General features: G+C 40.0%; 6 protein-coding genes, 1 long non-coding RNA gene and 1 other non-coding gene across 18 annotated transcripts; 4 read left to right on the forward strand and 4 right to left on the reverse strand.

Annotated features, from left to right (window-relative positions):
- Positions 1 to 34,145: 34,145 nt before the first annotated feature.
- On the reverse strand, positions 34,146 to 296,852 carry RCAN2 (regulator of calcineurin 2). Of its 2 annotated transcripts, XM_045543674.1 has the most exons (5): positions 296,796 to 296,852; positions 264,596 to 264,822; positions 59,163 to 59,336; positions 56,936 to 57,107; positions 34,146 to 36,691 (listed from the first exon to the last, which is right to left on the reverse strand). In XM_045543674.1, the coding sequence occupies exons 2-5, from the start codon at positions 264,818 to 264,820 to the stop codon at positions 36,531 to 36,533; spliced, it is 732 nt and encodes a 243-aa protein (XP_045399630.1). In that variant the 5' UTR covers positions 264,821 to 264,822; positions 296,796 to 296,852; the 3' UTR covers positions 34,146 to 36,530. The 2 variants fall into 2 exon arrangements, with proteins under 2 accessions (XP_045399630.1, XP_045399629.1); XM_045543673.1 differs by lacking the exons at positions 264,596 to 264,822; positions 296,796 to 296,852 and adding an exon at positions 134,662 to 134,986.
- On the reverse strand, positions 167,305 to 167,407 carry LOC123633792. The gene has a single exon (XR_006733793.1). It is a non-coding gene; the product is annotated as a small nucleolar RNA U13 (small nucleolar RNA).
- A 62,360-nt stretch (positions 296,853 to 359,212) lies between the features above and the next one.
- LOC123632914 (24-hydroxycholesterol 7-alpha-hydroxylase) lies at positions 359,213 to 447,975 on the reverse strand. Its single transcript, XM_045543676.1, has 12 exons — positions 447,539 to 447,975; positions 444,130 to 444,265; positions 442,086 to 442,260; positions 440,486 to 440,635; positions 439,120 to 439,213; positions 435,627 to 435,734; positions 430,926 to 431,016; positions 396,569 to 396,702; positions 387,336 to 387,431; positions 386,398 to 386,486; positions 363,021 to 363,108; positions 359,213 to 360,104 (listed from the first exon to the last, which is right to left on the reverse strand). The coding sequence occupies exons 1-12, from the start codon at positions 447,713 to 447,715 to the stop codon at positions 360,033 to 360,035; spliced, it is 1,410 nt and encodes a 469-aa protein (XP_045399632.1). The 5' UTR covers positions 447,716 to 447,975; the 3' UTR covers positions 359,213 to 360,032.
- Positions 447,976 to 448,046: 71 nt separating this feature from the next.
- SLC25A27 (solute carrier family 25 member 27) lies at positions 448,047 to 478,104 on the forward strand. Of its 6 annotated transcripts, none has more exons than XR_006733504.1 (10): positions 448,097 to 448,432; positions 451,341 to 451,532; positions 453,254 to 453,338; positions 456,081 to 456,203; positions 458,829 to 458,941; positions 462,699 to 462,783; positions 464,073 to 464,165; positions 464,756 to 464,858; positions 474,378 to 474,490; positions 477,773 to 478,104. XR_006733504.1 is itself a non-coding variant. In XM_045543677.1 (9 exons), exons 1-9 carry the CDS (start codon positions 448,327 to 448,329, stop codon positions 469,885 to 469,887), a joined length of 972 nt encoding a protein of 323 aa, XP_045399633.1. In that variant the 5' UTR covers positions 448,047 to 448,326; the 3' UTR covers positions 469,888 to 471,568. The 6 variants fall into 6 exon arrangements, 4 of the variants coding, with proteins under 4 accessions (XP_045399633.1, XP_045399636.1, XP_045399634.1 ...); XR_006733505.1 differs by having other exon boundaries at positions 477,794 to 477,814; XM_045543677.1 differs by lacking the exons at positions 474,378 to 474,490; positions 477,773 to 478,104 and adding an exon at positions 469,816 to 471,568 and having other exon boundaries at positions 448,047 to 448,432.
- A 1,764-nt stretch (positions 478,105 to 479,868) lies between these two features.
- Positions 479,869 to 493,586, forward strand: TDRD6 (tudor domain containing 6). Its single transcript, XM_045543681.1, has 5 exons — positions 479,869 to 486,075; positions 487,505 to 487,629; positions 488,947 to 489,036; positions 492,194 to 492,257; positions 493,061 to 493,586. Exons 1-5 carry the CDS (start codon positions 480,003 to 480,005, stop codon positions 493,102 to 493,104), a joined length of 6,396 nt encoding a protein of 2,131 aa, XP_045399637.1. The 5' UTR covers positions 479,869 to 480,002; the 3' UTR covers positions 493,105 to 493,586.
- Positions 493,587 to 495,442: 1,856 nt separating this feature from the next.
- On the reverse strand, positions 495,443 to 529,576 carry PLA2G7 (phospholipase A2 group VII). 3 transcript variants are annotated; one of them, XM_045543683.1, is made up of 13 exons: positions 529,454 to 529,576; positions 527,612 to 527,755; positions 512,770 to 512,912; positions 509,411 to 509,532; positions 508,832 to 508,976; positions 507,184 to 507,277; positions 505,000 to 505,068; positions 504,224 to 504,350; positions 503,228 to 503,341; positions 502,055 to 502,146; positions 500,701 to 500,871; positions 496,851 to 496,999; positions 495,443 to 496,090 (listed from the first exon to the last, which is right to left on the reverse strand). In XM_045543683.1, the coding sequence occupies exons 3-13, from the start codon at positions 512,876 to 512,878 to the stop codon at positions 495,954 to 495,956; spliced, it is 1,329 nt and encodes a 442-aa protein (XP_045399639.1). In that variant the 5' UTR covers positions 512,879 to 512,912; positions 527,612 to 527,755; positions 529,454 to 529,576; the 3' UTR covers positions 495,443 to 495,953. The 3 variants fall into 3 exon arrangements, with proteins under 3 accessions (XP_045399639.1, XP_045399640.1, XP_045399641.1); XM_045543684.1 differs by having other exon boundaries at positions 529,437 to 529,576; XM_045543685.1 differs by lacking the exon at positions 527,612 to 527,755.
- On the forward strand, positions 528,708 to 535,135 carry LOC123632919. The gene is made up of 2 exons (XR_006733506.1): positions 528,708 to 528,886; positions 533,363 to 535,135. It is a non-coding gene; the product is annotated as an uncharacterized LOC123632919 (long non-coding RNA).
- Positions 535,136 to 537,867: 2,732 nt separating this feature from the next.
- On the forward strand, positions 537,868 to 550,242 carry ANKRD66 (ankyrin repeat domain 66). Of its 3 annotated transcripts, XM_045543688.1 has the most exons (4): positions 537,868 to 538,403; positions 542,391 to 542,565; positions 543,820 to 544,048; positions 548,505 to 549,453. In XM_045543688.1, exons 2-4 carry the CDS (start codon positions 542,403 to 542,405, stop codon positions 548,701 to 548,703), a joined length of 591 nt encoding a protein of 196 aa, XP_045399644.1. In that variant the 5' UTR covers positions 537,868 to 538,403; positions 542,391 to 542,402; the 3' UTR covers positions 548,704 to 549,453. The 3 variants fall into 3 exon arrangements, with proteins under 3 accessions (XP_045399644.1, XP_045399645.1, XP_045399643.1); XM_045543689.1 differs by lacking the exons at positions 537,868 to 538,403; positions 548,505 to 549,453 and adding an exon at positions 549,918 to 550,242 and having other exon boundaries at positions 541,568 to 542,565; XM_045543687.1 differs by lacking the exon at positions 537,868 to 538,403 and having other exon boundaries at positions 541,568 to 542,565.
- Positions 550,243 to 556,275: the final 6,033 nt, after the last annotated feature.

Here is a 556,275-nt window from a genome sequence, read left to right on the forward strand (position 1 = left end):
CCAGGGACCAGTTTCATGGAAAGCAATTTGTCCATGGTTGTGGGGAGGGGCTCAGGCAGTGATGCGAGCGATGGGGAGCGGCTGGAAATACAGATGAAGCTTCGCTCACTCAGCCCCCCCGCCGCCCCTGCTCACCTCCTGCTGTGCAGCCTGGTTTCTAACAGGCCACGGACTAGTACTGGTCCACAGCCCAGGGGTTGGGGACCACAGGTCTACAGTATACACTTTTAACTATAGCCTATCTGCAGCATATCATACGATGCTAATAGCACAAAGAAAAATTTTAAAGTGATTCATTAGACTGCATTTTCAAGCCATCTGCTTCGGCATTTCTGTTAAGCCTATTTATAAGAATTTTTTTCTTCTTTCTTGAAATGATTAGTTCTCACTTTAGCAGTACCCCGAAGATGAATTTAGAAATCTCATAGTCCCGTTGCTACATATTTTACTTGGACTTATCACTTGCGGCAAAAGACTAAAAAATCCAAAAGAGCAAGATATATCATTCTCTGCTGTTAAGCCATGCGGTTTAGTGAAAAGAAAATCAGGAAATACAACCTTAACTCCTTCCGTAACATCTCCCTCATTTTGGGGCTGACTCGGTGCTTCCAGAAAGCAATAATATTCACAACCATAGATGAAATAACATAGGTGAGAAATCTAATCTGGGCACACTCTTATCAACTCCTTGCCTGGCTACCAGCTTCAAATTTATAAAGACCAAACTCAGATATATGTCCTCCAGGAAGCCCCCTCCTTTCTTAGCTCTGCCTGATTACCTGCCATTTGTCCATGCTCCCAGAATATGCTGCATGCTTCAATCATTGCACTTATACTATAATTGTTGGTTAATATGCCAGGTAGCTGGGACTGGGCCTGATGAGTCACTCATGCCCAACCGCTGCTCAAGGAGTGAACGAGTGAATGAATGAATGTGGAGGACAGGGATGTAAAACCATCCAGAGTTATCTTGTTTGCTTCTAAACTTTGCTGTCTTTTTAGGACAAGGACTATGCTTCATTCATGTGTCAAGGGCTTGACACATTAGTCTTGTTAAGTGATCTCAATTCATTGTTCTTTAATATTTGAGGATGAAGCTGTCACCAAATTCAATAAGGCTTATGTAGGAAAGGCCTGCTTTGTCTGGCAGCCATGTATTCACAACGGGTTTTCTACCAACTCATTTTATTTTTAGTGGAAATATCTGGAGTATTCCCAGGATGAGAGACTGACATGTTTAACAGAATGAATTTAGGAAATAACTTATCCGTAGATAGTAACGGGTAGCCCAGTTGACCCTGTATCCAGTCCACGTGGAGAAGTAGCAGAAGAGGAGATTAAAAAGAGAATTGTGGAAAACTCCAATATCCAGCCGGGCTAACTAATTTGTACTTTGTCCTGGAGGCAAAAAGGAACCGTAGAAAGCTTTTGAGTTATAAAATAACGAGAACACATTTACTGTAAGAGAGACTTTGAAAAGGAGGCTTAAATGAGTCTATTATCTATCTGAACTGTATTTAAGCCATTGAATTGGGGGTCCATTGGCAACCACAGTTTAGTTTACCCTAAGTAACATCTCAGTGCTTGGCATGTTGTAGGAACTCAGTAGATGGAAATGCAGGAATGACATCAGAAAATTAGTTACTGTACAAAAATAAAATAAATCCAAGGAATAATGTTAAAATGCTTTTAGGCCAAAAAGATAGGGTAAACAGAAAATGTAACCACAATTTAACAATGTGAAGATGCATAGGTTAGTGATATATCCGACCAGGAAGGAAAAGACACTATAGAGCAGTGATCGGAAACGTTTTCTATACAGACCCAAATAGTAAATAATGTAACCTTTGCAGACCACATACAGTCTCTGTTGCATATTCTTCTTCTTCTTTTTTTTTTTCTTCACAGCCCTTTAAAAATGTACAAACATTCTTTGCCGAATGGCTGTATACCTGCCAGATTTCACCCACAGCCCCTGCTCTAGGGCTTAAGGCCACTAACAATTTTTTTCCTGATACCTCCCCTTTTTTATATAATTATCAATCTTCTTTTTTTTATGGGTCATAGTAGATTTCAAATTTGGGTAGTAAAGTAAACCTTTAATTTCACTAAAACTCAACATTAGTGACCTTATGAAAATCTAATAAATAAATTAGTTAACCTCAGAGACAGAATTGTTCCCAAATAGGAAACATGGAAGCAAGAGAAATGTGGGTTTTTAAAGGTCTTTGTAAATAAGGAGGACAGGGAGGCAGAGAAGGGAAGGAAAAAGAAAAAACAGCAACACAAACAAAAACCAAGTTAACCCAAGACTATTTACTAAGCACTCCTAGGTAAAAAAAGGAAAACGGGGAATTTTTGTCTCAGGTTGAATTTTGACTTGGGAATAAATATTCTTGTTCTTCTGATACCACCAAAGCAGTCAGTCCTATTTCATAGAATCATGGAATACATTTGCACAGGAAGCCATTTCATAATGAGATATCTTTATTTCATAAAATCAGCTCAGAATAAAGATGAACCACAAAAGTATATAAATCTGCTCCAATAATCAATTCCAATTCCACAACTTATTTCACAAGAATAGTAGATAGAGAAAAGCAATCTATCCCTTGTCATTGCATTTTAACAAAGAGTGGGTTCACTGACCCGAACTTTTTGGAAGATGCTGTGGGCAAGAGACATGGTATTTTTGTTGGTGACTTTGATGCTGCTTCTTGGATTGGCTGTTCAAAAAAAATAAAGAACTCAATGCGCTGTGACTCAAATGTATCGTGGACCAGACCCTTCCCTTCATCACATTTCGAATATTCTGAATATATTTTCTGAATGTGGTTGGCCCTTCAGGATGGAGTCGGTGCTTTGGAGTTTCTCTGGGCCAAGGACTGAAAGAAATGGGGGCCAGTGTGGTGGGATGATCTAGAAACAGCCCCCAAACTGTGAGTCTCTTGGAGGACAGAGGTGACAGTGCCCCTGAGTGAATTCAAGTTTGAAGGCCCTCGCTGGGTTCTTGGCTAAGTTCAAAAGTTTGAGTGCAAATGAAAATTTTGAAAGCAAACAGTCTGAAAAATAGACTTTGATTGTCACAAGGAATGTGGAAAAAGAGAGTGAAGAGAAATTTTCAGAGAAAAAAAATCACTCTGGTTAGAACATTCTCCGTTCTAGACTGATTTGTCATAGAAGTTGGTGATTTTAGTTTTTCCTTTCAGTAAATGGCTCTTGTGCAAGTGTTTGTGTGGACATACAGATGATCCCAGTAGGCTCAGTTGAGAGAGAAACCATAAAGAAACCCCAGAACTACATTGGAAATTTTGAAGAAGCAATAGTAAGATTTAGGAATTTTGAATTCCCTTTCTGTTAGAGAAGAGGTGTAGATTCCTGGGAAATATCTGACTTCTCCTCTTTCAACTAGTCAAACACAGGATATTACCCTAAAATGCCCCTAAGCAGTAAGAAGCAATAAAGCTTTATAACAGCTCTTGAGAAACTAGCAAGGGATTGTTCTGGGGGTGTAGGAGATATAAGTCTTCAATTGAAAGAATAACGGAGAGAAAACACAAAACAGTAGAAGCAGAAGTTGCAGAAGAGAATGCAGGTACAGGGTCCTTCTAGTGCTGCCCCTTCCCTGCCCCGTCTTGCTCCGACTCCAGCAGCCCCTCAGAGTGGCCACGAGTCCCTGTTGCACGTCCTCTGTGGAAGTCGTGAGTCACACTGGTCTCACTGAGCCAAAGTAAACCAGGCTGAGATTTGGCTGAAGTTGTACAGTCCAAGGGGAACAACTACTGGAACTCTGTGAAACCAAGAATGACCTTCCTAGAAGCTATCTAGGGCATGAAATGAGTAGGTTTTAGTAGGTCATTTACTCCTGATTGCGGGTGGGGGAATATACTTTAGGACTTACTTAGACATTGGAATTTGTTTAAGTGTAACCTAACCCTGTGTTCTACATATTCATCAACACTAACTCATTTACCTTTAATAAGTTTTCTTAATTTCTTCATTTATGAATGAGCTAAGTGAGGCACGGAGAAGTTCAGCGACTAAGTCACACAGTAGGTAAGTATCAGAGCCAGGATTAAAACAGAATTCACGCTCTGAAGCAGGGGTTTGCAACCTAGGCGCTATTGACATTTTGGGCTGGACAATCTTTGTCGTGGGAGGCTGTCCTGTGCATTCTGGGATGTCGGCAGCCTTCCTGGCCTCTACCCACTGCATGCCAGTAGCACCCACCCCCCTACCCTGGTCGTGACAGTCAAAATGTCTGCAGACATTCCTCAGTGTCCCCTGAGGGGCAAAAAGTCACCCCCTGGTTGGGCACCACTGTGCACCATGCTGCCTCTCCTCGCTGTGGCGCCCGATTTTCCGGGGAACCCGAGTCACCCTTCACTGTTGAGGGTGAGTCCAATGCCTCCCTTGGTGTTGCCACAGCACTCAATACTCTACTGGCATTTATTATTACTGTATTCTAGGAGATGCCTGGCTTTTTATATGTACTTGCTTGTTTAATCCTCATGAGAAACCTGCATGGTGGGTCCTAGTATTACCTGCTTCTCCAAAGGAGAAAATAGACTTAGCAAGGTCAAGCTCTTGCCCAGACTCCAGGAGCCCTGGAGCTGGGATCCACACACAAGTCTCTTGCTTCCAACGTGTGTGCTCTGAACCGTTTGCTGTCTCCTGACGTCTGTCCCTGGTCATATCTCGGCCTTCTCCACGGGTCTGTGAGTTCTTTGAGAGCAGAGACCAGTGTGTCCCTAACACCCACCACGCAGCTCGGTGCATGGCAGACACTCAGTTCAATGTTTCTTGAATGAGCAAATGAATTAAAACCTGGTAGGCCTGAAGGGGAAGGTTGTGTAAACCACAGACAATTTACCGACGTGAGAGAGGGCCGCCGCTCCATCAGCACGACAGAGTCCAGGACCTCACTGGTTTCTGATGTCAGCATAATCTGTAGGGGGGAAATTTTGAGACTCCCGTGGAATGTGTGTGTCTGAATGTTTCTCTGTTTTAAAGTTTCTCCTTAAAATTAATGTAAATGGCCCAAGAGAGAGGACACAATTAAAGAGACAGCACATTCTTTCTCAGAATGAAACACACAGAGGCCTTTAGGTAGAATCTCTTCAGCTCAAAACCATTTAATAAATTACATAATCCCAAATAAAGTTTTACATTGTTTAATGAAATGCAACATGGACGTAATAATTTCCTATTGCCCAGAAAGGAAATGTTACCTAGAACATCAGAGTCGAAGCACTGGGAAGGATGCTGAGATGACTTCTAGGCCTTTAGGGCAGGCCTGAGGCCAAATGCTTTGTCACACACCCCCTCATCACTCCTCCCCAAGATCCCACCTACCTTTTCTTAGCCTGACAAGTCCAAAGAAGGGACACCAACCTTGGAGCTGTCACCTGCCTGAGTCTTGGCTCTGCTGCTTACTAGAGGAATAATATTAGGAAAATCCCCAACTCCGTGGATTGGTTTTTTTAAATCTGTAAAATGGGCAAGTTTGCATTACCTTTTTCTTGCTTTTCTCCCAGTGTTGTCATAAGGTTAAATAATAAAGGAATATATTAGTTATGTTTTAAAAAAGTATTTCCCCCTATTTTAGCAGAGTTTACTCCGCTGGCATGGTTGGAAGTGGCTACTGGATAAAGTGTTTTCCAGGCAGCCGTGTTGAGGGCCATCGTGGATCTCCGTGTTCCTTTTGGGCAGTTCTATCTTTGTGCCTGCCAGTCCCCTCCCAGACTCTATCAGCCAGAAAGAGGCATTGCTGGGGAAGGCACAGAACCCATTAACCCAAGGAGAGCTACACTGTGTTCTCTGTCCTGTCCCCAGCACCCACTGGTCAGTCCCAAGACTAAAAGAAATGTAGTTGGTGGCCTTGAGAGAGTGTGGGAACTGGGCAGCGTGGGTGGGAGCAGAGGGTGTGCGGGGAGGCCGGGGGAGGTAGTCCAGGCTGGCTTGCTGTGATAGCTGGGACCATGTGGGGGCTTCTGAGCCAATTGTGTGCACACGTGCCTTCAGTTTTGTTTTGTTTTTTTCTTTTTAACCCATGATCTCTGGGTAACTTTTTTTTAGCACCATTAACTTGGTTCCTGAGCCATCATTCTTGCTTGGGCAAGGTCAGTTTTGCCGTGCTTAGGAACTGTTACACATTCCGCTTCTCTTCCCCTGTCCCTGCTTTCTGGTTTAAATCATGCAGCATAAACGAGGGATCCATCTGATTTTTTAAAAAGGAAGTTTACAACTTCTGTTAATGTCTGACTGTAAGTATGGCATTCTGTTTTAGAGAAAGGAGCTAGAGCGGGCTAGAGTGGCTAGAGTCTTTGTTTCTCAAGATGGAAAATAAGCTGTGTAATACTGCTGGGATTATGAAAATCATTCTTCTCATTTCACATATACTGTTATTTTTCTCAACAGAAGTTAAAGGATGTGCTTACGATATTGTTCAGCTCTCATTATTAGGATTTTAGAATCCTAACAAAAATCCTCTACGTGGTGGTTTTACAGGAGATGTGGAGAAAGGTCTTTCTTCTCTGGAAGATGACCATGAAAGGCGTTTGCATTCTCACACATGCACACTCTCAGGCAAAGTCTGACACACAATGTGTAGCCAGGTCTTGGAATGCAGTCACTTCTCCCCAAGTAAAAAATCTTTCTTCCCAGGAGAACTTTCATCATTATTGTCCTCAACTGGGAGTTCAGAGGGCCATTTCTTCTCCAGTTACCGGGAGACTTGAACAAATTTCATTTTTATTTGGATATCCTGGATTTTAGAATCACCATTCATAGGAGAAAGGAAAAAAGAAGAGAACATTGTGAAAAATAACTGGCTTTGCCAGAAGGAGGTTTACTGGCTCTATTTGGGAATTAGCAATCCAAACAAAGTCTAGGAATGAACCTGAGTTTTGTTAGTATTTTTCATTCTATGGGGTGTGACCCATTAGCAAATCCTGAAAATAAATTTAGCCTGACTCACTTTGGTCCTGTGACTTCTCCCGACTGAGATTCTAAATACCCAGTCTGGACTAAAAAGCTGCCTGCCATTTTTTTAGATGTTCCAATTTCTGTAGGCCTATCTCTGAGAGTGTTTTTCAACTTGGGGGTTGTGTTTCATTTGTTGCTAAATTCATTTAATGGTTTGCAACTATGTTTTAAAAATAAAGAGATAGAATACAGTGAATCAGAATAGAAAATATCAGAGTGCATCCCATGTAGTAAGAATAAGTATTATTTTATGAAACCTTTGTTTCTGTTTATATACACACACATGCCCCCAAACACACATATAGGTATTTGTGCACTGAGTCTCAATGCAAAATGTATTTCTAACTTTGGGTCCCAATGTAAACAAATTATAAAAAGTGGGACAGGGAAGAAAATGCAAAAGGTGTCCTTACTAGGCTAGCAACCCTCTACCAGGTGGTGTTCCCAAGCTCACCTTTGAATATATATTAAATAGTATTCCCTTTATAGGCTGGCGGTGGGTGATGGGGTAGAGATTATAGGCCAGTTTTGCTATTTTGTAGCTATGTCCCATAAGGAATGTGCCTAAATACCTTGCTTTAGAATGTAAGGGTACTTCTCGCCTGTTATTTTCAGAATTGGGGCCTTCAATGTGTTTTTCAGACAACAGAAAAACAGGCAGTATAACAAGGCACCAGGAGTGCAAAATAAACAAAACTCTTGGAATAGCTCCTTGTTGGGGCAATTCTCTAACTTCCCAGTAACTTCCTTCTCCCCAGTTAGAAAGAGCCTCTTCTTGCAATCAAAGTACAAGTGGCAACTCCTGGAATGGCCTCCAGGAAGCAGAAAAAGAACAAGTCAGGTGAGAGCAAGCAACCATTTGCAAACCCTCACCTGCAATTGCCTTCTTCATGGTCAAGACCAGAATTTGAAGCTTAATTAATCTTATTTAAGGAAACAAATTTAACTCACAGAGTGGTACAGGTGCTAGCTGTCAAATCCCCCAAAGACCACCAGAAAACCTATTAGTCAAGCAAAGCTAAGTTTATTAGATCCATTGCAGTAAAGCAAGACACCAGTTTGACAGTCTCAGCAGTGTCCCTGGGGGGGAGGTTGGAGGATGGGGAGGGATATTGGTAGGGTTTTGTTGTTTGGGGTCAAGTGGTTTAAGGTGAGTCTTGCAAGACAGAGAACTGATTGAGAATTGGACAAAGTTTATGGTATCATACATTTTGGACTGGGAGATGCAACAAAGTATGAGTTTTGAAGTGAATCTTGAAAGTAAATTTTTGGTTGGTTAATGAGCTGTTCCAGAGTGGGCAATCTGTTGTCTCAGAGGGAGAACAGCTTCTCCATTTAAGCAGCCTCTTTGTCCAGACAAATGTGTTTGCAGCAATTGACACAAACAATCGAGCAGTTATTGACTGCAGTCTTATTTTGCTGGGCAATACTTTCCTAGAACAAATAATTAAGCATGTTGACTCATGAATAAAAAAGTTTACTTTGGTCTTTGAGAAGTTGCTGACACAGTATCTCTAGACATAAATTCTTCAGATTCATTTTATAGTTAATTTCCATCCTGGCTAGTATTTTTGGAAAGTTAGAGTCATTAATAATGTACTATCAGATACTACTAGAGTATCTTAAAAATTGAGTGGAAGAAAAATGTGAAAGAAAAAGAATACTTGCAATTGGGATTAGGTTGTTTAATTAAAATTAGTAAATTAGACATTCGTAAAGAAAGTCAAGATAAAAATATTCTAGAGTTTTCTTTTAACATAGTGATATTTACATTGTACATATTATTCTGCAGATTGCTTTTTATCAGTTAATGTCTTGGGAGATATATAAACATATAAACCATATACAATTATATAAAATTACATATAAAATATAATATGTAAATATATAGCTACATATGAAATATATAAAAATATATAATTATACATATTCATATAAGCAGTCAGTATTTTGAAAGGGCAGAACTTATGATGAAATCAGTAAAAAACTTTATCCTTCTCTCCTGCCACGCTTTTCATCTTCATCACTGGGGATTATCCTCCTGTGCACGGGATGAAGGTTTGGCAGAACCTATGACTGTTCTGCTTTTGTTAGGCAGTTGACATTTCTATGGTGACTTTCAGTGGCCAATTCAGCCATAGTTCTGAAATGTTGGGTGTTGAGGGGTGTTCAGTTACAAATAAACTTTGTAGATGGAAACTGGTAATTCCCACTAAAGTGGGTACTCATAGATCCCATGGCTCTTCTTTTAAAGGATCAGGTCTCCAAGGGTTGGAGACCTCCTCCCTGTTTATTTTCTTTTTCTCTGACTTCCTCTGTTCTTCCCACACTGTCTTCCCCACCTTTCCTTTTAATCTAAACTTAGTGAGGGGTCAGGTGATCAATCCAACTGGTATTTTATTTATTTATATTTGTTTTCCTTTTGCTAAATCCATTTTTCCCAAATCTTCTTGGGATAAATCTTGGATCACGTATGAGAATTAGCTCATGGAATTTGGAATCTGATCGGTATAGTTATGAATTTAGGCTCTGGTTTTTATCAGTTTTGTGATCCTGAGTGTGTTATCTAGCCAATATGTGCTCAGGTTCCTAATTTGTAAGCTGGAGATAATATTTTAGAAGAAAGATGTAAGAATTAAATGAGAATTATGTATGTGTGGGCATGTATACAATAGAGAGAGAGAGAGAAGAATGAGAAATGTTATTAATATGTGCCTGGCATAGTACTTGGAGCACTATACATACTCAAGAAAACAATGATAACTATATTCTGAATATAATGCAAACACAGTGTAGTTATTATTAACAATTCTTATAGGAATCTACATTATTATGTGCATTTGAAATACACAGATAATGTAACTTAATGAGAGTTTCCTTTGTCCCAGCAGAGTGTGATAGGTAAAAGTCAAGTGGTTCAACATTCCTATTCTCATCAAGCTCCCTATTTTGTTAGAGTAATTAGACATATGCAGAAAAATAATTAGATTATAGAACATTATTAAAGGGAATATAATTGAAAGGCAAATTTTGTGAATCAGTAAATCTTTTATAGGAACAGTGGCAAGAGTGACTCATTTGCCTTTAGCTGTATGTCACTTTCATAACCATCTTCTCAGGGTTTTCCTTGTTTTGTTTTATTTTGTTTTAAATCAGTAGTTGTGTCCCATTAGGAAATATTAGGCTACAAGTAACACTGTACTCAACTCAAGGTAGCTTAGACAATGGGATTTGTTATCTCACTCAAAACTAAGCCCAGGAGGCTGGGCACGGTGGCTCAGGCCTGTAATCCTAGCACTCTGGGAGGCTGAGGCAGGAGGATTGCTTGAGGCCAGGAGTTCAAGACCAACCTGAGCAAGAGCAAGACCCGTCTCTACTAAAAATAAGAAAATTAGCTGGGCAAGGTAGCGCTGGCCTGTAGTCCCAGCTACTTGGGAGGCTGAGGCAGGAGGATCACTTAAACCCAGGAGTTGGAGTTTGCAATGAGCTATGATGATACCACCACACTCTAGCCAGGGCGACAGAGTGAGACTCTGTCTCAAAAAAAAGAAGAAAAAAAAAAAAAAAAAAAGAAGCCCAGGGTAGAGGATTCCAGATTTGGTTATGTCAGGAGTACACTATGTCATCAAGAAGCCAGCTGTGCTCCTTCTTTCTGTTCTGGCATCCTCAGGCTTGTAGCCCTGTGATTGTTGGCTGCCGCTGCTCCAGCCTCCCATCCTTCCTCCACTTCCACAGAGAGTGTGGTAGGCTGAATAATGTCCCCGCACCCCCCGTTTGGCCCCCTAAAAAAAAGATATCCATATTCTAATCCCTGGAACCTGTGATGTTATTTTATGTGGCAAAAAAAGGACTTTGCAAGTATGAATAAGTTAAGGCTCTTGAGATGGGGAAATTACCCTGGATTATCTGGGGGGATTGTAAATGCTATCACAGGTGTCCTTAGGAGATTTGACATACACAAAAGAGGAGAAGGCGATACGACCACAGAGGCAGAAACTGGAGTGACGTGGACATGCACTAAGGAACGCCAGCAGCCACCAGAAGCTGGAAAGGGCAAGAAATGGATTCTCCCCCAGAAGCCCCAGAGGGGGTGTGTCCCTGCCAGCACCTTTCTTCGGACCCAGTGATACTGACTTTGGACTTCTGTCCTCCAGAACTATAAAGCATAAATTTCTGTTGGTTGAAGCCACCAAGTTTGTGTAATTTGCCATCAGAAACTAACACACGAAATAAAAGGGGCATTTCTTCTCGTATTCTCCTTTTACAGAGAGAAAACATTTCCCGGAAACACACTGTAGACTTCCCCTCAGGTCCTATTAACTAAGTTCCAGTTGCAAGGATGCTTAGAGAATAAGTATCTGGCAATTTTAGCCTCTGTAATGTGCTGCTAGCGAGGAATAAGTATGGTGTAATAGTTTTGGGAAAAGCAGCCAATTGGGTCTGCCACGTTGGTAGAGTGACCGATTCACAGAGAGTAGAAGGGACATGGAACTGGAGCACACTGTCCCAGCCAAATCCCAAAATCAGGCATTGGTATCTGAAGCATCCAAGAGTTGACTGCACTCTTCAAATGAACAGCCTCACCAGCATCAGAGTATCATGCTGTCCTTCTTGCCAGATAAGTCAGTGTTCTATGAGAAAATAGCCAGAGACACTGCCAAAGAAACAGGCCACTTTCCCCAGGGGTAAGTTCTTACCGAGGCATGGCGTGGCTGACCTCCCCACGACAGCACACAGGCAAGGAAAAGCTTTCTTCTTGAGGTAGGTAAGTTTCCTTAGCAACGGGTAGCCATGACATTCTGTCATCTAACTCTTGGTTCTGTCTTCTGTGATGCTGTCCACATGCAATGGAGGTGTATTCCTGGCTTTATATTCCTCTCTGGCCGGCTTTCCAAATATCCAACTCATGCACAGGTAGAGTCATCTAGGTGGCTTTCCTGGTGGCTATGCACCAACTAATTTGGGGGGGGGCAGAGAATCTTTCTTCTTGCATTCAGATGTTGGTGCTTGTGTGGTGATTGTCTCTCTTTCCTACTGACTGAGCTGGTCGAAGGCCCTGGAATAGCTCAGCTTCTGCTGCAGGGATAGGGAGAAGCCCTTGCTAGGAGACCCCTATACTTAGGGCATTTATTGGAGTTCAACATCCTTCACATCTGACTAGCAGCTCTACCCTCAAGTAAATGTATTTTTTGTTTTCTGCTTCATTAATTTTAAAAATGTGGAAGGTTTTGGGTTTGGCTCACAGAGCATTATAAAACACAGTTTTGTCATCTGGAAAATGCCCTTTTTCTGCTACTCTCAAACAGGACTAAATTTAAAGGGAACCCACACAGAGACCACCAGGTAATGTAATGGCTCTTTGCCCAAAAAACATTCACAGGCAAATGCTTCTGGTGACCCACAACTTGGGACCAGTGGGGTTTTAAATCTATTACTTATGGGATTGTAACTCTCCTACTGGGTTGTTAATCTGATTGTTTATTGAAGCTCTGCTGACTTGTTCATTTCACGGGCTTGTCCAGCACGGCCAATGCCTTCCAGAGAGAAAGTGCTGTGGGATGCCAGGCTCTTAATGGAAACTGACGATATGTCATAGGGGACGGAGGCCTTGAAGGCTTTAAGCAGAAGATGGAAAAGATTCTCTGCCGCCACAGAGCTCATTTCAAGAATGTAGTTGGGTGGGTCTGTGTCTGAGTTAACTGCAGACACCAGATCTCTGCAACTAGAATGCCATTAACAGTGGCCACCAGGGCATTAAAGCCCTTTATCACACTAGGAGGCATGGAAGGGGCTGGAAGGAGCAGCCAAGTAAAATAACTCATGGAGACCAAATGTCCCTGAGAAAGTGACTGAAGTGTGGACAAATGGCACAAGAAGCACGAGAGAATAGCCGGACAAGGCAGATGGAATGGGCTCCAGGTGGATTGTACCACAGCCTAAACATGGTTTTGGAGCCAACTGTCTTCTTTGAAGACTTCCTCTTTTCTTCCACTTCCCCCAGCCTCTCAGAAACCCCGTTACGCCTGCTCTTCACTTGTCAGACTCATGCCCACTTCTGCTCAGATTCGTCCTTTTCAACCTTTCTATCCTCCACATGGAAATGTCCACATCCTGTGGTTAGTGTTTAGAGGTCAATTCTTTCATTCTGGGACAAGCGGTCGGGCTGCTGTGCTAACGGAAGCTGTCATGTTCTAGAGAGCAGTGCTGTCTAATAAAAAATACAGTGAGAACCACATGTATAATTTAAAGAGTCCTAGTAGCCGTATTTAAATGAAAAGAAACAAGTGAAATTAATTTTAAAAATATATTTTATTTAACTCAGTATATGTAACATATTATAATTTCAACATATGGCACTGGCTACATTTCAAGGGCTCAGTGACTGCAGGTGGCCAGTGGCCGTGGCTGTTCTAGAGCCAGTCTCTTTGCTACATCATCTGCACTTTAGCAAGTCTCAAGACAGCATTCCCAGCCGGGTATTGGCACTTCTAGGCAGGAGTGAAGACTAGATTTTTGTAGCAGTTAAGTCCTTACTGGGCCTTGAACTCACACTGAATAAGCATGTGTCTACTTTGCAAATTGCCTCTCTGATGTCTATATATATGTGTGTGTGTCTCTTATGATCCTGAAATATGATCTGAGGAACTCTCAGGAAGAGACAGATGTGGGAAAATGTCACATGATAAATTTACACTTGAGGGTGACTGAAAATTTTGGAAACCAACGGCTGATGCTGTATGTGGTTATGTCATTATATTTATTTCTCTCCTTTTGCTTTTGTTTGTTGTCTCTTTCTGACATTCTGCCTCTTTTTAGTTTCCTGTTCTCCTTACTGCTTCTTTAACATAATATTGGAGCCTTGAATATGTGGCGCTCTTTTCATTGTCAGGGATATCATTTTTAGGTAAATGTGATAAATTAATAAGAAGCACAAATAGAGCATATTATAAAAGTCACATGATTTTCCTGCATTTACACTATAAGAAGTTATGGAAAAAAAGACAAGATTTCAAACCTTGGTTTGATAGAGGTTGTAACCTTGGCCAAGATTTCTGGCCTAAAATTTCAGATATTTGACTTCCACATTATTGAAACACATATCTGTTAGGAGTCCTTTCAGCAGCAGGTAACAGAATTACCTGATAAACAGTAGCTTAAACATGTAGAGGTTTCGTTTTCTGAGGTGACAAGAAGCCTGAAGGTAGCTGGATGTTGGTATTGGTTCTGCTGTTCAACACTGTCATCAGAAACACAAACATTTTCCACTCCACCACCCTTAGTGCGTTGGTGTTTAACTGAATGCTTGTTGCCTCCTGGGCACAAATGGCTGCTGATATTGCAGACACTGAATCCTTGTTCAAGGAAGAAGTTCTTGTCAGCAAAACAAAAAGCCTTAGCTATAAAGGAGGATGGGGAAATGTAAAGTTAGCTTTTTGGCCTGTGAAGTGGAGACTGTAAGAGAGAAGAGGCTGTCTGCTGAGTTAGTGAGCAAACCCTGACAGCCACAATGTGTGTCTCTAGACGCTAGCACATAGTGGGCATAGACGGAGGGCTTGTAGGATGTATGCTATACTCAGCATTTTATAGGTATTATCTCATTTGATCCTCACGCCAACCTTTAATGTGTCTCCTGTTATTATCCCCTGTTTTTTAGTTGAGAAAACTAGATCTTCCAGAGGTCAATTAATTTACCCAAATCACATGGGATTCCCTTGCTTTTCTACCCCACCTTCATCCTTATCAAATAGCCACCCCATTGCCATGTAGATCCCCTTCCACATGCCTTATTATAATTTTTAGAAATACTTGTTTAATATTGTACTCCATAAAGGCAGAGTGAGGGAGAGGAAGGAGTCAGGGGTAACTTCTTAGTTTCTGGCTTGAGAAATTGGAATCTCATGATCCATTTTCTGAGACAGGAAGAGCAGTTGTTGGCAGACATTCTATAAGTCATACCTTGAATGGGTTTAGTAGTTGGTACCGATCCGGCATCCAGGTGGCTGATGGTAACAGGTGTTTGGAGTGCAGGAGGAGAAAGTTTGCAGATTTGACCTGACTTCTAAGAGACTGATGATCACAGCCAAACCAGCATCACCTTCCTATGCTTCCTTTTTTCAAGAAACAAGAAGGTATCCCTGTGCACCCTCCAGGGATGCAGAAGAGATGTAGAGATGACTGATGGATTTGAGTGGCTTCTTTTCTGCTCACCTACACTGTGGAAGGTGGTTTCTAAGGCTGCCTGCCCATGATATCATATCCTTGTATAATCAACCCACACCCCCTCAAGTGGTCTGGACCTAGTGACTTCCTTCTAACTAATAGGATAACAGCAAAGGTGGTGGGATTTTTGCTTTTTGGGTTACATGCTTTGTCAGTCAAGGAAATAGTCATGTTGGAGAGGCCCATGTAGCAAGGAACTTAGGGTGGCTGCTGGCCAACAGCCAGCGAGGAACTGAGGGCTCCAGTCCAACATCCCTGAAGGGGCAGAATTCTGCCAAAAATCTGGGCAAGCTTGGAAGTGGCTCCTTTCCCAGCCAGGCTTTCAGATGAGACCCAGCCCCAGGCAGCAACTTGACTGTAGCCTTGTGAGAGACCCTGAAGTTGAGAACTCAGCTCTGCTGGATTCCTGACCCAAAAATACAGAGATCAGGAACATGTGCTGTTTAAACCATTAACTTTGTGGTAATTATTAAATAGCAATAGCTAACAAATACAAGCACCCAGAGTTTAGCTGCGGGAGCAGTGGTCCCATGCGTGTGGCAGTTAGCTGGGATGTGTGCACACCTAGTTGTAAGAGTCAAGGGAGGGCAGACTGTCTTTGTTGATTCAGAGATATGAAGAGAGATTGCTTATGTATGGAAATAAATTACTCCCTTGACCAGTTAAAACCAGAACTGAGAATCAGAGCATTTGGGTCACTGGAGAAATGGGAAAACCCTGAGAAGGCTGCAGCTATATTTAGCCTGGCCCCTGAGCCACGGCAGCTGGCGTGTGAACAGGCCGGGACTTCTTGTGGGAGCAGTAGATGAGCCCCGGCAGGTAGATGCACGTTAGACCCAGCCATGCAGCAAAAGGCTCTGGACAGTGTTGACAAAGCCTCGTAATCATTAAGGGGCACATCAAGGGAAATTATGGATTTTCCTCTGCTGGATTCTATAAAAAAAAAAAGAAATGATCTTGTTAAATTAATGAAAATGTTCTAATTGATGATTAAATTCACTCAGTATTCTTATTCTGTGAGTAATTTTCTTTCTTTCCTTCCTCCTCTCTTGTCTTCATACAGTAACCATTGATGCTTTCTGCATTAGTCTACTCGGGCTTGCGTGACAAAATACCACAAGCTGGGTGACTGAAACAACAGAATTTATTTTCCCACAGTTCTAGAGGTTAGAAGTCCAAGACCAAGGTGCCATCAGGGTTGGACTGTGGTGAGACCTTTCTTCCTGGCTTGCACAAGTTGCCTCCTCACTGTTTCTGCGAGAGAGGGATCAGGTGTCTCTTCCTCTTCTTATAATGATACCAGTTCTAGCAGGTTAGGGCCCCACCCTTATGACCTCATTTAACATTAATTACCTCCCTAAAGGCCCTATCTCCAAATACAGTTACATTGGGGTTAGGGCTTCAACGTACACATTTTTTTTTTTTTTTATATATATATTTTTTTTATTTCAGCTCATCATGGGGGTACATAAGTTTAGGTTATATACATTTTCCATGTCCCACCCATCCCCCCGAGTCAGAGTCCCAAGCGCGTCCGTTCTCATTCTCCCGACAGTGCACCTGGCACTCATCATGTAGTCATACCTCCATCCCCTCCCCCCCCCACCTCCCCGGGTCTGCACCTTCAAGCATGACCATTCCCCAGAGGGTGTGCAACGCACTCATCATGTAGGCATACACCCATCCCCTCCCCCCACCCCCCATCCCAGTCTGATACCCAATTGGTATCCTTCCCTGATGTACATTTAGGTGATGATCAGGGAAACCAGTTTTCTGGTGAGTACATGTGATGCTTGTTTTTCCATTCTTTGGATACTTCACTTAGTATAATGGGTTCCAGCTCTCTCCAGGAGAACCAAAGAGATGTCGTATCATTGTTATTTCTTATAGCTGAGTAGTACTCCATGGTATACATATACCACAGTTTACTAATCCATTCGTGGATTGATGGGCACTTGGGTTGTTTCCACATCCTTGCGATTGTAAATTGTGCTGCTATAAACATTCGGGTACAGGTGTTTTTGTTAAAGAATGACTTTTGTTCTTCTGGGTATATGCCCAATAATGGGATTGCTGGATCAAATGGTAGGTCTACTTGAATCTGTTTAAGGTATCTCCATATTGCTTTCCATAGGGGTTGCACTAGTTTGCATTCCCACCAGCAGTGTATGAGTGTTCCTGTCTCTCCGCATCCACGCCAACATGTGTTGTTTTGGGATTTTTTGATAAAGGCCATTCTCACCGGAGTTAAGTGGTATCTCATTGTGGTTTTGATTTGCATTTCCCTGATGATTAGGGATGTTGAGCATTTTTTGATATGTTTTTTGGCCATTCTTATGTCTTCTTTTGAAAAATTTCTATTCATGTCCTTTGCCCATTTTTTGATAGGATTGTTTGATTTTTTCCTGCTGATTTTCCTGAGTTCTAAATAGATTCTTGTTATCAGTCTTTTATCTGATGTGTAGTATGCGAAAATTTTTTCCCATTCTGTAGGCTGTCTGTTTATTTTCATGACTATTTCTTTGGCTGTGCAGAAGCTTTTTAATTTAATCAGGTCCCAGTCGTTTATTTTTGTTGTTGCTGCGATTGCCTTAGGGGTTTTCTTCATAAATTCTTTGCCTAGACCAATGTCTGTAAGAGTCTTTCCTACATTTTCTTCTAGAATTCTAATTGTTTCCCATTTAAGGTTTAAATCTGTTATCCACCGTGATTTAATTTTTGTGAGAGGTGAAATCTGTGGGTCCTGTTTCAGTCTTCTACATGTGGCTATCCAGTTTTCCCAGCACCATTTATTGAATAGGGACTCTTGTCCCCAGAGTATGTTTTTGTCTATTTTGTCAAAGATTAGATAGTTATATGAGGATGATTTTATATTTGGGTTTTCTGTTCTGTTCCACTGGTCTGTGTCCCTGCCCTTGTGCCAATACCAAGCAGTTTTAAGAACCACAGCTTTGTAGCATAGTTTGAAGTCTGGCAAATCAATACCTCCCATTTTGTTTTTATTGCTTAAGATTGCTTTTGCTATACGGGGTCTTCTCTGATTCCATACAAAGTGTATAATTATTTTTTCTAAATCTGTGAAAAATGATGTTGGTATTTTAATAGGAATTGCATTGAATCTATAGATTACTTTGGGTAGTATAGACATTTTAACGATGTTAATTCTTCCAATCCATGAGCATGGTATGGATTTCCACTTATTTACGTGTTCTGCAATTTCCTTCCTTAGCGTTTCATAGTTCTCTTTATAGAGGTCCTTTACCTCTTTAGTTAAATATATTCCTAGATATTTTATTTTCTTTGTTGCTATTTTGAAAGGTATTGAGTCCTTAATTTGGTTCTCCGATTGAATGGTATTGGCATATATGAATGCCTCTGATTTGTGTGTATTGACTTTGTAACCTGAGACATTACTGAATTCGTTAATTAATTCCAGGAGTCTCTTGGTTGAGTCCTTGGGGTTTTCCAGATACAACATCATGTCATCAGCGAAGAGTGAGAGTTTGATCTCTTCTGTCCCTATTTGGACACCTTTGATTCTGCTCTCTTGTCTGATAGCTCTCGCAAGGACTTCCAATACTATGTTGAAAAGTAATGGGGACAGTGGGCAGCCTTGTCTGGTTCCAGTTCTGAGTGGGAATGCTTTCAGTTTTTCCCCATTCAGTATGATGTTGGCTGTGGGTTTGTCATATATGGCTTGTATTATTTTTAGGTAGGTCCCATTTATGCCTATGTTGTTAAGTGTTTTTATCATAAAAGGGTGTTGAATTTGTCAAATGCTTTTTCTGCATCTATTGAGAGGATCATATGGTCTTTATTTTTGCTTCTATTTACGTGGTTAATTACATTTATAGATTTTCGTATGTTAAACCACCCCTGCATCTCTGGGATGAAGCCTACTTGGTCATGATGAATTATTTTTTTAATCAGCACTTGGATACGATTTGCTAGGATTTTATTGAGGATTTTTGCGTCTACGTTCATGAGAGAAATTGGTCTGTAGTTTTCTTTTTTTGTTGCATCCTTTCCTGGTTTTGGTATTAATGTTATATTGGCGTGGTAGAATGTGTTGGGGAGAATTCCATCCTTCTCAATATTGAAGAATAGTTTATGTAGGATGGGCACCAGTTCATCTTTGTATGTATGGTAAAATTCAGGTGTGAACCCATCTGGACCAGGGCTTTTCTTTTTGGGAAGGTTTTTTATTGCTGTTTCAATTTCAGTTGTTGATATTGGTCTATTCAGGAATTCTATTTCTTCCTGATTGAGCTTGGGAAGGCTGTGTGATTCTAAAAATTTGTCCATTTCCTCCTCATTCTCCAATTTGTGTGCATAAAGATTTTTGTAATATTCATAGATAATGTCACGTATCTCTGTGGCTTCGGTTGTGATTTCTCCTTTCATGTTCCTGATGGAAGTTATTAAAGATTTTTCTTTTCTGCTCTTGGTTAGTCTAGCCAGTGGTGTGTCTATTTTATTTATCTTTTCAAAGAACCAACTTTTTGTTTTATTAATTTCCCTTATAGTATTTTTGTTGTCTTTTTCATTTAATTCTGATTTGATCTTAATAATTTCTCGCCTTCTGCTGGGTTTGGGGTCAGTCTGTTCTTCTTTCTCCAGCTCTTTGAGTCTATTCATTAAGTTGTCTAGTTGTAAATTGTCTGTCTTTTTGAAATAGGCATTTATGGAAATGAATTTTCCTCTCAGGACTGCTTTAGCTGCATCCCATAGATTTTGATAAGTTGTGTCACCTTTGTCATTTAATTCAAAGAATGTTTTGATTTCTGACTTAATTTCTTCCTTTACAAAATTGTTATTCAGGAGAAGGTTGTTTAGCTTCCATGACTTTGCGTAGGAATGAGAGTTCCTGTTAAGGTTCATTATTATTTTTATTCCATTGTGATCTGAGAAGATGCAGGGTATGATTTCTATTTTTTTAATTTTTTTAAGACTTGCTTTATGACCTAGGATATGGTCAATCTTAGAGAATGTCCCGTGAGCTGATGAGAAGAATGTATATTCAGTGGTTTTCGGGTAGAATGTCCTGTAGATGTCAGTCAGGCCCATTTGTTCTAGCATTCTGTTTAAGTCTACTATGTCTTTACTTATTTTCTGCTTGGAGGATCTGTCCTGTGCTGTCAGTGGGGTATTAAAATCTCCAACTATTAAAGTGTTGTTGCCTATGATTTGGTTTAGATCGAGTAGGATTTGCTTTATGAATCTGGGTGCACCTAGATTGGGTGCATATATATTAAGTATGGTTATGTCTTCTTGTTGAATTGTGCCTTTCACCAGTATGTAGTAACCGTCTTTGTCTTTTATTACTTTTGTTGGTTTGAAGACTAAGTTATTGGAAATTAAAACTGCCACACCAGCTTTCTTTTGGCTACCATTTGCTTGAAATATCAGGTTCCATCCTTTTATTTTCAGTCTAAATGCATCTTTGCCGGTTAAGTGAGTTTCCTGAAGGCAGCAGACACTTGGTTTGTGTTTTTTTATCCATTGGCCCAGTCTATGTCTCTTGAGTGGGGAATTCAGGCCATTGACATTTAGTGAGAGAACTGATAATTGGGATAGATTTCTGTTTATCTTATTGGGTAGAACTTCATTGCTATGTTTTCTCTCTTGAGCCATTGTGGTGGCTAGAATTTGATCTTTAGCTCTTGGGTGGTTTTACATTCGTGGGTCTTTGTTGTGATGATCCATGTGTAACTCTCTTTTGAGTACTTCTTGGAGGGGTGGCCTTGTCTTGGTGAATTCCCTCAGTCCTTGTTTATCCGAGAATGTCTTAATTTCTCCTTCATATAGAAAGCTTAGCTTAGCTGGGTACAAGATTCTAGGCTGGGCATTATTCTGTTTCAGAAGAGTGAGAATGGGGCCCCAACTTCTTCTTGCTTGTAAAGTTTCAGTTGAGAAATCTGGCGTAATTCTAATGGGCCTCCCTTTGTATGTTACTTGTTTCTTTCTCCTTACAGCTCGAAGAAGGGTCTCTTTAGTGGATATTTTGGTCAGTCTGACGACTACGTGGCGTGGTGTTTTCCTATTTGCTATGAATCTACCAGGGGTTCTTTGAGCTTCTTGAACCTGTATATCTAAAGTTTTAGCAAGGCCTGGGAAATTTTCTTCTATTATGTCTTCAAATAGTTTATCCAGCCCTTGCTTATTATCTTCTTCACCTTCAGGGATGCCTATAACTCTCACGTTAGGTTTCTTCACATAATCCCACATTTCTTGAAGACTCTGGTCTTTTTTCTTATTTCTTTGCTCTATCTCTGTGACTGTCTTATTTAATTGGAAAGAGTTATCTTCGATTTCTGAGATTCTGTCTTCTATTTGATCTACCCTGTTCTTGAGACTTTCCACTGTGTTTTGTAGCTCCCTGAATAAATCCCTCATTTCTAGGAGTTCAGTTTGGTTTTTTTTCAATACGTCTATTTCTTTAGTGAATTTTTCTTCCAAATCCTGGAATTTTTTTGCGGTTTCTTTGCGGTGGATATCAATTTTTTCTTGTATATCATTCAGCTTATTTATAACCCAAGACTGAAATTCTTCTGGTAACATATTGGTATTCTGAAACTGGCTTGTGCCAATTGGAGGAGAGTTGGTATTTCTCTTTGGGGGCGAGGTTTCCGTTTGGTTTTTTGTGCTCCCCATATTTTTCCGCTGAGCCCTTCCCATCTGGCTCTATCGTTAGATCTTTTCTCACAGCTTTAGTCTAGTTAACAGCACGTCTTGTACTCTGTTCTTAGGCTATGGAACAGTCTAGGAATGTTGCTTCCTTTATCTATAGGGGGAGACTGTTGTGTGCTGTTTAGAGTTTCTTTTTTCTATCTCAGTTGGGGGACTGCTTCTGATGGGTCCACCCCCAGAGGGTTGGCTTGACCTAAGACCAGTTTGGCAAGTTAAATCATTGTGTTGCGGACTTTCAGTTAGTAGGCAGGATTCACACGATTTGCAAGCAGAAAGCCTCTTCTCCCTCTCTTTTTTTTTTTTTTTCCCTCCCCCTGGCTTTTTGGTTCTTCCTCTGGATGTGTGGTTTCTGTCTCCTTCAGCAGGAGAGACACTGGCTAGGCAGAGGAGGCAGTGCCCTCACTCCCTCAGTGCCCCAGCTGCTGCAGCTCCCACGGGCAAAGGTCTACACTGTCCCAGTGTTCCCAAGGTCCGGGCTCCACACTCTTGCGTTTAGGGAAGCACTCAGTGTTCACACCTGGGAAGGGGACCTGGAGAGGGTCTATGGATCAGGGGATGGAGCCTCCTGGGGAGTCGCCTGGCACCCTATGGCTCTGCAGCAATTAGACCTTGGCCCGCACAATTGTTCCTGCCCACCCGCAGATCACTGGCACTGGGGGGTAATTTTCAGGGTCCGATAGGAATCACAGCTGGGGGTCTGGAGCACTCAGGAGTTTACAGTAGCTCCTGGGCTGGAGGGACACCGGAAAGGAGAAAAGAAAAAGAAAGGAAAAAAGAAAAGGAAAAAAAAAAAAAAAAAAAGGAGAGAAACAATATGAATAACAAGAAGAAGAAAGAGAAAACAAGAAAGAAAAGAGAAAGAAAGAAAGAAAGAGAGAGATAAAAAGAAAAAAAGAAAAAAAAAATCCCACTTTAATATTTCAGGCTCGGGGCCCCTCGCCTCGGTGCAGGTCCGCGTCTGTCCCTTTAAGAGATAGGGCTCCGGCACCGCGGAGGCCTGCCAGAGTTCAAGGTCCTTTCCGCTTAGCTGTGGGAACCGAGATGGCCACCGCGCGTCCGTCGGTCGCAGGCGCCAGGGGAAAGCGTTCAGAGCTCGGCAGGCGCCAGGGCCCACAGCGGCTCCCCAGCCAGAGAGCTGCCGTACGGGAAGAGAAAAGCAAAAAAGTCCCGCTTTAATATTTCACGCTCGCGGCCCCTCGCCTCGGTGCAGGTCCGCGTCTGTCCCTTTAAGAGATAGGGCACTGGCACCGCAGAGGCCTGCCAGAGTCCAAGGTCCTTTCCGCTTAGCTGTGGGAACCGAGATGGCGACCACGCGAGAGCGTTCAGAGCTCGGCAGGCGCCAGGGCCCGCAGCGGCTCCCCAGCCGGAGAGCTGCCGTACGGGGGAAAAAAAAAAAAAAGCAAAAAAGTCCCGCTTTAATATTTCACGCTCGCGGCCCCTCGCCTCGGTGCAGGTCCGCGTCTGTCCCTTTAAGAGATAGGGCGCCACGGAGACCCGCCCGAGTCCAAGCTCTCGCCCGCCTATGTCACCTGTCCTCGGAGCTCCACGTCTCCCGCGGTGATTCTGCACCAATTTCAGCCAGATCCCTGACCGAGTGGATGTGGGGGTCAGTGGGGAGATCAAGCCGCTCTGCTGTGGGGCTGCACCCGCCCCACTCGCCGGTGAGGCAGGCACGGCCGTCCCGCACTCCGCTGTCTGTTTTCCGTCCCGCACTCTCCAAATTATCTCGGTCTGATTTCCCACTCGCCTCTGTTTTTTCCTGTTCCCCGTGTCCCACGGTGATTCTCCGTGGGTTCACACCGCCGTTCCTGTGGAGAAGCAATCCTCTAGCGTTGTGGCAGGTGGAGATCCACGCCTTCCTCTCTGGGAGCACAAATCCAGGAGGTCACCTCCACTCCGCCATCTTCTGATCCCCCCAACGTACACATTTTTTAGCAGGGGGACACAATTCAGTCCATAATAATTTCCAACCACTGAATGCCCATAAAAAGCAAGCTCGATTAGGGTGGGGACTTGAGCTGTGTCTTTCACCAAGAAATCTTGTCTTTCCAAGTCCTATTATAGTGTCGGGCACATAGTAGGTCCTCAATAAACGTTTGTTGAATGAATGAACGATGTCCTCCTCTTCTCCCAGATACTCTGAGATTGAGAAGTCTGTAAGAATAGGTCAAGTAACCAGGTATTTTTTTTTTAATAAAACGTGGACAGTTTTTATGTAGTCTTGTAGAAAATCCTGTTCAGTTTTATTATAAAGCTTATAAATATCACTGGGATTTCAAATCATCTCATTTATTCACCCATTTCTTCCATCAAAGATTTACTGGACACCTGATAGGCACTCAGCACAGGGTCAGGTGCTGTGGGTCAAACCAGGAAGGGCGAGCCATCATCCTTCTTCTCAAAGCATCTGTCACTGCTTGCCGAGGGATGTGGTCAACGCAGGAAGCTGTTATGTAACCACACGATTATAATATCTATAAAAGAATCATTAAAAAGATCATACTTCCCTTCCCTGAGGACTAATAAGAGAATGCAGTCCTATATAAATCGGTGTGGATACCTGCTGGGTAAAAGGTGAAGATTCCTTTATGCAGAGTTGTTTAAGAATTGATAGAAGTAGCTCGGGTAAGCTTAAGAAGCGCTTTAAAGCTGGTGACAGTGAAACTCCACTGTGAGATAATGTGAAGTGAGCATTTGGTGACTGGCTCCCATCTTCTGCCAAGGGAGAAGTACACAAACAGGAGCAGGTGCAAACTCTATCTTCAAGAGTGCAGGAAGAGAGACAGGGGGGCAGGGCAGGGCAGGGGGAGAGGGCCTGTGGGGAAGGGCAGGCACCCTGTCCCCAGGAGCAGGGGAGAGGAAGGTGGGTCTCCATGTTCTTAGAATTCTCTCTGCCTCATCTTCCCAGATTGGACCAACAACTACAAGGAGATTCCTTGAATCTTTGCTGCTGTCCTGGGAATCCCGGACAGCCCCAGAATTGTCCCTACTGATATTTAAGCTGAAGAAGACACCCAACGCCACCAGGTGGCATCAGCTCACAACCAGACTTGCAGAACAGGGCTGGCTCACTGCTTGCCCTTCCCAGTCACTCCTTAATCTTAAAATAATGGGACCCACTTTTTGCACATTTGCAGTTTTTGGATCCCACTTACTTTGTTAAGATTCCTTCCCAGTATTTATGACTTGGTTAGCTACCCATGAGCCCTAAATAGATCGGAGATGGTCCTGTCTGAGCCTAGGAGACAACCCCAGTCTTTCTCACATTTCTCTTTGCCCATGGATCTATGCATCAGGGGTCCCATCGCCAACTTCCACTGTCCGATTCCAGGAACGGAGCATGGTAAGAAGTAACAAGGATCCGAGCTCGCCTTACCTGAGCATGTCACTCCTGGAAAGGTCTGCCTCCCCTTCCAGGAACAGAAACAATGTTACACACAAACCAAGACTGTGTGCTATGCTGGAAGTCACTGTGCTGGCAACAGACACTGCGCCTCTAGGGTTTATACTAGGACACGAGTGAATGGCAATGCCTAAACATTCCTGTCACTCTTCTGGAGCCTTCGTACTTTTTCTATGCCAAGCCATTTGGGGTAGCATATTCCATTCTTGGCATGAGCTACTTTGCTGTGATATTAAAGGAGTTCGAATACTACAACCTGTGTGATAGCACTTTTTCAACCCTGAGGCGCAGTGGCAATGCATGGGCTGGCTGTGGCTGCTGCCACTGTCCCCTCACACTAGTGTGGGGTGCAGTGTAGTATTTAAAACTGCAGGCTCTGAACTCAGACTGCCTGAGCCTGAAGCCCAGAACTCTGGGATATTTATTTAATGTTTGTGCATCTAGGCTTCCTCATCTGCAAAATGGCGGAATAATAATGAGAATCCACTCTACGAGATGGTCAAGAGGTTTAATTGGGAAAAATTCATGTAAAGGACAGCACTGGGAACAGAGCATCCAATGAAAATGTTAGAAATGTTATTATTCCTCACATGAATGGAGGTGGGTGCTAACTTTTCTTTGGTTTCTTTTATGTGCTGTTTTTCTAACATGTTGTTTTAGCTCCATGGGTAGACTGCAATGGTCTAGCCAAAGTCCCAAACGAGAGCTATCTAGTGATGAGGAAGTGTAACAAAACAACAAAATAGACAATGTACTTCTGTAGGCTGGGGGAGATCATTGCCCTAAGGGTATCATGTGTAAGACCTTGAGAAAAGTACAAACTATTAGAAAACTTTCTTCCAGCACTGTTACCATATGTGGGAAATTGTTAAGAGAATTAAAATCTACATTGGATTGTCTCATCTCTGACACGTTTCTTATTGTGACATGCCCAATTGAGAGAAGAACCTCAAGTCTCATTTTGAAGAATTTTGCAATTCTGCAGAAAAGAGAAGGTATGAATGACTATGAATTAGAATGTTCCTCTGGAGAGGATTCTGAGCCCTCAGGCAGTCTAAGAGATCTCAACGACATCTTTTGGTGAAGAAAATGGCTGTAAGAGAAAGTCACTCATTTCTAGCTGCATATGGTCAGTTACACTCATAAGTTTATTTTTATTCTTTTCAAAATGTCATTAGAAAAAGAAAGTACGTTATAAGCCCACAAGGACAAACAGAATGGGAAAAGAGAATAGCAACAAAATTTCGGAAGCTAGAAAGCTGAAGAAAGCTTGGTTATTTATGTCACAGGTTAGGGAGCTGAAGTCTAAGCAGGTGGTGGAGGCAATACAGAAGGCTGATGCACAGGCAAGAACTCCAGTAATTTCAGGCACCAGGTACCTCTGAAAGCAGGGGTGCAAATGGGGCTAAAAATAGGAAGATTATATGAGACATGTAATAAGAGGCGATTAGAATCCTAGATCACCCTCCGTGCCCCTTTTCCACCGGGGAAGATAAGGAGAGGCCAGACTCCCCGGCAAGGCCAGGCATTCCTGAACTGGAAAGAACTGGGTACCAGGGATACCCGGTACAATGGGTGTGGGTGTGGGTATGAGACTGTCCTGAAGACCCTCTGCACATTGAATGGCTGCCTTCTCTGTGAGCTCCTAGAATACTGGATGCTGACTTAAACCCTCCAGGCAGGAGATTGGACAACTCTTCTCCGAATAAACTGATTAGCCAAAGAGTAAGATGATAAACACACACAGAGTTAGAAGTCCCACCATGAAAGTTCACATTCAGATCAACCTCCAGTGCAGTTCACAGTCAATGAGCTCCACTCATAACCACACAATCAACCCAATCACATTTTTCAGTGTTTCCCCAAAATATAAGCAAAGAACCAAAGATCACAAGATATTTGAGAAAAGCCTCTAAACTGGGGTTTTCCAGCCTCAGTGCTATTAATATTGGGGGCTGGGTACTCTCTGCTGTGGGGTTGTGCTCTGCAGTGTGAGGTGTTCACCAGCAGCCCTGGCCTCACCCTGTCAGGAGTCAGTAAGCACAAACCCCTAGCTGTGACAACTAAAAATGTCTCCAGACATTGCCCTCTGGGAGCAAAATCTCTCCCTATTGAGGGGAGAGAGAGACAGAGAGAGAGAAAGAGAGAGAGAGAGAGAGAGAGAATACGAAAAAAGGAAATAGGAAAAAAGGATGTGCAGGAAATATGGGAAAATGACCCCCCTAAAACTCCAGATTGATAAGAGAAGATATTGTATTCCTAAAACAAGAGCAGGAAGCAATAGAAAAAAAAATTCCAGGAATGAAAAATCCTTTCAGAAATTAAATATGTGTCAACAGAAAGAAAAAAAATAAAAGCATTGAAAGATAAAGTTGAAGAGATTTCTCAGAAAAATAAAGTAAAAAGTCAAAGAGATAGAAAATTGTAGAGGAAGGAAAAAATAATTTGAGCATAACTTTGGAAGATCTAAGGAGAGAACAGAGGAGATATTGGGGAGGAAAATTTCAAATCATCAAAAAAATGTCCATAATGGAAGGATATGAGTTTCTAGCTGGGAAGGACTCGTAGGAACCCATTACATGAAATTCAGGACAGTTGGGACAAGACAGTCAGTCCTAAAAGTTTCCAGGGAGGAATTGGAGGTTGTCTGAAAGAGTCAGGATTCAGAATGACCTGGGGCTTCTGGAAGCTGGAAAGCGATGGAGCGATGTCATCAAAATCCTGAAGGAATTCCAATAAGCCAAACTATCATTCAAGTGTGAAGGTGCAATAAAGATATTTTCAGACATGAAAAGTCTTGTAAAATTGACCTTCCATGCTCTGCTCATCAGTGAAGATGCTGGAAAATATGCTATGTCAAACCTAGGGAGTACACTCTTTTTCTCATTCATATGTTCAGTGCAGGTCAGGGATGATTAAGGCAGCTCTGATGGGCCCCCAAACCCCATTACGAGTCCGTGCCAGCTAAGGCAAGCCTTGAGAATTTGGCCTTGGGGCACTTCTGCAAATGTGGCCGGTGACAATGATGGAGGGGCTCGACTGGCCCAGTTCTTCCAAATGCACCTCTTTAATTTCCTGCCCACTTCGTTTTATATTCGTTGACTCTGACCTTGAATTGTCTCTTAGAGTCAACTGGAAAGAATGGCTCCCACATCTGCTGTAGCCCTCACTTGTGTGTTTTCTGTTGTGCCTGTTTCAGGTCTGCTTTCCCTGTGAGACTGCCTTCTGCACTTTGCAGTCCAGAAGTGACTCAGATTTTCTGGACAACTATTGATACGCTTTATTGGGTTCCAGAGCTATTCTGTATATTTCCTTTGATGATTCTGCTGTAATTTCCAAAAAATTTTTGATGGGCAATAAACATCTGGCATCACCTGCCATTTGAAACACAAAGATTCATTAAGTAGCAGGTTTTTGCCTCCCCTACATTGACACGTATTGAGTTGTTGATCAACTAAGGTTTATTGTTAATGTTTATTATATTATCTCTTTGCCAAGTTGACCTCTTCCTCCCTTTACATGTGCATTTTTTAAGCAGTTAAATATAGGACTTTACATTTAAGCCTATCACACTTTCTTTAGTTTTCAACTGGTCACTTAAGTGAACAAACCCCACTTAAACTGGTTCAAGGACAAGGGAAATCTGTTAGTGCACACATCTGAAGAGTCCAGAGGATTTTCGCTGCAGTCATAGTTTGGTCCAGGTGCTCAAAAAACATTAAATTCTCCTCCCATCCCTCTCCTTTTCTTTCAACCTTTCAGCTCTTCATGTCTCTTGGTTGCCTTCATTCTCGGGGCAAGACAACCCACATGGTAGCTTCTGGACTCACGCTTACCTGCAACCATCCCCTATTCCCAGTAGTACTGCGAGTGGCTGGTTTTCAGAAAACTGGTGTGCTCCTGGGGTCATTGCCCTCTTGGAAATCACATTGCGGTGCATTCAGAAGCTCTGTTACTGGAGATCATTGGAATGGTCAAAGCCAGAGCTTTATCTGAGTCTGGAGTGTGGTAGCAATGCCTAGGGGTTCTAGTCAAAGCAGCAAGGCCAGCACAGTGGGTTGGGAGGGACTCTGGGCAGGAACAGAGACGGCAGCTCGGTCGCAGTAATAATTACCACGGGAAGAGAAATTACAGACTTTGAGCACTTTTTTGGATGGGTGCTATATACATAGAAGCAGTTAAAGTGTGTGCTCTGCAATCATAGCTATGCTGGGGGGGTATTAGGCCCTTGATCGTAAGTGCTTCCTAAACTTTAAAGTGCTAGGAATTATGCGGTGAGGGTCTTGTTAGAAGGCAGGTTCTGTTTCAGTGGCAGGGGTAGGACTAGAGACTCCGCCTCTCCGACCCGCTCCCTGGGGTTGCCATCACTGCTGCTGGCAGCGCTCAGAACGTGCCTGGAGTGTCAAGGACTGAACTTTCCTGGGCTTTCGTTGCCTCACTTGTAAAACGGGGACATCAGTAGCTTCTTCATGACATCACTGAGAGTCAAATTAAATAAGAATGTAAAGAACTTAGCAGAGCCCCTGCCACAGAGTAAGCACTCAGTATGTGACGACTATTATTTAGGAGGGATGGGAACAACGCCATCGCCATGGAGAGTGAGAGGACCAAAGCGAAGTCCTTCCTGTGGGGCCTGGTACACACAGAGCATTGGCAGAGGACGTCCTCTGTACCCAGCGCTTGACGTGCTTTCTCATCTAATCTTCCTAACTCGGTAAGATCCATACCATCATTCTTCCTGTTTAGAAGATGCGCAAACCAAGACTTAGATTAAGAAACTTGCCCAAGACCACCCGTTTGCAGAGCCAGGGTTTAAATCCAGGTCATGTGGCAGCAAAACTTGTGAATTTAGCTGTCGTTAAAGTGCCCTCCAATAATAATTGCTACTCTTATTATCTTATTAAGTCCTCATAACCAAAGGCAATTTTTACACCTATTTTACAGGAGAGGAAACTGAGTTGCAAGGACTTCAGCAATTTGACTAGGGTCACATACACAATCCCTATCTCTTTCTCATATATAAGGTTGACAGGGAGGTGAGGACACGTTTTGAGGTGGGCTGAGGGTGGCACACAGGCCAGAATTTGGGTCCCACCCTCCCTGCTACAGACCCCTCTGTGTTTTTCATGAAGGCTCCTGACAACAGCTACACAGGCATCCTTTGTTCACCTCGTGCCACGGGGACGATTAGGAGAAGTCGTCACTGTGGAATTTTGTCCCAGGTTACCTGCACTTCCACCCCACCTGCCCCTACCTGAATGCAGCAAGACAACACAAAGAAAGCAGGAAGAACTTTGCTGTATTACTTTTAGAAAAGCTACTAACCCCTAGTATAACTGATCCGTGTTAGGAATGCAAAGGCGATGATCGATGGAAAAGAGTTGTACAATTCCAGAGAGCACAGAGTGAGGAGGGAAAGCTACTGAGGATGTAAGTGTTAGGTTAGTTTCTCCAGGACGCAGGCTCTGAGACTAGGTGTACACGCAGGAAGTTTGCTGGGGAGGCTTTAGGTCCACACCTGTGGGGGATAAAGGAATTGGGTTTAAGGAAGGAAGAGTTAAACAGAGATGCAGAGGCCTCAGCCTATATCCTAGAGGGACAGCTCTGGAGCTGGAGTGGTCCAAAGAAGGGCCTTCCTACTGTCACGTTGACTAGTCCCTGGACACAGGTCCCCAGGGAGGGGTAAGACCTTGGGTGGGAGTATCTTTCCAGCTGAGTGCAATGCCTGCTCACTCAGCAGCAGGTCGTGACCCACCAGCACCCCCAGTACCGGGGGGCCTGCATCCACTATAGCACACCATGTGGATTACCAGTGTGTTGAACTTGGCAATACAGTAGGGAAAACTATAAATCTTGCTTTAAGAATAAAATACCCCATGGGCAAATCCAAAGACTGTTTGGGGAACAATAATGATTTTACTAATGATTGCAACTAGTTGAGGAGGCCCCATAGTCTTACCCAACTGTAAAGGCTTCTGAACTCTATTATTGAGAATGGAAAATAATGCAAAAGAGCCGAGGAGGTATTGTGTATGAAATTTTCTAGCACACAGTGTTTCATCCATTTCGGCCTATTTTGGGTTTCCTATTTCCAGCCTATACTAAATGCACTTGCGTACACACACACACACACACACACACACACACACACACACACTAACCTTGGATTTGGCTTCCTTTTAGAGATATATAAAGCTCCTGAGTCAACTCCGATAACATTTCCCCAGACTATCTTTGAAAGGTGCAGATGAATGAGTTTGACAGAAAACTTTTTGCTTGAAATTTTCCCTTTCTCGGATTGCATAAATTTAAGGGGAGAGCCTGCCAAGTGTTCAATGACGCTCTGCACGGCAGCTTCTGGCAGGGACACTCTGTACCAGCAGCTCAATGAATGTTTGCCCGAATCACTGACTTATCATTCTTTATCACCTGCTCTGTCCCTCCTTTCCTGCACCAAGGACTTCTAAATGACTTGGGGACGGGAAGGAAGGAAAAAAAGAAAAAAAACAACTTTCCAGAACCATGATAAGACGCTGCGTACTGACGTTGGGTACCGAGAATTCGTGTGCTGCATCACGCTGCAGCGAGGAACGCCGGGCTATCCAAAGCTATCTTCAGGCCTAAAGTCCAGAGTGTCTGGACATTTTTGGGATGTGGGTTTGTGTTAGGAAATTTCTTCTATTTGTGTTGGAATTCACGAGATGAATCTGGTCATATAATTCCCTCGCTGAAAATTCTTCTTGTCGTACTTAACAGGAACTCCAAGTCCCCTGGCCTGGCCTGCCAGGCTCTCCAGAGCCCGGGACCTGCCTGCCTTCCTGATGTCACCTAGGGCTGTGCTCGCCCTCCTTCGCCTGGCTCCACACACTAACGACAGCCTCGAGGTTCCCCAGCATGGCAAGGGCTTTCTGAATCCACGCCCTTCACCCCTGCTGCTTGGAACCCCTTCCCTCAGCATTTCTCCGGCCAGTTCCTTCTCCAGTTCAGCTTAAATGTCATCTCTTCAGAGACGCCTTCCCTGCCTATGACCCTCATTCACTTTTATTCTCTATTCTCCTAGTGTGCTCTTGCTTTTCTTCACTGTACTCACTATCGGAATTTGTGATTATTACTGGCTTGTTTATTTGTTTCTTGTCTCTTTCCCACATGGAAGGTGGCAGGGACGACAGCTACTTTGTTCGCCGCTGAAAACCCAGTGTCAGGCAGACAGTTGATTTGTACTGGAACGAACAGTGCCTTACTCAGTGCTTAAGTCTTGTGCTATTTATTTAAAAAAAAAGTAAAGATTTTAAAGGCATCGCGTATACGGAAATATCTCACGGACGTAAGATAGAAGATGTATGTCTTTAGGATGAGAACATTTCAAACCCTCGTCACAATTAATAATAGCTCCTTCCTCCCTGTTCTCATAGTGGTTTCGTTTTGGTTGAGATATAACTTACTATAGTGTATTGCGGAGATTTTAACTGAATTTTATATATGTATGTATCCATGGAGCTCCAGATCCAGACGTAGAATGTTTGTAGCACCCCAAAAGCTCCCACGTGTCCCCTCATTCAATACCCGCCCAAAGGTAGCTGCTAGTATAATTTCTATCAATATAGGCCAGTTTCGACTGTTTCTTAGCTTCGTAAATGAAGTCATACTTTATGTACTATGTATTCTTTCATGTCTAGGTTTTTTTTCTCAAAAGCATGGTTTTGAGATCCTTTTATGTTTCTATATACAACAGTAATTTTTTATTGCTTTGTGATATTCCTTTGTGTGAGGATACCAGTTATTTATCCAGCCTACAGTTGAAGGACACTTGGATTGTATCCCGTTAATAGCTATTATGAGCAACTCTGCTGGGGACATTATTGTACAGGTATTTTGATAGACGTGAGCACTCACATCTGCTGGGTGAATGCACTGGAGTGAGTCTCTCCCAGATAGGCCTATGTGTAGCGTTAGCAGACCCCATCAGTGTTCCCAAGTCGCAGTAAAATTTACTCTCCCATCTGCAGGATAGGAGAGTCTCCCCCTTCCTTCATAGCCTTACCAGAACCTAATGTTTCCCCATACTTAATATTAGCCATTCTGATAGAAAATCTCTTTGAGATTTTAATTTGCCTTTGTTTGACAAGAAATAAAGTTGAGCTTTTTTTTAACGTTTGTGGGTTATTAGGGCATTTTGCATGTGTCTGTGTATGTGCGAATTGCCTGTATATATGAAGTGCCTGTTAAAAGTAATTTGACTATTTAATGATCAAATGGATTGTCTGTCTTTTTCTTACTGATTTATTGTTCTTTCTACATTTTGGATATGAGTCCTTTAAGAACTACATGTATCTCAAATATCTTCTCCCAGTCTGAAGCTTTCATTCTCATTCTCGTTATGGTGTCATTTGATGAACAAAATCTCTTAATTTAAATAAAATCGAATAGATTAATCTTTTAGATTATGACAGTGCTTTTTGTGTTCTGAATACTAGATTTTTGGCAACTCAGGTCTCTTACAGTGTTTTAAACTAAAGCATAGAGTGGGGAGATGTTAAAGGAGGTTCTTACACTTGACATGGCTTTTAGGACCAAAATGGTCCAGATGCTGCCATAAAACAGGAAGTTCTCCCACTGCCCCGGGTCAGAGGCCAGCCCATCCCCCCAGGCCGTGCCCAGATTCCTCTTCCTTTGAGAAATGGCTGCCAGCCAGCTTCCCCCACTGCGGCAGGAAGCACCTAGATGGGTGGCCTAATCCCATACCTTCTTAGACAGACTCTAGGATGCATTGCACTGCTCCGCAGTTGCCCCTCAAGAATAGTCAATTCAGGTAGACAACAGAGAAATCACACCACATGCACAAAGAGTCATTCACCAGATATATTTGAAGTCTAAGCTCTTTGAGCTATACACGTGCACAAATGATTCAGTTGGTGGAAATCTTCCCCTTCCCCTTCATTTTTAAACTTTTCAAACTTAAAATAGTGCTCAAGAAGTTTGCATAATGTGCGTCACGGACATGCTGAGGCGGTTCTGACTTTCACAGTGCTAGGAGGTTCCGGCAAAACACTTCCAGGAGTCTTTCCGTTGCCCACCGCTGTCCTGGGAACAGCCCCTGTCCCTCCCTCCCCACATCAAACCTGGTGAAAGAATTACTTGATCTGAGACAGGTGACCATTGATACGTGGCAATAAATTACTAAGACTAACCGCGTAGGTTGTACACTTCACTGTTTTTCTTTTATGACTACACAGAATGGTCTTTTCAACTTTGACCAATAGTCTGATGCGTTTGAGACATTTACAGATCATTTCCAAACATTTTCTCTTATCTAGATCTCCTCAGAGCCTGCATTCTGAAAATTCAGGGTAGCTTAAAAAGTCAAATGACCCGCAGATGGCCGAGAGGAGACTCAGCCCCAAGTGCTGACCGCGGCAGGCTCTGTGCATCTGAACAGCGAGTGTGACATTTCTTCCACTAGAGGGGAGCATTTTTCAACCGCTAGGTCTGTAGTCTCACTTGGCAAGAAAAAAATCAAAAACCTCCACGGCAAAGGAAAGTCAAAGCATTTGCTTATTATACACTCCTCAGATTTTATTTTTGAAAGGAGTCTTCATTTTTTCTTACGGAAACTCAGGATTTGACAAGCAATGCTCTCCTCAGTTTCACCTGTACTGTGTCCAGTACTATATTGCTATATTCACAGTAGAACGGACTTTAATTTCTGAGTGATCAGTCTATGTTTGAAGTTTCTGATGAAACTAACATACACCTTAGTCAAAAACCACAACGGTCCTTCCGTCGGTTGGCTGTGTTATTGTTCTCGTGTGTTTTTCTGAGGCTTGGGTAAAGAAAGTACTTCCCCACTCCTTCGTAATGTGTATTTGCAGCTAAAGTAATTCATTAATGTACAGGAGTAGATGAGACCTGGCACATACAGCAGAAGGTAATGGTTCTATAGGTGTATCTTCTGTAATGCACTTTGGGCTAGAGAAATAGAAAAATCACATGTAATGAAAACAACGCCTTTGAGCATATGGGCACGGCATGAGTAGGACTGTCATACGTGTGTCTACTATCCTTCCCCATCTTTATATGCTCAGCTGCTGCTACGTTCTGCAGATTTCGCTTCATCCCAATTGTCTACAACTGACACTTGCATCTTTATTTAAAAACAAGTGGTCTGGGTAGCAAAGATGTCCGCTAGTCATTGATGTATTGGCATGAGATGTTTCGTGCCCTTTCAAAATTCAGCATTATCCATAATACAGTGTAATATTATCAGATTATCTGCATTAGTATATGAATGCATTCATAAGCAATGCACATAGTATGTTTTTAAGCAGCTAATGGTTGAACAATCACTAAATAAAAAACATCCAGATTTTAAAAGCACAGCTGAAACATTTGTACAAATATACAAAGAGAGAAAAACAATCATTCAGACACCATGAAACTTTTGTAATAAATAGGTTTGTCTGAAATCGGTCTCTATCACTCTGGACAAGCCTCCCCAGTGAGGCTGGGAAAGTTCTACATGGATGTGGTGTTCAAAATCTATTGAGGAATACCTTTGGGGCCAGTCTCAGTTTTGCCTCCAGAAATTTTAACAGAGCTATGAAGTTATTGACTCAAAATAGTGAATATACCCAGATTTGTTGAGCTGGATGATGCTGACAATTTTCCTAATCTAGAGAGGACATGGCTGGATGCTGACAATCTGTGAGTTACAGGATATCCTCAAATCATGAAAATAAATGCTGGTGATCATGCATGTCCTGGGAATGTCGGGATGCAAGGACTGAGTGAGACCAGACGGGGATATCTCATGCAGTCAAAGTCAAGTTTACATATGGTCCTATTTAAGTGGCCAGGAAAAAACAGCGCACACACATCAGGACTGGGATTGAAACAGCTCACAAACAACACAGGTGCTATTTGTTACTGATGTCTCTGGCTTGGATCAACATGAGAGAACAAAGATACAGGCTGTAGTGTTGTTTAATAAGAAAAGACTACTTTTTCCTAGAACCTTCTAAATTATGGATTATACTTAATGGGTATGATATGATCAGGAGACATATCACCTTTTCCTAGCCCTTTTGTCCGAGAGGCTTGATTACAAGGAAGGAATCTCAAACAACCAAACACCCAGGGATTTAAAGGCAATTTTTTTTTTCGACAAACAACGGGAAAAAAAAAAGCATGATAAAGAGGAGATGGCTATTATTGTCGAGGCAGAGCAGGAAGCTCAGTTGGACACGGAGGGTGGCAGGCCGGGACGCCGGGTTTGGATGATTTTTGGCTTTGGGGAAGTCTTTGGGTCTTCTTCTTCCTCTATGTCACTGTCACACACGTGCACGACGACACTTGGGGTGGACTCTGTCCCTGCATGGAGCTCATACTTCTCTCCTGAAAAGCAAGCAAAATGGAGGTGAGAAAGTGAAACCACCCTTTATACAAATCAACAAAGGGATACAAGGTGAGAACTGGGGGAAGGGCTCCAAAACTCTGCGAAGGAACAGACCTAGCTAAAAATAATGATCATAATTAGTCACTGTCCATATTACTCCGAAATTCCATAGCTGGTAATCATAAAGATTCTTAACCCTCTCCATAGATAACATCACCCTTTGGAAACCTAGGGGTAGTTTCTGACATGTCTTCCAGGTCCGTGTTCCAGTGGATTGGTTGACCCACTGGACTAGCAACCCATACCAAGAAACTGACTCAACTGGAATTGTGACCCGAGGAACTGAAGCAACACAAGATTACTACACCCCTATAATTTTGCCCTGAACCTAGCCAATTAGCAAACCTAATTGCCTAATCCTTGGACTGCCAAACTATCCTTAAAAACCTTGTCTCCCCAATTCTCAGAGAGGCAGATTTGAGAAATTCCTCCAGTCTCCCTGCTTAGTGCTACGTGGAATTAAACCCTTTCTCTGCTGTAACCCCTGCTGTCTCAGTGTATTGGCTTCCTCTTGAGCAGTGGGCAAGGAACCCGGTTGGACGATAAAAGGGGGGAGGATTTCAAAACAGATCCTGTGGCAAGGTCTGCTTAGGAAGTGAGAAGAGCGTTTTATGGTGTCTTGGGAAGCCTGAGATCTTCTCCAGGGATGGCATGAGGTGTTATAAAATGGAATGAGATCAATCTATCATTGTATCTGGCTCTATTACCTATCAACTGTACAATCCTGAACAAGCCACTTGCCCTCTCTCAGCCTCAGCATCCTTGACTATAAATTTCAAAATGGCAAGACCTCCATTCCATAGGATTGTAGTGAGGACTGAATGGGCCTGGTAGTTAGTCACATTAGTTTCTCTTCTATTTCCCAACCTTGCTGCTAACTGCTGAGTAACCTTGAGCCAATCACTTCACTTCTTCATCTTTTGAATAAGGTAGTCTCTAAGTTTTCCTGCAGCTGAACACTTTGTACAGCCAGAGCTGCCCCAGGATGGCATCAGGCGAGATCATTCCTTGTCCAGGATTTGCGGCGTTTACTCAGTAACGGGGTTAGATGACCATTAAGACCTTTTCCAGTCCCAAGAGTTTATAACTCTTGACTGACTCATTTTAGAGTGAAATTGCTGTTTTCCAGCTGGCTTTCTGTCTATGTCTGTTTCATTTCAGCAGGTGTTTATTGAGTAGCTCCTCTGGCCGTGCCCATTGCTAGTCATAAAGGCTGCAAAGCACAATAACAAATATTTGTGCCTTTCATGAGAACACAGTCCAGGGGAGGCATGTGGAAACAGAAAGTATCACAGTATAGCATGATGAGTCTCAGGGTGGCAATATATGTTAAGAGCAATATGGTACCAAACAGTAAGGAGCAAGTAACTCAAAAGGCTCCCAGTGGAGGTGGCAGTTGACCTGGGTCTAGAATACAAGTAGAAGACCTTCAGGTCGTGGGGCAAGAAGAGGGGGCATTCTCAATCTGCAGGCTTGTAGTTTCTCAGCTTCACCGTCAACATTCTCATCTTAATCTTCTCCTGACATCTTAGCCTACACAAATCAACAGAAACATATTCTAAAAACAGTATCTCCTAGACTTCCTCCCAGTAAGTGGCCCCAGGTCTCACAAGATCGAGCACAAATTTCTCAGACCAGTACAGAAGATCTGCATAATCTCTCACTAATCTTTTCCAACATTACCTTCATTGATTCCCTCTTTGTGCTTTGGTCAAACTGGCAACCTGTTGGCCTTTAATCATGATAGCTGTGTTCTTATACACATCAAACTAGCTACTTTTACTTGGCATAGTCCACCTCTCCCTGAGAGTTCCCTAAGTCCTTGCTCGTCTTCTAGGATCAAGGACAGACACCACCCAGTCCAGGAATCTCGCCTGCTAAACTCAGTCTTTAGTGGAAAGTGCCTCTCCTGGATGGCTAGAGCAAGTATTATCAGCTCCAGTGACAGGGCTGTCATTACTACCACTGTGCAATGTCAGTGCAAATAGCAAACTCTTGCAAGGTACAGTTTTAAATTCTAGGTGCTGACATTAGGAAATGAGGAACATTGATAATGCAATGAATATCAAAGCTTTTCTAAGCAATGCTGGGAAGGATGAAAATGTTCAGTGTTGGCCTCTGCTACTGGATAAATTGTGTCCCCTCAAAAGACACTGAGGCCCTAACCTCCAGTACCTGTGAATGTGACCTTATTTGGAAACAGGGTCTTTGCGGATAATCAAGTTAAGATGAGGTCATTAGGGTGGGCCCTACGTCAGTATGACTGGTGGCCTTAGTAAAAGGGGAATTTTGGACACAGACACACACAGGGAGGGAAGGACACGTGAAAGACAGGAGTTATGCTGCCATGAGCCAAGGAGCCACCAGAACAGACCCTTCCCCAGGGTCTTCCGAGGGAGCATGACCCTGTGTAAACCTTGATCTTGGACTTCTAACCTCCAGAACTGTGAGTCAATAACTTTTTGTTGTAAAAGCCACTAAGTTTGTGATATTTTGTTATGGCAGCCCTAGCAATCAAATATAGCCATTCCCTGCTAAAAATGTTTTCTTTTGGTTAAGAGTCAGAGAAGTCTTCATTAGACACCTCCGCCCTGACATCTTGCTGTATTTCACCTGGAAATATTTCTGGGTGAAATATTTCACAAACATGGAGTGTTACAACCGCAGAATTTCCCTGGATATTGGTAGTAGCAGAGAGGGACACAACCAGCCAGAGCCGCCAAAACATGGGTGATGAAGACTCTGTAATTTAAAGTCTAGATGTGGTGAAATCGTAGGTAGAGAGGATTGCACCAACAAGCATTAAATTTCCAATGCAGCAGCATCCTGATGTGGCCCGGTTTGATGCAGGCGAGCCCAGTGGCTGAGCAGGGACGCGGGGCAGAGCCGGGAAGGACATGCCTGCTGACCACTCATGCCACGGTTTGTCTCCGCCGTGGGGAGCAGGAATCGATAGCTGGCACTGACCTGACCACGTTGTAATCTGCTTGGAAGTTATTACACTACGTATACATGGTGTTGTGGTGTATACATTGACGCTATGTAAAGTCGGTTCTGTTCTCCCTACAGTATTTTGTCGTCTTTATCAAAGTCCCAAGGTAAAAAGATAATCTGCAGATATTGCTAAGGAATGGAACCTATGTGAAACCGGCTTTATCTGAGAGTTGCATACAGGCCGTGGGCCGGGGTGGGCAGCCCTGGCCGGTGGCATCTCTGTGAGCAGGGGTTCTCAAATATCTGACGGTTTACTGAGGTGCTTGTAAGACCAGGGCTCCCGTGGGGGGATGCAACCCTGCGATTCTGATTCAGTGCAATCTACATTCGTACCCAGCACCTAGGCGCTTCTCAGTGTTTCTGTGTCCAGGTGGCCTCAGTTACACAGCTTTGTGTGACAGCAGTGCCCCGTGAGGGCACTGGCACACACATAACGTGCCCCCTTCCTTCCTCCACCCTGCATGAAACGTTGTCACTGGAAAATGGCAATAATGCAGGTAGGGGGCAGTGGGGGAGGGAAGCTGAGGATGCGGGAAGGGAGGGAGGGGAGGAATCCCGCAGCCCTAGGGCGCCCAGCCACAGCGGTCATTCACCTGTGGCGTTCTCCTCCTCGCTCGAGGGACAACTGCGGGCCACTCACAGTTCCACAGTGAACAACCACCGAGTTCACTACACCCAGGGTTTCTAAAATGTTGTCTTTCCTTCAGAAACTCTTTATAATTCTAAATAAAAAGATACCCTCCTGTGAGAGACACAGAGAAGTGACCGCAGAGTAATCAAATGAAGTGTTGATATTTTGCATATAAAATTTCTTTCAAATTCTCCTATTTGGAGCGGACGCCCCCTTTTGAAGAAACGCCAGTAGCCGCTGTCATCCCGCTCGTTGCTCTGCTGACTGTGATTGCAGGGATGAAGGCAGGACGGCATCCATCATCCTCAGATGAGGAGACAGAAAGGAATCTGCCACAGCAGAGTGGGTGGGACCTGGGGCTGAGGTGCAGGCAGGGACAAAGGCCAGGGGACTGACCGGACACCTGCCCCTTTCCTCATCTGTTAGCAAGAAGCTAGCCTTTAAAAAAAATGTAGTAAAATACACACCACAAAGCTAGCCTTTTGACTAAACCGTGTGTCTGGCTGGCTTGGATAAAGAACATTCCCTTAAGACACCTCTTGTTGCAATGTGTTTGTCACTTCGAAAGTGGTTGCTTTCCTCTCGGAACAGGTGCGCGGGGAGACACGCTCAGGTTGGGGGGCAAGCGCAGGGGGCCTTCTGTGTGTAGGGGGCAAAGCAGCTCCCACGTCAAGTTAATAAAGTCAGATTCCTGCTAGTAGAGATATCTTATTGCTGTGATCCCATTAACTCTGACATTTCACTGTTCTATTTTTGGAAACTTTCTTACTATCAAAATCCAGCAAAGCTTAACAGCTGCTGAGAGCCTACAAAATAAAAAGAAATGGCTTTGGTCTCTCTGGATTGAATTTTTCTTTTTTTGGCCTCTTTTTCCCTTTGGGCTTCAGCTAATTCTTCCACCACAAGGGCTGACGTCAATACTGTCACCATGCACAGGGACCGGCTAGGCTTGGTTGGGGACAAGGAGCCTATTGGGCCTTACCCACACTGGGTGGGGGCAGGTCCTGCATGGTGTGGTCACAACAGACCAATTGAAGCATTTCTTCTAAAGGACAAGCAGAGGGTTCATCTGTCATATGCTCACGCCTCTACTGGTATTCAAACTGTCCTTCCCCCGTGCGCAGAAGGAGGCCAGTACCGAAAGCCATCAAAAAATGCACTGAACAGAGTTTTCCACTTACCCCCATGAAAGAAATCCCCAGCCAAGCAAAAGCAAAATCCTCTAGCCCATGATTAAAAGTTAAATTTTCATTCAGGCCTTTGGAACTGACTGAGGCTTGGCCACGGTTCAAAATAGATGCCGAAGTGCTGTCTCCTTTTTTCCCAAGCCAGTGGAGACAGGTTGGTGACAATGTCCCAATTCCTGTAAGTCTGGATGGGGCAGTGAAGGTGTCTAAGAGCTGCTTCTCATTCTCCAGAGAGGGGTGGTCGAGTCCCTGTGCTGACCAGGTGCTGGGGGACGTGGGGACGTGGGGACGTGGTTCTGGCACAACGGCAGAGAATTGTACCAGTGGCTGCTCATCCAAGTGCCATGGAAACTCTCCATCACGCCCCCTTGGCTTATGGGCTGTGAGTTGGCCTCTTCTTAAATTCTATTAATAGAATAATCTGTGTGACTATTCACAGTGTGTAAAAATCAGCATAATTCCCACGTGTTAAGGGTGGGGAGACGACACAGAGCTGTACATACGTGTATTAAGGCAGTGTTTGAGACTGATTGTTCAGATTCCTAACAAGAAAAACTTTGTGATAGAGGGAAGGGGAAATCTACCTAAAACTTTAGTGGGTCCTGGGACAAGCCCCTATATGTGTTCCGCCAAGGAACAGACAGAATCCCTGCACTAGAGGCTTTCAAAGTACAGCAAAGTCTAAGAGGCACAAGGCCGAGCTTTGCTGTGTTCCTCAGCATCTACTGCTGTTCTCAGAACATTCTTTCTCTAGATCAACACGAGCTACCGATTCCTGCCTGTGTGAGGAGCTACGTGCCCAGGCCTGACCTCACACCTGCATCCCGATATACTGACATCTCTATGTAAGTCTCCTACTCTTTTCCAAACTCACGTATCTAAAGTAGAATTATTTATGTCTCCTGTCAATCTACGCTCCCTTCCCAGCTATCACACTTCTTAGAGGTGCCGTCATTCTCCCAGCCTTCTAGATGCAAATCCTTCGAGTCAGTCATCCTTGCATTTCCTGTCTCTGTCATCATTTGTAGCTACTCAGTCACCAAGCGCTACTGAACGCTGCTTTGACACCTTTCCCTGTGCGCTCCCTCCCCACACCCTTATAATAACCCTGCCCACGACTCGCCTCCTCCCACCCAGAACACTCTCAGCTGGTTTCTCCACCACAGGAACCAATCTTCCCTGCCAGAATAAGCTTCCTAAAACAACATTTGGAGACTTCATCTCGTCACATACTGGCAATGTGACTCTAAGAAAGTTACCTAACATTTCTGAGCCTCAGTTTTCCTCATCAGTAAAACGGAAATAACACCCACATCACCGGGATACTAAAGAAATATGTGTCAAATATTTTATAAAGCTTCCCGACATGCATGATATGATTATTTAGGGTGACAGTATTTTGCCCACTCTTGTCCCCAAATAATTTTTGGTTTCCGGCGTGATGAACCGATCTGGTCATATCCCATAATAAAGAAGTAAGAGCTGAAGAGTTGCAAAGAGCTTTTAACTCAGTGCAGTCACTGCAGCAAAGAGCAGTAAGAGGTGAATGAAACCTGCCGGTCTCACATGTCTCACGTCCCAAATGAACAGCCATGGATCACATCATCTGATTCTCAAAACGGACCTATCCTGTCTCTCTCAACCACCGCTTCGCCTTCTCTGTCTCCTCATTGGCAATTTTCTCTCTTTCCCCCACTCTCTTCCTGCCCATTTGTATACCTCTGTTCCCGTGAGATGGAAAATCTTAAGTTGCTGTTTTTATGAGCTCTCTGATTTTCTTTTTCTGAAATAGTCTGAACCACTTATTTATAATGCTTAATTATATCACCTTTTGTATTATTCACTAGTTATTTCATCTAGCGATGCTAGTGATGTTTTATATTCCCAACCACTGAAGTCAGGGTTTAAGCTGCTTTTGTGACTGCTGCAGCTCACAGCCCACGTAAGCGCTCAATGAATCCATGATTGATTTATGAGGGTATCAAGCACGCATTAATCACATACTTGTGATAGCAGGTATGTATTGGAATACATGGGCATTTTCTTCTTGTAGTTCAGCTTGTGTAGGTTTTAGCTTTTCCTTTTCTTTTTTTTTTTTCTTTGAGACAGAGTCTTGCTCTGTTGCCCAGGCTAGAGTGCTGTGGCATCAGCCTAGCTCACAGCAACCTCAAACTCCTGGGCTCAAGTGACCCTCCTGCCTCAGCCTCCTGAGCAGTTGGGACTACAGGTGCATGCCACCATGCCTGGCTAATTTTTTCTATTTTTAGTAGAGATGGGGTCTCACTCTTGCTCAGGCTGGTCTCGAACTCCTGATCTCAAGCGATCCTCCTGCCTTGGCCTCCCAAAATGCTAGGATTACAGGTGTGAGTCACTGCACCCAGCCCAGTTTTAGCTTTTCAACTAAGCTGAAAACTACTTACAGGCAGGTATCTATCCTATTATCAATGCTAGCACATGGTAGGTGTTGTAGAAATTTGCCACGTTCCTTAAACAAAATAACAGCTGTTTATTGAGCACTTACTAAATGCTCACCACAGCTCTAACTCTTTAAATACTTCACATGAAATAGGTAGTTATTATAACAACCGCTCTGTAGTGTGGGTTTCATCATGTCAAGTTATACGGGAGGAAACTGAGATCACACAGGTAGTGAATGGCAGAGCCAGGATTCAAACTCAGGCTTGCTTGGCTTCAAAGAACATGCTCATGATCATTCCCCAGCCCTGACTCTCATTCTTCTCCCTGTTTTCATTGTCTGTAAGAGACATGGCTAGAAGGAAGCCTTGTTTTATATTTTAATACATTCTCCTGGCAAATCATATTTTTAGTATTTGTCCTCTAGCTAAAGATAGATTATTTATTCCTTCTGAAACTTGTCTTATTTTATTTTGGCCAGTTGCTAGTTATTGTAGACATAGTCTCTTTGACAATGAATCTTCTCAAAGGGCAACATTCAATAAAGTGTGAGAAGAAAAGGACTATAAATCATAGACTGAGTTCATTTGCATCTCTGTGGAAGATTCAGACTCCAGAAGAAAATCCCCCGTATTTCTCTTGCTCTTTAACTTTATTATGTCTCATATTAAAGGGGAAAGCAGATTGTGTTTTCCAGAGATGGTGATGCTACCTCCCACCGCCTGTGAGAACTCTGACATTCCTCCGTCGAGGAGTGTTCTCTCCCCTCAAACCCGGCCAGGTCTTGATGGCTGCCTTGACAAATACAGTACAGGCTGAGTATCCCTAATCTGAGAACATCCCAAATCCAAAAGTACTTCCGGTCCCAAGCACTTTGGATAAGGGATACTCAACCTTCATGGCACAAGTAGTCAGGGTGACTTCTGAGTTAGGTCACAAAAATGCCACACACTTCTGGCAGAATGTGCACTCTTGGATCCCCACCTCCGAGTTGTAAGGAAGCCCAAGCGGTCTACAAAGAGGCCCACATAGCGAGGGACTGGGGCCTTGACCCAGAGTCCATCTGAGCACTCAGGCAACAGCCGGCACCACCTTGCTCGCCACACGAGTGAACCATCTTCAAGGTGGATTTGCTGGTCCTCAGTTCAACATTGCATGGAGCAGAGAAGAGCCTTGCCCAAATAGCAGATTTATGAGCAAAATAAACAATTGTTGTTTTAAGCCCTACATTTTAGGGGTTATTATGTAGCAATGGATAAGTAGACCATGGGTCCTACAAATTCTCTTTTTGTCCACAAGCAAGCTAAGCCACTTCAATGGAATTGACGTTAAGTGCCATTTGGTGTTTGTTCCTCTTTTCCCCCCGCTCCAGGGCTGCGTTAGAGTGGATGCATCAGCAGTCCCAGTGGTTCTTTCGTGTGGAGGGAGCTCCATTAGCCTGTCACCAGGACCTCCCACTCTGGCCCCTCTCCTTCTCTGCTCCGCTTGATGGGTACCTTTGGGAAACAGAACTGGGAATGCTTGGCTCACCCTCTCCCAGCTTTCTCTCTGGGCCTTCCCTGCCCGCAGAGAGCCTGTGCTCCGCTCTGCCCCGTGCTGGGGGCAGCTGACGCTCTCCAGCTCTGCGACAGGGTGAGCGTGTACGTGGGGCTTTCAGCACTAGGAAGCCCTGGTCGTGGCTCTGCTAAAAGCTGCATTCCCAACTTTAGCTTTTAATCAAAAACAAAGCTGGCATTTAAAAATTTCCATCTGTCTTCTTATCTAAACAGAATGGTCCCAAACCAAATAGGGCAAAAGCTGGTGTCAGTTTTTAATCTATACTGAATTTTAAAAATGGATGATGGCTTATTAAAGTGCTAAGAACACTGCCAACAGGACTCGAATACAGAACCAGGCTGGGTTATGTGCCAGGTGCTAAACTTTAATTTGGATTAAAAGCTCATTACATGTGAGAAGAAGAATAAAGATTCCAATATTAAAATCATTTCAGGAAAATATAGAGACTCAGTCGTGTTTAAAAGGCATTACATTTCTCTACCCCAATGTTTTTATTGTAAATGTAATTATTCTCGAAGGGGAAGTAGGGAGCATCGGTCTTGATCTGTGGAATAATTCAGATGGCATCTTTACACGTGCTAGTTTCACTGAATACACCTGCCTCTTGGGGTGACTGAAAACGGAGACCGAGGGCAGAGTTCAAAATAATCTGAAATGTGCTTGGAGGGTGTTCACATTTAGATTTCCTTTCAAGTGTTAGGTTTAGGACCTGATTCAGTTCAGCAAAGAGGAGAGGAAGGCCCACCAGGCCGCCAAGCCCCAGTTTACCCCTCCCTTGCCAACTGCAGAGACAGAGGTGTCAGCCACCGACCCAGCCCAGCTGCCGTGCCAGAGCAGGAGAAGGGGTGAAGGGTGACTCGCACGGCCTTCCCTCCACCCCAGGCATTGTTCAGTATTTAAGTGTTTAACTCTCTCTCAATCCTAGTGGGGCTAAATAGAAGGACTGAATTGTAGGGGAAAACATCAGGAAGTTTTCCAAGGCTGCACCACTCATGCTCCTCACCCAGATGTGCTATTGAACAGTATTGTAAAGGTATCTGCTGGCAATCTTGTCTTCCCCTAATTTTCCAATGGGAAGGAAAAAAGGTGTGTGTGTGTGTGTGTGTGTGTGTGTGTGTGTCTGGGCAGGGGGAAGAGAGTGAGCAAAGCTGCGAGGCAGGTGCCATCTCTCTGTCCCTCTGTGTCTTCCCCTCTCTTCTGCTCTTTTCTTGGCCTCCACACTGGCACCTCAGACACCTTGCTAAGGCACTCCCTGCCTCTATGTCTCTTTCAAGAAAGTGTACTTACTGTGGAACTCACTGAGAATGCTATACCCAGTGATGTCCGAAAATAAATTTTTTTTTTATCATACAAGATACGGGTAGCGGTGGATACTGTCCTAGGTGAGGCCCAAGGATGCTAAGTATACTGAAATGTGTAGGACAGTCAGCTCCAAAATACCACAGCTTTCACATTGAGAAACTGAAATCACCCTTTAGAAATCAACAAAAGGGTGCAAGGTGAGAACCGGGGTAAGGGCCTAAAACTCTGGGAAGGCACAGGCCTAGCTAAAAATAAAGATAATAATCAGTCACTGTCCTTTTGTTTGCTTCTCTATAATTGCTACTCTGAAGTCACATAGCTGGTGGTCATGAAGATTCTTAACCCTCTCTGCAGATAACATCACCTTTTTGAAACCTAAACGTAGTTTCTTTTTTTCTTTTTTTTTTGAGACAGAGTCTCACTCTGTTGCCCGGGCTGAGTGCCATGGCATCAGCCTAGCTCACAGCAACCTCAAACTCCTGGGCTCAAGCGATCCTCCTGCCTCAGCCTCCCGAGTAGCTGGGACTACAGGCATGTGCCACCATGCCTGGCTAATTTTTTCTGTATATTTTTGGTTGTCCAGCTAATTTCTTTCTATTTTTAGTAGAGACAGGGTTTTGCTCTTGCTCAGGCTGGTCTCGAACTCCTGAGCTCAAACAATCTGCCTGCCTCGGCCTCCCAGAGTGCTAGGATTACAGGCGTGAGCCACCGCGCCTGGCCTGAAGGTAGTTTCTGAGGTTCCCCCAGGGCCCACATTCCAGTGGCCTGACCCACCCAACCGTGGCCCAGACCAAGAAATTGACTCAGCTGGAATTGTGACCCCAACCCAGGAACTGACTCAACACAAGAAGATGATTTCTATACCCCTATAATTTTTCCCTGAACCTAAACAATTAGCAAACCCAATTGCCTAATCCTTTGCAATCTATCCTTAAACTATCCTTAAAAACCCCATCTCCCAAATTCTCAGGGAGGCAGATTTGAGAAATTCCTCTTGTCCGCCTGCTTAGTGCTCTGGGGAATTAAACTACTTTTCTGTTGCAACCCTGACTGCCTCAGTGTACTGGCTCTTCTCTGGGCAGCAGGCAATACAACCCAGCTGGCTGGCAGCTAAACACTGAGCTAGGAGCTTAACATAGGCACTTACATTTTCATAGGAGACTAAGAAACGGTCTAAAAATCAAGTGACAATAAATAGGTAACATACACTGAGCCTTTACTGTGTTCAATGCTGGACACATAGATTTATATGGATTATCTCATTTGACGCTTGCCACAGCCTGACTTTACTGTTGAGGGAGAGGGATGAGTCACAGAGAAGTAAGAAACTTGCTCAAGGTAGCTAATAAAAGGTAGAGCCCAGATTCACACTCACGTCCTAAGTTTTAATCATCATCCTGAAGCAATGGAAAAGCCTCTCTTTGTGTTGGATCTTCATTTAAAGCTAAAAAATAAATGATATTCTGGGGCAGAGGGACTTATGGAAACTTTAAAAACCATAGCTACTTCGTAGCTGCCTATTCATGAGATCAATCCAGAATTGGAGAAAGAACTTGTTTTCTAAGTAGAAGTGGAAAGAAGGATCTAGAATTAAAAGAAATATTCCAGGGAATTCAGTCCTTTGCAGATGTTTTCTCTCAGATTCCTTTGTGTTTCCATGAGGTCATATTTCGTTTTGGTGGACCCCAGAGAGGAGCAGTGGGCTCCAGCCCAGGTCTGCTGGGTGCCCAAGCGTAACCACCGTGTTGTCGCCTGGATTCTAGGGAAAGGTTGGCAGGGTGTGGGAACGACACCAGCGCTGTAAGCCGACTTCCCTGCCTCAGTAGGACTGGTCTGGGCTCACTGCAAGGAAATATTATCAACAGAACAACTGGGGTTCTCCTTCCCTGCCTCCCCTCCTCAGTTCTGACCCATGTCAAAGTCAGAGAGAAGAGGGCGTCCTTGGTAAGATGGGGGAGAGAGGAGGGTGGAGGAGAGATAAAGACAGAGGAGGGAGAGGGAAAGAGAGAATGAGAATACTCTGTAGTTTTGTTATAAGGGAGCTATATTTCAGCATAAGAAAATGTGCTTATTCTGGAGGTTTCTAATGCTGGATTAGGTGGCCATTTATCTTCATTCCCTCCTTAGACATTCAGGAGCTAAATACTTCATGGGGTCAGCTGACTGACTCAGGCCTGAATTAATGGTTCAGACAAAGAAGTAGAAGCCTTGAGGGAAAGTACAGGCAAGAGAGACTAAGATAACCACAGAGGGAGAAGGGTGGGAAGATAGGGAGGGAAGAAGACCAGAGAAAAGGGGTGGGGGGGGGGTTGGGAGAGGAAAGTGGCAGAGATGGAAAAAGGAGGGGCTTGTGGGAGAGCCCCGTGTGCGCCTGGCAGAGTCCTGCCGTTTTCCTCTCTGGGAATAGACCAGTGCTCTACCTTCCCCAATATTACGGCCCGGCCCCCATAGTTGCTATAGAGACAGACACACAGGCACACACCTGCACACACACACACACACACACACACCTGCACACACACACACACACCTGCACATACACACACACACCTGCGCACACACACACACACACACACACACCTGCACACACACATACACACACACACCTGCACATACACACACACACCTGCACACACACACATTCATAAGAAAAAACTGAAGGACAAACACCACAATGATTCTTTTTTAAAGTAATTATTTTAGGGTGGTAGGACTTGTTCATCTCTTCCCATTTTCTGGTCATGTATCTTTTTTTGTTTTTCTATAATGTGCACATTTTACCTATGAAATTAGAAAAGGAAGTATTTTATATTGCTACTCAATAGTGGTTAAACTGTGAAGTAGACGCTGAGAAGAAAAACCTCTTAAAACTTTTTTTTCCAGGGAAAATTCTTCAAAGAGAAATGGAAAATTATGAACATGTGTTCTCAGATCACAAAGCTGGGTCCCTTGTGTGGAGAATGACACGTAGAGACTGCGCTCGCGGGAACACCGGGTCCTGCCTATCTTATCAGCCTTCCATATCTGTGACCACAATATAGCAACTGTGGAGCAAGAACTGCGGCTTTATATAGCATTCATACCACATGCACCAAAAATATAGGTGCTCATTTATATTTTAAAAACTGCATTTTCTCTAACTTTGAATCAGAGCCTGGAATAGAAAATGTTTCTTCCTTATAGGTTATGTTAATTAGTAAAATATATTTTCCATGTAAAGGAAAAATAAAATCTCAGGACCCCCAAATTCATGACGCTAAAAGGAGAGTTAGACCTGGGACCTGAGCCGTGCAGCCCTGCCACCTTTCCCCAAAGGACTAGTTGTGATTTCACAACCCTGTGTCAAATCCTTATGCACTAACCAGGTTCCCACTATGACAAAGGCCTTTTGCCTCTCAGATAGCCTTGTCCTCACAGATCATTTACAAGGAAATTCCTCATTAGCCCCTAAACCTTTTACAGATATACAGCCCACCATAAAACGAGTGCATGCCAATTATAACCTCAGGACTGCAACCTAAGTAAATTCTTAAACCTGGGTTCTGTTGAGTCTCACACTGGCAATGTGGACTGCAAGTTTATCTCCACCGATGGAGAGCAACGACAAGATCAGATCAATCACTCCTCTGCCTACCCCTGAGACAGCTATGTAATTGACTTTTTCCTCCATGCCTTTTTTTATTTTTTTCAAATGTTCACCTTCTCTTATGTAAAATGTAGATTTACTGAGCACTAATCAGAGTCTCACCAGAATGTAACTACTGCCCATCCCTCCTCCCTTTTCCTTCTGCCAGCGCTCTCCCCTTAAATACTGAGTCCCCCAAACCCCTCTTTGGAGAGCACAGGTCAGGGGTGCTTCTGTAGTTTGTGCTTTTCCGGGACACATTCTCAACCTTTGGCTTAATAAACTTCTCAACTGATTGTGACTCTTGTCTCAGTCATTTATTATGTGGGTTATCAGGGGAAATGCTGTACACTAAGCAGCAATACCAGCAAAACTGCTTTACTATGGCATGTTTTGATAGAGAAGAATTTGAAAAAATATCTAAATATAGCAGCGACACGCAACTTAAAACTCAAGCACCGTTTTAAACCCTCTTCTGCAGTGAACTCAAATTGATCTCCCTAACAAGAGCTAAAAATAGCAGGAGGAAAAAAAAGAATAGACAATGACTTTTCATATCCCCCCCTGCAGACATTTTCAGTGACAATGAACATGACCTTCCAGAGCCATCCTAGAGAGCAGAATAAAGGCTGGCATTTCACTTCCCACCTCTGATTTACTGCCCATTTAGTATGATGTGCTCTCTCTCGGGCCATTTTTGCTGATTGCTATGGATAAGCTGTTTTGCAGGGCTGGGTTTTTATTTGTCCTATTTTGTTTTACATCCAAAAAAGGACATAGCACTGTACTGCTTCTAAAGTCAGGAACAATAGGTATTATAAAATAAATAAAAATAAGTATTCAATTCATTATCCACATCAAGGTCAGAGCCCATCTTATTTTGTCCAGGTCACTGTTAACTGATGGGCTACTACAAATTCACCAGGGAGACAAAGAGAAACACAGAAGTCCTCTGCTTTATAGAGACGATAACGGCCCCTTAAAGAGAGCAGAGGGAGGCAGATTTTGAGCTGCACATCCCAGTGCACATTAGAGGAAAGCATGGAATGTGCCGGAAAGAATTGATGCAGGGGGTGTGGTTTAGGGAGTGCCAATAATCAGAGTAATGAAATGTGAGTGAAGAAAATGTATCAGTTATTTTGTAATTTTTAAAAATTTCCTTTACAACAATCTTGAATTTCTTCTAGAGAAAAACTTTTCCTTGCCCAGGATAAGGGTGCTGGCTCAATCTATCCTTTCTTCTTTCCAGTGGCAGAGGGACATATCTTAACTTACTAGCTGTGCAGCCTTGTGCAAGCGACTTGACCACTCGGTGCCTCACCTTCCCCGGCTGTATAAACAAGGACAATTACAATATCTGATGTTGCCTGTGAGCATTAAATGAGGTAATATAGTGAGGCATTTAGAATAGTCCCTGACATATGGTAAGCCCTATATATAATTTTTAAGCCATTGTTTTAATTATTTAATGTTTTAAAAATTTAACTATTTTACTTTCTGGATCAAAGATAGATTATATAGTCATGGAGACAATGATTATGAATGTTTAAAACTGTGCCTCTCATAATTTCCAGGACATACACTTGCTCTCACTATAATAAACAGAACTGAGAGATGCTTCTGGAATATTATATGGCCCCCGTCTCCTGTTGTAACATCTTGTGGAGTATTTCAAATGATTTCAGTGGAAAGCCACAGGGTTTGGGTTTGATCGTGGTTCCTTTCTTACTACGCTGTTCTTTTCTTGCTCGTTTCTAGGACCTCTCTGGAATTTTCCAGGGGTCACCAGGACCCCTTAAGGAATGGGACTCTGTTTTGCCCCTAGCTTGTCTGAGCTGAGGCCTGTGTCCTCACCCTCCCACCTGTGCTCTGTGAAAGGGTCCTAGCGAGGTGTGTCATTGCCTCTGGGGGCAGCCAGTCAGCTGACTGCAGAGGGTCTTAGCCTGAGTCCCGCCCCACTCTGCATCCCGGCTCCATGATGCTCTTTCTTGAGACTGACTTCTCCCCAACAGCTTCAGATTTCTAGTGTCTTCTCAGTCACTCTGCTCTACTGATTTAGCATTGTTAATCATTCTCTGAAGCAAAACTCCGTTTCTTTGATCATTTGAGTTGCTTTTCTCTGTTCTCATCCTAATTTGTTTCTCTACTTCTAGATCTGAGATAGATAGACATCCCTTAACATGGAATCAGTCATAATTTGGTAGTGAAATTTTTCTGCCAATGGCTTAAAAATGAATTTTACTAAATCACTTTTTTTTCCCAAATAGAAATGCTAGAAGTCTCCTCATTATAGAAAACATTAATTTAATGCTGCCTGGCTCAGTCTGGCTAAAGCCATAAGAAAGCAACAATTTTTGCCAGTGAAGAAACTATCTCTAGGCGGGCTAATAGCTCTGATCTATTCACTCATTCATGCATTCATTCAGCCAGCCAATATTTATTGAGCATCTGCTATGTGCCAGGTGCTGTCAGGTGCTGGGAATACCAAAATAAACATGCATTCTCCACTCAAAAAGTAGGGAAGACAGTAAGTTGAACAATAGAAATTTGCCATAAGGAGAAGTGAGCATTTGTGCAAAGTGCCATGTGGAGACTGAAGGAATGACTTCTCGCCTTGGCACCTTGTTGGTGAGGAGGCAGAGATGTGGGTGGGACAGATGCAAGGGGTGGCCCGCCCTGTTCCTTCACTGTTGCAGCTGCAACAGCCTCTAATATAACCTCTGTGATGTTCTCAACTCAATTGTTGGATACAAATCACTCATCTGTGTGGGTGAGGAAGGTTTAAGGACACAGGAAAGGGACAAATGGATAATCAAATAAAGATAAACAGCTTCAAATTGCTGGCAAGGGCCTGAGAGAAAGATACCCCAGAAAATACATCCACATTGCAGCTGTTCTGCGGACACAGTATCAGTCATCCTTAAAAAGCAGGAAACCTTCAATATTTGCTCTTGCACACAACAATGCACAAGTCTTCATCTGCACACTCACCAGACACTAGGTCAGGCTTTCTGGAAGTTTAGAGTGGTGTTAGAAATAATTATTGATTCAGAGTTGGGCCAGTGTCAGAGGAGGTCTAACGTCAGCCAAGGCAGCTAGTGTCCCTAACAGAAAGCCATCTGGCCTAGTGATGAAGCTCACTCCCTGTAGTCAGAGGAGCCAGGTCTGAAATTTGCCTTTGTCACCATCCCTTGGGAAAGTTCATACATCTTTCTACAGCTCAGTTTCCTGATCTGTAAAATGGGGATAATAATTTCCTATCTCTTTAAAAATGGTAGACAGTATATTTATTGTGATAAGGGCAGGTGAATGTTATAGGTCAGCAACTAAGGTAAAAAGCATGCATTTTTTAACACTGTTGATAAGTTATTTACAATTCTAAAAAGAACTTTCTTTTTTTTCCTCTGTCGCTTTAAGACAATTTCTTTCCTGCCTCTTCTCTGGCTCTTGCAAGGCTCTGTGAGCGTCCCTTCCAGGGTCTAATTCCCTCCAATCTGTCCCTTCTGCCCCTGCCCAGCCCAGGTCACACTTGCCCTGGCAGCGCCTTCCAGAGCTGGGACTCAGCTCTGTGAGCTAGTGAGGGTGTCTGAGACTCGCCCTTCCCTTCTCTCTGCGTTACACTTGGTGAACACAGACTGCAAGTGAATGTTCTTGCACATTCTCAATAAAAAACGATTTGAATTTTACTGGATTATCAGGTCTGAGTGAACCCGAGGCTAGCTGGTTCTACTTTCTGGTGGTCAGAAAGTCTGACATAGCCTGAGCCTCCTTTGTACACAGTGACACAGGAAACGCACAGCACTGGAAGCCCAGTCCTCTCACTGGCAGGTCACCTCCCTTCCCCCCCAGCCCTGGCTCTGGGCCTCAGCTTCCTGTTCTGGAAAATGCAGGCCAGCCAGTGACTCCTAGGGCCTCCAGCCAAGACCTTAGTGAGTCTAGGAGAGCTCTGTCTGCTGATATTCACAACAATGCTACAAAGCGTGCAAGTGTGTTCTTGTTAATTAATATCCATGCATAGGAGTCAAACTGGCAGCTCCAAGGACCTTGGCTCTAATTGGTCCTGGGGGAGGGGTGTGCTTGCCTGCTTCCAAAATGTCCTGAATTACTGTGGGGAATGGCTTCACAGGGCTTGACTTGAGCAGACTAGGTTTATTTTATATGCTATACAACAGTGGTCTCCAACCTTTTGGGACCAGGACAGGTTTCATGGAAGAAAATTTTTCCATGGACTGGGGTGTGGGGGATGGTTTCAGGATGATTCAAGTACATTACATTTATTGTGCACTTTATTTCTATTATTATCACATTGTCACTTGCCACTCACTGATATGTTTGTTTTTTTTTTTTGAGACAGAGTCTCACTCTGTTGCCCGGGCTAGAGTGAGTGCCGTGGCGTCAGCCTAGCTCACAGCAACCTCAAACTCCTGGGCTTAAGCGATCCTACTGCCTCAGCCTCCCGAGTTGCTGGGACTACAGGCATGTGCCATCATGCCCGGCTAATTTTTTTTCTATGTATATATTTTTAGCTGTCCATATAGTTTTTTTCTATTTTTTTAGTAGAGACGGGGTCTCGCTCTTGCTCAGGCTGGTCTCGAACTCCTGAGCTCACACAATCCGCCCGCCTCAGCCTCCCAAGTGCTAGGATTACAGGCTTGAGCCACCGCGCCTGGCCGACTGATATGGTTTTGATATGAGTCTGCAAGCAATTGATTTATTATGGCCTCTGTGCAGTCAAACCTCCCTGCTAATGATAGTCTGTATTTGCAGCCACTCCCCAGCTAACAGGCCGCAGACTGGTACCGGTGCACAGTCCAGGGATTGGGACTGCAGCTATAAAATGTTTAAGCCTATCACATACAGCTTTCTTTGAAGGGGGAGTGCGTACGCTCAGGATTCCTGGATGTGAACTAGACCTTCAAGGAAATCGTGTTTCATCAACATCTCCCATATTATTATATTGCTTCTTTCGTCAGCCCATCTTAGTTAGACACCTACTGCTTCTCACAATGGCTCTGTGAGGGTGAAACCAATGGCCATTTCAAAGGGCAGAAAAGCTGAGTGATTTGATGGTGATTACAAAGAAACCCCTAGGGACTTGCTCTTGAGGATGCGGCAATTTAACTTTCCCGCCACACATGTGGCAGCCAGCAATTCTCTTGCAGGGAGTGCTTATTAATCAAATCAGCCTCATCTTAATCTGAGTACCCAGTAAGGTGACCAGCTCTCTTGGTTTGGCTGGGAAATTTTCTGGTATTAGCACCAAAAGTCCTGTGGCCAAGGAACTCCTCGGTCCTGGGCAAACCAGAACGGTGAGTCACCATAATTCCAGGTTCCCACATTTCACTTAAGAACACAGATAGAAGAATCAACATGTGTAATTATTAAAACTGCAGATTTCCAGGGGGTAAGTAATTCTGGGACAAATGTTTTCCTGACCACACTGAGAAATACTGGTAAGGACTTTGGACTCTACCGCTGAGCAATTAAATTAGAATCTCTTGGGGTGGGGTCAGGGCATTCAGATCCTACTTTTAAAGTTCCCTCCCACTCCAAGAGAACCCCCCGTAGATAGAGCAGACACAACGACGCAATCAGTTACCACTGGATCCACAGTGCTGAATATCTCAGGTGCCACCTGGGTTCAGCCCCTCCAATTTGCATCATTTCCTGTCCTAATACAATAGAAAAATAGTTTGGAGGGCAAGGTAGCATCATCTGCCGGACTCAAGGACACTATCACTTCTAGATATAAAACTAGAGGAACTTTTGGACAAGTGCATAAAGAGATATGTACGAGAAGGCTAACTGTAGCTTTGATTGTGATAGCAAATACCTGCCGCCGATATAAACGTCCGTCAACAGGAGGGTGGATAAAGTGTGGCGGTACATGCACACACTGGAATACTATACGGCAGTGAGAATGAGTGCATCAGAGCTACATAGGCCAGCATCAGAACAAAATGACCGTAAGATCTTTCTAAAGTCAGAGGCTCCTGGGACTGACTTCTTGGGGACTTGGAGGCTTTGCTTTGGCAGGCAGGTTATCTTGTAGCGGAAGGTTCCTAGGTGTGGGCTAACACCCGTGGCAGCGTTAAAACTGAGTTGCACAGCACAGACACCTCCTGCCAGCTGCTAGAACTCATTTTACCTGTTCTTAGGCAACAACTTCCTCGAGGTACAGAAAGAAATCTCCTAAGAATTACGTAGCACTATTGGATATTAAAATCACTGCACTGCACTCCAGAAGTCACATGGAACAACATTATTTCAGCCAGGTTCCTGAATTGCATCGCTTTTAAACAGGTGCAAAGTCTGAGGCTGCATTCTCGCTCATCATTCCCTCTCACCGTCCACAGAGAGCAATGACTCCATTAGAAATGCAGATGTTAGTGTGAGCCCAGGATGTCAAGCCTGTTAATCTTGTTTGGCTTGCTGCCAAATGTTTATTTTAAAAATGGGCCACAGAGCTTACCTGGTCCTAGTTTGGCCACGGCATAGAGGAGGTCATAGTTGAGGACTGGCGTGGCATCGCTGATGGGCTGCCAGCCCACAGGCGGAGAGGACGGGGGTGAGATGAGAAACTGCTTGGCAGGCTGTGGCGGAGCCAGATGCAGTTTGTCTCCATCAGTCTCTGGAGTCTGCACCTTTCAGACAGAGCAGAAATGAAGACGCGTTATTCATTATGGCTTCAGAGGTGCCATGTTGGGACACTAAGATGCGCAGTTTATTATCAGCCTGTGACAAATTTACCAATGAACCCGACTGTAATAATAATTGCTACTTACCACACGCCACGTGTTCAGTTTTCTTATTTCGTCCTTAAAACAGCGGATCTCAACCTTTAACATGCATTAGAATCACCCGGAGGCCTTACTAAAACCCAGATCTCTGCGCCCCACCCCTAGCCTTTCGGATTCAGGGGGTCTGGGATGGAGCCCGAAGGGCTGCACGTCTAACAAGTGCCCAGGGCAGGCTGGTGCACAGACCTGCCAGACATTTCTTTGTGTCTTCTCTTTCCCTCCCATCCTCCCTCCCTCCCTCTTTTCCTTCTTCTTTCTCTCATTCTTTTTCTTTCTCTTTTTCCTTCCCTCCCCTCCCCTCCTCTTCTCTACCCTCCCCTTCTCTCCCCTCCCCTCTTCTTCCCTTTTCTTTTTCCTTTCCTTCCCCTTCCTTTCCTTTTTCCTCCCTCTCTTCCTCCCTCCCTTCTTTCCTTCCTCCCTCTCCCCTCTCTCTTTCTCTCTCTTTTCCCTCTCTCCCTTCCTCCCTCCCTTCCCTCCTTTCCTTCCTTCTCATTGAGGTAAAATTCACATAAGATAAAATTAACTACTTTAAAGTGAGCAATCCAGTGGCAGGTAGTACATTCCCAGTGTTGCACAACTACCATCTCTATCCAGATCCAAGCCATTTTCATCACGTTAAAGGAAATCCCACACCCATTAAACAGTTACTATGATCGCTGTTTCCCACTAGCCCCTGGCAACCACCATGCTGCTTTCTGTCTCTATGGATTTATCTGTGCTGGATGTTTCATATACGTGGAAATATAGAATATGTGATCTTTTGTGTCTGGCTTCTTTCACTAAGTAAAATATTTTCAAGGTTCATCCACATTGTAGCATGTATCTGTATTTTATTCTTCTTTATGGCTGAATATTACTCCACTGTATGCACATACTGCAATTTGTTTATCCATTCATCCACGGATGGACATGTGAGTTTTTTCCACCTTTTGTCTATTGTGAATAGTGCTGCTATGAACATGGTGTACATGCATTTGTTTGAGTATCTGTTTTTAATACCTAGGAGTGGAATTGCTGGGTCAGATGGTAATTCAATGTCTAACTTTTTAAGGAGCCAAGTGAGGTTTTAAAAGATGAGAAAACTGGGATTTGTCCAAGTCACACAAATTAGTAGCAGTGGTGGGATTTGAACATGGATGTGAGGCCAAAATGTGTGTTCTTTTCACTGTGCCATCTCTGTAGAGGCCAAAGTGGAAATGATACTTACAGATCACTTAGAAGATGGGTCAAGGTATCTAGTGATGGGGTAGGGAGCTAATGGAGCATTATGGATATTGATTTTCTATTGCTGTGGACTCTATGAGCATTGCCAAGAATTACCCATGTCCTTCTGGAATAGCTAGAATTTATTTCTGGATGAAACAAAACACCAAATTAATTTTCATATATTTGTAACCTTTTCTCATGAATATGAATCATTGGAAAGGTTATACAGTCCACTAAAACTGTCACACAATTTATGCTTTTAATTATAACCTTGACAGGAAGGTTAGGAGTAGTTGTAATTAGATCTTTCTTATTACGCCTACTAGCTGGCATTTATTGTGCATTTACCAAATGCCAGACAATTTAACATGCAATAATTCATTTAATCCTCATAACAACACTAGGGGGTGTCTCTCATCATCATCCCTACTTTGCTGATGGGAAACTGAGCCCCAGTGAGGTTATGTAACTTGCCCAGGTTAGAGCCCAGGCTACCAGCTCTCGAAGCCGAAGCCTGCTTTCTAAACCATTAAGCAGTCCCTGTCTGGAGATCATGATATGGGGCTATTTTGCAGTGAACTAATTTATAAACTACAAACCCATCTGGAAGCTGAAGGGCTCCATTTACCTCTTAGAAAGGTTAAAAAAATAATGCAGGGCAAAAGGAGTAACTTTGGTAAAGAATTACCTTACCTGTGCAAAGTAGAGTTTTAATTTTTTCCCTCTGAACTGAGTCTCATGAAGCTCTATCCGGGCTCGGGCTGCAGATTTAGGATTGCTGAAGTTTATTCGGACACGTCTGAAACTCTTAAATAGCTGGAACGTCACACAGTCATCATATGTCCGGAATAGTCCCTCGAATTTTTCCTGATAAAATAAATACAGAGGAGAATCATTAGTCATGTGTCTTGTATGATGCCAGATCTGATAACAAGTAACTAAATAAATAGGCTGTTTATAACGTATCGTTAAAATAGAACAACAGTAATGTATTTTTTCATCTGTTGGTCTGTTGCCCAGTGCTAAAAATGCCTACAGATTCAGCTGCAGGATTGATAACCTGGGTCTGGGGATCTGTAAAGGACCAGAGAAGAGAGTCCAAAGTACATGAAACCCATGGAAAATTATGCAAAATGTTGAGTGTTTCTGTTGGGGACAGGGATCATAATTGTCATCGGGTTCTCGAAGGAGATCATCATCTCCAAAATAGTAAAGCTACTGAGTAAAGCACGTGGTAAACATTAGTGATTATCAACCTTAAGGGTGCTTTTCTTGCCTAAAAATAGGGGATCCCACACCACCCAAAATCCTAGTCAGGCAGCACTGTGTGATGAGTCCTGGTCAATGAAATGTGTATAGAAGGCAGAAAAAAGCCCTTGAATCATTTCTCAGTCTCTTCCTCTGAGGAGGCTACGTGTTCCAAATGGTGCAGGTGTCAGAAACAGGGTCCCCTCACCCTGGGTCCCCGAGTGACTGTGTGGAATAGAAACAGCTCTCCCCCTATGCCCACCCCATCCTACAGCCAACTTTGCTTTAGCAAGGAAAAAATAAGCCTCTATTGCACTAAACCACTGAGATCTGGGGATTATCTTATTCCTGCAGCATAGCCAAGCCTATCACAATACAAAGCAATAATTTAAATTCAATACACAATTTCAATTCAACTGAAGAAATATCTATTAAGTGCTCACTTTGTACAATGTGTGGTATCTTTCTAGGCTTTGGAGGATACAAAGATGAATATCATATTGTTCTGACCCTCGATGATCTAACAATCTAACATGAGAGGCCCACACAGCCACAAATAAGAGAACACCCAGAAAGCTGGGGAAAGGCATAAAAGGAAAATTAGAGAATTTAAAAACATACATATAAAAATTAATACCATCTGTCTGGTTCCTCTTAGCTTTAAAAAAAAATCCTTATTCTAAGAAAACTAGTGCATGTTAAGCAACTGTGTGTTCTTAATGGAGAAATTGCCACTAAGGAAATAACTTCTCTCTATATATTTTTTTAAAAAACCAACCTGATTCTTTTAACTGTAAAATATGTTTTGTCATAAGAATGAGTACGAGTGGGAATGGAGATGCTGCATGAAAGATTCATACTGCAAGATTCATGGAATTTTAACTAGGCATGGACTAAGAGAAGATGAATTCAACCTTTCCCTCCTCCCGGCCACCGTTTCACAAGTCAGGACCCTGAGGTCTGCGGAGAGAAGGAGCCAGCCATGGGCACACGGACAGTCAGGGCAGAGCCACGGCCAGGCCAAAGTCCTGCTGACCCTGACTGCAGAGATACTGTCACCTATATAAAGAATCACACTGCTAGATTGACAGGAAAAGCAAGAGATGGAGAGAAGTAAGCTGACCCCGAGCAAAGCGTGATGACATCTAAGAGAATCAGCGCGGCTGTGGGGGCCTGTAAAACCACTGACTTCTGAGGCTGCTGGACACCCAGATGCACTTGTCTCAGACCTCAAGTCCGTGTGTGGTCCTCCCAAACCCTGTGGCCTGTTTCTGAGGACTCCAAGGCTGTGGCTCTCTGTGGCTCCTCTCATTTCTGAGTCCTGTGTCTGCCACACCCTTTCTCTTTCATACCAGTATATCAGTCCAGTCCAAGAACCCCAATGAATATAGGCAAAACTTCTGTTTTGTTTTGTTTCATGACACTTATGGAGATTTCAGGGGTTCTTTTCCGCCTTTTCAGGCTCTTTTCTTATTCTCCTTTCCCTATCAAGAGCAAAACAAGAATCATTCCTTGTCTTAAGCAGGGCAGTTTTTGTCCTCACCTCTCAAGCTTGGAATCAGCCATTTCCCAGGCCGAGGGCTTCTGCTATGACTCCAAGTGGGTTCGTTATGAAATTCTTTCCCGACAATACTGTGTTTTCCTGAACAGGAATCTGGATGAATAAAATGCTTTCTGTTTCCTCACAATGAGAGTACTCAGAGCTGGTCAAATCGCAGCTGGTGGTTTGATTAGTTTGGGGAGTTTTCAAGAAACTGGAGGAATTAAGAGATTAAAAACTCTTGTTCTATGTAGAGTATAATATTTTTTAGGATGGAATCCTTGGGTCTTCTTTTGGCTGGTATGCTTTTCCAATTCTAGTTTGGGGGTTCTACCTTCCCATCACCTCTCCAGAGCCCAAGCATGGACAGTTAAGGCTAGCCTTTGGGTGGGAGGGGGGTGCCGTTTTCCTTTGAGTCTAATTCCTGGCTCCTCAATTTATATTTCTTCTTTATGCCTCAGTTCATCAGAACTGTTTGGCCGCAAGAGCCTGCATTATGAGCAAGGAACCAAGGAGTCCCGGTTTTAGGGTTAGGAAGGGCCGACAGCAAACGGCCTATGTGCTGCCTCTGTCATGAGGCCTTGGCAGACGTCAAGAGCTGATCCCAGTCTGGTCGCCACTGACCCTCAACAGAGGTCTCCAGGCAATTACTACTATCATGTTGGGCCACTGACATAAGCCTCTCTGATATCCCTTATTTTAGGCTTAGGCCAACAAGCAAAAAAAGAGCTCTTGCTCCAAACCTGGGGTGTAGCACAGAGCTCAGGGGCCAGGGTTTTTACTGGACCCTATGGGGCCTAAAGTCTGTAATGATAATAATAATAATAAACAGCATGTCTTCTCTGTACAGGTCTTTTGGGAACTTGTAGTTGTAGTGGGTGACAGCTGGCCAAGAACTGGGGAGTTGCTGGCCATCTCTATTTTTGTTTCTATTAGTGACATTACGAACGCTTCATTTGCTGAGGCAATGGGACACCAGACCAAATTGGTGAGAGGCAGATCCAGCTCAGTGAACCCACCAGATAAACCCTGAGGCAAAACTGTGCTGTGCAAAGAGCTGGCTGCAGGAGTTCTCACCTGCCGTTATAGCAGACCTTCTACGCTTTGGATGCCCGGGTCCCCACCAGGTAGACAGTAATATTTTGTTGTGTTTTGGCTGCCAGTTCTCTCCAGTCTGGTATCCCACAAACCCAATAAACTCATTTCCTCGATCGTCAGTTCTCTTTGTAGCCTCTGGTTTCAATGAAGTTCTATAGACGCGACCTCAAGCTCTTTGGTTTCAGGACTTATTTACACTCTTAAAAATTATTGAGGATCTTTAAGAATTTTTGTTACTGTGGGTTTTATTTATCAATGTTTACTGTACTAGAAGTTAAACCTGAGAAATATAAAAATATTTAGTTGTAAATCCATTTAAAAGGAATAAGAGTAAACCCATTATATGTTAACATAATCTTTTTATGAAAAATAACTGTGTTCCAAGACAAAAAGATATGTAGTGAGAGGATTGATATTGTTTTATGTTTTTGAAAAGTCTCTTTAATTTCTGACTTAGAAGACACCTGGCATCTCATATCTGCTTCTGTATTCCATCTGTCGCACTGTGCTGTTTTGACTGAAGGGTATGAAGAAAAGCTGGCCTCATCCGAATATGTGTTCAGAAAAGGGAAGAGAACGTTAATAGCCTATTAGATAATTGTGAATATTCTTCCTTAATACTTCATCAAAACTCAGGAAGTGGTAGCTTCTTAAAGTGTGTGTATTGCAATGTTGAATCTAAAGCCATAGTAACATTTTTTATTTGATCATATTAAAATCCATTTATTTATTTTGCACTTTGAACGGATTTTGTACCCAAACATGATTTTGCAATAGTGTACATTAGTTATTTGGAAAATATTGGTTCCTTGAGTTATGCAGCTTTTTCAAATTGACCAATTTTATTACGCAATATTAAAAATCACATTCATTAATGTTGCCACTTATCAAAAAGTCTTCAGATCTTGGGAAGCTGTCAAATTCATATTGGTAGGTACAAGTTTTTTAAAATTCTAATTTTTGCTTAAAAGCTCATTCTTTATCATTGGTGACAAACACTGTCAGTTATTTCCCTTAAAGTAACAGATTTTACTTTATTCATTGTTGAGAAAATGTCTGCCAAATACTTAAGTTTGCATAACTATAGTTTGTCTGTCAGTTGTTTCTCAAGTAAAAATAGTGTTCCCTGAGAAAAGTAAGTACCTAGGGCAGCTTGGAACAGCTTAGAACATTTCCTCCAGTCCAACAGAGTATTTTGGGATGTCACAGAAGTGCTTCCCATCAGTATTCCTATTGGGCTATTGAGATTTTTAAAAAGGCATATGCTCAAGGATAAGAGATAATAAAATGAGTAACTTTTAGTGCTTCATCAAGGACATTTTTAAGTAAAATTGCCATTTTCTTTCTTTTTCCTTTTCTATTTAAACTGTATGTGGCTGTGAAGAATACAAATATAGTTGTGCAATGCAGAACAACATTTTGGTCAATGATGGACTGCATAATGACCGTGGTTCCATAAGATTATAATACCACATTTTTACTGTACCTTTTCTATGTTTGGATATGTTTATATACACAAATATTTACCACTGAGCTGCAATTGCCTACAGTATTCAGTGCAGTGACATCCTGTAAGGTTTGTAGCTCAGGAGCAATCGGCTGTACCGGATAGCTTGGGTGTGTAGTAGGTTATACCATCTAAATTTGACGGCATTTATTCCTGAGAGATAGGAGGGGGTGAGTTAAGGAGGGTTGAGTGTGGAAGTGGAACAAGCAAAACTGAAAATAGCTCTTGTCAAAGGGAAGTAGGAGGCGAAGTCCTCTTTTCAGAGCAGGGAAGGTGAAGGGGGCCCGGGGGCTTGTGGAGCACGAGGAAGATTTAGAACAGCTGCTGTGGTCAGGGGCAGAGAGAGTCAACACAGGTGGGTCAAAGGACAGTGAGGTGGTTTGAAATGTGTCCCCCCAAAAGGATATGCTGACATCCTAACCCCCAGTCCCTCAGAATATGACCTTATTTGGAAATAGGGTTATTGGAAATATAATTAGTTAAGATGAGGTCATATGGGAGTGGGGTGGGACCCTAATCCAAGATGCCTGGTATCTTTATAAGAATACAGCCCCATGAAGACCCAAACACAGGGATAGCACCACATGACAACAGGAGGGGAGTGAGGCATCTGCAAGCCAAGGAATGCTAGATATTGCCAGCAACCCACCAGAGGCCAGCAAGAGGCAAGAAGGGATTATTCCACAGGATTCAGAGGCATCACGGTGCTGCTGATACCTTGATCTTGGGCTTCTAGCCTCCAGAATTATGAGATGATACACTTCTGTTGTTTTAAGCCACTTAGTTTGTGGTACTTTGTTACAATAGCCCTAAGACAAAAATACAGGCAGCTATCCAGCACCAAGGAACTCACTCAACCTGGAAAAGATACAGTTTTAATAGAGCCAGCTAACACAATTATGCCATTTTCCCCCAGGGAGAGCAGGAAGTGGATATTTAGGTCGTTCCAGGGTGACGTGAGCAAGACGGGTGGGTGTACGTGTGTTAGCGTGTGTGTAGGAGGAGAGAGTAGAACAAGGAAGGAGTAACTTGCAAGGATGAAAGGGCTGGCAAGTAGGAAACTGGGATGACTGGCCCCGGGAGGATGTGAGGGAAGGAAGGGAGGCGGGAGAGTCATGTCATGCTGACAGAATGGGGAGATAGTGAGCGTTTGAGGTTCCCGATGAGTCTGAAGAGTACGCTTAGTAGGTGTGACACCGTGGGAGAAGTAGAAGGAGAAAAATTGTGGACCCAGAAGAGAATTTTCTAAATTTAAGGTTTCAGAAGTTTTTCAGTATTAGATACCCTAAGGTCCAACATAAGGCACATGAAGGGGGTTCATGTATGTATGCCAAGGTGAAGGTGGGAGTGAAGGCCAAAGAACAGTGAGGCTAGAGCATCGGACAGTCACTGCCAACTCAGGGCAAGGGCAGGAAACAGAGTTCAGGGGACCACCATGAGGCGGGTGACAAGCAGCAGGAGAAACAGGAAGAGACCTGGAACGCCAGTGGGTATGGGGAACAGAGACGGGGAGAACAGAGTTCAGTTGGAGGGCAGGGCTTGGCAGAGGAGGTCAACTATGAAAAGTGATGGAACAATAGTCTGGAAGCACCAGGGGAGGTCAGGGGGTGCCAAGCCTCAAAGTGGGGACTTGAGCGGGGACTGGAGAGAGGTCCCAGCCCCGAGATTGCTAGGGAGTGAGCAATGCCAGGGAGCAATGCAGGGCTCCTACGGACAGGGTGTGGAATGATTATTCTACAACACAATTGTGCTCTGAGAAAAGTCAACACGGGGCTCTAGAAAGGAAAGTGGGAGAGGTTGGAGGAGGGGTTGGCAGGAGAGGATGGGGCAGGGATGGAGAGTGGGGCTGGAGGAGGACGCGAACACAGGGGAGGATCTGTGTAAATGGAGGACATCGGAGCAGCCCCCACCCTCAGCAGGGCAGAGAAGATGGATGTGACAAAGGGACCAGAAAGGTTGGGTGGAGTCAGCCAAGGTCCACCTTGTGGGATGGGGCTGAGGCCACACAGATCTGTGGCACTTGGGGTCCAAAAGGTAATTTGATATTTTTTACTCTCTTCAATTTTTATGAGCTGCGTCTTTCACAGAGCAAGAATGACAAGGTATAGGTAAAGACACTCCGGGGAGTGTGGCTGACAGGGTGCACGGGGCTGCTCACCAAGTAACCGACCCAGGCCTGGCCCAGGCCGTGTTGGAAATAAAGTCATTCTATGGTGTCAAATATGAACACTTTGGGATTTTAAAGTTTCTACCTTTAGAGGTATTTGATTTTTCCTGAGTGGTCTGAAAAGTGTGGAGACAAGTGTTTATTGACGTCTTGGAGAGAGGCTCACTGAGGTTTTCCTTAAATCTTATTTCACCTCTGCTATAATTATTTATTTATTATTTGTGCCCCGCATTTAACAGAACGACTCCACCATGGCTTATAAAGGTATGTTAAAACAAAATGAAATAAAGGAAGAAGAAACTGAGTAGAGAAAAAGGGGGAAGCAAGAATAGAAACATAAATTAGAGCCAACCAAGGAGGAGGTCTGTTCAGAAAGGCTGAGAAGCTTCTCATGGAGCCTTGAGCGTTTGCCATGGGTGGGCCAACATCTCACCTCTCATCTTTCTCAAAACTAACAGTTACACAATTCCCGTGGGCCTTAGCTAAAAACCGGGCAGAAGACCCTGTCCAGAGATACTGTGACAGGAAGAGCACTGTCTCCAGTAGCTACAGAACATGAACCAAGCAACAGGTGACCCAGTATCCTTCCCATTCAACACATAAGCAAGTGTTATTTTTACAATCAACAGCCTTAGCAGTGTTCTGAGTACTCAGGAAGAGCTCAATATATTCTAATTGATGGGCTGATACAAAACCCTTAAGTATCTTTTAGAAATTACCATCTTTAAACCAAACAGGCGGCAGATGAAAAATAACTTCTGATGTATTATCTCATTGAATCCCCAGTAAACCCTTTGTAGGGGAGTTGAAATTACCATCCTTAAGTAACACAGGAAGCAACTGAAAGCCAGAGAAGTGAATCACCTATGTACAAAGTCACACAATCAGCCAGCTAGCGAAACCAAAACTAGTAAGCTCAAGTTATTTATATGACATAAACGTCATTGATATGTGCAGAGGAGTGAGAAGTCCCCCAAACAGAAACAAGACAACCAGCTTTCCTTGCCAGTCTAAAAGAGCAGTGCTATCCTTGAAGAAAGAGCGGCTGGAGAAGTTCAAGGGCGCCTTTGTCTGCATTGCAAATGATGCCCTGTGCCTGTATGTGTTTTTCAATTTTTACACTTAAGAGTCCTTTGGGTATAAATTATCTTAATAAGACATTCAGCTTCTCTCACAATCACAAGGCTCTCATCTGTCAGATAATACCTCCTAGAAACTGCCAGAGAATGAAACAATTCATTTTAGTTTATCACCTCGCAATGGATACCATCGACAAGTCATGTGCAAATCCCATGTTGAAGTATCGTACCGGATGTGATGGGCCTCCCGTCAAAGGACTGGTATTGTAAACCTTCAGGATGCGGACTCCTGATGCTAAGGGAATGACCGGCCTGCATGTGGGCGTTCTCACATCTGCATTTTAACCTACCAGAGTTTCTCAGGCCAGCCAGGCTGGTATTAAATCATGCTTTGTTCCATTTGTGGTCCTGATGCTACCTAAACAGAAAAATCATATGAAAAGGAAGATTGCAACCCTTCACTAGTCAGAGAAGAGGACAGACCTTGTGTCACTTTGAGAAAAGACACTGGTAAAGGTACAAAGGCCTTTATTCTTCCTCTCTGAAGTCCTCATGAGACAGAGATCTAAAATTCAACCCCAAGCTCTAAAAGGGGCCGCTGTGTCCTAAAACCTCATGGATTCATCACACACTTGTCTCAGAGGAGCACTTTCCATGGTCTACTCTCCATTCTCTTCTCTCATTCCCAGTTGAGTCTCTCAAGTTCACTGTGGCTGGAGAACGTTGCTATGCAAGAGTACACTTCTAGTTCTCTTTAGTTAAGGAGGTGTCCATTTCCCTGATTCTGCTGAGCCATCACCTATACATTTAGAACTGGATAAAAGACTCAAGCAAACAAATAAACAACAACAAAACCCCAAATGCCTCCAAAACCAAAAAAAAAAAAAAAATGCAGGGGTTATAAATCAGAATGACCCTTAATTGGGGATGGGGGAGTGGTGAAGCCAAATATCGTGGAGCTTGAAGTTTTCACAATTTGGGGAGCCCTTTTTAAGCAAAATAATACAAAACTAGGCACAAAAGTTTTGTTTTTAAAAGAATGAGAATAAAAAATCCTAAGAAATAAACGTTGCAAATTTTACAAAAATGTGACCCTGTGAACATGGCCATGTGAACGCACTGCTGGGGCTCTACTGAGGTCTTGGAGCCCCACAGCTGAAACTTCATTTGCCTCCCAGGATACATGTCTAAGAGAGCGAGAAGTAGACTGCACCATCGCGAAGTGGTCTGGAGTCCAGGTTTTCAGAACAGCTAAAACAAGTACAGTGTTTGTATCACCCTAATGTATTCTATACTCTTACCCTGCCTCATTTCTGCTCATCCAAATGTGGGGTTTTTCCCACACCAAGCAATTCCCCAGTTCTCTGCAGACACCAGCTGGGCATTCTATGATTTAACTCGATTCTGATTCTATTTACCTGGAGGTAGCGTCAGATCCCAAAAGACTGCCCCACTTCAGACCCCAACTGCAAGTTCAGTTGTGCTTCTAACACGCTGGGGATAACTGGAAGTTCCCATAATCTCCTCCTCAGGTTTGATCATTTGCTAGAATGGCTCACAGAATTCAGGGAAGCACTTACATTTCTCCGTTTATTATAAAGGATCCAACTCAGTAATGGCCATATGGAAGAGGTGCATGGGGCAAGGTGCGTGAGAAGGGGCACCGGGCCTCCACGTCCCCTCTGGGCTCACCACCTGCAGCACATGCATGTGTTCAGCAACCTGGAAGCTCCCCAAACTCTGTCCTTCTGGGTTTTTATGGATGAACCTGCCCTGGCAGCTGTCCAATGGGGATATTAAGCATCAGCTGAGTGGACCAAGAAAGGAGCCAACAGGTGGCACGGTTTCCATGCCAAGCACCTTGCTGGTTCTGACTCCCAGAGATACTGGGGGGCTGAAAGGTCCAAAGTTCTAACCCTTTAATCACATCATTGGTTCCCTTGGTAACAAGCTCCCATTCTGAGGCTACCCAGGGGCCCTGGCTATCTCATTAGCATATAAAAAGATACTTATCCCTTCTGAGATTCCAAGGGTTCTAGGAGTTGTGTGCTAGGAAACAGAGAGGAAAACAAAACTAGATATTTGTTATTATATTCATAATGTTATGCTCTTGGCTGAGGAGGGTCATTTCCCTAAGAGGTTTAATCACCAGAATGAGAGCCAAGAAACTTGAATCCTCAAAGTTTTGGTCAACGCATTATATTATAGATGGCTGAGTCTGTCCTTTCCTTCCTGGAACCCACTTGTAAGTACCCAGGGGGGAGGACTGAGCGAGTAAGGGCACCGATTGGAACCTGCCCTGGCAGCTGTCCAATAGGGATTGCAAGCATCAGCTGAGTGGACCAGCAGAGGCGCCAAGAGATGGCACAGTTTGCATGCCTAGCACCTTGCTGGTCCTGACTCCATGCAGTGACTGCCCAGCCTTTGGGTGAGTGAGACCCTCCCATCACCCCAACCCAGGGCTTGTTCTGGTGGGTCAGCCTGCCCCCACCCAGACTGTGCAAGGAGTATGGCGCCTGGCTGTGCCAAGCAGGACACCATTCCTGGATGCCTGCAGGCTTCCTGCCTGCCCCAGGCATCCATGTGAGCCCCCCAGGGAGTCTCTGAAGACATAGGGAGTAGTAGGAAGGGGCTCTGCCACATGTACCCAGGGTGGGCAGGAAGATGGACCAGGCAAATTTAAGACATCTGAGGAAGTATGAATAGTTATGAACCCAGATCTCTGTTATGTGCCACAAAATTGGACTTCTCTGCAGGATAATAAATACTTTTTATGCAAAGGAGGGACCTGACAGTCTTTTTATAGCTGCCACATTTCAGTTTGTAACATCAATGGCTGCCTTGGCTCAGGGCATTTCCTAAGGGCTAATGACAGCTTCATCCTTCTCCGGCCCATCAACTCCTCTTCTCTGATCATTAATCTGCAAGAACGTCTGTGGCTGTCATCAGCCCTGATTAGATACAGGCTCTAATTGTGCATGTGTAATTGATGAAACGCACAACCTCCTTTACAGTGCTTATCCAATCTCATAAGAGGACAGGAACTGCATTTTAAATTCACTTAAATATTGATTTATCTACTAGATATAAGTGAGAAGAGGCAGTAGAAAGTCATGTTAGTAGCAGACTCTAGAGCTACACTACCTAGTTCAAATCCTGGCCACAGCTGTGCAACCTTGAGCAATGTACTTACCCACTGAAGCCTCAGCTTCCTTATCTATACAATGGGGATAATAACAGTATCTACCTCCTAGGGGTGTCCTGAGCATTAAGGAAATTAGTATATTTAAGTCACTTAAAAAGATGCTGAGCACAGTTAAGTATCTATAAACTGTTATTACTAATCCCAGATTGGAGGATAAATAACACTTTGGTTTACATGTTTTATTTGGCTATATTTAAGCTAATTTGGCATATTAGCTCTAACTGTACAAATCTCCCTATCTCCAGATACAAGAATACTATACCTATGTATACATCTATCTGTATTTATATCTACACTTGTACCTGTATATAATCCTTAAAGATTATAAAGAGCAATTATAGGAATGCCAGCATAATATCTCACATAAAATTAACTCTAATTATACTAATTTGATTTTATTGATGTTATTATCTACTTAAAATGTAGAGTCCAAATAACCACAAGATTTCTTTCTTGTCTGCAAAGGTTTAAACGTATCCTTTACAAAACAACATGGTGAATTAAATAATTCTAAGGAGGAAATCGACTGGGTAATTACCTTCAATCTTTCCCTTTGGAGATCTTGCACCATTAGCAGGGGCTGTGGCTCAGAGAGGCTGCGAGCAAAGGAGAAAGATGCCAACCACCATGGAAAATATCTGACGCTCACATACAGATTGGTTAAGCCCCTCCTACCAGAGTCTGTAACCTGCACAAGCCCTTTGGCTCTCTCTGCAATAGGAATTAGCCAGCAGGGAACCAGAGTCACAGGGGAGGCTTTACTGGGGCTATGTTCTAACACAACAGAGACAGCACAAGGGAAAACCACTCAGGCCGGCTCTCTGAGGGGAGTCTGGGGAGAATTTTAATGCATTGACTGCCACGCTAGAAAAAACATTTTTCTCCTTGGGGCCATGGTGTTTTATTCAAAAACAAAATGATCCTTTCTAACTTAATGAAAAAGTTGTTATTTTTTATTCTTTTCTGTGCATGAGTTATATGCAACTTGAGCTATATGCAAAAATATAGTTCTCACGGCTCCCAAGGTGAAGAGCCATGAGTTACATATGCCTCATGAGGCCCCAGGCTCAAAACTAGTGTGAGTTAAATACAACTCACATGGCAGTTAATGTGCTAAAGAGGTTTAGGGGGGAAAAGGGTGGTGTGTAAGCATGTAGAGGTGGAGATTTTTTGCACCTGTGTGGTTTTATTAATATTTCATGCTTCTTCATGTGGATATCTTGTTAGCATGTTAAATCTCTACCCCTCGGCATGACTTTTAGCATTAAAATGAGATTGTAATCAGGGGAAAGTCAGGGTAAGGTCAGTGTGGGGTCCTCTTTGGCTTGAAGTGGTTAGATATGGATAGGTCTGGTTTCTCTGTAGCCAGGTTTCTCATGGGCTAGTGTCAGCATCTTGCTTTAGTGGTCTCAGAAAACATTACTCAAGAGACAGATGGTTTGGCCCCCTCTTCATATGGGTATGGGCAGAATTCCAGTGGCTGGGTGGTCATTTGGCTTATGTTCTTCTACAATTAATTAGGCTGGGTCATGCTGGCCCATGTCTTCTCCCTTGGTCAGAAGTGAGGCCCAAGTCCTTTCCTTACACTGTCTCAAGTCCCTTCCTCTCCCCTCAACACACTGCAACTATCTTTTAGACAAACTCATCTCCAGGACTCCGTGCCCCATATTCAATTGTTTTGCTGTGAGATATCCAATAGGTGCCTTAAAACTTAATGGCCCTAAAGCCAATTTTTTTTTGCTAGGGCATCTAAATCTTGCACTCATTAACTGACTACAAGAATTTTGAGGGCAGGAATGGTGTCATTTTTGTCTTTTTGTTCTTTGATCATGTATTGATTGTTGAGTGCCAACTGTATACACCATGCAGGAAGCCTGCACTATGGAAAGGGCTCCCTTGGTAATGAAATGAACAAGGCAATGTGGAAAGAACAGTCTACCCTCCCCCACACACACTTCCTTTTGGTGAATCTGTTCTTCTCTTCAAAGCTATCCTTCAATCAAATCAACAAATACATACTGAACAAATGGATTACGATTCTCCATACTATAATGTGATAGGGAAGCCAAAATCAAATTTTACATATTTCTTCCCTGAAATCTTTCTTGACCCCTCCCCTACCACATACCCTTCCTCCATCCAGGTTCAATTTCCACTTCCTTGGAGTACTTAAAATATTCTGAATCTCTTTTCATAATAATGTGCCATCACAGAGGATTGTGTGTGTGTGTGTGTGTGTGTGTATTGGGGGGAGGTGTCAAAAAGACTTCAGGGAAGAAACGGTCTGTAAGAGACAGACAGAATTTGGATGCGTGGAAATGTGAGGGAGTGGGAGACTGCAGAGGAAGCTTTTGCCCCCAGCAGGAGAGCAGCACTATCAAAGGGTTTATATGTTCACATTAATCTGATATCATCTCTAACAAAGCTATTTTGGGGAGTTGAGGAAGAAGAGGATAAAAATAGTAGTTGGTCCTAAGCCATATTTCCATCGGAATGGCCTTGTTGCACAATAACATCTGTTATTAAATATGTACAGAATTGTAAGAAATGCAAAATAAATGAGATTGGAGATTTTGTTATTCTAACCATCAGCACTTACATGTTTCTTACAACATTGATTTTCATAGCAAGATGCTTCACTGAATACATTTCCTTTGAATTCTCAAGCATGGGTCATAAGCCAGCAGACACAGACAGGGAAAACTGCTCACCAGCTTGGAGACTAATTTAGGAAATTACTCCTTTCCAGAATGCTACACAGTGTTGTCATGGAAAGAGGCAGAAAATGTACTCCTAAAAACAAGTAGTTCCAGCTTCTCAAGATTGAGGGGAAGCCTATGTTTTAATATCGGGCTATTAATAATGGATGAGGATGTTTTTAGTAAGTTTAATGTTAAATTAAAAGACTAAATCCTAAACATGTTCCATATCACGTCCTTCTGAAGATAGGCAGTTTAAAATTTAATCTATTCATTTTGCCATTTGGCGTATGATCAAAGTAAGCTTTTCAAAGGCAGCATGGTAGCCTTTAACTTATTTTCCTCATGAAATTGAAATTGCATTTGCATTCTTTTAAGATGCAGATATGAGCAACTTCTTATGACTCAATCATTAAATCCAGAAAGAAAGTGCACAGTGTCATGCTCCTCATAGTCTCCTATTGTCCTTTTTCCTTCTTCCATTTCAACTTTTCTCTGTGATTTAGGGTCTGTTTTCTCTGTTCTTTCTATAATGGCACAAAGAAAGAATTCTTATTGATGATAAAACCTTACATAAAATTAAATCTCTCATGTTCAAATCCTTTGAGCTTTGAAATGAAAACAATCGTTTCAACCCATGACAAATTCAGGACACAAGAGACCTAAAAGAAGGTCTTTCCAAATTGAAACATGGCAGTTAACACCTATCATGGGTGAAGTGGATTTACCAAAAACAAAGCTGACTCTACAGCCGTTGCTAACCCTGAGCAGAATTTTAGATTGCAATTTTGCGCAGTCGCTAAATTTTGACTTGGGCATTTATGAGATAGCAAATAAGTGCTGCAGGTAGGACTAATGACGGCTAAGGTGCAATGCTTTCTATGTGCCAAGCCCTCCCCAGGCCCTTACATATGCTAACTGATTTCATTCTCACAATAGGAGGCAGAGGAAGAACCAGGTTGGAAGAGATTAAACAATTTGCCTAAACTGGTCAGCTAATCGGTGACACAGTGCAGATTCCCAATTCCCCCACCCCCACCCCCAGAGTCATCTATGGTAGAGGAAAGCTGGGTAAGTATGGCTTCATCCCTTTTGGTACTTCTCACCCAATGGGATGGACACATTGTTTGTCTTCAGTTTTGCTCATGCATATCTCATAGACCAGCAGCAGTGTGAAGAACTCTTGTACAATCCTAGGAGAAATGGTCGAAAACCAAAAAGGCGCTGCTTCTGTCAAAAGGATGAGAGATTCACATAGGCAGCTCAGACTGGAAGCACCTGCAAATTATGCCATACTGATGAAACTGCACGTGTGTGTGTGTGTGTGTGTGTGTGTGTGTGTGTTGCACACAGAAGTTCAGGATTGTTGAACGTTTAAGTGCCATTTAGGGCCAAGACCATTGCCAGCCAAGCAAGATGATTTAACTGAGAATTTCCTTTTCTACATGTGGTAGAAATAAAAGTTTGGGAGAGGCAGGGAAGGTGGGTGAAGCCAGTAACTTACAGTCCGTGTCAACTATCATTAGGGACTATAATGCATTGTCTGAGCTATGACACTTAGAAGAGGAGAATGTTATTAACTATGCTGTGACCTCAGGAAACACTCGATATGTGGTCACCACTTGGATGGTCCCCAGAACCAGTGATGCCAAAACCATGTTCCTCAGCCCACTGGAGAGACAGGAAGGACCTCTTGGTGGTTAGAATCTGTTCAAACATGCAGGCCTTCTCTGCAGTTCTCAGCAGCAAATCCTATACATTCCACAGATGTGCTTTCTACTAAGAACTACTTATTTGTAATCTAATTGTTAGGCTGGCTTAGGGTGGAAACCCAGAAAGTATGTATAGGACATAATGCGGTTAATGGAAAACTTAGACAGTGATCATAAAGCCTGTGAAACAAAAGCTGCAGAAGTATGGAGAGTCCAGAGGTTGTAAATCTAACTCCGACCACAGACAGCTGCAGCGATGCTGGCATTCCTATCCCCCCTGATAAGGATGAAGATACCCCTCTCCCATATCTCTGCGGGTGTTGCTCACTCTCCTCTGGAAAAACCCTCTATAAAACCCAAGGTTTTCCCCTTCCTCTTGGTGGATGCTTTTCTTGGCCTCCACCCGTCTGCACCCAGATGCTCAAATACACGGCATTTTCTTATGCCTGAGGCTTCACGTGTCTCCCTCTCAGCTCTGGACGTAACACTAATAAGAGTTATAAAATCAATTTTTAGGGGTGACTAAAATTCATAAATGAGTTTATAAAAAGATTCAAGTTACACATTAAACTATCTAGCTGTTGCTGTGCAACTCTGGGTACCACTATACACGAGCACATGGAGAGCTGGAATTCCCGCACCTCTTAGAAATAATAATAATCACTGACATTTACTGAGACCTCCCTACATGTAGACACTGTTCCAAGGGCTTCACATCCTTGCCGTCCAGCCTACGGACCGCAGACACAGATACAGACACAGCAGCCACATCCTCTGGAAGCTTATCAAATAAGCACTATCTCAGGTCCCCAGCCCCTAGAGTTGCTGATTCAGAATGTGCATTTCAACAAGATCCCCAGAAAATCAGCATTCCATGTAAGTTTGAAAAGTATCACGTTAGAAGACATGGTTGGATCATTTGAGATTTAAGCTCTTCCTGACTGAGTGAATAAACTGATTTATACAATTGTGCTGTTGAGAATTACTAGTCCTGTCCTTGGGTGACAGTTGTTTTCGGTTCTTTACATTAATTAATAATTTGTAGAATTATGGTGAGTAATTGCTGCTGTTGATTGCTTTGTTCTTACAATCACTACATTGTTTTTACTTTGATCATCATATTGCTTTGCAAGTTCTTTGTTTTCGCTGGATTCGTTTCCCACTACAAAGAGGGAACCCTTTGGGAGGTGGGGCACTGTGATGGAAGCTCCCATGAACAAATGAAGAAGACATGAAGAGGTATTGAAATGGTCCAAGTTTTGGCCTGAGCTGCTCAGTAATGTTAACCGCAATCTGCCTATGAGTATCCCCAGGACAATTTATTTCTTCTTAGTGTTGTACAGTCATAGTACATTGGAGACCAAGCAGTACATACATCAGAACGATACCATCCTCAGGCTTGCAACATGAATAGAAGCATCAGACTTCCTTATCTTCCTCTGTGTTAACTACATTTTCCCAAAGGTTCCCAGCAATCAAGCTTTCTTTTCTACCATGGCTTTAACTTCTGTTCTTAGAAGGGAGGTGACTGATTTCAACCCCTTCGCTTGAAAGTTGAAAGATGAAAAGCACAGAGCAGGTGGTGACGAGCCCAAGTCCTCAGCATTAGTCGGAGAAAGAACTGCACTAGAACTTGGGCCTTGAATGTACAGGCGCACAAAACCCAAAGACATTACAGCAACTTTTAAAATCAAGAATCTTTCCTGATACATTTTGACCTAGTGAATGATGCAAGGCTTTGAATAATCTAAAGCAAACAAACAAAAACCAGGTCTGAGATGATATTTTTTTAGAAAGCTTCAAATATAAAATTTCACCTTAATTTTTCATTTCATAAAATCAAGGCCAAAAGAGGTAAAGCGATTCAGTAAAAGTTAAGGGCAAGTGATGGTGACACCAGGCCTCTAATTCATGTTTGCCGAGTTCTAGCTATGAACTATGCTATAACTTGAAAGGATTAATGTTCTCTTTAGAAAATAACACGGTCATGGTAGACCACTTGGAAAAGTAATCACAAATATGAGGACAAAATGATCCCATCATTAAAGACAATCACTGTTAATATTTTTTATTAAATAAAAAGCATTACATTGAACTTTAAGTTTATTAAAAAAATTAAAGAAATGTGAGAATTTACTGACTTTCAGGAAAAGGTTTCTTCAAAACAAGAAATATTAGTCTCCTAAAGGAATCTTCGAAAAGTTTTAAATAAAAAATCTTAAGAAAAACAGGTTTATGTTTCTAAGTATAAAATCTGCCACCTAAGTTTCATAAACATCAGAAGATAATACTGCTATGTAAATAAAATTTTAAGCCCTCATTTTATAATTTAAAAAAGAACCTGAGCCTACTTAACAATAAAATCATAGAAAAAGGCAAATTTATTAAATATCATGTAAAAGTAACAAAAGCAAGGGTAGGGGAAAAAAAAAAGCCACATAGGGAAGTAACTGCAACCATTACATACAATCAACAAAAAAATAAATTTACCAGAACTGTTCATGACACTTTTAATTTTCCTTATGTTTAAATTTCTTGACCTGTTTCAGAAAACACTGTTTCATTCACTTCATCAATTGCACACATTTTCATTTGTTTCATTGAAGAATCATGTCTGCCTCTCTTTTTCTTCCTAGAATTTCTAAATGTGTTTCTATTTTTGTTGAAGAGAAGAGACATAAGCCTTTGTCTCATTGGTAACACAACAAAATTGTACATCCAGGTTCTTAATTATGTAATTTTTGTTATTGTACTGTTAACAGGAAAAAAAAAAAAAAAAAACCTTTGTAAAATAACTTAAAGAGGTTTCTTCTGAGCTGAATGTGTGTGACTGTTGGCCTGGAGAGCCACACACAAGCAGCCTTGAGTAAGTGCCTCCGAGGTGGGTGAGTTACAGTTTGGTTTCCTACATTCTAGGGAGACAGGAATTGCAGGTAACATCATATATCAAAACATGGAAGGTACACATTGGTTTCACCCAACAAGGTGGGACATCTCGAAGCAGCATCTTAGAGGTTATAGTTGAGTTCACAGATTCTTTGATTTATAATTGGATAAAGAAATAAAGGTCTATCTAAAGGCTTGGAGTCAGTAGAAAGGAATGCTTGAGTTAAGGTAAGGGGGTCAGTTAATCAGAGAGCAGGCCACAGTGTATTCAAAGGGATCTGTGAAGAAAATTCATGGCTGGCAGGTAAGGTTTAAACTTTGCCTTGCATGGCCTTAGGTCTCACTGGTAATTGGGTATCTTATTGTCACAAAAGGTATGTTTTGTCAGTCTTATAATGTCTGTTTTAACATTAATATTGGTCAATTTTGGTACCTAAACTCCAAAAGGAAGGGGATATAATGAAGTGTGTCTGACCTCCCTTCCCTTCATGGCCAGGAACTCAGTTTTAAGGTTTTTCTGGGGTCCCCTTGGCCAAGAGAGGATCCGTTCACTTGGCAGGGGGAGCTTAGGATTTTATTTTTAGTTTACAATGCCAATTGTGTTCTTTAAGTCACTCGTCACAGAAGCCCCTCTGACCCTCTGAATTGTGTCCCATTGAAAAGTGTCCCACTTTTAATTAATTAAGTTTTAGGCCTATTGTACAATGGTCATAAGAGGATTTCTTTCCATCTCTATCTTAGTTTATTTCTACTGTTTCAGGTACTTGATATATTCCCCTTTCTTGGGGTAATATTAATATTTTCTGGGGTGTGGGAAAACATCTTGGAGTACTCCCTCTCCTCCCCACAAAGGTGACAGGTGGTACATTCTGAGTTGTTGAATTGGTAAATATGCACGCATTGTGCCATCACACCAGACTGAAAGTTTGACTCAGAACATAACTCAGCTTAAGAATCACTTTAGTTTATGACTCCATGGACTATGACTCCACAGTTTTTAGCCAACTGTGTCATAGACAAGAAGTAGGATACTGGCCTAATTTTGCCTTTGGAAACTTTACAGATTTTCCCAAATCTTTGGAGTTCAGAAATTTTAGCAAAATATGTCTGGGTGTGTGTTTTTTTCCATTATTCCTGGAAGGCCGGGGTCAGCAAACTACAGCCATCTGGCCTGCTGCCTGTCCACGTTAAATAAAGTTTTGCTGGAACACAGTCACTTTCATTTGTTACGTATTGGAGATTTTGTGCTAGAATATAGAGTCTACAAGTGTGTCCCCCAAAACCTAAAATATTTACTATCTAGTTCTTTACAGAAAAATTTTGCTCACTCCTTCTTTAGAACATTCTGTGGGCCCTTATTGTGTCTTTCTTCACAGTTTCTCCACAGTTATTCACATTAATATTTTGAGAATTTCTTCCTCTCCATTGTTTCTGCCACCTTCTTTCAGAATTCCTAGTTGGGTATGAGATTTCCTGCATCTGTTAATCTGTTTATGTCTTCTTTCATGTTTTCCATCTATTTGTCTTTTGACTCTATATCCTCAGAGTTCTTTTCAAGTTATTTTTCAGATTCTCCACCTATTCCTCAGTTATGTCCATTCAACTCTTGTAGTGAATTTTCAGAAAAATTTCTGCAAACACAAGAATTCTTACTTTGTTCTAAGAGATCTCCTTTTTCGTAGCAGCTGTTCTTGTCTTACAGCTGTCATCCTCTTAAATCTTTCTGAGAATATTAAATGAAATTTTAAAAAAAAGATCTTATCTATTTTCTGCATCATCTCTGAATTCTCTGGGGTCACCTGTCCTCTTGGTTTATATTAGTAGCTTTGTATCTTGCTGCTGTTTTTTTCCCGAGTGCACAGTGATCCTTGGTTGTGCATTCATAAAATCGGAATGAAGCTGATCAGTAAAAATGGCTGGCCGAGTGTCATCTGTAGCTGTGCAGATACAGGCCTTTCTTCAATAGTAGGCTGAATCCTCCGAGTGGAGGTCTTGCGTGCAGGAACTTCATTGGTGAGTGTTCTCAGGAGCAACACCTGTGAAGGTGTGACGGGCCCTGGATTAGGCAGAGGGAGGAGTTGAACTTGATGCAGTCCCAACAAAGGCCTCATTAGATTCAAGGCAGCAATGAGGGGAGAGGTGAACCTTTAGAGGTGTCCCCAATTTAGGACCTTACATCCCCCTCCCCTCTCATGGAGCAGTCACTGGGTGAGAGCTCTCCCGCTGAGAGCTGTCAGCTGCCCACACTTCAGAGGTGGGGGGATATGAGCTGTAGGCAGACTGGGAGGATCCGGGCAGCTCGGAACAGCTTCCACTGCACCCTGTGTGGGAAGACTCCGAGGGCTGCTGGGTGGGCAGGGCTGACAGGCTCAGGACACAGGATCTGGGACAGCCAGGAGTGCAGGACACCAGGTCTGGCCCACTAGGGTGGCTTTACTCCAGGGCAGGTGTAGGGGTGGAGTTTAGCACCAGCTGTTGTTTGGCCACAAGTTCCCTCAGGCTCAGCTCTGCTTTCCTCTGCAGCCCCAAAGACATGCTAGGAGCCCCGTAAAGCTGACTTCACTTTATTAGAGAATTGCTGATCCACAGACTCAGCCTGGGGGCAAATGCCAACGCCAAGAGTCTGGAAGTAGAGAGGGTCGCCCTACCTACCTGCCCTGTGGCTGCCTTATAGCACTTGCGCTGCTTTAAGTGAGCCAGAACGACCCTCCCAGAGCTGTGTGCTCCAAATGCACGTGTGGGTCAGGGAGTCCTGGGATAATAGCAGCCGTCCTGGTGGCCTGTGCCTGCCCACAGGATCTGCCAGTTGTTTTCTGGATTTTTGATCTGCTCATGGCACTTTCAGCTATTTCCAACGCCATGGGATTGCTTCTTCTAATTATATTTTGTTCCTGCCATTTCAGAGAGATTTGGGTAGAAAGACGAGTTAAACACTTTTTAAGTCTACTACTTTGAGCCAGAAGTACACCAGAGACTTCTTGTCTAGATTATATTAGGTTGAACTGCATGAAATTGCATTTTATGAGGGTCAAAAACCATCCAATACTGGTCATTTCATATGGTTCAACCTAACAGTAAGTGCACAGAATAAATCAGATAAACTAAGATGTGCTGTTATAATGCCCTTGAAAGAAATGCCAGTAATCATCAAATTTTTTTTTTAAAAAAAGGTATTGTTTTTAAATGCAGTCATTCTTCAATTCCAAGAAAGGGAACTCATAATTTACTTCCAGTTCAATGTCCAACACCGTGTTGAGCATTTTCTCCTATTGTTTCATTGAGTTCTCACAACACTGCAGTCATGTGGGTATTCTAGCTGGCTGTGGTGGCCATGGTGGCATCCATGGAGGACATCTTTTTTTTTTTTTTTTATTTCAGCTTATCATCATGGGGGTACAAAAGTTCAGGCCACATACACTGCCCATGTCCCGCCCATCCCCCCGAGTCAGAACTTCAAGCATGTCCATTCCCCAGACAGTGCGCATTGCACTCATCATGTAGTTATACACCCATCCCCTCTCCCCACCCCCCACCTCAGTCCGATACCCAATTGGTGTTATTCTCAAATATGCACTTAGGTGATGATCAGGGAAACCAATTTGCTGGTGAGTACGTGTGGTGCTTGTTTTTCCATTCTTGGGATACTTCACTTAATAGAATGGGTTCCAACTCTATCCAGGAGAACAAAAGGGACTCCATATCACCGTTATTTCTTATAGCTGAGTAATACTCCATGGTATACGTATACCACATTTTGCTAATCCATTCATGAATTGATGACCATTTGGGTTGTTTCCACATCTTTGCAATTGTGAATTGTGCTGCTATAAACATTCGGGTACAGGTGTCTTTTTTTATACAATGACTTTTGTTCCTCTGGGTAGATGCCCAATAATGGGATTGCTGGATCGAATGGTAGGTCTACTTGAATCTGTTTAAGGTATCTCCATAATGCTTTCCACAGAGGTTGCACTAGTTTGCAGTCCCACCAGCAGTGTATGAGTATTCGTGTCTCTCTGCATCCACGCCAACATGTGTTGTTTTGGGACTTTTTGATAAAGGCCATTCTCACTGGAGATAAGTGATATCTCATTGTGGTTTTGATTTGCATTTCCCTGATGATTAGAGATGTTGAGCATTTTTTCATATGTTTGTTGGCCATTCTTATATCTTCTTTAAACAGCACAGAGAACGTGTGGACCCAGACACACAGGTGCTACGAGACACCCTGGGGGAAAGGGCCTCGCATGAGTGTGGGGTCTGAGAGAGCTGTGAAAAGGCTGCCTCCCTGGGCACCCAGGCCCAGAGTGGAAAATGATTACAGTGAGCAAAGCTGCCTCATTCCCTCCTACCCCCGAGAAGCTACTGCCCACCAGCGAGGGCGGTGTGTGTCCTGTCCAGGGAAGAACACCCTCTTACCTCCAACAATGTCGCTGCTGAGAACAGACTTCCTCAGCAGCCTGGCGGGCTTTTCCATCTGTTACCTGAACTGAGAACAACTAGAACAGATCCCGTGGACAGTTGAGTTTTAGATGCATCGGAGAAGGAGGACTCCAGGAAAAAGATATTCTCCCAAGAGGCAGCAGAAAGACTCAGTGTCTTTAATTTGAAGGAAATATGGACACATTTTGTGCCAACCTGATGAATCTGAATACATTAGCTATATCACCCTGCATCAGGAAGGAATGTGTTCCCGGAAAATACAAAATGGAGCCAAAGTTGACAGGGCAGATGTCACTAGCATTTATCAGGACGTCCTGCGGAGGGAGGCCCTGAGTCTGAGGGCGGTGAGAACAATGGGACTGCGCTAAGGAGCAATGTGCCTCACCAATTCTGGATGATTCTTTCAGGCCATTTGATTCTCTGGTTTGTACTATGCCCACAAACAACTCTCTGACTGACAGTTCCTGCTGAGGACCCCCCAGGCTCTCTGAGGTTGCCGATGGCATCACGGAGAGGCAGGCTCTGGAATCCTCCGGTCATGGTATGTAGCTGCCTGTGGTTGGCTGTCTTCTCACGAGGCTCCCAGTGATCCCCAAATCCCGATATTCCTGCCCTTATGCAATCTCCCCTTGAATATCGGCTAGATGTAGGCATTTGCTTTAGGGAACAAAATATGGCAGAAGTGATGGGGTTGTCACTTCTGAGATGAATTTACAAAAAACTCTGACTCCCTGTTGAATTCTCTCCCCTGGTTCTTCTCGCTGCCTTCCTCTAATCAAGCAAGCTGCCACGTGGTGAGCTGGCCTCACGGCAAGGAACAGAGACAAGTCCAGGTTGTGGACTTCCAGCCAACAACCGGAGAGGTACTGAAGCCCCCAGTCCAAAAGCCTAGGAGGAACTGAATCCTTCCAACAGCCACCAGTGAGCTTAGCAGTGCTTCCTTCCCCAGTCAAACCCTGAGATGAGACTGCAGCCCCAGCCAATGTTGCAACTGCAGCCTGTGGGAGTCCCTGCACCGGAGGACCCAGCTAAGCCACGCCTGGATTCCCAACTCATACACATTGTGACATAATCCATGTGTGTTGTCTTAAGCCACTGAGTTGTGGGATAATTTGCTACTGTATTTGTCAGAGTGCTCCAGAGAAACAGAATCAACGGGATGTGTGTGTGTGTGTGTGCATGTGTGTGTGTGTGTGTGTGTGTGTTCCCCATTTCTCTATCTACCTAATGAGAGAAAGATATAAGGAATTGAGTTTTTGAAGGCTTGGCAAATCCAAAATCTTAAAGGTAGGCCAAATGGCTGGAAACTCAGCGAAGAGTTGCAGCTCTCGTCCAAAGGCAGTCAGTCGGCAGAATTTCTTCCTAGTCAAGGAGGTCAGTGTCTGTTCTCTTAAGGCCTTCAACTGATTGGATGAAGTCTACACACATTAGGAAGGGCAATCCCCTTTACTCAAAGTCCACCAATTTAAATGTTAATCTTATCTAAAAAAACACCTTCACAGAAACTTCCAGAATAATGTTTGAGCAAATATCTGGACACCATGGCCCAGACAAGTTGACCCACAAAATTAACCATCACAGTTACCCACCCATAGAAAACAAATACACTGGTGCACTAGGGCCAGTACTTAATCCCACCAACCTTCCATTCCTGCATCTAAATAACAAAAATAATAAAGATTATTATAAAAATTGGATGACAGGATACTTGCAAAGCATTTGGGACGTGGGGCTCAGTAAATGCTGTTTTTTTCCTCTTTTTCCTGCTCCCTTTGCCTTACTTACAGTAGTGGTGGTAGGAATAACGTGGATAATGTTCATGCTTATTATCAAAAGTAGAAACAAATGCACCTCATGGTGAATGAGCACATTGGTACTCCATCTTGTACACCAGCTTCTTTTAGGTTTGACTACTGTTTCCTCATCCTTGAAAAACTGGCCAGTGTCATGTGTTCTACCCTGATGGACAGCTGAGTAGGACTCTAGGCTCTGTGCTGTAGTGATTGGACCAAGGTATGGCCAGGCTTTAACTCTTTTTTGGTATAAGCTTTATATCATGACACTATAACAGATCTCACTTTTTTTACAGGTGAAACTAATTGTGGAGCAGTTAAGGACCTTGCCAAAAATCCACTCAGCTGGTGACAGGCAGCTGAGATTTTAATACCAATGTTTGTCTCCAAGACTTGGGCCCTTTCCAACATATCATGATGTTTTGTTCAAGTGCTTACAAAGTGCTGTCCATTGTTATACAAAACAGATAATACTGCTAAAAAGTGAACACAGTGAAATATTAACATCCTAACAATGATCTAAAGCTTCAAAATGAAGTTAAATGCAGGTTAAACTATCGATGGGGTCTTTTTACTTCTACCAGGCCCTCACCTCCCACCTGGAGAAACTGATCACACCCTCCTCTGCCTCTTTGCTGAAGTTTGTACATTCTGTTATCACAGCACCTGTACCAAGTTATTGCACTTATTTAAAAGACCACCTGTCTTATGAAAGGATAGTATTAGCCCCTTGAAATAAGGGACGATGACTTATTCCTAAGTCAGGTGGTAGGTTTATTTCATTATGCTTCACAACTTACATATATATGTAAACATAAATACTTTTATGTATATTAGATGTCACACAGTAAAATACATAAAAAACAAAACAATTGGAAGAAGATGCATCAAAATATTAAAATGTTTTCCTGTTATACAACTGTGTTAACATTCCTCTTTGTTGGTATATTTTTAATTTTGATAAATATTTAGTATCCCTATAATTAGCAAAAACAAATGTTATTAAGGGTAAAAATAAGACTTGACTTTTTGAGTTATGAAAATAATTTTCTGTTTGTAGTACTCCTAGAAGGAATTGGTTCCATAAGTTTATTCCAGATTCAGTAGTTACTTCTGTTGTAAATGTACAAGGCCTTTCCTTTTTTGGTGGAGGGGGGTGGTTTCTGAGTCAGTCTGGCTTTTGCAAGTTTTAAGTGGAGGTTTCAAGATGTTATGAATAAGTCCCATGTTCACTCTATCTAGGTCCCCCTAGGTAAGCATCTTTCATTGCAGCATTTTTTGTTTGCGTTTAAAGATGCCTAATCCTTAAAAATATGCTTGAATATTTACCTGTCTGGCTTTATGCCTTTATAGACCTTTGCTATGTTTTTCTCAAGGAATGGCAACCAGAGCTGTGTTATTATTTATTTCGGGAGCTGGTATTCTACAGTGTCGGACAGGACTAGCTCATGCTCACACTATTTTTCCCAGAGCTCTTCCTGCTGGTACCAACATTAAGCTGCCTTTTCTGCCACCAGAGCCATTGGGCCAATAGACTTTCAAACATTTGTTTTTCCTTACATGAAGGATGAGGGCATAGAAATCACAATTTCTCTGCTCTCTCTGTCTCATCCATGAAAACATATTTTGTGTACTATTACTACTAACAATGATGACAACATTGACATCAGGGTGTTGTGTAGCACTTCAGGGTTTCCACATTGCTTTCACATATGTTATCTACATTCTATGCTGATTATATCATAGAAGTTCACAACCCTCTGAGGTACATAGGGGTAGCATTACTATTACCACTTTTAAAGAAAATAAGACTTAAGGAGCCTAAATGATTTTCTTTCACTGAAGTTAATCTCTTCATTCTAGTTGGAATAACTAAAAGTTACTACCATTGGTCTTTGATCACATGAGAAAAATATCTTGTGCAACATTTAAAAAATGCATGAATCATATACCTGAACATATGTCAATGGGATCATACATATCTCAGGACTATTGAGGTATCTTTTCCCGTATATAATGCAGAAGAGATTAATCCAACATTGACTTTGCTGAATGGCTGTGTCCATCTATGTTGTGGGTATGTTCTCTAAAAGGAAATGTAGCTGTTGTACTAATCATGATCATCTCCTCTTTAGAGAGCTGTAAGAATGTGGCAAAAGAAAAGAAAAAGAAAATCATAACTAGTGTTCTTCTTTCGTGAACAAGCCTGCACCCTGCATTTGGTTCTTAGGGCAAAGCTGGCCTGTAGTTGGCTCTGTGAGAGGCTGGATGCATGAGATGCATGAAAGAGATGAGGAGAGTTTCAGCCAAATGGGATGCAGCACGGGGGTTTACTGTGGATCAGGCAGCATGCAAAAAACTAGACTGTGCCTATTTTACCATGTACTTTCCAAAAGCATTTTAGCTGCTTTCGTGCTTGTGACTCAAAGATTAACGCAGAGCTTAGTTCAAACAAGAAGGTATTCAACCTGCAAACCTTTGATAAAGGCACAGTGTTTTAGAGAACTTCTGCTTTTGGAATGCTGTTTCCAGTTGCAGAGGGATGTATTAACGGATGGTTTCTTTCATTGAACCCCATTCTTCTGTTCAAATAGCTAAGTGCAGGTCATCTCCTGCCTCAGCTGTGCTCTCAGAAAACAAAAGGGTCAGATTCTTGGTTTTTGAGTTCAAAAGCTGAGGTCGAGCTGCTAGTATATATATAAAAAAATGTTTGGAGGTCTATTTCCAGAGCCAGTTGTTCTCATCGGAGAGAAGATGAAAGTTCTCCAGGCTAGGGAAAAGAGAGAGGAGCAATAAACTTACATGCTGATCTGGGTCTCTGAGTGTGGGTGGCTCTGCATCCCACCCCAATCTTGGTCAAACCTCCAAAGGTCAGGTAGAATTCTAGAATCCACGGGAGTTGAGAACTCTGAGACAGACGGCCCCCAGGCCTCATTTCCTGGAGGGGGAGGAGTGGCCAGGAGGACAGCAAGTCCCCAGAGCCACTCCCATGCCCTATTTTGCACAGGAACAGTTGAGTGCATATGGTTGTGTCGCAGCCCAGGGAGAGAGGCCCCAAGACAGCCTCAGTGGATTTCCCAGATCTCTAGAGTGCAATAAAAGAGCCACCAAACTCTTTTTGAGTTCTTCCAAGAGGATCAAAGATACAAAGAGAGGAGACCCAAGGAAGCCTGTGGCCAGAACAAGAAAGATAAAGACCTCATGGCCTCTCAATAGCAGATCAGATGGACACATGGGCTCTTCCTGCCAGGAGGCACAGACGCAGATGACTGGGGACCAGCAGCCTGAGGACACAGCAGTGGATGTTTGATTGGCTAAATTTAAACAAGGCTGCCCTTACTGGGAGCAACAACCATGTCTCAATGCTTTGACAATATACAAGGCTTTTAAATTCAACATCTGCTTGGGAGTCGTCTGAGTTGACTGAGAAAACCCTGTACTGACTAAGAGAAAAACCAGAAGTGGCTAAGATTATATTTTTACAATCAGCTGTCTAGGGTTTTACAGCAGATATTATTTTTTTGCTACAAACAATAAACGACATTATTGCTTTTCTATGCCTGAGTCTACGGCCCATGAAGTCTGTAGTCTACGTGCCCCGCTAAAGCTCCTGATGAGAACGCAATCACAATGCACAACCGTGGGTCAGTTTGCCAAGACTGAACTTGGCTCCACCACCTTTCCCCACACAGAGACCTCTAAGCCACTGAAATGGCACACAAAATCACTGTTGTTCGTTTAATGGCGTGTCACTAAAAATCATAAAGTCTTTTTTGTTAGCTTGGCATAAGCATCACCTACTTTGTTATGCCTGAGGAAGAAAAAGCTATTCTATTGTCAGAGGCTGGTGATGACAAAGTACTCGTGGAATGACCACAGAGCTAGGACATAGGCTCTTCTCTACCATTCTTAGAGCCTGGTCAATTTCTGATGCTCCATCCATGCAAATGACACATATGGAATAGTCAGATGGGAATAGAAATATTCCCTAAAATATGGAAGATGTTCCCCAATTGGAACAACAGTGGAGGAACATCCGCTATGAGGTCGTTACCATTTCAGTGAGCTGATTTCTTCTCCCAAATGAAGAATGTTTGAGAGAAAGAAAATGTAGGGTCAAGGTTTGGTGTATAGAATTCCAGTGGATATCTCAATATATGATACCACAAGAGTTTCCTTGTAGCACCTGCCTTCAGTTATGGACAGCAGTACCCATCGCAGAGCAGATTTTGCCAGAGCACAACCTCTGGGGAGAGAAACCAGCCCGTACCACGAGAAGTGGCGACTGTGTCCAGGAGCATATAAGGTGTGGCCAATAGGTAGGGGCTCTGTGGCCCCGGGATTCGAATGTCCCTCCATCAAAAGAGGCATCCATGAGACCTGTCCATCTAGGTCAGCTGAAGCAAGAAGTATGAGTTTAAACTTTAAGTGAGTCACGATCAAACTGTCCCTCTCTCAGATCTTAGGAGTTAAACACAATCTTTCGCACGAAATGCTACTTTGGGGAACACTTTAAACACAACAGCCTGTCTGTGTTTGAAAGAAGCCATCCCATGCTCTCATAAATAAGGAATTTAAACTGCAGTCACACTTTTTCAACGCTCAAGCCTGGGAGCTGAAATTGCACTGACAACTCTCTGGACTGTGTTAAATCATCCTTCTGGCCGTGCATCAGCTACACTTTATTTCATCCTGATGGAGGCTCTGCTTCCCAGATGAGGGGAACAGAGCAGCGAGTGTGTGTGTCACTTTGTGAGCTAGACAGGGACAGAGGTGAGCGGCAGCCTCCAACAGACACCTGAGTTGGCGTCCCCTGAGACTAGACGTGAGCTTCAGTAAGTCCCTAAGCAGATACCGTCAGTACCATCGGGGCCCTTCTGTGGAAATGGCTCACAAATGTGCGCTGAGGATGCAAGGCTCTGCCTGCGAGGGCAAGGAAGAAACACAGCTTTGTTCCATCAGAAGAGCAGTTTAGAATGGTGGTTAAGGAATAAAGAAAAGACCAGCAAAGCTGTCCTGTTCACCTGACTTTCTGTTCTCAAGCCTTTCACTCTTTCATTTGTAGACCACGTTTGCTTTCCATTCGTACAGCCAGCTCTGCCTGTCCCAAATGGGCTCAGATTTCCACATGGTTCTCTACCCAGATCTGGTTAATTTTCCTATTGTGAAGCCCAGTGACCTGGGTACAATACTACTCTTCATATAAATTGTTCTCTCATAGAAGAGGAAATAGCTTTTCCTATAGGTAGATGACTACAGATTTTGCATCCAAACTCAGACATTTTTGAGTCTAAAAGGAAGTGTGGATAATTATGCTAGGAGCACTGGTACCCGCTGGGACTGCCCTGGGCAAATTGGGAGGTGTGGTTGCCGTATCAATGAATCATAAAGCACAGTGTAAAAATAAGTCACTTTCTCCAAAATAGACAATGGACTTCTGCGCCCATAAACACTCATTTACACTTTACTTTTGAAAACTTTCTAGAGAGTAGTTTTTTAATTTTCTTCATTTTTTGTCTATAAAAGAAGAACAGTCCCTACACCCTCTTTATCCACTTAAATATTTTTTATTTATGCCAAAGGGAGGCACAGATGGGGCGGGTGTGGGGAAGGGAAGTGTTCCGGAGGGTTACATTCAATTGACAATTTAATCTATTTCTCTCTTCCTGAGTAGCCACTCCTGCCATCCTCCCACCCTACCTTATGATGGAAGGATTTAGAAAGACGAGGACGGTAGAGACAAAGGTAACTAAAAGTAGCTACAGCACTTCTGGTGACTAGTCTGACTTAGATGAACTTGATTTGACATTTGATGGTCAAAGAGGGAGGCTATCTGAAGAGACAACTTAGCTCTATCAGAAGTCCAATTTAGGGGGATCTCCTAGCTTAGCAGTCACAATGGATTTTCCCTGGTTATAATATAGTAATGATGATGATAAAAAAAAATGCCTGGTAACTTTCAGGGCACTTCCTGCCCATTCTCTCCATTCCCTCTTCTTTGCACAAAAGATGTCACCTAAGTCATCCTTGAAAGGTGGATGAGTATCTTTGCCCCAAAGGGCTCCAGAGACAGGATCCTTCTATTAGCCTCTGAAGTATTTTGCTTCAACTTTGTGTTTTGGCATAATTTCAAGATTTACAGAGAAGTTGCAAGAATAGAGTCATACAAAGAATTCCTATGTACCCTCCACGCAGATTCCTCAAATGCTGACATCTTACGATCATGCATTTGCTCTATCCTTTCATACCTCCTAGCCTTACACACATGCAACTTTATTTCTCAGTCATCTGGAAAAAGTTGCAGATAGAATGCCCTTTTAGCTCAAAAAGTTTTAAAGTATATTTTATTAAAACTAAGGACATTCCCTTATGTAACCACTGTACAGTTACCAAAATCAGAAAATGGACATTGGTACAATATTATAATCTAAAAAGAACTTTCAGTTTTTGCCAGTGGTCCCATTAATGTCCTTTATAGTAAAAGAAATTCCCACATGAGGTGTGGAGCAGTTATCATCTCTCTAGTCTCCTTTAGTTTGGACTATTCCTCAGTCTTTGACATGGATATTTTTGAAGTATACAGGCCAGGTATTTTATAGAAGGTCCCTCAGTTTAAATTTGCTTGCTGTTTCCTCATGATTAGATTCAGATAATACATCTCTGGAAAGCTATTGCAGGTATTTGAAAGTTCCCTGTGCTGGTTGCTTATTTTTTAATCAACTCATCCCTAAAGCTGCTGTTTCATCCCAATTCTACTCATTCCACTCATTAATTACCGACCAAACACAGTCAGTGACTCTCAACTTTGGCTGTGCGTGGAAACTATTAATACCGAGGCCACACCAAGTTAACCAGAATCTCTTGGGTTGAGGCCTGAGCAGTGGTATTTTAAAAATCTTTCCAGGTAATTTTAACATAAAGCCAGGGATTTTGTTTATTTGTTTTTCCCTTTGAATTAGGTACTAAGTGTTCTCAGTGGAATGTGAGAATTCACACAATTGGAAGACCATTCCATTCTACCCATCTTGATTAATAAAAGCCAAAGTCTTGTTAGCTGGCAAGGAGAGCTGTTGGTCTTCAGTCTACCCCACACCTGATAGTTTTAATGCTTTGTAACCTAATGGACATATGTGGGTATATTAGCAACCAAGCAATACCAAAAGAATGCCCAGTTGTCTCAGACTTTGGAGATACACAGCAGAGTAGCCTTGTTGTAGAGAGGTTCATTTCAATCTCAGTAAGGTTGACATCTGGGGTCAGATAATTCTTTGCTGTGTGCACTGTAGGATGTTTAGTGCCAGCCCTGGCCTCTATCCACTAAATGGAAGTAGTGCTCTCTAATCACGTCAATAAAAAATGTTCTCAAACACTGTCACTTTACGGTTAGTGAAGAAATTGTGGCATAGAGTGATTCAGTTTTGGTCCAGATTACAGAGCAGGTTAATGGTAGAACTGGGAATGGAACCCATGCCTTAGTACCTCCAATGATGTGCCCTTTACCCCACAAGAAGCTTTGAAATATCAAGGACAATTCCAGGGAAGATGAAACTCGTGGCTAGGCTAGCTCTGGACAATGCTGTAATAGTCAGGACTTGGCAGTGTAGGTGAGGTGATTAATCATTTTAAATTGGAGAAGTCAGAACTAATGCTGTTCAAGGGAGTATTTAAAGGCACAGAATCCCTTATGTACTATCCCTGAAAATAATTTTTTAAAAAGGGAACAGAAAAGTATTATGAACTTTAATCTCTCCAAGCCAAGAACTGGCACACCAGAACATGGCACTTTAACAAGATGTTAACTCTTAACAGTTGAAAGGACTTTGCTGAGGACATAGACAGACGAACATAGTAAAAACGAACACTGCAAGTTAGAAGAACACCAAAAAAAAAAAAAAAAGGGCAAAAGCGCACATCAAGGTAAATTAAATTCCTAAGAGCAAATAGCAGGCATCCCCAGGCACCCAATAACCATGCTATAAAGTAAAGAACTAAGAGGATTTGCTGTCCCTACAGAGCTGTATTTTAAAGGGGATTCTGTTGGCTCCAATGGAGGCTTGGAGAATGCTTCTACTGCCAAGTGGCTGTAGCTTCTTATGAAATAATAGGCAAGAGAAGTTCATTCATCATAACCAGTGGGTTGGCTGCCCCTGCCATCCATTCCTTTTCCTCTTCAGTAAGAAGCTGGGTGTTAATTACACTGAAGAACTCTTAGTAAAGTGGTTAGCAAGCTGCAGATGCCTCAGGGAGGTGTGTGAGCTCACACGCATGTGCATACATGTGGGGCATGTGCATACATGTGGGGCATGTGCATAGGGGTGTGTGTGGCCTTTTTATCCAGGAACAGAGCTGTCATCTTTTCCCTAAAATCAGTCATTTCCAAAGGCAGCATTAAAAGTGTTTACCAATCCATACAGTTCTAGAGCAGACATTGGCCATATCCCTACAGCAGAGGCCCGTGCAGTGCTAGGTGTTACCTCTTTAGTTGCTGGTTGGTTGGGAGGGTCAGGGAGCTGAGGTTTGGGGTAGAGGGAGGGAGGGAGAGGAGGAGCAGAGGAATATTCAGGGATTCCAGGCCACAGCTGTGTAGGAACCTTAGGAGGGAATTAGATTGGCATTTCAACAGGTATGTGCTGGCCACTAACAGCCCTGGATGTATGTCCATTTTATGGCATCTGCCTTTATTTTATAGGTTTGCAAGGCCAGCTCTCAAGAGCAGAGTTTCTCAAACTGTGACCACAGTTGGTCTGTGCATGAAAATCCCTTGATCTGCATATCAGAAACACAGATTCCTGGAGTTGCCATCTGGGAATGTGTGTTTTAAACAAACTTCCCAAGTGATGCTTAAGCAGCTATAGGTTTTGAGTTACTCTTGCAAAAGTGAACTCAAAGGCTAAGAAGCTGCTAGTGGTTCAGAAAGAAGGCATGGCTTTAAAGCAAGTGAAAAGAGAGATCTAAATTATTTAATCAGAGAGAGGGAAAGGCCGGGCAGTAATGGAACAGCTTTCAGTTTCAATTAGCATGTAAAAAATGGTTTCCTCTGTGCTCTGCAAGGATCTTGAGGGAGAGAACTGAGCTAAATATTTTTCTCTTATTTTATTATTTTTCTGTTCATTCTTATTAGTTATTCTAATTTATTTATAAGTGGAGATATCTCATGTTGAATGGTCACTCCAAAGGCATTATTCCAAAGATGTTACAAGGCATCATCTTTCTGATTTTATTAATAGACTTGTAAATATTGTCCCCATTTTACAGACAAGGAGACTAAGGCTCAGAGAGGTTAAGTAATTTCTTTGCCCAAGGTCACATAGTTAAAAAGTAGCAGTTTTTCTCCAGCACCTGCACCATTAACCACTGTGCTGATCTGCTTCCCACTGTTATCATTAATGACAACTTCCTTTCACCGAGGACCAAATATACTGGAAGTACCACGAGGTGAGGGGTCCTTTTTGTCTTGTTCATATCTATTTTCCCAGGGCCTAGCAAAGTCCTCAAGTGCCCAAATAAAATTTTCTAATTGCATAAAAGGGAAAATGTAATGATATATATTTTAGAATAGTTCACATTTCTCCTAATGATTTAAATATACTTACTTATCAAAAAGAAACCACTCAAATACCCAACACACAACTTGGGTTCCTGGTCTATTACTGTGGTTACTGATAGCTCAAAAATAGGTCGCACAGATTTATGAAGAGCCAATGATACTGTCTTAATCTTTAATTTCTCTGAAAAGAAGACCCTCTATCTTCATCTACTGAAAATGTTTGTGTTCGCTTTCTAAATCATACTGTGAAACCAAAGCCTTCTTACGGACTGCTGAGCTAGAGTGCAGGAACGGCAATCAGTCTTTATGATTCAACGATGGCGCCATAAGTAATCTTACACTTGCAGTTATTGATGGCCAAATGTGCAGATCAATTTGGCAGAGAACTGCTTTGAGGTCCTTCCTGGCCTTCAATGCAAATAGAGTTTCACACTCTTTCCCAAAAGCCAATTCCAGAGGCAAAGACAGAGTTCTGGCTCCAAGTCAAGTCTTTCTTTTCCTCTAAATATTAAACGTACAAAATGAAACCTCAGGATTTCAGAGTTAGGGCTGTCTAATCTAAGCCTTCATTTCAGAGGTAAGATATCCTTATTCCAGAGCTAGGGTGATGCTCAAAGTATTCAGAAATCTTTCTGCAGGTCACATTGGAGGTGCCAGGTGATGATTTAGAAAAATGGGGAAATGTGACTTATATATGTTTTTAAAATTATGTTCTGGTAAACTTGGTTATAACATGAGAATATGTCATTGTTTTCCTATATAATTGAGGAATAGCTTGAACTGTCTCCATTAGGAGGTCCGCACAGGCATGGTGCTGCTGATGGCGGTGGGAGGGTGGTTTAGCTGTAGTCTGTGCAGGAAAGATCTTGAATCTGAAGTAACTAGAGCTGCATTGGGAAGGAGTTGATCATCAGTCTTCTGATCATCAGTGAACTTCGACCAAAGTTACCTCCACACTCCTGAGCATGTTGGACTCAACCCTAGAATTCTCTAAGGAGAGTTAAAAGAAGTTCTTGACTAAAGTTTGGGGGTAGGAAGGAGGGTTGCATTAACCATAGTTGCTACTTTATAAACTGTCAAGTGTGAAAGAAATGTGCATTTGTTTATAATAAATGTTGAATATTTAGTTGACAGGCTTAGGAGTCCAAAGGTGGCCATTAGGACACTGAGTCCTGGCAGAGTGTGTGTCACTGTCACACTCTGGGACTTGGGGCTGTGGGGGCACGAGAGCAATGGTGGTAAATGACCCAGCCAGAGAGGATACTCCAGTGTTCCTCCGGGGCTGGAAGAAAGAGTATCATGATGGCTAGAAGGGAGTGACTCGCAAACATAAAATCTAAAATTGGTAAAGGGAAGAAAAACCACTAATTTTAACAAAGCTCAAGAGACAAGAATGTTAGGTTGCAGGAGCTCCCCAGGTGACTCGCTCATTAGTCAGATTTGGTACCGCTGCAGCAGACATTTGGTAAAGGAGGAACTGACATTTGGGTCTTGACTATTCCTAAGCAGCCCTGCAGCTTTTTTGCTGAGGGAGGAGGCTGAGTCAGGAGTGACGAAAGGCCGGTGCCTGGGTGAGTCACCCAGGTAGAGAGCCAGCCACGTGGCACCCTCAGCCTGCGTCACTTCAGTGCCAGCGCCTCCTGGTTACCGCATTCCCGCAACTTGGACTCTGAGGAGCTGACACAGTTCTTTCCTGCAGTTTATTTGGGAAAAACTGTATGTCATTGCAGTCTTCATGAATTATTGGATTCGAGAAAGTATTAAATACCCAGCCAGTAAGATATGTCCTGAGACACCTGTCCTCTGTAAAAAGAGCCCTGATTCTTGTAGCCCTCATTAATTTTTCTCTTATCTGCTCCTACTGGAGTCAGATTCTATACCACACAGTTAGCATTTGCTTATATGCTCTCTTATAGTGTCTAGTTGTTGATCAATATGTGTTTGCCTTGCTTTCTCAAATACTTATTAGTTCGCTATTGGAGACCGGGTCTTAATTTCTTTAACTATACCTAGACACGTGCACATATGGGGCCTGGGACCCTGCATTTTACACAACTACTCTAAATGATCTTATGCAAGTGGTCCAATATCACACTTTGAGAAACACTGCTCTAGGCTTTGGGCCTAGTACAGTCTCTGGGAATGTAAGGATTACCTGGAGAGCTGTTAACAATGTCAATTCCAAAGCTGTAAACACAGAGGTTCTAATGTTGTATTTCTGGGATGAGGCCCAGATCCCGGTGATCTAGGGGTCAAATTTGAGGAAGACCACCCTCATAGGCGCCCACAAGCATGTATTGGTAAGTTGTTCCACTTGAAGATAACCACAACCTGAATTTGACTACAGAAAATATCTTCCTTACCTACTTTTCCTAGAGGCAGCTGGGGCGTTAGATGGACTTGAATTCTAGCTGTGCCATTTTCACAGATGTTAGGTAAGGAGCCCATTCTTTGGGTAAAATGGTATAATAATGATTACCTTGCATGGTTGTTGTGAGAATTAAAGATGAGCTGTGTGAAGCTCCTGGCATATAGAACATTATTAACAAGCAGCAGTTATTGTAAATATTAATAGCTATAATACAGTACGCATTGCTTCTTGTTGCTGGAAAATACAGATATAAAATTCCCCACAAATGTAGTATCTTTACACAACAACACAATTTCCCAAGGGCAGCTAGCAGAAATATACGATAGAAAGGAAAAATGAAAGGCATCACATTCCGTTTTGGCCAGAACAAAGATGGATCCTCCAGGCTGGTATGGTGGGATTGGCATGATCCTTAAGAAACTAAAGACAAGTACAGGACTTATGGGAGCCATAGAATATTCCAACAATTTCTCTCTGGGGGCTGACGAAGAATAGACATGCCTAGGCAGTTACGTAACCAGGCAGAGAACCCTTACCATGTGTGGTTATCTAGGAAGGAAATGGCTGCAGAATCTTCTATCATGGCATGATGGTGGCTGGGAGGAGGCCCTTTGTGTGGACACAAGTTTCTCTGAGAGGGAGGTTAACAGATGAGAGCACACCTAGCATCACGGGCTTTGACTTACACACAGAGTGACTCCACAGGAAGCAGCGCTCCGTGACCACACTCTGCTGGTATCGTGGCAGAGGTGGGTTTTTGTTTAGCTTGTTAAAGGCAGACTCAGCCTCCATTTTCTGTTCAGTTACACAAGCATTTATGGGGCTCAGTTCTGGACTGCGCTGGGCTCTCTGTGGAGGAGGATGGATCAGACAGGCCCCTACCCTGGGAGGGTTCAATGCTTACACATGACTTTTCCTTTCCTGCTATGCCACCCCCAGGCCCCATAATATGCACACATCCTCCACTCTTAGATTACAGTGAACCTTTCACTAAATGAATCCCTCTGTCCTGTGATGTCATTAGCAGAGGCATGACTTTCATCATGGGTCCCTGTTCATCTAACATCGTCTGATTGAACTTCACACTCGAAACCTTTCACAGAAGTAAAATACTCATGATGCTTAAGTACAAACACATTGAATAGCTTTCATTGTCATAAATTTAGCCTCTTTAGAGAAGACTCAAAGCCAAATTGTGAGGCCAAAGCGTGAAATTTTCCCCAGGTCCTGGTTTAGAGCCTCTTTTTATAAGTGTTCTGGAAGGAGTATGGGACTCTTGGAAGAGGTGGTGGATTCTGTAAGCAAATAGCTGTTCTTAAATACCACTTTCCCTGTCTATGAGCTGGAGATGATATTGGCCTTCCTACATCGCTGAGTTAGTGTGCTGGTCAGAAAGGGCATCCTGTATGAAAGTGCCCTGTGAATGGCAGAGCACAATGCAAATTAGGGACATGAATGTTTATCCCCCCTCACCCTGAATCCCACTCTCTCTTTTCTTCTTGCAGGGAGGGAGGGTCTTAAGCGTATTCATCACATGAAGATATGAACATATTCCTGAGAGTTCCTTCTCATTGAGAATTGGCAAAGGGTGCAGTCCAGCCCTCTGCCCAGGGCTCCCTCTCTCTGCCCTCCATTCTCAAGTTGCAGCAACAGGGAGCTGGGCCAGAGAGGAACTGCACATGCCACAAAAAGCAGTTATGATGAAAAAATAATAAGAACCAGTCAACTAAAATTAAACAGTTAAAAGAAATAAGTAAACATGGCGGTGGCTTTTGGAGAGTCAATGAGCTTTCTCCACACTGAAGCTTTCTCTCTCCTGAGGAATCCTTCCCATTAAGAAATCCCAGGCACCACCGAGCAAGGAGTGGGGTTAACGTGGAAAGAGGGGAGCTCACTAGATGCCTGGTTATGACCCCCAGGTGGCTGCCTCTGTAACCGGCTCTGTGGACAAATTTCAATGAGCCCTGTATGTATTTTATAATCATTTCCCTCTCATGATTTAGACTGTTAGGCCAGTAGGGCATGATGACCAGAACCCTGCAACGTTTAACTAACTACTTGGCCTTTCTGAGTTGTTTCTCAGAAATGGCAGAATTTCTGCAAGACAAGGAGCCAGATTCTGAAGGCCCCTGGGCAGACTTCCTGACACCAAAGATTCACCATCCCCAAAACCTGCCCCAACGCACAGGGCCACCTGTTAATTACACCACGACCTGCCCAGTGCACGTGGCCCCTCCTCAAAAAGCCCATGGTCTCCTTCAGTGGGAGATGGATTTGAGGCAGCTTCTCCCATTCTCCTGAAAAGACATCATTCACGGTCAGCGGCAGATTGAACTCCTTGTTCTGCTACTTTTCCCCCTTCTCACTATTGCACTTGACTAATCTTAAAACGAAAAAGAAGGAAAAGAAAAAAGAAAAAAAATTCCTTTCTTCTTTGGCAGTCCTGTTGTCTCAATAATTGGATCTTTGTGTGGCAAACAGCCCCCTTGTGGTTTCCATAACACTTTTATACCTGTAAAGCAGGTCTATACCACCTTCTGTACCCCCTTTGTGGACACTTTTGAGAATTCTAATACAAGTCAGCATCCTCAACCTGTGGATGGTTAGAGGTTGAACAGACTGGTGTTATTTTCCCCTCGTATCTAAACATGCTGGAGAAGTTATCTGCATTTCTGAGGAAATAGGAAAAGCAGAAATAAGGAGTGAAGGAAAGTTTCTCAAAATCCGGATCTAGTTATTTATTCCTTTTTCATCCCAAAAGTATATCTTTTGGCCCACAAAGGTGACCTTGGGCAGGATGCCCTTTGCTTAGTCTCCTTCCTTATCTCAGTTCTAATGCCATATCCCTGTGGTCCTCTGATCAGTGCCTGCCAGCTCGCTAGACAGCAAGCTCTGCGAGGTCAGAGGCCAACGTAGATGTCACTGTATTCTCAGTGCCTGACACAATGCCCAACAGGGAGTAAACTCTCAAAAAATATGTGTGAAGAAAGTGTAACATCAAGCTTGGGCTAGTTAATATCCTTTCTTCTACTTTTGCAATTGTACAGAAAACACATATGTGAGACTTGCCTATTTAAAAGCAGAACTGTCATATTTCTGTCACTGGGCTACATACGTGGGAAGCTCGCAGTTCCATAAGCTTCCCAGGGAACCCGGCTGCTCGTCTAGAGACTACATTTCCCAACCTCCTCTGCAGCTAAACGTGGGCAAATGACCAAGTTTGAACTACTGGGATGGAAGTGGATGTGAAGCATGAAACTTCTCAATCTCATTCTTAAAGAAAACTGGTTGTCCTCTACTTCCTGTCTTTCCTTTCCTAAGACTGGGAAACAGAGGTAACTGAAGCGGCTATCTGAGACCCACAGGCAGAATCATGGACAGAGCGTGTCAGGGCTTGCTGCCAGGATCCCTGGATGACACTGTGGAGCAAAGCTACTGACCCACCATGAACTGCCAGCTGCCTCCAAACTGTGATGCAAAAAAATGTGCTTCCTTCTTAGGTAAGCCCCTGCATCTTCAGGTCTCCTTCTGAAGTGGCTTAGCCTGTACTCTAAGTACAGAATTTTATCCATTCAGTACTCTTGGAGTATGCAGGAAAAACATAGAAAATCATGTACTATTGCAAATTAGGAAAGAAATTCTGATTGTATAGATGGAATCAACAACTATGGTATCTTGTGCAGTAAACGCAATGAACAACATTACAAGTCAGTGCTGAGATATTAAATGATGTGAAGGAGAAAAATACAGAAAGACTAATTGGGATGAAGTTCACAGGAAGCCACTCTGTCTATTCTTAGTTTATTGTTCTGTTCAATGATAAATGGAACCCTGTAGCATCTGAACTTTATTTGAACTCTTTCTTCTTCTCTCATAACGGTCACCCTTATATTTTCTATGAATTATTGTTCCCAGAAGAATTTTACATATCAGTACATCATTGTGCCTAAAATAATAAAGAAAAAAACAAAATAGAAAAATATCTATCTTGAAAATTCAGGAAGAGCATAAATGAATCACCAGCGCCGTATTAATATTATGCTGTCAAGTTAATAGGTACCAAAGATATGTGACTAAAACCGTGAAGACGGAAGCCTGAAAGAAACATCATATCTCATCCAGTCAACATAAGTATTTGGAAATACAGTAGCAACATCAGGACCATAGGGTTGCAGTAAAATTACTTCGGAGAAATTATGAAATTTCTATGTGGAATTTCGGAGCCTGATTAAAGCTCATGGGAAAGAGGAAAATTGGCATTATACTGTCTCCTCACAATCCCTGGCATAAAAGCCTAAGAGTGGCACAACCAGGACCGGCCCACAGAGCACTGTGCAGTAACTGCGGCCCATTACAACCGGTACCTAACAGCAAGCTGGGGTTCCACAAGTAAGAGGAGCTAAAAGTTCAGGGGACGTGAAGGCACTTTGCTGAGGTCTAGAAAAGGGTGGAAGAGGAGAAGAGGGGCTTTAGGAACGAATAAGGAGAGATTTGATCACTGTGTTTCTAAGGGGCCTTTCGTTTATATCTTAAAAACTCAACTTCAGAGTTTAAAACAAAAGCTGAACCCAGCTGAACCAAAAGATTTTAAATGTAAATATAATATACCAGTTTTGTCACTGCTGTTATTTTTGCTTTTTAAAGGAAAGCAAGAAGGGTGGGAAGAAGAAAAAGTGGGGTAGGGCACGCAGGGGAAAGAATGCTGCTGCGTGACAGGAGTGTGACATGAGGCTGGGAGTGACACCAGGGCCCAGTGGCAGGAGCAAAGGTTGCCTTGGGTGCCTTTAGCTTCAGGGAGCTCCCCCTCCGGGCGCTGCAGTGTTTGATGCAAAGCTCAGAGTGGGGAGTGCTTTAGGAAACCAGATGATAGTTGCAGTGTCTTTTTCTTTCTTTCCTTTTTTTAGCATCTTTTTCTTGATAACTAAAAAAAAAAAAAAATTCACCCAAATATACCCCTTAAATTCTATTTTTCCCCTCATAGACAAGGTCATCTTTACTTAGGAGAAAACATTTTCTAAGCACAATGCTCTGTGATTCTGCAGCCCGTCCCTGCATCAACGTCTTCTGAGGACACACCTGCCCCTGAAGTGCAGTTTGCTGGTGCACCAGGCACGCCTAGGAAGGAACCCCCATTACAAAGTGGCCCACGGACTTCCTGTATCTGCTGATGGGGTGGGAATCTGAAGGGGTGAATGATGTTTTAGGCACCATTAGTGCCAGCCCAGCACTGGCAAAAAAAGCACAGAAGCATGAAGGAGCAGACAGCATTCAGCCACCAGCACTAATAGTTCCATCTTTCCAGTTGCTTATGGATGCCTAAAATTTCTTACACTCTGCAACTGGAATTAATAGGCTTCAAATGCAGATACCCCTTGAAACTGCCTGGTCAGCTAACTTCTTACACTAACTTGTAATTACTCAGTGGGGCAACTAGGACAACACCAACATCAATTCTCTCCTGTTCTACAGGGAGGAAAAGATACCCCAGCAGCGCTGGGAAAGCTACCAAGAGGGGAGGGGACGGACACTGACAGCCTTGGCTCATGGTACATGACAGGATTGGTTGGTCCTCAAATTAAGCAAATTGACCAAGTAAATTACAGGCATGCAGTTATTATTTCAAGTTTCTTCAAGACAAATGTGTTTAAAAATTTAATCTTGGATTCCTAATATAATGAACAGATTTGGGTATATTCTTACTATGCTATCTTACTTGCCAGATTCTTGGGAATTGATTTTTTTTTTATTTTGTCCTAAAATTTTGCATAGTAAAATTTTGCCAGTTTCCCTTTCAGAGCTTCACATTTTTTAAATTTTTAGTATGTAATTTAATTGAAACTCATATGGTCCGCGGGAATGATACCAAAGCATTCTTAGATGTAAAATTACACAGAAGCATTCTTAGATAACAGACAAATTTATCTATTCCAAATTAATCTGTTTTCTACTTGACAAGGGAATTTTTAGGTTTACTTACCATCCACCCATCCACCCTGCTGTTCTCTATGTTCTTAGCACCTCACTGTGTTGTCCTTAGAATTAAGCTGAGAAATAAAATGCTGTGATAGCTGACCTCATAAACTTATAATTTCTTTTTTGTGCATAATAATAAATGAATTTTGGAGAAATCTAATTCATGCCAAAGAATTCTTTTTTGTACAACTTGAAGGGTGAGTATAGATGCTAGCTGTATGGCAACCATACATTCTATAGGGACTTGAATAGATTAGCAAAATACTACAGCTCTACCTACTTCGGCCAGAACATATTATTATAATATCCAAATAAGAAATGCAAATTGGGATAAACTTCCAAGGGCAAGTACAGCTATTTTTAGATGAAGAATGACAGCTTCATTCATTCTTCGCCCTCTTTTTTCAACCTTTATTGAATATCCACCATCTGTTGGCTATTGTGAGTCCCTGAGGAAGCAGAAACAAAACACTTGCCTCCTTCACGAGCAAAGACAATATAGTGTGGTGAGGGGTGTGAGAGAGGCTTGCCCAGATGCTCTGAAAGCACAGATGGGGGACACATCCTTCAGACTAACAGGTCCAGAGCAGTTCCCACCCAAGGGGGGTAACTCTTGAGCAAGTGGGAGGTGAGTGGGAGTCAGCTAGGCAAAGCCGGGGGCAGGTGGACAGCAGTGATTTGGGCAGAAAAAAGAGCATGTTGCAAAGGCATGAGGCATGAAGAACAAATACATTATTTTGAGAGCTGGAAATAGTTCAGAATAGCCTGCAGTGTATTTGCGCATCTTGACGCAGCAAGGGCAGACAGACAGTCAAGGGCACGGTAATAGGGGGCACCGTGTGCCCAGCGAACGGGGTTCAGCCTTACCCTGAGAGTTAGAGGGAACGGTAAAGGATTTTTTAGCAAGGCTTGAATTTCAGCATGACTGCTCACTTATGTCAGCTACTACTATTACTACTGGAATAACTAGAACCTTACCATAAAGACAAATTGAAAACAAGAACAGGCAATTTGCAGAATAATAAATAGCTAACAAATGTGAAAACATGCCTAACTTCATTTAGAAAATATCAAGTTTTAGTCTCCAATTATTGAATCAGAAAATATATTATTTAAATGTGAACATTCAATTATAAATGTGAGTGAGACATCAAGTCTCATGCATTACAAAGGCAATGATTTGTTATCTCTTTTCTGGAAAGCAATTGGGCAAAAAATGTATCAAAACCCTCAAATATGCTCATATTCTTTAACCCAGTAGTTCCACTGCTAGCAATTGATCCCGAGGAAATAATGGGAAGGAGGAGTTAAAGATTTAAGCACAAAGTTGTTCACTTACTGTTAATTAAAATGATTTAAACAAAAATGGACACAACTCAAGTGCTCAACGATAGGGGAGTGGTTAAATTATGGTTCATTCATTTCATTTTCTAAACTATGAGATAGTCCTTAAAATCATATTTTAAAATAAATTCTAGTGATATGGAATAATGCCCTATGTGTCGTGTGAGGAAATCAAGCCACAGAGCGATATATGGCGCATAATTTCAATGGTGATTAGAAAAAATATACGTGTATTTCTTTTAAAACTGGAAGGACATGCATCACTAGGTTTACCATAATTATATCTGAATTTTAATGTAATGGAAACTTTTATTTTCTTTGGCATTTTCCAAGGCTTAAGAAAATAGCAGAGGCATGTATCACTTTCATATTTTAAAGCTGTTTTTTAAAAGGGCAATCGTAATTTATCTGTGATGTGCAGGCTGAACCGGAGGGGAGAGAATGAAGACAGAAAGGCTGCATTTAGGGACTGCTGCAGTGATCGAAAGAGAAAACCTGTGGACCTGGGCCAAGTTAGTAGCAGAAGGATGGAAAAGAAAAGACTTCAAAGCAGGGAAAATCCATGGAAAAGGGGCAGAAGAGGAAGGAGGAGCCGGGTGACCTGCAGACTCTCGGTGAATCTGGGGGGAGCAGCTGATGTGCGGCAATGAACACAAGAGATATTCTACCCCAGACATGTGTTTGCTGTGCCTTTGGAGCGTCCAAGTGGAGATGTCCAGCCAACAGTTCCCGTACAGATAGGGGCTTTAGGAGACAGAGCTTGGCCTCAGGCAGACAGGAAAGCCATCGGCTTCCTGGAATATGTGGAACCTGAAGTCAGAATTGGGTGGGAGAGACTGAGAGACGAGCTGATGGCTAAGGACAGAACTGGGAAGGCTGGCGTTGGAAGGAAGGATGAAGGAAGGGAAGATTAGGGTGGAGATGAGGAGTAGCTGGAGAAGAGAAGAACACCAGAAAAGGAGAGCCCCACAGAAGCCCAGGGAGAAATTCATTTCATGGAGAGGAGAGAGCTCACCTGTGTCAAAGGCCGAGGAAGGGGGGCAGATTGAGACTGAGAAGCGGAGTGTCCGTCAGAGTTGGCAGGAAGCTAAGGCAGTTTTGTAGGCCGGGGGTGAAGGAAGGACTGCAGCTGATAGAGGAGAGACAAGCACGCAGAGGAAACACAGTCTACTATTTAGAGACCCTTAATAGTTAAGAGAAGGAAAAAAGATGGAAAGTTGCTGGAGGGACCACAGCATCAAAAGAGCATCGGTTGCTAGGATGAGAGAAACCTGAGCAAGTTTGCTAATTGAGAGGAAGGAGCCAGGGGAGGGGAGGTTTGAAGATTCAAGGGTAAGAGGGAGAGCTGATACCTGGGAAGGCAGCAGGAGGGAGGATCCAGACACAAGTGTTCTCTTAGGCCAAAGAATAAAAACTTTTTTCAACGAAATAGGAGGGAAGGAAGTAGGATAAGGAAAAGAAATGGGACAAACTTTTTAAAACAGCAATACTCATTGACTATCAGGGCACCTTTTGTGCAATGGTAAAGAGTGTTGGAGAGCCAGACTGCGTGGGTTTGCAGTCCAGTATCTCTGCTTGCATACGTGTGTGTGTGTGTGTGTGTGTGTTTGCAGTCCAGTATCTCTGCTTGCGTACGTGTGTGTGTGTGTGTGTGTGTGTGTGTGTGAGAGAGAGAGAGAGAGAGAGAGAGAGATCTTTGGTCTGCCATGTTGATTTCCCTACAGGGAAAGCTGGTCAGATCATGTGAATTATCTAGTTGTTTTGGTGGTTAGATTTCTCACTGCATGTTAGTAAAATGGCCTTCTGGTTTCCACATCAGTCTCTTCTGCATGTGTTTAGCATGCATGTGGTCAGTAGAGATTGAGCCACTTTTGGAATATGGACAATACCAGGTTTCTAAGTCAAAAAAGTGGAGGGTCATGACTGGACTGTAAAGACTCCACCGATGCAATGTCCCCTAGGACACATCTTGTCGCTTACCCTGGTGACATATTTTGGCATCACACATTCCCTTCTGACTTAAAAATAATTATATTAGGCAGAGGGTTTAATTAATCCTTGGTAGGTCCCATCTGACTTTGAAGATACCTAATAAACAAATAAACACTTAATGTTTCTCTTTATTTCCTTAAGGTTGCATTTACTTAGCCCGTAATTCTTTGTATGTCATTTAATTTCATTTTTATTACGCATTTTTAAAATTTAAAATAATTTATCTTCCCTGTAAATAATTGAAAATTACATCATAATGAAGGGAGGAATAGCAGCATGGGATAAAGTTATAGAATACCCAGAGGCCATCTGACCCATCATTTAGCTTCTTATTTGGATATAAATATTTCCTAAACAAGTGTCTATGATGTTCCAGAAATCTCCCGGAAAGATAAATGGCATAAAAGAGTTATCAATCACCTATGACAAGATTCATTCCCACACTGAGCCGCCTTCTTATGCAATAAGTTAAAAAAAAAAAGGCTCCCTTGTAAATTTCTCCCTCTGTCAGTCTCTGCTTTGGATGGAGTAGCCACACAGGCAGGAAGTCACACAGTGGTTTAGAGCCAGGCCTTGAAAAGGTCAGACTCTGTCTCTTTCCATTATACCCACGTGCGTCCACAAAAAACACTCTAAAATTCCTTCTTCACTTTCTTTCCTTACAGTGCAAATGAAATCCCTTCAGGAGAACTTTCTGATCAAGGCTCCATACTACTTGTAGGGTCTCTTTATTATATTTCAAGGGTCTGATCTTGAACTTGCACGGCTCTGCAGAACTGGCAGCCCTTCACTGCAGCAGGCACCCCAGTGGGGCATCCAATTTTTGCAAGAAAGGATTTTAGTGCAAAAGGTTCTGCAGACACTGATTAGCTCAGCATGGGCTCTGCCAGGCCAGTGAGATGAGAAGATGCAGGCTCTTGTCACTTCAGAGGGAGTGAGGAAGAGAGGCTACTCTCAGAAAGGGAGCAATCGGAATACAGCTTCCCTGGTATGGTGAGAGGGTCCTATGTCACCAATGCCTCTCCTGTACCTCCCAGAGGGTGCCGAAGTGCTGACCAACCTGAAGTCTGAGATCTTACTGAAATGACAACCACTGCACAGTCCGGACAGGTAGAATCAACCTCTGTCTCCCCAAAAAACAAATGTTAAGAAGTCCTAGGATTTCCCATAGGCAGAGGGACAGAACATAGGCTACATGTGGCCTTCTAAGTCCATAAGTGCAACCTTTTGACTGAATCCAACTTCTACAGAACAAATCCTTTTATTAAAAGCAGTGAAGCAGAGAAAGGTGAAGCTTTTTTTTTTTTTTCTAACCTCCTTTGGTGCTTAAAAAGAACAATCTTGAAATCAGAAGGCCACAGGTTCCTCACCCCTGGATGGCTCTAATCATTCTGATGGAAATAAGGAATAACAGTCTCTAATTCTTTGAGTTACTAAGGAAACTCCATTCTTTTCATTTATTCTATTTACTAAGACAGAGAAATATGTAACACATTTTCAGAATGCTTCCAGCTAAAAGTAGTTAACACAAAAGAATAAATTCTAGTTTGCTGTGAATATCACTGGGATGTAATTGTTTAATTAAGCCCCCCAACATTTTATAGAGAGAATGGGAAGAAAAAGAACAAACAGTCTGAGGTGAGAACTTCCCCCCAAATGAGGAACGAAGTGAATGAAAATGGACATCAAACTGGCTTGAAAGCTTTAGTTAAGTCCTGAAGATCCAACATACACCAGAGGGGAGTCATTAATTTATGTAAATTGCATTACAAAGTCTATTGTATTGCTCAGTGACAGAGTGCCTAATATTAATGTCGTGGTTTCTAAAATGCAATTATCTTCTCAGCAGCTTAGAAGGAAATAAAAATACCAAAAATAATTAAATAATTTATAAAAAATACATGTCCTTCAATACTGTGGGATATTTTACATGCCTTCCCAACACAGCCAATATTTGCTCCCAGTTGTAAATACGATTAATTTGATATGAGGTCATAGATGTTACACAGTATAGCATCATGTCTATGTTCAAATTAAAAATAATGCTGTAGGGCTGGGTGTATTGGTGATGGCAACATCGAGCAAACCAGGTGCTGCACTCTCAGAGGTCTGGCTTAGGCTTGTCAAATTTAAACTGTATTCTCTGCTAATGGCCTAATTTTTACAATGCAGTATTACCAGCACTTATGCTAACTAAACCAGTAATTTTTCTGATTTTGGTAAACTTTAATATCATCATGGGCCAAAAGATTCTCCCTCACTTTGGTAAATGCCATAAAACTAATTACAGTTAGAGATTCTTGGTTTAAAAAAATTACTCAACTTAAAAGAGTAGAAGCTAAAATATTATCTGACCATGAAGTTCTGAAGGGTAGATTCTCAGGGTCATATTATCAATGCATATGGCTCTAGAGAGCACCATTACTAGTGGTCCCTCCAATACAAACATTTTTAGAACTTGCAGTTTTTTTGTTTTGTTTTGTTTTGTTTTTGAGATGAGGTCTTGCTATGTTGCCCAGACTAGACTTGAACTCCTGGGCTAAAGCAATTCTACTGCCTCAGCCTCCCAAGTAGCTGGGACTACAGGTGCATGCCACCACACCCAGTTTGGGACTTGTAGTTTATGACACAGAAGTTGGTATGAGGTTGCTCTCAGCAGAGATGACTGATTCATGGCAGTGGCAGCAGTAGCAACAATAATAACAATATTAATGTTACTGTTTGGTTATCTCCTTTGTATCAAATACGTAATTTGCATTATCTCACTCAAAATCATAATAACCCTGCAGGGTAGGACCCAGCTCAATTTAATAGATGAGAAAAGTGAGTCTCAGAGAGATGGTAGGGGACTTGCTATACATTCAGGACTGGAACCAGAGTCCTCCTTGCCGGACTCTACAGAATGTCTCAAAACACTACAACAAAGTTACCTGAACAAAATAGAGACAGATATCATCAATTCATCAGTCTTCTCAAGGATCTCTGCATTAAGCTTACAATTTAAAGTTGAGAAGCATTTGAACCACTCTTCTACATGGGAGCAACATCAAGGTACCTGTGACAATCTTACTACATTCAGGAAGCTAGTGTGCCTTTGAACTGAAGAGTCCCCTAGATCACATACAAAGATCCCTGGTGTTGACTTAAATTATTTTTATTTTAATGTTATATAAATATGCATGAATGTAGAACTAGGTATAACCACCTTATTCTTAAAGCTCTTATAAAATTATAAAACAATGTTCAACTTAGACACAAACTACAAAACCAGTGCAGTTCAAATCAGTAGCAGCCCACAATGCTAATTGGGTACTGGCCTCTCTACATAGGATTGTTTGAGTGTGGCTCCCTACTACCATACTGTCTTGAGAATATAGCTTTTCCTCTTTTTCTTGCATGAAAACTTGAGTTACTAAGAATCCTGCATTCCTGTACCCTACCCCCTATTTATGGATTAAATCCTATCCTGTTCTTTTCTCCTAAAATAACAGTAATATTGCCACTTATTGCCTTGAAACCTGGGTCAAGTTATTTGACTTCTCTCTGTCTTGTTTTTCTTATCTGTAAAATGGCAATAAATGAATAGGATCTGCCTTAATTAGGTTGTTGTGAGGATTACGTGAATCAATAAATGTAAAAGTTTTTACAATAATGATAAATGCTCAGTAACTGTTATTTATTACTATAATTATAAATATAATTATTAAGAAAAATATAAACATAGGAACTGAAAGACAGCTTCAATACTCAGTTGGTTATAAGGTGATTATACCAATGATTTATAATCTAATTATATTAAATTTTTATCATGTACATGAAAATAAACTAATTAAAGGTATATATGGCATGTATATTGTAAACTCTAGGGCAACTGATAAAAAATTTTAAAAGCGATATTAGAAGAAACCAATAGTTAAGGTAAAATGACATAAACAAAATGCACAATTAATACAAATGTGGGCAAAAAAAAGAAGAAAAATGGAATAAAAATAAATGAAACAAAAAATAATGAAAAATGTAGTAGACTTTAATCCAACCACACCAGTAATTACATTAAATATAAGTGATATAAACAATTGAATTACAAGACAAAGATTGACAAATTGGTTAAAAAAGCAACACTCAACTATATTCCCTTTATGAGAAATTCATCTTAAATGTAAAGCCATTATAGGTGTAAAGTCAAAGAATGGGAAAAGATATAACATGCAAACACTAATCAAAACAAGCTGAAATGACTATATTAAAGTTTTATCATATAATACATAAAATTTAAAATATACATTAACCATAATTATCTCTAAATTTCTTTATCATCTCCCTATTAAATAACTCACAGATTCCTGAGACTTAAGACTAGGAAATAAAACTGAATTTGTCTTTTTTTTAATTTTGCCTCATATGTTATATAGCTACTTAACCAAATTTATTAACACCTTTTAATTTTATTCTTTGAAAGCATATGTTATGGCAGTTATTTCCTTAGATGGAGTTCAGAAAAAATAGAATAATAAGTGAGCAAGAATATTCAACTGAAAGCTGTATATGAATCCTAACTAGCTAAAAATAGATTTGAATTCTTGCCACTGATTAGGTACATATTTCATTATTAAATAACCACATTCGAAAGATTTCATTTAGCTAGAAGAAGAAACTAAAATGGGAACCTATTTTCAGAATTCACCAGCAAGGGCTAGGCCTTAATTAAAAAAAACAAAACAAAAAATAAAACAAAACATAGATAGGCTATCTAAACTAAGATTTTAACAACTCAAGGATAGCAAGACCTTATTGTTATTCAAAAAAATCATACGTGCCCCCAGAAAACCCCAAAACCAACAACAAAAAAATTGGCGTGGGAAAGCTGAAACATCTTGTCCCACAATAAAAATCTGGGCCATATTTCTTTCTTGTAGGAGGAAATGAGAATTCCAGCACTAGTGTTAACACAGAGTAGGTGTAGATGAAGGAAAATATTTATCAACATGCAGTTAACACCATTGGGTTTTAAAGACAGAGATGCGGAAGATGTTTCAACAAGAACAGATGAAACATGCTCCACTAACATAAAAAATGACAAACTCAATAATTGAGCACGGCTCTTATTCAATCTGGGCCTCAGTGTCTGCATCTGTAGAATGGAAACTAAGCTATCTCAGGATGGCTGTTAGGACTGCAAAGGTACACCGGGATGGCCTTCCAGATAGCCGTGCCTGGGCTCAGGGACCCTGAGACTTTGGCCAGAGGTGAATGATCCAGGAGTAAACATCCTCCAAGCTAGGACAACCAGATCCTCCCTGGTATTTAACATTTCATAACCAACTTAACACATTCATCCATTTAACAGACAACTATTGAGTGCCTACCCAAGGCACTGTTCTAGCCTCTGTTGAACAAGACTGATAAAGCTGGTATCCTCCTGGAGCTCATATTCTGTTGGTGGATACAGACAATAGGCAAACAAATAAGAATATATTAGATCCCATGCAACGGTGAAAATGTAAGGATGGCGAAGTGATGAGGAGTGGCTGAGTGAGGAGCAGCTACTTCAGTTGGGTGGTGAGAACGGACTCTCTGGAGGGGTGGTAAGAAGGAGCCAGCCACATAGCACACCTAGGGAAGATCGTGACGGGCAGGAACAGAAAAGAGACCAATGTGCCCTGAAGCACAGACCAATAAGAGGGTGAACTTGTGGAGATTTTGGATAAATAGATCAAATCACAGAGGGCCTTGTAGGCCATGGTCAGTGTTTGGAATTTATCGTAAGTGCAAGAGGGAGGCAGTGGAGGATTTGTGTATAGAGTAACACGACCCACTTTGTGTTTCCGAAAGATCACTTTGGCTGCTGGGACTGGATTATAGGAGGACAAGTGTGGAAGTGAGGGGAGCTTTTAGGAAACCCCTGCAGCGTCTAGAAGGGTGGTGAGGGGACCAAGTCGGAGGGGGGCTGGCGAGAAGAGGAGTTTGGATGTGAAACCAATAGGCCTTGCTGATGTGGACGGTGTGGGAAAGAGGGTAGCCGAGGACGACTGCTGTGTTCGTGGCCTCAGAGCCTGGGTGGCCGACAGTACAATTTCCTAAACTGGAGAGGATGGTGGGAAGAGCAGATTTATTGGGGGAAAACACCGAAGTTCTGTTTTGAACAGGTTAAGTATGAACGCTGTATTAGACTTCAAGTGATGTGTTGGGTCCCAGTACCGGGAGACAGTAGAGCCAAGTCACACTAACAGTGATGCCCAGGTCACCAGGGTGGCCCCGATTTCCGCCATTCTGCAGTTTTGTTGTTTGGATTTTGCTGTGATTGCATTAGCTACTCCCGCATCCTTCCAGAAAATTACCCTTTTTGCATAAGCTAGCTTTTTGGTCTCTATTTTTTTTGCCACTCAGAAGGACCTAAACAAATTCTTGCTGTTTAATGATATCATTTTTAAAATTATTTCCTGCTTTACTACTTTGGGAAACTAAGAAGTGATTTTGTCACTAAACATGGTATCACCTGAAATAGGGCATTGACGGTGGGCACAGGCGAACCTGGCCACACTAAGGATAATGCTATACTAACTGAGTATGGGCTATGAGGGAGGCATGGTGCTAAGGGCTGTTACACATTTTATGTCATTTGGTCCTAACAACAACCTCTGAAGTGGTGGTGACTATTCCATTTTACAGATGAGAAAACTGAGGCTCAAGGGGCTTCCATGAGCTGTCTAAGGTCACAGGGACAGCAGGTGTTAGAGCTGGGTTTCAAACCCACGTCAGGCTGACCCCTAAGTGTGTCAGCTAACACTGCTCCTCAATGTCGGGAGCAGTGTTTCCTCGCCACGACGGGAGATGATTCAGTGAAGGCCTGAAAGAAATTCATGATTCACATGGCGGTGATGGTACAGAGACTACAGCAACCTCCTTTCTGGGTTCACTGCACTGCTGGCCATCACACAATCTGCCATCGCAGGGCTCTAAATAGAATGTATAGGCTAAATAGAATGTTCTAGGCTCTATCCCCTCTTTAGCCCAAGGTCTTGTGTTCTTCAGTGTCATGCAGCAGGGCAGAACCAACACAAGGCATGCATCTCCACATGGGCCCTGAGTAGGGAGGCAGTGGCTGGGATTTTGTGATTTGGGAGGACAGCAGACATCCTTAGCAGTTAGCCATTTTACAGATCGGGAAACTGAGGTCTAAAAAAAGTTGCTTTTCAGGATTACAGGACTAATTAGTAAAGAGTTAACATTTTAAGGCCAGGTTTCTTAAGTCTATGTCTAAATTCAATAATTTCCAATCTCATTATGGTGCTACCTCCCCTTGGCAATGAGGTCTTGGAGACTTTCCTAGTGAGATGTGTCATCAACTTTACGTTTTTAACCTTGCCCCTTCTAAATTTATTTTTATTAAGGTATAATATATGGTACATACATAAAATGCACAAGCTTAAGTGTACAGATTGATGAATTTTTATAGTATTATATAACCACCATTAGTGTAATCACCACCCAGCTCCCAATACAAAATATTTCCAGCAACTTAGAAGGCTCCCTTTTGCCCTTTCCAGTCAATAGCCACCTCCCCCAACCCCCAGGGTAGCCACTATCCTGACTTCTGTTGCCACAGATTAGTTTTGCCCTTTCCTAAACTTTGTATAAATGAAATAATAATTATGTATTTTGAAATGTCTTCTTTTACTCTACATTATATTTGTGAGTCATCTATGTTGCATATAGTAGCTTGCTCTTTTATATTGCTGTGTAGCATTCCATTGTGTGAATATACCTAAACTTATTCAGCCATTCTCCTGGTATGGACATTTGGGTATTTTCCACTTTGGGGCTATTATGAATAAGTTTGCTATAAACATTTTTGTGTGTATCTTCTGGTGGACATATGTACCCATTTATCTTGAGAATTAGAATTACTGGATCATAGAGCAGACATATATTTAGTTCTAGAAGACACTACAAACAGTTTTCCAAAGTCTTTGTAATAATTTGCCCTCCCACTGGCAATATATGAGAGTTCTGGTTACTACCCATTCTTGCCAACCCTTGGCATTGACTGTCTTTTGCTTTTAGCCACTCTGTTGGCTGTATAAGGGTGTCTCGTTATGGTTTTAATTTGCATTTCCATGATGACTAATGGTTCTTACCATTTGAATATCTTTTTTTTTGAAATGTCTGTTCAAGCATTTTGCTCATTTTTAATTAGATTGTTTGTCTTTCTCTTACTGATTTTTATGATTTCTTTATACATTCTGGAAACAATTCCTTTGTCAGATAAATGTATTGTGAATATCTTCTCCCAGTCTGTGGCTTTCCTTTTTATTCTCTGAGTGGTGCCTTTTGATAATTAGGAGTTCTTAATTTTTAATAAAGTCCAGTGTATACATCTTTCTATTATAGTTAGTGTTTTGTATCTTGTGTAGGAAATCTTTGCCTGCTTCAAATATTATCTCTTTAAATTCAGAGAGCTCATAAGTCATTTAGAAGTTGTGTGTTTATTTGAAAGGTTTGGAAAATGCTGACAATTAAGAACAAGAGTACTTTTTTCAAGTATAGGAGAGTAAAGATGTTGAGAGGTCAGAAGGAAAGCAGCACAGTGGTGCTGAGACAGGTGAAAACTTATAGGTTGCCCTGGTGGTTTTAGGGGGTATGGCAGGGGGGAGAGGAGGCACTAATCAACGATCTATTATTGGGGTTTGGTAGGGGGAATTTCTTGAGAGAAAATAACAGTAGCAACCATAAAACAAGTCTGACCTATATCAATCCCATGCTTTGGATAAAGATAGCATTCAATACCTCACTGAGCAATTGCTACAATTTATGGACCAAGTTTAGAATGGGGGCCCCAGCAGGGCACTGCACAAATGATAGGTGTGCAAACTCCCTTATGCCTTTCTTGGAATATGGTGGACTACACATAAGTAGTTAAATGGTCAGAAGTATCCGGCAATTACTGGATAATTCTAGTGTGTCACTTCATAGTCTCTTGGCCCTGTCTGTCTTGTAGTCCAGCCACTGCTGCAGTAACCAATTCTGTGCAGGTCTTGATGCTGCATGCAGTTTGCAACCTGAGGACCTCACTTCACCTCAGTGCCTGCCTTTTTCCACCCCAGGCTTCTCTGCTGACACAGAGGCAGTCACCCCAAGAACCTGTTTGGTAGTCATACCTGCACAGCCCATGGAGTTCACAGTCTGTGTGGAGAAACTTTGACTCATGGTGGTTGGGAGCCAATGCATTTCTTTGCCTGGACAGAAGGTTCTACACTACACTTCAGGCAGCTCCTCAGCCTTTCCATGGAATCCAGCAACCGTCGCCCTCCCAGGGGTCTGCTCCATCATCCGTCTTTGACTGGGTCCTCTCCGCCCCTGCTTCACTCTGCTTGGCCCCCACTCTAGCTTCTTGGCTCCCCATCACTATTAAAGAACTTGCACTTGAGCTTTCATCTCAGACTCTGCTTTCTGGGGAACCCAGGCTAAGGTGGCACTGAATAAGACTTCTGTTTGATTGATTTTTGTTTCATCAGGTTTCAAATGTGGGTCAATTTGACACTTCTACAACTTCAAAGGAAGACTCATACCTGGTCTACGGAAAGTATCATTGTGAATTAAATTCAGCCAATCAGCTACACAAGTTAGCTATATGGGGAATTTATTCAAGCATTACTGTGATTTTCTGTTAGCTGCAGAACTGAAAACACTTCTCCTTAGACAGCTCTTGGAGGGGAACCAAGATCAGGATCAAAATTTATATTGGTTCATGAGCTCATCAAGCCATTGAACTTAGTTAGACAAATTCAATACGTGAGAAATATACTAAGAAGCTGCCTGTCCTGGAAATGTGGACATGTCACTGGCTTGCATAATCAGGGCATAGTCCTCTTCTCAACTGGAGGCCTTTTTGGTCTTGATCACCACTTTGTGCACCTGGCCCCACTCCTGGTAAGCCGAGGTGCTTAGTACGTGTTGCCAAGGTGGCCCAGAGGGAGCCTTTATAGGCACCACCAGAGGCAGTAATGAAAGGTACTGTGCACCCAGCCAGTGTGCTGCAGAGCAGAGCTGTTGTGTGCAAAATGCCACTGATGACAGGGAACACAGTGAGAAGCATGCTGCATGTCAACAACAGCGTGGCATCGGAGGGGCTGTGTGGCCCCAAGATTGGTTTGTGTCTGTGCCAAAGAGCCAAACGATGAGAGTTGTCAACAGAGGGCTGCACTGAAACCACTCTCTTGCTGGCCTGCTGGGTGCATTTCTCCTCCAGGAACTCCAGCTCCACCATGCCAGGATGCATTCCTGAGTGGACGAGGCCCACCGACACTTCTAGACCAATGCTGTCATGCCACAGTGCCAAGTTTCTCCAACCCCAGAGAATTATACCTTATAACTCCTCTGAACACTGCACATGCTCCAGAGTCATCGCCCCCTAGCACTCCAGGCATTTTAAAGGCTATGAGGCAGTGTGGAAAAGGGCATGGGGAGGGCTGCAGAGAAACGAGGAGGAGGATGGCGACAGCGACATTTACATAGCATTTTGAAAGTCAGCTCTCTCTAGCACATGGCTTACTGGTATCCCGTTTTATTTCGGCTGCTCTCACATTTATCACACTCTGGTTGACATGACAATCTTCTCGCCAGAGTGTGAGCTCTATTTTGGAATTCTCAGGCCTCAGCACAGTGCCTCACTCACTAAAGGAACTCAGTCAACACTTCTGGAAGGCTTCTTAAATCTTTGCTAAAATGCTGCCTTCTCAGTGGACCTACTACGCTGGCCACCCTATTGAAAATGACAACTTCTGCCCCAATTTATAAACCCCCTCATCCTGCTTCTGCTTTTTCTAGCACATACACTCCAAGCCTACTATATATTTATTTGTTATTTTGCTTATCATCTCTCTCCTCCCACTAGAATGTTCTGTGGCAAGTATTTTTGACTGTTTTGTTTGCTGATGTCTCTCTTTATCTAGAGCAGCACCTGGCCTATAATGGGCACTCAGTCAATAGTTACTGAATAAAGAACTTCCATCCCCAAATGGCAATTTCTATTTCTAAAACCCACTCAGAACTAGCTTGTGTCTACCCTTATGTTTCCAAATCCCCTTTCATAGAAACGGTATTGTTCATTCATTGATGAACTATTTATTGAGCACTATACCATGAACTGTGCTGGGTACTAGGGAAACAAGCACAAAGAAGGCAGGGTCCCTGCCTGCAAAGAGCTTGGGGTTAGTGGAGGAGACATTTATAATCATGAGTTACTGGTTAGGTTTTTAAGTATGAAATGTCCGATTCCCTTAAGTACTAAGTTTGACAAGTGATATCTCTGATACTTCCTGTTTTATTTTTATTGTGAAGGTACATCCTCAGTCTTTCAAATGCATGGTTTGGCTTGTGATTATCTTTCAAAAATTTTTTAGAGAAATTTTTTTAAAACCATGGATAAGTCAAAAATTCGTGTTATTTTTGAATAGGAGTTCCATCGTGGAATCAATGCAGCACAGACAGCTCGATATATCAACGAAGTATTTGGGAAGGATGTGGCTAATGAACACACTATACCTTGATGGTTTGAGAAGTTCTGTTCTGGTGATTTTAACCTTGAACATGAGCCACGTGGGCGACCTAAGACCAAGGTAGATAATGATGAATTGAAAGCTACAGTGGAAGTGAATCCATCTCAACCTACACATGAATTAGCAGCAAGGTTTGACATTACTATTCCAACAATATTGGACCATTTGAAATAAATGGGCAAGGTAAAGAAGTTGGATAGATGGGTTTTTCATGAATTAAACAAATGTCAGAAGAGAAACTGTCTTGAAGCTTGCCTTTCTTTGCTGTAACGACATAAAGATGAACCATTTCTACACCATATTGTTATGTGTGATGAAAAATAGATTCTATCTGACAATTGCAAACATTCAGCACAATGGTTGGGTAAAGAAGAAGTGCCAAAACATAGTTCAAAACTGAATATTCATCAAAAAAAGCTAATTGTGTCTCTTTGGTGGTCCAGCACTGGTATTATCTACTACAGCTTCATAAAACCTGGTCAACCAATTACAGTAGATGTCTACTGCAACCAGTTGGACAAAATGATGCAGATGCTTATAATTAAGCAGCTGAGATTGGTCAACAGAGACCCTCTGGCAAGACAACACTCCACCACATGTCACACAAACAATGCTGGTCAAACTACAGAGGCTGGACTCGGAAACTCTCTGTCATCCATCGTATTCACCATACCTTGCACCAACTGACTACCCCTTCTTCCAGACTTTGGACCACTTGTCACAAGGAAAAATATTCATTTCTCCACAAGCTGTGGAAAATGCCTTGTGTGATTTCATTGCCACCTGTTCTCCAGGCTTCTTCACTGCTGGCATAAACAAGCTACCATTAAGATGGCAAAACTGTGTCAATAGTTTGGGTGCATACTTTGATTAACTGTACTGCTTCTTGTTTGAGATATAGTAAACTACACTTTTGATTTGAAGTCAGACATTGCATATGTAATGACCTAATATAATATAATACAATGTTGTCAGTACAATGTTAGAGACCAACACAAGGTATTAAGGAAACACAGAGGAGGAACATATGTACCTCAAGGAACAACAAAGCTCTTGCAGGAATCAAAGCCCTGGGGAGCTGAGGCTTCCAGGCTGAGTGGACGTTAGCCGGAGAGTGTGTGAGAGGGGAAGGTGAAGGAGGCGGGGGGTCATGGTGTTGGGCAAGGAAAATGAACCTCAAAGCTTGAATGCCTATGTCCAAAAGGTGATGACATTACTTTACTGTTATCATTCATACATTCATTCATTCATTCTGCACATATTTGTTGTGTTCCTATTCTGTGACTTGGGGATTCAGCATAAACAAAACAGACACAATTTTGTGCCTTCATGGAGATTGCATTCTAGTGAGAGGAGACAGGTAAACAAAATAGATAAATGAATTATATATTAGGCAATAAGTGCTATGGACAAAAAGAGAGCAAGGAAGGAGAATGAGGATTGCTGAGAGAATGAACGCGCTGCGATGCTTAGGGTTCGAGTAGTCACCTCTCTGTCAGAAATCTTCCTGAAGATGGTAGTGGCCCACCTACGGTTTTAGAGGCTTTGTGAAAACAAGCCGGAGGAAGGACGGGAGCCTTCATGTATGACAGTAATTATAACAGTAATTACACTTTCTACTGAATCCTGTGAAAGCCCTAGAGTAAATTATCCAACAAATAAACAAACGCAGGGACCCTCAGGAACAGGCATCAGATGCTATAGGAAGGCCGGGTGCTGTGATTAGGAGTGTGGGCTCTGAGCCTGTCTACCTGGCCTGGGATCCCGGCTCTGCCACCTGCTGGCTGTCCGATGAGGGCAGTTCCTTCATGTCACAAAGCCTCATCTTTCCCAGCTGTGAAACAGGGACAATGATAACAGCCGTTACTGTATATGGGAGTGTGAAGATTCAGTGGGATGGTATAGAAAGAACACTGTGCAGGGGCTGGCAAGGAGTAAATGCTCAATGTGTGCTAAACACTGTTAGGACAGCCGAATATGGACTTTCGGCATGTGAGTTATTAAGATCTTTCACCAGTAGCCCTAGAATGCATGAACTCTTATCCTAGGCAAATTGGCCTATTCTGTAATATAAAATGTGAGACGTTTGAGTTAAGGGAGGGGAGAGGTGAATATGGCTGGGCAGGGCCAAGGATGCTGTTTGAGCATAGTCTGGGGTGGAGAAAGACTGCGCAGGATGGCTGGGTGAGGTGAGAGAGGGAAGAATGGCTGGATGATCACTCGAAATACAGTGTAACTTGGGCAGATGTACCGGATAGGAGGCAGGAACTTGCAACCACGTTATAGAAAGAATAAGCTGGAGAAACCTCTTATGTAGTCTGGAGAAGAAGACCTGCGAATAGGGTGAGGATTAAATAGCTATCTGCCAAGATGAAATGTATTTTTCTGGCAAAGAAGAGCAGACTTGCTCTGTTTGTGTAAGCACAGTGCTACTAGGACAGGTGGGTTGAAGTGATAAGGTTTCAGGAAGAAAATTGAATAATTATGGAAATGGTCTCAGTAAGAAGGGAGGACTCCATTGCTGAGGGGGTTCAGTGATGGAGTCCTCGAGGCTGGAATACTGGAGAGGAGATTGTACATCAAGTAGGAGGCCCCTAGCTATCTCTAAAGTCCTTTCCAACTCTGAAATCCTGACTTGAAACCTCAACTAAGGAGGCCAAATAAAACAGGAAGACCTGGGGAACCCTAAGCTTGGAAATAACTTGAGTCAATCACCTAAGCGCACATTTGGGAATAACACCAATTGGGTGTCGGACAGATGTGGGGGATGGGGGGAGGGGATGGGTGTATACCTACATGATGAGTGCAATGCACACTGTCTGGGGAATGGACACACTTGAAGCTCTGACTCGAGGGGATGGGGGAGACATGGGCAATATACATAACCTGAACTTTTGTACTCCCATAATAAGCTCAAATAAAAAAAAAAGAAAAGAGGTGGGGGTGAGCCTACTGTTTGGGAGGAGTTTGTAGAGATGAAGCGAGGAGGTAATGATAATACAGTCCACAAATACTGTCCAATTAACTCACCTAATTCTCACCATAATCCTGGGAGTTCAATGTTACCCTCACTGCTATTTCATAGTTGAGCAAAGAAAGGCCTAGAAAGCTTGGAGTCCTGCCTGTGCATTTTGCTAACAAGGGAAGATCTCAAAACAGCAGCTCAAAGTAGGAACAAAAAAAGGCAGACCTGTGACTTGGGCCTAGTTTTCTGACTTTTAGTCAAGCATTCTTTTCAGGTCACCCTACAGAATTTTCATGTACTTTTAAGAAAGAGAGATAAAAATGGAGGCATGGTTGTTTAATAAATTATAACAGCCTCCTTCACTGATCCACCCACCTTCATTTTCTCCTTTCATCTATCTAGGCTAGACTCCTGGGGTACCACGATCTTCCTAAATTATGGCTCTTAACACTCTGATGATTCCCCCATGGTCACTGAATTAACTGCAAATGCTTTGGTTGGTGCTCAAGGTCATCCACAGCACGACCTATCCTCACTCTACAGGATTTTCTCCCACTACTCCCTGCACATACCTGGGGTAGCTACAGTGGGTCCAGTGTAAGACAATAGGGAGTGGTGGGGACTGGAGGGTCTTTGCTCTACTGAAAAAGGCAGACCTAGCTCATGTGGAGCCAATTTTAGCTGTGGGACAGGAGACCCAGTGATGCCAGTTCTACCATACTATTAGGCCCTGCTGGACTATAAGATTTTGAGGTAAGGAGTTTCTATCCTTTGGGGGTTACATAGTGCTCCACTCATATGAGGTTCTTAGAAACAGTTTTTGAATTTGGACTTAGTAGGAAAAGACCTGAAGAGATTTAGTGCTGCTTAAATATGAAGTAAGTAAAAGGGGTTGATAGGTAAAGATGGCTTCAGATTCCAAGCCTGGGTAATGGCAATAATTGCCGGAATAACTGTGTAGGTGGATCAAGCAGAAGTTTCAAGGGAAAGCTGAAGTACTCAGGGTGTATTATATTGTGCTCATTCGGAATTGAAGAGCTTACAGCACTCTTGAGTGTATCTCACTTCCACGCACAAGAAAGACTCTAGAGCCAGAACACCATCAAGAAGTCATTATAAAACTTTTGTGCTCAGATCTTCTGTTCTATAGCATGAATTAGAAGGAGAAATGAATGAGAAGCATGTACTATCCTGGTTCAATGTACTCAGCAGAGAAACTTTGCCTTCTGATATTTGTAAAAAAGAATCAAGAATAATTCATATTTCTTCCACAGAAACCCCTTAGTTGACCTAACACAGGATTGCTGCTGGCTTATTTCTCCTTAGTATTGGCAAATAAATAGCTGCTCTTAACCATTTTTGATTTTTCCCACAGTGTTGACCCAAAAGAAGCAACTGCCATCATCAATATTAGTGACCTCATGTGAAGATTTGTCTAAGAGTTATTATTTTTTTCAGTCTGGAAAGACTTGATGGATTTTTATTTTATTTATTCACAAAATGGATAATTCCCTATGCAGGAAGGTTATTCAAAAATTGTGTGGATTTCATAAAAATAACATACAATTTTGTGAATGGAGCTAGTAAGTAATCCTCAGTATAGCAGAACTGCTATGTCTTTAACAAAGCTAAATCTCATTAATTGACTCAGTGGAATTTAAGGTATTTTCATTATCAAAGTTTAGAGGGAAAGAGGCAAGAAAAATAACAGCCATTTATTGAGTGCCTACATGCTTTCAGTACATTCTTATTCCAGTTACAACATCCTGCAGAGTAGCATTATCATACCCACTTTACAGAGGAGAAAACTGTGAATCAGAGATAAAGAAAATGTCCCAAGACTGCAAAACTTTGTAAACATTAGGGCCAGGGTTCCAGCCCTGGCTGGTCTGGCTCCAAATCCCATTCCCTCTCCATGCTGCCCACTGCTCTTCTAGAGACGTTTCATCCTCATGGACTGCCAGAGACTAAACTATTTACCCAAAGTGAGAAGTCTGAAGACTACATCTAGTGTTTCGCCTCTTGGTTCAGCCCTCCTTCTGGCTCCCACAATCCCTGGCCATGTCCTGGGCTCTGTTGCATCTCCAAAGGACAGAGGAAGGTGAAAGATGTCTTAGCTTTCACATGGGCAGAAACTGGCTGGCTTATTCTACATAATTCAAGCCCTATCCAATGGCTGCAAAGGATCTGAATGATACCCTGGATCTGATCAGAAGTGGTCTTGTTATCTGTTAATAAAGATCTTTCTGCAAACAAACACAACTACCCAAGTGGATGGTAGCAGTACATAAAGCAGGGTAAGCATGTGGGATGCCCGGTCAGCACGGAAGAACGGCAAGTGCCAAGGCATGGGAGTGGGACTGGAGAGGCAGCCTACTGGGCTGTCCTCCCCCCAGCTGACCTAGAAAGAAGTGGTCAGATTGGAGAGTGCCTTGAACCTGCCACGTGTTTTAAACCTGGATCAAAGCTTACCCATTTCATGAAATTTTAACAAACTTCTCCTGAGATTGTGTGTTTTGAGGACTCATTAACTCTCTTTAGATTGCTCTTTAGCATATGGGAATCCTAAGACTTGAGTTCAAGTCATTTATTTAAAAGGTGCATTTGTCACCTATGCTAGAGATTGCTACTTGTCTCTCAATATCCAACTTCCTCTTCTAGTTATAATAGAATCCTGACTTGTAGCTGGGCATAGGGCCACCCAGGAAAAAGGTGATACCCTCAGCCCCTCTTGCATCCAGATGGATCCATAGGCCAATGTTCTGTCCAGTTGAATCTAAGGGGAAGTGATACGTGCAACTTTGGAGCCTGCCCTTACAGACAAAGGGGCTCATCTATTCCCCACCCTCTTTCTCCATCCTGCTGCCCTCATCCAACCTTTATTTAGCACCTACTACATGTAGACCACTGTGGCATGATGGCAACAGTGAAGGACATGGCATCAAACTTTTCTTTCTCTTTGCTTGGTATATGGTCAATTCTGGGAATTTTAGCCCCTATGAAAACATTTTATTAATAGCAATAATATTGAGATTTTTTCCTGTGGTGGGCATATGTATTTGCTCTTGGGAGGTGCCCAGAATATTCTAGGTCTGACATTTGACATCATTGTATTTCTACTTCCAAGTTGTTAAAAATCTGAGGAAGCATGAGGGCAGAATAGTTAATGGATGTCTGTCTGTGATTATGTCTCCCTTTCCCATAGATTAAGTGATTTCCCAGGGAAGGGACAGGGTTTAGATGACTGATTTCACACTCTGGCCCTAGAAGACAATCAATTAAATATGCTTGCTGAACCGAATGTGCTTCATGAATATTTTAGGTGTTGTGCTAAAAAACATGTCCCTCCCCCCAAAACCTTGACCTTGTTGAATGACAACCTAATCAACATCCTCAAGATGATTTCTTTTCTATTTTGACTTCTTTCCTCTTTAAAAAGAAAAGAAAGAGGAATAACTAGAAGGCAATCAACATAATTCAAGGACACTGGGACTCTGTGGCCGAGTCTGGCAGACTCTCATCCTGTCTGGCTGGGATGCTGCGGCCGCCCCCTCTCTGCTGCCCTCTTGGCATGTTGGCCTTTGTGCAGCCACAGTTCATGACACAACCAGAGAGGACGTGAAGCCAGACTAGATGGATGGGCCACTCCTCTGCTGAAGATGCTGCCCATGCCCAATCCCGCTGGACTTGAGCATAAAGTCCAAACCCCCTAATGTGACCCTGGCTTCTATATAATCCCACATCTACAAGGGTGCTCCCTCCTAGAATTCACCACTCTCCCTGGCATTTCTGCTTTGGTGCAGGCTCCTCCTTTTCCCATCTTTCCTTTACCTGGTGAACACCTACTTAACCTACAAAGCAGGAACTCAAGAATTACCTCCTTGGGGAAGCCTTCCCTCATCCTTCCAAACCACCCTCTTCAGGCTTCCATAGTGCACTGCGCTTACTCAGAACATGGCATTTTCTAATCTCTAAGTATTTAGTTACTTTCATTCCTCCACCAGCCTCTGAACACCTTGAGGGCAGGAGGCATTCCTCTCATTCCTGAATTCCTGTGCTGTCTCATGTCTCTTAAACGTGGATGCCTCAGGAATGCTATACAAAGGCATCAGTAATAATGGCTCCTATTCACTGATCGCCTACATCCTAACAGCCTTTAACCTAAATTGTTATCTTCTTTTTATATATGAGGAAAGTCATAAATAAAAGGTATCATGAACTCAGGTTTTTCTGTCTCTGAAGACCAAGTTGCTTTCCATCATACCATTACAACAATTGTTTCTTGGATCCACCTTCAAGAACTCTGCAATAAGAATGAGAAATAAAAACGAGCAAACTTGAATCTTTTATTGATTTGTTACATAATTTGGGGAATGCTTCTAACCTAAATTTCTCATTGACAGGATGATACTACCTGACTATGTCAAAGCAGTGTCATGAAGAAGTATTTGCTCAAAGAGTTCAAGTCTTCTGAGGCAACATAAATGTTCATTGTTAATAAGATGCTAAGAGTTGTTTAAATATAGAATATTATTTGCTGAGCACTGCAAATGGACCACTTCCTTATAAAGTGAGAATATAAAACATATCATCTGACATCCCTTTCATTAATAATTCAGATCTACTGCTTATTTATTCAGGCAATGAATAGTAGGGCTTTTTGTTTAATTTTTAAATATCAGAATTGTTTGCCAGTTGTATGGTACATACTAATAAGCAGTTAGAGGTAGGTGTACATGGCAGAATATAGAGGGATTTTTTTTAGGGCAAGATGCCTATTAAGCAAAAAAGCAATTGAACTCAGCTTGAGTAATTAATCTAATTTCTACCTATCTCCACAGTTTTAAACCAGAAATGGGGACTGAAGGTCAATATTGTAAGCATTACAACTATAGTTTAGCATTACTGTGGTGAAAACAGTCTGTAACTCCATTTAAAATTCCTGCTCAGAGAGAGGTGTTTAAATATATTTCGAAGAAATGGGTTCTGAGCTCAATCTCTCTTTTCCTTAACGGGCATTTTGCCTTAAAACCTTTGTATCCTGCCATGTGCACCTCTCCCTGTGAATGCTTATTCAAACTGGCTTTGGATCTGAAAACCTAGCCCATCCTTTTTGAAGAAGGCAGCCTAACAGCACATTCTAGGGTGCTGAGAATTGGACTGTATCATTCATTTGTCAACACACATTTTTCTCCATGTCACCATATGCCAGTCTCTAGGGGCACAGAAGTGGACTCAGCAGCGGATGCAGAGAAAAGCCCCGGCCCTCATGAAGCTTGGATTCTGGCGGAGGGAGACAGATAATGAGCAGATACATGAATGCACAATAGGTCACCTTGTGATTATGCTGAATGACATGGCAAGGGGAGGGGTGGAGAGTGGCCAGCAGGCTGTGCTATTTTAGATTTGGTGGTCAAGGAACAGCTCTATGATACGTGAGGAGGGAGGCCAGGTGGCCGCCGCCAGGAGGAAGAGCATTCCTGGTGGAAGGCACAGCAAAGGCAAGTTCAGAGGGATGCTTGGCACAGGCAGGGCGAGGGGGGTCAGAGCCGAGTGAAAGGTAGAAAGACGTGGAGGAGATGAGGTCAGCAAGGTAGCTGGAGCAAAGTCTGATGGGCCTTGGAGACAATAGCAAGGACTGGGCTTTACTGAATGCAGTGGGAGACCCTGAGTCTCTGAATTCTGGCAGGGTGGGTAGGGGGTCTACACCTGCTTTTCCATGCAGGCTGCTTCCCTTTCCATTAACTCAGTCAACACCAGCAACTTCCTTGAGGCTTCATTTCATGACACCTCCTTGTGGCTGCAGAGTAGGGACATTTCCTACATACCCAGACCCCTCAATTCCTGCTGCCTCCTGCTCTAAAGGGGACCCTTATTCAGGGAGGTTTGGAAGAGACAACAAAATCACAAGCAAGGGAAGAGACACGTCCTGAGAAAAACTGCATCCTCCCTGCCCCCTCTCTGGGGCTGTAGTTCCTCACTCCCATGCTGAGCCAATTGCTTCCCACTCCATGGTTCTGTAGCCTCAGGTGTCCCTGAGGTGAGGGCACTGTTGCCCTTGTGCAAAGACGAGTTGGAAACTGCAGGGGAAGAGTCTGATATAATGAGAGGCAAAAAAGGTAGAGTGCTCTGGCGAGAAAACTCAAAACTCCACGTAAGAAGTCTGCTAATAATAACCATGATTGTAATGATGAGTATAACATAGCTTGTGCGTGTTCTGTCTGCCAGTCACTATGTTAAGTTTTTTGCATACTCAAACGCACTTAGCCTCACCAACAACCTGTGAGGTAGGCACCATTATTTTTGTCATTTTGTTGTTGAGGAAACTGAGGCACAGAGTGGAAAGGTTCCTTGGTCAAGGTCACACCATTAGTAAGTGGCCAAGTGGCCTCATAGAGAATTCTAACCAGGATGTCTGACTCTGGAAGCTGGGCTTGCTTCCTTCTCACATACCCTATGTCAGCAAAGGAGGCCTCTTTAGGGGTCAAAACAGCATCGTCCAGCATCGTCCTTTTTGGGGCAAATGTAACTGAGTGGAATACAGGCCAGGCCTGCGGAGGCTTTCGTATCCAACAGGACTGTTCATCTCTGTGTCTGCACAGCCTAGTCTGAGGCTTTGCCTATGGAAGGCACTCAATACATATTTGATGAATGAATGAATGAATGAAAGTGCTTGTTCAGTGCTTGACAAATAGTAAATGATCATTACATTGTTGCTATTTTTAAGTTTGCTCAGTGCTTATGTATCCTGTTCTAGGAAAGGTAGTCTGAGATGCTTTTCTTAGTCAATACCTAAAGAGACAGTGAAGTCAAAGAAGATGAAATCGATTCTATTAGATGCTCTATTGATGCACGCTATAATCATATACCAAGAGAACTTGTGTTCTGCCATGAACAAAATTCCAGTCCGAGTTTCTACTGCATGAGTTGTGTGGTTTTGTTTATCTTGGAGGATTCTTGTGAAAAAGCTGAGTGTTGTGTAATTTGGAATGCACTGTTCAAAAGTAAAGTGTCATTATTATTGCTTCTACCATCTCTGCTCCACAATTCTTCACAGATCACCCATCACCAAGTCGATGGCAAATGCTCAGTGCCATAAGCAAAGAAGTAGAGAGGAGCTGTCAAAGCAGGTGTATCAAGTTCTTGGTGAGCCCCTGCGTTTTCTAGCAATTTTTTCCCCAACTAGATGGCATAATTAGATTTTGAAATAGATTCTAAAGGAATACCCAGAACAGATGCTATGCCTACAATTGCCACAACGTTAGATTTATTGAGAAAAACTAAAAGGATCTCAACTACTGATTTATGTAAAAGTAGTATACTACAGCCTCGTATAAGAGGCGCTTCGTATAAGACAAAAACAGTGTTTTGAAGACCAGAGGAAATAGTACATGTGAGAGGCGCTTCGTATAAGACAAAAACAGTGTTTTGAAGACCAGAGGAAACAGTACATGTGAGTTCAATGTTTTATCCCCCACGATTTACAGCCCAATTGATTAATGGCTTATTAATTAATCCTCAGGGATATTTCAGTAGTGGCATGAACATTTTGAGTTCCACTTCTGTCAATTAATAGCTGTGTGATCTTGCATAAAACTTTAATGTCTCTGAACATCAGGAAACTTTTTATAATGGGGCAGAAAAACCGATGCTTTGAGCTATTATGGGGATTATAGGGAGTACCTGTTGTGTGCCGTGTGCCTGGTACTTAGAAGTATTTAGTGAATGGGAAGAATAGTTAGAATTTTTTAATTGTCCATCTTGATAACATATAATATTGATCTGTGAAGACGAATATCTCTGGGGTTTACATTTGTCATCACGTAGGATGTTTAATGCTCAATGTAGCACATGGTCACCTGAGGTTAAATGTTTGGGGGACAACATGAACACTGCTCACACATTCCTGTAGAACCACCAGAGATGGGGGAAAAAATCTTACAACTAAGCATCAGACTACCCTATTGTCGGGAGAAATAGAATACTAAGGAAGATGCTGTTTTGGGGGATGAAAGTTGGTCCATAGTCCAATCTAACAGAAGGGTAGAGATTTGTTAAGGTCATCTTTCTGGAAGCTAAACGGTTGAGACCTTTTTGTAAACCTTTTCTAAAAATGTTCACAGTTCATAGTTGTATATTAGATTCCGGTGAGAGTAATTGTTGTACTACTAGACTGTAAGGATGTAAACATCCCTTTGGTATATAACAATAAAAACAAAAGACAATAAGTTTCTTAGTTTTTTTCCCCCAGAGAAATTTTTTAACAAATGTTTAGGCTTCTGTTCAACTTTTTGGCCAGGAACCTTCTTTGGGGCTCTTATCCCTTGACATGGTTAGGAGCATGCAGTTTCTAATAACTAGTTTGATATACCATTGCAGAACAGGTAGAGCATCGAGAAAAACCTTCCAGGGGTCGTGGAGGGTAAAAAATAAGAGAAATATACAGTGTATATGTATACATTTGTGTATGTGTGCAAAACACACACACACACACACACACACACACACACACACACACACATGTGCTTTCCTCAGATACACTTATCCAAAAAGAGAATATGAAAGCACATATATTGAATATTTTCTAGGGAAGCTTTAACTTGGTAGATATTTTATTTTCAAATATTTTAAAGATAAATTCTCCACTCTAGATAGAATGGAGAAAATGTAACTTTGTATCTGCTTGAAATCCCCATTTGAAATTCTCTTTCCAAGTGCTTTTAAAATTGTATTTTGGAATAAGCTTAGATTTAGAGCTGGGAAGGGATACAGTCCCTTTCCATAAGGAAATTCCAGGTCACGTGTGGCCAGAAAGTTTATGACTTCCTTGGAAAGCTGGGCTATTCACCACAAAATTGCAATGTCTGTGAAGCCTATTAAACTTACAATCTAAACACGTAAAGTGATTATGAATGTTTCAAGTATAATTTTCTTTCTTATGTGTCAAATTCTAAGCTTCATCAGAAAATACTTAAACGGGTCATTATAAATTACTTATAGTTGTACTCAAACAGAATCATTGAGGATGCAAATGGTACTCAGAGTTTTGCACAAAATGTTTCTTTAGGAGAACAATTTTCATGAAGATACTGTGTTTTGCTTTATTTCTTAATAAATCTGACACTCCGGTTAGAGGTAGCAACTGTCAGTGTGTCAGTTACTCCCCAACAGCTAAACGACTTTTTAAACAGATAAACAAGTTTTTAATTGACTTTCTTGCTCAACAATGTCATTAGTTGAATATGATCTACGTCTTTCCCTAACATGAAAGGGGGCTCAGAAATCTTCCTCTTAACGTTGTCAGGAAGCATCCATCACTTGCATAAGTCATTTCTCCCCACTCTCTGAAAGATGTTTGCTACTTTCTTCAGAGGCAAGAAAATGTTCAGTATTGCATATTTAAGAATGTTAAGTTTCCTAAAGTGTTTTTTTTTTTAGGGATAATTAATTTTAACTTTCAGTTTTGCATTAATTCATTTATTTTCAAAATGGCCTCAATTCTAGTCCATGATTTTATCAGAGAAATAGCAAGCTTTTGTTTGGCTAGAGCATTAGACCCTGTTATACCCATGCCATCCCTCCCCCAACTCTCTTTTAGTTTTCATAAACTAAAGGTGGTCGGGAGATGTGTAACAAAATACTAGTTACTATTATAGTCATTGAATAGAGAATGAACATTTCAGTTAACTTAACATTTTGGTCACTGAAAGTTGGTTATTTTAAATATCTCTAGAGGGTTTTCAATTCCTGAAAATTAAATCATATACAACTCAAACTCTTCTTCGTGACTGAGTGGACACAATAGTTTTTGAAGGTTCTGAAAGAGCCTTAGTGTTCTACAGAGCCATAGGGTCATGGTTGCACCCAAATCCTTAGCCCAGCACCTGTAAAAACCTTAGGAAATGACATGAAACTCAACCAGTCTTCCTGACAAACACCCAGAAGTTTCTCTTCCAAAACAATTCCTGACACCCAATACCCACGTATTCATTTATGTCACTTGTCTCTCTCCAAAGCAGAGTATAAAGTGTATCCTAACAACTCTGCCCCATCCTTCCCTCCTACCATTCTCACCAAACAAAAGTGATTTGCAATTTCCAGTGGTTCCAATGACAGAGATTTCATTGTACTCAGTGGCCGCGATGCGCTGGTCTTTTATAACTCACACAACAATAGGACACAAACAGACTGTGAGTCAGTTCCAGATACTAATGTATAAAAACGAAAATAAAATGCACAAAGCAGCAGAGGATTCTTCTCAGCATGATTTTCACATGTCCAGAAAGGTTAAGAAACTTTTCCAAGGTCACATGGATTGGGAGGATAGTGGGAAATTCTGAAAAGCAGAGGAGAAAAAATAGGACTTAAGAGTGACCTTAAAAAGGCCCTTGCCTTTCAGGAGAGAAAAGATCAGGCCATAGCAACCCTTAGATTCCAGGAACAGGAAGAAACACCATGCAGAAAACTTCTACTTGTTAATATATTTCTCCCTTTCCCCAAGAGAGCCATTGGGCTTATAATGTAGCATGAAGGAATTAGGTTAAATATAATTTTCTGAAAAGGCACATCCTTAAAAAAATGAATTATAGCACAAGACAGTGACAGTCTCAGTAGGTACCTAAATGAATGAATGATTAAAACAGGTTAAATGAAGGGGGAGGTGGGTAAGAATAGATACGATGGCGTCTCTTTCCACCTACTATTCCCTCTATGTGGAATGACTTTCCCTCAGATTTATACATGGCTCCCTCACTTCATTTAGATCTCTGAATGACATTGGAACAATGACATTTAACAAACTGTCACCTCCTCAGAGATGCTTCTACTAACAGTCTGTTCAAAAGTGACCATTCTTCCCCAACAACCCTTCATCCCTCCCTCTGCTGTGTTCTTCCTCACAGCTCCCGTCACTACCTGAAATCACAGAGTACGTTTCTGTGTCTACTAGTTCATCATCTGCCTCCCACGTTAGAGTGTATGCTTCATGCGGGCAGGGATCTCTGTCTTGTCCAACTCCTGGGGAACAGAGCATTGCCTGGTAGGTAGTAAGTGTTCCACACAAATTTTGAATGGAAGAATGAACAAATCTCTTAAGCTCTAAGGGTCTTTGAAACTTCTACACTTCTTATAAGACTTGTCACGTTTCCTGCCTGTTCTAAAGTGCATAGGGGAGCTTTGTGAGTCTTCTGTCCCCTATACGGATGCCCACAGAGACAAGGCTGGACACCTGGTACATGAATCAGGTACCTACTCCTTCTTCTGTGCAGGAAGCCACTACTGAAGAGAAGAAGGAGCCCCAGGTTTGGATGTCCCCTGCAGGAGTAGGGGCGCTCTGCTTCAGGCAGGCTCTGCAGCTCTGAGAAGGCTACCCACCACTGCTAGCAGAAGAGAAGAGCATTTACTGTTGGCTCAAAATCAGGTGGAGGAACTGCAGGTGTTGTGAACTGGTCAAGAAGTGTCGGGTGAGTCTCAACATTTCTGACAGCTCTGAGATATTGCTTCTAAGACTGCATGCATCAAGTCTTCATTTGGGAGATTAGGATCAAAGTGTTTAAGCAGAGGTTACTCTACACAATTCTTGGCTGACCTCACCTATACCTGCCTGTGGCTAGAAGAGACAAGACGCTGGCTCTCTTCAATGCCTGGGTTCCATTCAGACCAAGTTATGGGTGTGGGGCCTGGGCAGCACCAATATTTTTAAAAGCTCTCCAGGGTATACCAATGTGCAATCAGGTTTAAGAACCACTGGACTAAAGTGAAATGTAAATTTCACTACCCATCTTTGGATCTCTTTCATCTTCCCAAAGGTTTGGCTCCTTGTGGAATGGGAAGACTATTTTGAGAAATAGAAGAACATTGGAGAAAATCAACCTTGCACAATTACACGTGCACAAACTCTGCAGTTTGTCCTATGATTTTCCTCCTCTTGAGTGTTTCAAATTTCTAGATCTTCCTGACTACTCTCATGATACAAAACAGACAGCTAGGTTCCCAACACCACCAACGAAATTTCTGGAGAAAGACAAATATGGCAGAACTCCATCTGTCTGGTTTCCTCCTCTTTTTATTACAGTACTATGGCTCTAGAAGCTTTGAAAAAATTTAGGAAATTGGCATCTGAAGGGCCCTCGTGCAACCATCTGAGACCCACCCTGGAGGATGAGGCTTTCTACCTCATTATGAGAGACTGGATTTGCATATGTCCCCACCCCTTTCAAATAAACCACAGTGCTTGTGAAGCAGTGGCTGGTTGCTTTTCCCTGAGGTGGCTGCTTTCCCATGGGGGCTACCTGTAGAAAGGGCAGGTCTGTTAAAAAAAAAAAAAATGAACAAGCCTGAGATCAAGCAAGCTGGATGCAGGCAGGTACGATGCTCACTACATGCCTCCCTTTTCTCTGACAGCAAATAAAGACTTTGAAGAAAGAAACTCCTGGCTGCACAGTTTATCTGTTATTAGCAATTAATGAGGAAGAAGACTACCCTTGGGGAAACTCTGTTTGGTTCCCAGAATTTTACATTTGAATCTCACTTCATGACAATAAATAATGGTCAGTTTTGAACAAGGAGCATGTACGTTTTCGTAACACACCTCTTTGGCCCACCTTCATTCATTCATTTTTCCCTCATTTTAATAAGCACAAAGTAGATTTCTGCTTAATAATAATGTCACTGCTTTACATTAAATGATTTAAGTATGAAATGGAAGGCCATGGTTTCTAGGTGGCTAGGGGCTGTGTGTGTGTGTGTGTGTTTATGTGTTTTAGGGGTGGGGTGGGAGGAAAAACACTTTCTGGGGCCTGGATTGCTGTTGTAAACTCAGCTGGAGTTAGGACATTCCAATAAACTGGCAAAAGTAACCTATCACCTTCAGAGAATGTCTAAAAAGATGACAGTGATGATGATGGTGACAACTAACATTTACTGAGCACTAAATATGAGTCAGGTACTGTGTTAATTACTTCACATGTATAATTTTCTTTAATCCTTCTACTAAACCAATAAAATAGGAATTACTCCTATCCCCACATTATAGATAAGAAAAGTAAGGCACAGACGGACCATGGTTACCCATCCAAAAGAAACAAATCCATCAGGATTCAGAGCTATGAGCAGTAAGGACACATAATGCACCTTTCTGGTGGGAGTCTTCCCCGAAAATCCCAGAAATTGATGAGGAACAGCATCAGCTGCTCATAATCTGGCCCTGACTCACCTCCTTTCCCTGCTTCCTCTAATCTCTCCCAGAGAACCTACTGCAGTGAAAAGGGTTGACTCACTAGACTGCAAAATGGTAAGCCTTCCCTCTTGCTGTATAAAATCTACCCATCTTTAAGTTCAAGTACCATTTTTTTCATGAAGCCATCCCAACCACTCAAATATAACCAGCCATAAGAATTCTGCATCCCCTTAATTCTCCGTCTTTAAGAAATCTTGGGCAAGTGGTTATTTTTATGCCTATGCCACTGATAAATAGTCATATAAGCACATTTTAAACTCTTTCCTATATAAGCACAATGCCTAGCACATTGCAGATCTCTAATACATATTTTCTCACTATTGTTTCTGAAACCACAGAAGTTTAGAGTACCTTATGACATTCTCAAGGTAAGTATGTAAACAACAGAGAACTGTGGAGGACAGTAGGGAACTGGGAAGTTTTACTTTCCATGTAAGAAATCCTGTTCCAATGGTTGCTGGAAGATGCCTGTTTACCCAGTTACCCACACTGGACTCTAAGTTGGCTTTAAACTGGAGGGGCTTTGAGGACTGCTCTCTCTTCTGGGGGTGCTTTTGGGAGGTACGACTGGCAGGATTGTGGGTCTCTGCGTGCATGTTTCCATTCTAGATGCAACCACCGGCAGTGCCAAACCTTTCTATGCTTATTTTCTGAACCTTCATGTGACAGGTGGTAGACACTTCCCCAGCACAGGCACAAGAATTAGTAAATACAGGGCCACATACTTAAAATATGCAAGAACAAGAAGCTAGATTATTGAATCCATTTCAAAAGATTGTTAAAAGCTGCAATCATGAATGACATAGCCATGTGTTATGCTAGCGACACATAAATCCCCACCTGCGAGGCACCAGGGTGTCACCTGCTCACCCAACAATAAAGAATTCAGGGACTTCCTTTAAGGAAAGGCGAAGGCACAGACAGTAAATGATTATGCAACATAATTTCCCTTTTATTCCTCCTGCCACACAACAAACAACTGTCCTTTCGTGTACGTGTGTGAACTGTTTAAATAAGAAGCTTCTTTTGTTAAATTGAGGGAAGAAATAAACATTCCCATTTTATAAGTATGAAATATTTTTCATCATATGAAACCAAATGGAAAAAAAAAAGAGAATGAATATCATCAGAGGACAATTACCTATGACAATTCAACAACTGCTGCAGGCAATCAGCGAGGACCAGTGTGTGTAATGCTGTCTTAAGATGCAAAATTTATTTATGCTTGAACTTTCTTTATGGACAACTATTCAAGGAAAATGACTTGCTTCCTTTGGCTGACAAAGAAAATTTAGGCAGCTGCTCACCAACTTCAATTTCCAGAGAGCTGGAGATTTAAACTGCCATCTGTACGGCAGCTTTTGTTCAATTTGAAGACCACATCACAGGCTATTTAAGTGACACGCCAGGAAGAGGTTATTGTCCCACTGTCTGGGTGTCCTGGATGCGCCGTTTATTATGTGTGCTTTCTTCATTTCATCATTGATTCAAAACCCCACTCAACATTAAGGACTGGAAAATTCTTCTTATGAGCAAACATAAGAGAATATGAAAACAATGTCTACTGGGAAAGAACTGACCGGGGATTACCTAATAGAAAAGACAAGAAAAAACAGACAATGGCAAACCTTATCACATTCAAAAATAATATGCAGTTCCCTCTTCTAACTTATTCTATGCAACATAGCCATGCACTCACCGCACGCATTTCTAGCACAGACTTTGAGCTGAAAACTATTAACCAAAGTCTGATTTCCTTACGCTAAAAAGGCTCTGCCAAGCAGCTTCAGTAACAGCAACAACGAGAAATAGGATTGCAGGTGCATACCTTAACCTCCTGATTGGTAAAGACCTCGACATCCACCACACAGGCAACCAGAGTGGAAACATCACAGTCCATGCTAGGGGCTGGCATTCCCCCTTCTGAATTTTTAATAGAGAGTTAGGCAACCTCAGAGTTGTGAGTGAAGGGAAGAGCCTCCAGAAGGATATTGCCGTGGCCAGGCCCGGGGGCTGCCTTGCTCTGGGGACGGCTGGAGGCTGGGGCTCCCGGAGCCCGCACGCAGCCCTGGCGTCTGAGGCAGCACAGCAGAGTAACGAACGGCCCGGCTCGCTCATGGCAATGACATCACCACAAAGACTGACACAAGCTGAAGCTATTTTTTTTTTTTTTTCTCCAAGCCTTTTATCTCTAGGCAGTGCAGTGGAGCAAATTGAACATGATTATGTGCTAAATCTGAACTCAGACTAAATCAATTCAGGCAGCGTTAGCTAGGAACTGAGTCATCCCTGTTGTTGCAGCCGAGTGCTTATGTTTGCAAAAAGGGGGGGGGGGGGTGGCAGGGAATCTGACACCAGAGGAGGTTTTGCTTTGATGGAGGGAGGGGGGAGGTGTAATTCTGCAGATGAGCCTCCTGAGGTTAAGGTTTGACAATTTTCTGCCTCAGAGATGAGCAGGAAGTTGAGGCATTTTGCAAATTGCTTGGCTCCTGTTAATTGCTCTGTGCCACTCGGAGCAGCCGCACATGTTCTGGGCATCCTAATGCATCCCGGGCATGGGCTGAATAGAAATCCGTTCTTGAAGTGACTAAAGAGCTGGTCGTCAGTCATTTAGGCAGCACGGTAAGAGGAGATAATTAGAGGTTTGTGGAAATTCTATTTGAAGCGCATAAGTGCAGACCAGTAAGTCTAAAAGCACCCTTCCAAGCTCGGGGATTTCAGGCCGTCTCCAAGGTCATTCAAACCAAAAGCAGTCTGTGGAAAGGAGTTACAGCAAATGTCTCGCGAGGGGACAGATGGCTGGGTCTAATGGACAAACTCACTGATGTGGGTCATTGTCAGATCCTCAGGGCTCTCCATCGCCTGAGACTCTGAACATGTCCCTTTTCCTGATTGTGAATCCCTGAAGTGCAGGGCCAGGGACAATTCACCTTTATATCTTGAACCTTTAGCAGAGTGCCTGACACAAGAAGATGATATTTGTTTAATGAATAAATCAACCAAACAGGAATAGCCTTTCACAGTACCAGTGGAGCAAAGGAAAAATTCCAGATTGGTTTTTGTTTTATCATTAGTTATACAAGTCCCAGTAAAACTCACCAACATTGTACCAGGATCTATTCTGAGTAGGAGTTCTGTTGCATCTTCAGTGGTGAGTGAAACATCATAATTTATAATGGATTGCTACTTTTCTAACACATGCTTGGACAAAGCCTTCCAATTTTACATGCAGAAGAGAAAGGTGACATTTCAGACCAAGGGTAGAAGTTTTGCGGTTGGTCCTCATTGGACCACATTTGAGCCCAGCGTTTACCTTCAAGAAGGTATTTTCCATGCAAAAGGTAATCAGTCCACAAATACAGGTATTTAGACTGATGAAATTGTGTGTGTGCATGTGCACGCACGTGTATGTGTGCTTACGTGGCACTTACTATGTTGTCCAGGGCACTGTGGGGAACATGAAGTCATGTATGGATACAATTCAATTAACACTTGCTGAGTGAAGACTATGTGCAAAGTTCTGCACCAAATGCTCTTAAGGATAAAATGATGAAGGAATAAGCTGCACTATCTTCAAGGGGCTTAAAAATCCAGGGGAGGAGATGAGACATGGAGACAAACACTGATCACAGGCAGTGATGATGGTGGCTGGAGAGGTATTGACTGTGCTCGGTGGGAGCACTGGAGAAAGAGCAATGAATGCTGAATGTTAGATATCACGTTAGAGTGTAGATGAACATCGAGGAGGAGGACAAGACTTCTGCTCTGAGCTTGAAACATGGGCATGACTCTGGTGGGCAGGGAAGTGAGAGGAGCTGTCCAACTAGGGAAGAGCAGACTAGAAATGCCCAGAGGAATGAAAGAATAAGGTATGTGGGAGCAAGACACAATGAGGGTTAGATTTGACTGGGGTCTCAAATAGACAAGGCAGCAAGAGCCAGATGATGCAAAACCTGAGGGCCCTTAGCGTCTATCTTGCCAACCATGGAGTGCCAGGCAAAGCTTTTGAAAAGGTAAATGGGGTCTTTACATGCACAAATGTAGCTAAAATGTAAAGTGCATATGAAGATGAATAAGACTTTGAATACCATTGGCATCTGCTCAAGAGGCAAAACAAGGAAATGAATATTCTTTTCGCATGCCATGGCGTATCCTAAAATTTGCTTTTTAAGTTTCACAGCAGAGGCATGCTGGTAAATATCTAACAATCAGCTCCCTGAAAAGAAAAATTCCAATCTGTAGCATTCGTTGATTTCTGTGGCATAAATATTCTCATCACGGCTGATTTCAGGCAATCAATGTGAAGTCACTGGATGCAAAGATGGGAAGAGGTGCGTGTAATCTGTTCACCGCGGCTGTTCCAGCTCATCGCTGTTTCACGCTCATATCAACGCTACGCCTTAGCGGTGGTGGCTCGTCCATCCAGGTAAAGTCCACCGTGGCCGTCCAGAGCCAATCAAGGAAACGGCAACAGTAGGCGCAACACGTTCTGATCATCCTCTGTTTATTTAAGGGCTCTATGAATTATTTCACACTTTATGTTTAGCAAAAAGCTGTTAAGGATACACATGTGCTATTGCAAGAAAAAAAGCCTTGTTGTGACAAGTCTTGGCCAGATGACATTAGTTTATCCAAGAAGAAAAATCCCTACTCCAAATTGTAAACTAGGCAGTTTTTTCTGACACATCCTCAGCCTTCCCTTTCTGATTTGAGTCTGCCCTAGAGATTCCTTCCTGCTACTCAGACACCCACGAACTAGATGCTTTTCTCCCTTAAAATATCTTTTCAAGGACACAGCTCTCAGCTCATGTGTATTAGCAATGAATGACTATTAACTCATAGTATTATCCATTCCAGAGGAATCTGTATTTTAATAGGGGAAAGAATCTTAAGTTGAGTAAATAGTGTTTCTAGGGTGCATTGACAGGCATCGAGAGCAGACGGTTTGTGGGGCAAAGGAACTTGCCAGTGACTCTGAAATAAAATTACGAGGTTTTTAATAGGTTGGTTCAACAAATTGCTTAGATAATACAATCAACTGTCTGTAGAATATGGTAATTTTCCTATAGACCAGAGACCCTAGGGGGCTTCCCTGTTAAAATAGTGCCCTGTTTCTCTAGAGAGAATGTGCTCTTCATAGCTGGGGGATGACTGGCCGCCTTGGAGATGTCTGGAGTATGGACACACCCCTGCTAATGGTCATGAGACCCTATAGACACTGGCCTCTGACTAATCTCCCACTCCATCTCACATCATTCTCACCTTTACTCTTCATGTCTCAGCCCCAGTGGCAAAAAATAAAAAATAAATAAAATAAATAAAATAAAATAAAATAAAAAAGCCAAGCTATTTCTCATTTTGGGCTCTTTGCACTTTCTATTCCTGCTGTATGAAATTATCCAGCTCTCTCATGGCTTGCTCCTTCTTCCTATCTAGATCTCATTTCAGACAACATCTCCTTGGAGAAGTCTTCCCCAATCAGCTAAAATAAAATATTTGTGCATGTGCATAAACACACACACACACAGATACAGAGTCAATCACTATCCTGGAATCTTCATTTTAACTTTAGTCATAGCACTTTATACTACCTGAAATTATCCTGTTCGTTTATTTCTTTATTTGTCTGTTGCTTGGCTACTCAACTAGAACTTAATCTCCATAAAAGCAGAGGTGTTGGCCTGTTCTGTTCCCTGCTGTGTGCCCAGGGGCCAGAAGCACGCCTGACACTTAGGAGGTACTCTGAGAAATATCTGAAGGATGAATGCATACATCCATGAATGGCTCCTAAAAGGCAAGCAGAGGGACTCACACCAACAGAGGTGCCTCCTCCTCCTGACCTAGGAGTTGCTAGGAGGTCCTTGCAGGGGGATGCAAGGCCACGTGAGCTCTGCAATACCCTCGGATCCCTGACTGCTGAATCCTGGCACAGATCTGCTCAGGAGTGTCCTTTCTGGCTGAAGTATCCAGAAACTCTTGGGATTCATCCAAACCACTGCTCTTCCAATGAATGACCACATTGAGGAAAAGGATGCAGCATGTACAGACCCCCTTGGACAGAGACCATCTCCCCTACTCTCGGGCCAGGCAAGTCTCTGAAAGGATTGACAGCTGAGATGATGCACTCACCTCCACCTGGGCGGGAGGACATGTGCACCCTCCAATCCCAGAGGTGGCTGTGGCAGCAGCCGCCAAATCTGTTTTGCTAATGAGCAAAGAAGTTCCTATTTCAGCTATGGGCTGTCAAAGGCTTTGCTCCTTCTGTCTGTCCTTCTGGATCATTAAGTTTGTTTTTAATGTTTATTATAGAGAATTTTAGACATACTTAGAAATAGAGAGAATACAAAAATGAGCCTTCATGTACCCACTACCCAGGTGCAAGAATAATTAACATGGGGCCGATCTTGCTTCCTCTCTGCCAGTGGTGCTCAGAGTGTGGTCCCCAGGCCAATAGCATCAGCATCACTTGGAACTTGTTAGAAAGTCAGATTCCTGGGCCCCACCTAAGACTGAATCTGACACTGAAGGTGGGGCCAGTATCTGTATTTTAACAAACCCTCCAGGTGATTCTGATGCAAACTCAAGTCTGAGAACCACTGCTTCCTGTCCCCACCCGCTTCCATCCTCCCTCCAGATTATTTTCAAGCAGATGCCTGACACGTCATTTCATCTATAAATATTTCATGGTATATCTCCAAAAGACAAAGGATTCCTCTTTTAAAATCACAACATCTATCATCACACACCTCAGAAAGCAAGAATAATTCCAGTATCACCAAGTGTCCTGCCAGTGCTCACATTTCTCCAACTGTGCTACGATGTCCTCTCATCTCCCATCCTTCATCCCACCTCCTGGGTCCCATCCTGGTGTCCTGTCTCTTTCTTCTTTCCTCTTTAACAACTTCCTTTTTTAAATTGGGATCCAAACTATTGTCTCTCTCATGTCTCTTTTGATCTGCGGAGTTCTCCTCCATCTCTTCTTTGTTCCTTCCCTGCAGTTTGTTGGTGGTGATGAAACCATGTTACTTGTCCTCTGGAACGTCCCCCAGTCTGGATGTTCTTGATGTACTCCCTATCGTGTAATTTAACTGATTTCTCTGTTGTCTGTAGGTCATTTTTTATGTCCAGAGGCTTAAGAGATTCAGGGTTGGCCAGCCTTCTTCCTACATGGTGCCGTGTACTGCTACCAGTGAGTACACAGTGTCTGGCTGTCTCTCTGTTGTGACATTAGTGCCTTTTATGCTCATTGTCTATGTGCATTCATTCATTAGGAGTAGCAAAATGATGATATTCCTTCTTCATTTTTTCATGGAATAGTTCATTAAGAGGTAGTTCTCATTCACTATTGAGTTACCCTATGCCACAATTTTGTAAGACAGGCAAAATAAACCCTTGATTCTTTTCCCTTATTAATTAATTTTTTTAATGACTTGCTTCTCTATTATCCTCCAAAGAAGATCATTGAGATTTTTTTCTTTTTAAAACAACATTATGAACCCATGGAGTAAACATATCTGATGGGTTTCCATCCATTGTAGTTTTACCTTAGTGATGCCCAAATTGCCCATCTTTGGCTAGTGGGAGTCTAATCAGGTTGGCCCCCGAGTCCTTTGACAATCCCCAGTCTTTGAGAGCTGCCTCAATTTCTGGTATGACAAGATGTTCCAGGCTTGTCTTGTTCATTTCCTGCCTTAGATAAGGAGTCAGGCATTTCTCCAAGGAACCCCAGTTCCATTTAGTATCTTAACATATTTTAAGATCACAATCTCTATACTTAGAGGTGCTCTCTGCAATGAGTTGGGTTGACTTATTCTATACTACATGCGCAACAGCCTCAGGATCACAATATTAATGCTACCAGAAAGAGTTTCAGATTTTTTTCTAGTTCTTTCTGTCTTTAGGGTATATCTCATAAACGGTGCACAAATTATTATGTTTTATAGTCATTTAGAGTAGTTTCTCCAGTCCGCCAACTAAACACCAAGTTAGCTTCATTTGTTTTGTTTTACTTTTGATTCTCAAGGATTGCATTTCCTTTATAGTTAATTTTGTTTTATAATTATATAAAATATTTACATGGTTCAAAAGTCAAAACTACAAATACACAAAGACGTCTACCTCCTATTCCTGGGTCCTCACCCACATTCCCTCTCTCCCTTCCACACATCCTTACTGTTTATCCTTTCTCTCACTTAAAAACATTCTACCATATATATATGTATATTATTTTCCTTTCCTTTTTTAGATAAATGATAGCATACTTTGCACACTTTTCTGTGTCTTGCTTTTATCACTAAAAAACATGACCCTGGAGATGTCTCCATTAGCAATACGTAGACATTGTCCTTTTCCTTTTTACAGCTATTTTGTATTCCACTATGTGAATTTACCAAATTTGGGGTGACTAGTTCCCTACTGGTGGGCATTTGGGTTGTTTCCAGTTGTTTGCTATATTAAATCATGCAGCAAAGGATAGATTGTGCTCATGCCTTTCTCAAATTTTGCCATTATATCTTCAGAGCAGATTTTAAAAGTGGATATGCTGGGTTAAAAGGCAAATGCATATGTAATTTTGCTAGCTCCAGCCAAATTCTCCTTCGTAGGAATTGCACCAATTTGCTTTCCCACCAGCAATTTATGAGAAAGTTTGTTTCCCCACAGCATGTGTCGCAGAATGTATTGGACATTTGCCCATCTGGTGGGTAAGATGTGGTTATCTTAGTGAAGCTCTGATTTGCATTTCTCTTCCTATAGGCACACATAAGGATATTTCCACATGTGAAGCCATCCAGCATTTTCCCAATCAATGCCTCCCTATCTTTTCTCCAGCTAATTTAGATTTTGTTTCTGACGCTAACAAGCAAGAACTCCTAAACACACACTACAGTTCTCAATGAGTTTTTTAGTTTGCAATACTCTTACTAAGAGCAAACTGGAGTGTTTGTTCATATGGCTACAAGCCGTTTGTATTTCTTCTTCTATGATAACTCACTTTGGTCTATTCATCACACGCCAAACACCTTCTAACTGTAGGGCTTTTGTGCTTGGTGTTCCCTCTGCCTAGAACACTATTTCCCCCATCTTAGCAGGGCCCACCCTTCCACGGCATTCAGCTCAAATGCCCCTCCTCGAGAGGCCTGCCCTGCTCTGCCTAGCTGAGTAGCATCCCTCTCACCGTCTCCTTGGCCTGCTTTATTTTTCTTCCAAGCACTTACCACTAAGGGATGCCATATATTTATTTGCATAGTTGCTATCTATCTCTCCCATGGGAATGCCAGCTGCAGGAGGACAGGGATCCTTTGTTCCGTCCGCTGCTGTATCCCCAAGTACCCACAACAGGGCCTGCTGTGCAGTCAGAGCTCAGTGCATGTGCTGGATGAAGGAACAAATGAATGAGTGGAATTCCTGTGCTCTGAAAGCCAGCTGAGAACAGGTACTACTGAGAACTAAGTCTATAAAGTAAGTGCCTATAAAAGAGAGTGGACCTGAGAAGGGAAGTCGAGGCAAAGGAAGGTGACTCAGGTCATGGGGCCATGGGGATGGTGAGGTGGGGGCAGGGGAAGCCCACAAGAAATAAGGGCAATGCTGAGAAAGGAGAAGGAAGGACACAAAACGCAACCCCCCTTCCCCCAGTCTGCAGAAGGTCCATGCTGAACGGCAGCTGCAATGCCCTTGGGCAGACTCAGGGACTGTCTTCATTCTGCCACTGCCCAGTTAGCACCTACTTCTGCAGAGACCTCAGATATCTCACTCACAGCTAATCCCTGAGTGGCACTCCTAAGAAGTCACTGTCATTTCTTGTCTGCCTTACCTTCCTCCCCTGGTCGAAGGGTCTTCTCTCTGCCTTGATTCATTCTTTAGGAAGACATAGTTCCCCCTTTTCATCCTCAATATCAGAATCAGATGGTACAGTCACCCTGGGCAGCACCATGCTAAGAAGCTCACACACTTGAAAAATTACGGGGATGAAAATAAATGGGGTGTTTGCTCAGCACCCTGTCTCTGGGCATCATGTTCTGGGGGAACTTCTCCTGCTCCCCTTCCCACCCTGGACTGGTTGAAGGAGGCCCTGACCAGGCCAGGCCAGGCAGACCTCGCATGAGGATTTTCCAAACCCAAACTGGGTCAAGAGCACCCGTGCCCTGCGGTGCTGGAAGGTTGGGACTGTTGCTGGTGTGTTTTTCACCCTTACCTTTGCACGAAGCTAAATTCAGTCAGAAGCAGAAGGAAATGTGGAAAAAGGAAATTCTAGACACATCAGAATCTTCATTTTCAGTTGCTCTGGAGGCCAGTGGCGCCCTGCCCTTCCATGGGTCTCGTTATTCGATTCTTTCCTTGGTTATTTTAATATTCTAATATTAGCCCAACCAAGGCCTACCTTTTTTCTCAACCTAATTCAGACGTTGTTTCTGTCACTAACAAAAAACAGTCTTGGCCAAAACACATTCACAGACAGCCCTAGATTAAATAACAAAGGACAATAAAGTAGGACTCAGTCATCAGGAACTAGATATTAAGGTCACCAAATGGCTCATGGAATGGAAGGTCCCTCCTCTTCCCAATCAGTCCTGAGGGGAGGGAACTGGCACCAGCCCAAACCTCCCTCTGGAGGGAACAGCAGGAGTCCCAGCACGATTTCTGCAAAGAAAACTTGGGCACAGAATCCTCTTTCCGTCTCTATCCCTTTCATCTTGCTAATCTCCCTTTCAGGGTTTAGAGCTTTCAAAATAGTTTTTGGGCCACCTGCTTTGAACATTTGCATTTTGGTGTTATATCTACCTCTTTCATGTTTATTATTTTATGGTGCCTCTGTTGAAACTTGGAATTTATCATCCTATCACACTATCATTTCCTTAGGGCTAACTCTGTGAAGGCATTCTAGAAACATTCATAGGCACTAAGGTATTGAAACTTCACAGTAGTCCCCATTTAGAGATGAAATAATTTGTCCAAAGTCAGATAGCTAGACAGTGGTTGAACTAGATTAAATCCAAATGGCTTGTCTCCAGAGCATGAACTCTTAACTTCTCTGCTATACAAACGTTAACATTCTGGAAGAGAGAATATGAACGCATCTGCACTTTGGAAAGAATTTCCGTGATGATGTGAAGGTTGGATTGGAAAGCAGCAAAGGTAGGAGGGAAGGAAATTGGCATCTCCAAGTAACTTCAGCAAGACAGAAATAAACTTGGCTGAATTTTTTTGCTGAATTCTTTAAGTAGCAATGAGCAATGCTAGAGACACTGTAGAAATATAAAAGAGAACTCAGTGACTAGACTGGAGGAGGTGGTTGTCACAGACAGAAAGGAAGGTACTATATAGTTTAGGTTTCAAAGTCTAATCTCCAAGGGGAAGACGGTACCAGGGATAGGGCAAGTTCCTTAAAGAGATTGTCAACATTACACCGCCAGCTGACAGGTGAGATGGACTCTGTGACTAAGATGAGACCCTTGAGAGAAAATTAAGCAGCCACAGCAGGGAAAAGGATTGGTCACATACTCCTGCATTGCTAACTACTATGAATATAAGGTTTGTTAACTGCCATAAAGTTTCCCTCCTGCAGCTAGATAGAAATCTGTTCTAGAGAAACATTGCCCAACTGACCCCAGTGAACTGGGAACACCCCAGCCTTGAGGGTCCTGCCATAAGCACTGACTAGTTAGGAGACCAGCCTTACAAACACTCCTGATAAAAAGCTACAGACCCTAAGCCAGTTCCAGCCAACTTACAGAGACTGCATACAAAATGTCTGGGTGCCTTATAGTTCACCTTTTGACATAAAGAGCTGAATTCTACCTCATTTTAATGTTAAAAACTTGCCCCAAAGTGAACATGGGATGTATGTCACATATACGTCAACTCGCTGTGCATGCCCTACACTTTCTTCATAAATAGTCATAGGCATTCCCCCAACCTGATGAATATACATGTAAAACAAACCGGGGAAGGCTTAAATGCCACTGTTTCCTTCTCTTGGGCGGAACACATGTTTATGGTTTCCCCGGAGGTTACGTTCCCCATTCCCTGATCTGAAAATAAAGTTTTCTCCTTTTTCCTTCTTCCGCAGGTCTCTTGATCATTTTGTTAACAAGATGAAAGGTCTCATCTACTGACAAAGTCAAGAAAGGCTTCAGTGAAAGAGAAGGGAATTTGATATGGATGCTGGACAGAACTAAGATGGATCAAGGTCTTAGCAGAGTTAGGGATTGTTTAAAGCCCAGCGGACAGCTCATTTAGCTGGAATGGAAAGTCTGAGCACGGCAATGGCAGGTTATAATAAGATCGGAAGGGAGGGTCGTGGCCACATAGATGAGGATTTTGAATGTCAGGGGGAAAAGTGAGTATATTTCACTTAGTAAGGTACAATGTATAAAGGCTCATGAAAAGATCTGTATAGTAGGCCGAACTGGAGTGGAGAAGGATTATACATGTCGGTGATTCCAAAACTCTCGCCAGAGGCAATAAAAGGCTAGATTATGGAGATGCAATCATAATATAAGAAGAGGAATGGGTGTGAGAAACACCATGCAGATAGAATGTGAAACTTTAGGATTAAACAGTTTTGGCTCTCAAGATAATGGCCTAGGGATGGGGAATGAAGTGATGAGGGAAGCAGGTCTGAGGTAGCAAAACAAGTCAGGGAGAAATGTGGGAAGGAGATTCTAAAGTTCTAAGCCTGGGTAGATTGTGGTAACTTTATCTGAAATAATTTAGTTATATAAGTAACAAAAGTAAATTGTGACCAGTTTTATACAGCCATGATGATAAGATATGCATCCACATTTGTTCATTTCAATCTTTAGCTAATATCATCAATCTTTACATTAACAAAAAAACAAAGCAAAAAAGGAGAAGGATAAAGACTGAGATTGCTGCTTATAGTGATAATAGATAATTGTCTTTACTGGTACCAAGTAGGGAAGGACATGATTGCAATACTGTTATTATAATTCTGACTAGTCAAACTTTAGAAACATCCCTCTTCACCCTACCACTGCTCTCCTTCTCATGCTAAAATCTACAGTGTGAGAAAAACAACGCACAAGCCTAAGAACAGTATTCCTTCTTTACAGCTATTTTTACTCTTTTTTAAATGCCCACATTTTAGCTTGAGGTGTAAACATGTGGAATTATTTGGTGAGTCTTACTCTTTATTTGAATTTAAAGAATTTGAAAGTACAAAAATACTTTTGGAAAAGCAACTGTACCATTTTTGGACCTGAACATCTAATCTTCCCACCAAGCCTACTCTCTTCCTTGTTTTGATTGTAACAACACCTCCCACCCCAGGCACCCTGCATCGTAGCTTCAGTCATCTTTGATTTCTTACTTAGGCCATCCATTGCTTGACTGGGGTCCAGGGCTGGTTAGTCCAGAGGCTCAATGAAGTTATCACAGGGCTTGAGTTCTCTGGCTCTGTCTCCTGAAGGTCAGTGTCATTCTAAAGCTGAGTCCCAAGATGGCTGCCAGTAGCAATCTCTGCTTTTATTTATTCCAAAATTGAAACATTTAGGTCACCTGTTCACCTCTGAACATGACAGTGGCTGAGGTAGGGAATGTGCTGGTTGGTTTTTGCCAACTTGGACACACCCCTAGACTAAAGAGTGGTATCAGTTTTCCTTGAAGTCCATGAGTTGCATAGGAACAGAAGGAAATGCAAGTCAAAATCTGGGTTAGGAGGGGAATGGATGCTGGGCAGGACCAATGTCCACCACTGTTTCAATTCCTATACCTGTCAGAGCTCGTGGATACAAATGACAGAACTGTCTTTGGCTAACTAGCAGAAAAATAATATATTGGGGATTATCAATCAGATAGCTCTTACAGAATGTACAAGAATCTTGAGAAACAGCTTCAGAAACTAGGTAGGAACCAAGAAGGTCTAAGATGCTGCATACAACAGCCCAGGGGATGCTATAAACAGTGCAGCTAGGGCACCACAACTGGAAGCCCCCAACTGCTGGACTCATCACTCTTCCGTTGCAGCTATAATGATCTCTAATTGCCCCTGTGATTGTGTGTCATACTCCCTGGAGTGAAAGTTCTGGGTGTGGTGTCCAGTTGGTCAAGCCCGAGTCATGTGCCCCAACCTCAACTGCCAGAAAACCTGGTTAGGGAGATTTTAGTCTTCACGGCCTCTTTGTGGCAGGTGATAACCCCACTGTAGAGATTTCCCCAATATAGAAAGTGTGTCAGGATGTGGGGAAGCTCAGAAATAACAAAGGTCCACTCTCAGCCTCCTAGTCACTCTGCTTCCCTGCCCATCCTATCTCTGACTCAGTACCTCCAGATTTGTCTTCGTGTGAACTAGTTCTGATCAAATCACTCCCCTGGCTCAAATACCTGCATTGCTTTTTCATTGTGGGTAGAATGAAAAGTTATTTAAAGGGTTTCTTCATACCGTGCTATCAACCTACCTCTCCAACTATTTCTTTCCAACTGCTCCTCTGCACACATCCTATTCTCCAAACAAACTGAGCTTCTCTATACATGCCATATTATTAACAGCCCTCTACTTTGCTTGGGTTGTTTCCTACAACTGGACTCCATCCATCCATTCATCCATCCATGCATTCATCCATACATCCACACAATGACTATTTATTAAATATACTATGTGCTTAGTATAAAACTAGGCACTGGTTATAGAAAGATGACAAGTCACTATTCCTTTCTTCAAGGAGGTCTTGGTAAAAGGGAATGAAAAATTACAATTTAATATGATGTGATGTGATATAATGTAATATAATATGCTATATTTGCCATAAATTATGTGAATACAAAGTGTAATATGAGCATAGGAGAAGGAGTTTAGTGTGGGGAAGGGAATTAAGGTTTTGCTAAAGAAGCTGCATTTTGCTGGACCTTGAAAAGTAATTGGTATTTTATTAATAGTTTTCTATTAATAAGTGGGAAGACAAGTGGAGAGATGACATTGTATGTGTGTGCAGGGGCATGGGATGAAGTACTGCAGTATGAAAAGCTATGAATAGCCCAATACTGTAGAACTGCCTGGGTGGAGTTGGTTAGGAGTAGGAAGCCATGGACTAGACTGTTAGACAGTGGCCTATGAGAGCTTTGTGAGTTATGGGTAGGAATTTAAATTTTGCTCCTTTGGAAATTGACTCTCCCTGCCTCCAATTTCACTGCATTTTAATCCATTCTGCAAGCAATTGTGGCCAGAGGGATCTTTGTACTAAGTAAATATGCTCATATTATTGTCCATGAGAATAGAACACAAAGTTGGAAACAGGGGCTTCATATATGAAAAGGATGGTAGGAAAAAAATGTTAGAAATCCAGCAAGAAAATAGGCCCCTGAGACTGTGCTGGGAATTTCCCAGGCTACCTTAACAGATGGCCATCCTCCTCCACTAAAATAATGTGCATTACTTCCACATATATAATGCACATAAATCCATTGTAGCTCTTCTCCCAGTGGGTGGTTTAAATGCTATATTTGTCTGTATATCCTCAGCACTTGCTGGCATAAAGTAAATAATAAAGATGATGTCTGATAAATGAATGAAAGAATGCATGAGTGAATGACAAGACCAGCTCATACCATCCTCACCTCCTTTCATGGACAGATTATTTCTGAGCTGTGTCTACCCTAGTAGCAGTTCCATATGCTTTAGTCTTTGGTGCTTAGCATGAAGTTTCCTTCTCCACTACCCTACTTCTTAATTCCTCAGGCATTGAGAGTCCAGGAGATTTATACTGGAAGAATTAAGAAGCATAACCATGAAGCCTTAGATATATTCTGTGTATAAAGAGAGATGACTGAGTGTCCACCTCCCTCTGCAGCATAGAGTTGTTTCTGTAAAGTGCTTTCCCAATCAGTGTGACCAGGCTCAAGTGACTGAGTTCTGTGACTGAGTTCTGGCCAAGGGAGTGGGAACCAAAAAAATGTATGCTACTTTCAGCCATCAGAACCCCCTTTAGGGTCCTCATTTCTATTCTTCAAACTGACCTTGGGAGTGAAGTGTTCAAGCTGGCAGAGCCTCTGTCAGCCAAAATCTCTGAATGACTGAGTGGAGGACACACCTATTTCCCTCAACCTCCTCTTTCATCATGTTATCAATGGGGTATTATATGAGTGGGAAATAAGCCTCTTCTCTGGTAAGCCCTTGAGATTTTAGGGTATATCTGGTACAGCAGACAGCATGATCTTAATCAATACAGCTCGTGTGTGTACGTGTGCGTGTGTTGAAGTATGTTGCTGTGAATGCAAAATCCAATCTCATATAGAACCAAAAGCCAAATGGGGACAGAACCAGAAGCAAGAGGATTTAATCCTTGAATGAATCCTCGAGGGAAAACTTTTTATTTAAAATGTAATAGCCATATCATTGTTTGATATGTAGCGTGTGTCAAGACAGAAACCAAGGGAGAAAACGGAGCTTGAGAAAAGAATAGGAAAGCCAAAAAGGTAAAATGAATGAGGTCAGAAAACATTTTATTGTAAAGTTAATAATTCTTTAAAAAGCTGAATTAGTAATAGACATTGATTATGACTGGCAAGAATTCAAATAAATAAATAAATAAATCAGCAGCATTTGTTATCAGCAGCATTATGTTAAAAAACATAAATCAGAAATAATTAGAAATATATTCTATCTCTGGGTGTTGTCAAGCTGCCAACTGCTAATGCCCTGCACTTTAAGAAAATCCACCTGTCTAAAAATGACAGGTAGGGACATCAATTGACTTGCTCTATATTTCTAACCACTTGAGGGCCATCCTTAAAAGGCATGTATCAACGTAAATGTCAATCTTGTATCTTCTTTTATTTACTCTTTTTTTTTCCAGGGAGGAGTTGTGGTAAATCACAAAGCTAGAACAGAGGAAAGTGAAGAAGGAAAGGTAAGAAGACACATGGAAATGCACAAAAAGGCAGTTTCTGGTATAAGATGGCAGGCTGATTCACACCACTTAGATTGGGGTTTGGGTTGGGGCTGTCTTGTTGGGTGTAGGGGGCACATTCGGAAATTCTGGAGCTTTGAGGAATCATACTTTTTCTTTGAGATATTCCTATGTCTTTGGAGTGGTTCCATATCAAGTGTCAAAAAATCTGGTTATGGAAGACTGGCTCTGGGCTCAAGAGAATAAAGAGACTTTCAGGTTACTTTCCAGGTGAGCCAGCCTTGGTACAGGAATAGGTAAAAAGAAAGAGTCTCGAGGCAAATGCTCTATAAAAATATTAATATTGTACCTTTGGCTGCAGATTTCTTTGTGCGGTGTCACTGGGACACCTGATATGGAAGGCAAGGTGGAAAAAGATGTAGAATCCCAGCAGTGGAATCATAAATCAACTTATCAAGGAGGAATTTTTTAATAAGCATGGCTCTGAGATATGCATTTAAATCATTTTTGTTGTTACTTTTGGTGGAACATAAATGCACCTTTCAATATCCTGTTGGGGAAAATGTAACTTGGAACAGCCTTTCTAGAACACAAGAGCCTTAAAACAGAGAGACAGAGACAGAGAGAGAGAGACAGAGAGAGAGAGAGACTTCCACTTTCATTTAAATGTAGAAAGTTACAGAAACCATTGTACAACTCTCTCAACAAGAATAAGCTATTCAAACTACACAAATGTAGATTTTTTTTAACACCCTCCTCCCCCAGAAAGCTGATGAAAGAGAAACCTAAAGGAACTAAATTCCATAAAGCAATGAGCCCTTCCCATGAGGGAAGAAGTACATGTTTACTTTCATCCTTGGTGTAGTTAGGAGAGAAAGAAGAACCACCATAGACAGGTAGGGTAAGGAGAAACCAGACGAACACACAGGAAACTTTCATGGTTTCATGTGGGCTAGAATAATGGATTAAAATCCCAAGAGTCACAGCCAAAGAGCAAGTCTGTAGAACCAATACTTTATCTAGACCAAACTTAAAATAGAGAAAAAGGGATCTGTGGGGCAACATGACATATTCTAAATATGTATAATTATAGTTCTAAAAGTAGAAGGGAGAGAGCATTATGCAGAAGAAATATTAATATACGAAGAAATAATAGCCAAGACTTTACTCAAATTAATTAAAGATATCAATGTATAAATCCAAGAAGCTCATCAAACCCCAAGATAACCACACCTAGATGTGTCATAAACTCCTAAAATTCAAAATTAAAGAGAAAATATTAAAAACCAGGAAAAGAAAAAAGCATTACATACAGAAAGAAGAACAACAATTAGAATTATGACTGACTTCTTATGAGAAACAACAGTGGGCAGGATACAATAAAACATCACATTTGAAGTCAAGAAAGAAAAAAGATAAACTGTCAACCTAGATTTCTATATCCAGTAAAAGTTGACCTTTGAATATGAAGCCAAACTCTCCTATATTTCTGGTGAGAATGTAAAATGGTGCAGATGCTTTGGAAAACAGTTTAATAGTATCTTAAAAAATTAAAGATAATTTTAACATATGACCCAGGAATTCCACTATTAGGTATCTACTCAAGAAAAATGAAGACATATTTTGGTTGATACAAAGACTTGTAAATGTTCACAGCAGCACTGTTATAACAGCCAAAATGTAGAAACAAATACAAATGCCCATCAACTGGTGAATAGATAATCAAAATGTAGTTTATTCATACAATGAGATACTTATTATATTCACCAATAAAAAGGAATAAAACTACAGACATGCTAGAATATGGATGAACCTCAAGAACATTATGGTAAAAGAAGCCAAGGACCACACATTGCATGATTCCATTTACATGAAATGTCTGTTAAAGTAGCATAACGGTTGCCTGAAACTGGGAGTGAAAAAGAGAATTGCCTGCAAAAGGGCATGAGGGACCTTTCTGGAGATGAAATTATTCTAAAATTGGATTGTGATGATGGTTGTACAATTCTTTAAACTTACTAATAATCATTGAATTGTACACTTACAATGGATAGATTTTATGATATTTAGTTTGTGCCTCAATAATGTTATGAAACAATGTAAAGACAAAATAAAAAATATTTTCAACAGAAAAAAGCAAGCTGAGAGAAATCACCTACTGCACATCTGAACTACTAGAAATAATTTTTTTAAAAAGTATTATTTAGACTGAAGGGAATAATACCCAACAGAAACCAAGACTGGTAGAAGAGATGAAGAGTATCAGAAGGGTAATTTCATGGGCAAATAGACAAGACCTTCTTATTACGTTTACTTTAAAATTCTTTAAAAGACCATCAATCAGTCAAAGCAAAAATAATGAATTGTGAGCCTTATAGCATATGTACAAATAAAATATATGACACCAAGAGCACAAATATGGGGGGTTGGATGAAATTATACTGTTGTGACATTCTCACTTTGTGAAGTAATATAATATTAGTTAAAGGTAAACTATGGCATGTTAAAGATGTCTATTATAGTCTCTAGACTAGAGCAACCATTAAAAAATAACAAAGGACTAGCTAAAAAGTCCAAAGAAGGGATCAAATGGAATACCAAAAAAAAAATTTACCCAGAAGAAGGAAGAAAAGGAGGAATAAAGGAATACAGACCAGATGGAACAAACAGCAAACAAATACCAAATGATAGACTTAAACTCAACCACGTTGATAAGTACTTTAAATGTAAATGGATTGCAAACATTTTAATTAAAAGGCAGAAATTATCAGACTGGATAAAAAACAAGAATCTTTCTCATTCTCTCTTTCTCTCTAATATATATATTAATAGAGATACATAAATGATAAAATATTTTATAAATACGTATAATATCTATATAAATATTAATATATATAAACATATTTTTGAATCTAAAGACATGGACTGATTGAAAGTAAAAATTAGTAAAATATAAACCATGCAAATAGTAAACATAAGAAAAAATTTAGTGTGTCTATATTATCAAACAAAGTAGACTTTAAGATAAAGAGAATTACCAGAGATAAAGATATAAATATTTTAAAATTTTTAAATCAAGAAAATATTAATAATCCTGCATGTGAATGCACCTAATAACAAAAATGCAAAATACATGAAGGAGAATTTGACAGAACTAAAGAGAGAAGTACAGATCTACAATCAGTTGGATATTTTAACACCTGTCTCTCAGAAATTGATAAAAAAATAAAAGATCAGTAAAGATAAAGAAGATTTGAACAACTCTACAAACCAACTTGATGCAATTGATATTTGTAAAACACTGTATCCAACAACTGCAGGATGTATATTCTTTTCAGATGTACATAGAACATTTGCCACGATAGACTATATGTTGGACTATATAACAAGTCTCAATAGATTGAAAAAGATTGAAAAAGCATGCAAATCAACATTTCCAAAAACATGATCCAGGGAACATATGGGGGTCCCCAAAGCCCTTTCAGGAGGTCTACAAGGTCAAAACCATTTTCAAGACAGTGAGACATTATTTGCCTTTTTCATGCTCATTGTTTCATGAGTGCACAGTGGAATTTTCCAGAGGCTGAGTGACATGTGATAGCACAACAGATTGAGTGAAGAAGCAAATGTGAAAATCCAGTTGTTTTTGAATCAAGTCAGACATTAAAGAGGTTTGTCATTCTTTTTACTATTTTTTGTTTGTTTTAGAAAATATGTTTCCAGAATAATGTTATTTGTATTAATATGCTATTTTAATATAAGTTGACTTTTTCAAACCTCTCAGCTTTAATTTCTAATATGGTAAATATAAATGATGTAATCCACATAAACAAAGGCTCTTGAGGTTTTCAATAATTTTTAATGGTGCAAAGCTGGTAGGACCAAAAATGTTGATAATTGCTGACAAAGAATATGTTCTCTGGCCACAAGGGAATTAAGTTAGAAATCAATAAAAATAAGAAATCTAGAAACCACAGGCATTTGGAAATAAAACTTTACTCTTCAAATAAAAAATCTAAAAGGAAATTTAAAAAAATATTTTAAATCATATGATAATGAAACAATATATCAAAATCTATGGGATCCAGCTAAAACAGTGCTCAGAGGGAAACTTATAGCTTTAAATGTCTCTATTGAAAAGTAGGAGAATGTAATATCAACGAATTATGCACCAATTTTGCAAACTCTTTCAGGAAACAAAGAAAGAAGAAACACTTCCCAACTCATTTTATGAGGGTAGCATAATCCTGATGTCAAAATTTGATAAAGACATTAAAATAAATGCATACTCTTTCACTGGTAATAAATGTAGAAATATCTTCAAACAAATCAATAGCAATGTAGATAAATATTCACGTGCAAGAATTATAATAGTAAAAAATGCTAATAAAATATTTATCCAGCCATTAGGGACTAATAAATTATGATAAATCTATGGGATGAGATATTATGCATCTATTAAAAGTATATTCTCAAAGGAATTAATGTCATGGGAAAAGACATGTTTAGTAAATTATGAATATAGTCAGATCCCATTATTATATGTAATATACATACATATAAAAAGCCTGAAAAGAAAATCACCAAAATATTAGTAGTTCTTCTGCATTGGAGTGATACCAGTAATTTTGGTTTTCTTTTTTTCTTTTGTATTTTCCAAATCATTTGCAATATAATTGTGTCACTTTAATAACGGGGAAAAAAATCCCAATCAGTTGTTTAAAGAAAAATTCAGATAATATGATACCATAGTTAACACAATATTTCTCTGGAGAATATTTGAAATTAATCAATCCTATACCTGCATTTTGCAGATGGGAAAATTGAGTTTCCTCTCCTCCTGGGTGGACATGTATCAGGTTAGTGATAGAATCATGCCCAGATCTGGATCACCCTCCTCCCAATACCACGCCCTTCACATTAGATCACAACATGAGGAAAATGGCATTGGTGTCAGGTATATGGTAATTCTTCAGCCTGAGTCATTGCTTTTAGGCCTGAGAGCCCAGATTTATTCTGGGTTAAGCCATAAATTCAAATGTAATGTATTCAAAATTATGCTTAAAAATATATGATTAACAATCTCAACAAAAACATAAGGGATAAGTATCTTCCATGTATTTTATAAGGAGATGAATTTTTCTTATCTTAATTTTAATAATATTTTCCTTGTTATCTAAAATATTCCAATTCACTAAAATCTCTAAGTAAGACAACCTGCTAAAATTATAATTATTAACTTCATAGAAATGCTTAATGGTCTATCAAAGAATTCTGGCAAAAAAGAAAAGAAAATGAGTCATTGTTCAAAATGTCCAGGTTTCAACCAGGGGAAAGTTCAGCTTAAAGATCATTCTCACATCCAACATTTGGGTTGACTCACTAAGAGATTATCTGTTTACCAGAAACTTGTTCAGAGAACAAAAGCCATATTTCTTTCTTGGCATATTAATGAGTAAATCAAGCCTCTGGGAGAATAAATAAGCAAGACCTTTTATTGTTCAAAGTCTGGAGAGGATAGCTTGGCCATGTGTAGGACCTGAGCAGAATACTATATTGTGATTTAAATTGAAGCAGCCATCATTTTTAATAATAAAGACTAGATTTCCAGTGATGGCGCATCTAGTGAAACAACTGAAATAAAGGTAGTGTCACTTTCTGTGTTGAGGAAGTTAAACAGCCATTCTGCGGCGTGTCTAAGATTCAGCAGGCAATGAGAGAGCGCTTTTGAATTCTTCAAGCATTTAATAAATGGGGAAAAATCCACAATCAAGAGCAGGATTAGTGTATCAGATCACAGCTTCCATGATTTAATTGCATATGACCTTCATCCTTAAATTGTCATAAGAACCAAGAATCCTAGATGATAGCCAGCCTTCCCTCTGTGGTACAGGACACATCCACTGAGGCAGTGGGCTTCGGGCCCCCTCTCTCTTCCAAGCTGGTTCTGAGGAGCTTCCCTGCCTCCCTGCTGACCCTAGAGCCCCACTCCTGTCCACCCTTTTCCTGTCCCTACAGCCTCCTCCCCTCGCATTGTCACACTGTCACAACGGCAGAACCTGCTGCTGGAGCCCTGATCATTCCGTCACTGGGAATCAGGGTTCCCGTTCAGGCTCCAGTTTTGTCCCCACTGCTCGCTGAACTTGGTCATTTATTATCGCTGGGCTCTAATTTCCTCCACTGTCAGAGGAGGGGATTGGGTCAGGCAGGAGCAGCACCTTGGCATGCTATGTTAAGAAAGGCTCTGAGACCATTTCCAGACCTCCCAGGGGAGAACAGTCCGCAGTGTCTGCCGGTGGCATGAGCGGGTGGGGACAACACGCCTTCCAAGTCTGAAATGCATGATATTAAATGACACCTCAGGAAGACATTTTCCCCAAATTATTCCCATTCTGCTTTTTCCGTGACTGCATATAACTGAGGACTGTCCATCTCACATCCCCAAGTTGTTTGCCACCCACCATTAAGTATATAGATACTGCATTTCCATTCTGAAGGCATGATGAATCCTATTTCACAATAGAACAACTGAGTCAGTAAGTGAGCCATTTTCCCTAAGCCAGACAGCAAATCCAGAACAAATGTTAAAGTTTAGGGACATTTATTCACTAATAAACATCTTATACATTATACATTATACTTACTTGTTTCACAGCCTTTTTTGTGCACTTACTACATGCAAATAGCATGAGAGTCACTAGTAAGAGAAGAAAAAGAGGAGAGGACAACAGAATAGCTAAGAATTCCTGATCTCAAAGGAATTTTAAATCCAGTAGGGAAGAAAGATATCCACAGATAGCACAAGTGAGCAAATATCTGTCTCACGGAGGGGCACCCTGGAGTCTTCCTTGGCTCTTCTCTTTTCTCCCACTCACATCCAACCCATCTGCAAGTCCTGCTCTCTTAACTGTCCAAGTCTGTCTCAGATCTGACCATTCTGGCCTCTTCCCCTATATCACCCTGGTTCAGACTGTCATCTTCTCTCGCCCGACTACTTTCCCAGCTTCCCCTCTGGTTCCCATACAGTCTATTCCCATACAGAAGCCAGGATAATACGCCTTTTAAAAAGCCAATCGGTTCACATCATTCCCTGCCCTCAGTCTCCCAGTGGCTTGCTATTACACTGAGAACAAGATCCAAAATTTTCATCGTGGCCTATAACAACCTTCTTCATTTGGCCCTGGCCCCCCATGTGACGCCATCAGCCCACTCTCTGACACCTCACCCTGACTTATTTCTCCCAATGGCACTTATAACCACCTATCACATCATATATTTATTTACTATTTCATTGGTTTTATCTATTAGAATGTAAGATCCATGAGGGCAGGAGCATCAGTGGTTGCTTCCAGGCTGCATCTGCAGCATCTATAAAAGTGTATGGCACATAGTAGCTCCTCAATAAATATCTGATGAATAATGAAGTCGAGGAGAGCTAGAAATTGGAGCAAAAACCTGATATTGAACAAGACCAAGGGACAGTGTATTGTAGTGTATATCTCATTTCTAGATTCTCTTCCAGGGCAATGGTTGATGTAAGAGATTTTGCTTGGTTTCTGAGTAGGCTGGAGAGATATGTCTAGAGAGTGGACGGCCGAGGGGCTTCGTCATGATGAAGACAGCTCCTTCCGGGTCTGGGGCAGGCAAATCTACGAGCTGCACAGTGGGAGAGGAGTGAGTGATCCTGGAGACACAGCAATTGAGGAGAACCATCTGATGTAAATCACATTATTTCTGGGCATTCGACTCTCTATTCCAAGAATAGAAATGGTAAAACTGATCTAATTCTTTACATGCTGAGGCAAGCTAGGGGCTGAATAAAGCCACTGAAAAGGATATATAGGAGTCACTGCTGCTGAAGGAATTGAGTAGAAACAGCTCTTGTTTCTGCAATTAGAAATTACTTGGAAATCAGCAGACGCTGCCTGCACCAATAACATGAGGAACAATCCTATTTCCCGCAGAGTAAAATACGACCTAGGAATTTTTATGTATCAGACACTATTCTAAGCCCTTTACACAGCTAGTTAACAGTAGAGCTGGGAGTCAAACCCAAAAAGTTTGACTAGAGTTCATCCACTTAACCATGTATGTACTACACTGCCTCTTACGGGAATACTGACCTGACCTTGGGCAAGTCATCCTCTGTGTGCCTCAGTTTCCTGTGAGTAGTAATAGTATTGCCTTCTAGGATTCTTGGGAGGCCTAAAGGAGTTAACACAGGTAAAGTGACCCAAAAAGGGCCTGGCATACATCATAGTTATTATCATTATATCTGTAGGATCAATACTTGGCAGTGGAGTTATTGAATGCTAAATACAATGCAGAGGTTAAATCACTCTCCAAGTGTCACCTAAATGAAGTAAATGAGGCCAGGATATTAACCCGGCTAGGTTTGGCCCCAAAGCTCATTTCTTACACCCTGGCTAGCTACTGTCAGCTGTTTCCAGTGTACAGAATCCTTCCAGCACTTGACAATTCACAGCTGAAGCTTTCTGTTCCCTTTCAGGCATTTCTTTGTGATATCTGAGTTTTAATTCGGCACATAGAACCTGTTAATGATCTAGCATCCTAGTCAAAATGTTTCAAGCCTGGAATTTGTCTTGTGGTGGACTGCTGAAACCTACAAGGGCAGCTAGAGTGGAGGTTTCATTCTGATTCTAATCTAGACTCTGTGGCAGGAGTTTGAAGGAAGCCACGTCCTTGAAATTCTCTCGCATACAGATGCTCCACACTCCAAGGAGCTTTATCTTCTAGCTGCAGCTCTCACAAGATACACAGGTGAGAAACTTAATAGCTCCTCTAGTCAACAGCACACATCGCCAAGCTGGCAAGATAGGCCAGCTCACGGACAGGAAAATAAGTGATTCAGTGGAACCCAGATAATAAATAGCACTGGCAATGATTGATGAACAAAACAAAGTACACCTGCATGCAATCCTAGATGGTCCAGGGAGCTGATGGGTTAGATCAGCGGTTCCCAACCTTTGTGGCACCAGAGATGGATTTCATGGAAGACAATTTTTCCACGGATGTGGTGGAGGGTTGAGGGGAACGTAGAGCTCAGGCACTGATGAGTGGCCCAGTTCCTAACAGGCCATGGACCCATACCAGGCCTCAGCCTGGGGCTTGGGGACCACAAGTTTAAGTGGTTTATTTTTATAATTAGGGTGGGGTAGTTGGAAATCCAGGACATTGACAGGAGGGTGATATTTTCCTGTAGCTCCAGCCTCCAGAGTTCCCTATGTACTTAGGAACTCAGTGCATTTAGAGTGATCTTTGCCCTTTACCTCTCCCCCTGTTCAATGCTTGCTTCTAGAAAGGTCAGATACCTCCCATTAAGGTGTACATGTAGGAATCTTACCTTTAAAATAATGTTACCCATCTCAGAATATAGATGGATTCCAACAGCTCGCCCCAGTGTAAGCCATGAGCACAAAGGTGTACATTAAGATGTTCCATTAAGGCACTCCCCAGTGGGCTAAGGAAATTCTCAGGGAAGCCTCTCCTGGGATCTCTGAAATTGTGCTAATTAGTCTATCATCTTCTCTATGCACAGAAAGGCTTGATGTGGTGAACGCCCAAAATATTGTTGTTTTAACCTGGTTAATCTATGATAGTCAACATGTCCAAATTACTTTACTCAGGGTTCTATGAGTTCACAGCTAATTAAGTTTTAAAAAAAGGATCAGTACTCAAAAGAGAGTTACATATGGATCAGCACAAGAAAGACCCACGAATGTAAAACTATTCAAGAGCCAAAGGTCAAATTCCAGCCACCACAATGGCTCAAGAGAGAAAACAGCAATGAAGTTCTACCCAACGAGATGAACAGAAATCTGTCCCACTTATCAGTTCTCTCAATAAATGTAAATGGCTTGAATTCCCCACTTAAGAGACATAGACAGGCCCAATGGATAAAAAAACACAAACCAAGTATCTGCTGTCTTCAGGAAACTCACCTAACCTGCAAAGATGCATTTAGACTGAAAATAAAAGGATGGAAATCGATATTTCAAGCAAATGGTAGCCAAAAGAAAGCTGGTGTGGCAGTTTTAATCTCTAATAACTTAGTTTTTAAACCAACAAAAGTAATAAAAGACAAAGATGGTTACTATATACTGGTGAAAGGCACAATTCAACAAGAAGACATAACTATACTTAATATATATGCACCCAACTTAGGCGCACCCAGATTCATAAAGCAAACCCTACTTGATCTGAACCAAATGATAGATAACAATACTGTAATAGCTGGAGACTTTAACACCCCACTGACAGTACAGGACAGATCCTCCAAACAGAAAATAAACAAAGAAATAGTGGACTTAAATAGAATGCTAGAACAAATGGGCCTCACTGACATCTACAGGACGTTCTACCCAAAGTCCACTGAATGTACATTCTTCTCATCAGCTCATGGGACATTCTCTAGGATTGACCATATCCTAGGACATAAAGCATGTCTTAAAAAATTAAAAAAAATAGAAATTATACCATGCATCTTCTCAGATCACAGTGGAATAAAAGTAACAATGAACCCTAACAGAAACTCTCATTCCTACTCAAAGTCATGGAAGCTAAACAACCTTCTCCTGAACGATTATTTTATAAAGGAAGAAATCAAGTCAGAAATCAAAAGATTCTTTGAATTAAACCACAAAGGAGACACAACTTATCAAAATCTATGGGACACAGCTAAAGCAGTCCTGAGAGGAAAATTAATTTCCATAAATGCCTATTTCAAAAAGACAGAAAACTTACAAATAGAAAAACCTAATGAATAGACTCAAAGAGCTGGAGAAAGAAGAACAGACCGACCCCAAACCCAGCAGAAGGCGAGAAATTATTAAGATCAAATCAGAATTAAATGAAAACGACAACAAAAATACCATAAGGGAAATTAATAAAACAAAAAGTTGGTTCTTGGAAAAGATAAACAAAATAGACACACCTCTGGCTAGAGTAACCAAGAGCAGAAAAGAAAAATCTCTAATAACCTCCATCAGGAACATGAAAGGAGAAATCACAACCGATGCCACAGAGATACACGATATCATCTATGAATTCTACAAGAATCTTTATGCACACAAACTGGAAAATGTGGAGGAAATGGACAATTTTTTAGAAACACATAGCCTTCCCAAGCTCAATCAGGAAGAAATAGAACTCCTGAATAGACCAATATCAAGAACTGAAATCGAAACAGCAATAAAAAACCTTCCCAAAAAGAAAAGCCCTGGTCCAGATGGGTTCACATCCGAATTTTACCACACATACAAAGAAGAACTGGTGCCCATCCTACATAAACTATTCTCCAATATCGAGAAGGATGGAATTCTCCCCAACACGTTTTACCAAGCCAATATAACATTGATACCAAAACCAGGAAAGGATGCAACAAAAAAAAGAAAACTGCAGACTAATTTCTCTTATGAATATAGATGCAAAAATTCTCAATAAATTTCTAGCAAATCGTATCCAAGTGCTTATCAAAAAAATAATTCATCACAACCAAGTGGGCTTCATCCCAGAGATGCAGGGGTGGTTCAACATATGTACATCTATAAATGTACTTCACCACATAAATAGAAGCAAAAATAAAGACCATATGATCCTCTCAATAGATGCAGAAAAAGCATTTGACAAAATTCAACACCCTTTTATGATAAGAACACTTAACAAAATAGGCATAGATGGGACCTACCTAAAAATGATACAAGCCATATATGACAAACCCACAGCCAACATCATACTAAATAGGGAAAAATTGAAAGCATTCCCACTCAGAACCAGAACCAGACAAGGCTGCCCACTGTCCCCATTACTTTTCAACATAGTATTGGAAGTCCTTGCGAGAGCTATCAGGCAAGAGAGCAGAATCAACGGAGTCCAAATAGGGAAAGAAGAGATCAAACTCTCACTCTTCGTTGATAATATGATGTTATATCTGGAAAACCCCAAGGATTCAACCAAGAGACTCCTGGAATTATTAATGAATTCCGTAAAGTCTCAGGTTACAAAATCAATATACACAAATCAGAGGCATTCATATATGCCAATAACAGTCAATCGGAGAACCAAATTAAAGACTCAATACCCTTCAAAATAGCAACAAAGAAAATAAAATATCTAGGAATATATTTAACTAAAGAGGTAAAGGACCTCTATAGGGAGAACTATGAAACACTGAGGAAGGAAATTACAGAACATATAAATAGGTGGAAAACCATACCATGCTTGTGGATAGTAAGAATCAACATTGTTAAAATGTCTATACTACCCAAAGTGATCCACAGATTCAATGCAATCCCTATTAAATTACCAACATCATTTTTCACAGATTTAGAAAAAATAATTATACACTTTGTATGGAATCAGAGAAGACCCCGTATAGCAAAAGCAATTTTAAGCAATAAAAACAAAATGAGAGGTATTAATTTCCTAGACTTAAAACTATACTACAAGGCTGTGGTTCTTAAAACTGCCTGGTATTGGCACAAGTGCAGGGACATAGACCAGTGGAACAGAACAGAAAATCCAGATATTAAACCATCCTCATATAGCCATCTAATCTTTGACAAAGCAGACAAAAACATACTCTGGGGAAAAGAATCCTTATCCAATAAATGGTGCTGGGAAAACTGGATAGCCACATGTAGAAGACTGAAACAGGACCCACACTTTTCACCTCTCACAAAAATCAAATCACGGTGGATAACAGATTTAAACCTTAAATGGGAAACGATCAGAATTCTAGAAGAAAATGTAGGAAAGACTCTTACAGACATTGGTCTAGGCAAAGAATTTATGAAGAAGACCCCTAAGGCAGTCACAGCAACAACAAAAATAAATGAATTGGACCTGATCAAATTAAAAAGCTTCTGCACAGCCAAAGAAACAGTCACGAGAATAAACAGATAACCTACAGAATGGAAAAAAATTTTCGCATACTACACATCAGATAAAGGACTGATAAGAATCTATTTAGAACTCAGGAAAATCAGCAAGAAAAAAATCAAACAACCCTATCAAAAAGTGGGCAAAAGACATGAATAGAAATTTTCCAAAAGAAGATATAACATCCTTAATCATCAGGGAAATGCAAATCAAAACCACAATGAGATATCACTTAACTCCAGTGAGAATGGCCTTTATCAAAATGTCCCAAAACAACACATGTTGGCGTGGATATAGAGAGACAGGAACACTCATACACTGCTGGTGGGACTGCAAACTAGTGCAACCCCTGTGGAAAGCATTATGGAGATACCTTAAACAGATTCAAGTAGACCTAACATTCGATCCAGCAATCCCATTATTGGGCATCTATCCAAAGGAACAAAAGTCATTCTATGACAAAGACACCTGTACCCGAATGTTTATAGCAGCACAATTCACAATTGCAAAGATGTGGAAACAACCCAAATGCCCATCAATACACGAATGGATTAGTAAATTGTGGTATATGTATACCATGGAGTACTACTCAGCTGTAAGAAATAACGGTGATACAACATCTCTTTGGTTCTCCTGGATAGAGTTGGAACCCATTATATTAAGTGAAGTATCCCAAGAATGGAAAAACAAGCATCACATGTACTCACCAGAAAACTGGTTTCCCTGATCATCACCTAAATGCACATTGGGGAATGATACCAATTGGATATCAGACTGAGGTGGGGGGTGGGGGGAGGGGATGGGTGTATGCCTACATGATGAGTGCGTTGCGCACCGTCTGGGGAATGGTCATGCTTGAAGGTGCTGACTCGGGGAGGTGGGGGGTGGGGGGAGGGGATGGAGGTATAACAACATGGTGAGTGCCAGGTGCACTGTCTGGGGAATGGACATGCTTGAAGCTCTGAGTCGGGGGGATGGGCAGGACATGGGCAATATATATAACCTGAGCTTTTGTACCCCCATAATAAGCTGAAATAAAAATAAGTAAATAAATAGAAAAAAAATTCTCTTCAAGGAAAAAAAAAGGATCAATAGATGGAATAAAGAGAAGAGAATGATTATTTGTACCAAAATCTCTGGGAATGGCCTCTTTCCCTCCACCCCATCTTGTCCTCCTTTCCTTCCCACGACTGACTGCAGGAGTCGGCTACCAGAGCAGGGAAGTTACCTAACCAGGAGCAGGAGGCTGCAGTAGCCCCTCCCCAGGGACACCAGCAGCCTTGCTGGGCTCCTGTAAATGCCATTCCAAACCCGAACCTCTGCCCAGAATGGTAAGTGGAAAGAATATTCTCAAAACTCTGACTCAGACATTCGCAGTGCTCTATAACTTTATGGAACTCATCCAAGTAAAATTCCCCTGGGAGATCCAGCCTCCCGGCCAGGAACAGGAAGTTGTCAGGGTAACATGGGGACACTGAGTACCCTGGAGAGATCAGGGACAAACAGGCTCTGTCACTGAAAAGGAAGAAGACATGGAGAAAGGGAGTCCGGGGAGGTCTCTGAACACAAGAGTCACCCATTCAACACCTGAAACCTCCGGGCATGTTCTGCTTTCTGAATATCTCAAAGATCTTACGATATCGGTGCATAGATACAGTGCAGGTGGGAACAGATGGACTCTGATGGATCATGAATGGACAACCCTTAGTAAATAAATCCCAGAAGACTATAGACAAGTTTGCTCCATTATCTTGATGAAAGTTTCATCCCAAATATGGAGAAATGTCCCTTCTGTATAAGGTGAGGGCAAGTTTTTGTACCCTGACTCAAGTTCGGCGTGGAGATTGTTATGGTTACAAATGTCCCTATTTAACCTCACCATTAATATCGGAGAGGAGACGCTAGGATAAGATGTAAGGGTTATTCATTACTCCCACTGCTTCCCTGATTAATACCTACTTCAACTCCTTTTAAAGAGAAAAAGTATGGAAATTTGCCCAGGACAGTGTTTAATTTCCCAGGTGGCAGAGAAGGAAACACTGATTTATTTACAGAGAATAGCAGCTGTTTACATGCATTTGGAGCATGATAAATGGGAGTTTTATATACATAATTATTCATGCAAGAAGTATCTTACCATGTTATCAGACTTTAAAACCTAAATTGTGTCTATAAATGACATTTTAAAAACCCACGGAATTTTCTTCTCACTAATGATAAGGACTTTAATTCTGGGAGTCATAAACCCCAGTTTACTTTCTCGGGTATGGCAGACATCTTTTGTTTGACATAGGATCTAAACCAGGATATATTTTGTTCTATCGTGAAGTGTAGTTTTCCGGCAGTTAAGTTTGCTTTTAAATGTCAGTCACTTTAATCTTGTAATCTGTTATTGAAAGTCTCAAGTTTTTACGATGTGTATGTATGATATAGTCTACACTTGTACACATGTGTATATGTGTACTATGTGTTGTTGTTTTACTAGGTGTATGTATGTGTGTACAGAATCCCTGAATCATGGTTAGAAGGAACTGTAAACAGCACTTTGGGCAGAGGTTTCCAGCACTGACTATTTAGTACAATCACCGAGGGAGCTTTAAAAAGTCCTGAAGCTCAGACTGGTAAAATCTAAATAAGTTCTGTGGTCTTCTAGTTAACATGATTATTCCCGTATCAATTTCTTGGCTGTGATGTTGGGCTTTAGTTATGTGAGATGTTACCACTGGGGAAAGTTGGGGAGAGGGTACAAGGGACCTCTCTGTATTATCTCTGCAACTGCCTGTGAAGTCTGTAATTATTTTAAAATAAAAAGTTTTAAGAAATGCTGGCGCACAGACCGTACTCTGGACCAATTAAGTCAGAATCTCTAGGGGTAGAACTCTAGAATCAGTGTTTTTTAAAGCTTCCAGATGATAGCAGAGTGAGGCCAAGGTAGATCGTCCCTGATCTTTGTCCACCTAGCCACCCAATGTTTAAATGTGTCACAATCTCCTCATGTGTAGCTTACTATATTAATAGTAATAAAGCACATTTCACTTACTGACCAAACTATTGATTATGAATTTTCTAATGTTCTAGGAAACATGTAGAGACTACTCAGGGGAAAGATTATATACGTGTCTGGTAGAACGTTATGTTAACTTTGTAAATAACTACTAGATTGTATTGGAATGGACATTAGCTAGCTTTGAGAATTTCCCAGCAATTGTTCATCGTGGCAGAAATATAACACATTATGGCATAAAGACTTTAATAATTAATCAACATGTCATACTTTTGACTCATAGAATTGGCACAGTAGTGTAATAATTATCCTTTAATGCCCCACAAACATGTCTACTAATTATTATGAATGGAATCTTAAAGTAAACTTCTTATATTGCAAAGGGCTTGAAAACTGCTTATTTATCTATTTTGGATCAAAGACCCCATTGAGAATATGATGAAGCTACAGAGTCTCTTCTCCCATAGGAAGACACAGAAACAAGTGGCTTGTGGATCCCCAGTAAGTTCTAGAAGCCCTTTAATAGAGGCTGCGATGTTTAGCAGAAGCCACTCTGGACCCTGAACAGGAGGCTGGGAATGAGGCTCTGGCTCCACCAGTCAATCAAGTCAGCCACTCAGGCTAGCAGCTTCCCCATGCCAGCCCTTGACATCCTCTTTTATAAGTTGTTTGTAATGATGTCTAAGGCCTTTTTCCCTTTAAGACAGGGGTCCCCAGCCTATGGTGAGTTGTATAATTATTTCATTATATATTACAATGTAATAATAATATAAATAAAGTGCACAATAAATGTAATGTGCTTGAATCATCCCAGAACCACCCTCCCCACCCCATGCCCTCAGTCCATGGAAAAATCATCTTCCATGAAAACGATCCCTGGTTGGGGACCACTGTGTGGGGTCATGATTAAACCCAGGCCCACTCCACCTTACAGCCTAAAATGCTTTGAAAATCACTGATTCTCCAAATAGTCAACATGTCACCCAAAGCCCAGTATCACAAAGTGGCCAGCCTTTGAGAAAGCTCTGGAAAATCTTCAGTTTTACCATTTCCATTGTTCACTGGGTTACCTAAGAAGCTAGTCACTTTCATGAGTGCCAAAGAAGGCAGAGGATGAAAAGGTGTTGAGCAACAACTTGTGGCTCCCATGAAGCCTGGACCAATCAAGGTGGATCCATCCTAGAAAGTCCTCTGGTTAAATTGCTTGAAAATCAAAGTGAGGAAACAATGTGAATATTTCCAGGCCTGGCCTGAGCAGCCGAGAGGTCAGAGTGCTGTTCCGTGTCTGGGCTGGCTGAGCCCTTCCTACGGACCCAGATGGTGCCTCCAAAGGGCATCCTTAGGAAGGGGGAGGTTACAGGGTAATTTCAGAACATCTGTTCATAAAGACGCAGGTATGAGCCATCCTGGGGTGAAGAAAAGGCCTTCTTCCTTCACAAGGCACTTTTGGAAATTGAGTCAATGAGTTGGCGTCTAACTGAAGAAGTGGAATGCATGGAGAAGAAGGAACAGCCTAAGCTCCTCTTCACACATCAGTGGGCTGAACTGGCAGATATAAAAGGCTAGGGTGTGACTAGGGTTCCTCCTCTGATCTTCACATACGGGACTGGAACCAATGCAGTCGCTGCCTCTCTTGATGCCTGTTCTTTGGGGCAGCCGTGCGCCCTCCCTCCAGCCCATGAAAGCTTTTTCTTCCCTCTCATGTCAGACAGTCATATGCCGATATCTTAACAAGGTTTGAGGGAGGCACGTCTCACACGTGAGTGTGAAAACCCAATCATCACACTTATGAACTACAAAAGGATCCAGTGAAAACTTAAAAAAGTGATACCAGAGCTACCCCTTGAGATTTGGATTTCCTTGTTCTGGAATGAAGCCCGTCCTATGCTGTGGTATTTTTTCCTAAGTTTCCTCAAATGATTCTAATGTGCATCCAAGGTTGAGAACTTCTTTCCCAGCCCACTAGAAATCTCCTGGGGGAAATACCTCCTCTCAAACATAGATGCAATCTGTGTGGCCAGGGCTGAGGCATGGCAAACACGACGTCCCGGCCTCAGGTGGGCTGGAGCAGCTCTGGCAGGGAGATGCTGTGATTCCCATTTTCAATCATAAGAAAAGGGAGATTCCGAGAGGGAAGGAGATTTGCCAAAGGCCAAAGAATGAGGAAATGGGAGAAATGGGATTCTAACTCGGGGCCTGTCTGCAATGAACACTCACAGAAGAACACATGTTGCTTCCTTATATGTTGTCCAGATCAGTCCTCTCACCTGCCCCGTGACATGAACGTTATCTCATACCCATTTTACCAAATAAGAAAATTGAAACTCAGAGGGGTTAAGGGATCTAAGTTCAATAGCTAGATAATTAGAGAGAACACTCCAGTTTTCCCCATATTTTCTTCCTGAGGCCAGTCTTTGCCCATGCAGTTCTTGTCATTCTGTTGTAGCAAATTTGACCCTCTCCTGCTATGTGGGCTGGTCATTGCCAGGTATTGGGGCATCTCGGTATTAAGGACCTTTAGTAGAGCAGGCTGCCACGCTAAGCTGCCTCTGCCAAGAAATGAGGGCCCAGCTAGCCACAGGCTGGAGGCAGGCGAAAAACTGTTAGCCCTCAGTTCCAGGCAAACCAGGATGGTTGGCCACTCTGGCAGAAGACAAACCTCAGGCAACTAAATTTGGAGTTCAGAGGGCTAGATCTGGAGTTTCCCACTAGCACAGACATTAATCAGACCCCCAAAAAGTGTTTACTTCTGATTATGCCATTAAAATTCATATGGAAATTTAGAGATGATTCAAAGAATCACTAAGATAATTAATGAAATGGAAACTAGGTCTCTAGTTGTGGGGTTAGTTACTAACCAGTAACATTTAGTTAATGATTTTAATATAGACTAGGTTTCCTGTTTTATTTTTTAGTGAAGGGGCTACTACTGGTCAGCTGTTTTCCATATGTTTGGAGAAGACGGCAATAGGAAATGTGTTTGATGGCAATAAAACATCACACATTTATATATTGCTCACTGCGGGCCAGGCCCTGAGTGCTTTAAAACCCATGACCACTCATGCAGTCTGCTCAAGAACTCTATAATGGAAATGCTAGTGTTCTCCCTGTTTTAGAGATTCGGAAGCAGAAGCCCAGAGAGGTTGATACGTTCAATGTCACACAGCTAGTAAGTGTTGAATGGGGATGGTTTTAAACATTCATAAGAACTTTTTAACTCGGGTACCAAAACCCTGGCAGGAGTTAGCAATGGGAATTGCAAATTGCTTGGGATCCGAAGACAACATAAAGAGGCAGCGAGGACAAGGAAACATTTATTCAGTGCAGTTCTGCTTTCACCTTGTCCAGGGCAGGGAGAGATTCAGGTGATGTCTCTTCCAGCTTCCAGGCAAGATATTATCTTTCCTTTCCCTCAGCAGAGGACACACTGGCCTAATGTGAACTGGAAAAATCTATCCGGTCACCTCAGAACTAATTTTTGTATAAAATCTTTAGTTTATTTTTACAACATGCAAATTAGAGGTACAGATGGAAAATTCAATAACGTTATAATCCCGGTGATGCCCTAGGTCTAGGATGACATTTATCTAGGCAAAAGCACTTTTGTGGTCCTAGGAACGATGGTTGTGGCATTTTAAAGCCGCATTAGACCCTGTTGCAGAAATCCTTTCTCCTACTTGTGTAAATCCTGTGGGGTAAAACAAAATTTATCAAATCAATGGAAAATATCATCCAGAAAGGATCATATTGTGTATTTGGGGGCTCCTTCCCGCTAACTATCATGAGCACAATTTACAAGGGCTTCCCTGTGGCAGCTTGCTCAGGGCAGGATGGAGGCAGAAGAAGGGAAGACACTTCGCTTAGTGGGGGAAGGTGCCAAGCCCTCATGTATCTCCGAAGGCTGTGAAGAACCTGGGATTCTCCCCCCTCTCCAGCTTCTCTAGCCTTGTTTGACATGTCCCCAGTTAAAATGTGAATGCCCAGGAGGAGTAGGAACATCAGCAGGCACTGACCCCTGAGAATGGACTTTTGCGGAGGAGTTTTTGATGTTTCCTTATCTATAAAGTGAGGGCATTAAATTTGACAAATGATTCTCTACTTCCTCGTGTATCAGGGAAGATGACTTTTTACAACCTACAGATGATCAGGCCCCATGAGATTTGGTTTCAATTGGTCTGGGATAGGGTCCAGGTGTAGGTACTGTGGTATCAATAGAGCTTCCAGTGATTTGAATATGCTGCCAGGGGTGGTCTTGATCAGCGGTTCTCAGCTCCGACTGTGCTTTAGAATCACCTGGGGGATGAGAGAAATCCTAATGCCCAGGCTACACCCCAGGCCACACCCCAGGCCCATGAAATCCTTATCTCCAGGGGTGAAACCTACACATCAGTAGCTTTTAAAACTGTCAGGTGATTCCAATGCGCAGCCAGGGTGGAGAAGCACTAAACCAGGTGATGTCTAGGGGATTATTACAGCTAGAAAGTCTTGCTGTGTTTACAGTCCCACAGTCTCTTCCAGTTAGTTCTAATGCAGTGGGTACCCACGCTTGAGGACACCAGAATCATTTGGAGGGCTTATTAAAACACAAGCTTCTGGGCACTCTCCCTGGAGGTTCTGATTCTTCAGGTCTAGCATGGAGAATGGGAATTTATACATCTAACAAGTTCCAGCGGATGCTTCTGGAAACCACTGCCCTAAGGCATAATGGGCACCTGACTTTGACATTGGCCAGTACAGAATTAAGAAAAGTAATTTTTGTTGGCAAGGATTAATCAGGTGGAGAAAAATAATAGCCCAGGGCTGTCAGAATCAGCCCCCCAGGCAGCTTCCGAACAGCTGAAGTGTTATATAGAGGCAGTGCTGGGCTCTGAAATGCAAAGATGATGACGGCCTAAGAAGTGAGAAGACAAAAAAGATACACTTCATCTCTCTCAACATCTGGCCTAGAGCCTAGAGCTATTTGTCAGTTAAGTCACAGGAAGGCAGAAATATTGGAGCATGTGCTGATTTCATCAATAATTTCTTTCCAATTCTATCAGAACTCTCCAGTGTATTTCATCAACATCTTTAAACTATTTATATTTTTATGAACTGGGTTATTTATATTATTTTTTCTGGACATATATATTTAGAAACGTTGAAACCGCGTCTGAATATGTAAAAAGTACATAATCATGCTCTGAATGACTTGAGATGCTCAAAAGACAAAACCACCAAGAATGAGGAAGACGCACATGGTAGATGATGGATGAGGAGATTAACATGTATGAAGCATTAGCCCTGGGTGAGTATATCCTATTTATTAATAATTCTCACTAAATAAAAAGAGTTTGATAACATAAGTTACCATACACAGATGCTACAGTGAAATCTTAAATCATTTATCTAAATTCCCAGAGCTAGAGAAACATGACCCAAGATCTGAATCTGGGTATGTCTGACTCCAAAGCCTAGGCACTTTCAACTCTCTTTCTTGCCCTTCATGCCACACACAAGTCCTAACCCTTTGTTTTACCTCCCAACAGACTCTGGAAAATCGCTAGCCTTCCTACATCTAGTGTTTCTCCAACTTTAATGTGATAAGATTCCCCCAGGGGATCTTGCTAAAATGCAAATGCTGGGATAGGGCTGATGAGTCTGCACTTCAGATCAGCTCCCAGGTAATGCAGGTGCTGTGGGTCCTTGAACCACACTTTTTATACCAAGGTCTTAGGAGACCTGGGTTTAAAGAGAGTTTGATGTATTTTTTAAAATTTTTTTAATTTGTTCTAAGAGTCTTCAGGCTGATTGATGTAAATAAGAGAGGGAGACAAAAAACTTGCCAAGGAACTACTTTGAAAAAGACTTCCTTGTTCTAAGAACTTCAGGATAAAAGGGAACAGAGGTTGGGCTTATAAGATACAAAAATAACTGGAACATTTTGTTTTTAACTGGTCAATCAACCATTCGTTTGGTCCCCCATAGCCCAATGAACCAAAATCTGTATTGGTTTGATCTGATGAAGTTTCACCTTGCTGCAGTAGGGAAGAATCCAGAAAGGTGGCTTACCTGTTGATAATGGAGGGAGAACCAGACTCTTAAATATGGTTCTAATGTATGTTTTAAAATGCTCATGAATTTTGTACGGTGGTGTTTGAAGAATGATGGTATAACCAGCAGACCTCCCCCTTACCCACATGGGTGTGTAAAACTTGACTTGGATTTTCAGAAAAACAATCCAACCATACACAGCAAGAGGGTTTTATGTTAAAACATCTGGATGCTCCTTAAATCACAAAGTGGCTTTAGGCTAGATCTTGTTCCAAACCAATGCCAGTGTTTCCCAGACACCTCTGTGCTTCTAGAGGCTCCATATGGATTGCAGCCCTGACATGGTAAAGTGAAAATCAATTTGGCTGCACAATAGGCCCAGAACATAAGAAGTGAAATGGAGAACTCTAGCCTGCGGGGAGGACGAGAGAAAGGAGAGGTACCTGTAATGAGACTGGAAATCAAAGTGGAATAAGCTGAAATCTCTGTGGACAAGGAGCCAAAGGGAGTAGCTGGAGATGGACAGTTTGTAGGAATATAAAGGAACAGGGAGAGATTTGATAGGAGCTTGACTTTTAATTGATAGAGATCTCTACAGGTTTCAGCCTGCTCCCTGACTTACAGCTCACATTGGGTTTCCACAATGCTACAATTCCAGATAAAACATAAAAAATTCAATCCTGTGGGTTTTGTTTGTTTGTTTTCTGTTGTCTTTAGGAAAAAAACTAATTTTTCTATTGCTATTATCTGAAATAACAGATTGGACAAGTGATTTAAAAGTTATGTTGATGCTGCCTTGGGCTCTTGACTTAACCAAAATATATCCTGAAAATATATCCAGATTGTAGTTAAACAAAATGACATGTTTGCTTAATGAAAGGGCATGATCTTTTTTTAATTTTGGAAAATAAACACTTTTTATAGCATGATTTATTTAAGAACTGGTGGCCCATTTTTCATGGGGTGATGTGACACTTAGATTTATTGATATTTGGATAAGTTTGAATTTTCTTGGCAGAAGTGATGCCAGGAGGTTGTTTGCTATTATAGAGTTCCTGCTGCTAAAGGTTTTATTTCAGAGATTAGAAGGATTTGGGATACTGTTGGTGCCTAAAGAGGGGTTTATGGTTAATCCCATGGTCATTTTTCTTTAGCTGGATTAGATATTTTCAAACACCTATCATCACGGTTTGGAGGATTTCAGCAGAGATAAAGTTTTAAGAGATAGAGAAAAACATCAATAGGCAAGGGATTTGAAACTTAAATCTTCATTCAAGCCTTGGAATTGGAAACAAGTTTCATCTCACAAACCAACTCTGATAAATTCATACAGACTAACGTGTTCAGAAGGATTCTACAGTCTAGCATCAAACAGCACCATGATTGAAAAGTGACATTTGCCATTAGCCCAACTTAGGATAGTGACAATACGCATGCCATGGATGTTCACCCATTTCTGGAACCTAAGAGACTAACAGATTTATGCTTAAATAGGGAAAAAAAATTATCATCATTTTTTTTCCTGCTCTAGAGGACTGAATCCAAGTAACACAGATTTATTTTAGAGAAAATAAATGGACCAACCAGAATTTTCTGCAAATTGTAAATGCCACAGGATTTCCCCTTCATTATAAGGCAAGTCATGTGTTCGCTTTAAGAAAATGCTAATCAATGGGATGAGAAACCAAATAAATCTTCAAAGATGTGGCAACCTTACATTATCACAAATGCTTCATGCAGGAGGTTGAGCATTTCCTTTGTTAGAGCCTATATTTACACGAGCAATTTGATTATATCATTGTTCTGCATTTCCTTCTCTAACTGTAACTTGGCTTTCAGAGGGCAAGTCCAAATAATCTTAGGAAAGACAGAATGATCATGCATGGACTCAGCTGATAATTTCTTAATTATCACAGAGAGAAGACAAGTTGCTTTGCAGTAATTTCCTCCTTTAAAAGAAGAAATACATTTCTTTATGCCAAAATGTATTCGTGGCATCCTACTGTCATGTATACCCATGGAAAACCCAATGAAGCCTGCTTTAACCTACTCTTCCTTTCAGGGTATAAGGCACTGATGATATGCAGATTTTGACCAATCATTTACTTATTATACCTGGTACGCCTATTGTGTGATGCAGCAATTAAGACTTTTAAAATGGACACTTTTTGAGGAATTGGCCTCCTATTCAATGGCATGTGATTAGAAGTATGCCTTTTTGAAATAAGAGACTAATTAATTCTCGAAGAAAAAGAAATCCAGTAGCATAAAGTGGGAATGAGTAGGAAATTCAAATTGCTATGAGAAGCAAACTGCAGAAGTGAAGAATTCATCATTTTTTAGAGTGTGAAGAATACTACCAGTGTCTGTGCTGTTCATTTGACTTTCCCTTCATCCATGTATTATAGATCATATATCTAGGTTTATCATATGTGGTAGTGTGAGTTGGCTGAGCAGAAGACTGTAGTATAATGTATGATACTTGAGCAATCTAGTATCTTTAGGGACTTTGGAGAGAAACACATCATTTCTACCTTCAAATTTTCAATTAAATGAATTTCAGTTTAACAACACATTGTTCTTACAAGAAAAAAGCTAAACCATGCTCACATCAAGAAACTAAGTTAAATTCTGTGTGACTAGTACACGCACACACACACACACACACACACACACACACACAGAAAAAAAGCTAAGATAATCAATTAAAAATACTGAAATGCAGAAGGAAAATTCTAAAGACACCTGAATAGAAATTTAGCTGAAAGGATGGGTATGACATATAATTTATTATTTATATCCTCTTAGTTATGAAAACATCTGAGAGCTTACCCCTGAAACCACAGAAATGAGTGACTTAGTGCAGCAGGAAAATGGCTAGATTTAATTTTGTGATTTGCTTATTATCTTTGGGGATTTTCTCTATCATTTAGGTTATAGAGGTATAACTATGAAGTATGGTTAAAAGATAATTATTTTTAAAATGTAAAATCATGATTCTCATGAAATATAAAATGAAAGGTTTTATTTACCTCATTAATTAATAAGGGAATGAGTAAGTTATTAAAACCAAGTTAAAGGAGAATCCAAAAAGCAGACATGAATATAGGCCATTAGGAATGTTGAAATGAATTTGGTTAATACATGAAAAACTGGCTTCTTCCATAGTAGAGTAGGAAGAAAAATGGAATCTGCACCAGAAAAAAATTCACTGAATCTTAAAATAACTCAGAAAGACCTAGAGACTCCTCGGAATCAGATAACCTGGAAGAGTATGTTAGACAACTGCTAGTGTTCATTGAAGACACCCGATCATCTTTTTGGCTCGTTTCAAAGTGGTTCATAATTTTTTCCTACAGTATATAGGCTTATTTCATAAATCTCTTCCCTTTATGTTGGTTAACCTTCATGAAATAAAAGGGTGGTGGACCGAGGTGTGACATGCCAAAGCAGATCACACTTGCACAATGTAAATTTCCTTCTTGATTTTATTGTGATATTACAACCACAATTGGCCTGGCCTTTTCAACGTCACTTCCAAAAATACACAGATAAGTAAAGAAGAAAGGCTTGGAAAGGCAAACTGATCTTTGAAATTAATAGACAGGGTTAGCAGTCAATTGCATAATCTGATATATTTCCAGGTTGTCCAGCACACACAAGCCTGTGGGTAACTGAGTGGCCCAAACTCCAGAGTCTCATTTCCAGGTGCTTAGGGGAACTTGAACTTGAACTGCCTGCTCAGCCTTACCCAGTTTGGCCGGAGATTCTAGACGTTGTCTCATAAACCTACCCATCAGTCTCTCTGGAGGGTACCTGCCAGTGGCACCCACCCAGGGATTTCTGATGCCCCTGCCAAGGGTGCTATCACCACGTGCTTCCAAACTGCTGACCCTCAGGGGCAGGGAAGCCCCATGTTTCCTGAAGTCCTTGGCATGTCAAGGTTTTGGGAAGAAATGACCTCATCTCGTACCATTCTCCCTCAGGCTGCACAAGCCACACTGACTTTCTTACTGTTCTTTGAACCTGCCAGCTACTCTCCAGCCTGTTCCCTCTGCCTGGAACACTCAGTCTGCAAGCACCCACATGAACTGCTCCCTCATTTCCTACAGGTCTTTACTCAAATGTCCCCTTCTCTGTGAAGCCTTCCCTGGTCATGGTTCCTACAATGGCAATCCTTATTCCACCACGACACTTCCTATCCCTTGCCTGGCTTATTTTTCTCCTTGGCATTTATCACAGTCTTACATAGTACACATTTATCTTATTTCTGGTCTGACATCCTTGATTCCTATGTAATCTACATGAAGGCAATAGTTTTTGTTCACTGTTGCACAATGCTATGTGAGTGTGTGTGTGAGTGTGTGCGTGTGTGTATGTGTGAAGGAACATTCTCCCATAAAATCAGCTTCTTCAATGTCTACAGCTTTTCCTTCCCCAAAGAGTTGTGAGCTAAGCTGTGGGCGCTGGGCTGGTGGGCACAGAAGGCAGGCCACCCCCACAACTCCTCCCAGGAGGCACCTTCTGTCAACCCACCAGCCCAGCGCCCACAGCACTGGTTTGTCTAAATACAGATAAGAATCTTAAGCATTTTTTCAATTTTTGCTACAAGGCACATGACAAAATCCTGGTGAACCTCAACAGGAAACTGTCAACTTCTCCTAATGATCTTTCTACTTCCTTATCTAAGAATTTAAGATCTCACTTTATAGGCTAAAATTCTCTGCCTTAAGCTCCCCATATTTGATTGTTCTTCACTTCCCTTCCTTAATTGGAAGTCATCAGATATATTGCACATAGCTAGTTGTTTGATGGGTGAATAACTAGTTGACTACAGTTTAAGGAAGCCCACAGTACAGGCTATACATAAGCACATTTTAGATGATGCTAACAGTATTGGTGACTTTCTCTGTGTTGGGCATTATGCTAGCTAGGTGCTCTGCTTGCATTATTTGACTTAACTTTAAGAACAACCATCCCAGGTCGGTACTATTACTGTCTCCAGTTTATGCATGAAGAAATTAGGTTTGGGAGGCTTAAGTAAATTTCTCAAGATTATACAGCTAGAATGGATCAGGCCAGGATTTGAACTTGGGTCATTTGATTCAAGAGTCTGCGATTGTAACTATCTCCTAGGGCCAAAGCAATCACCCAGAATCAATACAGTGTGTTTCCTTCTCAATTTGCACCTTTGGCTACTGCCCCAGGAAGCCCACTTTCCTTTCTTTCCTATCTTCTGAACTTTGAGAAATGTAAATTTTTTTCAAGCAAAAATTCCTAAACTCAAGCTGCTTGAAGTATCCAAACATCCTTCTTCCACCATCCTCCTCAGGCGTGTCTGATCATCCTGGCTTGCCTTTAGCAACAATCCTGTTAGGTCAGGTTAGCCAGAATTCTTCCCTCTCTCTGATGTTCCATCCTTGGATCCCTACCCTTCTCCTTAGCCATGAATTCCCACTGAATATCCCCATGGTGTATTCGGAGTTGAGCCCAGTTGCTCTCCCCAACTGCAAGACCCCACTGCAGTGGTTCCTGTACCTATCACAGTAGTCACCCATTGAGTGAAGTCTTTCTTACTGTCTTTGACAAGTGTCATGAATGATTGTTTTCCATAACATCAGTCCACCTCCCCACCCACTAGAAGGGTTTCTCTTTTTTCTTTTCTTTTTAGTTATCTTGGATATATGTCTCCTGGCTGATGGTCCAGTCATTATAGAAGTACATACACATTTAAGTACAACATGCAAGGGGACTTCTGTTTATATCACAAGGTGGTGTCATAGTTGGAGAAAAGCCACCATCTCAACATGTAAATTATTATTGTTATGGTTTAAAGATGGTGTAAGAAATGAAAAAGTCCAGACTGAATGGAATGAAAGGTCCTATCAAGAGTGCATTCCATTTGGTTATTTTTCTTCACAAGCCATTGATAATTCTAGGCTTGTCATATTACACCATCAGGTGGAATTACTGTTTGTTTTTTTGTTTTTGTTTTTCAAAGGAGAAGGTTCAAAAGAACACCTGCTCTTCCCAACAAATATCCTAAATATCCAGTGACAGCCTAAAGATTATAAGAGATGTTGGCCTATTTAGAAAGCTCTTGAAAGCCCCAGTATTAAAATTATGCCACAGTGGAACTTCAAAGGCTTGGCTGGGTAAGATGAATTTGAAATGTCAGTTCAAGATCAAGTTAGATCATTTAATTATGCTGACCTATTATTTTCAGTCAAGATGGAGAGTCATTGTTTTCTTTTCTTTTTCATACTGCTGGATCTCTTATCAATGGTAACAGATAATCTACTCCACATACCATCTTTTAAACTAAGTAGGAGGATTTTTATTATTGACTTAATTTTTCTTATTCTTGAAATACATATCATCTCAGATTTTAAGATTATAAAAATAAATTACATGCATGCTGATGTTTTTCTCCCCTACTTTTCTTTGAATGCTATGTTTAATTTTTCATTTTTGTTTGCATGGATAGCAATTATGTCTAGTATTTTGAAATATGTGTATGTGAGGAAAATTGTAATTTAAAAAAGTATTTCTTGGTTTGCATTCTCCTAAATTCCTCTTCAAATTCAACTGGCTCCAACAAACTTTTCTCGATTCTTTGCTCTAAATTGCATATAATAGCCAGATGTATCATTTAGGATCTGTTTATCTTTTAGTCTAGAGCCAGGGTTGGCAAACTTTTTCTGTAAAAAGCCAGACAGTAATTATTTTAGGTGTTGTGGAGCATATTGTCTCTGTGGCAACTACTCAACTTCGCCACTATACGGCAAAGGCAGCCATAGATAATATATAAATGAATGGGTGAGTCTCTGTTCCAGTGAACCTTGATGTACAAAAACAGACAGTGACTGAGAGTTTACTTCTTATACATACTTTTCTGCAAAGTCGTGTTTCAATTTTAAAATTTTAGGTACTAATAACTCCACGTGCTTTACTGTTGCACTATGCTATTAATACCTTTGTGGTAGCATATGCCCAAGCAACTGACTCTGCATGCTGAACTTTCGAGCCCCCATACTATAGCTTTGCTTAGACAAGTCACAAAAATACACATTGCTCTCCCCCACCAGCATTAAGCATACAGTTCTACACCGCTTAATAATGGGGTACATTCTGAGAAGTGTCTCATTAGGCACTTTGTCCTTGTGCAAACATCATAGAGCATACTTCCACAAATCTCAATGGTACAGACCTTACATGTCTAGGCTATATGGCATAGCCCAGTATGTTACTGTCCTGAATACAGCAGGCAATTATAACACTATGGTATCTATATCTAAATGATGGTAATTATTTCTTTATCTAAACATAGCTTAGTATAGTAAAAGTACAGTATAAAAGATAAAGAAAGGTACACCTGTATGGAGCACCTACCATGAACGGAGCTTGCAGGCCTGGAAGTTGCTCTGGGTGGGTCAGTGAGTGAGTGGTGAGTGAAGGTGAAAGCCTAGGACGTTACTGTACACTGTTGTAAACTTTATAAACACTTCTGGCTACGTATTATACATGTAGGCTACACTAAATTTATTAAAAAATATTTTTCCTTCTTCCATAATAAATTAGCTTACTATAACTTTTTAATGTTATAAACTTTTTAACTTTGTGAAACTTTTTTAACTCTTTTGTTGTAACACAGCTTAAACACATCGCATTGCTGTACAAAAATGTTTTCTTTATATTCTTATTCTATAAGCTTATTTCTATTTTTAAGTTTTTCTAAATTTTAGTTTTTAAACCTGTTTTGTTAAAAACTAAGACCCAAGCACACACATTAGCCTAGGCCTACACAGGGTCAGGATCATCAATATCACTGTCTTCCACTCCACCTCTTGCCCCACTAGAAGGTCTTGAGGGGCAAGAACACACATGGAACTGTCATCTCCTATGATAACGATGCCTTCTTCTGGAATATCTCTTGAAGGACATGCCTGAGATTGTTTTACAGATAATCTTTTTTTTCTTATAAGTAGAAGGAGTATACTTTAAAATTATGATTAGAAGTATAATATAATAAATACATAAACCAGTAACCTAGTCATTTATTACCAAGTATTATGTACTGTACATACTTTATGTGCTATACTTTTATACAGCTGGCAAAGCAGTAGGTTTGTTTATACCAGCATCACAAACACATGAGTAGTGCCTCGTGCTACAACACTAGGATGACTATGCCATCACCAGGCAATAGGAATTTTTCAGTTCTGTTATAATATTATGGGGCCACCATTGTACATGCTGTCTACTGTTGACAGAAACATCGTTATGCAGCACATGATTGTACTAGTTTGCCACATTTGCAATTGCAGGACATCTACTGCAATTTCATATATTTATTTAAGGTTTAGAGAAGAAATGCTTCTAAAGGTAGCAATGCATCAAATAAGTGATAAAAATAAGTCACTGACATGAAACTCACTTCTTAGATAGAAATGGTTTTAAGTCATTCATGTTGTCCAGATTAAAATTGGAAAACAAACGATGAATCTTTTGTTTTCTAAAGGCAAGAGCAGCTAGTCACTTTTCCACTGGATTTTCCTTTCACCTCCTCCGGGCTGCCATCTGTCCAAACCAAAAGAAACGATCAACACTTGGAATCTTAAAGGATTGGGTGTCCCACAGCCTGACAGCAAGCAGTCCAGAGGGCTTGGCGCACACTGCTTTGGCTCTGCTTGGCCGCCCGTGGAAGCCCACTGTAACCGCACAGGGGTGGGTGATCTTGGGCCTGCTGTTAACAGCCATTAACTGACCACAGTGGGCCTCGGTTTCTACCTGGCTGCCCAGGAGGTTAGAGCACTCTTCCCTGGTGAGTTCTACTGCCCTCTTAGGACTTTGTTCTTCCACATTCAATGACTTTCCTCTGTACTTTCCTTCTCAGAATCTAATCTGTACATACACCTTGGCTGAGCATCCACCAGGCCTCCTCTGCACCCAGGTGTATCATTCAGACCCCTAACCTTGCTGTTTCTTCAGTTTTTCCTGATCCCCTGTGTGTGTGGTGGGAATTCTCCGTGTGCCTTTTATATTCATTCTCTACCCTTCTCTGTCCTGCTCTGGGTCCCAGAAATTTGCACTATGGAATGTACCTCTCCCCCACCCCAGTGCCCTGTCTTCTGGCTTCCAGCTAAATTCAGCTAATGGGAGGCACCATCAGGAGACCAGTGGACAGGGAGAGAGTCAGGGGTCTTTTTGCATTCCTGTGTGACTTCAGCTTCCTCCTGGCAGATCATCCCAGCTCTCACTAGGCCCGATGACACTATATTCCCTCCCCTCCTGCAGCCCATGGGCTGCAAAGCCTTTCCAGCTGTTGCCAATCTCTGGATGCCTAACCCCCTGGTTTGTTGTCTTCACTCTGCCTGCACTTCAGCGGGTGGTCCCTTCATTAAAGGCTCTTTGTTTAGATCTTCTGAGTGATTTTGTTCCCTGCTGGAATTTTAACTGATGGATGCCCTGACCTTTCACCTTTGCAGCACTCCCAAATCCAGTGCATACTGTAGGCTCCTCATTGGATGTACTTGCCCAGGGCACCACGAGAAGTCACCTTCAGCATCACACTCCTGTCCTTTGCAGGCTTCTTTCTTCAATCTATACTCAGTGTTCAGTGAGCTATCTTCCTTGGATTTAACTCAGAGGTCGTAACCTGAGATACAAGGATCCATAAGTTATGTGGGTAGATTTTAGGGGGCAGGGAGGGACTGTGTATACCCTGATACTGTATAGTGTGTATGTGCATTTTTCTGGGGAGGGGGCCCATAGTGTTCCTCACCTTCTCAAAGGACCTATGACCTAAATGGCTAAGAATTAATTTAGACTAAAGATGGAAAGGAACAGATGCAAGTTGAGACTGACTGTAACATTCTGGTTAGTGATGCATGACTCTTACAGTGTTTTCACCCTAGGCAGTGATTTCTGACAATTCCCTATTTACAATGAGAATCAACTCTGTTGAGGGTCCAAAAAATAGCCTTAGTTTTCAACAATTTTGGGAACAAAACAAGTAAAGATAGCAGCCAAAATGTTACCTTTATTAATCATACAGCTAGCTTAGTGTGAGGGCCAAATTGCAGGTAGGGGATGGCTAGCCAGACTTACTCATCCGATTACAGGCAAAGCTGGGCCAGGGTAGACTTTTCCACAACAGGTGTGTCCAGGTGAGACGCACAGTGGGTGGGGGAGTAGGGGGAGGCTCAGATATAGGAGAGAATTTCTGCTTCCTGTAGGCAGGTTCAATCCCAAGAGGAAGAAGAAAATGACGCGCTAAGCTATGTGTGTCCACTTTTTCTTCCCAAATTTACCACTCAGCTATGTCACTCCACCTCCTCAGGGGTAAGTAGAGGGGTGGAGAGAGGCAGGAGAATTCTACACTAACAAATGATACCGTTTTTTCCTACTCCTTGTCCTAAGCTATATAAGATTTTAAGTTACATCACTTAGTACCTGTCAGATGCCACCTGGGACGTAGGAGCACAGGTCTTCCGGCCGCACCTGTGCCTCCGTGTCAGGCTCCTGCCATCCTATCTCACGGCACCTCTAGGCTCGTTCTACTCAACAGCCATTCACCACCCAATATTGAGAGCAACTTGTGAGAAGAATGAAAATGCTAAGTGAAAAACTCCTTTACATTTATAAACAGGATTGATTCATGCTAAGCAGGGGTATCAGGATACTTCTGGCTTCAAATAACAGAAAACTCAAGCTAGTATGAACCACATGTAGATTGCTTTGTTTATATAACTTGAAGCCCAGTTGCCTGTAGTCAGCCAGTCACTGACAAGAGGGTCAGGATTATTCTTAGACTAATCAGGTGTCAAGATGCAGTCAGCTTTCCAGAGGCACATGGACTAAACCTGGGAACAGTGGACATACCTGGAAAAAATAGGGTTCTCTTAGAAAGAGAAGGAGAGTGAGTGGTGGAAAACCAACAATGTCCAATACAGTTGCAACATTCAAAGTTGTTCCTCTTTTTTTGGCCACAGTTCCTATACAAATAGCATTTGAGTCTATCCTGAAGATCTCACTTGAATCTCATCAACAGGGAACAGAGTACAGATGTTCAACAAACATGTTTTTAAACGTGTTACATAGAAACCAAATGGATTGAACTGTCATCTACATGGCTCAGAACTGGGGTTGGACAGAGACCCCTTTCCATTCTAATGGAAAATTAACTTGCAGGAACTACGTGGAATACAACCAAAGGGAGAATGATCTTCCGGGCAGTATGCCCAAGGTTGTTTCTTAGTACCCAGGGAAAATATAATGCTGAGGACTAGTCCATGGTTGCAGTAATCATGTTTCCTAGCAGTCAGCTGGGCCTAGAGATGCAGAACAGATGGGATGGAACAAGCTGGTCATCGTGACAACAGCAGAAGCAACTGTCTTTTATCGAGCACTTCATTTGTGCCAGGCTCTGTGCTAGACATTGAAATTTAAACATTGCAACAATTCTATGAGCTAGGTATTATTTTCCCACATTATAGACAAGGAAATTGAAGCTTAGAGATGAATTATGTTGCCCAAGCAGCCTGTGCTCCTAACCACAGGTTGTCACAGCTCCCCAACTAAGAGTTGTGTACATAAACCAAGATCAACTAAGGGACTCTTATCCTCTCCAATCATCCCTCTATCGCAAAGTCAGAAATTCTAAAGGATTCCTTTTCCTAGACAAGATCTCTAGGCCTCATGTGTTACATAAATCACTATATGCTCAGAATTATTTGAAATGTGCTAGTCCAGAAAGTGCCCTTGTCAATTGTTTTTGGGTATTGGCATCTGCAAAATGAGGCCAAGGATTTGGTCTGGTTACACCTACAGGTCGAGCCCTTCCAGTTGGGAGCAAAACCTGCCCCGGACTTCCCTGGTCATTTGCCAGCCAGGAAAACAACTCCCCAAAAGACATGCCAACTACCAGCTGTCAAAAGAAATGCTAAGTTGTTATAAGTCTCTGCCAACATCCTACTGGATCCTTTATCAGAAATCTCATTGGTTCCATTTGTAAAATAAGGAAAATAACATTTGTCCCAAGGATATGGTACAGGAAAATAAAAGCGAAATGGTATTTTAGATCTGGAAGGGGCATTAGAGATCATGAAGTCGAAGGAAAATGAGTCTCAGACAAAAGAAGTCTCTTTCTCGAATCACATTCCAAGTGAATAGAGGGGTGGTGTCGGCATCCTATTGTTAGGGCAGGATTTGCTCTGTACATCAGAGCCACGGACACAACCCAGCAGGAAGCCACAGTGAGGTCAATGGAAAATTCAGTGTTTTGTCATGAAGATTGTTTTCTCTGGGTTTCTAAAGAATTACTGCTAATTATTTTTGTTGTTTGATAGGAAGTATGGTTGCTGGCAGATAAACTAAAGTTAAGCTACAGGGCTAAGAAACACAAAACCCGAGAATCTCCTGCTTTTATTGGGTTGGTATTTTATTTTTCACAAAGTAAGAATTAACTAGTCCTTAATCAGGGGAAAAGGTATCACTACTTTGCCCCCACATTTTTATTTTTAAGTAATTAATCAATGAACATTACTTATTTGTAAGATATAAACAAGGGAGACAGGCACCTAGGAATAGTAGCAAATATAACAGAATCTTCAGTTAGAACTTTTTGACTGAGCCTCTTGATATATGAGAAGATGAATGAGTCTCTGTCTCTGTCCTCCAGCCCTACACCTGTCTCCCTCTTCGTTCCCCGACAACCACCGCCAGACCTGTCCTGGATGCTTCAGGGGAAGCCTTGAAGGGGATAATCGATCCCCTGATGTTGCAGCCAACAGATGTCATCAAAAACATTCTTAAAACTACTCCCACCATGTCAACCCAGCACTTTGACACTGCCTGATTTATAGACCTCAGTGTATATTGCACTTATGAGGGCTATCTGGAAAATATCCAGCCATTGTTAATATAACGAGAACAGTTTACATGGCTGGATACTTTCCAGACAGCCCTCGTATTTAACTGGAGACTTTATAGCCCTGTTCCTTTAGGGCAGGGGCCATGTCTTATCCATGTTGATTTCCCCATAGTATAGCACAGCACTTAGTCCACAGAACACACTTATTAAATTGTTGGTTACATGCACTGTCCAAAACCTCCTACAGCTCACCCAGCACCTATTACATCAAAAGCCCTTTTATCTTTCACATGCAATGCCTCCTACCAGAATACTTCCACCTGGATTTTCATGCTAAACAAATCTTTCCATCTTCCTAGACTCCATTTTAGACCTCTCTGCTTCCTCCCTCTGAATTTCTGTGCAACACAATCAACTTGTATTTTACACTATTTATTTTAACATTTTGCTCTTGCCCTTGAACAGAAAATCATTTTTTTATATATTTCTTTAGTACCCTATTCTACAGTGTCTAATATAATTGTATTAATATTGTGATGTTTGATATTTGTTATACAAATGAATGGTTAAAATATGAGGCTGACAGATGCAACACCCACAACTATTTGCAGCCGTATGAATCTAGGATCTGATAAAAAGTGATTTCTAGATTCCATATGTCTAACACTGTAAAGAAGCCTACATTTTGACAAATGAAAATAAATAAACCAATGTGAAAATTTCAGCCTTCCTATTTTAAACATAAACTCATCAAGCCTGCTTCTGTGGGCTCTACACAGCCCAGCATTTTCCTTATCAAGTCATATTTGTTAAGCATACGATTTTGAAGACATAGTAATGCAGTGCATATTTTTGAAATAGCTCAGTTGCAGAAAGATGGAAGAAAACACCTTTGCTGGCAAAGGAGGAAAAAATATCCCACTTCTGTTGCTCACACTTTAAAGTTCAATTCATGAGATTCCATGAACATCCCCACAGGGTTACTTGGAAAATAAAGATGGTGGAGAAATATTCTTCCTACACCTACCACTTATCCTTGGCCTCCTCTTACAGTCCTGCCCTCTCTTAGCTCTAGTGTTTTCTCCCCAGATATGATCACTTTATTCCCTAGGATCACATCTTTCCCCTGCTCAGAATCCTCCAGTGGTAACCCTCATTTTAAACCAAAGTCCAACAAGCCTCTTGAAACCCTCTTGAATGCTGCCTTGGTTTACCTTTCCAGCATTTTCTCTGCCCCGTGCACCAATTTTGTCAGCTCATTTGCCATTCCAGGAAAATGACCGTCCCTATTTGTGCTTTTGTGTCAGGGGTCAGCAAACTTTTTCTATAAGAGGAAAGGCAGTCAATATTGCAGGCTTTGCAGGCCATGCGGTCTCTGCCATGACTATACAACTCTATTGTAGCACAGAAGCACCCGTAGACGGCACATAAAAGAATGGCTGTGGCTCTGTTCTGATACAACTTTGTTTATGAAAACAGGAATTTGAATTTCATATAATTTTCAAAAGTCATGAAATATACTTCTGATTTTTTCCCCCAATCATTAAAAAATGTACTAACCATTCTTAGCTCCTAGACCATGCACAATGAGGCTATGGGACAGATTCAGCCCTCAAGCTGCAGTTTGCCAATCTCTGTTCATGATATTGCGCATGTTCCCTCTGCTGTATCTTCCTTTGCATCTCATCTCTGAATTCCTTTTCATTGTCCAATGTCAACTCAAATGCCACGTGCTGCCTGGAATATGTACCAGTTACTTTCAGAGGTGATTCCACGCCTCTTCCTTTCTGCCATCCAGAACTTTTTGGTTAGGTCCCCAACAAGGTACCAGACACAGTCTGCTTTGGCTGTCATGATTTATGAGTGCACTATTTCATGATTCACTGTGATCCCACATCGAACTCAACTCTGCATGAACATTGTTGCCCCTCCCCACACCCCACTTTAAAATACCTAGCACAGAGTCAACACCCAATAAATGTTTATCTAATAATAAAAATCTATTCCTTGCCTCTTCCCAAAACCTCTCTAGAGTATTGATAATGAAATGGAACTAGAGAACTAAAAGGTGGGGTGACCAGACCATAAGGACTGATGCCATCATTAAGACTGGGCTAGGAGCCTCCTTTCAGCCAGAGTGAAAAGGGAAAATGGAGGGTCCAAAACACACCTTCCCCCCACTGGACGCTCAGGGAAACCCGCTCCTAAAGTCGCTGGTGTGCCCAAGGGAAGCCTGCATGCCTCTCAAGCACTGCTTCAAGAATTTGATCAAGACCCCAGAGACTGCCTCCAAAGAGCCTACTGGAAGCGACTTTAACTTAGAAGATGTTCAGAGTGGGTGTGGGCAGTACCCCATCCTAGCAGTCAAGAAATTTCCATAATTCTTTCTTAGGTGACCAAATAAAGGGAGCATAATTCCCAGTGGAAATACCAGGGTGAGTCAGCTGTGAAGTGCGGCCCTAAGTAAAAGAACAGGAGACTTGGTGTATGGAGTTATTTATCATTAACCAACTGAAAAAGACCATCACAGCCAAGGATGCAGATGCTATTTTCTGGCAGATGTTAGCTAACGGAGCAGACTGCTTCTTTCTTTTTTTTTTTTTTTTCCTCAAATGATCCTCCTGCCTCAGTCTCCCGAATAGTTGGGACTACATGCGTGTGCTACTATTCCTGGCTAATTTTTTTTTTTATTTCAGCATATTATGGGGGTATAAAAGTTTAGGTTACGCATATTGCCCTTGCCCCACCCCCAAGTCAGAGCTTCAAGCGTGTGCATCCTCTAGATGGTGCACATCGCACTCATTATGTATGTATACACCCATTCCCTCCCCCCAACATCTGCCTGACACCCAATTAATGTTATTCCTAGATGTGCTCTTAGGTGATGATCAGTGACACCAATCTGACGGTGAGTACATGTGGTGCTTATTTTTCCATTCTTGGGATACTTCACTTAGTAGAATGGGTTCCAGCTCTATCCAGGGAAATACAAGAGGTGCTAGATCACCATTGTTTTTTATAGCTGAGTAGTACTCCATGGTATACATATACCACATTTTATTAATCCACTCATGTATTGATGGGCGCTTGGGTTGTTTCCACATCTTTGCAATTGTGAATTGTGCTGCTATAAACATTAAAAGTGAAGATGTCTTTGTTATAGAATATCTTTTGTTCTTTGGGGTAGATGCCCAATAAGGGGATTGCTGGATCAAATGGTAGGTCTACTTGTATCTGTTTAAGGTATCTCCATATTGCTTTCCACAGAGATTACACTAGTTTGCAGTCCCACCAGCAGTGTATGAGTGTTCCTATCTCTCTGCATCCATGCCAACATTTATTGTTTTGGGACTTTTTGATAAATGCCATTCTCACTGGAGATAAGTGATATCTCATCGTGGTTTTGATTTGCATTTCCCTGATGATTAGAGATGTTGAGCATTTTTTCATATGTTTGTTGGCCATACTTCTGTCTTCTTTTGAAAAATTTCTATTCACGTCCTTTGTCCACTTTTTGATAGGGTTGTTTGATTTTTTTCTTGCTGATTTTCCTGAGTTCTAAATAGATTGCTTCTTGAAGTCCCTCCCAATTTGTGCTACTGATACTATTTGGCTGGCTTAAATAAGCTTCTTACTTCCTGCTTTCAAAGTAGAAAGCATTTGCATCTACTTCATTTAAAATAGTATCAGTCCTTTATGGTACAAGTTATAAAGATGGAGGCTAAATCTTGACCAGCTTGGGAGGTCAGGGAGGAAAGAAATATAGGGGTTAGAGTGCAAAATGTGGAGTCAGAAAGACCTGAGTTCAAACCCACATGAAAACACTTATTAATTACATCACCTTGGGTGATGCTATCCACTGTATACCTGTTTCCTCATCTACAAATTACAGACAATGACAGTGACCTCAAAAACTTGTTGCAGGATTAAAAGATCACCACATGTGTAATACATAAGCACCAGACAATGTCAGCTGCTCCCATAATTATTTGTATCCCACAGTATCTGTCATAGCAGCTGCATACAGTAGGCACTAACTAAATATTTTCTGATTGATTAGCTAATTTCTTGCAATTAAGATGATGGCCGTTCATTTGTTAATCATGGTGCCAGTTCAGAGAGGCTGAGATTTGCCACACAGATGTCCTGGGTTTCATGATTTGTTGATAAATAGTCAAGGCTTGTCATTTACAAACAGCTTCTTATGAGTCAGTAAACAGGAGAAAGGGAACAGAATGTGATGAAAGACAGCTTAAAAAGCATTACTCAGCTTGAGTAATTTGAGTAAACCATTACTCAACTTGAGCTAGAGGCTGCTCAGCAAAGCTATTGAATACCTGGCCCAATACCTAGCCCACTCAAAAGATGGTAGGTGTTATTATCATTATTCTACTGCTTGAGCTTGAGATCTGGTCTTCTGGCATAGTGATCCTGTCCAGATAGAAATGCAGGGTTCATCGCCGTATTAGTAGCTTGGGATTTACGTAAATCCCATACATCTTGACATGCATGGACCTGATGATGGTTCAACAAGCCCTGTATTCTTTTATAACGTGAGACATTAAAAAGAGCTGCCACATTCAGTTGTGCATGTTGTACACTGCAGAAGCCTCAAGGGAACTAGTCCCATGGACCAGGATGCTCCTATGGTTATGGAGTATACAAATTGATGCTACAGCAGCCCTGCTAAACAGTGTTTTAACTCTAGAGTGTCTACTGTAACCTTCTTGTTCCTCACTGAAGACACTAAATCCAGAACAGAAATTTCTTAAGAACGAAGTTGGCATAAATCTTGGAGATATTTGGCAAACTAATTGGCTTGAGGTACTGATGGATTTAGAGAGTTATTCTTTTTGGAAATTTGGATAGATTATACTTTTGGTCAATCTAGAGGGTTTTGAACCTCACATGCACATTGAATCAAATTATTTGAATACAATAGTAGCCTATTATGCAAAATAGGCCTCCCAGAGTACTGTAGCCAAATGGGGACACAAGAAGCTGTATACATTTGATATGATTAGTCAATCAAATTAGTTCTGGCCCTAGTTGAGGAGTATCTATGGATCTAGAAAATAGAAGGCAGATGAGTGAGAATTATAAAGCTGGGAGAATTAGGTCTCCTGGGGTGGGGATGGAGGGAGTTTGCTGATTATGTGGGTACCTAAAACCTGCTGGGCCTCTAACATGAGAAACAAAGAGCCTCTTTGCTGTTGGGAAGGAAGGTCTGACCCTTTCTAGGCAAGTCACTCTCTCCATATGACACACCAATTTCTGAAAGTGATGAAGTGCTCTGGGTCTCTGAAGCACCATCCAGGAGAGAGGGTTTTGAAAGCATGGTTAGGGAACAGGGCTACACCGGTTTGAAGGCAGTGAACCTCAACAATTCTAGGAATTGAACACAAAATGGTATGCTCCATCCAGTTAAATGAATTGGGAAGGTTTTTAAAATATTTTTTCTGTGTAACTCATTTTAGCCCAGGCAATTTCATGTAATCCAGTTATAATATGTGTTAGTGTTCCTGATGAATATGCTTTTGATGGTTTTGTAATAGCTCTAAGAAGCATTCTCATTTAAATGAAACGATGTTGGGGGAGATGAACAATAGTCTCATGATTTAAGCCTGACTCATTATTAAATAAAAATACTAAGCTTTCTTCTCCTTCCCACAATCTCTCCATCCGCAGTCTTCATGGTATCTCACCCCCAGGTGCAGAATCAAAGCTTTGCATGGAGCATGGTCAAGAGTGTGAATGTTATTTATTGACCACATCCCTCGTAAATGTGACTAAGCTTCAGGAAATATTCATTTCAGATCACTGTGTCCTTGGGATTTGCCCAGGTAACCTGGGAAGGACCACTCAACACTTTTTCTTGCAGTTCAGCATTTCTGCAGCTGAAGGACAGAGCTTTTGAAAAATCATCCAAAAAGATGTCTCAAAAGGCATAGATTGAGTTCAAATGTGTATACTTTTGTGGCTATCTAAAAATGTTTTTTTTTTTTTTTTGCAGCATCAAAAGCAAAGAACACAATTCCTTTTGTCAGGTTAGTACAAATTTACAGTCGCTTATCTGAAATCTTTGGCATTAGATATGTTTTAGATATCAGAGATTTTCAGATTCCAAAAGGAATTACAGTGTATCTGTTATAAAACAACCCCCCACCAGAAAGGTCTGAGGAACCCCCTGTAATCCAGCACATTAACACTTCTGCAGCAAACTGTCTGAACAGTCACACCGAGGGACCAAGAAAGACTATAAATAGTCTCACCTCAGTTCAGGTCAGGCTCTGCTGCCAAATGAGCTTGTACCAATCTTTAGGAAAAAATGGTTCAGTTTTCAGAGCTTTTGGGATTTCAGTATTGCAGACGAGGGATTGATTACCTGCCAAATGTTCAAAGATGTTTTGGCAAAGCTGTAGATTAGTGGTTCTCAAAGCGGGTCCCCAGACCAGCAGCATCAGAATCACCTGGAACATGTTAGAAATGCAAATTCTCAGACCCCACTCCAGGAGCATTGATTCAGAGGCTCTGGAGCTGGGGGCCCAGCAATCTGTGCTTAGCAAGTCTTCCAGAGGATTCCAAAACCTACTGCAAGCTGAGAACCACTACTAGAGAGGTTCAAGCATAAACACTGGGCTAAGAGTAAAGAGACCTGAGTCCTTGTTAACTAGCTGTGATGCATACTCTCTTATTAATTTGACTTCCAGTCCTCAAAATGGGGATTGATTCTACCTTCCCTTTTCATTTGGTAGGATAATTATGCAGATTTTTAATAAGATTTTTATATGAGAATAAAATAACATCATTATTAAATGGAACAAAAGTTAATTAGCATATCAATGCTCTATAATAAGATAAAGTAAATAAATTGAAAATGTAAAATGGTACCTCTGTGCCTAGAAAAGCTCTATGGGAAGAATAAACTCACAATGTTATCTACCTCAGGTTTCCTGTCTCTGGAAGACCCGGAGTCACGTTCTCAATCAGACAATAAGCAAACAGACTGACATATTCAGGGAAGTACATATATGAATGCATTTTTATATTCCCTATCCCATCTCATTCCAGCAAAGATGTAAATAATGTTGACAGATAGATGACATGTTCTGCCATTTGGATTTCTGTTCTATGAACAACAAAAAGAACAATCTGAAGAGGCAGATGATACAATGGAAAGATCCTTGAATGAAGAATCAGGAAACCTGAATTCTAATCCTGGCTCCACCACTAATTAACTGTGTGACCTTGGGCAAGTCACATTAGCTTCTCTGGGCATCAGCTTTCAGCTCTGAGCACTGTTCTTCTAGCTCAGTTCTCTTATGTACCGTTTGTTTTCCCAGTTCCTGAAATCAGATTCTATAAGCTGAGGGCACACATGACAATACACGGATTCACTGAGAATGAACATGAGATGAGCTGTCTTCCCTTTTACAAACTCAGGCAGAGAACAGAAGTACAAGCCGAGTTGTGTTTTAGGGTATGGAGCCTTCAAACAGTAATCCTACTAGACATTCTGGCTCCCCTAGGCAAAGATTTTTATTCACAATTAGTTTACTACAAAGGCTCTTATTACTATTAAAAAGTCTCCCCAGAGAAGGCTTAGTCCATACAGAAATTCTCCTCTCTAGTTTGGCCATAGCCCAATGCTTAAATTTCAGCTGTGGTCACTGCATCCTGTCCTACCTGCTCACTTTGGATCGGAGGTGACAGCGTAGGCCTGTTCTACCCAAACCCATTCTGGCACTTTTTACCTTCTCTGGCAAAGCCATGTCTTCAAGGACTTCCTGGCTGGAGCAATTGGCCACAGGGTAAACAGCCCCCCAGAGGCATTGGCTTACATTCACCGGGGCCTGTGGTTTCCATTATGTCCATGGATCAAAAGCTCTTAGAAGCACCCTCACATTCAGAACACAAGGGGTTATCTGGCAATTGAAAAACGGGTCCCTAAGTAATATAACACGCCCTTCCCTTTCATGATTTCCAATTTGTATGTGCTACTGTGGGAGGCATCAGATTGCCTGGGGGCTAGAATCCCATCTTGTCTTCTCGCAGTTATTTACCTCTTGAATAATTCCTTTAAGTTCTGTATGCTATGATTTGCACATCTGTAGAATGGGAATGCTAATAGGTGTTTTATCATAGGGTTATTGAAAGTACTGAACAATTGTTCTTTGTTCAGTACCGGGAACACTGCCTAGGTCAGTACCTTGCACAGGGTAAGAGCTCTCAATCGAAGTGTGATGCTCGACTTCCCGCTACTCTCTCTGTTTAGTAATAATGGAAACCACATTCAATCAAGTCCTGGGACTCTCAAGAAGCCATGTTGGGACAGAAATATTCCTCCTTGAATAACAGAAAAATCACAATTCCCAGGAATATAGAAATAATTCGATTTGTACTTCACTGAACTCAAGCACATGTGCAAACTGTGCAAACCCAGCAAAACAAACTCCAGGTGAGTTTAGAAAAACCACACTGCATATCTTGGGTGGTTCTATTAATAAAAGTGCTCCAGTGCATGATTTGGTTTAAATCCTGCTATAGTTATCTTGTGTTTTTATAAGATTTCTGTGTTTTTTAAGTAAAATGAGATCACATAGAAATTAGTCTAGATCTAGAATTTTAGGTCAAGATAAAATTTAAATGTAGATGGCTAGAATACTCTGTGTTTAGAATGGGAATGGAAATTTTTGGAATCATAATTGCTTCCTGGAAACATGTAGTCTGAGAAAAATAAACCTTTGTCCTTGACGGGTCCAGCATGAAGTTACTCCCTATGGCCACTAGATGGCAACCTTCGGCTTGTAGGGTAATTTGCTCATCCATGGATGGTAGCCCTTGGTTTGTGGGGTAGTTTGCACACCCATAGATAGCTACACGTGCAGACATTGAAGACTCATTCCACAGCATGGCTTTCAAACAGTACAAAGAACCTATTATATGCAGTACTTGGTGCTAAATATTGTGTGGGACAAAGCACAGAACCAACCTAAATCCTTCCCTCAGGTAGCAGTCTACAGTCTAGTAAGAGAGAGAAATAAATTTAGACGGAGAACGTCAACATAAAGGAGAAAGTAACAAAAGGGATGAGGGTGGAGATTAAACACCAAGGGATTCAAGGGAGGGGAGAGATTCGTGCAGCCTGGGCAGCGGGTGTGGTGAGTGTGTGTGTGCTGGGAAGGCTTAGTGGAAGAGTGCAGGAGGAGGCGTTGGAAGTGTGCCTTGAAGGACAAGGAGAATCTGGATGAGTGGAATGACAGAAGTGGAGAAGGAAGGGTATCCAGGAGTCAGGAACAGTATAGGTAAAGGCAGAGAGGTAGGTAATTTTCTGTTCCCTATTCCCCCAGCCTTTATTCCTCCTAAAAGAGATAGCTCTTGTGATACCACTTCTCTAATCTTTTTTTGCTGGACAAGAAAGATATGAAGATTAGAAGCATAATTCTAGTCATCAGGACGTTCTGAGCTTCTCATATGGTATCTGTGTCGTGCTAAGTGCTCACAGAATGTTTACCGAATCTACATATGAATTATTGATGAATTGGTGATGTTCTACAGGCTGCAATATGGCACAGGCCATTTATTTAAATTCAAATTGTTTAAAATGAAACATTTAAAAATTCAGTTTCTCAGCTGCACCAGCCACATTTCAAGTACTCAACTGTCACTGGTGGCTAGTAGCTACCATACTGGAAGTAAGGTTTGCGAAAGGGGGGTGGTGTAGCCAAGGCCCTAGAGTGGGCCGGCACAGCCAAATGCCCCTCCTGGGTTTTGGTACCAAATGTAAGGTTTTTTGGATTGGCCAGCGCCAGAGAAAGAAAGACGACCAGAGTTGAAAGGGATAAGTAAAGAGGCTTTATTGGGGCACTCCTGGGTGAGAGTAATGGGTCCCAAGAGAGGGGCCCTGGTGAGATTCTTGGGTCCCAGAAGAGAAAGACCCAAGAAGTCACCCCGCCCAGAAGTCTGAGTGGGTTTATATATGTTTCTAGGGCTGGGGGATGGGAGTTTCTCCGGCAGGAAGGTTTCAGTGTGAAGAGTGAGGAATTTCTTTGTTTCAGCCTTAGGGCGGGTATTGAGGAACAGGAGGGGCTTCTTCTTTTTTATTAGGGAAGGGAGGGGTGCCTGCCACCAGCCTTACACTGGACAGCACAGATAGAGAGCAGTTCCATCATCACATAGAGTTCTGTCGGTCAGCACCATTCAAGAAAGTCAGAATTATCTCACACGCTAATTATTATTGAGTTCAATTTTCTTGACTATTTCTGTGTATGTATCTTTTTTTAATAATCATTTGCTCATTGATCTTTGCCTTCCCCCACTCTGCCCTGTGGACCACTGACTCCTGCTGCTGTTTCCCAGGCTCTTTGAACACTGGATGTGTTAGCAGGAGACTGGGTGCAGGAGGAAGGACAGGGTCTAACTCCACACACTCCTCCCCCAGCCAGGAGTTATCCCTGGCAGTGGCTGCGTCTCCTCCATGTTTCCAGCAGCCTCTTTGAGGTTCTAGGACCTACCAGTGGCCCTCACTGCTGCTGGGCTCTGGGAACATTCTCTCCTCCCCACAGCCCTCCAGCCCTAGGGGCATGGGTGGCTTCCTGCTGTTGTTAATCTCTCATTTGCTTCCCCATTTCCTGTTGGGCTTCTCAGCTCTTCCAGGAACTTTTAATTTGTTTGTAGTATTAAATTCCTTCTATTGCACTGCCTGATATAAGATCTCTTCTTCTGACTGGATCCTAACCAATATACTGTACGCATCCAGTTATCACACTTGAAGACTAGCCATTATCAGTAGAACATTAACAAATATGGAATATTCTTTCAGATGAGAAGTAAATCTTGATGGTGTTCATATTCCCACATCTCAGGTGAAACAGAATTTGTTTGGGTTAGAGAAGACATTTCCATTATCCTAAGGCCCATTTAATTTTTGTTAACTTTTATTTCCATTATTCTTCCAGTTTCTAGAGAAGGGAACTGGGTCTCAAAGAGGCTAAGTAACTCATCCAATGGCCGAGTTGGAATAGAAAGAATAGAAAGTCAAAGCCAAAACGCCGAACAAAAATGGAGCCTTGCACAAAAATAGGACGTACTGTGTGATTCCATTTATATGAAATTCTAGAACAGTTAAAACTCATCAAAGGTGAAATAAGTCAAAAGTATGCTTGTGTCTGGGGGAGGAGCAGATTGCTTGGAAGTGATATAAGGGACCTTTCTGGAGAAATGGAAATGTTTCCTGTAGTGAAAGGGGTATGGGATGCACAGCTGTATATATTTGTCAGAATTACACAGTTAAGATTATACATTGCAATGTATGTAAATTTTACCTTGCAGTGTAAAAGAAAAACAAAGAACAAAAACCTAGCGGAACATGGAAAGAGAGTGGAGTTATGAGTGACACAAGAATGGCAGAACTCAGATCATCGTAGAAGCCTGGCGATGGCTATTAGAGGCTCATTATCCTTATTCTGTTAACTTTGTTCATGTTTGAAATTTTCCACAATAAAAAGTTTTTAAAAATCATAAAAAGAACCTCTAGGTCTACCTGATTTCAAGGCTTATGCTCTTTTCGCCAACCACTGTTCTTCAAACAATTTTAAAGTCTATGCAATCACAGGAGGACGACTCTAACCCGAGGAAAATGCAGGAGAGGCAGAGATGTGCAACAGGGAACTGGGTAGCCCAGCAGAGAACAAGCAGCATCCTACAGCGTGCCAAGGAACTGCACAAGAGAGATGACGCGCCATCACCCTGCTCCAAATCCGCATCTTTCTATCACTATACACAATATTCGGGTTGAAAAGGGCAGAGTCCAATTAGGTTAGAAGTTGAAATGCAAAACCTATGAAGACATGTAGATGAATCAAAAGTCTAGAGGCAGAAAATTACATAGTAATCCTGGGGCAACTTTGAGGGACAAAGAGCCAGAACACTGAGGTCAGGCAAATAACTATCCTAATTATTTAAAAGAAAAAAAAGGTTCAAAGGCTCCTTGTGACCAGAGGATAAAGTCTAGAGTCCATCAGAGGTTTGCTGTGAGCTGCAGCTTGATCTCCCATCACTCCTGGCTCCTTTGCACTCTTATGATGGCAAATTGTTTGCAGCCACCTGTGTACAACCTGCTGTTTTAGTCCTCCTTGTTTTCTTCATGTTGTTCCCTCTCACTAGAACGTCCTTCTCCTCCTTCCTGTTTATTCTTCCAGACTCAGCTCAGGAATTACCTCCTTCAGGAAGGGCCCCCAGAACTTCAGGCCATGGTTGATGCTTCCACAATACTGATGATAGTGACATCACCTGCTTGGGTACCAGCGTCCCCATTTGGCCATCAGCTCCTCCAGGGCCAGGTCATGTGCTGGTCCTCTCTGCACTCCCAGTACTATCAGTGCTTAGTACCCTGCAGACACACAGTAAGTGTTTGCTGGACTGTTAGAGACGTGTTCTGGAGCTGGTTATTCTGTGTGGCTTGTGAATACAAAGAAAATACAGTGTTAGTGGCCTCATAGTCTTCCTTGGGCTGCTCAGGATTCATCCATGTCCCCTACCTCCTGTCTCCACTGCGGCCAAGGGTCAGGCCTTCAAGCAAGTTGCTGAGTTCTGATGGAGTGATGTTTCAAGTCGATAGAGAGATTTCCTAAGAGCCTCCAATTGCCATGTTAGACCACTTTGGAATGGAGGCTAAGGGGATGCTGGCAAAATTCCTCTCTCGCATAATAAAAAGTAATTTTTCCAAACACTCACCTCAGTGATGATCCTTTACCTAATGAAATAACAAGAACAAAGAGAAATGGGGAAGAAATAACATCACTATTTGAGACCAAAAAAAAAAAAAAAAAAAACCTTGAAAATTGACCAGGTTATTTTCTTTGAAAAAAATCCTGGTTAAAATATTTAAATATTAAATGTTTGCATGATGTCACAAGCAAAATGGTGGAAAATATGATCACAGGAAAAAAAAAACAAGAGATTTTCAAGGCGTTTACTATCAGAGAGTTATTTTTCTTGAAGCAGAAGAATCTTGAAGAGAATCCAGGCTGGGGAGAGATGGTGAAGTTTGTGCCACTGATTCTGAAATTGTTCCAAGTCCCATCTGACAACTTTGTTCAAGTTATTAACGGTCTATATCCCATAGATGAATGGAGCACAAAATGTCCTATCTGAGCGGGATATTGTTCCCATCGTACTTGTGGTCTTTTTACTACAGATTCAAAATCCAAGGCTGAGCCTTTCCAAATAGAAAATCAAAAGTCTTTTTACTTTGCTTTGCATGAAACATAAGTGTAAGTCAGTTCTCTATGGAATGTAACATTTGGAAATTTCCTATCTTCTTTTACTTTTTACATAATGTATTTCTGTTCCACTAATTACCTGTTATTATTAAAAATCAATCAATCAAACAACTGTAACTACTACAAACGGTGATTACTACAAATTTTCACTGCTTTACAAAACTCCAGTTGAGTCACATTAGCCTCATTTCTGTAGGATTACTTGGACTATAAAAGAACACTATAAGCAGAATATTGGGAATAACTTCCCATTGGGAATCAAGAAGTAGGAAGATTAGAGTAAAATTGGGACCTGGAGCAGTGAGAGTCATTTTTGAAAGTATATTCATCTCGGGAGAGTTGCTTTCTCTCTCAGTTTCCTGACACATAAAATGGAGATAACAACTCCTTTGTACAAGGCTGAGTGAGAGAATGCATAGTGCCCAGCAGACTATTTGGAGGTCACAGCAGCCCAATGAGTGGCAGTGGGGACCAGGGTATTTCAGGGCATGCCTGGGCAAACAAAGGAAGGTGAGGTAAAGCAAAGTCAGGTCTGGAAAACGCAGTTCCTGTGTCACAAGGGAGAGGTGTGTTCTGTGGGTCAAGCATCCTGGTTCATATCCCAGCTCCACTTTCCCTAACTCTGGGACTTGGGCAAGTTATACAACTGCCCCGTGCCTCAGTTTCCCCATTAGTGAAATTCAGATTGTAACAGTAGCTACATGTCATGGAGCTGTTATGAGGACTGACTGAGATCATGAAAGGAAAATGTCTGGCACATAATGAGATCTCAAAAAATGTGGCTGCTTCAACGCAGCTGTTAGGCAGATGGGCAGGGCCAGGATGGGGAGCCAGGAGTGATGTGCTCAGCCCAGTGTCTGGGAAGAGTTAGGGTGCCTGACTTGGTTTATTGGAAGCTACACACATATAGGGCAGGAATCTTTGCTTAGGGGCTGACATGAGTAGCAGAGGACACTGCCACTTGTTTTCTCCTTTAGTGGACAATCTACGCTGTGCTCCCCAGAGCTATACTTCAAATCTTGAGAGCAAGAGCTAGCAAAATCATGAACCATGACTCTATTCTACCCTAGGGTCCGCTGTAGGCTGGATGACAGTGGAAGTTAGAGGATTCATAGCTGATTAAACTACCAATCACACATTACTGATTAGTATAAATGTCAACTTGGAGGATTGTAGCAGGTCAGTGGGATGGTGACACAGAGTGTGTTTATCGTGTTCACCAGCGACACAAAGGTGGTGGGAGGGAAGGCTGGAAGCTGGGGCCTGGCACACAGTAGATGCCCAGCAATTATAGGTTGAATGAAAGAATGAAAGAAAAATCAAGATTTAAAAAGCTTTCTATAAGCTAAACGATAGGTCAAAATCAAGATGTGCTGTAAAGAGGATAAATGTCAAGTTTTGCCAAATGGTGGAGATTTTTGCCTGACAGAAATGGCACAAAGATTTATAAAATGCCATCAATTATAAATTTAATGGGCAACCAGGTGATGTGACCTAAAAACTTGTAGCCTTAAGCCATGTTATTAAATTCAGGGAGGAAATAGCTCCTCTGGGGTTGACCAGTTTCAGGGAGCAGATGCAGAGGAGGAACACCCCCACGAGCGTGAAAGCTCCATCACAGGGGAAGCAAGTCAAGGGACTGATCAGTCCTCATCTGGAACAAGAAAGAAGACTTACTGAGGACATGAGAGCTGACTTCAAATATTTAAATACCTGAAGCACCGTCATGTAGAAAATGAATTAGCCTTATTAAACTTATTAAATATTTATTGAATAATGTATGCTGTTTACAAAGTGCTCATTTACTCATTTCACAAATATCGATTGTCTGCCTATTCCATGCCAAGCACTGTCCTGGATACTGGGATAAGGTCACTGCCCTCATGAAGCTGACACTTCACAGACAAGGCAGAGTAAGCAAAGAAAACAGTTTCTGACGGTGGAAGGATGGAACTCACACATTTTGTCCTACTGGAACATAAGTTCTTTGTTGTTGTATTAATTAGATAAAGACAGATTAGAATTCAATAAAAGAAAGAATTTTCTCCCAACACAGCCTGGGCTCAGTCAAAAAGTAGTGAACTCTGTCACTGGAAATGCTAAAAACAAAACCTGCTTGGCCACTTTTTGGGACAATTGTGGAGAATTGCTAACTTGGAGATAGAACTGAATCAGTGGTTCCAAGAGCTTTGGATTTTATGGACAATTATAAATTAAAAATAGTAGGTGCCAACATAGGGTTGCCAAATTTTTATATTCCTAAATACACTAACAGAAAACCTACTAACTACATTAACATCATTTCACTAAATAAAGGGCATTTCTTAGGGACCTACAAAGAAAGAATAACATAATGTCAGAACAAAAAGTCCTTTGGGTTCAGTAAATTTGGTTATATGAAAACTTCCTAACATTGGCCTTACTTTTTAAATTTTGCAACAGACCATCAAATATTTCATTACGGGCCTGAAGTAGTCCAGAGACTGGAATTTTAAAACAAAACCAGACGACCTTGAAGTTCTTCCCCATATTTTTTAAGTGTTTGTGTATGATTAGCGTTTAGTACACTGTTTAAGTGTGTGGTTTTGGAGTTGGTGTCCGTGAATTTAAAGCCAAGGCTCAAAGTAGCTATGGGCAAGTTATTTAACTTCTCTGAACCTCAGGTTTTATTCCTGTGATATGGGGATAATATTACTGACTCATGGTGCCGTAAGAATTCACTGAGATAATGCAAATGAAGCACTCAGCATGGGGAGCAGGATGTAGTAAGTGTTCAATAAAAATGATAGCCACTCCCACTCTGTCAGATCTTCTGCCCCAAAGGAAATTCCTTATGGAAAATGGTGTGGTTTTTCTTAATGCTCTCATTTCCCACAGAGGAATACATTACTTTTTTTTAGCATGCAATACTCGTACCCTATATTATTCATTTTCCTAGGCTCCCACTTCTGACTTGTGTTATTTTCCTTCTCTGGTACCCACTTCTCTGTAGAATGACCACCCACCTACAGCTTTTTCTCTTACTTCCTGGAACCTCCTCCATTTTCTCTTCCACCAGCCTGCTTGCTTGTCATTCTACCAAGGGTGCTGCTTCCCCCTACCCTCTCCGACCCTGCCTGCCACTACCAACCCCACTAACACTGCAGCAAATGTTTAGAGTGTAAACAAGAACCTTTGACATTAATAGCAACAAACCCTGCTCCAATTCTCTACCAGGTAATAGAAGGTGTCCAAGTGCTGTGCACACTTATGCCCTTGGGCCTGTGATTTCCAGTCTCAAGGCCGAAGCAATGATGAAGCTGAAAAATGACTGATGTTTGAAAGCTGAGCAGCAGTCAGCCCTCCAGGCTCATCCTTTGTGACAATGCCCAGCCGTGTCTATTCAAAAGAATGCATTGTTCTAACTACAGCTAATGCCTCTCTCCTGTGGTCAGGAAGTGATACTGTGATGCCATTAGCTGTGATCAGATTTAAGCCCTGGACAGGTGCTAAGCACCCTAGAATTCAAGAACTCTATTCTTCAGCAGCAGTAAATCTGGACAAAAAGGTGCTGAAATAAGGTCTTTGTACGAAGGTCTTAACTGAGAGACGTCAGAGGAGCTCCTGTGATTTGGCATTTGCGTAAACTAAGATGTGCTGAATAAGTCCTGAATTACCTTTCATTACTGCCTGTGCCAGTTCCGCATTTGTGACTTACAAGTTTAAAATGTGGCTGGGCATGCTAGAGGAATAGAAGTGGAGAGTCCTGTCATTATTGAACACGGTAGAATGGTAAAGAACTGGTCCAAAAGGCAGGGCATTCAGAAGTCTCCTGTTGGGGACTTCTCATGGGTGATGTCTTAGCAACTTCTCAGGATCTTAATATATAAATAGAAGTTCTTCCCTGACAGAGATATTGCCATAACTTTTCTTCATGCCCTCTATTTTTCTTTACCTTTTAAATTTTATATATAAAAAGTGTATCACATGGGCCTTGTGGTAATTGTAAGACCGTCTGCTTTTGCCCTTAATGAGATGGGAGTGATTAGAGGGTTTTGAGCAAAGGGGAAACAAAAGCTGCCTTACCTTTTAACAATCCCTCTCGGGCAGGACAAGGACAATGTATATGACCTGAACTTATGTACCCCCATGATGAGCTGAAATAAAAAAAATAAAAAAACAAAAACAAAAACAAAAAAACAATCCCTCTCACTGCTGTGTGCAGATCAGGGCAAAGAAGGAAGACCAATTAATAGTCTGTTGCAATAACCCAGGTGAGAGATGATAGTGGCTCAGCCCCACCAGGGTGGAAGCAGTAGAGAAAGGGAAAAACAGAAGGAATTGTATATTTTGAAGGAAGCACTAAATGAATTCATTGGACACTGTAATAAAAGACATGAGTACTTGTGGAGGTTAAAGCAACTCCATCATGGATGCTAATCAGCCTTATTGACTTCTGATTAACCCCTGCTCTGGGAATGCCTCTAAGATTTCTATTTTATCTACTGCTCCCATAAATCCTGTCCCTTAGGTCAAAACAACCTTGACCATAAATCCTGTCCTTACACAGCTTCACATAGCATTCTTGCCTTGCCCAGAGGGATTGACTTCAATTGTTCTACACATTCCTGCCCTGTGGCAGATAAGCCCTAGGGCGGGGGGACAATGACACAGGGACCCACCATCTTGTTTTGCTGCCACCCAAGACATGGCTTCTGTTCCTAAGTCCCTATTAAATTTTTCATTCTGAGAAACTGGACATGTCTGCCTCTTTCTTTGGACTTTTAGCTTCCTTGGACTCTGGGAGTAGGTTTGCATAGACCTGCCCACCATGGAACAGTACTAGTAGATCAACACAAAATTTTTAACCTGAATGACTAGAGAGAAGAGTTTCTATTTCCTGAAATGGCGAAGACTTAAGAGAAATCAGGTGCCAGGGGTAGTGATAGGGACAGATGATGAATTTGGCTGTTGACATGTCAAGTTTGAGATGCCTTGACATCAAGTAGGCATGTCAATAACAGATGGAGATCCCAGTCGGAAGTTCAGGGGAACCACCTGGGCCAGAAACATGTAGGGAGTCATCAGGACATCTGGGGTGTTTAAAGCCATGAGATGGGTTAGGATTGGAGAGGGAGAAAAGATAAGGTCCAAAGTTAAGTCCTGGGCACTTCAACTTGATGTTGGGGAAAAGAGGAGAAATCAACAAAGGAGCATGGAGGAGCCATGAGTGAGACAGAGTCCCAAGAACCAGATGAAGAAATGTTTCATCTGAAGGAGGGAATGATCCATGTGTCCAAGCCTGCTCTCTTAAATACCCAAAACCAATTTACAAATGTAATCAAATTCTTTTACTGCTTTCAAAATAAAATAACAAGTGTAATATTAATTACACATTTCAAATCAAAATCTCAACGCTAATTTGTCAGATGCTCTAATATGTCAGATTGTTTCTAAAACCTTTAATAACAAATAACTACAAATAAAACCAATGATTATGACATGCATTTCTAAACACAGTAGAAAAGCATTAAGGCTATGAGGGTGGGCTCATTTTATCATCTCTCTGCTTCCATGGGTTACAAAGTCCTTTTCCCAAACCAGGTAGAAACATTTACCCTACCAATGGTGCCACATCACCTAGGTCACACATCAGGACTGGGAAACTTATTTATCTGTCAAATTGGATACCAAAATATGGGATCTGGGCACTACCCATTTCAAAGCTGATTCTCCCCAAATTCTAGGTGAATAAGCTGATCCCTTTCCAATTGTTGAGTTCTATGTCAGCAGCGAACTCCATGCCTGTTTCTTCCAGCTGGAATTTAGTTTCACAAACCTTCACAACACACATCCTAGAATATATTTCAAGTTTCACCTTCCACCAATTTTTATCATAACCTTATTTCAACATTTTATCACCTAATTTAGGTAGATGGAATTCTGCACCTTTACCCAAGTTGCAGCTCATTTTTTTCACCCCTTAATTAGATTCAACTAACGTCTTTGCTACCTGATTGAATTCTGTATTCTTTTCATATTTTTCTTGTCTGAATCTTGACCATAATTCTAGAATCGTTTTTATTGACAACAGAAGAGTGAATTTAAGGTACGTGGAAGCAGTGGGACCAAGCACAGGTTGGATTCTTTATTCCAGTGCTGAACACTGAGGGCCACTGCCCTCGGGTGTGTTATTAATAGACTGGTGCTCAGAACTCTGCAGGACCTACTCTTGCTTACCTGTAAGAAGAGCTACAGGCTCAGAGATGAGGGCAGAGGACCCATAAAGGAGGATTGATACGCCTCATGCATTCAAAAGACATTTATTTATCACCTACTGTTTGCCTGGCACTGTGCTAGGTGCCGGGCAGGGTTGAGATCCAGCTGTGCCCACTGGCATGGCTGTGCTGGAAATGTGCAGCTGGTGTCTATTCTGCTCCATCAGTAATTGTTCCATAAGCACTGTTAAAAATTATGAATATTACCCATGATGCTAGAGATGCTAAAGCAAATAGAACACATTTCTGTCTTCCAGGGCTTTTTGTTTGTTTGTTTTCATGGTTTCAAAGGGGCATCTACTGTTATCCCCATAACAACCATCTTGGTGGCCGAATAGTAAACAGTAATCTAACATCTAGGTCTGCTGAAGCTACTGTGTCTGACAATAAATACTCTAGTATGACTTTATTTATGTAACATTCCCAAACGGACCAAATAGCCACGTTCTGCATCGTCTGCACGATCACAGTAGGATATCAGAGATGGCCACTGCCCATATTCTCATTTATTTTTAATGCCTGCCAGGTTGGAAAGCACTACTGCTCTAATTCTTAAGGACCAATGAGAAAAAAGAGAGTTAAATGTAGCAGACAATGTATTCCTGGCTAATAAAGGCGACAGCCCACTGCATAAATGAAGGCTTGCCGAATTTCCAGTAGAGAAAGTTGTAGAGAACGCCAGGCATGCCAAACTCAAAACAACTTGCCCTCAGCTGTCAGTACCCAAGCCACAGTGTGACTGGGGATTTAACTTCAGCAAAGCGTATCATCAGTCACACTGAATTAATTGGTGTTTTACAGTGTTTGTTTTTAGTGTTTACTATATTTAATTTGTACATTCGTTTTGGTCATATAGATATACAAAAGCAGTAAGTGAGGGAGTGTGTGCTTATTTAGTTTTGTGTTGTACTTATTTAAGCAGCATACTGTTAAAGATACTAAATCAGCTGAAGTCGTCAACAATTTTTTCCCTTTTCACAGTGTCTGCATATTCCTCAAGTTTGAGAAACACAGGTCTAGAACCGACACTGTTCCCCAAGCAGGAATAAAGTACCTTTGGAAGCTACATAAACTCTTTCAGGGCACTTAGATGTCATTTAATTTTTTGCACTGAAGCTCTTAACAGGATGTCACTAACAGGTAAGTGGAGCGTGTTCCAAGAGTTTGTTGCTAAATTGATTATTTGGAACCTCAAACACATATTTTATATTAAAAATTGTGTTAGGCTCTCTGACCAGTTGACCAAAGCCCTTTTAATATAAAATGTCTCTTGGTTGGTCTGAGTGCAGTGGTGTTTACAACTAATTGATCACAACCAGTTACAGATTCCTTTGTTCCTTCCCTACTCCCACTGCTTCACTTGGCCAGCCTTAAAAAAACAACAATAATAAAATAAATAAAATGTCCCTGGACCAGGAATAACTATGTGTCCTGGAAATAAGAGGATATTTTAAAACACGAGTGTTTCCTTCTCCTTTCATGAGACCAGGAAACATTTTATAGCAGTGGTTTCAGTCTCCCAGCTTTTGCCTTCTTCTTCATTCCACCCACCTCTTCCCCAAACCTAAGCAAATCTTCCCTCTACAAGTATTCTCTGCTGGAAAATAAATGCTACCATACACTCATAAGCCCCCCAAATTTGCAAAGCACCTCACACAGCTGGTCTTCATCTTCATATTACAACTGCTTGTTAAATGAGCATTATAATTCAAATTTTATAGATGTTGAAACTAAGTTTCAGAGAAGTTAAGTAACTTTCCCACAGTAAAACAGCTAGTAACAAAATAGGACTAAAGCGGAAGTGTTTAAGTCCAAGTTCTCTGATCTTCCTCCTCTAATCCCCAATAATCACAACTATTTCTATTTCCTAGGTCATTGGGGAAAAACTATTTTAAATTAATGGAAGTTGCTTTGAATGGCTAATAAGCACTTCATTTTCCCTGAGGTATTTGTATTTTCAAAGGAGAGTGCCAGGTAGCCTAAACTTGTAACGGAGGGGGGTGGGTGGGCATCGAAGGTGAGGTGGGCTAGTTTCTCAGGGCTGCCTGAATCAACGACTACAAATTTGGTGGTTTACAACAACAGAAATGTATCCTCTGACAGTTCTGGAGGCTGAAGTCTGAAATCAAGGTGTCAGCAGGGTTGGTTCTTTCTGGAAACTCTAGGGGAGAATTCTTCCAGGCTTCACCCTTCTCCCTTCCCCCTGGTGGCGGCCAGCAATCCTTGGTGTTCCTTGGCTTGTAGATGCATCACTCCAACCTCTGCCTCTGTTTCCATATCACCTTCTCTTTTGTGTTTCTCCACTTCTCCATTCATCTCTTCTCAGGACAACACACTCATTACTAGATTTAGGGCTCACCCTAATCCAGGACGATCTTACCTTGAGATCTTTCCCTTAATTGCATCTGCAAGGACCCTTTTTCCAAATAAGGTCACATTCACGGGTTATGGGTAGATAGATCTTTGGGGGAGTCAGATACACAAGAGTAAGTGTAAAGTGAACTTTCCTGTACGTGGGATCCCTGACGCGGCTCAGCACTCCTACATCCCACCTGTGATCGCCTCGCTTAAGAACGTGGAAAACCAGAAACAAATGTCCTGTATCTACAGAATCCTCCAGGCTCTGGACCTCACCTCTGGTTTCTACCTCTAGTCTTTGGTTTCCCACATTTCTTTACTCTGCCCCAAACTGGATTCCTCCTCCTCTGCCTTGCCCATGCAGATGATCACTTCTACTGGGGGGCGGAGGGAGAACCCAGGTCTCTCCAATTTCTCTGCCTGATGTGATCTTCCTCTCTCCTTTGCACTTACTCAAGCCCACCCAGTCCAGTCTTCCTGGAAAGCTCATTCCCAAGCCCATCCCTCAGCCTGTTTCCTCAAACCACCATTTATCTTGGACCAGAGACTGAACACCAGGGAGACACTGTCGGTTGTCCTTAGAGGTGAAGGCACACCAGCCCTGCCTACCAATCAGTCTCTCATTAGTCCCAGACTTCTGATACTTTTTGTGGCTCTTTGTCTTGTCCCCTCCCCAGCATCAGCATCTGCTCCACTGGCCCAGAGATCCCAGGTGGGAGAGACTGGCCCAGAGTTCCAGTAGCCACTACCCAACAGCAGCAGGGTAAAAGGTGGTACCATTGATAGTCCTAAAATCTCTAAGGAAAGATCGGCTGCTCTCTGCCTTGGTCTATGTTCCTTATGGCAGGAAGGCGCTTCTTAAAATACACCCTCCACAGACTACCCCAATGAGAAACACCTGTAGGAGTTGCTAAACATGTATTTCTGGGCTCCATTCCAGGACAGTATATTAGAATCTCTGGAAAAGAACACAGGTCTGGGTAGTTTTTAAGGAAGTTTCCTACTGATTCTCATACACACTAAATTCTGAGAACCACCAGCCTAGTATAATCCAGCAGATACAAAGGGCAATTGTGTTCCTAGAGGTCAATTAGCCTCAGTCAAGTTGCTCAATGTCCACAGTGGGTTGAACATTCTGATAAAGTTACTGTTTCTTCTATTCACTCACAGAATCCTTTCCTGGAGCACAAGTTTACTCACAGGTATGGATCAGAACCTCATGGATCCAGAAGCACCTGTCCTCCTCTGCCCTTCCAACTTGGGCAGGGACCAGTCCATCCTCTTGTCTCCTTCTGCCTTTTTCTGGGGACCTGATGCTGACCTCCACCATTGAGCCTTTATGAGAGCACACGGGAGTCTCTTTACAGTTTGAATTTGGGTGAGACGGTAGAGATCTGGGTGTCTTCCCCACACAGTATCCTTGAATTCATTGTGCATCCAAAGAATCCTCTTCAGAGCTCTAATTATCAAAGGAACTGAGACATTCAAAGAGTAAAAAGGCACAGCAAAAGATCCAAACCCTTTCCCCAGAAGAAAGTGTGTCTGCTCGACTTTATACAATAAGAGGGGCTAGCCCAAGGTGCCCCTCAATTTGAGTATGCTCAGGTCTGTTTTGAAGTAACTTGTAAACTGTACGGGTGGAGGTAGCTAGTGCTAACTTAATTTCTTTTTTTTTTTTGAGACAGAGTCTTGCTCTGTTACCCAGGCTAGAGTGTTGTAGTGTTAGCCAAGCTCACAGCAATCTCAAACTCCTGGGCTCAAGCGATCCTCCTGCCTCAGCCTCCCGCGTAGCTGGGACTACAGGTGTGCATCACCACACCTGGCTAATTTTTTCTATTTTTTAGTAGAGACGGGGGTCTCACTCTTGCTCAGGCTGGTCTTGAACTCCTGATCTCAAGTGATCCTCCCACCTTGGCCTCCCAGAGTGCTAGGATTACAGGCGTGAGCCACCACGCCTGGCCTGCTAATTTAATTTCTACCCTCACATTTCCCTGAAGCTTTCTAAATCCTTCACAATTGTCAGTACATCTTTAGTTATGTGGAAAACTAATTCTAAACCATAAATATAGTAACTCACTGGGCAATGAAAACACTAATAGTAAAACCAAGTGCCTTCCTTTCATTCCCATGAGAGCCCCAGAGAAGTAAGATATCTGAGCTTCTGCCATCATAATGAGGTGGAGACTACCTGAAATTCCCCCAATGCAGACAGTCAAGCCCCTGGAAGACAAAGCTTGTGAAAGGCAGGGCGGAGGCTCCATCACGTAGCTTATGATCTCAGCCTAAGGCAGCACGGGATGGAAAGCCCCTGTCAAGGCAGGTGAGCAGGAAAAATACAGCACAGGATGTCTGAGAATGTGTGCAGAGGTACATATAAATAAATGCACGAGACATTTCTAGAAAATAGTGCTTGTTATTTGGGAAAACAGGTAATGTTGCCACTTAATATTAAGAATGTATGCATCCGGGAAACTGAAGCAAAAGAAGTTTAAATATAAGAAACAGAAACCTGAAAGCTAGATTCAGCTTAACAACTGACATAAGTCACTGGGCACAATTCACAATCACAAAGATGTAGAAACAACCCAAATGCTCATCAATTCATGAGTGGATTAGTAAAATGTGGTATATGTATACCATAGAGTATTACTCAGCTATAAGAAATAACGGTGATATAGAATCTCTTTTGTTCTCCTGGAGAGAGTTGGAACCCATTCTATTAAGTGAAGTATCCCAAGAAAGGAAAAATAAGCACCACACGTACTCACCAGCAAATTGGTTTCCCTGATCATCACCTAAGTGCACATTTGGGAATAACACCAATTGTGTGTTGGACAGATGTGGGGGGAGGAGGGAAGGGATGGGTGTATACCTACATGATGAGTGCGATGTGCACTGTCTGGGGAATGGACATGCTTGAAGTTCTGACTCGGGGGGATGGGGAGGCATGGAAAATATACATAACCTGAACTTTTGTACCCCCATAATAAGCTGAAATAAAAAATAAAAATAAAAAATAAAAAAAAGAAAAGAATAAAAAGTATTGCATGTGTTATATGTCCAGGGAAGCATATATACATGTGTATAAGTGTGTGTGTGTTGTGTGTAAACATTTAACTTGGTTGCTATGTTATATGTAATAAAAAAAACAACTCTGCAAGTCAAAACTGTTGCATGATTCTTGACCTTGGGTGTTTAGGTTTTTTAAAACCTGCTGGCTAGATTCAGGTTAGTAGAATGTGCCAATGAAGGATGGACTCTAGAAAATATTTTTCATTCCTAGCTACCCTTAACCTGCTCCCACTGTTTAAAATAAATCTCCACACAAAGTGAGTTATTAATAGTTTTAAAAAAAAGTTTTACCAAAACCTCCTTGGATAATTACAGAGTGTTCATCTGTATTGTAGAGGTAGGGTTGGGGGTGTGTAAGCTTATAATAGGTGATTCTGAAGAGGGAAATGAGTACTCTTTTGATCACAGACCATAATGGCTTGATATGTTAATCTTTGTAATTTCATAACCACCAAATACTTACATCTATGGTGCTGTATCAAAGTAATTTGTTATAGGTAAAGTAAGTACCTAAATATATTTTGTGTATGTTATTGGGTACCTTCTTATTAAAGTTGTTCTTGAAATCCTACTCCTGTTAACACCCATCCTCAAGTCTGGTCTAGAGTACCTAACTAGTTACGTATTACATTCTTTTTTTTTTTTTTTTTTTTTTGGAGACAAGAGTCTCGCTTTGTTGCCCGGGCTAGAATGAGTGCCGTGGCATCAGCCCAGCTCACAGCAACCTCAAACTCCTGGGCTCAAGCAATCCTTCTGCCTCAGCCTCCCGAGTAGCTGGGTCTATAGGCATGCACCACCATGCCTGGCTAATTTTTTCTATATATATTTTTAGCTGTCCATATAATTTCTTTCTATTTTAGTAGAGACGGGGTCTTGCTCTTGCTCAGGCTGGTCTCCAAACTCCTGAGCTCAAACAATCCGCCAGCCTCGGCCTCCCAGAGTGCTAGGATTACAGGTGTGAGGCACCACGCCCGGCCCTACATTCTTAAATGTGAATTGGAATAAAGATTATTCTAGAAATTGAATAGAAACCACAAAATATGTATGACTTTGATATAGTTTAGAAGTGCATTTTTTGGTATGTACTAAATATACTGATTTTGTATTTACCAATTCCTTTTTAAATGTAATACAAATTGTTGTTTTAAATGTAAAACCAATTGTTGGAAGCTAAATGTTGCCACAGAGGAAAAAGGCTAACGTGGTAGACAAATGAAGGCCAGAGTCCAGGAAATCTGATTTGTATGACGCTCAGCAGATTTATTAACACATTGCTATGTCATCTTCCCCAAGGAAATCTATAGAAAAAGGAAATAACTGTGCCACAGTTCTTATTTCTTCTTCCACATACCAGGGTAAAAGCAGTTTCCAAAATTTGGGGTAATTCTTTCTTGTGAAGAAAACTAATTATGTTTTCCTAGGTATATTGCAAAGAGTAAACAATAGCTGAAGGCAAACCATTTTGCCATAAAAGGTGGTCTCTCAACCAATTGTAATCTGCAAATACACTACCATCTTATAACAGGTTTGGGGAACTTAATTGAAAGGGTCTCCATGCATGTTCAATGTGATAAATAGATATATTATCTATTCCCGGATAAAGTCACTCCTCCAAATCTCATTAAATTCTTTGGTCTGTTTTCATTTTTTGTTTTGTTTTCACTGCTTTCTTAGGCTTCAAATGTGTTTTTCAAAGCAAGAAATCTCTGGTGCATCCTTCACTGATTGCTGAGCCTTCACAGCATTAATGATTTTGATCAGAGACCAAGGACAGTTATTTGAGTTGTAGGGCGATTTAAAACAAAGGTTCTGTCAGCTCTTTTTTTTTTTTTTTTTTAATGCTTACAAATAACTCAAGCTAGAAACAGGTCTGATCACTCTGCTTTTCGGAAACCCTTTGCTTTAACATAAGTTGGCTGTGAACAGTTTGAAAGACATTTTGTACTTCTAGAGGCTTTCCTTGAATGGCTTAGCTACAGAGTATCCGGGAACTTTCACTGTAAACACAGCCCATTTATTCCTGACATTCTTTGGTTTACTGTCATTACTTTATGCTAGAAAAATTTAGACAAGTATCAGATGGTAAGACAAAAAACTTAGACAAGATAACAATTCTAGTATTTCAGTTGGAGACGAGGCACACAATTAGGTGCTGGGAGATTCCGCAACAACTACCCCCAAATGGGGTCCCTCCAGACTTTGTCTAATAAAGGTGACAGAGACCTCTAAGTTGACTCCAACACCCCAAAGTCTGAGCTGCTGAGGCATGGAGATAAGACTCTTACTGCAGCTCAGTTCCTGGAAGGCATTCAGGGACTATTTTCCCAGTCAACTCACATCACTGAACTATGCGGTAAAGTAGCCACAGCCTGGCTTGGGGGTAGAGAAGAGGGGCGGGCACCAAAGGAGATAAAGATCAGCAAACAGAACAGAACACAAGGAGAGTTCCCCGTTAGTACCTTCAGTGTACATTGAGAAGAAACAAGGTACAAAGCTAATGCAGTCAAGGGTTAATAGCAGTACACACTGCTATTTTTAAAAACATCTTTGCTATACAGGTAGTAACCACTCATACGAATATCTTAGTGCAAATGAAGACTTGATTTCTCATGAGAAAGTGGTGATTTAAACATTTTTAAACAGTTGCTTAAGTCCCCAAGAAGAATTCCAAGACGAGTCAGGCAAAGCCTTCATCTTTAAAATGTTCAAATAGCAGTAGTAAGAGCAGAAGAATACACACTTTGTTTGGAAGAATGAATGAGCTCCCTTTGCCATGGGCAACTGTGTCATGGAGGGAGCACATCTTGAAGGATAAGGATATAAAATATATAGATGGGGTTGAGAGAAGGGAATCCATTTCAAAATTTGTAATTGTATATCATCTTCATTTTGTATAAGTCGATATTCTATTTTGTGACAAAGTAAGGAAATTCGTATTTAGGCAAGTTATTAAGATGGTTTTATGTTCAAGTTTGGAAGCCTATACCATGGCCCACAGCTGTGGTTTTCAGAGTGTGGTCCCTGGACCAGCAACTTCAGAATCAGCATCACTGGGGAACTTGCTAGATGTGCAAATGTTCATGCCCTACTCAATCATATCGCCTGGGGTGGGGACTGGCAATCTGTGGTTTTTTTTTCCTTTGTTTTTATAATTTTTATTCCAAAATATTAGGGGGTCCAGGAGTTCTTGTTAGATGGATGAATTATATAATGCTAAAATCAAGGCTTTTAGTGTGCCCATCACCAGAATAGTGTACACTGTATCCGATAAGTAAGTTTTTATTCCCCACTCCTCTCCCACCCTCCTCCCTTCTTAGTTTCCAATGTCCTTTACACCACTTTATGACCATAAGTACCCATTGTTTACCTCCCACTTATTTGTGAGAACAAGTGGTGTTTGTTTTTCCATTCCTAAGATACTTTACTTAGGATAATGTTCTTCAGTTCCAGTTGCTGCAAATGACGTTATTTCATTCCTTTTTTATAGCTGAGTAGTACTCCATGGTATATATATGCCACATTTTCTTTATCCAGTTGTGAATTCTGCTGCAATAAACATTCAAGTTCAGGTGTCTTTTTGATGCAATGACTTCTTTACCTTTGGGTAGATATCCTGTAGTGGGATTGCTGGATAGAATGATAGGTCTACTTTTAGTTATTTGAGGAATCTCCATACTGTTCTCCATAGAGGTTGTGCTAATTTATAGTCCCACCAACAGTTATAAGCATTCCTTTTTCACTGCATCATGCCAACATCTATTGTCTTTTGATTTTTTAATAATGGCCATTCTGATAGGGGTAAAGTGGTATCTCATTGTGGTTTTAATTTGCATTTCCCTGATGATTAGTGATGTTGAACATTTTTTCATATGTCTGTTGGCCACTTATATATCTTCTTTTGAAAAAACTCTGTTCGTGTCTTTTGCCCACTTTTTAATGGGGTTATTTGGTTTTCTCTTGCTGAGTTGTTTGAGTTCCTTATAGATTCTGGATATTAGTCCTTTGCAGATGTATAGTTTGTGAATATTTTCTCCCATTCTGTAGGTTGTCTATTTACTTTGTTGATTATTTTCTTTGCTGTGCAGAAACTTTTTAATTTAATCGTCTTATTTATTTATTTTTGTTGTTGCTGTATTTGCCTTTGGGGTCTTAGTCATAAATTCTTTGCCTAGGCCGATGTCTAGAAGAGTTTTTCCTATGATTTCTTCCACAATTTTTATGGTTTCAGGTCTTACATTTAGGTCTTTAATCCATCTTGAGTTAATTTTTGTAGATGGCAAGAGATAGGGATCCTGTTTCATTCTTCTGTGTGTGGCTATACAATTTTCCCAGCACCATTTATTGAATGAGTATGATGAAGATGAGGTTTAGAACCACTGGCCCACAGAGAGACCAAAGTGCCTCTTCAAGGGAAGAGAATTTCAGTTGTATGAATAATTTAATACTAAATAAAAATAAAGGTAAGATTACATAATCTTTTAGAAAGGCAGACCTTTAGAAGTATGCCTCTAAAGAAAGAGAGAGAAAAAAGAAAAAGATTGATTGAGGACTACATAAAAATGAAAACCTTGGCATGTCCCAAAGGATTATAAACCAAACAAGTAACTGGAGGTTCAAATGCTAGCCAGCACTGAAATTGCTCATCTGGAAAGAAGTCGCTTTGATTTTTCAAAGTCATCAATATGTTGAGATAGCTAATTTCAAAATCCATGATTATTCTCTCAGGAAGGAAGCTGTTTACAAAACAACTTTGCGGATTTTCTGCTCAGAGTCCTTCCAGAATCACAAATGTTTTATGTTCCCGAGGCTGCCTCCATCAGATACCTCTAGGAGAGAGCCTTCTAAAGGCCTTTGACAATGCTATTACTTTCCCACAGGGGGCCTCACACTGCTCTCAGCTCTACATAATTTTGCTCATGTCCCTGTTTACATGTTTAGAGTCATCCAGCATGGAGCTAAACAGCTGTGATGACTGCAGGCTCTTTGTGGCAACCTGCTGTAGCAACTGGGAGCTGCTCAGACTGCAACACAGGTTCTCTCTGTCCTGCTTGGGATGCTGCAGACTAATTAGCTAAGTACTTCAGCCTGGCCTCCCTCTATTGCAAAAGAAAAGCTGGATGTGTTGCCCTTCACATATAGAAGATTCTCTACAGTGCTGCTAGGAATAAAGCATGTAGAACTTGAATGTTCCCAGCGCTGTTCCTGTTTTCCAGTAACGGTGAAAGATTGATGCTGGTGCTGCCACTAGGAGTCTTAGTGCAGTGACCAAGATTAGGGTACAAAACAGAGCAAAGCTGCCAGCCCATGAGGAGATGGGGCCCAGCTCCTTGGCCTCTGCCTTATTCCTTATTCCTTATCCCCTAAGGAATACAAAAAAGGATTGGTCAGAGGCTCGTTAATGAAATAAAAATTTCTACCTGTTTTGTTGTTGCTTTTTCAAACAGGAGATAGTTTGGCCAAGAAAAATGCCATCCTCCTAAGGATGCCTGGGGTCATGTTTACTCCTGCGCACTTATATGTTAGGGTCAAGGAGGAGATAAGGAAGGGCCAATCATTAAATAAAATCCTAGGTTCTGGGAGACATTTCACAGTCAATACATTTCACAGGGAAATATCAAACTTCAAAAACCCAAACCAAGACCATTTGCTACTAAGATGTCTTTTCAAATTATACTAATAAAATCAATTCCCTTTATGCTGATTTATTTGAAGAAGAAAGTTGTCCTTCCTTTGGGAGTCTTCAGGAACAGAGGAGATGATATATATATCATATATATTGTGTATATCATATATAACATATATATATATAATTCTATGTAAAGAAAGGGAATGGTGTGAAATTATTTCTCAAGGTTCTCATCCAACTGGAGTCCTTTAGATTAACTTTCTTGTGTATGCAATTATACAAGTATATATGAAGGCACTAACTAAAAATCACATTTAGTAAGTACAAGAGTTATATAATGAAATCAGAAATATTTTAACAGAATGTTTTTACATTATTATTCACTTTTCAAAGGTTTCTTAATGCCTTCAGAAGCTTTTTGCCACTTAATCAACTTCAGCAGCAATTAGATTCATATATTGACTTCTGTGGTGTTATAGTTGTAATACACATACTGTAGCTGTATACAACTAAACTCTACATGTTCATTCCACACTGTCAAGAGAGTAGAGGCCAAGAAAGGTAGACTTCAGTTTACAACCATGAAGGTACCCGATCATTTTTTCCAATATCACTTCACCTATAATAGGCTCTTAAATGCACCATCCATTCACTCTTTCTTTCATTATTTATAGACTGCCGGTTGTGTGCCAGGAACTATGCCAATATTTTTCTATCTCTTCTCTCATAAATTCTTTACATTTTTTTCTATGTAAAAGTTTCTAAAATACTTTTGATCAAAGTTTTGACATATGTGTTTGACGTGAGATATATTATGTGATGGCTAATTTTAGGTGTCAACTTGACTGAGTTAAGGGATGCTCAGATAGCTGGTAAGGAATTATTTCTGGGTATGTCAATGAGAGTGTTTCTGGAAGAGATTGGCATTTGAACCAGTAGGCTTATCATTATTATTTTTTAATCCTCATCTGAAAGATATGATTCCATTGAATCAGTATGGTCTGTAAGGAAGATATGCCCTCACCAATGTGGGCAGGCACCTTCCAATTGGCCGAGGGCCTAGATAAAACAAAAAGTCAGAGGAAGGGAAATTTCCTCTCCTTCTCTTGCTCCTAGAGCTGAAACATTCTTCTTCTCCTGCCCGTAGACATCAGAACTCTAATGTCTCTGGCCTTTGGACTCTGGGACTTTCACCAGCAGCTCTCTGGGTCCTCAAGCCTTTGACCTTAGACTAAGAGTTACAACATCACCTTTTCTGGTTCTGGGGCCTTCAGACTTGGACTGAGTCATGCTTTCAGCACCCCAAGGTCTCCAGCTTGCAAACATAAGAAGTCAATTGAATACATGAATTGAACTGCTGCCGAAGTTGAGACTTCTCAGCCTCCACAATCACATGAGCCAATTTCCCTAATAAATCCCCTTTTATGTCTGTTTGTCTGTCTCTCTCTCTTTCCTATCAGTTCTGAATCTCCAGAGGACATTCACTAGTGCATGTCAATAATAGACCCTATTCTCAATGGCATATTTGAAGGACATGCTAAAAAAGCTGAACAGTATTTGGTGAGAAAAATCCAGTGTGGAGGAACAGCACATGAAGTATTTGACATTATCTGTCTCCACCTTCTGGCCGTAAGGCATAAAAGCACATCTGAGAAATAGTTACATAACTACATCTGCAAACAGACCAGCTCTTAAAATGGGAACCTTCTGCCTGTTACGGCGGCACTCTAATATTTGCTGAATGCCTAGTCCGGGTGAGGTTTCAGATAAGAAGCTGACCCATAACAACAACCTGTAGGAAATAGGATTTTATTATTTTGTGAAAAATCTCCTTTGAACTATTCAAGAGCACATTAATTAATGATGTTATTTGGAAAATACTCAGTGTTAACACGATGATATAATCTTAAGCTGTTTATCAATTTCAAAGACCTTTCACATCCATGATTTTGGTTATCCTCGCTAGAGACGGAAGGGTAGCTGGTGCGTGCAGGAAGCTGAGTGCAACCAGGAAATCACGGGCATTGGGGTGAGGCAGGGCTCAGTTTGCCCATCAGCAACTCCATTTCTCAGCCATGTGACCTTGAACAAGTACCTTAGCCTTTGAAACCCTAATTTACTTCAAATATCACATAGTAAGAGAAGAGCTTATTGTTCTGGGAGGATCACATAAAATAGCCTATTTAAGAGTATACAGATTCCATCCAGGGACAAATGCACAAGCACAATGTGGCACATGCATACAATGGAACATTACTCAGCCTTAAGAGGAAGGAGGCTCTGACACATGCTCAACATGGATGAACCTTGAAGAAATTTTTAAGTGCAATAGGCCAGACACAAAAGGACAAGTATCATATAATTCAACTTATATGTGGTACCTAGAATAGTTAAATTTACAGAGAAAGAAAATATAACAGTGGTTGCCAGGGCATGGGGGGATGAAGAGTCACTGCTTAATGGGTGCAGAGTTTCAGTCTGGGAAGATGAAAAAGTTCTAGAGGTGAGTGATCGTGATTATTGCACAACAATGTGGACATACTTAATGCCACTGATCTGTACACTTAAAAACGGTTAAAGTGGTAAATTTTAAGGTATGCGTATTTTACCACAATAAATACAAAGTTCATAGAGAGATACTTGGCTCATGGTAGGTGTCGATGAACAGGAGCTCCTAGAAGCTATAATAACTCTCTTCCACTTCACTGCTAGGAGCATTTGACAAGCAACGAAACTAAGGGTGGGATTTTAAATAATGGGTCTAAGGCTACCATCTGTGGCAAAGCTGTCCCCAGAACCCTTCCACTGGACAAACTGAGCTGTGCATTTCCGCTGGAGTTTTTAATGTTTAGAAACTGTCCAGCAGCTGGCATCCTGACATAGGATATGATGTCTAAGAAAACATATCAGGGTCATGCCAACTAAAAGCAAGTTTTAAACTGTCTGGTGAATTTGGAAAATGTGTCTTCCATTGCTTGTTATAGCTTTGCTTTAGGTGAGATAGATTTTTAATGTAGGTAAACGGTTTCCAGCACCAAGCCTCTGACCCATATATATGATAAATCACAATATTATCCTACTATCTAGTATTTGCCTGGCACCCCGCTCTGCCATATAGAAGCTCAAGTTTTCAAATGACAAAGTGATCTGCTGAGCCTAGAAGATGGCTCAAACTACAGTATAGAGTTCTATGATTCTCACTTAGTCATAGATTAGGATTAAAAGATTTAAAAAAACAGCCATAGTAATAAACCAGACTAGGTTTCATGAAGAGAGCAGGGCCCTTGAGTCGATTTTTTGTGTTTTCATTGGTGTGTCAGGAAACAGCGTTGCTTTCCGCAAAGCCTGGTGTTGGAGGGGTTGGAAGGTGATGAAGAGCAGAGTGGAGGGAAGGGAGGATTTCCCCACAGCATTTATTCGAGGGGCCAAAACCTCGCTTCGGCACAGTGCTGACAGGGTTTCAATAGGATATTCAGCAAAGTCCCCTACTCACTTGAAGTTCCCATTAACTGCATTGCAGCATTCTACTTACTGTATATAATAGTAAGTGAAAACCTCAGAAGACCTAAATTACAGACACAATTGCCTCCATACAGAGCAAACCAACAAACAAGCACTGAAAGGGGTTTATTATAATTTTATTTATATTCATCTGTGTCCCATGTTGTCTGTTTAAAGAACTCTTGACCTTCTGATATTTAGATAAGAATATGAAATAACAGTTATTTCTTATTTTAATGTTAGCTATTATTTATTGAACACTTGTTCTATGTAATTTTCCTACGTTCTAACTTTCCTGACATTTGAAGGACCAAGGGTCAGAGATGTTGAAGTATTGCAATGGTCACATGGTCACTGCACGGCAGAGCTGGGTTTTGAACCAATTCTGCCTGTCTCCAAAGACTGTGCAATGATCTGCTACATCTGGCCTAGTTTTTCAGTGTAGGAGTCGGCTCATCCCCTAGTGTTCAAAAGATAGCTGGTTAGAAGTTAAGGGGAAACACGGTTTTCCGCACCAGACTTTAGTTACAGAAAGCAAAAACAGACTCCTTTTGCTCTCCACATCCATGAATCTCACTCAGTGCCTGGCACTGACTAAAGAAACGATGGCGGAATTGATCAATCAACAACTCCACACAGCTAAATGAAAAGCTTATTGCAAGAAAGTACTGATCAATACAGGCCACCAACAGCCACCTCCATAAATAATCAATGAATTAAATTACGGTCTTGGGCATATTTTTGTTTTGAAACATATTACATACTGAAGCGCTTGCTCAGAGACCAAGTGGTCTCAAAGGTGACAGTGGCTGGGAGACTGAAGAAGATGAAGCAACTAGGCAGGAAGCAAAGGCAGCAGCAATGCCTAGTGCAGTGTCTGCGACGTGCAGCATGTTCAGGAAGTATGTGAGTGACTCAGTCAACCCAGGAACAACGGCGGGTCTGCCCTTAGAAAGACAATGGGCCCAGGAAGCAGTGGGCTATCACTGGGCCCCCATTCCTCCTGCAGGACAGTGGCATCTTTCTAGACATTCTCAAAGAGACAGTATAGGTAAGAAGCTCTGCTCCAGTACCTGCATCTGATGTTCAACCCACTCTGATGTTCAACAAGCTGATGGTTGCAACAGGGAGCAAAGTTACAGGAAAAAACTTTAAATTGTAGAACAATAAATTCTCAATTATTTAAGGGCTGATAATTTCATTTGTGGGTTAGTTCAGTTCATGGTTTCTGCTTAGGACATTTCATTGTTCTTTAGCCCTTCCGCTATGACAGGGAAAACAAAATTAAATTACATTTAAGGTTCCAGAATGCGAACAGCTATTTCAGGGTGGTTTTCACAAAATTAAATTACATTTAAGGTTCCAGAATGCGAACAGCTATTTCAGGGTGGTTTTCATCATATCAACCCCCTCCCCCACTTAACTCAGTAATTCAAAATGACTTATTATTGTTGTTACTTTATGAATTTCAAGCTCTTCAACCTAACATGTAAGACGCTGGTATAGTTTTCATTGTTTCATACATCAAACCATTTTTTTATTGTCTATTGCTAAGTCTTGTGAGAACGTTCTCATTTCTGTATATTGGCTTATTTATTCATCCATCAACAAAATGATCAGAGGCACAAGGAATAGAGCAGAAAACAGTGTAGACAAGGTTCTTCTCTCATGCAGCTTTTTGGGAAAAAGAGAAATGAACCAACCAACCAATCGATAAGATAAGCTATTTTTTTTTAAATCAGATCATTGCCAAGTAGAGGATGAAAAAAGAGGGATGTAAGAATCAGTTCCATCTCTAAGAATGAGATATTGAAGCTAAAATCTGAATTAAAAGAACCTAATTCTATAAAGATCAAGAGGAAGGGTATTCCAGGAAAAAAGAGCAGTTGGTTCAAGGAACAAGAAAAGAGATTTTGTTACAGAAACATAATGGGCCAGGAGGAGGGTAGGAGAGGAGGCTTGAGAGATTGGCAGGACGTGATCAGAGTAGGGAGTTCAAATTGTATTCTAAGTATCATGGGAAGTGATTGGGGAGCTTTAAATAAAGAATTGACATAATCATCAGGTCTGTGTTTTGTAAAGGTCTCTCCAGCTGCTACGAAAAGCCTAGGTAGACAGCCCAGCAGAGGAAGGAGGAATACCAGCCAGGGACTACTGCAGGCAAGAGAGGATGGAGGCTCGATCCAAAATGGCAGTGGTGGAGACAGGGTGAAGAAGTCCATTCCAGGATTTCTGTTTTTTTTTTTTGAGACAGAGTCTCGCTCTGTTGCCCAGGCTAGAGTGCCGTGGCGTCAAGCTCACAGCAATCTCAAACTCCTGGGCTTAAGCAATCTTCCTGCCTCAGCCTCCCGAGTAGCTGGGACTATAGGCATGCGCCACCATGCCCGGCTAATTTTTTTCTATATATATTTTTAGGTGGCCAGATCATTTCTTTCTATTTTTAGTAGAGACAAGGTCTCGCTCTTGCTCAGGCCGGTCTCAAACTCCTGAGCTCAAACGATCCACCCACCTCGGCCTCCCAGAGTGCTAGGATTACAGGCGTGAACCACCGCACTCAGCCTCTCTATTTCAGGATTTCTTAAGAGGTAGATCCCACAGGACTTGCATGTGGATTGTAAATTAAGGAGAGGGAAAGGGAGAAATAACAAATGTTTCCTAGATTTTTGGCTTGAGTAACTGAGAGGGTAGGGGAAGCATTTCCTGAGGTGGGGAAAACAAGCTTTCTGGGGGGTATCAAGAAATCCATTTTGTCCTTCTTAAGTTTGAGAAGGAAAAGTTCCAACTTACATGGGAATGTTTAGTAGACAATTAAATCAGTGAGTCTGGAGTTCTGGGGTATAGTCGAGACTAGAGGTAGAGATGGAAGGGGTCACTGGCATTAAGATGGCATTAAACTACAGGGATGAATGAGATCAGCTATGGAGGATGTATAAATAGAAAACAGAAGGTAGCCAATAACCTCCCCATGAGGCCAATCCAAGTTCAGCAGAGGAAAAGCAGGAGAATAGGACATTGAGCAGAAGTTGTCAGTGAGGAAGGAGAAAATGGAGATCACAGTGTCATGAAAATCAAGAGTTTGAGAAAGAAGTGTTGGTTAATTTTGTCAGGTATTGAGCAGTCAAGAAGGATAAGGACATAAAAAGGTGACTACTGGCCTGGCAACATGAAGGTCATGATCTGATCACTTTGACAAGAACTGTCTTAGAGGAAGATCAGGGAGGGAAGCCTGATTGGGGTGGGTTGAGGAATCAGTGTCAGGCGCAGAGACGGCGATTACAGAAAACTTTTTCAAGATTTTCAGTGAAGTGCATAAGAAAAATAGTTGGAAGGAGACACAGGGAAGGGATGGGACTGTTTTGTTTTGTTTTAAAGTCGGAGGTACCTTCACATGCTGACAGGGATGATATAGGGGAGAGAAAGCAATTCACCATGTAGAAGAGAGAGCTCACTGTAGGCACAAACAATCTGGGAGGCAAGAAGGGTTGTGACTCTGAGCCCAGGGGAGGCATCAGGCCTTTGCTAGGAGCAGAGAGAACGACAGCCCCTGCCAGAGGAGGAGGGCAGAGGGTGCGCGTTAACCTGATATTGAGCTGTGGACTTAGTGGTGGGAAGATGAGGGTGAAGAGAGTTTCTGCTTATTTCTGTATTCTGAACGAAGGCAATATTATCATCTGAGACTGGGTCTGGAGAATAACAAAGTGCGAAGCAATCATTCTGGAGAATGAAGAAGTGAACATCTACAGTAGGAATGTCACGCAGTATTTAATGTTCAATTGTGATTTGTTATATTGAATGTACATGAGAACGGCCAGCCAGGTGTGTCCTCTTGTGCAACTGGTCAGGGTCAGACCCACGTAGGCAGATAACTGGATTAAGCCAGGGGGAGGCCTCTTCCAAGAAAGTGCAACAAAGATTTCAAGAATATTCAGGGCATTCTGAACAAAGTAATTATATGGTGGGCCACTATCTGTAAGATGATAAGGAGGGTAGTGAAGTCATATAAAGGGGTGAATTGGAGGTCTATCCTAAAGGACTTGAGGCATTCAAGAATTGCTAAGTCTTATATTATCAATGAGCAACTTAAGAGCTCAGAGAATTGGAAAGAAACTGGGCTTTTTCTAGTCCATTACCAAGCCTTTTCCACCCCCAGCTGATGTTACAATTCATTCCCTTGATTCAAGTTTAGCCCACACAGTTATCAAGAGATATTGATCAAGTTATTCAGTCCACTTAATTTTAGGCATTTCTTTTCAAATTTCTAGTTAACTTAGAGCCAAATGAGGCAAGAATGAATTATGAAACAATCTCTTAACTTTGGGTTATGTTTACTTTTCATCTCTTTTCTTCGTATTAAAAACAATTCTGTTTAACAAAAATTGTTGCTGTAATATTAGAAGATGCAATGAATAAACTGGGTAGCACTGAAGATTTAACTTCCACTGAAGAAAAGCACCTTCCCTGAAACTGGCAGGAATTTATAAGTAGAAAAAGAGAAATAAAAAATTTATTATATTAAAAAAAAATTTGACCTAGGAGGACAGAAGCAGCATTTGAAACCTGAGGCAGCGTTTGATGGAAGGTTCTCAGAGACAAACTGAATGAAAATAAAACAAGAGCAGAAGTGTGTGTCTTTTAAAGAACAGATTACATCCTGGAAACATGATGATAATTAGTTGGTACTTAAATCTATTAATTAGGCTAATTAAGTTAGGAACTGCAGGCAGTTCTACGGAAAGATTTTCTGCCAAGATTTTTTTTAATGTAAAATTCCCTCCAGTTCTGTTGTGCAGTTAAGTCCTCTTGATATTTGTGGATTAGCTCATTTGGAAGATATCATTGAAGGAAATCATTAGGATGGAACAATAGTATAAATGCAATTTCACGTATATGAGTTCCTTTAACTTTGGGTTTAAAAAAAGCCTTTAAGAATATATGATCTTAAAAATACAAGATTTCCTGTGGGTTTATGGATCCCTTAGATCAGAGCTGACTCCAAATGTCCCTGCCTGATGTCTTTGCTACCTGCTGAGGATGCTCACGTGGGAAGATCCTGGGCAATGAAGTCTCTTTATGGTTACAGAGCAGAGCACACAGTTCTGAACTGCTCCTACTCACCAAACTGGGCAAACCAACCCCTAGTGCACTGAAACATGAGGCTTCTTTGAATGGAAGAAGTGCTCCCCGATACCACTGGTGGAATGGAGTGAGGAATGGGGCCAAGACAAAGCTAGGTGACCAGTTCTAGAGTTTTCTTCCCTATCAGTTTGGCTCTGATAGCAAGGCCAGGAGCCCCTGCCACCTGGCCCTCAGAATGAGTAATAAAGTGCTTGTGTAGATTTAACAACATTTCAGAGGTATTAAAGGATGGCAAAGAGGCAGTAGTGACCTGCCAATTGGCGGAGACCCCAAACCTCAGTACTAGGGACAAGTTAGCGATTAAAATGCCAATGTGTTGGCCAGTTAGGAGACTGAGGTCTTGTAAATGGGACTCTTAAAATTAATTTTCTATTCTAAATATATTTATTAAGTATCCATTTTGCATAGAATCCTATGCAGATACTGTGAATTATTCAACGATAAATGAGGCACCATCACTGCCATTAGTATAAATGGGAGATAGACGGACACAAATTGCAAAGGCCTTAGACAGTGTGGTACGTGATCAAAGTTTCCAGACCAATGGGTATGGGAGTGCAAAGGTGGGAAGGTTAGAGGTGGTTAGAGAAATGACAGAGGCTGGGCACAGTGGTTCACACCTATAATTTCAGCACTTTGGGAGGCCAAGATGGGAGGACTGCTTGAGGCCAGGAGTTTGAGACCAGCCTCAGAAACATAGTAAATTCCCAGTCTCTACCAAAAAAGAAAAAAAGAAATGACAGAGAACTTCTCCGAAGCTGGGTCTTTTGAACTAGTCTTGACAGATGGCTGTGATGGTTAAGTTTACATGTCAACTTGGCTAGCTCGCAGTACTCAGATATTTGGTAAAACACTATCCTAGATGTTTTTGTGAAGGTATTTTTTAAGATGAGACTGATACTTAAATCAATAGACTTTGGGCATCCAATCAGTTGAAGGCCTTAGTAGCAAAAAGATTGACCTCCCCAGAGGAAGAGGAAATTCTACCAGCAGACTACCCTTGGGGTAGAACTGCAATTCTTCCTGGGTCTCTAGCCTGCTGGCATAGCCTGAAGGTTTTGGACTTGCCAACCCCCACAGTCCTATAAGCCAATTCCTTAAAACAAATCTCTCTCTATATATATATATACACACACATATATATTCATCCTATAGGTTCTGTTTCCCTAGAGAACTGTGACTAATAGGGTGGCCCATATTTTAATTAGGAGAGAAAGAGGAGAAAGTAGATGATGGAAATAAGTGCACCAGTGAAAGGGACACATTCGTGGATTGCTCATCCTCTAATGCTGCAGGACTGCACGGGTATCACAGGGCTCCACAGTGGTACACAGGCCTGGAAAGGCAGGCTGGGGCTAGATCATGTATGTCTTTGATTATTGAGCCAAAGAGTTTGAGCTTTATTCTGTAGAAAGGTTTTACAGCAGAAGAGTGATTTACCAGGGCTATCATAAGGAAGGTGGCCCTGGCAACTATGGAGGATAGAGACAGGATGCCAGATGCCACTGCACTATCTACATGAGAGGTGCAGAACTGATGAGGCCAAAACCAAGGTACTGGTTGTAGGAATGGGTTCAAGATACAGAATCAAGATACTTAAAATCAGTAAGACACCCTGAATAAACAGGGTAGTACAAGAAAATAGTCTGAATCGAATGTGTAAAACTGCTACATGATTGACTTTCACTACTGTGACACTAAAAATAAGATTAGGAATACAGAAGGGGAAACAAGAATGAAGCTGTACACAGGGGACACGGAGTGATAAGTTCAGCTGCAGACTCAGAACCATGAGATTTCGGGCATTAACAGTACATGTGAGTGAATGGATTTGGGAGCCATCCCAGGTAAGGTGACTGAGAACCATTTGCACAAACTAGCAGGGGAACAGGGGAATAGAGTTGAAGGATGTTGATATTTGAGGGCTGGGCAGAGGAAGAGGACTTAGCAGAGAAAACTAAGAAGGAGAGTTAGGAGGCGAACTAGTAGTGCACATAGGTTGCACCCAATAACTATTTTTAAAAAAATGAATTAATAAACCAGAGTAGTAACCCGGCCATAGAAGTTTAAAAAGATGAGCATTTCAAGGATAAAACAGTGATTATACATTTTAAAAGAGTGAACTTTATTATAAATTTGTTCCCCAGCATCCATAAGGGATTGGTTCCAGGACCCCCCATGGATATCGAAATCCACAGACACTCAAGTCCTCGATATAGAATGTAGTATTTGCATATCCTACGTGCATCTTCTTGCACACTTTAAATCATCACTACATTACTTATAACACCTACTACAAAATTAATGCTATGTAAACAGTTGTTATACTATATTGTTTAGACAATAACGACAAAAAAAAGGTCTGTACTTGTTCAGCATAGACAAAACCATCCATGTTTTGAAAATATTTTCAATCCATATTGGTTGGATCCATGGATTCAGAGGCCACAGATACTGAGGGCTGGCTGCATATGAATTGTATCTCAGTGAAGCTGCTATTAAAAAGGAATAAAGAGACAATTACTTGTGTTAGATGACACAGAAATTAAGTAAGCTGAGGGCTTGAGAAGAGGCCATTGGAGTTGACCATTTAAACCACCAATTACTTCTACAGGAGCAGTTCCAGCAGTGCAGGGATGGCAGAAATCCAGTTGTTGGGGGTAAGGAGTGAGAGGGTCAAAAGCGGAAGGATCTAGTATGATTCCTTTTTCTCTATAAGTTTAACCAATCCCACATCCTCAATTCCTTATAAAATTCAGATTCCATATTCCACCATTACAATCAGTGCCTGAAAGTTTTGTTTTTAATATAAAAATAAATATTGTTATTGTAGAGTATTTGGAAAATAGAGAAGTTTTTTAAAAAGGACAAAATAAAACTTATCTGATGTTTTTACCATACTGAAATAACAATGGTTAATGGTTTTGATAGATCTTCCAGTAAATTTCTTGGTGCTTATTATTTATAGAACTGGGATTATGCAAAACATTTAGGTTTACATCTTATTTTTAAAAAATCCAGTCTTATAGCATTTATCATTGTGTGGATATACCCATCATTTTTAAAACGTTCTCTCATTGCTAGACTTTTTATCTCATTTTTAGTTATTTTGCTACTTGCATTGCAATGAATATATTTGTTCCTAAATCTTTGTCCTATACTGCTTTACTATTTCCTTAGACTACACGCTTGGATCAGGAATTGCTGTGCCAAATATATGGGCACTTTTATGACTCTTGTTGTATTATCAAACCATTTTCCAGAAAGATCATACCAATTTATAATCCTTCATGCAAAGATGTTCTTCCTTATCATTATTTTCACTCACTTTGCATATTTGAGAGATAAAAACAATATATCATTGGTGTTTTCATTTGCATATCTTACCTCAAAGAGCTCTCACACAAGATTTCTTCTTTAGGAGCTGTGATTTGTTTCTAAGCCTCCTGATTAAAAAGGTAACAGAAACAAATTGATGAAGAAAAATTATGGAAATGAACTCAGATTAAAATTTAGTTCCATAAAACGAATGGAGGGTCATATCAATTTGGGCAAAGAGAAAGAAGATGTTCATTTAGGATAACCAAGAACTTCAGGGAAAGTACCCTCTCCCATTCAGTTGTCATTAATCCTTCTGGCCATTTTCTGAAGTCTCTGTTCCCCAATCCATCACAGGAGCCAGGGTAGGTAAAATACTGATGCACCAATTTTCTCTGATTCCTTATATATACATATGTATGTGTACATACATATAATTTTTTGACATAATCCAACATATTCAGTTTCATTTGGGGGTAGCGAATTTAAGAGAAACAAACTAAAAGTCTTTCCTAAGTACTTGTATTGAAGGTCTAATGCTACCAGAATAAAGCTGCCATTTCCTAAGAGCCAGGCACTATGTCAGGTGATTTACATACACAATTAATTCTTCAACATTTCATTGCAGAAACTATTAGACCCATTTCACTGATAAGAAAACTGAGGCTCAGAGAGATTTTGCTCTGCCTGAAGTCACACAGCTGTTAAAGAAATGATCTTACACTCAAATCCAACTGTCTAGTTCTAATCCCCGTGCTCTCTTACACAAATCCCAGCCCTGTTTTGTATGTCATTTGACATTAATTATACGTAAGATAATTTCTTATTTTGATCCTTATTTGAACTTCAAGAGAGGAAAATTATGAAAATATGGTAATCTAGCATTATCTCAACAAAATATCTTAATATCTTTGCTGGCTGTCGGTTATGATGAAATCAGAGAAAAATAACCTGAGTTTTTAAAGTAAACACTTCAAGCATCCCCTCTCTCTGACCTTTTCAACAATCCTTACACTTCATTTTGCCCTCCAACCATTAAGGCTCTCACTCTTCCACTATCCAGAATCAAAGGAACCAATCCCACATCCTCAATTCCTTATAAAATTCAGATTCCATATTCCACCATTACAAGCAGTGCCTTGCAAGCACCCTAGTAACTGCATGGATCTTTCTCCATCATTCTCATCTCAGCAGCCTCAGTGTCCCAAGACCCACCAAATCCATCCAGACACTCTACTTGGGGAGCCAGTCCTGGGCTGGGAGCCAGCTCCTACCCACTCTGGGAAACCGACTGTTAAATTTCCAGGAATTTTACAAGCTGGTTGTTAAATACAACCATCATTAAAAATTAAATTATATAAACTTGCAAGTAAATAAGTTAAAACAAAAATAATAAGTATTCAAAGTTCAACACTTCCTTTAAAGAAAAGCTTCATTTCATCATTCTCTGTGCTCGTGAGGTTACGTGCACCAACTGTAGGTGTGTGGTGGGAATGCTGCACGATGGTGGGCCACAGGGCATCTCTTCTCAACTCCACGTTTGGTGACGCCATGTTGATAGCTTGAAACCAGCCACACTGAGGGCATTTATAGCATGGAAATCAGCAAATGCTACAACTCAGGGTCTTTTTTCCAATGATCCAGTTGTGAAGAATTTACCAGCATATCACTGGGTGAGGCCCAACAATCTTTGTTCAAACAGGCCTTCCAGGTGCTTCTGATACAGCTAGAGTTTGCGAACCCCTGGCTTAGAAGGCCTAACCTACCTGTCTCTCCTCACCAAGTACCCTCCTCCCTCCGCTGTCCCAACTTCTCCCTCATCCACACACAGAGTGCTGAGTTTGGGGCCTGATTCACTTGAAATCTACCTCAGCTTCAAACAACCTGATTTTACCCATGGAAGTATGTGTTCTACAAGGAAGACAAGACTTTTCCTAGGACCCATGATCAGTCCCTGTTTTAAATTTATGTCCAAGATTCTATAAAAAGAGATGTTTCTAAATAGGTTGTTTATTTAATCTCATTTTAGTATTTATATCAATTTTTAAAATGTAATAAAATTACAAAATATATTTGTTTTTCCTGAAAATCACATCTTTATGAACCACGTCACCCATTCTCCATTTAGAAGTTCGCTGCTGAATTACAAGAACCAGCAGATGGCAGCAGGAACTCTTGGAAAGAACGCTTCACTGCTTCAAACCATTTTGGCTGAGAAAGAACATAAGTTGTTATTGCAAAGTCAAGCACATTTCTAAATAGTTTGCTGGTTCATCATATTCTTCGTGTCAGCAAACTGCCTTTTAAAATTCAGGGTAGATTATGTTCTATGGTTGCATAAAAACAATAACAACCAAAAAAGTCACTTAGTCTTTTTATGCAAATTGGTTCATGCCTGACAAGAGTAGCCAAATCCTTTTTACTGCATTGCCAGGTTTAAAAATTTCAAGTTCTCGCAGGGCATATTTAAATTATTTTCCTTCATTAATATTTTTAAATGTTTTCTGTACTATTCCATCTATAACCAGCTTTCTTACAAAGTCAGGAGTTAAGACAAGCAGATAAACAAAGAATACAGATAAGCCACAGAACTCTCCACATTAAAAAAAAACCCAAAACTTGAAAGACTAGAACATTTATACAAATCATTTAATTATCATAACATCACTGAAATCCATGCAAGAAATTAAATTGAGTCTGATTTTAAGAATAATACAAACAGACTACCGAGTGCACAGGTCTTGGTTGCATAATTAAGGAAAGCCATTTACAAGGAGTAGTTCTATATCTACATAGCACCAAACGGTAAGAATCCATTAAGAATCTTGAGGCTTTGGAGCTGTTCAGAAACAGCAGCAATCACAGCATAGAGAAGTGATTCTTTTATGGCTGAGCAGGGTGTAGAATAACAGTATCAGCATGTGAAATATTTGGGAAAACTGTCCTGTCTTTTTTCATAACTTAATTTCAATATCTTCTGAACAACTAATTTTTTATTGGGCACATGCAGATGTGCAGACACCGGGGGGAACAAAAACATACTACAATACATATTGGACATCATTTATGAACCAGCACTGTGCTAAGCCCTGGGGATGCTGAGATTAACAAAATATCATTCCTGATTTCCTGGAGCTCATAAACTACTGGATTGTAAATTTAGAGGATATTCAGGAAGGTACAGTGTTTCTTTTATAAGCTTGTTTTGATAATTAAATGAGATAACATAAAGAAAAGTGCTTCACAAACCTTCTAAGCATTGAACAAATGTCAGCGTGCCATTATTTCTAAGTAGGTGAGTGATAAAATCAAATTCATGTTCAAAAAAGATTAATGCGGCAATGAAGTAAAAACAGATAAAACAGGGAAAGTAAATTTAGGCAGATTAATCGGCTAGGAGTTGACTGTAATAACCCAGACAGAAGGTGGCAGAGTATGAAGTGACCAGGGCAGTGCGAACAACTGAACAAAAAGAAGGAAGAATGTATATGTCTTTGTGTCTGACTGTAGGGACAAAAGAGAGGAAAGAGACAAAAATGCTGAAAATGTATTCCCCAGATGAATGGGGGAATAATGAAATAGTAAAGTCAAGTGGGTGAAGTAATTTAGGGAGAAAGATGAAGAATTTGACTTTTAACATGTTGAATTTGTGATGACACCAGAATATCAGACTAAACAAAACAGTAGGAAGTTGGGTGCCCTCACAGCTCAAACTCCTATTCAACCGTTGATACCCAACTCCAGTGTGCTCTCTCCCAGGAAGCCTTTCCTTGCTAGCCATCACAGAGTTACTTACCTACTTCTCTAGGTTCCCAAAGCAGTTTGTTTAATACTCTATTTTAGCACATGTTTTATTGGGCTGGCATCACCTGACTCTGTGTCTGCCACTTCCATTAGACTCTATTAGAATTGTTTGAAGGTCGAGAAAGTCACCTATCTTTATATCCTTAGCACCAGAACAGTACAACACAATTCATAATAGGTGCTTGATATATGGCTAATGAATGATGGAAGTAACTAGCTGATGGATAAACAATCTAAACATCAAAATATAAAAGTCATTTGTTTAAAGGAGCTATGAAGCTGTTAGTGAATACACTTTCCAAGGAAGAGACTTACTTAGAAATAAGAAGTGAGCTAAGTATAGGAGCATGGGGATAGATTCCTTAGGGAGTTCTATAGTTTGGTTTGTTTGACCTCTCCAAATCTTATGTTGAAATTTGATCCCTAGTGTTGGAGGTGGGGCTTAACAGGAGGCGCCTGGGTCATGAGGGCAGATCCCTCACAAATAGATCAATGCCCTCCCTGGGAGTTGGGGGTGGGGACCTGAGTGAGTTCTCCCTCTATCAGTTCCTATGAGAGTTTTCCCAAGAACTGCTTGTTAAAAAGATTCTAGCACCTTCCTCTCTCTCTCTTGCCTCCTCTCTCCCCATGTAATCTCTGCTGGTCCCCTTTCACCTCCCACCACGAGTGGAAGCTCCCGGAAGCCCTCCCCAGAAGCAGATTTTGGCACCATGCTTCTTGTACAGCCTGCAGAACCATGAGCCAAAAACCTCTTTTCTTTATAAATTGCCCAGTCTCAGGTATTCCTTTATAGCAACACAGACTAAGACAGGGAGTAAAGAAGAAAGAAATGCTAATAAAAGGAAAAATAGATGAGCCAAAGCCTCATAGAAGATGGATGATGTTGCTAATGAAGGAGAACACACTCCAATCAAAGACTGAAAAAGGCTCTGATGCCTAAGTAAATGGAGACAAATAATAAACCACTGAATTTCAAAGCCAAACTTAGTTGACAAAATTCAGGTTTATTCCACCAAGAACAAAAATAAGAGCAACGAGTAAAAGCACTTAGTTGGTGAAGAAGCCAAGGATATGAGAACAATCTATTCTAGTTATTTATATGCTGTACAAAGGCTGCACAAAACCAAGTTCAGGCTGGGTGCATATCTCAAGGCAGAGAAGTTGAAAATATTAAGAGGATTAAGAATCTAATTTTAAAGCATGATGAATAACAGGAACGTTAGCACAGTGCTACTGATGAGGAGGTGAAGAGGATAAACGAAGCTCTCAAGGGCATTTTTCATAGGGAATGATGACTATGTCAAGGTAACCGACTTCTGGGTAAGTTTGCATTACTCTAGGGCCACATAGACTGCCAGGCTGCCAGGCTGGAGGATTCAGAGGACCTTGGCTCCTGGGGATGTCCAGGTGTTTCACTGGGGTTACCTAGTGCCTTGCTGAAGGAGTGGGTCTAAGCATCAGTGCTAGACCATCTGAATTCCTAATTTCATTCCAGAAAGTCCTAGTATTTCTGGATAGTTTAAGTAAATTCCCAGAATCAGCCTAAGAAGGAACTTAAAATAATGTGGCCTTCTTATTTCCAAAGGAGGAGACGGGGGTCCCAAGAGGTCAAGGGGATTGTCTAAGGCCACAATGTTGGTTATGGCAGACCAAACCAAGGCTAAAACCCAGGTCTCCAGATGATCAGTCCTATAGTGTTCGTGTTTGACAGTTTTCAATCTTGTGGGGGACAGGGGAAAGACAAAGGCATAAAAGGAAGGAAAAGAGACAAGAGGAGACCAAGCTCTTTCTCCTCCAACTGAAGACCTGGCCTTTTATCCACAGCTCCACCTGAGTTCTTTCTCTTCCTTGGTGTACTATGGAGCCACTGGCCAAAGGGCAAGACTCACCCTTCCTCTCTGCAATCAGTACTCAAGTACCCTCCTTATACATTTTTTTTTTTTTTTGAGACAGAGTCTTGCTCTGTCACCTGGGCTAGAATGCGATGGTGTCATCATAACTCACAGCAACCTCAAACTCCTGAGCTCAAGCAATCCTCCTTTCTCAGCCTCCCAAATAGCTGGGACTACAGGTGTGGGCCACCATGCCTGGCTAATTTTTTTCTGTTCCTAGTAGAGATGGGGTCTCGTTCTTTCTCAGGCTGGTCTTGAACTCCTGACCTCTAGAGATCCTCCCACCTCGGCCTCCCAGAGTGCTAGGATTGCAGGCGTCAGCCACCACACCCGGCCCCTCCTTACACATTTTTAAATCTACTTGTATATATTTTTTTATCTACTTCCTCATATGTTTTCTAATTTAATTGTGGGTGCCTTACTGTTTCATCATTGTCACTGTAATTGAATTACCTTATTTGAAATCCTATTGTCTTAGACAGCCACAGTTTTTGCCACCTCCTTGATTGATTTTTGAGATTATACTGAACTTGCTTCTCCAGTGACCGAAGGCATAAGTTGATTATGCAGTATGAACTATACTGGGTATTGCACTTACTGTGGTTCAGGTGCTTTTCTAAATGGTTTATATTCATTAACTCACTATTTCACATAATTCAATGAGGTGAGCACTCTTATCTTCTCTATTTTCCAAAGAAGGAAGCTAAGGTACAAAAAGGGAAGGTAACTAACCCAAGATCGTACAGCCAATTAATGGCAAGAGTCTGGTTCCAGAGTGGGCCAGCTACCCTCTCTGCAACATCCTTCCAACAGCCCTGCCTCTGAGGCTGCTGGAACCTGGATTCCTCCCTTTCACTCACAATCAACTTTTATGGGCACCAGAAAATCTCCAATAAAAAAATTGCTCACACTTACATAGACTTATGCAGAACTCACTAAGTGCAAGGCACCATCTTAAGAGCCATATATGCATTATTAGTTCATTTAATCTCAAAACAATCTCACAAGGTAGGTGGGACTATTATCATCACACTCACTTTACATGTGAGAAAACAAAAATACAGAAAGCTTAAGCAACTCGCCTGAGGTTACACAGCGAACAAGGAGTAGAAGTGGGACTCAAATCTCAGCAAGCAACCTCCAGGGTCTTCTCTTCTTAATCACTATGATGTCCTGCCTCTCAAGCAAATGGCATAAAACAAGACAGGAAGTGGCCTGCCTTTGTCATGGACTCAGTGTACCCATCCACCTTCCAGTACTGCTTCTCTGACCCTGACCTCCTTGACACTAGATCCTGCCTGCCACCTGCACCTAGAATGTATTGCTGTTTTCTTCCTAAAGGAGTTGACCTCTCTGTACGGAACTCTTTAGATTTGTGATACATACACACATCCCTATTCACCTAGTCTTAATCAGGGGTCAATGTGGCAGAGTTGTGCAGGCAGAGAGCCAGCAATGGCAATGAGGCCAGCAGACCTGTGTGTGAGTCCTTTGGCTGCCCCTGACTTGCCCTGTGACCTGGGGCAAGTTACTTCACTTCCCTAAACAGAATGGAGAGAACAACAGTACCTTTTATGTAGGGATGCCGAGAATATTATAGGTAATGTACATAATAAGATTAGCACATAGTAAACAGTTAATAATATTTCAATATCTTAAATTTAAATCAATGCATTCAACAAATACATATTGGGGCCCACTGGATACTGTTGCATACGCTGGGATACAGTGGCGAACAAAGCAGTCAAAAGCCCTGCCCCTCGCAGAGCTGTTGTTCTAGCCAGGGAGAATGACACAAAATCCAGGAACAAATAATTATATGATACGTATCAAGTAATGATCCTGACAAAGCAAACTAAACCCCAATATTTAACTGTCTGGATGTCAGCAGCACTTGCAAGGTGATCCCCTCATCTGTCAGAAACTATCTTTATCTAGAGCAGCGGTTCTCAAACTTTTTGGTTTTAGGGACCTATCATACTTTTAAGAATCATTGAGGACACCAAAGGGCTTCTGTTTGTGTGGATTTTATCAGTCTATATTTACCATATTAAAAAGGAGAACAATATTTTAAAATAAGAATGCACACAAGCACCTTCCATTCGTCCTCACAGTGACAGCATCATCACACATCACGCATCCTCTAGAAAACTCCACTGCTCACTTGTGCAAGAATGTGAGCGAAAAAGGTCAAAATGTCTTAGCATTGTGGTTGGCCCTACAGACCCCTGATGGGGTCTTGGCAACCCCCAGGGTCCTCAGACTGCTTTGACAACTGTGCTCTATTGAAAATATATTTAGACTGGTGACAGCTTTTAAGAAAAGATATTTTTATTCTTTACCCCTGCTGATGTCTTCTTGCTTAATTTCTACAATCAGAAGCTGAAAAAAGTTAAATTACAGTTTGAACTATACAAAGTGTGAATACCTATGATTAGTTTCTTGAGTCATACATTTATATGCCTACTCAACTTTAAAAAAAACAAGCATATATCAAAACTTTAATTCTTGATCTTCAGAAGCACAGCCATCTTTATGAAATAAAATTTACTTCTCAAGTAAAGATTATACATTAACTATTTCTCAGTAGTTCACTTAGCATTAGCTTGAACTCTGGAAGTTGGTTCAGATAGAGACTGATTACTTCTTTTAAGGGTATGTTACATTTCCTTCCCACAGAAATGTTATTGTTATTTTATTGCTATTTTAAATGAATAAAATTCTTCAGAGTGTTTCTAAACATAAATAAAATTATTTCATAATTGCATTTCACTCTGCTTAAAAGACCTTCTCCATGTTTTATTTTCCATATTCCTATAACATAATTGTTACTAAAGACAACAGGATTCTTTTTGTAACTATAGTTCTTTTCATCACCAAGCAGTTTTTTAAAAGACAATCAATTTTACCACTTTTAGTACCAATCACTTTAATTACTCTGTATGGGAATACAGTAGACAGATGAACTTTCTATAATTCATAGACAGTCTTGAATAAGAGGAGTAGCTACCTATGCAAATATATACATGTAAATGAATGAGCCCAAAAGCTTAGAATGGAAAGCTAAAATTCCTAATCAGTACAAAACCCATCTAGCATACTGGAAGGGAAAAGAAAACAAATAAATCTGTGGGTAGCACAAGGAGATATTGCTTATTGAATACCTACTGTGTAAACAGGTCACATCCTATATACTTTATGCAATTTATTTCATTCAATCTTCATACTTATTTATTCTTATACTCTTTATAAATGAGGAAACTGAAGCACAGAGAGGTTAAGTAACTTGCTCAGGGTCACACAGTTAGTAAGTGGTAGAGATGGGATTTGAACTCTGACAGACTTTGAACAAGTAAAGCAAAGGGTATGAGTTCACAAACCTGTATGTGTGAGTCTTTTTGCCACCACTTATTCACTATGTAACCTTGGGAAAGTCATTTCACTTCTCTAAATGGAATGGAGAAACAATATCCCTCCCATGTAAGATCACTGGGAATATTATGGAAGGAAGAGTCTTATTAGAAGGGTTAAGGGGGATTCTATTACCAAGATGGTTTCCTGAGCCTGTGAAATAGCTTAAAATGTTTTGAATAACTTGAATTTAGAAATGAACCATGTAAACCAAAGTTTCGTGGAAATTAAATAAATAATTATAAAAATTATACACTTAATACCTTTTTTAAACCACATTATCAGCTACTACCTTGTTCATTTAGCATGCCATAGAATTGCAACTTGTCTTTCTCAGTAGTCCAGCTTACTGGTTGTGTGCATGGGCTTTAGAGCCAGACTCGTTAGGGCCACATCCCTACATGACCTTGGGCTAGTTATTGACCCTCGATTTCCTCATTAGTACATAGGGATAAATAGTAGTACCTTCCCCCATTGCATTGTTATTAAAGTTAAATGAGATTATACATGTAAAATAATTAAAATAGTGGCAGGCACATGGTAAGAAGTCAATAATTATTAGCAATTATTTTTCATTATATTGTTTCTCAAGGGCTTGGTGTATATCAGGACTGGGTAAAAATGTGTATTTTGTAAATAAAGGATGACATACCCATTAGATGAATACAACAGTGTATATTCTGCCTGCTTTCTAATATCCTACTTCTTTAACCCAGATTCCAAGACACATGCCCTTGAATGCAATGTGTCTATACTGATCTACGACCAATGTAGATCCATTGATCTATGGCTCTGGATTTTCAGAGAAATGAGAGAACCCAACAAATGGACAATTCAAAATTGCAAGCAGTCCAAGCACAAGTTCATGGCAGACATTATCTGTTGATCCCACATAAGCCATTCCTTTTCTTCCCCCTTAACAAGAACTCCGAATTACTCAGGAACACAATTCAGCTATAGGACAAATCTGCTAGGGCTAAGCTGGGCCTGGCTATCCCATTCCTTTTTGATAGGTGTTTGTTTTTCCAACCTCCTTTGCATCTATTGTATAGAAGTACCGGCCACTAAGAGGTAAGTAGAGGCCCCCTGGGGATAGGGGAGTGGTTTTGGCAAAGATTTTTACTCCCTGACTAAAGAGGAGAACAATGATGCAAGGAAAGGGTCTCTCTCCATACAAGTGCCACCTGGTAGCATTTATCCCCATTGAAAATCATATTATGTATTAACATGTCTTTATGTGTTCATTCTCTCTTCCCACTAGAAGGTAAGCTCCATGATTTATGGTATAGTTTATGTCTTACTCATGGTACTTTGAACAATGACTAGAACATAGTCAGAACTCAATAAATATTTGTTGACTAAGGTCAGGCATGGTGGCTCATGCCTGTAATCCCAGCACTTTGGGAGGTAAGGCAGAAAGACTGTTTGAGCCCAGGAGTTTGAGACTAACCTGGGCAACATAGCAAGACTCCATCTCTACAAAAAAATAAAATTAAAAATTAGCCAGGCATGGTGGTACGTGCTTGTAGTCCTAGCTATTTTGGTGACTGAGCTGGGAGGATTGCTTGAGCCTGGGAGTTGGAGCTTGCTGTGATTGTACCACTGCACTCCAGTCTGGGCAACAGAGTGAAACCCCGTCCCCTCCACCAAAAAAAATTGTTGACTAAATGAATAAATAAATGATCTGACTGGCATTTTTCTCTAGAGCAACTGTTTGCAATTTCCAGAGAAGAATCTTCACTCTCTGGCCTGGAAAGTAATCACCAAGCTGTGGATATTCGGGGCCCAAGACAAGTTCAACTTTCACTTTATCTCCCTCTTTCCTGCAGCTCACCTTCTCTGTACCTTTCCTTCCCTGCACCTGACCTTCCCCGTATCTGACCTTCCCTGTACCTGACATCCAGAGCTCTCAGAATTTCTGTGGGCTTGCTTTTTAGTAAGTTGTCCCTCATGGAGGCCCTTCCGCTGATAGCTGCCTCCACTCTGCTGAAGCAGTTACCATCCCTCCATCTGCTTTCTTCTCAAAATGTGTTGAAACCTCTTGACAGGTGATTCCTTCTCTCTCCTCTCCTCTACCACATAGATCATGCCTTATTGTATCTTTACTGTTAAGAACGAGAGTGGGTAAATTCACATGGTCAGTGTGTCATCTCCAAACAAAAAGAACATAAGTATTTAGAAGGTAAATGCAGATGACCCCAGCCTCAGAGATAATATCAGGCAATCAATTAAGTAAAAGCTTATACTTTGATATAAATTGCAAGCATAATTATTTTAAAAGATAAACCACAGTGTGAGCGGTAGGAGCCAATAGGATGATCCAGGATTATGGAAACCCAGGTCTGTTACAGAACTGCACCTAAGTATCCCATTTAATATAGGGGAGCACAGTATGCTAAATATAAATGAATGATAGAACTGTAAAAACATTTCTTTGGGGTAAACTCTGACCTTGCCTTTTAAGAGGTAGCTTAGCACAACAACGGAGGCAAATGGACTTGGAGCCAAAAGACATGGGTTCAAGTCCTGAGTATGACAGACCTATGTGAATATCGGCAAATTACTGAAGAACTTCACGTCTTTTGCCTCACACATTGCTAGAAGGGTCAAATGAAATAACTCGTAAAGCTCTTGGTAGACTGCAGAGTTCGTTTCAGAGTTTTCTGTTATTACACTGGAGAAGGAAAATATTATCTTGAGATTAATCCAAGTTTTAATTCCTGAAAGAAATCTATGGGTTTCATGTGAAATGTCTCTATCAATACAAGTAGGAGCTAGAGGAGCCAATAAAAGGTATCACACATTCATTTCTGCAACAGATGTATATGCCAGGCACTGTGCTAGGTGCTCGAGAATGGTTGGTAAGACAGATACATTCCTGCTCTCGTGGACCCTAGAGTCTAATGTGACGATTTTAGTGAACAGTCCCATAAAGAAATGGATCAGGCATGCTGAGATGAGCACTCTGAAGGAAATGAGCAAAGATCTATGAAAGCAGAGCTCTGTGAATGAGGAACTAACAAGGTCTGGTGCTGGCACAGGAGGGGTGGAGATAGGGGTGTATATGGCAGATGCTGGCAGAAGAAACAGCGCATGCAAAGGCCCTGGGAACACCACAACACCTGCAAACTGAGAGAAGTAGAGAAGGTTAGTATGGCTGCATGCAGAGGACCCAGGGGCTACAATGTGAGGGAAAAGCTTTGAGGAGGATGGTTCTTGAGGGCCAGGCTAAGCACACTGACCTTTACTTTGAAAGGAACTGGAAACCTTTGGTGGGTTTTACACACATCAGATTTGAGCTTCGAAGCCTAAGAACCAAAGCACTCAGTCTACAAAGTGAAATGGATCAGAGGACAGCAAGAGTGGACCAGTTGGTGACCAGGACAGAGGTAATGCCAATTGTCCAGATGAGAGATTTCTGAAGCTTAGAGCGGGAGGAAAAAGACAATGGTCATGTAGGAGAGATTTTAGGAGGTAGCCTCATCAGGACTAGCTATAGATGGTGTACGGGAGGCAGAAAGGGGGTTTCTGATTTGAAGAACTGAGTATAGGGTAGTTCAGTTTAAGAGTTAGCAAACACTGGAAGGAGACCTGCCGAGCAGGAAAGAGCTAGAGTTCAGTTTTGAACATGATGAGTTGCTGCCTCATGAGACGTCGGAAAGAGATGTCAGATGCCTACCTCAGAGAGGCTGTGTAGGTAAGGGATCAGATGTTCCTATTAATAGTTATTATTAATAGTATATAGGTAGCAATTAAAGGCTTGGGTGAAATTGCTTAGGGGAAGAATGAAGAGGGAGATAAGAGGAATATATGAGTGAGAATGCACTCACATTTAGAGTTTAATTCAATCCTCCAAGTTCCCTAATTTGGTTTAAGATTTGCCTTCTCATATGGAGTTTGGATTTGCAGCCCTTCATCACCCAATAGGTGTGACTTAACTTTTATTCATTCTCACTGAGAAATAAAAGATTGCTTTCTTCAAAGGGATGTGCCATAGCAAATTCCCAGCACATTTGTATGAAGAATATAAAATAGGAAACAACCGGCAAGGAAGGGAACTAAGGGAGGCTATTAGCCGTAGGTTCTAAGAGTTATTAAAAATTGAGGGAGGAGGAGAAAGAAAAAAGTGATTTTCCCTGATACAGCCTTTAAAATACTTTTGTATAGAGAGCCCCAGATGCTATCAATCAGGAAAATGATCTCTGGCAGAGAAGAATATGGTGGTGTAAATAATTAATGAATGAAGACAGAAGCAGAATATGGAAGCAGGAGGAGCTCTTGGAGGAACTTTCTGCTGGAAAGTTCAAGCAACAACTAAATGATTTCTTCACATTATCTCCCCAGCACTGTGTCTGTGTGTGTGTATGGATACACTTTTATCTTCCTGGTTGAATTTAACATATCATACAAGATTTCTATTTTAATTTTAAAAACTTGCTTTTAAGTGCTAATGAAAACCTCTAGAGGAAAAAAACACTATACCAAAGTAATTATTTAATACATATCAGTCCTTTATAAATTCCTCAGGGAAAAACAATCAAAGAAAGTCAACTGCTTGTCCTGGTTAGCACTCAACAACAAGGAATGTGGGAGATGATTTTAATGCTTTCATGGTGCTCTCAGGTAATAGAACAATTTAGAAATATTTGTTCCTAGAGATGATCCAAGGAACTCATGTGGTACTATTAAAATTATTCTCTAAATCCACAGGAAGTACACATATAAAAGTCTTCACATAAATAAAACCACAACAAACCATTCATTAACTGGCCTTCTTTCATTTTAACCTAACATTTATCATTTATTCAAAAATTAAAGTTAGAAAAAAAATGCTATAGAGTATTCATTGGTTTACATGGATCAGTATTCCATCTGACATTTAAAAGTGGGATTAGCACTATGAGGAATTTCTGCCTTCACAGTATTAGAACAATTTTATTTCATTTCAAATTAAAATGGGGGGAACCCTGATATTTACTGATTTTGCATTATAAACTACACCTGTACATTTATATGTCAAAATCATGGCAATCCTGTTCAAAGTTAGATATATGGATTATCAAACATGGAGACAAAAATGTCATGACTGAGGTAAAAGGCTTATAGTAAATTCTCTGTTACTGATGCCCCATTTTTCTACTAATGAATTACACACTGTTCTTTAAGGTAATTTATAAGCTACAGTTACAAACTTTAACTGCACTTTATATCAGCTTCTGAAGGTCTAATTTACCATAATAACTATTTTGTGTAAGCTTTATTCTATATAATGCTACTTATTTTGTGTGCTGCATCAAAAGCCATCAATGTCTTTAGAAACAATGCTGTTTCTAAACATGAAACATGAAAATAACCAATTACCAGCAAACTTGGCCAACATGTGCATTGACTCTCAACTAGCATCATAATTAAGCAATTAATATATCCTGAAGATATTAGCAATTCCTGAATCCTTATTTGTGATAATAAACAACTTGGTTGAGGGGCCTCATCTGATTTTGAGGCTTTACCACCTAATCATGAGAAAGTGGGACGTATATTTCATTCCGCTCTACCAATAGTAAAGAAGTTTATTATAAACTGGAAAACTTAGGAATGTTTTTGTAACATTTTGAGCAAAATCATCCCTGATTTTTGAGTACATGTGTTATTTTAGCTTGGTGGTGGTGGTGGTGGGGAAGCCTCACCAATAAAAAATTTATGAGCATGCTCTGCACGGCTTAGGGTGAGTAACTAACTTCTATACCTCTGTATGTCATAAAAAATTAGGTTACAGCAATAATAATCAGGGATATAATACTAGATTTTAGCATTCTTTTTTAGAATGCTGCAGTCATGGGGTGGGATATGAACTGTGGAAGAGGAAAGGTGTGATCCATGTGCAGTCCTCAGATTGGCCCCTACTCCCAAATCCAGAGACTCTCCATTATACAGTGTAGTGTAAGCAGCGTAGTGTAAGCCGTGGTACACTGGTTAGCAACGCTCGGGGTGTGGTAGACAGAATAATGCAATTGCCCCAAAGATATCTGCGTCCTGATCCCTGAAACCTGTCAATATGTTAATTTACATGACAAAAGGGACACTGCAGATCCAATTACGTTAAGGACTTTAGGATGAGGAGATTAGCCTGGATTACCCAGGTGGGCCCAATATAATCTCACTACTTAGGAGACGAGGTAGGAGGATCAGGGCCAGAGAGGGAGGTGTGATGAGAGAGAGTTGAAGATACGCACTGCACTGCTAGCTTTGAAGCTGGAGGAACCAGCTGTGAGTCAAGGAATACAGACAACTCTAGAAGCTGGAAACAAGGAAATGGATTCTCCCCAAGAGCCTCCAGAAGGAACATGGCACTAGTGGCACCTTGATTTTAGGACTTCCAACCTCCAGAACTCTGAGATAATAAATTTGTGTTGCTTTAAGCCACTAAGCTTGTGGTCATTTGTTCCAAAAGTGATAGGAAGCTAATACTCTTGGTAAACAAACAAGTCTGATTTATAGAGTTTGCTCATTTCCACGGTGTAAATACTCCCGTGGCCAATTTTAAGCCAGGCCTTTAAATACTGCACACCACTGGCTGAGCCGGTAAAAGCCCACTTCAGCGTATCGCTGGGTATAACTACAAAATGGCACTAATAACACAGGCCACCTAGAAAAACCTGACACGAGACTTCCATGTGATTCTATATGGTCATTAATCAAACTTCAGTCCTTTAAAATTTCCTCCAACTGACCAGGGTGCTCATTAGCCTTTATCCTGGTGTCACCTTTCTTCGGGCCTCAGTCACAGCACATATGTGACAAAGACAGTTGCGCTTGCTGGGATACCAAAAACCACCAAGATGATAAAAGCATTGAGCCTAACCACATCGGTGCTCAGTCCAATCATAACTCAGTGAACCAAGTCTTTCGGAACAAAACTTCATTGGCCTGAATCCCGCAATTTCTGGTGTCCTGTGTGCAGGGGGAGGAGTTTGTGAAGCCAGCTCAAGAATGGGTCCCCTGGGGCACATGGAGAAACACTCTCGGGGGGGATTTTACAAGACAGTATTTTTGGCAACAAGGAAGGACTATTCAGAGATCCTCCATGCCACTAAGCAGAGACTGCCCCCAAAGAAGCTTATAAAGAGAGAACTTGAGGAATTTTAGCCTCCTCATTAGGAATGTAGGGAAGAAAAGAACTCAGAATGAGATGTAAAGAACTGGATTATAAGTTTATTATAATATTTCTTTTTTTTTTCTTTTTTTTTTAGGGCTGCTTCCAGAGACCCACCCTGGGAGAGTCTCATCCAGTAAGATGAGCTCCCACAATAGGTATTAAGAAATACTGAGGCAACTCCTCTAATCTGTGGTTCAAAACTATCAACTAGCCCAGTGATTGTCCACCACGGTGATTGTGCCCCCCCAGGGGACATCTGGCAATGTCTAGGGACATTTTTGGTTATAATAACTGGGAACGGGGTGATACTATTGTCTTCCAGCAGGTGGAGGCCAGGAATGTTACTAACTATCCTATAACACACAGGGCAGCCCCCACACAAAGAATTATCAGCCCAAAATGTCAATAGTTCTGAAGTTGAGAAACCCTGAGGAGATCATGCCACAAGAGGTCTACGCCTCCCATTTTATTTCTATTCCCAGCAACAAAGTCTCTGATAATTAAATATGTTGTTGCAATGCATTATTTATTAATGATGACATTTCTATATAGGTCGGAATATAAATCCTCACACTTTGTGTCCAGCAATAATTAGTATTATACACAAATGACAACCTGTGCCAAAGGAGATTTTAAAAGGTTACCATTTGTGGCATTAGCTATTATTCTGTCTATACTGATTATATATAGGAATCTCTAAAGAATTATTTTTAATTTTTTTATTTATTTTATGTGTTTATTATTATTTTCTTTAAATTGCTTCTTTAATCATTTGAATTATTTAAGTGTAATAAATAAAGTCATTCATATGAATTCAAATCCTCTTCCAGAGAAATGTCACTTTTCATTTGGCTATTCTGCTGTTTCCCATGCCATTTCTTCAGAAAAATTAGCTTGGATCAAGCAAAGAATCTTCTAAGTAAAACTCTTAAAGTGCTTAATGAATACAAAAAAATCATATTCAGATTTTAAAAGGCTCTGTTCTCATGTACCTTCTTTCTAATGTAAATGTTAATTCCTTCTAAAGTAATTAGACCTGTTTAAATTGCCAATCACAAGTAACACATGCTCAAAATTTGCCACTAGCAAGGATGAAACACCAGCAGAGAAAAGCATCTTGTGTTCAGTAGACTTTTGTTTCCCAAAATTAAAATTTGAAGTGCCTTTAATTACTCACAAAGAAGGCTTGGTCAACCAATTCAGTTTTCTTTAGAAACTGATCGGAAGATAGAATGAAAAGCAAAACAAGAAGGAAAAATTGACCTGTCTTTTCAGAAAACTTCTAAGGATGCTGTTTCAGCTGTAACATAAGTCCAATACATGATCAGGCTTCACTTGGAAGAATATGAATGGGATTGCCAAATGACTATAATTAGTCTTTATAACTTTACACTCAATATAAAGGAAACCGGAGCTTTCTAGTGAGTACTGAGGCGATGAAGACAGGAGACTTGCAATTCATGGTGCAGTAAAGAGATATGTAGCTATCCTCTTTAAGATAGACTAATAGCCAACAAACATGAAATAATGCTCAACATCTCTAATCATCAGGGAAATGCAAATCAAAACTACAATGAGATATCACTTAACTCCAGTGAGTATGGCTTTTATCAGAAATCCCAAAACAATAAATGTTGGCGTGGATGCAGAGAGATAAGAACACTCATACACTGTTGATGGGACTGCAAACTAGTACAACTGCTATGGAAAGCAGTATGGAGATACCTGGAAGAACTAAAAGTAGAGCTACAATTTGATCCAGCAATTCCACTACTATTTAACCAAAGGAAAAAAAGACATGCTGTGAAAAAGACACCTGCACTTGAATGTTTATAGCAGCACAATTCACAATTTCAAAGATATGCAAACAACCCAAGTGCCCATCAATCCATGAGGGGATTAATAAAATGTGGTATATGTATAACATGGAGTAATATTCAGCCATAAAAAATGGTGAATTAATACCTCTTATATTAACCTGGATGGAATTGGAGCCCATTCTTCTGAATGAAGTATCACAAGAATGGAAAAACAAGCACCACATGTACTTACCATTAAATTGGAACTAATCCATCAACACTTATGTGCACATATAGAAATAACATTCATCAAAAATCAAACAGGTGGGAGGGGGAGGAGGGGACGGGTACAATGCACATTATCTGGGTGATGGGCACACTTATAACTTTGACCCAAATAGTGCAAAAGCAATTTATGTAACCAAACATTTGTACCCCTGTAATATTCTAAAATTTAAAAAAAGAGAGAGAGAGATGTGTGGCTATCCAAGATACTTACTATACACAGGAGAGACAGAAAAAGGACTTTCCCCTGAACTGGCTCTTGTAGATAAATGTATTTGTCCAGATTTCAAAAGGTGGTCATCTGTCTTACCACTCCATCCCCATCTCGATTTAGCTGTTCTTCTGAGGGTAGTGAGAACAGACAGTGGGAACTGACCAGTGTACTACTCTTTGGTGAGCTGTGCAGCAACCATCGGTAAGGAAAGCAAAAGAGGCCCATGAGTTTCAAATGATGCAAAATGCAAAAGTTCGGACTGGAGGGCAGAAATTACCATCATTGCTAGCCAGCATGTGCAGTTCCTATGATCAAGGCACCTGGGTTCTATCACTTAGGTCCTCACAGGAACCCTATGAGGTAAATACTTTTTCTTGGTGCTCTTTTACAGGTGTGGAAACTGAAGTTTAGAAAGATTAAATAAACTGCCTATGGTCACAACTAATAAGCAGTGAAAATTGGTTTCAGACTTGGATTGACAGATGCTAGAGTCTCTCCCATAGTCACCATGCTGTATCATTTCCCTAATTAGAGACAGAAGTGGAGAAACAAAGGACGTGGGTGGGGATGAGGTTTGAGCTCTTAAAGGATAAAAGTAGAACCAACCCTTCCAGAGTACCATACTCAGAGCCAAGCTCAGCCCTCCCACTGTGCCTGGGTCCTTTTGGTCACACTGAGACACAGATCACGTGACAGTTCTTCTGTCACCTGCAGACACAAAAGACATACTATGGTGGAATATTAAACAGCTGCCTCATTTTATTCCAAGCATATGCTTCCTCCATTTATACTGCAGTTAGAAAAGTGTTTGGTTATACTCACAAACCATTGGTACTTCTATGGGCTTAAAAGTGCCACATAAAACAAATTGATCATATTCGGGCATATGCTCCAAGTGGGCAATGGGAGAACCAGCCTCCACATTGACCCACAAAGTTCCATTTCTAGGCTTGCTCCATCCTTTTTAATGCCCTGTCATCAAGTTCTAACTCAGTTTACAATTTATATGATTATTTAGTTTAACAGGGTATAATAACATTTGTTTTGGATGCTTTTAGTTGATCCTGCATAGATTTCAACCACATCACCCCCTACCCATATCCAACTGTGAGGGATCTGGAGTTGCTTAATAAAACACAGGCATGAATGTATGTCTTGAAATGTTTAACAATTGGGTAAAGTCACCGACAAAGGTGATCACACTGAGTACAGACAATAAGAAGCCCATTACTAGGGAGGGCTTTGAACTTTGTTGCTGTTATAGTTGTTTTTATTGTTTACAGCAACAAGTACATTTGACAAAGGGTTAAACAACTCCAAATGACAGCACCTGGCAAAGCCATCATGTTGACTACAGAAAACCTAAACAGGCAGAATGTTTGGAGGTAAAATTCCAAAACATGTGCCTTGAACCCGGACATTAAGAAGGCAATCTATCCCAGCTGCTGAGTGGTGACAGGATCTTTACCGAGGTGACTTTCTGTAGAGTCCAGACACAGGGTCTATTCTTAGAAAACCAAAAAAAGCATGGAGCTGCCTAAAAATAATGATGACTCAACACCTAGAAGCTTCAATGATGTAATGTTGTCAAAGAACACCCTCTCTCCTCACAGGTTGCAGTTTTTAAAATAAGCAAGCTCACAGCTCACCTTCTGAGGAAAGCAAAAATTTCACACGCTGAAGGAGAAAATTAGGACACGTGGGTCGCAGATAAAAATGTTCCATCCATGCATCGCCTGTCACCGTGGCTGGGTTTACTTGTCGGGGAAGCAGCCCTTGCCAAAGGTAGCAGCTCTTTCCCTGCCACCCTCACTCATCAGTCATCCTTCCAAAATGGGTCCTGTGCGATAGGACAACAATGCTGATTACACAAGAGGAGGGCCTGAAAAATCCTGGCCTCAAGTGGCCTGCAGCTAGCACATCTCATGACACAGGATGGGCCCATTTGGGGACTGTTGTACAGGTGCAAGGTCTGGAACAAAAAAACACCCCAGAGCTCCTGCAACACAGCCACTGAAGAGCAGCAGATGTGGCTCCATGCTGCCCCACAGCCATGGGCCTCAACAAGGGCCACACGGTGACCAGCACCATGAACAGGCCAAGTCCCAGCTGCCACAGTGGGACCTCACCAAGCACACCAAGTTCAAGTGGGACACCATCCAAGAAGTGTGTGGCTTCACCCCACATAAGCACCACACCATGGGGCTGCTCAAGGTTGCCAAGGACAAGAGGGCTGTCAAGTTCACCAAGAAGAGGGTGAGGACACACATCCATTCCAGGGGGACGCAAGAGGAGCTGAACAACGAACATCCTGACCTCCATGAGCAAAGAGGCTGCCAAGCACTGAGCCCCCCTCCCTGCTTGCTCTGTACATGATAAAATCTCTATAGAAAAAAAATTCCAGAGCCTTCTCTCTCCCCTCTCAGGTGCCCATTGTCTATATGCTCTATCCACCCCAATCTCTCATTTCACCTAACTTGTGCTATAATTATCAGACCCCAGTAAACATTAAGCTACATGAGGGTTTGCATCTTGTTCATCTTTGTACTCCCAATGCCAAGAGCAATACTTGGGACATGGCAGAGTTTTGATAATTATTAAATAATTGATGGCTGGATTGATCAGTTGATTGCTGCGATATTCTTTCCCCTTGTTAGTATATTTATGAGTCACCGTTCTTCCCTGGGTGCTTATATTGTATATCTTAGGATATAGTTCAGGTATATCTGAGAATATAATATCTCCAAGGGGTATGTTCATTAAAAAGAATATTGTTAATCAGCAAATAGCTTTCAAGTTCCAAGAGATTCTAGAGCACTGTAGGAGATGCCTGGCGACTGAATGTTCCTCACACCACAGAGCCCATCTATTTTTTTTTTGTTCTTAAGGCTTGCTCTGTTTAGCTAAAAACAAAGCAAGAAACATGGGTCTGACAGTCAAAGTTGGGTGCATTATAAATAAAACATAATAAAGAAAAACTGCATCTGATGGAATACATTAGGTTTCACATGTGCAACTATTTCTTTTTCAAAAATATGTTCTTGTTGTAGCAAAGCTTTCCCTGTGCATTTTTGGAATTCTCAAAAGTCAGTTCCCAAGCTCCAAATGAAAATCTTTCTCATTATTTTGTAGCTATTTCTCATTATGGTGTTTATGTGCATGTTGTTTTTAAATAAAAGTCATTTTACTTGGGTTGGTTACCAACTTGAGTCACCATACTTAACTTTAAACGGCTTGTTTCCACAGATTCAAATCTACCCTAAATACAAAAACCTTGCAGCCCTCAAACTATTGCAAAGAATGTGTTGTCATTGATGCCAAAAGAGGAGTCCCTTTGAAAAGGACTGTACCCACTTAGATATGTGAACTTGGAGATGCCTGGGGAGGAAAGAGGGCCCCACTGAGGTTGAAATCCCAGTTGTCCACAGGAAGCTGGGCAAAGCCGCGGCTAAGAAGCCAATGTATGCTGACTTTCTCCTCTCCTTTCTAGATCACCAAGTCCAGACCCTCCCTACTCCCACATTTAGAGCAAGACTATCTGTAAGAAGCAAATTTAATGAAAACTGGCCAGCAGTGCCACATTTGTGACACTGAAGATTTGTTCCCTGAAATTTTCAAAAGACACTAACTGAAGAGCCAAACTCCTTTTCTCTCTTGTGCCCCTTGCAAAGCCTTGAACTTCAGCTACACAGTGATAATTTTTAAGTGGACTTCTGTTGCAAGCTTTGCAACTTGATAGAACATAATAGCAATGAAGAAAATCATCTATTTGAGGGAAAGCATAAAACTCTCAACTGTCAGGTATTGAAATTACAGCATCTTCCCATGAAATAATTGGGCTCTAAGCCTTTAGAGTTCAAAATCATACTGATTTATGATAAGGACAAATGTAAATATATATATATTCAAATGGGTTATATGTGTTAATTTTACCACAAATCAATATTAGAATAATGATTGGGTTTAAGATTCAAACTTAAGGTATAAACGACCCAGTGCTTTTCTAAAAACATGTAGACCTAGATCATGCATGTTCGTGGAAGATGTTATTATTGATTGTAATTGCCAAGTTATACTTTTTATTTGAAGATATTTAAAATCTATTCTTCTAAATAATATGAGTTATGGTAAAAAATGTTTGCATGCATATTATTCTAAAAATATCATATAATCTATTAAATTAGGTGATTTTGTTCCTATTCACAATGGAATTTAAAAACACCTGCAAAATACACCCTTAATGACCACTGACAGCCACATTCCATGTTACAAGATGATTGTTAAAGTACTCACAAAAATATGAGCAAAGTTTGATGAGCTAATTCAGGTAAATGTCTTACATTACATATATGCATAATTAGGTTAATGCAATAGAAATAAAATATCAGGACCAGTAAGAATAAATAGATTTGCTATGTATTCATTTTTAATTTGAGCTTCCTAGAGGCCAGGGAAAAAGAGAAACACATGAATTACATAATTCTCCTAGTGAGAAAAAAATACCAGTTCTCCAGAGGAAACAAAATTTTCCTGGCACTAGTTCTAAAGGGAAAGTATCACATGACCCTTATGTGGGGAGCAGTGAACAAGACGCACCCCACAACAGATGCAGAAACACTTTCCACATGGTAAAGACTGAGATTAAACTTCCTTAAAGCCCAAGGCTTTGATATAAAAGCGCAACTTTGTTATAATTCTGCAAGGATCTGCCTACGTCTTCCTTCCAACATCCACAGCACAGGTACTGTCTAGGTCTACATGTTTTTAAAAAAGCACCTGGTTTTTAGAAAAGCCCCTTCCTTCCTTCCTTGAACCAGGGATAGATAGTCACAGATTTGGGTCGTAGGGAGAAGAATGAAGGAGAATAAGGAAGGTAAACCAGTGTTTACCAAGAAGGTAAACATTGTGCTGCCTCTTCTACCCATTCACCTCATTTAATCCCAAAACAAGCCAGTGAAGAAGGTATTGTTAACCTCATCTTATAAAAGAGGTGTTGGCCAAGATGACATACCTAGTACATAGACCAGGCAGGATGTGAACCCAAGTGGTTGTGAATCCAAAGCCCTTTCTCTGGGCTCTTCTGCCTGCCTTAGTGCCCACATCGTGTCCAGATAGATGTGTTAGACATGTGGGACACAGAAGTACGATGAGCCTGCTCTAGCAACCTCCAGACACCTATAATAACCCAGCTAGATTGTGACCATCATATTACACAGTACACTCCATGTATAAATAGCATATTATATTAAATAATTTGGAGTTAATAATAGCTACAAATTTGGTGGGGGTGGAATGTAGGTTTTGAACAAAGTATGAGGTATGACATTTCAACATGCTAGATGAAAACCTTAACTATGTCACGTATCTGATCAGTGAGTCTCCCTCTCAAAATACTGAGAGATTACAGTGTTTATGTTTAAAATGATAATGATGCTGTATGATACAACATTCCCAGTAAAATTGAACATTACCAAAACATTACCAGACACTCATCAAACTTAAAAAAAACTAAACTACCTGTGTTCTGTTCCTATATATTTATTCTCCTAAAAGGGTAGGGGTGTATGGCTGAGCACTGTAGGCATAAAATTATCAATGAGCTGGTAATAAGGAAATCTGTGCAGCACACTGATAACCTCACTCTCACAGAGTAAATATCGCATGTTATTAACAGACTTGGTTCTCAATCCATCTCTATCACACTGACCTCATCCATGGAGCTACATGTCAGGCCTGCTGTGATGGTTACCTTGGTGGAGTTTTAAAGTTCACATCAAAACTCTCAGATTTTCTCTGGTTATCTCTGAGTCAATCAAGAATTTCATGACCACCAGACTGAGACCAGAATCATGGGAAGCTAAGAAAGGCAGGGTGAAGCCCATGCTACCTTCAGCTTTTGAGACTGAGGAAAACAATAATAATAAAAATTATCCCGCCTCTGGGCTCCATCGCTGACATTGCCTCTTAAGAAGAAATGTTCTTAGATAACAGAACTCAATGATTATCTTTGCATTTATGTATTTTTTTAATTTTAAATAATTCAAAATTATCTCATTATAGCCAGGGCCACCATGATGGCTGTCCCTTTGTGCACTTCTTAAGGGCTCCTAGGCCAGGAGGATGAAATCTAGCCTGTCCTTCACTGGCCAGGCCACCCATTCCTGCCCAGGGCTACATGCACCCCATCAGCCCAGAGAACAGGGCGCCATTTTTACAGTCACCTTCCTTACCCCAAGCAGTGTATCCTAAGACTGCTCTGCTCATAGGGGCACCTTTTAATAATTCAATGAGTCACTGTACAGGCTAGAAGCAGCTCTGATGGAAACCACATGAAGTGAATTCCACTCCTTTATTTTTCCATAAGCTAGGGGGAAGCTCCCTGTCCCTCTTTAATATTACCAGAGACTAAATGGAACATGGCAATTGTTTTTCGCCGGGTGTCGTCAAGAATATGTGTTCACCTACTCTTTGGCACAGAAACCGAATACTCTCAACTCTGTGCATCGGGTTTAATTCTTTCCGCTGCCTCCATTATTTCCAGTAGTTAAGTGGGATATTTAGAGTAGCTTGTGAGGCTCTCAGACCCCAGGGGATCACTCAGTACTGTGGAGAGGCAAGACAGTAAATATATTTTTGCCACTTCAGGAAAAGTTGTCCTACAGCAGCTCTCAAATCTGCCCCACACTGGGCCTCTCGTCTGGCAGGTGCTCCCAAGTGATTAGCAGTGACTAATTATGGTTCCTATTCACTGTTCAAAGAAAAAAGAAAACAGAACTAACCTACAGAGTACAATGATAGGCACTGTATTTTTACACTTTAAACATTCTTTAAAGAAACAAACACAACTGTGAAGGTCACATTTACCTATAAGGAATGAACACAAGAGAAACAGTGAAACTCCTAAGTGTTCCTTAAACATCTGGTGTCCAGTGTAACTGTTCCCTGCTTTAATATTTAAAACTGATACTTGGTCATCATTTTTCTGCCATAGTTTACTTCATTTTTCAACCTATATTCAGTAATACTTAAGCCACAATAAATTATTATCTTAGTGTTCATCTGTTGCTATCTATCTTTAGTGCGAAATTTTTAACCACCCTTAAATCATCCCCATTACATGTCTTCTAAGGTCTTCCAAAGCACCAGATGTCAGTTTTCATTGCTACCTTTTCTCTCTTTTTCTTCCTCTCCCTTTTCTTCTCCTGAGAGTAGCTATGAAAACAAATGTGCTTAAGACACTTTTAATTTTTTACTCACTTCGTTTACTGAGTCAGTCACCAGTAGCCACTTTAAACATCACATAACTATAAATTGACATATAAAACAGGTTTATTCACAAGTGTCACTTGTTACCTACCAGAGTGATTTGGATTCAATGTATTTACACTTGACTTGAGTCTTGCTGTTGAATCACCTGAGTTCTTTCTGCCTTATATTCTTTTACCTGAAACTTCATGCTGATGGATAGCCAACTTTGCTTCCAGAACCTGTTTTCCACAGTGAAATTTAGAGACAGTGAGACACGGTGGGCAACGAACTGGACTCTACGCGTTCCTCTATCTCTAAATTATCAGCCAATGCTGGGAAATCCATCTCTCTGCATCTTAATGTGGTCACTGTTTAAGTAGAAGTTCAACTCAATATTGGCTGAGCACCTACTGTGTGTCAGGCTCTGTGCAAGGTGCTATAAATACAAATTATAATACAAATTTTGTCTGCCTTCAAGGACTTCAGGGCCTCGAAAGGAAAATGCAAATGAAGAGAAATCAAATATATATGGGTGGTTGATACAAAAGGTTTTACAATATGTTCCCTGAGACAAGACTAATGTATGTATGGACCATTAACTATCTACCTGGTGAGCTAGGAGACTCTCCTATGAACCCAGACAAGACCATTAGTCAGGAGCTAGGGTGAAGGCCTGGAAACAGCACAAGCAGTGACAGCAGATCAAAGGCTTTAAACTGTAGACACTCAAAGAAGGAGACTCAGCAAGTGTCAGAGTTTGGCATGGAGAAGTCCACACAGATGTATCAATGCAAAATGCTCATCTTGGCAATGTGTCCTTTATTTCCAATAGACATGAGCCCCCTACAGCTCTAGTCATCAGGCCAGCCCCTGTGACTCCAGACCCCAGGGCTGCCCCGGGTTCCAGACCAGCCCAGAGCCTGGTTGGCCCACATGGCCCTGGGGTTCAGGACCACCCCTTTGCCAGGGGTGGCACCCCTGGCCACAGTCACCGGACTGGCACCCACAGACTCAGGCTCTAGGGCTTAACCAGTGCCAGGCTGGTCCCTGTAGCCCCACCCTCCAGGACAACCCCTGCATCCCCATGTTCCAGCAGATCCATGGTCCAGGCCTGCTCCAGCAGGGAGTCAGGGCCAAGCCTATCCCAGATGACCCCAGTGCCAGGATGGCCCTCACAGAACTAGGCTACAGGACTACCCCTGTAGCCCCAGATATACCAAGGCAGCCCCCATGGGCCCAGGACCCAGACCAGCACCCACATACCCAACCTTCAGGATGGGTCCTACAGATCCAGGACCTATACTTGTCCTAGCACCAGGCCAGCCCCAGGCCCTAGGCTAGTTTTAGTGGATACAAGCTCCAGTAGAACCAAAGTCTGCGCCTACTCCAGTAGACCCCAGTCCAGGTCAGGCCCGTGGACTGAGGCCCCTGGACTATCTCATAGATTCTAGCTTCAGGATGACTCCAGTGCCTAGCCATCCCCTGTGGACTCAGACTACAGGCACATCTGATTGGGCCTAGGGACCAGGCCCATACCAGCATTTTGCCAGGCCCTATAGACTCAGAGTCAAGGACTACCTTAGTGCAGGGCCAGGCCCTGTGAACCCAGGATTTGGGATAGCTTCTATGGATTCAGATTCTAAACCAGTCTTCATGGACCCTGCTCCTGGTCCACCCCCCTAGACCCAATCAACAGGTCCACTCCAGTAAATTCAGGCTCCAGACCCAACTTCATGGACCCAAGCACCATGTCTGCCTACCTACTGATTCAGGCAACAGGCTAGCCTACCTGAGGACTCCAGCAACAAGCCCACTCACAGACCATGGCAGACAAGCTGCCCAGAATCTCTGGATGAGCTGACTAATAAAGGACTTGTCCAGACAAAGCCAGTCTGCAAAGACTGGAATAAATCCCTACTTCATCAAATGCACAGACCCAATGCACAGCCACAAGAATCAAGAAGAATCAGGGAAATGACACACTAAAGGAACAAAATAAAGTACCAGTTACCACTGTAAAAATGGAGATTTATGAACTGCCTGACAGAGAATTAAAAATAATTGTTTTAAGGAAGCTTGCCAACTTTAAATACAGAGAAACAATTCAACAAAATCAGAAAACAATAAACAACAAAAATGAGACATTTAACAGAGATATAGATATTGAAATTATACACACACACACACACACACACACACACACACACACACACACACCAGAAATTCTGGAGCTGGAAAATACAATTATCAAAATGAAAAATACAGTAAAGATTGTCAACAACAGAATTGATCAAGCAAAAGAAAGAATCTGTGATCTCAAAGACAGGTTATTTAACAATATGCAGCCAGAGGAAAAAAATTAAAAAGAGTGAAAAGGAAGGCAGAAAGCTTATGGGACTTATGAAACAACATCAAAAGAGCAAATATTCAAATTATAAGAGAAAAAGGAGAAGAAAGAGATACAGGGGCAGAAAACTCATTTAAGGAAATAGTAGCAGAAAATTTTCCAAATCTAGGGAAAGGTATAAATACTCAGGCACAGCAAGGTCTTCATTCAGATTCAATCCAAATAAAACTATGCCAAGACATATTATAATCAAACTGCCAAAAATCAAAGATAAAGAGAAAGCAGAAAAAAAGCACATCACATATAATGGAGTTCCAATAAAGCTAACAGCAAACTTCTCAGCAGAAACCTTACAGAAGAGAGTAGGATGATATAGTTAAAGCAATGAAAGTTCCAACCATGAATATTTATCCATCAAAACTGCCCTTCAGAAATGAAGGAGAGAAAAAGACTTTCCCAGACAAGCAAAGCTGAGGGAGTTTATCATCTGTAGATCTATCATACAAAAAATGCTAAAGGAATTTCTTCAAGCTAAAAGAAAACGATGCTAATTAGTAACACAAACACATATGAAAATATAAACTTCATTGGTTAAAGCTAGTACAAAGTCAAATTCAGAATACTCTAATACTGTAATGGTGGTGTATAAATCATTATATCTTTAGTATTAAGATTAAAAACTATTAAAAATAATAATACCTACAATAATTTGTTAAAGGAGAAACAATATAAAAAGAGGTAAACTGTTACATCAAAGACATAAAATGTGGTGAGGGAAGTACAAATGTTCAGTTTTCTTATGTGATCACAGTTGTTAGCAGATTAACATAGCCTGTTATAATGATAAGATATTTTATGTAAGTCTTATGAGAACCACAAATCAAAAACCTATAGTAGGTACACAGAACATAAAAAAGTAAGGAATCAAAGCATACCACTAGAACAAAAAAAAAATCTAGTCATAATCTCTCATAGAGAGAAAGAAATAAACAAAAGATCTTTAAAACAGCCAGAAAACAATTAACAAAATGGCAGTTATAAGTCCTTACCTATCAACAATTACCTTCGATGTAAATGGATTAATTGTTCCGATCAAAAGACAGTGAATGAATGGATTTAACAAAACAAAAACAAGACCTAACTATATGCTGCCTACAATAGACTCACTTCACCCTTAACAACACAAATAGACTGTAAGTTAAGGGAGGGAAAAAGATGTTTTATATAAATGAAAATCAAAAGGGAGCAAAGATAGCCATACTTATATTGGATAAGATAGACTTTGAGTCAAAAAATGTCAAAAGAGACAAAGAAGGTCATTATATAATGATAAAGGGGTCAATCCATCATGAGGCTATAAATAAATATATATGTAACCAACATTGGAGCACTTAAAAATATAAAGCAAATATTAATAGATCTGCATGGAGAGGAAGACTGTAATACAATAATAGTATGAGACCACAATACCTCACTTTTAGCAATAGGCAGGTCATCCAGACAGAAGATCAACAAGTAAATATTGGAATTAAACTACCATTAGACCAAATGGACCTAACAGACATATATGAAACATTCAATATAACAGCAGCAGAATATACATCTCATCAAGTGCACAGAGAACATTCTCCAGGATAGATCATGTTAGGCCACAAAACAAATCTGAACAAATTTAAGAAGATTGAAATCATATCAATTATCTTTTTCAAACACAATGGTATAAAACTAGAAAATATATAATAAGAGATGGAATTTTGGAAAATTCACAAATACATTTAAATTAAACATGCTCCTAAACAACCAATGGGTCAAAGAAGAAATTTAAAAATATCTTGAGACAAATGAAAATAGACTCATAACATACCATGGGATGTAGCAAAAGCAGTTCTAAGAAGAAATGTTACAGCAATATATACCACATCAAAAAAGAAAAAAGGATCTCAAATTAAAAATCTAATGTTATTATCATGGGAATTAAAAAGAGAAGAACAAATTAAGCCCAAAGCTAAGTAAAATGAAGGAAATTATTAAGATCAGAGGATAAATAAATGAGAGACTAGAAAAATTAAAAAGATCAACAAAATGGAGAGTTTTTTAATCTTTTTTGAAAAGATAAGCAAAATCAACAGGTCTCTAGCTAAACAAACGAAAGTGAGAGCTAAACAAGACTCAAGTAAATAAAATCAGAAATGAAAGAGGAGACATTACAACTGATATCACAGAAATACATACAATCCTAAGAGATTACTATAAACAAATATAGGCCAACAGGTTGTATAATGTAGAGAAACAGATAAATTTCTAGCCATATACAACCTACCCAAGACTGAATCCTGAAGAAAAAAAGAAAATCAGAACAGACCAATAATAAGGAAGAAAATTGAACCAGTAATAAAAATGTATGCTGTTAAAGAAAAGCCCAGGACCTGATGACACTTCTGAATTTCACCAAACATTTAAAGAACTAATACCTATCCTTCTCAAACTCTTCCAAAAAATTGAAGAAAAGAGAACACTTCCAATGACATTTTACAAGGCCAGCAGTACAAGGGCACTATAAGAAAGGAAAATTACAAGCCAATATCCCTAATGAAAAGATATGCAAAACTCCTCAGCAAACTAAAGTCAATAGCACATTGAAAAAATTGTTCACGACAATCAAGTGGGATTTATCACAGGAAGGCAAGGATGATTTAACAAACGCTAATCTATAAATGTGATACACCACATTAACAGAATGAAGGGTAAATACCATACGGTCATCTCAAAAGATGCAGAAAAAGCATTTGACAAAATTCAACATCCTTTCATGATAAAAATTGTCAACAAATTGGATGTGAAAGGAATGTGCCTCAACACAATAAAGGCCATATATGACAAACTCACAGTGAGTATCATACTCAATGATGAAAAAGTGAACAAATTTTCTCTAAGATCAGAAACACGACAAGGATGACTACTCTCACCACATCTATTCAACATAGTACTGGAAGCAATTGCGAAACAGAAAGAAATAAAAGCAACTAGACAAGAGAAAGAAATAAAAGGCATCCAAGTTGGAAAGAAAGAAGTCAAACTGAACTTGTTTGCAGATGACATGATCTTATGTTTAGAAAATTCTATAGACTCCATTAAAAAACTGAGTGAAGGTATAACCTATGGAATGAGAGAAAATATGTGCAAATCTTACAAGCGGCTAACACTCAAAATACATAAAGAACTCAAACAACTCAACAGCAAGAAAACAAATAACCTGATTAAAAAATGGTCAAAGGACCTAAAAAGACAGTTCTCAAAAGAAGACATACAAATGACCAAGAGATATATGAAAAAATGCTCAATATCACTAATCATCAGGCAAATACCACAAAGAGATATCACCTAAGATCTGTTAGGATGGCTATTATCCAAAGATGAAAGACAATAAGTGTCAGTAAGGATGTAGAGAAAAGGGAACCCTTGCATACTGTTAGTGTAAATGTAAATTGGTACAACCATTATGGAAAACGGTATGGAGTTTCCACAAAAAATTTGAAAATACAACTACCTTATGGTCCAGCAATTCCACTACTGGGTATATATCCAAAGAAAATGAAACCAGTATGTCGAATAGATATCTGCACTCTCACATTCACTGCAGCATTATTCACAATAGCCAAGATGTAGAATCGACCTAAGTGTCCATCATCAGGTGAATGGATAAAGAAAATATGGTTTATATACACAATGGAATACTATTCAGCCTTAAAAAAGGAAATCCTGACATTTGTGACAACATGGATTGAACCTGGAGGACATTATGTTAAGTGAAATATGCCAGGCACAGAAAGATGAATACCACATGACCTCATTTACATGTAGAATCTGAAAAAGTTAAACTCATAGAAGCAGAGTCCAATGGTAGTTACAGGAGTCTGGGGAAGGGGGTGGGAAGATGTTGATCAAAGTACACAAAGTTTTGTTTAGACAGGAGGAATGAGTTTAAGAGACCTATTGTAAAACATGGTGACTTTAGTTAAAAACAATATACTGCATTTTTTTGAAAATTGTTGCAGAAGGTCGATTTTAAGTGTTTGCCCCAGAAACTGATAAGAATGTGAGGTTATGTATATGTTAATTAGCTCGTTAGCCCTTACACAATGTGTACATATTTCAAAGCATGTTGTACACAGTAAATACATACAATTATATTTGTCAATTAAAAAATAAATTGTTCAAAAGACTGAAACAATAGACATGAACATCTTATTATGGGCAAAACACATTTAATTGCTCATCTTGATGGCATTTCAGATTTCAGGGATGAATTCATTCTTCTTTTTGAACATGGGATGTAGGTTCATTTTTATACTTTACATAACTACAAAACACTGCCTAAAACCCTTGGGGCCTGATGTGTTTGAGGTTCTGAATTTTGGGATTTGGAAATGTAATACATACTCCTCATGTTGTGTAATGCTCCAGCAAGTTCTGGGGCAGCCCCTGGCAATTAAAGACAGGAATATTCCTGCAGAAAAAAAAGGATGAATATTCACACTATAAAGAACTTCCTATCAGTGCAAGTCAGATTTTGAACAAAGTGACGTTTTTGTCTCTAAATAGATTATGAGAAAGGCTTCAGTTTTCAGAGATTTCAGATTTCAGTACCACAAATACTGGATTGTAAAGTACAAAGTGAACATCCATATTTCCCTACAAACTAGAGTGGGGGTAACTCTTACCAGGGGAATAAAACCACAAAAAAATCAGATTTAGCTGTGAAAATCCTTTAGGATGCCTTCATAATGCCTGCAGTGTTATATTAGATCAGTGTTTCCGCAGCTGAGCTCCAGAAAAAGGAATTAGTTCATATATAGTGGCCATGTTGAATGGAAATATATACCTTTGAATATTAGAATCACGTTAGCCATTTGCAATGCATTGAAATGATCCATTTATGAGAAGCACAGAGACTGAGAGACCAGTAGAGCCAGGTCTCTGACCTCATGCCCATTTTGGTAGAAGATACTCTTTAATGGTGGCATAAATTTAAATGGTGGCATATTATTTAAAAATAAACCAACCCATGCATATGTTTGTGAGTGAGCATATATATGAGTGTGTGTAAGGCAATGAATGCAGTTGAAAATATGTTAAATGCCCTTTTGATTTGGTATCACTATCAGCATTTATTATGTTCCTTATTTGTTTGCTTATTTTGAATTGATCTCTCATGGTAGACTGTAAGTTAAATGAGTTTAAACCTATCTTGTTCACCATTGCATCCCCAGAGCCAAATATTATACCTATTTTCATGACATATTTGTATATCAAGAAGCAGCATTGCATAATGTTCAATCACATGGACCCTGTAGCTTGGTAACCTAGATTTGAATCCTAGATCAGTCACTGCTAGCTATGGGACCATGGGCAAAGTCTCATGCCTCAGTGTCCTCATCTGAAAAATGGGGATTATGATACTTACTGTATCAACCTAGATGGACTTACACTATAATAACAGACCCCCAAATCCCAGTGACCTAAGGTAACAAAAGTTTTTCATTCATTCGTTCATTTGTTGTTTCTTGATGCATTACATGTCATCATAGGTTGGCCAGGATTCCGCCCCGTATCATCATGGTCTTCACTCCAAGAACCAAAGTGTCCAAGCAGGCACTACCTGCCACAATGCCAGGTTCCTTAGCAGAGAAAAAGGAACATCCTTCAGGGCACAATATTGGTAATTGAATGCTTGGCATATACATTGGGCAGAACCAGCCAGTGGGGTCCAGGGAATACAATCCTGTCATATGCCCAGCAATTGGAGAGACAGAAAGATACCATGGGGTTGTCATGACAATTAAAGGACTCGATGTTTATAAAGCACTTGAAAAAGTACCTAGCACCTCACTATGTGCTATATAGGTGCTTGCTACTGCTATTATTATTATTAAACTGAATAGACTCATATTTTGGAGGCCATTATAAAGACACCTTTCAGGCTTCTCTCTATTCAAATGAATTTGGCTAAATAGTTCATAGTGGCTGTTTGACTGTTCTCCTTTGGTGACCAGTGAGTGCCAACATCTTATCAAGGAGACCTTTATCTATCTTCAGCATAGACACAGGCAGCTGGAAGAACACCCTCTCCAGCCTCACCTGTCTCAAGATGACTTCTATAGTCCAGCTAAATCCAGAAGGGGAAATCCAGGAGAGCAGTCCAAAGGGAAACGAATCCTAGTAACTTCTAGGTGTTTGATGCTGTGCAAATCCCAGTTCTAAATGTGTTTCATAGAAAAATATTTATACTTCAAGCTGTAGCATGCAAACAGCAATCTGCATTTATTGGTTTCAGATGCCAATTTCCTCCAGCTCCAGTTCTCCTTTGTGTTATATAAACAAATCTCAACCATCTGGACCACAACAAGCCATACTGAGGTATGTGCTCGCTCAACGCAAAAGCATCAAATCAAAATACGACCTCACAGAATTCTGCCTAACTGAAAACTGGAGTGAACATTATGGACTTCACAAAGCTATTTAAAAATGTACTTTAAGTGTCAGAACTTAGAATTTAAATAAAGTAGCACAAACGAGCATATCAGAATATTTATCACTGTAATAAGCAGAAACAAACATAGATCATATCCTGAGCTATTACCTACATTATTAGCAGTCCAATTCAGTATCCTCCAAATTTCCTCAAAAAGGAAAAGGGCTTAGGAAAGGTATTTCAGATGCGTGGGAAAATAGAGTATAGATTTCTGCAAGATTCATTCATGACAGTCAGAGAGCAAAAGCTATAATTCCTACCCAACTCAGGAAGTTAAAATATATACTTTATAAAAATTGCAAGACGTAGGCTAAACTCAAATCCATCAATATCAGAACACAATGATTCGGAAGTAGTTTGTGACAAAAAATAAATAAATAAATAACGCTGCCAAAACAAGTTACATATGAAAACCACTTACCCACCTGGACCTTCGAAATGAAGGTTAAGCATCATTTCTGATATCTTATCCCCCTAATATAATTCCAGGCTACTGAATACATCTTCCCAAAGCCAAAAATAAAGACAATGACCATAGCCAGCCCTGCCCAAAGGCAAATACAAGAGGTACTGGAAATACTTCTTTCTTCTTTCCCCTCTGACTAACAATAGCTCCCCAACTTAGACCAGCGGCCAAAATGTCCACCCTTGGGGAAAGATACCCACCGTCAGACTTCATGGTTCAGATTCATGAAATCCGAACCTTGTGGAAAGAATATCCTGAGAGAATGGGGTACAAGACAAGTGACTTTATTAACACAATAGAAAAAAATGGAGGAGAAAGGGAAGACTACGAAGTTCTGGACCTTCAAGAAAAACACTGTTTTTCCTAAATTCCCAGTGATCTGGTATCTGATGATCTGGTATCTGATTATCCTGCTTTGTCATGTTCAAACCATGGATATATAATTAAATCAAAACTGAATCTATATCATATTATTTTATATCCTAGAGACACTGCACAAACGGGGACTCTAAAATTGCAAATTGCACCACAGTTTGAAGAATTTCTGTCTTATTTAATAATTTTAACTACACAGACTTTGGCCAATTATAAAATTTACCTTCTTGGCTATAAAAATGTCATCGAAATAATTTGAAACTGGTTTCATTGAACTACATCTTGTTTATTTTGCCTCAATATTTTTATCAAGGTCCTTTTAAAACCGAATGCTATTTCTCATGCTGCAATTCACCAACTATACGAATTAGATGAGAACATTTTACAATCCATGATTCAATCACATATCAGACTATCAAAATAGACGTGGGCAGACCCCCGTGAACTCTCCCCAACCCTCTATCCTCCTGTGTCCCCAGTTCTGGTTGAGTTGATCAGCTATTCTTGAGAGTACTCCTAAATGAGATCAGCACCTTCCTAGGTCTTACTGTTTCTATCTACTGGGAAGTATATAGTCAGGAAAGAATCAAAACCCCCATTAAACCTTGAAGGAAAATCCTTTTAATTGTGATGTTTAGATAAACAGATGATATAATGAGAAAACATGAATCCTTGCTTAATAATTTATGGCAGGTATATTTCCGGGGAAAATACTTGCCCTGAGTAAATTATAATCTATGATAACCTGGATCTAATCCAAGAACAAAATTGCCCAGTTTCTTTCAAAGAAGAAACTGGCATGTGCCACTTTCTTACTTTAAATAGTCTGGTGATCACAGCACTGAAGGTTCTAATTATGTGTAATTCCTTGCATTTCAGGCTATTTTCAGCCCATCATTTTAATTGTTCAACTCCAAAATAATATTGTTATAAAAATATCTTTAAATAGCTTGAAATAATTCCTAATCCTCTGAGATAGTTTTCTCTGTGGCTATTAGGATTGTTTAGAAAATCAATAAATCCAGAAATCAGATTTCCAGTAATTGTGCTCAGACAACAAAGTTTGGACTTCAGCAATTGGCAGAAAGAGCTAAAGTTTGTGAAATAGCAATCATAAATCTTGCTCTTATATAGCACGCAAAGCCACATAATTTGGTTGAGAAAAAGGCGTTTCTCCCTCCCAAATTTCATGCATGTTTCCTAACACAGTATAATAGTGGATATTTACAATTAGGAACCTACATCCATGAGGGAAGGTTTGATCCATTCAAATATTCCATTTAAAAGATCAGAGAAATCTGAAATAAAGTTTGGAAAGATCTCCAAATGGAATATTTACTGTGATTGCCAAGAACATTTACACAAAGATAAGTTTGTTTCTTAAAATGGGAAGCTGAGAAATGTTTATACATAGAGAGCCTCATTCCCCAATCATTTCAAATCAAGGATTTACCACTGTCATTTGAATTCTTACAACACACACACAGCAACACCACCACAGTAGCAGTGAGCAAAGAAGGACTCAGATGCCAACCAACTTACTCTCTGTAATAACTAGTGAGGGATTTGTAATAACTACTTAAAAAGCCATTTTTAGAACATTCATCAAACTGCAGGTAGGGGTGAAAGAGAGGTTGTGCTGTTCTGAGAAAGGCAAATTATGTTTTTGGCAGAATAGGGGAAAATGAAACTTTCAGGAGTTTAAGCTTCCTAGCCCAAGGGGTATTTCTTATAATCCATATTCTTAACACCACTTGTTTTGTTAGATAGACCTACAAGTCACAGAGGACTCAATTTAATTCAACACAGTCTCATCTACAACCTTGTCAGTTGAATTTCCTATGTTAGCTGATAATAGAAAAGGCTTTTCTCATCCTGCTACGCAAGCCCAAAACAGAGCCAACTAACATGTCCAAAAACTTCAAAACATCAACCACAAATGCACAACAGAATTCTGCTGAGATAATGCCACATCTTCCCATGTTTCAGGAACAAAGGAGACTTCTTACCTTGCTCTCCTCTCCTTCGAACACTGACTGGTGAACATTGCATGCAAACAACGAGTTGGGAAGGTCGTTGAAGTCAGTAATTGCTTGAAAGGCTTCTTCTGCAAGGCACCGAGTGACAGCCCAGTCTCTGTCTATGCAGCAGAGTAAGAAAAGTCCTCCATCTTCTGGGATGTGCCCCTGCTGCCCCGGGCTCCTCATTCCGATGAAGTATGATTCTCCCCTCATTCCTGAGGATACAAAGACAGACACATGTTACAGCAGAACAACTTCCTTAAAACTAGGTGTTCAGGTCACAGTTCCGGACTCTCTGGGGCAGCACAGGGGAGTGTGATTAGGGGGAAAGCAGGAGATATTGGAAGGGAGAAGATCCAGCAAGTTCACATTGTCTCCTTGATCTCCAAATCAGAATTCACCATACATACAGCTCTGCTTCCGGGCAAGAATCCAGTAAGTGCTATGATAAAACAAACAAACCATAAAACCAAGGATAGGAGTTGGAGATCACCACCATCAGCACTGCTAATATTGCCTATCAGGTATTGAGTTCCAGGCAATGTTCTAAATGATTTTCATACTTTAACCTATTTAATCTCCACAGTAGTCTATGAGGGGGTTACCATATTATCCCCATTTTACAGATGGGAAGACAGAGAAACAAAGCAATTCAGTAACTTTTACAAGGGCACTGACAAAATGGCAGGGCTAGGATTCAAACCCAGGGAGGTTGGCGCCAGAGTTGACTCTCCTATATCATAGGACTGAAGCAGATCAAAACTAGTAGAAATCTATAAGGAAGTATGATCTACTTCATCATCACCTGAATCCTGATTATTGTAACTCTAATAGTTAATAGTTTATCCACAATGAAAATACACACACACACCCCACATATATTTCTTGTTTTGCTTAGGATAATTATTTCAAGTGATTTATGAACCAAATCTAGATCCTGAAAAATCAGTATCTATATTGACTAATCCATGGTATATAGATTCCTCTCCTTCAGAGCCCCCATGAAGCTTTCCAGTATTAGTTTTATCTTAGCCATGTTCAATCCTTCTATTATTTTCTCACACCTTATATTCATAATTTACAGAACTACAGAGTTTTCCCATTTTTTGATACTGGTATATAATCCAGTGGATTTTGTTAGTCACCCCAGATATTTCAAGGATGGAATCTACTGTTTTTTTTTTTTTAATCTATTTCATGCCTATATTCCTCAAAGCTCAATAGGCAGAAGCCCAGAGGGTGAGATTCCTTGCGCACAGTTACACAGGCAAAACTGACACTTATGACAGGGCTGCTGAGTCATCTTCAGGAAGCTCCATTTTCTTCGGTCCCACAGTCACAGAGCCTCAGAGTAAAGGACAGAAAGACGGGCACCGCTGAACATCACTCTGCCTTCATGAAGTTTAGTTAGACACAAATTCTGGATTCCCCAGCAAAATATGAGTTTCTGCTTTTACCTCTTGAACTGTGAATGTGTCATGGTGATGAGGTTTTATTTTTTGTTTTCATTTTTCCTAGAAAATCCCCCATGAGAGTTTGATAAGCAATAATGCATTACATGTAAAATCTTATGCCTGATTGAGATAGGATGTAAAAGTTAAAAAATTAGAGGTAATAACTCTAAAATCAAATCACTGTAATTGTGGCAGATAAAAATTTTATTCTATATAAAATATAATAAAACCATTCCTATATTCTAAAGTTCTTAAAACTCGAATTAGTGCAAGATTTTCTGCATTCACATCAACAAAATATTTATTTTATATAAAAATATGGTACATGTTTTATTCTGTAAGTTTAGAATACATATCCAAAATGTATGAATATTTTCAATTAGAAGGAAAACATCTTATAATATTAATATAAAGGAAATTCAACTGCTAGACATCTTCAATGAAACACTTATATGCATTTATTTTCTTTTATATTGATATATACTATTGTTTCAGATATTTTACTGTAAAATACATGATGACTATCATTTATTGTTATTGGAGTACCTTATTTTAATAGTAAAAATAATTACTAAAAGCATCAAAACAGTATTATTTTCATCAAACAATGCCAGGAAAACTTTTTGATAATGAAGTCATAATCACCCAATAGCATGAAAAATAGATATTAAGGACAATTCTGATTTTATTTTGAATTCTGTCCCTCTTATTTAAAAATTTTTAGATGAATCAAAACTGATTCCAAAATGGTCTTAGCTGTGTTCTGAGAATATTTCAATTATTCTTTTTCCAAAAAGAAACTAAAATCCATTACTGAACAAATTAATTAAATAGACCAAATATTAAGCCTCACTCAGGACTCATTTTAATCTATTCAAATAGCCTTAATTTCTGTTCTAAGCTGCAACGAAACGATTATCTTCATGAGACTTTATTTTAAGCTCATTACTTTCAGTAAAGATTTAAAGGGTGAATGCATTTTTGGCAAACACCCTATTCTACTTATATGGAGAAACACTTTAGAAGTCAGAGCTTTGAACAAAGGAGCCCTGATTTCTCTTTCCAGTTCCATTACTGACTCACCTCATAATTTGGAGAAGCCAAGTGATCACCCTGTGGCTGAGCCTATCCTTACAAAATGGGCACAGAAACATCCCTCTGCCTCCCTCAGCAGTGTAAGGGGAGGCAGAGGAATGAAACAGGAAGCAATCAAAATCAGTGTTAACTACCATATAAAAGGATACAGAATATGAAATACTAAGGCAATTATGCTTTAGTGTCAACTTTGGCTTGGTAAACCCAAATAAACAGAAAAAAAGAACTCTGAAGTTTACAGGAACTTCCTAATAAAGAAATATGAAGGCCTCACAGCCCAGGTTACCTGGTTTGTCTTTTTAAATTATTAATAGTTTCAAAATTATTGACTATTGTAAGAAACCTTTGAGGCAACCATTGTCTACATACTATAAGAGGATTTACATGTGTTGTCCTTATCTCTAAAGCTGAGGTTGGTCATCCAAGGGCAGAGCTGCCTTCAGCTCACAGAAAACTCTTCCGGCAGGACTTTCCAGCCTCACCCACGGCCCTTGGATGTTGTGTTCTTCCTCTGAGCTCCCTGAGCACCCTACATAGCCTTCTCACTACATCATCTTCCACTATCATGACTCATTTACTAGTCTACATCTCAACCCAGACTGGTATTTCTTTAGAGCAGAACCTGGACTGTCTTCATTTGTGTGTCTTCAGGTACACATAAAAAGTCCTCGAAATGATGTTTGGCTGAATTAATGACTTATGTAAAAAGAAGTCGTTTTCTGGAAATAACAGACTAGCAAATGGGTTATAATGGCCAACTTAAAATGTATGCACTAATAAAGATGCTATTATTACTGAAATACACACTAACAAGACTATTAACACTGAAATAATATTATTTCAATTGTATACACTAATAATGAAACAATCCTCTCATCTAAATGTAAGGTTTGATTTATCAAATGTAATTGTATAAATGAAAGGAAGAATCACTCAAAAAATTCCTCTAGCTAAAATAAAAAATCTGTACAGTATAGGAAAAATAGCATTTATGTTTTTAATTATATGGGTTCACTGAAAAAAAAAACTAGAAATTCAGAAATGTATAAAGAAGAAAATAAAGTAATCCATAATCCTACTATCCAGAGAAAACTCCTGCTAACATTTTGGTATATTTAGTTCCAGAGCATTTTTTACATGTAAAAATTTTTAAACAAAATTAGGATTCTGCTGTTTAGTTCCCACTTCTTGCTTGCAACACTGATGTAATCAAGAGCAGTCCCTTATATGATTATATATTCTTTGAAAACATTAATTTTAGTAGCCACATTATATCCCAGTGTATGGATCTGCCATAATTTATTTAATCATTCTCGTGTTGTTTGACATTTGGAAAGCAGAAATTTCCACCACCACATGCATCTGGAAAAGAAAAACCACTATCCACCATTACAATAGAAAGCCTCCTGTGGGAGAATCTCAAAACTTCTTTAAATGCAGAGAAGAGACATCTGTATGAAATACTGGGATGAGCCCCAAGGGAATGCCTCAATGCCAGTTTTACGCTGTAAGTCGGCAGACTTCTGGAATGTGGTTTTCTTGTTGGAAAAATCAAGAAATAGTATGGCCTTGTCTACCTTACAGGTCTACATTAAAGTCTTTTGAAGCCCCCAAAATAACATGAATGAAAGCTATTTATTACTACTTTTAGGCTTATCAATCAAGCCAATGGCAAAGAACCTAGCACTACAGAGATGGCCACTCTCTCCTACTGTTGAGTGTGTGAACCAATTTTCAAACTTCCAGTGTACGTCCATGAGGATGAAGCCCAGATTCTTACAGTGAGAAACAAGCAGCAATGCTTTCTGAATATTTGTTGGGAGTTTCGTTGGAGGCCCCATTAGGACAAGGGAATCAATCTTTCCAAAACTCCCTAATTTCACTCCTAACAAAAAATTATATGGTATGATTAAACCCAGGGGAGAGACCCTAAGGAGGTATCCAGTTCTGTTGGATATCATCATTATCACAGAGTTATTGATGTGCATGAGAGTCAGATTTCTGAATTGCAGAATCCTAAAAAAATTCCACCTTTCTAGGAATGGAGTATAATTCATGAGAATAGGGAGCCATGCATTGGCCCATAGGAGTTCTGGTCTAGAAAGCCTTAAGCTGGATCTGAAAGGAGGGGTTAATCACAAATGAGTCCACGAGAATAGCTGAGGAGCCATGGGAAAAAAAATAAAGTAGTAAACTTCCATGGAGATCCTTATACTAGCAGATAAAGTCACTCAGTCGTGTGAGTGTGACATGTGACCAGAAGGGGAGCGGGGGTGATAATTTCATCTCGAGTGCCCTCAACACCGAGAGAACATCACGGCCAATTCTGGGGACTACCCACTACAGAAACGCTGGAATTCCTCCAGAGGAAACAATTCAGTCCCACAGAGGGGCTCAAATTCATGTCATCTAAGAGACAGGGGCATGGGAAGAAACAGCATAAGGAAATATAGGAAATAAGTCTTGAGCAAGATCATGATTGCTTTCAAATTCTGAAAGAGGAAACAGAATTTCTGTGTAAGAAAGTATAAGAGAAATCAAACCAGGGAGAAAGTTTTAATTTAATATAAGGAGCCATGAATCTTTTAAAAATTCAGGTTACAACAGAATGTCCTACCTCATTCATGTCTTAGTGAACTCCTTGCATTGGAGATATCCAATGAGTAAGCTCCACAGGGCAGGTGCCACCCATCTAGCAGGATGTCCCGGATGGGTGGCTGATGTTTCTTTTAAGGGCTCTTTGAGAATTTTATCTTTCCATGATTGGAAGAAAATACACAAGAAAAAGACAGATGTTTATCTATGGGCTTAAAGATGCTCAAGAAAGGAGAAATTAGAACTTTTAACAAAAGCTTTCTCCCAGTGTTTAAACCTTTAATTTGGATGCTTATAATGTAACCCGCATGAATTTTTCCTCTCCCAGGTTGCTCAAACTAGAAGGCAAGAATTTTTTTAACAGAAAATAACAATCCACAAAAGGAGATAAATGAGAAAAACATACAAAAAAGCAACTAACATTTGAATTTATTTTTTCTGAGACAAAAATAATGTTAAAGATTCAACTCTTTAGCTTTCAAAATTTAAGAACAGAAATATATAAATCTTTTTGCAAGAAGGGCAACAAATAGAAAAACATATGCCTTGATTCCAAGTTATGGCCAGCTAAGGAGGATAAATAAGGAAACAGGATAAATGGAAATGATTAATGAATTATTCATTCTGACTTCAAGTTCAGTCTTGATTGAAAAACAAGTAAATGGATTATGGGAGATTTGTTAGTTTAGAAGAATTTAAAGATGACAATGTCAGCTTGAATATTAATGATAAAATCTGGAATACAATGTTGCATTAATAAGTAGTAGATAAGAAATGCCTATAGCTCTTTTAAAGTTGAGTATCAGGTTAGCCAGGAGCCTCATGCCTATAGTCTCAGTGGGAGGCTGAGACAGGAGGATCACTTGAGCCCAGGAGTTCAAGGCTACAGTGAGCCATGATCATGCCACTGCACTCCAGCTTGGGTGACAAAGTGAGACTTCGTCTCTAAAAGTAAATAAATAATTAAATAAAGTTGAATATAAGGTTAAATGAACCCAATTCAAAATTTTAAAGAGTAGAAACCTAAACTTCCAGTTTTACAGTATTTAAAATTCTTTCAGCTCTAAAACTAAATGATTCTTTAATGATATCTGGGACAAAATGAGCTCATTAGGAGAAAATTGTATATGAAAGACAATAATTTTACAATTAAATTACATCCTTAGCTTTCACTTTTGGTCTGGCCTTATAGGTGAGGTCCTTTTGATTCACCCTTTTGGTATTTTAATATAGAGATCCTCCTAGGGATAAGACATGCCTTTTGCTTATTTTTGTCTGTCTTACAGGGAGATTGAAGTATAATATTAGTAACAACAAACCATACCAGGCATCCTGAGATACAAAGGAGAGACATGATATTCTTAGGCTATGCTCCATAGAAACCCATTAGAGCTCTTTCTGAAATATAATGGAACCTATTTAATTCAGCTGCAGAATTTCACACCTGCAGAGCTGTGTGATCCTCATGCTATTCTTGATACCATTTGGGATTGGTCTTGAAAGAATCAGGAGCATGCAGTTTCCAACTCATGGTTTTCAAAGGAAATTATCCACATTCCTCATTCATGGCTCTCTTCAGGACACCTTCTGGAGTTACTGTTCCATCTTAATCTCCCACTGGACAATAATTCAATTACTTCAATTCCCTATGGAAGCAGCATCTCATGAATTTTCATGAAGTGTTTAAAAAAGTGAGTCATTTCCATCTTCTTCCTTTGCACTAGACTCTACATCAGTGATGGCATTACAAACTTGCCCAGCATAAGGTCTGTGTACCTTCAGGGTCTTAATACCCATGGTCTCCCAAGAGGATTTGCAGATTCTGTGTTTTCTTTCAAAGAACATAATAAAAAGGGAAGGAAGAGCCTCACATTTACCCAGGATCAGATGGGACAAGCAGAGAGGGCATTTGTATTCCATTCCCACAAACCTGACACTAAGAAAATGTGTTTCAAACAGGTTTCCTGCAAGATAAGAGAGTCACATAAAAGAGACACCACCTTTTATGAAGGGTAGGAAGGTGAGGAAATTGTTCCTAAATACAGAAAAATCTGCTTCTACAAAGAATGACCTACAATGACTCATAGATTTATTAAACAAAATAAGCACTCGCCCAAAGCAGAAGAGGTTGGGACATTGTATTAGTCAAGGTCCCAGCAGGAAACAGATGGCATGCTCAAATTCGATAATTTGGAAAGAGGTTAATAAAGGGACTGTTTACAAAGGTGTGGGCAGGGTACAGGGAAACCACAACAGGTAGTGCAAAAGCCTGGGCTAGCGTCTTCCCTAGACCTGAGGAGGTATGGGGTTTCCAGAACCTGGAGAGATTCTGGGAAATCTGGAGAGAATAGAGGGCTATGTGGAGTGGCCCCCTGACAGATCGTCCATTGAGGAATGGGATCAATCCATGGTGGCACCACAAAGAGGGTGCCGGAAGAATAACTATCCCCACCTTGCCCTGTTCCCCTGATCTCCTGCTGGCACCTCCCATTCGTCAAACCCAACTGGAAGCCAGAAAACAAGGGAGCCATGGACGTGGAGCACATGGGCTTGGCTCTGGGGCACAGGGCCACAGTGCAGGGTGGGACAGGGTGGAGAGAGGCCCTTTGGGATCAAATGAAGATATCTAGTACAGTCTTCATGAATGGGTAGTAGTCTGGACAGTTCATGGGTTAATTTCAGTAGAACTTGAAATTTTAAAAGTTTAAAGCTGAGTCATTTGTAAACTGACCCAGGGTTTGTATAATACAGTTGAAGATGCACCATCTCTGGCTGCATTTTTCTTAGAAACAAAAGAGTGAACAGAGAGCAGCTCTGTATATAGTAGAGAATGCCCGCCCCACTGGGGAAGATGTGTTCAGGAGCCCTCCTGGAGGCAGAAGACCATCGTTTCATTATTGCTCAAAAGAAATGAAAAGAAAGCCCAAAGCTTCTGGATGAGCCAAGCAATTATATGCAAAATAACTTTTCACAGGAGGGTGGCACTTCAAAAGTGAGCAGCAAAACAGGTGAAGGTTGCTATGGTAGCCAAAGTCAGATTTATCCTGTCATCCTTCACCTTCAGCTCTCAGATGGGTCACGGAGCACTGGGGAGAAACAGAGTGAAAAGGAAAAAAGGCAGGGAGTGAGAGACACTACAGCTTTGAGGAAAACTCCAGCCAAGAAGGGTCTGTGCTATTCAGACCTCCTTCCAGGAGAAAAGATAGATGGACTAGGAGGCTGCCTCGGGGGTGGAGGGCTGCTCAGACTCATTAGGAGGCCAAGGGGGCAGGTCACACTCCCTCTGATAGGACTGGGAGGTGATGGAGAACTTACAGGTAAGGTCTTTTTAATTCGAGGAGGAAAGGAAGAGGGAAGAAGGAGAAATACCCCTATCTCAACGCCCAGCATAGAGTATGCTAATTTTTCCTTGAAATACAGCTACATGTTCATGTCATTTCCACATTAAAAATCTTCCATAACTCCCTAGGATCTACCAAATTAAATGAAAACAGTTCATCAGCCCAGTGAACCAGGACAGCCACAAGATGACAGTTTTCCTACCTACACCCATCTGCCTCATCAGTGCTGGGAAAACAATCACAGGTGTCAGCGTCAAGTTCCAGCTCTGTCAACAATAAAAATAACAGCAGTGATCCTAGAATGCTGACTCTGTCCTGAGGACTTTATCTGTATCGAACTTATAGACAGTGGTGCAGCCTTGACCATCAACCTACCTATCAACATCCCATTCGTACTCAAAGCCACGTCTGGGGTCATGGCCTTCATACCCCACTCTGAGCCCGGCCTGCCCGAGATGAGATCCCCCTGTCACTGACTGCGGTTGTCCTGTGTTTGTACCCCTCAGGACGCCTACTCTGTTTTGTCTCTCTTTGTACTTATTTATTCTTACCTTCCACCCAGTGTTGAGGGCAGGAGCTGGGTCTTAGCCACCTGTATAACCCTTTAGCTACTAAACAGGACCTTACACTTAGAAAGTAGTCACAGACATTCCCTGCATTGAATAGATTTCAAGGAGCTCTGAATTTGACTCTCATCTCTTGGGCAAGCCATGCAATCTCTGTGATCGGTCTTCTCACTTGTAAAGTAGGGGTAACAGGGAGCATATGCTTTATAGTGCTGTGTTGAGGATTTAACATTTAACACATGCAAGGCACCTAGAATAATGACTGGAACACACTGTGAGTGCTCAATAAATGTGAACTATTATTAGTATTAACCACCTTAGTTCTCCTAGAAACTCTCCAACCATCTTTGCACACGACACAGCAGCTCTTCCTTTCTTTTATCTATGGAGAGGTGGTAGAGTAGAGTAGTCAGGTGTGGACTTTGAAGTTGGTCTTTCAGGTTTGAATTTGGGCACTGCCACTTTCTAGCTGTGTGACCTTGGATGTGTTCCTGAACATCTCAGGGCACTGGATGCAATGTGGGGACCATACGGTACTGACTTTGTGGGGTTGTTGCATGGATTAAATGTTGCATACCTTACGACTCTTCTCCCTCCCCCCATCCCGAATCCCAAAATTCCCCTTGGGCACTCTATTCTTCAGCTCTTTAGAAGAGATACTCCTTCCACAGTGAGAAATGCAAGAGCATTGAAGTCAGACAGACCCAGATTTAAACCCCAGCTCCCTATCCATCTGTGACTGTCAGTTGGGAGAAGACAGAGTAATAGTTGCAGCTGGCCCTGGAGCCTGGGTCTGAATCCTCCTTCCACAACAATTTTACTTTGTGATTTTAGGCAAGTTGGTTTCACCCACTAAGCCTCAGTTTCCACGGCTATAAATTGGGACTATGGAGAGGTCCAAATGAGATAATCTTGGTAAAGAATTTAGCTCAGAGCCCAGCAGCCAAAGTCACTCATGAAATGTTAGCATTTGCTCTAATCACCTGCACCTGTTAATCTGACTGCAGCTTGCACCTTTAACTACTTATCTGTTCTCCAGTAATTGCTTCACTTTCTAGGAAAGGCATAATTTGTGTTAGGTCCAGGGTTTGACATGACTTCAGGATAAGAATAAGAACTGCTGTTTAAATGCCTTAATTTTATCAGCCCATTTTCAACAAAAGCATAACCTGAATTAGCTTTCTAACACAAGTCCTGTGCTTCAGTTTTACTTACCGTCCTCCTTCCTTTCAGCACCATTTTCCAGCTTAGATAAAAATGCTGTAGGGACCCAACTAGAGGCTCAGGATACTTGACAGGAAGGCTCTGGCCCCACCGCAGTCAGCCGTGCCAACACCAACAAAGCATCCTCCAGCCAGGAAGCGCCGCCCGGCTCCTCCCTTCTGCCCTCCTGTCTGCACATGTGTTGTTATTTACAACATTTGGCAACGTGAACTCGCTTATTGACGTTTTTACATCTCCTCCCATATGTTGAGCATTCTTGCTTCTTCCTGTAATGGCTGGCACCCAGCAAGGTTCCTGGTTCCCCGTGCTGGTGAGACAAATGGCATGTAACACCACCAAACTCTACCCACAGCTATTCCCTCTCTCTCTTTCTCTCTCTCTCATTACTAAAAGATGTCCCAGAGCCTTGCTCTCACCTTTGATTACTACTTTCTCACCTGAGTGACTTCCTGAGTCTCACAGATTCTCATTGTCTCCTGCTGTGTTGAATCCAGAAGGCTGAGTGTTCTCATCCTGTCTTCCTTACCTTTCATTGCTAGCACAATGCGCTCTTCATCTGAAAGTAAGTCGCTGCCCTGGCTGCTTCAGGTCACTTTTAAAATCCTTCCTTTTTTTTTTTTTTTTTTTTTTAATATCCTTTGGCTGAAGACGGTTTCTATTCCCTCTCTCTGTCTCTCTTGTCTACAATTGTAATATCCTTTAGATTCCTACAGAAGCAAATGCTGATTGGACTTCTGCACTGCAACCTCCTGTCCAGGGAGCTGTCTGCCCTTGGCCTGTCCAGCCAAGGGCCCCACCTGAGACACTGACACAGGCTGGGCAGTTGTGTAAATGACTCCTACTCTCCCTCTCCATTGTCAGAAAGTCACAATTCAGGATGATTCATAATTAGTCTCCCACTTCTGGTGCCATGTGTTGTTTACAAGAAAGAGCTGACCCAGATTTTAGCCTAGAAAAAAAACAAACGTAAACCTTTATTCAAGTCCCTCCTGGCCTACCACAACTGATACCAGCTCATCATGTCTCTCACCCCCTCCAGCAACTGATCAGGGGCCAGGGCTTGTGGAGGATGGAACGTGCCTTGGTAGTAAGGTTTCTAGAGAAGACCCACAGAAGGTTTGGGGAGAGAGACTGAGCATAGTCACTAATCCACCTTTGGAGAACTAGTCTTATAACTTAACTGTCCTGGCCTCTATACTGCTTTACACAAAAGACCATGCTAAAAATGAGGTGGGAAGAGGATGTATATCATCCTTCTACTTGTCCAGTAGAGCAAATGGAACACTTGTGCTGTGGTTTGAATGTGTACCCTCCAATATTCAGGTGTGGGAACTTAATGGCCAATGTGCTGGTATGAAGAGGTAGGGCCTTTAAGAAGTGATTAGGTCATGAGGGCTCCACCCCTCATGGATGGGATTAAGGTCCTTATAAAAAAGGCTTCACATAACAATGGGCTTGCATGCCTTCTGCCACCTGGGGACGAAGTGCTCCTCTCTCTGGAGGACATAGCAACAAGGTGCCATCTTGGAAGCAGAGAGCAGCCCTCCCCAGACAACCAAACATGCTGACACCTTGATCTTGGACTTCCCAGCCTTCAGAACTGCAAGAAAGTTAATTTCTGCTCTTTATAAGTTGCTCAGTCTCAAGTATTTTGTTAGAGCTGCACAAAGCAGACTAAGACAACTTATAACTTTAATGAACTGAAACCACACGGTGGACATCATGATAATTAAGAATCAAGATGGTGGCTTCACTACTGCAGCCTACAGACTCCTGACAAACACAATCAGAACAGTGTGAGGGGCCCGCCCAGCACTCCAACATGACCTTGGATGTGCTTTCACCTTCTTGTTTTTCTAACCACCATCCCATATGTTTAACTGGAAAAACAGCCAACAAAATCGAAGCTCCTGATGAAGACGTTGGAGATCAGTGTTCACCACTGCATTCCTAAAACATAGCTCAGTGCCAGGAATGGCTGGTAGGAAGGACAAGAAACATTATTTTAGGCTTGCCTGTCTTTCTGAGGGACTATGGCTATTTGTCTCTTTATACAGTTACCTAATAGCCCTACCTTTCAGATGACAGTGTCTAGCACATAGCAGATGCTCAAAAATACTCATTACATAAATCAAGCCAGTTCTCTGTTTACCCTCTCTCCACTAGTTCACTTACTGTTTCTCGTTTTATTATTCTCCTTCTCCCAAACAGAACTATTACCTTTTCACTTATAATGTACAAGTACTTTGAATAGTATTAGTTTATTAAGTATAAAATGTCCGATTTCCTTCAGTACTAAATTTGACAATTGATATCACTGACATTTCACTTTGACACTTCTTGTTCTATTTTTATTGTGAAGGTACATCCTCAGTCTTTCAAATGGATGGTTTGGCTTGTGATTGTCAAAAAATATTTTTTAGAGCAATTTTTGTGAAACCATGGATAAGGTATTTTTGAATATGAGTTCCATCATGGAATCAATGCAGTGCAGACAGCTCAAAATATCAACAAAATGTTTGGAAAGGATGTGGCTAATGAACACATGGTATGTCGATGCTTTGAGAAGTTCCATTCTGGAGATATTAATCTTGAAAATGAGGGAGGTAGATGACCTGAGACCAAGGTGGATAATGATGAGCTGAAAGTTGTAGTGGAAGCAAATCCTTCTCAACCTGCGCATGAATTAGCAGCAAGGTTTGATGTTACTATTCCAACAATATTGGACCATTTGAAATAAATGGGCAAGGTAAAGAAGTTGGATAGATGGGTTCCACATGAATTAAATAAGTGTCAGAAGAGAAATTGTCTCAAAGCTTGCCTTTCTTTGCTGTCATGACACAAAGGCAATCCATTTCTACACCACATTGTTATGTTTGATGAAAAGAGGATTCTTTTTGATAATTGCAAGCATTTGGCACAATGGTTGGATAAAGATGAAGTGCCAAAACACAGTCCAAAACCTAATATTCATCCAAAAAAACCTATTGGTGTGTGTTTGTGGTCCAGCACTGGTATTATCCACTACAGCTTCATGAAACCTGGTCAATTGATTACAGCGGATGTCTACTGCAACCAATTGGATGATATGACGACGATGCTTGTGATTAAGCAGCTGAGATTGGTCAATAGAGACAGGCCAATCCTCTTGCACGACAACGCTCAACCATATGTGGCACAAACAGCGCTGCTCAAACTACAGAGGCTGGACTTGGAAACTCTCTGTCATCCACTGTATTCACCAGCCCTTGCACCAACTGACTGCCACATGTTCCAGGTTTTGGACCACGTCTTGCAAGGCAAAATATTCAATTCTCAACAAGCTATGGAAAACTTCTTTTGCAATTTCACTGCCACTTGCTCTCTAGGCTTCTTTACTGCTGGCATAAACAAGCTACCATTAAGATGGCAAAACTGTGTGGGTAGTTTAGGCACATACTTTGATTAATTGTGCTGCTTTTTGTTTGAGATGTAATAAACTACACTTTTGATTGGAAATTGGACATTTCATATTTAATGACCTACAAATATGAAACATTTAAAAATGTAATAAGGGAATGAGTCCTAAAAAAGATGACTTGGGAAGTACTTAATACAAGAGAAAGGGAAAGCTAGTCTAACTGAGCACATAAACATGGTTTGTCCTTGGCTTACACGTGGAGAGGATGAAGTTTGTCTTCTCTTTGCATGGCTCTCAGTCTTCATTCGCTTCCCCCTTGTTAGTAAACTCACCTCTCTTCATTCTTCTCTCCACTGGAAGGCACAGATACCTTTCAGATTATCAGTCCATCAAAACCCATGTAGTGTGGTTACAGTATAGGGCATTTGCTATTTTATATATGGCTGGTTAGGACTCTTTCTCCGATCAGTGAGGAAGAATGGAGGCCAATAAGGAAGAGAGCATATGAAATGAGTTTGGAGGGAAAACGAGGCCAGGACATGTGGTCTTACAGGCTGTGGGAAGAGCTTAGGTTTTCTCTGAGATGGGAAATCACTGGAGGATCCTGAATGGACTTTTGTTTTAAAATAATTTATCTGGCTGCTATTTGGAGAATAGATCAATGGAACAAGAATGGAAATAGGGGACCTGTTATGAAACTACTGCAGTAATGCAGGCAGAAGATGATGGTGATACAGACCAAAGAGGTAGCAGTAGAAATAGCGAGACCCAGTAGGAGTCTGAGCATTTTTAATGTACCGACAGTATTTGCTGATGGATTAGATATGGAGTAGGAGAAGATTCAAAGGTAATGCCAAGGTTTTGGCCTGAGTATCTAGAAGCAACAAAGCTGCCATTTACTAAGACAGAGTAGACTGTGGGAGGAACAAATCTGGAGGGATTGAAATCAGAAGTTCAGTTTAGGACATGTTAAGTTGAAGATTCCTACTATTCATCTAAGTAATCAACAGGTGGTGCCATGAGTCCAGAATTCAGGAGAGAGGGGGATACCATAGATCTGCGGTCCCCAATCTCAGGGCCATGGGCTGGATAACAAAAGACTGCTGGTTAAGATTCAGGTCTGAATAATTTATTACAAATATCCATAGATATTAAACCACTTTCTTCTGTAATGTTGTTCTTTAAGGGCACTCTTTACATAATCCCTCATGAAAGGAATGAGAATAAATTTATAAAACAGAGATAGTATTTTAACTTTTGAATATTATTCCAGATTGGAGTTCCTCAACCTTCAAAAGTGCAGTTCCAAAGAGGAGGAGCAAAAGATAAATGGAACAGGATTAAGGAGTGAGCAGCTGGGAAACAGTCAGCAGAGCTGTAGAACTTTCTTTCGAGAAGTGCTATGCCAATGTCCTGCCACATTCTTAGGAAAAAGTCAAGGCTTATTTTTCTCTAGGTGAACATCATCTGTCTTATTAATACTCAGATTTTTTTTTTCTCATAAATCAGGAAGTTCTTTTGGGCTTTGCTGGGGATTTCCAAATTGAGGTATTTTGTGACAGTGTTCTATTTTTGACAAATACTGGATAAAATGATTTTGCTGTTCTTCTGTAAAAGGGTCTCCCAGAAGCTCTTGAAATGTTTTTCCTCTTAGTCCAGGTAAATGTCTGAAACTGCTTTATTTCATTAAAGTTGATGTTAAAGCAATATTCAAAAAATACTCAGGAAGCCCCAACAAGCATTTGTGTCGTTTAGCGTTGAGTATCTCACGACCCGCCTGAGAGTGCAGGGCAGCTCTTGGCTTGAGCATTTCCCCCAATATCCTTATCCCCCAAGTATTTTTGTTCTAAATATATCATTACCTCTATTCAGTCTGTATCCTGACCGGAAGGGGCCCCTGTCAAATCTCTCGATGACCCTCCCCACCCCATTCCCCAGTGCTCAGCCAGGCAACAGAGAAGACACCGAAGATGTTTAACTCCAAGGTAAATTACTCATCCTGGCTGTGGGATGAACACCTTTTGGGCCCACATTTCATCCCCGGGAACTAGTACACATCGTAGAGGGAGGTCAATGACCATCCATTGGTCCCTGGTCACTTGGAAATCAGATTGGGGGTGAGGTCCTTCTGCACGTGGCTGAGGACTCTCTCATAGGGCTCTCTGACTACTAGTTAAGGAGGAAAGAAGTCTTCTAACAGCTGCACGTTGCCTTCTCTACTTCCACAGCAGACACCAAGAGTAAACACGGTCAGAAGGTTGTCAGAGAATCTCTCCGCTCTTTTCCAGAAATGCCCACTTGAGCAAGCTTCAGGTAGTTGAAAGTCATGTTCTGCCCAGGTTGACTATTTTCTTGACAATACAGAGCAGCAATTTTACTTCCAACTTAAGGTAGGCAGTAAATTGCAATGTCCATTACAGGGGGGACGTGGGGAGGCGTGTGCTTCTGTGGGAAGGAGACAGAAGCAGGGTGGACATGGGGAGGAAAGTGCTTCTGTGGAAAGGAGACAGAAGCAGGTCACAGGAAGCCGAGCTGCTCCTCCCGGCTTTGGCAGTGTCCAGCCACTGGAAGAGAAGTGAAGGGTGATTTTCAAGGCTCCACGTTTCTCCACATGAGCAGAAAAACTGTAACTCAGACATTCCTTAGCTATTTCAATTTCAAATTCGTTTCACTCTCATGACTTCTCTCCTTCTGCACAGGGTGGTTTCTGTAATTATGTTAACACAGAGTAGTTGAAACACTACACTCTCTCCGGGGTCCGACGATGACTGTTGCTTCCAGTCCTGTGGAGAGTCGAATGGCTACTTGACTGTCGGATCTCATACTGGAGGTTGGGAGTTATGTTTACTTATTCAACAAACAGTTATTGAGGGCCTACCATGTGCTTGACGGACAAAAAATGAAGCAAAGTGAATGGCCGTGATCCCTGCCTTCACAGATTTTGGAGTCCAGTGGGGATGTCATGAATCTCCAAAAGGGGTCGTCTTTCTCTTTTCTAGTGTTCATCTAACAGGTGTTCTCATTAACTCCATTTTAAAATCGGAAGCCAAAGATGAGACATAAAGATGAGCTAAGTGACGCTGGTAAAGAACGAGGAGAGGATAATGAGAAATTGCTGGTGGGTAATGCTGAAAACAATAACGCCTTCCATCTGCCATCACCAAAGCAAAAGCTCTTGTGCCCCCTGACCCCCACACCTTATGAGATCATGGGGCACTTACTGTAATGCCCATTTTACAAAGTAGGAAACTGAGGCTCAGTTGCTCAGGGCCTTATAGCTGGAAGAGCAGAATCAGGGCTAGAATGAAGATCCCCTGAATCTTGATCTTTCCATCTCGCCAGCCCAAAATAATGAGGGGGAAAAATACCCAACAGTTTTTGGTACATTGGCATGCATAAAGTCAAACAAATAATCCGTGAAGCTATGAAACATTATTTTAATGATTAGGTAGAAAACAACCCAGTGAATATTAATAACATAATTGAAATGCTATTAGCAGTCATCTAATCTATCCAAAAATTCTAATAATACCTCATAAGTGCTTCTTACGTGCAAGATGCTCAGTCATGGAGGACTTAGTGGTGAGTCACCAAACCAGATGCCAGCCTCGTAGACTGAATCCTGAAGGTGGACAGTGCTTTGTATCATGCTGTGGTATTGTGATATAATAAGGAACATATATTTTGGTATTCGTCCAAGGTTCCTGGCTCACAGCTCCTGAAACTCTTGTGATTGCCTAAGTGATTAGAGTGATAGGAGCAATAGAAGTATCTTTTGTTAAAATATTTGGTCCTTCATCCTAGGATTCTGAAACAGCTGGAACAGCTCCAGAGTGATAAAGGTGAAAGTGTCTTCTGTTATTTGTAACAAGTCCTTTTCAACCACACCTTAGTTTATGTTAATAAGGGGATTTTTTGGAAAGCCCCTAGATAACCACAAGACGGGGGACCAGTGGCCATGCCAGGAGAATGAACCATGTGACTGGAGAGTTGAAAGGTTCAGCACCTACCACCCTCCCTCCAGGGAGGGGACAGAGGCTGAAGGCTGAGTTGATCACCAGTGGTCAATGATGTAGTCAATCAGATCCGAATGATGTATCCTCCATAAAAACATAAAAGGACAAGGTTTGGAGCATTTCCAGGTTGCTGAACACTTCCACGGGTGGCACACCCCAACTCCACAGGGACAGAAACTCCTGCCTTCAGGACCCTTCTGAACCTCACTCTGTGTTTGTCTTCATCTGGTAACTCTTCTGTGTCCTTTAGAATCCTACCCTTCTCCCTTCCAACTCTGGTACTTAATGCTACATGTACGCTCTTGGTTCCTAATAGCTTATTTACCAGACACAAAAAGTCAAAAACAGGAAAGGAGGGAGGGGCAAAAATATGAGTAGATCCCTTTTCTGATAAAATTATTGGTGAGCTCTCCAAGGCTCAATTTATTAAAATGATAAAATTGGGTGCATAACATTTTTGTGTAACACACATAAAAGCTAGCATCAAATAGTGTTAAAACCACAGATGCTGAGTGCTGCTGTCTGCTTTGAATTGCGGCTGTGCCCTTCTCAGCGGTGTCCCTGGGCAGGTTATTTAACTTCTTTGTGCCTCAGTTTCCTCATCTGTCAAATGTGGATGAAGATGCCTTGAGGATCAAATGTTGTGTTATTGGCAAAATCCTTAAAGTAACACCTTGCATGTAAGATCTAGATAAGCATTACCTATTAATACAAATATTCTCTACTGAAGAGATTTGCCAAACAACAGACTCAGAACTGTAACAAAGTATGAAAATAAAGTAAAGTTAACAATTCCTACCAAATCAGTGCTATCTTTTTCTCCCTTCGGTCAGGTAAAGACCTGGCTGAGAAGTAGAACCTATCCATCATGCTATCCTTAGGATGGGAGCACCCTTGCAGAAGGAAGTTAAAAATAAGCCCAGAGAAAGGGACAGAACAGCTCCTACCATAAAGTGGCTAACTCTAAGCATATGGAAATGTTTGATGAGCTGGTGGCTCAAGCTCTTCCTGAGGATGTCCTGAAAAGCTACTGAATACCTCTATCATTAGAGATGACAAAAGGAAGAATTCCCACAGCCCCTGCTTCAGAATAGCCCCAACTTTGAAGATGAGTATTAAAATAATAATGATAATAACTACCGGTGGTCATTTTCATGAAACACAAGCTCTAAGGATACTACAATGATCTGTTGCAAAGACTAGAATATATAATGGATTAAAGAGCTGAGAGCAACTTCAGTGATTATTTTGCCCAACCCCTTACTGATATAAACTAGGAAACCCAAAGGTTGCTAAGGAAAGGCCTCATCCCTCATAGGGAAATCACAGCTGACCCAGGACGAAAGCCCAGCCCTGTGGATTCTCCACTCTGTGAACCCTACGGTATTCTCTCTGCACCGAGCCGGCTGTCAGGAAATGATGATAATGATAATAATAATAAACACATATAGCACATTTCTATACATTTTATTAAAATAGAAAAACTTTATTAAAATTTTGAGTAAGTGGAGGACAGTGAGTTATACACAGAAGAAAAAAAAAAGTCCCCTCTTTTACAGGATGGCCCTAGGCTATCCAAGATTGGCATTGCTCTTACGCCGGCTTTACGTCCCAGCTTCCCACCCCTAGATGGCCACAGGCTATAAAATTAGTCTCTCCGGTCTTTCCATCAGAACTCACTGTCCTCTATTCTAATGCCCCAAAGTCTTACTAGGAATTAATCATAAGCAATACCAAAGAGCTAAGGATAAATATGCCATCAGATATCATCTCCTCTCTGAGTGTCTGCATTTAAAAAGGGCTTACCTTTTCTTTAGTCAAAAGTAACTAATGTCGGCTGGGCACGGTGGCTCATGCCTGTAATCCTAGCACTCTGGGAGGCCGAGGCTGGTGGATCGCTCAAGGTCAGGAGTTCAAGACCAGCCTGAGCAAGAGCAAGAACCCCGTCTCTACTAAAAATAGAAACAAATTATCTGGCCAACTAAAATATATATAGAAAAAATTAGCCAGGCATGGTGGCGCATGCCTGTAGTCCCAGCTACTCGGGAGGCTGAGGCAGAAGGATTGCTTAAGCCCAGGAGTTGGAGGTTGCTGTGAGCTAGGCTGACGCCACGGCACTCACTCTAGCCAGGGCAACAAAGTGACACTCTGTCTCAGAAAAAAAAAAAAAAAGTAACTAATGTCATTTTGGACAGACTCAGAGACCTTTTAAACCAGAAGCTTTTAAAATTCTAATGCACTGTCATTATCTTTTCTGTTTAGGTGGAGCTGGTGCTACTTCCTAGCCCAAATTCACAAATCTTTATGGTGGTGATAAGGAAATGATTATAACCGTGGGTGATGTGCATGCACAACTGTCAGTTATCAGAATCAGGACAAGGAGGGACAAGGAATCTGAAAGCACCTTGATTGACAGGGCTAGTCATAGGTGCACCAGAGAACCACAGCAACGGAGAGTGTCACCCAAGGTCAGACCTTAACCGTCCCAGATAATATTTACAGGTTGACAGAAAATGTCAATGCTTTATCCCTCAAGAAAGACTTAGAGTGGACAGGCCAGCCCCCTGGTGGGTGCAAGGGCATTTTTTGAGTGGAAAGTTTTCATTATGTATTGCAGAATAATTCAGTAGGCTCAATTTTGAAAAATGTATGGACTATTTTAGGGGACAAAATGATACTGCTTCCCCTCTAAATTTTTGACGTAAGCAGTTTTTATTGTGATGACACTTAAATATGCACAAACATAAAACTAAGTTATAGTTTCATCTCCTCTAAAACTATCAAAGACCAGCTAAACGTTCTAAACAAAATTGTACCACCAATTCAATTCAGATCAATAACATCATTCAGATGATGATGTTTTACTAAAAGTCACCCTCCATTCTCATTATGACATCAGTGATCCTGAAAACTACAATGCAGGTGTTTTGGAGTTGAGAATGCTCCTGCCACCTCCATGCAGTAGGACCCTCCCCCCCATTTCCTCATTCACAGCAAAATGTAGTATTCACTGGACCAGTGGACCACACGGTCACATGGCCTTCACTTGAGGCTAGTTACATAGTAAGTCCACCGTTCATTCCCATAAGCCCATGGCAAATAAAATAGCATTGGCACCAACTTGATTGTAAATAAACAATACAAATTCACGTACCACAAACATGCAGCAGCATTATTCATTAGAAAGTGGTCATCTGGATGCTCTAGAATATGCTAATATGAGTTTAGATTAGCACTGAAATAAAAACAGCAAAATTTAAGAGTTAGCATATGGAAGTCCTGTGCCTTCCCCTCCCGAATGCCTCTGCAAATCTGTCACAAATCACTTTGACAAGGCATGGAGACCATTGGTGAGTCCTGGCTTCTCCATTTATTACCTGTACAACCATAAGCAAGTGACTCAACCTCCCTGAGCCTCAGGCTCCTTATCTACATAACATTGGGATAAAAACAGAACCTACCTTATAGGGTTGTTGAGAAGACTGTGTGTGACAACACGTGGAAAGTCCTTAGCCCAGTGCCTGGTGCTTAATAGGTGCTCAGTAAATACCCACAATTATTCCTGTTTGGTTGCTTTACCTCCAAGTTTCACAAAAGAGGAAAGGATACGCTGTTTTACCAAAACAGAAGCATTTCAAAATAATTTGAGTTTGACACAGAAGAAGCCTTTCACATGTCTGCCTGCAGGAAATTCAGACACTGCTGTCAATCATATTTGGTGCTTTGTTACGTAATAGAGATGTGATCCTAGGTGATATTCTGGAAAGAAGAGGCCTATTCACACACACAAAGCGAAAGTAGGCAAACCTATCTTGTAGAGTTACTTATTTTTATAGTTAAGAATTGTGTGAGGAGAACAAAGGCTTTCAAGACGTTTAAAGGTGGGGATATCTTCAAGGTGGTGTTCCTGAATTATTTATTAATAGAATGGATATAATGGGTAGTTCATTTTACCACCGGCTGAGTGCCCACCAATGGCAAGCCATGTGATGAGCATAGCCGGGCCAGGCTGAATAAATGAGTCGGCAGGGTTTTTATCCTTAGGGCACTTACTGTCTAGGGGGACACGTAGGTAAACAAGTAAGACACTTAAAGTCTACTGGGCTCTAATTTCACTAAAGGTAGGAAATACATTCTACTGGTTTTTATATCCCAGTGGCTAGCACAGTACTTGTTTTATGGTAGGGGTAAATGAATTAATGAAATACATGAGAGAATAGAATTTATAGGTTAGACTATGTATGTGCCATACATATAGGTAACATATAGGATCAACAAAGAATAGTGGCTCTTTTGAGGGCGTAGGAATTGAGAAAATATAGAGGAGATGGAATTTGAGGGAAGACTAGAATTTCAAGAAACAGATGAGAGAATGTCCAATTATAATTTGATACAGTTGCAATGTTCTCTAAATTGGTTCTCATTGATAAAACAATTCTCATTTTGATTATTATTATATCTAGCATTTCTATAACTCTATTTCTGCAAATTGTATGCAATTGCTTCTTAGTTGGTTATTTATTACAAAGACTTTTGATTTATTTATAAACAACGTGGTGTTTCATTATTTATTAGAATAGGAAGCTGAAGAAATAATATCTGGTCTCTAGCAGCTGTGTCTCAATTATTACTATTGGTCTCCTGGGGTTGTCTAATAAGTAGCCATAAAAAGTCAAATTGCAATTAGGAAAAGAAATGTGTATATTTGGCAGCATTTACATTTGCCGTGATTGACAACAGCAATGACTGACAGAAACCCTACAATGTAAGAAGAATAACTTCATCATGATATTAGCATATTGTCTTAAAAATAAACCATTACCAATCCTAGGATGAGGAAAGAGGTCCAAAAATGGTGTGTTTAAGTAATGATTAGGATACTATAAAGGATGCATATAATAAAAGTCCAAAAGCAAGAAGAGGCATAATTTTGTTGATACTTTGGAAAATCACTAAAAGGACTGGCCTGATCAAAAAAGAAATAGTTAAAACTGAATAAAAAATATTTGGGAAAAAAAAAACAAAAACCTATTCTCTTAGTGATGAGCTGTCACCAAACTAGATAATGAACCATTTCTAGATAATGAATCAAGGTTAGATGCTCATCAACTGGCCTCAAATGACTACTAGTTATTTTTTTAATATTAACAAATTATCCTTCATTTAACTATTTAGATTCTAACATCTGAACATCACTCCTCTTTCTTGGAGGAAGAAGAATGTCTACATCTTTGTCTTTATTTTTCCATTATTTTGGGAGAAGGAGGCATGAGTTTAGCTTTTCCAAGCCTTAGGATCACTGGGATGAGGTGTGAGAAGAAGAATGGAGACAGAAGCTGAAGGGAGAGTCCTTGAACAGTCATAGGCAGATTCTGCCATGATCTGGGCTCATGTCTCTGGAAATGGAATAATTCAAAGAGAATCATGGTCAATGGGGGAGATTGAGGGGTGGAGGAATGCCCTTGTGATCCAATGGGACACCCAGAATGTTGGGCTCCCGGATATACAGAAATGGGTCCTGAACACCAGTTAGCTAAAGATCTCTAACCTTTATTATTCTTTGGATTTTCTTTCCTATAAGATATGCCCTTGAAATTTACACTGTCATAAAAATACCTAGGATTGTTTTTCACGCATATCCATTAAGATATTTCTAATTTTGTTCAGATAAAATAACCTTCTCATAATATCACACCTTGGCTTGAATTGTAAGACAATAGCCAGGAGTGGCAGTGAGGACATCATAATGGTTGAGCTGAGAGGAAGAGGTTGAATGAAGGGTAAAAAGAGACACTGAGGGTGCAGCATATGTTTGGTTCTTAACACCCAAGACAGAAGCCTTTTTGATACATACAGTCATACTTGTATAACTGTGACATTTTTAGGAGCTATTTTAAAGAACAAAACTAGAAGCATCACGAGGAGCTGCCACATCTGGGGATTTCTACACTGGGAGACCCTAAAGCTCCTTCCAAAATACTGACTTGGTCATTCCCTTCTGTGCTGTCATATGGCCTCCTGGGAGCTGGCTAGGTTAATAAACAGAAGCAGGAAGGAGCAGAGGGCCACCCAGGTGAGACCACACACCTGAGTTTCCCCACAGGGCCACTACGGACTGCCTTATGTCCCAGGTAAGCTATTCATGATTTCACCAGAACATAACTGGGCCCATCTAGAGCCAGCCTAAATTTTTCAGTGTCCCCAGTTTCCACTTTAATCATCTGAGCAGTTTACATACAGGCTAAATGAAGCAGTTGTTGGCTTGAATTAAGGTGATTTGGATTTGGGGGAGCGGAGGGGAGCCCTTCAGGTTTCCCATTCAGTCTCACCTCCACCTGGAGCTGACCTTTCCAAATCGGTCTACCCACGTGTGGGGGCTGTGAAAGCCTTCCTAACCTTCCAGAACAAAAGATACAGGACCTCCCAGTATGGTTGCAAACAGAATGAGAAGGAATTCTCTTCTTCCCCCATCCACGACATCTCAGGAGGCTGAAACCAAACCAAAGTCCAGGGTACAAGCCAAAAATTCCCATGGAGTCTTCATGTGCTGTGGCACTTAGACACGAGGTCAGAGGGTAAGCCCTTGAAAATCTGAGGGAGCAAATATTTCAACTCACAGCTTCACCTAAATGTCCCCTTGTCAAATCTGAAGTTTAATGCTAAACAACAGCTGTGTGTTGAACAGAAATCACCAAGAGACACAGAAATCAGAAAATAAAGGATACCAAATAAACACATTTTGTGATATGCCAGTTGCTGAATATCTTCCCTGCCCAAAATTTAACCCTTTTTAAAATAAATCGTGGTTTCTACAACATAAAAGATCAAATGGGTATCATTAATGCCCACAGCAGGAAAAATTAATATATTCATGAATTAGTACTTTGTTTTCACTTGTCAAGGCTAAGAGATTTTGCTCTTGAGCAAACAGAATTTTGTTTGAACTACCATTAACTTATCTGAATTTACCATCTTCTATTTCAAAATTCATGTGTGGAAACCTTCTTTCTTGAAAAATTATTAAACCTCAAAAGAGAAATATAAGGCTGGGCATTGTGGCTCACCTGTAGTCCTAGCACTCTGGGAGGCCAAGGTGGGAGGATCGCTTGAAGTTAGGAGTTCCAGACCAGCCTGAGCAAAAGTAAGACCCACTCCACTGAAAATAGAAAAAAATAGCTGGGCAACTAAATAGAGAAAAAATTAGACAGGCGTGGTGGCGCACTCCTGTAGTCCCAGCTACTTGGGAGGGTGAGGCAGGAAGATTGGTTGAACCCAGGAGTTTGAGGTTGCTGTGAGCTAGGCTGATGCCACAGCACTCTAGCCAGGGCAACACAGTGAGATTCTGTCTCAAAAAAAAAAAAAAAAAAAGAGGAGTATAAATTAAACATTGATTTGTTTTGGTCAGGTACTGACTGGGCTATTAGCTTTAATGGTTACAGAAGTCAAAAAATAAATTGTGTTAATCTGTCTTTCAGATAATTTTATGGGGAAAATAATTCAAATTGGCTGTTCACCTCAATAAATTGGTCAATACAATCAAATACTGTAGTTAATATGGTAGCCTAATAGTGAATGCAGAGACTTTTTTTGGAAAGACTAATCTGATTAGTCATCAATTAAAAATTCCAGAATAATGATCATTTAGGAATTGCATATTCTTAACCATTCATGACCATTAAGATTTTCCAGAAGATTCTAACTGGTTATTCTAGTTATTTATTCAAAATGGTCTACTCTGCGTTGTGTCTCATTGAGTGGCAAGTAAAAAAAGACGTGCCCGACTGAAGTTTGCCCAAAAGTGGAAGGGGAGCCAGCCAAAACCAACTAAGCAACAATAAGACTAATGCAAATAAGTGCCCATATTTGCTGTCAACATTTTCAGAATTTGAAAACTCTGTTTTGCTGAACAAAGGAGCCAGAAGAAGCAAACTGAACCAGTTCCCATTTAACCAGAGGTTGCTTTTTCTACTTACTAATAGTTTAAATCAGCCTTAGCAGCTCGACAGGCTGCGATGACAGCTGTCAACAGTCAGGCCTCACTCAGGCCACTGCATCCGTGTGCCAGGCTGCTGATAACAGAACCATCAGGAGAGAAGCTAATCCACGAAAATCAACTTTCACACAAACCCTAATGCATGTTAAATCTACTGGGTCCCCACCCACCCATCCTCAATGCCCCAAAAGAAAGCCTAACCTCCTTGAACCTATCCTTATGTATGAATATTTCCAGAGTGGGTGTTTTCTCTGAAAAACACTAATAATATTCAGCCCTTATCTTCACCAAAAAGAGTGCTTAGAAGCAGGACAGAGGTGAGACCTGCATTCTCATGCACCGCTTGTGGGAATGTTAATTAGTACAACCTCCTGGAAGAGCAATCAAAGCAACATGAATATACAGAGAAAGCCTTAAGAATGTCCATCTATTTGAGCAAATTATTCCACTTTTACCAATCTATCCTAGGGGAATAATCCAAAACATAAAAAAAGATTGTAATCAGAAATGTTTATCAAAGTATTATTTATGATATTTTGAATAATTGGGAAGTATCTGAATGTTCAACACTAGGGGGGAGTGTAAACGAATTATGGTAAAAGTATACATAGGAATGCTATGCAGCTATTGAAAACCACGTTCAAAAGATTATTGACTTCACATGAAAAGTTATTTAAAATGTTTGGTGATGTACACAGGATGCAAAGTTCTATACAGTTATGATCCCAATTCTATAAAGATATGCATATTGAAAAAAAAAGACTGAAAAGAAATACACCAAAATGTTGATAGAAATTATCCTTTACTCATGGTAATATGTGTGATTTTAATTTTCTTTTTATACTTCCCTTTATAAAAATTTTCCAAAATTTTTATAGAAAGCACATATGTCTAAGAAAAAAGAAAAAACACTAAAAAATCATGGCAAAGGGTCTCTAGTTTTCCTGCTGAATAGACAGACCTCATCAGACACTGGGAAATATTTCTACCTTTCTTGAGCAGACCTACGTCCTGTCTGTCACTCATACTTGATGTAAAGCCTGGTGATGACTTCTTGCACTCCACATCATGCCTATCCCTTTAGGTATTGACGTTCAGCCTTCTCTGTTTATACTAAAACACCTCCCTGGCAGATCCCTCTTCTCTGCAAACCATGATCTCCTTCCCCTTCACCAGCTGGACCCAGTTTCATGTCCTGATCAGCTCATCCTCGCCTGGCCTGGCCTGGTCTGGTCCAGCCCACACTTGCTACTGACAACAAATATTCTTTAAAGAAAACAAAACGGCATCAAAGAACAGGCCAAAGAAATACAGTATTATTAATGTATTATACAATTGTATTTTATATACAGTGGACCTCCCTCCCCTCACTGCCATGGTACTATACCAGGCCCAATTACAACTGATCTTCTGGGAGGTCCCTATTGTGACAGTCACCCTTGACATGTGCGCAGAGCATTCCATTTTTCAGTGCACATTCATGAACACAGAGCATGTCACCTTCACACCTCTGTAAGGTGGGGAGATTAAGTGTTATTTTCCTAATTGTACAGGTAAGAAAACTGCAACTCAGAGACCCGACACTGAGTGGCTTATTCTCCCTGATCCTCAGGGTGTGCTCGTCTGTAAATAGTGATGATAACATCCCCCTCGTGGAGTAGTTGTAAGGATTAAATGAGATAACGTATACAGGGTGCTGAGCAAAGTGTCTGGAACAGGGGCAGCATTCAACAAATGCCAGTTCCTATGACCATTAGGTCAATGGGAAGCTCAAGGTCACATAGTTGGGAAGTGACAGCACCAGGATTGGAATCCAGAACTTTTGATGCCAAGTCCATGCTTTTTATACATCATTCTCAACACTGTAAGAGAAGTATTAAGGCAAGGCTCATGGCCTCAAAGAACTTCTTAATAATATTTTGTAGCAGGCAAAGCTCAATTACATGAAACACTAAAGCAGTTATTCCCACAAAGAACTGAGACGAGAGTAACAAAAACTAGGACCTAGATGTAAAATTGTACAATTCCTTTGTTCGATAGCTACCATTAAAAGGTGTTTTTACGCATACATTCCAAAGCTTAGGAGCCCAACGTTCCAAGCCTCATTTTAAAGTATGTTGAGTATGCGAGATCAGATAAGAAAATAAGGCCCTTCTCATCCCTACTATAGAAAATATTTTTGTGGGCATTCTGAACTGCAGGAAGTTTGTGCTATTTTTGGAAGCATTTCTTTAACTTCTAGAAAGTACCATTCATGGTCACACACTTTATCATTTTTTTAAGGGATTTAAAAACAGTTTCAGTTGAGTTTAAAGCTGCTTCCACCTTTTTAAAAAAAATTCCTCAACAAGATTAATTTAACCTACAATATGTGACACCTGAAAGTTGGGAACAAGCAAAAAGACACAAGGACAGGGAACGTTTTACAGGCAAAGGCAAAAAGCCCTTCAGGAAAATAGAAACGCAAGTGTGTGCACAGAGACACACGGAATAGGAAGCCATTCCACCCCTCTATGTTCTAAGCCATAATGAGAGAATTCCTCCTAGGCAATACTATTTCTTTACAGCAATCTTGGCCTCCTTATAAGCTGGCAAAAGAATTAAAAACTTTGCGTTGTGAGATATTGAAGCTTCTTTATGTTTAAGAGGGTAATTTATTAATGTATATTTGAGAGGTTCATGTGTTGAAAGATATTTAAAGTTGGGTGTGTTTTCATATTACCAATATGTACATCTTTCTTAGATAGACAGATGATACTCAACTAAGGGGTGGCCCCTATCAGAACTATGCAGTAGGAAAGTCTGTCTTCAGAAGCACTCTTTCTACATGTCTGCTACTCAGGGGGAAAGGCGTGGAGACCCCCATTCCCTGATCATCTTCAATGACATTGACTTATGTGTAGTGCCCGGCTTAATCCTTACAACAACCTTACAACATGTGTCTTAATCACCCCAGTTTTACAGAGAGGAGGCAACTTTTGTAGCATTTAGGTGACATGTCTACAGTAAAGAAAGTGATTAGTGACTAGGGAGGTTCCTCTACTTTAGTGCTCGTGCAGGGCTCCTCTCCCTGAACTGGGCTCCCCCGACATCAGGAACCCCCATTAGCTCTGTATGATGGACTAGATGACACCAACTTGTTAAGGACAAGCCACCCATTTGAGTTAATCCTCTTAGAAGTGTTCATATTCTAAAAGTGACCAGACAGGTACAATCTTAACCAAATCAATAGCTCTAGCAGTAGAATTTGAGGCAAGACAGCAGGACTTCAGAATGCCAAGACTCCTTAGAGGGTACCTGACCAAACTCTTCTCCCATTAATACACAGATTTAAAATAACTAAAGTCTGAGATGAAAGTCACACAGCAAATCAGGTGCAGAGCTCAGTTAAAAGCCAGAACTCCTGACTCAGTCCAATTCTCCTTTATGGCATCGGCCACAAATATTCACACCTAGGGTAAAAAAAACATTCCAGGTTAAATGGGAATTGTTTTGGCATATTAATTCATACTGGCCATTCAGAATGTTGATCACAGCCTGGGCTTCAACCTTGGCTGCACCTCTCACTAACTGTGACCTAGACAAGTCATCCTCTCTTTGTCTTGGCTTTATTGTTAATTATGTTAGCATAACAACAGCGCCTGCCTCATAAAGTTGATCAAATGTGATAGTACAGTTTTAACTTCTTTGTGCTCAGCATTGAATAAATGGTAGACATTATTATTATCATTTTTATTACTATTACCACTGTAGTAGTTCAAATAACTGAGTTCATACTTTCACTTTTGGGGATAAAGGCAGAGACAACTTCCCATTATCAAGTTCACCTCCCTCTTCTCCAAAGGCAGCCCCAGATAGTTTCAGGAATGAAGGTAAGTGAGATCAGTAGAAGATTAGCACCAGGAATAAAGAAATCACCTTTGAAAATAAAAGTGCCTACTGAGCATTTTCATGTGGTTGTTCAAAACAAAAATTCGCTATCTTTCTCAAACCTGCTCTTTCTCATTTACTCCTCAACTCAGTTAAAAGCCTGAACATCCACCTAGACATCTAACCTTCTCCTTTGGTACCACCGCCCACTTGGTGACCAAGCACCACTGATTTTCCCTCTGAAACGGCTCTCTGTGGATCTCTTGCCCCCATGCCATCTGGTTCAGGCACATTTCATTTTATGTTTTGTTTTGGGTTTTTTTTGTCTTGACCATTCCAATGTTCTAAAATCTGAGCTCATTACTTTCTGCAATCCCACCTCCTCACTCCCTCCAAAGCCACTTTTGCAAAATATAAGTTAGATTAAATCATTTCTCCCATTAAAGGCTGCATGGTTTCTCTTCCTTGGCAGAGTATATTCACAACCCAGGCTCACTGCAACCTCTCTAGACTCTCCTGCCACCCCCTTACCTCAGAACACTTAGATGTCCTTTGAATGTGACCTTTCTGCCATGTGAGTATGCTGTTCCTTCAATGTGGAGCCCCTGGCCCCTTCTCTAGAGAACTCCTACCACCTACGGGGATCCAGTTCAAATGTGAACTCTTCTGAAAACTCTCCCATATTCCTTCCACTCTTCTGTCCCTTGGCTCCCACTGAACTTATTCCTATCTCCTTTAAATACTCACCATGTTGAATCATTCTCATTTATCTTCTTATCCCTCTTTTCTGCTAGATTGACTTCTGGGAGGCACAGACCTCATTCTTTTAGCCTCTGGCACAGGGCCTATATAGCACACAATAGGCACTTAACAAATGACTGCTGAATCAATTTTCAGAGGATGGTACAGAAAGCAAAAACAGTAAGAAAATGAGACCTCAGTGACCATCAAAGTTGGTTTCAACGAAGAGAATGCTAGTTTCTGTAACATATATGATTATCTGCAAATGATTATGCAAGTGGTTTTTAAAAGAGTGTGATGTGCACTTGCAAATGAGAATGCTCTCAAGTTTCCACTTATGTCTGTTAAATGTTCATCACCGGAGAGAGAGTCCCATCCTCCCAGATTTAGGTGGGATCTGCAGGGCCTGCACACACTAGGTATTTTGAAGGCTCTTGGAATCCTGTAGCTTTAGCTGAGGGCACTTTCCCTCACAAAATCCTGGACTCAGGTAGTAGGTATTCAATAAATGCTGATGTGATTGCAGTGGATTTGAAAGCAATGTGCAACTCACATTTTAGACTAATTGAACTCAATGACTGATCGTACTTAATATAATAGCTCCAAGGCTAAAGAAAATCAATGAGTAGACTGAAAAGCAGCCAAATGTTCACTCCCCTGCCTGGTTCCACAGTCAGGGCTGACCTGCCTCTTGATCCTGCCCAGCTTCTGGGCATTTCCAACTTCAATGTGCTCCCAGAATGGAGGGGGCCAGTCAGCAAGTGCTGCCCTGTGCCTGTGTCACATCTGTTCTACATTTTGAAGTTGGTGTAACAAAGGACCAGGAAGGTGTGAAACTTGAGTTGCATTGTTTAAAACATCCTATTTGCCTTAAAGCCTCCCTTCTGTGTGATAGGGTAAGTGAGATTCTGGCTGAAGGAAGGGAGAAGTGTGAGCTGGAATGCTGTAACACCCTTCGCTCTTCAACTGTGGAAAATTGTGGGACTGGATGTTAAAGGGAGCCCAGAAACTTTTTTGTTTTTACTAAACTGAGACTTTAGAAAAAAATTGCTTTGGCAGTGGACTCAGATGTCCATTGAACACCTCTATTCCAACGTAACAAACAGGAAAGAGTCAAAGCATGAGGCACTGTTATAATTCATTTTGGGATAAGAAAGAGACCGCAGTGCCTTGGAGAATAAATCATTAACTAAAAGTCAAACCAGTGCACCCTGGAAACCAGCGAGACGGGGAGGCAGCTGAGGGATCAGGCAGCTGAGATTTGCCTGTTCCCTCTGGGGACTTCTGGAGCGAAGCATCCCACAGGCAGGACGAACCCGGCACACTGCGCTCCCGTCCATTTCACTTTTCAAACTTGAAGTTATTTTTAGATGACCCAAGCCCGCTAATCCCGAGCAGGACAATTCTCAGCCCGCTGCACCTCAAAGCACCTTCCCCCTCCGCGGCGCTTTCGGTTAAGCACTAGGAGGAAAGGGGTCTCTCCGTTTTCTCCTTTGCCTTCTGCGTCCGCTCAGCCTCCCTTACCCCCTGCCTAAGCCTCAGTTCCAGGGCTCACAGGCGTCAGTCTCGCTTCTTCACTCATGCACCTGCTGCTGCTACTGGGAAGGCGAACCCTTGGGCCACTAGGAATGGGGAAGGGGCTCCCCGAGACCCGCGCCCCCTAGAGGGGGGTCTTGGGACACCTCTGTCCCCACGGCCGCCACCGGGACTGACCGCTGGATCAGGACGCACCCCACCACCACCTCCCCGCCGCCCCTGCCCAGCCCCCGGACCCGGCCTGGTTTGCCCGCCCCCCGCCGCGGTCCCCCCGGCACGACCAGGACACCGCGCTCGCTCAGCCCTGGCGGGACAGGGTGCAGGGGCGAGCGGGGCCGGCGCGGTTACATAACCGACCTGCTGGGCGTCCGCGAGGTGCCGGTGCAGGCGGCGGCGGCGGCGGCGGCGGCGGCTCGGGCGGTCAGCGGGGCCGGCGGCTGCGGGCGCGGCGCCGCCTGCTCACCTGCCAGCCGGTGCGAGCGCGTGCGGGGGCGGGCGCGGAGCCCGCGGGCCTGGGCGTGGGGCAGTGCGCGGCGCGCCCCGCCTCCCGGTCTCCGGTCCCCGCTCCCGCGGGTCTCTGCCTCCTCCCCGCTCCTCCCCGCAACCTCCGCCGCCGTCACCCGGGACAAAGCGGCTCCGGGGAGGGGCCCAGCCGGCGGCTCTCGCAGAAGCCGGCGGAGATGGGCGCGTCCCCAGCTCCGACTCATCGGGCCAACCTCCAATCAGACCCCGGGAAACCGAAGCCCCTGCCTGGCCTCCTCTCATCTCCTCCCTCCTGACCCGGTGCCCTTCTCGGTCCCCCAGCCGCCCACCCCACCCCAGCTCCCGGGCTCTCACACACCCCCGCCTCCACTCCAGGTGCCGGGAGCGGGTGGAACCCTCTGGGGACAGAGCGCGGGAGCCAGTCGGCAGGGGCCCGGCCCCAGCGGGGAGAGGCTCCTTGGGGTCGTAGCTGGGGTGGGGATCTCCTTGGGGGTCGAGGTGCGGAGGGGGCCGACTCTGAAGCTAAGAGGGAATGGACAGCCACAGCCAGGAAGAAGCTGGCAGAGAAGCAAACTGTCGGCGGGGAGTACTGGGAGACAGGCTCTTCTTACGAGAGGAGTGAGCCCCCGACTCCGGCTGAGGACGTGTCGGGGAGCCCTGCCGGGCTCCTGAGCTTGGTAGGCGCCGGCGCCCTCTGGCTGGGGCCCCGCGCCCGGCCCGGCCCAGCCCGGGGCGCTGAAGGTGCCCTCCCTGCGCGGGCTTCGCAGCTTTGCCAGGATTCGCAGCCATCAGACCTGGGGACAGAAGGGCTCCGGCTTCAAGGACTCCTATTGTGTAGAGTCCGTGACACCCAGAGTGGGAGGCCGGTATCATACAGCAGTACAGCAAGCGGGGCTGAAGCTGAAGCAGAATCTAGGGTAGATCTGTTGCTCAACAAAGTTAACCCCAGCTGAAGTCTCTGCTTTACAAAATTTAAAAAAAAAAAAAAAGCAATTGCAGTTCGGAGGGGCGAGGAAGCCTGTGGCTTACAGCATCACAGACGTGAACGGACTGAGTCTCATGGCTAGCGAATGTCAATTATGCAAAAGATTATTATAGGGAAAGTGGGGAAAATTAAAGGAAAGGGGGTGCAGACCACCTAAGGGAGGAGGTAAATAACAGATTTAAATCAATTTTGTGTCCTATTATCTTTCTAATTGTAACATAGGCCGTTTCTTTTTGCTTCTTATGCCTTTCTGTTTCCTCATAACAATATTACAATTGCATTGAGGCAATCCATAAGCTTCACATTTATTGTTTTTTGTTTTTTTTTTTTTTTGAGACAGAGTCTTACTCTGTTGCCCGGGCTAGAGTGAGTGCCGTGGCGTCAGCCTAGCTCACAGCAACCTCAAACTCCTGGACTCAAGCAATCCTCCTGCCTCACCCTCCCCAGTAGCTGGGACTACAGGCATGCACCACCATGCCCAGCTAATTTTTTCTATATATATTTTCAGCTGTCCATATAATTTCTTTCCATTTTTTTTAGTAGAGACGGGGTCTCGCTCTTGCTCAGGCTGGTCTCGAACTCCTAAGCTCAAACGATCCACCTGCCTTGGCCTCCCAGAGTGCTAGGATTACAGGCGTGAGCCACCACGCCGGGCCCACATTTATTCTTTAGTTACCCAGACACTACATTGTTTTTTCCAAGGTTGATATAGACTCGCATCTTTTTTTAAATTTTACGACAAAGGTAGACCTTGGCTAGTCTCTCTGGTTAATCTGCATTAATACAAATTAAAACAGAATTTCAGAGTCAAAAATGACCTTAGACTTCTCCACGTCCAACCTTCTTCTGGATGCATAAACCCATAAATATTCGTTGATTTAGATGAATTACTGTTGGTGATAGAAATAGTCTTACATTGAGCAAAAACTTACCTCCCTAGAATTTTCTCTCATTGGTTCTAGCTCACTTTTTAAAGCCAAAGAGACCAAGTCTGATTCCTCTTCCAAGTGACTGTCTTTTGAATATGTGGAGACAGCTAGCATGTGTAACTCCATGTTCCCCTTCCCCTTTCCAGGTAAAACACCCTTAACTCTTTAAACAACATCTTACTTGCAGTCGTTCTTATAATCTTCATCCAATCTGATGATTTTCACTTTAACAGGGTTTATTTATTTTGTGAATATACATTTCCAAATAAAATTTTCTGCTTGTAGAAGTAATATATTCATTGTAGAAATTTTTAAAAGTTGGAAAAAAGCAAGATTTAATGTGAAAATTAAAAGAGCTAATATATGTAAAGCACTTAGCACAATACCATGCAGTGACATTCAATATATGTTAGCTGTTACAGAAATGAAGATGGCCATATTCCTACCACCAGATATAGTATTTTTACTTTTCTAGATGCTTTTTCTGGGTTCTCACACCCACGCATTCCTGCTTTTACTGCTAAGGGAAATTCTGGGTTTGTTAGTTTGTGTGAAGAATGGAGAATAAAAAATGAGAAAGAGAATGAAGAGAGACCAAACCAGCCTTATGTGGTTTATCTTGGAAAGAACAAAATGTTACTAGCAAAGCAAATGTTGATGGCAAAAAGAAAATAGAAGAAAATAGTTCGGGGGGGGGGGCGGCTCAGTTTGAAGTGGAATTTGAGGAGCATAAGGAGTATTAGAGGGTAGCTAATATTAAGGATAATGGTAAACAAAATTAGAAGTTTCAATTGATCTCATGGAGACAGAAAGTAGAATGATGGTTACCAGAGGATGGGATGGGTAACAGGGAGGGGGAATACAGTGGGGGTGGTTAATGGGTGCAAAAATATAGTTTGATAACTAGATAGAATGAACAATATTTGATAGCACAACAAAATGACTATAATCAACAAGTTAGGATATATTTCATTTTTTATCTTTCACATTTTTTATTTTAGAATACTAACAGAGTTCAAATGTTTTGATTACATGATTTCCTCTTGTGCAGTTTGAGTCAATGTTATAAGTGTGCCCATCATCGAGATAGCATGTATTGTACCCGTTGGGTGTAAATTTACCCATCCTCTCCTAACCGCCCCCACTTACTTGGTTTCCATTGAGTTTTACTACCATATATACACATGGTGTTGATCGATTAGTTGCAATTCAATAGTGAGTACATATGTGTTTGTTTTTTCATTCTTGCAATACTTCACTTAGAAGAATGGTCTCCAGTTCCACCCAGGTTGTTACAAAAGGTATTAGTTCACCATTTTTATGGCTGCATAGTACTCCATAGTACACATAGACCACATTTTTTAATCTACTCACGTACTGATGGGAACTTGGGTTGATGTCACATCTTTGTGATTGTGAATTGTGCTAGAATAAACAGTCTAGTGCAAGTGTTTTTTTTATAAAATGTCTTTTTTTTTCCTTTGGTTATATACTCAATAGTGGGATTGCTGAATCAAATGGGAGGTCTACTTTTAGTTCTTTGAGGTATCTCCATACTACATTTCATAGAGGATGTACTAGTTTGCAGTCTCACCAACAGTGCGTAAGGCTTCCTTTCTCTCCACATCCACGCCAGCCTTTGTTGTTTGGGGAGTTTTTGATAAAAGCCATTCTCACTGGAGTTAGGTGCTTTCTCATTCTGGTTTTCATTTGCATTTCCCTGATGATTAGAGGCATTGAACATTTTTTCATATGTTCTTTGGCCATTAGTCTATCTTCTTTGGAAAAGGTTCTGTTCATGTCTTTTGCCCACTTTTTAAAGGTGTTGTGTGGGAGCTGGGCTTAGAAGAAAGGATGGATGGATGGATGGATGGATGGATGGAAAGAACGTGAGCAGGGTGAATGAAGGGTCAGGTGAAAACACCTGCCAGATGCTGCTTGTTTGCTGAGTGCAAAGGTCAGCTGAAAACAGCTGACCTGTATGGAAGTTGTTAAAGAAATTACCAAATGGCCCTGACCCTTTGCACGTGCCCTTGGAAATAAATATAGGGAGGAACTTAGCTGAGGAGACCATTTTCAGACTTTGGCCTATCTCCTTGTTTCGAGTAATTATTCATTCCTTCTCTACCAAGCTCAGGAGCGATAAGCAGCTGAAACAGGGTTGTTTGATTTTTCTTGCTTATTTATTTGAGTTCTTTATAGATTCTGGTTATCAGCCCTTTATTGGATGTATAGCATGCAAATATTTTTTCCCATTCTGTAGGTTATCTATTCACTCTATTCATTGTTTCCTTGGCTGTACAGAAGCTTTTTAATTTAATCAAATCCCATTATCCCATTTGATTTGTTAATTTTTGTTGTTGCTATGATTGCCTTTGGGGTATTCTTCATAAATTCTTTGCCTAGGCCAATATCTAGAAGAGTTTTTCCAACATTTTTTTCTAGAATTCTTATAGTTTCATATCTTAGGTTTAAGTCTGTTATCCATCATGAATTAATTTTTGTGAGTGGTGAGAGGTATGGTTCCCATTTCAGTCTTCTACATGTGTCTATCCAATTTTCCCAGCACCATTTATTGGATAGGGATTCTTTTCCCTATTGTATGTTTTTGTCTGCTTTGTCAAAGATCAGATGGCAATATGAGGGTGGTTGTATATCTGGATTCTCTGTTCTGATCTATAGGTTTATGTTTCTGTTTTTGTGCAAGTACCATGCTGTTTGGGTTACTGTAGCTTTGTAGTATAGCTTGAAGTTTGGTAAAGTGATACCTCCCGATTTGTTCTTATTGCTTAAGGTTGTTTTGACTATTTGAGGTCTTTTTTGGTTCCATACAAAGTGAAGAACTATTTTTCCTAGATCTGTGAAAAATGATGTTGGTATTTTAATAGGGATTGCATTGAATCTGAAAATCACTTTGGGTAATATAGACATTTTAACAATGTTGATTTTGCTAATCTGTGAGCATGATATTTTTCCATCTGTTTATGGGCTCTGCTATTTCCTTCCTCAGTGTTTCCTGGTTCTCCCTGTAGAGGTCATTCACCTCCTTAGTTAAATATATTTCCAGGTATTTTATTTTCTTTGTTGCTATTGTGAAAGATATTGAGTCTTTGATATGATTCTCAGCTTGACAGTTGTTGGCGTATATGAATGTTACCGATTTGTGTACATTCATTTTGTAACCTGAAACGTTGCTGAATTTGTTTATCAATTCCAGGAGTCTCTTAGCAGAGTCTTTGGGGTTTTCTAGATATAAGACCATATCATCAGCAAAGAGTGATAGTTTGACCTCTTCTTTCCCCATTTGGTTGCCCTTGATTTCCTTCTCTTGTCTGATAACTCTAGCTAGGACTTGCAGCACTATGTTGAAGAGAAGTGGTGATAGTGGGCAACCTTGTCTGGTTCCAGTTCTAAGTGGCAAAGCTTTCAATTTTTCCCCATGCAGTATGTCATTGCCTGTGGGTTTGTGATTTTGAGGTTAGTCCCATCTATGCCTATTTTGTTAAGTGTTCTTATCATAAAAGGATGCTGGGTTTTGTCAATTTTTTCCTGCATCTATTGAGAGAATCATATGGTCTTTGTTTTTGTTTCCATTTATGTGAATTACATTTATAGATTTGTATATGTTGAACCATCCTTGCATCTCTTGTATGAAGCCTACTTGGTCATGGTGAATTATTTTTTTGATGTGAAACTGAATTCAGTTTGCTAGTATTTTACTGAGAATTTTTGCATATATATTCATAAGGGATATTAGTCTGTAGTTTTTTTTTTATTGTATCCTTTCTTGGCTTTGGTATCAAGGCAATATTGGCTTCATAGAACAAGTTCGGGGCTTATTCCTTCCTTCTTGATGTTATGGAATAATTTCTGCAGTACAGGAACCAGTTTTTCTTTGAAAGTCTTGTAATATTTGAGTGTGAAACCATCTGGTCAGGGACTTTTTTTTGGAAGACTTTTTATTGCTGCTTTAATTTTGATACTTGATATTGGTCTCTTCAGGAATTTTATTTATTCCTGATTGAGCCTAGGGAAGTTGTGTGTTTCCAAGAATTTGTTCATTTCTTCCACATTTTCCAGTTTATGTGCACAGAGATGTTTATAGTATTCAGAGATAATATTTTGTATTTCCATGGTATCAGTTGTGATTTCTCCTTTTTCATTTCTGATTGAGCTTATTAGAGTCCTTTCTTTTTGCTTCTGGTTAATCTAGTGAGAGGCCTGTCAATTTTGTTTATCCTTTCAAAGAACCAACTTTTTGTTTCATTAATGTTCTATATAATGCTTTTGTTATAAATTTCATTTAGTTCTACTCTGATCTAGGTTATTTCTTTTCTTCTGCTGGGTTTAGGATTGGTTTGCTCATCCTTTTACAGTTCCTTGAGATGAGTCATTAAATTGTTGATCTGTGATCTTTCTGTCTTTTTGATGTAGGCATTTAGATCTATGAATTTTCCTCTCAGGACTACTTTAGCTGTATTCCACAGATTTTGATGACTTGTGTCCCCTTTATCATTTAGTTCAAAGAATCTTTTGATGTCCATCTTAATTTCCTCCTTGACCCAGGTATCATTTAGCAGTAGGTTGTTTAGTTTCCATGACTTTCTGTGTAGATGAGTCTTTCTGTTGGAGTTGATTTCTAACTTTATTTCACTGTGGTCTTAGAAGATACATGGTATAATTTCTATTTTTCAAAATTTGTTGAGACATGTTTTGTGGCCTAATATGTGATCATCCTTAGAGCATTTTCCAAGAGCTGATGAGAAGAATGTATACTCAATGGTTTTAGGTAGAATGTTCTATAAATGTCTGTTAGGCCAATTTGTTCTAGAATTGTTTAAGTCCATTGTTTCCTTATGTTCTCTTTGGAGGATCTGTCCCATTCTGTCAGTGGGTGTTGGAGTCTCCAGCTATTACAGTGCTGCTGTTTATCATTTTGTTTAGATCAAGTAGGATTTTCTTTATGGGTGTTCGTGTTAGGTGCATAAATATTTAGAACTGTTATGTTTCTTTGTTGAATTGTTCCCTTTACTATTATATAATGACCATCTTTGTCTTTCTTTACTTTTGCTGACTTGAAGTCTATATTATCTGATATCAGAATGGCTACACCAGCTTTCTTTTGGTTTTCACTTGCATGGAATATTGTGTCCCAGCCCTTCACCTTGAGTCTGAATGAGTCCTTATGGGTTAGATGTGTTTCTTGGAGACAGCAGATACTTGGCTTATATTTTTTTATCCATTCAGCCAGTGTGTGTCTCTTAGAGTGGGGAGTTTAAGCCATTCACATTTATTGAGAAAATTGATAAGTAGGATGGGTGAATTTCTGTTCTTCCTGTTGAGTAGAACTTTATTGCTGTTTCACCTCTTGAGCCATTTTGGTATCTGGGCTCTGATCTTTATCTCTTGGGTGATTTTACTCTGGTAGGTATTTATTGTGTTGATCTGTCTATAATGCAGTTCTGAGTACTTCCTGCAGTGTAGGTCTGATCTTGACAAATTCCCTCAGTGTTTTCTTGTCTAAGAAGGTCTTTGTTTCTCCCTCACATGAGAAACTTAGTTTTTTGGGATACAAAATTCTAGGTTGGCCATTATTCTGTTTGAGAAGACTGAGAATGAGGCTCCAGTCCCTTCTGGCTTGTAAGGCTTCAGCTGAGAAGTCTGCAGTTAGTCTGGTAGGTTTTCATTTGTAAGTTGCCTGATTTTTTTTGCCTTACTGCTCATATCAGTGCCTCTTTCATGTTTACTTTGGCCAGTCTGATGACTATGTGTTGTGGTGTCTTCCTGTTTGCAATGAATGTCCCAGGAGTCCTTTGGACTTATTGTATCTGGATATCTAGATTTCCAGCAAGGCCAGAGAAATTTTCCTTGATTATTACTACATATAGATTTTTCCAACCCTTGCGTATTTTCTTCATCCTCAGGAATGCATATGATTCTTATGTTTGGTCTCTTTATATAATCCCACATTTCTTGAAGGCTTTGTTCACTCCTCTTCTTTCTCTGTGACTGACTTAACTCAAACGTATTATCTTCAAACTCTAAAATTCTTTCTTCTGCCTGATCTAGCCTATTCTTAAGGTTTTCCACTTGAAAGCCTTTGTAATTCCATGAATTTGTAATTCCTTGAATGAATTTTTCATTTCCAAAAGTTCTGTTTGGTTTTTCTTTAATAATTTGATTTCTTTAGAGAATTTTTAATTCATTTTCTACATTTTTGTGGTTTCTTGGTGTTGCGTTTCTATTTTCTCTTGTATTTCATTGAGCTTCCTTACAATCCATGTTCAAAATTCTTCATCTGTCATTTTGATCTTTTTATTTAGGTTGGTAGTCATTGGTAAGGAGTTATTGTTTTCTTTTGGGCATGTCCTTTCACTTTGCTTTTTCATATTTTTGGAGCTCTTTCACTGATTCCTTCTCATCTGGTCTCTCAATCTATAGCTGAGAGTTCTATGGCTGGCTTATGGATCATGCCAGGGAGAGGAGTTCTGGTCCTGAGTTGCCTTTGGGGTGCTGACGAACCTCTTGGGTTATGCCACTGTGGCAGCTCTGCTCTCAGTGGCAGGATGTGCCAGGAACAAGCCCCCTCCTCAGTGAAATAGGCCTCTCCACACTGAGCACTCTCATGATTACTATGGGAGGGAGAGACTGTGGTCTCCTTGCACCACTCTTGTGTCCTGGGGATACCAGGTCCTGTCCACCTGTCTAAGCCACCAACAGGTGATCCCACAAAATGCTGCTGCAGCAACTCTGCTCCCAGTGTCAGGCTTGGCCAGGAACCTACCCTCGCTGCAGAGAAACAGGCTTCTCAGCACCAACCACTCCTGTAGTTGCTATTTGGGGGAGGGGCCATGATTTCCCTGCACTGCTCTTGTATTCTAGGGGCACCAATTCTGTCCTTCTGTCCAAGCCACCAGTGGGCAATCTCTCAAAATGCCACTGCTGTGGCATCACTCTCAGTGGCAGGCTCAGATGTTAATATGCTCCCACTGCAGAGAAACAGATTTTTCAGCACAGAGCATACTCAAAGTTGCTATTGGGGGGAGGGGCCGTGGCTGCAAGCTGGCATGAGCTGCAATTACTTTCTATGGTGCCAGGAATGGAGGAGGTACAGACGAGGTGTCTAGGTATAAGAATGCCAGCCCTCTGGTCTCTTGTGGCACTCTCCTGGGGGTTAGGGTTTTGTGTCCTGCTCACTGGAGTCACCCAAGTGTGGGAGGGGAGCCCCCCTCTTACCCTTCCACTGGGCTCCAGGCCTCTCTGGATTCAGTCTGTGCCACTGTCCTCTCTTTTCTCTTTTCCTCCTTCTCAGCTTTGCAACCCTTCTCAGTGGGGTCCCCGGACATCTCTGCTGTCTCTCCCTGTGATCCATATCTGAGCTGCAACTGTTCTCTTCTCTCCTCAGTCCAACCTTTTACCCTTCAGCCAGCACAGTCCAACAAGCCATGTCTCTATTTGGCCATCTTGGCTCCCTCCCCTCGGGGTATACGTTAAAATAACCGAAAGAGTGGAATTGGAATGTTCCTAACAGAAAGAAATGATAAATGCCTAAGGTGCCTGATACCCCAGTTGCCCTGATTTGATTAATTCACATTGTATGCCTGTATCAAAACATCACATGTACCCTGTAAAGATCTACAACTATTATGTACTCATAATAATTAAGCATAAAAGTTAAAAAAGATTAGAAGTTTCCTTTGCTAGTATTTATTAAGCACTTACTATAGGCTAGGCTCCATGCCAAGCAACTTTTATACTTTAACTCACTTAACCCTCACAGCAACTTTATTAGGTGGATACTACTATAATTATCCTATAGAAAAGAAATCACAGAAAGATTAAATAAATGACTTGCTAAGCTAACAAGTGGAAGAGGTGAATTCAAATACAATCTGGCTCTGAAGCCCCTACTAAACAGATTGGCTCTCAATGCTGTATATTACATTATTATGTAAACTTCCTTTAACATTTTAAGGGATTATAAGATTAAAAATTATTTTCTAGGTGTTCGACTTCACTAATCATAAGGAAAATGCAAATTAAAACCCCTGTGGGGTATCATCTCACTATATGCGCATGGCTATTCTCAAAAATACAAGCAATAACAAACGTTACCAAGGCCATGGAAAAAAGGGCACGTTAGTGCACTGTTGGTGGGAATTTAATTGGTACAGCTATTATATAAAACAGTTTGGAGGTTTCTAAAGAAATTAAAAATGGAACTACCATATGATTCAGCAATCCCTCTTCTGGTTATATACCTGAAGGAATAACATCACTACCTCATAAAGATATCCGTTCTCCCATGTTCATGGCAGCATTATTCACAATAGCCAAGATATGGAAACAACCTAAATGCTCATTGACAGATGAATGGATAAAGAAAATGTGCTATATATATATACACTGATAATGGCATATTATCAGTGTTAAAAAAGAAGATACTGCCATTAGTATGACATGTATGGACCTGGAAGATATTATACAAAGTAAAATAAGCCAGACAGAGAAAGAAAAATATTGCGTGATCTCACTTATACATAGAATATTTTTTTTTAAAAAAAGGAGCTCAAATACATGGAGGTCAAGAATAGTGGTTACCATGGGTGGTGGGGTGGGGAGAGGAAATGGGGAGATATAGGTCAAACATACACAATAACAGATACGTAGGATGAACAAGTCTAGAGATCTAATGTATAACATGAGGACTAAAGTTAATAAAATTGTATTAGAGATTTTTGTTAAATAGAGTTTAGCTGTTCTTGTCACAAAGAAGTAACTATGAGATAATAGATAAGTTAATGTGCTTCACTATAGTAACTATTCTACTCTCTATATGTATCCTATAATATCATGTTGTAAACCTCAAACATACACAATAAAATTTAGTTTTTAAAAACTACTTTTCTATCATTGTGCGACTAGATTACTGTTTTATTGCTACTGCTGTTTGTAACACTTTCCTGAAACTGGCTCCCAAGGCAACTTGATTTTACAAGGTTACATGCATCTATTAATATAATTATCTATAGGTAATTGGTTTATTTCTAATAAACTTGGATTATTGTACACATTGTATTTGACTGGTTTTTATGAGTAAATACTTTCTCATATCATTAGTTTCAACTTTTAAAAAATTGTTTAAATTGAGGTAAAATTTACGTAACATAAAATTCACCATTTTAATCATTTTAAAGTGTATAATTCAGTAGTTTTTAGTGCATACACAATATTGTACAAGCATCGTGACTCAAATTATACAACATTTTCATCACTTCCCCAATAAAACTCCATACCCACGAAACAGTCACTCTCCATTCCCTACCTCTACCCCAATTCCTTGGCAACCACTAATCTGATTTCTGTGTTTCTGGATTTGCCTATTCTGAACATTTTATATAAATAGACCCATATAATATGTGACCTCTTGTGTCTGGTTTCTTTCACTTAGTGTGTTTTCAATGTCCATTCATGTTGTAGCATGTGTCACTACTCAATTCCTTTTCATGCCTGAATAATATTTTATTGTACAGGTATATCACATTTTTTATACATTCATCAATTGATAGATATTTGGCTATTATGAATAATGCTTCTAAGAACAGTCATGTGCAAGGTTTTTTTTTCTTTTTGAACACTTGTTTTCAATTCTCTTGGCCATATACTGGGATTGGAAGTGCCGTGTCATTATGGTAATTTTATGTTTAACTTTTTGATGAACTGCCAAATTGTAGCTGTACCATTTTACATTCTCATCAGCCATGTATGAGGGTACCAATTTCTCCATATCATCTTCAATGCCTTTTATTTTCCTTTTAAAAATATTATACTCATTCTAATGGTGCAAAGTGGTATCGCATTGTGGTTTTAATTTGAATTTTCTTGATGACAGATGATGTTGAATATTTTTGCATATTCTTATTGGATACTTGTATGTCTTCTTTGGGGAAAGACCTATTCAAGTCCTTTGCTTATTTTTAAAATAAATTTTATTTTTTAGAGAAGTTATTTCACAGAAAAGTTGAGCAGAAAATACAGAGAGTTCCCACATACTGCATGACACCACTTGAGCGCAGCGTCCCCCACTATCAAAGTCCCATACAAGAGTAGTACATTTGTTACAATGGATGAACCTACATGGACACATCATTATCAACCAAAGTCCATAGTTTACATTAGGGTTCACTCTTGGTGTTGTACATTTTTGGAGTTTTGACAAGTGTATAAAGACATGTATCCACCATTATAGCAGAATACAGCATAGCTTCACTGCCCTAAAAATCCTCTGTGCTCTACCTATGCAGCCTCCCTTCCCCACTAACCTCTGATAACCCTTGATCTTTTAACTGTCTCCATAATTTTGCCTTTTCCAGAATGTCATACACTTGAGATCATACAATCAATTCAGATTAGCTTCTTTCACTTGATAATATGCATGTAAGTTTCTTCCATGGTCTTCTCATGGCTCAGTAGCTCATTTCTTTTTAGCACTGAATATTCTGTTGAATAATATTCTATTGTCTGGATGTACTATAGTTTATTTATCCATTTTCCTACTAAAGGACAACTTAGGTGCTTCCAAGTTTGGGCAATTATGAAAAATCTGCTCTAAACATCTATCTGTGTGCAATTTTTGTGTGACTACATGAATTTTCAAATTGTTTGGGTAAATATTAAGAAGTGTGATTACTGGATCACATGGTATGAGTATATTTAGTTTTGAAAGAAACTACCGAACAGTCTGCCAAAATAGCTATACCATTTGGCATGCCCCCCAGCAATGAATGAGAGTTACTGTTGCTCCACATCCTTGCCAGTATTTGGTGTTGTCAGTGTTTTGAATTTTCACCATTTTAATAGGCACGTATCTTGTTATTTTAATTTGAAGATCTCTATTAACATAATGTGGAGAACTTTTTTATGTGCTTATTTGTTATTTGTGTGTGTTCTTTGGTAAAGTGTCTGTTCATATCTTTTGCCCACTTTTAAATCAGGTTGTTTATTTTCTTGTTATTGTTCTTCTTTCCTACTGTTATTGTTTTAAGAGTTACTTTTATATTTTGGATAATAGTCCTTTCTTAGACATGTCTTTTCTAAATATTTTTCTTCTTGTTAGAATGATCCTATGATCTCACAAGCTGAGATCTTTCAGATTTTAATTTTTTCCTTCAGTGTGTTAAATATCTGTTATCCTATCCAGATTTGTGTCATTGACAAATTTTCTAAGTATGCCTCTATCTTTATCCAAGTCATTGATAAAATTGAACCCAATTGGAGCTTGGGGATCACCACTTGTGACCTCCATCAATGTCAGTGATTGGCAAAGGGCAGTTAGAGGTCTTACTATGGATGAATCTGAATCCCTCAGGACTGTTCCACAATACATATTCCCTCCTGTGATTGTAATATGTTCCCGAGATATCCATGCTTCTCCTCCTTTGCCCTCCTACTCTGAGTTGGATCTAAATGCTCTTTTAATTGACATTATTAATATAAGTACATCATATCTCTTAGGTCTATGGGAGAAAATAGGTTGAGAATTATCACTTCTATTAAATCAGAACTTTTTTATTTATAGAAAGTTCAAAGTAACAGAAAAGAATACAAATATGTATTTGTCTTTATATGCCAAACATTCATTTATTCATTCAACAAATATTTGTTGATTATCCACTATGTGTTAGATATTGCTGTAGGTGCTAGGGATACATCAATGAACAAGAAAAAATTCTTGCTTTTATGGAACTTATAATTTTGATCTTTCTTGTAGGTTTGCCTGCTTCATTATTCTTGACTTAGAGGAAAATTAATTTATAAAATTAATAAAATATAGATTTTATTAAAAGTTACTTGTGACCCTTGAAGGATTTTATGTTTTCTAAAGATACATACTCAGATATTTCAAAGAGAGGACTTTAGACTATTTACTTCCTCATTAGAAGAAATTATAGGGGTTTGGATTTGTCAGAAAATTTGCAGATTATCTATAATTACTATCAGAAATAATCACAACAATATTAAATATGTTTTTTGAGTGGTTACTGTCAGTCAATGTTTTCTGCAGGCTGTATATATAAATTAATGTAATCTGAGTAATACCTGATGAGATAGGTACAATTATTATTTCCATTTTACAGATCAAGAAACCAAGGCACAAATAGATTGTCGAACCCTGGTAAATTGAGCCAGAGTGGAACCTAAGTAGCCTGGTTTGAGACCTTGGGGTCCCTTGTGCATAAGAAAATGCAGCCAACAGCCAGTCGCAGTGGCTCACACCTGTAATCCCAGCACTTTGGGAGGCTGAGGCAAGAGAATCACTTGAGGCCAGGAGTTCAAGGCCAGCCTGGTCAACATAGACAGACCCTGTCTCTACCCAAAATAAAAAAAATTAGCCGGACATGGTGCCTGTAGTCCAGTCTACATTAGCCCCTGTAGTCCTAGCTACCTGGGAGGTTGAAGCAGGAGGATCTCTTGAGCCCAGGAACTGGAGGTTACAGTGAGCTATGATTGCACCACTGTACTCCAGCTTGGACAACAGGATGAGACTCTGTCAAAAAAAAAAAAAAAATGAAAGAAAGAAAGGAAGACATTTTCAGTGACCACGCAGGATGAGTTAGGCCTTCCTTCTTGGTGCTTCTTTAGTGCTTTTTGATTTTTTTAATTTTAATTTTATTTTTATTTTTTGCCTTGCTCAGCATAATGCTTCCCACATTATATTATTTGCAAATTACTTGAGGAATGGAACCAGCAACTTATCCTACTATCTGGTATGGAATAGGTTTTCAATAAATGTTTAACTGTTGATAGAGAATTTAGGCTCAGGGAATACAACTTTTCCAAGGGCAAAGTGATGGTTTGTGGCAAACTCAGGCTAAAAGTACAGTCTTCTGCATTTCAGTAGTTGATTGTTTTCCTATATCAAGCTAACCCACCTGGTGTCACATTTACTACTAGGAAAGTACCCTGTAGCCTATCTAAATTTCAGGATGTTCCTAATAGATTCAGGTTAATTGTAATGCCATATGAAAAAGATATGTTTCTTTTTTTTTACGTGAACATACACCATGGAGATGGTGGGGCATCATGGTAAGAGGATATTAGAAGGGACTTACTATCGGATTTGAATTTGTCTTAAGTGATTTGGGGTAGAGTTCAAGGAAGAAGTGCTTTGCTCTCGATTGGATGCTGTAGAAAGCAGGAGTAATTCCTTGCTTGAGTGTGTTAATAAGTCTTATCTATAAGTGTAACAGAGGGAATGGCCTAGAAAAAAAAACAGCAAAAGATGTTTTCTGTCTCTTTTAAACTTCCCCCACTCTTTTTGGGAACTGAGGCCTGCATCCTTGCCTCAGACAGGTGGTCAGGAGGGGCAGGGGAATGTCTTTTGTTCTTCGTGTTACAGGAAATAGCTCAGCTAAACTGTGGCTCCATCTCAACACCTGGCCAGCAGAGGTCTGGGTGGGCCTCCCAGGTAGATGGAGGTCGCAGGCTTTGTCTTCAGCAGAGATGGGATGATTAGAATCATTAATTGTAGTTAAACAGCAATAGCCTAGAACTGAGGGCCCTCCCTTTATAAGCTCTATATTTCTGCTTATGGACAGGAATTTGGATTTTGAGATGATAGTTTGCCATTTTCCTTCTTTGCTGGCAAAGTAATAAACTTCTTTTTCCTTCTCCTCAAACCACTTGTCCTCATACTGATGCGGCCTTGGGGACAAGTGCTGAACTTGCAGTAACATAAGTCAGGAAGAATGAAGCTAGGCTAAAGCTATTATTGGTAAAGAAGCTGCAGTCATTGGGTTTTCTGTCTGTAAATTCTACCTACCAGAGCATTTTCTCCTATTATATGATTTCTCCACACTGCCAACCTCCACCTCCTCCTCAATTTTGATGTAACAGTAAGAGCAATTTTCCTGTGTGTGACTCTCTCTCTTCCTTTTATCATGACACATCTTTATTATTGTTCAGATGGCAAAGGAAAACTGCCTGTCTGATTTCTCTTTTTCCTTTTGGCACAGCATGCCAGGCCTAAAATACTCCAGCCTCCCTTCACAGTGGCTCATGTTCCCCATGCCAGGATGAAAGCCACTGCTACCATATTGGATTTTACTTGGCTTGGAGTGTCTTCGGTGTGTAAATGTGCACAAGGTGCTAGTAGAATGACATACACAGGAACAGCCACAGGGCAGCTAAGTTGACCTGTGTTTCTTTCATAGACACAAAAATGTGCAAGGAGCCACAATTCAGAAATTGTCTATCAAAGTAAAACTTATAAATTACTTGGTTTGTCCAAAACGGGGAAAAAAATCACCAAAACAAGCAAACCAAAAAGATGGATATGTTGTATTTTGTTTTTAATGTTCTTCTGACAGTTTATGGAGTGGAAAATGTATATACAGGTAAGATTTTTGTGCTTCCGAGCATGGAAAACATTCATAGAAAAATAGATAAGTACAATATTGTAAGCCATTTGTTGTTACTGCATTGTTTTAAGTCTGCAGATAAAAGCAAGATGTGTTTGGGGATGGATTGGGAGTCTGAGTATGCAAATGCAGATAGGCAATTCCAGGTGTGATCAGGGATCTGCAGGTCCCACCACAGGGGTCTGCATGACTGAGCTCCCACAGATGCCTGTGACTCACTGGTGTGGGCTGATTTTCCAAAGAAGGAACACCGACCTATTGGGGCCATCAAAATCGAGGCATGAGTCAGATTCCTCCAGGATTTGACAAGCTGACAGACTACTCTGATAATTTGAGCTGAGGTGCTAATGGCTGATAATAGGATCTCTGGTTACTCTTAGATAACATCTATGCTTAAATGGGGCCAGGCTCTTCAGAGTCTAGCGGCCATAGTTCATCCTGCCTCTCCACCAGCATCTCCCCCTTCTTGTTCCTGTGCCCTGCTTTCTGTCTTCCTTGCCATGTACCGGCAGTTCCCTCTGCCTGGGAAATTGTTAGAATTGCAAATTCTCAGAGCTGTCCTAGGTCTATTGACTCAGAAACGTGGGGTGGGGACCCAGAAACCTGTTTACCAAGACTTCTAGGGGATTCTGACACAAGCTAGAGCTTGAGACCACTGTGCTAAGTTTTTACCTACATCAGCATATTTAATCTTCAAAACAGTCCTCTGAGGTAGGTACTAAGATTACTTTCATTTTACAGATGAGAAAAGTGAGATACAGAAAGTTTAAACAACCTGACAGTGGTTCCAAGCTACAAAAGAATAGCGCTGGGCTTTGAATCTAGGCTGTGTAGCTCAAGAATGTGGATGCTCTACTACTCAGCTGTTACCTCTCAAATAAATGCATCTGGAAAGACTTGTGATTCCAATCACTCAAATCTCATCAGTCAGAAGCTCCCATATCACTTTTTTCCCTCATGATGCATGTGGTTTTGTTGTCTTTCTATCACCAGCACCCAGTATCTACATTGCAATGAACAAGCTTGGGTATATGATGAAAGGACAATTAAATTAATTGATCAGTGAATCAATAAGTATCTTGATGCAGAAGTAACTTGATCAGAATTTTCTGGAGAGCTTTAAAAAAATACAGGCTATAGAATCCCATCTTTCACTTACCTAATAAGAGTCTTGGAGTCCGTATTTTAAAAAGTGAAAACAGAAAGGAGAATCTGCATTTAAGAAATAGTTGTGCCCAACATCCTGATTCTGCACATATGGAACCCCTGCCTTAATTGGCACTGACAATTTCAGATAGCTTGATTAGACCAGGTTGAGGGCATCGAGGGAAAATTGGGGGCTCTTTTGATCCTTAAATTCAACCCCATGGGGGAGCTGCTTACCCTGTAGCCAGCACTTCCAGGAACAAAGCTTGAATGTGCAGCAGATTTCAAGCACCTTATATAATATTTCCTGAATAAGATCAATATGAGAAACGCCTGCAGTTGGTTCCACCAAGCTAAACATGGGAAGCTTGTTTTCCCCCTGGAACAGGCAGTCCTCAGCATATAAATGGGTCATATTCCAAAAATGCATTTGTAAGTTGAGTTGTTTGGAGCTCAGAAAACACTTTCCCACAGAAGTAATATTAGAAAAGAGGGTTCCATTCCTCTGCCAAGATACAAAACCTGATTTAGAACACTCTGTCTCTGAAATAGCATTTCAGATAGGCTACACGGATGTCCATGGGAAATGTGCCTGAGACCCATCCAACTTGGAGCTGGAGGTTATGGGAGCACTGTGCTTTCTCTGCAAGACTGCGCTGCGCCAGCATCAGGGACATGCCTTGGTTTTCCTCCCTCCCTCAAAACACACACATACACACACACAGACATGCACATTCACTCACTTGGTGGCTACTGGTCACATCACAGAGAAACTTGCTGTTCAAGGAAGACTACTTGGGTTCCAATGAAACCTTTCTTCCCTTCACTTGTACAGTCAGGAGCTGCCCCGGACCTGTAGCTCAGAGCTCCACAGATCAGGAATAGATCACCAAAAATTCTATACCCTAATCTCTGATATTCCCTTACCTGAAGTTTGGAAACATTACACAATTGGTGGTCTCAACTTCAGAGCAATGGCAACCACCTTTCCTAGTTTACTATTATATTAGTTTGGAGATGAATGTGGAATAAGTGGCATAAATAAAACTGCAACCATAAAGTGGAAAAGAAAATGAAATGTCTAGTTTTCCTTGGCTATCAATTAATTAGCTGTGTGACATCAGGCTAACTTCTCTGGGCCTCAGTTTTCTCATCTGTAAAATGTTGGGGAAGGGGACTAGTTTATATAACCCATAACAGTTTTTTCTAGATCTAATAATATAGAATTAAAATATAACAATAGTTTCCTCTACTTCCTGGTGAGAAGATTTGCCAGTCAGCTAACTATTCTCCAAAATACTGAAACCTCATCTCATCTCAGGCCCAAAGACACACCAAGAAAGACCAAGGCTAGTATGTTACAGTTTCATTTCATTCTTATTAAGTTAAATTTTATTTCATTGAATTCTTACTAGCCCAAAGCCTATTTCATTTGGGCAGTAGCTCAGTAAGTTTAAGTCCTTTACTCAATGGGACATTTCTTGGCACACAGCAAGTTAAGGATGGATGTGGCAAAATAATAATATTAATAATAATAATTTATCAGAATTTTGATATGGAAGGAAAAAAGAGGAAACAAATAAAAGAATCTAAGAGAATTTGAAGTTATTTCAGAATGAAACTTTTCAATGGAATCAGTACACGTAATCTTAACATGTACCATTAGAGACTAAGAGCAAAATATATTGCTTTGATAGGATTACCCTAAAGATAATACTTTCTAGAAGAAAGGAATGACAAAATAAGGTTACTAGCAACCAGTTATGAATTTGCATTGGTGGTATCTGATAGAGTTGAAAGCCAGGCACTCCATTTCAGCTGTTAGGCTAATGTGTCCCTGTAATGTGCTGGGGACATGCCTGAAGTTGGCATCAGGAACTTCAAGAACGTGCAATTAGTTTCCCCTGCCACATATCTTAAATGGAATTCAGTTCTCTAGCCAGGATAAGAAAAGAAACTTTCGCTTCCACTCCCTTAAAAACAACCCAAAGCCAAACCCAAACAAACAAAACAAAAGCAAAAATTATCCCAAACAATATACAACAAAAATCCCCCAAGCCCTGCTGACATCTTCCTAGCTAACTATGTAAGAATACTGGAGAACTGTTTAGGGTGGGGAGAAAAAGGAAGTCTGATTCTAGAACTTCTGACATTTCCTGTCTCAGAACCAACAATTTAATCTAAATGATAATGTTTTATAGGCCTCCCATTGTCAGACACAACGCTAAGTGTTTTACATGCATTATTTATATTAACCATCAGAACAACCTAGTGAAGTATATGTTAGTTACTTCCACTTTGTTTAGTAAGCACTTATACTCCCATTTGTAGAAGAAAAAACTGGGGAGAGAATGGGCAAATATGGCCCCCAAAAAAGAACTGAGTGTACCTCAACCCTGATCACTCAAACAGCCCCAGTATACCTCTACTGCTAAGAATCTGAGATTTGAATTCTTGCTCTACCATATCCTATGGCCTCAAGGAAATTACTCAGTTTCCTTATATATACAACTGGATAATATCAGTGCCTACATTTTAGTCTTTTTATAGTTTCCAGTGAGAACCTACCCATAACGGACTTAAAACAGCACCTGCCAGATGGTATTAATAGTATTCAGTGACTGTCAGCATTTTTACCTGGTCCTGCAACTCCCCGTGCTCCCACACACCAGAAGGCTGCCTACATCTCGGCAGATCACAGGGATCCTATACATCCCAAGGAGAAAGTCAGAACGCTGGAAACAATTCATTCTTATTCTGTAAGAATAGGCCTTGATTCTCAAAGTGCAGTCCTGCCTGGATCAGCAGCCTCGCCTGGGGACTTGATAGAATGCAGTGTCAGGACCACCTTAGACCTCCTGAATCGGATCGCACGTTTTAACAAGATCCCCAGGTGATTCGTGGGCACGTTAAATTTGAGAAGTTCTGCTCTCAGGCACAGGCAGGATAGCAATTCTCTCTGGCTCTCTGACTATATGGGCCGGGAGGCTCGTTAGCTCTCAAATTTCAGGAGAAAGGCAGAACTTGTAGTGTTCACGATATGCCAGGCTGTGGGCTTCTTTGTGCCTTTCCCATTCTATTGTTAGTTTAGAATGTCCTTCATCTTATGATCCACCTGGTGAGAGCCATTACTCAAGACTCAGCTCAAGCATCCTGGAGATTCTTCCTGTCTTCCTCTTCCCATTCCGGGGGAGGGTGGGATTCCCCACTTCCACCTTTGCTTCCCGACTGCAGATCAGAACAAAGTTGTTGAAAGCTTCTGTAACTAAAATCCATGCTAAGAAATATATTTCTCTGTCTCTCTCTCTCCTACACACACGCATGCAACCTATACATTGCTGAAACAAAAGTTTCATGAAAGAATACTTTTATTTAGTATGTGAGATGAACTCAGATATTTCCAACATTACGTTGTTCTATTTTCATGTATTGCTGTCTGCAACTTGCAGAATTTAATTTAGGTGACACTTATGGGTTGTGACAGACAATTTATAAAGCCCTGTATGTAGATATTTCTTACAGGGGAACGATAACACTAGATTGATGATTTAGTTTCATGTCTATCTACCCTTCTATTAATAGATAGGACATGGCCTGTGTCTGGCACGTATAGGGATTCAGCATTGTTTGTTGAATGAGTAACAAATGGATGGATGAATCTTGTTATGAGCTATTTTTACAGCCTGTCATTCTCCTTTAAACTCCTTGGCCCTGCTGCCATAATTAATCGGAAAAAAAAAAGAGAGAGCTCATTTATGCAATAATTTATCAGCCACTAGCCATAACTATAAACCCACGACAATAAATCTCTTTGCTCACAACAGGAATTTTCAAATGAGAAGTGATTCTATAGACTGTTGTGTTGAATAGTAAGAGGAAAGAGAAAAATTATGAGCTCAAAGGATACTAGATTAGTTCTGAGCATTTGAGGAATTTGTTGTTCTTGTTGTTCATGGCTAATATTTTATTAGTTTTCCCATGTAGGTTAAATGGAGCTTGAGTGGCTGCAGCTGAGAACGTTCTGCACCAGGGAGAAGCCAGCCTGCCCTTTCAGCCTCCTCGTGGTATTCTGCCAGTCCCGCCATTCTTTCTTTCAACACCTCTGCTCTTCCAGCGTGAGAGTACTTGGGCAAGGTTTATGATAGGGAAAAATGATGACCAACCACATTCATTTATCATTTATATCCCAGGCTTGGACATGACACTCTAGTACATGAGACAGGAAGGGAGTTTGAAAGGAACTGTCAGGACCTTCAGTTCTGTCTTAGCAAAATCACACGGCCCCTGCATGCCGTCCTTCCTCTATTTATGTGAGGTGGATGGAAAACCAAAAGCCCTGAAAAATAAGTCTGAAAAAAATAACAAGTTCCCAGTCTTACCTTTCACTGTGACACAGTAGGTTAAAAAGCCACTTTATAATCCTTTCACATCTTTGCAACTTATTCTAAAGTATTACATTTAGATAGAATGTATCTGACTGTCTGGGTTCTAATTATGGCACCTATTGGCTAAGAAACACGAATGCCTCCCACCTTAGTTTCCTATCCATAAAATGTAGCTAATGATAATACCTACCTCATAGAATTTTGGGAGAAAAAAATGGAATAATACATATAAACCTCTCAGAATTGTAGCTGGTGCATAGTAAGAGCTGAGTAAATTCTGGCTATTTTTAAGATTATTATTATTATACACAGGAACTGTATATACACATATGATTCCTTTCTTACCGCCTTTGGACACTTAAAGTAATGAAAGATCTTCAAAATAAAATGCTACACATGCTGTGTAATGTGATAGCCTAGATTGGATCCTGGAACAGAAAAGGGTGTTAGTGGAAAAACTGGTGACGTCTGAATAAAGTCTGCACTTTAGTTAACTAAGAACTAGTGTTAAGTTCTTACTTTTGACAAATGTATGAAGGTTATGTAAAACGTTGACGAGGAAAAGTGAGTGAAGAGTGTGCAGGAATTCCCTGGACCATTGTGACATTGCAGTAAATCTAAAATTATTCCAAAATCAAAATGTCATTTTAAAAAATGCCATAGGTAGTTTTTGAGCATGTAACAACTACAAAGTTGTGCTAGACACCATGGAAAATCAAGAGAGAAGGGAAAAATGGCTTTGCCCTCAGGGAGCTTGCAGTGTCAAAGTGAGAACAGGGCACCAACTAACTTACTATAAACTGGGCAGCATGTAATAAATGTCTTAACAGAAGCAGAAAAAACCTTTTGTCAGCCTTATATTAAGGATCAACTACATAAATACCCTTTTTATCCGTGATTAAATCCTCTGGTTAATTAATTAACACAGCTCCACAATTCCTGCCTCCTTAGGCAGTTACTCTGCTTGGTCGGTATTTTGGTAGTGGCATTCCCTCTACGTTGGAGCTGCTGATTCCTGACTAGTGTAAACATAAACTTTATTAATTTATTACCTTTTAAAATAGGCTGAGGGGTACAGGAAATAGAACATGGATCTTGGAATCAAGCAAAATTGAGATTAAATCTAGGTTCTCACCTCCTTGGGCAAGTTAATTGAGCCTCATTTTCTATTTTAACATGGGAAAAGGATATTTGCCTTGTTGGCTGTTATAATGATCAGATGAGATGATGTCATAAGGACCCTTGGCCTACAATAGGCAGGTTTTATTATTTGTTTATTTTTAATGTTATCAGATTTAGGGATACAAATGGTTTTATGTTACATGGATGAATTGCATAGCAGTGAAGTGTAGGCTTTTAATATACCCATCACCTGAATAGTGTACATTTTATCCAATAGGTAACTTTTCATCCTGTACCCCCTCCCTCCTTCCCCATTTCTAGGTCTCCACTATCCATCAAGTCACTCTATATAACAATGCATACTCATTGCTTTGCTCCCTTATAAGTGAGTACATGTGGTATTTGGTTTTTTGTTCCTGGGTTACTTCACTTAGGATAATGGCTTCCAGTTTCATCCAAATTGCTGCAAAAGACATTATTTCGTTCTCTTTAATATCTGAGTAGTAGTATTCCACAATATATACACTTCCCACATTTTCTTTACCCACTCATCAGCTGGTGGACCCTTAGGTTGGTTCCATATCTTTGCAATTGTGAATTGTGCTGCAATAAACATACAGGTGCAGCTGTCTATTTATAAAATGACTTCCTTTCCCTTGGGTAAATCCCCAGTAATGGGATTGCTGGATCCAATGTTAGATCCACTTTTATATTTTTGAAAAATCTCCATACTGTTTTCCATAGGGGTTGTACTAATTTACACTCCCACCAGCAGTGTGTAAGTATTGCCTTTTCACCGTATCTGTACCAGAATCTGTTGGTTTCTCATTGTCATTTTAATTTTCATTTCTCTAATGATTAGTGATGTTAAGTAGTTTTTCATGTTTGTTGGCTATTTGCTTCTTTTCTTTTGAAAAATGTTCACAGAAAAGGTTTTGTCTACCTTTTTAATGGGGTTATTTGTTTTATATTGCTGATTTGTTTGAGTTCCTTATAGATTGTGGATATTAGGCCTTTGTCAGATGTATAGCTTGCAAATATTTTCTCCCATTCTGTAGGTTGTCTATTTACTCTGTTGATTATATCCTTTGCTATGCATAAGCTTTTTAGTTAATTCTTATTTATTTTTATTTTTATTGTATTTGCTTTTGGGATCTTATTCATAAATTCTTTACCTTGGCCAATGTCGAGGATACTTTTTTCTAGGTTTTCTTCCAATATTTTTATGGTTTCAGGTCTTACATTTAAGTCTTTTATCCATCCTGAGTTAATATTTATGTATGGTGGCAGATAGGGATCCAGTTTCATTCTTCTGCATGTGGCTAACCAATGTGCCCAGTACCATTTACTGAATAGGGTGTCCTTTCCCCACCCAGTATATGCTTTTGCCTGCTTTGTTGAAGATCAGTTAGTTGTAGGTATTTGGCTTTATTTCTGGGTTCTCTATTCTGTTCCATCGATCTAAGAGTCTACCAGTACCATGCTGTTTTGTTTTCTATTGCCCGGAAGTATAATATAATTTGAAGCCAGGTAAAGTGATGCCCTCAGATTTTTTTCTTGCTTAGGATTGCTTTGTCTATTCATGCTCTTTTTTGGTTCCATATGAATTTTAGGGTTGTTTTTTCTAATTCTGTGAAAAAAACATTGAGTTTTTATAGGAATTGCATTATCAATGTTATCATTAGAAATTATCCACTAGGTATGTGCCCTGGCAACCACTGTCAAGTACTTATCCGGTTTTCAAGGACTCATTTCACTTATCTAAGACTTTACTTTGAAGAGTCCAGGACTGTCTTTGCCAAGTGGAGAGGGGGGCAAACCCCAGTGGGGGAGGCTGGCACAGATTAGGGCTTAATCACATAGGCTTTGGAGCCAGTCTTCTTGGATTTAAATCCTGGTCTTTCTGCTCATCAGCTTGCTACCTAAGTGACACTGGGAAATTGATTTAACCTCTCAGTGCTCTGTTTCCCTATCTGTAAAATGCGAACAACAGCACCTACCTCATAGACATACGTCATAAGACATTCACATACATAATGTCCCTAGAACAGTGTTTGGCACATGGCTGGCCTGCAATAAATAATAGCATCACTATTGTTCAACAACCACTTCCTCTTTTTCCTAGATGTTCAACACCCTATTTTGTTCAGATATAGGGATACAAGGTGCTCAGGGAGGGGGACTCTTTCCTCCAGCCCCAGAGGATGAACCATGATTGGTGTGAACCCTGGCTGGTGTAAATCAATCATAACGATCCCTTCTTCTGTCCTAGTATAGGCATGGGTATGTGGCTGAAGTCTGGCCAGTGGAACTTGAGGAGAAATGTGCTGGTAGTTTCAGGAAAGCTTTTCTCCCTTAAATCAAACAAAACTCTATGGGGAGAGACTTTTTTTTCCTGTGTTGAATGCTATGCCATCACAAGGGGGTGTGATGACTGCCATTGTAGGACCATGGAAGTGGCCCAGAGAACCACAGAGAGCTGCCTTAGAGCCCAGACACCAACAAGCTGCTCAACCGTCTGTCTCTGGACACCTTGTTGTGTGAGATAATAAATGCCCTTATTGTTTAAGTTACTTTTAGTCAGATTTTCTTTTACCTGCAGCCAAAAACAGCCTACTTAATATTGGAAGTCCTAGAGAGAGAGAGGTAGGTGTCATTATTCCCAGGATTATGGGTGTGGAAACTAAGTTTCAGAGATATTAAACTAATTTTGCACAGGGTTACATAGCTAGTAAAGTACAGACAGGAAGAAGGGGGTGAATGAAAGATATTTTTATCCCTTTCCATTGAACATTTTTTTGGTCCATCCATTTATTTAAAAAAATATCTATTCGTTCTACAAAACACCCTTAGAGATCCTGTAGCATTTCCTGGCTTCAGGGCTTGGGCAGAGCTTCCAGTGGGCAGAACAAGGCAAGCACCTCTCTGGAAGCTGGCACTGCAATGTGTATATTTTTAGGTGTTCATGGAAAGGTTGGCCACTAGATAAGTTAGGGACAAGTCTCTAGTAAGATAAAACATTTCCAAGAAGGCTGAGTTGAGAGTTCTGTTTCCAACATACTTGAAAAATCACAGAGTACACAAGCTATGTAGTAATTAATGAGTAAGACCAATACCAGTTTGAGGAGACACTTGTTTTGATGCTAACATTTCTCTGGAACATAAAAAGTCAGGGTCAGATAGGAAAGAAACACCTAATGTAAGCCCTTTTATTCCTTTCTCAGTTTGGAGTGCTTCCTTGTATCTCTAAGAATAACTTGTATCCTCCAGCCTGCTTGTAGATTTTTCATTTATTTATTTACTCATTTTTAAAATGTATTCATTTAGTCAACGAATATTTTAAGGTGGCTACTATTTATCCCAATCAAGTTGGGGAGAACAATTATAAGCACTCACAGATGATTAAAACCAAGTATAATATTGTCACGACAGCTATGATTTCCCAAGATACTTCACATAGATTATTATTAGTCCTCTAAACTATTTTGCAAGGTAAGTGTCATGATTTCCAACATTATGGCTGTGGAAACTATGTTTCAGAGAGGTCAAAGAAATTTTTCTCGGGCTTGTGCTGCTAGGAAAGTGCAGAGCTGGGTTTGAACGTGTGTCATTTTGCACTACGAAGTCTGAGCTTTTCACAGCCTGACAGTGGTGAGTACAGCAAAGAGGGGGCTGTTTTGGACCAAATCATGGGGTGACAGAAGTGAAAAGGGAGTGAAGCTCAGGCAGGGATCTAACACAGCATAGGCTCTTCAGCAGAAGTGAGCAAGGTGTGTGGAGGACAGGAAAGAGGTGGAGAGACAAGGAGAGGGGGTCCAAAAAGCAGCAGTCGGCTGTGCAAAGTTAACCTCGGCGATCAAAGTCATGGCCAGTTGTTACGCAATATATAGGGTGAGCCCATTTTTGCTGAGAGATGGAGAGAAGAGAGAAAACAAGGTGGAAGTGTATACACCAGAGGGGCCATGCTACTAGCAGCTTGAGGACCCAGGAAGATCTAAAGACAAGAATTCCTTGGTCAACATAAACTCAATGGCAATGCTAAATAAGGAGGTTTCTCATAAAATTGTGCATTGATAGTGTCTCTTGAAAAAAACGTAGAATATCTGTTCTTGGCTTTTTGGAGCCTTCGCTTCTAGAGAGCAATAGATAGATAACCAGGAACTGAATAATGACTGGCATTTTTACAGGGTGACAGGCCTGCCTATACCCTGGCCTGCCACTCCCCGACCCGTCCTCTAGCCTTCTTCATTCATTTATCACACCTGTCTGGTCCTGCTGGTATTTGAATTCACTATCCCTGATAATCACAGAAGTATCAGCTGCAGATCTCTCCAGATAGTGGGATTGTTGCTGATTTTTAAAACTGTGTACCTAACAGCATTTTCTAAATTTCATACAATTATTGTGTATTGCTTTTATCATATGAGAAAATGTGAATGTTATTTTTAAAAGTATCAATTCCACAAATATTGTGGGAGGAGTTGTGGCTTGGCAGGAGTCCTGTGAAAAGATCCAAGGGTTTTATTGAAGTCAGGCTCAGTGTGAGCCAAGTCCATGACACAGCAGCTAGAAAACAAAACAAAACAAAACAAAACAAAACCCTAACAGATCACTGGGAGCAGCAACCTCGCAGTGCTTGGCATGGGTCAGGCCTCAGCTGGAACATCCTCCACATTTTACTGGAGAAAATAATAAACTAGAAAGTGTTTGCTGCTGGGAAACCAACAGAGAAGGAATCTAGAAGTCAAGTTATATGAGGAACAGTTGGGAGAAAATGGACATTTTTAGCTTGGACTTCTTTAGAAAAACCCAAGAGGCACGTGATAGCTATCTTCAGCACTGGGACATACAAAATGTGGTCAAGGCACTGCTTACCCAGTGTCAATGCAGAAAGCAGGGAAGGTATCAGTGAGACTCCACTTTGACATGAAAGAGGGACTTTAAAATGCCAATTTCTGCAGCAGTGGGCTGCCTTATGCATTGGAAAGTTCTACTTTTATGAGAAGTCTTCATGCAGAAACCATATGGCAGCCTGTTGCAGGTCAAACTTCAGGCTAGGCAACCTCCATGTGCCCTTGAGACCCAGGGGTCCTGTCTTCTTCTGACGAGGTTCAGGACAGATGACAGCCATCCAGGTCCAGGCTACTGGGACGAAGACAGGGAAAGTTAATGCCAGTCAGCCTTCAGGAAGAGAGAAGAAGCAAGACTGCCAATGGTTAATCTCCCTCAGTTTCCCCAAATGGTTAATATGCCTCAGTTTCCCCAAAGTAATCTTCCATTGAAAGGCTTTACACAAAGCATTTTCCAGATGTCAAAATAAGCAAAAGGTGCATGAACTATATCTGCATAGAAACCTGGAAATGCCCTCAACACGTCTGTGGGATCGGGGCTCAGAGAGCTTACATTCTGTTAAATGAGAGGTTACAGTATCAGTACAGCCAAGAAAACAATAGTGCCCAGGCTTAGATAGCACTGGACATTTGCTCCAATGGGCAGAATGCTGATTTCATTTCCTTATTTAAATGGAAACCCTAGAACCTTATATTTTTAAGGTGCTTGGTCCTGTAGTCAAGTAGTGTGTCCTCACTTGGGCACACATCTCAAAGGTCCCCAGTGAGTCCTCAGTGCCTTTGCCTTCAGATGGGAGGAAGTGAGCCAAATATGAGCAGCCCCTGCTAACACCCACCTCTAGTCTAAGCGATTTTTCAGGGGAAGCACTGAACACATACAAATATTCTGACAGCAGTATCATCAAAGTATGGGAGAAGGCCACATATGTCTTGAACATAGTCTCCACACAAAATATGCACTTTTCGCATGACCAAAATGTAAATTCATTTGATTTATGGATTAGAATTTAAATAGCTGATTTCATCAATGTTGACATTTCTAGCGTATTTTGATGTTTTTTATATAACTCTCCCCATATATGTTACATATCTCCCATATTTTTTTTTTTTCCTGCAGGAAATTGGAATATCAGGCCTCTTGCCCTTTACCTGGCTCCTTCTCCCAGCTGAAACGTCCTCCCTCCTCTGTATCCCAGGGTACAGAGAGTGGGGCTATTTTCAAGGATCTGGGCTACTAGGAAATGACTCAGGGAGGCAACGTGAGAAGGTGCTCAAGGAGTTGGTGTGAATAAAATCCTTTGCTTCATCTGCACACCCCAGTAAGTCTAGGCACTGTCTTCGTCCCTTGGGCTGCCATAACAAAATGCCATAGTGGCTTACACAACAGAAGTCTATTTCTCACAGTGCTAGAGGCCAGGAAGTCTGAGATCAGGGTACCAGCATCATTGGGTTCTGGCGAGGGCTCTCTTCTTCTTGTGAAGACACTAATCCCACCATGGGGTTCCCACTCTCATGACCTCGTCTCAACCTGCTGCAGCCAAATACCATCACATTAGGAGTTAGGGCTTCAACATACAAATTGTGGGGGGACACAGACCTTCTTTCCGTAACAGGCAATTGTCTTCTTTTGCCATTTAAGGTATTCTAATTTTAATTTCCATGGGAGCCCACATAAGTGTTGAACAGAAGGCAGGGGCTTGCATGGGATGGGCCGGTGCAAGCTGCTTTTCTTCATGTCTCTCCCCTGACACACACACACCTGGAGATGGCCTAGGTAGGACCTCCCTACCTGCTGACTTCCTTTTTCATCTAGGGATAATCTCCAGAGCTGAGCAAGGAGGTATGAGCCTCGAAAAATCATAAAAACAGCAATAATGAATAGTTGATGATGATACGACAGTGTTAACCTTCATTGAGTGCATACTCAGAGTATGCCGGCCTTGTTCCAAGCACTTTACACGTAGTCCAGTGTCGTTCACTGAACTCTATGAGGGAGGTACAATCGGAAGGAAACTGAGGCACCCGGAGGGTAATAACTTGTCCGAGGTTACAGAGTTGGTAAAGCGGCAGGATTGGATCCCATGCGCATGGCTCCTGAGAGGTGCGTGGAGCTGAAATCCACATCACTGGTTGGTGTTTCAAACAGTTGGTGCCACCCTTCTCTGTAGAGTTACCCACACCATGCTCTCCCTCCCTGGCAGACACCCCGCAGAAGTGCTTCCTCTGTGGTGGGCGACTGTCCACTCCCTCGCCTGGCAAGAGCAAGCCTGAGCTGGGTTGATCTCAGACTCCCAAAGAGCCGGAGGAACACATTTGCGTGGTCGGATCATGGCTAAATTTGTAAAACTATTCAAAGCACCAGTTCAAAATCTTTTTGGTCTTGGAATAAAGTACAACTATTTCTTTTTCTATAAATATACATGAAATTAAAAATGAGGAAAAATAATTTAATACTTTATTTTATAAAATTAAGTAATCAAATTCCTCCTAAAAGAAGAACATGGCCAGATTTGTAAACGTTCTAAATACTATTTTTAGTACTTTAAAAGCTCTATACACAATCTCTTGACATTTCCTAATTTTACTGTTTGGATATTTAGAATAGAAAATTACATTATTCTCATGTTTTCATTCTCTTTATTGACTCCTTTCAAGGACGTTTAATACTTCAAACTGCCAAATCTGCCCTTGTTGGTATAGTTGTTTTCCAAATAATTCTAGAACATTTATAAATGTTCATATAAAGACTTAATTACATGAAAAATGTTCACCATATTGTAAGTGCAAAAAACAAGCTATAAAGTTCTATATAGTATGATGTCTTTTTTTTGGTGAAAAGAACTAAAATATATATGAATACATATAGAAAAGAAGACAGATAATCAAATTGAAAAAATCAGAATATTAACAACAATTATAATTAAGAATTTTATATCTGAAACTTGAGAATATGGGAGATTTTTAATTCCTTGCTTTCCTCATATCAATTTTCTAAATTATCTGAATTACTTTTACAATGAGAAAAAAACCATGCTATTATTCTTTATAATAAGAATTAACAACTAATATTTATTGAGGGCTGGACATTATTCTAAGAGCTTTAATGATTAATTTGATTTAATTCTCACATAGACTCTTTGACATGAACAGTGTTATTATCCTCATTTTACATACGAGGAAATTGAGGCAGAGACTGCTTCCACAGAGCCAGGCAGCTGGGTTTCAGACCTGTGCTCTGAACCACTTTGGTGTCAGGGCTTAATGAAGTAAGAAGTCCCCACTTGGCTGTATCTGCTTGCACTGTCCTACCATAGGAAGATGTCGACCCCTATGTTCTCTGCTTCAATTTTTTGGTTAAAGTCTTTTGACCTGGAACCAGCCATAACCTAATGTTGGTTAGGAAATCCACTTATATATCCTGGGTACTTAGCTTATAATTTCTCTGAGAAGCAGAACACTCAGCTATAAAAAGGCAAAGAACATCACAGAGCAGTGGATGCCAAGTTCCAAATGTAAGTGCTTCAGGGTCAGAGGAGGAGGACATGGGTGGGTGTCCAGGGATGTTCAGGAGGAGGAGGCTGAGACTGGGCTGCAGGAGCAGAGAGATCAGTGTAGGGAAGGAAGGTTAGATAAATCTCATGGCTGTTGCTGGCAACTGGGCTTTCAAAACAGGACATGCATTATTTATTATTCAAAAAAAAAGATTAATTTTTTTTTAAAAAGCAGCTTTAACATACATCTTAAAACTGATATAGAAGTTTTCTCTACATATAGCTGCCCAATTGTTCTATGATGGATACCATCCCAATAAGCCATTTGCCACTAAAATTTTCTAGTACAAAAATAATTGCCAGTCTGGGCACTGTCTCATCCAAAACTGCAGGACTGTTACACACAGCCCTTGGTGCCCTAGATAAATTCAGTTGCCTGAGAAGAGTAGACTGTGGGTCTGATCTGATTTTAAATACATATATTCACATATAAATATATATAACAAATTTCTGTTCATCACCAAAAAAATCAGAAAGATTAGAACACATGGAAAAGCATGAAGAAAATAAATATCACCATAACCCCACCATTCAGAGGTACCCACTATTGTTGGTTTCAGTGTATTTAGTTTCAGTTCTCCCTCTTTTAACCAGCCTTAACTTAATGTGGATCAGGCAGTCCACTCATATACTTTGAATGTTTAGTTTACAGTTTCGCTGAGAAGACAGAATGCTCATTTATAGAACTTTCTCTCTCCTTCCCTCTCTCCCCCCATCTACCTGCTTGTGTATCCATCTATCTATCTATCTGTCTTTACATATATCCATTATCTATTTTTCTATATATCTAACAGACATATGTTTTCTTCCTTCCCACCTCTGTTGAGGTATAATCAACAAATAAAAACTGGTGAACAAAGTGATGATTTATTTAAGGTGAACAAAGTGATGATTTGATATATGTATACATTGTGAAATGATTATCACAACCGAACTAGTTATTAATAATATATCCATCCCCTCATGTAGTTACCATTTTTTAATAATGAGAACACTTAAGACCTATTCCATCAGCAAATTTAAAGTATACAATACAGTATATAACTATAGTCACCAAGCTGTACATTAGAGCCCCAGAACTTATTTGTCTCATAATTGTAAGTTTGTACCCTTTGGCCAACATCTCTTCACTTCCCCCACCCCCAGCTCTCGGCAACTACTATTGTACTCTCTGCATATATTAGTTCAACTTTTTTAGATTCCACATATAAATGATCTCATGTTGTATTTGTCTTTCTATATCTGACTTATTTTACTTAGCATAATGTTCTCCAGGTCATCCATGTTGTTACACATGGCAGAATTTCCTTCTTTTTATTAAGGTTGAATAATATTCTACTCTCTCTATTTATATTTGTATATCACATTTTCTTGATCCACTCATCTGTTGATGTACACTTAGGTTGATTCCATTCCATTCCATGTCTTGGCTATTGTGAATAATACCACAATGAATATGGGAGGTGCAGATATCTCTTCAAGATACTGATTTCGTTTCTTTCATTTAATTTCATTCATATACTTAGAAGTGGATGACTGAATCATGTGGTTCCACTTTTAATTTTTTGTGGAACTTCCATACTGTCTTCCATAATGGCTATACCAATTCACATTCTCACCGACAGTGTACAAGACTTCCCCTTTCTCTACACCTTTGCCAGCACTCATTATCTCTTGGCTTTTTGACAATAGCCATCCTAACAGGTATGTGGTGACAGCTCATTGTGGTTTTGATTTGCATTTCACTCTTTTTAATATTGTTTGGAAATAACTTGAAACTTATAAAAAGTTTTAAGAATATGACGCTCATAAAAACAAAATGGGATCATATTATATGTTATGTTTTGTAATATGCTTACTTAATAATCTATAGACTCTCCTCAAAATCAAGTTTCTTGTTTCTTTTGCAACTTAATCTGAATGTTAATAGTATTTAATTATTTGTATCTGAACCTAATTTATTAATATCTTTCCATCCCCAATCTGTCACTTACTTCCTTCCTCCTCCCTCCTTCCTTTCCTTCTCTTTCATCCTCCCCTCCCTTTCTCTCTTCCTTCCTTACTTTCTTTCTAATTTAACTCAGAAATAGAGGAAGCTAATTTTACAATACCATATTTTAAATATGGAAATAAGATCTCCAAAATCCAATTGAATTTCTTACTGTGAAACTCCATACTTCAGAGAAATTCAGTCCAACACTTTGGAAGTTTTACTGTTCGGAAGCATTAAAGCTTCTTTAGTTATCATCTCCTTAATTTTTTTCCATCCCTAGCTGAACTCCGAAATACCTCTATCATTTAAAACTTCAGTTTTTAAAGTTTCTTACTGCCATTACCAACTTACACACCTTGGATTCCATTCTAAGAATTCCAAAACCTTCATTTTTTTGATATTTCATTTTATTTGCACAGAGAAGCCATAGGCAGTGTATATGTTGACAAGACTAATTGAATTGCAGACACTGTAGCAGCATCTCCAATATACATGTTCCCCTTCTTCATTAATAATTCTTATTTTTATTTGAACAGATTACCACCCAGTTAAAGGATCACATTTCCAGGTGTTTTTTGTAGCTAGGTAAGGCATTGTCACTAAATTTTGACTAATAAGTGAATAGAAGTGTTGTGTGCTACATATGGGGAGGCCCCTTAAAAGAAAGGCAGTCAGCCTCTCCTTGCCTTTCCTCCTTCCAGTGAAGGAATGTGGTGGCCGGAGCTCAAATGGCCATCTTGGATCTGGTTGACGCCATGTTCTCATGATGGTGGAGCAATATGGAGGAACCTCCATCCCTGATGCCGTGGGGACACTGCCACTGCCTATTTCAGGACTTCTCTTATATGAGAGAAAAATATATTCATCTTTTGCTTAAGAAATTATTCTGTAAAGTTTAAGATGATATGTGGTTAAATCTCATCCTAATATAGATACCTACCTGATCTGAGATTTTTCTTTTTTCTCTTAAAGTTAGTCTTAGTGCATTAATATCACTTGCAACCAAAAGGTTTTCACTGAGTTAGATATATGCTGTGTATAATGCTATGTATAATTATGTACACTTATCTTCATGTAAACATATAACACATGCATGCATGTGAACCATTCAACAAGAACATTTACACATATATGAAAATATATGTGTGTGAGTATAAAGTTTAAGGGCAAAGGAAGTCTAGAATACTTAAGGGAACATACTTATTTCCAGTCTTGGTAGTAGGCTATGGGCTATGGTAACAACATATATATGTAAAGCCATCTTTTATATATACTATATCTTATAAATATACTATATATACACTTATATGTAAGTGTATGTACACATACTATATATAAGTATATATATTTACTTTTGAAAATGCTGGGACATAGTTCTGAGGGTTGGAATTTATAACAATTTCAGGGTCTGGGTCATATTTTAGTTTTGTTGGCCTTTAATAAAGTGAAAGCAGCCCACTGATCATTCTGATGGTGGCTGTCATTTGTTGAGTCCATTTGCATCCCATGCCCCTCACAATGAATCTATTTCTCTTTTATGACAACCATATAGGGTTGGTGGTTTCACTTTATTCCCAGGAGTGGAAAGAATCTCAGAGGTTAAGGAACTTTTCCAAGGTCTAACAACTAAGAAGAAACAGGCAGAAATAGGATTCTCCTCCCTCCCTCAATCATTCGTAAATCAGCAAACATTTCCTGAGTATTTAATGTGTAATACGCACACAGTGCTGTGCAAAAGATAAATGAAAGCTAAAACACAGCCTCTGCCAAAAGGACCCAGCAGGCTTAGAGGAGATACAAACCCAGGAACAGAAAACGTAGACATGCTACCCCACACCAGGCTTACTTTCAGAGCCAGCGAGTTCCAGAGAAAGGTGTAAGATGTGGGATAATTCACCAGGAGGGCTGCACTGGGGGAACTGGGAAGTTGGGCCTGGAAATAAGGTTGGGGGTGGAAAAGGAGAGGATGGAAAACCTTATCAGTATAAAAATATGGAAGTGGGAACGAGATCAGTATGCGTGTGGGACAGTGAAGAAACAGCCTGAGCAGAACTGAAGGAGTAGTTCTACCAGTGCAGAGAAGTTAGGTGGGATGTGGGGTGGGCCGGGTTTGCAGGGCCCTGAGAGTCCTGCAGAGCCATGAGTGTTCGAAGCAAGGAACCCGTGGTGTCCAAAGACTCCTCCTTTATACATGGTTAAGGAACCCAGGCATTTTCATTTCCTACTCTTTAAATATAATGGACATTCCTTGTTGACTTGGGTTTATGATAAATAAAAAAAGAAATTGACTGGCTTAGAGGTTTTAAAACATTCCAGACTTTGTTTATACAGGGAAAGATTTTTCAAAGGTCAAATCTGAACTGCTGTAATCACCTTTATATATCTATGTTCGGTATTATTCTAGTTCCATAAACAAGCTTAAAATAGGAGTTGATAATACCATCAGATTTTAAAAGGGGAAGAGCTTCACATTTCTGTATATCCACAGCCAAATGCATTTTTTTCAAGCAACGTCAGTAGTTTTGGAGAAACTTTGCATTTTATGGAATGGGTTTAGGCCATTCACCAAGAATGGCTCCAACTCCTTTTTTCGGAGAGTCAAGAATGAAGCTGTAGAAGTGTATGCATTCACATGAAAACTTGCTTTCCACTGTTACATGAAAAATAGCACATAATGAAATAGTAAAATCCCATTTTTAGATTAAAACATGTTTATAATGTATAAAGGGAACATACGGAATATATAACCATGGTTTTCTCTAGGAACAGAATTGCAGATGACTTTAATTTTCCTTTCTGTGCTTATCTGTATTTTTAAAAATTGGTTCCACAAGAAATATATTCTTTGTGTAATTTTTTTTCAGAGTAGTACCTAAGGACATAAGAATTTGGGTACACATGAGATGCTAAAAAATAGTTATGTTTAAGATAGGATCAGGAAAGGATTTTGAAATTATGACAGAGGGATAGGAAAAATAATATCAATATTTTTTATTAAAAGAACTTGATAGTGAAATTATAACACAATTGTTCTCATATATACAACGTTGTGATGACCTTGGATAAGTCACCTAAATTCTGAGCCTTATTCTCCCATATATAAAATGAAGACCTGGGTAATGTCAGTGTCCCTTCTAGCTTCAAAAAAATCACTATGACTGGTACTTTTCTTGACTCATGAGACTTGAACTAACTTCAGATACTAAAAGGTTTGCATACTCACCTACAACCCCAAGAGAAAAACAAACAAACAAACAAAAAAATAAACCCCACGTTGTCTAAGAGACTTAACCACAACCAGGCAAGAGCAGCCAATAGGATTACTCCTACAACCTGAAAGTTCCTTGGGGCCTGGGATAAACTTAACTATTAGAATTACTAATGAAAACTCCAATTAATCACTGGAGTTTTTAATCTCAGACAGAATTGTCCCTTCCTGTGTGAATTCCCCTCCCCTTTTGTTTCAGGAGAGTTCCTCATTCTTGGATGTATGCCTAGCAGATTGTACTTTGTCCTTGGAGCCACCGTTTGGCAAGGTTCAATTCACAAGATGAGAAGATAATAGCAAACCAGTGTCTCCTACCCATAGCCTTTGTTAGTTTTTTTCCTTATGACTTCCCTTAATCATTATTATATCCGCTATTTCCAACCTAATTCTTCTCACTGTTCATTCATAGTTTAGCAATTTCTCCATGAAGCACTGCCCAAAGCATTTTTTCCACAATAACCTCTTCCTTACAGGAGTCTTCCTGCACTTATTTTCAATCCCGCACAATTGAACACCCGTGCTAGCTCCTTGTCTATGTTATGATCTAGTTCTCTGCACAAGCCTTTCTGCTCTAGCTGAGGGATGAAGACCTCAATAATAGAGACAAAGTCTTTAACTTCTCTCACTGTCCCAGTAATGCCTGGCATATTGTTCAGGTCACAAAGACAGTAAAAGACAATTTTAATTGATGAAAGAGTCATCAATCACTGATCAAGTTTACTTTTGCCAGGAATTGGAACTCAATGTCGTGCCTGCAGTAGGAATAGAAAAACACCAACTCTCATGATCTTTGTGATCCAGGAAAAGGGGTGTTACCTTTACCGTCACAAACACCAACTAACCTCTCTGGATACTCCTGCAGAAGCCTTGGAGATGCTGGAATAACTGGGGCTTCTTAACAGAGTTAAGACTTAACAGAAAACACACTGCTGATGAAGTAGCATAACAGTAAGACACCTAAACATCTTGACAAATTAGAAAACATAGAGAAATTCATGGATTTTGGACTATGATAGAATCAGAAAACTGGAAGATGTCTTAAAAATAATCTATGAAATCATCATTTTACAGAGCAGCAAAGTAAAACTCAGGGAGTGACTTGCCTAAGGTGGATAAGTGAGAGAATCAACACCAGAACCCAAGTCTCTGGCCTCTGGAGTCTGGGATTCTTCCTACTGTGATCACGATTTATTTTTCCTGTAGTATTATGACGAAATAGAATGCATCAAACAACTGAACCCATTTTCTCTCAGGAGGCAAAGCGTCCTGGAAAGGAGAGTGTGCAGTGGAATGCTCAGCTCCCCCGGTTCCTGTGATGCACCACTTCCCTCTCTGCATGCCAGTAGTATGGTTCCACTTTTATATTCCACAGCTCTAAAGTCAACATTAAGATTAAAACTAAACAATCAAACCAAAAGGACATACCACCAGTTCAACTTTGGGTTAATATTAGGAATGACTCATGAGGCCATTCCTGAGAACCCAGAACATTGTGTGATATGGCAGTGCTGTGTGCAAGTGGGCTTAAAATCCTTCATGGATGTTCTTGGAGGCCTAAAAATATTTTTGTTAAACAATCATCTAAAATGGTGTTCTTAACTTAATCAGTTATTGCCAAAGTTATATTGTTGTTGCATTTGGTTGTGTGTGGTCCACTGGAAACAGTGTAATCATCTAAGACCTAGGCAGGCTGACTCCTCTCCATGGTATTGTGGTGGGAACAACAGTTGGAGCCAGTCCATGGTCATTATTATACAGCTGATGTGATGAATTCAGCCATTACTTGCTGAGATTCTTTTTTTACATCTTCAAAACATTTTAGGGAGCCAGGGAGAAACTCTTTCATTGGCCAGGGATTCCTGTTAGCTTGGTTTGAGTGAGACAGCAAAGTAAACTATCTGGATAAACCCTGGCTTGGAATGTCACATATTGTACATGGCATTGACTGAATAGCTCGTTTCACATCTATGACACGGGACACTAAATTTGCTTCTTCACTAATTGATTCAGTAAATAAACACTCCATGAGTCATTGTTGTAGAAACAAACAGTAAACATTCTGTTTTTCCCACTGAATCTCCAGTGGGGGATTAAAAAGACTTTGAGAGGGAAAAATATATAGTCCCCAAGCAAACGTTTCACAAAGGGGCTAGAATGATACTCTCCTCCAAGCTACTTATGCCAGCTTGACCTGTCCTCCAAAAAGTAGGATATGTCTATTACAACCTTCATTTGCAGATGGGAAAAGTGAAGTTTGGAGAGTTTGAGTAATTTGCCTAAAATCATCTCTAGTAAGTGATGGAGTGATGGAGCTAAGTGTGGTATTTGCATATTCAAAGCTCAGGAAGTTTCTGCCACATCCCACTGCTTGCCTTATACCAACAAAACAAAACAAGACAAAATAAAAAACAGATCTGCTTGACTGTTGCTAACTCTCAGGAAGAAAAAAACAGAGGAAACCCAAATACATCCCACTGTCAGAGCAGAACAACTTTGAAAACCTCCAGTATTATATCTAGAAATTATTTTAAGTTTCTGGTCAGTTTGTATAAATAGCCCATTTTGTAATCGCAAGGCTTATCAACAAAGGATTAGTTTTTTCCTTTTCCCTTTGTACCAAAGCTTCATCTTTTATATTGTAACAGTATTTCCCGAACTGCATATTGATGTTATTAAGTGTACAGAGACAGGGAAAAAAATGAAATTTTTAAAATGTCAAGAAAATGTTGGAATACATGTAATATGTGTTACTCTGCTTTAGAACTTCTCCCAGACTTTAATATACCAGTGTTCGTGGACTGGTCCCCAAGTGTATTTTGACAAAAGAATTTTTTTTTGAGGAGTGCATCTACTGTAAATAACTATCTTATGTTTTCTGGGACATCCTTTAGAAAATATTGCTCCCTATAAAAAATCTCGAAGTTAATTCCTTGGAGACCCTAAAGTCTCAGGATTTCCAAGTTTTGTAGGATCCAGGATGGGAGCTGTATTTCCAATTGTAGACCCTGTGATTAGCTAATAACTGAAGGAAATGCTTTCAAAATAAGCTAAATTGATTTCTATTGACATAAGTCAAATAAATGTAGCTAGTACTTGTTGAGGAATCTTCAACCAATCTAGATCTTTCCATGACTGGCTCTTTCCTGTCACTGAGGTCTTCTCTGACCATCCAATATAAAGCTCATTTTGCCCCCTTTATATTCCTTGGGCCAATTTTTATTATATAATCCTGTTTAATTTTCCTCATTGCACTTAACCATCATTTGAAATCATTTTATTGGTTTGTCTAGACTTAGAATCTAGGATTCAAGAAAGTTGGATCTTATATTTCCAGCAGCTACTATGGTGCCAAGCACATATAGAATAGGAAGCAGTTTCATTAATATATGTATTCATTCATTCAACAAATATTTACTGAATACTTACCATAACCCCAAACCATTCTAGTTCTAGATGCAACAGTGAGTAAGATGTCAGTTCACTCCTTGAATTGCTTGTGTATTAGATTTCTTAAAAATTAAAGGAGACTTTGTGTTCCCTTTGGAGATGGAATATTTTAAACCATTGTGGTTATTATTTAAAATTCAAATTATCAGTAACTAATTTATCTAATTTTGCAAATAGAATATTCATATGACTTGGGTTGTTTTGTAGTTTGTAGTCATTTGTTTAAAATTGAAGGCCCCAAAAGGTCATGTATCTTGTTTCATTGAATCCTGACAACCACCCTGCAGAGTGGAGACAGTTACCTCCATTTAACACATGACGAAAGTGAGGTTATGGAAATTCCTTTCACAAGATACTAGTAGATAGGTTGTGTCTGAATATAAGTCCAGTAGATCTGAAATCAAAGCCCACATCCTTTTCTTCCACACTCTTTGCCTACTTGTGATATTAGTATAGCCCAATAGTTATTAATAGGGAAAAAGCCAGAAGCACCAAAAAATGACTTAAGTCAATGGGCTTCTTGCATTTTGCGATCGTGAGAATTTTCTCTAACTGGGTTTTGCATTTATGCTCCCTTTCTGAGCTCTGGGCAATGCATCTTAGTACCTCCCACAGATCTTGTCAAGGCCCTACGCAGGTGACTGCACCACCTCAAAGGTAGTGACTTCTGTATTTCTGACACCCACTGTCTTACTGGTCAATGAGACCAAGTGGTGTATTTCATTACATTGGTGCTGCAAAGGGAAGATAAAACCAACAAAGGATTGGAAAGGAATCAAAGAAAAGGGGAAGATAAGGAGAATAACAGCAAGTTCAAAATGAGCTAAATTTAGAAATCATTCGGAGTTCCATTGTTCAGGTTACAAAATTTGTCTTGTTTCCAGCAGTCCAGTTTCTGGCACTAACTTAACGTATGACCTTATCAGGTCTCTTTGCCCTTCTGTGTGTCAGTCTGATGACAAGATGACGTGTCAAACCAGTCCTGGACTGTGTAACTCTGACTCCTTTAATGTGGGATAATGAGCCGTTGTATGTTTACATCACTGTTACTTTGGATTTGTCCATTACATACAATCAAATGTAATCCTGATGGACTCCATTGGTGTATATTTTCAGTACTAAAAAAGTATGTTTGAAAGAATCCCTTGAGAACTGAAAAAAACCACCGAAATAGATTAAAAAGTGGCAGAATAAATAGTGATGAGGAAAAGAATAAGGAAGAAGGAAAGAAGAGAAGAGGAGGAAGAAAAAGAAAGGAGGAGGAGGAGGAAGGGAAGGAGGAGGAGGAGAATGAAGGGGAAAAGGGAGCAGCAAGAGAAAGAAGAGAAAGAGGAAAAGAAGAAGAGGAGGAGGGAAGGAGGAGGGGGAGGAGGAGGAAGAGGAGGAGTGAAGGAAGGAGGGGAGGAAAACAAGGAGGGAGAAGAGGAGGAGGAACAGCAGTAACATAAATAAAAAACAACAACCAACAAGAAGAATAAGAAAGAGCAGATTTCTTATAAAGATAGACCAAAACTCTTTAAGTGACATTCAAATCATATTTGCCAATGTCTGGGTAATAATGAAGGACTCCTTACTCATTGAATACAATTTTCCCCAAAGATTTCATTATTGCTTTCTGCTGTGATTTCCACCGAAATCTATAAAACTAAGGCTCAAAGTTTCTATTGCATATAATGAGCCAGTAACAATTCTCTCTTTTAAGTTAACTTGATCAAACCAATAGCTCATTTATTAACTAAATTTTCTGAATTAATACTTACTCATCTAAGTATTCTGCCAGGGTTTACAAATGGGCCTTCTTTTCACCTTCCTCACTGAGGCCAAAATCTTCCTGGAGTTTGCACCTGGCTACAATATTTCTTTCCAGCCTCAAATCAAATGCCTTTCTCTCTGCCCTCTTAATCCCTCCATCTGGAGTAAATGGGCCGACCACTAGTCCTCAGGTCCTGTCCTGCCCACAGCAGACGAGTGAGAAGGAAGGCTTGGTAGGATGAAGGCTGTTCCCTAAAAGATGGCTGTAGTGCTCCCCACACTGGTAATGGGCTGGTATGTGACTTGCTTTAACCAATGAAATGAGAGAAAAATAAAACTTGAGAAATAGAAAGGCTTCTGTTCCCTCCAACCCCTCCATTAGAAAAAGAGTCTCTGGTAGAAGAAGAAAAAAGATGAAGGGGCAATAACGAAGAAAGGTCACAGGGGAAAGAGAAAAGAGGAGGCAGCACGCTCTGGAAGGAACTGGGAGAGGAGCCAGACCAGTGTGGGAAGATGCTCAGCTCTACTCCGTCAATACCTTCCATCAGCCACAGCCAGGGACCAGAGAGGAGGCAACTTACTGTCCCAGGCCCCGCCCTTGTGTGCCCTGTACATTTCCTGTGCTCAACTGCCATACCAGCTTTCCTTTCTGTAGTCACAGGATGAAATCAGCACGTTGCCTGTTTATCAATCAGTAGGAGTAATCTTCATGTGAGCTTTGCTTCTGCCAGGTTGGACTTGCCTTGTGTGAGTTGTTAATAACTCCCTTATCCTCCACCACCTGCATGTCTACCAGTCACAACGCTCAGAAGCCCTCGGGACCCATCAAGCTTGCAGGATGGAGCTTAACCGTCAGGGTGAGCCTTCTGGCTTAGGATTCTCATGGCTACACAATTTCAGCCTGAGATTCTCCCTCAACTATCACCATGGTCAGACATATCTTTGTTAAGCCCGAACTCACTCCTCCATTGCTTCATCTTTGTCTCCCCTTCAATAACTGACTCACAGCTTCACTTGCAGGTTCTGGTGCCTAATGTGACTGCGCTGAGTCATTTCTTTTCCTTTCATGCTGCAGTCAGCTCAGTCCTGGATCTGCCATGCTTCTAAACCTGCCAGGCTCTTCTCTTCTCCAGATGAGCCTTTTCCTATCGTGAGTATTAGAGAAGGGCTAATCAACCTCTGGGCACTTAACAATCACAATTTTGCACTCTTACTTTCTTATTTACCAAAGCGGAAGCCAAAACAGAAAAGAAAAAACCTGTTGTACAGATTCACATATGAAACCTCCTGGTTTTTTCAAGTCCAAGGGCAGTAATGCTAGCACCCCCCTTCCCAGTCCCACCCTGTTGATGGCTTTTGGAGTTAGTGCTTATGTTGTTATTAATTTGCACCAAATGGATGCTTAGCAACAATGAAACATGACATATTAAATATGAAGCTACTTTCCGAAGGAGCTCAGAATTACAAAACAAGCTCGTTGGAACAAAACACTTGAAGACCCATATAAACAGGACATAAAATTTTGGAAGATATATAAAGATATTTCGCCACATTCCATTTATTGATGGATGAGCTATAGCAAATCAAGTCAAATTTTTAAACTGTTCTAAATTAATTTGGTTTCATTTCACTCTATGGTATTTGTGCTTCAAACTGAGAAAACTCAGTTTAGTTTTCTTCATGGCATGGTAACAGAAATATTAATAATTTTTAAGTGATGTTGAAGGTTATTTAAATCTGATCTGAAGGACAACACGGCACTTAAATTATATTATACAGCTCTTACGTAAACATACAGGGTAAACTATCTGCTGGAACTAACAACCTCCAAGTTTTAGTGACCTAATGTTGTAAAAGTTTATTATTTACTATCTTTACATTTCAATGTGAGTTGTGCTGGGAGGAGATGACCCTTCTCCACATAATCATTCAGGGACCCACGCTTTTGCCATCTGTTGTTCCACCATCCCGTGGGGCCTCAGAGCTACTCACCGATTCCCTGATTCCTGCTGGTAGATGGAGGAAGAAAGCAGAGTGGTACACGGAAGGTTTTTTTATCTTTTTTTGTGGGCCAGGCCTAGAAGTCATATAAATCACTTTGCCCACATTCTATTGGTCAGAACCCAGTCACATGACTACCCCTAACTGCAAAGGAGGCTGGGAAGTATAATGCTGCCATATTTCCAAGAGGAAAAGGAAGCCATTATGGTGAAAAAATTTCTGGAGACGTCAAGAGATTGGAAAAGGCTCCTTGCTCAACAAAGAAAAACCAGAGACAGAAGAAAGTGTCACTGTATGAAAGGGAAGAGGCACAAAGAAAGGGGTCTGCAGTTTCTACTTTTGTCTTCCCAGTGTGAAAGGAGATGTGGGTGGTGACGTTGAAAAGAGCTGAGTGCTCTTTTCAGATGACAGTGCTGTCTCTGGATTCTGGAAGGTGTGGATGTGACGCCCAGCACTCAGGCGTGACAAAACTCTTCAGCCACTTTCAGATTTTATTTATTTCAGCATTTTCTGTGTTTAATGATGTTTGTGCTCTATTTTCCATATTTAAGTTTATTCATATAATCTTATGATAGGGATGTGTGCCCCGTATTTTAGAAAGTCCCAGGAATGTGTGTGTATGTGTGTGTGTGTGTGTGTGTGTGTGTGTGTGTGTGTGTGTGTGTGTCGGTGGCCATAATGAATGAATATTGAGAAGGGAAGCAGGCAGTGAGCTGAAATATTCTAGTAAGGGCAATATTTCATAGCAACTATTTGCCTTAAAGAATGTGTGGAAGGTTGAATGGTCTCTTCCCCCCCCCCAACTATACTATCAAGCATTATAAACACTAGTTGTTGCCTAGTGGTGGCTGTTTTGTTGGAAATATATCCAAATTCTGTAGCATCTGCTTCACTTGCCATCTCCTACATGTCAATCCACAGTTGTGAACTTTCATCCTGTGAGATAATGGAATGTCAATGGAATTTAGCAGATATTTTCAGAGTGAAATCACTGAAGAATCTAGATTACATGACTAACAAGCTAGACAAAGTGAATGCTTCTTATTACTGTTTGTCTCCTTTCCCTGATTATATTAAATGTGTTACTGATGACAGTGTAGAAAGTATGAAAACACTTAGAGAAAACAGATTTTTAAAGTAAAAGCTAAAAGTGCACTAAATCACCCTCCGGGTGGACAATACTGCTCCATGATATTTATAAAGTCTCAGATATGTTTGGGCTTAGACATTACTAGAAGAGATAATTGCCTACTTAGTGTTTAGAGATGTGGGAATTTGAAAGGTTTTAATGTATTATAGTGTCTGAAATATCTGTCTGACTCACGCCTTGGGGGCAGAGCACTGACAGGGACTGTCAAAGAGGAAGCAAAGGCAAAGTTAAGAGCACAGATTCTGCAGCAAAAATGCCTGAATTGAACACTGACTCGCCATCTACTACTTGTGTGACTTTAGGCAAGTCACCCAATCTCTCTTGCCTCAGTTTCCTCTTTTGAAAAATGGAGACAATATTCAAACCTCCCTCAAAGAGTTGTAATAGATACATGATGATAGAAGAGCTCTTGGGAGGGATATAGTCTAACACCTCCATTAATAGGGACATCCTTGAGGGCAGGGCACACTTTCTCTCTCTGTCTCTCTCTCTCTCTCTCTTTCAACTCAGGGCCTGACACTCTCTTTGTTCATTGCAAGATTATGAATAAAGGAATGAATGAACGAATGTTTTCAAACATAGTCTGTGGCTTTCCATGAAGCCACCTTGAATGACACGTTATGATATAGAAAGAGCTCAGCCAAATCTCAATGTATAGAGTCTTAGAAATTAATAGATTGTGATTCTGAGGCTCACCTAGAAACATTTTTATGAAGTTTAGTCCATTTATGTTTCAGACTCTGACCTATGGGGGATAATGCCTTGCTTTTATTTTATATTTTGCTTGTTTTTTTTTTTTTTTTCCTTTTGGCCAGCTGACAAATTCACACAGCATGGGAAAAGAATGCTGAAAATGTAACTTGGGGACTAAACCACCACTTTCATCATTTATGTTTAGTTTTGATCTGGTTCTCCCCCAAAAGAGCATTTTCATGGAAAAAGCAGTTCCAAGATTCATTGTGGCCTCCTCCACAGCAGACAGCAGAGGAACTAGCGACCTCTAAAAATGTAGTCAGAAAAGAACTGAAGTTATTCATAGCAAACTGGCTTAGGAGAATGTGAAATATCTAAATCTCAGATAAGAAGCTTGTTCATCTAAAACTATGACTGAGAGTCAGGATGTCCAGGACAGGAAAAGCAGAGTGGAGGTGCTTCCAGCTACAAATAGCTTTCCAAAAAAAATGACAGCTGGAAGTTTCCTGGGTCTGACGGTGCTGAGAGAGCTGTAGTGAATACGGACTTCGATTTACAAGGAAACTGAGGGGCTGGGAATTTGATCCAGAAATGTTCTTAATCACTATTACATCTTATATGACATTTGATAGGCAACAGAGTTTCCAAAGTGATTTGATCTAAACAGTAGGGTGAGGTAGCAGGCATCCCTGTTTTATAGGCTGAGAGGTCACGTAGAAACCAGCTAGTTCCTGGATGAGCCAGGGTTAGGATGGAGAGGTTTGGGTCAAAATTCAGTGTTCTTTCCACTGCTTTGAGTTGCTTCAATCTTCATCCTCTTCATGACAAAAGATGCAGAAAGACCTATAACAGTGATTTATTAACTCCACAAATTCTGCCTTCAATGGACACCTACTGAGGCAATATTTTTGCACAACCATGTGTGTATAGCAATCCTAGGATGAGAGACATGTAGACAGTCTACGAGCTCCTTTAGTCTAACCCAGCCTGTGTGTTACAGAGGAAAAAGTCCATGAGGTGTGGCTCCTCTGTGCTACAGGGACGTGGTTGAGAGTGTTTTCCTCTAAGCCCCACTATTCAGTCCAGGAAGGAGGCCTCCCTTCTTTCTCCTGGGCTCTCTCAACAGGAAAGTATCTAGTCTCTGTTGAGTGTCACAAAGAAGAACATTGTCCTAGAGCTGTCTTTAGTGAAAACTCTGCTTCTATTTCTTCTGATGAAGAAATATATTGAAAAATAAAAAAATACTGTCTGTTTCCACTCATGTAGGCAACGAGAAAATAAGAATCCCCGCTTTCTTACCTAAAGTCACTCAATATTGTAAACAATTTCAGAATGCTGATTTTATGAATCAGTTTGTCATGTTTCTTGAAACTGAGGACCAAAATTATTATTTCCTTATAAGTATGGCTCTTATTTGTTCTTGAAAGAAGAAAAGTAAAGCATGTACTTATGCCATGCCAAACACAAAGTAAGAATCAACGTTTAGTATTAACTTATTAATATCTTTAACTCATGGCATCACTAGGTCAACATATATAAACCTTCAGAATGCTCTAATACAGCAATTTAATTGTTTTGTTTGTTCTCTGCTGCACTGGAGGAATGGGATTAACTATTTCTATTGCTTTCTGGAAACATTTCAAGTTTAATCCATTTCTGCCTTGCACTTTAGATAGGCTGTGGGTTTTATGAGTTATCAAGACCAACTTTTATAAAACAAGGAGCATTGAGTTTCTAGGACATCACAGTGAAGCCTGGAGAAGCAGGGAGCAAAGAGAGGTTCTCCCTAGATTTCAAAGAGCCTCCACTTGACTGGCTAGGGGTGAGATGGCTGAGCCTTGGAGACCAGAGTCCTGAAAGGTCTGATGGAGCTGTGAGACCAAAGGAGTTGAGGCAGAGAGAACACAGGTTCCAGGGTTCCTAACTGTGTTGAGCAAGGCCCAGAACCCACAGGGCATCATGGGATTTCAGTGGACAGCAGTGATGGTAGAGGCAGACTTGAAACACTGGTGAAAGGAGTCACTGCTCCCTCTTTCTAGGCACTAGGTAACATCCCTAATTCTATCGTGATTCTGGGAAGGAGAGGGGCCCTCAGAATTAGTTACTCATAGAGAATTTGCAGCTGGCCCAAAAGGACAGGACTCAGAAACAGAAATTGTTGTGCTTTATAGAATATTTTAAACGTTATAATTTTTGCACATCTGTCTTGTATTATAAGAGCATACCTACTACATTGCTTATTCTTGACAAAAACCTTTTTAAACAGCTTTATGAGATATAATTGACATGCCATATAATTCACTCATTTAACATGCAAGATTCAATGGCTTTTAGTGTATTCATAGAGTTGTGCAACCATGCCCACAATCAATTTAAAACATTTTCATTGCAAATTTCAAGTAAACAATCCAGTATTATTAACTATAATCATCATGTTGTACGTTGGATCTCCAGAATTTATTCATCTTATTACTGAAAATTTATATCTTTTGACCAATATCTCCCTATTCTCCCTATTCCCCAGTCCCTGGAAACCACCATTATTTGCTAAGAGAGTAGATCTTAAATGTTGTCAACACACACACACACACACACACACACACACACACATACACACTCTCACAAACAAACCAACATAAAAACCTCAGGTAACTATGTGAGGTGATGGATGTGTTAATTAACCTGATTGTGGCAATTGTCACACTATGTACATATATCAAAGCAAAAAAAATTTTATTGCTCCCCCCAAAGAAACCATATGCCCCAGCTATTACCCACTCAATCATTTCATCCCCCAGAGATGTAGGCAATTACTGATCTACTTTCTCTCTTTGCAGATTTACCTTTTCTGGATATTTCATATAAATGGAATCATATAATATATGGTCCTTTGTATCTGGCTTCTTTCACTTAGCATAATGTTTTCAAGGTTTACCCATGTTGTAGCATTTATCAGCACATTATTTCTTTTTTTAATTGACTTTATTTTTTAGAGAAATTTTAGGTTCCCAGCAAAATTGAGAGGAATGTACAGAGATTTCCCATACACCTCCCTTTATTTCTTTTTATTGCCAGATAATATTCCATTGTGTAGATACACCACATTTTATCTATCCATTTGTCTATTGGTGGACATCTGGCTTCTTTTTACTTTTTGCTTATTATGAATAATGCTGATATTAATATAAATATTTGTGTAAACATTTTTGTTCAAACACCTGTTTATAATTTTCTTGAGATAGACCTAGGAATGAACTTTCTGGATCATATAGTAATTCTTCTTAACCATTTGAGGAACTGCCAAACTGTTTTCCAAAGCAATTGCATCATTTTACATTTCTATCAACACATGAGGATTCCAGTTTCACCATATCCTCACCAGCACTTATTACTGTCTGTCTTTTGGATGATGGCCATCCAAGTGGATATGAAGTGGTATCTCATTATAGTTTTACTTTACAATACCCTGGTAACTAATTATGTTGAGCATCTTTCCATGTGATGTGCTTATTGGCTATTTGTATATTTTCTTTGGAGAATTGTCTATTTGGATACATTGCCTATTTTTTTAAAATTGGATTACTTGCCTCCTTATTATTGAGTTGAATATTGAGTTGGAATAATTCTGTTTTTTTTTTTTTTTTTTTTTTTTGAGACAGAATCTTGCTCTGTCACCCTGGGTAGAGTACAGTGGTGTCATCATAGTTCACTGCATCCTCAAACTCCTGGGCTCAAGTGATCCTCCTGCCTCAGCCTCCTGAGTAGCACGACTGCATGCACAAATCATGACTGCCTGGCTAATTTTTCTATTTTCAGTGGAGATGGGGTCTCACTCTTGCTCAGGCTGGTCTCGAACTCCTGAGCTCAAGTGATCCTCCAGCCTTGGCCTCCCAGAGTGCTAGGATTACAGGCATGAGCCACTGTGCCCAGCCAGAATAACTCCTTATTATATAAATATATATAAAATACTAGGTACAAGTCCCTATTCAGATATATGATTTATGATTTACAGAAGTTTTATCCCATCCTTTGGCTTATCCTTTCACATTCTTAATGGTGTCCTTTGAAGCATGAAAGTGTTTAATTTTGATGACATCTAGCTTATCTATTTAGTTGCTTACTTTTTTGGTGTGTATCTAAGAAACCAGTGTCTTTAGTTCTTTTTTTTTTATTTTGAGTTTATTTTTGTAATATGGTGTAAGGTTGGAGTCCAATTTTATTCTTTTGCTTGTGGATATCCAGTGGTCCTACCCAATAGTCTTTTGAATTAAGATTATATTATGCCCATTTAATATGTGAAGAAACTGAGACTCACAGAACTAAAGTGATTGGTTCACTATCATCTGAAGCTAAATGTCCATGCTAGAATTTGAACTTCAGTCTTCCCATAACACAACCAATATTCTTTCTGCTATAATACAGTTACTGCCCTACCTCCTATTTTCAACAGAGCACCTAGATATCATATAGAAATTTTTTCCTATTTTAAATTTTTATTTTCTTCACTTTTAAAAGTGGAGGAAAATAAGCTCTGCTAAATTAGTTCTACCACGGTTAGTTTCATGTTAATAACCAGATAAGGAATATTACATTAGACAAGATGGAAAATGTTTCATGCAATCTATGAATCAAATTAATAAAATACACAGTATCCAGCTGACAGATTGAAAGGGAATGAGTGAAATACTTTGGTTGTTTGTGGACAAATTTATTTCACACTGAGGTCATTAAATGAAGAGATGGAGAAATCAATTTGAAATAATATTTCTATTCTGGTCCTTTGTCTATTTTTAATAGGTTATTTTCTGGTTATTGAATAGTTTGAGTTCATTGTGTATTTTGTATTTTAGCCTATACAATGTATGATTTGCAAATATTTTCTCTCAATCTGTGGTTGTCTCTTTGTTGATTTTTCCCTTTGTTGTTCAGAAACATTTTAGTTTGATGCAATCACATTTGTCTATTTTTATTTTGGTTGCCTGTGCTTTTCAGGTCATATCCAAGAAATCACTGCCCAGACCAACATTATGGGGCTTTTCCTGTTACGTTTTCTCCTAGTAGTTTTATAGTTTCAGGTCTTACATTTAAGTTTCAGGTCTTACATTAAGTATCCATTTTGAGTTGATTCTTGAATACAGGGTGATATAAGGGTCCATTTTCATTCTTCTACATTTGGATATCCAGTTTTTCCAACACCATTTATTGGAGAGACTGTACTTTTCCCATTGTGTGTCTTGGCATCTTGTCAAAAATCAATTGAGTGTAAGTGCGTGGGTTTATTTCTGAGTTCTCTTTTCTAATACACTTGTTAATATGTTTGTTTTATGCCAGTACCATACTGTTTTGATTAATATACCTTGTAATATATTTTGAAATCCAGTAATGTGATGTCTTCAGCTTTGTTCATTTTGCTTTGGTTGTTCAGGGTCATTTGTGGTTTTAGATAAATTTTAAGATATTTTTTCTATTTTTGTGAAGAATGAAATTGACATTTTGATAGGAATTACACTGAATCTGTAGATTGCTTTTGGTAGTATGGATGTTTTAACAATATTAAATCTTCTCATCTATGAACATGGTATGTCTTTCTGGTTATCTGTGTCATCTTCAACTTTTTTCGTCAATGTTTTATAGTTTTGGGTATGCAGATATTTCACCTGCTTGGTTAAATTTCCTCCTAAGTATTTTATTTTTTGATGCTATTGTAAATGGGTATTATTTTCTTAATTTCTTTTTCAGATAGCTTTATTGTTAGTGTATAGAAATACTACTGATTTTTGTAACTTGATTTTCTCAAATTATTGGAGAAATGCAAACTAAAACTACAATGAGATATTGCCTCACACCTGTAAGATTGGCTATTATCAAAAAAGATAAAAGATAACAAGTGTTGATGAAGATGTGGAGAAAAGGGAATTCTTGTGTATTGTTGATGGGAATGTAAATCAGTATAGCAATTTTGGAAAACAGTATGGAGCCTCCTCAGAAACCCAAAAATAGAATTACCATATGGTCTAGCAATCTCACTTTTGGGTATATACCCAAAGTAATTTAAATTAGTATGTTGAAGAGATTATCTGCTCTCTCATGTTCATTGCAGCATTATTCACAATAGCCAAAGTATGGAAACAACTTAAGTGTCCATCAACAGATGAATAGATTTTTTAAAATCTGGTATACATACACAATGGAATACTATGGAAATTCTGTCATTTGCAACAACATGAATGACATAGAGAGTAAATTATGCTAAATGAAATAAGCCAAGCACAAACACCAAAGGATCTCATTTATATATGTGAAATCTGAAAATGTCAAACTCATAGGAGTAGAGAGTATAATGGTGGTTCCTAAAGGCTGAGAAAAATGGGGAAAGGGAAGATGTTGGACAATGGCAACAGAGTTTCCATTTGACAGAAGGAATAAGTTCAGGTGATCTATTGTACAGCATGATGACTATAGTTAATATTATAATAATGTATATTTCATAATAGCTAAAAGAGTAGATTTTAAATGTTTTCACCACAAAAATATGTTAGGTATTTAAGATGATGTATATGTTACTTAGCCTGATTTGATCATTCCACAATGTGTATATGTATCAAAATATCACATTGTATGCTATAAACATGTATAATTATTACTTATCAATTAAAAATTTTAAAACGAAAAAAATGTTTCTGATTTTCACATAAGAAAATGTCTTCAATCCTCCAACATATTCTAATAGAGCTAAATAGTCTTCCTATTCTTATACTTTTGCATAAGACATTGAGTAGTGATTTAATGCCAATAAGAATTTTTTTTATTAAACAGAAACAACATTTCCATCTTTATGATACAGTTGGTTAACATCTTCCAATCAACATTTGTTGATTGTTGATTGTAATATTTGTTATTTGTTTTATACTTACTATGTGCTAGGCTTTGTATTAGAATATTAATTCAAGCCACATAAACCCTGAAGATTGTGCCTTATTAGTTCTATTATAGTCCTAAAATTTATATAATCAGATGTGCTAAAGTTGGATTTTCAATGCAAATTATTGGATATCAAAGTTTCTATTCTGAACCTCTGTGCTCTACTCTCTGTAAGTATAAGAATAATGCCTAGAATACAGGTGCTCAAAAATGGTTTTTTGTTGTTGCTATTAAATGTCTCCTTACATGGGTTAATAACCCATGGGACTCACTTAGAAATTATTTCATGTGGGAATTCTTTTCTATTTAATAAACCAGTCGATTTCTCAGAAAACATAGTACAACAGCCAACATATAATTTTGACTGCAATGTTATGTTATGACTTTAGAAAACATTATTGCATAGCGTATACATGAAATCATTTTAGTAGAATCACATTGACACCCTTGAGCTGGTGTGTTCAGCATGCTGGAACTGGTTATTCCTCTAAATGAAATCAGATTAGAGAAAAGAGGACTAAGGGCATAGAAAAAGATCAGAAAACAGAAAATATCATTTCCAAGATTGTTCAGGTCGGCTAGTTTATGCTGGGTTAGCAAACATCAGCGTCTCTCTTTCACAGTGTATGTCCAGTGTGGGTTGTGAGAGAGGACTTTTCCTCTCACTCAGGGACCCAGGCTGATTGAGGCTGTGCCTTCATGTTGCAACATAGCTTCCCCATTACGGCCTCAGAGGAAGAAGGGAATACGGTCTCTTTATATCCACAAATCCACATTTCAGCTTGGAATTGACACAGTGACCTCTACTTAAAGCCCATTGGTCCCAACTAGTCACATGACCCCGCGTAACTGTCAAGGTTCTGAGACTATGAGGAAGCACCTGCCATTCAGAGGGCACCAAATGTCTCTGCCACACAGAGCTTATCTAGTCCAGTGTCTTTCAAAATGTGCTTCTTTGACCCCTAGGACTCTGCAGCGGTGTGTAATGAGTTCTGCTAACACTGAAGTATAGTCTATTAAATAACGAAGACAAAAATCACTGAATGGATCTTATCGGCCTTTATGTGCTTTTTTTTATTGAGAATCTGTAAATGAGTATGTCAGGAAGAAAAGTTTTGCTGCCAATAGAAGTTGGAAATTTATTCATGTGTTCCATTTTTTTTTCTGTCCTCAGAGGACTATTCACTTAATCTCACCCAGAAGGTTGTCTTCACCAGTCACCGAACATCCTACAAGGTCTTATAACATGACACTTCTCCTACTTGGATTTTAGCTTCATTAGTGCACAGTTAGGCCATGATGTTAGGCTGGTATCTCTAATTATATATTATGATCCTACACATGCTTGTCTTCAACAACAACAAAATCGAAGGAGAATTCACATGCATTGTGAAGCAGACATCATATTTCCTTTTCTAGGTCTCGTTTTCATAATTCTTCCCCAAATTCCAAGTCACCTGAGACAAAGCTTAAAATAAGGCTATTCTGTATTTAGCTAGTTTTCATGTCCACTAGAGGTGAAAATCTATAAGTCTTCCTTACCCTCTAGCCTTTTGTATCTCTACTGACCAGGGTTATTTTTGTGAAAGAACAAAGTAGAACACTAGTCCAAAAAAAAAAAAAAAGCCAATTGCTGTTAATAGACTCAATGTATGCTATAATATAGCATTCAAATTTATACCATTTGTTCAACATTTATACTTATATGTCCTTACTAAAAAGATGTATTTTTAACAGCGAATGTCTCCTTCCCACGTCCAGTAGGTCTTGTTCTAGGCCAGTCTATTGCACAGTTCCTTCAGTGGCTGGTGGGCGGGTGGTGGGTGGTGGCTCTGGAGAAGAAAGCTGAAGAGGAAGAAACCCTGAGGAGCATACAACAGGACTCCTTTTTCTCTTCCCTTTGTAAAGTAGTCTACATAACAAACAAACCACTTAAAAAAATTTTTTTTATAGATGGGGGTCTCACTATGTTGCCCAGGCTGGATTTGAACTCCTGGGCTCAAGGGATACTCCTGCCTTAGCCTCCTGAGTAGCTGGGACTATAAGCATACACTATCGTGCCCAGCTAACAAACTAACCTCTTTTTTTCTTAAAAGTTAAGAAAGAACAAAGAGTGAAGCTTATGGTGACAACAAGGTGCTGCCTCTTGGAAGTAGTCTTTTCTCTTTAAGAAAGATGCCGTGCTGTTTAATGTTATGAGGACATATCCTGGAGCCAGAGTCCCTGGGTGCAAACCCTGCTTCTGCCACTTACTAGTCATGTGACCTCAGATGAGTTACTCGGTCTCTCCAAAATACAATTCTTTCATTTATAAAACAGGGATAACAATAGAAACAAAGCTAACTCATTGGATTATTATGAGATTTAAATAAGTGGTGGTATGAAATGAGGTTAGCTAAGGAGCTGGCACATAGTTATTGCTCAAATGATAACAGGTCGCATTATTATTTTCTAGAAAGTAATAGGCATTTTGTCAAGAAAACAAACAGTTTTATACAAGCTGTACCCTGTGGCCACTTATTAAAATGCCAAAAAATAAGGTTTTAAAACTAACAACACAGTTTTAATTTTTAATTAATTTTAATTACTCAAACCCAATATCAATGGAGAAATATGGAGACATTTGCACCAAAAAACTCTTTAAAAACAAAAGATATTGTGCTGGTGAAAGCTGGGCGTTGTGGTCCACATCCAGTCTCAGTACTCACAGAGATGATAACAGGCTCCTGGACTGCTTTGTTAAGAGCTGTGGTGGGGCCCTGGTAGCGGAAGTCTCACTTTGATGTCATTTGCCAGTGCTGTCCAGGGTCCTCCACTGTAGCAAAATACTTAGCCAGAACTCCACTTAAAAAGTTAAGCAACTGTGGACAATTCATTTTTTTTAACATGCGACCCTGTTTTCATCAAGTGTTTTAGCTTATTTTCTTTCAGAATATTATAGGGGTACAAATGTTTTGGATGCATGAATTGCTTTTGTACTGCTTGAGTCAAAGTCATAAATATGTCCATCACTTAGATTGTGTACATTGTACTCATTAGGTATAATTTCACCCAATCACCTCCTTCCCCCTCCTCTACCTGCATGATTTCTGTTGAGTTTTACTTCCATGTGTGCATGAGTGCTGATCAGTTAGTTCCAGTTTAATAGTGAGTACATGTGGTGTTTGTTTTTCCATTCTTGCAATACTTCACTTAGGAGAATGGTCTCCAGTTCCATCCAGATTTTTGCAAAAGGTATTAATTCATCTTTTGGTGAGTAGTACTCCATGGTATAAATATACCACATTTTGTTAATACACTCATGTATTGATGGGCTTGATTCCACATCTTTGCAATTGTGAGTTGTGCTGCAATAAACATTCGAGTGCAAGTGTCTTTTTGATAAAATGACTTGTTTCCCTTTGGGTAAATACTCAGTAGTGGGATTTCTGGATCAAATGGTAGGTCTACTTTTAGTTCTTTGAGAAACCTCCATACTATTCTCCATAGGGGTTGCACTAGTTTGCAGTCACACCAATAATGTTTAAGTATTCCTTTCTCTCCACATCCACACCAGGATGTATTGTTTTGGAACTGTTTGATAAAAGCCATTCTCACTGGAGTTAGGTGGTATCTCATTATGGTTTTGATTTGCATTTCTCTGATTATTAGTGACATTGAGCATTTTTTCATATGTTTATTTGCCATCAGTCTATCTTCTTTTGAAAAGCGTTTTGCCCACTTTTTAACAGGGTTCTTTGATTTTTTGCTTGCTAATTTGCTTAAGTTCTTTGTATACTCTGGTTATTAGCCCTTTCTGAGATGTATAGCATGTGAATATTTTCTCCTATTCTGTAGGTTGTCTGTTTGCTCTGTTGATTGTTTCCTTGGTTGTGCAGAAGCTTTTTAATTTAATCAAGTCCCATTTTATTTTTGTTGTTCCTGTGATTGTCCTTGGGGTCTTCTTCATAAATTCTTTGCCTTGGTCTATATCTAAAAGAGTTTTTCCAACATTCTCTTTGAGAATTCTTATGGTTTCATGTCAAGATTATCCATCTTGAATTAATTTTAGTGAATGGTGAGAGATATAAATCCTGTTTCAATCTTCTACATGTGGCTATCCAATTTTCCCAGCACCATGTATTGAGTAGGGATTCTTTTCCCCGGTGTATATTGCTATCTAGTTTGCCAAAGATCAGATGGCAATATATGGATGATTTTATACCTGGGTTCGCTTTTCTATTTCATTGGTCTATGTCTCCATTTTTGTGCCAGTATCATGCTGTTTTGGTTACTATAGCCTTGTAGTATAGCTTAAAGCCTGGTAAAGTGATGCCTCCAGGTTTGTTCCTTTTGCTTAAGTTTGCTTTGGCTATTCAGGCTCTTTTCTGGTTCCAAACGAAGTGTAGAATTATTTTTTCTAGATGTGTGAAATATGACATTGGTATTTTGATGGGGATTGCATTGAATCTGTAAATCATTTTGGGTAGTAGGGACATTTTAACAATGTTGATTCTGCCAATCCATGAGCATGATACATTTTTCCATTTGTTTACATCCTCTGCAATTTTCCTCATCAGCCTCTAAATCAGTGCAAGCTCTGACTTAACGCTTACACTTAAGTTTTTGCAGGTGACTTCCTAATTTAAATTTTAATGGCCCTTCCTTCCCCATTTTTTTGCTTTAATTCCAATGGCACTGCCAATGACTTCTGCAATTCTGTCCAGTAAACACATAAATTCTTTTCTGTTTCAGGCGGATAAGTAAAAATTAAATAATATATGCCAATTTCTTTCCATTGGATAAGGAGAAGGAGGGTTAACTTCTACTACTACAAGTGCCACTATGACTTATCTCCGCAAAAATGTTCTGCAGATAGGTGATCTCACATTTGTATTAAAATATAATCAAAACTACAATCATAATTTCATTCTCTTCACCTAACCACCACTGCAGCCATCCCTCTTACTCCCACCTTGAACGTTATCATCTCATCCCTGTTTGTCCTCTGAACTTTTAAATTGAGACAGTTTATCTTCTGGCCACAGCCTTCTACCCTCCCAGCTCTCTCACTCATTTATTCCCACTACACTTACTTTTAAGCATCAAGAGAACTGACTATTTCTTCTTATCAGACCTTCTCCCTTCACTTCCTTCCCTTTCCACCTGATACTTCATAGTTTATCTTCAACAACATTTATCTCTCTTGCCACGTATTTATCCAATCCAATGGTCAAAATCACAATTTGCATTAACCAACATTTCCACCTTTACTACAGATTGATGAAATGTCCTAGAGAATTCAAACACAAAACTATGATGTAGCTTTTAGTTCAGTTCACAGGTATTCTGGTTCTCCTGCTTTGAGACATTTCACCACCCCCATGAAGTTGGCAGCACTGTGTGATTTATTTTGGCTGGTGATGGTCTAAATGGTGGAGGCTGGATCAGCCTCCATCCATGAGGGACAACACCTAGAACAGAGCTCTTTCCAACCTGAGATAGATATGTGGCATAGAAAGAAACAACTCTGCATTGTTTTAAGTTACTGATGCTCAGGAGTTGTTACTGAAGTATAGTTCGTCTATTAGGACTGATAGAGAGTCCTTAAAAATTGTTGGTCTCCAACCTCAGCTGTGTTCTCAGTGCTACCTATAATTATTTTCCTGATAAGATTTTTTTCCTCTTTTCATAATGATATGTCCTTACAAAGTATCCCCTTTCTCCTCACTACTGACCCCACTTCTTTATTTCCTCACTGTCAGGAAAAAAAAAAAGTTACTGTCCTCTTCACAGGGCAAATAAAACACAACAAATAAGAATTTTCTGTTATTGCACCTACTCTGATTCCTTTCTCCTTGCTTCTTTAAGGATGAAAGATGTAGCTTTCCCACCTCCTATCTATAATGAATTCCTGTATTTGGGCTCTCATTCCCAATACTTCCCATCTGAGAGATCTTGCACAAAAAATTATCTTATATCTTGCCTGTTATTAGAATATCGCTCTCTCTCTCAACAGGCTTATTCCCATGAACATCGAAACATGATGATGTCTCTTCTGTATGAAAGAAAGAAAGAAAGAGAAGAAAGAGAAGAAGAAAGAAAGAAAGAAAGAAAGAAAGAAAGAAAGAAAGAAAGAAAGAAAGAAAGAAAGAGAAAGAAAGAAAGAAAGAAGAAAGCAAGCAAAAGAAGGGAGGAAAGAAGGAAGGAATGAAGGAAGGAAGGAAAGAAGGAAGAAAGTGAGGAAGGAAAGAGAAGTCCTCCTACATTCCCTCCCAAACATCATTCTCTCTTTTCTCCCATTCATAGGCAAACCTGTTCAGAGTATGTTCCCTGTCTCTATCTCTTTCCTGCTGAGCCCTCTTCAGCATACTGCTTTTGCAACTACAAGTCTGTCACTCAACTATGTTAACACAGGCTTTAAGTGGAAAATGTACAACCAGATGTACTACACCATTGACAACCTCTCACCCAAGATTGTGCAGGGCTACAATTTCAACAGCTTCTACCTGGACCTTGATGAGCAGTTAACATCAGAGTACTTCCTTGAGGTCTGTCCAAACAAGGACTTTGCCATGTTGTGCCTCCATGCAGAACCACCCTACAAGGACATAGCCTTGAAGATCAACATCTGCAAGTGGGAGTATTCCCATGGCCAGCTTACTGGTGGCATCTTTGAGCTCTGATTCCACTTCAAGCACTATGGCCATGGGTGACAGTGGGCCTATGGATGGATGTTTAAGTCCCCAGGATCATACAACAAAAATAGTACATTTGGGATCAGGTCTGAGCATGTCCAGAAGGCATCAGTAAGTTACAGAAACAGGTCACCCCTGTTATACTGACACATCGCTCTCAATTTACACCTTTGACCTGTTGGGTGTGACCAGATGACAGAGGAGGAAAAATCTTGGGTTGACATATAAGTTAGCTTAGTATGTTGGAGCAAGCTGAAAACGGACTTCTACTCCACTCGGCTACATTCAAGAGTGCTCCCAAAGGACAGTGGTGAGGGGAAAGTCCCCACTGGACAGAGTTTTGAACAGTACACTTGGCCATCTGCTTTGTGTGGAGGTGTGAATATACATGGACTCTTGGGCAGTGACAAATGGCTTGGTTGTTTGGTCAAGGGCCTGGAAGGAAGAAATTTGAAATATCAGAGACAAAGATGTGGAGGGACTTATGGGAGTGAGCACAAAGTATGTGGAGCTTTATCTCTCACATTAACGTCCAGCAGAGATCAGCCACTGCAAGGAGTGTTCGCAACAACCAGGACAGGATGATGCACCCAGTAGTTATCAGCCTGCCTCTCTCTACTACCGCTCCACTGCTTCCTCAGGGAACCCATGAATGCTGTGTCCATGATCAAAGACATGCAGGCTATGCTCTTACCAAAGCTGATGTGGCCACTGCCACTGCTAAACGCATGAGCTTCAGGGAGCAGAGAGCAATGATGAGCTCTAAATATGATACCATCTTTCAAGGGAAGGGTGAGCCACTTGGAACTCTTCTACACTGAAGAGAGCAGCAATTTATCTTTTCTGGAATTAATAGCTACTTCTGAAGTATGTTTGCTTTTACTGCCTACAGTGCTTCTGTCAACAAAAATTTTAATCACCTCTTATTCACCTCTTTGGTGAGGGAGGGATTGTGGCTTTATGTTATGGAGATGGCTGAACTCACAATACCTGACGCAGGATAGATGAGACAGATGGCAGATTATTAATCATATACACTCACAGCCCCGGAAGGACATCACATGTCACATAGAGCCACATAGGAGTTTCACTCAGGAACAGAGTGAACAACCAGGGGGTAGGGAACAGGCTTGGTAGTATCAAAAGGATAGGATGACCTCTGGTTTCCACTTGAGGATGTGACTAGCTTGTTTGAATAATCCCATGAGCTGGCAGAGAACTGAAACCCATTACTGAGAGACAAAGCAGAAACTGTGCCTGGTTTCCTTGAAAAGCAGAGCTGTTTGGCCAGGGGACCTTATGTGTGGGAGCAGAGCAAGGAGGGGAGCTTGTTGTCATGTCACTTGAAGCCCTCTCGGCTTCAGAGGTCATGTCAGCATATATAACAAATTGGGTCCTAATTGCAGGGCTTTCCACGACAACACTATGAGAGGTTTTACAAAATGCCTGCTCTTCCAACATGGGCTTTTTCTCACCTCATCTCAGAACACGGGTGTTCTGAGAAAAAAAGTTCAATAATGAGCCATGAATATGAGCTCATTGACATTACCATGTCGTCTGGCAGCAGCTAAAGTGCTCTCTTAGGGATATCTGTGGGGTTGGGATTCTGTTCTACAGGATGCATTATGTATCTGCTATCATGTGAATGTCCCTTCCAAAACTCGTGTTGAAATTTCATTGTCATTGTGATGGCCAGCATTGTCCCCATTAGCTAGGATGCCCCAAGAGCTAGAATACACAGGTTTGGGAACACAGGGTTGGAAATAGGATTGACCCTCAGCCTAACTCTGATTTCACAGAATTCAACAATTCAGTGAAAGCTCAGACTCATTCACACTGACTGCCCTAGAGCTTCTCTGACACCATGAACATTTGCTCAGTTCACACACAAGTGTAGCTTGGATGTGAGTTAACCTCCCCAGGGGTAATCATCAATGAGTGGGGAACAGGAGCCAGCCCGTAACTGCTCCTACTTCTTACCCTTCAGGTGGATAATTATGGGGGGCACTATATATGCTGCTCAGGTGATCAAGGGGAAATTGATCCCCCAGTGCTACAACACCTTCCTCAATAACATACCCCTAACACTGGCTTATTCTTTCCCTAATCCCTTACTTCTGCTGCCTGGTAAAACCTCCCAAATAAACTTTCTGCACACAAGTCCTGTCTCAGGCTCTGCTTTTAGGAAAATCCCAGTTAATAGTTGAGAATGTATTCTGAATGTATATTTGCATATAATATAAACCCCCAGGCTAGGGAAATAAAAAGAAATACGGGACCTCCAAGTATATTTTTCTTAACTATTCATTATTTCAAAGCTCTGCAGATCTCCTGTGTCTGCATTCTTTTTTAATGTGCATAAAATTTTCAGCCAACATTCATCCTTACTAAGCAAGAATAAACAGATGAACACTAGCTCTGAGTGACTGCAAATTTAGCTGAAGTGGACATGATAGGCAAATAGAGCACTTCACTCTGGATCTTGGCTGTGTGGGAGGACAAGCCTTCCTGCAGAACACACCTACCATATTTAGTAGAACCGGCCAGGTTATGATCTGCGACTCTCAGAGCAGTCGTGTACTTGTACACTGCTTCTGCAGCCCCTCAGATTCCAGATCCCTGAGCCTGCTAAGCTAAGTGATGAGCTGCGAGCTGAGCTTCAGAATCACTACAGTAGTTTGGAAGAGTTAATGCACCTCAAAGTATTTAATTTTCTCCCAGGGAGTCATGTGCTTGTTGGTAGGAAATGGATGACTAAGCAATCATTATCAACCCCATGGGATAATTCTAGCACAGGGAAGCAAACACGCCAGAGAGGAACAACATGCACTACAAAGCTTACTTACTGTGAACTGAGAGAGGCAAGCGACATTTTATTGATCATTGGAGGATAAATCATGACATCACTGTTGACTCTGTTATTAGTGTCATGTTTCCCCTGAACATGATAGGATTTCTCTTCTAGGTTTCATGGTAAATATTTCACATTATGAGTCTTAAGTAATGGATTCCACTGCGTTTATTTTCCTGGGGACATCATTATATTGTATTTCTATACATTAGCACAAATATTATCTCTGCCAATTATAACTGCAAACACCTTGAGTCAAATGACTGCTTGCACCTTAATTAAAATACAAATCAATATATCAATCAACATGCATTTATTGAATATGCGTTGTATAGAAGGTGCTACCCTGGGCATAATGGGATGCAGAAATGAGTGTAAGACATGATCTTTATCCTCACAGGTCTCAGAAACTATCATTTTATTTACACTTTTAGCATTCATATTTTTAGCATCAGACATGTTTACAATAAAGAATTATTTTAGCTTAAGAATTCCAAATGGTAGTTGAGAATCATAATGAGAAAAATAGAAAATCTCTAGAAATCATTTCATTATTTAATAATTTTTTTTAGAATCGAAGACTTTGTCTTTTCAAAATAGAAATTTAAGTATGTTGCCTTCGCAGTGAATTTAGTGTACTAAGATTTTCACCCAAATGACATTATTTCTATTTAAAGTTTTAATATATTTATGCATAAAACCCAATTTCTTCAAAAATGCTTTTTTTAAATCAATTAAACATTTTCTATAAAGCACATATTCAGGTCTCTCTGTCACTGAGAGTGATATCAGATTCTGGTATACTGTTGAAGACACCAAATACTGCAGCATTTGAACATTTTCTTTAAGTCCTAAAGGAAAGTGAAGCAGCATGTTTTAGCAGGGCACAGGCCTAGGCGCTGCCAGCTTAGCGGGTGGGGGTGACGTCACTCCTCCAGAAGGCCCTGGCCCTGTTGAGGCCCAGCAGACGTCATATTCTCTGTTTATATTCAATTCGGCATTGCCCTTCTGGCTGGGGGACACCCACCAAATGGAGAGAACTCTAAAAACAAAAAATGCACAAGAAATATAGAAATTAAGAGACATACGCCAACAGTTAATAGACCTAAGGTTTATTCAATTGTAATTTTCTCTAAGAGGTACAGAGTTCAAGTTTTTAAGGTTGGCAAGTGTTTGTATCAATGAATTTCACAATGTCAAGCATCAAGTTTAGCCTTCAATTCAAGGAGGAGAAAAGGAGAAAAGTCTCTTATTTTAATAACAATCTCTTTACAGCTTCACACGCCTCAAGGCTATGGGCCTGCTTTCCACCTTCTGGCTTAAAAAAGATAGCACAAATAAGGCTCTTTCCACATTTCTGGCCCCAAAGCTGTGACAATTCATTTATAATTGCTGAGTGAGATCTCTATGCCACATAATATAGGTATTTAAAAACTACGTGGAGTTAGTATATGAACCATTGTTAAAGTGCACGTATGACCAGGACTTTCCAAAAGGTTATTTTGTGGGTTCCAAATGTTCTGATTTTTTTTTTCTCCCGAGTTAGGAATGAGGGATGAATCTGTGTGGGGATGAGGGGAGGTTAGTGTATTGTAAATACAAAGATTTTTGAGGCTTGGGGGCTTGAAAAAGACAAGCAGTCTGTTCTGTCAATCTTGAAGGTTGGAGGGAGAGAAGGAATGCGGACAGAGGAGGTGGATCCAACTTAGATCATCAGTCTGTTTTCAGGTTTGAATGCAACAGGGCACGGAATAGGCTCCCTAGCAAGGAGATTCTTAGGAGAGTTGTTAGAATAAGTTGCAGGGTTCCCGTAATCCCAACAAAATTGCATCCACAATTTTGTGTAGAAATACTTACTTTTCTAGAGAGGGGATCTATAAGTTTTGTGAGATTTTCTAAGAATCCATAATCCCCCAAAAGGTAAAATGAAACAAAACCAACCAACCAACCAAATAAAAACCCACTATGTTAACCAAAATGTGCTTGCGTTTCCAAGAGAATTGAAGTTTTTTCATGAATGCTCAAAATGGAACAGTCTCCACTGCCAGCATCAGAACTGCCCAATCACCAATCCTTAAAAGATTAATAGTATTTCTGTACTGTTTGATTTACTGTTTGATTCATAATGGGAAAGAACTGACACCAAATTAATTTCTTAAAGACGCTTTGAGGTAAAATAAGACACTGGGCTGTTGCAAAATTAAAATTGTGGATTCTAGGATTTAATTGTTTCTACCACAGCAAGTCACTTCCTTTGGGGGAGTTGGTTTCCAAGTTCACTGATTTCTCAGAACACGCCTTGACAACCCATCACCTCAATTTCCTAGAGAAGTCTGTTTATTTGAAGGTGATTTCATGTATTTTTTGATCACTTCATTTCACAATTTATTAAAATAAGCCCAATAATTAAATAATCTCAACTGATCTCTTCCTAGAAGAATTGTGAAATAAAATGCTGAGATCATAGGAATTCACTTGTGTTTTTTTTACAAACTGAGATAACATTTTTTTAAAAAAATGTTCTTAGTAGTGTGAAAACATATATAAGATGTATATAACATAGTATCAGTAATTAAATACAGTTAATAGAATTCTTAGGAAGAAAGTACTAGGAAAAATCTTGCCAAAGGAGTTGGTCAAAATTACTGATCTCCACAGTTTTGACAAATATCATCCTTCTAATCTGAAAAGGCATCCCTGTGACCTCCTGCTGGTGGGAGAATAGTAGCATGTTGAGTCAGTCGGGGGTAAAATCGTGGCATCTAATTTGGTGGACCAGGAACTAGTATTTGGTTCTACACAGTCTGGCCTTAATGTTTACTTTGCCAACAATAAGCCAAAAACCTTTGTGAAGGGTGTTTTGTGTTCCCTTTCATTGTGAGTTCTGAGAGCTCTTCATCAGTGATAATTACTTGCACTCAGAAGTGCAAAAGAAATTAAGGGAAAGTGCTGAAATGTGCATATTTGTGGGTAACATAATATTTTCTGTCACTAACACACTTACATAATTTCTATTGAAATGTCACCCAAGAGTTTTATTTAACCCTCCGTTCATTAGCCTTATTATATCAAGAGTAAATTAAAGCATAAAATGCTGTATGAGTAGCCCTGAGATCGCAATGCTTAATTTCTGAGCTTTAGCCTCAGTTTTAATATTAATAACACTTTTTATCAAGTTTTCAAAATTACTTATGAACATTTGGAATTAAATTGAACTTCCCCTTATTTCTCACAACAGTGGTCCTCAAAGTGTTGCACCCAGACTAACAGCAGCAGCAGCAGCACCTGGAACTTGTTAGAAATGCAAATTCAAAAGCCCTCCCCAGTTCCTACTGGATCAGGAAGTCTACAGATGGGGCCCAGCAGTCTGTGTTCTACCAAGTCCCCCGCTGACCCTTATGCTTATGTCAGTTTGAGAGCCACTGGTCTAGTAGAACAGACCTACAGAGGAATTAAATTATTGGAATATTCAGTGGTCAGAGGTAGGAATAAAGCCTCTTCATTTCTGTTCACTGTTTTTATTGTTGGATTAGTTTTCTTCCACACCATTGCTTGCTTTCCAAATGGACCAAAGGCTATGACTTGCATTCAAAACCGATGGTTCACTTTTGGACCTACAAACATTCCTTTCTAAGGAAACAAGGCCAAAGTCAAGGCCACATTTATTTAACCCAGGGAAAAGGGTCCAAACTAGTAAATTCATTGAGGAGCTCCTAACATTGGGAGTGGTGGAAACACTGCTATTAGATCTTGGCCAGGTGGTAATGGGGCACATAGATTAGATCCTGAATTCAGGGGACCAAATATCTTCTCAATCTGGTTCTATCTAAGGCACCTGTTGAGATCAGGCCTAAGTGAAGAAATCAGTTAGCTCATCTCTAGTAATTGAAACCAAGGGGCTAGAGTTTATGTCAAATTTGAAAGTCATCATGAAATTCAAAATTCTGAAAATACTTGCCTGTTTTGGTAATGGGTCCAGAAGACTACAGTCATATTTATAAAGCATTAAGATAATACATATTTGAACCTCTAACAGAGCAAACCACCTGAAAGAAAAATATATAATTGTTACTTGATTGCGAAAGATGTATAAATATCTACCCACAGAGAATATCTAGAAAGTGTACATATTTCAGAGCAAATATACGGCCGACTGAATGAAAAAAAAAGTCAAGCTTTCAAAGAATTAAAGTTAGTTTTATTCAGAAGTCTTACTGAGGACCATAGACCAAGGCTCCAGCCCAAGAGGAGTCTTTCAGAGAAGTTCTGTCAGACTCTTCTAAAATAGTATTTCAGCTCACATTTTATACCAGTGGTGGAGGTTCAGTTTGTGCAAAATCACATCACATCTGCTCAGAAAATACATTAAAGCAGAATCACATCAAGGTTTAGGTATAAGAGTATATCTGGTTAAGTTTGCAAGGGCATAATCACTAACCTTGGCAGACAGTATCTTATGTGTAAGAAAAGGCAAGGACCAGGGTCATTTATCTGTTATATTCTTTTAAGAATATAGTTACTTGGGTAAAGAGATGTAGGGGATGTGGGCTCTATCCTTTTTCTTCTTCAAAGCATCCCTCCAGAGAGATGCACATTGTCACTCCGTCAGGGACTTTGTGCAATTAAAGCCCCATTCTGACAAGCAGACTGAACAAACATGACTTCTCACATTTGTTACTTTGTCTCACAATATGCTTCTTTGTAATATAATCTTTTACTATTAAAAGGACAGAATAAGAACATACTGTTCTTTATTAATACCATCACTCCACAGGGTAGTTATGATGATTAAATTGCTTTAAAATGTACGTAAAATGCTTAGCCAGTGAAAGCACTCAATAAATGAAAGTTCTTCCCTAAGTTTTAGAACTATGCTTTCCAATACTGTGGCTATTTAATTAAATAAATTAAACAAAATAAAAAGTTGCACTAGCTATATTTCAAGTGCTTAATAGTCATATGTAGTTCCTGGCTACCACATTAGACAGTGCATATTTAAAACATTTCCATGATCACAGAAAGCTCTATTGGACAGTCCTGCCTGGGTCTAGACTCTAGTACCCACTGAAAATTACTGCCTGAATGTTCTATAGGGACCTCGTTCCCCAAACCTCCAAATCTGCTCTACCTTTTGTAATCCTTGTCTCAAGAGTGCCCAAGCTTTTTGATCACACACCCCTGATAATAAAATATTTGATATTAAATAAAAATAAAATAGTTTATAATAAAATATATACCCTACAATATATTGATGTTCATTTGTTTTAAATTATGTATGACCAGTTTATTGCCTACTTTCTATGACATATACAAATAGAAACTAAAAAACCAAGAAAAGTATAAATGAATTTCTGCCATTTTTTGTTGTATCTCATGGGTTGTTTTGATCTCTCTGCAGGGTAGGTAACCCCTTTAGGATTCATAGCCCTTAATGAATACAATTAGTCCAATGGGCCAGAAAACTGGGAGTCACCAATCCTCAATCCTCTCCATCACACTTCACATTCAACTAGGCACCAGGGCCTTTTGTTGATCTCCTAAATAATTCCCCAGTCCCTCCCTATATCCTCTATCTCTAGTCCCAGCACTACTCCCTTGGTGTAGTTCTTAATTTATTGCCTAGATTACTTCATCATTTAGCTTCCATATTGGTCTCTTGCTTCCGGTTTCACTTTCCTCCACTCTATCCTCCACTCCACCACTGGAATAAACTTTCTAAAACGTATAACATCGCTGTTTCCTCATTTTACACCCACATACACATAAGCAGGATCTTTCCATGCTTCCCATTCCTTTCCAAACACCATAGCAGAATGCAGCCTGCCCTTGCAGATCCACCCCCGACTTATCTCTGCAGCCTCCTTGCTCCCAGAGCCCCACGTGACATCCATGCTCTTGCCACACTCTATTACATGACATTTCTGGAATGACAATGTTCTATAAGCCCCTAGCCCGTCTGAGGCTCAGTCTCCCGGAAACATCCCCTCATCGCTTGCCTCTGGGCTGAGGTGCCCGTCCTCTCCATTTCTCTGGTTCCCTGTTCCCATCTCAGCTGTAGATCCTCCTGCACTGGATTGTGATTGCTCATTAGCCATCTCTCTCCTACAGGAGAAACTGTATTGTTTGGCCTTAGCATGGTGCACAATGATGGTGCCTAATAATGCTAACTGAATAAATGAATAGACAATGGAAGGTGGTGCCTTCCATAAAGCAGACTTGATTTCCTGCCATTTCTACCTTTCTCTATGTTTCTGTGGCCCTTTAAATATCTCTCAACTAATGTCCTGTAATCCTGCTATATCCTATTATATTACAATTAGGCATTTGCATGTCTGTCTCTCCTTACAGACTACAGTCTTCACAGAAAGCAGTAACCAATATTTGTTGCTTGGATGAGTGAATGAATGACTATGAACACTCTGATGTTCATATAAAATAATTATATTTTTCCCCACTGGTGTTCTTGAAACATCTTAACTATATTTTATTTCAAATAAAACCTGGAGTACTCCAGGTGTTGTTATAACCCACTTGAATACCACATCAATTCTTCTGCAATATTTATGGTGCAAATTTAATCCTATGTTCTGGTAAATGCTAAAGATAATTTATTCCAAGAGAGTATCAATGTCCATAAAATAGGACACACCCAATATTTTCTGATTCAGATCAAACTAAGCAGTGATTCTAAGAAAAAGCAATTTTGCTAATTTGTGTGCAGGTTCAGAATTTCTCACAACTAAGATTTTGTCAAACTTTTAACAAACTAGAACCTCCATTCCTGGCCATGATAAAGTACCAAAAGTCAGTGTTATCCTCCTTCCTTAAATAAACCCTAAAACAAGGCAAAATCCACCGTGTAGAACCCTATGATTGCTTTAGTTTACTGCCTAGGGCAGTTTCTTGGCCACAGTGCAAGGAAGGGAAAACCCACCAAGACCTGACAGTATTACTTAAGGAGACAGCGATCAAAGTTCAAGTTCAAGCAAGCTAAAAGAGACTAGAATTTGTAGGCGAGAATATCAGAGAGGAGGGAGTTTCACAGAGAGATAGAGCAAAAGTACTCCAGAGATCTAAATAGGTGTCTTTTTGAATATTTGGCAGAGTACTGATCTCTGCATGTGTGAGAGGAAATTACCGAGGTTGGAAAAGGATGATGAAAAGAAAGTCAAAGAGCAATAAGCTGAATAAGGCCCAGAGCTCACACAAGACGTGGAAGTCTGTGTTCCCACAAGAAAGAGTGTAAAGACCTTTTAGCCGATGGAGCACTGCACAGAGTCCTTAAAAGGGTATTGCCTTAGCAGTGGTATTATATTATCTTATGTTAAATACCGATCTGGAAGTACCTTAATAAAGCTTAAAAACAAATTTTGAAAACTTGTTTTTCTAAGCAACTAACCACATGCTGTAATAAAGTCTAAAACTAAAAGAATACCATAAAATCCAGCATCCAAGACACTTACATCTTGTATCTACTCAAAAATTACCAGGCCTAGAAGAGATAAGAAAATGTGACTCAAAAGCAAGAAAATCTGTTCAAAACAAACAGGCTCAGAAATGATGGATATTGGAAACTGTTAATTAAATATACTCCAAATGTTCAAAAAGGTAGAAGAAAACAGTATGATGAAGAGAGAAGTAGAAGATATAAAAAGTATCCAAATTGACCTTCTAGCAACAAAACTATAGACCTCAAATAAAAAATATACTGGATGGGATTAACAGATGATAAGATACTGCAAAAGAAAAGATCATGGAACTTAATTAACATAACAATGGCAAACATCTAAAATGAAGTACATAGAATAACAAGACTGTAAAAGAAATGAACAAAGTGTCAGTGACCTATAGAATAGTATAAAGCAGCCTAACATAAATATAATTAGAGATATGGATGGGTGAGCAGGAAAATATTTTAAGGAAATATTTCAAGGAATATAAGGAAACATTTTCAAATTTTTGAAAACTATAATTTCACAAATCCAAGAAGCTCAGTGAACCCCAAGCAGAAGAAACAAAGAAAACCATGCCAAGCAAATCATAATCAAATTTCTAAAAAACTTTTATAAAGGAAAACATTTTAAAGTAGCCAAAGAAGACACAATAAATAAAGAACAACAAAATTAAAAGATAACACAGACTTTTCATTAGAAACTATGTAAGCCAGAAGACAATGAACAGTATGTTTAAAGTGTTGAAAGAAAAAAATAAACCATCAAGGTATAAAGAAAAGTAGTTAATAGGTTCTTTGTAATAATGCACTAACTCCACTGTGAAAGAGGCCAGCTTGGATAATCTGGAGCAAATATTTAATTTCCTCCTTAAGGATTTAGAATATACCATGTATTAGGGAAAAAATGATTATCTTTGGGAGATGTGAAAGAGAGAGAGATGTTGAAATGACAGTCAACCATTCAATAGAGAATTTGAAGAATTGACATTTGGACAGATCGTGACATGTGTGCCTGTGTCCACCATGGCCTGTTTTGAGGAACTCAAGACCCAAGGACAACCATGGACAGTCCTGCTGCAAGCCACAATGTTGTCCTCTACTCAGACTTCGAGAGATGTACTCGTGAAGAAAGGGAGTTGGATGTTGGAGTGAAATCATCTTCTCAGGGGAGGGATGAGGCTGTGGCTGTTTTGTACAAGAGACAGGCACAGTGCCATGTAAGGGCATGTAAGGTTAGGAATAAGTGACTTTCTGTGAAGTGCTCAACTTAAATACTTTTCTCTGGGACCATGGAAAAGAAATAGCTCGTGTACAATTTTAATATTTCCCTATCTATGCTGTAAAAGAAACTCAGTCAGAACTGATGCACTGGCACTGCCTTGTGTGACAGTGCAGTGGAGATTACAGAGGTGATAAAATGGCAGGACGCAGGAGTGGCCTCACTTTCACCCCGCTGTGCTGCTGGCGGTGGTGTGGACACAGCAGCCTCCAATCTTTAGTGAGGTGGGTGGCAGCAGGTGGAGGAGCTGGAGTGAAGCAAAGGTCGCAGAACACCACGGGTCAAATTCCGAATGGGTAACTAGGACATGAATGTCACATTCCTGTCTTTTCTCCCCTCTCCTCCTGAAAGGGAGTGACTTTTCTTTTTCTTTTAGTTTGAATGTCAGCGGAGTGACTTTTATGGGAACAGTGAACTGATATTTAGATTACCCACCAGGAGTTCTTACAATAAAATGAGATCTCCATTCATTTATTCATTCATTCAATATTTATTGTGTCTTTTTATGTGCTTTATATGCTTCAAAGCACTGAAGTTACCCCAGTAAACAAAGACCACATTCATGTTCTTATGAAGCTTAAACTCCAGTAGAATACAACCTAGTATTAATAATATAATAAATAAGACAAAGAGAAAGGGAATGATGGAGGTGTGGGCTAAAATATTTTAGATAAGAAAGGCCTCTGGGATGAGGTGACATTTTAGCAGACAATGGAATAAAGTAAGAGAGTGAGCCGCAGTGAATATCTGGGATACAGCATTCCATGGAGAAGAATTAATAGGTATAAAAACCCAGAGGTAGGAGAATGAGGAACAATAGCAGGCTTGTGTCACCAGAAATGATCAAGAGAGGGGAAGGCCAGAGAAATATTTTAGTTATATAGAGAGCCTCGTGGGGCATGTTAGAGAGCTCATTTTATTCTGTGAGATGGGAACTACTTGAATGGTTTTAAATGATATGACAAATTCTGAAAGAATCGTCTGACTGCTACTTTGAGAACAACATATAGGGTGATAGGGATGAAGATGGATTAGGAAGCCATTACAGTTTTCCAGACAACAGAAAGTGGTGACTTGGACTAGGATGGGAGAAACAGTCGTGAGCCATAGTTCGAGTCTGGAGATACTCTGTAGGATGGTTTGCATTACAGATGTAAAGAACATAAGGGAGTTAGGATGACTCCAAAGTTCTTGACTTGAGGAAATGCAAGGATACAGCTGTTATTTACCTCAGCAATGGGGAAGGAAGACTAGATTGAGGGAATTGTAGTCTGGAGCCCAGTTTTGGACTTGGTAAGTAAAGGTTTCTACAGGCAAGTGCCTTCTAGACATCCAAAGGAGATGGCGAATGGAAGCTTAGTAGATGAGCCTCACGTTTAGAAAGGATTCACTCAGGCTGGAGATATGGGCGTCACCATTATTCAGACAATTATTTAAAGCCATGGGATGGTATGAGATCACTTAGGCAGTGAGTTAAAGAGAAAAGATAAAGAATCTGAGGAGAGAGCCGTGGGATACTCCAAAATTTCAGGGTCAGGAAAGGAGATGGAGGAGAAGTAGCCAGAAGGGAAGAATAACAAAAAGAAGGTGGTGCCTCTGATGCTCCATGAAGAAAGCGTTTCGTGGAAGGTAAAAGCCACCCTAGCAAAAGGAAAAGGGGGTAAAAAGTACCAACATGTGAAATTAGACATAAAGTTCCAACTTAAACAACCCCTTCTCAGCACTTAGCTCCCTTCCTACAAGTAAATTAGACGATGTCCCTCTTTCAGATAACTAAGCTGACATTGTGGGTTCAGGAGAATCAGCAGTGACTTCCTAATGGTCAGTGTTTACTTGGCAGCACTAGAAAAATACTAGCTAATTTTATTAATTGTGAATTATAGAACAGTTTTGTAGGTTCCTTGTTTTATCCAAGCAAACCCTATTTTGTTATTGTTTTAAGCCCTGCTCTAACATTAGCTTGTCATAGGCCAGAGTAGTGACTTCCCAGTTCTCTGAGCTCAGCACCCTGGGATAAAGGACCTGGCACTCTTCAAGTCTGCACGCTGACACTACAACCAACAGTGAAGACAGTCAGCGATTCGGAAGGGCAGCGTGGGGGGCCGTGCTAGTGAAGAAGGTACCCTAGGCAGAGGAACAACCTGCTCCAAGGCACAGACCGAGAAGGGGCCCTGGAACATCTAGGGGCCCACAAGTTATTGACTCCACGCAGAGGTGAGGTGCTGAGAGATGGAGCCAGACAGGCAAGAGGAGCAACTCATGGAGGGGTTTCGATGTGCCACGTGGCAGCATAGGGATTTTGATCCTGAAAGTGCTGCAGAGCCAGTGAATAGACTGTACCTATTGAAAAGTGACAGCTACATGTGAAAGCAAGGTTCCTTTAAGCATTATTACACTCAGGAGGCTCTCGGTAAAAGGGTTTCCCTATCACTAAAAGGGTTCGCTAAGCCAATGAGCAATGTAAGCAAGACCAAAGTTCGTAAGCTAAGAGCACAGTTTTAGGAAGACCACGTATACGCTGATTAGAAACAATTAGAAATAGGAAAGGCATAGTGGGTGAGCAAGCTGGCTGAATAGCAACCTCAGGTCCCTCTGCACCAACACTAATTTAACCACTATCCACTCAAGCATGCCTATGCAGAAGAACCAAAAGTCAGGTTCGCAATCATAATTAGAAATAGGGGCTACCAAAGGCTGGGGGTTGGAGGATTGGGGAGATGTTATTCAAAGGACACAAAGTTTCAGTTAGATAGGACTAAATTCAAGAGATCTACTGTATGTCATGGTGACTACAGTTAATAACAATATATTGTGTATTTGAAAATTGCTAAGAGAGTAGATTTTAAGTGTTGTTACCACAAAAAAATAAGTATGTGAGATAATGCACATGTTAAATAGCTTGATCTAGCCATTCCACAACCTATACGTATATCAAAACACCATGTTGTATACCATGAATATATACAATTTTTACTCATCATTTAACATAAATAAATGTTTAGGACTTTCAAGAAAAATATATGTTAGAAGAAATGTATAAAGTAGAATGAGAAAAAAAGGAATGATAGAAAAGTTCAAAAGAATAATTAGAAACATTTATCAATTTATTAAAATAGTTTTCTTCTACAATCTATAAAGCAGCCCTCCTTAAATAATTTTAGTTGCTGTGATGCTTATAAAAATGAAAAAAATGCATTTTCCTTAAAGATAAACTATTACTCAGGGTTTTGACCACCTCATTACTATGTATTTTGAATTAGTGAGGCTTAACTATTTTTCTTCTATTTTTAGTATTATTAGTTTAGTTATTAAATTAATATCAGATACTAAAATAGAATTAATATTAATATAACATTGAGTATTACTTCTCAACATTTTCATATCTTAAAGAAAAAGTAAAATGAATTAATAATACAATAATAAATGTGTGCTGAAAAAATCTTATTTTATATAAACCCAAATATTTGGGTACTCTGGTAGAATTATTTGAATTATTCACTAAAGTTTTTTTCTTTTTTTATTAGAGACAGGGTCTTGTTCTGTCACCCACACTGGAGTGCAGTGGGGTGATTATAGCTCACTGCAGCCAAACTCCTGGGCTCAAGCAATCCTCCTACCTCAGCCTCCTGAGTAGCTGGGACTACAGGCATGCACCATCACACCCAGCTAATTTTTAAATTTTTGTAGAGATGAGCTCTTGCTATGTTGCCCAGGCTGGTCTCAAACTCCTGGCCTCAAGCAATCCTTCCACCTCAGCCTCCCAAAGTGCTAGGATTACAGGTGTGAGCCACTGTGCCCAGCCACTAAAATTTTGTTTTTTAAGCCTTCACTATGTTATTGAATTTTGTTGAATGTCTACAATACCAGAAACTGACATATACATACCTGTGATATTAAAAGCTTTTTATATCAAAGACAATAGGCTCACAAATTTGTATTTTTACATAAGTTCTTTAGAAGCAAGCTGAGCTCTGTTTGCGTGAGTAATGTTTTCTTAATACTTCCTATTGTCAAAACAGTTACAATAATGAGGCACAGTATTTATAACATTTTTTATACTTACAAGAACAACATTACATGTCTACAAATAAACCTAATTAAAATATAAACACGCTGAAAATTTCTGAAATACTTAGTACTTGTATATTTTCCCCATTTTTAGATAAATATTTGTTCAAGGAATGCTACACGTGCATTAAGAACACAAAGTCCTACAAAACACATTGCTAGTAAAGCACATGGAGAGACAGAAAGGTAGCAGCATAAGATAACAGTATAAGGTAACAATATTAGGTGAAGCTGGAAACAAGGGAAACAAAATTTGTGGTCTGGAGAGAACATTATAAAACTGGAGTGACTTACATGGAGGTGAAACTTGAGCTAGACCCTGAGGGCAGGGCAGGGTTTAAATAAGTAGATGTGTTGAGGACATTCCAGAGCCAGCAGACAGCACAAGCAAGGGGAGGAATGGATGCTCTGGAGTTAGGGGTCAGCAAGTAGACCCCCTGGGGAGGGCATTCTCAGATGTTCAGAGAGGTACAGCTCGTGTCACATGATGAAGAGCCCAGAATTCTAGGCTAATGAGCTTGGACGGCAGGCAGTGGTGCTAAGTCTTAACAAGAGAGTGACAAGGAGACATTATTATTCAAGGAAAATGAATCTGTATTTAGTGAGCAAGATGGATTGAAAGAAGAGATAATAGAGCCAGGGGGAAGGGTCAGGAAACGATGACAACTACCTGATGTGGAGACGATGCAGAGCTGGTGCAGGAGGAGGGAAGGGACATGGAAGGCCAGGAGGGAGGAGTAAAGGATAATTCCAAAAACCCAGGTGTCTAAGAGAACAGTGACAGATCTAAAAGAAATAGAGAGTATTGAAGGAATGCTAGAATGGGGGAAATTAATGATTTTAGTTTTGGAAGTCTTGGTTTGAGACTGAATCTCTCTGTCACTTTTAAAGAGAAAATCTCCCTCCCTCTTTTTCCCTCCTAGAAGTCACTGCAGGCAATGCCAGCATAAGCTGGAAAACTGTCACCGATGCCAGGATCAGGGGCTCTTCCTAGTTGCTACCAGCTGCAGCTTATGAAAATAGAATGATCTTGCCCTGGAATTCAGAGAAGGCAGCATACACACATAGTTTCACAGGCATCATTCATTGAAGCGCTACTATTCAAGTTAAAGGGGAAGGACTTTTCCCACAACCCCATCCTCCTAAGAAATCTTTCAGGAAAATAAAATCAATTTGATGGCAGTAGGCAAAATAATCTAGACTCATAGTTCTCAAACTTTAGTGTGCATCACAATCACCTGGAGAGCTTTTTAAAATACAGATTGCTGGGCCCCACTCCCAGAGTTTAATTTGCAATATTGCAAGTTTCCAGGTAATGTTAATCGCTGATCTAAAGAAAGTTGACAAGGAGCAAAGGGGGAAAAACATGTTAGAAGACGTAGTTTATTAAAGCTTTTCATTTTAGCGTACAATATCAAAATTGCAAAGACTATCACAATTATACATGAAACACGATGGCTGGGTACCAAACTTTTGATTGGAAATAATGGTGAGGGGATAACCTGGTAGAGTGAGAAGACAGATGTTTTATGTTAAATAAAACAAAAAAAAAATGGGAAGAGAAGAATGGGATAAGGGTAAGTTAGATGAGGAGGAAAAGAGGAAAACGTGAAAAATAGAAGAGAATAAGACATATTTAAAGGTGGAAAAGGAGATGAGATAGCAGATGGGAAAGCAAAGAAGAAAGGACTAGAGGACCTCAGCTCTTCGTAATTTGAGCTATTGTTTTCTATTTCATTGGGAAGATTAAAACTGGCTCCTACAAGGGGTGCATGCTCTGAGGCCACTATGTTCCAGATTTGCAGCCAAGATTGTTCTAATAGTGATCCTACAGTCACTCCTCCTAGAAGTAAAACTTCCATATGTATATGAACTACTAGCTAGAAATTTGGGTACCTCTTTTTAAACCTTCGTTATTTAGGAAAAAAAGGCAAAGGAATAGTACTGACTTCATTAAGTTTAAGTACTCACCAAATAGAAATTATCTCATAGTTTATTTTATTTCCAGCTTATTGAGGTATAATTGACAAATAAAAATTGTATATATTTAAGGTATACAATGTGATGATTTGATATACATTGTGATACATATATTTTGTGAAATGATTACCAAAATCAAGCTAAGTAACATATCCATCACTTCACATAGTTACTCTTGTGTGTGTGTGGTGAGAACACTTAAAATCTATTCTCTTAGCAAATTTAAAGTATACATTGTTATTAACTATAGTTGCCATGCTGTGCCTTAGGTCTCCAGAACTTACTCATCTTATAACTGAAAGTGTGAACCCTTTGACCAATATCTCCCGATTACCCCCACCCTCCCAGCTCCTGTTAACCACCATTCTATTCTGTTTCAATGAGTTCAAACTTCTTAGATTCCACATATAAATGATCTTATGGCAGTATTTGTCTTTTTGTGTCTGGCTTATTTCACTTAGTATAATGTCTTCCAGATTTATCCATGTTGTGGCAAATGGCAGGATTTCCTTTTTCTTAAGGCTGAAAAATATCCTGTGTGTGTGTGTGTGTGTGGGTGCATCACATTTTCTTTATCTATTTGTCCATCAACAGGTTGTTTTCATATCTTGGCTACTGTGAATAATGCTGCAGTGAACATGTGAGTGTAAATATCTCTTCAAGATACTGACGTCATTTTCTTTGGCTATATACCCAGAAGTAGAATTGTGGGATCATATGGTAATTCTATTTTTAATTTTTTGAGGGACTGCCATACTGTTTTCCATAGCAGCTGTACCATTTGACATTCCTACCAACATGCACAAGGGTTCCAATTTCTCCACATCCTCACTAACACTTTTTGTTTTTGGTTTGTTGATAGTAGCCACCCTAATCAGTATGCCAACTTGAAATAAAAATATATAGAGATGACTCTCCAAGCAAGAGATTTTATTGGAATATACAAGGAATAGAATTGCAATCTGGGACATATGCACAGACCAGGGTGGCCTCTGGTATGTCTGGAGAACAAAGGAAAAAGTTAGGATTTTATTGGGAAAAGAGAAGCTTATGCAAGTTGTTTCCAAAGAAAGTTCATTGGTGTTAGCAGTGTCTTATGAATGCAAGAGCTGGGGGGTATCAGCAGTTGCTAGGCAGGACTTGTAATCTTGGAGTTATAGGCCCTAGCACTTTTGTATTGGGACTGTGAGACAGTTTTTTGAAACAACTATATGCAACTTTTTTCCCATGACATCTTGACTCCATTTTAATTGGGTATGACATAAATGACTTTATTTTGTATACTCAACTTTCGCAGGTATGAGGTGGTATCTCATTGTAGTTCTGATGTGCATTTACCTAGTGATTAATGATGCTGAGCATCTTTTCATGTGTATTGGCCATTTGTATGTCTTCTCTCAAGAAATGTCTATTCAAGTCCCTTGTTCATTTTGAATTGCTTGTTTTGTTGTTGAGTTTTAGAAGTTCATTTACATTTTGGATACTAACACCTTATCGGATATATAATTTGAAAATATTTTCTTACATTTGGTGGGTTGCCTTTTTACTCTATTGATAGTGTCTTTTGATGCACAAAATTTTTAAATTTTCATGAACTCCAATTTGTTTATTTTTCTCCTGTTGTCTTGCCTTTGGTGTCATATCTGAAAATCATTGCCAAATCCAGTGTCAAGAAGCTTTTGCTCTATTTTAACAGTTTTATAGTTTTAGGTCTTACATTAGGTTTTGATTCCATTTTGAGTTAATTTTTGTATATAGTGTTAGGTAAGGATCCAACATCATTCTTTTGCATATGGATATCTAGTTTTTCCAGCGCCATTTGTTGAAAAGATTGCCCTTTTCGTACTGAATGGTCTTAGCACCTTGTCAAAAGTATTTTTACCATATATGTGTGGACTTATTCTATTCTATTCCATTGGTTTATATATTCTGTCTTGATGCCAGTGCCACATTATTTTGAAAACTGCAGCTTTGCATTTAAGTTTTGAAATCAGAAGTGTGAGTCCTCTAGCTTTGTTCATTTTCAAGGTTGTTTTGGCTACTTGGGGTCCCTTGAAATTCACAGGAATTTTAGAATGGGTTTTTCTATTTCTGCAAAAAACATCATTGGGATTTTGACAGGGATTACAATGAATCTGCAGATTGCTGTGGGTAGCATTGACATCTTAACAATAGTTAAGTCTTCCAATCCATAAACATAGGATATGTGTCCATTTATTTATGTCTTCTTTCAGCAATGTTTTGTAGTTTTCATTACATAAGTCTTAAACCTTCTTGGTTTGGCTAATTCCTAAGTATTTTCTTCTTTTTGATGCTACCATAAATGGAATTGTTTTCATAGTTTCCTTGTCAACTTGTACATTGTTAGTGTATAGAAATGCAACTGATTTTTGTGGGTTGATTTTGTATCTTGCTACTTTGTTGAATTCATTTATTAGTTCTAACTGGGTTTTTTTTATTGTGGAATCTTCAAGGCTTTCTACATATAAGATCATATCATCTGTGAACAGAGATAATTTTACTTCTTTCTTTCCAATTTGGATTCATTTTATTTCTTTTTTTCCCTAATTGCTCTGGCTATAACTTCTAGTACTAGATGGAACAGAAGTAGCAAGAGTGGGCATCTTTGTTTTGTTTGTGACCGTAGAGGAAAAGCTTTCAGTTTCTCACCATTAAGTATAATGTTAGCTGTGGCCTTGTCATATATGGCCTTTATTATATTGAGGTACATTCTTTCTATACCCAATGTGTTGAGCATTTTTATCATGAAAAGATGTTTATTTTGCCAATTTTTTCTGCATCTATTGAGATGATCATATAATATTTGTCCTTCATTCTGTTAATGTGATGTATCACATTTCTTAATTTGCATAGGTTGAACAATCTCCTTGCATCCCAGGGGTAAATCTCACTAGGTGTATGATCCTTTTAATGTGTTGTTTAATTCAGTTTGCTAGTATTTTGTTGGGAATGTTTGTATCTATGTTTATCAGGAATATTGAACTGTAGTTTAGTTTTCTGTAGTGTCCTGTCTGGCTTTGATATCAGGGTAATGCTGTCCTCGTAAAGTGAATTTGGAAATATTCCCTCCTCTTTAATTTTTTGGAATAATTTGAAAAGGATTGCTTTAGTTCATATTTAAACATTTTGTAAAATTCAGCAGTGAAACAATCAGGTTCTGGATTTTCTTTGATGAGAGACTTGATTATTGATTCAATCTCCTTACTTGTTATTTGTCTGTACATATTTTATATTTCTTCATGAGTCAGTCTTAGTAGGTTGTATGTTTCTAGAAATCTATTCATTTCTTCTAGTTTATCCAAGTTGTTTGCATATAATTGTACATAGTAGTCCCTTATAATCCTATGCATTTCTGTAGAATCAGTTGTAATGTCTCTTCTTCCATTTCTGATTTTATTTATTTGTCCTCTCTCTTTTTTCCTTAGTCAACCTAAAGGCATGCTAACTTTGTTATCTTTTCAAAAAAACCAACTCTGTTCTGTGGATTTTTTCTGTTATTTTTCTATTATCAATCTAATTTATTTCTGGTTTGATCTTTATTTCCATAACTCTTCTAACTTTGCGCTTCATTTGTTCTTCTTTTTCTAGTTCCTTGAGGTATAAATAAAGTCAGGTTGTTCATTTGAGATCTATCTTTTTTTGTTATGTAGGTGTTTATCACACACACTTTCTTCTTAAAAACTGCTTTTGCTGCATCCCATAAATTTTGGTATGTTGTGTTTCCATTTTCATTTGTCTTAAGGCATTTTTAAATTTCTTTTTTGATTTCTTCTTTGACCTTTTGATCAGTATGTGTTGTTTAATTTCCACATATTTGTGAATTTTCCAGTTTTATTCCTGTTACTGATTTCTAGTTTCATATCGTTAATGTTAGAAAAAGTGCTTGGTATGATTTTAACCTTCCTAAAATTTTTAAGACTTTTTTGTAGCCCATTATATAATCTATCCTGGAGAACATTCCATGTGTACTTGTGAAGAATATGTATTCTGCTGCTTCTGGATGAAATGTTCTATGTATATATGTTAGGCCAATTTTTTCTTAAGTATAGTTGATTCCTAATGTTTCCTCACTGATTTTCTGTGTATGATCAATCTATTGTTGAAAGTGGGGTACTGAAATCCCCTACTATTATTGTATTGCTGTTTATTTCTCCCTTCAGATCTGTTAATATTTACTTTATATATCACGTGCTCTGATGTTGGATGCATATATATTTATAATTGTTATAGCCTCTTAATAAATTGATCCCTTTTATCATTATATAATGACCTTCTTTTTCTCTTTTACAGTGTGTGACTTAAAGTCTATTTTGTTTGATACAGTTACAGCTACCTGTACTCTCTTTGTTTGCATTTGGATGGAATATATTTTTCTATCCTTTCACTTTTAGCCTATGTGTATTCTCAAAGCTAAAGTGAGTCTCTTATAGTCAGCATATATTTTGGTTGTCATCTTCTTTTTTAATCAATTCAGCCATTCTATGTCTTTTTATTGGATAATTTAATCCATTTACATTTAAAGTAACTTTTGATAGGTAAGGACTTACTATTGCCATTTTGTAAAAATTTTCTGACTGTTTTGTAGTTCTCTTTTTTCTTTTTTCGTCTCTTGCTGTCTTCCTTTGTGAGCTGATGATTTTTGTCATGGTGGGCTTTGATTCAATTCTCTTTATCTCTTGTGGATCTACTGTAGGTTTTTGCGGTGTGTATCTACTGTAGGTTTTTGTGGTTACCATGAGGCTTTAAAAAACCAACTTATAGTTATAACAGTGTATTTCAACCTGATAAAACCAGTCTTCCACTCTACCAGTTGAGCTATCCAAATGTGCACACAATTTCTCTTCAATTACATACATAAACTCTACACTTTTACCTCTCCTCACCAACACATTTTATGTTTTTGATGCCACAATTTACTGCTTTTTATATTGTGTATCTCTTAACAAACCACTGTAGCTATACTTTTAATACTTTTGTATTTTAACTTTTTTTGCTAGCATTAAAAGTGTTTTACATACCACCATTACTGTATTAGAGTATTCTATATTTGACTATATATCTGGATGGATATTCAACCGAGTCCTCTTTGGGTTAAACCTATTTGGGAACATTTGAGCTTCGTAGGTCTAGATGTCCATATTTCTCCTAAGGTTTGGAAAATTTTCAACCATTGTTTCTTTAAATAAGCTTTCTTCCTTTCTCCCTCCTCCTTCTGAGTCTTCTATAATGCATATATTGGTTCGGTTAATAGTGTCCCAAAAGTTCCACAGGCTTTCTTTACTGTTTTTCATTCTTTCTTCTTTTTTTCTCCTCAGACTGAATAATTTCAAAAGACTTGTCTTCAAGTTCACAGATTCTTTCTTCTGCTTGATTGAGTCTGCTGTTGAAGTTTTCTATTGAATTTTTCATTTCATTCACTGTATTCTTCAGCTCCAGAATTCCTTTTGTTTCCCTTTTATCATTTCCCTTTGTTGAACTTCTTGTTTTATTCATATATTCAATAATTGATATTATTGAGTTATCTATCTTTATTCTCTTATATTTCACTGAACTTCCTTAGAATAATTATTTTGAATTCTTTTTCCGGCAATTAGATCTCCATTTCTTGGGGGCAGGTCACTGTTCCTTTGGTGGTGTCATGTTTCCTTGTTTATTTTTTTGTGTGTGTTTCCTGTGGCCTTGCAATGATAACTGCATATGTGAGGAAGCAGTCACCTCTTCAATATTTAAGGACTAACTTTGGTGGGGAAAGACTTTCACTTGTGGGTAAGTGTGAGGTCGCTGAGTATATAGGGTGTGTAGCTCTGTCACCTAAGGTCAATGCCAGCAGGACTGCAGAGATCCTTAGTGGCCTGACATGTAGATGTCTCTGGTGGCAGCAGTGGTGGTGAGGGGTTTTGAGGTCTTCAGTATCAAAGCCTTCTGTGGTCCTCCTGTTCTTCTTTTCCCTAGGTCCTCCTAGGATTTGGGAAGAAGTCCTAGCCAAAGGGATTTTCCTTGGTGCTGGATCTGTTACATGGGCATGCTGGTAGCCATGGAAGCACTGGGTTCCAGGGCTCAGGAACTTTTGTAGAAGCAGTGGTGCTGATATTCAGGGCACAGGTGCTCAGAACACCAACAGAGCCAGGGTTCTGGGTTCAGGGGGGAGCAAAACTTCTGTGGCACCTGGGTCCTAGGGCACAGGCAAATTCACTATGGCAGTGGGTAGCATCAGTGTCTGAGACACAGGCATGATCAGTCTTGTTTTGTGATATACTCAAAGTAAACAAAACTCAACTCTTTTTAAAAAGCTATTAAATGACGTGGTTGGTATATGCTACTACCATATTTCATGGAATTCAATAATTCTTGCAATAAAAATTTCACTTTCAAGGAAATTATATTACTTATGATGCCTCTGTTTGTAAGTTACAGAAAACACACATTGGACTGGTTTTTATACTTATGGGAATGCACTGCTTTACATAACTGAAAATATCTAGTGTTGGCCTAAGGAAGAAATCACTCCAGTAGTGCAGTGATGTTACCACAAAGCCAGTTTCCCTCTTCTGCTCTGTTCTGTGTTGTCAACTTCATCCTAATATTGTCTGTTCTTATAGTCTCAAAATAGCTGCCACCAGTTTCTGGGGCCAAATGCCTTTATTTAAATCCTGGAGAAAATGATTTTTTTGATCCAGAATTCTCAACAGAAACCCTGGTAGTTAATTGTTCTGCTCAAAACGTTTGCCAACATCTAAACCAATCACTATGGGAAGGGAGGGAGGGGAGAGGAATGGAATGTGCTGGTTGGTTAGGGAAGTACTCCATCCCTATAGAGCTGAGGGTAGAATCAGCACCACAGAATCCTATGGATCTCCAAATGAAAATTAGGATTATTAGAAAGGAAGGAGAAGGTATTAGATGATGAGGAGATAATAACCTATGGGCAATATTGTGATATAGTACAGTTTTAATTCCAGTATTCTTTTCCTATGAACAAAACACTTTTTCTGAACATTGAAAACACTTAACTTCTTAAAGAGCAGTCACTCAGTTTGATGAAGTGAGAAAGCCCATGGGGGAAAAAAACAACAAAAAAGAGGGAAGAAGAAAGAAGGAAGAAGGATGAAGGAAGAAGGAAGAGGAGAAGAAGAAGAAGAAGAAGATACCCAGCCTTACGTGTCCTTTCTTTTTTTCCATACATACATATCCTCCTGCCCAGCTATTTTGTGCACAACAAAGGGACTGAAGATCTATTTTGTAAATAAAAGGAAAAGGGTATCCCTTCTGAAATTTTTGCTCAGAAATGAACATGTTTTGTTTCAGAAGCACTTTGCCTAAGTATCAAGAATCACTCTTGAGTTGTTTTTACAGTTCTTGAAAGACTTAAATCTTAGCCTTATAATGAAGTATGAAAATGAAATGGCCAGGAAATTAATGACTGCAATTTTACTAATGGTTTCTTTGCTCCTTTGAGCAAGTCACTGCTACTAGTAAATCAGTAAGAAAAGAGAAGAATGGCTAAAAATTAATAAAGGATTCTAGCAGGCTGGTTCAGAGTCTTGGAATTAACCACATTAACCCTTTTCATCCTCATTCCTGACCCATTTGAATATACTCTTCAGGACATATGCACACTGTAGTGAAAGTGTTAGGAAATAATTTTACTTAACAAGTAAATAGGGTTCATTTAATTATATATAGCAACTGGAGTTGAGGAGATGCATTTATTTATGTAACAAATTCCTCAGAATAAATTGGATTTTCAACTTGTCATTAAATCCATGGGGATTTGAACTTGTTCACTCCTTAAAAGCAATCAGCTATTTCTAAGTATAAAAGAGAGAAAGCTACTTACAATGCTTCTCAAATACAAGATTGTGCAAAGATACTTTACTGAATAAGGTACAACCATTAAAATTACATTATATTTAACATGAACATATAGAAACAAATGTGCTCAAAGCATTACAAATCCCAAATATACAGTTGCCTTACTATCATTAGCATATATTACATTCCTATGAACACTTAATTTTTGTTTTATTCTGTCAAAGTTTGATATCACTGTACCTCAGGAAAATTGTGATTTCTTCTATGTTGTTTATTTATTATTTCCATCTAGACCAAAGGCCTTTTCTAATCCTTCTTCCTTTGAATTCCTATGGTGGTTATTATATACACAAGCCCTTGGCATTGCTCATGTGCCATCTTAAGCTGTTAAGTGGGGCTTGTTTTTCATGTTGCTATGTTTCATTTCCCAAACCACATTATAATCAATTCAGAAAGTTATTCGTCTTTGAATCTTCCCAGTCTTTAACAAAGTGACTGGAGTTAGAACGTAAAGCTCCTTGGGGGAAAGGGCTTCATCTGATTTTTTTTTCAAGGTAACTCTGAGAACCCTACCCTGACACACAGCATACACTTGATAATGGTTATTAAGTGAAAGAATAATCATTTTAATACCAGTTGCTCAAGAGATGTTTGCTAGGTTGAATACTACTACTACCTAATCTACCATTTGCTGGACCTATGCTTTTAGTGAGTTTTCTAATAGCTGTGTGATTTTCATTATTATTCAGGACAAGTCCATGAGTTTGTGGCATAGCACTGCCCTAGGATATGTGAAAGACCCAAACACACAAAAAAAGTAGAAATTACAGTTTCTATTTCTGAGAAATTTGTGTTTCATCCCTATCTTTCAAGTATTGCAGCCTTACTCTTATTATACCCTCTTCTTATCCAAGCATGTCTTTGTAAGACAGTTAATCTTGCCAAAGATCAGGGTTGTTGTTTCACACAAGAATTTAACCCGTATCAATTTGTACAATGACACACCCAACCAAGCACCCTCTTGCAGGAAGGGGAACTAAGGAAAATCAAGCTTGTTGGCTTAGGTGTACATTTCAGCACGTGGGTATAGGAAGCAAGTCCCTTTGTGCTAAGATCATCAATTCTCAGAGACACCGACACAAAGAAGTTTTCCTCAGCACTTAAAATCCCCTCTCTTATTCCTCCCTTTAAATCTCATAGTTTAAGACGAGACTGGTCCACTTTAATGAGACTCTTCATTTTACAAGCTACTATTTCTGCAAAAGTCTGACAGTTCGTGCTGGTTTTTCCTGCTTTTTCTGTAAGACCACCAGACTTCTCCAGCAATAGATTTACAAGGAAGACTTCCCTTCCTGTGCTACAGGGAAGTACCTAGCAAGGGGTTCCTCCTCTAAACCTATTTTCAGAAAGCCTACCATTAGGAGGAGGAACTACAGTTCTTCCATTCTAATTTTTGGTTGGTAGCCAATGGCAGCACCAAATATTTACTTACCTAACTCAGCAAAACTTTCTGCGTTTACTTGTGAGAGGGGCTCTCGTGTCACCTCAGTGGCCTGAACTCCAAGAGGTGACAGCTGTGAGGCCATAAGAGTATGTGTTCATGACAAATTTTGATTGTCAGCTGCATTATAGGCAACTTTCTCTGACTCACTGAGTAGTTGGTACATGAGAAAATAAATTGGCTCTTGGTATACAAATTAATAACGGGTGCAGTTTTGGTGGGATTACACTAAGGATTTATGGGATTCAATTTCTAGGTGTACTATCTATCTTGGTATATACCATCTAAAATGAAGTCATTTCCTGAACAATTTTCTATTTTGTCTCTCTTTAAAAACAAAATGTGTCATGAGTTGGCTTGTTTAAGTAACAGAAAAATTAAGGACTTTTTAAAATAGAAACTTAATAGAAAACCAGACTTAAAGGTTTTTTGTTTTTTTTTAAACAGGTCATATGTATTCAACATTCATATTTAACCTGTAGATTCTGGTTATAGCATAGAATTTTGCTGCATTTCAGACTCAGAGTTTTCAAAGGAAAACTTAAGATTTTGCCCCCAAACTTGCTCCTATTTCTGATTTCTCTATTTCCACCATCTCTTCCAGCAACCTAGATTCAAAGTCACAGTTTACCTTAAATCATTCTTCTCAAGTGATCCCCATTTCTAATCATCTTCCAAATCTGGTATATTCTACCACTCTATGTCTCTTACATGGAATATTAGCATAACCACATAACCCAAGTCATGCCCCACACTAATCCATTCTACCCAAAACTTTTCATATGTTATGGGTGCCATTTGAACTGAATACAAACTCCTAAACCAGGTATTGAGGGGGCTTCCCAATTAGGCCAATCTACGTTTTCATTCTTACTTCTCACCACTATCTGTAATCTTGTCTCAATAACAGTAAAACCATAAATCCGTAAGATACATAACTCTGTAATTAATGACCCTTTGCTCACTCTGTTGCCTCAAGCCAAAATTTCTTCCAGCCCTTCAAAGGCTACTTTCCCCAGGAAGTCTTCTAAGATCATCCTGACCAGAACTACCCTCTCTCTGGAATCACTATACTATGGTGCTTGGGCGTCTCTCATCCTGCAATCCCTGTAGTTATTTATCAGCTCGATGTCTTCCTTGCCCCCACTAAGTTGTCATTTCAGAAGGGCTGAGAACATGTCTTACTCACGTCCAAAGCCCCCGCAGTACCCAGGACACTACCCTGCATATGGTTAAGAGCTCAGTACATTCTAAAAATATATAGTTTCAGTCTAAATAAGATACTGCTGGTTGAATTGCAGCAACATGGTCACTTTTATTGTACCCATCACTTTCAAACTCAAAAAATGTCTATTAGCCTCAAAAGTTATCATGGAAGGTAGTAACAGCCCCTATTAGAAACAAAAGTTATCAGGTAATCCTTGACTAATGGCCCATATCATATGCTTTGTTGTAAAATATTTCAGTTTTTGGTTTAAAATACTTCTAGCTCAATGTCAAAGATGGTTATAATAAACTTTTTAGTTGCTATTGGGAATATACATAAAGGGACCTGAAAAAAGTAACATTTGTTGTTTTTAGAGGAGCTACTCTTAGGACATTGATACTTAGCAGGTGACAAAAACGATGAATTTATTACTGGCTTAAGAACTGCCTCTCCAAAGTGAAAACAATGACAGGCAGATGAGTATGATGGGTTTTCGCTGTTATTGCTGTTGTGTGTTACACTATGCTCTTAAAGTATCTGACAATTTCAATGTTCAACTTCAGGTTTTTATGGTGGATATGTCAGCATGTTTTCAGCTCAAACCAATGGAACTCCTAATTAAAACTGTATTAAAAATAAGGGCATTTATTATCTAACATAACAGCACGTAGATGAATTCCTCAAAACTGAGGAACTCAGTGACACAATGATACTACATAGACCCATGTTCTTCCCATATCTCTGGTCTGCCATCCACAGACTCTGCACCAGCTTAAGGCTTGTTCCACTTGAACTTGCTGCTAGTAACTACTGGGAGTATATACTCCCCTGTTCACATCCAATGGGACTGAATGAAGGGGGCCTCTCCCCTAACCATGGAAGAAAAATCTCTCCTTTCAGTCTGATTGGCCAATTTAGGTCCACTATCTACCCCAGGACATATAGTTATCTCTAGAGAAACACCAGGCAACAATTTGCTCAGGCTTAGGTTTCTAGCATAACTTCTAAAGAGGAGGGTAAAATTTCCATGATTGGCTAAGACTACCTAATGCCATTTTGGGGGAAGTGTAAATTACTAAGAGTATATTCATGCTCCAAAACACACAAAAAAGGAGAGATAACATGAATGTACTGGAGTAAGTAATAATTGCAAATATGGACTGGTATTACTGTTTAAATAATGAAGATGATTGACTTCTTAAATCAAGAAACTGTAATTTTTCAGATATAAGAATTTAAAGAATTTGTACATTCATTGAATGAGATTTTGTCACAAATAGGTATAGATAATTCCCCAAGTAAATCATCCCCAATGAAGACATGGGACATATTTAGTGCAGACTGTAAATTCTATGAAGTCAGGCACTATGTCCATCTTCCGCAGTGTTCTCACCGTGACGCCTGGCACAGGTGAGAAGTTCAAAACATTTTTCTGCTTGAACAGATAAACGTAAAAATAACTTTCATTAAATAATGGACACTTGCAGAAGGACAGGGCACCACACTGAAGAGAAAACCTGGGTGACAGATTAATTTAACTATAAGAGGTATCAAAGGAAAGTTTTTACAAAACCAAACTGACTCAATAAACAAAAACCATCCAGAAAGGTGCCGCTATGCTCCACGCTAAAGATGTTCTGTTATGCCAACAAATGCCCATGATAATGTTGTAAAGGAATATTATTCTATCTTTGTTTTTATAAAAGTTAGCATTCAAACCACTTCCAATTATCCTCATATAAAAGCTGAGCATTTGAGCCATAAACCCGGTTTTTATCGGGCATCTGCAAGTACAATATTTTCTTTTCATGAGGTCTCCTACCAGAAGCCACTTTAGACATTCCCACAAAGACACTACACAACACTGTGGGCCAACCAGACAAAATGTACTTTCCTGGATTTCCCTGCAGTTTGATAATGAAGAAAAGAAGGGATTAAGCCAAAGCTTTCCCCCTCTGAGCCACGGTCTTTCTGTAGACGTTTTGAATAAATATGGCCCAGCTGTCTCACTGACCTTCCAGGACACTGGGACTTCCCATTTCCAAATGCCATGAAGCAGTCCAAGAAAGCGTGCTTCTTTAAATTTGCCTTTTTCCAACGTTCCTGTGGGAAGAAAACATTTTTTTTTTCCAAATCAGCCTTATATAAATAAGCTTAACTTTATTTCTCTAGGCTAAAAATGACCTTGTACAGCTAATCCTTGCGTATAAAGTTGCAGGGTTGTTGGTAATTTTTTCCAACTTGTTATTAATATCAGACATAATTGTGTTACTGGAACATGAACTTATAAATAAAAAGGTTTAAAAAGAATTCTGCTAAGTGGTAAATGTAAATGATAATGTAAATCAACCACAGAATTGACCTAAGAAGAGAAAGATTATTTATAATAATGTCTCAGGCTCCATCATAAAATTGCTCTTGGTAATAAATTTAGTAATAAGGTACCCACAGCCCTGCCTGTTGGAGAAAGGTTGGGATGCAGAATTAATACATCTGGATGCCACTTTTGACAGCTTTAGCTAAAGGCAGAAAGTGGACTAAATGACCTCTTAAGATTCTGTTTAGCCCTGTAACTTCCCAAACCTAAGAAATAGCAGATCATGGTTTTAAATTGCTTTATTTTTATTTTTTGTACTCCTTGGAAACCAACAGAAGCAACTGCCTAAGGAATATGAAATAAGTCTTCTGTCAGAACTAGGCATATTTACCTTAACATGCCCTCTGGTTTCATATAAAATTTATTTTAAAGTTGGGGAAGTTTATTCCAAACACTTTTCTCTCTAGTTTGTGAATGTTGTACTGTCTATGTTGCAAATCTAATCTATACTCTGTAGCAAATGTTGTACTCAGTTACTAGAGAAATATGACTGCTTAATGCTTTAGTCCTAGTTAATTTCTAAATTCATACTTTTGGCATAAAAAGCATGCTATATATTGCAAGACATAACTTACGGGTTTGAACAGTTCAGGTTCAGGAAAATACTTTGGGTTTCTATGTAGCCAAAATGGAGACAACATCAACAAGTCGCCAGAAGGAATGATATAATCCTATGTTAGAAAAAAATCAATTCCAAGTCATTTTTTTTGAAATATGCTTTAAGGAGAGTTTGGGTCATAAGAAATAATGCCACAATTATATTGTGGTGAAGGCTTACACCATTTTATAATTGATGGCAAGAAAATATAACTTTATACTGGACAGGCCTTTCCAATTTTCAACTTAGGCGATGTCTGTCTGATTTCTAATTCTGGTTATTACTTATATATACATATATATTTGGTTACATAGAGGGAAATACTAGTGAAATGTCAAAAGCTTAGAAACTAGTATTGGTCTATTTTAATGCAGCTTTGATGTCTGATATTGGGATTTGTAGCAAGTGTTCTTAATGACAGAAACACAGTGGATCCCTAGATTGTAAAACAGAAAAATCCAACTCTGAGACAGGGGCAATGACCATGGTAGTACTGAAGACAGGGGCGGTGGGTGTCCCACCCATGGGGACACTGATGATGGTGTCAGGGCAGGGGCAGTGGATCCTTTTTTGATTTTTTTTTAAGTCCAGCAGGAGCTATTAGGGGAGAAAAATTTGAAGACAACTGGCCAGGAAGACACAGGGAAAAGCAAATGTACGTTTGCTTGGCTGGTTTGTGTTTGCAGTCATAGTGGTTATAAGACTGAGGATAAGCAGTGTGTTTCCTCAAGCAGCAGAGCCCGTATTATCCTTTCCAATTTATGTTACAATAGGTTCTCGTGATTTATAAACTATCCTAAGAACTAAAAACCATTTCATAAAGTCTCCCTTTCGTCACCATGTTCAAGAACCATAGGGCAAAGAGATCTCCCAAGTTGTGTGATCACTAGATAGCCACCAACTTTACGAGCGGAAGATATTTTATTAGGTAACTCCTGATAAACTCCAACCTGTTGAATGGGAGAAAATATTTGCAAATTACTCATCTGACAGGGGACTAATATCCAAAATATAGAAGGAACTCAAACAACTCAACATAAAAAACCAAAGAATCCCACTCAAAGAGGGCAAATGACATGAACGGACATTTCACAAAAGAAGACATACAAATGGCTAACAGGTATATGAAAAAATGCTCAACATCATTAACCATCAAAGAAATGCAAATTAAAACCAGAATGAGATATCATCTTTCCCCAGTCAGAATGGCTATTATTAAAAAGACAAAAAATAACAGATGTTGGCAAGGATGCAGAGAAGACAGAACTCTTATACACTGTTGGTGGAAATTTACAGCCACTATGGAAAACAGTATAGAAATTTCTCAAAAATCTAAAAATAGAATTGCCATTTGATCCAGCAATCCCACTACTGGGTATTTACCCAGAGGAAAAGAAATCAATATATCAAAGTGATACCTGCATTTGCATGTTTATTAAAGTACTATGCATGATAAGAAAGAGATGGACTCAAACTAAGTATCCATCAATAGATGAATGGATAAAGAAAATGTGGTATATATACACAATGGAATACTATTCAGCCATAAAAAAGAATGAAATTATGTCATTTGCAGCAACATGAATAGAAGTAGAGGTCATTATCTTAAGTGAAATAAGCCAGGCACAAAAGGATAAAAATTACATATTCTCAAGAAATAAGAAATTTTAACACATGGAGGTAGAGAATGGAAAAATAGATAATAGAGACTGGAACAAGTGAGTGGGAGGGGGGAGGATAAAGAGAAGTGGGATAAAGGGTACAAACATACAGTAAAGACAGAAGGAATAAATTCAGTGTTTAATAGCAGAATACAATGACTAGACTTAAAAATGTACTGTACTGGCCGGGTGTGGTGGCTCACGCCTGTAATCCTAGCACTCTGGGAGGCCAAGGCGGGTGGATTGTTTGAGCTCAGGAGTTCGAGACCAGCCTGAGCAAGAGCGAGACCCCGTCTCTACTAAAAATAGAAAAGAAATTATATGGACAGCTAAAAATATATATAGAAAAGATTAGCCGGGCATGGTGGCGCATGTCTGTAGTCCCAGCTACTCAGGAGGCTGAGGCAGGAGGATTGCTTGAGCCCAGGAGTTTGAGGTTGCTGTGAGCTAGGCTGATGCCACGGCACTCTAGCCCAGGCAACTGAGTGAGACTCTGCCTCAAAAAAAAAAAAAAGTACTGTACTCGGGTAATGGACACCTTGAATACCCTGACCTGATCACTACACATTATATACACATATATATGTATGTATGTATGTATATATATATATACATATATATGAAACAAAATTTCTCATGTACCCCATAAATTTGTACAAATCAAAAAATTTTTAATATAAAAAAACACATAGGACATGGATATTTTAAGGCTAATATAAATGTTGTTCAACCATTTTCTCAAATTTTGTAGCAAATTGTTTCTCACTATAATTTATGAGAATTTCATTTCATTGACATTTTATCTGCTAATCTGACATTTTTAATCAGTTATTTTAGTTTGTCATTTAAATTTTTATGTCTTTGCTGAGAATTTTTCCATGTTAAGTTATTTTTTCCTATAAACTTTTGTGTTCATGTCCTGCCCTCATTAATCTATGTGATATTAGTACTTTACTTATTGATCTGTATGAGTTCTTTAAATATTAAAATTATTTACCCCTGTGTTGTAATTATATTGACTTTTTTTCTTAATTTTGGTTTACATTTGAGTTATTTTTTTTTAAGACATTAAATTTTGACATGGTACATTCAAATCTGTTCATTTTCTTTGAATAGATTACATTGATTAATCCTAGGCTTGGGTCAACTCTTTTCTGTTTACAAAAGCCGCTCTCAAGGGTGGTCTAAGGACCTCTGGGAGTCCCCAAGATCTTTTCAGGGGAACATCCAGGTCAAAAATCATTCCTGGGTAAAAGACTCATTCCAAGAATAGGCTAGACCAATCAATTTTAATGTAACTGAGTAAAAAAACATAGATATATTTTCAGATTGCAATAATCTTTAAGAAACTATCATTTGTTAATGTGTCTATCAAAGAATAACCACAAATATCTGAAAAGTTTATTAAAATATTGTTCTGTTTTCCAGTTGCAGGTCTATGTAAGGCTGGATTTTCTTCATTTCCATTAATGAAAACAATGTATCACAACAGACTGATTGCAAAATCTAGATGTCTTCTATTAGCAAGACTTTAAAGGAGATTTGCAAAAACTTACAATGATGCTATTCTTATACTATTTTTATTTGTTTTGGAAAATATAGCTATTTTTTATAAAACCATGCTATTATGTTAACATGTAAGATGTTTCTTGTCATTTTTAATTGCTTACTAAATAAATATTTTAACAATTTCTCAGCTTTAATTTCTTTTTTTCTTTTTCTTTCTTTCTTTTTTTTTTTTTTTTGAGACAGAGTCTCGCTCTGTTGCCCAGGCTAGAGTGAGTGCCGTGGCGTCAGCCTCGCTCACAGCAACCTCAAACTCCTGGGCTTAAGCGATCCTACTGCCTCAGCCTCCTGAGTAACTGGGACTACAGGCATGCGCCACCACGCCCAGCTAATTTTTTCTATATATATTTTTAGTTGGCCAGATAATTTCTTTCTATTTTTAGTAGAGACGGGGTCTCACTCTTGCTCAGGCTGGTCTCGAACTCCTGACCTTGAGCGATCCACCCGCCTTGGCCTCCCAGAGTGCTAGGATTACAGGCGTGAGCCACCGCGCCCGGCCACAGCTTTAATTTCTAATACAGCAAATAGTAATAGACTTAACCCACATAGACAAAAGCGCTTTAGGATCCTCAATAATTCTGAAGATATCTGGACAACTAAAAATATGTATAGAAAAAATTAGCTGGGCATGGTGGTGCATGCCTATAGTCCCAGCTACTCGGGAGGTTGAGGCAGTAGGATCGTTTAAGCCCAGGAGTTTGAGATTGCTGTGAGCTAGGCTGATGCCACGGCACTCACTCTAGCCCGGGCAACAGAGTGAGATTCTGTTTCAAAAATAATAATAATAATAATAATTCTGAAGAGTGTAAAGGATTCTGAGACTAAAAAGTTTAAGAACTTCTACTTTAGAAGTTTAAAAAATACTCATTTTTAGTTGGTCATTTCTTTTTTTTTTTTTTTTTGAGACAGAGTGTCACTTTGTTGCCCGGGCTAGAGTGAGTGCCGTGGCGTCAGCCTCGCTCACAGCAACCTCAAACTCCTGGGCTTAAGCGATCCTACTGCCTCAGCCTCCCGAGTAGCTGGGACTACAGGCATGTGCCACCATGCCCGGCTAATTTTTTCTATATATATTTTTAGTTGTCCAGATAGTTTATTTCTATTTTTAGTAGAGACGGGGTCTCGCTCAGGCTGGTCTCGAACTCCTGAGCTCGAGCGATCCACCCGCCTCGGCCTCCCAGAGGGCTAGGATTACAGGCGTGAGCCACCGCGCCCGGCCTTAGTTGGTCATTTCTAACCACATAGTAATCTGTTTTCTCTTCATTGATTTATAAAGATTAATTTATCCTAAATTAAATTTGTATGTACAAGAAGGTTTGTTTCTTTGTTATTGGTCCAGTCTATTCAATTGATCTGAACATCTGATCTGATACCAATATCATACGTCTTAAATTCTTATAGTTTTATAATATGTTTTAACACCTCCAGAAGATAATTAGTAGCCCATAATTACTTATTTTTTCCAATGCTTTCTTGTTATTCTTTTTTGGAAATTCTTGGAGATCAACTTTGTACCAAAAACATAAAGCCCTGAAAAGAAAATACAGGTAGAAGTTGAGAGTTTTGGAAAGGTGGCATAACAAAGATAAAGAGAAATGGTGTAAAACAAAGAAAGCAAAGAGTGTCCAACTTAATTTATTCCAAAGAATATAGAAAGGAAAGTCTACAAAAGCAAAAATAAACAGAGAGACCCTATGCAAACCACCTAAGGATGGTGATAGAACATTTGTAGCATTCACAGCAAGGAACTTTGACCAGTTGTCCAATAGGAGAGAAAATATGAGCCTCTGTTACTACTCAACATAGATAAGCCCATGTGAAATGTGTTTTAAAATCCAACTTTCTGGGAACATACTAGTAAACCTTAGTACAACAAAGACATTCTCCCTGTTTTCAAAAACATATCATTCTTAAAAAAAACAAATTGCATGAATTTATACTGAGGAAATAATTAATAATGTATACAAAGATTTAGCAATAAGAATGTTCATCTTCACAGTGTTTATAATAATGGAAGCCATATATGTATTCAAGAATAGGGAACTGGTTTAAAAATTTATACTCTATCTGTATATTAATCTGTTGCAATTCAAAATTGTGTAGATATATTTTATTGATGTAGAAAACTTTTCTTAATCATTAAATAAAATAAAAGCAGGTTACAAAACAATTAGCATAGTATAATTCCAATTGAATTTTTTAAAAAATGCATAAATTACAGGAAAAAAATCTGAAATTATAATACCGAAATGTTTACAGTGATTATCTCTGACTTGTAAAATTTTAGGTAATTTTTTAATTTCTCTCTCAGATTTTTTTTTATGGTTTCTTTTACATTCCATCAATACCATGTTTTACTTATAAAATAAGAAGAAAAGGCTGTGCAAAGTTATTATTTTGAAAGTTAATAGTCTCAATTTTGCAGGGAAAACTTCATAGTGATTAGTTTTGACCTCCCTAGAGGAAAGGCTGTGTTTGTTTATCAAAGAAATGTTAAGTACAGGAAACAATGCATCTTTTACAAATGTTAGAAAGATATTTTGAAAAAACTGAAAGAAAATCCTAGAACATGTTTGGAAGATGGTAGCCTGAGCGCATGCTTCTGGGGTTGCTCAGTCACTGTGATGGGATGGCCATAACCAGCTGCTAAAACTTGGAAGGAGCCTGGATAGATACAAGCCTCATGTTCTCTAGGAAGAAAGTGTGGGTGTAAAGACTTGGTGGTAAGAGATTATTAATTTTTTAAGGGATTTCTTGAATTGTTCAAGGGTCCTAAAATGAAAAGAAAAATGAAATAACCATGCAACTAACATCTGCAAAGGAAAACCTCTGCACTGGAAGGGAAAAAAAGAGGGGTACAGAAGAAATCTACTATTAGAAATCTATTATTTTTTATCAAAAAAAATTTTTACTAGGAATCCAGAGTGGTTGGCTTCATAAAATAGTTTGGTCTTGTAAGGTCATATTTAGTGAATCATAAATATGTTTATATCTTTTGACTAGTAATCTACTACTAAAACATAATTCAAGGAAAAGCATTAGAAAAGAAAACATACTATGGACAAATACAAATAACTAACAAATTATTTATGCTATCAACAAAATGGACTACTATGTGGCCATTAAAATACAAAAACTCTCTCGGTACATGAAAAGTGAAGAATTAATGTTAAAATATTTTTTTAAATGACAGATTGACCCTATGGTGAAACATGGGTTTCTATATTGATGTCATACAAAGAGAATGTTCGATGTTTGTTGTAGTATGGTTAAGAGGTTGTACAGAGTTTGTGTATGCAAGAGTGTACATGTGTGTACATGTGTTTGAGCATGGGTCTCTCTTCTGGTAAAATTGTCAAATAAGCAAAATTACTTTTGAAAAAATATGACATGTTAATAATCCCAAGAAAAATTACAACTCCTTTTGTTAGAACTTAATCCTGACAAAGATATGTGGCTAAAAGCCCCTCTAAAAGCTACTCACTTAAGGATAGAGTAGGGTTTCAGGTGGTGTATGGGGTGGTGGGACATAGAGCGACAGAACTAGGACCAGCATTGCAGCTTGATCTGCAAACAAGTGAGTTGCATAGAAATTCTATACTGAAAAGCAAATACATTTGTGCCAACACCTTATGGTAAAATCAAAATACAAAGAAGGAAAAAATTAACTGAGCCATCTTCAAGGGTCCTAAAATGAAAAGAAAAATGAAATAACCATGCAACTAACATCTGCAAAGGAAAACCTCTGCACTGGAAGGGAAAAAAAGAGGGGTACAGAAGATAGACTCCAGGTGGCAAGAAAGACAAAAGAAAAGTAAGAGGATGATTACAGTGTCACAAGTGTGGCAAAAGGATACACTTACCAGGTAGCATCTATTTGAAGGAGGAAGTGTTAGAATGTAAGTATAATAAAGCAAAAAAAGTAAATGAATAGCATAGGAATATTGAGGGTGAAGAGAGCAGAAGTCAAAAGGAACACAATTCAGAAGAAGTGCATTATGTTGGTTGGAAAATGGCATGTACCTAAAGGTTTGCAATCTGAAATACATTTGGTTTAGATCTGGGAAGAAAATCTATTTCTGTAACAAATTAAAATTTTTTTCTTTTTTAAAATTTCTTAAAAGCTATGACTGGGGGGGATACACAATTCTTACTAGTAATTTATTTCAGGTCACTTAGTGCTTAATGTAATCTGAGGAATTATATAACAACATATGCTATCAAAATTCTAATAACATTTTTCATGGAAATAGAAAAAAACAATCTTAAAATTTATATGGATCCACAAAAGACCCCAATCTTGAGCAAAAAGAACAAAGCTGGAGGCATCATACTGTCTGACTTCAAAATATACTGCAAAGCTAGAGTAATCAAAACAGCATGTCACTGGCATAAATACACACATAAACCAACAGAAGAGAGAGCCCAGAAATAAATCCACACATTTATAGTCAATTAAGTTTTGACAAAAGTGCCAAGAACATGCAATGGAGAAAGGACAGTCTCTTCAATAAATGGCGCTGGGAAAACTGGATATCCACATGCAGAAGAATAACATTAGACCCTTACGTCACACCATATACAAAAATCAATGCAAAATAAATTGAAGAATTAAAAGTAAGACCTGAAACTATAAGATTACCAGAAGAAAATACAAGGGAATAGCTCCATGACATTGGTCTGGGCAAGAATTTTTTGGATATAAACCCAAAAGCACAGTCAACAAATACAAAAATAAACAATGGGATAACAAAAAACTAAAAAGCTTTTGCATAGCAAAAGAAACAATCAACAGAGTAAAGAGACATCCTAATGGGAGAACATATTTGCAAACCATACCTCTGATAATTAATAACCAAAATATATAAGGAACTGAAAAAACTCAATAGTGTGAAAACAAACTTATCAAAAAATAGGCAAAGGCTCTGAATGAACATTTCTCAAAAGAAGACATGGTAATAGCCAACAAGTATATAAAAAAATGCTTAACATCACTTATCATCAGGGAAATGCAAACTAAAACCATAAGATATCACCTCACACCTGTTAGAATGGCTATTACCAAAAAGACAAAAGATAACAAATGTTGAAGATGATGTGTAGGAAAAAAAAACAAAACCTTGCACACTGTTGGTGGGAATGTAAATTAGTACAGCCATATGGAAAACAGTGTGGAAGGTTCCTCAAAAAAATTAGCAATAGAACTAAAATATGATCCAGAAATCCCACCACTGAATATATATCCAAAGAAAATGAAATGTCAAAGAGGTACCTGCCCTCCCATGTTCACTGCAGCATTATTCACAATAGCCAAGATATGGAATCAACCTAAGTGTCCATCAATAAATGAATGGATAAAGAAAATGTGGTATATATACATAACAAAGTACCATCCATTCTTTAAAAAAAGGAAATCCTGTCATTTGCAACAACATGGATGAACTTGGAGAACATTACATTAAATGAAATAAGCCAGGCACAGAAAGATAAATATTACATAATCTCACTTATATATGGAATCTAAAAGAGCTGAACTCATAGAAGTAGAGAGTAGAATGGTAGTTATCAGGGGCTGGAAGTAGGCGGTGGTACTTGGGAACATTTTGGTCAAAGGATACAAAAAATTTCAGTTAGGGGAAAGAAGTCAAGAGATATATTGTACAACATGGTGACTATTATTAATAAATAACATATTGTATTCTTGAAAATCACTGAGAGTAGACTTTAAGTATTCCCATCACAAAAACAATAAGTATGTGAGATAATGCATATGTTAATTAGCTAGTTTAGCCATTCCACAATGTATACATATTTCAAAACAACCTGTTGTACAAAACAAATATATACAATTTTTATTTGCCAATTAAAAAATAAAGTGGTTATAAATAAAAGCAACAATATGCCAATAAAAAAATATATATATAAGCAAAATATGTACTTTTTTCCCCTAGAAGGTTGATTATTTTAAAACAAAATCAAAGCTTACCAAAATTTTAACTGGCTTCATCACTTTCCTTGTAATGACACCAGGGGCTCTTAAACGAATGGTTTCCAAAACACACCATTTGATTAGAAGGAGTTTCTCCAATTCATCTTCAGATATTTTAATCTTATCTTTGCCTGTAAAAAGAATTTTTTTTTAATGTGGGGGAAAAAAAGATGGATTAAACAGGCCAGAAAGTGATGTCATGTAAGCTCATCAACATAGATTACATATGGCCTCTGACAGCAAGCAGTGTTACTATTAAGGCTACTTTTTGCATACCAAGTTGAGTAATTTATTGCCTCCTTTTCTTTATCACTTTCCTCTTAATGAGATAAAATGCATGGCATGAAAAAGTAAGCCAATGTTGATTACTGTAAAGTGATGGATCAGTATTCAACTTCAGTTCTCAGTCCTCTGGCTATCAAAGGACTAAGGCAGTCCCTGTCAGAAAGGTGTTCAAGTTTCACTCTCTCATTCTTTCTTTTCCAAATTCTGATTCTACTTAAAGGAAAAGCAATAAAAGATTGGCATCAAAAGCACAAAGAAAAAGATATGAGAAGACACCTGGCCTTCTTCTTCTACCTTTTACCTGCTGATTTGTTTTTGTTTTTAATCATTCATTTCAGAAGGCTGAAAAAGAACATCAGGAAAGGTACAATGGGGCACGTGTATCTCAGCTGGAATGGTGAGCATGCACTCTAAACACAGGTGCAGCAAACCTTCCTAATGTGATGGGCATACTTCATCTAAAATGTATGCTGAAGACACCTGAGAAAGGATTGGGGGTCAAACTTTTTACCATCCAAAGTACGGTCAGGACTTTTCAGTCAAATCAGACAGTTCAGTTCATGGTATTTCAAGTAAAATGTGTGCGTTTTGTAAATTACTTAAAACGACTCAGCTTTCAATTTGGTTTTGAAATCATTTGTTTAATTAAAGGCAACAACATTGTCAGTTTAATTAAGTCAACTCATTTCTCCCTTTCACGTTTGCATTGTGACTATATTGGGAATGAGTGGGTGAAAGTGGAACATAGGGTGTCCAGCCATGTTGCCCTGACTCTAGATGAGGCTTGTTCTAAAGCAAGCCCGCAGAAGTCCCGAGGAATCAGAAGCAAGCATGTTTGGTTAGTGGAGGCTGAGAACCAGGGTATATTAATCCTACCCACAGGGTACCTGTGCAGTCTATTCAACTTGACAGATTCCTGAGTACCAAATGGGGACCTGGAGCTGGGGTAGGCTCTACCAGTGTTACCAAGATTAAGGCACAGCTCTTGCTCGCAATACGCTTAGTCTAGCAGGAGGTAAGAGACAAACACACAGGTAAAGTACACCATACAGGCAAGGAAACCATTCTGTGAGATGGGAAATATTCTAAGGTAGTTAAAAGCAGGTAGGGTTTATGTCCAACCAAAGGAAAAGGAAAATATTCTATGAGGATATTTCTATCAAACTACAAGTATAATTTGCTCCTAGCATAGAGACAATCTAAATAAATATGTATCAACTGAACACATGGTTTAACTCCAACATGGGGAGATGAATAGGCGGATATTCTAGACAAAGGAAAGAGGTAGAACAAAAGAAAGATGGGGGAAAGCATGCGTATATTCAGAATATGGCAACAGGTCTAGTTTGCCTGCAAGGTGGGCTATGTGTGATGGAACAGTGAGAGATGCACTAATGCCATAATATAGGTGGTCCTCAACACCATTTGTAAGATGTGGAGACTAGAGAATTTGGAGACTTCCTGTTTTGGGCTGAGGGAGGATGAACACTTCAAGAATGAAACAGTGATATACAGCACTATTCTCTGTTAAATTAAGACCTTCTGCTTATTTGCTCAGAGCTAACTGATCTAATATTAAAAGGAAACAAGTGTCCTCACAGGATTTTTGTTTTAACCTTAACAGACATAGCCCCACAAAATGTGTCCTTTTGCAATCCCATAACAATTATTGGAAAATAGGCTTGCCTTCTGCATCTTCACAACCTAAATACCGTAATTTTTCCAAATTGTGTTCTATGAAATATTTGAAAGATGTCAAATGTTAGGAGGGGCTGGAAGGTTCTATGGCCAGTTATGGGAAACCCTAAATGCTACTGGTGATTCACTGGACACATTAGTGCATTGCAGGCTTTGAGAAATCCTGAAGTAAAGACAGCTATTTACGCCAATATTCCCAGACGTTTTTGGCCATGGAATCTGTCTTCTCCCATTAACCATACAAGCAAATCATCAGCTATTTAACAAGAACATAAAAGATAACTAGCCATATAATGGCTATGGATTCTGAGGCAATCCTCCAAAAAAGCAAACCCTGGTTTTAATTTGAGCATTACCAGCACATGCTGTCGTCTTTCATGTATGCAGCCTAATCTACAAGCAGCTTTCAAGAACCAGAAATAGCATTACCAGCTGAAAACTACCTTAGTACGCCATGGAAGGACAGTGGCACCACAAATTTTACATACTTTGCATTTTTCCCAGACTACCCCAATATTTGCTAAGCTAATTGAGAAAAATAATTTAGGATAGCCATGGTTAGAATTAGAAATTCTTTATTTGAAAAGTGACTGATATTTTTGCATATGCAACAGATATCATTAATCAAATAAATAAATATTTATTTGGCATTTAGGGGAGAGCAAAAATGCTAAGCATTCCAGGAAATACAAGAAATTTAAGTTTTGGAGCTCTTTACCCTCAAAAAGACTATAAATTCTAAGACTGGAAAAAAGATAAGTACTTTGCCCAGATAGTGTTAAAATGAGAAATTCTGATGTTCCAATTTGTGGATTAGTTTATGAATGGCACACATACTTAGGGCAGCATAAGGCATGTGGTGACTGTTCAATACAAGATGATGTCTATTTATGTTATTATTATTACCATGATTATTATGAATTTAATAATGACTCTTTAGAAACCACACCTTCCTAATCTACTAATCTACTTTTGCTCCATAGCTAATAAAGTTATTCTTTTTCCTGAAGTCTTTTTTTTTTTTTTTTGAGACAGGGTCTTGCTCTATCGTCTGGGCTAGAGTGCTATGGCGTCATCATAGCTCGCTGCAACCTCCAACCTCCAACTCCTGGGTGCAAGCGATACTCCTGCCTCAGCCTCCAGAGTAGCTGGGACTATCGGCAACTAAAAGCAATTAACATGTGATAGGTGCTATCACATTAAAGTGTGCAACTCACTGTGGGAGCACAGTGGTGACCGCGGATCAAATGGCAAGAGAGGTATCAGAGAAGCTTTTCAGAAGAAGTAAAATCTGAAGAAAAAAATCAGATACACAAAAATAAACGGCATGTTCAGATAACAGGAATTCAGTGTGGAGTAGAGTCCAGGGCAGAAAGTGACTAATGTAATCAACTGTGCATGAAGGTGTGAACAAGCTGCCACACTTGGTTCTTGGTGGGCTGGAAATGGATCCACCCTCCCTCTGAAGATGTTCCACCGAGGTCCCAGTCTGCTCACATGAGCTGAAGCCAGAGATGACGACAGGAGGCTCCTTTCCCTCCATTCAACCTCTGAAAGTGCTGCAGGAGTGCGAAGTTTCAGTTTTCGGCCCTCCTCTGTATCTACCTTCTCCCCCTGGGGGATTCAAACAAACCCTTTTTTGTAAAATACTGTCAATGGACTGGTGACACCCAGAATTATATCTTCTGCCTTGATCACTTTCCTTGATTTCTAGATTATTTTCATCCAACTGGCCTCTTGATGGCTCTGTTTGCATGTTTAAAAAGCACCTGAGAACACACATTGACCAACACAGAACTCTTCATTTTCCCCACTGAAATAAAGCGTTTTTTTCCTTGATCTTGACATCACAGAAAATGGTAACAACGTTTGCCCAGTTGCTCAAGCCCAAAACCTAAGAGTCATCTATGACTTTATGCTAATGAAGTGACTCTTGGAGGATGGGGGCTCATTGTCAGCGGAACTAACCATGTGATGAGAGGGTTAGAACTTTCAGCCCCAGCCTCCAACTTCTGGCGAGAGAGAAGGGCTGGGGATTGGGTTAATCACCAATTGCCAGTGCTTTACTCAACCATGCCTTTGTAATGGGGCTTCCACAGAGACTCTAAACAAGGGGCTTCAAAGAGCTGCTGGGCTGGTGAACACATTCATGTGCTGGGAGGGTAATACTCCCCAACTTCAGGGAAAGAAATTCCTGCCCTCAGGACCCTTCCAGACCTCGCCCTATGTACTTCATCTGGCTATTCATGTGTGTAGTTTAAAGAATATTCTTTATAATAAACTGGTAACAGTAAGTAAAGTGTTTCCCTGACTTCTGTGAGCCATTATGGCAAATTATCAAACCTGAGGAGGTGGTTGTGGAAATCCCCTGATTTGCAGCCAAGTTGGACAGAAGTGTGGGTAACCTAGAGGCTCACTACGTTTTGTTCTTTTTTTTCCTGGAGACAGGACCTTGCTCTGTTGCCCAAGCTAGAGTGCAGTGGCATCATCATAGTTCACTGCAACCTCACACTCTTGGGTTCAAGCAATCCTTCTTCCTCAGCTTCCCCAGTAGCTAGGACACCACCATGCCCAGCTAATTTTTTGTAGAGACAGGGTCCAAGCTGGTCTTGAGCCTCTGACTTCGAGCGATCCTCCTGCCTTGGCCTCCCAAAGTGCTAGGATTACAAGCATCAGCCACCATACCCAGCCTGGAGACCCACTACTTTTGATAGATGTCTAAAGTGGGGGTAGTCTTCTGGGACTTAGCTCTTAACCTGTGGGGTCTATGCTAACTTCAGGTAGTCAGTGTCAGAATTGAATTAAATTCTAGGACACCTAGTTGGTGTGTGAAGAGAATTAGAGAATTGCTCGGTGTAGAAAACCCATATGGGGGTGTCATAAGTGTTGTGAGTAGAGAAACAGTTTTCCTTTATCCTCTCTTTCCCTTCTACTTCCTTAACCACCAAAACTTGTCTTTATCCACAAACTAAACCCTACTTCCATTCATATCACTCCATCTCCACAGCTACCAACATTTGTCCATTGTACAAGCCCCCAACATTTCTCACCTGGTCCACGGTACAGCCTCCATTGTGCTCATTGTTCCCATCTAGCTCTTCTAACACTCCCTGTGCAAATCAGCCCAAGCCAGCACCCTGAATGGCTTCAATGCCGTTTAGAATTAAATCCAAAATTCTCACTTTGGCAAATAAAGTCCTCTCTCTCCCTCTAATCTCATTTATGACCTATTAAATTATCCAACATCTCTGTGCCTCAGTATGCTCACCTATAAAATGGAAATATTGAGAGTATCTGCCTTATAGGGTTGTTGTCAGGATTAAAACAGTTAACACATGTAAAGCTCTTACAACTGTAATTGGCACATGGCAAAAACTCAGTAAATGTTACCTATTATTATTATTATAATTATTATTTCCTCTGCCTTTTCCAACTGTTTGAAACACTAGCTCTCTATCACCCTTCAGGCTTCCGCTAAAATACCTCCTTCTCAGGGAATCCTTCCTGACTACTCCAGTTAGCCTCCCCCTGATCACTGTCATGCCATTTTACTTCTTTATAGTTCCTCTTAATATATAAAATAATCTGGCTCATTGTTAATTGTTGGGCTCCCCCAAATAGGATGTGATTACATATGTTTCAGAATCTTGTTCCTTCTATCCATTGATGTATGTCCAGTATCTAACAAGGCACCTGGCATAGAGTGGATACTCCATATATTTTTATTGAATGAATGAATGTTTAAAATGGTAGAAGATGAGATCAATTAAGCTTTTAGTTTGTGTAGGAGCAATGGGAGGTATGCAGACAAGAAGTCAAATCTGAAAGACATTTCTGAGGGAGAATGTAAGAATCTTTAAGTAAGAAAGCATTTAGTAAAAACTTAGTATATTAGGTTATTAAGTATGAAATGTCCAGTTTCCTTAAGTACTGAGTTTGACAGTTGATATCTCTAACATTTCACTTTGACACTTCTTGTTTTATTTTTATTGTGAAGGTATATCCTCATTCTTTCAAACGCAGGGTTTGGCTTGTGATTATCTTTTAATTTTTTTTTTTTTGAGCAATTTTGTGAAACCACAGATATGTAAAAAACATGTGTTATTTTCAAATATGAGTTCCGTCACGGCACCAATGCAGTGCAGACAGCTCGAAATATCAACAAAGTGTTTGGGAAGGATGTGGCTAATGTACACACCATACGTTGATGGTTTGAGAAGTTCCATTCTGGTGATTTTAATCTTGAAAATGAGCCACATGGGCCAGCTGAGACCAAGGTGGATAATGATGAACTGAAAGCTACAGTGGAAGCGAATCCATCTTAACCTAGCATGAATTAGCAGCAAGGTTTGATGTTACTATTCCAACAATATTGGACCATTTGAAATAAACTGGCAATGTAAAGAAGCTGGATACGTGCATGAATTAAATGAGCATCAGAAGAGAAACTGTCTCGAAGCTTGCCTTTCTTTGCTGTCACGACACAAAGGTGAACCATCTCTACACCATATTATTACATGTGATGAAAAATGGATTCTTTTTAACAATAACCAGCATTTGGCACAATAGTTGGATAAAGATGAAGTGCCGAAACACAGTCCAAAACCGAATATTCATTAAGAAAAAGCTAATGGTGTCTGTCTGGTGGTCCCACACTGGTATTACCCAGTACAGCTTCATGAAATCTGGTCAATCGATTATAGTGGATGTCTACTGCAACCAGTTGGATGAGATGATGAGGATGCTTTTGATCAAGCAGCTGAGATTGGTCAATAGAGACAGGCCAATCCTCTTGCAAAATGACACTCGACCACATGTCGCACAAACAATGCTGCTCAAACCACAGAGGCTGGAATTGGAACTCACTGTCATCCACCATATTCACCAGACCTTGCACCAACTGACTACCATTTCTTCGAAGCTTTGGACCACTTCTTGCAAAGAAAAACATTCAATTCTCAACAAGCTGTGGAAACCACCTTTTGCAATTTCATCATCACTCACTCTCTAGGCTTCTTCGCTGCTGGCATAAACAAGCTACCGTTAAGATGGTAAAACTGTGTTGATAGTTTAGATGCATACTTTGATTAACTGTACTGCTTCTTGTTTGAGAGATAATAAACCAAACTTTTAATTAAAAATCGGACATTTCATATTTGATGACCTAATACTAGACCAGTGGTTCTCAGCGTTAAGTATGTATGAGCATCACCTGGAAGGTGCCCAAAGTTGCTGATTCAACAGATTTGTGATGGGGCCCAAGGATCTGCATTTCTGGCAAGTTCCCAGGTGACGTTGATGCTACTGGTCCAGGGATCACACTTTAAGAACCAGAGTGCTAGACTAAAATAAGTAGAAGATATTCTTGGATTTTCTTTATTAAATACTCTAGGTTTAATGAAGTTACTAGTACAGTTTTAAAATTATCTCTTCTATTGTATAAAATGAAGGTAAATGTACTTAAAGTATAAAAATTATGATTTAAATTAGAAATCCTAAGTGGATATATTGACATTGAAAGCCACTAGCTTTTATTAGACTGAACAGCTAAGATGGGAAAGAAGTTTCATTTCTTCTTATGAACCATAAAGCTGGATAATGTGATGATTAACTGTGATTTAATTTTTAATTGGCCAGGATTTCAGAAAGGGTTCAAAATTATATCATTTTTACAGCTACATAGCTATCATCTTCAGCTGAACAGGAATGCCAGTGTGCCTTCTGGAGATCATTGGCTTGAGCTTATATATACCTATAAATATTGGGCCTATTCTCCTCCTCCCCAGCATAAGGCCATACCTAAGGGCATGTGTTGGCAAATTATGGTCAACAGGTAGCTCACCTTCCTGATTCTGTAAATAAAATTTTATTAGAAAACAGTTAACACTCATTTGTTCACATGCTGTCTATGGCTGTTTTCACATTATAAAAGGAGAGTTGAGTAGTGGCAACAGGGACCTTATGTTCCATAAAGCCTAAAATACTTACTATCTGACTTTATACAAAAAAAGTTTGTCCCTGTCTAAGGGGCACCAAGGGGACACGCTACTGGTTTCTTCCTCATTGTACCTCCTATGCTCACAAGTCCAGATTTTACCCCAGTGTTTGAATTTTACAATACTATAGAGTCTATGTGGTCTTCACCATACATATTGTTTACCAAGGCAAGTATAGAATGCCTAGCAGAGTATCTAAATAAACCCCATAAAATATGGTTATTTTACAAGGAAAATGTAGACTATCTCTCAGGAAAAGAAATGTCTTTGTTTAGAATATGCTATAATGGTCTTCAAATTATATTCACATATCCAGAGGGCACATGGGAAAAAATAATGTTAAGGAAATCAATTTCCTGATATTCAACTTGCATATTTACTCTTTTGTAAAACTGCTCTAAGAAAAGGCTGTGGTCTAATTCTCTTTCCTTACCTCCCCTGATACAAATCACCTTTTCCTCGCTTTACAACAGAATGCATTGCCTCCCTCAGCCATCCTGATTTTTATTCTAGTGCATTTTCCCTCAGCAGAGGTATAAACATCCCTTGGGTACCAAACAAAAGGACAATTAGGTAACACATGGAGCCTAAGGGAAAAGCCCTTGACTAAAACATGCACAGGAAAGAAACACTGAAAACAGTTATGTCTTATTCCATCTATTTGAGCCCTTGCTCACAAAACCATATATTTGTTTCTATGTTTGTCCACTTGACTATCTTAAAATCAGAATTCAAAAATGAGATAGTGTCACAGTGTAACATATTAACATGTTTATTTGAATTCAAAAAATTAAGACAGATCTTTTTTTCTGGCAGAAGATAAGGTGAATTGGTTGGTTAGTTTGATAATAAGGACTGGCTTTGAGAATTAGGTTATATGGCAGACATTTTTCATAACTGAATGCACTAAATCTGCAAGATTTAGTACTTAAATATTTTAAATAGACTAAGAGCATGTAGACAGTATATCAGGAATGACATCCTTGGCAATTATTTAAACATAGGATTAACAAATACTAGATATCAACTTAAAAGGGTATGAGGGGATACAAAATTCTTTTAGAATGTACTTGAGAAAAGAAAGAAAGCAAACCTCTGCCGGCCTGGTGCAGGGGTTCACGTCTGTAATCCTAGCACTTTGGGAGGCTGAGGCAGGAGGATTGCTTGACCCTGGGAGTTCAAGACCAGCCTGAGCAACATAGCGAGGTGCTGTCTTTACAAAAAAATAGAAAAATTAGCCAGGCGTGGTGGTGCATACCTGTAGTTCCAGCTACTGGGGAGGCTGAGCCAAGAAGGATGGCTTGAGCCCAAGAGTTTGAGGTTGCTGTGAGTTATGATGATGTCACTGCTCTCCAGCCTGTGTGATCGAGCAAGGCCCTGTCTCAATTAAAAAAAAAAAAGAAAGAAAGAAAAAGAAAAGAAAAAAGAAAACTACTGCCTAATGGCATATAGTAGAAGATGAACCCCTGGGTAGAAACCCTAAATGTCCATGGTGAGACAAAGGGAGGGTCAGTGGCTCCGCACAGGAAGTGGAAGAGAATTGTGCCCTCTAGAGTCTGTGAGGTGAGGAAGACAAAGCTGGAGATTTCTGAGAAGAGAGAGGGCTCAGCTACATGGCAAGTGACTGACAATCTAGTACAAGGTCAAGGACAATTTTCTCGCACACAGGACTTTTAATTTTAAGTTGTTTCTGGCTGCAATGTAATTTTCCCTCTCCTTATCCCATATTTCTAATATTTTAATAAACCAGATAACACTCAAATTTAACACTTTGGAAAATAAATATCTGGGTGATGTCCAGTGAGGCAACACAGTGCAGAAAAGAGGCAGAACGTGCAGAAAGGAAAAGAGTGTGGAAACTGAGAAATCAGCAAAGGCAGGAACCAGGAAGGAGGAGAAAGCTAGAAGACACGTAAAGTCTCTACCTCTTGCCACCTCTCCCATTTCTCCTTCCAAAGATTCTTAGAAATCTGAGATGGAGTTCACAGCAATTTCACTTTTATCTTGAAAACCAAGGTGGCCCCAGCAGGTTGGGGCCCTTGGCAAATGGACATTACAGATAAGTTAGCAGTAACCTACAATTTAGATTCTAAATCTTGCCTTTCAAAAAGTTTGTTTTCTCTAAATACATACTTAGAGCATCTACATTAGGCAAATTCACCAAACAATCCTTCTATTTTGTTTTTCCATTTTACTTTGCTGCAGCTATCTGATACAGAAAGAAATATTTTTCTACTTGACCAAGGATAAGTGGCAACCAACAGTCAGAGTTTGTGTTTGAAATTAGATCTGAGAGATTCCAAAGTGACCCTGCTATTATAAGGCAGGCAAAATTCTGGCCCTGAAAAAGTCTGGATTCTAGTAATAGTGATGTTTTTGACCTTCTTTAGGGAAAAAAATAGTTTTTATATTAAGTTTTCTTATTAGACTAATTGAATTATAAAGTGCAAAAAAAACCCGTTTTGTATTACATAATACAGAAACAAAAACTTGTTTTGAGTTGAAAATATTTAAACTTATGACCTATAAATGTATGAGAGACGTAGATTATACTTGGAAAATAAATGTTTTGATAAAATATTTTTAGTTTCTCAAGTCCCAGTGTGACATGGGAAAAATAAAGCAGTATTCTTGGACGAGACAAAGAAAAAAAAAAGGAAATACACTAAGTTTTCAAAGAACATATTTAGGATAAAAGACCTTTTTATTATGACTCTTAGAAATAGCTCTGTACCCATACTGTGCATATTTCAATGCACATCTGTGGTTTGTTCTTCCAGCATTGTGATTCTAAAATTAGAAGGCTTCACTTGGAAGAATGCCAAGGTAATTACGAAAAGGGCTCTAGCCTAACAGGGACTGAGACCAGTACAGAAGACAGACGAGCAAAGAAACTATGGGTGATTTGGGCTAAAATTCAGAAACCATCTGTTTAACTCTTGGCATAAATGCAATAAAATCAAACCTTAGGATATTTAAAACCAACTAAAAGCAAGGATTATTCTTGCATTCTGAAATAGCAAAAACCATTTCTAAAATATTATATACAGTTTGGGGATTACACATTCATGATGATAAACATTATAACACGATAACTATAAATTATATTTGTTAATAACATTTTAGGACTTCAGCTATTGATTCACTCAATATAAATTTGCTACGTATCTGTTATTCACTAGCCCAAGCATAGATGCTGTAAGAGATAGGAAGAAAATAACAATAACTAACTTACTGACCAACTAATATCACAAATATTTTGGATCTCCTCATTTATTCCCCATAGCTACCTGCCAGCTAATCAAGCCTCAGATCGGTTGATGTGTCACAGGAGGTAAGCTTGAAAGTGTCAGAGCAGCCTTCAAACCTCTATCTGTCTGTCTACACTGAAAGCCCTCACCCTTGCTACTATGCCACATTGCTTTCCCAAAGAGAAGAAGGGAACAAGAAAGACAAAGCCATGGTTGCCAAGGATCTTGGACACAGGATATAAAACAGTATCTGGATTTAAGCATCCGTAATATAAGTTTCATAGGAGAGGATTCAGGTGTCAGTGGAGTTCATCCCTTCTGGCCTCAGGCTGAAATTTCAACTAAGCTTGGAAGAATGGATAGGAGTCACCCAGGCAGAAAGAAAACTAACTTAAATTCCAAAATTAATCATAAAAATATGATTTCTTGGACTTAAAAAAGGAACGCGAGTCAAATAGGATCACTAAAGGAAGTCCTTCCTTGAGAGATGTCTCCCCCGGTTCCTTAATATTTCAAGCCCTTCCTCCTTACACACACACACACACGGACATATACATACGTCCATACAGACACAGTAAGTAAATAAATATGTATAAAAATTGTTTCTATAGTTTTTAAATAACATTACATAAAGATTTAACTAATAACTTTGGGCAAATATCCACGCTTTGACCGAAAGCAGGGAATGTAGGCATTTGCTGAGTCACAGGCCTCTTGAGATATAATTTTGAGGAGACTGAATCAGAAGGTGGGGCTGCAAAGTGGGGCTGAATATTGAGGAAGTCCCTGTGCTTCTCCACACATGAAAGACAACTGTCAATACTGCCGAGAGACATGTAGAAAGAGGAAGAAAAGCAAATAATAAAATCTCGTGAAAATTGAAAGAGTCCATCCCTACATGGTCCACCAACTCTTTCCTGGATTTTGAAAGCATGGATTCTCACTTCCGTGTGCTCCTGTGTCATGAGGCAAGCTTCCCTTCAGAGAGGTTATCTTGCATGTTCACAGAACAGCTTGTTTAAAATATTTAAAGTTGAAGTGTGTGCAAAAGGTCATAGTGCTCATGAAGAAAGAACCTGGGATAAAAACATATGAGATAACATTTGAAAAACAAAGTGATACAATAAATAACCTTTAGCAATGGCTCCTACCAAAATTTGGTCAAAAAATGTACTTTCTGAACTTTATGATAATGAGTTCTTTGAAAAGTAAAATCAAATAATAAAAAGTTAGCATGTACTTTAGACTGTCATTTCAGAAGATTATGTGACAGCTTAGAAGAAATATAGCTTTTCTATGACTTCTACAAAAATAATGATGCAATGATATCAACTGCTGCCAGAGAAGAGGAGCAGAAAACTACTTAAATTTCTGGCTTATTTACTCAACCAGAGACCTCAAGATAAGCTCCTGGAAAAAAAAAAAAAATCAGTTTTTAGAGAACAAAGCTAAAGAGAAACAGCAAATAAAAATTTACAGTATTTGGGAGACAGGGAGAGGAAGGAACATCTTATATCCCTCCCTTCATTTCAGGCATTTTTAAAACTTCAATATAAGTAATGTTCAAGAATTCCATTCTTAAAAATTATATATCTACCTTATTTCAGAAATATTCTCTTATATTTACAAAACGGATGTTTTCTTTTCAGAAGAAACCTATATTTACTGAGAAAGGTTAACACATCTCAAATAGTGTAACAGTGGATACAATGTCCTGAAGTAGATAACACCATTTAAATAGGCTTTATATAAATAACTCTGTAACAGTTATTTATAGGTAGTAAGAATCGACTGGTTACAGATTTCTGGGAATTTTTAGTGAGATGGATATTTGTTTGTTGATTTGTTTCCCAAATGGGGAAAACAATAAACCCTTTTTTGCAATTATTCTTTCAATTTTAAAAAGAAATATTGTGAAACTGATTGAGTGTTAGAAGGGAAAATTAATTTTAAATGTTGGATAAAGACCCTGATGCCCTTTTCCTTCTCTAAACATTTATTTCCCTCTATTCCTAAGGACTGAGAGATAGTGAGAGAAATGCCTAGAACAGGGTTATAGAGAATTGAGAAAAAGAAGTAGCAGTGACAGGAAGAGAAAAAAATGATCAAATAGTTAGTGAATATATGGGGTCACAGAACTAAATTGGTTAAACCAGGGAAAAATTACAAGGGATTTAATTTTTCAGTATAATAAAGACACAGTCTTTTCCTAACGTAGCTGATTACGCTTTGGGCTGGACCTTCCCCAGGTAGCATGAGCTCTAAGACCAGACCAGACACAGAGCACACCACAATCAAATTTCTTTAAATAGGAAAAAGCAGATTTAACTGAATTTATAAAGCAGATGTGAAAGCAATAAGGAAGTTTCAAAAGAGTGTATCAAAAAAAGGGAGGGGCTTCTTTGCTTTTAAGAAGGGACAGAGCACTGGAGAGGAGGCCTAAGGAATAACACAGGGGTTTGCTTTGTGTAGGAGAGTTGAGCTTTTTAAAAATCCAGCCTACCATTAAAGACAGTCTTCCAGTTCCCTAGTCCTTCCCTTTCTCCTCTTTTTTTCCTTACTACTTCCTTGCTTTTTTCTTTCTCCCTTCCTTCCTCCTTTTGGCGAGATCCTTCTGCATATAGTAGGGGGTGATGAGATTTATGTCATCTGAAGACACAGAATAGGAATTTATTGTGCACCTAAAATAATTAAGGAGTAAATGTGATTTTCCCAACGACAACAACAAAAAAATTGATTAATTAAAATAAGAGTAGAATGGAAATCAGTTTATGTCTTGTTGCCTCATTCAGATAGCTCACAGAAACCTCTTGAATATGAAGGAAGGTCCCACTCAGGGAAGCTCCAGAGGTGAGGATACATATGTAAAAGATTTCCAGCCTTCCTGAAAACACAAAGTTTCTGCTATCATTTCAAGCAAATGGTAAGCTCGCTGTGCTGAGAGACCCTTCAAAAATTCAAGGCCAGGTGCAGTAGCTCACGCCTATAGTCCCAGTGCTTTGGGAGGCCAGGAAGGGAGGAATTGCTTGAGGCCAGGAGTTCAAGCCCAGCCTGGGCAACACAGCGAGACTCTGTCTCCAGAAAAATTAAAAAAAATTAGCTGGGCATGACAGTGTACACCTGTAGTCCCAGCTACTCAAGAAGCTGAAGAAGGAAGATCCCTTGAGCCCAGGAGTTCGAGGCTTCAGTGAGCTATGACTGTGTCACTGCCCTTCAGCCTGGGTGACAGAGTGTGACCATGTCTCAAAAAAATAAATCAATATGAAAATCAGTATTCTATATTACCTCCCAAATATTTCTTTAACAGAGAAAAGAGATACACTATTTGGGTTTTCTTTCTTACAAAACGTTGACCTCTTTTGTTATTGTACATGTGCATTATTTTACATGTTTTGTAAGATACAATATCTGTGAGAAAAATATCAAGTCAAATTATTAAAAAATTTAAGGAAAAGAGGGTGAGAGTAGATGAAAGATTACAAAGTAGGTGGTAGCAATGAAGTTAAATGTCTTTTAGTTCACCTATAAATTCTTTATGGGTAGAGTCTCTCCATTCAGATTTCTAGAATATTAGTTCAATGTGACCGTAGATAGTTTGGAAACTTTTTCTTCAAGAATGTGAAATAGAGTAGAAAAACAGCTATTTTTCCTAGATTTTTTTTTAGTTTTAAAAGATTATGAATTTGATTTTTGTTGACAAAAGGTAAACAAGTAAGGGTCATATGGATCAATTGTGTTTCCTGTGCCAATTGTGCACTTTTGTTACAGCAGTTTTATAATAAGCATTAATAACTTATTAAAGTATGGCCTTTATTAGGGCAAATCTGGCCTTACTAATCTATATTTCTAATAATTTTTTATTTATAGTTACAGTTATTCTTCCATTCAAAGTTTTAAGTCATTTAGGTAATTTCCCCCACCCCCACTGGAATTCTCATTATAATTATATAAATGTATAGTAATTTGAAAAGGGTTGGCATTTTCAGGATATGAAATCTTCCCATCCAGAAATGCGGCATGCTTTTTTATTTATTTAGGTTGCTTTTTTAAAAGATATATTTTTATAAAATGCTATAGTTTCCTCCATATAGGTCCTGCCCCAACCTGTTTTCTTTATGCCAGAGAAATACCAGTTAAATGAATAGGAAGGAGAGATGTAAAATGGGAAGAAAGGCTTAAAAATCAGCTTAAAGTATTTGTGGTGAATACATACTGGGAAAACCAAAGAATAAGCCTAGAGACTGTCCATGGACCCTGAGCATATGGACGCTGGGAGTTTAGGGATTGTAGCAAGAACCTGGCATGCCACATCTTCAACTCTCCCCCTGTAGCCACCAGCATCTTCTGAGCACCTCAGTCATCTCTGGGCTTCCAGCTCTAGTTCTGACTTTCCAGGAGTACATGTGGGTTTTTGGCATCTGATGGATTTAGGATAAAATTTTGCTGTCAAAGACACAAACTCCTATTAAAAAATTATAAGCAATAACCTTTTGGAGGTAGGCCCTGCTCAGCTGCTTCAGTTTGACATTCCTAACAGCAGACTGAGCATGAAAGAGGCAGTGATAACAACGGACTGAAAAAGATACCAAGGACTGCAACACTGCTTAGAACAGGTTATTACAATCTCATGAAAGATAAAGAGAATTGAAAGACTGACCTTCCTCACTTTCTTCTATCAACACATGCACCTACAAAAATACCCCAAATCCCATTCTATTTGAAAAGAAGTTCGATGCCACTATACCAGGCCAACCATATAAGGTTCTCTTCTGAAAAAAATAATATCTTGTGTTATCTTCAGAAGTATTTCTCTCCTATATTAAAAAAAAAGATATTATCAGTTTCTCTATCTACTGGAAGACAAAATGGAACCTGCTTCAGAATTATGACATCTTTTCAAGGAATAAAGGACATAGTCCAATCTATAATAAATAAAGGGGAAAGAATATTGCAAGGTAAAATAAATTTTGATCTAGAAATACCCCTTATGTGTAAAGTTGGTGCACCGATTCCAAATTTTCGTCTTGTATTCTCTGGAGAGATGTCGGCCTGACTTTAAGACTTTTTACCTTGGTAGTTTATGAAGAAGGAAAATAGATTATCTAAAGCCTGAATAATGCTCCAACAGGATTCTTTGAAAAGAGGAACTGTGTCTAAATGAAAAATGTAGAGAATTAATAAAGCAGATCAACAGTGCTGCACTGAAGTAAGATAGTGAAAGACTTAATAAAATGAGAAGCTCCAGAGAATGACCTATCTCCAAGCTTGTCGATCTGAACAGGGATATCAAATAATCTACAGCCATTAGAAGTATCTCTTTTAGTCACTGAAGCGAGGCAATAAAAAAGGAGAGAGTGACTTTACACAAAATCTCTTGAGCTAAGGTATCGCAAGACCGACCTCGGGGATGAAAGGCAGAAAACAGTGGAAGAAACACAGCCTCCTTGGGAAATCTCTTGTTGGCCAGATATCAGACATGCAAGTCTTACCTGGGACTTTATGTCTGGGTTAGTGGATCAGAAAGTCACAAGTTTTGAGTTCCAAGATGACACCACTCTGGTCTTTAAGACCAAAGAAAAAAGAAGGTAACAAAATTATATATTTGGGGTGGAAAAGAATAGTTCCAGGTGAAATCTCCTGCATTTATAAACACTTCCTAGGTTATCTACATGTGGTCTCCAAGGCTGATGAACAATAAGTAGTTTGTGAGAAGCTGCTTCATAATTTACTGTTTCCTGGGTCCATTCTAGAATTTTAAGAGCTAGGCTAGCAAAGGAAAATGAGGCTCTGTGAGAAATTTCCTTTATGATTTGCTCTAGCCTCCAAAATCTCCATATTAGATACATATTGTCAGATTACCAGTGGGAATGGAGAGAATTTTTAAAAATAAAATAACTTCCCTCTGTTCATAAGTCCGTTAGAGTGCCCTTGGCTCTGCTATTTGATCTCTTTCTTTGTTATTTTGGGCCATGTGTTGCACAAGGGGCCAAGAATCTATTGTGGACACAACTTTGGCTATCAGCCATTGAGCCCCGGCAGGCTGGAGATGGGTAATGAGAGTGTTTCTTAAGTTAGCTGAAGGGACTCAGGTCTATGATATGCCATGATGGAGTCCTCCAAGACTGTTGTTATTGGTTGGCAAGATGGTACTGGGACACATCCAAGTGGAAGGAAGCTGAATACAAGTTATAACATGTGTAAGCAACAACAACATATAAGGTTTCAAGAATAAATGGAAATGTTTAAGTGCAATGAAGTAAAATTAATGAACTAATTAAAATAAGGCAGACAACATGGAGTTTACCTAGAACACCACCATAGGATCTGATCCTCGCTTATTGCTTTGCTAGTTTTTATACTTGTTTATAATTATGAACAGGGACAGAATCTTTCCTCACCAGTGTCTAAGGTGTAGCCATCTGAGTCAATGTCATCATGTAAAAAACTCTGGCCACCCTTCAGTGTCAGTATGTCAGCAATAGCGACTGCTGCTAAATCAAAATGCAGTGGTACCAAAAAACATTATTGATTTTTTTTTTTTTTTTTTTGAGACAGAGTATCACAAAGACACTCTAGAGTGAGTGCTGTGGCGTCAGCCTAGTTCACAGCAACCTCAAACTCCTGGGCTTAAGCGATCCTACTGCCTCAGCCTCCCGAGTAGCTGGGACTACAGGTATGTGCCACCATGCCCGGCTAATTTTTTCTATATATATTTTAGTTGGCCAGATAATTTCTTTCTATTTTTAGTAGAGACGGGGTTTCGCTCTTGCTCAGGCTGGTCTCGAACTCCTGACCTTGAGCCATCCACCTGCCTCGGCCTCCCAGAGTGCTAGGATTACAGGCGTGAGCTACCTCGCCCGGCCAAAGAACATTATTGATTGGCTCTGAGTAAGGGTTCTCTTTTATCCAAAGTCACATAATTTGTGAGTGACAGGACTGAAATTCATGAATCCAATTCCTGGCTCTCTGTCCAATGAAAATTCTGTATGTACCTTTTACGATACACAAATCATGACATTTATATAAAATAGAGATCGTTTCTATGTAGGTACATTTCTATTAATCAATCTTATTCTTTGGAAATTAATAGAAAAATATTTATTAATTTCTTAAGGAAATTAAAACTGATTAGCAAAAAAAAAAGTGTGCTTGTGAATGTTGCCCTATGTTAAAAAGAATAAGTGGAAAAGGCCAAATGTAACCAGTGGAAAAAAATTGAAGTTCATTTTTATTTGCTTGCTTTTTGTTTGTTTTTAAGATAGAATTTTCCCCTGCTGATGGGCAGATTCTCAGGATAGGAGTCCTGAGTTAGAAATGAAAATTGCTTTATAATACAGTTTATACAGGACCTAAATATTAATGCCTCAGATTGCTTTAGGTCAGTTGCCCATAAATGTGAGTACTTATGCTGTTGATTAATTTTTTATGATCTAGTATTACTTCGGTAGTTATATTGAAAACAGAAGCACAACAAAGCTAAAAAAAAAACAAAATGCATCTAAATATGTACTCCTATATTTCAACTAGAATAAAAATGTAGACATACCATAAAAAAGTCATCTGCACTCAAATGTTTTTAGGAGCACAATTCACAATTGCAAAGATGTGGAAACAATCCAAGTGCCCATCAATACATGAATGGATTAACAAAATATGGTATATATATATATATCATGGAGTACTACTCAGCCATAAAAAAAATGATGAACTAGTTTTGTATTATCCTGGATGGAGCTGAAGCTCATTCTTCTAAGTGAAATAACACAAGAATAGAAAAATAAACACCACATGTACTTACCATTAAATTGGTATTAATTGATCAACACTAATATACACATATGGGAAGTAACATTCACAGGGTGTCAGGCAGGTGGGAGGAGGGAGGAGGGGATGGGTAAATCCATACCTAACAGATGTGGTGTGCACTGTCTGGGGGATGGGCATGCTTGTCGGGCAGTGTAAAAGCAATTTATATAACCAAAGTGTTTGTACCCCTGTAATACTTGCAATAAAAAAAATTAAATTTAATTTAAAAGAAGTAAACCATAATGGTAGGTTAATGAAATGCAAATGTAATTATTTAAATAAATAAAATGATATATGCCATAATATCTAGTTTAACATTAAAGTAAAAAGATGGAGAACCTAATTTTCTCCTTCAGCTCTGTGTGTACAACGTTCACAATACTGAAATTAGATAAAACCCTAAGAAAGAGGAAGAGATTTAGGAAAAAACTTTTCTTTCTTTATCAAAACAGACAAAACAAAATTTGATTGAACTATCAGTATGTGAATTTTTAAATAAACAAAATAAAGAGGATGAGCACTTGGTTTTGGCTAGCACATAGGTGTTCCAATTAATTACTGCATTGTTTTTTAAAACTGTCAATAGTTCATACAAGTTGAAGTATCACAAAAAATATGGGGAAATATAACTGTACTTAGTCAGCTTTTATGGAGTCTGCAAGCAAAGGGTCACCTCACCTGAGAAAAGATAAGAAGTATGTGTATATATACACACAGACATAGAAATATATATATATTTCTATTTATAAAAAGATACATAGTTAAATATAAAATATATTTATAAAATATACATGTATAATATTTATTTCTTATACTCACATACATATATACAAATATATATTATTTATACAAACACTTGATATAGGTCAGTTTTTGGTTACGCAAAATCTGAACCCTGTGTTCCAACAGAAGCTTGCCCACCATCATGGAGCAGAAAAACGCCAGATTGTTGCTTTCCTTGCCTCCCTTGAAGCTAGGACATTACCATGAAAATAAGACTTTGCCAATCAGATCTACCAATGCCCAGACTTTGAATCAAGAGTTAGTGAAGTAAGGAAATGGAGACTGAAAAATTTTCCTTGGCAGCAACATCAGTTTTTGCAGGATGAAATTTCTGGGGACACAGTGACATTCAGCATCCTGTGCCAGTGGCCACAATGTGCTTGGCATGAGCGGCAGGGTTGTGCTTGACAGACCAGGTCTGCAGCCTGATTTGGAGAATGATTCCCTCCACGCCTTGGTTTCTAGCATTCCTAGAAGTTCTGTGAACTACCTATAAACATTTAATAAATTATATATATACAGATAAATAGATAGATAGATTTATTTACTAAATCGCCTAGAGTTAGGTTCTGCTGTTTGCCTCTAATAAATACTGCTGATAAAATACAGAAAGAATAATCAGAGTGATCAATTTGAAGAGAAAAGCATAAGCGACAGTGCAGCTATTGGGGAAAAGGAATGGAGACACAGGAAGGAGGAGGCATACTCGGCAGTGGGGGTGTGAGGCGGTGGGATGAAGACGGGAAGACACAGCTACCCAGATTTTCTGCTGTGATCAATGTGCAGTGGAATTTTTATACTGGAAACATCTGTAGGAGCCAGAAGATCAGGTGGAAGAGGAAGTCTGAAAGCCATGAATCTAGCAGGTTCTCGTGGTGATGGAACTAGGAAGGACTAGGCATCCGCTCCTCAAGAGAAGAAGAGAGAGGGGGGTAGAGCAAGATGGCTGACCAAAAACCTACGGCCATCATCCCTCCACATGAACACCAAATTCACCAACTATCCACACTAGCAGGCACCTTCAGAAAACCAAAAATCAGGTGAGCAATCATATTACCTGGTTTTAACATTATCTCAAGGAAAGAGGCACTTAAGAGAGCAGACAAGACAACCTTGCAATGCCTACACCACCCCTCCCTCAACCGCTGGCAGTGCTAGCACGCCCAGGGGAAAGAGAATCTGTGTGGCTGGGGGAGGGAGAGTGAAGTGATTGTGGGACTGTGCATTGAAACTCGGGGCCACCCTGGCACAGGTGAACACAGCACAGGGCAGAATTCTGCCACTGCCCACCGAGCGAGCAGTTAGACCAGCCAGAGGGAAATCCTCTACCATGAAACCTGAGTTCCGGCTAGCCTCACCTCTGGCTGCTGGAGCCTGAACTAAATGCGTAAAGCAGTTGGGCCACAAAGGCTGCAGTCCTTGGGCAATTCCTGCAGCTACGCTGGCTCGGGGCCAGTGGACTTGGGGTACGTGTGACCCTGTGAGACACAAGCAGCAGCAGCCAAGCCAGTGCCTTTGTCACCCCTTCCCCAACTACAGGCACTGCGGCTCAGGGAAAGTCTTCTTCCGCTTGGGGAAAAGAAAGGGAAAAGTTCAGAGGACTTTGTTTTGCAACTCGAGTACCAGCCCAGCTGCAGTAAAATAAAGTACCAAGCAGACTCCTGAAACCCCTGAGTCCAGGCCTTAGTTCCTGGATGGCACTTCTGGCCAAAAGAAAACATGCTGCCATGAAGGGAAGGATCCAGTCCTGGCAGGATTCACTACCTGCTGACTAAAGAGCCCTTGGGCTTTGAATGAACATCAGAGGTAGCCAGGCAACAGTCATTATAGGCTTTGGGTGAGACGAGGCTAGCTTCAAGCGTGACCTGGCACTGGGGGCCCACAAGGGGGTGACCACATCACTCCTCCCCTAATTCCAGCAGCCCAGCACAGAGAATGAGGGAAGAGAGTGAGTAATCCAGAGAATTCACCCTTATCTTACCCAAGTCAACCAAGGTCATACAATCAGGAGTCTGTAAGAGTCACAGCATTACTGGGCTTGGGACACCCCTAGTGCTGATACAGTTGCAGTGATCAAAGACTTAGATCATGACACTCAATTCCCTTTGAATATCTGGAAAGCCTTCTCAAGAAGGATGGGTTCAAACAAGCCCAGACTGCAAAGATTAAATAAATACCTAACTCTTCAATGCCCAGACACTGACGAACATCCACAAGCATCAAGAACATCCATGAAAACAAGACCCCAACAAACAAACTAAATAAGGTACCAGGGACCAATCCCAGAATGATGGAGATAGGTGGCCTTTCAGACAAAGAATTCAAAATAGCTCTCCTGAAGAAGCTCCATGAACTTCAAGACAACATAGAGAAGGAATTCAGAAGTCTATCAGAGAAATTTAAGAAAGAGATTGAAATAATAAAAATTAAGCAGAAATTCTGAAGCCTAAGAATTCAATACACACACACACACACACACACACACACACACACACAAAGAATTTAACTGACAAACTGAGAAATACACCAGAGTCTCTCAACAGCAGGATTGACCAAGCAGAAGGAAGAATTAGTGAGCTTGAAGACGGGCTATTTAAAAATACAGTCAGAAGAGAAAAAAATAAAAAAGGAACAAAAAAGAATGACACACACCCACAAGACCTAGAAAATAACCGCAAAAAGGCAAATCTAAGTTATTGGCTTTATAGAGGAGGTAGAGAGAGAGACTGGGGTAGAAAGTGTATTCAAAGAAATAATAACAGAGAACTTTCTAAACCTAGAGAAAGATATCAATATTTAGGTACAAGGAGGTCATAGAACACCAACCAGATTTAACACAAACAAGACTACTTCAAGGCATTTAATAATCAAGCTCCCAAAGGTCATGAATAAAAAAAAGGTCCTAAGGAAAGAAAGAAAAAAAACAGTAACATATAAAGAAGCTCTAATACATCTGGCAGCAGACATCTCAGTTGAAACCTTATAGGCCAGGAGACAGTGGCATGACATATTCAAAGTCCTGAAGGAAAAAAAAAACCCTTAACCCTAGAATATTATGTCCAGCAAAAATATCCTTAAAACATGAAGGAGAAATAAAGACTTTCTCAGACCAAAAAAAAGCTGAGGGATGTCATCAACACTAGACTTTTCCTACAAGAAATGCAAAAAGGAGTTCTTCTATCTGAAAGAAGAGGACATTAATGAATAATAAGAAATCATCTGAAGGTATATAACTCACTGGTAACAATAAGTACACAAATACAGGATCCTGTATTGCTGTAATTACAGTGTATAAACCACTTATATCTTGAGTAGGGAGACTAAAAGACAAACCTGCCAAAAATAATTACAACTTTTTGAGAAATAATATAAAAAGATATGGATAGAAACAACAAAAAAGTTAAAAAGCAGGGGGGAGGATGGAGTTAAACGGTAGAATTTCTTTCAGATTTGTCTTTGTTTATTTGATTGTTTGTCTGTAAGCAGAGTTATCATATGTTTAATATAACTGGTTATAAAATGTTTTTTGCAAGCCTCATGGTAACCTCAAATAAAAAACCCTGCAACAGATATACAAAGAATAAAAAGCAAGAAATTAAAACACACTACCAGAGAAAATCACCTTTAACAAAGGAAGACAGGAAGGGAATAAGAAAGAGAGGACCACAAAAAAACAGAAATCAAAAATAACAACATGGCAACAGTGTAAGTCCTTACCTATCGGTAATAACACTGAATGTGAATGGAGTAAATTCTCTAATCAAAAAACATAAAGTGGCTGAATGGATAAAAAGAAAAAAACAAGATCCAACTATATGTTGTCTACAAAAAACCCACTTCACCTATAAAGACACATATGGACTGAAAATAAAGGGATAGAAAAATATTCCATGCAAATGGAAACCAAAAAAGAGCAGGGGTAGCTATACTGCTATTAGATAAAATAGATTTCAAGACAAAAATTGTAAAAAGAGACAAAGAAGGTCATTATATAATGATAAAGGGGTCAATTCAACAAGAGAATATAACAATTCTAAATATACATCCATCTCAAACTGGAGTACCCAGATATATAAAACAAATATCATTAGAGCTGGAGAGAGAGATAGACCCTAATATAATAACTGTTGGAGACCTCAACACTCCTCTCTGAGCATTGGATAGATCATCCAGACAGAAAATAAAAAATAAAAAACTGGACAATCTGTATATAGACCAAATGAACATATTAGATATTTATAGAATGTTTAGTCCAAAAGCTACAGAATATACATTCTTCTCTTCGACTTGTGTATCATTCTCAAGGATAGACCATATGTTAGGCCATGAATAAGCCTTTAAAACTTCACAAAAATTGAAATCATACCAAAAATTTTCTCTGACTGTAATAGAATAAAACTAGATATCAATAACAAGAGAAACATTGGAAACTATACAAACACATGGAAATGAAACAATTTGCTCCTGAATGACCAGTGGGTCAATGAAGAGATTAAGCAGAGAATTAAAAAATTTCTTGAAAAAAATGAAAATGAAAACACAATATATAAAAACCTATGGGATACAGCAAAAGCAGTAATAAGAGGAAAGTTTATAGCAGTAAGTGCCTACATCAAAAAAGTAGAAAAGCTTTGAATAAACAACCTAACGATATTATTTCAAAGAACTGGAAAAACATGAGCAAACCCAACCCAAAATTAGTAGAAGGAAAGAAATAAGACACAGACAATGTATATAACCTGAGCTTTTGTACCCCCATGAAGAGCTGAAATAAAAAAAATAAAAATAAAAAAATAAAGGTAACTCTGAGTTTAACCTGTAAAAAAAAAAAAAAAAAGATCAAAGCAGGAATAAATGAAATTAAAACCAAAAAAAAAAGGTAAATGAAACAAAAAGTTGCTTTTTTGAAAAGATAAGCAAAATTGACAAAATTAGCCAGACTAAGAAAAAGAGAAGACCCAAATAAATAAAATCAGAGAGGAAAAAAAGAAACATTACAACTGATACTACGGAAATCCAAAGTATCATTAGAGACTACTATGAGCAAATATATGCCAATAAATTAGAAAAGCTAGAAGAAATGGTTAAATTCCTAGACACACACAACTTACCAAGATTGAACCAGGAAGAAATCCAAAACCTGAATAAATTGGTAACAAGTAACGAGACAGAAGCAGTAATAAAAAGTCTGTCATCAAAGAAAAACCCAGGACCCCAACCAACTCTTCCTCTAAATATCTGCTTGTCTAACTCTTAACCCCTTAAAATCCTTGCTCAAATCTCACCTTTCCAACAAGGTTTACTCTGATTCATCTATTTCATACTACCACCTGCCCCCACTCCTGGCACTCCTGATTTTCTGTACTTTACTCTGTTTTCTTTTTACATAGCATTTATCACCATCTAATGTTTTTAGAGTTTACTTATGCATAACATTTATTATTAATTGTCTTATCTCCTATACCAGAATGTTGGCGCCAAGAGGAAAGTAATCTTCGTTTTGTTCATATATTCCAAACTCCTAAAACAGTTCCTGGCATTTAACAGGGGCTCAACAAATATTTGTTGAATGAAGGAATGAATGTAGCTGGGGTGAAATAAGTAAGAGGGAAGGGGCAGAGATGAGGTGATTGATGTAGAAAGGAGTCAGATGACAAAGAGCCTCTGCGGCCATGTGAAAGCTCTAGAATATATTCTGAGCGAGCTGTGAGATCCCCGGATGTTGCTGAGCTCAGAGTACCAGGATCTGACAAATCAAGGAAAAAGAGCAAGGGGAGAAAGAAAGAAGAGTTGAACCTACCAAGGAACTGGTGATGAATGGAACAAAATCTTAGAGGTAGAGGGGTTGGGATCCACATGCCCAAGGGGCCTTGGTCAGAACAAGGTATATGTACACAACAAGTAGAAATGATTGCACACATAAACCAAAAATCTTATCTCTGGTTAAAGGGTTTATTATCAGTTGCCCTTTTTTTCTTTGCGTAATTTTATTGTCCTGGCAGACACACCATATTGTTTTGGAAAGCAATTGGACTGTAAATATAGTGGTCATATTTTCTAAATCAAAAATGAGTTGCATGGTTTAGAAAATATTTTTTTCTAGCCTTTAAGCTTACTTATGGGTAAAGTCTTATAATCAGAATTAAATCACATTTAGTATTATAAATGTAACAAACAGGAGAAAGAAAATGCAGAATAGTTTTAGCTAATATTCAAAAGTCTACGTTGGTTAAACTGTGACTCTGCATGCAAAGCTGAGTCAGACAATACCATCAGGCTCGGGGGTATGAGTTACTTTAGGAATATTTTATGTTTATGCATGTAGTATGGCCACAGCTATACTTTAGGAAGCTTAATATGGAAGCAATCCTTGGAATGGATTTAAGCATCATAATTCAGTGCTTCTGAGTAAAATTTTAAAATAAAGAGATTTGTTAATTTGTGTTATCAACTCTCATGTCAGACAAACTGGGTTCCAATCACAATTTTACCATTTATTAGCTGGGTGGTCTTGGGTAAGTTATCTAATTGCTACTTCATTTTCCTCACATGTAAACTGGCATAAATAGTAACATTTAGGAGGGATGATTTGTGGATTAAAAGAATCAATAAGGAAAGCACTAAGAATAGGGCCTGGTATTTAGTAAGTGCTAGATGAGTATTAGATATTTTTGCTGCTATTATTTCTATCCCCTAGGGCAATATTAGACATAAATAGACTCATGTTATATTGCTGCTGCATTTCAACACCTTCAAAAGTGCATCTAATTGCTATAAAAATAATTCATTTATTGCTGTAAACATTCAAGAAAACTATGTTATTTCAAAAAACAACACTGACTAATGTTTGGAAGTAGAAAAACTCAGTTATGATAGTCACTAATTCCATGATATGTGAAGATTATAATATTTCATACAACTGATATGGTTTACAGTTTTGACAATAGTGAAAATTTATAAAGCAACTACTATTTTGCCAGGTACTGTGTTATCTACTTTACATTTGCTATGTCTTCATAATAACTTCATGAGATGAGTATTATTATTTTGTCATTTTCCCAAAGAGGAAACAGGCTTAAAGAAGTTGGTAACTTGAGTAAGGATATAGTAATATTATTTATAAGTGTCTCAGAGGGAATTTGAACTCAGGCAATCTGACCCCACGGCCCACACTACACTATGAGGTCATGGCAAGTGAGTGAAATAATGTGTGGAGATTTACAAATTAAAATATAAAACAAAGTGACTAATTTCCAGGAATTGTACCCTAAACTCTATAGCAAAGCAAAATATTCTTTATTAGATAATCAACTATTTGATAATGTATGTTTAATCCAAGATCAGGGGACAAAATAAAAATCGTAGGCAAGAAAATGCTTTATAGAGATCAAAACCCTAGGTAAATGTTAGCATTTGTTACCATTCATACAGATTATAGGGCTTGAGACTACTCAGTGTCTCAAAGCACCAATCAGAAATTTGCTGGAGCTGGGTGCATTATATACATATATTTAATTTTCTGTAAATTATGATATGTGTGTAAATTCTTTTGATAATAATATTTCTTAAATGTATGACATCTTAAAAATGAAAAGAACCTTGCCAGCTGGGAAGAGACTACCCCTCCCCCTCTTGGGGTTAGTCATTCTTTGAGGTAGCACAGAACTTGGCCTGGAGTCTACCTTTGATATGCAAACTAACCAATCCTGGCCACACCTCCTCCAGCTGGTCCAAGTTCCTCAGGAGGCAATATTCCTCTACCTTAATTATCCCAGGGCCAGGTAGCAGGCCACTAGGGACCCCCTCAGCTTAAAGCACACACCAATTACTCAAACTAGCCAATGCTAAACTGTTGACTCCATCCCTGTTCTGTTTTTCTTGCTTTGACTTTCCTCTTGCTTTGACTTTCCTCTTGCTTCTATCTTCTGCCACTTGACCAAAACCTGGCACTTTGTGCGTGACCCTAAGTAGCATGTGGTTACCCCCGTCTCTAGGGCCTGTGAGTATAATAAACTTTGTTTTCTTATGCCTCTCCTGTTATGTCCTCTTGTGGTTCCACCTGACTGACCGTCACCTAAAAGAACACAGAACATTAGGATTCTGTTAACTCAAAAATTAAGTGCAGAAAACTCTCAAAAAATTCTTTATGTAAAACACTCATTTCATATAAACTATCAAATGAGAAATGAGTGATAGCGTTGCAAATGAAGGCTAGCCCAAAATACTCATCTCTTAGAACTCTTCATGTATTCTTATATTTGTTTATTAAGCTCACTCAGAAAATATTTGTTGAGCAATTTTTAGGTTCTAGGCAGCTGGGGATATGACAGAGACCAAGACAGACATAATTCCTGTTGTTGGAGAGATTATGTTCTGGCAGGGGAAACTGAGGATAAATAAATAAATATACTAATAAATAAAAAGTAATTCTTATGAGGAAATAAAGAATGAGACAAGTTAGAGAATTGATGAGGGCAGAGTTAGGGAAAGTGACTTTACACAGGGTAAGTCTAGAAGAAGATCTATCTGAGGAGATAACATTCAAGCTGACTGAAGATGAGCAAAAGGAATAAGGGAAAGGGTTCCAGACATAGAAAACAACATTCACCAGCAGGTACACACGTCTCCAAAGAAACGGTGGTAGTGTTCCTTTTTTTCTCCTAACATCTTCTGGATGCTTCCAAATCTGCTTTCATTTTTTATAAAAAGCACTTTTTATTCATGAGTTTTCTCAAGAGCATGGACCACACTTTACTCATCTTCATAGTCCTGATAATCCACTCAATGCTTTGACATGGTGAGTACCCAAAAGATGTTTGGGGGCCAAGTAAATGAATGGATGAATTAAGGATTAATCCACATAAATCTCAAAAGTTTTCTAAAAGAAAGTTAAAAACTTATGATTCAGGGTAATGTCAGAAAAAATGGCAGAGTAAGGATCTCCCAAAATTCCCCCCTAGAAAGCAATTGAGAAATGTGGTAAAAACTCTAAGAATCAATCTTTCCAGGATGCTGGAGATTAACCAAAGGTTTGCAGCAATCCAGGGAATGTATATTCAAGAAAAATTGCCAAATCTTTTTTTTTTTTTTTTTGAGACAGAGTGTCGCTTTGTTGTCCTGGCTAGAGTGAGTGCCGTGGCGTCAGCCTAGCTCACAGTAACCTCAAACTCTTGGGCTTAAGTGATCCTACTGCCTCAGCCTCTCGAGTAGCTGGGACTACAGGCATGTGCCACCATGCCCGGCTAATTTTTTCTATATATATTTTAGTTGGCCAGATAATTTTTTTCTATTTTTAGTAGGGACGGGGTCTCGCTCTTGCTCAAGCTGGTCTCGAACTCCTGACCTCAGGCGATCCACCTGTCTCGGCCTTCCAGAGTGCTAGGATTACAGGCGTGAGCCACCGCGCCCAGCCTAAATCTTGATAAGAACAACAAACTTAATGTCATATTAACTTGCCCTGTTACCATCCCCCTCTTTACAGCTACACAAAACCTTGAAAACCAGCAGTCTTCAATCACAGTGAAAATCAGCAGCACACTAGTCAGTAGATAGGGCAGAACAGGATTGGAACTTTTTCAAAACCTCATTCCTAGAGAATTCCCATTAGTTGACAAGCTTGACAGTCCCCTGGAAGACCCTACTTGCAAGACTGTCTTTATTTGACCTGACTTGAAGCTTATCCAGTATGAAAAGCCTTTTCCCCAGGGGTGCTGACTGAAAATCTTTAAAGACAACTGGTTAACTTCACAGCTACCTGATGCAGTAGGTAACTGCTGGGCAAACAACAGGCAAATCAGAAAGATTAAAATAAAAGGCTAGGGAATGAGATGTTGCTAGTGGCTTTGAAAACATCCAGTACATTCTTGGAAATGTAGAAGGCCATGCATTGGCTCAGGCTGTACTCATGCTCAGGCAAGATATGAGAAGGCCCTAAGCCTTCACCTATAGCCAAACTTGAAGAAGCAGGAAGTGAAAGCTAAGGCAGAATTGTCAACTGCCTGGCTGAGTGTAGAAGGTGTGCTCCAGTGTGCACATGGAGCCGCTTGGCAAAGAATGGGAGACATAAATTCTGGTGTAAAGAAATCTCTGTCCATTTACTAGCTGATCACTATACTAACTGAGCACAGACTTCTGTGGCCCTCCATGATAAAGAATACAAACATTACAGAATTGGTTAAGGAAAGTTACTAAACATTCAAACAACAAGAACGACAAGCACCAGCAACAACAAACCCTGAGGAGGGGAAAGAATCTAATTTTCAGAGTTTCCACATTATATTTTTTAAAATGTCCAGTTTTCAACAAAAAAATTATAAAACATGCTATAAGAAACATGAAATAAGAAATAAGAAACCACAGTATTGAATGCATATCACTTTCATGCCATTATAAGGTTAAAAAATCTTAAGTCAAACCATTGTTAAGTCAGGGACTATCTGTGTAGACCATTCACAGGGAAAAAAAAGAATCAATAGAAATTATCCCTGAAGAAACCCAGATGCTGGACTTACTAAACAAAGACTTTAAATCAGATATTTTCAATATATTCAAAGAACTAAAGAAATCATGTCTAAAGAGCTAAGTAGAGAATATCAATAAAGAAACAAATTATAAATAAAGATTAGAGCAGAAATACATTAGAGAATAGAAAATCAGTACAAAGAAATAAAATCAAGCAAAATCCACAGACCCTAAAAGGTAGTTCTTTGAAAACAAAAATTCATAAATATTTAGGTACAATGACAAAGAAAAATAAAAGAGGACTCAAATTAGTAAAATCAGGAATGAAAGATATGCTTTCCTAGAGACCTTACAGAAATAAAAAGAATTATGGGAAATACTAACAATTGTATATTCATAAATTAGATAACCCAGATGAAATATACAAATTCCTAAAAAGATACAAACTACAAAAGTGACTCAAGAAGCAACAGATAATCGGAATAGACCTGTAACAAACAGAAAGAATGAATGAACCAAAAAACTTCTCAAAAAGAAAATCTCTGGACCAGATCACTTCACTGGTGAATTCTACCATATGTTTAAAGAAATAACATCAATCCTTCATGAACTCTTCTAAAAAATTGGAGGGAATACTTCCAAATTTACTCCTTAAAACCAGAATTATCTTGATACCAAAACCAGACAAAGACATCACTATAGGCCAATATTCCTTATTAACATAGGTGCAAAATTCCTCAATAAAATGCTAGCAAACTGAATCCAGCAATGAACAAAGAGGATTATACACCATGATTAGGTAGTATATATCCCAGGATTGCAAGGATGGTCCAACACCTGAAAATCAATTAATATAAAACATTGTAATATAAAATAAAACATTATGGAATGTGAAAGAAGACAGAAACAAAAAGACCACATATCATATGATTCCATTTATATGAAATGTCTAGAAAAGGCAAATGTGCAAGACAGTAAGTAGATTAGTGGTTGCCAGGGGCTGAGAGTACAGGAAAATGGAAAGTGACTCCTAAGGGGAATGGGGTTTCTTTTAGGAGTGATAAAAATGTTCCAGAACTAGTAGTGTTGATGGTTGCACAATCTTATGAATACACTAAAACCTACTAAACCTACTAAATTTTATACTTTAAAGAGGTGAATTTTATGATATGTGAATTACATATAAATGCAAAAAAAAAGGATGTATGTTACATACATACAAACTTACGGTTCAAGATGGTAGGCAAGAACAAACTTCTACCCCCTCTTCTGTCTCAACGTCCCATTAAAACAAAAAGGGCAATTTTAATGAATAAAAACATAGTAATGCTAGAAAATAAGAAAGGGAAGAAGCAGATAACAAAGACTGAGGAAATATTAGAAGGTGGAAGGTATACAGGACCAGGTAGAGGAAGCAGAATAGTGAAAACAACCACCCAAAATAATGGGGGCTAAGTAAGCATCTTTACAAGGAGCTCAAAAGAAGTTCCAACTTCAAAGTAAACAAACAGACAAGACAACAGTAGGCTGAAGGGCAGCTATGAAAGTAAAGAACTAACTGCCTTCAGAAAAGTGGTGTGAGTCTTACCTTTTTCTTTCTCAAGTATTTAATAGTAGTTTTTACCCTGAGACTTATTTTATTAACCTAAGAAAGTTGGGCAAAATGCTTGAGATGAGATCTAGGAGAGAGAGGTGAGACTAGAGAGATACAGCATTGGACTTTCCCAAAGGACAACCCCAAGAAGAAAATGGTGACCTCGCAGTAGATAAGAGCACAAAATGGAAAAACTGTGGTATTGAGTCAGATTACTGTTCCACACATGTGAAGATTAATTTTGTGTTTAGTTTGACTGGATCAGGGGGTGCCCAGATATTTGGCTAAACATCTCTGGGTATGTCTGTAAGGGTACTTTTGGTTGAGATTAGCATTTAAATCAGTAGCCGTAGTAAAGCAGACTGCCCTCCACAATGTGAATGGGAACGTTTACTCAGAGTTCTTCAGAGAAACAAAACTCAGTGGATTGGATGATGCCTACTATGATGGTTCATTTTGTGTCAATTTGACTGGCTGTCGAATACCCAGACTAAGTGTTATTCTGAGTGTCTCTGCAGGGGTATTTCTGAATAAGAGATTAGCATTTGAATCGGTGGACTCAGGAAAGCAGATCCCCCTCCCCAATGTAAGGGCATCATCTAATCTATCCAGGGTCTGCAGAGACAGCAGATCATGGGACTTCTCAGCCTCCATAATCACGCTAGCCAGTTCCTTATAATTAGTCCCTTTTGAGATCTCTCTCCCTCTCTCTTTGTTTGTATCCTACTAGTTCTATTTCTCTGGAGAACCCTGACTAATATGATGTACTTTAATCCTCTTTCCTTGACAGGATCCTTTGTATGGACACATGGATATCTCAATAGCAATCTCCAAAGATCTGTGGTCTCCTCTCACAACATCTAAATTCCTGAGATGCTACTACATCTTATGCATGGATTGATCTAAATAGCTTCTGTATAAACCTGGTTAAAAATATTTGATGTTTTTTATAAATGGTTTTCAATTCTGTGCCTTATTGGCTGAAAACATCAATACAGTATAGCTGTCACACTGGTACTACTATTTGAAGGAGCATTTTTCTGTCAGAAGAGAACAATGGGTTCTGAACATAAACAAGAATATAGAAAAAGAGAAAAGGTTTTGTGTTTTTCCACCAGCACTGTGTTCAAGAGTTCCAGATTCAAGCATTGTAGAAACTTGGATTAATGCTACACTTCTGTTGTACCCGTTTGGTCAGAGAGGATTCCCCACGTTACCCCCACCATCCACATCTCCAACCTTTTATTTCCTAAAGCCCATGAATTTGGATTACCGTAAAACAGGAAAAGACTCTAGTAAGGAAATAGTAAAGGACAATATGTGATAATCAAGGATGCACTCCCTTTGTCCAGTTACAGACATGAGGGCATGTCCATTCCATTTTCCTTATATATGCAAGCTCCACAAAGGCGGGTGGTCTTCTCTTAACATTCACCAGTGTATTTCCAGAATCTAACCTGTTAGCACTGTTGGCACTCAATGATTCTAACACTCAGCATTTCTGTGGTCCAGCATCTGCTGATTCACACCCAAGGCTCAGACAGTGTTGCTTAGATATTTATGTTGGTAAAGCTAGCTTCCTTTTTGGTTTAACTCAAAAAGCAACAATCCAAAATAAAGACAAAATTCCAAATAAAATATTTTCCGCAATCACAGAGGAGCAGAAGGACAATGGTTAATTGGCACCATACCTTTTGCTGGAGTATCATGTTGTTTTCTTCTCAGAAAATTAAATCATTTCTTATTGTTTTTAGATCCAAATATATAATTTGACATTGTTTTTAGATCCAAATATATAATTTGACATTTAAGGTTTTCTAAAAAATCTATTTCCCAGACAGGTCCATTTATGCTTAATAAACAAGTAGTTAAGACCTCTCCATTTGAGATTATTACTGCTTTTAAAAACAGATGATGAATGAAGAGCCCACAACTGAACTAAAAACTTATCTGCAGTTCCTAATCCCCCCAAAGCTCTAACAACTGTAAGGGTTTTATTTTTTGTTTCTTTGTTTTTTAATAATCCTTTGGTGGCAAAACTTACCTGACCTCCACACTCCCATTAGGGCTGTTACGTATTATAAGGAAGATATACTATATTACTTTTGTAAAATCTGGAAAAGCCTGAATTTCAAAACTGTGGACTTGCAGCTCAATTGAGGTGAGGACCCAAGAGATTAGAAAAAAAAATATGCATATATATATTTAAGTACAAAAGTTAGGCAAATCACAATCTCTATAGCACTTATTTCATCATTTGGAAAATAAGGAAGTTGTACTAGATGATCTGTAAAATGCTTGACAGTAATTAATTCTAGGATTCTACCTGATCAATTTATTCCTGAAACACATAACAAATTATGTTGAACTGTGAATTATGTTGAATTTCTATAAAATCACAGGTGTTTCGCTTTGCCAATGTGTGACAAACATGCATTATTAGATGTGTATTTTTAGGTAACTTAACTCAGGTTCAGTACCTGCCGTGCCAAACACAGAAGATATGTCTTCCATAATGGCCTTGTGGATATTGGAATGAGAAAGGATAAATGCAAGTGTCCAAAATGCAACCTTAAAAAGAAAAACATATATCAAAAATATAAACTTCTTTGAAGGTGAACAAAAGCATATTTAGTATTAACTATAGAAAAGAAACAACGACAATGTTTAAATTAATGTTAAGAGTAGATTAGTAAAGAGCATCTTTGAAAATAAGTAGATTTTATGAACAGTAGAGATGTTACATATTTGTAAGAGGTCAGATTTATAATTTTATTCTGTCACTCTAGCTTAACTATATTATTTAAAAAGATTAAACTGTCTTCACTAAAAAATGAGGAAAGTAAATGTTTATGTTACTAATAAGCAATATGCAATATTATATAGGCATACCTTAAATATTCAAAAGCAACAAATTATGACACGAGATTATTAATCTAAAACAAAAACATTTTAAAGATTTAATTTCTTTAAAATATAAAAGGATTAGCAAATTTTACATTCTGCAAATAAAACACGACTGTTTTAAATAAACCCAGGAAACCATACCTAAAACCCCATAAACTAAATTATGAAAGTATTCAACTTGAAAAATAAGGTCATTTTACAATGGAATCTCAATTGAACATAGTATACTTGCACGCTTTCTCTACTGGCCAAACAAAATTATTTCATATCTCTTCTCATTATGGTATTATAAGATAAAATTATACTGCTATACATCTTAAAAATTAACTTTCTACTCAGATGTTTTTGCTTCTATTTTTAGGTTATGTAATAAAGTAAACCTGTATAAAAACATTGAAAGAGGTTTGGATTTCCCTTTCATTATTTTCTATAAACATTTATTGCAAAATCAGTTTCATCTAGGAAAATCAGTCCTGAAATGACTCTGGCAGTACCTTGCGTAATTTAAGTCTTTTTGTCTCTTTTATGAGGTAACATTATACACTTTTAAATAATCCCAATACTCCCCTCTGTGGTCAAAAGAAGAAGAGCAATTGTCTGAAAGGGCTCACATCACACAAGTTCAATACTGTTCATTGTTTTCTTTTTTGTAACATTAAATTGATAGTGCAAGGACAAATATGGTACTGTTTACACAAACTAGGTGAACGGGAGAACCAAGACACCTAAAATCCAGAGATTTCTGGGGCATTATCTAGATTAGGAAAGATTTACCCTAGAGAGTATCCAGTTCATTTTTACCGATGAAGAAACAGACACTCAGAGAGATCTCTTATCCTGCCTCCCCATTCAGGTCCCCTTTCTGCTATTATCTATAGATGAAAGTGCTGAATTATTGGATTTAATTAAATAACCACTCCATATTCAATGCATCTTAGTTAAAGAGTCAGAGTTCAGGTTGGAAGAAAAAAAATTTAGTGACAATGCATAGATTTTTCAGTTACAAAAAAGAGGGTTCAGAATTTTATGTGCCTAAATATATTAATAGTTTTAGAGATTCATTAAAATTGGATAATACTTATTTTTAAGACAAATACAAGGAATTGAGCTAAGCTACAAATGGTTGTACATAGTGTTGTTACCATTTTGAATGCTTCTTTTTTCTTAACAGCTTTCTCTTTTTAAAAATGTTATTTTTCTACGTTTAACAACTAAGGCACTTTTTAAAAATAAGAAAAGGTATGTAAAAGAGAATAGTTAATAAAAAGTTTATATTTATTACTGAGTCAATAAACAAGAACAAATGACCTTGAGGTCTTTGGGCAACCACATTTGGGAAAGGCGTTAAAAACAGCTCCCAGCAATACCAATTAGTATTTTGCCAAAGGGGTCAAGTCCATGGTTACAGCTGGGCAAAATAAAGAAGAGCCACCTGGTTCATTGAACTGCAGAAGCAGCTATCACAATGCCTTTCCATTGTTTTGGGAGGTAAAAACAAAGGTGAGAAGGGATAAGGAAGAAAGCTCTGTGTTTGTTGTGTCAAAGAGATGAATTGAGCATGTTCTTCGACATCATTAATTTATTCATTCAAAAACAGATTTGACAAATATTGAACGAGTCTCCATAACATGCCAGATGGTTTTCCACCAATCATGGTCCACACAAATATGCATATAACAGTTTCTGCCCCAAGAACTTTCACATTAAGTTGGGGACATGAATACACACAGGAAGAAAAAATAGTTAAATGTACAAGAAAGTGAAAGTGTCAACACATGTTACAGACAACAAGTGCTGTGGGAGTTGAGAGTTGGATGGGGTGGTGATCACAACTGAAAGTATTTAGAAAGAACTTCAGAGAAAAAGCAGATAAAACAGGCAAAATGTCAGTTTTGAGATGGGTTTGGAGAAATATTCTGAAGAATTCATTTGGCAGTCAGAAATTTCTTAGAACTTGGAATGGTTTTCCCCTAGAAATAATTTCATAAATTATGGTTAATATTTTGGGCCACTCTACCAAAGTTTACCTGAAGCATAATGGAGCCTCCAGTGACCTGGTACCAAGCCCATCTGACTCCTGAGCTCTGAGTCTCACAGGCTTTGAGGCAGAGTACAAAATTAGGAGAGAGGAGATAAGGATGTGATCTGGGCTCCAAGAAAGGACAAGGTCCCACCACCTACACCCCTGCAGGGCTTCAGCAGCTCTCTCAGCAGTGATGGAGGTCACAAAACCCAGGACAGCAGTGGACACTCTCACTCAGGGGCCTCTGAGCAGTTAAGCATTTGGAAGCCAGGACAGTCTATGTTCATTATTAATGTGTCATTGAGAGTAATGATTGACTGAAACTAAGGAGACAATTTTTGTAAGGGAAGAAAACTTTTATTGAACACCTATGCTGAGCCAGGTACTGTTAGCCACTTTCCCTTTCTTACCAAAATAATCCAAACAGCTAACCTTTGAGGTAGGAAACACTAATCCCACTTTACAGATGAGGACACTGAGGCTTGGAGAGATAAACAATTGACCCACTGTCACCCAGTGCTGGGAATTGGCTCTGGAACTTACTCTAACCTTTCCAGGGTCTCTGCTCGTACACCAGGCTGCCTCTTGGAAGTGCCAACAAAAGCCAGCGAGATGGAACTTTCTCTAATCATCGGACACTTCCTTCCTGAAATGAATGATTTAAAGCCTTTCAGACCAGTGCCAGGAACAAATTCCAAAGAACTGACTTCCCCTGTGTCAGATCAATGGGGCTTTGTGTGGCTTTCTTCCGGGGGATGTTTCTAGTGGGATCTTGAAAATTAATCCTCTGACAGGAGTGGCTGTTTTGTTGCTGCTTTGGGAGTTGTTTTGATGTTTGCTTTTCAATTTTGCTATAGCTTAATCAGTTTCCAAGAAAATTATTTAAAGAAAAGTCAGATAATAACATTAGTGGTACACAGAGAAGGGAACAGGATTAGACTATTTTTACTTGACCATGCTGGATGAAATACATATTCTACCAGCTGACATACATTTGAGTAGAGAGGCCAGAATTTCTATCTCTGCTCTTTACCCACTAAGTTTTACAACAAGTTAAGGGAAAACAGAATATCAGTAATTACAAAGCCTTTAACAACCCAGGCCTGCAGCTGTAGGTGAAATTGGGACAATAAATAAAAAATAAATAAATAAAAACAACCCAGGCCTAAGAAGAATAAATAAATAATACTTAAAACTTCTTCCTTATTTTTGTTATAAGACAGAGGAAGAAAAATGACCACACTTATCATTAGAGATGGGTTGAGCACTCCTGTTTAGTAAAAAAGAAATATATATATATATATAAAAGGTTACCCTTTAATTTCAGATAATATAAGTAGCAGCTTAGGCTAACATGAGAGCCTCCTGACCCAGAAACTGGTATGCATTGAACATGAAGTGGCAGACAAATCTTATGGCTCTAATCTAGCTTATGACAGCTTTAAAAAAAAGAAACAGTCAAAAAAAGTCTCTGCTCTCTTTAGCAGTATTCAGAGTTCCAATTTCACCAGCACCATTTGTGGGGAAGCTTATGGGACCAAAAAGTCACATATTGCAAATGGGAATGGTGCACACAACAGGACCAAGGGAGAGAAAGAGCTAACATTCATCGGTACCAGCTGGTCTTACCTCATTTAGTTTGTGAAGAAACGAGAGTTATGTTTATTGAGTACCCAAGTCCTAGGACCATACTAGGAGTTTTGTGTACATTTTCCCCTTTTTACCAATAAGGAAATGGAGGCAGAGAAATTTTAAGTCACCGACACGAGATTCTACAGCTATGGCTGGATATATGTCTGGATTCAAGCCCGATTCTACCTGGAACTATCCACTTACCTATTCTCTCTCAAATAAAAGGTTGAGACCAATCCGTTTTCATTTTTTCAGCACCAATACTAAGCACATTGCCTGACACACAGAAACTGCTCCATAAAAAGGTGTTGTCACAACTGATCCCTTTCAAAAGGCAAGCTTTTCCTTCATGCTGTTACACAGAATTCACTCTGGATCTCTGCTTTGCCTCCTCTGCGTAATAACCTAACCAGATTTCATTAGGTATTCAGTTTTGATTTTCATCTCACAACTGAATCCACTATAGTTTTTTTCTTCTCCATAAGTAAGTGAAAGAACTACCAAAAAAAAACAAAAGAAAGAAAGAAAAGAAAAAAAAAAGAAAGAAAGAAAAGTGAAGGGAAAAAAAATCAAAGGACAGTAGACAGCAAGGTAAGCCATATTTTATCAATATACTTACAGGAACAGCATTAGACAGAGAAGCCCAAAGCATTAACAGCCCATAATTGGGACAGTTTTGTTCATTTGTTATCTTCTCTACAATATCCATCACAGCCTGAAATAATGTCTGTTTAAAAGAAATATTGTCAAACTGTAACTATGTGGCAAAGATGAATGTTAATAAACAAAAGATCATGCATTTTCCTTAAGACAAAATATATTACTCTTGTCATTCCTGGGCTTTGCAGTTGAGGTATGCTAAGGGATTCACATACTTACAAGCAGCACCGTAATCAAAAGTACGGATTCTGGAGCTCAACTGCCTTACTGCCTTGGTTCAAATCCCAGCTCAGATATTTAAGAGCTGGATAGACTTGAACAAGTTACTTTAATCTCTCTGTGCCTTGGTTTCCTCATCTTTAAAATGGTCATAATATGGTGCCCACATCATAGAATTGTTGTGAGAATTAAACGAGTTAGTACCTATAAAGTGCTTAAAACAAAACCTTTCAGAGGGCAGAATTCACTTTGGATCTCTGCCTTGCCAAAGTGTATTGGTAAATCGAGTGTTTTCATTTCTTTCTTTCTCCCCCAACCCCTGTCCTATTTTTAATAAATCTCTGCTCTTAGGAAAATGCAAGCAACACAAAAACACAGATCTCTGGAGCATTCAGGAGAAACCCTACCCCCACACATCACGCAGATTCTCAGCCTCTACACCATGAGAGAGAGAGAATTGCAATATATTATAAATACTGCAATACTCTAAAACCATGCAGAGTATTGACGTTTGACTTGAATGTGGCAGCTCAGAGGAGAGCCCTTCCAAGGCCACCTACTACGAGTGCTCCCAGGTCACCATACAAATTCCTTTAAGACATTTTCTTCATGGGGAAGTTTCCCCAGATTCGCCTTTGCCAATGGTTCACTTCCTATCATGGAAAAGAAATTCAGGCACTATAACATTTTCATTAAGTTACTCGTGTACTTTTAATCTTAAACAACTCAGGTCTAGGTGATAAAAATAATGGGAGCTAGTATCTATTCACTGCTTGCTAAGGGCAAGTGCTTGACAAGTATTTAAATCATGTCAATCCTCACTACAACGCCAAGAAGCAGATACTATTACCTTCATCACTATATATGAGGAAACTGAAGCACAAAGAATTAGGGAATTTTGCCACGAACATACAACTTGAAGATGGTGAGTTGGGATCCAATGCCATGAGCCTTGCCCTGGCTCCAGAGCCCACACTCTTATCCACTCTGTTATACTGCCTCATTGGAGACACAAACCTTAATTCTGACTTGTTAGGAATTAAGAGAACTGCATTGTATCACAATGTAGTAGTTTTTGCTTCAGATCCTATCACTCAGAAAATAACTTTTAAAACACTAGCATATAAAACACATGATAAAATAGAGACTGTTGCTATTACTTACTAAGGCATGTACTTTTTCAAGAGAAATTGACTACTGTAATCCGCCAGTTTTCTGGGTTTAATAATCCCCAGGTTTTTTTGGTATTAAAGTTATTATGAAAAATTAAGAAATTACTTTATAAAATGTGTAAACTATGCCTGGCACAGGGTAAACACCTCATAAATGTTACCTGATGTCTCACTGTTATTGTTTTTGTAATAATAAATCAGCAGAATTGAAAATAGTTTAGATATGAATTTCATTTACCGCTGGTCTCTATCATACTTACAATGCATGTTGTTATAGGACAAAGTTTATACGTCATGAAAATCCTACAGATTCATTTCATTATTTTGATATGTTGTGGTGCAGTCATAATTTTAAATGAAAATATTAGTTTAAAATATATCTATAATAACATGGAAGAAATCACATTTTCCATTTATGTGATAAAATATGTATATATTTTTTAAAAACGGGACAATTTTTACTCAATCTTCTGCTTCATTAGGCCACTGAAATCTACTTATGCAGAAGATAAAAAAATCTTCTTAATTTCTTTTTAACCCACTTTTTTTTAACAATGGGGTATAAAAATATAAGCTCAGTGTAAACACTGCTAGAGGAAAACAGAGAAGCGATACACCAAAATATGAAATTAAACTGCTCATGAATGTTCAAGCTGAATTCTCTCTCAAAGTCTTAAACACTGGATTGGCCTCAGCAAAGTTCAAATTCTGTCTGTACTCAAACAGGGAGTTAGAATACCTATGATTTAAAATTCCTCATTTCTTCAAAGTAAGAAAAATAAATGTTATTCTGGAGGTATTATCAGTAGGGAATTTTAGCTGGGGATTTAAAAACCCCATTTACTAGGCCCATAGATTACGTATCTGTCTGGGTATACATTTTATACACATACACTCATGCCCCTAAATTCTGCAAAATAATACAAACAAAAAAGTGTGTTTGTCTGGGTTGTTTTTAAGACAGAGACGTTAGATGAAACATAGTTTGTCAATGAAGGGCATTCAGGGTAGCTTTCTGTTCTCTTTATTCAGGAGGGAGATACCTAAATGTTCACATCTTCCTTTTTTCTAAGGCCATCTTTCTTTCTAGTTTCAAGCAGAGTTGTTTATGACAATTGCTGTACAATTAAAAACAAACAAATAAAAACTTTTGATGTCATCTTTAAATACTGAAAGATTGCAAATGATAACAACAATGATAAACTCTTACCTAGTCCTTACTATGTTCTGAGTACTTTATAAAACTTAAATCATTTAATCCCACAACTTTATGAGGTAGGTGAGGAAACTGAGGCCAAGAGGTTAGGTACTATGCCCAAGGTCACACAAGTGGTGACTGGCTTTGAGCCCAGGCAGTCCAGACAATGTGAAACTCAGTCTCAGAGGGTGGACTCAGGCATCAGATAGTTTTTAAAGCTCCCAGAGGCGATTCTAATGGGCAGCCAGGGCTGAGACCCATTCACGAGCCAGCATCAGAACCACCTGGAAAGCTGGTTGGACCACAGATGGCTGGGCTCCACCCCAGAGTCCCCAGTTGAATGGTTCCCAAGTGATGCTCATGCTGTTGGTCTACGGACCACATTTGAACCACCACAGATCTAGAATAACACGTAGGGCACTGACTCCTAGTGCCTTGCTTTTAAAATTATACCATTCTACCTCCTTGCATTTGAAGAAACAAACAATAGCAGGAATGGCATCAAGAATAAAGTCTACTTTGTAGAGTTTTATTTTCCTTCCCTAATTTTCCATTACTCCCATTTGTCACTGTTGACATTATTGATGATAATATAGAAATCAATAAAGAATATCAGAATCCTGTTTTATTTTGGTGTTTGTAGCCTTAGTTTTTTTCTTATGTAGAATAGGATTAATACTTACCTCAGTGTTGTGAGGATATAATAATAAAGTATTGTATCTAAATATGTCTGGTACAGTGCTTGGCATAAAAATGGAATCTAATCAATCTTACGTTTTTCAGCAAAAATATACTTTAACAATCATAGTTTATTATTATCTTCATCTCATATATTTTAGCAACAAAAGGTAAAAAGTACTTACCATGGAATTACCTTTTGCAGATTTGTATGTTTTTATATCTGGAATGTTTTTTTCAAACAGGGCTAGGAACCACTTTTTAGATTTTGACCAGTTTCTACATGAGAAAAAAATATGTAAAAATTGATTTGAAAGCACTTTAGGAATAATAGGTCACAGCATAAAAGCAGGGAAGGTCTGTGGAATTAGAATTACATCTCTAAATTTCTTCTTCCTTTTCAGGTAGAATTTCATGAATGGTCTACCTTCAGAATCATTAGTATACAAGGACAATTGAGGGAACGAGGTAAACACCTCTTAGTGTCTTTTGTAAATACATGTTTGGATTCCTATTGGGCTGACACTGAATAAGAGAACAGGCCCACAACTTGCTTGGTCTGCTTTTACTGTGGCTGTTGGAAATTGTGGGAGGATGAAAACCCAGCATGGGGACCAACTGCTGGGTTTAAGCCCGCTAAACCAAACTGGCTATAATCTTTTTAATCTTTTCTCACCAGTCTCCACTGTAGACTGCTATGATCTGAATATTTGTGTCCCCCCCAATATCCATATGTTAAAATCCTAACCCCCAATGTGACGGTATAAGGAAGTGGGGCCTTTGGGAGGTCATTAGGTCAAGAGGATGGAGCCCTCATGAATAGCATGAGTGCCTTATAAAAGAGGCCAAGGAAGCTTGTTTGCCCCTTCCCCCACGTGAGAACACAGTGATAAACTGGGAGCCTCCAACCTTGAAGATGACCCTCACCAGAACCCAACTATGGCGGCACCCAGATCTCAGACCTCCCAGCCTCCAGAACTGTGAGAAATCATTTTCTGTTGTTTATAAGCCACGCAGTCTATGGCACTTCGTTATAGCAGCCCAAATGGAGTAAGACATAGAGCAGCTGCCAAGAAATTTAAAAATCATGCAGTTATGTTGCATGTGAACCACTTTGCAAACACTTGTCTGAGCCAACTGTGAGAAATACATTTGATCACGCCCACTTCTGCCTCAGAGAGAATGAGGATGATAATGTCTGACTCTGAGACTGCTCACACTCGGTGATTTAGCATGGATCCAAACTGCAGAACTGCAGTAATGAATGTGATAACAATAAGCTGTAAATGGGATAAAAGGCCACAAAATAAATTCTTAATCCCATCTCTCTCTCTCTCTCTGTCTTTGCTCATCAAAATAAGAAAAAGGAAGTATACCTCTCTTCTTTAGTTCTACCCTCAATTCATAGACACCCAAAAAAACCAGATCATAAGGAATAGCCTCTCTCCTACTTAAACTGCTGTTATTGTATCTACTTAGAGGAGAGAAACGACAGGATGTATGAATTTCTCATAGGAACTTGGTCAATGAATTAATTATATAATTCTCTACCTTAGGAGGTATTCTGGCATCTGGGACCCATACTCAAAACCTTCATCATAAGCTTGAAAATGCTGATAGAACTCTTTGATTTTCCTCTCATTTGTAGGAAACAAACCTTTATTAAATAGTACATTCACTGTGACTGGATAAAGGAGATGCCTACAAAGACAGAAACACATAGCAAGTCAGACCCAAAGACCAAAGAAGAAAGGCACAGGATACAAAAGAGGGCATTATTTAATAGTGCTACTCATGTATTAGGGGTAGATAATATGTGACAGATTCTCTTGGGAAAAAGTCACTGTTAAGTTTTAATATTTGCTTACTATGGTCTAGATAATTCAAGGAGAACTGAAATTATGGTCTTATTTACCTGAAGATTTTTAAATGCTTTCTAAGCAAGCATATTAGACCCTGACAAATATAAGATGATAAACAGAAATAAATTGAATCAATATAATTCAACAAGAATTTACTTAGCAAATAATATCAATAGGTAAGATACAGTCCGTGTCTTTTGATAGCAGCACAAAAAATAATCAAAGAATCAAGGGCAGTATTAGTCACCAAATTTCCTAATTTCACACAGGATTCCATAAATTCAAGCTATTGCATAATGAAATATAGTACTTATCACCAATAAATTTTACTGTAAGTGAATAAAATGATTACTGTGGTATCTATGAGAAAAACAATATCACAGATTATTAACATGCCCTAGATTAGTAATACTAAATATTATTTATTTAATTTTTATTTACCATCCCTTCAGAATCTCCTTCCCCAAAGTTTCAAAAGTATCCAAGAATTTGCTTTGTTTTGTTGTGGAATATTGCACGTGCTTTAGCAAATTTTTAAATTTGGTTGTTTCTTTTCCCCATCTCCCACCTCCTCCAGTTTCTGGACCTTTAACAAAATGTTAAATGTTATTCTGTTTCATGAGTCAGAACTATTGAACAGGATTCCACTGAGATGCCTCGGGTAACTTTAATTTACTAAATCTCCTTATGCATGTGGAAATTTTTTCTCATGGCTCCTTTGCCCAGCCCTTAACTTTTCCAGAAAGTTTCAGAATGTGGCTAATACTCTCTGCTCTTTCCCGTCTTCCCTGTCTCTTTGGAGGACCCTGGGGCTCAGTTCCGAGGCAATATTGACATTGCCTTCGCCTCTTAAATTTCACAAATATCTCCTGGACCGTTGTCATCCACTTTAGGATTCCATTCTCTCCCCTGTCCTGTCAATGTCCTCTCGTTCTAATAATCACAGATTGCACTGAATGTTTCATCAAAATTCTGATGGATGCATGACAATTATAAGAGGTAAATCCATGTAGAGTATGCACAATTGTATGGACTGACTAAAGAAAAATTACTGTAAATGTATTACAAAGATTGTACTGGCTTATTTGCTCATCATAAAATAGAAATGCTAAACTGAAAATTGCCCATTATTTAGAATTTAAAACATTAAAATAATCTCTTTATAGCCTACTTAGGCAGATTTCATTACTCCAACAGATAATTTTTAAAGTCTAATATAAAGGTTTAAAATCTCTTTATTCCAAAAAGGCAAAATGAAATCATACCAATGCAACTATTTATCTGTTTACCTTACTAAGTTGTTCAGGTCCATTGTCCCATGAGTGCCTAAATTCTCCAGTTGTTCGTGTAATTCTTCAGTCATTTGTCCAGGGAATTGATAGAGATTGACAGTCCCCATTTTCCTTTTCAGTATAACATTGAGTTTTTCATGCAGTGTTAAAAAGATGTTCTTTGGGATTGATGCTATAAACAGAGAAAATTATTTTCAAAATAAGCAACAACTCTTTGAAGCATACAGTCAATATACCTCTACTACTATTTGGTCACTAGGGACTATAGCCAAAGTCTTCCAAGCACATAGAATCACCTCCTGTGAATAAAAGTAGATAAAGATTCAAAGTATACCTCGAGATAGTAAAAGTCTAAGGGGTAATTCACTTTAAGGGATGATATATAATGGTTGATTCTAAGAGGGCTGGTATTTCCAGCCCTTCCCCCTCTAAATCCAGGTACATTGAAAACACATAGTATTTTACATATCCCTGCATTTTCAGAAGCTGTTCTGTCTGCTCAGAACATTCTCTACTTTATCACCCCATCTCTACCCCCACCGCTGCTCCCACACCCCTACACCCATAAGCTACTAATTTCTATTTACCCTTAAGTGTCTTCTTGAATATAACTTCTACCAGGAGGCCTTTCCTAACCCCGTGAACAGTTTTGACCCCACCATTTCCTTTATACTAGTGTTCATGCTCCTTCCATGATCCAGACTCCTGGTTAGGTTGGGGTGGCGAGACTGAGTGAGGTATTTTTGTTTGTTTGGGTTTTTTTAAGCTTATTTCTTTACATTTTTCTTTGATCTTATTTTACTATCTTTGAAATAACTTTTTCAAAAAATAATTTTGTATTTTGTATTTCATCATGCTATTATGTGTAGATTATATTTTGTTCAAGTTAATTAAAAGTAATTTTTACATTTCCTGAGCATACATCTTCTCTATGATGGGGGAATAGATGGGAAGAATTGGAAGGTGGCTCAAGAGTAAATACTAACATATTTCATCTGTTAAATAAAAATATTTAAACACAAAAGTTCTCAGGGGAGGTAGAGGTGAAATAACTTGATTATTTCCATACACCTCTGATAGGTAGGTTGGTGTATTTTTTCTGAAGGGATATGTGATGATACAGATCAAAAACATTCAAAATATTTGTATTATTTGATCTGGATCCATGGTTCAAATATCAAAAAGCACTAAATAGTCAAAGAATTTAACCAACATGTGATTTTCTTGGAAGTAAGAAAAAAAAAAATCATGCTATTGATCACTGCTAGCTTTTAAAACAAACTTTTTTGTCTTAATAGCAAGAAATGCACAAGAGGCTACATGCAAAGGAACCAGAGAAGAAAGAAAGAGAGAAAAGAAGCCATAGAGAGTAGAAGCAAGGGCAAATATTGTGAAAGTAGAGAAAAGAATCAAGCACAAAATGAACCAGTTCTGCATTCTCACAAGGACAAATGGCATCAGCACACACATTTGCAGCCTGGGAAGAAATGAAGACAGACAACCACGTGGGAAACATGCTCACCAGTACCATCTTGCAGTCTTTGAGGATGGAGAATTTGTGCAAGGGCAAGCCAAGCCCCCCACACTTACCTTAACAGCCCTATGGGATATGTCAGGAAATGCCATAGTAAAGGGCTTACTAAGCAGTGGAATTCTACTTTCAGGGAGCACAGTAACAACATGTAATCAGGCCAAGAGCTTTAGCCTGTGAAACATTGTATATACAGCAGCGGAACAGAGTTAGCCATAATTGGGAGCTACAGCATGATACAGATTCCATTATTTTCTAAAGAAAACATCAGTGAGGTAACCTTATGTCTTTCAATGTGTAATAAAAATCCTAATGTGTTAGACTGTCAATAATTTGCTTTTCAATGACCAAACTCATCATATATTCTTTTTCCCTTCTAACCTTCCCCCAAGAATAAAGTAATGGACCCCCATCACTCTTGATAGAGGAGGGACTATATAACTTTTATGTAAAACTACTCTTGGATTCCAATGTTGTATTTCAAATGAGCTATCTTAAAATATCTTTTACCTGTACGATAGACAGTATTTTCCACTGCTAGTTCAAAATTTATATTTTTGGATTTTAGAAATACATTAATTCCCTCTTCTTCAGTAACAAAGGTCATTCTGTTTCCCATAGCAAAGACTGTAAATATTGGTCCATACTGAAATAAAACACATAAACACAGATCATGTTAGTAACCATTTCTAAGCCATGGGTTATATTAAGACAGTTTTCCTCAAGAACCCCAACGCTGAAGTTATAGTCAAGAGAAAAATGATTATATTTGGTAATTCATTATAAATTTTGACTGTTTCACTCAAATCTAAATAACATTAATCTTAATTTGTTCTGTCTTAATATGTAATTTTTTTGATCATGTTATTTATATCTTCCTCTCTTATAGTATGAAATAATTAGAAAATGATAATTACAAAAAACAATTAGAATGTATAGCAACACTGTGATATTTGAACATTGTTTTCAAGATATTAGTAGGCTTATAAGCACCCTATAGCTCAATGTTGCTCAAGAAAACCCAAGCTGGTTTTTGTAGGAAATTCATAGTCACTCAAAAATGTCTTACAATCCTGTACACTTTTCTAATATGTTCACTTTCTTTCCAAAAATGACTATTCTACCTGAACACCTTGCCCACCCCTTTCCTCTCTGAAATAGTGTCCCTGCCTTGTAACTCACTGGAAAAATGGAGGCAAGTAAGTAAGAGCAGCCTCATCTCACCACCAAATCTTGCAAGGTACATATTTGACCCCTTCTCCATGCTTTCCCTCCTGTTAACACGGATGGAAGTTGCTGCCCCTGTGAAATGCTCACATCCCTTCAATTGTGTCCTATTAACAGATCCTATGCTCTCTTGCCTTCTCTTTGTTCTACAGTTGTGCTTTCTCTCTCTTTCATTAATGTTCACCTCTCTATCAGACCACTCTTAGCAGCCTACAAACATAGTTTAGCACAGGGTTTGATTGCAGGGGGTCCATGACCTAGTTGGGGGAAAATGTGTCATCATTTTCATTGACCTCTAACTATAATTTAGCATTTTCTTCAACTGTGAACATAGGCAACAAACCACAATCTTACCCATGACTCTATCATCAAAACAAACCATCAGAGTTTCATATCTCATTACAGTTATTATAAATAGCTCAAAACATCATTTATGCTCATCACTACTTCAGTATCTTTCAGTCATCTCTATTCTCCCCATAAGAGGGCACACATTATTGCGTACTACCAGGTAACCGTAGGCCCAAGAGTCATGGAACCCCCAAAAGTAAAGTCCCATTTTCTCACAGTAGTGATCCGGACACCTACACTGCTTCCCAATAGTCCCTCTCTACAATTGTTTGTTATCAACACTTAGAAGATGAGTCATTTTCATTGTTTGTTAAAGTTTTGTTAAAATGAAAATTCTTAATTTTCCATTAAGAAGGTGGCCTTTTGCAATATCTACACACACGCTGGCCACAAGTATAGACCAAGAAGTTCAAACACATTGAATAGTTGAGATAACTGCTGACATGTGGCAATACAACCGGACAGTGAAACATGGTCATGCATAGTGTTATAAATTCTGCTAACAGTGGGTTTTTTTGTTTGTTTACTTTTCTTTTGTTCTTTTATTTTGTGCGATGTCAGCAGCCTCAGTGTTATGAAGGCAAGCACATACAGCATGTTGTAGAAGTGATGCTTGTGTATTTTTTAGTTAATTTTTTTATTTTGAGATAACTATAGATTAGCATGCAATTGTAAGAAATATTACAGAGACATCCTATGTACCCATTACTGTTTTCCCCAGTATTAACATCCTGCAAAACTATAGTACAACATCACAACCAGACTATTGACATTGATACAGTTAAGATACAGAATATTTCCATCACCACAATGACCCTTCGTATGCCTAAGGAAGGCTGTGGGAGACAAAGATTTTCTTTAGGAAATATCATTTTTCATCTATCAGACTAGCAAAAGTTATAAAGAATTATGACATCCAATGTGGCCCAGGATATGAAAAGCTAGGCAATTCCATACACTCGAAGTAAAATAAAAAATGTATATTGTTACATCCCTTTCCAAGGGTAACACATTAATATAAACAATTTAAGTGTTCAAGTCCTTTAACTTGACAATTCTATTTCTAGTAATTTATCCTGAGAAAACAATCAGATAATTGCAAAATGTACAACTGCACAATACATATACGCGTGTGTGTGCACACCCATGCAAGATTGCTCATTAAAGCATTGGTTGAAATAAAGAAAAAAAGTTGGCAGCCACCTATATACACAACTCATGAGATTTAAGTAAACTATTATATCCTCATATGATAATATGTAGTCATTAAAAAGAAGATTCAGAGAAATATTTAAGAACATGGGAAAATTATTCACATGTTAAATTCAAAAGCATATAAAATGTCATTATAATATTAGCTTATTATTGTTTATTGAAAAGTATGCAAATGTATAGAAAAAAGGCCAAAATAATATAAATACACTAAATTTTTACAGTATTTATTTCTGGTGTGATATTCTAGGTTATTTTTATATTCATCTTCATTCTCTTCAATATTCTCTTAAGTTTTTTACAAAACTGGAATCTCAGTGATTCTGAGGGTAAATGATCAGTGGTATACATAATGCTACTTTGTACAACATTATTCTACAAATGGAGCTAACTAAATAGGAACCTATGTGAAGAAAGAGTTACCACAGAAAGTATTATTAATATAATACGTAATGGTGATTAATATCATACAAACTTATTAGACAATCAAATCCCATAAAATTTTGTTGGTGGGAAATTGAATAAAAATTGAAAGGCTAACAAAGGTCTGTTCCCTAAAGTGCTCAGACATTTGAAAGATACTTTAAGGACAAAAACATCTACTACAAGATGGATTACAAATCTCCTTGGGATGCAATAAAAATGGAGCTCATCATTATCAAACAACAAAACCAGCTGAAAATACAGTGCCTGTTAAATTGATAAACACCAACTTTGCAAGCAATTTTTACAATATCTTGGTGTTAATTCCAACTTGGATACGAATTTATTACTCATTTTCACAAATTTAAGTTGTATTACACTTCTGTCTTTCCCAATTACTGCAAGCATTTACTTAATATGTATACACTTAAAATTTAACTTCGGTGAAGTAACTAGCACTTTTGTTAGTTTCTACTTCCAAAAAGGCAGGTGCAAGCTGTGTTATATTTCATGTCTTCGGCAAAACTTCGCATAAGTCCTGGGTGTCAACTGTTAGTATAGGAATTAATAAATAACTAGATCCTTTAGGTCCGGATAGCAGGCATGTTCCCCCTATTTCAACAGTGCACTTGAGATCCAAACAAAGAAAACAAACAAAAAACCCACATTATCTCCTTTGGAAACCCCGCCTGTCACGGCTACATACCTTGATTCTTGCTTTCTCTATGAATTCTAGAGGGGCTTTTCCAAACTCAAATCCAGCTCCAACCCAAGGAATCCAGCCTTTGATGCACGGAGGTCTACGAAAATTCTTCCACTGGAGGAATAAGAACAGAGCAACGCAACCTAGGATTGCAATCACTGTTGAGGAAATTAGTTCCATATTTTTGTCCAGCACTTTGACGAATCACAGAAGTTTGAAAAAGTCCTGCTGCCTTGGCACTGGCTCCTTTCCCGGGTCTAGGGAACCCGCCCAGCCTCCCAAACTTTCTGCTGCAACTTGTGCAACCAGCTCTCCTTCCAAACTGTAGCTTCCTTTCCCCGCCCCAAATTTTTGGTGATTTTTGCATCATTGCTCCCTCCCACCTCCACTTCTAAAAGTCCTGGACGCGGCGGAAAAAATTCAGGGCTGCGCCGCGCTGGGTCGATGGGAGGAAACACGCGCTGTTGCCATGGAGACTGGCGGAGGCGCTGCGGGCGCCCAGCTGCCAGCCAATCAGAGAAGTCGCTGAGCCCGGCGGACTACATTTCCCAGAAGCCTAGTGGGTTCTGCTTTGTTTTCCTGCTCTGGGGCGGGTTTCAGGGGGCAGCTGGACCACTACAGCCTGAGACTGCCAGGAAGGCTGTGGGTTTCCCGGGCCGAGCGGAACGGGGGAAATGGTTCCCGCCCGGCCACTCGCGGGTTGAACAGGGGCCGCCCTGGCAGAGTGGCGGCCAGCTGCGGCGCGGTGCACCGGCGAGGAGGGGTGCGTTGTCGTCCTGTCCTGCTGCTGAATGTCCGTCCCGGAGGATGATGAGAGGCTTTTGCCGCTCGCCCAGAGATGGCCCCGAGCGAGCAAGTTCCTCCTGTCCGGCTGCGCGGCCACCGTGGCCGAGCTAGGTACCCGGCTGCCCACGCCTGGGCCTCCCGGGCAAGTCGCCGTGGCGCTGCGCTGGGGGAGGGACGCGCGGGCGGCTCGGCTCCAGGCTGTGCGCATCCCGAGAGGTTGCGCCCTCTTCTTCCACGCCTGCCTAGCGATGCTGCAGGGTTGGGGAAGGCCAGTTTTGAGAGGAGAAGGGATTGGAGGTCTCTAAGGTGTTTTCCTTCTAATTTCCTTGGATACCTCCCTCAGGGATGTGCTATTGTTCTTGAATGTGCACTTTGACAAGCTTCATGAGCTGTGGTTCCTCTATAGGAATCATTTTCCCTTTCGTGAGGATGACCTTTTTAAAAACACAATCCAGTTTTCATCCTTCTTGAATCTCTGTGATTTATATTATTACACAACCTCAGTGTGTCGTTGTCTTTTGGGTGTAAGTTGTGGAGGTACCTTGTAGGACCTATCACTTACTGAGCATTCTATTCAAACATCTGCCCATTACTCGACCTCTTTGAGCTAACTTAACACATCTATACTGTGTTTACCTTGTAGGATTCTGAGAAGTCAGTAATGTATAAGTGCTAAACTCAAGGCAGGACACCCATTAATTGCGACACTATTATAATTACTACAATACTAGGGACTGTGGATATATAGTTGAAAAGACGAGTTCTGACCTTCTTATAGGCTGATGGGGAGAAATTCAGAGAAAGACAATTAGAATGGGATACTTATTATAATGAAGATTTATTAGGTGTCATAGAGTATAGAAGAAGAACAGTTACATCTGCTTAAACGAGTCAGAGAAAAACTTTCAGAGGCCACCTAGAGTGGAATCACGATGGCCTTGAATGAGCAAGTGGTGTTTATTCCAAGAGTTTTGTGAGTAGAGTGCCTGTGTGTTCCCTGTGAAGCCTTAACTGTCCATTTAAGATTGCCCATAAATTTTCTTGCCTGTTTGAAACGAAGAATAAAAAAAAGGAACAGTTCTGAGGCCTTATCATTTGTAAATGTACATTTGTAAATGTTAGTCGATCCTATTCTAAATGAGTTTATTTTGTATCTCTAGCACAGCAAGCACATGATCTTTTTTTTTCTACTCTTTCATTTTTGTCCTTTGGCCTTTCTATTTTTCTCTCTCTCTCCTTTCAAAGCTGATAGAGAATTTTTATTTTTTCATTGTTTTTACTGAAATAAAATTCATCAACTTTTTAAAAAAAATCTAAAAGCAGATTGCTGAATTAGATATATTCCCATTTTTTTCCATTGATGTGACTCAATGGCTTCTTTACAGGAATATTCCTCCTGTTAATAATTCATGGGGAGAATTGTGTGGGGGATAGGGATGGGAGGCAGAGAAATCAAAATATGGATAGTTTTGAGTACAAATTAATTTAGGAACCTGAAAAATTATTTAAGTACCTGTAAGAAAACAAAAATTATTTTGAGAAACATAGTCTGTGATAATATAGAGGCTCCTATTTCTTAAGACTTTTCAGGTTTCATATATCAATAAAACATTGCTTGAAGTTTCTATATGCAAGCTACTTCTGTTTTAGAGAAACTATCAGCAGCATATTAACTTTTCCAAAGATCAGTGGTAGGATTTAATATTCTCTTCCCTGCTGCCATCAACTCTGTTTTCTCTTGGAAAAGGCATACTAGGGTTTTATATCAGGTGGTGGTCATAGAAAAGTCTTATGTAATGTCATTAATGTTCATGAACTTGTCTGAATGTTGTTATTTCAATCATATGGGACATTTTATTTTATTTTATTTTTTATTTTTATTATTTTTTTTTTTTTTGAGTCAGGGTCTCACTCTGTTGCCCTGGCTAGAGTGCTGTGGCATCAGCGTAGCTCATAGCAACCTCAAACTCCTGGGCTCAAGCAATCCTCCTGCCTCAGCCTCCTGAGTAGCTGGCACTACAGGCATGTGCCACCATGCCTGGCTAATTTTTTCTATATGTATTTTTAGTTGTCCATATAATTTCTTTGTATTTTTAGTACAGACGGGGTCTCACTCTTGCTCAGGCTGGTCTCAAACTCCTGAGCTCAAACAATCCACCCGCCTCGGCCTCCCAGAGTGCTAGGATTACAGGCGTGAGCCACAACACCTGGCCTCATTTGGTACATTTTATATTATAAATTCATGAGTTTGAACTTCCATATGTGGGCCAATTAGCTTAACTGTTTTAAAGTAAAAGGTCTATCTCCAATTCAAAATTTAAATAAAACATTTTTTTACAAATATATTTGGTACTTATAAGGAGGCCATGAGTAGTGGAAAAGCAATTCAATATATGCTTTAATTGAAAGAGTACTGGTGTGTGACCCTTGTATTTAAAAGATGACATTGTAAACTCCATTACGTCTTCTGTATCTCAAACATCAAGTCAGTGATTCATGTGTATGTGGATATCACCCATGAAATTATGCAATCCAGCTTCATCTAGCATTTATCATGGTACATAAGAATATACAGTATTCTAAAGTTAGATCTTAAACAATTATGGCTACAGTCAAGGGGATGCCAGAGAATATGGATACTTTAAATTATTTTTCATTGGAAAGTGAAAATTGAGGACCAAAGTAGATTTTAAACTGAAATTTCTGAATAAAAGAACCCAAGGCTTGTCACTTTTTAATTTTTTGCTGGTGATCTGGAGTGGTCTTGTGCAATGATTCTTAAATTTGGGAGTGAGTGAGAATCAACTAATTCTGAACCCTCATCAACCTATTGGATTAGAATCCACAGGCATAAGGCTAGGAAATCTGTAATTAAAAAAAAAATCTCCCTAGCTGATTCTGATAAATTCTAAAATTTGAAAGCCACAGATCTGGGTAAAATATTGGTCCTATGATTTTAGGATTTTTATTTGTTTCTCTGAATGTTGTGGGTTTTTCCCTTCGTTTGTTTTTGTGTTAGCAACCTTTCCCCTCGATCTCACAAAAACTCGACTCCAAATGCAAGGAGAAGCTGCTCTTGCTCGGTTGGGAGACAGTGCAAGAGAATCTGCCCCGTATAGGGGCATGGTGCGCACAGCCCTAGGGATCATTCAAGAGGAAGGCTTTCTAAAGCTTTGGCAAGGAGTGACACCCGCCATTTACAGACACGTAGGTATTTATCTTGATTCTAGCTGGTAAGTTTGTTATGAGTTCTGTGTTTGTCTCCTCTGCTTTTCTGTTTAACTGTGTCCAAAAAGCAACTAGTTTTTTCTCTACTGGTATGATAAATGAATATTACAGTCTCTTAAGAAGAGAAAGATTAACTACCAATTGTCCTAAATTTTTAGAAATGCATACTGACGTATTTAGGAATGAACTGTCATATCTATAAAGTACATTAAAATAATTAGGCAAAAAAAATGAAGCAAATATGGCAAATATGGCAAAAATGTAAGCAATAGATAAGTCTCAATGGTAGATTAGAGGGAGTTATATATTATTTTCTCTACTTTTCAATATGTTTGAAATTTTCCCTAATAAAAAGTTTCACAAAAGTTTTGGAAGAAAAAATGAATAATATTTTTCTCTACTTTAGAAACTTTAAACACATGATTTCAATTTTTTATGTTTTTTGAAAATTAAAATATATTTACTACAATACCCAATCTTGTGAATCTCTGTCCCAAACATCTGAGACCAGACTACTCTGAAAGAGAGCAGGGAGCACTGCCTAATCCAACTCTGGCAATAGAGCAAAGGCCACATAGGTGAATTTTGCCCCAGTTCCCCAGCCTACCTAACTTGCTATGTGGGTCTTTAGTCACTCTTAAAGGAAGATGGTAGTGACTATGCCATGAGAAGACTTTTCTGTTCTGTTTCCAAAGTGGCACTCACAGCAATAGGAGTTGTTGAGTTTTTAGTTTGTGGGCAGGAGAACATAAACTTGGCTTCAAAAGGAAGTAGGAAAGCTGTGACGTTTTCTCCTTTATATTCATAATGTTTCCTTAAGCATATAGTGACCCTTGATCAGAAAAGTGCCCAGTTCTAGTACATACTGATGTAATATTTTTAAAGATTAAGTTCCTCAGATGAGTAAATTAGAGTGTATCATCGAGAACTATCCAGAATTGTGCATGGAAATTGTTACTGTTTTTGCATGTACATTTTTTAATATCTTAAATATTTCATTTAATGTCTTGAAATATTAATAAAAGCTCTCTATATGAACACTATGTGCTGACTGTAACAATTTTGTCATCTATTCTTTTTTAATATTTTCTCCTTTGCATCTCGTTATTGTTTTGAGTTTTACTTCTTTTCATTTGTATTTTGTTGACCACCTTATATTGTTTTACAGTTAAGATTCATGTTTGATACTTGACTGGAAAATATTACATTAATATAATAAATTCTCAAACAAAGTTATATATGTTTATTCAGTGAAAACGTCTGCTGTTCAGCAAGGTATGTAGTAGGGCATTTGAAGTAATAAAACAAAAACAAAACACACACAGAGCCTGCCTAGAGAAGCTCATGGTTTGATGGAAAGATGGGCAAGAAAAACAAGTTAATTTCTAATATGTTAAGGAAAAGGCCAGCGAGGACCTTTTGAAAAACATATTGAGTTGAGTCTCAAAAGACTAGGAAGAAGTAGGAAAGCAGAGAAGGGAGAATCCATTCTAGAAAGATCAGAGAGTGTATGGGAAGGCCTGAGACTTACAAGAGCATGCCCCACCTCAAGAAACATCAAGAAGCCCATGTATCAGCATCACAGGGCTCATGAGAGAAAGCCACAGCTAGAGAATGACTAGGCCAGGTCAGAATGTTCTCTTATTTTATTAAACATAAAGCTCAATCTACCTTTTTCATGATTTTTTTTTTTTTTTAACCCAGTGTACTCTGGAGGTCGAATGGTCACTTATGAACATCTCCGAGAGGTTGTGTTTGGCAAAAGTGAAGATAAGCATTATCCCCTTTGGTAAGTTTTATTTTGAAAATAACATGTTATTGGCCCAAAGGCTTTAATGTTTACCCATTAGATTTATGTAAAATTATACATTTGTACCAAAATTGCCTTAAGTTATAGGCTTAAAAAAATAATTACAATATAAACCCCAAAATAATTGATCATTTACTGCACATTGTATACAGACATACGTGTATATACATGTATAAACAGAGATGGGCTCAAATTTTTGCTCTACTACTGTGTAACCTGGAAAAACTGCTTTACATTTTTATCTTTAGTTTTCTCTGCGTAGAGGTAATACCTACCATCAGCTGTTTGTTTTGTGGGATTAGATGGGATGATGAATGTAAGTGCATATTATTTATAATATTTATAACAGAAACAGAAAAAAATATGTTACTATAAATAATATACATAGAATTCCTTTAAATAAATAAAAAATAAGGAGAACACAATGAAAAATAAGGAAAGGATACCAATAGGCCATTCACAAGAGAAGAAATATAAATGTTCATTAACCACGTAAAAATGTTCAACCTCACCAGTAATCAGGGGAATTAATTAAAACTAACTTTAAACTGTTAGTGGAAAGGTATGTTACCATAATCTTTTTGTAGCATGAATTACCTATTAAAAATTTTAAAGTTATAATCCTTTGACTCAGATCTTTCTTTGTGATTATAATCATGCAGAAATACTTGTACGTGTGCATAAAGACACACACACACTCACATACTCAAAGATACTGACTGTAGCAGTGTTGATAGTGTTGGTAGCAAATCTAAAATTAAATAAATAAATATCAATTTGGAAGTAGTTGAGTAAGTTATATTTATACAAGGAAGCACAACACAGCTATTGAAAGAATGAGCTAGATTTTATATGACTAACATAGAAAAATGCCTAATATCTTTTCTGGGGTTAAAAAAAGTCCAAATCACAACTATAAGAAAAGGGCAGTAAGTAGAATTTCACCTTTCAGGCAAAATCTCTTGGTCCTGTTTTTGAAAAATTATAAGGTACTAAGATATACTAATTGCTTTCCCAGAGGTAATAATGATGGAATAGAATATTAATAGTCCTTGCATTTTTAGAATTTCCTCCAGAAGGGAAAAGCCTAGGTAAAGAGTTCAAAAAAAATATTACACTATGAAATATACTCTCAGGGTGGATTGGTTTGATGTCTTTTTGACCCAGTCAGAACCATTCCATCAGCCGGTAAGTATTTATCAGATGATTAGATTATGGTGTGCCATACTTAATACTGAGGTTATAGTAATGAAAAAGGCATAGTCCTGCCATCAACTTACAGAAACAAAGACAGATGAATAAATAATTAGAAACATGTAAAAAACACAGAGAGAGTGGTTATGAGATTTTCAAAGAGGGAAAAAATGCATAATGTGCTATGCTTATCATTGTGTGGGGTAACAGACATTCTCCTAGGTTGGTGGAAGTGCAAGTTGATACAAGTTCTATAGAGGGCAATTTGGCAGGATCTAGCACATGTTATGTAAATGTTCAGATTTCTTAGTTTAAAGTTATGCTAGTTGAATAAATTATTGTATATCCATAAAATGAAATGCTGTGAAAATATTAAAATGAATGAGACAGCTCTATATGATCTGACAGGGGTAACCTTTAAGATATACTGTTAGGAAAACAAAGTACTGAACACTATACAACTTGACATTCTACATCTGTGCATTTAAAAAGGAATACTTACACAGACATGCTTGTGTTGCACAAACTATCAATCATAACATAGTGCCTAATACTGTGGGCTCTGCACTCAGATTATCTGGATTTACATCTTGGTTGTAACAATCACTAGTTGTGTGATGTGGGCTGTCACTTAACTGCTCTGTGCCTTGGTTTCCTCATCCTTAAAGAGGGAATGACAGTACTAATGTCATAGGGTTGATGTGAGAATTAAATGTTATTTTTAAAATACTCAGCACAGTGCCTGACACATAATGAGCCTTCAGTGAATCCGTTGTTATTACCTCTGGGAAGGGATAGTAGAAACTAGTAATTGTCATTGCTTCAGTAGAGGGGCAGTAGGCGTAGGGGTCAGAAGGACCCTTTTTTCTTTTGAAGAGATACCCATTTGTATCTCTTCAAATTACTTTGTAGTAAAGGCAAAGGAAATACCTCTTTTCCCTAAGAGACGATCACAATAATCTGGTTAAAGGTGATTGGAGGTCTGCCGGAGACAAGAGCCGCAGGAATGGAGAGAAGAAGATGGATTCAAAGCATGTTGAAGCCTAGTCTTGCTCACCATTGGCTTTGAGAAGGCAGAAGGATGAGTCTAGGAATGGAAAAAGTTTCTTCAAAGAGAGAAATATTTTCAAACCCCCTTCATTGGGAAGACTGCTAAAGTAGTAGTTTTTAAAATTTGGCTTCTCAGCCTTTGTCTGTTACATCTATGCTGTTTTTTATTCTCCTGTTGTCAAAATTAAACTGCAATTAAATTGTCAGTTCAGATGTTTATATCTTTGAAGCAACTGCCCTTTCCTTTGAATTTCAGACCATGCCCATAAATCCAGATTTTAACTCCTTGTGGTCCATTAACCCTTCCATCAGTAAACAACCAAACCTCTACTTTCCTCTGTGACTTATTTGGGTCTATCCTTTTCTTCACTTTGTCTTAATCTCTTACTTAGGACCTGTACAAGCTCAGTATTGGTTCACTATAAAATTTATGAAATTAATGGCAACTTTTAAAAAAGCGTTTTCTTTTACAATTAGGAAATCAGTCATTGGAGGGATGATGGCTGGTGTTATTGGCCAATTTTTAGCCAACCCAACTGACCTAGTGAAGGTTCAGATGCAAATGGAAGGAAAAAGGAAACTTGAAGGAAAACCACTGCGGTAAGTTCTTGAATTAACTGATACCTTTCCTTTTCCCTTTGCCACCATCATGATTTTGAACATTTGCTTAATAGATTTATCATATAATGTTTAGTAAAGGCATTAATTCTGACTCTTTTAACTTAGAAGTTATATTCATTAGGAGGAGAACTAAGCTGGATCTTTCTTTCTTTCTTTCTTTCTTTTTTTTTTTTTTTTTTTTTTGAGACAGAGTCTCATTCTGTTGCCCGGGCTAGAGTGAGTGCCGTGGCATCAGCCTAGCTCACAGCAACCTCAAACTCCTGAGTTCAGGCAATCTTTCTGCCTCAGCCTCTTGAGTAGCTGGGACTACAGGCATGCACCACCATGCCTGGCTAATTTTTTCTATATATTTTTAGTTGTCCAGCTAATTTCTTTCTATTTTTAGTAGAGACGGGGTCTTGATCTTGCTCAGGCCAGTCTCGAACTCCTGAGCTCAAACAATCCTCCCGCCTTGGCCTCCTAGAGTACTAGGATTACAGGTGTGAGCCACTGTGCCTGGATCTTTTCTTTGCATGATGAAGTGTACATGTTCTCTACCAGACAAATTATATGTGCACGTAGTTCTTTGCTGCTGTTCCCAGCCAAGGCAGCTAGACTTTTCCCCTCCTGTAGATTAATATAAAGAGTTGGATTATTAAAATTTTCCCTGTTGTGAATTCCAGGTTTGCTTTTGTGGCTTGGTGTTGTTGAAGTCGCTTAATATTTCTGGTCTCTGTGTTTTCATGTTTAAAAGAGGGTTTCTCAAAAGGTTTACATGACGGTTAACATGCCTGGCTCATTGGTGCCAGAAACGTTGCTTTCTTTCCCTTTCTCCAGGAAAAAAGGAAAGTAGCAAAGTTAACCTTGCATATTTTTCCCACTTCCTTATTGAGTCTCATTTCTCCAGATCCTGAGGCCTTCTTTTTCCCTAGTGTGTGAGAGATTTTTTTATTATGGCTTTGTGATATAAAATCCTCCTATTACATTACTCTATATTATTGAAGTTTGCCTTTCTTGAAAGGACTTCATGTCTAACAATTTACTGAAATACTACTTAGCCCATTTCCAAGCAGAAAAATCTTGCAGATTGATAGATCCTTCCCAGGAAAGAGGGAAAGTACAGGATGACTTGAACTGGGTACAAAGAGATCTGAACACTCCTCTGAATGCTACAGGCTTGCAGGGGAGCCAGGGGCAAAGGGTTTGGGGCCATCTTTGGGAGTTCACCACTGACCACTGCTCTCCACTCCCCACCTCCTCTAGCTAACTCAGTGGAAAATAAGGTTGGGCTGCTGTAGCCCAGGCTCCCTTTCAGCCTTCAGAAAAGGGAGAACGTGCACAGCACTCTGATGTAACCAAGTAGTTTGCAGAATCCCAGGGCCCATTTTGTCATCTTGTAACATCTGTGAGTAGCGGGGATAAGTGATGCTGCCTTGATTGGATAGAAGGAGAAAAGTGGTTATTAGGATCCAGAAATATCTGACTTTTTAACTGATAACCCAGTGTTTTTTTTCCTTCTCTTTGTTCCTAATATTGGGAATTTCTGGTTTGACTGTATTTGATGTTGTAGTAAAGAATATGAACCTTGAGACCAGACAGCCTGGAATTCAAAGCCAGCCTTTACCATATTTTAGCTTTGTAATCATGGTCACATTCCTTAACTATTCTAAGCCTCAGTTTCCTCAAATATGAACTGGAAAAATAATATTATAGATACCTCATAGAGTTTTCAGGATTAAAATATGTCTTATGTATATGAAATGTTTGGTACTTAATAAGTGCTCAATAAATTTTGGCTACAATGATCATCATTCATGATTATAACTTCCCATGTAGCATAACAGCAATTATTCATATTCAATTAATTTGTCATATTATCTTTCTGGTGAGAGTCAGAGAATATAATGCCTGAGTAAAAGCCATACAGCTAGTAAGTGGTAAAGATAGCATCTGAGTCCAGGTTTTTCTGACTATATACAGCCCAGACTTTCCTTTTATGCTAGAGGTCTCCATAATAGGTTCATGCTTTAGGACCATTCCTCACCTGTCTACAGAAAAATGAGCAAAATAAGGATAGCGAAGTAAATTCTCATAGAGCTAAAACTGTTCAGTTTTAAGAACTCTTATTATAAGATTGTCCTTTGTACTAGTTAGTCTAAAAATATCATTTCTTTTATGAGATTATGTGAGAGTCAATGGTTTTATAATGTTCTTTGGTAAAATTAAAAAATTTGCAGGTCTCCCTGTATCATCAGTAAAATTAATCCAGAAGTCTGATAACTACTTTGAGTTATCAGACTACTGTTTCCTCCTATCATTAATATGGGCACTGATGATATAAAATATCAAGAAAGATATTTTAATCTGTTTAATAATCTGAGAAGAATAGGATGATAATTTATAAAAATTTTCATTAAAAATATTTAAATCAAATGTTGCCTTTTTTCCTAAAGGATCATTAAATTTATCTGGAAATTAGACTTATATGGATTGCTAACAATTCTGGATAAATAAGATGTTATTTTACTCCAAATTATAACAGCTATAGGTGACATTTATCCAATTAATTTTATTCTGTACACAGGAATACATAGAGTTTTCACATTTTATTGTTTTTTTTTTTAGATTTCGTGGTGTGCATCATGCATTTGCAAAAATCTTAGCTGAAGGAGGAGTACGTGGGCTTTGGGCAGGCTGGGTGCCCAATATACAAAGAGCAGCGCTGGTGAATATGGGAGGTAATGGAAACTTTGTGGAATTCTGAGAAGTCGTAATTGCCTTAATAATTATAATTATAAGCACTCATATCAGGTAAATGAAAAGTTTTATTTTATTATTTTTAATAATGTGTATTGGTGACAGGCTGCATAGATGTTGTAATGTTATAATTGAATATCTTCTTTAGAGCATTTTCACTTTATTCTACTTTTATGCATGAAAAGGATTTCATAGGACAGGCAAATTGTGACAATAAGGAGACAAGGCCAGACTATTTCTAAGGTCTCCTCTGCAGTCCAAACCCTCCTTTAAATTTAAAACTGATATGTATAACTATCTAATAGTCATTATATCCTTACTCCTATTCCTAAATAATCCATCTTGTACAGCCCAGCACCCTGGGCTAGAAACCTGAATGTTTCCTTAACTCATACCTACTCCTCACTTCCCATATTCACTTACCAATGTCTTCTGTCTTCTAAATACTTCTTAAACATTTTCCACCCTTCAATACCTACTACTTTAGTATCCTAAAAATGACTGTTTCTACAATACCAACCACCAAAACCTCTCATCTACACCACTGCCACAGCCGTCTAACTGGTTTCCTCCTACATCCTCAAACATGTACCCTGTATCCAGAATGATTTATCTGAAACACAGATCTGAACATGTTATTGGTGTCCTCAAAGCCCTCCACTAGCTTCTTATCGCACACAGAATAAAGTGAAATTTTGGAACATGACATAGAATGTTTACAAAATCTGGTCTGTGCCTTCAGGGAACTGAGCAATTCATTGATTCTGTTCCAAAGAGCAAAGCAGAAAGTCATGAGCGGAAAGGTTCCACTGCCTACACATACCACACTGTTTTTCACTTTGTGCTTTTTGTCGTCTTTCTTCTTCTATGTAGTTTTCTTAGTAGATCTTTAAATACTCAGCTAAAGTGTCTTCTTCACCAATGCACTTTTCCTGCACCTGCCACAATCCCTTTCTCCATGTCCTGTAGTGTTAGATGCCCTTTTATGTGTTTCTGTAGTCCCTTGTGTTTATTGCTACTATTGCTCGTATCTCATTTCATTGACTGCTACTATGTGCCTATATCTTCCGCTAGATTATGAGCCCTTTGAAGGCAAGGACTATGTGTTATTCATCTTTATTTTCCCAGTCCTTCATGTGTAGTAAATAAACATTTGATGGATGAAGTAATCAACGAAAGAATCCTTTCTAAGACCAATCATATGAGTCCAAGAAATTGACAAATGGCATTTTCAAGGGTTCCATAAATATATCACTTAAATATCTAAGGAAGTAAATCTGTTTTCTATTTTGCTATTTCAGTCCATCTAAGCCTACCACATCATAGTGGTGGATATTTTGATTTTCAGGAAATCTTTCTGATTGTAGCTTCTCAATTTGTTATTTCAAAATCTATTGCAACCTGGATTTCTCTTCCAAGTTCCAGCTATTTACTCAGAATCTTCATTTGGATATCTCAAGTAGATCACTTTGAATGTGTCCAAATCAAACTCCTCTATCAAACCACTTCCTTATCCATTATTTGTAATCTCAAAATACATCACTTTCCTTTCAGTTGTACAAGCCAGAAACCTAGACATGATTTTTGACTCTTTCCTTTAACTTGCTCCTTATGTGCAATCAGTCACCAAGTCTAGTCAGCTCTATCTTTCAGACATATCTCAAATTCATACACTTCTCTCCATCCCTGGAGGTACTCCTTTGTCCAAGTATTATGTATCCCCTTCTGTTGGATCACTACAGAAGCCTCCTAACTTTGGTCTGTCTATATCTACCATATGCCTTTGAAACTGGTTTTTTTTCAAGGTCACCATTGCCTATCATCTTATTTAAAATATTTTAAAACTGTGAGTTTTCATCTTTGTCATCTCCATAAATAACAGCTCTATCCTTTAACATGTTGACGGCCACACTAGAAAAAAATTTTTTCCTTGGGGCCACAGTGTTTTATTACAAAAATAGAATAAGAACTTCAAAAACAATATGATCCTTTCTAATTTAATGAAAAATTTGTTATTTTTATGTTTTCTGTGTGTTTTCAATAAAAGAGTAATATAAAAACTTGAAAATTAGTAATGTAAAAAGTAATGTGAAAACTTGAAAAATAGTTCATAAGGGTGAAGTGTTTTTCCTGACTTGTCAGGCTCAAGTGTAATTTAAAGGTAAACATAAATAGAAAAATGAAATTTATTGATTTCTATTCATTTAAACCAATTTAATGTTTAGAATTAAATTGTCAGTATTAATTATAACAATAAGTACATCAACAGGTAAGATTTTCACGAACCAACTGCAAGATTTTGCCCAGGGGGCCACCCATCATGTAACATGTATGCTATAGCATGGCAGCGTGAGTTGCCTGTGCACCATGCAGCTCCCAAGGTAAAGAGACATGTGAATTATATATGCTTCATGAGGCCCCAGGCTCAAAACTAGTGTGAGTTAAATACAAGTCACATGACAGTTAATGTGCTAAATTATTCACACTCAAAGCCTTGCAGTCATCTTTGATGTTTTCTCTCACTCCATATTCAATCTTCTGGCTAATCCTGTTGATTGTACCTTTTAGAAGTTATCCAGAATCCTATCAGGACTCCACAATTCCCTTATCTAAACCATCATCATCTCTTGGCAGGATTACTGCGATAGTCTCATATCTAATCTGCCTTGTCTCCTTACAATCTACTCTTAACAGAACAGCCAGAACAGAACTATTTGATCCTATTAAATAGTACCCCAGGGTAGTCCCTCCTCTGCTCAAAACCCTCCCCTGGTTTTGATGCTCTCTAACATCTGGACTTTGCTACTTCTTTCATACTCTGTTTCTGCTAGACCAATTTTCAGGCTGTTCCTCTAATCTTCCAAGCTGACTCTTGCCTCAGGGCTGGATCACACACTGTTCTTTTGCCTGAGACACTTTCTCTTTGATATCTGCAGAGGTTATTTTCTCATGCTTTCTTTTAGTCTCTGCCCAAGTGATACCTTATTGAGAGGCCTTCCCTGATCATCCTGCTTAAAATTCTTATACACTGCTCCTCCCTGCTCTCTGGTACTCCCTCTCCCCTTTCCTTGCCTTATTTGTCTTCAGAGCATTTACTTTAAGAGCAAGTACCATCTGAAATGCCATGTAGTTTGCGTTATTTATTGTCTCATCCCCCAACAGAGAGCAGGAACTTTTTTGTTCATTTTGTCCCAGTTCTTGGAATAGTGCCAAATATGCACCCACATATTTGGTGAATGATCAAATGGACCTATCCATTCTCGGCTCACTGCAGTTTACTTCCCTGTACTTTAGTGTGGGTGGTCCTTATAGAACTCCACCATTGTGATGTCCCCCCCACCCCTGTTCAGAATCCTCCCATAGCTCTTTATTGTCATTAGAAAAAAGTAGAAAAGGGTCAATGTGGAATAATGGTCAGGACTTCTTGTTTATAAGTGACAGGATCTCAACTCAACCTAATTTTGGCTAAAAAAGGAATTTATCAGCTCAAATAATGAAAGGCCCAGGGGTTGAGCAGACTTTACACATAGCTGAATGCAGGTGTTCCAATGATACAGTTAAATGTCTCTTCCTCTTTTCCTCTCTCTCCATCTGTAGCTCTGCTTTCCTCCGCTTAAAAATAAGAGTGGTATCTTTCATCCTGGTACACATTCCTGCCCCAAGCCTAGCATATTCTTGACATAAAAGACATTTACTGTTGAACAAATGAATATTTAAACCTTCGTTTTCCATTGCCAGATTTAACCACTTATGATACAGTGAAACACTACTTGGTATTGAATACACCGCTTGAGGACAATATCATGACTCATGGTTTGTCAAGGTAAGTGATTGTTTTTGTTTGACTTTTTCTGGCTTTTTTCTATATTACCTCTTCTTCCATATTTGGCATAAATTCTAACATTTAGGCTCTTTTAATTAGGAATCTAGTGATATCACCGTTAGAGAAGGGCTATAGTACATTTATAAAGCATGATTTTCTTAAAGTCTGTTACAGTTAAAATGGATACTAGATACACGAAGTTGCAGGATATATAAGAATAAACCTCCCAAAATATTTACACCTTGATGGGGCCATCCCAGGAACAGGTTCTGATGATCGACTCTCCAATTCAGTTCAACAGATGTGTTTGAGCACCTTTTATGTTAAAGGCACGGTTCAGGGCCCTGCAGTGGGGACAAAAGAGGTAAACTCAACTCCTGCCCATGGAACTTTCCAAGTATTAAAACACTATACAGCAAATGCTAAAAGAAAGCAACTGGTTACTCTAAGGTTCAGAGGAGGGAGAAAAAATAACCACTTGGCAGGACCCACAAAAGGAGTACAATTAGATAAGAGTTTTGAAGGGCTTTGGCTCTTCACAGAGACAAGAAGGACATTCCAGGAAGGGATAATACCTTAATATCTTTGTAACACAATTTAAAATTATCCATTAGAATGAGTAATTTCACAAATGTCTATTATCCTTGACATTATAGTGTTAGCTTCTGATCTTGTTTTGAAATTCTAGAACCCCCCTTATGCTATTTAGACAATCTCAAAAGTATATTAATAATGTCAAATCAATGATATTTGGAGATATTTAAACACACCAAGAATATTCCTGACTCAGGGCTTTCGCACGTGCTATTCCATCTGCTTCTAATACTCTCCCTTCAGGTTGTCACATAGACGTATCCTTTCCACCACTCAATTCTGCTGTCACCCCAAGAGCCTTTCCCTGACTGCCTATCACCCAGTTACTCCCTATCACATTCCCCATTTTGTTACATAGCCCTTATCAGCATCTGAAATTATTTATTTCTCCTCCGCCTCTCTCCAAGTAGAGTAGAAGCTCCTCGAGGACAAGGTCTTACCTCTCTTGTTCACTCCCTGAAAGAATGCCTGGCACCAGCAGGTGCTCAGTGCATACTTTTTGACTGACATTCCTTTTTTTTAATTTTGTTCTACCTCTTTAAGGAATTAATTTAGCATTAATTTTAAGCTAAAAGAGCATTATTATGAAGAATATATAATAATATATTTGGTATTCTTTCTAAATATCAAATACTCTTTCTTAAAATAGAAACTACTACATCTTATTTTTCCATTTCAATTACTTGTATTTATAGTTTATGTTCTGGACTAGTAGCTTCTATTCTGGGAACGCCAGCCGATGTCATCAAAAGCCGAATAATGAATCAACCACGAGATAAACAAGGAAGGTAGCTAGAAAGTCTTCTATATTCATGTGCTTCAGTGGCTATAATAATATTGTTCTTTAAAGATCCTTTCCTGTGTCTATTCTTGATATTTTTGTGTTCAATGAGAAAATTGTTTTTATGCAATTACCTGCTCTTTGTCCAATGAAAAAGTGCTATGTGTTTGGGGAAATAAGCTAATTAACAGTTACATTAGTTACACACAAGATATTCCTTGTGACTTTATTGTTTTCAAAGAGTTTTTGAAAGTATACTCTGCCGAGAATTTACAGAGCACTTTATTCAGAAGCTTATGACTTAGAGGTAACATGGAGACTTTTATGTGGGATAAAATAGTATATTCTTTCTGGAAGAAATCAGGGGGAGTGAATTCTAAGTATAAGACCAAGGATGGGACGAATCAGAATAGTCAACCTTGAAAATATCTTTAAGCTCAAAAGAATTTAACTATATCTATAGAACCACAAATATTATTTGTTCTAAACTAGCAGAAAATATTTAACTTATAGTAAGTTTCCTTAGACCATTTTGTTTTATTTATACATGTTTTTACACAGAAGAAATTTAACAAAATTGTCTTGTTTTCTTTTTAGGGGACTTTTGTATAAATCATCAACAGACTGCTTGATTCAGGCTGTTCAAGGCGAAGGATTCATGAGTCTGTATAAAGGCTTTTTACCATCTTGGCTGAGAATGGTAAAGTTAGGTTTTTTACTTCCTTTGTTTTTCTTTTCTTTGTACTTAAATTACTTTTAATCTGTAAGTATTTTCCCTTTTCTCTTCTGGTTTGCAGCATGGCCCCAAAATCAAGGCCCTTTCTCTTTTTTTTAAATCTTTTCTTGTTTTCTTTTACCTCTTCTCAGAGTCATACTGCTTTCCTTGGTAGATTAAGGTAAAATAAATAAGTTACATCCATTAATGAATAGGTGGATAGATTTTCTATGATGTAAAACTTTTAGTAATCTATTTAGTTATATTTTAATATAGTAGTTTGGGAGAGGTATACAAATTTTACGGTAGAGACCTTTCCTATGAAAATTTTACTGTTTCAAACAAAATTTGTTACTTTGATGGCAAATGTTGTATTACTCTTTAATACTTATTACCACAAAACTCTGCTTAGTAAGAAACCATTATGTCATTTTTATTTGGTTTAGGTGTTATTTTTTATTGATGTGAACTAACATAGAATTAGATGGACTTATTTAAGTAATATAGCAAATAAAAACAAAGACTCATGTCTTTTGTAAGTTAGAAAACATTTGAAAGAATGATGAATTATGGGTCTAGAAATTCAAGCAATCAAAAATTAATGTAATATATTATAATGTTATATATAATGTAATATTTGTGTATATATATTTAATTGAGAACCTATGCCACGCAAAGCCCTACACTAAGGGCTTAGCTTTGAATAAGAAGCTGTAAGTGATGAGTGTTTGGGGAAGAGTACATGGTGCTATAGAAATATATAGCAAATGAGTACAGCCTAGGCTTGGAGATACAAAAACTTCGCTGGAGAATGGATTTTGAATTGAGATTTGAAGAATGAGTAGGACTTAGCCAGGTAAAAAGAACAGAAAGAAACATTCTCTTTATAGGGAAAGCTGCAGTGGGCAGAGAGCACGATGAGTTCAGGGAACCGAAGGAAACCCAGCAGGCCAAGGCACAGAGACCTGGTGGAGAGAGGCAGACATCAGTGTGGGAAGGCCATGTGAACCAGAAGAGTGATGGCACCAGCCTGATATCATCTGCATTTTTAGAGAAATCATTCTGGCTGCCATGTATATTGGGAAAAGGCTAAGAATAGTGATAAATGAGAGATAATGGTGGCTTGAACAAGAGTATGATGTAGGGGCAGATGATAAAAAAAATTTAGGAGGTAGAAAGGAAATAGAAATATGACTGATTGGATGGGGACGGGGGAATGGTTGGAGAAGATAAGGAAAAGTCAGGCTTCATTCCCAGATTCCTGCCCTGAGCCAACTGATAATGATATAATTTCCTAAATAGGGATCATTTGCAGGTAAGAAGATTTGGGGGTAAAATAAGTAGATACGTGATATTTTGGATACCCATAAGACATCCGAGTAGAGGTGTCTAGATGACTAACTGAATACATTGGTCTGGGTCTTAGGAGAGAATATAGGGATGGATATTTAGATTTGAGCACTGCCTGTATATAGATGGTAATTGAAGCTTTGGTAACAAATATCACTAAGGGATAGTAGGTATTTATTTATGAACATGAAATTAATGGCCAAAGTCCTTGGTAATATCTGATACAAAAGTGTACCAGAGTTAAAAAAAAATTGATGGTCTTGATTATACCTTAAAATTATGTCAAAACTGTGGCTGTTTCTTACTGGAAAGTTGGATTTTGATTTGGCTTGCATGAACCAAGCACTATTATAGGTGCTGGTAATGCTAAGGAATAAGAGCTTTTGCACTAGAGGGGCTTACAGTGAGATATAGAAGTTAAACATGTACATATTTAAAATTACAGAAATAATAAACATTACTAAATCACTTGGTATATGGCCAAAACTGCTAATCACTTTTATGGCTTAACTCATTGAATTCTCCCAATAATCTGTGTAGTAGGTTACTATCCTATCCCTCTTTTATAGCGGAGGAAACAAAAGCATAAAGAGTCTAAATAACTTGAACAGGATAGGGTGATTATTATAATAACAAGTGGTTCAGGGTATCGAATCCAGGCAGCCTGATGCCAGAGAACTTAGCCTTACTAAGGGGGTTATATTAGTGCTCTGCCAGTGGTATGAACAATACTCTGGGAACACAGATAGTAGAGGGTTTGGGAAGTCACAGAAGGCTTCACAGCACCAATATTTGATCTGGACTTTGAAGCATTGGTAAGCATTTGTCAAGAGAAATATGAGGGAGCAACATAAGCATAGGCATCATGTCATGTGTCGGCCTGTTATGTTTGAAAATTCAGTGTGTCTGGAAAATAGGTCCTCAGAGGGGAGGTGGTAGGAGACAAGGCTAGAGAAATACTTAACAACCAGGTTGGGCAGGACTTTGTGGACCCAGCTTAGTATTAATAGTTTAGGTGTGACCCTATAGTCAGCAAGCCCCTATAGTCACCTGTAGTCAGTGTCCTCATCCTATAGTCAGCAAGCACCTGCTTAAGCATGAGAGCAATGTGCCAAGATTTGTTTGTCAGTGAGATTACTTTGGAAGTAGTATAGAAGATACATTGAAAGCTAGGTTACAAGAAAGTAAGTTTTAGCAGTGGTCTAGCCATTGGACGATAGTAGAAATGGAGAGAAGATAGATTTTAGGGAGATTTATAGTTAACTCCACAGGTAAGTAACTCATTAGGAGGCTAGGAGGATGGGTGAGACTATTGCTGAAACACAAAATCAGGGTTAGGGGGATGAAGGGCATGGATAATATCCAAATACAAAGGATGAGACTGCTTGATCTGACCCATTCTTTTTATACGTGAAACTCAGGAAGCATAATATAAATGATAAAAAAAGAGTACATAACACATGCAAGCTCTACATACATTAATTATTTTAAAAATTTTATAAGAACCTAGTAAAACAGGTAGTGTTATCCTCATGTTTCCGATGAGGAAACCATGGCTCAAAGTGTAAGGAACTTGCTCAAGTTCACGTAGCTAGCATGTTGCAGAGCTGGGAATTGACTGCAGGTCTATTCCACTCAAAACCCCATGCTCCTTCGTAATACAGAATACTGAGTTGTTCAAGATCCTGCAGCTAGTCACAGAAGTTTTAAAAGAGACAGTTTGTAGTTAAGAGGGGTATTATCAGAGACAGACTGGCTAACCACCAAATGTGTTATTTCCTTGTTGATTTGCCATAGTATGTGACGTTGAGTTCAGAAATCTGACTTGTCAGCACTTGCAAGTAAATCGGCCTTGAAAATACAGAACTTGCCTCAGCTGATTCCGTTGAAACTGATGATCAGGCCAGAATATCTGGCTTATTCGCATCGTACAACACATTGGGCGAATGATCCAGATGCTCAAGCCCTCGGGCCAATGTGTTTCCTCCTAAATTCAAGCTATTTGGGGACCCAAGTAGTAATCAAAAAGTTACTTGCTAAACACAGAATTGCAACAGGAAGAGCTTATTTGTAAACCTAATATTTAAGAACTTCAACCCAGGAGAGGTCTTATGTGTTCAGCTCCACAGTAATAGGCACGCGAAAGGATTCTGCTTCTGCCTCTTTGCAGCCTTTATTGCAAAAGACAGGTCAGAGGAATCCACATGGGTTCACATGCACTTGAATCATTTTCAGTGGTCACAGTTGTGGCAGTGAGAAAGTCAGCAAGTGATCTTAGTGCCCACATGCACTCCTGTATAGAGAATCAGTTAATTCCATTTATTATACTATCCATGTTCTTTGGCTGTATGATTGCCCTTTATTCAAAACTAAACTCCATCCCAAGGTAGTGTGGCCTTGCTTTGCTCAGTCCCTGATTAATATTTATTTCATTTGCCTATGGTTCTGTTGCTATAATATTGTTAACATGAGGAAAAAGACTGATTACCACAGTAATTAGGAATGATTGTGCGCACCATTCTTAACTAAGACCTCTTCCTCCTTGATCTGACTGCAGCTGTATCCTTGGCTCACTTCATTTTAGTTGTCACAAGAATATAGTTTATCTTTACATCTTTATATTCCTTATTTCAACTATATCTTCATTTAACTAACCAAGATAGTTTCTCCTAAATCTACTATTTAGTAAATTCTCAGTCTACTAATATAATATCCTCAATATTTCCAAACACATATGACATAAATATTGCTTTACAAACTAACCAAATACATCTTACATTCTAATTGCTTAAGCTTTTCTCTACTCTAGTGTGGTAGAGTCCTTCTCTGATCAGTATTGATCAGAACTGAACCAGACAAGTGTTACTAGATCCAAGGCACCCTTTCTCTGTTCCAGTGTTTACCCTGTGATATCCCTCTGTGTCTTTAGCGTTTATATGTTTAGTATTTACATCTTCTTCTAATCCATATCCTTTTATAATTCTTTTAGATATACTTGCACCTTCATTCAAGTTAAAGTCAAGCCTTTCTGAGCTGGAAGCTTATTTCTCTATTTAATGTGAATTTTTGTATATAAGTTGTGAGACATCAGTTGTTGTGGGTTTAATGACCTAACTCTCAAAGGGTAATCTTTTGCCTTCCTCACTTTCAAGTACTTAAATATCTTATCAACATGCTCCATATTACAAACTGCATGTAGAGGACCCCAGCCTGGAATTCAGGCATCCCGAGTTCTAGCCCTTTAGCCATTAATGGTACATAAAAGATCCCTGGGGATGGAAAACAGAAGCCTGTGGTCTAGCTCTACAACATGCTAATAGGTATTTGACTATTAAGCCTCAGTGTCCTTATCTAAAAACTAGGGATAGTAATACCTTTCTATTGTAAACTGTTGTTTAGAGAAACCTGCCATAAATAAAACATGAAAATGCTTTGTAAATTATAAGGTGCTTCACAAAGTGAAATGCAAAAATATTTGTTTTCAGCTTAAGTAGATTCAAAATGACTTTGTCATTCAAGATATGTATGCGTATGTGGAGAATATTTATAATTGCTTTGAAATATGCACTAACTTCTTTGGTTAATCTTTCAGACCCCTTGGTCACTGGTGTTCTGGCTTACTTATGAAAAAATCAGAGAGATGAGTGGAGTCAGTCCATTTTAAGCCCTTAAAGATACAGTGTTCAGTGTTATTGAAATATGGGCATCTGCAACACACACCCCCTATTATTTCTACCTCTTTAGGAAGACACTTCACTCCACAGAGACTGTGATTTATAGGGGGGCAGCACTTTATTTTTCTCTGGAAACCCGAGTTCTCTTTGGCTCCTCTTTTTGTCCAAAAGTGATCTGGTCGGATCCCCCAAGGCCACCCAATGAGACCCAGCACAGCATTTTCTAAAGAAGAATCGAACCCTGACCACTTTCACCTTGGGCGAGAAGGTTTGGCCTTTGAGATGCTACTCTGTGCTGAAGAGCCTGCCTAGAGGAGGAGTGCCAGGAGGGAGCCAGCATCTCAGATCTGAAGTAGACGATAGGAATGTGGAAGAATATATACGTAGTGCTTAAGAAATACATTTAACCTATTATGTCAGTAGTATAATTGAAGTTTGACAATTCATTTTTCTGTTGTTGTTAAAGTGTACATATTGTAAATTAAAGGGAGCTGAATAGAATTCATGAATAAACATTTTGAGTTTCCCTAGAGTTGAAGGAAGTTCATGTCCCTTTTCTTGCCAACGAGGGTGAAAAAAAAAAAAAATCAAGTTGAGATGATGTTTGTATTTCAAGGAAAGAAGCTGATCTGTCAGTGCCCTCTCGTTAGATCTGTGTTAATTGGTTAGTACTCCACTGCATATGCTAATAACTTGCCCTGACAGTCACAGACTCTGAATCTTGATGAAAACAGAGAAGAGAATTTGCCTTGTTACATATCCTGTTGCAACTCAGATATGTCACTAGCTCTGAAGAATCTTAATATATAAGGATTGTAACTTATTTGATTAAAATTCAGCTGTCTATGTCCTTTTATAAAGCACCTTTGTGGCCATGAGCCTTTCAGTGGTATTTTAAAAGCAAGGCTGATGGGAAGTTAGCCCACTCTGACATGCATCCTTTATCTCCTTTCCCTAAACACTAAGAGCTCTAGAGAGACAGACAGATTCAGAAATCACACTAAAACTGTCAGTAGCCTGAATCTTACTCAGTTTGACAAAGCTTCTTGCCTAAAAAGTGATAAGTATGAACTGTCTGCAGTGTACAGTTATTTCTCCAATCTTTGAATCAAATCCCTATTCTTATTTTAGAAAGGTAAGAGATGTCTTCAGATTCACCTACATAGCACCTGCTCCCCCAACCTCAGACAGTGGGCATTTCTGGATGGATGGCTGTGGTTATGGGTAAAAGCTGTAACTGTTAAAATAGGAAAACACAAAAGCTCAAGCCCAAGAAAGACCTTGGAGCTAAGCAAATAATTTGTTCTGATGGATATGGGTGAAGTTGAATAGAAAAAAGTTTACAGGTGCTTTGTGTTTGCACTAATGTATAATCACTGCCATTTTACAAGGGGAACATATACTTTAAAATATACTTTAATGTGATGTATTAATATGCAGTGGCTTATTTTTCTAGTTGCAGAATGTGAAGTTTAATCTCTTCAAATCTTTAAGTAGTCTACTTTTCCATTGCATTTGTCAATCTGTAAATGAGTTGTTAAATATATTTAATATATTATTATGTGCTTAAATTCCCAAGTGTTCTGCATTGAACCACTTTGGGGAAGTTATATTAATAGTTTTTTTTATGTTTTGTAATTTTAAAATTAAGTAAAGACTGGATCAAAATAATTACATGCAAACTGGACCATGAAATTTTTGATTTAGCTTTATTCTTTGGGGGGACTTGGGACAAAAACATTGCTTAAGTACTGACACTATCCCTTGGTATCTGAATCAACATGGATAACTGAAGTTTTTAACCTGAAATGGTTCCTTGGGATTATCTGGTTTCAATCCCTGATTTTGCATGTTAGGAAACTGAGGTACAGAGAAGTAGAGTTGTTCATGCTCATAAGTTACTTAGTAGCAGAGCCAGGATAAAAATACAGATCTCCTAATTAATATGATTATTACAACTGACAGTTACTGTATACTAATTAGGTACCAAGTAAATGTCTTATGTTATCTTCACAACAACCTAGTCCAGTGCTCTTGAGTCCTCCAAAAACAAATTTTTCTTTACAGTATTTTTATGTGTCATACATTTTAAATGAATTTGAATTACTTCCAGCATAAATTTTTAGAATGGAGTCACCATGCTTTAATTTGAACTTGAAGACCCTCCATAATCTGATCAAATCCTGGATATCCAACATATATCCATCCATTCACATTCACAATTTTTTTTGAAATCGTATTCATTAGTCTTGGTATAATATTTTGTTCTTGCCAACTTGGAATCATCTTGTTCTTTTCTAAAATAATCCACAGTAAATAAAAAGGAATAAAAATTTCAGTAATTTTGTGTCCATACTCATAGATTTAACAATTCCAATCTCAGTTTCTTATTATAATACTGTTCTATGTGGTATTTCTCTATTTCTTTTCAGTTTAGTATTGATAATACTTGACATGTAAGCTTCTTTTGCTTTGCTTTCACATTTTTTCTGTTCTCAAATGATTTTTTCTTATTGAAAAGTACATATACCTATTTTTCATTATATACAGTTCTCTGTTTTTTATATGTCTAAGTGAATTGGTATATATCTCTAATTAAAAGGATGGCATTTCTTAAGTTTGCTTTCAGTAAGAAATAATGTATCTTTTTCAAGTGTTCTAAATCCTATTTGATTGTAATCCACTAGTGGGTAGGACTTTGGCTTCCATTTTTATATGAATCTCTGCTCTCATTAGTAGCATTTCTTTGCTGTTAGGTACTCAAGAAAAATTGATTACAGCTACATGAAACATGAATCAATTAATTTTATCCTCATTATGTTAAGAATCTATCATGTAAGACAAGTCTGAAATTTCACTTTACTAATAAAAAAATTCAGGGAGGTTTAAATGTAAAAGAAATTTTCTGTTTAGTCTTCAAGTTTTAAGCACATTTGTTTAAAACTGATATAGTTACACATGTTTTTCTCTGTTAAGGAAAACATTCCTGCAGGACTGCTATATGAAAAATGCTTAACTTTAATACTTGATGGTTAAAAAAATTTCTTTGGAAAATAAACAATTCTCTTCTCCCCAGTTAAAGCAGGACTCTAAAGATGATTACCAAGCAGATATATATTATTATTGAATGACAGGTAATGTGGAAAAAAGACTGATCCTGAACTCCACTGATCTTTATTCTATTTTGAGTTCTACTTCTGACAGTAGTGTAACTAGAATCAAGTCCCTTCACTTCTCCGAATTTACATTTCTTTATAAGATGAAGTCATTGAACTCTAAAACCTTAACTTGAATATACTTAAAGGACACCATTATATTGATGTCATGCTTAAAAACTAGAATTTTAAAAATTCCACTGAGATTGGTTTTTTTCTGGATTTAATTTATTTCAAGATTGGGAAAAATTTGTTTGGATCTTAAAGTATAATAAAAGCTTCTTATATGGCTAGACTCTCTCACCCTGAAGTCCATCCTTCATAGGGAAACAGAGTCATTTTCCTGTGGGCAATGCTGGGCATGTCACCCCACATTCTTACCTTCAATTTTTCCTTCATACACACATAATAAAAATTAAAATCGTTAATGCTATATTCAAGACTCTCTCAATCTGACTCCAGCTCCCCTTTCTAACCCTTACCTTTCACTACATACCTCTACTCTACCTGCTTGCAAATACACTGCTCTACTTATTTCCCTGGAGACGCTCTGTCCTTGGCTGCTTTTCTCATGCAGTGTTCATTCTGTTCCCTCCACCTAACTTTCCTCTTACCACAACCAGCCGTTCATCTTTACGTTCATTTGTTAAATCCTACTTTAATATCTAAAATGATCATCTACTACTTCCTCTCTGAAGCTTTCAGTATCTTCAGTGCCTCCTTGCTCCCATTGATTTCCCTCCTACACAGGTGTATGTCAGCTTCCCCTCCACAGGGCCAACTGCTTGAAAGCAAGGCCCATGGAATACATCTCTATATCCCTCATAAACGTCAAGTAGGAGCTGCTTGGGAGGCATTTGTTCAATTGAGAGTCTTTTAGGAGTGGGGAAGAAAAACATTTATACACACATGATTAAGGCATTTCATTTTGTTCTTACCTTCAGAATAATTACGTTGGGTCAATAACACTTCTGATTTCTTGAGATTCTTTACCGTGTTAAATGCTGAACTTCCTTTTTAAAAGATCATGTGTATTTAAACACATTATTATAATTTTATGTATCATCTTCATCAGTTTAATAGCTATTCTACAAAATCTAGAATTTGATAGTTTTAAATAATATAAAATTTGATTCATAGATGAATAATAAATGTGTGATGTGTTTACGTTATTCTTCATTTTAGAGCATGTATGGAAATTATATCACTGTTTGGCCTTCCTGATCCTATACACATGCACATTTTACCCACTCAAGTGTTCTATTATTTCTGAGTTTTGAGGGATACATGATTATCTTTCTCTCCCCATACTTTACCCCCAACAGGCTGCTGTGATTGTCAACAGCAGCAGGAGCCACTTGAAGGTTTGATAAAAGCAGATGAAGATGCTTAAAGATGTCTGTTTGCTGAAAATATCTGGTAACAAACAGGAATATATGTGAGTAAATATAGTGTGTTATTCTGATTTTTAAAATAAATGTTTTAAAGTGCCTAATTGCCTGTTATCAAGGGTTTTGTTTTGTCCTGGTATGGTTTGGAGTTAAATTGCTAATAACAAATTTAGAGATTATTTTTAAAAATCTTAGTCTGTGGTTTTCACAGGGGAAATTAGAAACTGGAGGCCAGGTTTGAGGTATTTATATCAGTCAAAAGGATGCTTATACGTTGTCACCATAATTCTTATTTCATGGGGATTCTCTGTGAACCTAGTTATTCTCTGATTTAAAAGGATGGATAACTGAAAATTACAGTGATTGACATGTTCACTGGCTGAGGATAGAAGACAAAAATAAAATGGAGTTACTTTAAATATTGGAGAATTAGTCCCTTCTTTTTTGATACCATGTTATAGTTTGATGCCTCTTGGCTCTCCTCCTCTATAATTTCTGTATGTCAATCTCTGTTAGCTGTTTCTTTGCTGCCAACTCCTTAAATTTTGGTTCTTCAAGGTTCTGTTCTTGGCTCCCTTCTTAATTTTTACTCTCTCACTGGAAATAGCCATATGTTTCTGTGACTTTAGCTACTACACTTAGGCTGGCAATTCCCAAACACATAATAGTTACTCAATAAATGATAGATATTACCATTATCTATATTTCTGGTTCTTACTAATTTCTCAAGCTTTAGTCATGTTTTCTCAATTGCCAACTATAAATCTCAACAAGGATGACCCCTAGTCCTTGTGAGCTCTAATTTCTCAATATTAAATCAACATTTTTGCATCAATCCTTCCTCCCCTTTCCTTTCAAATCCGCTATTTCTCCAGGTCTCTCTATTGCTCTAGATACTCAGTAGTTCAGCCAAGAAACCTCAGTGTCATTTTTGATATTGTTTTTTGTTACTTATTTATTCAAAATGATTAAATCCAATTATAAAAAAGAAAACTGTAGACCAATATCTCTTATGAACATAGATGTAAAAATCCATGAGCACCATTTCACCCCTATTAGGATAGCTATGATCAAAAAATAAAATAACAAGCATTGGTGAGAATGGGGAGAAATTGGAACCCTTAGGTATTGCTGGGGGGAATGTAAAATAGTGCAACTGCTGTGCAAAACAGTGTAAGAGTTCCTGAAAAAATTAAACAGAACTACCATATGATCCAGCAATTCCACTTCTGGGTATGTTCCAAAAAGAACTGAAAGCAGAGACTTGAACAGATATTTACACAGAAATTTTAATAACAGCATTATTGACATAGCCAAAAAGTGGAAACAACCCAAATGTCCACTCATGAATGAATGGATAAACAAAATGTGGTATGTAAATATAATAAAATATTTTTGTTCATCTTTTATATTTTATTTTTAAAATGAACATATTTAAAATACCAAAGAATAAAATAAGTTTCAATGAAATAATCCTCCCACATTGACTAGCATAATTAGAACATTAGTAAACCATAAGGGCTAAATCGATGGCTGCTATGCTCATGATTTAGTTCTAACTTCCCCCACCTGACTGGTGCCACTACCCCACGAGACTGATTGGTGAGAGTTTATAGGAGTCAAGTACACCAGTCTGTGATCAGCTTTTGACAATGGTGCACTGTGTTTCTGTTTGAAGTGGAATTTGTGAATAGTTGCACAGCTCGACAGTATTTTTTAATTCTGTCTGCTTAACAGCCCATCATGTTGAAGAAAAACCAAGAGAACGCTGAAGGAAGAAAACAGATTGTTTAATGAGGATTGGGAATTGGAATATTATCTTTTTTTAATTTATTTATTGTATTTTTTTTTTTTTTGAGACAGAGTCTCGCTGTGTTGCCCAGGCTAGAGTGCCATGGCATCAGCTTAGCTCACAGCAACCTTAAACTCCTGGGCTCAAGCAATCCTTCTACCTCAGCCTCCTGAGTAGCTGGGACTACAGGCGTGCACAACCACGACTGGCTAATTTTTTTCTATGTATTTTTAGTTGTTTGGCTAATTTCTTTCTATTTTTAGCAGAGAGCAAGGCCTCTCGCTATTGCTCAGGCTGGTCTTGAACTCCTGACCTCAAGTGATCCTCTCCCTTCGGCCTCCCAGAGTGCTAGGATTACAGGCATGACCCACTGCACCCGGCCGGCCAATGTTATCTTGTTTTTGCTAAAGATAAGATGATTTGCTTGCTTTGTAATACTGCAGTATCAACATTAAAGAAATCCAGTGCTCATCAGCATTATAATACTGATGAAGACCACAAAATATTTTAAATTAGAAGGAGAGGTGCAAAAGGTTGTATTTCAGAAATTAAAAGATGAAAAGCAAAAGAAAAAACAATTCTTTCAAGCATCAATAAGACCTGGAAATAATGCCACTGAAGCAGCATAGTAGCTTATATACTTGGGGAAAAAGGGAAGCCATTCAGTGATGTAGAAATTGTGAAAAAATGCTTTGTCGAAGTTGTAGGATGCTTAGACCCTGATAACGTTTCATAGGTGTATAGTGATATGTCATCATAGTTTTAATTTGTTTTTCCCTAATAGCTAATCATGTTGAAAATCTTTTCACGTTCTTTTTTGTCATTGGTATATCCTCTTTGGTGACATGTCACTTCATTTCTTTTGCCCATTTTCAAATTATGTATATATATATTTTTACTATTGAGTTTTGAGAGTTGTTTATAAATTGTAGATATAAGTCCTATGTCAGACATATGGTTTGCAAGTATTTCTTGTCTGTGGCTTGGCTTTTTCATTCTCTTAAAAGGGTATTTCTTACTTGAATTATTTTTTTAAAATATTCAATGAACAGTAATTTTCTAAGCATCCTTAAACAGCTAATTAGTGGTGTGGAAACTGTAGACTCAAGGGTATACTATTTTTCTGCTTAGAGTTCTCTATATATGGAGAACTCTAAGCAGCAAACTAAGAACTCTATATATGTAAGTCTAAGATAGCATAGAATAAATGTGATTTATCTGTTTTTCCCAATTTTCCTGCATCTTGTTTTCAGGGAAAGGTAGTAAAAAATACTGAAATAGCTCACAATACAGTATTCAAACACCTCTCAGACAGGTACCATCCCTGGCTCATCCTTTTGTCCTTTATTTAAGTATTTGTATTATGGTAATGGCATTATCCCCTTTCCCTCATTTCTGAAGCCAAGGGCCTCTCAAGACTAATAGGAGGGAAATTTTTTATTCTTTATAGAACTCAAGATATTTTGCTTAATAAAGCATGGGAGATATATAATAGGAGTTTTATCTTCACAGTGCAATGATCTGATTTTTTAAATAGATCCAATTCCCTGTCCAGCAGCAGAGCAAGAAAGAACAAAGTAAAGCTACCTACTCCAGATACAGAAGAGGTGGGACATTAGAAACATCTGGAAGGTCAAGAGAAAAGGTTTCTTATCAGCCTGTCATGGACACATGATATATACCCTGACATCCTAGGATCAAGGCTCTGAGCCGTGGAAGGACGTTGGAGGCCAAATTAAATAGAAAAAGAAGTCACAGCCACCTACAAACCTGTGATCTCTGTAAGGGTTTGGTTATACTGCTTGAACCTGATGTAGAGGATGGACTGAAATCTCCATTATTCCATGTGATGATAAAACAATTTCAAGTGATAAATTAGTCCATTTTTATAATGAACTCCTTCATTCCATTGTAAGAGCATAGTGTTAGTTTATTTACTCTTTTATTAAACATTTATTGTGTGCTGACCATCCAGCACTGTGCTAGGCATTGAGAATGTAAAAGTGAGTCAGAAGGGTTCCAGCTTTGAAGATGTTCATACCACGGTAGAAAGGAGAAAGAGAAACAGTTGAAAATTATAATAGGCAATATAGAGGTATGTAAAAGGAGGGAATAATCTGTTCTGCCTGGGTGAATAGTGGAGTCGTGAGGAAGAGACATTTGAGCTAGGTCTTGCTGGGTGTTTTAAATCAAATGTTTTTCTTCCATAATGAATATGAAACAATTAGAGAAAATTTGAAAAATGGAATTGGATTTTCAAGGATGAGGTCATCAGGGAAAAATCGAAGCTTTTAGAGAAATCAAAATTCATTCATTCATTCAGCAAATATTCATTGCTTCTACTCTGTGCTAGATTCCAGGAATACAACAAACGCTCTTTGCCAAAAGGAGCCTGTAGGCTGGTGGAGAGACAAAGTGATCAATTGCCACACAGTGTGAAAAGTGCATGAAAAACTAAACACAGGGCAATCTGGAAGCACATGGTGCCTCTAACCAGGACAGGATGAAGACTCTGAGATTTACACTGTTCGGCCAGGGTCACATTAAGCAATGCCTTATAGTATTTGTATTTAATGACATTTCAAAACGTGGAGTGAAATGGAAAGTACAAGCAAACTATGATAAGCTCTCAGGGATGTGTCTAACTTTGTGAGTGAACAAAAATCTCATGTGGACATTTCCTGGGAGCTTCTCATAGTTTGCTTGCACTTTTCCATTCCAAATGGAGGTTTGGACGTTTGACAAATTTGGTTTTAAAGGGTTATCCCAGTTAAGATCTAGGTGATGGAAAAAAGGCAAGAGACCTTCCGCTATAGTAGAGACAGCTGGGTTTAAAGGAACGTTCATTCCATTCCTCTTGATCTCCTCTTAGGAGTCCAGCTCTGTACTAGCTCTGTGAGTAAATGAAAATTGCCTTCAAAGGTGGGATGCCAGAGTTAGGCAACAAAGTGGCAAAGGAACCCATACCAGGTAAGTGTGAGGAAGGAAACATTAACAGTCGCCATATGCTTTCAAGCTTTATTTTAACCTCGTAGCGAATCTATCCATTCAGACGAACCAACAGGTTCATAGAACAGAGGTCGCGGATACACTGGGCGAGCTAAAGCAGCCCCTCCCCGGTGGGGCGCAAGTGCATTGCTCTGCCCCAGCAGGCCGGCGCCCGGCCCGCTCAGAGTTCGGGCTTCAACGCCTAGGAACGGGCCGTTGGCGCCTCCATTTCTCCTTCCCGCTTTTCGTGGGGAACTGCAATGGCCAGCACCGCGCCCAGCACACGGCGCTCCATCACTGGTAGTGGGCGAACAGGAAATAACTTTCCGGTGGGGTCCTCACCGCGGCCCTTTGCCAGGCCTGCGCGCTGCGTCCTCCAGAGTCGAGGGCGCTCTAGAGAGCAGCAGGTTGCGACCCAGTCCTCCCGCCTCCTGGCTCCGTGAACGTCGCGCGGAGCCTCTGCCTGCCTCAGCCCGGCCCGGCCTCGGCCCTGCCCCGACCACTCCCCGCGGCCGGAAGCGGGGGCGCCGCGCGTGCAAATGCCTGCGCGGCGGCTCAACTGTGGGCGGTTGCTCAGGCCGCCGGGTCTCAGCAGTCGGCGCGAGTCCCCGGGGCCCTGCGTCGGGCGCCTCTCCCAAGGGGCGCCTCGCCAGGTGTCCTTCCCGTCCTCCGGGTCCCCTGAGCTGAGTTTGGTGGGACCCTCCTTCCAGCAGCGCGGGGACTTTCGCCGGCCGGACGCGCCGCCCTGACCGCTCCGGGAGAGGGGGCCGCGCCGCGCCATGGAGGTGTGCTCGACGCCGGGGCTGCCGACGCCGGGGTCCTTGCTGGCCCTGCGGGTGTCCTTCGTGGACGTGCTTCCCGAGGTGATCCCTGTGCAGCTCTGGGGACTGGTGGGCGAGCGGCGGGAGGAGTACGTGCGGCTAAGCCGGGAGATCCAGGAAGCGGCGGCCACGCGCGGCCCGTGGGCGCTGGGCGGCGCCTCGGCCTCGCCGGGAGACCTGTGCCTGGTGCAGGTCGGGCTCCTGTGGCACCGCTGCCGCGTGGTCAGCCGGCAGGCGCAGGACAGCCGCGTCTTCCTGCTGGACGAGGGCCGCACCCTCACGGCCCGCGCAGGCTCCCTGGCGCCCGGGCGCGGCGAGTTCTTCCACCTGCCCTCCGAGGTGCTGGGCTGCGTGCTGGCCGGCCTGGTGCCCGCGGGCGGCGGCGGCGCGGGCGGGGGCGAGCCGCAGCACTGGTCGCCTGGCGCCGTGGACTTCCTTAGCAACCTTCAGGGCAAGGAGGTGCACGGGCGGGTCCTGGACGTGCTGCTCCTCCATCGCCTGGTCCTTCTGGAGGTGCCCGGTCTGGTCCAGCAGATGCAGGAGCTCGGCCTGGCTCGGCAGGTGCCCGACAGCCTCTTCCTCTCGCTGCTGAAGCACCACCTCACTGTGGCCACTTCTGGCGTGGGCCCCGGGGTCCCGGTTCTCCCGAGAGCCCTGCCCAAGCAAGAGCAGCCTGGCCTGGATTATTTCTATCCCCAGCTGCAGCTGGGCGTGACGGAGCCCGTAGTGATAACCCAAGTGTGCCATCCCCACCGCATTCACTGCCAGCTCCGGAGCCTCTCGCAGGAGATCCACCGCCTCTCCGAGGGCATGGCCCAAGTATACCGGGGTTCCACGGGGACAGGGGATGAGAACTCTGCCAGTGCCACCTGGGAGGAGAGGGAGGAGAGCCCAGACAAGCCGGGCTCTCCGTGTGCATCCTGTGGATTGGATGGACGTTGGTACCGGGCACTCCTGCTTGAGACTTTTCGGCCCCAGCGCTGTGCCCAGGTGCTTCACGTAGACTATGGAAGGAAGGAGTTGGTGAGTTGTAGTAGCCTTCGGTACTTGCTGCCGGAATATTTTCGAATGCCCGTGGTGACCTACCCTTGCGCTTTGTATGGACTCTGGGACGGTGGGAGAGGCTGGTCTCGGTCACAAGTAGGTGACCTGAAAGCTCTGATACTGGGCCAGGCAGTGAATGCAAAGATTGAATTTTATTGCTCCTTTGAGCATGTGTATTATGTCACCCTGTATGGAGAAGATGGGGTTAATCTTAACTGTGTGTTTGGAGTACAGTCCTGTTGCTTGGCTGACCGATTCCTTCAGAGCCAAGGAATAGAGGAGGAAGAGGAGGAGGAAGAACCAGAAACAGCTTCTCAGTCGCAGTCTCCTGCTGAAGAAGTGGATGAAGAGATTTCACTCCCAGCCTTAAGATCTATCAGGTTAAAGATGAATGCCTTCTATGATGCCCAGGTAGAGTTTGTTAAAAATCCTTCCGAGTTTTGGATTAGGTTGAGGAAACACAACGGTACCTTCAGCAAGCTGATGAGGAGAATGTGCAGTTTCTATTCCTCAGCCAGTAAGCTGGATGGTGTCGTTTTGAAACCTGAACCTGATGATCTTTGCTGTGTCAAATGGAAAGAAAATGGCTATTACCGGGCCATAGTCACCAGATTAGGTGACAAGAGTGTCGATGTATTCTTAGTTGACCGAGGCAATTCAGAAAATGTGGACTGGTATGATGTAAGGATGTTGCTTCCTCAGTTTAGGCAGCTGCCAATATTGGCTCTGAGGTGCGCTCTCGCAGATATCTGGCCTTTGGGAAAAACTTGGAGCCAGGAGGCAATTTCCTTTTTTAAAAAGACTGTACTCCACAAAGAATTAGTCATCCATATTCTTGATAAGCAGGATCATCAATACATTATTGAGATTCTTGATGAATCAAGAACAGGGGAAGAAAACATTAGTAAGGTAATTGCTCAAGCTGGTTATGCCAAATATCAGGAATTTGAAACAAAGGAAAATATCCCAGTAAATGCCCACTCCCCAGGGCCTGGTTCAAACCATTTTACTGCTGAGAATAACAAAATATCTTCTGCCAAGAGGGTAGGAGAACAGAGAGCCAAGAGAGATAATAAAGCCACATCTGTTTCAGAAGCTTTGACTGACACAACAATTGTTACAAATGTTTCAAGTGAACTAGTTGTGCAGAACAAAGAGAAACAAACATCTGTTTATTCTCCTCTTATACAGAATTTCTTGGAAATTAAGCCAGACTCTTCTTGTAAAGGAGAGCTAAAAGTTGGAAGTACGGTAGAAGTTAAAGTGTCTTATGTTGAAAACCCTGGCTATTTCTGGTGCCAGCTGACCAGGAACATGCAAGGATTTAAAACTCTAATGTATAATATTCAGGACTATTGTAAAAATATAGCTGCTCCTTATGAGGGAACCATACCTGCTTGTTTGGCAAAACGAACAGTAGATGGAAAATGGTCCAGAGCTCTCATTACTGGGGCACAATCTTCAGAGCATGTCAAAGTAATATTTGTAGATTATGGAGACCAAGAAGTGGTATCTGTGAAGAATATGTATTCAATTAGTGAAGAGTTTCTTAGGGTTAAGGCTCAGGCTTTTAGATGCAGTCTTTATAATTTAATTCAACCAACTGGTCCAAATCCCTTTGTTTGGGATGAAAAGGCAATACAAGCTTTTAGTGACTTTGTGAGTAATGCATGGCAAAACAATCTGGAATTAAAATGCACGATATTTGCTTTGGCCTCAATACATGATGAAGAACTGTTTAATGTTGTGGATTTGCTAACACCCTTTCAGAGCGCATGTCATTTTTTGGTAGAAAACAGATTTGCAAGACCAGTAAAACTTCAGAAGCCTCTGGAGTCCTCTGTTCAGCTACATTCCTTCTACTATTCTATACATGATATGAAAATTGGAAGTGAAGAATCAGTGTATATAACACATGTTGATGACCCTTGGACATTTTATTGCCAGCTGTTAAGAAATGCAGATATTTTGGACCAGTTGTCATGTAGTATTACACAATTAAGTAAAGTTTTGCTGAATTTAAAAACATCTCCCTTGATCCCTGGAACCTTGTGCCTTGCCAGGTATACTGATGGAAACTGGTATAGGGGGATGGTAATAGAGAAAGAACCAAATAAAGTCTTTTTTGTTGATTTTGGGAACATTTATGTAGTAACAAGTGATGATCTGCTTCCGATACCTAGTGATGCATACAATGTCTTACTTTTGCCCATGCAAGCTGTTAAATGTTCATTATCTGATATTCCTGATCATATACCAGAAGAAGTTACCACATGGTTTCAGGAAACTATTTTAGATAAGTCATTGAAGGCCTTAGTTGTAGCAAAAGATCCAGATGGAAGACTGATTATAGAACTGTATAGTGACAATATCCAAATTAATGCTAGTATTAATGAGAAGTTAGGGCTACTTGGTTACAAGGGTAGAACAAGGAAAAACGAAAGTAAAGCACTCCTCTCTACACCTGAAACTCTTGAAGAAAAAAATAAGAATATGAAGTTGTCATCTACAGAGTATTTAAGTAAATCAGTAGAGAACAAGTTATGCAGTGTAGAGATTTTGCGAGACCCATACAAACCTAAGATCAATGCAGCATTTAAGGAGCTCAGACGCTTACAAAATGCAACAAAGACTAACTCAGTCACTCAATATCAGGACTCTGTGGGAAATAAAAATAGTGAAGTGTTTCCATTAACAACAGAAAAGAAAGAAGAAATTTTTGCTGAGCCACCTTTGAAAGCCACAAGAGGAGAAGCCACTGTTTCAGAGAGAAAAATAGGAGATTCATGTAACAAAGGTTTGCCTCTAAAATTTCATGAGTTCCCACAGAAGAATATAATGCCTGGCTTTAAAACAACTGTATATATTTCTCATATAAATGACCTTTCAGACTTCTATGTCCAACTAACAGAAGATGAAGCTGAAATTAATTGTCTTTCAGAGAGATTGAATGATGTTAAAACAAGGCCTGAATATCATGCAGGTCCACCTTTGCAAAGAGGAGATGTGGTATGTGCCATTTTCCCAGAAGACAATTTATGGTATCGTGCTGTGGTCAGGGAACAACAGCCCAAAGACTTACTCTCTGTACAGTTTATAGATTATGGCAATGTTTCTGTGGTTCATACTAGCAAAATAGGTAGGCTTGACCTAGTTAATGCAGCAGTACCAGGATTGTGCCTTCATTGCTCCTTAGCAGGACTTTGGGTTCCTGACCTCATAAACTGTAAGGAAATGATGCATTTCTTTTCCCGAAGGACTGACGAGGCTCAAATAACATGTGAATTTGTTAAATTTCAAGACAAATGGGAAGTTATTCTTGCAGATGAATATGGGGTCATAGCAGATGATATGAATAGCAGGTACGCTTTCAGGGAAAAATCAAAAATAGAACTTTCTACCCAAATAATTAAAAGTACCTGTTCAAGGTCTGTTAACAAATCAGACAATGACACTTCAGTATTTCTTAAGTGGTATAATCCCAAAATGAAGGTGATAAGAGCTTATGCCACTGTAATAGATGGACCTGAGTATTTTTGGTGTCAGTTTGCTGATACTGAGAAACTTCAGTATTTAGAAGTAGAAGTACAAACTTCTGGAGAACAGGTCGTAGATGAGAGAAATTGTATCCCATGTCCAAATATTGGAGATCCTTGTATAGTAAGATATAGAGAAGATGGACACTATTACAGGGCACTTATCACTAATATTTGTGAAGATCATCTTGTATCTGTCAGGCTTGTGGACTTTGGAAACATTGAACACTGTGTAGACCCCAAAGCACTCTGGAACATTCCTTCTGAACTTTTGTTGGTTCCCATGCAAGCCTTTCCATGTTGCCTCTTAGGATTTAATATTTCAGAAGGCGTATGCCCTCAAGAGGGAAATGACTATTTTTATGAAATAGTAACAGAAGACGTGTTGGAAATAACAATATTAGAAATCAAAAGGGATGTTTGTGATATCCCTTTAGCGATTGTTGACTTGAAAAGCAAAGGTGAGAGTATTAATGAGAAAATGAAGAAGTATTCTAAGATTGATATTACTAAAAACAATCTTCCCTGTGAAGCAAATGGCTCTGAGATAAAGGAAGCTCATGCGTCCCCCAGTCCTGATGTGGGACTTAAGAAACCAAGTAATAAAGCTATGCAAGATGAAACATTATATGTGGTACCACCGACAGATGAGCTCTCTGAAAGCATTGAGAAAGAATTAAACATTATTGAAACCAAACCAAGTAAATTCTATGACCTCAAAACTGAAAACGTTTTTGAAGCTTTTGAAAACCCATGCAAAGATAAAATTGGTACTGAAGTACTGGATGACAAAGCAGAGTGCCATTTGGTTGACAAAGCAAAGTTTGAAGATAAATACCAAATTGCAGGATTTGATACCTTATTGCCACTTGCTAGTGAAACAAAGGAGACATTAGAACTAAGTTCGCTTGAGGTGCCACTTTCTCCTGATGATGAATCAAAAGAATTCTTAGAACTGGAATCCACTGAGCTGCAACATTCTCTGGTGGGAGATGAAGAAAGAGAAGAGCTGGGCCTGGAGCCACCGCATGCACTGCTGCCCCAAGGCTGCGACACAGACGCAACCCTGGAACCTTTCACGGTGCAGCTGCCCTTCAGCTGTGAAGCCGAGAAAGAGCCAGAATTAGAACTCCCTATGGCCCAGCTATCTCTAGATGACAAACTGAATGCTTTGTCTTTGAGAGTTAGTCAGAAAATCCAAGAATCCCTGTGCGCCGAGGACATGAGAAAGCCGGGTTGTGTGGCACCCTTTGATGACCAGCACACGATGCCGTTGCATCTACCTGGGAAGAATTGTGATTCTAAAACGCAGATCGAAATGAATATATATGAAGAAGACTTTATGGAATATAAAAACAGGGACACCCTTTCATCACTGTTGCCTTTATTCTCTGAAGAAGAATCCAGAGATGGAAGAAAGCACAGTAGTGCTTTACCAGATCATGCCTCAGGTATGTGCATTCTTTCCTTTCACTTTTTAAGTCTGACATAGTGTCTTTCAAAAGTTCTTATTTGTTTTTTTTTTTTTTTTTTAAGAATAATTCTTAACTGGATTTGTAAAATTAATTTTTTGGAAGAAAAATTGACACTGGGGAAGTGAATCAGATTTGGATTGTATGAAGGGCATTTTAAAACTTGGGGAAAATAAGTTGTGAAATCAATGTAAAATAATATGTTATATGCTCGATAAAAGGCTGAAATATCACTTTTGTGTTTAAAAATAGAATGCTTAAAATCTATATCTCCACAAGGTAATCACATTTAAAGTGTAAATAAATCATCAAGAGGGTATATGTGTTGGTAAGTTTTAAAAAAACATGTTCCATGGCCAAGCACTACTGTAGGCATAAATTTATAATAGGGATCATTTTAACAGAAATTTTCAGACTTTATCATGCATTTGCCATTCATTTAGAAACCCTTAAACAAAAAATAGATTTAGGGAACCTATGTTAATCAAAAAAGTTATGAGTAAATCTTTTTTTTTTCTTGTTAATACTTTTCACTTTACAAGGGTTAGTAAATCTTAAAGAATCTTTATTATATTAACTTTTTATAAATTATTGCTATTTTCTTTGCTACTTAAAGAGGCTTGTTACATCACATGGCTAACTTTTAGTTTTGTATAATCAGTGCTATACTTTTTAAGTGTCAATTTTTATATTATTAAATTTGAACCATTATGCAAAATAGAGAAAGTAATAGAATAATGAGAATGAAAATAATCATACTCTTACCACCAAGATAACCACTGTCAACACCATGGTATACTTTCTTCTTGTTCTTTGTGTATGTCTGTTTATATACAGTTTTAAAAACTAAATACAGATTATGCCGTCATACAATTTTGAATCTTGCATTTTAATCCCCTTAAAATACTTTCAGAATATGTTAATTGCATAGCATGCCATCTTTTGGGCACACCATAGTTTATTTAAATATTACCCTTGCATTAGATATTTATTCCTCATTGTCACATTTTAGTAATAGTAAGTATTAGCTTTGTGATAAGAATATCTGCTCACTTGCAGCATGCTCCTTTGCTATAGGAATGGCTGTTGTAACTACTATAGACGATACCATTTGTTGTAACAGTACCAGCGCTTAGTAGTAATTTTCAATGTTAGAAATCAGATTCACATCCTTATGATGGTGGTTTGTTTCTATTTTTTTTTTAGGAAAGCAGTAGGGATTATATGGGGAGAGGACACTAGAAAAATAAAATTGAAATAAGGAGTTAGAACATATTAACAATACTAATTACATGACTTTGATTATGTAGGAATAGTAAATGCAGACTAAGGAAAATACTTTGCTTGTGCATCTCATATTAAGGAATTCAGAGGTATGCATTGAGTCTTACTCTATTGAATTTGGCAGCTCAGCCACAGAACACCTACACTCTGAAAGGCTTTACTGTTGGATCCAAATGTGTTGTGTGGTCAAGTCAAAGAAACACGTGGTCTAAATGTAAGATCTTGGAAATAGCTGAGGAAGGCACAAGGGTGAGTGAAGATTAAGTACTTTACCTCAAAATGTACTTGCAGACTGTTAAGGAAGTTTTACCAAACTTTATTAGACTAGAGAATGCAACTGAACAGATATTTACCTGCTTGTTCCCCCTGGTAATTTGCTGTAGTGCAAAAATCATTTGAAATGTTCTTATATAAGGATCCTAGCAAAAAAAAAAAATCATCCTACTCTCTTTCAGCTATCTTTCTCACCCCTAAAATCCTATTAGTCATCAAGTTCTACACTTTCTACTTATTCTCTCTTAGTTGGAACTTTTTATATCTAATGCCACTTACCTTAGTTGAGTCCCCCATTTCATAACTACATTACTCTAATAACCTTCTATTTGGTTTACTTCTTCTAGTCTTCCTTAAATTGATTGTCCACTGTGCCAGTATGAAGTTTGTCAAATGCAAATCTGTCAACGTGATTCCTATGTGAAACTTACTAGGGATTTCCAGTCGATTGTGTTTCTCCTCTGATCTGAAAACCAGCTGTACCAGAGTCACCTGATACGTTTCTTAAATTGTAGATTTCTTGAGCGTTGGCCTGGCCTGTTGATTCAGAATTTCTGGGGTTAGGATTCTGGAATGTGCATTCTTCTACCATTAATATTGGCAAACCACTGATCTAGAATATAAAAGTCAAGGTCATTAACATGACGCAGGAGTCCCTCTGGGATTGAGCGTACATGTACCTCTCCAGCCGTAGGTCTTAATTCTTTACATTTTGTACTTTAGATGGACATCTATTGGCTTGACTTCTTTTATATACACGATTTTTCTTGCTGCTTTGGTGTATTTAATAATGCAGTTCTCTTTTGCCTATATTCCATCCCATTACCAAACAAGTTCATTCCCATTTATCTTTAAAGATTTCTATAGCTGTTGGCCCTTCCAGGAAGCATTCACTGACTCACTGACATTGTTTCCTAAACTACCCCTTATCCTCAAGCCTTCCTCACCCCCCAAAAAGCTTTATACCTGTATTATATTCCTATTCCTGCTACTACAGAAGTCTGTACTTTCTGCATTGTATTATAATTATCTGCTCGGAGGTCTTTTCTCTACCAGATTTTGAATTACTTGAGGTCTAAATTTTACCCATCTCTAATCTCCAGGCATAGATACTCCATATATGTTTGTTGAACTGAAGTAGCATTGTGTTTGAAACATATGATTGAAGTTTAATAACATCATATTCATCATCTTTTGAAGTATGTTATTTTAAAAAGGATAGCAATGGTACATAAGTCAGTTACCGTTTTTGGAAGTTGCCAAATTTTTAAAATTTTCTGTTCTCTCTTATAGGTTTTGAACCTTTCAAATGGTATGGAGGAGGTAGTGAACCCTGAGAATGTCTGGAATGGCATACCCAAATTGGATAAGAGTCCATCCGAGGTATGGAATTATATAAATAGTAATTAATTAATGAGAGCATTGGTCTTCATTTTGAAAGGTGATTTAACAAACTATTTCCAAAGGCCTTGTATTAGAAAAAACAGAGAAATAATAATGTTGTAACAATAGTTAAGAACAGCAGTAACAAAATCAATATTTCTGGACTTCAGCCAAGTATCCCTTTGAGAAAACTAGTAATTAATGTTTTACTCCTTGATTTTCACTTAAACAAAATGAAAATTGATTGGTGTTCATGACTCTTATAAAATACATGTTTGAAGTGGAAAATCTGGGAAATATGGCAAAATTAAAAATAAGAAAGTAACGATAACCTGTAATATACCCATTCAAAGACAAACAGGTTGATCAGTTTGATTTTTTCCATAATTTTTTTGTTTATATGGAATATAAGTATTTAATCTACATATTTTGGACATAATTGTTTTCATTTTATGTATAGTTTAATATTGTTCATTTAAGATTATGTAGTGGGCAACTTCCCATGCCATTTTGAAGTATCTAGGCATTTCAGTTTATCCTGTTTGGGGTTTGTTGAGCTTCTTTAACTTCCATTTCACAGTGTTTGTGTGACAATTCCAATATGTGGTCATCTCAGGGTTTGTACCTGACGGTTGTCTTTTCCTTAGAGAAATGGTCAGCTTTTCCTGATTCTTATATGTTGAGTAACTTTGGATTCTATCCTGGACATTTAAAATATTGTAAGACTTTGGGTCCCATTAAAATCTGGAGAATGCTGAAGTTTTTGTTTTAGCAGATGATCATCCTGTTTCGGTTCATACCACAAGTTCTGTCTCTCCTGTAGCTAGTGGTTCTCACGTCAGTTTAGTTTGCAAAGCTTTTGCTGTGTTGTTTGGGTCTGCCCAGTATATAAGCCACTCAGGTTAGTCTGGGACTCGGTCACGGTTTATATGGTAGTCAGGTATCAAAGACTTTGCTGGGCTTATTTGGTCGTGTTCTGCATGTGCATAGCTCAGGGGTGATCCTGGGACTTATATTAATTCATATATAATATTGGGGGTTTTTAAAGATTTCCAACTTCTTTCCTCTCTGAGATTTCCTTCATGGTTTTGGCTTCTAAGATCCTCTTTTATTCAGCTCCCAATAGCCCCTTTTTCTGTTCTCTGGCCAGAAATATGTTTTTCTCAAGCTTCTGTCATGCAGTTCTGTTTGACTGAGCCTGCTTTTGGAGTGAAGCAGATAAAGAGAGAATAAAAATAATCTCCTCCTTCTACTCTTCAGATAGACGAGGACCTTTTCGTGGTTCCACTGGCCAGAGAGACAGGTCCTCTCTCACATTTTTAGATACCTGCATTGCTGTCACCAGGCAGTAACTGGGGCTGCCCTGAAGGCAAGGCCAGAAGAAATATGAGAAAACAACAACGTGACAACACCACCACAATATAATAGTAGTGGGATTTCCTACCCCTCCCTTACTCCATAGCTGTAGTCCTGAACCCCAGAGTAAGTGAGGAATGGACTGCACAGCAGGAGGTGAGCTGTGGGGTGAGCAAGCAAAGCTTTGTCTGTATTTACAGCTGCTCCCCACCGCTTGCATCACTCACTGCCTGAGCTCCACCTCCCTCCCCACCATGCCACCCGACTGTGGAAACGTTGTCTTCCATGAAACCGTTTCCAGGTGCCAAAAAGGTTGGGGCCTGCTGCTGCTCTGTAGCATTCGGGGGCGCTTTATCCCAATCCTCTGGCTAGAAATAGGGGGTTTCTCTCAATGTTTTGCATTTTACCCCAGCTGGGCAGTTTTGATTTGGCCTACCCTAAGGTCAAAACCAGGAGACAAAGAAGTAAAGAAAGAACAAAACCAAAAGCCCTGTAAAATTCAACCCTGTAGTGAGTCATTATTCAAGTTTTTACTTTAGCCCTTAATCTTCCCATCCTTGTTTACTTTTGAGTGTCCGCAGGTAGTTGCTTTATATATTCTGTCTAGAATTTTTAATTGTAATCAGTGAAAGAGAGAGAGGTTACAGTAAGCTTGGTCCATCTTGGCTGCAACCAGAAGGCCATAAACAATTTGATAGCTGCATAATATTTTATGGCATTAATGAACCATAATGCATTAAACAATTTCTCATAGTGTTGGGTATTTAGGTCACTTAAAATTTTTAGTATTAAAAATATGGAACATCTCTCTTCACCTTCTTATGCTAGTTCTTTTTTGGTGTACTTGTCAAAAAGAACAGCCTGATATATTTTTTTTGTATCAGTATTTACTAAAACTTTCTTTTACATTCTGATTGTCTCCATCTATTAATTGTGAAGAGTCCACAGACACATACATATGTACATACAGGATTCTATTTGGATAAAGTACCCTATTACCTGGTAAATAGGAAAAAACTATTTAGAACTATTTAATGTGGACATAAAATAATATACAATTACCTCTGACTTTAAGCCAATTAGAAGACACATAGAAACTACTTATTAGTAAGGCTTTACAGTTTTTCATTTGATTACTAATGGGAGTTAGAGATTCCTCAAATTTGAGTAAGCTCTTAGATAAAGATGCCTGCCTACAAATGAGCTAGTTTTCTTTAAAAAGTAAATATTGTGAGTACTATGCGTGACTATTTTTTTATGATATATCAAGTCACTATGATCTGGGAGTCTTTCTAATTATAATTTTTTAGTATGTGTTTTATTAGCTGAGCTGTTTCATTTTACCATAAGAATATAGCTCACTAATTAGCTTCTGTATCACAGAATGTGCGCACACATTGAAAAGAATATAGGGGCAATATATCCCTGTCCCTTGTCTTCAAAGGATCTGTGGCTCACCACTGATAATGTGTTTGAATAGCAGCCCCTTGCACAATGATGTCCCTCCCTCCTTCACCAAACACCAGAGTTGTCAGAGGGTTTGAGAGCTCGCAATTGAGAAAGGGCACTTCACTCCCTGCGTGGAAGGCTCCAGTGGAGATGTTCCAGATAACGAGTATTTGAATAATGGAAAATGCACTCGAGGTGATTCTTCACTATAAAATTAGATTGTCATCATTTTAATAGGAATACTTCATATTGTTTACTTTTTTTCTGGTTTATCTAGGGTCCCATTTCTAATTTAAACTATTTTGTACTTATAATAAAGAACTGGTAGTAACCCAAATGTTCCTTTTGTTAGGCTGTACTCCAAACAGTGGGAAAAGATCTTTACTTCATGTCATCGGATGATACCACAATTCAAGGTAACTTGTGTTTTTAAAATAAAAAATTTTTATCACCCAGAATTGCCAAGTCTTAGAGATAGCATTATACTGAATCCCACAAACAGAAATGGTTAAGTAATTTCTCTGGATGTTAGTAGTAGGGGAGACAAAAAACCACTTTAGGTAAAAATGTTCAAATGTGCTTATGGGGATAAATAACCAAAAGGAGGATTTCTTGATATATCACAGGAAATTTGTTTGTTGATTGAATTAATCTTGAAAGTTAAATGGTGAGTTTGATAAATTCATATTTTAAAGGATTTTCTTAGTGTTAATTAGCTTATATATTCAAATGATCTTTGTTAAATAATCTCTTAGGATTTCTGAATTTTTACTTTATCTACATACGATTTAGTTTGTTGGGTGTTCTTGGTTATTTTATATTGTTCATAAATAGCATGTTGGGTGTTAGAATTGAGGCACATTGAGGATAAAATTAGCTCTTGGTGACTTTAGTATTATGTGAAAAATACACACTAATCAAAGAGAGCAAAGAACTAATTGATTATCAGACTTGTTAACATCATTCTAGCAAAATATAATATTCTAATTTCATAATTTTTTAGAGAGACTTGATGATAGGTACAGTGTGAGAACCAAAATGCTAAAAAGAAGGAAAAAAAAACATTTCTGTAGGAATAATTCACTGTAATAGTTAGAATACTGATCTGTCCCCCTTCCCTCCTTATAGAGGACATTAAATTTGTCATAGCACCCATGTAAATAATTTTTTTGTTTTTATATTTCTTTCTCAGCTTGAGGTTTTTCTCTTCTCGTTTCAGATAAGGAGTCTGGAGGTGATGCAGATTTAACTGTGGATCCATAGATGTGGCCAGTCAGAAGCTGCTCTGAAATAAGTGGCATCTTACCCAGACCAAAAGAGTATTTGAGGAAATTGAAAGCATGTAACCCTAAGAAGTTGTCATTTTCAAACACTTTGATATGTGTGGAAAACGAAATAGGTCTCAGGTTGACCGTGTAGTGTATCTATAGTGGTATTGCTGTCTATATCGATCTAGGGTCTTTCCTCTGCTTTGTATTGTTTCTAATCAGTCAAGAGGATTTATTTTGCTAAACAATTTACTAACTCATAACTCACATTTCAAAAAAACGATTTTGGTATCTTTTGAATACAGTGTTTAAATTAAAATAGAAAAGTATAGGTTCATGACAAATGCATGATACGAGGCTGCTCAGGAGGGTAGCTTTGTTAGCAGGAATGCCTGCAGAATTTTTGTTTTGATTTTGAAACTTCGGCTGCCTGTCTAATGAAACATCTGACTGATATTCTGTTTGAATTTGGAAGTATTCTAATGTGATACCAGATCTGAATAAAGTTTATCCTTAATGGCATGGTGGTCTCATTTTATTAAAAATAAAATAGGTTTCTTGAATATCTGTGGTTCTTCTCTCCTCTATAATCAGAGATTGGGGGAAGCATAGTAATATAGTAAATGTTAGCTCTTATGCATTCGTCACTCAGTCGCTTTTATGTAGTGGTACTTTAAATACACTTTTCTCATTGTAACCATCATCTTTGAGGTACATATTAATATTATCCATATTTTATAGGTGAGAAAATTGAAGCTTTTTAGAGAAGTTAAATAATTTGCCCAAAATCAGATATCTAGTGAGTCTCAGAGGCTTGATCAAACCCACACCTATCTAACTTCAAAGCCCATGATTTTAAACATGGTTTTGCAGAGTATAGATCTTAGCTACATGCTACTTAGCTATATATGACCTGGGCAGGTTATGGGTATCTTTGAGCCTTCATCTTCCTCATTTGTAAAATGGTGATAATAAAACCTTTTTTACAGTGTTTTTAAGATTAGACATAATTTATTTAAAGTACCTGAAAAGGAGCAGGCATTTGGTAAATGTTTCTTTTTCCTGGAAAAAAGTAAGTATGTATTTTGCTAGATTTTTTTTTAACTTTATTGGATATTTTCAGAACTTATTTTCTCCATTCAGCATTAGCATATGCCACCAACAAATGATTGTTAAAAAAAACATTGTTCTTGAATGGACCATCATTACAATTGGAATGTTTATCCATTTCTAAAGTGAGTAAGGAGAAGCTTTGCCAAATGAGACTGGGGAAAAGATGTTACGTGTATGAAAGATTATCAGACCCTGAAACCTAATAGAAATAAACTAAGAACCTTAAATACTGAGTATAATTTCACTAAGTAGAAAGGAAAGGGTTTTGCATTAAAAATAATTGAGGTATATGAATATATTACTTATTCCTGGGATAAAGAATAGACGAGTTTGACTCACTCATACAGACAATGTAATTGTGAATTACCAGGAGAGAAGGTCAGAGAAGATGCATTAGGGTCAGATCATAAAAAGCCTTCAGTTTCAAGCTGAGTTTAACTCCCTATTTTGGAAAATTTAATCTGAATGGCTGTAGGAGAGATAAGTCAAACTTCTCAGAATGAGCGATTCTGCACCTTACATCACTAAGCTAGGCCTGAGATACAAAACCGGGATACACGGTAAACTTAATAACTGGGCAAAAGGGATAGAGATGAAACAGTTAACCAGATTTGCGTACTAAGTACTGACTATCCTTGTTCACACAGGCTAAATTAATTACGGCGAATTCATAGGAATAAGATCATACTTAAAGTATATACTTAACTAATGATTGGCATAAATTCTTATATCATCCCTCAGGGGTGAAAAAGTCATTTTCCATGATTCCCGGATGTGTAAGTGTATACATTTTTAAGCTTTTTACCTCCATTTAATTAAATGGAATAAAATAATAAAATGATACTAAATAATAAAAGAATACTACTTTTACTACTATATATAGAATTTAAAACATCTATTAAATAGAATTAATTGGAAAATGAAGAAGTTAAATGTAATTCTGAATGTATCTTTTGTTTTCCTTCACAGCCTTAGGGTGAATAACTAATGTGTTATAGCTGGAATCCCTGCTATATGCTGTAATCCAGTGGCAACTTTCTTTAGTAAGTAGAATGCATCAGAGATCAAGCATTAAAGAAAATGCAAAAAAATTGCCAATTTTTTTTAGTTCAAGTCTCACTGACTATATCCACTGCCTCTGCCTTGTCTCCAAAATCCTTAACCCTTGTCCCCTCCCCATTTAGTTATCATATCAAAATTGTATAGTATCACCAATCCTGTGCTGAAACAACGGCTTTATTATTATTAGCTTGATCTAGTTTTTCTTGCCATGGCCAAAAGTCAGAGAGAAATGCTATCAAATTCTACCTAGAATATCATTTTGCTAACATTCAATCGTACTGTTCATGATAGAGAATAAAAGGCAATAAAATCTGTTTTTACTGTATGTTTAAGGAGTAATTATGTCATTCCAACAAGTTTTCACTGGCATGGTGCCTCTTTTAATATACCTTTCCATTATTAAAGTAATACAAAAGCAGTTTTTAACTTTGACACTAAAAAAAGATATCTTAGTAAAATTAAATTTTAGGCTGGTATGCTTTTTGTATTCCATATTCTTTCTTCATATTTAAATGAAAAAATCTTAGTTCAAGCCTCACTCACTATTATAGTATCGCCTACATTTTAAAATACGAGTTCTTTGGGAAACTACATTAAAATCTCTCTCTCACATACACGCAGAATGTTAGACAGTTTTGAACCAAGACTTTTTAAAAAGCTCTTTTAATCCTAATTCTGTTTCTGTATTCCCGTAGAGTTCTGTAGAGTGGCATGTTGGTCAGTCGTGTTAATGTTGCTCCCCGGAATAAGATTCTTATCAACTCCTTTAACCAGACAGTCCCACTTATCAAAATCTTTATGAAGTCCTGAAAAACATAAATGTTAATAAACATATTAAACTTTTGACAGGATTAAACAGTTCAGTGCCTCTAGGTCAGCAGTCCCCAACCTTTTTAGCACCAGGGACCGGTTTCATGGAAGACAATTTTTCCATGGACAGGGGTGGTGGAGGAGGAGGCAGAGGTCAGGTGGTGATGTGAGTAATGGGGAGGGGAGCGGCTGTAAATACAAATGAAGCTTCACTCGCTAGCCCACAGCTTGCCCACCTCCTGCTGTGTGCTCCCCCCTTCCCAAGTTTCATGGAAGACAATTTTTCCACGGATGGGGGGCAGGGAGTGGTGGAGCTCTTCTACCCCATCCCTAACAGGCCATGGACCAGTACTGGTCTGCCGCCTGGGGGGTTGGGGACCACAGCTCTAGGTGGCACAAGAGAATTACAAATTACACAAATTACATAATGATTGTAGAGGCAAGGTGTATTGTGTCAGCTGCCTCCAAATGAGAGAATGGAGGGAGAACCCCAGCTGTCAGAATCTTCCAAGGGGAAGTCCACCCCAGGCTTCATAGAAAGACTATAAGCTTTAACAGATAGACTTGCTTTGTACGATACATAGTCTATAAAGCAGCACAATGAACTTTCTCAAATTTTGCTTTCAAATTGATTTACTGCTTTGTTCAACTGTAAACCAACTAGAAACAGTTAAAATGGGACTAAAGCTGTGTTAAGATAGAAAGTTTTGTCCTGAGATTCATCCGGTTTATCAAGAAAGAACATTAGTTCCTTACCTAAATGCTTTTGTAAGAATGCCAATGAAGCTTTGTTGCTAAGATCAATAGCTACATTTGAATCTATATCTCCTTTTAATGCGAACATGTATCCAAATATTTTTCCAGTTGCAAAAGTGAAGTCAGCAAAATTCTGATGGACTGAACCCCTAAAAGAGAAATGTGGTATTTAAAAAATCACATTGTTTGAAAAAATTATCTTTGTAGTTAGGGTATAGGAAAGATACTGGCCTGGTTGGCCTATTTATTTAAAAGCATGGAAATAAAACTTGTAATTTGACCTCCTTGGATCTATTTGTCCAATTTAAAATCACAAGTTTAGTTTATTTTATCTCAAACAAGCAGTACATTTAATCAAAGTATGTGCCTAAACTATCAAGACAGTTTTGCCATCTTAATTGTAGCTTGTTTATGCCAGCAGCAAAGAAACTTGGAGAGCAAGTGGTGGTGAAATCATGAAAGTCATTTTCCATAGCTTGTTGAGAACTGAATATTTTTCCTTGCAAGAAGTGGTCCAAAGCCTGGAAGAAGTGGTAGTCAATTGGTGCAAGGTCTGGTGAAAACAGTGGATGACAAAGAGTTTCCAAGTCCAGCCTCTGTAGTTTGAGCAGCATTGTTTGTGCCACATGTGGTGGAGCATTGTCTTGCAAGAGGATTAGCCTGTCTCTATTGACTGATCTCAGCTTTTTAATCGCAAGCATCCTCATCATTTTGTCCAATTGGTTGCAGTAGACATCTGCTGTAATCAACTGACCAGGTTTCCTGAAGCTATAGTGGATAATACCAGTGCTGGACCACCAAACACCATTAGCTTTTTTTGATGAATATTCAGCTTTGGACTGTGTTTCGGCACTTCATGTTTATCCAATCATTGTGCCAAACACTTGTGATGGTCAAAAAGAATCCATTTTTAATCACATGTAACAATTCGGTGTAGAAATGGATTGTCTTTATGTCATGACAGCAAAGAAAGGCAAGCTTCAAGATTATTTCTCTTCTGACGCTAGTTTGATTCATGTGAAACCCATCTATCCAGCTTCTTTATCTTGCCAATTTTTTTCAAATTGTCCAATATTGTTGGAATAGTAACGTCAAACCTTGCTGTTAATTCATGTGTAGGTTGAGATGGATTCGCTTCCCCTACAGCTTTCAGTTCATCATTATCCACCTTGGTCTCAGGTCTCCCACATGACTCATTTTCAAGATTAAGATCAGCAGAACAAAACTTCTCAAGCCATCAACATACGGTGTGTTCATTAGCCACATCGTTCTCAAACACTTTGTTGATATTTCTAGCTGTCTGTACTGCATTGGTTCCACGATGGAACTCATATTTGAAAATAATATGAATTTTTGACTTATCCATGGTTTCACAAAAATTGCTCTAAAAAAAATGTGAAAGATAATCACAAGCCAAACCATGCATTTGAAAAAAGTAGGATGTACCTTCACAATAAAAGTAAAACAAGAAGTGTCAAAGTGAAATGTCAGAGATATCAGCTGTCAAACTTAGTACTTAAGGAAATTGGACATTTCCTATTTAATAACCTAAATATTTGAGGGTCACAGGCTGTTCCCTTAGGGATGCTACAGTAAATTCATCTTCCCTCTAGAAAAACAATTCGAAGAATCCTGTCTTATTTGGTATTTTGATTTTAGAAGGAATGATTCCTGTTTTTTAGTATACTAGAATACTTCCAGTTTGAGTAGGTGGAATGTGTTGTGTGTTAAAGAGGCCCTGAACTCAGAGCCACAGCCTGCCACCTACCCTCACCACGCAACTTGGTACCTATTTGTTGCTACTCAGAACGCTTTGAATTTAAGCCCTGAATTAAATAGATTTTTTTTAAAAAACTTTCCCTGTACTAGTTAAACTGTATAAACTTTATAGAGATATAACTTCTCTAAATTCATCAATAGCTTAACATCAAATGGAATGGCTTTTTTTTTTTTTTTTCACGTTCTCGAGTTTATTTGAGCAGCCCGGGGAGGCCCCACACCTAGAAGAAGGTGTTGGGCCTCTTGGTGGTGAAGCCAAGACAGTGCGCATCGCACTCATCATGTAGCTATACCCCCAAAATGGCCTTTTTTTAATGTTCATTTTCTACCACTTCTGGGACATTTAACATATGATGTCTTTCTTGCACTTTTTTTTTTCCTGTTCATTGCCTTGACATTGCATCTTCCCTTCTGGCCCTAACCACTTTGTGCTGTCCATGGGCCTTCACCCTTCTCTCACGGGCGAAATGTAGGCATTCCTCAAGATTCTATTCCCAGAACAATTCTTTCCTCATTTTGCAGTCTCATCTAGTCCAAGGTTTCATCTATAATATCATGCAAATTCTGTACTCGTCCGGTTTATAGCCGGACATCTCTACCCAGATATCCCTGTTCTCAAGCTACTGAATTCCAAGGTTAAAACACAACATCTTCCCAGCCCCAACCCAGTGAAACTCTTCCTCTTCACTTTGCCAGTTCTTACAAGCAAACCATCATTCTTTTAGTCATCTAAGACGAAAACAGGGCCACCCTGATTCCCTCTCACTCTTCCCCACATTCTAGTTGAAATTTGAGTGTCAGAAACATAAAGAAGGGGAAACAGAGTCAGGGTCATGAGAGAGCTGAGAGCAGAAGCCCAGATGCCGCCAACAGTCAAGGACTGGCCTGAGGAGAAGAAAAGGAAAGAGCACATAAATGGAGGAGAAGCCACACAGAGGAGGGTCGTGGTGGTCAAGGGAGCAGAAATAGAGCTAGTCAAGTGTCCACCAGATGTGGAGGGGAGGCCGAGGCTGCAAAGAGGCTGCAGGGGAGGTGTGCAGCAGGCCTTTCGTGTGCTTAGCTGACCGGTTTCAGCGCACACTGGTGGGGGCTCAGCAAGCTAGACCACAAGAGTCAAAGAGCAAATAGAAGTAAGCACATGAAATATTAAATATGTGCTATTCTTTCAAGATTTCTGGCAGGGAAAGGAAGAAAAAAGATAAGGTGAGAGCCTAGCAAAGAAGTAGAAATGAGAGAAGGTTAAGTGTTCTGTATTATTTCTGTTTTAGAATTAGAGAGACTTGCACATACAAATAAGCTAACCTGAAGTCCTTACCTGAAATACCTGGACTCTTCCTCACCATCTATCCAAACTCTCTTGATCCTACAATATCCAACTCTAGTCCCATCTCTTCTAAGAATACTTTTCAATTGGAAAAGATCCTTCCATTCTCCGATCCCATAATGGTTATTGCCTATACTCTATGTGTTTTCTTCCTGCCTCTTTTTTTCTCCTAAATAGACTAGGTTTCAGATACGAGCGGGGTGAGTTCTATCTTTGCTTTGGAATATCTCACGAAAGTTCAAAACCCTATCAGGAGTTCTTTTTCATGTCCAGGATATAAACATAGTGCTCAAAGGTATCCCAGTATTGTTTCGGGGAGTTTATAAACTCATATTCTTTCCCAACAGGTAAATACATTGCAGCTCTCAATAGATGATATGACTTTTTCTTTAAAGAGTTTGTAGCCTAGCCTAATGATGAAATACTTCCCCCCTCCTACACCCCTATAAATGTGTAGGTATGTTCTGGTGTTTAGATAAAAGTAGCATGTAGTATAATGCTAGTATTAATTACTAGTATATGCACTACATACATTAACAGTACTAAAACATTTCCATTTTAAAAAGACTAAGTCTAAATGTACTCAGAAACTGAGATTATCTAATAAGAATTATCTAATATTCTCCTTATTGGAAGTCTAAACAACCAACTCAGCAATTCACTAATGGCTACCAAATGATATCTGTTGATGTTTATCCAAGTTTCAAGTTTCTGTTTCAGATGATGAAATAAGTCTCTCATACTGACCTGATTGTAATCATATTTCTTTCTTTATCTGGCAAGTAGCATTGTTTCATTTTTTTGATATTATCTACATATTGGAACCGTTCAGAGTTGATAAAAAAGAGAGGCTGAGGAATCCTGGAATACACTTCATCACCCACTGGAAACATCCATGCGTCCAGGGCAATTCCACACCTGCATTTGTTGACAATGAGGAAAGAAGGCTGGTTACACACTAGCCAGCATAGAGGACTTTCTAATAATGCTTGGAGTAATAGACATGCACCACACCAGTTTGTTATGGGTTATCTTGCTGGGGGCAAGAGATATTCTACTGCAATGTAGAAAGGGGATATGATTAGCTTTCTAAGGTAGCAGCCCTGCAATTATACAACCATTTTCTTTAGAAGGCCTCCGGGAACAACCTTTAGAAATATATATCCTTAACATTTTTTTATTTTATTTTTTAATTATATTGTTTAAAATAAATTTTAAAATAAGTAATACTTTCTTGAAAACCATGGGGGTATCTGAAAAAGTACAATAAATGCACCATTTTCCCTGTGTTTCCAGAGCTTTTGTGCATTCTGTAGTGTATGGATTATGCCTTTTTCAGAGTAAGAGTGGAGCCATTACTTTAGATTTAGAGGTGCTTCACCTGAAAAACTGTCTAGGTGTTGAAGAAAACATCAATTGAAAATATAACTTTCTTTTAAAGTTTGTCCTATGTTTCTCTATCTTTTGCTAAATGGATAAAAGAAGAGAATTCCCTTACGTTGAAATAGATTTTAAGAAATTCAGGGTGAAATGTCACAAATTGATCCTGCCCACTTTCTATATAGTCAGTTTCTATATGATCTCATCAGTCTACAATGAAATATTTCAAGAAAAAAAATGTTTCTACAATTTAGAAAACTGGGGTCTGGTCCTCACTCCTACACAAATAACTGTGTCATTTTAGATTCAGCTCCACCTTAAAAATGGAAGGGGAAAAAAAACTAACTAAAAAATGTCCTGCCTATTGGGGAAGCCTGGCCATACTATAAGATGGCAATGTTATTAACTATCAGTAGGTCACAGAACAACCATATATAGAGATTATTTCTAAGGGAAAATGTTAAGCCCTGAGCAAAAAAATAAGAATAATGAGGGAAAACATATAAGGGTAGGGAGAGTTTTTAACAGCAGAAGTAGTAGATGGTTTCTTCCTAGGAAAATTTATATAGAGCACTTGATGCAAGCAAAGGAATAGACTCTAAACTCCAAAGGCTCCTTTCTTCACTAAGAATCTGATAAAAAATGATATCTCATATGTGTTATCACTGCCCCTTCTCCAATAATTTACTGCCCTCTTGCTTTATCCATCTTGTTCTCTTACCTGAACCTCTGGTCTTCACTAAGAGCTTGAATAACTGTTGCTCCACCAAAAGAATGTCCAATTATTGCTACTTTTTTCCTATCAATAGAGTCCTATGTGAAAAAGCATGATATAAATTCATAACTATCTCACATGGTGTTGGAAGAATAGACTAAACGATTTTGTCAATCATACAATTATTGTTCATTTCGTGGGCACGGTTAAGGACTCTGATTTCTTATAAAATAGAACGTACACATATACATATGTATATCTATTATATACCATATATACATATATGTATAAAACATATTTGTATATCTATATATAACATATATGTAAAAGTTCAGAAGTGAACTTAATGGTCTTCTTAGTCACCCACACTTGAAACTTTGACATTAACCCTGAGTTTTGCCTCTCCCTATCCTATGTTTATTAGTTAGTTCATGCCATGAGTATTTATGGAGCCAGGCACCGCAGTCTCACTTTCAGTGAGCTCACAGTCTATCCGGGAAGAAAGTGATACAATGCTGCAATACAACGCAGGGGTGCCAAGAAGCGCATATGACAGATAGCAAATCCAGCCCAGGGGTGGGCACTGGGATCCATGGAAGCTTCCTGGAGGAGGTGATGTCTAACTGGAGTCTTGAAGCTTAGGTGGGAGCCAGTCAAACAGAAGGGTGTGTCAGGCCAAGGGGACATGTACCAAAGCATGGATACAGGAGAGAGATGGGCGACAGGTAACAATAAACTCTTCACTGTATCTGGAGAACAGACCGTCATCCTCTATTGCCTGCACTCCACATGCCACACACATTTTTGAGTCTCTGCTCATGCTATCTGTTCACTCTGTCCGATATTCTTCCACCCTCTCCGAAATGTTTGTCCAAAACTTTTGACCAATTTTTCAAGATCAAGCTCAAAAACACGTAGGAGTCAGCCAAGAAATTATAATACCTCCACTGGAGGTATAAAGTTGAACCAGACAACACTGCCATTTTTGTGGATCAAAACTGACTGACTGGGGGCAATTTCGTGTACAGTTCAACCTAATACATTCCCCACTGCTGTAATCCTTTTTTTTTTGTACCCCTTCATCATGTTGTACCTCGCAATATAGCAGATAATCAGACAACAAAGAATAATAAAGAACTAAAGGATAAGGGGAAAAAAGGCTTTTTTTTTTAAGCTTACCTTCAGTTGTCCCACATCAAACTCTAAATCTAATACATTCTTCACTGGCTTTCCACGATCAATGTCAAGAATCAAATCAAGAGCTTGGGAACATTCCTTTGCTCTGTGACGTAACTAATACAATTATTAGAAGAAGGAAACAACAAAGTAAAAAGTTATAACAATTATTTTAAAATTTGTATAGGAGTTGCATGTGGGAAAAATGGTTGGTTATCAACTGGAAATGTCTAAGTGGTTTGTGACTAGAATATATGCTAGCATAATGACACAGGCATCAGCTTTGCACATAGGTATAGGTTGGTCCAAATTCTGGCTCTGTTGCTTACCTGCTGTGTGACTTCAGATGATTTACTTAACTTCTCTGAATTTCCACTTATTGTATAATAATGCCTACTCCAGTGAAATGTGGGAAGGCTTAAATGCCATAACATATGTAAAGCACCCCTATAATGAAGCAGCCAGTGTGCTTTATTCCACTTAATCATCCCAATAGCCTTGTAAGATAGATACCATCATTATTCATTATTTAGTGACAGATAAAACATGGAAGTGCAAAGATTAACTTGTCCAAGATCACCCCACTGTAAAGCAATGGAGTCAGGATTCAAACATAGAAACCTGGATCCCAACACCTGTACTCTCCATGCTATTGTATCCCACTTCTCTGAAAAGTAGGATTTTTTTATATTGCCTCTGAAAGGGAATCTATTAGTTTATTTTGTAGCACTTTTGAGATTCTAAAATTAGAGGTTTTAATGCAAGAAAATTCTGAGTATTCACTGTTATCACCCAGGATTTTTGTGTTTACCTTTGTTTTGATTATGAACCAGGTATTTCATTAAGGGAATTTTATTACTTAGAGAATCTACTGACAGATCTTTTGGGAATGGGAAATAGGAGAGGTAGCATACCATATGTAAAATTAAATTAACAAATGTCATCATTTTGTACATGCTTTTAACTTGCAAACCTACTTCTCCTCTCACTGCAACGTACCTGTTTATTTCGTTCAGATTTCACATCGTCACCTGATTTTAGGGTTCTAAAGTAGAGCCAGGACTTGTTTCCTATTTCTGCAGCAGACTGGTCCTTGAAATAGTAGGTTGCAGATGCAGATCCATTTCTATAATACAAGCAAAATACATTACTTATACACGCTCCCTCCCTTCCTCATCTGACCCGTGTTCCTCAACTCTATCCTTCGCTCAACGTCCTCTGATCTTTTGAATTCTTTTTCTTCTTCCACTCTACTTTTTTTTTTCAATTAAAGAGGACCCAAAGGAAGTTCTAGTAAAAAGACCTTATTGTTTATTGTTGAAGAGTTATGGGTAAACTCAGCCCGCTCCATCTGCATGGTTCTGGGAGGCAATGTTAGTCACATTGAAAACTCACCTTTGGGAACCAAATCCCCATTACCGCCACTTACTAGCTGTGTGACTGGGGGCAAATTACCCTTTCTCACTTTCATTTTCCTCTTCCTTAGAATAACGAAGATAGTAACCATCTCATAGGATTGTTATGAGACTAAATGAGACAGTGTATGAAAAATACTTAGCACATAGTACATGGCATGCAATAAAGAGTCTAGAAATGTAAGCTGTTTTTAAAGTCTTAACAATCTAACATGATTTCCTTTTTATAATGTCAATCACAGTCGAAAATCCCATCAACATTTTTTACAAACTTTTAGGAAAGTTAAAGGCATGGTTATAAGCATTCGCATTCCCTGTATTTGGCTAAAGAGCCCAGTTATTATACATCAGGTAACATACCTGTGTTCTACAGCAGCAACTATAAACCCATGAGATGCCAGGTCAATGCCAATAGCAGAATAAATCGTCCTTCAAAACAAAGAGAGGGAAACATTACAACGACGCATCATGATTACAAGGCTGGGTCCACTAATAAAAGTGGGAGCATCAAAGCCATTACCTCCCTGTAGTGGTGCCCTGCAGTAAAGTGGGGAGCTGTGCTTCTCAAGTGAGGATGGTAATTTAGGGGATATCTGACAATGTCTGGCAATATTTTTATTATCATGAAGCGGGGGAGGGTGCTACTGTATCTGGTGGGTGGAGGAGTCCCATTAAACGCACAGGACAATCCTCCGCAACAAGAGATCATCTGGTCCAAAATGTCAACAGTACTGAGGTTGAGAAACATTGGTGCAGTGATTACAAATATTGCCTTTGAGATTCAGGGGCGTTTCATCTTAGCTCTGCCACTTGCCAGCGATATGATTTCAGGTAATTACTGAATTTTTGTCCTCATCTGTAAAATGGGGATAATAATAAATCCTTTTACTTTAGGATAGTTGTAAAGTTTTGATAAGATATAATAATATCTGTAGAAAAGCAATACAGCATGGTAGTTAAGAGAATGGGGCCTACAATCTGACCACTGAGTTTGAATCCTGGTTCCACCACTTATTAGCTGTGTACCTTGGATAAGTCCTTATCTTTTCTCTGCCTTGGTTCCTTGTGCATAAAAAGGTGATGCTATAGCAGTATGGTACCTCACAGGTAAGGATCAAGTAAGTTAATACATCTTCAGTGCTTATAGCTATGTCTGAAGCAGGGTAAATATGTAACATGTTAGCTGTGATTTAAATGACTGGACTGGGTGAAATGGTTAAAAAATCATGTGCTAAGCAACTGCATTTATACCCTCTTCTATGTCTTCATTCTACACAATCTTTTTCTCATATTGTGGAAATACCCATAGAGAATAAAAAGGAAGTGGCTAGGAATCATGTCTTCTGCTGAAGACACGGGACATTTTCAGAAGGGGGAAATGGTCTAGTGTAGGGATCAGCAAACTTTTTCTGTTAAAGACCAGAGAGCAAGTATTTCCAGCTTTGTGGGCCATACGGTCTTTGTCACAACTACTCAACTCTGCCGTTCTAGCACAAAAGTAGCCATAGACAATGTAAAAAACGAATGGGTGTGGCTGTGTTCTGATAAAACTTAATCTACAGAAATAGGCAGAGGGCTGGATTTGGCCCTTGGAGTCTAATTTACCAATCACTAGTGTAGTAGAAATCAAATAAGTAGCAGCAATACAATTAAAGTGCTGGAGACAATTCTTTATTACAGGCGCTATCCCACTTCTTCCCAGCTAAAAGCCACCTTTTGTTTGCAGAAGGTATTATAATCTCCTGAGGTAGAGGAAGGGGAGACAGTTAGAAGACGGTAGAAATGGAGAGGTGTGCTTGTCATGGAAACGGCTACTCAGATACACGCTACAGAGAGCATAGCTTACTAAACGCCCCATCCCTCCCTGCCCGTCTGGATCCATCACCACCTCCGAGTGGAAGCCAAGCTTCCTGTGAGCTGTTTCCTGTGGCTTGGCACAGCCTGGGTCCTAACGTAGGCCATTCCTGTGAGAGGTAGGACTCCTGACAAGCAACTTGGGGTCAAGCATTCCCTCCACCAGCCCCCCCGATCTTTCTGAGAACTGTGCTGCAGTCTGATTCTTCTTCCCCAGGCCTTCTCCCTTCCCTGTGTCCTTTGCAGGTGTCCAGCCTGCATCATGGTCTGAGAGCTCTCTCCATCCTTTCCTCTCCTCCTCTATCCATGCAGGGGTATTTCTCTCCATAAATGTCTTGCACAGATAATCCAATCTTGGTATCCATTTCCTGGACAACCGGAACTGCACAGAGGATGGTTTTGAGAGTGTAAATATTATAATATAGAAGGAAAACAGGCAAAACTGCATCGCCCTCTCTTCTCTGCAGTGAGGCTAATCCCCACGAGCTGGTCCGAGGGGAAAAATCTACTTGACAAGACAGGGCTAAGGTCGACCAATAGACCACAGTGAATTACTGAGGAATCCCAACTCCTCCAGGACAAAGGCCAGCATGACATTCTAAAATCTGCTATTCCTTTTTTGAAAAAAAAAACAAAAAAATAGCCATTGATCCCTATGACGCTAAAATTGTCCAACCTCTCAGACATTACCTGAATGCTCCAAGACCATGAGAAAAAACAATTAGTGGATATTTTTCACCAGTCCTCAGAGGGGAATTCCAGTTTGCAGGGGTTGTCATTGAACCTAGACAACAGTGGGTGGTTTTAGTTAGTGTTTTCTCTGGCTTGAATGTTGCTAATTTAACTTAACATCTCCTTAGCATAAAGCCCTGACCCATGGAATTTATATCCACGTTTTATGGATTCATGGTAAATTCATTAAAAAGTCTGCTACTAGATACCCACCAATCATGCATTCTTTCCTCAGACACAAAGATCGTTAATTATCAGTTCTTCAGACTGTGGGATCATTATCAGTTCCCACTGCCAGCTCCGCACTTAAGGTGAGAGATTTTTCTACTTACAGGTGTATCCACAAAGGCTACTACTTATTACCATTCTCAGGTTTTGGAAAAACTTTAGAGGAAGTATTCGGAAACCAAACTACCCAGCAAACCTCAGGAATGTTACACCGAGAGCCCAAATCTGAGAATCGGAGGTTCCTCTCATTATGATTTGGTCGTGATCCAGTGGAAGGTGGAGAAACCACTGACTTCATACTAAGGAGTGGCCTTGGATGCAGCTCAGCCACTTACTAGCTAGCGACCTTGGCCAAGTTACTCACACCCCCTGAGCTTCAGAACTCTCTTCTGCAAAACCGAGGCAATGATATTTATTTCATAGGGTTTTTGTGGGAGTTTTATTTAATTGGGTAGCATATGTAAAGCACCTATCCGGTCACATTGTAAGAGGCTCAAAAATGAGAAGATACTGTCTTTTCTTCCTTCACTTCTTCCCAATTATTGTCATCATTATTATTAGCAATTACTCGTGTTTCACTTTCCCATCGAGAAAACGGAGATGTGGTCATGAAGACAGAATGTGACACTGCTATGGAAGTGCTTTATAAGTCGTTCAGCACCCTAAAGATGTGTTGTTATAGTATTTTCATCATTTCTTTCATAAAGTGGTTTTTAAGAAAATTCTAAGGAGATGTTTATAATGAATCTCCAAAGTTGTAGGCAGTTTTGAAGGAGAAATTTGAAGACACAGTTAATATCAGCCCAACACTAGTGTCTGGTCCAACAGATAAGGAAGGAAAAGTCTATATTAGGGTACAAAGTAGGTGACGAAGTCACATCAAACTGTCTTAGTGAGAGAGGCTGGTCCCTCAGGGGTAGGTGATGGGAATGAGAGGAGAGTCTCTCCATTTATGACAAATAAGAAATTAGCTTTGTCTCCTTTGTTTTGGATCTGGAGAGTTATGGTGGCTTCTCTTTCCTTTCTCTTTGTGTCTGACTTTAGCACACAGCATGCGGGGTAGTGGTCACCCCAGAGAACCTCACACATTCTCACTTCCCCAACGGGATGCAGGAAGGAAAACTAAAGAGCAGCCAGAGGAAGATGTTAGAGCCAGTCTGATGTTCCCAGCCACTCCCATCACATGCAGAATGGATAAAATGAGAATTCTTGATTCTGTTAAAATTGCTCAGGCTTTTAAGAAATACTTTCCTTGCCATCGTAGGAGAAGTTTAGACTGCAGAAAATCTACTTTGGTCTTAATTGCCTGAAATTTTTGTTGTTTTCAAGATTTTCTTATATACTAGAGCCTACAAAGTAGAATCAACAGAAATCTTACCAAATAATAAGCTCAAAATTTTGCCCATAAGCCAATGTGTTCCAAGAAATTTACTAAGACCAAAAAAATATTCTGTGTTTGGGATCCATGGGGTGTTAAGGCGATCATCATCTTGAGACGGATAATACAAACGCAAGAAGGTGCCCTGTCAAGGAAAGAAATGAATGTACTTTCAGGAAAGTTTCTTCTCAAACATATTCCAGCAACTATTTTGCATAGTTCATTAGTGGGGACCCAAATACCGCGGTTGTTCACGAAGAGGTGTAGAAACTTTATAAGCTGCTGTGCTGATGAAATGCAGTCATGAAAGAAGAGAGCAATAAAACAATATGCTTTCTCAGTGAAAAGAAAATGCAAGCAGGCTGGCTTCGGCCATTAAGGAAGGGGAAGATGAAGATAGTTTATAGACGAATCAATCAGACAACAGCAAAGACTTGGGGAATGGCTTCATAAGAAACAAGCAAATAGCAAACAGTTATTCTCAGGTGGGGACAAGGTCAGGTTTCAACACCTTCCAGTGGGCCGTAGCCACAGTCCACACTGAACTATGAGGGTAAGTGGTATTAATCAAAGCATTACCTCTTTAGTGTGATTGAACATCAAGTCTGTACAACCAACAGAATAAGGTCCATTTCCTTTGGGGATTTTAGTTTGGTCACAGCTTGCTGCAGCCCTCAGGCCTTGTATTTTATTGATCCATGCTGAAAAATAGGCAAATGTTATCTTATTTGTCACCTGTTACACACCAGATTTTAATATGCAAAGGAATTCCAAGGGAACCAAGTTACTGCCCATAATTCCTGGCCTCCTTCATGTCTTAACTTTACTGGTAAAATACGCAATAATTACTGAGGGCCTGCTGGGTGCAAAGCACTGTGTGGGGGTTTGGAAGGTAAAAAGCTAGAGGTAGACATAGCCCTTCTCCCAAGAGGCCTAGGAGTATTACCTCCTGATCCTTACAGCCTTGCCCTCAACTTCTACTTCTACCTAGAGTATTAAAGATGACTTCCCAACTCTGCTTTTTCCAAACATAAACTTTATCCCACATTTCAGATTTTTGTTAACAACTTCCTACTGGGTATGTCCACCTGCTGTCCCTCCCATAGAAACGTCAAAGCCAAAGGTCCAAAATGAAGCTAAATGACCACTTCCCAACTCCTCCTCCTCGCCCTCCAACCACACAGCCTGCAACTCAAGGGTCCCCCATCTCCTGTGTCCCACGCCAGAAACCTGGGAATCATCCTACTTTTCTCAGCAGCCCCCTACATTCAACCAAGTCTCCATTTCTAATGTTTCTTTTTAGCTTAGAATTATCTCCCCAATTTATCTGTGACCCTGTAGCTCAAATATCTCATTTTCACCCTCACTCTCTCTTGACCAGGCAGTTGCCATCTCTCTTAACTGTCCTATTCACCTTGGCTCTTGGCCCCTTCAAACACATCCTTTAAAGCACAAATCTCACCAGGCAATTATTAATAAAATCCTTCCTATCAGCAGGTGGTTTCACTTGGAGGGGGAAGGTATTGGAATCTTTTTGGAGGGCAGTTTGTAGGAGGCATTGAAGTCTACACGTGCTGTCCTAAGCAAATACTCTGCTCCTTGAGGCACAAATGTGACCTGTCCTTCCAGTGGGGGTGTAAACATGTTGAGGTTCACAGGTGTACAGGTTAAATCTCAAGTTCCTGGGCGCTGCAGAAAAGGCCCTCTGTGATGTCGACGTCCATTGTCTCAGACTCTTCTGTCTCTTCCCCCAGAGTTAACCCCTCCTGTGCTACAGCACTCCTGAGCTACACACTGGGCTGTGTGATCCCTCTGCACCTTTGTGAATGTCACTACCTGTGCTTAAAATCCCCTGGGCCAACTCGTATTCAACCTGTAACACCTCGATTGAATGTCCTGTCTTCTCTGAAGCCTTCCCCAATTCCCCAGATAAACATAACCATTTCATCCCACAGATTCCCTGCATATACATTTTTATCATTCTTCTTATCACATTATATTAAAATTATGTGTCTCCATGCTGCCTCCAACAGTAGGCTATTTCTTTCTTTCTTTTTTTTTTTTTTGACTTAACACATTTTTCCATCTTTTATTTAAACACAGGCTATTTCTTAAGAGCCATGTCCATGTCTTTGTATCCTCTGATTTTAACAGAGTGTTTGGCACCTACTCAGTGCTCAATAAATATTTGTGAAAATGAGCTGAAATAACTGAACTGCCACTGGTCTCTCCTGTTCTCTCAAACCTTTTGTCACATGCAGTCTTTTATCACTCATTCCTGAAACTCCTTTTCTCTCTCTGGTACCAAAACCCCTCCTCACACCGGCTGTTTATCTGTTCTCTTCCTTTCTAAACCCCAATCAAATTCAAATTTAATTTCAAGATGTTGAGCCCAAATATCAATGTATCCAGACTCTCATTTTTCTTGATATGTTCAGCTTGCCCACCCCTTCCTTCTGTTGGAATGTGGGGGTTTCCTACTCTGCTGGACAGACTCTTGTGTTTTCCCTCACACTCTGCCTCTGCCAGTCAGACTCCAGGAGCTGTATTAGGTATGACACCTGAGTCAATATTGTTGGCATTGCCCAGAAAGGTTTTGAGTCATGGGAAGAAGCCTATTTACATCCTCCACATTGGTGACTCATGTGTGAAGCACCTGCCCATGATGAAACCTGTCAAAGCATAAGGCCTCCCTACTCAGCTGGTCCACGGGCCAGCACCACTGGAACCATGAGGAGCTTGGACATGCAGGCTCTCAGACCTCACCCCAATTCCACTGAATCAGAAAAGGGGCACCCATTAAAATTTAAGAAACACTGGGTTGAAGTACCAAACCACCTGGCCTGACACACAGGTTGGTAATCCATGCTCAAATGGTAGGAAGTAGTTCCAGGAAGGCAGGCGGTGTTGGATTCAGGTAAGTCTAGTTCAGCTATTGGATATTGGGTATTGGACCCTGGGTATTGGATCCAGGTGAGTCTATTTCAGGTGTTGGCTACTGGGTATTGGACCCTGGGTATTGGATCCAGGTGAGTCTATTTCAGGTGTATTGGAGCCAGGTGAGTTTATTTCCAGTGTACTTCTTAGAAGCTATAATACTCTGGCCTAGGCAATTTACTCCCCTCTCTGATCCTCATTTATAAAATGGGACAGTTGTAAGGGTGAAATGTTAATGAAGATCAAGTACCTGGCACAGAATATAACACATAAAAGCCAGACAACTGATATTATTTATCCTTTCCCCAGAGTTAGGTAACTCAGGCTAGCTAAATTCACAATGAATTCCTCAGAGGAGTTTTAGCAGATCTAAAGTGGAACATACCACTTTCCCTTTCGGAAAATTCAAACTTCAAGGTACTTCTCCGGAGACCTTTTTATTTTTAAACTTTACCTGTAAGGGGAACATTTCAGGGTCCCGACTTCTCCTCATTATTAGGTAGAAGAGATTGTTTCCTCATTGGATCCCAATATCCTAAATTGTAACCTTCTCATACCACCCTCCCCTACTAACCAGGACCATGCCTTTTGATCCAGACACCTGCCTCTTCTCCCCTTCATGGAAGCAGGTTTTGAGGCTGCCTTGGCGTGAACTCTAGGGCAGTTGTGCTAGGGTGGGAGAGGGTAGGAAAGTGTGGGACAGCAGGGTGACAATGAGGAGGTTCTCCACGGTGATTGCAAGCTGAGCTTGTGTCTCAAAACGTCGCATCCTGGTCTGTCCTGCCGTCATGATATTGAAGAATACAGGTGCTTCTTCAGTTTCAGCTAAAATGAGGAAAAGTGTGGCCCTCTCCTCTACCCCAGGGGACCAGAGGGTTTCCATGAACATTTCTTAAGAGGACATGTTTAAAGAAGTACAGACATGCAGCTTCTCTGGGGCTACTCGGAGTCTGGTGACTAAGCAGCTGCTCAAGCCTTGAACAAATAAATATACCTCTTACCTGATGGCTTAATATGGGCAACAGGATTTAGGTCTTGCCAGTCAAAAGGATGAACCAGCGCAAGGCAACTGCAGAGGCAGAAAAGCGCATGCAATTTGGGTGCCACCATCTTGAGAGCTGAGCAGCGGTTTCAGCTTAATCTCCTTCAACGAAGATGGTTAAAAGAAAAAAACATGCAATGAAGACGACTTAAACAGTCTGCCAAATCAGAGAAGCAGAGGTACTAGTAACATTTGGAAAACAATGAAACATGCATTTTCTGGGCTGGGTTTTAGATTAGCACTAGGGCGGCAAAATCCTTGGTAATGCTGGATTGTAGAGCACAGATGTAGTAATTTTAGATAGTTATATTAGGTATCTGGTCACTAGTTTTCTAACTTTTTAACAGTCTAGTTTAGTTATAAAAGACAACAACAAAATATAATAATTATAACAAACATCTATCGTCATCATCATAATAATATCTTATAGGTATTTCTAGCACATAGTAAATAGTTAATAAGTTTTGGCTGTTTCCATCATAATTATACAGTGATTGTATTTCTGCTTCTGTGGTTATTTTTGATGTTACTGATATTATAGTTTTGCTGGTTGCTATAATGCTACTACACTGTAAGCTTCTGAAAAGCAGAGGTCAAGTATTTGCTGTCCAAGTGCCTAACAGAGGGTCTAGCATGCAGTCAGTGATTAATAAATGTTTGTTAAACCAATGAATGAAACAACAGAATATCAGACTTGTGGTAATAATAAACCATATTGCAATTAGGCTGTATGCTAACGTCTTACTGGCAAAAACCATCTTGTCTTTGTGTATCACAATTTCCCCCTTTAAAATCTGTCCAACTTTTGGGGGTGATGGAAATGGTCCAGGCCCCCACCATCTCCCATCTGAATTTTGGCCATAAACTCTAACTGGTCTGCCTGCCCTTTTGCCTGCTTTTGCCCTTGCTTCTGCAATCTGACCCCAACATAGCAGCCAGAGTGATCCTGTCACTCCTCTGCTCTCAACCCCAAAGGGCTTCAATGCTACAGAGCTTAAAGGAGCACAGAAGCCGCTATGCAGTCTGTACTCAGCAGACTCCCAATCCCGCCACTGTCCCCTCTCGCAAACCTGCTGCAACCACACTTGCTACCTTGCCATTCACCAAACACACCAGGTACTCTGTGACACTCCCCCATCATCACCCTGGGGTCTTTGCACATGTTCCCTCTTACAGGAAGATATTTTTGCCTTGTTAATTGTGTATCTTCTTCCACTAGAAATTCGACTTTGTGAGTGTAAGGACACTTGATTGTCCCCTCCACTCCCTACTGTATTCCCAAGACCTAGATTAGTACCTGGCATACAGTAGGCACTCAGTAAATGCCTGTTGAGTTGATAAATACTGAATCCTAGTAGTTTCTAACACGTGTGGTTACTAACCCAAACTGAGCCAAATTTAATGATCCATGTGAGTATTGGCCCCACTGATACTAAAACGCTAACTAGCTGGCATAGTTATTTTGCGGAAAGATATAAGATAGGAGTGTGGCATAGATAATTAGCACTCCTGAATATCTACCTGCCCCCCTACATTTCCTGGTCTCTCTTGTGGCTGGACTGAGGCCATGGGACTAATTCCCATGAGAAATGGAAATTTGAACAGTCGTGGTCTGAGACACTTAAGAGTCACTGCATCTTCTCCATCCCTTCCTTTCCCAAGCACAGCAAACTTAGAAGTGACGAAGTGACGTCATGGAATCTCAAGATGAAGGCAGCCTGGATGCCTAGTCACTGAATAGAGAGCCCCTACCAAGTCATAGGACCTTTCATGACTAGGAAATAAACTTTTGTTTTGTTAAGCCACTGAAATTTCCAGGTTAAGTCGTTATTGCATTATTGCAGCACAGCATGGCCTGTTCCGACTACCAACACATCTGCAGTCATTCCCCCAAAGGGTATTTATTAAGCAAATACTTTATACCTTCTACATAATTTTTGCCATGGAAACAACTGTGCTAAATACCAGAGAAGTTGACGCAATCCTGCTCTAAAAGAACTTAATAATTGGGTTTCAGGGATAGGACTAGCACATATAATACAGGGAGAAAGCAAATTGCAGGAACTTTTTAAAATTCTGAAACAACATAGGACAAATTATAAGGGCAATAGGAATCCAGAGATAAAGATTTCAGAGGAGATGGGCTATAGAACAGTCAGCTCTTACACACAGTTTATAAAAATCCAGATAGGTAACTGGGAAAATTGGCACCGAAGCTCTAAGATTCTTGGGCTACTTGCAGAGTGACTATATTTCCTTATTCAACATCTTTATTCTTTTCTTTTTTTGGTCAGAAAAAAAGTATGCATACTGCAACTCTTCAAGATTATTTATAATTTTGTTTGATTTTATTTGATCTTATTTCAATACTATACTTAATTTTAGTATAAAGTTAATATATGATTTCAAAAACCCAAACACAATAGCATAAGGTAAATAAAAACTTGACTTGTTTCTTTACTGATAATGACTTGCTGAAATATTTTTTTCCAGATATATTTCTATGCTTGAATACATGCACATACACAATATACCCACACAAACATAAATACACATAAATATATACACTTACATACTTTTACAATTTGTTAATAAAACTTCATATTATATATTCAAAGTGCTTTTGAATTTGATAATATGTCGTAGAAATCTTTTCATGTCAGTACATAGCACTATAATTTGTCTTTTATTTTAAAATGGCACTAGGAGTTGCTCAAAAAAAGGTCATTCACTACAGGAATAATGATATTGCTAACATTTGAAGGATTATTACATGCCAAGCATTTTCCACAGTTCCTGGAACAAATTATCCTATTTAATCATCACCAAAACAATCTGTGAGGGGTGTTTAGTTATCCCCATTCTATTGGTGATGAAACTGAAGCAAGGAGAGTTTAATTGGCTTGTCCGAAGCACACAGCTAGCAAGTGCTAGAGGCAGGGCTTGTATCCAGAATGTCTGAGTCCCTGCCTTTAACTAAAACTTACCAACCTGAGTAGTATCAATCTCTGTTTGCTCTAAAACTGTAATTTTCTAAAATTAATGAACAGAACTATCATGATGCTAAGGTATTCAGAAACTGCTTTCTAGATTGAATGGATGACTTAAAGTGTTAGAAATTATTCTCTAAAGAGATGGGAGTCTGTCTCATTGTTCTTGTCCTACGTTATATGTGGAGCAATATGCTGAGACCCTTGGAAACTGCACAGGACTCTGGATAAATCCAGAGAAACAGCTGCTGAGTTTTCCAAATAAGCAATAGAAGAGGTTGACCTGAAGCCAAGCTATGCGTTCACCAGCTTCCATGATTAACTTTCTGTTATATTGTCACAATGTGGTTTTTCATCAAATTAACATCATCCGCATAAAGTATTTAGAGGAGCATGAGCAGAGGGCTTTAGAAAATTCCACCTCTGATGTTTAGAGCCTGTGACGGAATAAGGGGAGTGTCATTCAGCCCATGTGGAAGATCGCTGAGGATGAAGACGAGAAAAAAGAACACATAAGGGAATTAACAGTGATTTGGGGGAACATTAACCCAAAGGTTAGCTTGCCCACAGCTCTTTGGTATTCATCACACTTTTCCCATCAATAACCTCAGAAAGAATTAGAGACAGCCAACTGCTGGCAGGGCTTCCCCACGTCCTCCAAGCAGGGCTGGGGTGCTCTGCCCTCCTCGTGTTTCCTAACAGACCAGTGCCAGGGCCATCACCTTCAGTCCTCACAGTAGGGCAGGACAGAAGGCAGGCCAGGTGAAATGGCATGCGTGGGTTCCCAGCCTGAGCTTATGCAAGCTACGGAGGTTCTTGGGGAGCCTTTGAACATACTGATTCCTGAGACCCACCCCAGACCTACTGTCCTTAGGAGGCAGGCCTGGCCATCTGCACTGTAGCTCCCTGGGGCTTCTGAAACAGCCAATCCCAGAAAGTAGTGTTTGCAAAGTGCTGCAGTGGAATAAGAGTATCATTTTCTTAGAGTTTTTCCACTGGCCTATCATAGGGGATATCTGATCTCATCCTCAAAAGTAATAGTCCTCTAAATAACATAGTTATTGGCTGACTTATTCATTCATTTGTTCATGTATTCATGTTCTCAATTTTAAAAGTATCTGTGTATCAGTCACTGTGTTTGGTATAAAAGGATTTTCTAAATAGACGTGATTTTGTCTGTAGTGAGAGGGACTTTCACATAATTATAATGAAGGCTATAGCAGATTATTTATAAGGTATAGCAGGAATATACACAGAGAAGCAAATTTAGCAGCTCCATTTTTCATTTTGGGAGATGAAGATCAATGAAACACAGAAAGGCTGTGCAACTCGCCTGAGGTCACACAGCATGCCTTTGGCATGGGCAGGACTAGCGAGCAGAGCTTCTTTGACTCGAGTGTACTGAGTGATAGAAGGGCCCAAATGAGATCCCTCCCCTCTCTCCACCTTCCCAGTGCCACAAACTTCCTTCCCCTCCCTGATTGCCTCTGGCTAGTGGCTTGCCAAGACTGTCCTCAAGCTGATGGCAAGAGAGCCATGTCCTGAGCACTGGACAACCATCATAAAGGTTCCCTGCAGTCTGGAAAGGAAGGTCTTCTCTGGGCCTGGCTCAGATCTTTTTTTAAACATATATTTTGCATGTACTTGGTATCTCCCACTCCAGCTATGAAAAACAAAAATGTATCCAGACATTGTCAAGTGTCCCCTGGAAGGTAAAATTCCCCCAGTTGAGAATCACTGAGCTACATAAAGGGCAAGCAGGTTCAGGCAAGGATATAAACCTGACCTGGGAGATGGAACAAAACCAAACACGCAGAAAGGAATAGAGTTGAAAACCATCGACTTTAAGAGAAGTAAGTGTAACCATGAGCCCTCTTGCTAAGCAGGTAGGCTTACCTAACATTATACACAGATAGTTTTTGTTCATTTTTTTTTTTAGGTTTACAAAATGTGGATTCTTCATGAATGCATTCAACTTGTCATATGTGCACATCACCACACTTGTCTCTCATCTTATTCTCCAGTCAGTCTGCTTGGAGATCTTACCCTCCACGCTCCCCCCAATCTCCCCAGCCAGAAGCCTCCCTCCCTACAGAGCCCACAGCACTGTCTTTGTTCCTCTCTTGTGGTGCTTACTTTTTGTACAATGTATTGCACCACAATAGCCTACGCACCAGGCCATCCACTGATAAATCCATCCAGTCAAACATTTCCTAAACACCGTCCAAGTGCCAAGCACTGGGTGCTAAATGTGCGGCTAGCTTCTAGGCACACTAAACCCTGTGTAGGGAAACAGAGCAGCAAGGACTCTAAAATTATGGGAAAATTTCAGCCTCTATGAATTTAGTTCAAATATTTTAATCAGAAACAGCTAGAAATGAGTTATTCTCATTCAATATACATGTGAGTTTTATTTTTTTGTCACCATATAGTCTTTATCTTGAATTACATGTAGAGGATGACGATGCTAAAGTATTTTTAGTGCTTTTGACTTCCAAACATCTTCATTCTGCTTTGGTTAGGTGCAGAGAAGGCATGGAAAAAAAGCCATAGATTTTTTTAAAGTGTAATTCTGGAGTAAGAGATGTTTTAATAGAAGTGGGTTCAGTGCGGGCATGAAGAGGAATAGCCGATTCTGGGGGTGGGTGGTGCCAGAAGGTATGCAAAGCCCTCCTAGGACAGCCTATGCTCCAGTTGACTCTTCAAAGAGGCATACTTTAGCAGACTGACCTGGGTTTATGGGAAGAAGAAGTGAGGCAATGCACATGGGAGAAACTGGGTGAAAGCAGTGTTGTGATGCAGCCAGGAACTGGTAAGATGGGCGGCAGGAGCTGTTAGGAGAGAGCTGCTAGGAAGGAGGCTGGAGGCAAGTGCAAGTGTCAGGGTCAGAACACAGGGAACCTTGCATGCAATGCATTTGAGTTGGGACTTTAATCCCACAGGTAATGATATTCCCCATGCACCCAGCAGTGAGGGCCTTTCACCCACCACATGTACCATGACTGTTTGTTGTACTAACACATGAATGACTTCTGCACTGCCAGATGGTGTCTGTGTGTCCTTAGTCTGATCACACCTGTGTGCACATGTGTGCAAACCTGTGTGTTGGTGGTTAAGGGAAATGTAAAGTAGGGGGGGTTTGGAGCCTCAACCTGTTCATCGAACACAGCTGTGCCCACGGCTGCAGTGCAGCTATAGTTGTGTCCTAGTGATTTCATGGCAGCCCCTTACTCCCTTGCTCACCTCTCCTTACCAGGTTAAAGTCTCTCCTTACCAGGCCTTAAAATCTCTCCTTAAATAAGCAGGCCCTGCTGCAACCTGCCCTCCTATTCCTTACAACTGAAGACCTGAAAACATTCTTCTCCAAGGAAAACAAAGAACAATGGGGTTACACTCCCTCCTGAAGCCCTCCTCTTGGCCTCTGATTTGGTTCTGGACCAATGCTCACCCTCTCCTCTCTATAACCAGCTCTCTGTCCCATGTTCTGGGGATCTGATCCCTTCATGGCAATATCAGCTTCCCCAGTGCCTCTTCAGCACCTGCAAACTATGCTCACTCCACGCTATTACTTTGCATTTAATTTACATGTTGCTTTATAACATTGAACATCTTTTCTTATCCATTTACTTTCCCTAAATCCAATACCCTTCATCTCTTTAAATTTCCCACAGTTCTGTGTACCTGGTGGGCCCATTTCAAAAATTCCTCTGGTTTCTGATCCATTTCTCTAGCTTTACACCTCATATGAACTGTTTTATTGTTTTACGTGATTTTGTTTTAAGCGACTGCCAATCCTCTATGGAAGGATCATACATTTTAAGTAAATATGGCGAAACGTTTCCCATGGCACTACAGTGAAAACAGCTCTTCTTGCTTTTCTGAACAAAGCACTACGATAAACGGCCCCAAGTTTCTGGCTTCCTTGGACACTGAATTCTTTTATCTTCTGATGATCATTGAGATCTCTAAGAGGATGACCACAGAGGCTTCTGAATCTGAACACAGAAGAACAATGCATCAAAAGTCTTTTAACTCTTAAAATTCTCTTGCCACATGTAAATGCCCTTTTTCTCAACCATAAGATACGAGTTAGCCAGAAATGTACTTACATTTTAGAAGTAGGACCTTTTGGACATTCTCTTAGAACTGGAGAATCTAAGGTGACTGCACTAACACAGCAGTCTCCATAATCATAATGGTGTAAAAGTCCACTACCACAGCCACCACCACTGGCCAATCCAAAAATATAAAATTTTATTTTAGAAAGATGTAACTGGCCAAACAGATCGATAACTGGTAAATCAAAAGCCTGGGAACACAGGACTTAAGTTTTAAAACTGCAATGTTTATCAAAACAAAGGCAGCAATGCCAATGGGTTAATAAATGGATATGCTGATTTTAGGAGGGCAATTTGGCAAGCTTTAAATTGTCCATACCCTTAATCAACTTTTTAATTAAATTTTTAGGCTTAGTAGAAAAATATCTTGTACATAAAAATAAAACTGCAAAAACTTAATGCACTACAATGTTTATTCCAGCTCTATAAAAGCCAAACGTACACATACACCTACCATGGAAACACCACAAGTGTTGGACAGGGCATATCATCAATGGGATTTTATTCAGTTACTAATATGATATTTACAAAGTAATTCTTCATGGTTTAGGAAACTCTTTACAATGCAATTTTAATTGAAAAAATATATAAAATTGCCATGTAAAAATTCATACTAAAAAGAGAATTAATATATAAAGAGTGATGGACTTAGGGCCATTTTTCCTATTATGTTTCACAGTTTTTACAAGAAAATGCATTCCTTAACCAATAAATAATTTAAAAAGGGACAGTTAAGTCCCTTTTCATTAAGATCATGAAAAGTGTTTATGTTTAATATTAAATAAAATGTCACATAGAGAATTAAGAGAATTATCCATGATCCCAGATACACGAAAGAGAAGAACAAGAAGCAGTAGCAGCAAAATAAATATAAAGAAAGAACAAATGTTCATAAAGTTTATCTTTGGAGAGTTTTATATAGTTAGAAATTAAAGGTAATTTTTTTATCCTTCTTTCTCGTTTTCTCTTTTTCAGTACTGTAAATCAATGGGAATATTTACTTTAAAAATCAATAATATTTTAAATTGTAAAGCTCAAAAATAATTTTCTTCAGTTTTGACCCCTTGACCATTAGTTAGAATATCATCCTGGCAATCAAGAGAGCAGCATTAAATAATATATTCTATTTAAATCCATTTAAAAGTTGATACCATTTTCCTGCCTCTATTCTGTGGACTTCATGTCTCCCACTGAAACCACAGTTCCCTACTTGTTCTTCAACCTTGGATGAGATCACCATATTACTACCGTGACTGCCACTAATCCTGGTTTCCCCCATCTGTCACTGTCAAATACACATCAGGCATAATTTCCATTTTTGAAACAAAAGACAAACCAAAACAATAGGTGAAATGCCCAGATTCAAGTCTGGAATTTCCACCAAGAACTGACAAATAAACCATCCAAGTAAAAACCCAGTCCTGGCAAGAGATTAGGGCAGGCATGCCTCAGCTCTTTTGTTACTGGTAAAGAGTCAGAAAAGAACACGCTCCTTCACAAGTATCAGTACTCTCTTTGCCAATTGCTTTCTGATTAACTTTTGGAATGAGAACACGTGGCAAACTGAATAATGCCCCCCACCCCCATGAAAGAATATCTACATTCTAAACACTGCAACATAGGGATATGTTATGTTGCATGGCAAAGGGGAATTAAGATTGCAGGTGGAATTAATTTTGCTAATCAATGCACCTTAAAATAGTGATATTATCATAGATTATCTGGGTGGGTACAATGTCATTACAACGGTCCTTAAAAGGGGAAGAGGATGGCAGAAAAGGAGGTCTGAATGATGTGATAATACAGTCTATTTAAATCCACTGAAACGGCCGGCTTTGAAGACAGAGGAAGGGGGCATGAGACAAGGAATGTGGGTAGTCTGCAGAATCTGGAAAAGGCAGGGAGACAGATTCTCCCAGGAAGGAACAGAGCCTTGCCAACATCTGGATTTTAGCACAGTGAGCCCATGTCAGACTTCCGACCTACAGAACTATAAGATAATCAATTGTGTTGTTGTAAGTGACTAAGGTTGTAGCAAATTGTTATTGCAACAATTGAAAACTAATATGGGGCACATAAAGTGACAGAATGAGACTAAAGAACAAATAATAGGCCAATGGAATGTCAAATAAAGTCAAAGAAAGTAGTTTAAATATCTCAAAATTGACCCATTACCAGATTGAATGATTGATGAAGAAGATAAAATCTTCTACTTTGGATATCTCATTATACAATAGGATGGAGGCAGGAGAATAAAGCTAGAATATCACCCTATAGTAGTGACTCCCCCAGAGGACACTGGCAATACCTGGAGATATTTTTGGTTGTCACATCAAAAGGGAGAGGCTACTGGAATGTAGTGGGTAGAGGCTGCTGCGCATTCTATAGTGCACAGGACACCCCCCCACCAACTCCGAACTATCCCCAAATGTCAACAGTGGGGAGGCTGAGAAACTCTGGTCTAAGAGAATGCTGGGGCAACTCTGTCCTTGTTTAATGAGGAATAAATATTTGGTTCATTCTGAAACATGCTATCAGGAGGCAGATGCCTGGACACTAAAAAGAAGAATGTTTTGATAATTAGGTCATTTGTGATGTCTGCCACACAAGGTAGAGAGTTCCCGGTCATGAGAAGAATTCAAACACTGCTAACTGGCCCCTGCCAGGGATGCTGAAAAAGGGATGGGCATATGAGTGTGTTTGGACTCTGAGGTCTCATCTTTATCTAAGACATACGATTCTTTTTAAAAGCATCCACAAAAAAAATTTCCTGTTCAATACTTGCTAATATTGAAACTAAAAAGGAGAAAAGATAATACCTACTCTATTAACATTATATCCTCTTTACCATATTAGGTAATGGAATCAAAACTTAATCTGGACATTATGTCAAATGTACAACACTCAAGTAACTTCTGCAGAAGTGTCTAAATTCTCTTATTTGGGGCACAGTAAATACAACTCTTGCAAAATCATTTCACAACCTAAGAAAAGAGGTAGGGTCAAAAAAGCAAAGTAAGAAACAGTTCCCTATTGTGAAAGTAGTTTAATAGCACAGCCATTTATAAGTACAAGTACTGTACTTAAAAGCTGCAAGTAAAATAGAATTCATTGCTTTCTACTCCTAATTTTGAAAATGGGAACTTATCTACATCCAATGTGCAAATGTCCGATGTTTGGTGCCCTATATGATTTAAAGGCAAAAAAGGGTACAAATTATTTAAGATCACTGGGTAGGCTGCTGCCATACTGGGAGTTCCTAATCTTACTCTTTGATTCAATCCTCCAACCTCCTGCCTAGATAGGCCAACCTGGCACTGACACCTCAGCTATGGTACTCTCCATGGGCTTTCAGTGAACTTAAAATTTCTAAAGAATGATTTCCCTAAAGAATAATTGTGGCTTCTCCTTAAAGCAGCAGTCCCCAACCTTTTTGCCACCAGGGATCAGTTTCATGGAAGACAATTTTTCCATGGGTGCGGGTAGCAGCACGGAGTTCAGGCAGCAGTGCACAGCCAGTTCTTAACGGCCGTGGACCTGTACCAGGCCACACCCGGCGGTTGGGGACCACACTCTTAAAGGATTGGAGATCCTTGAATTATGAAAAACTAAAGCCACAATCAATCCCTACCCTTACCAAATGATACACAAATGAAATACAGCAGAATCACAAGAAACATACATACATACCCCATGTACGTTACATTACTTATAAGAGTAACTAACTGGATCTGCTGAGAGTTGCATAAATGGCTACATGATGGTTCAGTTAAGGTCATGGGTATACTCCTTGAGAAAATCTCCCTTGTGGTAGAATGACAGAGTGGTTTAGAAATCTAGCTCTAGCTTCCAGCTGCCAAGGTTTGAATTCTGAATCTACTTACTGGTTTGGTGATGGTGGCTAAATGTTTACCCACTTTCTACTTCCCTTTCCTCATCGTTAAAGGGGAACCCTGATGATGCAGTTGTTACAGGGATGTGAGCCCTTAGAGGAATGTCATCATTACTCCAAGTCTACCGTGTAGGTGCAAGCCACAGCGACCGGGTGTGGAGGAGGTTGGGGGACACAGCAAACTGGGGATGAACAAGCAATAGGCTTAGATCCTCTTCAACGACAGGAACTCAATGTTCATGTCCTCCAAATGGGGGGTTGCAGCATTAAACCTGATATATATGCCCCAGTACAGATTAAAATACTAAAAAATCTGAAAAATGATAATGGGGCCATAGAGGGAAGGCAGTCTTGGAAGAGCTGTTAGCTCCCTAAGACATCCAAATGCACCAGGGCACCTCCCATGGGCAATGTTAGAAATGAAGCGCCATCTCTCAACCTTGACCAACTCACTCGTCTGATGTCTTGTGTACAAACCAAAATGAATAAAGTGAGGACAAAAAGGATGATAGTGTTTACACAGCTGTTAGCAATAATGACAGCTTACTCTGTGCCAGCCGCCATTCTAAGCATCTTATACAAGTGAACTCATTTAGTCCTCAGGTCTATTCAATATACAGATGAGAAAATGGAGACAGAGAGGTTAAATAATATGCCCAAGGTCACAGAGATAGGAAATAGCCAACCCAGGATCGGAACCTAGGCCCTGACTCTACAACAAAGATTCTCAACCTCAGCACTACTGACACTGTGGGCTGATGAGTCTTGGTTGAGGGGGCTGTCCTGTGTACCGCAGAATGTTTAACAGCATCCCTGGCCTCTCCTCACTAGATGCCAGGAGCACACCACAGTTGTGTCAACCCAGTATGTCTCCAGATACTGCCAAGTGTCCCCTGGTTGGGGGAAAATAACTGCTCTCAAACTATATATTGAACAGTTCTCATATAAACTCTCAGGGACAATCTAACTGGAAAATAAGCTCTAAAAGTTAAAAAAAAAAAAAAAAAAGAATGGATTGGCCAAGAAAATTCTAAAGACATCTTAGGTTGCGTGACAGAAGCATAACATCTTAGAGAGAGGGAGGCCACCCTCCCACCATATTCTGCACCAGTTAAACCACATCTTATTGAATTTGTGGGGCTATAGGGATTTTAACAAGTGAAAAGTCATACAAAGGGACAATAACCCAACAATAACCAGCATGATGAGGGAACAAAGCAGCAGCAAGTCACACATGGAGCTGCTGAAGAAATGAGGGAGGTTTACTACAGGGAAAACCCAGATGGCATGTGACAGCCACAGCTCTGTGCAAAGGTCTTAGACATGCTCTGTGTGGACCCAGACCGTAGACTTCCTTTAACAGGAGCTTTTCAACAATTAGCATTAACCTCTTCATCAGAGGAGCAGTAAAAGTACAGGTCTGGGGACACCAGCAGTGGTACAGGAATAGGGAGTCCTATATCAGATGAGGGTGAGGGACAGGCTGGACTAGAGAGCCCTAAACCTGAGGTTAAAAACCAAAAGTCTTCAAGGGCCAGCCAGGTAACTTAAATGAGTCAAACAGGCCTGTGTAATAGAATAAGGACTAGCGGAGACTGTGGCAAACTAACCATCCAACTAACCATCCAGCTGACTGCTCCCATGTAGGAAAGACAGCTTCATGTTACTAGATCTTCTGATGGTTTTCATGAAAACATTCTCTGACTTTTAAAGGATTGCAACATTTTTAAACATTTTATGAGTCAAACAAAACAGATCTGTGACTCCAAGGAGAAACTGTAATCTCTCCCTTAAAGATGTCCCAACCACCCCCCCCCACCCTAAGGCACTATGATGGCAGACATGGCAAAAGAAAAACCATGTAGATCCCAGAATAATTCTCCCATTTTGTCTGTAATTTGAATTACCAGACTGGCCACTTCAAGCTGAAATTCCGACACACCGACCAATAAATCATTAATGGGCTCTGGCAACTGAAAATAACCCACAGACTGTTAAGTCACAAGGAGCTGAAGTTTCCACTGCACACAGTGTAAATGAGGAAGGGCCTGTCTTCCTCTAAACAGAGGCATCTTCTAGTAAGCTGCGCAGTCAAAGTGAGTCAGGAAAGAGAAACAAGATTGCTTCATCGTGGCAGCTGTCCTGTCCCTCAAAAGGGCATCCCTACCCTAGTTAATAAATAACTTCAAAATTCTTCCTGACTCTCTAAAACTTAGTGATCAACTAGGGAAAGTTCAAGAGTTGCCTCTGAGAAAGAATGCCTCACTGAGGGCAACAATCCTATTCAACTCTCTCCTATAGCCCTCTACAGAAATTCTGCTGTCACATACGTATTTTCAATTATCTATAGATACTTGTACAGCCATATCCAGGACAAATGCTAATCTATCTAAAAATTTTTTTAAAAAATTAAAAAACATATTTTCCAATTTCCAGCTTCAAATATTTTATGTTTGAATTTTACCTGAGCACATTCAACTTTCAAAATTAAGCCAGCTATTATTTTAGCATTCATTTCAACGCAATTCTATGATGGTGTGTTTTATTGGTAACTTTTAGCTAAAGGTTGCCAGTGTTCTGGACAGAACAAAATGTTTTTTATGTACAATAAATTATGTTTATTGAAAGCAATAAAATAAATAGACATTGAAATTTATTGGAACAAATTTTAAAATAAAGCCCAGGGAATTCAATGTAACACAATATTAGCAAATAATAATAGCAATAAAATCTGACATTACCCTTAAGAGCCTATTCAGTAGCTTATTGGGTTTAACAAGTGGGCCAGGTGTAGCAATGTCATCCCCATTTTGTAGATGGGGAAATTTGAGACAGAGAAACGTTAAGTAACTTCCCAGGCTACCTCCAAGAAATAGCCAACACCCCTCTTCTGCCCCTTCACAAGGTGACCAGCAGTGCACTGGAGCTCTTCTCTTATGTCCCCTCCTCTCCCCCTACAATCCATTCTCCGCATGGCACTCAATAATCTCTCAAAAAATGTAAATCTAGTGTGTCACACCTCTGCATCAAACTCTTTTGATTTGTGACTGCACTTAGAATAAGATCCAAACTGTTTAGCTTGGCCTACAAGGCTCTGCCTGACCTAGCCCCTGCCCCTCAACCTCATTCCTCGAACTCCCCTCCTCCCTCACCTAACTCCAGGTGCACTGGCCCTCCAACCGTGCCTCCAACAAACCACTTGTCTCTGGGACCAGGACTGCTGTGCTTGTGGTTCTCTCTGCTGGAACCGTCTGTCCGTCATCCCGGGATCTCATCTCAAGGCCATCTCTCAGAGAGTCCAAAACGCTGGGCCCCTCCCACCTGTGCGACACACACACACACACACACACACACACACACTCACAAAACAACACTCTGCCACAGCACTCTATATGCTTCTGTTCTCCTTCAAAACATTTCCCACTATATGAATTTACCTTGCTCAGCCTTAGATTCAAGAAGGGGAGCTGTATGACAGACAGCAGAGGACGTATCTATCTTACTCACCACTCTCCACTCCGTGCCTGACACACAGGAGCTGCTCAATAAATATTTTCTGAAATGAATGAATGAATGAGTGAATGAACACAGCTTCTACTAGGAGTCAGCCAGCCCAGTTCATTCAATGACTACCTATTTTTACAGTAGACTTTTTCTTTCTCCTCAACCACTAAGTTTATTTAAAAAATGACATACCTATAATGATTAGCCTGTTTCTATCAGCGTGTTATGCGTCACTCCCATAAAATCGAGCACAGTAACAGGTGACTGGCTTTACAAAGAAAGGCAGTAAGAACCCACCACTCATGTCCTCGAGCCACAAAGCGTCTCCAGAATTCTGGAATGATGTGCTTTTGGAACGAAATGTTCCTTTCTCTTCAATGCTTTACTTTTATGGAAATTTCTCAACGTTTTAAGGGTTCAATCAGGCTCATTATCAGGGATCTTGAAAAAAAAAAAACAGGCTTAAGATGAATCACAGCAGAAATAACCGGATGATCACCTTCCTTTCCAGGAAAGATCCATCTTCCGAGTGTCAGGGAAAGGAATATAGATTAAGGAAGGGGACCCCCAAACTCCATCTGACATTCCCAGAGCTCCCACTCCAGTTGCTCAGGTACCCAGTTTGCACTTTTCTTAACGCTCTATGCTGAAAGCCTCCAGAGGGCGATAAACTGTGTTCTGCAAATGTCACGGGGTGAGGGACTGCGGTGGGGGCCATGCCTGTTCCTCAGGACTAAAGTGCAAAGGGCACAGAGAAACAATGGCAAGAAAATGATGAACCAGCTGCCCAGGGTTCTGTTTCAGGGAAAAGGCCTGCAGCGCTGGGCAAGGCCTCCACACCTCAGAGAGGATTTCTCAACTGTAAAATGCGTGGCTGAACCAGATTAACATCCCTCCTCACTCTGCTGCTCCTTCAGTCTCAGTGGCATAACTGCCAGCGACAGTCTGTGGTGACAGGCTGTGGTGCCAGCCTGGAGTGTGTAGGGCTCAGTGCCACGAAGAGCATCATCACGCGGCCAGCAGCAGTTTAGGGAATGCACCCTCAATGCCAGCGTGCGAGGAGCAGGCATTCTGGAAAATGCCAAGTCAGTGGGCTCTCACCACCTTCTGCAGGGCCACCAGAACCTCCTCTGGGAAGAGACCTCCTGCCTGGGTGCTGGCAGCTCAGCAGTGCCTCTTGGCCAGAGGCCACCTCCTTCTTGGTCAGGCCAATACTTACTACCCAGATCCCCGAATTCAATGTCAGCCCAAGATTTGGTCCTGGGCCTCTTGGGACTGCCAGCACCTCAGGGGACTCATTCTCCACCTCCTGCTCCTCCACCAGTCTCCCAGTTCAGCACTCTCACTGGGGTCAAAGGTAATGTGTGCAAGACTGATTTGTTAACAGGTCCCTCCCAAACCTGACTCCATGTGCCTTTAAAGGTAGCAAGCTCCCATTTAGGAGCCACACACCCCTCTCCTTCCTCCCTCGACACCTCTGCAGCGAGCCCAAGAACCACAGGCCAGAATGAAAGCCTGAACTCTTCGTTTTTCACGATAGAAAATTCTATTACGAGCTCCAGGAGACAAGAGGTAGACAATGTTCTCTGTTTTCTGATATTACTTGACTTTTTGAAAAACCGGGGCTCCTTCCTGACTTAGAATAAATAGAACAGCCATGATCTTATGTGGCCAGCAGGGGGGACGCTCCCGGCAGGGGTGTTGCTGTGATCTGTCCCCACGGAGTTACTCAGAGCTGGGCTTCAGGAGCACCAATGCTCCCCCAAGCGAGGTTGTGCGTGTGTCCCGATAGGAGACCTACAGATAAGAAAATGCCGTGTTCCCTGTCCCTCTGGCCTGATTCTGTCCCTTACTTCCGAATTCCTAGGATTGCTTCCTCGGGAAAAAAGTTTGGGAGAACTGGGTTCCAATTCCATCACCTCCGCGCGCAACGATCCCAGCGGTTTCTGAGGGCGGAGGGGACGAGACGGTGAGCCCTGGAATGGCCCGAGAGCGGTGCAGCTCCCGCTGGCCCACTCCGGTCGCCGTCCCGGGCCCCGGCCTGGCGCGAGGGACAGGGCCCTGAGCCAAGCGCGCCCCGTGCCCGTCCTCCCGCTCCCGCTTAGCCCCGCGCCCTCCTCACCCCGGCGCTGCGCTGACCTGCTCGCGGGAGCCGGGGTCTCTGGGCACGTTCCGCGGCGCGCCGACGCCACCCGGGCGCGCCAAACCCGAACGCTCCCCGTCGCCGGCACTGCGGGCCTCGGGCCGGCCGCGGTCACGGCGGCCGCGGGGCAGCGGGGCAGCTCCGGCTAGCGGCGAGGGGTGGGCTGTGCCCCGGGCCCGCCCCGCGCGGCCTTAACGCCCTGACCCGACCCTCCCCCGGCGCTGCGGGAGGAGGGACCGGGGAGGAGCGGGCGACCGCCGGCCTCCCGCCAGCCGCGGCGGCTCCCGGCCGAGCGTGCCGGGCGCACCCTGCGTCCTCCCCGGGGCCGGGCGCCGCAATCGGGTCCCGCAACCGGGCCCCGCAACCGGGCCCCGCGGGGTAGCTTAGCGGCCCGACCCCGGGTGGATCCCGATAGTGCCTCGGTGGTGCACTGTTCCCAGGTCCAGCTCTCAGACCGGACTCTGAGCAGATCTGTTCCCTGCTGAATTCTCCCCACATCAAGCCCATTTTGCTTGTTTCACTGTGTTCTCTAAATTCACTAAATTACTCCGCGTCTGTCTATGATCTGAAACGCTCTGTGCATTCCGTGTTTCAGTACTTTGCGCACTGAATGCGCATTCAGAAGGCGTGTGGACGGTGCTCTAGGTCGGAAGGTCTGCCCGGTGCTAGTGTCATTTTCCGTGGAAATATAATGAAGGACAATCAGGAATAGCGCTTATGATTAGGGGGAAACGGTGTTAGAAAGGCCCCTTTTGTAGTTTGGTTTAACACAAAGTTATTTGGGGTTTAACTAAAATTCCCTCCTTCATTTTCCAATGCGTTCTCCTCAGCCCCTCCACTCCGTGATAAATTAAGAAACATTGATTTAAAGCTTCAGTTAGACACTCAGGGAAAGTAGTTTGAAATCTATGTGTGGTGTTATTAAAAGTTTATGTTTTTTAAAATAGTGGTTTGTTTCTTGGTGAGATGCCAGAACTGGAGATCAAATGTTATTTGTTTTAATTTGAACCCAAGGACTCTGCAGTAAGAAGGCATGTGTGGGTTGTAGGTAGTTTCTCCCACTTAAACAGTATGACCTTGCTCAAGTTCTTCCTCATCTCTGCTTCTCAGCATACTCACCCGTAAAATGGGGACAAAGTCAGTCAGTCAGAGACACTTTGTGAGAATGAAATGCAAATACATGTGAAAAGCTTAGGACATAGCCTGCCGCATGGGAAACCGTCATTCCATGTGGGTTAATACTAATAGTTTTAAAGAAGCAGTTCCTTATTTAAATCTAACAATAGATAGAAATTTAAACACAACTATATCAGTCTAGTAACATTTTCCTGTACTTTTTGGACTAACCCCCTGTGAAACAAATTGCCTCGAATGCTAATCTAAAAAAGTATACATATGCCCTACCAAAGATCTCTAAGGCCTTGCTCTGTTTGACCTTATGACCAGATGAAGAAGTTGGAGATTCAATACCACACCTAAAAAAGTGGTGGGCTTTGAGAGCAGGTCTGGACACAGAATCTCTCTGTCTCTCTCTCTGACCTTCTCCTGTCCTCCTCTCACCTGCCCAAGAAAGGACTCTAATCTGATTGTGCGTCAAAAGACCTTCATTCCAGAGAGGGTCCTGCGCCATATCCTAGAGGAAGGAATGCTGCACAGAGAGGCCAAGAAAAGCCTATAGACAGGCCTTGCTGGGTTCAGATCACGAGCTTTTTGCCCAATCACATCTCTACATGGTTGTCAATCATGCCTGTGTGATAAAGCCTTCATAAAAACCCAAAAAGACAGGGTTTGGGGAGCTTCTGGATAGCGGAACATATGGAGGTCCCTGCAGGGTGGCACATCTGGGAAGGGAATGGAAGCTCCACACCTACATATTTAGTCATAGAAGTCTTCTTCTGTGTCAGTGACTGTTGTGGTGTAAAAACAAACAAAAAAAAAAACATGGTTTGAGTTTTTCCCAAACACATGCATATAAATTATACATATGTATCCACATTTATACCTATAGAAGAGATAATTCATATATATATGAATATGTATATCAATAACTGGGAAGAACTGAAAAATACTGGATTTGGATGACTTGAAAGAACCTCCCCCAGGAGGAGCAACAGAAGTGGGGAGGTAGAATGTCATGATCAAAGGATGGAATTTGAGGTCCAAGAGCTCAGAGGTGAAGCCTTTCCAGAGGACAACAGGTCCAGGACAGCCAGGCCTCTAAATCTCTGAAGTAGAAAGAAGATGAAGAATCTTTTATTCAATATTTTAACAAATTCCAAAATTTATTATCCAGTGCTAGGCTTAGTGTTCATTTCTCATTTGCAGTGCCTTAATACCTTTTGTGGACATGGTTTACTTAGGGCCCCTAGAGCCCTGGATGTCACAATCGACTTGTTTGTATGCATTCGGTAACTTGTTTCTACTATCTGGCTTGCCAAACCGGGCTCCAGGTTGCTTTTCCTTCCCCCAATCATTGATCACACCCCCTTTTACGTCAATCAAGATGTAGGCGGCATTGTGCTAGGTCCAAGCCTCCCACGTTTCTCTCAGTGGTGCTATGATTCAGTCACCCACGTCCTTTATCTAGTTGCTGAGTTATTTGATTCTACGTGCACAATGCTATCCAATCTGTTCTCCCATTCCTACTGTTACCATGCTAATCAAAGCCCTCATAACCTCTACCCTTGACAATTATGCAATGTTTCTTTTGTTTATACAAATTATGCATGCTCATTATAGGAAAAATAGTGTTTATTACTAATTCAATGTATATCCTTTTTAAAAGCTTTTCTCCACATAAACAAATATACATATATACTGAAATTATTAGTCATTTTTATAAGGTTCTTTTTTCATTTAGCAGTATAATACTAACATTTTATCAAGCCAATAAATCCACATCTACAGCATTACTTCTAAAGGTATGTGATATTTATTGCTTGTTAGTGGAAATTTGTGTTGTTTATAATTTTTAATTTTTGCAATAGTACTTCAGTGACTATCCTTGCAGTTAAATCTCTGTGCATGTTTTTACTTCTTTGTATTTACTTCTTTGTAATTAATACCTAGAAATGAATTTTCTGAGTCAGAGTATATGCATATTTTTTTTGCCTTCTCTTTCTCTTTCCTTTGTGGTTGTCCCTCACCCCCAGTATACAGTTTACATTCTTGTGGCAGAATTACTTCTCCAAAAGTGATGGCCTTGTAATCATTCTACTTGCCCATTCGGAAACTGTCAGTATTTCCCATTGCACACAGGGAGAAATAAAGTCCAGACATCCTGACGTGACATTTGTGTCCCTCCAGGATCTGGCTGCAACCTCCTTTTTATTCAGGTCTCCCACATTCAACTCACTTTAGTGCAGCCATTCTGGACTTCATGCTGTGGCACCCCCTTTGCCTGTATAATTCCTCCTTTATTGGTCCAGGGCCTGGCAGAGAGCATGTAGCATGCTCAAACTGGATTATTTGATGAGTGTTTAATAAAGGATCTGTGGATAAAATAGGGAGCAAAATGTCTTGGGTTACAAAGCAAAATGTCTTGGATGCTCATGTCTCTTCCACATTGCAGCCCTTGTCCAGACATTTCATCTTCTCTAGCCTCTGCTGTGGACCCGTTGTCCCTGCATCAACTGACTTGAGGAGGTCCCTTTGGGGGATAAATTCACTACAAATATTTTCTGAGAATCTGATCACACATGCAAAAAATACCATATTTCTCTACAAGTAGTTATTAATCTAGTTGAGGAGGTAAGATATTGCACAATAAAATGCAACTGAGACTATATTAAATGCCATAAGAGGCACTAAAGCACTTTAAGTCTGGTATTTAGGAAGTGGTGAGTATGCTGGACATCTTCCATTCATCTCATCAGACCTACTCTCTGTTACTCTGCACCCTCCAGGATCTGGCTGCAACCTCCTCTGCACAACAAGGCATAGTGCAGTGCCTCGGGGCAAATAACACTGAAGAGCCCTTACCATCTGTGGGCTTCAAGGAGCAAGAAGAGAAAGCAGTGGCTGGGACCTGGCGAGGATAACTCTATGGAGAAGATCCCCTGACAGGACCCGTGACTTTCACAGTAAACCCATGGCAGCCAGCCAAGAAAGCCAAGGGACTAAATATTCTGACCCTGTGCTCCATCCACCCTCCAATCTCCTGCTGGAAATTGTCCAGGCCCACTGGAAGCCAGCAGCCCTGGAGCCCATGGGTGCCATCCATGCAGCTCAGCCTCCCAGGGTGCAGAGTAATGGAGAGTAGGTCTGATGAGATGAATGGATGTCCAACATACCCACCGCTTCCTAAATACCAGGCTTAAAGTGCTTTAGTGCCTCTTATGGCATTTAATATAGTCTCAGTTACATTTTATTGTGCAATATCTTACCTCCTCAACTAGATTAATAACTCCTTGTAGAGAAATATGGTCTTTTTTGCATGTGTGATCAGATTCTCAGAAAACATTTGTTGTGAATTTATCCCTCAAAGGGACCTCCTCAAGTCAGCTGATGCAGGTACAACGGGTCCACAGGAGAGGCCAGAGAAGATGAAATGTCTGGACAAGGGCCACTAGGCGGAAGAGACATGAGCATCCAAGACAGTAATACAGAGCACTTCTGTAAGCCCCATCCAGGAGTTAGTATGTGAGGAGCTACATAGACCCACCTTCAGGTTGAGCAGCACACAAGAGAGGCTGAGAGGACAGCCACAGCTATGTCTCTAAAGGTGGTCTCTGGCAGCAAAATAACATCTTAGAAGAAACATGGTGCACCTGGAAATCCTAACTCCCCAGAACAAGATTTCATAAGCATCTTTACAGATTGGCACACACCTCCAGCTTGTGCTCATCGGCAGCAATGCTGCATCCTAGATCCCGCACCTCCTGTTCTCCAGTCTGATCCAGGGATGGCCCAAGATGTCAACAAAGGTCCTCCTCCCTGACTAGGAGGCCCTGAGAAAGCTCCTGCAAGACGGATGTAGACAGAGGGGAATAAATGATCCAGAAGCCAAAATGGAACCTGACTCTTACCTTCCCTGTCCCATATGCAGAGAACCCTGGGACCCCCCCACACACTCCTCCCAAGATCTGAACTCTGATAGTAACACCATCAGGCAGGCACTGAGTTTGATCAGTAGCACTCTTACTCTAAACTCTCAAAAGGAAGTAGAGAGATTTGTTTTGAGTGTCCTTAAGCCCTCTGAGCCTCAGTTTCCTTGCCTGCAAACTCTCTATAGTTCAGGCTTGGTGTTAGGAGCGATGAGATAATGTCCATAGAATACCTAGAACAATGCCCGAAATACAAAGGCATTTAACAAATATTCCATTTCCTTCCTGCCCCTCTGAGTTCCCAGATCACCATTTTGTCCACCTCACTGAATTGCCTCTTTCAGGAGTATCAGTTTGAAGTTGAAACTGGCTCCTTTCCCAGGTGGAGCAGTCTTAACTTGAATAACATTTGTACGTGACGTTGACTTACCACATCAGGAAGCAATGGAGCACGGTTGATAAGAACATGGATGCTGCAACCAAACTACCTGGAATGTCCAACTACTAGCTTTGTAACCCGAGGCAAGTGACTTGATTACTATGGGCCTCAGTTTTCTCTTCTGTAAAGTAGGCATAATCATTGTACCTGCCCCACACAATTAAATTTGTTCATGTGTGTTAACATGCTCAGAACAATGCCTGAATGTGTTTGTTATTATTATCTTCTTCTTTAGAACTGGAGTGAGGTAGGAGAGAATCACATTACAGTGCCCTGAGCAGGGGTCAACAGCAATGGGAAAATATGCAAGGGGGTGGCAAAGCTGCCAGCTGGCACTTACTCAGTCCCTGAAGGGGCATCTATTTCTACACGCTGGGTTTAGCTGGGGCTGGGGAGGTGGTAAGGGATGAATGACAATACAGCAGCAGTGTTACTTTAAGTAAATATTTTAATGTCAGTGGTTCTCAATATCCTCATCTATGAAATAAGTTTTGAGCTCATTATTTCCAGAGTTGCTTCCTGATCTAAAAATGGCCTTGATTCTATGGAGAACAGGTTTTGTGGAAGTCACCTCAGCCAGAAATTTTAGTCCCAATACCTGAGCCAATGTGACCAAACATCAATGCTGGCCCTGGTGGCCTCTATGGCCTATCACAGGGTCACTGGGAAACCCCGGAGCAGAGATTTTTGACATTCATCCAGTTGCAAGGTCACACGGTCAGCACTGAAACACATTCATCATACAAGTTGAGTATCCCCGTAGCTGATCCTACTACTTGTCCAGTACAAAGAGTTAATATTTTTATAAGATCAGGATTTATTTTGGCTTGATTTTATATTTATTTTCACTTGTTTTTATTAATATATAGCCTGTGTGTTATATCAAAATTTTTTTGTTCAGAATATACTACAAGATTCTGAACCTTTTAGAGCGCATTTCTTCTTCTTCCTTTTAATATAATGAAGTGGATCACCCTTGACATGTGAGAATCTGGGGTCCCTTCCCTTTGGTTGCCTCACTCCCTGGCCAGCTCATGGCTTATCAAGATCTTAGATATCAGAAACCTGTTATTAGGGGAAGGCAACATGCACGAGGGTGTAAAGGAAGCGAAGGCCCCAGATGCATGCAGTTTGCTGAGGGGAACTGCAGCAACTTCTCAGCAGCTGTCGCTTAGGGCAAGCTCCTTGAGGGCAGGGCCTGTTTTTGTACCCTGCATCATCACTCAGCACATACATACTAGTTACCCGACAAGTATTTGGTCAATAAAATCAAGCTGAACTGGAACTGTTATGAAGCTTAGAAAGGGTGATGAGACATTGAGCTCTTTGAGGATGAGGATGGGGTGTCACATACGTTCTTTCTGGCTTGTGATAGACACTCTTTAAACTCTGCTCTTTGACATGGTTGGCTGCTCCTGCTAACCACACTCTTCTCCCTTGGCTTCTGCAAGGCTACATTCTCCTGGTTCCCTTCATACCTCGCTGGCAGTGCTTTGTAATCGCCTTTGCTAATTCTTTCTTTGCTACTAGATCTTGGGGACCTGAGGGCTTGGGTCTCCTCCCTGTAGCTGCTATAATTAGGTTATCTTATGCATTCTCATACCTGTAAATATCACCTATATGCTGATGACTCCAGAATATGTATCCTTAGCCCGAAAGTCACAGAACTCTGCATTCCTACTTGAGATTTAAATGTCTTTCAGGTATCTGAAACTTAGCATATCCAAACAGAACATCTAATTTGTGCTACCCTTCCCCCACCCAAATCTGGCCCTCCCCATCACTGCCACCACCAATGCCACCACCTTCCACCACCTTCATCAAACCAATAACCCAATGATCCTCCTTGATTCCTCCTTTTTTCCCTCCCTACTCAAGTCTAATCCATTGACAGCGCGTGTCAATAGTCCCTCCCAAATAACACTTTTCACTTCCTCTGTCCTCTCTCTGGCCACAGTTCTCCAAGCCACTGTCCATTCTTGTCTGGACATGTGCAGTAGCCTCCTCAGTGGTCTGCTAGCTTTCAGCTCATCTCTCTTCAGTCCATTCTCCAAAGTAAAAGCCAAAGTAACCTTTAAAGAAAATATAAGTTGCACCATCATCATCCTTGTTTAAATTTCTTTCAAAAATCACTTTTTGTACTTAGAATAAAAATCCAAACAGCTTACCTAGAAGATGGATTTCCTTACTCTCCTAGAAGATCCTGAACTGTCAAGTCCTTGCCCCTACTAATCTCATTCTCTTCTACTTGCCCACACTTCGTAAGCCAGCTGTGTCCTCCTCTTCCATATTCGTCATGTAAGCCAAGCTCCTTCCCTCCCTCTGCTTAGATCACCCTAGCTCCTCAGATGTGTGGCTTGTTCTCCTATGCCGAGTCTCAGCTCAGATGTCACCTGTTTGGGTTGTCCATAATCCTTTCTTGGGTTCTGTGCCATTGCATATTGTTTGTTCATGGCACTTGCACAGGCTGTGCATTTACACAAGTACATTTATTTGTTTTTTTTGTGTGTATTGTCTTTTTCTCTAGACTATAAGCTTGAAGAAAACAGGAACAATGAGTGTCTTGTTCTTTACAGGGCCCAGTACAGTTTCTGGCAGATATATGGTATTTAGTGAATATATATGGGAAGAAAGGTAGCGACAGAAATGAATGGAGAGTGAGGGTGGGAGAAGGAGAGAGAGAGAGAGAGAGAGAGAGAGAGAGGAAAAGAAAGGGAGGAGGGATAAAGGAAGAGAGGGAAAGAGAAATGGGAAAAGGGAGGGAAAAAGAGGAGAAGGAGGAAGAAGGAAGAGTGTCTTTTAGATCAGCATCATCATAAATATGGTAGATGTTTGCTTGGAGCAAGGGGGAAAAAGAGAAAGCAAAGGAGAAAGCACCTAGGGATTTTTTATGGGTGTTCTTTTTGTTTAAGCATCCAACCTGTGCCAAGTGCTTTATAAATTATTTCGGCTAATCCTCTTTAATAGCCCTAAGAAAAAGATGTTAAGATTTCATTTTATTGGTGAGAAAAAAGCAGCCCTGCAACATTAAGAAACTGTCCAGGATCTCACAGCTGTTTCTGAACGCGAAGGGCCCGCACTGTCTCCTGTCTCCACGACTCCACGGAGGTCAAACATCTCCTATGTGCAAATGGCTACTAACCAGCTCACCTCCTTCACAGTGTCGTGTGGACTGGCCATCACTGGCTATTTTTTAAATTTTAATTTGTTTTCGTTAAATGCTTTTTGAAAGAACCTGTTAATGACCACCACATTTGGGCTAAAGAAGAAGACTGGAATTGCTGAAGAGTTAGGATGTGACACAGAGAGGCAGTCTCACCCCACCAGACACCTAGGGAAGCTGCAGTTGATTGGTGGCTTTCATGAGGAAGGAGGGGTCTGTTTCCATGGTGTGAACACAGCAACACTCCAGGCAGTTCAGACGCCTGCCAGCACAGAGCTCCTTGCATTTCCTATGAGACAGTAAGTATTTCTACGTTACCCTCTCTTGTTTACTGTAGTTATTACAGATCACTCATCTTTGTCAGAACTTATATCTGCTGACTACTTTGCAGATTGAGACACATATACCAGAAAGATAGAAAATCAAGTGCAATTTAACCAAAGTAGCAAGGATTCATGTAAAGGAAAATTTGCTAAATTTTAGTAGTCAATGATAGGCTAGTGAATTGCACATATTTTACACAAAAAAATTGTTTTATTTCATAGAAAGCCTTCTAATAATAGTGGTTTATTTTTTTAAAAGCAGCTGTATTAAAATAAGTCATATACCAAAAAAATTGGATTCATTTAAAATGTAAAATTCAGTGAGTCTTTTAGAGTTGTGAAACTGGCACCTACCACAATCTAATTTGAGAACTCTCATCACCCCAAAAAGAAATCCTGTACTTACCAGCAGTCACCTCCCCTCCCCAATCCCAGCCCTAGGCAACTAATAATCTACATTCTGTCTCTATAGATTTGCCTATTTTGGGGATTTCGCATAAATGGAGCATACATGGATGTCTCACATTTTATTTATCCATTAATGCACTGATGAGCTTTTGGGAAGTTTCCACTTTTTGCTTATTATGAAGGACGCTATGAACATTCATGTCCATATTTTTATATGAGCATATGTTTTCATTCTCTCGGGTATACAGACTCATACTTTCCCATTTCAAAACTTACTACAAAGCTATAGGAATCCAGACTGTGTGGTACTAGCACGAGGACAGATATACAGAGCAATTGAATAGAATTGAGGGTCTAGAATTAACCCTAGCATTTATGCTCAATTGTTTTTTGACAAGTGTGCCGTGTTTAAAAATTAATCCAAAATGGGTCACAGACCTAAATAAAAGATTTAAAACTATAAAATTATTGGAGGAAAAACACAGTAGTAGATCTTTGTGAGGAAGAGAACCAACTTCATTCTTATATCCAGTTGTCTCAGCACCATTTGTTGAAGAGACTCTTCTTTTCCCATTGGATTGTCCTGACATGCTTATTGGAATCAGGAAGTGTGAGTCCTCCAACTTGGTTCTTTTTCAAGATTGTTTTGGCTATTCTGGGTCCCTTGCATTTCCATATGATTTTTTAGGATCAGCTTTTTCATCTCTCTCGAAATAAATTTTGCTGCCCAGTGAAAACTTCTACTTGCATTGCAACTCATCCATGGGCAGTTGTGAAATCTCCTTGGTATGAACTCAAGTGTGGAACAAATGCGGTTGGTGGAAGTGTAAATCTGCTTAAAGGCTTGTATGAAAGACAAGCAAAAAGGTTTCCAGGCACCGATTCTAAAAATGGTTTTGTTTTTAGTGACATTCTCAAATTAGAAACACTCTAGTATTTTTGTTTACCAGTTTATCATTGATCACATACTCTAGTGTAAAGGTTTTCTATTAAAACATACTTTAAAAGTAAAATGCAGTCTGTGCTATCTTCTCTGTTACCTAACAGAGTATGCATAGAGCACCTACTTCACACAACATGTATAACCCTGGTCCTGCACACCAAAGATCCTGATTCTTTTGGGCTGAGGCCCAGGCATCTCTATTTTAAAAAATCTGCTGGTGATTCTCATGTGGCCCCTCCATTGAAAGCAACTGCTGCATGCTGACTCCCTCCTCAGGTCTCCAGTCTTGCTGCCTGCCAGGCCATCCCCTACTTTTCAGCCCAAGAGAGATCGCTACTCAGTGTTGTGAAGGAACCAGTAGCTGCTATGGGAACTTGTTACAAATGCAGGATCTCAGGCCCCGTCCCAGGCCTACAAAGTCAGACTCTGCCTTTTACTAAGATCCCCACATGAGTTGTATACCCCAGAGGTTGGTAAACTATGGTCTACAGACCAAATCTGTCTTGCCCCGTTTTTGCAGGCCAGTACCTGAGGAGTTGGGCCTCTGTGGGTTAGTGCTCTGAGATTCCTGGAAGTAGCCCAGGTAGCACCCTCTGCCCCTGCTGCCCCATCCACTCCCAGCACTTGTCTTGCAGCCCACGGCTGTGCCTGGCTGCTCTCCAGGCCCCTGCTGGTCACCACCTACACACTGGGGACTCTGCTGTTGTCAACTGCTGGGAACAAGCAGTGAAATCTCAGTGTGGGAGTCCATGATTCTGTGAGCCACCTTGTGTCTGGCAGATATCAGGCCAATAGACACAGCCAAGTTGGTTATAGCAAGGCGGTTTTATTAGCTGACACAAGTAAGGATAACACTGGGGATAGTTCTCAAAACAGTGTGTCCCTGAACGAGGAGGTTGGGCTAGATTTATAGACAGAGGGTACTGAGGTGTGAGCTGATTGGATCTTGCAGTGAGGTGATGCCAGGATGCGTGATCGGATTGGATCCTATCCTGTGCTGTCTGTCCTCTTGTCCTCTTCTTAATTAGTCCCCACTCCTTTTTTTTTTTTTTTTTTTTTTTTTTTTTGAGACAGAGTCTTACTCTGTTGCCCGGGCTAGAGCGCCATGGTGTCAGCCTAGCTCACAGCAACCTCAAACTCCTGGGTTTAAGCGATCCTACTGCCTCAGCCTCCCAAGTAGCCGGGACTACAGGCATGTGCCACCATGCCCGGCTACTTTTTTTCTATATATTTTTAGCTGTCCAGATCATTTCTTTCTATTTTTAGTAGAGATGGGGTCTCGCTCTTGCTCAGGCTGATCTCGAACTCCTGACCTCGAGCGGTCCTCCTGCCTCGGCTTCCCAGAGTGCTAGGATTACAGGTGTGAGTCACCGCACCTGGCCAGTCCCCACTCCTTGGTCTAAGGACTGAGGTTCTGCCCGTGGTTGCGTGCTTGGTTCATCTGAGCATGCTCATGTTATGCGACCTTCAACCTGGGGGGTCCATGGCAACTAAAAACCAGTCACAATTTTGTTGCATAAAAGTTGAGCCAGATTGGTCTGGTGTGGTTACAGTTGCAATGTGGAATCTGAAATGATATCAGTCCATTTTCTATGCTGTTTAATTAACATCCATTGGTCTATCTCAAATGGATCTCTTAACCATGCATGATTTTGTAACATCCTATACTTGTAATATGGAAAATATTGATCCATGGGATGATGAATATTTTTCAAATGTTGACACAGTTCATTATACAGTATTTTAAAATAACTTTTATCAAGTCATATAACCAAAGGTAAAGATTTAATAAAAAATTCTAATTGTTTCATTTAGGATGTGCCTAAGAAACTGGCTTTTTATTTTTATTTTTTTTAACTCTGTGTGTGTGGTGAACAGTATGACTACTAGTCCAGTTTGGTGTCACTGCCCTGCTTTGTGCCCAGGCACCAGCTGTTTTCTGCACCATTTCTTTGGAACATCAAGACAATTGTCCACACAGTGAGCACGGCCAGTAACATTTTAATATAATGAAAACAGTTTGGATCCTCTGAAAGAGCCCCAGGGATCTCTAAGGGTCTACAGACTATAGTTTGAGAACTACTGGTTTATGGCATAACATTAATAACTATTTTTAGCTATTTATTTCTATGTTTGCATCTTTTTAGCTTCCCAACTGGCATAGCAATAGTATTTAATTTCCATAGAGCTCCTGCTTTGAATCCAGTATAAACTTTTCATGTGGATTGACACTTATCTTCACAACAACCCTGGCAGATTATACTTATTCTACAAATAAGAAAGTTAAGACGGAATTATACAACTACATAAAGGTACTTTGAAGTAGAAATCAGAAACAGCACTGAAAAGTGGTTTGAGGCCAGATAGCAGAATGCCAGCCCATGAATTTAGACATAATTCTCCATGTATCAATAGTTTTGGGGTAGGGGACGGGCATGCACTAACCACAGCAGCTAAGATCTAAGTACACACTCAGCAGAGCACACACAGGAAGCAACCCTAGATGCAAAGTCGCGAGGCAGGAAAGAGAATCAATGACACAGAAGTCCATGGCATCACTCACTAAATAAAGGATTGTATAGCATTTCCCAAGTGGCATGTCTCTCCCACAGTTCTCTTCTGTCATGGAATTGGCCAAAATGTCAGACATGACAAAGCTCCACCAAGCCGTGGCTGCAGGGGACTATAATTTAGTGAGAAAGATTTTGAAGAAAGGTCTCTGTGACCCAAACTACAAGGATGTAGACTGGAATGACCGGACCCCGCTTCACTGGGCTGCAATCAGAGGTGAGTGGGCAATGCCCAGGTAGAGGCATCCTTCTGAGTCCACCGTTCATGAGGATATCCGTCAGTAGGCCATAAAGAAGAGTGGAAAGAACACTTCTTTGGAACCAGATGGAACTTTTCAATCCTGACACTGCCACTTACTAATTGTAGCACCTTAAGCAAGTGATTAGGCATCTCTGAGCCTCAGTTTATTCATCTCTATAATGGGTGCAGGAATGCTACCTTGGAGTCCTGTGGTGTGGATTCAGAAAGACAGTGTGTGTGCGGTGCCTATCATATAGCCTGCTCTCAATATTAATCCTTTGCCCTCTAAAGCTCTGCCAGGAATGGAACATCACGGAGAAGAATAGGAACTTCATCTCATTCTGCATGGAATGCCCCATGCTGAACATGACTCAGTTATAGAAATGGAGGAGGATAGTGGCAAAAACTCAGGCAACGGGCTTGTGAGGGCTTTGGCATAGAACACCACTGAAGAACATTAAGTTAGAATGTGTTGTAGTCAACCTTGCTTTTTAAAAGTTTGCTTTGACTCCTGTGTGGAGAATGGGTTGGTAGGAAGCAAGACTGGCGGCAGAGAAATTAGTTGGGATATTTTTGCAGAAATCTAAGGACAACGTATACCACAGTGCCTTTTAATGAGCATTTGCTATGTGCTGGGCACTGCGCTGTGTACTCTATGCCTGTGATTTCACTTGCACTCCGCAAGAAATCAACAAGGTAATGTCTTTAATCTACAGATGAAGAAACTGAGCCTCAGACATTTGTTTCTTGTCCAAGGTGCCAGGTGTTAGCAAGTGGTATGCTCAGGATATGAACTCACATCTGTCGACTAGAAGGCCTGTGCTCTTAACCTGTGCTAGCTATAATGTAATTGGGACTTAAAACATTTGTTTTTGAAGTCAGCATTGAGACTTCCAAAAGCAGAATGAGCCTTTGCAATAGGCAGGTAGCGTGTGACTTGGGAGAGAAAGCAAGATTCCTAGCAGGGCCTGAGCAGCGGACAGGGGAGGAGTACAGGGAACACTGGGAGGGTGCAGGCTCAGGCTGCGGCAAGGTTTATGGGATGAGGGTAGGTCCCTGAGTCCCTGGTAAGAAGGGGCAGAAGGGAGGAGGGGAGGATGACAGGAAACTGGAGGCTCCTCAAAGGCTCTTCAGAGTCCTTCTATTGTGTTACCTAGGTTGGCCCTGGCCTCAGGCCACCAGAGACATTTTTATCTTACCCTCATCCTGTTTCTTCTTGGTCCTTATAAGGGCAAATGGAAGTGGTGCACCTCCTGATAGAATATGGAGCCAGGCCCTGCCTGGTCACCGATGTGGGCTGGACTCCCGCTCATTTTGCAGCTGAGTCAGGCCATCTGAATGTACTCAGAGCTCTCCATGCATTGCATGCGGCCATTGATGCCCCAGACTTCTTCGGTGACACACCAAAGAGGATTGCACAGATCTATGGGCAGAAAGCCTGCGTGGCATTTCTGGAGAAGTAAGTTTAATTTTTTTTTTTTTTCACCTATAGAAGGGGCAGAGAAAGAAGAGTCTATGATCAAGGGCTTGGCTGACACAGTGGTCTCAGGTCAATGAAAATGAAATGAGGAAATTCAGCCAATGGACGATTGTTTTTATTGATTTTTTTAGTTGAGCTATTTAATTGTTTCATTGAAATGACTAGTTTGCGGGTGAAAACTATATTGACCTATTGTTTTAGATTATACAAAAATGACCTCAGATAAGAGAGTGGAGATAACAAGTCTGAAGGTGGGACACGGTACGAGAATCATGACCTTCAGCTCTCTGAAAGGTCTCCCACTAGCTGTGTGGCCTTGTGCAAGTCAAGTGACCTTCCTGACCCTTGGTCTCCTTATATTTAAAATGAGGTTGGTGAACTAGACTGTTTCTATTTTTCAGGACCTTTCTATCTTTTTAAATTTCTTTGTTCATCTATGAGCCCCCTACCTATCCACACACCAAAGATAGGAATTTGTCTAGCATTTGTTCATTTTTTCATTCTACTGAGCATTCAAACATAATTAAGTACCAATTATGTATGTAACAGTTATATCTCTAGGAGGGATGGAAATAAAATTTAGGAATTTATAAATTGATTGGGTCAACAAGTAATTCATACAAAAAAAAAGGCAGAGTAACAGAGGGAGGGCATCGTTGCTTGGAAACCAAGTGAGACAGACAGCAAATCTAGCTGGAGGGGCAGTTCCTGGTCAGGGAGGAGCACCACGGTGAAATGCCCTCCTAAGAACTTCAAAATACACTTATCTTCAGAATGTTAAACTAAAAAAATCTCTGTGATGAGATTGATTATCTGTAGAAGTAACCCAAGAGACCCTCTCTTAAAGGAGGTGCCTCATGTTAAAAATATCCAAAATCACAATTGAGGTGATTTGGGGAGTAAAGAGGCAAAACCTTGAGTCTTGACTCACAGACTGTCTCTTCTCCCCAATTTCTGCTGTTATCCCCCACGTTCCATGATCTCCATCCACTGCGGACCTTGGCATCAGCATTGTTCTCTGAACTTTTTAAACCTCTGACATACTGTGTGACCATAGCTACCCTCATTTTATCAGTTCCTGGGTCATCACACAAGTCTTTTCAGATCTCTTGTCATCCAGCTTGTCCTTCATCTCCAAATCTATCACCTGCCTGAAGGCGTCTGCCATGTGGACACCATGATACACTATCTCTTTCACACTCTTCTTGCTAGTCTTAACTTCCCAACCCTCGATCTTTTGTAGCCTATAACCCAGAATTCCCAACCTTGGATGAATCTCTCTGTCTTCCCCACTCCGATGCATGGTCAGCTAGAGACAATCCCATAAATAAGTCGATGGATATCCCCAGAAGTTTTATGATTTCCACCTTTAGCAGAGCCTTTAGAGCAGCTTGGCTGTCTCTTCCTGTCATACTCTCTCCTTGACAATTCCCCATCACACCTGAGCTTCTCAGAGGGTTAAGGCTTCTGCCTCAGAGAGGATATTGAAGCCATGGGGGATACATTTTTCAACCCATACATCTACAGATTTTATAAACACTGATATCAGTTCCTTCTTGCCTTCCTGTCCCTCCTGTGAAAAGTGTTATCCCTCCATATGGACCCTTGACCCAGTCTTTTATGTCTTCTACAACTGTGGTCCCCAACCCCTGGGCTGCAGACTGGTACCCCTCAGTGGCCTGTTAGGAACTGGGCCACACAGCAGGAGGTGAGTGGTGGGTGAGTGAGCGAAGCTTCATCTGTACTTATAGCTGCTCCCCATAGTCACATCAGCACCTGAGCTCTGCCTCCTGTCAGATCAGCAGTGCATATGTTTCTCATAGGAGCTGGAACCCTACTGTAAACTGCGCATAGGGGGGGATCTAGGTTGCACACTCCTCATGAGAATCTAATGCCTGATGATCTGAGGTGGAGCCGAAGCAGTGATGCTAGTGCTGGGGAGCAGCTGCAAATGCAGACTATCATTAGCAGAGAGGTTTGACTGCACAATAAATGTGATGCCTTGAATCATCCAGAAACCATGCCCCTGACCCCAATCCATGGAAAAATTGTCTTCCACGAAACCGGTCCCTGGCACCAAAAAGGTTGGGGACCGCTGTTCTACAAGACCAAAATTCACTCATGTATTCTTTGTTACATTTTTATTTTTTCTCCTGTATTTTTAGTTTTTTCTATTCCTTCCCTTGACTTCCTTTTGGTGTGTGAACATGTTCAAATAGATTCTATTAAACACACAAAAAGTTAAAGGACCCTGTAACTTCTGCTTTGTCTTTCTTCTTCCCTATATTCCTAAGCTACTTACACATTAATCTGCACAATTGTCTCCTGTTTCTCACCTCTCACCCCCTTCTCAGACTTCTTTCCCATCCTTGTGCTGAATCAGCTCTCACCCAAGTTACCAGGAAGCTCCTTCTTGCTAAGCCAACGGCCTCTTCTCAATACACATCTTACCTCTATTTAATTCAGTATTTGATATTCCTGAAACTCTTCTCCCGTGCTTTATCTGATGCTACTCTTTTAGTTTTCCTTTTACCTCTCTGATCATGTCTTGTGATTTTTTATATGCCTTTCCTAAGAATAAATCTCATGATTTACTCTTGCATGTCTTTTAGATGCTGAAATTCCTCATGGTCCCGTCCTTGGCTGTCCTCTACTGACTTTCTCTGAGTAATCTCACCCCCTCCCTAGTGACCTGTGGGTGGATGAACATGCTATATGATCTCAGCCTAAGTCCCCCACAAATAGCGGGGAGCGCTATTACCATGGAAAGTACCCAGGCAGTGAGTGATAAGCAGACAAAAACAGCAAAGGTCAATCACATCGTGTGCCAGTCATTTCTACTTATCAGCATCTGCCGCTAGGAACTTCCCTTCCAACAAAAGGTTTTGAGAGAAGAATCCTTGATTAAGGGGAAATTAGTCTGGACCTTGAAATAATACCTAAGACCTGACTAATGGAGGAAGGAGGAAAACTGTTGATTTGGAGGGAAGGCACCAACTTGGAAGGCACAGGTGGTGTGTACACGTGAGGAGGTAGAGGGACGGTGCAGGGATGAGTGGCCCGGCTAAGCAGAGACTCACGCTAGAGATGAATAGAGGTTAAGGTCGGGCGAGTGGATGGGTGACCATAGTGAGCCGGGCAGGCAGATGAATGTGAACTCAGCAGAGGACCGATGAGCTGGCATAGATGCCTTAGCAATTTACTCGTGTAGCCTGGAGGTGCCAGTGGTGCTGTGTAAGTAAAAGTGAAGACAGAATTCAGGCAAGAAGATCACTTAAAGAATTTCTTAACAATTCACATTGTGAGTAAGTAAGTAAGCTCTGAGGCTAGGATGATGAAGAAAAAGGACATAAGAGAATTTCAAAAGAAGCATAGACAGTATTTCATAATTTTCCGAATATCCTAGGGATCACCTGGAACAATTTAACTTTTGATTCAGCCTCCCTAAGTGATAAACCACTCATGCAACAAATATTTTTGGGTCCTACTATGTGCAGGTCATTAAGTAAGACACTAAAAAGGGCGTAAAGATAAGTCAGGTACAGTGCTGGACATCCAGAAGTTCCCTGTCTGGGAGAGGAAATCGCTTATTTACATAAATAACACAAATACCAGACAGAGAGTGGCAATGCAGAGGAGGGATGCCCTGTGGTCTGAAGATTGAAAGGTCATTTCCAGCCTGGGGAGGGGGCAGTGAGGGACAAGCAGGTTTGATGTGCTTTGAATGAGCTGTGCTTTTCCTAATGGTTTGCACTCAAGAAGCTGTTTGCCCTGCCCATCCGTCACTTAGCCTCTCAAGTTCCATTTGTCCTCATATTGGTTCAAATGTTATCTCTGTGAACTGACTTTCACTAGTGTTTTCAAACAAGTCACATACTCGCCTTTGGCTTCATAAAAAAACTTCCCATTGTCTATGTGTGTATGATAATCTATTTGTCCATCTGTTTATCTGTTTATCTATTATCCATCCATCTATGATTATCTATATTTTTACATAATCCATCCATACATATAATACATATATAATTAAGAGTGATTTTTATTTTCTTCCTTGTATGTTTCTCTACTTTTAAATTTTATGCAAAGAACATACATCATTCTTATAATTAGGAATAATACAATTAAAAATAAACAAACAAAAAAACCCAGCCCCCAATCATAGGCAGGTTGCTTTATAAATGCGAGCACTTCAAGAATTAGCAGCATTTTCTTCAAGCCGAGTGACTGTCTTTGAGTCTACTAACATCTCACTGAGGTCACACCAGTTGTCTCTACCTCCGAGTAGTTTCTTAGCGTGCGAGACCTCCCTAGGTGTGCACTTGGAAATGCCCACACGTGGCCTGCTTCCTCCTGGGCTGCGGGATTGCCCGCGTGAGCAGCGCAGGAGGAGAGGCCCCCGCTGCCCCCCGCGTTCAGAGCCCCCCTTCTTCCCTAGGGCCGAGCCCGAGTGCCGGGACCACCGCCGCGCCGCCCTGCAGAGGGGGCTGCCCCTGGATGAGCGGGACGGAGACTGGGACGCCAAGAAAAGGGAGCTGGAGCTGTCTCTTCCCTCCCAGAATCGCAACACTAATAAAAAGAATAAGAAAAGCCAAGGCCCTACCGGGCCCAGCAATACCAAGCAGAGGAGAGTGTGAGAGGAGCTGGCAGACGCCTGCGATCTTTGCGTGATTTTACTCATGGCCCCTTACTCAGCGGGCTCCTGCCAGAGACGCTCATGACTGTCGTTCGGTTTGAAAGTCTCGCCTGGGTGCTCTCCCTAGCGGCTGCTATTTCCTTGTCCGCAAGAATTACCATTTTGTCATCAGTGATTTGCGCTGTCAGCATCTCCTGACCCTCTTTCCCCTGCAATTATGGAATTTCAGAGGACAAGGAAAGAGTTCTCCTAAGGAACCTGATTTTTTTTCAATGTTAAAAAAAAAAAAAGTAAAAACAAAAATCTCAAAAATAATCAATGTAGTCAGTCCAATCTATGAAAAAAAATATTTGTTGTTGCATAAACCAAGCAAAGAAGTGAACAAAGGTATCTTCCAGTTTCTATTAATAGCTATTCTTTCCTTTGTGGATGGGAGCCCACAATCCCAGCATGGACATTTTTATCCACAATCATCTCTGCACAGAAACAGTCTGAGCAGTAAACCGCTCAGTGAGAAATAACTAGCAACCCTTGAATTAATTTACTTTCATCCCATATAAGTAATGAGATAGAATGTAAAATAATGGAACATGATTATAGGTCTACTTTCTCAATTGAAAATATAAATACAGATCAGATACTCTGAATTAAAATATAGCATCCAAACTGAGGTGTAAAATATAGATTAAATTTTGAAGACTTAGTACAAAAAATGTAAAATGTCTCATGAATAATAATATTGATTACATGCTAAAATATTAATATTTTGGATATCAGGTTAAACAAATTATCAAAATGAATTTTATCTCTTTCCTTTCACTTTTTAAAACATGTGACTACTAGAATGTTTGAAGTTACTCATGTGATTTGCATTTTATTTCTGTTGGACAGCACTGCTGTGGAACGCAGACAACATATAAAGACCCTACTAGTAGACTGGTCTGGTGTGTTTTACTTTTCTTGGCTACTCTACATTCCAGATTCACTAATTTCTCTGCCTAAATTAATGTCTTTAGCTACTAAACATCATTATTACACATTGTTCAATTAATGCTCGTTTAGTAAAGACCATACTTGGTTTGAATGTTCTGAAACAAACAAACAAAAAATGTTTGACTATTTTATAGGAAAGCAGTATAGCTACAGAGGATACCTTTTCTAGTGTTTATCTGCCCCTGAGCATCAATCTCTTTCTCTATTATCCAAAATTCACAGGATGAATCCCACTTGCCATGTTTTTGCTGGTCCTCAACCAGAACAAACACTGGAAGACAACTGACTTGAGAGGAACTAATTCTTCTCTGGGTATTTGAAAAGAAGTCTTCACGAGATGTTGGACCAGTAGCAGATAACTTCAGAAGTGTGGAATGGCTAATTCTACAATAGGGCTGAGAAAGTGTAGAAGGGTCTTCTACAAAGAGAAAAAGAAGACTGATGCAAAAGATGGAGAGATCGAGACAGATGAATAGATAGACAACAACTTTTTATTCCTAGTTCTGGTTTCTTAGGAATCTGTGAAATTTTATTTATTATTTATTTATTTATTATTTTATTATTTTCATAATAAAATTTCCCCTTTACTTATAGTATATTGAATTGATTTTTTTCCCCTTACAATCAGACTTTTCTAATATGTACAGTGTTTTAAGGTCATGGGCTTATAAATAAAGTAGACTCAGGTTTGCACCCTCCTCTATTGAAATAGGCAAAATAATCCCCATTTGTTGGGGTTGCTGTGAGGATGAGATGGACAGTAATATGCAAGATGCTGCCATTGGTGAACTCTAACTGCTCCATGTCATGGCTATTGTATTACTATAGAAGTGACCTCAGTTTTCCCCTGAGAATCCCAATGGGGTCCAGGAATAATGCCCTTGACTGGTCAAGTGAGGCTCTCCATAAATATCCCTTGTTTAGTTTTATGACATGGATAGTAGTCTGTCTTCCATTGGCTGGACAGACCTGGACCAAACTGGGATAAGTAAAGTGTCCTTGGGGGTCCCTTACTGTGTCCATAACCCTATCTATGGCCTCCCAGTGCCCTCACTGTGCCCTCTTTCCATACTTATACTTATGGGGGTATTAGGAGACATATTTCTTCTCCCATGAGTTTTTGCATGGTAAATGAGAATAACCAGGAAGAGGACACTAAAACAGCTTATTTGTATGAAGAATTTGATGCCATATAGATAGACTCTGTGCTAAGCACTTTACATGTATTATATCTAGTCTGCATGACATACCTGCAAGGCAGGTATCATTATCCCCAATTGACACCATAAACTGAAGTTCTGAGAGGTTGAGTGACTTGCCCTAGGCCACCTGGCTGATATTTTATAGCCTTTAAAGATGGACTGGACTTGGATGGAATGCTAACCCTTCAGGCTCTGGGACTGTGGGCGGGTTGCTTAACTTTCTAGTAAATTGGGAATAATACCAGTGCCTGTGGCATACATAGTGTAGTGGTGAGGATTAAATGAGATTATGCATGTAAAGTACTTAGCACAATGTCCTCCACATGGTAAGGGGTCATTAAATGTCAATTGTTGTGATTCTTATTGTTTTTCATAGCCTTCAGTGTCCTAGATATACAACGGAGAAGAAAGGCTTGCTAGGAAGTGTTAGCATCAGTCCTGAGGGAGAGTTTTGTGGGGCAGTATTCTCTCTGAAGCTCCTCAAAGCCCTGAACAGAGGTGCCCACCTGTTTTCCTGTCCCTGAGGTTGAGCTCTCCACAGGCAGCCTCAGGGCTGAGGCCCAGCCCTGACAAAGTGCATGGGTAATAATAGATGAACTCCCCACGTCCCACCTTCCTCTGTTGTGATGCCAGTCCATCTCAATGGATTTAAGGATGTGAGCAGGTGGAGGGTGTGGCATTTGCAATCCTCATCTGTTCTCTCCAAACCTCACAAGCTGGGAGGAATTAGCTGTTTACACAGTGTAGGAAGTAAAGGCGGCATTATGTCATAGAAAGGGCAGTGGGAGAGGAGAGAGGCCATTCTGGGCTTGACTCAGCATGGGACTGGCCATGTGACTGTGGGCAGTGATGCTGGGATAAGAACCCTTACCTGTAAAACCAGAGGGTAGAACTGGATTAAGATCACATTTAATTCTGATTTCATATATAAGTCTGGGACCCTCTGACCTAGCCTGTCAAGACATCAAGATAAAGCAGGATGTTGTTCCTGATGAATTCACACAGACATCCAACCTAGATATTTAAATTAAGATGTTCACATTTGTAAGAATCATTAATTTTGGACCGATACAAAGCCTTGAACTCATTAAGGAAATGAAAAGCAATGATGTTTTTTTGTCACTAGAGAAGATCTAAAATAAGGAGAATAAGAAAAATATTTGCCAGAAACCAAATATTTATAGAGTCATGTTTTGTGCTTGGCACCGTGCTTGGTTCTGAGAATCAAAAGATAAATAAGGCCAGAGTAAGCTGTGTGCTCCTGAGGGCACTTATCTAACTTTAGGTACCCATTGCTTGGAAAAACAATTTTAAATATTTGCTGAAAGAAAATGAAGCAAGTTACGATATTAGAAGATGCAATATAAATGAGAAATGCAAGCTGTTACAGGTTGAATTTTGTCCCCCATCAAATTTATATTTGAAGTCCTAATCTTCAGTTCCTCACAATATTTGGAAATGGGGTCGTTGCAAATGTAATTAGTTAAGATCATATTGGAGTAGAGTGGGTCCCTAATCTGATATCACTGGTATCCTTATGAAAAGAGATACATGCAGAGGGAAGAGGATATGAAGAGACACAGGGAGAAGCTGGCCATCTGCAAGCCAAGGACAGATGCCCGGAACAGATCCCTCCCTCACAGCCCTCAGAAGAAACCAACCCTGCCAGCACCTTGATTTGCAACTTATAGCCACCATGACTATGAAATAATGAATTCCTGGTTTAAGCCACCCAGTTTTTGGTACTTTATTATGGCAGGCCTAGAAAACTAATTCAGAAGCTTGTAATTCTTAGTTCAGAGCTACTTTCAACATACTACCAAGAGGGTAAGTAGCATTGTGTATGTTCAGGACCCTTCAGCGTAGAAAGTAGGTTTGAATTTTGGCCAGTGACTGAATTATATGGAAATCTTTTCTTGGCCATGGAAGATTTTTATATCTTATTTTAAAAAACCAATATTTACTGTGGATTCTAAGAACTGTACCACAGAACAGTGCATTCAGGGTATACCTCCATGAAATAAAAGCAACTAGTTAGAAACATGAAAAACGCAGGCAACAATGGTATTGTTTAGTATTTATGTTATCAAAAGGTTGGTGGGATTTATTTTCTTAACAATACCAATTATTTAGCATTCCTTGGAAGAGAATCTCAAGTAGCCTGGTTTCAGCCAAAAACGTGGTTAAAGCTTTTTCGTACCAGTTTTCTGACTTTTTCTTGACCTTATGAATTAAGGCCAGCATTTTATGTTCCGTTTCTGTCTTATAGACTCCCTTGGCAGGCATTGTTCCCTTAAAAGTCCCAGAAGATAAACTTCATGGGAGAAAACAAATAAAAGCATCTAACAAAAACTAATGCAAACAGATAACATATTTCACACTGAATTATTCTGTAATACTTAAAATGATTGATTCGGTTCATCTTCTTTTACTATTACACCATTGGTTAGTGAGACAATAGTACCTTGACTCCTGAATTCCACACCCCCAATTACTAAGTGAAGAGAAGGCAAATTCAAAACGTAAAGTGACTAAAATGTGGATTAAAAAATCTCTCAAGGAGACCCTTAAAGCCACTTTGATCAAGAACTGTCCTGAATAGATGGGGCTACAATTTTCAGAGAAAAGGCAGATTTTAAAAATTAAGTTAATACAGAAAGAAAAGTTATGAATAATTATAGAATTTTTATTATCTGATCCCAAACCCCTAATCTAATCTCACTTTCTAATACTCCTCTTTGTATGCCCCTTGTGCCTGCCCAGCTGGGCTGCTTGCTGCCTCGTAATAGCTGCACCATGTGCCAAGTGCTGTTCCCAACACTCGTAACAATGTCCACGCAATGATTCTTTGAGGTGGATGTTATTGTAAGTGAGGACATAGGGGCTGACAAGGTTAGGTCATCTGCCCAGGTCACACAGCCAGCAGGGGACAGAACTGGAACTTGGACTTTCGCAGTCTGGCTTCACAGCTTGGCCTCATACCCATGTGCTGCTCTGCCTGTCGCTCTGGGCCCTGGCTCCTGTTGTCTGTGATAGACATTCTCACTCTTCCCTCCTGCCTCTCCAAACCCTATTCCTCCTTCAGGGTCTACCTCCACCAGGAAGCTTTCTCAGAGAGTGCAAGGCCTACTTTAGTCCTGCTTTGAGTTCTAATTAAATTTTTAACGATATAGTTCCCTTTTTTCTTAATTGATTCATAGATATTATTTTCCTCTACTCTTAGCTTGGTTCTGCTTTAAGCTCTGTAAAAAGCAGAGGCTCTACATATAGAATACTTCTTTGGTTTTTCCCAATGAGCTTAGCACAATGCTAGATACGTGTAAGCTCAGTATACATTTCTTCACTGAAATGGAGTCACTGAGTGTTTTCTAGATGAGGATAAGCAAGGATTTCCACCCCCACCCCCACCACCAAACTGAAAAATTCTTACAGAACTTAAGTGGAGTATTTAAGAAATTAAGGGTGAGGAACTTGACCTTTCTTCCAAGCTTAGTCTTTAGAAACTGGCACAAGTTTATTTTTAACCCAAGTTACTGAGGTGGTTGCAATGACAAATAATAGAAGCTTCTATTTATTGAGCATTGACTGTGTATATGCCAGGTGTTTTGAATCAATCTCTTCAAACATCATGCTGACCTAATAAGTATTTTTACAGATAAAGAAATGGAAGTTTAATGCAGTCATTTGTCTGGAATCAAACAGTCAATAGATTACTAATGCAGGATTGCAAACCACCTGCTGTGCTCGATAATTTTTTCTTTTTTTGAGATAGGATCTCACTCTGTCCCCCAGGTTAGAGTGTAGCAGTTCAATCATAGCTCACTACAACCTCAAACTCCTGGGCTCAAGCAATTCTCCTGGCTCAGCCTCCTGAGTAACTGTGACTACAGGCGTGTGCCACCATGTCCAGGTAATTTTTTAAAATATTTTTTGTAGGGACAGGGTCTTGCTATTGCTCAGGGTGGTCTTGAATTCCTGGCCTCAAGTGATCCTCCCGCCTCAGCCTCCCAAGGTGCTAGGATTACAGGCATGAGCCACTACACTTGGCCAATATTTTAAGCACATTGTTTTATAGGTCTCTAATGCTGCCTTCTTTTGGATTTAGCTGAGTTCTTGGCTCTCAGTCTTCATCCAAAATGTTCTTGGGCAAACTACTTAACATTTCTGATCTCCATTTTCTTTTTTATGCATACAATATTCATAGCTGAGCTGATCGTCTACATAGAAAATCCCAAAAAATCTGGGGAAAAAAGTTACTAGAACTAATTAGGACACTGGGCTGCAAATATACCAATGAGGACCTTAAAAGAGTAATATTTCAAAATGACCAAAATAAATCAATTGTTCTTACAAGACTGACCTAAATCAAACATCTAATTTTTGCTTTGCTTGAGAATTATATCAATCCAGTGAACTAACCCTGGTTTCTTTATACTAGTCTGACTATGTGACTACAAATTTGATACCATTTTTTGATTAATAAAAATGGGGAAACTTACAAACATTAAAAGGCTAGAAAAACAATACTATGAACAATTCTATGTCTATAATTTGACAACTTACAGGAAGTAGGAAAATATATTCAAAGAGGCAATTTGTCAAAGTTCACTTATAAGAAACAAATAGTTCTATAGCTATTTTTTAAAACTGAATTTATGGTAAAAACTGTCCAGGAAAGAAAACTTCAAACCCAGATGGCTTTACTAGCAAATTCTAGCAAATAGTTAAGGAAAATATAATACCAATTCTATATACACCTTTCCAGAAAATAGACTAGGAGGGAACACTTCCAACACATGTTATGAAGCCAGTATTACCCTGATAACATAATCATACACAAATATTATGAGAAAACTACAGACCAATATTTCTCATGAACACAGATGCAAAAATCCTTAACAAAATGCAATAAATCAAATCCAGCAATATATAAAAAGATAATACATTATAACTAAGTAGTTTTTTCCCAGGAATGGTAGGCTGGTTCAACATTCAGAAATCATTCAGTGCAATTTGCCATTATCAACAGACTAAAGATGCAAAATCATATGATCATCTCAATTGATGGGAAAAAAACATTTGATTAAATTCAGTAAAATAAAATAAAAATACTTAGAAAGCTAGAAAAGCCTATTTGACAAGGGCCATCTATTAAGAGAATTAAGAGAGCTAATATAATTAATGGTGAAAGACTGAATATTTTCCTTTTATGACTGGAAACAGGACTAGGACATTTCTTTCACCATTCTTATTCCACATTATACTGAAGGTTCTAGCTTATTCAATAAGGCAAGAAAAAAATAAAAGGAATGCTGACTGAAAAAGAAGAAATAAAACTATCTTTGTTCAAAGATGACATGATTTAGAAAAATCTATTG

Source organism: Lemur catta, chromosome 2, assembly GCF_020740605.2.
Source record: "Lemur catta isolate mLemCat1 chromosome 2, mLemCat1.pri, whole genome shotgun sequence".
NCBI lineage: Eukaryota > Metazoa > Chordata > Mammalia > Primates > Lemuridae > Lemur > Lemur catta.

Coding starts and splice junctions, on each gene's coding strand:
- RCAN2 (XM_045543674.1), bottom strand. CDS start 264,820: ATGAGGGGAGAATCATACTTCATCGGAATGAGGAGCCCGGGGCAGCAG. Junction 57,108..59,162: donor TAAAACTCTACTTTGCACAG/GTAAGGTAATTC, acceptor TCTGTCTGAAAG/GTGCAGACTCCAGAGACTGA. Junction 36,692..56,935: donor CGTGGCCAAACTAGGACCAG/GTAAGCTCTGTG, acceptor CTTGCTTTTCAG/GAGAGAAGTATGAGCTCCAT.
- LOC123632914 (XM_045543676.1), bottom strand. CDS start 447,715: ATGGAACTAATTTCCTCAACAGTGATTGCAATCCTAGGTTGCGTTGCT. Junction 440,636..442,085: donor GACCTGAACAACTTAGTAAG/GTAAACAGATAA, acceptor CTGTCTTTGTAG/GCATCTCCTTTATCCAGTCA. Junction 435,735..439,119: donor CTGCAAAAGGTAATTCCATG/GTAAGTACTTTT, acceptor TCTTTTAAACAG/ACATTATTTCAGGCTGTGAT.
- SLC25A27 (XM_045543677.1), top strand. CDS start 448,327: ATGTCCGTCCCGGAGGATGATGAGAGGCTTTTGCCGCTCGCCCAGAGA. Junction 453,339..456,080: donor GATAAGCATTATCCCCTTTG/GTAAGTTTTATT, acceptor TTTTACAATTAG/GAAATCAGTCATTGGAGGGA. Junction 464,166..464,755: donor CCACGAGATAAACAAGGAAG/GTAGCTAGAAAG, acceptor TTTTCTTTTTAG/GGGACTTTTGTATAAATCAT.
- TDRD6 (XM_045543681.1), top strand. CDS start 480,003: ATGGAGGTGTGCTCGACGCCGGGGCTGCCGACGCCGGGGTCCTTGCTG. Junction 487,630..488,946: donor TAGCTGAGGAAGGCACAAGG/GTGAGTGAAGAT, acceptor TCTCTCTTATAG/GTTTTGAACCTTTCAAATGG. Junction 489,037..492,193: donor TGGATAAGAGTCCATCCGAG/GTATGGAATTAT, acceptor TCCTTTTGTTAG/GCTGTACTCCAAACAGTGGG.
- PLA2G7 (XM_045543685.1), bottom strand. CDS start 512,878: ATGGTGGCACCCAAATTGCATGCGCTTTTCTGCCTCTGCAGTTGCCTT. Junction 505,069..507,183: donor CATGGTCTTGGAGCATTCAG/GTAATGTCTGAG, acceptor TTTGTTTTGAAG/GACGATTTATTCTGCTATTG. Junction 500,872..502,054: donor AGTGAAGACCAGAGGTTCAG/GTAAGAGAACAA, acceptor CAACAAATGCAG/GTGTGGAATTGCCCTGGACG.
- ANKRD66 (XM_045543687.1), top strand. CDS start 542,376: ATGTCTCTCCCACAGTTCTCTTCTGTCATGGAATTGGCCAAAATGTCA. Junction 542,566..543,819: donor TCACTGGGCTGCAATCAGAG/GTGAGTGGGCAA, acceptor GGTCCTTATAAG/GGCAAATGGAAGTGGTGCAC. Junction 544,049..548,504: donor TGCGTGGCATTTCTGGAGAA/GTAAGTTTAATT, acceptor CTTCTTCCCTAG/GGCCGAGCCCGAGTGCCGGG.